This window comes from Lepidochelys kempii, chromosome 3 (genome assembly GCF_965140285.1).
Source record: "Lepidochelys kempii isolate rLepKem1 chromosome 3, rLepKem1.hap1, whole genome shotgun sequence".
In the NCBI taxonomy this organism is placed as follows: Eukaryota; Metazoa; Chordata; order Testudines; family Cheloniidae; genus Lepidochelys; species Lepidochelys kempii.
In genome coordinates this window covers 91,417,979-91,890,987 of record NC_136382.1, presented here as the reverse complement: position 1 = coordinate 91,890,987, position 473,009 = coordinate 91,417,979, and the positions used below count along the sequence as shown (strand labels likewise).

The 473,009-nt window shown below is 42.4% G+C and overlaps 1 protein-coding gene across 1 annotated transcript; it reads right to left on the bottom strand.

The window, feature by feature from the left end:
• Window positions 1-28,330: 28,330 nt before the first annotated feature.
• On the bottom strand, window positions 28,331-425,798 carry SLC35F1 (solute carrier family 35 member F1). The gene is made up of 8 exons (XM_073337159.2): window positions 425,416-425,798; window positions 193,756-193,931; window positions 90,374-90,501; window positions 79,078-79,237; window positions 75,224-75,380; window positions 66,910-66,962; window positions 62,274-62,428; window positions 28,331-32,652 (listed from the first exon to the last, which is right to left on the bottom strand). Exons 1-8 carry the CDS (start codon window positions 425,586-425,588, stop codon window positions 32,428-32,430), a joined length of 1,227 nt encoding a protein of 408 aa, XP_073193260.1. The 5' UTR covers window positions 425,589-425,798; the 3' UTR covers window positions 28,331-32,427.
• Between the last annotated feature and the right edge of the window lie 47,211 nt (window positions 425,799-473,009).

The following is a 473,009-nucleotide window of genomic DNA, read 5'->3' as shown; positions in this document are numbered from 1 at the left end:
AGGCTGGGGCCACCAGAGAGAAGAGGATCAGGAGGAATTCCAAACTGCTAGAAGTTTCCAATCAATACCAAGTCCTCAACATAGAAACTATGGAAGGTCTCTCTGAAGATCCAGCTGATCCAAGGGCCCAGAGAGATGTACAAGGCACATCTGTGGCTGGCTCCTCAGCCTAACCTGTAAGAAAATCAAGCTTACCCACAAAGAGACCTCCAACGAGCCATGGATGACAGATGATCCTTGCTGGGGATTCTACACTAAGCAGAATGAAACAAACATTTTGCAAGAGACAGAAAGACAACATGATGGTGTTCTGTGTTCCTGGAGCTGAGACATGACATCACTCTAAGATTGGATAGGCTTTTGAAGTTGACAGGCCAGTATGTACTGGGGATTATTCATATAGGTAATAATGACACTGTGTCATGGGATCTCTCACGGATAATAGACAACTTCTGGGTACTCAGAAGGGTGCTGAAAAAGAACATCCAAGGGAACTTCTTGGAGCTCCTTCATGTCCCACAAGCAAAGGAAGACAGAAGGCAGAAGATTCTGGAAGTGAACCACCGGCTAGGTAAGTGGTACAGGTTGGAGGATTTGGGTTTTGTGGAATGTTGGTCCACCAGCTATGGCGAGAGAGGCAGTATAGTTTGGATGGCCTCCATCTCAGTAGAAGGGGAACAAAACTTCTAGGCGACAGACCAACTAGCGTAGTGAGAAGGGTGTTAAACTAATAAAAGGAGAGGGTAAAAAGAGGGAAGAAATGAGTACTCAGCACAAAAATCTAGATGTTGAGAATAAAATTAATCAAGGAACCAAATGACATGCAGAGAATAAATTCTTTAGGTGCCCATACACTATTGGTAGAAGCCTGGGTAACAAACAAGTGGAATTGGATTTACTCACTTATGAGCATAAATTCAATCTACTTGATATTACTGAAACCTGGAGGGATGATTCATATGACTGGAATGTTTAAAATGAATGGTTACAACTTATTTAGCAAGGATCAAGTGGGCAAAGGGGAAAGGGGGGCACTTTATGTAAAAAATGGCCGGTTCCCAAGTCACTACTAACTTTGAAAAAAATTATCTTGAAAGCTTTATGGATCGTTGTCCTAACTGATAAAGTACCAAGCATTAGCTGGTGTCTGCTACAGGCCACCAAAGCAGACAAAGGAACAGGTCTCATGCTGACAGCACTAAAACAACCTTGGATTTTCTAAATATTACAGATAATATAGTCTCAAAAAGCATTGCATCTAACATGGAGGAATTCTATATCTGACTTGTCTTGACAGATAAAGAGGAGGTGATCACAGAACGAAAAATTAGTGCTAATTTAGGTGCAAGTGATCATGACTTGATCACATCTGTTATATATACACCCCCACACCCCCACACACATACTTGGGACTTTAAAAAGGCCAATTTCACAAAGCTGAAAACAATTATAAGCTAAATCAATTGGGAGGAAGAATTTAGATCAGAAAAGTGTGTATTATAATTGAAAATTGTTTAAGAACACTTTTGTTGCCCAAAAAGCCACAAACTGAGGAAGAAGACCATACTATTTACAAAAACTGACCTGCTTAGAGGGAAAAGTAATTGGTATTGGCCGATTACTACATAGAAATAGTAGAAATATCAATAAATATAGAATAATAGAATTATCAATAATGATGCAGAAAAGGCAGAAGTGTTCAATAAATATTTCAGTTCTGTATTTGGGAGAACAGCCAGATGATGTAGTCATATCATATGATGATTACAATCTTTCCATTCCACTTGTATCTCAGGAAGATGATAAACAACAGCTACTGAAGTTAGACATTTTTAAATCAGCAAGTGCAGATGACTTACATCCAAGAGTTTTAAAAGAGCTGTCTGATATCGCTGGACTGTTAGTGTTGATTTTCAGTAAGTCTTGGAACACTGGAGAAGTCCCAGAATACTGGAAGAAAGTTAACGGTATGCCAATATTTTAAAAGGGTAAATGGGATGATGCAGCTAATTACAGGCTCAACTGTCTGGCATTGAGCCTGAGCAAGATAATGAAGCGACTGATACAGGACTCAATAAAGAATTAAAGGAAAGTAATATAATTAATGCTAATAAACACGGGTTTATGGAAAATAGATCATATCATACTAACTTGATATCTTTTCACCCCCATAGATTCCAAAACCAGAAGGGACCACTGTGATCATCTAATGTATCTTGTATAATACAGGCCATAGAACTTCTCCAAAATAATTCCTTTTGAACTAGACCATATCTTTTAGATAATCTTGATTTAAAAATTGCCACTGTTGGAGAAGCCACTACCACCCTTGGTAAATTGTTCCAAAGGTTAATTACTCTCACTGTTAAAAATTTACACATTATTTCCAGTCTGAATTTGTCTAGCTTCAACTTCCAGCTATTGGATCATGTTATACCTTTCTCTGCTAGATTGAAGAGCCCATTATTAAATATTTACTTATATTTAATACTTATAGACTCTAATCAAGTTATCCTTTAACCTTCTCTTTGTTAAGCTAAACAGATAGAGCTCCTTGAGTCTATTACTATAAGGAATGTTTTCTAATCTTTAATCAATCTCATGGCTTATCTCAGAAACCTCTCCAATTTATCAACAGCCTTCTTGAATTTTTGTGGACACTAGAACTAGGCACAATTTTCCAGATGCAGTTACACCACTGCCAGATACAGAGGTAAAATAACTTCTCTGCTTCTACTCCAGATTCCAGTTTATGCAGCCAAGGATTTCATTAGCCCTTTTGAGCACCACACTGGGAGCTCATATTCAGATGATTATCTACCATGATTCCAAATCTTTTTTGGAATCACTGCTTCCCAGGATAGTGTCCCCCATGTAAGTATGGCCTACATTCTTTGTTTCTAGATGTATAGCTTACATTTAGCCATATTAAAATGCATGTTGGTAAGCTGGATGCAAGCAATGTGATCCAGATTGCTCTGCATCAATGACCTGTCTTTGTCATTATTTACCACTCCCCAAATTTTTGAATCATCTGCAAACTTTATGAGTGATGATGTTATGTCTTCTTCCAGGTCATTGATAAAATGTTAAATAGCATAAGACCAAGAGCAGATCACTGCAAGACCCATTAGATACACACCTGTTCGATAATGGTTTCCCGTTTTACAATTACATTGAGAGCTGTCAGTTAGCAAGCTTCTAGTCCATTTAATCAGGATTGGATGTTGTTCTGAAAGATATACTGTAATACAAAAGGAATTATTTTGGGGAAGTTCTATGGCCAGTGTTATGCAGGAGGTCAGACTAGATTATCTCAACAGTCTTTACTGGACTTGGAAACTACGACTCTTGAAAAACTTTGCATATTTCTGCTCCTGCTTACAGCTCTGCTTTTTTCTTGTCTTTCTTGCTCCCTTTGCTTTCCCCAAGACCGCTGTCTAACCATTCCCTGTGTATTGTTCTCCCACTGTAATCATCCTTCCACACCATCCACTTTCTCTTCAATCCAGCCCCTATTTACAACGTTTCTTCCATGAACTCCTTGGAGAGCACCCTTTCAAGGCTTATGATAGATCATAATATTAAAATGAAAGTTGTTCCATCTTATCTGTGTTCTATAATACTCTACAAACAAAATGGACAAAGTTATCAGTCTAATTTAGTCTGTAAATTCCTTGGGGCATATTAATAAACAAAATAATAAGCAACAGACTATGAGAACACTCATATTACTGGGTGCCATAATTGTTATGGCTTATTTATACCAACAGAGTTAAATTTAAGTAAATTGCTAAACATGGAGAAAATGGTTATCAGTTTTCCAGATATCTATTCAGAAGCACTACTTTTAAAAGAGACTATCCTAGACTTTAGAGAGACTAGGTGGGTGAGGTAATATCTTTTATTGGACCAATTTCTGGTGGTGAATGAGGCATGTTTCCAAACTACACAGAGCTCTTCTTTGGGTCTGGAAAAATCCTAGTCTTTGTCCATTTCACAATGGGTAGGTGTCAACATCACCAAACCACTTCCGTACTACAAATGGCAGATTTGTTGGCAGTGTCAGCAGAAAGGTCAAAGGCTGAATGGTTACAGAAGTTAAACTACCATCTCACCCCTAGCAATGGTACTTTCAGGTCAACATTGCCCCATGTTGGTGTAATGGGGCTAGGGACATCGTAAAACGGGACACTATCCCACCCTGTTATCTCGATGGGACAAGAAGCAACCCATCTCTCACTGCCCCCGGTTTTATCCAGAGGAAAGGACTGGGTATAGTTCTCTGCCTGTGGAAAGGGGTGGTACACTAGTAACTCCAGAGAATTTCCCTACCCCAATCTCCCTAGGGAGGCTACACCAGCAGGGCTTGCCTACTGGGTACCCAAAACACACTGGGATTTGGTGTAAGGCTACAACTCAATTACTCTTCCTCTTGAGGGACCTCACAGATGCTCATGAGACCCCGGGACTGAGCCTGAACACTGGAGACAATGGCGAAGGAGCTTCCAAATCACCTCACCCTCCTCTCCAGTTGCTCCTCTTATTCGCATCAGATCCATCTGTGAGGTGGAGTATTCCCACTCTGTTACTAGATAGGGAAGGGGTGGGCAAACTTTTTGGCCTGAGGGGCACATCTGGGTGGGGAAATTGCATGCAGGACCATGAATGTAGGGCTGGGGCAAGGGGTTGGGGTGCAGAAGGGAGTGCGGGGAGTGGGAGGGGGTCTGGTGTGCAGGAAGGGGCTCAGGGCAAGGGGTTGGGGCGCAGGGTGTACGAGGGGGCTCAGGACAGGGAGCTGAGGTGCAGGAGGGATGCGACGGGGTTCAGGTACAGGAGGAGGCTCAGGGCAGGGGGCTAGGGTGCGGCAGGTGGCTCAGGGTAGGGGGTTGGAGTGCAGGAGAGGTGTGGCATGGGGCTCAGGGCAGGGGGTTGGGGTGCAGAATAGATTCGGGGTGCAGGCTGCAGCCTGGCATCACTTACCTTCCGCAGCTCCAGGGTGGCAGCGGCGTGCAACGAGGCTAAGGCATGCTCCTTGGCTGCCCTGGTCCGGCGCCACTCCCAGAAGTGCCCGGCATCACGCCCCTGTGGCCCCTGGGTGGGGGGGCAGAGGGCTCCGTGTGCTGCCTTCACCTGCAGGTACCTCCCCCGAAGCGCCCACTGGCAGCAGTGCCCCATTCCTGGCCAGTGGGAGCTGTGGGGGGCAGTGCTTGCAGGTGAGGGCAGCACGCAGAGCCTTCTGCTCCCCCTCTACTCCTCCTTCCTCTCCCAGGGTCCGGCACTGGTTCCTGCGGCCGCTTCCAGAAGCGGCAGGGGTCCAGGGCAGGCAGGGAGCCTGCCTTAGCCCCGCAGCTACACAGGGGTGGCAATCCCGCAGGCTGGATCCAAAGCCCTGATGGGCCGGATCTGGCCCATGGGCCATAGTTTGCCCACCCCTGAGATAGGGTTATGTTATTTATTGAAAATCTAACTGGGATAGTAACTTTATCTAAAACAAAACTGTTAAAATGGACATGCACACAAAACACCAGATCAAATCAGACATGTATCTTTATCAGGAAGAGCCTGAAAATGGGAGAAAAATTGTTAGCAGTTTTCAAAATATACTAAGCCGTTCAAAGGTTTTAAAATATACTAAAGCAATCTTTACACTACTTCCTATACCCAGATGAAAAGACACACCAGATTATGTACTCTAGATGTATACATACAAAAACCCCCACTTTAAACAGTAACAGTCTCTTTTGTGGGGTGGGGACACTTGGCTCCTCACTTTGATAGCCCCAGAAGAGGTGTGTGATGAGGACAATTCCCCACCCACCGAGTTATGGTGGTCACTCAGAGTTCCACACAAATTACCCCAGCAGTGTCCAGACCTCACCTTTTTCCTCTTTTTGTGCAAGCCCCAAATGCTCCCCTACAACAGAAACAACTGGTTTGAAAGGTCTCTAGATGCTGTTCCCCAGGTTTTAATGAATGAAGACGACCCAACTCTCAAGCAGGTGAATGCTATGGCTGAGTACACTGCACCATCCCACCCCATTCCCTGTAGTCAAAGGTTGACTGAAAATGATTAAAAGAAAAAAAAATCCTCTTCTGAGCCCCCAACTCCCTTGACTGCTGCGAGGTGGAGGCCACTGTTGTCTGGGCTCACAGCTCACACAGGTCTTTGCCCCAGGACTGGACCAGAAACATCCCCCCCCACCACATCCCGTAGAACTGGCTGAAGTTACCACACAGGACTCGCTGCTTTCTCTTTTATTTAACTTTTTTTAAATGCTCTTTTCTTTTACTCTTTAATAACATGCCAAACTAGGTCTTTAAAATCATCTCTCCTTTCTAAACCTAAGCAAAAATCTCTTTTCTTTAATAACTTACCTCTATTCTTTCAAACTAACCCTTTAAAAACAAAAATCCATATTTTTCTTTACGTTCTCTCCTTCTATTCTTTAACAACATTCCAAACTAGTCCTTTAAAATCACCTCTCCGTACTAAACCTTTTCCTTTTTTCCTCTAAACCTAACCAAATCTTTTTTTTTAATTCCTTTCCTTTGAGCTCTCTCACTTATTCTTTCAACTTTTCTCCCTAATCAACCAACCAAACATATCAAACACAAACACGCAACATTCCCCTGACCAAACAATTTTTTTTTAATTTCAAAATGGCTGACAGCGCCAAACCTTGACACCACCGGAAACGGAAATGAAGGGCGGGATATAAACCTAAAATGGGGCGTGGAAACCTGTCAAAAATACATGGTGATGAATGCTATCAAGGTATATACTACAAATGTTCAGTAGATACAAAGCTGGGACAAGTGAATTTCTGGAGATGGACAAGCATACCCATGCCCTTGGCCTGACTATTCATAACATCAAGGCTTCCTAAAAAGGGATTTTTGATATAGAGTCAGATATGCATTTCACATGCAGTAATGTAGATGTTCATGAGACAGAACAAAATAATGATCAGGATTTATTTGTACTACCTGTTGCTAACAACAGGACACAAAGCCTATCACCTCTACATTCCTGCCCAGACTGGTAATGGCAGGAAGTCTTTACCTGTTGGCTTTCTTATCCCTAGAGGTGGGCTAAGGTATGAGTCCAGACTGACACTTATCCAGCCTTGTCTCTTATCACATAACTCTCCTATCAACCCCTTTGTTAATGATGGCTGTCGCTTGGAAACAACTCTTTCTTCGCTTCTCCCACAACAGCATTTTTTTCATCGTTATGCATCTTGCAAATGGAGTGTGTTCCCTGAGCTAGTCCACAAAGCCCCTAGTCTCTTCAAGATCCACTGACTACAAGAAACTACCACAACTAAGGGAATTAAGGATCATCTACTTTATTTTTTTAAAAAAAAAAAGATGAGAGAGTGTGAGGAAATCTTGTATTGTGCTGTATCTGTGCTGTACCTGTGGCCTCTTGGGAGCACCAACACTATGATGAAAATGCTTGTTCCAGATTTCCAACAGCATTTTTAAGGTTTGTTTAATTTTCAAATTCTTTGCAAGTTTTAAATAAAGCCATAGCCCTTCTCAGCACTCTCAATATGCTAAGCCTCTTTAAAAAGAGCAGAAAAACATTTCACAGAAAATCCTACTAGGTATTTAACACTTAGAAACTGTAAAACTACTAAGCTAATTTCCTTGAAACTTCGGCTGTTCTTTACATCTCTGTGATGTCTATACAACACAGGCTTGAACAAATTCCATTCAAGCCATTGTTGAGTTATACAGGAACAAATTCTCTCTTTTGAACACATCGACCAGATGTTTGGTTTTGCCTTTGTTTTTACAACCTGGCTTAACTGATTTTGCTGAAACCTTCCAAAACTATCTGCCTCAGACAGGGGACTAAGCATGTGACTGAAAAAGGGGGATGATGGGAGCTGTATTTCAATCATAATGATAGCAATCATCACCACTATAGTTTACCCCTCTGTGGGTACTATCTGCCTAACTGGGGACTAGAGATTTTTTTATGTTATAGTCTTTTTTAGAAATATCCCACTCCTCACACAAACCTTGAAAAATCTGTTAACAATAGCCAGGGTTAAATTTTACCACATGGTGCTCCACAATGTGCTGCTTATTGAGGAGGGTCATAAAACTCGCCCCCAAATTACAGCCCTGTTTAACAAATACATTCAAAATTGAATTTCTGAAGACAATACATTATATGCTGCAATATGAGCACAAAGGCTGTACTCCAATGAGATACTCATACTAATGAGAAAACTAACAAAATAAACTATTATACAGGGTCAGATTCTGCCCCCCCCCTTACTCACATGAGGAAGGCCTTACTCCACAAGTAGTTGCATCAATCTAGCCCTAAAATATTTAGATTTCTAGTCTCAGTGCACAGAATATGTTGAACCAGTCAGTGGGCGCACTGAAGGCAGCTTTTCTGAAGAAGTTTCTACATTTGAAGGTCCTAGAGCATACTCACATTAGTTGAATTCATGGTTGGAGACAAATTTTCCCTTTTGTGCTGTACTAGATGTAGGTTATATACCAATCAGGTAGTTAGGGATTATGCCATTAACTGTAACAGGAGCAAAACTGGGCCCTAGTAATAATTTTATCCTCCAGGAGTGGCTGTATATATTAAAATGTCATTTGCTAGACATGGACTTGGACTCTTCCTGCACTTTTTGTTATAGTTCGTTATTGGCAAAGTAATGTGGGACTGCTGACATGGAAGCATAAATATTTTATTAACACATGAAATATGTTGTACATCATGCACACAAGCTAAGACTTACAGCTCACTGCTGACTCCTAATGAGTTTTTGCACATATGCCAGGTGAGGTTTCACAAACAAGGGGGTTCTAATCAGATCTGTTAATCATTCATTAATATATAAAATGACTATAGGAGAGAGCTTCTTAAAGCTCTAATTTTGTAATATGTTTTTACAGATGCAGTCTTGAGATGAAGTATAAAAAGTGAATATTAACATAACTCAGTTAAATTAACAGCTATAATTTCCATTTTGTATTAATACAAAACTATTCCAAACCTAAAACTGCAAACAAGCATCTATGAACCTTTTTGCAAGACAATCCTGAAGTAGGACTTAGTAGTAACTACCTCACCATTTTTGGATATATTCTGTCTTGTGACCTGATCCAACTCCTAGTGAAGTCCATGGAGAGACTCATCAATTTCATTGTAAATAGGATTGGGCCATCATTATTGGTGGAGGAAAAAAAAGTCGTCTAATCCTTTCACATTTTAAGCAAGATCATCAGTATGTATGCTGTAGGCCCAATCTACTCCCATTAACATCAATGGGAGAAGGATTGGGACTTATGAAAGATATATTAATATAGCTATTTTTATTACATGAATACTGCTAAACAGAAATTAAAGAAATTAGAGATCATAAATAACTGATAGATCATCAAAACCATCCATCTAATCAAAGAACTCATACATACTGTTCTTTATGTATATTCTTAAGTACTTTTCCTAGTGTAGGTTTAAACATCTCAAGCAACATGTTTTCTCACACTGCCTTGGAAAACTATTTTACAGTTTGATAGATCTCACTCTGAGCAACTTTATATGTAATCTAACATTTCTTTTGCTCAATTTCACTACTTCTAATTATATCCCCAACCACTCCCTGGAACTTAAAACTTTCAGATTCTCAGGGAGCATTATAACATCCCTCCATAGTTGTAATTTAGCCTATCTATAATTTTAAAATCCTCTCTCATCACAAATCATTCTTTCCAGTCCCTTACTAACGTTTGCCCTTCCTCTCTGCATTTCCTCAAATTTGTCAACATCTTTCTGGTAGTTAGGGTTGGAATCTACTCTTCATGCAGTTGCACAAAAGCAGAATTTGGCCCATATGGTTTAACTTTATAAAGCATTAAATTCAGGCTCAGATGATTGAAAGACTTAAGGCTTGTAGCTGAACCAACCCACTTTGTCAGAGTAATGCCTCCCACAGAGAAAAGGGATTTTCATTATTTCTAACATAATGAAATTGAACTCCAAACATATACACTCCACAACCATGTGTGAAGTTGTCTGTAATAGAAGTTGAGTCTGAAGACTGTGTGTGCATGTGTGTAGAACAGCCAACCATCAGCAGCGTACAGTGAGTTTTCAAACATCATGACCAATATACCTGGTTACATACATAATCAGATATCCTAGATAACAGCACAGGCCTTGGGTTAGAACAGTCTGTAAGGGTAGCGGTAAAGAATGATTTGTCAAGTGTTTCAAATGAGAAGAAAGAAACCACAACAGTAATACTAATAGCTACTGATAAATTTTTGGCTTAGGGGATTGATAGAAAATGATAATATATTGTAGACACTCTAAATCAAAATCAAAACCTTTGGTAGCCTTTAAGAGACAATGTAATCTATGCATATGGGATAAATTAAGCTTTATTTAATAAACCTGTATTATGGGCATAGGGATATATTAAATAACGTTTATTTGACTAGTATGGGGCAACTATTGAGGTATTGGGCAAGCCACTAGCATTTTGCAAAATAATTCAGAAAGCAAAGAACTCAGAATGGTCTGTGCAGCAAAAAGTTTGCACAATTCACAGTATCAAGCACAGCGTACTGGCTTCTGCAGCGGTTCCCAAACTTAGTGATGGAGTCCTCTGTGTGACAAAGTGGCAGATAAGCAGGCCCCTACTGCTTGCCTTCTATCATCCCATTACACCACAGTTCTGCTTTTTTTCTGTCCAGTCTTCCTCTTCTCCATTTCTACCTCCATCTTTTTTCTTTCTTTCTTTGTATTTGCATTCATTTTTATCCTCATCCCTAAGTACTCCCCGACAGAGGCAGATTAGGTTTCCTGGGGCCCTGGGCCAGAGCAAGTCAGGCGCCCCTCCCCACTCCTTCTGCCTGCAGCCCTACTCCCATTTCGCGCCCTCCGCCTGTGATCTGCCCACAGACCCACCCCTTTCCGCCCCTTCCTGGGTCCCCCCCAATTCCTCCCCCCCACTGCAGCCCCACAACCCCTTTTGCTCCTTTCTGCCTTCCCCTTCCCCCCGCACTGCAGCCCCAAGACCGGAGAAGCTTTGTCCAAGCCACAGGCACAGTGTGGAATGAGAGCTCCTCTAGTCCAAGGGCTACAGTGGGGCCTTCCCCTGCCACCCTCTGTGCTTGTTCCGGGGACATGGTTGGGGACTGCTGGGGGGGGCTTCCCCTACCTGCTGGCTGCTGCCGCCTCAGAGCAGGGTCAGGGGGCCACTGGAGAGAGGCTTCCCCAGCCCAGCGCTGCTGCCATGGAGCGGTGTCTTCCCCGCCCTGCCCCGCCCCCAGCAGCCAGGGCTCTGGGCTTCCACTGATGGTGGATTTTTTCCTGGACCCCCCAGTTGGCATGGGCCCCGTTGGCCCAGTGGCTAATCTGCCACTGCTCCCCAACTCCATTCCCTCACTCAGCAGGCTACATGCTGTTTGAGGTATGTAGCCATGTTCACATGAGCTGTTCCTGTTGTCAGCTGTATAAAGAACTGCTACAGGGCAGAGGTGCGGGGAGGAGAGGAACGATGCTCTCTGTGAAGAATTGGGCTGAATATAGGGCTGTGTAACTTTCCCCAACCTCAATGCTCTTCTTCCTTGTTTTGCATTTCACTTCTAGTCCACATCACCTCTGGATTAGTCCAATCATGTGCCCCGTCAGACTGGGAAATGTTAGGCTGTGACCATGTACCACCCACCCCCTACTGGAAGGGATTCTAAGTCTGCCAGAGGGTTATCATTTTGCCTCTAGTAGCCAGCCTGAAGAGAATGCAAGTTCCACTACTAATTTTAGTTTGATGAATTGCTGAGTTTTGTTTTGTTTTTAAATTTTATCATAGATGCATAAAGTATACAAAATGGGCATCTGTGGTATAACTCACATTTTTCTTTGGTATGAACTTTTCCATTTAACTGTAAAAGAGTAATAAAATAGACTCAATATTTGGGTTGTGTTACTAAAATAAAATTGAAAGGATTTTGTTAACCTTTTAACAGATGCCTGAACAGAGAGAGAGTAAATCCAGTGCAGGTTCTTATTTAACTAGTAGATTTATTTACATCTGTGGCATAAACACTAGAAACCCTGTGTTTCTAACTCTATAATAAGAAACATTTAACCACGTTTTCAAGAACTGTTTTAATAGTCTGAAGTGTTCTTACACATTTGAACTCAGCCAGGAAAATTAAAAGGGAAGATTTGTGTTAAATCATTTCTGTTGACCCTCCATAATATCTGCACAGTGATTTGTCAGAGTAGCTCTAGCCATTCACTCCATTAAGAAAAGATTTGACACTTACATATTTAAGCCTTCCAGTATATTTGCATTAAAAGCAGTTGTATCTACTGGACACCCAGGCATTCTATTCATAAGCTACTTTTGAAACAAATCCTGTGTTTGAATAATCACAAATGAAAAGTTAAATCCTGAAATTTAATCGCATTCTAAATTTTCACTACTGTCACTTTGGTTTAATGGACTGAACATGCTGGGTAGGGTTCCCCTCTCCCCCAATAAAATCCCCAGGGAAAGAGAGAAATTCAGATACAGCAAACAGTTTCTCTCAAACAATTAAATATATTTTTGTAGGAGTCCTTTAATCTTAAATTATAATCCTGCACAGATGTTAGATACTTTGGCAAAATGAACTGTATTTTCAAAGTGTATTAATCCCCAGACAAAGAATCACCCTGTGAAAACTCAAATTACAAAAATAATAAATAATAATAAAATAATAATAATGTAAAACTATTTTTGATCCCATCATAAGAAAAGCCTAATTGTAACTAATGTGTGGCCATTAATAAGAAGTAAGCTTACAGTATGTATCATATTTTATTCTTTGTTATGATCTCTTAATCCATTTCCAACCTTGGATCTTTGCAGATTTTGAATTGTTTATATCTAGTAGTTTACACAGAGCGCCTGTTAATCTTCAAGCATATCTTCAACATAGAAATATGGTACTTTCAAATGGGAAGGAGGAGATAGGGGAGGATAACTGCCACTAGATTCTAGCTCACATAATTCCATATTCCATCTCTTTATGTGGGGGAATGGGAGGAAAAAAGGGTAAGTGTATTTTGGACCAAGTAATTGTATGAGAAGAAATTCTCAAAATCCAACTACAGATAGATGTGAAATCTCCATCACTGGAAGTTCTTAAGAACAGATTAGACCAGTGGTTCCCAAACTTTAACAACCCGTGAACCCCTTTCACTAAAATGTCAAGTCTCGTGAATCCCCTCCTAAAAACAAATATTTCCAGGGATTTTCTCCCTTACCTCAGCATAAGTTATAAAAGCAGTGATCTTGGAAATATAAAATTTGTTTTTATGACATGCTTATTACACACTATTTAATTATTAATCATTACAATATTTTTATTACATTATGAAAACAGCAACACTCTTCCACAATCTAACTTTTATAGCTTGTATCACTTTTGATTAAGCCTGTTATAAGACAAGGCTCCTATCAGAGGTGCCAGGAGAAAAAAAAAAGAGGTGGAGGGGCAAAGCCCGCGGGCACCCCGAGGCCTGGGGGGCACCACCAAAAAAGGGGGGGGCGCCACAGGGGCCGCCAGAAAAAAAGGGGAGGGACCCGCGGGGGGGGCCACTGACGCAGGGGCAGCACGTGACGCTCGTTGCTCCCCCATCCTGGTGCCTCTGGCTCCTATGTTTCATCAAGGAGTATCAGATGTGAAACAGCATGAAGGTATTTAAGAAGCCAACTCAAAGAATTCCTCCTACACAAGCATTCAGGTCTTCAGCAGTCCAGGCAAACAATGCATGTTACAACAAAGCTTAAACTTGTTCTTCATAATAATTTAAAAACAGTAGCAGCCTATTTAATTTTAAAAACAGCAAAAAATATCCACCTCCCTTCCTATTTCGTTTAGGGCGTCTTGAAGTTTAAATCTCCTCAGTGTGATAGATATTGCTTGCTTTGATCTGCTTAGCTCTTGGAAGTCCCCAAGGATCCGGGCTGCAGGCCCCATACTGCCCAAGGTCCCTATGGACAGCTCTGTCCGCCATTAGGGAATTTTCCCCCAAGGACCCCCTGTAACATTTCATGAACCCAGGGCTGACCTTACCATGAGGTAAACTGAGGCGGCCGCCTCAGGTGCCAGACTGGGGGGGGGGGTGCCACTAGGACCCAGAGTGTAGAAAATTGTGTCTGCTGCTGGTGCATATGTATCCTCTCTGCTCTAGATGCACAGAGATGGTGGAGTGCTGTGCTGGAGGAAAGAGGGCACAAGAGACATAACAGGCTTGTTTTTAAAATAAAAAACAAATATCTGGTAAAGGATAGTTAAGTGTTACTTAAAGTTTTGAACAAGGCATTTTAAGTTGTTAGTTCTCCTTTATTGGGGTAGGTAGCAGAGCAGCAGAACAGGAAGAAGGCAGAATGAGGGTATGGGGGCGTCATTTGAGCTCCCCACCTCAAGTGCCAAAATGTGGTGGGCCGGCCCACCAACGGTTCATGAACCCCACTTTGGGAACCACTGGATTAGATGAACACCTGTCAGGAATGGGATAGTTCTGTCCTACATTTGTAGGATTCTATGAATATAATATACAAACACCATTTAAGGAACAGTACCGACAGATCTTGTCTAAGCATTGGTCTACATGCAAATAGCGTAGCTGAAGTTGGCGTATCTTAGGTCAACTTACCTGGCCCTGAGGACGGCGGCGAGTCTACCGCTGCCATTCCCTCGTCAACTCCGCTTCTGCCTCTCACAAGCTGGAGTCGATGGGGAGCGCGTTCAGGGATCGATTTATCGCATCTAGATAAATCAATCCCTGATAGATCGATCACTACCCACCAATCCAGCGGGTAGTGAAGACCTGCCCTTAGTGTGTTTTTTAAAATAAAATGTACAAGGGAATGAGTTATGTCCAATGAAGGATTAGTGTGGACTTGCCAGACAGAAAAAATGTGCAGAGAGGCAAGACCTTGTGTATACCTCACTAAACCCCCTCTTGAAGTGTGGGATGTTTGAAATCTCAGGGTTTTATGGCTGCTGGGGGATTAATAGTTCAGTCTGACTGGGATACCAGCGAGAGCTGCATGAGCAGCACAGAGCTATGGTAAGTTCTTACAAACCAATAAGAAAAAGTAAGTTGAGGGGAGAGGGCTCGGGAGGCTGATGCGATGTGAGAAAGGTGAAAAAGGGCAAGTTTAATCAGACTTGTGATAAAAGGGACAAAATCCCCCAGGTTTTACTACTTCATTGGATTTTGGTTTGTGTTTTTAACTTGAATTTCAGCTGGGGTTTCAGTGTGAGACAAGCTCTAGATAAAAATTTGGGTCATCAAACCAAACCTGACTTCCCAGAGCCCTATTTGGGATAAGGGCAGGAAACAGCACATCTAAAGCTTGCTCACACAACAAAGGGGGCCTTAAAACAGCCTCTCAATCTAGCCCTTTAAAAGCTGCAAAGCTACAGTGCTTGTTTTTAAAATAAAATAAAAACCAAGTATCTGGTAAAGGAGAAGACTGAGTTCTGTGAATTAGCAAAAGTGCAAAGCAGGACTGTCACAGAGAAAGAAGAGGTCTAGAATGTGTGTTTTATATCAGGAGAGTGGTTTCTATTGTTTGGTTATTAATGGGAAGGATAAGTTCAGAACCCAGGTAGTGTTTCCCCACCAATTATTAATACTATACACAAAGGTGTATTAGATGACATTATGAGAACAAAAGAGGTTCTAAAAATACATCTGTGATCTGTGTTTTTTGTTTCTGATAGTGAACAGTTCACCTCCTTGAAATAACATGCCAAACTGGGTATACCTCATAGCTTGCCACAGGAAAAAAAAAATCAGCCATAGTAATTTAGTTTACAAAAGCACTTTTTATATTCACCTAGCACATGGAATCAGCTCCATTCCACCGTGAGCATGTAACTATGTAGTGGGATGGCCGGAGAATTCTGTAAGGTGAGCAAATTTTGGGGGGAGGGACATGAAAGGAGGTAAACAAGACAAATGACTCATCTAATACAAACTGTGTGTAGTGAGGACTTCATTTCTACTGTAGCATGGAGGGTTGGGGTAGGAATGGAGTTCAGCTGCTCGTGCTGGGGTCCATGTATTGCGTTCCCACCTTTCAAAATGTTTTGCGAGGGATGAGGGCCAATAGGCCCCATCATTAATGGGGAGCCGAGTGTGCACTGTAGTGAATGTTAGCACTTACATAGTACTCTACAGACATTAATTGTCACAACACTTGTTTGAGATGCCTTGTATTATTTCCCCTTTCTTACAGATACAAAGGCAGAGAGATTAAGTGCCTTCATATGCAGGAGCACCTTGTGCTTATTATGCTGCGTCGCACCCTATTCAGCTGTCTTCCTTCCTGCCAGAGTTCAAAATGGCTATCACTGGTGGGAAAATGGCAGCCGTCATGCCATCAGTGGCAGTTTGAGTAGCCCTGTCCTCAATAGCTGCAAACTTGAGATGGGGTCCTCTCTCTCCTTCTAACACATATACCCGCAAAAAAAGGAATCTATGGTCTTAGTGTCAACAGAGCCCAAAGCACAGCCCATTGTGATTGTAAAGAGAGCAAAATAACGCATTAACAAAAAAAAACACCTTTGAGCCCCAACTCGGTATACATTAATTTTCAAGGCTCTCTCTACAAAAAATGGCTGGAAATTAGAAAAATATATTCTGAGATTAGCCATGATAATTAGTGTTCCTCAAATGAGAAGCCAGAGATGGGATGAAGGAAAGAATGAGTTTCATATGTCAGCTCTGACTACAAAGCCGTGATCCTCTGGAGATCCCCCTTCCTGATTTTAGATGAGAACTGTGGGATAGCCAGAGAACGTGGGAACGGCATATTTCCTAGGTTTACCACCCAAGTTCACTGCATGCTGGGGCAGAATTTAGGAAGTTTAGTCAGTGTTGTGTGAATACTTAATTCATATACATCTAAGCTATCCCTCATGTCAAGAGGCATCCCACATTTTATTCCCAAAGGTAACTACGTGCTATACAATATAAGCGTCCCTTCACTTTTATGTTTGAAAAGAATCATGAAACTGAGGTTACAGAAAAAATTATTTACACTAAAAGAAATTACTCTCACAGCATTTTAATTTTCCTGTATGAATAGTTTTTTTGGTGTTCCTCATTTTGGGTCTTTGTCACACATTGCATCCCTCGTTCAGGCTGTAGCAAATTGGGAAGCATGCTCAGAGAGGGCAGACCAAAAAAAAAAAAAAATCAGTTAAAGTCTACACAGGTATTTTATGTACCTCAATATCAAGTCTGAGTGCCTTGATTTAAGGTTTAGTCAAGTAACTTGCTGCCTAAAAAAAGCAAGATGACAAAATTAATCAATCAAAATTAAGAAATTTGATATAATTTTATAACTGAGGTACAGATGAATATTCCATTTGCAATGGAAGGCAAAGCTGGCCAGTGCTAAGGAAAGCCTTAAAAACATCCTCCCAGGACTACTTTAATACCACTCAAATACAGAACACTTTAGTGGCTAGCAGCAGGAAATTTTAGCTGTTGGGGTCAGGTGGGCTAATTACATCTTTTTCCAACCAGCTATGAGAGACAAGACTGGAATTGGTCTCTGAAGTGCTATATACCATCATGTCCAAGAACAAGCCTTTTAAGGAGGAACTATTATGGACTAGGATGAGCAGCAGCATTTGTTCAGGCCAGGAACTCTTCAGTGCATGTGCAGAATACGCTCCATGTCAGAGGGCATTTGAGTATAATGTCCACAGTGAAATTACAAAATTCTACAGCTGCAAAGTTTTGGATTCAAAACTTTAGGAAGCAAGTTACACAGTTTTCAGACACTGGTTTTCCTAACATTCTCTTTGTTTCTGAAGTGAAATAGTCTTTTGTCAAGAAAATGAGTTATTTGAGCAAGTAGCTCATTTTGAACATATTGGAGAAACAAAAAGAACACAAACAAAGGCCACCAAGGAGAACTTCCTAGAAACTGAGGAGAAAACAGCAGAATCCCACTGTGACATCTTCTATAGACAATTGCCAAGCAGGTCTAATTTACCTCGGTCTTCTCTTAAACACTATAGAGAGAGGAGCTATAGAAATACCCAAAATGATTGATTAGATACTTTCTGATTCATGTATTTTATACACCTTATAAAGAACAGATAGTAGTTACCAACCTTGATGTGTTTCATCAACATATTCTTTATTCATTCCTTAAATCTTATTTATCATCTTGAAACTGGATAAGAGGAAAAAGGGATCATCAACCAAATCAGTGTTTGCATATTAGAGTTCCAGAAAAGGTCAAAAACTGCAGCTGTCTACTGTAAGATAACATTTTATACAGATTGCTCCATATGTACAGGTGCCCAAAGGCATCCTTAAGGGTGAGGGCAGCACAGGAATTATTAAAATCCAAACTGAGACAGAGCAGTTAAAGGGAAACATCTAGTTGACGCTCAAAAGTGCAATGCATCATTTCAAGAATCCTCTTTGTTTATGTATTCTCAGTGGTTACCCTTTCTCTCTAAATGCAAAATCCATTAGGCTGCTCCTATTTTTAAAAATAGAAGCAACAGATATAAATGTGCAAAAGATTCAAGTATCCCTGGCAAAAGCAATTCAATGCTTGCATTTGTTTTATGTAAAAGAATATAAGAATGCCCATAGTGGATCAAACCAGTGGTCCATCTAGCCCAATGTCCTTTTTTCTGACAGTGGCCAGCACCAGATGCTTCAAAAGGAATGAACGGAACAGGGCAATTATCAAGTGATCCATCCCGTCATCCAGTCCCAGATTCTGGCAGTTTGAGGTTTAGGGACACTCAGACCATGGGGCTGCATCCCTGACCACCTTGGCTAATAGCAATAGATAGCCCTATCCTCTATGAACTTATCTAACTCCTTTTTGAACCCAATTATACTTTTGGCATTCACAACATTCCCCAGCACTGAGCTCCATAGTTTGATTGTGTGTTATGTGAAGAAGTAATTCCTTAAGTTGTTTTAAACCTGCTGCTTTTTAATTTCATTGGGTGACCACCACCACAACCACCCCCAGTTCTTGTATTATGTGAAGGGGTAAATAAGACTTCCTTATTCACTTTCTCCACACCAGCCATGATTTTATAGACCTCTGTCATATCCCTACCCCCAGTCATCTCTTTTCTAAACTTAGCATTCCTAGTCTTTTTAATCTCTCCTCATACAGAAGCTGGTCCATGCTTATCATTTTTGTTGTACCTTCTCTGATTCCCATACATCTTTTTTGAGATGGGGTGACCAGAACTGCACACAGTATTATGCAGTGTGTTTAAATATTAATAGCTAGACTATACAAAATGTGGCAAAGGAACCACGCATCTCAAATACTTTCTCACCATTATTTTAAATTGCATTTATTTAATGGCTTTTAGATGTTGAGTAGTATCAAATATATCCAACTAAAAAAAACCAAACAAATAATTTGGAAGATTTTTATATAAACTCAGGTTGATAGCAACTGAAGACTGTTACCACAGTGGGATGGCTATCCCGCGATCGCCTCTCTTTCCCCAGAAGTAGCACTGTTGACACTAATTAGCTGTCTCAGAAGACAGAGCAAAGACTGAGTTGATCTGGTGTAGATGTCATCCACAAAATGAAGTGAGCTAACAGCAGGCCTGGTGTAGTTATAAGAAATATATGTTTTTAATATCACGGGGACTAAGCCTATAAGTTTAAAGGTGCTGTATAGAAACCAAATTATTTGGTGTGGAGCCCTTCTCTGTTTAAATGTTTGTGATATCAAGTCAATTTTTCAAAACTGACTTAGGCATTTTGTATCCTAAATCCTATTGAGTTTCAGTTAGACCATCAACTATATGTTTTGGCAGATTGAAACTCCTTTCTGTCCATATTTAATATACTATTATTTGTAAGTATCTTGAAAATCAACTTTACACACACAAAGCCCAAATAGCTATCTTTGAGCAGGGAACTAAGCTGGGGGGAGGGAGAAGGGCTAGGAATTAAACTCTCTACCACAACCCCTGAACAGGCCAAAAGTTGCATGTGACTGTAATTTCATTGTGAATTTTGAACAGATGATGCTAAGAAGTGAAAGTATCACTATTGCTTCCTTTTAAGCAAGAGGAACTACAAAAATGTGCATTTTGTGAGGTGGATACTATGGTCTTAAAAGTAGAAACTGCCAAGGAAGACAGCCTTAGTGCTCACAATGGATGGAAATGGTGAATGATGATACTTCAGCATAGAAATCATTCTCCATTATACTATTATACTTTTTATGCGGTGTATGTGGTTATGTAAGTGTCTGCGTCTTTTTCCTGTGCACTGCACCTTTACATTTATAAAAATCAGAATACTCAAGCTTTTATTTCTGTTGTTCACAGATAAATACTGTGCAGAGTATGGATGTGAATAGAAACTTTCAACATCAGTAGTCACAATCCTTCCTTTAGTGTACATTCATATATATCGCAACCAGGGCTTTTGGAGTAGAGTCCGGAACTGGAGTGCGGAGCAGCTCCAGAGCAGTGAAGCTGCAGGTTTTTGCCTGGAGCTGAAGCAGAGCCGGAGCACAGCTCCAAAGCCCCAATTGCAACATGTGCTTTACTTCCACTTAACCCGATATAGCAAAGTATATCCCATATGTAGAGCCATCAGAAGCAAAGATGGAAAGGGGAAACAACTGAATCAATGTACTGTGAATATGGATACAGAGATGGATACAGAGATGGAGCTTTCCTAGCGCAGGGTTGAAAAGCCCCACAACTCCGCCATCCCTTCAAAAAACAAAAAAACAGAAACAAAAACAAAAACACAAAACACCTGCTACTTTGAGACTTTACCTTCCTGTCCCTTTTTCCCTTGGCCTATTGCCAGCCAAATAAAACTCAGGTCAGAAAGAGAACATTAAACATGGAGACTGGGAATTACCTATTCCGCAAAATGTTAACATGACCAGGTGCAGTTTCATACATTTTTGAAGATTTTAAAACATTTTCAAACAAAAAAAAATGTAGGTAACAAAAGTAAGCCTGCCTATACTATCTGGAACTCTAAACTAGAATAAAATGCCACTTTCAAATCCCGACACAACCCAACCATAGGATCCCAAACACTCTCACTAATTTCCCATCAAATTATTTTAAAAAGAGAAGTCAATAAGCCAACATCAATATCATAAAACAAACACTAACCCAAACAGATTATCCCTTCCCCTGTAAGCAGGAACACCTCTCTCATTCACAGTCAACATCATCTCTTCAAGGCTGCCCTACAGAATATATTCCCTGCGTCTCCTATCTAAAAATCAAAGGTTTATATTTAGTGGGCAAGGAATTCAGCACTGGAGTCAGTTTGGGGGGATTCATTTTAAAAAATTATTTATTTATTTATTACTCCCTTTTTTGGGCTGAAAACTCTTGCTTTTAATATACATTTATGTAAGCACCCAAAGAGACAAGCATTATATACAGTCAAAGAGTACTGTGTGAAGGACTGGAATTACAGTGAGAGGGGTCCAGTTCAGGAGAAGTCTGAAGCAATTATAGGACAATGTGTCAAAGACTAGGTACATTAGCTCAGTAAGAGCGAGAGGGAATAACATTATGATGTGAAAGGGCAGGTAACGTTACAATGTCATTAGAAGCTGATGGGAATTATGTTACAATATGAATAAAAGTCTCCACTTTATGAGGTTAATAGAAGTAAATGGAAATTACATTATGACGTGAAGGAGACCTGTTACCTTACAATGTCAGAAGCAGAATCAAAGAAAATTGCAACGAAGAAGAACATGCCCCTTACTACATCTGCAGAAGTTAAGGCAAAATGTGTTTTCTTTCATTTCAAGCTTAATCCTGTTGAGGGCAATCAGCACCTCATGTCCATGAACCTCAGCACCTTGCAGGCTGTAATTTTGCCTGAAAAGTTTGGGGACGGGTGCTGGGGACAACTCCCTTCCCCACATATTATAAGGTCCCAATTCCATGGGGCTGCTAGGTTCCCACTAGCCTCTCTCTCTCCTATCTCTGAAACAACCCACATCCTCTCTTCCCTACACCATGAACTCCCCTCATAACTTCTCTTCCTCTCCTCCCTGACACCCTTCTGCCATTTCCCCTTTGTCCTCCCAGAATCCCCTAATTCTCTCATCTTCCTCTCCCAAGCCCATACTCTTCTCCCTCATTCCCTGAAAGAGCCCACCTCACCCATTTCTCCCCCAGTGCCCTGTTTCTTCCAATATCCCTCTACCAGCAAGATGTCACAGAAACCTAGACCCACTCTGTCCCCAAGATACCACTTATCACTCCAATTGCTGCTCTCTTCTTCCCAAGGTCCCCAATTATCCCTCTCCCCGATTTCCCAGCTCTCCCAGTCAAGTCTCTGGCTCCCTCTCCCTACCCCCCCAGCTCTCCCCTCTTCTGTCCCCAAGGTCCCACTCTTGTTGCTCCCTTCGCAAGGTAGCTACATGCCCCCAGCTCTCCTTTGCACATATCCACAAGGTTCCCCTTATCCTCTCACAGGCTCCCCCTCCCCAAGAATTCCCCTAGAATGGCCCCAGTTTCCAAGAGGCCATGCAGATCTCTCCTTCCCCCACCTCAGGTTCCCCTTCCCCCCATGCCTGCTCCTCCACCCACAGGTTTCCTATCCCCAGCCTAAGCACCTCCTCCAGGCGTCCCCTCCCAAGGAGCAAACACCCAAGGCACCCTAGGCTGTCTGCTAAAAGGGAGGAGAAGCTGCTGCTGGGCGGGCTGCCAGTGGCTTTAACTTCTGCCTCCCCTGCTCTCAAGCCCTGTGAGCCAGGAGGGGAGAGGCCCTGGCAAGACAGAGAGAGGCACAGGCCAGCTGTGGAGAGAATCTCTCTGCAGGTTCCTGCAGGCCCAGGGAGGCTCCTACTCAGCTGACCTGGGACTGGGGCATTGCTTCCTGAGCACCCACTTCCCAAAGCAACAGCCCCAGCTTAATATCTGTTCTTTCTGGTCCATCCCTACCCTCCTAATTTGGCCAAAACCAGTGGGAAGAGGGAAAGGCATTGTTGTCCCCCCTGAAGCTGAAAGCTGGGGGTGGGGGAGGGAGAAATGCCCTCTTTCTATCTCCCTTATAATTGGGCCTATGAAGCTCCCCCCAACCCCCATCTACTGGCCCAGTATGAGGTTGTTCAAGCTACGGTAAGGCTGCCTTGTGGGCAGAGAGGACTTTGTATCAAACAACCCCCTTACAACCACATCCTAACTCCCACAATAACTAACCCCCAAACAAAGAAGCCAGTGTTCTCCTGTGGTGTCATTTAAACCCCCCTCAGGGTGCTCTTGAAACCCTTTTTGTCCTACCTGTAAAGAAACACAGAACAGGATTACAGTCCAGCAGCCTCCACTCTGCTTGCCTGCCTCCTACTCCCAGCTTCAGCCAGTGCTGAAACTTCCTGCTGGAGGGGCAGAGGGGACTTCCTTTCTGGCAGGAACCAGGGAGTTCTCCCAGCATGCCGCCATTTGTAGTCCACAACTTGTAGTTCCCCTGGCAGCTGTAGAAGCACACTGGACCTTGGGCTAGACACCTGTATTAGTGTCTCAAACTCCCTTTTACATCCTGGCCTGCAGCAGCCCACAGTGCTCCGCATAGCTTCTGATTGCCCCACTTCTGAAGCTGGAATCAGTTGCAAATCCCCTCATTTGCAGCCTATATACTGGCCTGTCCCTGGTACATAAGTACAGTACTGTGATTACTGATACTGCCATGTCAGGACTGGGGGCCCATTTTTCTGGGTGCTATACAAACATACACAAGACTAAAAACCATTTGCATGAGAAGTTTCAAGTAAGTGAATCAGGCGGGCCACATTAGTAAAATGGAGGCAGCAGAGAATAAAGTGCTATCAGTGGAAAAGTAAGGAAAGGCAGCATTGTCAAGGGCCTTGAAGTGAAAGCAAGTAGTTTGAACTTGAGGAAGTCAAGCAAAGGGAGCCAGTTTAGCGATTCAAAAGAGGCTGTGAGTGGTGTGATGTGGTCAGTGACACGGACAAAGAAGACGGTCTTAGCCAGTGTCATTGGCTGAGTAGAGGAAGGTAATGTGGGTGTTAGGAAAGAAAACCAGGCAACTCTAAAAAAGCAGCTACCTGATAGTCAAAGAAGTGAGGTGCCAGAAACCTAATTGTTAGAGGGCTGGATCACAGCCTTCTGGTTTATATAAATCCATATTTCCTTTTGTTACATGCTGTATGCAACGTAAACCTCAGGAATAAAACTAGAGAGAGAAAAGTTGTTCATTGAAAGATTTTTTGTGTGTGCCTTTGTTGGCTGGGGTGCCCGGGCCACTCGCATACCTGTTGTCCCATCACCAGTGTGAGCCCCCAATTGGAACATATGTCTGCCAACATGTCTAGGTCACTATGTGAAAGCAAGTAACTTTGCTCTTTCAAGGCACCTCATCAGCTTGACCAGTAATTGAATCCTAAATGCAGAGTAAAGTGTGGTAAATCTGAATTTTAACATAGACTTAACTGACTAAAGTTGTCATCTTGTTTTGTGAGGCTTCTGTTAATTTTAATGAAAAAGAAAAGAGAAGTAGTCTTGGGGACATGCAAGAGTGATGAAATCCATCCAACCAGTTACATGTATGTGTGACAGATCTATTTAGCTTCTAAAAATCTATTTAATGCCAAAAACTACATTAGAGAATTCAAACAAAAGCTCATGGGGAGCCATGTAATGAGACTACTTTGATTATTCTTGTGATTAGTCCATTCCCCCTTCCCCCTCAGGACTTTCATTTAGAAAAGTAGTCATTTTAAGAGTATGCACATTTGGATTGCTAGTTTGCTGTGCAACTGGCAAGAGGCCAGCCTTCTGCGAAACTTGATGGTATCCGAGGAAACAACTAGCTGAGTTAAATATGTGCAGTCCAGCATGATTTTGATCCAGTGCCATAGATTTCCAGAAATTCTACATGTATAATATCCAATCCCATCTACTATCAGGTTAATTATTCTGGATGTGATATGTCTCTAATATAATGTCATGATCCCACAGATCGGTGGTTCTCAAACTGTGGGTTGGGAACCCAAAGTGGGTAGCGACCCCATTTTAACTGGGACACTAGAGCTGGTGTTAGACTTCCTGGGGCCGAAGTGAAGCCAGAGCCCCACCACCCAGGGCTGAAGCTGAAGCCCGAGGACTTCAGCTTTGTCACCCCCCGTGCTGGGCAACTGAGATCAGGCTTTGGCTTTGGGCCCCCCTGTTCTGGGCAGTGGGGCTCGGGCTTTGCCCCCCCCCACCTGGTGCATCAGGGCTCAGGAGAGCTTAAGCTTTTGTCCCCCTCTTGGGGTCATGTAGTAATTTTTGTTGTCAGAAGGGGGTCACTGTGCAATGAAGTTTGAGAACCCCTGCCATAGATCTTGAAGCTGAATACACAGGGTTCCCACTCAGCTGTTAGCTTCCATGTTCACACCCAGCAGCTTGCTACTAATCAACCAAGCAGGAGAGACCATGTAACCTGAAGAAAGATCAGGAAGGGCTTCCCTGGGCCTGATTGGAGGAACACCATGAAGTCTGATTGGTCAGGACTTCCTATTTAAACCCCATGAGACTCTGCCCTACTGGGTTGCTACATTGGATTCTGCTTTCCTCTCTGATGCCTGAACCCTGCCATGCTACTCATCCTTGCCCCTGGTCTCTGAATCTGGCTCTGACCCTTGCCCTGAATCCTGACTATGATTCTGGCTTCAACCACTAGACCTGTTCACCTATGTCCTGACCCTGACACACTGTAATTAAATTACTTACGACTTTAGTGCTCAGTGATCTTGTAGACTCAAGTAGATGTCCATTACCCCCCACCCCCTCTATTTTGGCAAGGGCTTGAGTAGAAGTCAATGTGTTATCCATGGAAAATCCAGTACTTTGTCCCTGACAGGTGTATACATCCTTCAAATGAAGGATAGAAAACGGCCTTGTATTGACATTGACAGCAGCATGACATTTATATTAAAATTGCATGAGCCTTCTCTGACTAAGAATGTGGGGAATAAAAAGCAATATTTTTAATAAATATATTTGACAGTAAAGTATTAATTGATGTTGGTAGCAATAGACAATTGCCTGTGGGACACTGCACATAATCAGTAGCCACTAAAATGTTGACTGTAACTCAAGGTTGTGAAGTGAAATCATAAAATACACTATTCTGAGAAAATGACATGAACATTTTTTGAATCTAAAAAATGTTAGCCTATACACAGAGGGCCAGATTCTGAGCTCATTTATGCTAGGGGAACTCCAGAGTAATGCCATACTATTTTTTTTTCATTTAGAAACTAACTTTAAGGGAATACTGTTAAGATGAAAAAAAAAGTAAATAAAGTGTTTAAAAGAAAATGATAGCACTACCTTAGCCTATTAAAACGGGATGCATTTTAAAAATGCGATTAAAAATGACAATGCATTTCAAAAATGGACCTGATTCTTTACTTCTTTCAATTTCGCCCAGATTTTGGCTCCTGTTCTGACTACTTGACACCACTGGGGATTCCCAATTATGTGAGGAGAATCTCCAGGGGGCATAGAGCAGCCATAGCATCTATGCTTCTCCTTTCCTAGCCTCTGGCCTACAGGATGGTTCCAGGGGAGGAGGGCATGGCTAGAATGCCTCTACACGCTAGTTATCCCACACTGCTGGAATGAACCTCTTGGGGCTATGGGCTGTTTTATCTTATGCAGAGACTGTACTCATCCCCAAAAAGCTCCAGGAGCCACAAAGGCATCATAAAGTTTTCTCTACCTGCCCTCAGCTCCCCAATCTGATCTTGTGTCAAGCACAGGTTGGCTGGACCAAAGAATTTGGACCTTGCACGGTCACTTTATAATTGTATAAACTGCATTGAAAGTGGGTGTAAAACATGACCATTCGGCTTTGTTAGCATTTTATACCCATTTTGCACTCACTATCCACAGTTATAAATAGCTACGCGATGCAGAGGAGAATCAACCCTCTTAGTTACTTTTTTGCATGTCTTTAAGCTTAATCAGTGAAACTAGGGTGGTCTACTTAGTTGCCCTTTCTATTTGCAGATAATATCACTTCCTGATTCTCATGCATTGGCACCTTTCTATTAAGCAGTTGGCTTTGGATTTCTGCCATTGTAGGGTACTGTTGAAATAAAAACAAAACAAACAAACAATAATTACCTGTTTTCCCTGAGAAAAGTGATACTAATGAAAATGTTTCCTGTCATTAGGTTTTGACTAAATTTTTAAATAAAACATTAGATATGTATACTTAATAGTGTTCCTTTCATACTGAAGCATGTGTGATATCATTCATGTGAAAATACTTCCAAGTAAACAATTATTTATAGAGTAATTCCAAGCAATTGCTATTATTAGGATTCATACAGGCAGAGGTCAAGTTCCAGCCAGAAGGAGAAGAGAGATTTTTAATGCGGTGGATACGGGGATATGCAGGAGTGGAGGAAAATATACAGCAATTATTAGCACAATCAAACCACACACTTACCCATTACTTAAAGACACAATAAAATGCACAAAATTACACTTGCTAATCTGGCACTGAATAAAAGCATGCATCAGCCCAGAATCTCTGTCTTTATGATCTGTGGAACTCCATCCATCTGCAGTTGGGCTGATGTGAGAAGAGGGTCTGAAATGGCATCAGGTCACCAGTTTCTAGCCATTTGCATTCCCAGCACAGCGGCAGGAGATGGCGGGAATCTGGTGGTGGATTTTCTTACAGGAATGCCATGCAAAGAAAACTGGGCAGACACACATCCTGACAAGTATCCTTGAATGCTTTGAGTGCACACTCTAGGGTTTCTTCTCTTCCTTCTTCCCAGGAAGAATCTGAAGAATCTCCAGTCTTATCTTCCCCCCTCTGCCTGAGGCTCCCTCCCCCAACCCAGTCTCTTTTCCCCTCTGATGTCTAATTTCCTTCACCTTTTTTCCTCCCCCCCATCTCAGGAGCCTTCCTGGAACATGGCTGCAGTATAGAAACTGGAAGCAGAGCACCAAAGAAGGAAGCCAGGAGAGATGGCTGCAGCTGCCTAGCAACAGAAGCACCAGGGGCCCCTGACACAGGAATAATACTGCTCCTAATGAATTCCGGATAGTTATAAGTGATTTCATGAAGATGGCTAAAGTCAGGCTTGTGTAGACATGGCTGTGTAGCAAAGATATGCCGCCTACACTTGAAAATCATCCAGGGATTTTAATTTTAGAGTGCCTCCTGCTAAATATTCATATTTCAAGAAAGTCATGTCAGGTTATTTCACAGGCAAGGAACCAGGCAAAGAAACTAATAACCCAGTTTCATAAAGCATTTATTTTTTATTTGAAAACATTATACAGGCATTACATTGCCACAGCCAGTCCATATAGGAGCATGCAAATATCAAAACAGAGAAAGGTTTGTTCAGCTTAGTGCAGGAGTTTGGGGTCGGAGTGTTTTTGTTTGATTGGTTTTGGTTCACATTTCCATTTGCAGTGCCAAAATTAGTGTGCTTAATTATGACATTTAACAATAAAATTCTACCCATGGGGTAAAATTTATATTTGTAGCTAGCTTGGGAATACTAATTTTTTTTTAAAAGGGAAAGAAAACAATACTACACGCTTGTCAAAATGTTAATAGCACAAGTTAGCAATATCTAAACTATACATTGAAACTTTTCCATATGACACAGTGGTGCAAAATTTTCAATTGCTTTGTCTATTGTTGTGTATTTTAAAAGTTTATAGCTGGAAAAAAGGACAAGTTCTGACTCCCAGTGCAGGTCTCCATCCAGTAGCAGAAAATTACATCAGCCTTGCTAAGGACCCCTCACCGCCAATGGGTAGCAGAGCTTCAGTTTGTTCAAGAAAAAGATATACACAGAGCTGGTGAAGTCCTAATTCAACCAGTAGAGTTGCTGCCAGTCGGATAGCTGAACCTTGCTGGTGTCCACTGAGGTCTGGAATTGCAGGAAATTAAACATCTAGAAATAATAGTTTTCCCTGCTGGACCTCAGCTTTCATTCAACAGCGTATTTGTAAAGCTATACTACTGTTTTCCTTTGAGGTCCATCCATTATTGGCAAATTGGAACAATTCAACACATCCTCTTTAGCTGGAGACAAAAAAACAAAATAAAAATAAAAATAAAAAAAATCAACCCCATCCTAAATTATCCCAATACCATGAATCTCTTCATGTGCAAGAACACACAGGATGGTTGTTGAGTGCACAGTGCATATGTGAAGAGTTGCAATTTATTTCCATACAATTAAGTCATTTAAGTTATCCCATAACAATTGTTTCAGATGGCACCTCTTAGCCATCAGTTGATTTCAAACCCTTATATGCATAAACTCCTGGGTCAGTGAGCTGACCTGGATATGCCTTCGATCCAGTTGTTCCTAGTAAGACTTTAATAAACATCTACAAATTATTGTAATAAAAATGAGAGAAGAGAGAGAAAAAGACTAAAAACATTTGGCTTAGAAAATAAATACTAAGAATGAAGTAAACCAAAATAATTATGCAAAATGAAGGAATGTAAACATGAAACAAACATGCACACATACACTCCCAGTCTTCAGAGGTCTCAAGACTAACTTGGGAATAATGCGCAGAGAAAGGTATTTAATTGGTATAAAAGGTAGCAAAAAGACTGGGAGATGACAGGTGCCCTCCAATGCTCTTTAGGGTACCTGAGAGAACAATGACAGTTGTAACGAGAACATATTGCAGGGGCTTGATCTGTACAGTGACTACACAAAGCCCATGCACCAGTTAAGCCCTGATTTGAGGACTTCAGTGGTTCCTTGGTCTTGTGCTGGCCCTCTGCACAAGGATGAATTGACGGGTCACCTATGTCCCACTTAAAACCTATTTTGAGGTCTTAACTGGGAATGGAGAGGTCAAACAAACAGAAATGAATGTGAAAAATCTCAGTGTCGCCAACTCTTGTAATTTTAGAGTGTGAATCTCACTATATTTGCAGTTTCTCTTAAAGCCCCAGATCCTGGAGTCATATTATATGGAAACCTCAGCTTTTTTTTCTTCTTCTTTTTAAGGTTTCCAGCCCTTATGGTTGCAGGGAAAAGCCTGAAAACATGACCACTAAAAGCTCCCAACCAGAAGCAAAATAAAAAGAACCCAACTTTTTTTTTTTTTTAAATCTCATGATTTCTGAACGTGTGTGTGTGGGGGGGGGGGGTTGACAATATTACAATCCCCTCTTTTTCAACTGCAGTGGGATCATAGAAGGCAGCATAATCATGATGAGACGGACTGTGTCTCTCTTCCTCATCAACAGGAAGAACGAGATTAAACAGATAGTCAGTAATTTATTAGCATATTGGCACGTCGCCATTTTTATACTTGTATGCAAACTTCCCTCAGGCTGCTTCAGAGAAGTCCTTTTTATAGCTTTGCAGAACAAGACTATAAGACAATTATTATTTCAGCAGAAATCCATCCTGCTTGGTTGATTTGCCTGGCCTTTTCCAATCTCAAGAGTGTACAGTTTCTTTTTCTCATAGAAATAGGTGAGTTGTATTTTTTTTTACAGAAAGCCCTACATTTTCATTTAAAACTGACTTCTTCAGAGTAATGTCATTCAACTAAAATACATTTCATATGCCCACCAGCAGAAAATGCAGCAATTTACCACAACCTTGCTGCAAACCCTGTTTTCCAATACAATGAATATATAAAAGCTATTATAATAATATGTCCTATTTCCTTGGCTCCTTCTTTCTGAAGATCTTAAAGACTTTTAAAAAGATTTAGTCCTGTGAGAGAGGTAAAAATACTCCTGTGAGGGAGGTAAAGAATTACTATCCTTGTATATACAGATTAGGAAACTAAGCCACACAGAGGTTAAATGACATGTCTAAGATCACACAAGAGGTCTGTGGCAGATCTGTGAATAAAACTGAGCTCTCTTGAATCTCTATCCTGTCCTTTAAATACAAGACTATCCTTTCTTTCCTTAATTTTAAGAGGAAAATGGACTGATGATGTATGAAGCAATGACTTTTGTCTTTCACTGTGCTCTTAAAAGGGCAATAAAAAACCAAGACAGGTTACAGATTTGCAGTGTTCTGCTTCAGATTCCATAGAAGTGTTTTAAATGCTCCACATTTCTGATGAGTTTCCTGCAGCAGAAGTACAGTGGTAGAGCACACCCTTATTTTAGAGGGACTGTCACATTCCCTGGTGAATATCAGAACACTGCTAAATTCTTCTACTTTTGTAGATAAATGAAAAATAATTGGCTACACCTCTCTGGCATGAATACCATCATGCTGCTGCAGTACCACCAGCAGATGGGTCGGTCTTATTCTTAATATTCATGAGTTCACTACATTATCATACTAATATTTATGATTGTGGCACAAGAAGGTTCTGATGAAAAATTTACATATTTCCAGATTAGCATGGTTAGGAAAAGGAAGTCAAAGCCTCCTGTACCACAGGACTGAGAGAACTGGAATAGTAGAAGGCTCCTGAATATGCACTGAGCATTGAAAATAAATGCCCTGGTCTGACTGATATATCATCACCAATGAGAGCTACAATATCTAGGAAAATAGAAAATGAAAATTTGTTACAGATTTAATTTTAAAAGTAAGAAATGTGTTCGGTTTTGTTTCTGCAGGTTAGACAGAGCTACAGAAATGTAATTTCCGTGTCACCTGGTACAGAACCTCAGCCACCAGGAAATCCTCCATGAAACATAAAAAGGTCAATGCTTCAGTGATTCACTTCTGTAAATATAGAAAGGCTAAAATGCTCATTTTACACCTATTCCTAGAATAGAGACTGATATTGTAAATTGTCCCTCCCCTGCACTCATAGCAGAGATTACATATAAGGTGGGCTACCAGATAGATAGTACAGCTGAACTCATTAATCCTTTCTCCCAAAAGATCCAGGTGCTACCAAAAATGCATCAGGGTGTAGCTACCAGAAGTATCCCACTTATTTGTGCAAAACAAATACATTTTAAAAAGAGAGAAAATAACAGTGACTGTACAAGTGGACTTGCTGTAAAAATGTGGCTTTTCCACAACTCTGTGTGGCCTTGGCAAAGTATCACACAATAGGTGCAAAAATACCCTTTTGATTTCTGTGTAATTTCAGCTTGCATTTTGAATATCTTCACAGGTAGTTTGATAGTGAGCGATTCACATAGAACATTCTGTTGAGGCCAGCATACTACTAAATAAGGGACTGGCATCTCTTCGCAATGTACACCTAGTGACAATTAGTTTCTAACTTTTACAGGCTTTCCCTATTTGCTACCTTGAAGCTCACCTGTGTAACCGTACCCAGTAAATACCTTTCTCTATGTACAATACAGGGATCATGGATATACAAACTCTACTGAAATCATCAGTGGGAGACAAGTGCCTGGGATTAGGCAACTCTGACATGAGGCTCCTCTTCTGTCTCCTGGCTTAGACTGGTATACGTTACTGAAGGTTCCAGCTGTCCGGTTGCTGGCAAGTCTACAACAGGTCCTGAAGGGTTTCGAAACTGCTTGTACACCCGTGGATCCTGGGCTACGTACGTGGAGGTGGAGGAGTACAGCACCAGCCCAACAAGGATAGTAAAGAATGACAGCAGATAAAGTCCTGAAAACTAAACATAAATAAGGGTTAAGTCATTAGAAAGTTGCACTGATTATTTGTGCTCACGAGGGCTAGTGGAAAATTGCAGGCACAGATCCTTTTTTTTATATGCACAGCATAGAGCACTGTTAGTCATTCCTTGTTTCACTGTAGATTTTGAGGAGATACTCTTGCTGGAAGTTTGTTTCCATTACTCGTGCCTCCTATTTTATCAAAAATATGAGTGCAATTCTCCTATGGCCCTAGCAATAGGTAAATATGAGACTGTTAACTGGGACTCAGAAGATCTGGGTTTTGTTCTCAGCTCTGACACTTATTGCCTTAATGCTTTGCCCAAGTCACTTCCCCTCTCTGGAGTTCAGTTTCTCCCTCCACAAAATAGGGATAATGCTATTTACCAATATTTGTAAAATGTTTTGAGATTTATGGATGAAAGGTGCAGTTCAAGTCTGAGGTTTTATTGTTTTCAAACCCTGTGTCTTTAAAGTATAACACACACAGTCGGTGCTATATAAATAGCAATGATATCATAAATTTTAAAAAGCATTTAAAAAGTACCCTTAGAAAATATATTTTTAGTTTCTTTTGATATTTACTTAACCATATATTGGTGCCTGGTGGTACATCAGTTTTTATTCACCTGGATGAAAGCCCAAGGTAGTTCACTTGCAGCAATAAATATTTTGTGTGTAAGCTGAATTCAGAAAGCAGATAATAGGGCTGCACATGCTTTAATGTGATTTCAGAAAAGTCAGGGATTATAGCTTTAAGAAGCCCTGGGCTGGCTTCAAAAGGTTGGAATGTACACACAGAAGATCAGATGTTTATCCAAAGCTTGAGTCTGCATAATCTGATAGGCAATTTCACAAGACCAGACCTTCTTTTGAGTTTTCTGATATATCCTGCTTCAGGTTGGGCTGCAAATATCACACAAATAGACTTTCTGGCAATATTTCAGCACTTGTAAGTGAGGTAGAGGCAGGAACCCAGAAGTCCATAGGAATCAGAAATAAAGTATTTGATCCTTAGTCCCCTGTAAGGTCACTGTATGCTGCTGGAACAGCACAAAGTGACCTTAAAGCGGCCCTAAAGGGGCAGCTGAGAATTTCCTTAGCAACGGAAGAATGTTTTGATGGTGGAAAGGTGGCATAAACAGCTTTATGTTGTTTGCTTCTCCCACATTAGCAGAAGGAGTGTGAATTATACCAGAGCACAATGTACTCCGCTAATTTCCAGCCAGTGGAATGGTCCCTAGTGGGCCATTCTAATTGGCATAGGTCAGAGCAACCATGTGGCCACTCCAGCTTATCTAGGATCAAAAGAGAAGTAAATGAGGCTTAAAGTCACCTTTACGCTCATCCTAAGCTGTACCAACCATGAACCCAATAAAGGAAGAAAAATTAACTTTCAGAATCTTTAAACAGTACACTTGTAGAAATGGGCAAAGATGTGATGTGAGGGTACATGCACACCCCTAATCAACTTCCCTACTGCAAAGCCCCCTCTCACAAAGAAATCAAAAGTGATCTGAATTCAAGACTCACCAGAGGACAAACCGCATGGCGCAACTTGGTAGGTCAAAGGACATAGAACTGATTTTGTATTTAGCAAGAGTTCTAAAAGTGCAAGTGTTCAGCTGTGGTCAGGAATACAAGAATGAATGAAAATGCCAACAGCTAACTACAATCGTGTAACCAATTATGGGCTACCTTCTGAACACAAGGGAGACACAAATCTGTTCTCTAATCCTAGCTGATTATGGAACTTTGACAGGTGCCAAATGTGTTTCTCTTGGTTCATTTAGATGCAGTGCTAGAAGGCCAGACTGAGTTAAATTATTCACGCAAGAGCTTCAGCAGTTCTGCCCCACTTCTTTATGCTTGTAAGGAAATAATTTTGTCAAACACAAGTTTTCTATAAAGGTGCTAACTTTTTCCTGTTATTAATTTGCTATCACCGCACTGAGCTACACAGCTTGTGTCCAACATTTCTGCTTGTGGTTAATCCTACTGCATTTGGCATTTTTCAGAAATAGCCCCTTTGAGGGCTTTTGAAAATGCTAGAAGCATAACCCCAATGATAAGTCTGTATCTGCTTTCATTTTCCACAGTGAGAGTGTAACAAATACACTTCAGAAGGGAATGCACCATAATGGGGAAAGTTTAAAGCATGTCAGAAGGACTGTAGATGGAAAGAAGGCAGGGCTCTGCTTTTCGTCAGTCATTAATTGCTTTTTTCCAAGCATGTCACCAGGTCTTCACGTGTCATCTGGCAGTGTGATCTGATGTAATCACCCAGCCAAAAACACAATGCAGAATGCGAGAGCAAATCTGCTGAAAGATTCCTTCCATGAGTCACAAGCCTGCAAGGAGTGGTTGGGCAGAGATCTCCCCCCTGCGGTAATTAAACCCCAAGTCAATCGATCCAATGTCTTTTTCCTCTCTGTTTCATTTTAATTTTCACTCCCTGTGGACACCTCAATTCTCTCCTTTTCTCCTCATACATGAATTCTGGCACCTCTTGGCTGTAGTAGAGGGTCTGCTTTTCAGTGGACCCTTCTGTCTACAAATAAGCCCAAACTAAAACCCCAGGCACAAACTTTCCAATAACCATCCAGATTTCAGGAGTTTTACTTTGGGTTGGCAGTTGAATTTCATTTCTGTTGCTGCAAGCTAAGTCAAGACATCCCTGAGCACCAGAAACTGAACAAGGGAAGCAGTGGGGAGGCAGACCTGCATACCCCGAACCCCATATTCTGCAAGGGCCTGTAAGTCCCCTACCCACTGCCAAATGCCTGGCTCCTTCACTAAGTTGCCAGGACAATTGCCAGTCACAGGGATAGTGGGGAAAAGCAGCTCACGGAGCAACAGCATCATACAGCCTGCAGCAGCCTTAAAAAAATGGAGCTGAGCACAAAACTGTTTTGGGGTGAGAACCCACACCGAGAACTCATCCCTACACTATGGAAGCTGTGGGGTACAGATATCCAGGAGTAAGCAGGGAGAGACAAAGAGGACGAGGGGAGAGGTGACAGAGAGAGAGAAGACAGCCAGGGGTGGAGGCAGGAAAGGTAACAAGGGAAAGGGGAGAGAACAGGGAATTTTGAAAATTACATAATATTTACAAAAATAAAGCCTATTTTGACTGCATCACTCTCCCCACTTTCACATTGTTGTCTGGGGACAGGATGAGGGGAAAAAACTAACAAGATGTGCCTCTCCTTCTCTGGATACTTTGCTTATATGCGGTTATCCTCTCCCCCTGCCCTTTGTCTGCTTTTGTCATTTGAAAATGGTAAGCTCTTTGGGGCCAGGGTTATCTCTGAGGCTATGTTTACATTGCACCACAGCACAGACTACAGGGGTATGAATTGCAGAGCATACCAAGTGTTGCGCACTAACTTCCTCATGAGGAGACTGCTGGTGCAAACTAAAAGGTACCTCGTTGAGGTTAACACAGTCTTGTTGAAAGAGGACTATGTTAACATGAACTAGGTACCTTTTAGGTCACACCAGCAGTGCCGACACGGGACAGTTAGCCCTCAACACTTTGGTGTGCGCTGCAATTCAGAGCCCTGTAGCCCACACTGGCAGAGCGTACAAAGCTCTGAATGTCTAGATTACTTAGTGCAATTAGGAGTTAACAACAACAAAATATAATGATAATCTTTAACACATTCCTAGTTGGAAACAAGAAGTTACAGGCTGGAGCTGCATTTGTTTATTTTCTCTCTTTTCTATCATAATCACTTTCTTAGAAGTTAAGTCTCTGGCTCTCTGCCGTGCTAAGGTGGTAAAAGTTGTTAATAGCATTGCTGGAGTTTCAGCCTATTTCATTCAATGGAGATAAAGCATATATATATCGCAGGCCAGTGAGGGAGAGCAGTCATTGATTATCAGATAGTTTTTCCAGCAGCTTTTGGGTCTCATCCAAAGCCCATTGAAATCAATGGGAATCTTTCCATTGATTTCATGGGCTTTGAAAGCAGCACTTCTGAAGAGATTAAGACATACTATGTTAACCAAATGAAAATTGACTACAAATGCTATTCACTGTACAGAGTTTGTTAGATTCCCCAAATGAAATTTTTTTGTTTTACTGAAAATTGTATTCATTGAAGTGCTCTACTGCTGTATCTGTGTAAGGATTTTTTTATCTTGACCCACAAAACCTCATTCCCTTTAGATTCAGTATTAATAGACAGTAAAAGAAACAACTTCAAAAATAGCTGTTCCATAAACTACTCTAAGAAATGGAGTTTGAGTGCATCACTTTGTACTGCTACCCTGCATATAACTGAACTACTGGACTGTAAGTTCCCATAGGTTATGTAATTCCTCTTTTTGGGTGAACCATTGCTTGAAAAAGATATCGCTCTTCATTTTTCTAACTTATCGCTCTTTTTCTACAGTCAGATATGACTCAGAAGCCCAGCAAAAAATATAAAAATTAGGACTGTTGATTAATCACAGTTAACACGCACAATTAACTCAAAAAAAATTAATCACACAGTTAAACAACAGAATACCCATTGAAATTTATTAAATATTTGTGGATGTTTGCTGCATTTTCAAATATACTGATTTCTATTACAACACAGAATACAAACTGTACAGTGCTCACTTTAGATTATTATTTTTGATTACAAATATTCGCACGGTAAAAATGATAAACAAAAGAAATAGTATTTTTCAAGTCACCTCCAACAAGTACTGTAGTGCAATCTTTTTTATCGTGAAAGTGTAACTTACACATGTAGATTTTTTTTGTTACATTAACTGCACTCAAAAACAATGTAAAACTTTAAAGCCTACAAGTCCACGCAGTCTTACTTCTTGTTCAACCAATCGCTAAGACAAACAAGTTTGTTTAAATTTACAGGACATACTGTTTCTTATTTACAATGTCATGTGAAAGTGAGAACAGGCGTTTGGATGACACTTTTGTAGCCGCTGTTGCAAAGTATTTATGCGCCAGCTATGCTAAACATTCTTATGCCCCTTCATGCTTTGGCCACCATTCCAGATGACATGCTTCCATGCTGATGATCCTCATTCAAAAAAATAATGTGTTAATTACATTTGTGACTGAACTCCTTGCGGGGAGAATTGTATGTCTCCTGTTCTGTTTTACCCGCATTTCATGTTATAGGTTTCAGAGTAACAGCCGTGTTAGTCTGTATTCGCAAAAAGAAAAGGAGTACTTGTGGCACCTTAGAGACTAACCAATTTATTAGAGCATAAGCTTTCGTGAGCTACAGCTCACTTCATCAGATGCATTGTTTCCACAATATGCATCTGATGAAGTGAGCTGTAGCTCACGAAAGCTTATGCTCTAATAAATTGGTTAGTCTCTAAGGTGCCACAAGTACTCCTTTTCTTTTTGCATTTCATGTTATAGCAGTCTTGGATGATGACCCAGCACATGTTCGTTTTAAGAACACTTTCACAGCAGATTTGACAAAACACAAAGAAGGTACCAATGTGAGATTTCTAAAAATAGGTACAGCACTTGACACAAGGTTTAAGAATCTGAAGTGCCATCCAAAAGTTGAGAGGGATGAGGTATGGAGCATGCTTTCAGAAATCTTAAAAGAGCAACATTCCCATGCAGAAACTACAGAACATGAACCACCAAAAAAAAAATCAACCTTCTGCTGGTGGCATCTAACTAGGATGATGAAAATGAACATGCATCAGTCCACTCTGCTTTGGATCATTATCAAGCAGAACCTGTCATCAGCATGGACGCATGTCCTCTGGAATGGTGGTTGAAGAATGTCCATATGAATCTTTAGCGTATCTGGCACGTAAATATCTTGCAACGCCAGCTACAACAGTGCCATGTGAATGCCTGTTCTCACTTTCAGGTGACATTGCAATCCAGAAGAGGGCAGCATTATCTCCTGCAAATTGTAACCAAACTTGTTTCTCTGGGTCATTGGCTGAACAAGAAGTAGGACTGAGTGGACTTGTAGGCTCTAAAGTTTTATGTTGTTTTATTTTTGAATGCAGTTATTTTTTTGTACATAATTCTACATTTGTAAGTTCAACTTTTATGATAAAGAGATTGCACTACAGTACTTGTATTAGGTGAATTGAAAAATACTATTTCTTTTGTTTTTTACAGTGCAAATATTTGTAATAAAAATAAATATAAAGTGAGCACTTTATACTTTGTATTCTGTGTTGTAATTGAAATCAATTTATTTGAAAATGTAGAATAGATCCAAAAATATTTAAATACATGGTATTCTATTATTGTTTAACAGCATGAGTAATTGTGCGATTAATCACAATTATTTTTAATCGTGTGATTAATCACAATTAGTTTTTTAAATGATGTGATTAATCACGATTAATTTTTGTAATTGCTTGACAGACCTAATAAAAATACTCTAGACTTGTAGATCTCACTGAGACTCATTTCCATCCATACTAAACAGGATAAAAATGGAACATTAAAAATGGAATATGGCAAAAATTCTGTAGTTCTAGTTAGTTAAATATTTATACGTGAAACCCCTCCAGAACCTTGGCAACTGGACACCTGACAGCAATGAACACATAATTCACCCAAATTAATATAACCAGTGGCAACATCATCTCATGGAGAGGAAGGATGATCTCCCATAGATCTTGGATGATCTAAGTCACTTAATCTCTCTGTGCCTCAGTTCCTCATTAGTAAAACAGGAACAATAATACTTACCTTCTCCCACCATCTGTCTGCCTTCTCTGTTTGGATTGCAAGGTCTATGAAGCAGGGACTGCCTCTTAATGTGTGTTTGTATAGGATCTAGCACAGTGTGGCCCTGTTCTAAGTTGGGCCCTTTTAGGAGCTATTGTTTATTTAGGAGGTAAATAAACATGAACAACAATTAAGTCAGGGAAGCAACTAAGCCTTGCCCTGCCTTCTGGAACTTCCTAAATCTGGGTTTTAATGGGCAAGAGGGAGCGAGTTAGAAAGGAGGAATCTCTCTACTGAGAACACCCTGCCACTGATTCTGCAATGTTCAAGCAGAAGAACAGCAAGTGATCCAGTCATTTGTAACTGCAGTGATGGGCCAGCAAGAGAGAGACAATCCCCCAGATAGTTAGCTCTTTAATCAAATTATTTGTTTTAAGCAGGTGCCTCACAATTGGCATTCTGCCCTTCCACAGGGAAGCATTAGCAATCTCTGTCTATAATGAGCTCAAAACTTCTCTGCTGTCCTTGACCAATGCAAAGATCTATCTCAGTGGTGGTGGACCACAATTTCCCTTGAACAGTGGTTCTCAGCCTTTTTCATACTGCCCCCCGCCTCCAAATGTGAGAAGAACCGGGGGGGGGGGGCAGGACCCCTAGGCTGAGAACACTGCCTTAGTTGACCTAAGACCACACTTAACAAAAAACAGAATGAAACTCAGCAAGAGAAGGTTGTATATTTATAATCTCCAGCTCTGATACTGAATCCACAGCACTGGCCAAATCAGTCAGGAGAAGCTAGCTGTTTTTCAGTGCAGTAGATGGAAATTTCCTTACAGTCAGAAAAGGAATTCTGAAACAGAGCTAAAGCCAGCTAGAATTACCACGCTGCCTATTTTTTCTAGGGGGACCTTTGCTGATACTATGGCAGATAAATGATGGAGGATTAAAATGAACTTCTCTGTGTATTCTCATAGATAGGTCAGAACCCTCCGTGGGGTTAATGGTAATTACATGGATGAGGGTAGCACCTAGAGATCTCAACCAAGCCAGGCTCCATCCATTATGCTGGGAGCTACATATACACACACGAAAAAGAGACAGTTCCTGTCCTGAACAATTGATTTCCAGCCTGAATTGGAGCTGTAAATGTCGTAATATAGTCAGGCTGACTGAATGCTTCATGTTGCTCAGTATTGACTACTTCTACCAATTAATGAGCAGTGCTGGTGGGTTTCTAAGGACTCTCATCCAGACTTCTTTAATCTGAAAAAGGATGACAGGCACAGCATGGGCCTTGATGACATAAAGACATGGAAACATAGAGATATCCTGCTGGATCTGATAAGGATGCAGAGATCTCTTCTATAGAGAAAGAAACTAAATACCACTGTTATAGTTACCTTCCTACTCTCATCATCATAATGAACATTTATGACATTCCCCAAAACATGTGAACTAGTCAGCACTAAATCAGTCTATACATCACAGCTTGACAGCTGCGCTTGACAGCAGTTACTAGAGGATTTATCTAAATCTCAGCCTAATCCAAGCCCTCAGTGTAGATTACTTGATGTTCCTGAAATTTGCAAAATATTAGAAAGCCATAAAGATTACTTCTCCTCACCTTATTCAGTACCTACAGTGAAAATAAAAACTATACAAGTAACACTTTTAAATTTTTGATTTATAAAAAGTGTATTTTACGTGCTTGTCACACTGAAGATAATCATACAAAACAAGGCCTAGATAACATGTATGACATGACATGCTCGGAATATGCAGCAAACCTACTGATTTTGAGTGGCTGGATGTTTCTGCTATATATCCTAGGGATGTTCCATAGGGAATTGATGCCAGAATACATTCACCCAGTCAGGGTTAGTGGAAAAGATAACATCATATGATTTAGCTGCATGACCAGGGGTTCTAGGCAATAGTTCTGATGTGTGGTTACTATAGGCTCCTGCCAGGACACTGGTGAAGCACTATGATCTCTAGTTATGGGTGGAAATGAAAGTTCCTAAAAACTCTGTGAAAGTCTGTTCTTGCAATATATCTTTCCCATCTGGATCCATGAAACTAGACATTTTGTGGAAAAGCCTGATAGTGCAAGTTTTCCAAATTAACTGGGGTTTGGAGAAAAGCATCTGAAGTTCTGGGTGCTTATCCAGAATGAACCTCTAAACCTTTCAAAGTTTGTTCTTATCCCCACTTGATATCCTTGTGCCTCAAAACAGTGTTTCTCAACCCTTTTGATACCAGGGGTCAGCTTGCAAACTTCCTAAACTGTGTCAGGGAGATCTCAGGGACTGGTGCTGGTCCATACAGATCAGTCACTGAGGAACACTGCCTCAAAATAATCCAGTTGAGAAACTGGGTGCAAAGGCAGGTTCTTGCCAAGGAGCAAATAGTGCTTTGGATTTCATCTTTCCTGAATAACTACAAAGAAAGTAGATGAAAATAAAAGGAAAAACTATTAAAAGGAGGAAAATACAATTTCTGGGTCTGACGAGAACAAGTCATTCTGCATATATCATGAAGTTAGAAGGGAAATCAGAACAAAAGGAAATAAAAATGTGTTTGCAGTGCAGCTAAGGGGAATTTCTGCTCCAAGAGGGAATTAGAATCATAGAATCATAGAATATCAGGGTTGGAAGGGACCTCAGGAGGTCATCTAGTCCAACCCCCTGCTCAAAGCAGGACCAATCCCCAATTAAATCATCCCAGCTAGGGCTTTGTCAAGCCTGACCTTAAAAACTTCTAAGGAAGGAGATTCTACCACCTCCCTAGGTAACACATTCCAGTGTTTCACCACCCTCCTAGTGAAAAAGTTTTTCCTAATATCCAACCTAAACCTTCCCCACTGCAACTTGAGACCATTACTCCTTGTCCTGTCCTCTTCTACCACTGAGAATAGTCTAGAACCATCCTCTCTGGAGCCACCTCTCAGGTAGTTGAAAGCAGCTATCAAATCCCCCCTCATTCTTCTCTTCTGCAGACTAAACAATCCCAGTTCCCTCAGCCTCTCCTCATAAGTCATGTGTTCCAGACCCCTAATCATTTTTGTTGCCCTTCGCTGGACCCTCTCCAATTTATCCACATCCTTCTTGTAGTGTGGGGCCCAAAACTGGACACAGTACTCCAGATGAGGCCTCACCAATGTCGAATAGAGGGGGACGATCACGTCCCTCGATCTGCTCGCTATGCCTCTACTTATACCTCCCAAAATGCCATTGGCCTTCTTGGCAACAAGGGCACACTGCTGACTCATATCCAGCTTCTCGTCCACTGTCACCCCTAGGTCCTTTTCTGCAGAACTGCTGCCTAGCCATTCGGTCCCTAGTCTGTAGCTGTGCATTGGGTTCTTCCGTCCTAAGTGCAGGACCCTGCACTTATCCTTATTGAACCTCATCAGATTTCTTTTGGCCAATCCTCCAATTTGTCTAGGTCCCTCTGTATCCTATCCCTGCCCTCCAGCGTATCTACCACTCCTCCCAGTTTAGTATCATTCGCAAATTTGCTGAGAGTGCAATCCACACCATCCTCCAGATCATTTATGAAGATATTGAACAAAACCGGCCCCAGGACCGACCCTTGGGGCACTCCACTTGACACCGGCTGCCAACTAGACATGGTGCCATTGATCACTACCGTTGAGCCCGACAATCTAGCCAACTTTCTACTCACCTTATAGTGCATTCATCCAGCCCATACTACTTTAACTTGCTGACAAGAATACTGTGGGAGACCGTGTCAAAAGCTTTGCTAAAGTCAAGAAACAATACATCCACTGCTTTCCCTTCATCCACAGAACCAGTAATCTCATCATAGAAGGCGATTAGATTAGTCAGGCATGACCTTCCCTTGGTGAATCCATGCTGACTGTTCCTGATCACTTTCCTCTCATGTAAGTGCTTCAGGATTGATTCTTTGAGGACCTGCTCCATGATTTTTCCAGGGACTGAGGTGAGGCTGACTGGCCTGTAGTTCCCAGGATCCTCCTTCTTACCTTTTTTAAAGATTGGCACTACATTAGCCTTTTTCCAGTCATCCAGGACTTCCCCCGTTCGCCATGAGTTTTCAAAGATAATGGCCAATGGCTCTGCAATCACAGCTGCCAATTCCTTCAGCACTCTCGGATGCAACTCGTCCGGCCCCATGGACTTGTGCACGTCCAGCTTTTCTAAATAGTCCCTAACCACCTCTTTCTCCACAGAGGGCTGGCCATCTATTCCCCATATTGTGATGCCCAGCGCAGCAGTCTGGGAGCTGACCTTGTTAGTGAAGACAGAGGCAAAATAAGCATTGAGTACATTAGCTTTTTCCACATCCTCTGTCACTAGGTTGCCTCCCTCATTCAGTAAGGGGCCCACACTTTCCTTGGCTTTCTTCTTGTTGCCAACATACCTGAAGAAACCCTTCTTGTTACTCTTGACATCTCTCGCTAGCTGCAGCTCCAGGTGCGATTTGGCCCTCCTGATTTCATTCCTACATGCCCGAGCAATATTTTTATACTCTTCCCTGGTCATATGGGAATTTGCAGACAAGTGCTTCTGCCTGTTACTGCTGAACAGAGCCACATTGTTGCTGGCACTGGGGCAAAACAATAGCGTAAATGACAAAGACAGACAGATGTGCTTCTGCAGAAAAGCCCATACAAACAAAGAAACTCAGTGATTTGCTAATTTTGGTTTTGCACTAAACTATCATGATAATGATCATCACCATTATTTTTTATGGTTATGAAAATGCAAATTCTCTTTTATCCAGCCCATTGAACTGGAAACAACCTGCAAGAGCAGTGCAGATTTTTCCGATGGGGTTCTCCAATTACAATTTCATTTCATAAGAATAGCGGCAGTCTAAGCCTCTTAGGGACTGATATGAAACATCAGACTACCAGCTGATGGCAACCTAACTGTGTTTCTTAAGTCTTGAGATGAGGAAATGTCTATTAGATGACGAGCTGAAGTCAGAAAACTTGGAGATATTATCTGCCTCATATTAAATGATAAGCATCTGAAATGTAAGAACTGCTACCTTTTTTCCTCTCCAGTTGGGAAACGGTGGAGAAGCAAATCATTTCAACAAGAATTAACAATCAAACCAGGCCAATTAATCCATGAAATGTTAACCCTTTTAAAGGAGTAACCTCCTGAGAACATGCTGATGAAGAGCAACAAAATCTACACAAAGCCTTTCACTGGAGCACAGTTCACGTCATTCCATATTCCTCTTTACATGCTTGATGCTGTCAGGACAGTCAGTCCCCAGTGGTGCTTTATTCTAATCAGCAATCCTGTGTAGTTTGGTGAGGCCCTCTGTTTTCAAAACTAACTCATTTTGCAGCATATTCTGCACAGCCGATCAAATCAGAGGCCAATGAGTTCCCCCTTGGGTAATTTCACACATGAGTACATTAACTGACTGAGCTAACAGAACTAAAAACAAATTTCTCTCATTATCTTTATATGGCAGACAGACATTTCCACTTGGGTTGATGAAATGATCGAGAGTCTGAGCTTGTTTGTGCGTTGCTTTCTATTTTCATCTCAAATACAGCAAATGAACTGCACTATGACAAAATCCAGAAGTTGCATGGATTGAGTTTTCTCTGTGGGATGCAAGTCTAGTCAGTAAGAATACCTGTTACAGCTGAAGGTTCAGATACCTGGAGGTTTTACATAAATGGCCTAATGACCTAATTTGCATATCTGAGAATTATGCATTATCTTATTTACATGAATGACAGCAAATGTCCTAATTAACAGCATTTAAGCCTGACAAGGCTGCAGCTTGGAATGAGCTCTAGGAACATAGCAGTTCCTGTCTTTCTCTAGCATCTCCCTGGGTTCGTGTTCAGCTCCTTGAGGCTCTGCCCCTGGCTGTCCCTTGCCCTGGACTGGATGGAGGGCTGTGGTTGCGTGGCTATCCCCCAGTGCTGGCTGCTGCCGTCCTGGCCTTGGAGGAGGATCTGGCTGCTTCCTGTCATTGGCTAAGGTTGCTCTGGCTGGGCTTCTGGTCCCTAGTTGCCCCTTGGCAGGGGAAAATTTTTTCTGTCCCTGCCTGCTCTTCCCTGATTTGGGAGGTGGGAAGCTATGGCCATGGCCCTGAGCTGTGGTGGGCTCTGGCTCCTAATTTCTGGTAACTGGTCACAGACCAGAGAGTTTTTATAACCAGAGCATTCCCCAGTGCCACTCTAGCCATATCTCCAAGTCTATGACTCTGGGTTGGGTGGGGAACATAAGAACGGCCATACTGGGTCAGACCAAAGGTCTTCCGACAGTGGCCAATGCCAGGTGCCCCAGAGGGAATGAACAGAACAAGTAATCATCAAGTGATCCATCCCCTGTTGCCCATTCCCAGCTTCTGGCAAACACAGGCTAGGAACACCATCTCTGTCCATCCCGGCTAATAGCTATTGATGGACCTATCCTCCACGAACTTATCTAGTTTTTTTTTAACGCTGTTATAGTCTCTGGCAAGGAGTTCCACAGGTTGACTGTGCGCTGTGTGAAGAAATACTTTGTTTGTTTTAAATCTGCTGCCTATTAATTTCATTTCGTGACCTCTAGTTCTTATATTATGAGAAGGAGCAAATAACACTTCCTTATTTACTTTCTCCACACCAGTCGTGATTTTATAGACCTCTATCATATCCCCACTTAGTCGTCTCTTTTCCAAGCTGAAAAGTCCCAGTCTTAGTAATCTCTCCTCGTATGGCAGCTGTTCCATACCCCTAATCATTAGTGTTGCCCTTTTCTGAAGCTTTTACAATATATCTTTTTTGAGATGGGGCGACCACATCTGCACGCAGTATTCAAGCTGTGGGCATCCCATGAATTTAATAAGGCAATATGTGGGCATACCATGGACTTATATAAAGGCAGTATGATGTTTTCTGTCTTATCTATCCCTTTCTTAATGATTCCCAGCATTCTGTTCACCTTTTTGACTGCCACTGCACATTGAGTGGATGTTTTCAGAGAACTATCCACAATGACTCCAAGATCTTTTCCTTGAGTGGTAACAGCTAATTTAGACCCCACCATTTTATATGTATTTAAAATGAACTAAGTTCTAGGCTGTGTCATGATAAAGAATCATCCCAGTTGAGGCTTTATAGGTCTTCCTATGTCCTCTGTGACTTTAATCATTGATATCCTGCCCAAACCATAGAGATGCAGCTGGGATCGTGCCCTCAACTCTGCAAGTCAGATTTCAGATTTCACAGACGATGTCATTACAAAGATCCTACTGTGCAGGTTCCTTCCCAAATACTTACCTCCTAGGACTGTGTGTTTATGTGAGAGAGCTCCACTCTCATCCTATCTTCTTTTCTTTCCTTCTTCCTTTCCTGGGACTTGAGTAGGCGATAAGGTTAAGAAGACAACTTTCTCTCCTCTGCCCCCTTCTTCCAGCACATCACAGGAATTGTGAGAAATGAGTCTGTGTTTAGTACATCTGAGGTGGCTACCACACTGTCTAATTCAAATACATCAGGCAGAAGGCACCTGAAAACAATGTATTTACTCACACTCTCTATAGGGTTGTTTGCACAGGAGAGGGTTTTTTTCTGTAAAACCTAAGATATGATTTTAAACTGGTATAGCTAAGCCAGTATGATTCCGTGAGAGGACACTCTTACTTCAGTATATGAGGGCCCCTTTCTGGTATAGCTTGTGTTGCTTGGGAAGGGTTTTAAGATTAACTGGAAAAAGTCACAGAGGGAAGATGTGTATATATACACACATCTGTATAACAAGAATTGGTAAAACTTTTCCCATGTAGACAAGGCCTAAGACCAGGCAGAGTGCTCTGAATGGTTCACAACCATTAGATACAACAGGGAAAGCTCTTGTAAAGTTTTCTTCATTTCTTAGAGGCAGAGCAAGTGGAGTGCTGATCCATGGGACTATATGGTGGGGAAGCAGAACTCTCAGAATCAGAATAAAATCAAGAGGATCACCCGAATGAACTCCAAAGATCTTAGTTTGAAAACAACTTACTGTGTAGCTAGAAGATGATTTTACTGTAATACATCAAGATACCTATAGGTGTGCAAACCCTTTTACATTGATAAGAAAGGGAAAGAAACTTGCATATGTAACCCATGCTTCTGTCACTGTCCCTTTTAAACAGCAGTAGTCAGATGATATTTATTTTTGCCAGAAGAGTGGAGCAACTGTCCATGGACTCCAGCTAATCTGGGACTAGCAGGTAATCAAAGGAAAATGTTCAGGAGCCCTTGCAGCATGCTCAGTAGGGTATCTCGAAGGGTGGAGGCCATTTCCACTCCCAAGTGTAAAGTAAAAAAGGCACCCAACTATTCAGTTGTTTCAACCAGACCCAGAGCGAGATAGCCATATCAGAGGGGAGGTGAAGATCTCTGTCCTGAGGGCTGATGCTTACAGGGATGTTTCACTAACTGCAGCAAGAAGATAACCATAAGGAGAAGGATACCAGCCAAGTCAAAGAAATGGATGCTTGCTGCCTGTTCAGCTCAGGATGGTGCAGGGACAGTAATTCCAAATCAGGGGTGCATGTTTTAAATGCGTAGGATTTGTGGCCGGTGTACATTTTGGTACTGAAGAAATATATATGTTTGATACTTTTTTTTATTTCCATAGTATTTGCTGTATTAATGTAATAATAAGATTGCATTTAGATTCATGAGGAGTCCTAGTTAACCCTCAAAACTGACCTCTTATAAATTTGAAGGTTTTTTTTAAGTTTGAGTAACGCTACTACATGCATTGTGGTGTTTTTGTTCCAAACCGGAGCAACTCAGGGTATGGGCATCCATGACTGTTCAAATTTGCAATTTTTTCTTATGTGTTATTATCCACAGGTAGAAGTTCTGCTGTCAGAACAGACTGAGCCGGCTCATTATTCCTACAGTAAAATGGAATTATAGTAACCACGTGTTTATTCAAAGGTTAGTTGGTTACACATAAGCTCCAGGTACCTATAGTACTGACCTTCTGAGACAAAGCCCACTAAATCAAATTAGCACACAAAGAAAATCAAACAAAACAGATATTTAAATGCTCATAATACTATGGGAATAAGCACCATAGAAATGCTTCTGAATAACATATACTCCCATCCCCTACCAATTAATTTTTAAATATTTTCTAGTGATTCATTTTATCAGCTGTCAGTTATCATGAGTGCTTTTTGTTTGTGTGCCTAAGAATTTAATAATGCACCAGCTGCCTGCAGTAATCAATTCTATATTGCTGTATTTGAGGCTAATGGTGTTCAAAAGCAAGGTTACTACAATTGATTCTTCTTGGGGCCTTTGTTTATACGTTTTCTGCTGAGTGTTACAATACGTGCATCCAGCATGGCTTCATTAGAATGGCATTCTTTATCTCAGTTGTACAACTGGAGAATATTCCCACACTGACACAAAGAACCTGCAGCTGCAATTCATTACCTTCAATGTAAGTTACTGTAAATCACCTGGGGTAGGGAGATGGGGGGAGGGAGGGAATACGATGCCATGTTTTCTCATTAGGATTCTAAGAGTTTGGTGTGTTTGCTCCTGAGGACATGACTGAAAATGTCAGACCCTCCCAAAGCCTTGAACTGAGTCAACTCAAACATATTCTGCCACTCTTGCTTGTTCCCTCTTCTTTTCTTGCCCTGCATCTGAATCCTTTCCGCACCATCAAATCTCTCTTAGGGCACAAATGAGGTTCTGCCACCCCTATCATAGGCGACTCTTTGCATGTCATTATGTTGTTGAGTCCCATAAATTCCCCCTCTCTGAATACTGTTTGACAGAGGAATTCTTTCAGTTAGCCCTGTTTGTGTGTTCCTCAAGCTGCCCGATGAAATGCCTGCCGGGGCAAATGCTCTGGCTTCATTCTTAATGCACGTCCCAGATAGTTCCATCTTCTATTCTGGATAACTTTAGTGATCCAGGGTGTTGAATTCTCTGATGAATCTCAGCATTTTTGACAAATTCCATAAAATACTGAATATTTTCCTAAGGCATTTGCTTTCAAAGGCATTTAGACATCCGTCTATACCCTTTGTGGATTTCCAACTTTCATGTCCATATAATAAGGCTGAAAAAACATTTGAGTTGAAGATTCATAGTTTGGTCTTTAAGTGACAGATTTTTTGATGACCAAATCTTGTTGGTCAGCTGCCTCTTGGCTAATTTGTGACATTATTTCCTTCTGGATAGTCCCACTGGCTTGCATGTGAATACCAAGGGGTGAGAATTGACCTACCTTTCTATCCCTTTGCCTTCTAATGTACTGTTAAATCATGCAATGTTTTTGTTGTATCTGTCTACACTTTTTCTCATGAAGTCAATGGCAATGCCAAACAGAAGAAGTGAGAGACGTCATCTTTGTTTGTCACCAGTGTCTATGTAAAACCATTCTCATGAATTGCTGTGTGAAATTTAGTTGACCTGCTTTCCAGAAATTCATGCAAATCTTTTTCTTTGATTCTATTTGCATGTATTTGCATTAGCCCAACCTCTAAAATTTCACAAATAAATCTGAAAACAAACTGAAATTGAGCAAAAAAGTCTACTAAGCTTTGCCTGGTTTTGGGTGGAAACTGCTGAATTTCAAATGGCTTCCATCCAAAAACTGGCCCATGTATACTGGAAATTCAGCTCATGTTCACTGACACTTTTACACACCCCAGCCAATTCCATCTGGAAGAATTAATTACTCTGAATAGGTCAAGATCCATAGAAGTGGGATGGATCAAGAAAATGCAGATGGATAGAAGAGCAGCATGACCATGAAAAAGTCAGTATGGGCAGGCTGAGCCCAGGGGACTGAGCCCAGGACCTGGCCAGACCAGGCGACGGTACCAAGATGGTCTGGTTAAAGACTGAATGTAGGGAGAGCTGTTGAAAGGAGACCAGCCGAGGGTACCAAGGTGGGCCCCAGTTGGGGTGCTGAAGAAGGTATTGCTTCCGGGAAGAGGCCTTAGGGCTACGGCCCCATACCAAGGCCAGGAAAAGATTGTATACCCCAGAAGGCGGGGAACAGCATATGTGGCTTGGCTGGAGGGCTGAGTCACTGAAGACCCACCAAGAGAACCATCAACTGGTGGGTGCCCGCAAGAGACAGGTGCCACCCCACTGAAAGAACTAAAATCAAAAACAGGCTCACACCCAACCAATCAAAAGGGGGCTGTCCAGGAAAGGTGGGTGCCACCCTGAAAAAAGACTGTGATTGCAGGCATATCAGTCAGAGAAAGGGGGTGTCCATGAGAGGTGAGTGCCGACCCCATTACAAGGACAAACTATGAAGTAGGCAATGTCAGTCCTTTTTCCATTTTCCAGGAAATACTGCAACAAATGAGCTGCATTTTGAAAACTGAAGTGACGGGTCAAGTAGAAAGTGGAGGAGAGCAGCTCATAGTTTCTACTGAATGTGAAAGTGCAGCTATTAGCTGGCATCATAGAATCACAGGACTGGAAGAGACCTCGAGAGGTCATCTACTCCAGTCTCGTGGCAGGACTAAGTATTATCTAGACCATGCCTGACAGGTGTTTGTCGAACCTGCTCTTAAAAAGGAGGATTTGCTGCAGGGATTGGTTATCCCTGAAGAACGTCTGGATTTCCCCATGGAAATCTGTCTGGGTGTTAATACAGCTTGGATTCTTGGGTTTCTGAGTCTTCTGTGAAGCTGAAAGGGACATAGCCACATGGTGCTAGGGGAGAAATGGGCAGTGGATCTGTGTGGAGGTTCAGTCAGCTTTGCTGATAGCTTCTATTTCAGTGGAGTTGAGGAGTCCTTTCTTGGCGGATCTTAAGGTCTGCAGGGTGAGGGGCTTTACACTTTCCCACCTCCACACCTCACCAAATCCCTTCTGCTTTAGGTGATAGTTTACAGCTAAATCTGTAAGATCTTGGAGTTTTGCTTCAGTTCTGTCCCATTTCTCCAGGCTTCTTTCTAGGATTAGGTAATCAAATGCACAGTCAAATAGAAGTAAGGTAAGTAAGCAAGGTAAGAAGTAAGGTAACCTAACTGTGAGAACCTGTTTTATGTAGAGAAAAAATATTGGCTAAGATCCTGGGGTTCATCTTTGTATCTTTTAAATAAATTCCATAAGACAATAGGTTCTATTAGGACACTTGCAACCTTGGTTCAAAATTTCATCTGGAAATCAGTACCTCTTGGACTAAAAGGACACGATTTTGGCAATGTACCTTCCTTCCCAGAAGATAATTGTTTTGAGAATGTAAATCTTTCAGCTCAAGTAAATCTGAGCAAACAATTGGACAATGGACAACACAGCTAATTTAGATTTTTTTCCTCTTCCCAAATTGTCCATGAACAGACTGATTTTTTACATTTGTTTGCTACTTGTACCTCTTCAATTCATTTTCATTGCAAATATTCTTTTGAAGTAGTCAGTATCTGCAATGTGATATTTGAGATGTCTGACTGGTCAGATAAGTCACATGCTATTGCTTCTTTACCCTGACTGGATAGATTCACCTTCAAACTATTTCTGCTTCAACCTAAAATTAATGTTGTTTCACCACAAATTTCATTTTTGATTAAATGAATTTCAGTTAATTCAAAATTGCTGTGAATATCTATATGAACAAAACTGCACTTGAACAAATGATCATGAAAAGTGTTTATTTTAAAAGGAGTGCAAATGTATTTAAGTTGAACTATTTACTATTCTCCCATCTTTCAGATCATCCACAGTCTTGCTTAAAAATTAGGATGACTAAATTACACAAGTTGGACTCACCAAATAGCACTTCAGCATCTCTGATGCTATTATATTCTCTACAGTACCCTTTTGGGATAAACATAGTTAAAGCATTCCTTCTAGTGATAGGGATATGCAGTTCAACACGCACACACACACACACACACACACACTACTTCAACAAGGCAGTAATACCTCTGCAGGGTGTAGGACCGGGATATAATAAGGTTTTGTGTCCATTTTTAACATACCGGAGAAGCAGCATCTTTCTCTCTTTCAGAGGACAGCAGGTTAAAAAAAGCTACTCTGGCCAATGATCTACTGATGCTCAAAAGTAAGGCCCATAGTAGAGACATCACTACAATTTGATATACAACTTTGGAGTATTAAAGTACAGAACACTGCTGTCATCCTTAGTCTTTATCAATCGTATACTCAACCTAGAATAATAAGAGGTCTAAATCATGGAGTCAATATACCATTAATCTTGTAACAGAAAAAAGGCATATGTAGCACCCTGACCAGGAAGTAGATGCAATCAAAGGCTTGCTGTTGAGTTACACTAATTGTGAACAGTCTTTTTAAAACTAAAATCCAAAAATCCAAATTGAAACAATTCATTAAAACATTATTTTAGCCTATGGCAATTGATGTTTATGAAGTAACAGCATCTGAAAAAGTGATTTATTGGAACTGAAACCTCCATATTACCTTCTGCGTTAACAGTTGCAGCCTATTATGCAGTACATTTTGATGGCCAGAATATGGCAGTTATAAATTATTTCACAATTCATTGGTTTATGATTTATGAATAATACATTTAAATACACGATAGCATGCAAAAGAAGGAGCAGTCCCTTGATAATACAAGTTTCTCAGAGAACTAGCATCTCAGTGCAAAGTTGCGAACAATCTACGGTCAGACTATGAAACGTCTTGTTAGGGAGCATGTTATTTTCCATTTTGCGCCCTCCCCTGAAGTTCACTTTAGAATTTTATACTATGAGTTAGTGCTCTATAGAGTTATACTAGAGGATAATCTGGTATGGTACTACCAAAGCTAGCTCCTGTGTCCTTCCAATGAAGAGAGACCAAAGAATGACCAGGGACTCTCATTCAACTAAAAACACCTCTATCTCTTTTGAATTGCAGCCCAGTTTTTCAAGCTTGGAAGTCTGATTTTTCTCTAGAATTGGTCTCTAATTGATTAAAAAAATTTTCAGGCATTGATCTGGAACTCTGTCTGCTCAGATGGAAGGCACATAAACAGCACAATTTCACCGTGTTGCTTAATAGTAACTGCATTATTGAGGGTGAGTTACAGTAAGTGGGATTTCATAGTTTGGAAGAGAAAGTAAAAGTAATATAAACTATCAGGTTGCTATATATCGTCAATAGCTTGAATCACTAATAATGATATTTGTCATTAGCATAATTATTATGAAACATTTGTAGTGGTAGTGCCCAGAGGCCCTTATCAGGATAGGGGCCCCATTGTTTTAGATTCTGTTCAAGCTCATAGATAGACATAGTCCCTAGCTCAAAGAGCTTGTAGTATAAACTTATCCATAGAGAAAATATCCTGAAATACAGGTTCTTGACATTTGAAAAATTGGTGGATAACTGTAAACAAATGTTTGGAGTTATAATAATTTGGCTGCGATAGAAAAGGAATTGTGAAAGCTTGCCTGTTGTCAGTAGTAACATCTGACCCACACACCTGTATTCATTTATAATCCCATTTCTTGTCACTGCTGCCCCTTATCCCTTGCACTATCTGCTTAGCCTTCCCTGACTCCCACTCAGCCTAGAATAATGGACCAGAGGCAGAGCACCTGTCAGATCTTGAAATTTAGTGCTCAATCCATTGGCAATTGAAGGGAAAGGAAAGTCTCCCACTGACTTAAATCAGCCTTCGTCCAGGCCCTTAGTGCGGCAGAGGAGAAAGCAACTTGTCGATTGGTTCAAACCTTTTCTCCTACTCTGGTTTACAAAAAACAAAAACAAAAAAACCCACCCCAAAAAGCAACACCTTTTTCTGAAGCTGTTTGGTCACTCTCCGATGTTTAGGACATTCTTTCAAATGATCAATTTGACTGACTATTGCTAGGGGAAAAATAGACAATATAACCATCTTTTGTGAACAGAAGAAAAAGGGCTGTTTGAACTCTTTGTTGTAAAGTACTTCGAGGTTTCTTATTGAAAAAGTGAAGGCTGAAGAATTTCAGTGTTTTTAACCATGCTAGCGCCTAACTGCTTCATTTATATTCTTCATATGTAAAAATGGAGCATATGTGGGGGGTCATAAGGCAGCCTTCTCTATAGTCCTTAAGTTATCAAGTACTTTTAGATTTCCTTCTCAAGTATCAGATTTTACCAATTTAGTATGTGACCCCAAAGTCCATTGAAGTTGACTGAAAGACTCTTATTGACTTCATGGGCCTTGGCTCAGACATTTAGAGACTTTTTTTTTTAACTGAAGCGCCTAATTCTTTTGCTGCAATTCTAGAGGGTTTGGGGGGTTTTTTTTTAATAGCTTCTTACTCGGGGCCAGATTGCTCAGTTAAGCCAATGTCTATCCAGAGCTCATTGGGGTTACTTTGGATTGACACTGGCATAAATGAGATCAGAATCTAGCACTCTGTTTGTACTTTTTTATCATGTTAGAAAAATAGCTTTTTATTGTGTTAGGTTCCTTGAACTCTCTATGAAATACCCATCCACAGTGTTCAACAGAGAAACTCTGATATTAGAGCTAATATAAATTATGTCCTCTTCTGAACCTATAACACTTACAACGCTCTAGTACTAAAAGGGTTTTGAATGTCAAATGTTTATTTGTGCATTCTTGATTCCTTTGTAATCCCTATTTGATTAGCTTTTACAGCAGGATTTGTGACTTTTTTGGTTATCCATGTAATAGCCAAATTGTCCCGATTCATAAATTGTTGCTATGTCCAGAATATCTGAATTTTCAAGGCTAAATCTTGGATAAAACAGAATTTGCCAATTCAGAATATAATTTATTGTGGTTGGCTTGCTAGGTAAAGATATAATATAGTGTGACTGGGCCTGCTGATGCAGAACATAATCAGCATGCATGGTCTAGCTAGTGGAAAATGTAAAATAAACTGCTTAGATTATTTAGTGAGAATACAATTTACTTAAAATAACTAAAGTACAACATATGGCTTGAAAATGAAGAGCATGAAATTTTAAAAGCTGACATTAACATTAAATTAAGGCTGAGACAAAAAAAAACCAAACTATAAAAAAGCCAAACAAAAAACCAGGAGAAATAATAAACCCAGGGATATCATGTATTAATTTCCTGGCATTGATGGCATTGGTGCATCAGTGACAGCTAGAGAATACTGTATTCTACAGCTGGGAAATTAATGGTTTGATGGAAATAGCCTTTGTCTAATAAAACTGATTTAATCCTTTGAGGAGATTACTAATTTTGTTGATAAAGGTAACTGTTGATCAAGGGTAAGCAAACAATGGCCCGCAGGCTGCATCCAGCCTGCAAGCTTTGAAGAGGTTTTAAGCCGCCTGTGAGCTCCCGCTGGGGAGTGGAATCTGGGGCTTGCCCTGCTCCGGGAACTTCAACTGGGGCTCAGGGTTGGGGAGCCACACCAAGCGGCTCCTGGAAGCTGCCGCATGGCCCCACTCTGGCACTCCAGCCTGTGCGCAGGGTCGGGGGCTGCATCACATGGCTCCCGGAAGCAGTTGGATGTCCCCGCTCTGGCGCTCCAGCTGGGGCGCAGGGCCGGGGGGCGCACCATGCGGCTCCCGGAAGCTGCGGCATGACCCCCCTCTGGCTCATACTCACTCCAATGCCCCCTGCAGCGCTCCCATGGGAGCTGCAGGGGTGGTGCCTGTGGACGGGGCAATGTGCAGAGCCAGCTGGCCACACCGCCGTGTAGGAGCCAGAGAAGGGACATGCCACTGTTCAACATTTTCTTCAGTGATCTGGAAGTAAATATAAAATCACTGATGATAAAATTTGCAGATGACGCAAAGACTAGTGGTGTGGTAAATAATTATAAGAACAGGGCAGTCACATACAGCGATCCAGATTGCTTGGTAATCTAAGCCTATTCAAACAAAACACATTTTAATACAGCCAAACGCAGTTATACATCTATGAACATGAAATGCAGGCCATACCTACCAAATTGGGGACTGTATCCTGGAAAGCAATGATTCTGAAAAGGATTTAGGGGTTATAGTGTACAAACAACTCTCAACTTGAGCTCCCAACGTGATGCTGTAGAAAAAGGGCTAATGCGATTCTTGGATGTATATACAAAGGAATGGTGAGGAGGAGTATGGAGGTGCTTTTACCTCTATGTGGCACTGGTGGGATGGATACTGGATTACTCTGTACAGTTCTGGTGTCCACCTTTCAGAAAGGATGTTGAAACATTGGACAAAGCACAGAAAAGAGTCACAAAAATGATTCAAGGGCTAAAGAAAATGCCTTACAGTGAGTGACTCAAAGAGCTCAATCCGTTTATTTTATCAAAAAGAAGATTGAGAGGTAACTTGATTACAGCATGTAAGTAAGTACTGTCATGGGGAGGAAATACTGGGTGCTATAGGGTTCTTTAATCTAGCAGAGAAAGGCATAATGAGACCCAATTGCTGGAAGCTGAAGCCAGACAAATTCAAATTGGAAGAAAGGCACAATTTTTTTAACAGTGAGGTTGATAAACCACAGGAACAAACTACTGAGGGAAGTGATATAATCGCCATCTCTTGATCTTCTTAAATCAAGACTGGATGCCTTTCTATATATATAGGAGGTCCATTATAGCCTTTAACTCTTTGAATCTCTTAAATTATACTTTCCAGGGTCATGTGACTAAGGCTACCTTGATGTCCTTATTTCAGTCCATAGTATGCCTAGGCATTGCAATACCGATATGGTATAAAAATATCTTGCATTTATTTAGCATCTTCCATTCTGGCTGATCTCAAAGCACTTTCCAAATCTTGGATATGGGAAACATCTCCAAAACAGAGCTAGCTTAGTGTGGAGGGTGAAAGCTTTTTAAGAGACTACAGCAATATGACACAACAGCTTAGGGCAGGAGATGAAGAACTGAAACTGCAAGATGAAGGCAAAATGTAATGCAAAGTAAATAACATCCCCTCTACTGGTGCTTCACACTAACGGGCTACCTGTGCTGCAGGACTTTGATAAAATGCATGTGACTCTGAGGGGCATAGCTCACTCTATTGTTGCCTTCACTGTTTGATGTCCGTACATTTTCTTTTATATAGTTTAAAAAAAATTAAAATTCCTTATATATAAATTGTAGTTAGTCTGAAATATAGCAGCAACCTTGACACTATAATGAAACTAAGGGACAGAATGTGGCTGGCCCTGCACAAGTGTGAATGGCAGGAGAGAGGGCAAGAACTTACTCTCCCGTTACACACTTGCATAGGGGACAGACATAATCCCAGTGTGAATTGCAAGAACAGGGGAAGTATTAGCTTCCCAGACATTTCCACACAGGAAGAGACAAGTAACTTGGAATGAAAATGAAGGCTCTACTATAAGACCAGAGACCTGATTCTCTCTCTTCTCTGTTCCCATCTTTGATCCAAGTAACTTCCATTAAAGTACTGTATATGGAAATTACTCATATCTAAGGCCATGTTTTAGTCATGGGTATTTTTAGTAAAAGTCATGGACAGGTCACAGGCAATAAACAAAAACTCATGGCCCATGACCTGTTCATGACTTGTACTATATACTCCTGACTAAATCTTGGGGAGTGGGGCGGCCTGGAGGTGCCATGGATGCTGGGAGGGAGACCCAGGGGGGTGTTGCAGGTACTCAAAGGGCAGCCTGGGGGGGGCACTGTGGATGCTCAGGGGGGCCTCGGACCCCTGCTGGTGCTGTGGGGAGTGGGTGGTGGTGCACGGCCTGGGACCCATGCTGGTGCTGGGGTGGGGCGGGGTTTGGCAGGGCTGGCAGGCTCCCTACCAGGCTCCACGCCTCCCCAGAAGCAGCGACATCCCTCAGGGGAACCACGGTCAATGGGAGCTGTGGGGGCAGTGCTTGCAGGCAGAGGCAGCGCACAGAACCCCGTGGCCGCACCTCCCCCTAGGAGCTGAGGGATACCTCTGCTTCTGGGGAGCCCTACCCACAAGGTAAGCACCACCCAGAGCCCTCATCCCCTCCCATGCCCCAACCCCCATCCCCCCATCCAAACTCCTGTTGCTGCTGGGGAGGGGGAGCAGTGGCCCGAGACTGCCCAGCAGCAGCTGGTGCAGCTGGCCACTGAAGAAGTCATGGAGGTCACTGAAAGTCACGGAATCCATAACTTCCATGACCTCCGTGACAAACTTGCAGCCTTGCTCATATCCAGTGGGAATGGGACAAGGTGACAAGGTCCTGTTTTGATATGGTGTGGTTGAAGGGGAGGTGCAGCCTAGCCTGCCCTCTACTGGAAGTTTCAGCTTGGGACCTGAAAAGGAAGCAGGCACCCACTCCAAGCATCAAGCCTTCTCTGCTTCCTGACTCAGGCCACTTAGTTCCACTGCTTCCCTCTCTTCCTTGGGGTGTATGTATGTTACCCAGTCTTTGTGGCTCTTTATATCTGGTCCTCCAGTCAAATGAAGCCACCCATACTTGGGGTACCATCCCACAATACAACTGTCCACTTAGGCCAGACTGATCTGTTCACTCACTGCAAGAGGTAAAGTAATCCAGGGTCATGTAACAAAAAAATCAAAAGAAATGAAGTCCAAACAAACTGCCTCCTCAATCTCCCACCATGGGGACTCCTCAGACTGGAAGGAGAGAGGCAGGCTGTTTCCCTGCGCACCCCCAAGTTGCTACCTCTTCCTGCTTAAGTATGTACTCTGATGTGCAGGCTGAGTAAAATCCACAGGTTATAATAGGACCTCTGCCTGTCTCTGTTTGGTGGGAATTAAGCCTTTCCCTGGCTGTGTTAGCGTGGAATTTACCCACCACATCTCAGCCCATATAGCACTCATTTTCCCTGCCACCACCAATGTATTTCACAGAAGCTAAAAAACAAGAGAGAGAGACCTAGAGAGAGATTGGGAGAATGTATGGCCTGATTCAATATGATAGAAATAGGAAAAGCAAACAACTCTTTAATTCCTTGTCTTAATTCTGTTTTAGGATCCTGATGGACCTTATATTTCAAGCAGGGAGATGGCTAGATCACTCTTGACAGACAGGTCAAAGGGTTGCACCTGGGCCAGAAGAGTCAGAAGACAGGGGGATAAATGCAATGAAAATTTATGCTGTGCTTAAGATGTTAATTCAGTAAGGAGAATTATGCAGCTACTTGACAGGGCATTGATAAACATCTTTCTCTCACAAGCAGAACATTTGGACTCAGTTACTGATTTAAAAAAAAAAAAGACTTCCAGAGCATTTAGTTGGCAGAATTCGAATAGTTTGATTTGTTTTTTAAAAAAGAACTGCAATTTGCATACTCAGAAATCTATCTCAAGTTGCAAGCCACAAGTAATTATATTTTATTAATATATAAAAGTCACTTCTTACATCATTAATCCTCCATTAGAGTTGAGTTTGAGATACATGCTATATTTTTTGTTTACTACAGACTAACATTTGGGGGCTGGCCAATATAATACACTAGCATATGGAGTGCATATAATACCTATAGATGTTGGTTTATTTATAAGCATACTGTCCTGTATATCAAGATAGCATGAGTCCTTGTTGTAAGAAGATAAAATATTAACAAATCAAAACACTTCAAATATAATCTCTTCTTCACTTTGGTTTCTGAGGCTGTAAGCCCAGTAAAACTCATTTCCTGTATTTTCCATGGATTTTCATAGATTTACTGCTGTAGGTGCAATAAAGCTGTCAGGTGATAAAAGTAGTGGCACAGGGAAAAATCATAACTGTTTCTTGAAAGCCTCATAAAATTATATTCTGTAAGGGGCACTAAACCACTCAGATGATTCTAATTTAGCATAAAGCCATTTGCTGTGAAGTGGGGCTTCACCCATTGGTCAGCACAGCAATAAAAAGAAAGTACCGTGCATCAGAAGAAGAGGTACAGATGGACTGGGAACAGAACAGCTTTTCCGAAACTAGAAAACATGCACTCCTAGAAGGGGAATTAATTTAGGTCATTTAATGCATATGTATTAGACTTCATTATTTCATGCAGGGAGCCCGCTTTACAGCTCTCCTTCATATAAAAATCATACCTGATAGTAAACCAGAGAAAAAGACCAGAATAAGGATCAGAACAAGAGAAATTAATTTGACATGTAAAAAATGTTCAGACAGCTAGAGCTGGAATTTTAATTCAGCTCTTTTACCAGTCCCTTTTCCTCTTTTTAAATTTTCCTCCCCAGTGATCATGAAGATTGTGAAAGGAGACAGATTGGCAGCACTGAGATTGGTACTGCATTGGTGTAGAGGCAGGGCAAACTTCTCCACACTTTCCAATAGGGCTTCCAACTGGAGGGATTATTTTACTATTGTTATTAATTATATCTCTCCTGCTAGCAATCACCATCTCTGAGTGGAGACCAAGGCCCCATTGTGCTAGGCACTGCACACATGCATATAACAGAAAATGCATGCCCCCAAGAGCTTATGAATGTGGGTCATTCTTCATGATAATTCAGTCCTCAAAATCTGGGCTGGGACTGCTGGCAACGATATCAATTGATTATTTTTTTTAAACTTTATTTTATAGAAATGAAACAAAAATGGAACCATTTATCCATCCCCTGCACTTTAGGGTTCAGGTAAAACTGGATCAAGATCCAGCACCAGGGTTTGTTTTGCAAAACCAAAATCACACATCTTTTTGTCCATCTCTATCTGGAACAAACATGGGCCAAAACTAAAATCACATATCCAATTCTTGCTACCCTGCGGAATTATAAGCATTTGGACAAAATGGGACCTGGATCTGATTCTCCTGTTGTGGAATATGGATGGCTTTGCTAAGGCAAAATGACCAATGACATTGTGAAAGCAAATCCAACCTGGGTTTGTCCATCTCTGTTTTTTGTGATGTGGCTACTTGTCCTCAAGAAACTGGACTGACACAACTAAGCACATTTCACTATATGACTCCAAGCAGCCATCAGATAGGAGCACTTTTCAGTCACTAGTGATTTGAACTGGTGATCTAGAAGTAAGGGACTCCATATCCCTTATCAGTCCTGTGGTCCAGCAAGCGCCCTCTACAGTGTGTTTTTAATTTAGTTTTGGATTCCATATGCATCTTTATTTGGTATCTGCAATGCCCTTGAAGAGTCATTAGCATGAAATAATAGGCAAATAAGAAATTTTGTTCTTGGGTTGGGCCCTGAAGTTTTGCATGTGGACATTTCCTCGCCATTCATATACATTAAACCCTTACTCTGGATTGTTTGCCAGGCCAGCATCATCAGGCTTTCATTTTCCTCCACTAGTTTCCAGGTCACCATTTTCCCCATTAAGTCACCTCCCTTTTCGGAATAAATCATGGCTACATAGCAATCGCCTCCAAGAGCATAATGCCATTTTTAAGATGGCCACCCAGGGAGGCTTGTGAATAGTGTGACATAATCCCTTGCAACTGGAGGCCTAGAGTGTGGCCTTTGCCATGTTCTAAATATCAGATGGCTTGAGAGCTAGAGGTTTGACTTTATCATAAGTCTCCTTCACATTCTGATACACTAACAGCCAAGCCATTGGGACAGCTGACAAAAAGGACATTTTTGCAGCTATGTTTTGGACAGCTAAGAGACATCATGCAAAAATAATTCACCAGTTAAAACTATTTCAGATACAGTATGAAACACAAAACAAGATCATCACCTTGCAAAAATATGTTAAGGGATCTGTTAATGGTTTATAAAGTGACTTTCCCCTCACACACCACTTTGGCTCTGGTCAAGGATGGGGGTGAGGGATTAAGTAGGCATGGAGACTGAATTAGCTTCTCCCTCAGAGAGGTAATTTCAGAACAAAGGAGAAGCACACAAAAAGTGGTTTACATTGGGGGAAAGGAGAGTACTGGGAAGACTGCACTTTTAGTAAGTAATAACAGATACATCAAATGTTCTCCACTTCACTGCATAGACCCATCAAAAAAACAGCAGTTCTCGCTGTGGTCCTTAGACTGATTCATTTCTCTGCACCGACACTATTTCAGAGAGAGTCATCATTCAAATACATAATCTATTCAATTTACCTTGTAGTTAAAGAGGAATAATCCACAGAATAGGCTGTACAGGTCGGCTGTGAGCAGGGAGAGGTTGACTGCAGTAGCACTGGTTTTCTTAATGACCACTGGCATGAAGCTGTAGAGGCCAAACATACAGGCACTAAAGCCGACATACAGCAACCCTGGGGGAAGAGGAACAAGATAAAATGATCTACCACAGTCTATCCAAAGGTTCAATATTGCCTAAATTTGTGTGGTGAGAAAGAAGAAAGCCACACTGTTTAAAAAAGAATTAAGAATATTTTTTCAAAGAACATTTATTTAAATTATTAACCTGTGTATATATTTATAGACATACTTGGAGCATTAATATAAATATGTACTATACCAGTGGAAATGTAAAATCCTCTAATAAATCATGCAATCACTACGAATGTCTAAATCACACAGGACCAGATCCCCAGCTGATGTAAGCTGTTACAGCTCCATTGAAGTCAGTGAGCTACATCAATTTAAGTCAACTGAGAATATGACTGATTAAATATGAGAAATGTGTACCAAAACCTGTGTACTAACAACTGTTTTGCAGATATCTTGCCTGGTGTGGTATAAATAGCGTAAGTCATCATGGCAGACTACAGGTTTTTCATTCATTAGGACAATCACACAATCAATAGAACTTGGTGTCTAATTCATAATGAATTATTTATTGAACAAATTACACCTGTTCTTCTGTTTTTGAATTGTCTGTGAGCTCATCACAATTTATTCAAATGTGCTGGATATTCAAAATTATTCAAATAATACATTCTGTGAATAATTTTTGGCCTATAGCTTGTTTGACAGGGGTTTGCTGTGAATATTCTAAATTAGAAATTCATGCTGTTTTGATTGGGCACATAGTTCGTATGTTGCCCGCTGGATGCCCATGTTTTTGTGCCCTGACTGGATGAATGCAATTCTTCAGTGCTGCTACACCTTGACATCAGATGCTATGGTTGGATAGCCCATCTGGGTTGTTGTCAGGCAGTCTGCATTGAGACACTGAAGTTTCTCCATGACATTTAGAGCACCAGTCACTCAAGCAGGTTTTCATCAAAACTCTCTTCACTCATTCAGAAGATCACCAGGTGTCTGTGTGTGGCTGGCTTCATTTTTACATAAGAGAATATTTCCATCCCCTCTTAGACATGTTAAGCAGCTATGCTGTGTGTCTTGCAGATGCCACTGCCATTGAGCAAGAAGCAAGCAAACTACCCATCCCAGTGCAGATATTGCCTTTTCAACATTTTGGACCAGTCCAATAACACAAAGTGTTTTGTAGTTCCCATGAGAATAGCTTTACTATTAAAATAGTATCTTCTATTAATTGTGAATTCCTCTTAATGGGAAATGAAACTGTGTTTTGGGGCATCCCCCAAACTGGACCTAATCCTCTAAGGTGCTGAACATGCTCAGTTCCCACTGAATTCAACAGGAGTTGAGAGCATTCAGGATTAGACCCATAAAATGGATTATACTGCACTTGCAGATAAAGAACTGTCCAATGGACAGGGCACTGGGCTGCGAATAAAGAGACCTGCAGTCTGCTCCTGGCTCTGCCACTGATCTTTCATGTGACCTTGGGCAAATCCCTGTACAACTCTGTGCCTCTATTTACTCTCCCATCCTTCATCTGTCTTTTTAAATTGCATGCTTTTCAGGACAAGGACAGTCTCCTACTATGTGTCTGTACAGTTTGTAACACAGTGGGACATTTAGGCACTGATGTAATATAAATAATACATTCTATTAAAAAAGTAATTTCACTTAAAAAAACATCTGAAGCCCTACCAGGGAAGAATTCACAACAGCAATTATTTGGTGGTTAATCCCAAAGCAAGGTTTTTTTTAAAAAAACTCAACTTCTCCACTCATCTGCACTCAAGCAAATGATAATTCCACTGCTACTGGATGTTGCAATGTGTGCATGAACTAAATTTAGACTCATGCTAGCCCTTCAGAGGCACTGACTTAAAACTGCAGAAAATCTGATACCCAGAGCCTTGAAAGTACAAAATAAGGAATTAACTGATAATAACAATGGATAAAGTCCTGCTGATTTTGTATCTTTTTTTAAAAAAAGCTACCCAGCAAACAAATGCTACCATAATACTCATGGTTTGGATCTCATAGAAGCAGTTCAACAGAAGTATACCTTTGTATAAAACATATATAGTGGTCATCCTAAAATATCAGCAAATGCCCATAGTTACTACACATTGGTATCTGAGATATCACAGTTTCAATCTATACTTATAATATGAAATCACTGTTGTGAATGTTGTATGGTAGGTGGCAAGAGGCCATCTTTCATTATTTATTAGGTTGCCTGCTATGACTTTATCACTACCATTCAAAGGGCTGAAGATTTAACTGTGCTAGGCCACAGGTTTAAATCTGCTGCACAGGATAACTATTTAGGACAAGCAAGGTTGTGTCCTCCTTGATGTTGTCTTGTCAATCACTACTTGACAAACTTACAATGCTGCCAACGCACTGGAAAATTCACCAAGTACAGTAGAAGCCAGGGAAGAATTCAAAACTATACAAAGTTATCATCATTTTATCCATGTTCTTTGGCAACTCAACCACATTTCGAATTATTGCACTCACAAAACAAGTACAGCTGTACACCATTCTTGGCAGGTTGTTTTCCTCCTTCTACTCTTACAAATTGTGACTAACTTGGGAAGACATTTTAATGGCAGTGGAGACCACCGAGTGTGACTTTATTTTAAGGGCACACTTAACTAATCCTGAATTACAACAGAACTCTTGTGTAGCTACATATGACATCCACATAACTCGGAGATGAATTCACTGTGATGATTGCTAGTACCATCAGTAACAAATTAATTCATGATCATAGGCTTCTTAACATGAAAAGTTACCAATCTCTGCTAGAGTTTTGTTAAAGATCTCAGACGAATGAAAGCAAATGAATCTACAATCTGCAGCATGGTTTGTTCCTCAGCTGATACTTTAACTGATTTGTCATTTAGTTTTCAATCTCGTGTAAAATTTCCAAGACTTGTAGTGACAATGCTTCATGACAGATGCATTGCTCTGTTAAGGTTTAGGATAATTAGAGGAAATAGTGACTAAAGCAGTAAAGAAAGGAACACACTACCATGTTACTTATCACTCCACTTCTCGGAGATTCCCTATATAACCAGCTGATTTCCATATTTCTGAGGTGATACCTTGATGCTCATTTTGAAACTAGGTTAACAAGATGCTGTTGCTGTATAATCAAAGCCTGATCTTCTGCTCAGTATTTCAACCTCTTGCACAGAATGTGGTATTGTGTGTTATCAGCATTCAACTAAATGCTTCTATTGTCACAGATGCCAACCATGATGTTTTAGGAACTAACTGTCCCTAAATGTTGATTTTTCAAAAAGGGGAAATAATTTGCTTGAGTTATCAGAACAGAATCTTAGACTCAAACTCATTTTCCAACTTGAAAAGGGAATAAGCCAGCCAGTGTGCAAAGTGAATCACTACAAGTTTCATAGTCCAGCTATGCTGGAAGGACAGGTGGCACTGGATGTGGTTTAATTAGGCCACAACTTTATTCTTAACTGTCTGGGAGTAGTTGGCAGATAAATATATAAAGTGCAGGTTGTCATATATACTTGGGGGGGTTTCCAACAGCCCTCCCCCTTACCCATCCTGGACCCCAGCAGACCTGCTGTTGGAACCTCGCCATCTCCACTCCTCGAAGGAGGGGGAGTTGGCTCCCTGCTGTGCAGTAATAAGAGCCCCGAATCCCCCATGTTTCTGCTTCTTTAACAAATACCTCCTTTAAATCCTTTACCAATCCATTTTATCTGGTCCAAATAAAAGAGGGCTTTTCCTGACTGGCATGGACCTCTATAGTACCCCTTCTCTTCTAGTCACCTGGGAGGAGGGATGGGTTAATGTTCCCACACGGACATGCTCTGCAGCATCTGTAAAAGTTGCTCCATTCCTCTCTAGCCCCTTAATGAGGTACACACCTTCCTCCAACAAGCCAAACAATGGTGCCCCCACCCCCCTCTTAATATGCAGTATGGTCATTGTGCATGATGCTACCAAAAACTTACTTGAAATATATGTCTGTTACAACTCACCAAGTTCACTTGGAGAGCAATTAACTATCTGCATGCAGAAATGCTCCCCTCAGAAAAGGTTTTATGGACCTGAGAAATCCAGTGCAGGCAATTTTCTTTTACAGTTTTTTGTTAAGTTCTGTTTTCTTTCCTTTGCACTGAGTGTAAAATGTTGGCTTTTAACAACCACTATGGTTATTTGTCTCAGTGCTGCACTGAATTTTGGAATGAGAAGCCTGTTATTGGTGAGGTCACCCTGCTACCAGAGTGATTTACTTATGACATTCACATGCTTCTTCTCTGCCTAAAGCCTAATGGTGCAGGGAATATATAATATGGCAGTGGGAGAAGTGGGGGCATAGATCAGTTTAAAAGGTTATGAGGTATGGAGTTCCAACCTTTGACAGTAGCTTGCTTGAATATAGCAAACCTTGCCTCCTTTAGCCCTCCCACACTCCTCCCTAAGAATTATTCCTCCTGTTGCTTTCTTCAGCAACAGTCTTCAATGAAGTGAATTATCTTCTTACCTATTTGCCAATCCCAGGGAACTTTTAACAACTCCTTGTGTTCCATTATTGCACTGGAAAAGAAAAGAAGGCAAAGTTTGATGGGAAGGAACAGAACTTAAATTACTTCCACTCATGCAATTCATATGGTGGACAACACAAAATGAATAGCCTTATAACAACAGACTCTGGAAACAGCTATACAGACCAAATGCAGTCGGACCTTGATAACCCACTTTGGTTTTATCCCTATATCTGTGTGTTGGAAAGATCTTTGGTGCAGTAATCAGATTTTATAGCATGTGATTTGCCCTGGTTTATCTCCAAATCTCTGGCTGTTAATCCAGAGCTGCCCCTCCCCCGCCCGCCCCCCCCCCCACTTTCATACCAGCTTCATACCTAAAGCTCTTGAACTTTAAGGATTGATAATGTATCTGCATGAGTTATACACTCTTCAAAGCTCCTCTGCAGTGTAGAATAAATACAATGATGAGTAAATCACAGACTTGAGGTGGCAGATTTCATAGAATGGTCTTGGGGAAAACATCCAGTGCTACAATTTGTCAAACATTAAGAGAGAAACCACGTAATCATAGCAATAAAACTCAAGAAACAAAACTAAGGGTGGGCCAAACTGAAGGAGTCCATTCAGGATTTAGTTTCAAGGTTAACTGAATTTTAAAAGCCCATTAACACGAAGACTCTTATTATTTGTGTTATTGTAGTGCATAAGAGTCCCTGCTTTGGACCAAGACCCCCTTGTGCTAGGCACAGACACAGAACAAAAAAGCGGTCCCTGCCCCAAAGAATTTATAAAGACAAAAGACAAGAGATGGATACGAATAGATGGGGGAGTATAAGGAAATAGTGAGGTGCCAATAAGGCCCCCCGTGCTCTAATGATGGGATCCTACAGGTCAGGACTCCTCCTAGCTAGTTCACCACTCAACCAGCCTTCTCTGGCCTGTGATTTGGGGATGAAACCCTGCTGTGCAGGGCTCTTATGAGTTTTTGATTCTTAAAGTGAAGATCCCCCTTTCCTCTCATGTACAGAGAGGCTTAAAATAATTCTGAAACAATTTTCAAAAAGCATAATATGCAGCTACCACTTTTCTTTATTATTATTATGAGTTTCCAGCTGCACCCACCAGGCACAAGACAAAAGGAGGCACGGTTCCTGTCCCAAAGAGCTTGCACTCCAAAAAATACAAAACAAAGAGAGAGATGCATAGGAAAGGAAAGGGGACCCACAAACAAGTGATAGAATACACTATGTATGCTTCAGAGTTTTCATGACAATACTTTTGCTTAGCTTTCTAATATATAAATATTTAAAAATATAAGAATGTCCATACTGGGTCAGACCAATTGTGCATCTAGCCCAGTGTCCTATCTTCTGACAGTGGCCAATGCCAGATTCTTCAAGAGGGAATGAACAGAATAGGGCAATATCGAGTGATCCATTCCCTGTCATCCAGTTGCAGTTTCTGGAAGTTGGAGGTTTAGGGAGAACCGCAGCATGGGTTTGTGTTTCTGACCATCTTGGCTAATTGGCATTGTTGGACTTATCTTCCATGAACTTATTTAATTATTTTGTTAACCCAATTATACTTTTGGCCTTCACAACATCCCCTGGCAACAAGTTCTACAGGATGACTGTGTGTTTGTGAAGAAGTATTTCCTTTTGTTTGTTTTAAACCTGCTGCCTATTAATTTAATTGGAAATTTAATTTTCCCTACTTCTTGTGTTACAGGAACGGGTAAATAACATTCTTTCTATACTATTCATGATTTTATACACCTCTATCATACCTATCTTAGTTGTCTCTTAAGCTGAACAGTTCCACGCTTTTAAACTTCGCCTTGTATGGAAGGTGCGGGGGTACCATGGATTTATATAGTGACATTATGTTATTTTCTGGCTTATTATCTAGCCCTTTCCTAATGGTTTCTAACATTCTGTTTTTTTGGTTTTTTTACTCCTGCTGCATACTGAACAGATGTTTTCAGAGAACTATCCACATTGACTCCAAAATCTTTCTTGAATGGTAACAGCTAATTTAGACTCCACCATTTTGTAGGTATAGTTGGGATTATGTTTTCCAATGTGCATAACTTTACACTTATCAACAGTGAATTTCAGCTGCTACTTTGTTGCCAAGTTTAGTGAGATGCCTTTGAAACTCTTCACAGTCACTTTTGAACTTAACTATCTCGAGTAATTTTGTATTGCCTTCAAATTTTGCCACCTCAGTGTTAACCCCCTTTCCCAGATTACTTATGAATATGGTGAACAGTTCAGATCTTTGGGACCTATTTATTTACCTCCATCTGAAAACTAACCATTTATTTCTATCCTTTGTTTCCTATCTTTTAACCAGTTACTAATCCATGAGAGGACCTTACCTCTTATTCCATGACTACTTAGTTTTCTTAAGAGCCTTTGGTGAGGTACCTAGTCAAAGGCTTTCTGAAAGTCCAAGTCCATTATATCTACTGGATCACCCTGGTCCACATATTTGTTGACACCCACAAAGAATTCTAATAGATTGGTGAAGCATGATTTCCCTTTATAAAAGCCATGTTGGCTCCACCCCAACATACCATGTTTATCTATGTGTTTGATAATTTTGTTCTTTACTATAATATCAGCCACTTGCCCTAGTACTGAAGTTAGGCTTACTCACCTGTAATTGCCAGAATCACTTCTGGAGGCTTTTTAAAAAATGGGTGTTACATTAGCTACCCTCCAATCATCTACAGAGGCTGATTTAAGTTAGTAGTTCTGCAATTTCATATTTGAGTTTCTTCAGAACTCTTGGGTGAATACCATCAGGTCCTGGTGACTCACTACTGTTTAATGTATCAGTTTGTGCCAAAGCCTCCTCTACTGACACCTCAATGTGGGACAGTCCTTCAGATCTGTCACCAAAAAAACCCAAAAAACCAAAAAACCACAGCTCAAGTGCAGGAATTTCTCTCATCCTCTGCAGTGAAGACTGATGCAAAGAATTCACTTAGTTTCTCCTCAACGGCCTTGTCTTCCTTGAGTGCTCCTTTAGCAGCACCCCGATTGTCCAATGGCCCCACAGACTGTTATAGCAGCTTCCTGCTTCTTATGTACTTAAAAAAAAATTCTGTTAGTTTTTGTGTCTTTTGGTGTTTGCTCTTTCAAATTCTTTCTTGGCCTGGTTTATTACACTTTTACACCTGACATGCCAGAGTTTATGCTCCTTTCTGTTTTCCTCACTAGGATTTTACTTCCGATTTTTAATGAAAGTCTTTTCGCCTCTAACCACCTGTTTTATTCTGCTGTTTAGCCATAGTGGCATTTTTGGTCCTCCATTTTTTTTATTTGGGGTATACATTTACTGTAAGCCTCTATTATGGTGTTTTTACAGAGTTTCCATGCCGTTTGCAGGCATTTTGTGACTGTTGCTTTTACTTTCTGTTTAGCTAGCTTCCTCATTTTTGCACAACTTTCCTTTTTGATGTTAAATGCTGCAGTGGTAGGTGTCTTTGGCACTTCCCCCCCACCCACAAGGATATTAAATTTAATTACACCATGGTCGCTATTATTGAACCATTCAGTTATATTCACCTCTTGGACCAAATCGTGTGCTCCACTCAGGACTAAATCAAAAATGGCCTCTCCCCTTGTGGGTTCCAGGACAAGTTGCTCCAAGAAGCAGTCACTAATGTTGTCCAGAAGTTTTATCTCTACATCCCTTCCTGAGGTGACATATACCCAGCCAATATGAGGATAGTTGAAATCCGTCATTATTATTGTGTTTTCTGTCTGTAATCTCCTTGAGCATTTCACAATTACTGTCACCATCCTGGTTAGGGGGTCAGTAGTATATTCCTACTGCAATACTCTTATTGTTGAAGTATGGAATTTCTATCCATAGAGATTCTATAGTACAGTTTTATTCATTTAAGATTTTTACTTTATTTGACTCTATGCTTTCTTTCACATATAGTGCCACTCCCCCACCACTGCAATCTACTCTATCATTTCTATATATTTTAAACCCTGATATTACCAAGTCCTGTTGATTATCATCATTCTAATAAGTTTCTGCTGTGCCTTATTATATCACTATCCTCATTTAATGTCAGGCACTACTGTTCATCCGTCTTCGTATTTAGACTTCAAGCATTTGTATATAAACACTTGTACATTTTGCCAGTAATCAGTTGCTTGCCTTTGTGTGTTATATTTAAATGGGACTCTTATGTTTGACTGTTCCTCACTAGTTCCTACCTGTATTTTATCAACTTCTTTCCTATCCTCTTTACTAAGATATAGAGTTTCCCCTTTAATAAACTCTTCCCTAAGGGATGTCTCCACCCGAATTGTGTGCTCCATCACACCTGTGAACTTTACTCCAGCCCTTAATTTTAAAAAATCTTCTATAACCTTTTCATTTTACATGCCAGCAGCCTAGTTCTGTTTTGGTTTAGGTGGAGCCCATCTTTCCTGTATAGGCTCCCACTTTCCCAAAAGGTTCTCCAGTTCCTAATAAACCTAAAACCCTCCTCTCAACACAATTATCTCATCCACACTTTGAGACCCCACAGTTCCACCTGTCTTTCTGGCCCTGTGCATGGAACTGGAGTATTTTAGAGAACACTACCATGGAGGTCCTAGACTTTAATCTCTAACCTAGCAGCCTAAATTTGGCCTCCAGGAGCTCTCTTTTACTTTTCTGTATGTCACTGGTACTTACATGTACTATGACCATCAGCTCCTCCCCAGGACTGCACATAAGTCTGCCTAGATGTCTCATGAGATCTGCAAACTTTGCATCTAGAGGGCAATTCACCATGCGGTTCTCCTGTCATCATAAACCCAACTATTTATATTTCTAATAAGCAAATCTCCCATCACTATTACCTGGCTCTTCCTAATAATGGGGGTTTCCTCCCCAGAAGGAAACCATGATGTCATCTAGAAGGAAGTTCCAAATATAGAATCATTTCCCTATGCTCCGGCTTGATGTTCTCCCTTCCCTGAGATTTTTATCCTTTTCAACAGCACAGACGCTGTCAAACTGGTGGTGGGACCACTCTATTGTGTTTCCTGAAAGTCCCTTCTATGTACCTCTCTGTCTCCCTTAGCTCCTTCAGTTCTGCCACTCTAGCCTCAAGAGCTCATATTGTGTCTCTTTGGCCATGAGCTTCTTGCATCAAATGCACATATATACCATGTGCCCATGCTGCATTCACTGCAATAAACTGGAGAGCATCCACTCTGTGATGGACTTCTGCCTGCATTCTTTTTACTTTTGCAGGAGTGGTTTTGGGGTTTTATTTATTTATTTTTTTGGGGGGTGGCGTTATTGGCCTAAGTTTAGAGTATGTTTGCTAGGTGTCTTCCTCCTCTCCCCCTTTCTCTCATACTCATTTCCCTTTTTCCCTTACCTCCTGTGTCTTTTTTTTTCAAGAGGTCTTTCTGACCCTCTTCTAGTAGTTATGTTATAGTCCCTCAGCCACCTCTCCCTCCTACTGAACTCTCCCTACCTAATCTTGGTATCTCACTCTGTTTTATGCTCTCACATTCTGTCATGGAACTCTCTCTGCTTGAGAGCTGGACCTGAAAGGAATGTCTTTCAAACTCCCTCACAAAACTTCCCTGTTCACTAGCTTCTCTGGTTGCTGTGGAGCTGGCTCTTTAAACCCTTGTTCTACCTGAGTTAGCCCCGCCCCCTTGTCAAAGCATCCTAAGGAGGTTAGGAATCAAGAGATCGCAGTTAGTAAGCTCATTAGTAAGCTCTCAGCCTAGCCTAGCAGGCCACTTGGCTCAGCACAGAGCCCCCCAAAACAGACCATATTATAATCTTCAAGCAAGCAAGCAAGCAAGCAATATTTAAAGGAAGAGAGACAAATTACTCTACGTTTAGTCATTGCAGTAGAGGTGTGTCTCCAGGAGGGGTTTCAACAAGGAGAAGGCTGTGATTTTGTGGACTAGCTCAGGAAGGGCATCCCATGTATAGAGGGGCAGCATACATAGAATAAGGCAAGGCAATGATTGTTGAAGAAGCAAATGGTGCCTCAAAGCTGCAGAGCAAACAAGGAGATGAGGGTAGGGAGACAAGAGGCTAAGTGGCCCAGTACTCTGGAAGTTCAAGTGTAGAGGATGAGGGTGGGAGACAATGATGAGAGGAAGACAGAGAGCTAGGTGTCAAAATCAGAAGGGGAAGTTAGTTGGTGAGAAGAGGACTGTTCATGATCTATAACAACTACATGGTAAATGAGGGGGACATACAACCTAATGGAGTGTTGTTCCACAGAACATAATTTACTGCCATATACTTCTTCTGTATTGCCGTTTCCTGACCTGGAACCTTGCAGCAAAGTTCTTAGATTTAACTTCATTTAAATTGTTGCTCAGCAGGGTAACCTCATGAGTCGCAGCATTTTGTTTTCAAGACAATCCTGGGGGACAGCCCGTAAACAGAGACATACGTCTCATGCATACAAAGGCACGTATAATTCCATTCTTTTACAGACAAACTGATCTCATTATTTTATGCTCAGCATTAGATTTACAAATATATCAATAGCAAACAAATACAATTTCTTCCTCCTTTCCCTGCCCCCTCCCCCCTGTCCTCAGGATGCAACTCTCCAGACAAGAGTAAGCTAGAATGAAATATTGCAGCTTTACTATCAAACTCACTCTTCCTCACACTAGATTTTGTAGTAGATGCTTCATTTTTCAGACTGTTTTATGTTTCCTCACTACAGTGCCCAGATTAGCATCCATTAATTTCTATCCCAGCACCCACGGATGCCACCAAAATAGGTGCTGTTGCTGACGTGCTGGGCAACTGTCTAATTTCCAAGTCAGATTCCTTCTCCAGACTGTTCCCAGCTATTTTAGATCCTCATTGCACTGAAGTAGCTAATAATCACCCACAGCTTTTCAAGCTATGCTTATATAAATGTAATGCAGAAAACTCTAATGGTGTATTGCATTATTATTTTAATATAATATATCGTGCTTTTCATCCATAGGTTTTAAAGCAATTTATAAAGGAGGTCACAGTATCAGTACCCCCATTTTACAAATGGTACAGGTGTAAAGTGAGCTCCCAAAGGCAAGCAGCAGAGCTGGGACCAGAACCCCACTCTCCTGAGTCAGAGCCCAGTGCAGTCTCCATCAGGCAACACTGCCTCCTAGATGTGTCTAAGTTGACATACACTTAGTAAGACTCCACACTGACTGTCTTCAGTATCATTACCTATTGCTGACCATGTATAGCTAGGCAACAAAAATGATTTTCCCCAAGCAAATCAGACATTTTTACCAGTTCTTATTTCCTTAATGAACTTTACTTGTGCAGCGAGCAGTTGATTTCAAACACTTAAGTCGTGCCCAAATGCCACAACAATGGGTATACAAAAATAATAAATGAGCCTACTAAACAAATGTAGTTGGTTCAGTGGGACTCAATAGGGATTTATTGCTGATCATTCTCTATACTTGGAGTCTGGGCAGATCAGCTGTGCAGATAAACCACCAGTTTTGATTAATAATTACAAGTTATTTTGGGCACAACAATAATCAGATCTGCATAAAATTTAGCAATATTACTTAGTAATGGTTTGGGGTGGTATTTTCCTTTACCAGACACATTTTCAAAGGCTGGCACCTACTCTCCCGCTACAAAGCCTGCATCTGGAGTGCAAAATGGACACTTGTGCACATCACTACCCATTTGTGTAAATATATGTGGCTTTATGGGGGCAGTGGGTATGCCTGCAATTCATGAGACAATCTTTTGAACATTTGGCCCTTTCTGTGTTATCACTGCAAAGGAACTGTTTCTGTGTTTTCTTTCATAGTTTTCTAAATATCATAAATAATTTACATGGAGTAAAATTATTAATGAAATACCTTCTGGAAGAGCCAGTGTTTCCATCTGCTTATAATTCTAGGTGACTTTTTATAAACATGAATCACAATTACAGATAGGTGTAGCCTGCATCATTCCTAATATAGCTCAAGATGCTAAACTGCCATTTGTCTTGAAATAGCAAATTGATAGATGTAAAATAGTATCCACCTGTTTACATGTGGTTCTTCTAGAACACAATTCACTGTAGTGCCTCAGTGCAAATTTAGATAAATATTTAGATCATTGCTGAAATTTACTGACCTGACAGGAAATATTAAAACTGACCAAGTAAAGACTTAAAACACAAGAGTTTAAACAGTCTACTCTCCACAGTAAATGTCTGGCTAAGAAGAAAGGGGAATGAAACGAAGGAAAAGCTAACTGATGAATTAAGTTCAATAGGCTCAAATTGCAAACCCTCTCACTTACAGCTGAATTCCACTGAAGAAGGAGCCAAACAGCCCAATCATGCCCAAGAACTCCACCCGACTCATGTTTCGGACAATGTACTCCTCACAAACATTGGAGATGCCGTAGAGTGTTGCTCCACCTAGTACTAAGAGATCCCCTATCAGCTTATTTTCACCTAGGAATAAATGGAGAAAAAACACAGGAGGCTTCAAAATAATGATCATTTGCCTAGAACTATTGCAAGCTCTTCCCCGCAGACTTGAGACCTAGCAAAATAGCCCACATCTTTGTAAACAACCTGCATGCAAATATACTGTTGTGTACCCATTTGCATTCAAAATGTAAAGGAAACCTAGCAGAGACAGAGGGAGAGATTTAATTGTTTTGTGAAGGAGAAAAACTGGAGGAGAAGATGAATTTGTAAAGCCCAGAAACAAAATAGCACATTTCAGAGACTAACCTTTTTTTGTTTTTTGTTGTGGAGTATAGAGCAGTGATAATGCAGATTTTTACACTGTATTTAACAACTGTAGTGCTGTCTAATGTACCGGACACAGGGAAAAACACACCTGCCTGATGTGTATTGCCACCGAAGTACTGGCGTTCTCAAAGAGCATTTGAAACCTCCTTAACTCTTGGAGGCTTTTATTGTTATTTTAGCAGAGAGCTTTCAGGTAGGTTTATTCAAGTTCCAGCTATTCCAGAAAATGTAGGCACTGATCCTGCAAAGACTTATGAGTGTGATTAACTTAAACCATGTGACTAATCCAGATTATTTCATTAGGACTATTGGCTGGACCATGTTGAAGAGATTTCAAAAGAACCGTGTTCCATCAAAATATGCAGTTCTGTCAACAATGAAATGCTTTGCAAAATAGAGTAGATTTTGTCAGAATTTCATTTTGGAAGAAAATGGAGAGGAAAACAGTTCCAACAATGTCAAAACATCCCATTTTAACACTTTTGCAACACCACATTTTGATTTTTCATTTTGAAATGACTTTTCATTTTGAAATATTTTTATTTGCATTATAGTGTGAAACAGCATTATGTTAAAGTGCACTAAAGAACTGCTAGTTCATGCCAGCAGAGTCTATACAGACCAACTGACATGCAACACTTTAGAACCCTTTAGAAATCACACATCTGTAGCGTGCATTACCCCGCCATGTAGATAAGCCCTTAGGCACCTAGGTAACTTTACTCATGTGAGTTCAATGACCCAGAAGTCCTAAGTCTTTGTAGGATCAAGCCCTATGTTGTTATAAACCACCATTTCTCATTCAGCAGATGCCAGGCACATTTTGGGAGACTGTTAACATAGTAAATAATATCTTTATGAGAAACTATGCTACAGTGATATCAGGTATGTCCTGTAAGTGTATAAGTTCACTGCCCTTGAACCTAAACAGTTTGTGCACAGGAGGAGAAGGGATTTATTGATAAACAATAGAAGTGTACTTGTTTCTGGTTCATCCCCTTCTTTTGTTTGCCTAGCCATGAAAAATATCCTATAAACAATGCAGCACTCTTTACTGAAGAGCCTCCTGAAGCCTTTTATTTCACCGCCAGCATTTATTTATTTATTTAGAGTCTGTCTTGACCGCTTTACATAAATAGAACCAGCTCATTCATTTTACTTCATTAAAGAGGACACGTAACATAGAAGTCATTCCCTGAATTTTAATAAAGTCATTTTACAATTTTAAAAGGGCTGTGATACTTGACATGAAAGGCAGATGCTTGTGGTTGAATTTCTTCTCCTTGCATACCAATAAACACAGATACTGACAGTCCTTCAGGTCCAGGTCTGCATTAGAAGCAGGCAATAATGCATGAGTACAGAATGTTCTGGGATCAAAATACCTAGAAGCCTTATCTGTACAGTACCAATGAATATGACAAATAATACCTGCTTCTTGCCAGTAACCTGCCAAGTGACTACTTCAATCTAATGGCTTACTCTAGTTAGTATGGGATTATCTCTAACTTTTTCTTTCCCTAAATAGAACAAGTGAAATCAAATGAACTAATTAAAGTTGCTAGGGAGGAAGGGCACATAATGGATTCCACAAAAATTCAGTTTCAATTTCAAAGTTTCCTCACATTCCTCCAGGCTCCTGTTTCCAAGTTTCCTGAACAGCAATCTCTATAGCTGCACACCTGCTAAGGAGCAAAGGATAGAACCCCTGTTCCCTGGCTCCTTTACCTCAAAGGCAGATCTTTCAGTACCTTCCTAAGGAGCTTGGAACCCCACTGGACTTTTGTGTACGGTTCTCCCTCCTCCCCGCCATTTCTCACAGCTGCTTCACTGGTCCCTGAATCTCTGCATGCCCTCTCTACCCTGGTCCACAGCCCTGCAAGTTCCCAGTGAGCCACAGCCCATCCACCCAGTGAGGAGCAGGTAAATTGGTAGCCAGCATGTTTCCTTTGGTGCCTGAGGGTGAAATCCTGACCTTGCTGATGTCAACAGGTGTTTTGCCCTAGACTTCAATGGGGCATTGTGTACAGCAGTTGAGGAATATCTCTTGAGAAATGTTTAAGGATCACAGAGGGGAGCCCTGCTCTGGTGCACCTGAGCTCAAATATTTAAGTCATTAAAGATATACTGGACCATTATGACAATGAAAACTGCTTAAGTAAAAGGAATGAAAAAAATTGCAAGACACTATAGGTGTTTCTGTAAGAATGTAGAAGCATTGTATAATATTGTATTGTATTAACTAAGAAACAGACTATAATCTTGTAACCAAGATTACAATCCATTACACACATGCCCATGCAACCTTAATTTTGGCCTTTCCTGACTTTTGAGTGTAGGCAATACTGCTGTTTTCTGAATGTAACTTTATATTTTGTGTAGAGTTTTTCTTAATGCAGCTCTGATTTGCTGATTCATGAGACAGAACAGATCTTCTTCTTTGTAACTGGGACAGAGTTGCTTCTTGGGTAGGGAGATGAAGTGAAAGTCTTCAGGACAGGAAAAGAGAAAGTGACAGGACAACACAGGCTGGTCTGCTCTCTATAAACCTGCTCAGTTTTTGTTCAGTAGCATCTTGGCAAGCGCAGTTTTCCCTGCACTTACATTTGTATTCAGAACACTGACTTTAAAATCCCAGTGCATTATGCTCAGCTCAAAATTCAGTACTTATAATTTAGAATGAAAACGGCATCCAACTGACAATTTTTGAAAAGAACTTGTTCTCTTCCCACATCAGTTGGGCTGGCACTAGAAAAATCAATGTGACAGAAGATATTGATTGATGAAATGTAGTCCCTTCCATACTGCCCATCAGTGTGCTATTATTGTGGCTAAACACACATTATTCATATAATCCACAAAAAAAGCATGTTTTGCATATAAACAAGTCATTTCAGGTATGATGCAGGCATCTCCACAATTAACCATTATTTCAGGTTTGGTGCAGCACACGATGGAGATTGTTAATTTGTGGGTTGGATGTGTATGTGACCAGTGAAGTAGGCTGTGTGCAGAAAGTGAGCAAAAGGGAACAGAAGTGAGAAAACAAACTGGAGGGGCTGAGAGAGAATAGGGGGCTGTAGCTCAAAGATGCAGCCAAAGAGCTGAGCAAGACTGCTGCTGAGGCTTGAAGTAAAAGTGTTTCAAGTCATCTCCCTAAGTGGCACTGACCCTCATTAGTTGGGGTCATTTTATTCTATTGCTCCTGCCCTCAATGAATGGATGTTGAGCCATGGAGATGGTTGAAAACTCAGAAACACATTTAAACCCACACATGATCTCTTGGGGCCTTTCCCCTCTTTGCCCCCTTCCTACCCTCTCGGATCACCTCAGTGTTACATAGCTTTCCTTGAATGAAAAGCCAATCACACAAATGTATCCAAAGACTCACCTGCTCCTTGTTGTCTCCCGACAAGGACGTCTGCTCCTGCCATACAGCCCATGCCCAGAATGCAGACCACAATTCCAATGAAATGAACTGCCTTGTATCGGACCAGCAGGAAGAACCAGGACAGTAATATCACCACTGGGATAACAAAACAATCTAGGAGCTGTCAAGGAGGAGGAGAACAACAACAAAAGAGCATTGCTGCACAAGTTACTCTAAAAACACTAACCTATTAACGATTAAAGGAGCAGAACAGAGGACTATTTACTGATAGTTTTGCTTTCCAGAAACAGTGTGATCTAGTGGTTAAAACACAAGACAGGGAGCAAGGAATACTGCATTTGATTCCTGGCTGTGCCACTGACTCACCATGTGACCTTGGTTAGCTCATCCAAGGCCAGATTGTCGGTAGTGTTCATCATCCACGATTTGGGCCACATTTTGAAAATCTGGGCACAAGTGTCACAGTGAGAGCTGAGCACTTTTCAAAATCTGGCCCTTATTATTATTATTATCAAGCTCTGAGCTCTTCTAAAGAAAAAAGATCAGACCATTAATGCATTTCAGTTTTCTCATCCATAAAATCTGGATAGTACCTCTTTCAAAGGAGTCTTGTAAGAATTAATCATTAATTGGCCTGATTTCCAGAGAGATCTACCAGCTAAGAAAATCAGATCAAATGTTTGTAAAAGAGCTACCAGCAAGTCATTGAGAGCCAAAGACTTTGAACAAAATATTTGTAACTTAGAAGCCTAAGTCACATTTTCAAGAGTGATTTAGGCCCAGATCCTCAAAGGAACTCAGGTGTTTAACTCCCATTGAAAACAATGAGAGTTATGTATCCAAATCGCTTTGAGAATCTGGGCCTTAGTCATATAGAAGCTTAAATCCCATTAATTTACTCCTTAATACTCAAGTAACTTTTGAAAATGGGACTTAAGCTCCTAAATCATTTAGCTGCTTTTGAAAATTTTTAGGAGAAAGTATAATGGACTTTACATGAAACTGTTTGTCCAACTTAAGTGATGGGTTTTCTGCTTCCATAAAAAGGTATGTATCCAATGAAGTGAGCTGTAGCTCACGAAAGCTTATGCTCTAATAAATTTGTTAGTCTCTAAGGTCCCACAAGTACTCCTTTCCTTTTTTCATAAAAACAGTGGTTCACAGTACAGTTAATCAGTAAAATGAAAAGGTAAAAGGTATGTCTACACTATGGAGACCATACTGGAATAGCTATGCCAACACAGTTCCATAGTACAGACTTAGTCTACACTAATAGACGTACCCTGCCCCCCATCAGAGGAACACCATCCCTGAACAATGTTAGCTATGTTGATGGAAGCATTCTTTCAGTGACCTGGCTGTGTCTACACTGGGGGTCGGGGTGGGATCTGTTGGCATTGCAATGTTGATGAGGGGTATGGTTTTAACCCACCCCTCACCAATATAGCAATGCTGATTTTGAAAGACATGAAGTGGAGTTTGGTACCCAGTGCCGTTAAATTTCAGTGAGAGCTGGTGCTGAATCCCACTTTGTGACTTTCAGAATCTCTCCCTGAGTGTTTAATTGCAAGTTATATGGTTGTAAGGCAAGGTATTTCACTATCTCGCTTATCCTTAAAGAAATTTATTACTTAGGGCTCCAGTATATGTAGATTGTCTGTGAAACACTGGGAAGTTTTATTCTATGTATTTCTCTAGACGTTATTCCCTTAATTTTTTAAATTTGGGGGGATGCAGGGTGGCTTTTTTCCATTGGAGTAATGGGCCTAGCATCTGTATGTGTCTGCATTCTATTCGCTCAGTGTCAGTGAACATTAAACTTAGAAAATATTACTGAATAATTACTATATCCCATTAAACTTTTGCTGCCATGTCATGGAATTAGCAAAATATAATTTCTGACTGGGAATGGAATCCTGGATAGTTTTCAAAGAATTTCAGTGGCTAAAAATGTTTCCTTATAATATAGGTACCTATGCATTCAGCACATCCATTGGTGCTTCACTTTGGGATGAAGGAATAAAAGAGTCAATTTTTTAATTTAGATCAAAAAATATTCTCTCTAGCCTAGTCAAAGAAACAAGAGCATGCAATACAATAACATTAATTTCAAAGGCTTCCTATTCAGGAGTACCAGCACCATTTGAAAGAGAAAAACGTCAGAAGTCGTACATACAGCGACAAGGATATGTGGCTCAAACTGCTCCCCAAAATACTGGGGAGCAGAATTAGAAATTCTATTACGAACATATATTAGGTGTAATACACAGCTACAACTGGACCAATTAAGGACAGAATTTCAGCCTAAAAACGTTGACTAAAAAGCAAAATAAAATGCCAAGATGTGTTTCCATTGCTCGGCTGCACTTGCAATTTTTATTATGCTTCTGAATTCATGTACTAGGATGAACAATAGCACAAGCATGAGCTTAACAATTCAAAATGGTATGTGAATATGACACTGGAGGATTTTATTGATCTCCTTACTTATGGTTTCAAAGTGGAAAGTAAGCTTAAAAGAAGGTGAGGCTGTTTCTCTAAGTACCATGTGCCATGAGGATTCAGATTTACACAAGAGAACAGGCATTTCCTGATCTGTCACATTAGAAATGACCAAAGGGGAACTGCCAATTAGAAGAGTGGAGGTGGGGGCAGAGAAATCCCTCTCCACATTCTACAGTACCTCAGGGCCAGTCACTGACAGGTGGCAGCTGTGAGGGGAAGCTCTCACCACATGATTTGCTTGAGGGCATTGCTAATGAGGAGCCCTAACACAAGGAAGGGAGTGTGTAATTGGCAGAAAATTCAATGAATGTTTGGAAAGGAAGAATCAGCTCAGCTGTTTCTTGCTGTTCTCCACTGGGAGTTTGCTGACCAGCGGTTTTTCCTTTTGATATTGATACAGATCAGCAATTACTCCTGCACATTAGTGACCTTATTTCTAAGGCTTTCTCTCTCCCCTTTTCCAGAGACTTACAATACATTCCAGCTACATCCATGCACGCACACTGGGTTTGCACACATAGGAGAACAGATGTCACTGTCAGCAAGAAGGTATATGTTTGCAATTCACAAATCTGATAACATACAGTAATTGTTAAAAATATTATCATCAGTGGGGGAAAAATATTCTCTCAAATGTCTGTTATCAACCCTGGCTCAGAGGCAGTGCAATGTCTTTCAATCATCAACCACCTAGGAAATTTTATTAACATAAGAATATTAACATACTGACATAATATTAACATAAGAATATAAGATTTACCATTACCACACCAGAACTAACTGATTCGTTAGTCTGGTAACCTGTCTCTCAAAATGGTTTAAATCAGAATTGTCACTAGAGGAACCCGCAGAAGGGGATAGCAGGGTCTAGGTAAATTGAACCCATCCTCTATCTCAGTATCATGTGCAAGGAATGTTTAAATTGTGTGCACCATATTTGATGACAAGTTTACCATCTTCCCATGACAAAAGGAGAAATTTTATTTGATGATGTCTGACCTGATTGTACCCTGGGTTTGGGCTACTTTATAACATTTTAAATTAATTTTCCCATTGTATGCACATTTAAAAATTAAACAAAAAATCAATTGCATCCTGGAAATGGAAAAATTAGGATGACAAGGTACGTGCTTGTCAAATATCAACCCAGGACCAACTTCACACATTTCATGATAATCATTTGTTTTAAAAAAAGCATACAATGATTAGAACTTCCTGAAGATAATGACAATAATGTGTCCCTTTGGATTAAGTTTGATAATGTAGAGACATTTCACTGGCAACAAAAAGACAAAATGTAGAAAATTATACCAAATGGGCTATACTGTAGTCAGTCAAACTGCTGTCTGATGACTGACCCTTATTTACTAATAATAAGTTAAATACCATAACTGAAATATGAGTGAAGCATAAGTCATCTTGTCACAATAAGTACTTCATATTCAGGAAAACAACAATTGTGCTTTTAGAGGTACCCGATTTTCTTAATGATTGGAGTAAACAACTATTCTGGTCTGTAAATCAATCATAATGATTTATTTTACAGTGACAAATCTTGATATTGAAAGACAGGGAGATTTTAGGGAGGTATAATGACTGGGTGAAAACTGCTCATTATACTCAACATAATTTGCTCGTTCTCTTTTGCATGACAGTTAACTGACCAACAAAAAGAGCCAGGCAGCAAGCAATACACAGCTTCACAGTGTATTTTATCTGCAGGAATCAGGAATTATGTTCATTTTTCTCTTTTACCAAATAGGTTTATGTTTAAAAAAAAGGACATCCTTTTCCCCATGCAAAAATAAACTTGAACAACTGCTTGGCGACATGCACTAATCGCATGCTAAATTAATTAATCGTAACCTGTTCTGTCCTCTAATTACAGATGTAAAATCAGCATAATTCCTGGGGAAAATATGCAATGTAAGGAATATTACATGCATTGACTATGTGCTGACTGTTGCTGCTCTAGTGTAATTAAGACTGCTGGATTTGCACTGTTCTAGTTAATAATTTATGGGTCAGATCCTGAACTACTGATGTAAGAGTTTTGCTATTGACTTCAGTGGCATCAGTATCAGACTTTATGGGTGAGATCCATCAACAGACTTAGGCACTGCGACACGGAGTGTCACAGAGCCTAACTTTCTGGTGCCTGGAAGAATCGCAGGAACAAGACTGCGATCCACAAAGCCAAGTTAAGCATTTAGATTCCTTATACTATGAATGGGGAGAGAGAGGTGCCTAAGAATGCGATCTACAAAAGCCAGCATGCTAGGCAGGGAGCCACCTAACCTAGCCTATGGGAGATGCTGAGGAGAGGAGTGTCCTAAACCCTGCCCCTCTTTTGGAGATGGGTGCCTAAGTCAGGGCTGCAAGGAGGCACCTATCTTTGCTTAGCGAGTCACAAATGGGAACTACAGAGTAATTCCTTCTCTCTCTCTCTCTCTCTCTCTCTCGCCCTATGACTGTTCCATTGTGGATAAATACTTACATAGTCATTGGGCCAGAGAAAGAGAAGAAGAATGATTCTGTAGTCCAGCGGTTAGGACACCCACATGGGAGGTGGGAGACCCCAGGTATCGTCCCCCTGCTCCAATGACTCATTATTTATACACAGTGGAACAGCTTCACCAGGAGAGACTGAGGGAGCCCACAGCAGAATATCTCAAAGCTCAGTAGTTGGAGCACTCTCATGAGACCCCCTATTCAAGTCCTTTCTCCCCCTCTGCTAGAGATAGGGGGATTGAATCTGGGTAACCCACATCCCTGGTGAGTGCTCTCACCACTGGGCTAAAAGTTACAAGGTGCGTACCACCTGTTCCTCTAGCCACATTTTGAATGGGAACCAATCTAGTAGGTGTGCTCAGAGGCTCCGGGATTGGACTCTGCACACGAGATAAGAGGACAAATGCTCATCATCTCCTGGTTCATGATTCATTCTGGGGCTTGGGCAGCAGTTAGGCATCCACAAGCATGATCAGGGGCAGAAACATAGACACAGAGGGGACTTAGGTACCAAGTAAGTTTAGGCCCCTACAGGGTGAGGCAGCAATTTTGTGGGTTACAGAGGAGCCAAAACAGGGACAGAGGTGTGTATACCCAAGACATAGACCCCTAAGGTTGAGGCATCTAAATACCTTTGTGGATCCTACCCTATGTGCCTATTGTAATGTAACAAGGGTCTAACCTGTTTCTACTGTTTTAATGCTGAAAGGAGGCATATGTTTGTACACAATAGCATAGACATGTTTAAATATATACAGAATTTCAGCCTAAAAAGTGGCTTGTTATGCTTTTCATTACCATCTCCATTCAGTTTGCACATTTCTCCTCATAAAAGCACATATATGCAATTTCAACTATATATCACACACACAAATGGATAATGAAAGCATCTCTTAATGAGTTATGACTGTGTCCCATCCTCCTCTCCCCCTCTCCCCCCGCCTTGAGCAGAACCATCAGCACTTCACATTGGATGGAATTGGGAAGAGATCTGCATCCATGTGGTCCAAGGTAAGACAAATCTTTCAAAGTACCTCATTGTTCAGCTCCTACTTGTGGTCCTGGTGGAAGTGTCTTCTCAGAGAATCTGCTACTATGTTCTGCAGTTCTGGCAGGTAATCCACTGAGATCTCTATGTGTGAGATATGCACCAATTCCATAGTTTTATGGATTCTGCACATAAGGTCATAGAATCATAGGGTTAGAAGGGACAGCAAGGGTCATCTAGTGTAACCCCCTACCAAGATGCAGGATTTGTTGTGTCTAAACCATCCAAGACAGATGGCTATCCAGCCTCCTTTTGAAAACCTCCAGTGAAGGAGCTTCCACCACCTCCTGAGGCAGTCCGTTGTATTGTCCTACTGTTCTTACAGTTAAGACGTTTTTTCTGAGATTTAATCTAAATCTGCTGTGATGTAGTTTGAACCTATTGCTTGTTGTCCTGCCTCTGTGGCAAGAGAGAACAACTTTTCTCCATCTTGTTCCTCCTTGATGATTTATATATAATACATTGCTGCTCTGTTGTCCAGCATTACTCTGATCAAGTGGCCCCAACGTGGGGTAAGAAATGATGGTAGGCATAATGGACTGCCCTGATATGGAGGGTGGTCTTCTGGTGGATCCATTTGCCTTGAGCTGTGAAGTCTTGAAAATGTGCACCCCAGCACAGCAGGAAGTCATCTGTTGTGATGATTTTTGCAGGAGGGTGGGGATGCAGGAATGGAAGTCCCACATAGATCTTTTGGGGATTCTTCTACTAATTGAAACAGTTGAGGACCCTTTGAGGTATTGACACCTGCTTGGATAGACTTTGTTTGTTGGATGTCTAGACTGTTCTCAGCCAAGTTTGAAGATAGCAGGAGTGTAGTCTTGCCAAAAAGATATTACAAATGTACAGGCTGCCATGTGGCCCAGGAGTTGAAGGCAAGCCCTCACTGTGGCTTGTGGGCTCTACTGTATTGTGGAAATAAGGCTGGGAATTGTAGCAAACCTGTGTATGTAAGTGTGGGTAAGTATGCTCTGGTGGTAGTGAAGGCCACAATGGGCCCAATTAAGGCAATTCATTGTGTAAGTGTGAGAGCTGACATTTCCAAGCTGAAGCTGAGGCCCAAGTAGAAGAATAGGGGTAGGATCTTGTTGCTTGCTGAGAAATGAGTGACCCTTTACAAGCCAGTCATCCAGGCAGGGAAAGATAATTATTTCCATCTGGCAGAGATGGGTTGCTGTGGCTGAAAGGATCTTGGTAAAGACCCTGGGGTAGTGGAGAGGCCTAAAAGTAGGACACCGTATTGGTAGTGGTCTCTGCCAATGACAAAGCACAGAAAATGTCTGTGGGACAGGTGTATGGCTATAAAAAACAAACCAGGCATCCTGAAGATCAAGGGAGACAAACCAATCTCCGATTTCCAAAGAGGAAATTATATCTGGCAGGGTTACCATTCTGAACTGTTGAGAGAGGATGAAGGTGTTCAAACTCCTGTGGTCCAGAACTAGCCTCCAACTCCAGGACACAGCCCCAAGATCAGAGCTGCCAGACCTCCACACCCTGCCAATCACACTATGCAGAAGCTGGAGTTCCCCAGATGACCTGATCCTGACTATCCATCAAGAAATGTTCATCTGCCTTATTGGGAGTGGTGAGCATTGTATGCTTAGCAGGTACATTCCTTTTTGATAATTGTTAATAAATAGAGGTTAAGTAGGATATTACTGTGTAAGGCTCTTTCACTGGTAAAAAACCCGTAAACCTGTAAAAGATTAAGCCTTCAGCCCACAAGGAATGGGTGCTTGCTCTGAGCCCGTGGAAGAGCAGAGCCCAGAGAGGAGTAAAGTTAGGTGCCTTTTGCCTGGAACCTTAGAAACTGGGAAAGGGTGGGGGTGCCTAAGTTGACCGGGTTACGCCTTGAGCCCTAGGAACTAGGTAGCGGTGGAAGCCTTGAGCCCTAGGAACTAGGTAGAGGTGGGATGTCCTAGAGTGTGCGGGCAACAAATTTAGGTTAAAATTGGGTGCCTTACAGTGTATGTAATAGAGAATTTTGTGCAGGTAACACTCCAGAGGCACTGGGTCTGTACTGACAGTAAAACTACTTGAGGTTGCTTACTAGAACGCTTCTCAGTATGCGGTGTGGTCTTTTTAGTCAGTGCCAGATCTCAGTACTAGAGGAGATAGAAGCATCAGTGGCACACATGCCAGGTCATTTAGTCTCCTTGGTTCCAGTTTGAGAGGTGACTTAGCCCTTCTCTTGGTTTCTTCCTCTGGAGAATGGGGTCTCTTTTTTTAAATGTCCAGACAACTCTGAAGGATCCCCAGGGTCTTTGCTTACCAAAGCAAAAATATTCACAGAGGTGCACTGGGCAGTAAAGCCAAAATATGGGGGTGGAGAGATCTGGACCCTGTGGCTCTCAGAAAATGCTCTATAAGATGGAGTTATAGTTGGTCCTTCCTTCATTTTCTGCATCTGCTTTTGAATCCAGAGCGGACCTTACATTTGGAAGGGATGTGAGTCTCTCCAAGGCAGTGGAGGCAGATAGAATGCCTGTTGCTGCAGGGCAAAGATCTGGTCAGGGTTTGAAGTCCAGACTTTTGGGCATAACAGTTTAGGAAAGCTAGAGGAGGATGAGTCAGAATGCTGTCCCAACCAGGCAAAAAAAGGAGGAAAGGGGGAACCCCTCCGCCCAAGCACACATTTTTGCTAAATAACCAAAAATAAAGAAAAGCTAAGGAAAAAAGAAAGAGAACAATTAAGAGAAGAAAACAGCAAGCTGCATGGACAGCTAAAATGGACATTGTGACATTCCACATCAAGCCACAGGCAACTGAGATGGAATGGGAGCCACAGTGGGCCTGCCCTTCATATATATTTATCCTCGCTCTGGAGCACAAGAATGTGCAGGGCACAATGGCAAACTAATGGACACTGCTGACAAAATCTATGACCAACAGTGCACGGAGGCACGCACATCCTGAAGTGGAAGCACCCACAGGGAAAATAACTCAAAGAACATACTTTTATTGTTGGTCTCCAGATGTCTATAAATCTGAGGTTTTACTATCTTCGTTTTTATCATGCCAGTCAAAGGCTTGAGTGCCCAAAGAATAAATTACCATATAAATCACCATTTAGAAAAATGGCTCTCCCTTCTGCAATGGTCTTTTTTTGATGGCTCCGTATGCATACACTATAGTACTGTGGCACAGAGCTTTGAAGAAGCAGCCTAAAGAGTTGTTTGATGTGAAATAAGGAAAACAATTAATACCAAATACTACAACAGAACAGCATGTACTGCACTGCATGTAGATAAGACTCAGAGACTAATCAGGGCTAGCCTAAGTGGTGAGATGATGTTTGGCTGCTGTGCTGAAGACCTGGATTTTGGAAATGAATGTGAGTTTCTCAGTCTTTAGACATTTGGGTCCAGATTTTCAAAAGAGCTCAAAGCCAGACTTTCAAATGTTCAGCACCCATGTATTCAAAGTTTGTTTCCTGCCAGCATCATGAAGCACATAAACATTTACAGAGATCGATGCTCTACCATCTCGGAGAAAGATAAGAGTGTTATTCTGAGGCCAACCAGATTGGAAAGGGGTATTCATCTAATGAAACAGAGCCAGATCCCTTACTCATGGTGAACTACACCAAACTCTGCAAGCAATCTCACTGAAATGAATGGGGCCGCTTGCTGGGAAAAAAAGCACTATTGAGTATGAGTAAATGGAGAGAGGGAACAGAATCTGTCTCATAATGCTGTTTGATAAAACGGGGAAGAACTGAGCTGGAAGGCAAAGTTATGTATGTTTGTATGTATGTTTGTATCACACACAATACGTTTAATAGGAAACTTTATAACACTGGTAAGATGAGCATGATGTAATATCTTGTAAATGCAGTACCAGGAAACTGAAGTTCAAAAAAATATACTTTATGTGAATATTGAGTCTAGACCTAAACAACAAAGTAATTAATTTGACAACAGTCATGATATTTGAATTAATTATTTTAGTTACTTACCCAGTTTTTAGAACTGGACAAATAATTCACAAACCAGGCTGCTGAAGCACATTTATGTGGGTGGATGAGAAAGGCAGAAACAGACAGATACAAAGACCTATAAAGACCAAGTACAGGGGGCTGTCTGCCTCTATAAGTAGTGTAGAAGTTGGCTCAGGGAGATCTATACAAAAATAGTAATAATGATTTTGGTTTTATTATGATAGATTTTTCCATTCCACTAGGTATAAAATAACAGAGTTATTTGTGTGTGTGGGGGGGGGGCGTTTGTTATTAGGTTCTCCTTTGAAAAGGTGCTACAGGTAATTTTAAATATGTATTTGTGTTTCAAAGAAGTCTGAAAGCCAAATTCTGGCAACAGGAGCACTTATAGTTACTCACATTGATTTCAAGTGTTTCATATAATCCTTAAAACTGCAGTTTTCCCCCATTCTTGCTTCTTATTCAGGCAAAATTCAGTCTTTTCCCCCAACACTGCTCACTCAACCAAGAAAGACATATGTTCTTAATTATCTCTGCTTTTTCAGGACACTAACTGCTGCTTATTTGTTTTACTGGCTTTATAGCAAGTTTCAGGCAAGTAAGGTATAAATACGATCAGAATATCTAAGGGTGCCATGCTATTTAGACATTATATAGAGTGCAAATGTGTTTTATTTCTGAATGATCAACATCTATTTGTGTAGCCATGTCCAGAGACATACATTTTCCATTATGAATTTCTATTACTTTTTCTCTACTACAATGGAAAAAACCTAAATCTTTAAAATTTACAGGCTGTACCTTTAAAGAAGACTGTTCCTATTGTGTGTGTGTGTTGGGGGGAGAATTATGGGGTTTTGTCTTGGGATTTTTTGATGATTTTTGGACAGGGCAAACTGTGCCTGAAAGAAATGCATTTGATTGCTTGATTGAGGGCATTGACAAAAATGGGGTTGTAATTTTCCAATTGCAAACTGAGTCTACACAAATGGGTATTTACTCTTTAAAATATATTATTAAAGGACCAAGCCAAGTAGCTTAGCCCCAAAATGTGAGAATGAGTAAGTTACACAACATTTTATTTTTCTACAGCTTGCAGAATGGTCAGCATTAAAATTAGCAAAAGATTAAAACAAAAAAGACATCATTTTATGAGTGTGAGACATCATAAAGAGGAGGACAAAGAAGGAATTGGGTTCCTGATCCTGCCCTGTTGAAGTGAATGGGGACTTTACCATTGACTTGGTGCAGAATCAAACCCTGAGAGAGGAAATAATTTGAGTACTTACCTGTACACTAGTAAGAGTGGTGTATTGGTAAGCTTTGACTACTAGGTAATTGGCTTCTATATCTATTATCCCCAGGATCATGTACTTCCACCATCTCCGTTTCAAAATTGCCAGCAAGTTTTCTTCTCCTGTGTCGGTAGATAAAAACAAAGAAACAATTACATATAAAGAGTTAGAAACACACGCACAACAAGCTATATCTCATGAGAGATTATATCTTATGCAATCAAATTAGTGGATAGATTCAATAGAACATAAATCCAGATTGTGACTTAAATATAGTTAAAACTGAAATATTTACAAGGTATTTTAGGTAGGTAAAAACTAACACATTATTTGTCTTGCAATTCAAATCAGTCAACACCACAAAGCAAGGTGGTTGTCTGGGTTTTCAGTTCACTTGGGTTTTAAAAACTTGCCAAGAAAAATGATTTGAGCTTCAACAATTTTTGGTAATATTTCCTAAGAATATTTTGTTGTTCAGTGCATGTATGCAAGCAGGGCCAGCCCACAACATTTTGGCACCTGAGGCGGCGAGCTCAAATGATGCCCCCATGTCTCCTTGCTTGGGCCAAAACTTTGAAAGGTCTCAGTTCTGCCTTCTTCCTGTTCTACTCCTCTCATGGTACTGCTTTGCTACCTACCCCAATAAAGGAGAACTAACAACTTAAAATGCCTTGTTCAAAAATTTTAAGTAACACTTAACTTTCAAACGCCTGAACAGTAAACGTAACTTTTCTTGTCTGCTTAGTAAACACTGGCATTTTTATCTGTTCGAATAATCAAAGTGGTGCTTTCCGTGCCTTCTTTTTTGAAAAGATTTGAACTGCTTCCTGCTGAAGGTCCACAGTCTGGGCCAGCTCATGATCTGTTGAGATGGTTGCAAGGCCGACCAGCCTCTCCTGTGTTATTGTGGAGTGTAGATGTGTTTTTATTAACTTCAGCTTGGAGAAGCTGCGTTCTCCACTGGCAAATGTTACAGGAAGTGTTAGAAGTATGGGCAGAGCAACAAAAGCATTTGGAAAGAGGGTGGTCATCTTATTTGTGCACATATATTCTAGAACAGCCTTTGGAGTTGATCCTGCTGAAACGTATCTTGAAAGGGCTTTTAGTTCATCACCTAAATCACTCGCATCAATATCGTGCATGTCATCATGTGTCAACACTGTCTCAAGTGCCCAGCATTGCTGATGTAGGTCTTCTTCAGGTATAGTGAGGAGTTTTGGAATATCATACAACATCCCAGATATACTGCTGTGTTCCTTGAGCTGCATGAAACATTCTTCAACTGACTCTATTGCACAATCTAGCACCTGGTTAAAGCATTCAACTTTGAATTGTTGTTTGGGGTCTCTTACGGGATTACCCCATGCCTCGTAATCAAAAATGTCTTCTTCTTCGGTGACTCTTATATTCTTGAATGGGTGGGAAATAGCTTCAGTGTGAAATTCCTCTGCCAACTTCTGTGCACTCTTCAGAACGTTTTGAAATCCCTCATCTCACCGGTAAGACTGTAGGTATGACTTTGCTTTGTCTAGTTGTTCCATTGCTCCAGATATAGCAAAGTCAACACCTTGAAGTCTCTTGCTTACAACATTTATTTCAAATAGTATGTCATGGCACAACACTAAGCCACATAGAAATTTGAAGTTATGTTTCTGGTGATTCCATTTCCTTCTGCCACTATTCTCCCACGAACAGGTCCCGTCATAGCATTATCCTCCATAATGGCAACTATGGCATTATCTATCTTCCCAATTTTGTGTTTGATAGGCTTTAATCACCTCCACTTGACTTTCCCATCATGTGGCACTCAGTGGTTTTAGTGTCAGAGAGGATGTTCCCAGATATTGCTTCAAAATTTGCCATTGATGAGTTGATGCAGATAAAAATACATAGATGCTTTGAATTACATTAAAAAATTCAGCAACCTCACTAGAAGCTTATGTTGCATCACTGACCACCAAGTTCAATGAATGAGAACTGCATGCGACAAAAAAAGCTCAGGGGTTTAACTCTCGGATCCAAGCCTGCATTCCTCTGATCTTTCCTCTCATGTTGGCACCATTATCATAGCCCTGACCTCTCATGTCAGCTATCGCAATTCCCGTGTCTTCCAGCTTTTTAAGAAGCACATTTGTCATACCAGCTCCTGTAGTATCATCAATGTCAATAAATTCTAGAAAATGCCCTGACAGTCATTGCAGGCACATTTTCACTAGGTTCTGTTGTGGTTATAAAACACACCATTAAAGTCATTTGTTCCATATGGCTGATGTCAGGTGTGCAGTCCAGAATAACAGAGTAATATCTTGCTGACTTCAGATCTGCCACAATCCTCTGTTTGACTTTTGTTGCCAGTACCTGTATGATCTCATTTTGAATTGTTTTTCCAAGGTAGTGGTGTGTGTACATTTCTTGGATGGTGACTCTTCTTAGATGCTTCTGGAGTACAGCATCAAACTCAGCCATCAGCTCCACAATTTTAAGGAAGTTTCCATTGTTTGGCACATACAGCTGATCTGAAGTGCCACACAGTGCTAGGTTTTGGGTAGCAAGCATTCTCACAATGGCAATGAGCCTTTTCAGAACATTTTCCCAGTAAAGAGACTCTGATGCAATCTTCTCTTGATGCTGATCATCTATGGTGGCCTTTAACCTTAGTTTCATCTCAAGCTCTTTCCACTTATGGAATGCTCTCTGGTGATTTGCTGCTTTCTCATGGAATGCCAGATTTCTAGCCAGATTTTTCCAGCCCTTTGTTCCTGTAGAACCCAATGTGGCTGGAACATTAGACTGGAAGAGTTTGCAACAAAAACAGTACGCAGCATTCTGGGTTTTTGAGTACATAAGACGTGGCCTCTCCACTTTGCCACCATAGGCGATTTCACACCAGTAATGTGTTGGGTGGAAACGTCTATTTTCATTGTCTTTGGGGAACATGAAGTTTTTCGCTTGCTGTGGCCCATGCAGTACAAGGAAGTCCTTCAGGCTACTGCTCAAGTGGGTCCACAGTCCTGGATCATCTAGACTTAAGGAACTAAACTCAGCAGCAGCTGTTTCTTGCACCTCCATCACACTCTTCTCTTATCCACACTTTTCTTCAGGAATGTGCATGGTTACATCCATTTGAGATGGAGATATGGATGCTGCAGTAGCTGCCAGGTCACCTGCACTCTGACTGACTGGAAGATCAGGCACCTCCTCACCACTCACATCCTCACTGGGTCCGGAAGGCTCACCGTGAACATTTGTGTCTATGTATCTCAGGAGAGCAACTTCCTGCTTAGATAGAAAAGCTTCCTTTGTTTTCTATTTTTTTCTGAATGCTGCCCCTGAGGGGCGTTTTTTTCTTTCACTCATGACTGCTGTTCTGTGCCAGCTATAGTGGCTCTCAAGACTCAATTGAAGGGGACAAATAAGCAGGCTGGTAGCAGGGCCTGAGTGAGGGAAGATATCAGCGTCTTAAGGGCCTAACTGGCTCCTACCACTTCAGCTGACTGCCTGTTCTCCTCAAGTGGGTTCAGGGAAGCAGCAGGGAACAGGAAGCTCCCTGAGAAGCTGGTGTTAATCAGTCTAGGCTCCTGGGGGTGCTAGAGAGGTACATAAGAGGCTCCTCCTCCTCTCTCTCTCCCTGCAGCTCCTGCTGCTTTCTGTTATTCCCTCTCACCTTTTCTCCTGCCTGCCTGTTATGTCTCTTGTGCCCTCCTTCCTCCAGCACAGCACTCCACCATCTCTGTGCATCTAGAGCAGAGTGAATACATATGCACCAGCAGCAGACACAATTTTGTACACTCTGGGTCCTAGTGGCGCCTCAGTTCGCCTCATTATAAGGCCAGACCTGTATGCAAATCCTGACTACAGAATAATAAATATGATGTAAAACTTGATGCAAGAGGGTCTCACTTAAAATAGGAGAGCAACAGCATTTAAGGGTATCAGAGTAACCAAGCAGAACAGTAACAGAATAATCAGACTTATTATAAATTTAAAAGAAAGTTATTGTGATCTTAGGTGCAGATTCAAAAACTTTGGACTAGTTTAGAGAAAGGTTGCACTGAGACAAAAACAGAGTTTGCATGACTGGTAGCTCTGCTTCCAGAATCAATTTTTGTGCAACCAGATTTGTTCTGCAATGCCCTGGCAATGGAATCCTGTCAGTCACACAATACTTAATTTCTACTCTGTGAAGACTGTCAGCACAACATGGCTTGCAGATCAAATCCATGACTTCAGAAAGGTCAGACAGTTCTAATGCTGGGCCAAGGATTATTACTGTTCTCAGTTCAAAAGAAACCAAACACACATTCACTGGGGACAGTTAACCCTCTTATTTATGTGCAATGTGGAAGCACCTGCAGGGCCTCAATCATGACTGGGACCCCCTTGTGTGAGGAGTTGTACAAACCCATCATAAGTGACAGCCACTGCCCTAAAGAGCTTACAGTCTAAATATGGATATTAGAGCTGACCTGAACCGCTGTCAAAAAGCTTGACCTGAACAGGAACCATTTAGGAAGTTAGAAAAAGTTCCATCAATTTAAAATATTTTTGTGTGTCTCCACATATCCTTTTAGTGTCAGCTGTAACCACAATTACCAATGGGCAAAATAGGATAAAAGATAAACTGAACATTATTCCAAATGGACACCAAAACTTTTAAAAGGTTTGAAAAAGCTTCGTCGGCTTTCCCAACTGCACCCCCATTATTCTTCATCGTCATGCGTGCCCATGCATTTCTAGGGTCCAGCTGAAACTGGTAACAAATGTGCTACCATCTCCTAGGAAAAGCTGGCCTTTTGGCATTTCTGGAACAACCTGGAGGAGGACTCTCTGAAATCTCATGAGAATTCTAACCTATCGTTGTGGATGAAAGAGGCAAATACTTCAGATACTCATCCAAAAGCTTGGACGTGAAATCCTGGCTTAACTGGAATCTATAGGAGTGGTGCTATTGACTTCAATGGGGCCAGGATTTCATCCTGAGCATTTTCCCCAATCAAACCTGTGATTCATAGGACTTTTGCTCATTAAGAAATACACTCACACGTACTCTTTGCAATGGGGGTATCATGAGGCAGCATCCTAATTATTTGCTGTACTGGCAGTGACATTGAGAATATAACTTTTGGTAGGTTAAGACCAGACTTTGTTTACTTGCAGAAAGAAACACAGAAACAGCAGGAGTCAGGAATGTGATTACTTTGGCCAGATGACATCCAATAAGTAATTTAAGAATCTGGATTCAAATGAGTTGGTCCCTTCTACTACATCAGACATTTCCATTAACCTTTATGCTTTAAGTGATTTGGGCCGCAAAAACATTCTGGTTTTGCATAGCACAATATATTTGAAACATGCTATAACTTTAGGCCTCTGTGTTGATTTGAGGATGCAAAAAAGTAACTTTTTCCTTTGAGTCTGCTTATTTTTTGAACATGAAAGTGATGAATTTTCAAAGCAGCACTTGGGGATTTAGCCACGTGATTAACATCAGTGCAAGTCACACAAGTAAATCGTTTCCCAGGATTTTGAAAATATATCCCCAAAAGTTACAGTGCCAAAATTATTTGACATACCCTTAAAACACCGCATTGAAAAGTGCCAGTGTAACGAAAAAGCATATTAAAGCTTTGAAGTGATATTTTTCCTTACTTTTAAAGAGAGTTTAAAAATAAAGAAATCAAGTTCTGGAATGTTGTCGGGTTCACTGAGTCATGTAGTGTGCTGCAGTATTAGTGGGGGAATTAATGCTGATCCTTGTCAATATTAACGTTCTGTTTCAGCAAAGCACTTAAGCACCTGCAAGGCCAGCCCTTGATGTGGTACCCCCAGAAGTTGGCTCTCAGGACAACCATACTCCTGTGCCTGCTCTTAAGGGTGGCCCTGAACACCTGCTTAAACCCACGCCTATCCAGGGGAGCACATAAGCATGAAGTTAACTTTGAGAAGGTGTCGAAATCTCATTGCACGTGCTTCAACTGTTTTCTGAATTGGGGCTTAATTCCTGTGCTCCAAATTGATATGGGGTGCTCGAAATAGAACAAAAGAAAAGACCAACGCAGAAAAAGGTGGTTTAGATTGAAAGATCAAGACTCTCTTAAAATATGAAGTGCTTCAGTAACTTTAGATTGCTAAATTCAGGGCAAAGTTATTTACAATTACATTAGGGCCCTCTTTCTGTTTTATAAATAGTACTATTGGGAAGCGAGTTGCGCATCAGGGGAGTTGACACCACACTGAACTAATTTAAACGTGAAGGGTCTATTGTCTTATACATGCAGTGGGGAGGAAAGTTTACACAGCTGACTACTATCAATGCTACTGGGAGTTCAGTCATAGATCGCCCCGCACCAATTGGAGAACTTGTGAAATTAATGGAAAATTACACTAAACACTGAAATAAAGAATCTTAAGAAGTAAAAAAAGTATTAGCTTGCACTGGTAAGTCATGAACAGCAAATCATTTGCTCTGAAGCAAGCCAAAGTGAGGCAGGTATCGTGAAATAGATTACCATGGCTTTAAATAATTACATTTACATATCAGATAAGACAGATACGCATAATCTGACCAGGATGGCTTAAATTACAGTACAACACAATATAGCCTACCTTTACCAAACTGACCCCCAATGAACCAATGGGAACATGTTTTCTCCTTTCTTCCTCTTTTTTTTTTGTGATTTAATGTGTATTGTCTTGATTTAAAGAGTACTTGTGGCACCTTAGATACTAACAGCTCACGAAAGCTTATGCTCAAATAAATTTGTTAGTCTCTAAGGTGCCACAAGTCCTCCTTTTCTTTTTGAGAATACAGAGTAACACGGCTGCTACTCTGAAACCTGTCTTGATTTAGTATCACAAACTGAGAAGAGGAAGTTAAACAGAGGATAATCTACAAAACAAGACTTTGTGTTTATAATCCTGCATGTAACATATACAATCGTTTGAAAAAAAGGAAACACATTAAGAAAACATTGAAAGAACAGCAAAGGTCACCACAGAACCCAAGTTCAGGAAAAGCAGAAATAAGACAGAGAAGATTAAATGAGTAAATAGACTAGAAATATCTACACCATTGCTGGGTAACAAAAGGTGTAGATCAACAATACTGTACACTATATTTCATATTACTTGCAACTCTACTATCAATCGCTAACATAATAAACAGTGACCACAAGAGTCCCAAGGTTCACTTCTCTTTCAAATGCCAGAGGTTCATGAGGTGCCAGTTCTGACAGACTATATTACCAGTTCTCACTTTGCTCCTGGCTAGACCTTCACCTTTGGAGAGACAATCATCTGGGCATGAGATCAGTCCACAGAAACAGGTTCTGGTGTTTACACAGCTATTTGTTAAAACTAAGACGAGCCGGGAAGAATTTTCTGGTTTTCACACCAAGTCTTATATCTAAAATAAAGCTTCTCCTTGTGCACACATTATTCCAAAAGACTCTCTTTTTAGGGAATTCTACACGAAGGTAATAGAGATGTTGGGGTGCCTCCCCATTGCCAACAGTTCTCATTATTACTTTAAAAAAAAGCTAAGAGGGCCCCAATGCATGTAAAGGCTAAGTTGTACTACATAGTCAATAAATGTAAATTGAAAAGGTGATTTTTTCCCCATATTGTGCCTTCCACTCTGCACTTAAGCACACCAACAGAAATTTCCAACTCTACATCCCAGTCAGCCCCCAGACTGTCCAAACTCACTTCTGAAACTGTAGGGCTTTTATTATTACTTTAGCTTGCCCTTGTCTCAAACATTGTGAGTCCATATGTGAACCCCCCATGTAGAAATAAAACCTCTGGCAGCTCCAAGCCTGGATGTTAACCTCTGCAAAGTGTTCCCTACATGAGACGGACTGGTTGTAATCTAAGGGTATGTCTACACTACGAAATTAGGTCAATTTTATAGAAGTTGAGTTTTAGAAATCGATTGTATACAGTCGATTGTGTATGTCCCCACTAAGCACATTAAGTCAGCGGAGTGCGTCCTCAATACCGTGGCTAGCATCGACTTACGGAGCAGTGCACTGTGGGTAGCTATCCCACAGTTCCCGCAGTCTCCGCTGCCCACTGGAATTCTGGGTTAAGCTCCCAATGACTGATGGGGCAAAAACATTGTCGCGGGTGGTTTTAGGTACATGTCGTCAGTCACCCCTCCCTCCCTCTCTCCATGAAAGCATCGGCGGACAATCGTTTCGCGCCTTTTTTCCTGGGTTACCCGTGCAGACACCATACCACGGCAAGCATGGAGCCTGCTCAACTCACCGCTGCTGTTGTGAGCATTGTAAACACCTCACACATTATCCTGGAGTATGTGCAGAACCGGGCTAAGAGATGCCAGCATGAGGACGATTGTGATGAGGACATGGACACAGACGTTCCTGAAAGCATGGGCTGTGGCAATTGAGACATCATGGTGGCAGTGGGGCTGGTTGATACAGTGGAACGCCGGTTCTGGCAAACAAGCACAGACTGGTGGGACCACATACTGTTGCAGGTATGGGATGATTCACAGTGGCTCCGAAACTTTAGCATGCGTAAGGCCACTTTCCTTGAACTTTGTGAGTTGCTTTCCCCTGAAAGCGCAGGAATGCCAAGGGGACAGCTGCCCTGACAGTTGAGAAGCAAGTGGCAATAGCCCTGTGGAAGCTTGCAATGCCTGACTGCTACCGGTCAGTCGGGAATCAATTTGGAGTGGGCATGTCTACTGTGGGGACTGCGGTGATCCAAGTAGCTAATGCAATCACTGACGTTCTGTTATCAAGGGTAGTGACTCTGGTAAATGTGCAGACCACACTGGATGGCTTTGCTGCAATGGGGTTCTCTAACCGTGGTGGGGCGATAGACGGAACACATATCTCTATCTTGGCACCGGACCACCTTGCCAACCAGTACATAAACCACAAGGGGGTTCTCAATGGTGCTGCAAGCACTGGTGGATCACGAGGGACGTTTCACCGACATCAACATGGGATGGCTGGGAAAGGTACATGATGCTCGCATCTTCAGGAACTCTGGTCTGTTTCAAAAACTGCAAGAAGGGACTTACTTCCCAGACCAGAAAATAACTGTTGGGGATGTTGAAATGCCTATAGTTATCCTTGGGGACCCAGCCTACCCCCTTGTTCCCATGGCTCATGGAGCCGTACACAGGCAGCCTGGACAGTAGTAAGGAGCAGTTCAACTATAGGCTGAGCAAGTGCAAAATGGTGGTAGAATGTGCCTTTGGACATTTAAAAGCTGGCTGGCGCTGTTTGCTGACTAGGTTATAACTCAGTGCAACCAACATTTGCATTGTTATTGCTGCTTGCTGTGTGCTCCATAATATCTGTGAGAGTAAAGGGGAAACGTTTATGGTGGGGCGGGAGGTTGAGGCAAATTGCCTGGCAGCCGATTTTGAGCAGCCAAACACCAGGACGATTAGAAGAGCACAGCTAGACACGCTGTGCATCAGAGAGGCTTTGAAAACCAGTTTCATGACTGCCCAGGCTACGGTGTGACAGTTGTGTGTATTTCTCCTTGCTACAAACCCTCCCCCTTTGTTGATTTTAATTCCCTGTAAGCCAACAACCCTCCCCCCTTCAATCACAGCTGGCAAAGGAAATAAAGTAACTATTGTTTTGAAACCATGCATTCTTTCTTTCTTAATTAAAAAAAGAGTGAGATAAATGACAAGGTAGCTCGGGTGGGGTGGGATGTGGGAGGAGGGAAGGACAAGGCCACATTGCTTATTGCAGCCACACTACAAATCAGAACTGCTTGAATGACAGCCTTCTGTTGCTTGGGCCATCCTCTGGAGACTCCCCGGAGCCTCCCCCACTGCGTTCTTGGGCGTCTGGGTGAGGAGGATATGGAACTTGGGGAGGAGGGCAGGAGTTATACAGTGTATGTAGCGGGGTCTGTGCTCTTGTTGGCTTTCCTTCAGCTCCAAGAGACGCTTCATCATGTCCGTTTGCTCCCCCATTAGCTTCAGCACTGCCTCCTGCCTCTGCTCTTTGCGCTCACTTAATGCTTTCCTGGCCTCTGCCACTGAATGCCTCCATGCATTAAGCTGTGCCCTATCAATGTGGGAGGACTGCATGAGCTCGGAAAACATGTCATCATGAGTGCTTTTTTTTCACCGTCTAATCTGCGATAACCTCAGGGATGGAGATGATAGGGGGAGCATAGAAACATTTGCATTTGGGTGGAGATAAAAAGGGAGAGCAAAATTTAAGATGATACATTTCTGAGAACAAAAGGGAGACTCTTTCACAGTGAATCAAGCAATTCACAGCAGACAGCACATGTGCTTTAGGTACAAGGTCGCATTTTGCCTTTTATATTTGAGCACCTGCCAGTATGGTGACACATCACAAACAGCTGAGCAACAGAATTCGATTTCCAGGCAGCCACGGTAAGCCTATGGTATGCGGGGTTGGCTTCTTATGCTTTCATAACATGTGGGAATGGTTTCAAACTGCAGCGCCATCCTTTCCCATAGCAAGCAATGCCGGTTGGGTTTCACATTTAAATGGAGGGGCTGCGGTTTTCGGGTGGATGTGCAGCACACGCCTCCCCCCACCCCACCGTGTGGCTATTCTCTGGGATGATCCCTTCACCCCTCCCCGCGCTGCGTGGCTATTCTCCAGGATGATCCCTTTTAGCCAAGCGCAAACAACCCAGCATGAACGGGGTCCTTTTTACTGTTCTCTGACAAAAATTCCTCTATTTCAACAAGGTGACCATGAATGACAATTCGCTGCCATTCTTTGTGCTGCAATGATTCCAGACTACTTGCTACTGGCTTGGCGTGGTAAAGTGTCCTACTGTGGAGAACAAAATAAGGCAGCTCTCCCCAGAAACCTTCTGCAAAGGCTTTTAGAGTACCTCCAGGAGAGCTTCATGGAGATGTCCCTGGAGGATTCCCACTCCATCCCCAGACATGTTAACAGACTTTTCCAGTAGCTGTACTGGTCGCGAATGCATCCCAATTCTTCAGGGAAAATCAAACATTAAACACTATTGCTTTTAAACCCTGTTCTGTAGTTACAAATGTACACTCACCAGAGCTGCCTTCTCCGGCTTCAAGGTCGGGGATCCCGCCTTGGGCGGGTATTGGCTCCAGGGTGATGAAAAGGTCCTGGCTGCTGGGGAGAACGGATTCACCACTTGCCTACTGCACATTCTCCTCCACCTCCTCCTCATCCACAAAATCCTCCTCTCTGTTGTGTGAGACTCCCCCTTGCAGGTGTCCACGGTCAGTGGTGGGGTAGTGGTAGGGTTCACCCCCAGAATGCCGTGCAGCTGATCATAGAAGCGGCATGTATGGAGCTCTGACCCAGAGAGACTGTTTGCCTCCTTTGTCTTTTAGTAGGCTTGCCTGAGCTCCTTAACTTTCACGCAACACTGCTGTGTGTCCCTGTTGTAGCCTCTCTCCACCAAGCCCTTTGCGATAATGGCATATATATTAGCATTTCTTCTTTTTGATCGGAGTTCAGTCTGCACAGATTCTTCTCCCCATACAGCAATCAGATCCAGCGTCTCCCTTTTGGTCCATGCTGGAGCTCATTTGTGATTCTGGGGGGAACTGCATGGTCACCTGTGCTGCTGAGCTCGCCACGCTGACCAAACAGGACATGAAATTCAAAATTTCCCGGGGCTTTTCCTATGTACCTGGCTAGTGCATCGGAGTTCAAAGTGCTGTCCTGACCAGTCACATTGGAGCACTCTGGGATAGCTCCGGAGGCCAATACCGTCAAATTGTGTCTGCACTACCCCAAATTTGACCCAGCAAGGTCGATTTTAGCACTACTCCCCTCACCGGGGAGTACAGAATTCGATTTCAAGACCCCTTTAGGAATGGGGTTGGTTGTGTAGATGCATTTATTTTTAAATCGACTTAATGCAGCTAAATTCAACCTAACCCCGTAGTGTAGACCAGGGCTTAATCTCAGTAACATCCTCTGACATGCATTTATTCAAGGCCAGGACTCATGGACATCTGCTTGTCATTCATATTCTACACTTGCTGAGGGTTATCTAAGAGTTTTCGGTTTTTGGTCAATCTTTTGGGGAAGAAATTTACCTACCCTTCTGACACCTCTCTGAAGTGGAAGAGAGGAAGTTGACTAAGATCTCCCAAAAGAACCATTCTGTAATCCACAAGAATAGCAATCCATAGCAGGACCTCCTCTTAGAGCACCATTGTTCTTCATTGCCTCCCCTGGAAGTCTGTATTTTCCTCCTCATTGTATTCACCCTAACCTGGGAAAAATAATTGCCTTAGCCCTGGTCTACACTAGGACTTTAGGTCGAATTTAGCAGCATTAAATCGATTTAAACCTGCACCCGTCCACACAATGAAGCCCTTTATTTCGACTTAAAGGGCTCTTAAAATCAATTTCCTTACTCCACCCCTGACAAGTGGATTAGCGCTTAAATCGACGTTGCCGGCTCGAATTTGGGGTACTGTGGACACAATTCGATGGTATTGGCCTCCGGGAGCTATCCCAGAGTGCTCCATTCTGACCGCTCTGGACAGCACTCTCAACTCAGATGCACTGGCCAGGTAGACAGGAAAAGAACCGCGAACTTTTGAATCTCATTTCCTGTTTGGCCAGCGTGGCAAGCTGCAGGTGACCATGCAGAGCTCATCAGCACAGGTGACCATGATGGAGTCCCAGAATCGCAAAAGAGCTCCAGCATGGACCGAACGGGAGGTACGGGATCTGATCGCTGTATGGGGAGAGGAATCCGTGCTATCAGAACTCCGTTCCAGTTTTCGAAATGCCAAAACCTTTGTGAAAATCTCCCAGGGCATGAAGGACAGAGGCCATAACAGGGACCTGAAGCAGTGCCGCGTGAAACTGAAGGAGCTGAGGCAAGCCTACCAGAAAAACAGAGAGGCGAACAGCCGCTCTGGGTCAGAGCCCCAAACATGCCGCTTCTATGATGAGCTGCATGCCATTTTAGGGGGTTCAGCCACCACTACCCCAGCCGTGTTGTTTGACTCCTTCAATGGAGATGGAGGCAATACGGAAGTAGGTTTTGGGGACGAAGAAGATGATGATGAGGAGGAGGTTGTAGATAGCTCACAGCAAGCAAGCGGAGAAACCGGTTTTCCTGACAGCCAGGAACTGTTTCTCACCCTAGACCTGGAGCCAGTACCCCCCGAACCCACCCAAGGCTGCCTCCTGGCGGAGAAGGGACCTCTGGTGAGTGTACCTTTTAAAATGCTATACATGGTTTAAAAGCAAGCATGTGAAAGGATTACTTTGCCCTGGCATTTGCGGTTCTCCTAGATGTAGTCCTAAAGCCTTTGCAAAAGGTTTCTGGGGAGGGCAGCCTTATTACGTCCTTCATGGTAGGACACTTTACCACTCCAGGCCAGTAACACGTACTCGGGAATCACTGTAGAACAAAGCATTGCAGTGTATGTTTGCTGGCATTCAACCAAAATCCGTTCTTTATCTCTCTGTGTTATCCTCAGGAGAGTGAGATATAATTCATGGTCACCTGGTTGAAATAGAGTGCTTTTCTTCAGGGGACACTCAGAGGAGCCCATTCCTGCTGGGCTGTTTGCCTGTGGCTAAACAGAAATGTTCCCCGCTGTTAGCCACAGGGAGGGGGGAAGGTTGAGGGGGTAGTCACGCGGTGGGAGGAGGCAAAATGCGACCTTGTAACGAAAGCACATGTGCTATGTATGTAATGTTAACAGCAAGGTTTACCCTGAAAGAGTGTAGCGACTGTTTTATAAAATGTGTCTTTTTAAATACCGCTGTCCCTTTTTTTTTCTCCACCAGCTGCATGTGTTTCAATGATCACAGGATCTTCTCCTTCCCAGAGGCTAGTGAAGCTTAGAAAGAAAAAAAAACGCACTCGCGATGAAATGTTTTCCGAGCTCATGCTATCCTCCCACACTGACAGAGCACAGACGAATGCGTGGAGGCAAATAATGTCAGAGTGCAGGAAAGCACAAAATGACCGGGAGGAGAGGTGGAGGGCTGAAGAGAGTAAGTGGCGGGCTGAAGACAGGGCTGAAGCTCAAATGTGGCGGCAGCATGATGAGAGGAGGCAGGATTCAATGCTGAGGCTGCTGCAGGACCAAACCAGTATGCTCCAGTGTATGGTTGAGCTGCAGCAAAGGCAGCTAGAGCACAGACTGCCACTGCTGCCCCTCTGTAACCAACCGCCCTCCTCCCCAAGTTCCATAGCCTCCACACCCAGACGCCCAAGAACGCGGTGGGGGGGCCTCCGGCCAACCAGCCACTCCACCACAGAGGATTGCCCAAAAAAAAGAAGGCTGTCATTCAATAAATTTTAAAGTTGTAAACTTTTAAAGTGCTGTGCTTAAAGTGCGGTGTGGCATTTTCCTTCCCTCCTCCACCACCCCTCCTGGGCTACCTTGGTAGTCATCTCCCTATTTGTGTGATGAATGAATAACGAATGCATGACTGTGAAGCAGCAATGACTTTATTGCCTCTGCAAGCAATGATTAAAGGGAGGAGGGGAGCGTGGTTAGCTTACAGGGAAGTAGAGTGAACCAAGGGGCGGGGGGTTTCATCAAGGAGAAACAAACAGAACTTTCACACCGTAGCCTGGCCAGTCATGAAACTGGTTTTCAAAGCTTCTCTGATGCGTACCGCGCCCTCCTGTGCTCTTCTAACCGCCCTGGTGTCTGGCTGCACGTAACCAGCAGCTAGGCGATTTGCCTCAGCCTCCCACCCCGCCATAAACGTCTCCCCCTTACTCTCACAGATATTGTGGAGCACACAGCAAGCAGTAATAACAGTGGGAATATTGGTTTCGCTGAGGTCTAAGCGAGTCAGTAAACTGCGCCAGCGCGCCTTTAAACGTCCAAATGCACATTCTACCACCATTCTGCACTTGCTCAGCCTGTAGCTGAACAGCTCCTGACTACTGTCCAGGCTGCCTGTGTACGGCTTCATGAGCCATGGCATTAAGGGGTAGGCTGGGTCCCCAAGGATACATATAGGCATTTCAACATCCCCAACAGTTATTTTCTGGTCTCGGAATAAAGTCCCTTCCTGCAGCTTTTGAAACAGACCAGAGTTCCTGAAGATGCGAGCATCATGCACCTTTCCCGGCCATCCCACGTTGATGTTGGTGAAACGTCCCTTGTGATCCACCAGAGCTTGCAGCACTATCGAAAAGTACCCCTTGCGGTTTATGTACTCGGCGACTTGGTGCTCCGGTGCCAAGATAGGGATATGGGTTCCGTCTATAGCCCCACCACAGTTAGGGAATCCCATTGCAGCAAAGCCATCCACTATGACCTGCACATTTCCCAGGGTCACTACCCTTGATATCAGCAGATCTTTGATTACGTGAGCTACTTGCATCACAGCAGCCCCCACAGTAGATTTGCCCACTCCAAATTGATTCCCAACTGACCGGTAGCTGTCTGGCGTTGCAAGCTTCCACAGGGCTATCGCCACTCGCTTCTCAACTGTGAGGGCTGCTCTCATCTTGGTATTCATGCGCTTCAGGGCAGGGGAAAGCAAGTCAGAAAGTTCCATGAAAGTGCCCCTACGCATGCGAAAGTTTCGCAGCCACTGGGAATCGTCCCAGACCTGCAACACTATGCGGTCCCACCAGTCTGTGCTTGTTTCCCGAGCCCAGAATCGGCGTTCCACAGCATGAACTTGCCCCATTAGCACCATGATGCATGCATTGTCAGGGCCCATGCTTTCAGAGAAATCTGTGTCCATGTCCTGATCACTCACGGGACCGCGCTGACGTCGCCTCCTCGCCCGGTATCGCGTTGCCATGTTCTGGTGCTGCATATACTGCTGGATAATGCGTGTGGTGGTTAATGTGCTCCTAATTGCCAAAGTGAGCTGAGCGGCCTCCATGCTTGCCTTGGTATGGCGTCCGCACAGAAAAAAGGCGCGGAACGATTGTCTGCCGTTGCTCTGACGGAGGGAGGGGCGACTGACGACACGGCTTACAGGGTTGGCTTCAGGAAGCTAAAATCAACAAAGGGTGTGCCTGTACATCAAGGAGTATTTCAGGCAGGACTGCACGGAGGGTTCCAATAAGAAATGGTGCACCTAAGTTATCGTTGTTATTGGAACAAGGAGGTTAGCCTGGCCTCTGATTGATACATGGCTAGATTTACCTCGCTGCACCTTCTCTGTGAGTGACTGCAGTGTGATCTAGACAGGGGAGGAGGCAAATGAGTACAAAACAAATCTGGTCTATTTCTTGTTCTGACCCACTCCATCTATCTTTTACATCTTTGGCTGGCAGCAGACGGTGCAGAAGGACTGCATGCCATCCACATCTCATGGCTGCTTGGCAGAAGATGGTACAGTACGACTGCTAGCCATCTTCATCTCTTGCCTGCCTGGCATAAGATGGTACAATACGACTGCTAGCAATCCTCATCTCTTGCCTGTCTGGCAGAAGATGGTACAGTACGACTGCTAGCAGTCCGTATCGCCTGCCCGCTCACCATAAGACGGTTCAATAGGACTGCAGGACTAAAGAGAATGACCTGCTCAAGTCACTCCAAATTTAGTCCCTGCGCCCATGTCTGCCCAGGCGCTCCCAGCCGACGTGGCCAGGAGCACCTCGGACATGACGAGGACGACTACCAATCGTATTGCACCGTCTGCTGCCAGAAGGCAATGGGTTGCTGCTACTGTGCAGCAAAGCCGTACCGCGTCTGCCAGCACCCAGGAGACATAGGGTGACGGTTACCTGAGCTCGCTCCATGCTTGCCGTGGTATGGCGTCTGCACAGGTAACTCATGAAAAAAGGCACGAAATGATTGTCTGCCCTTGCTTTCACGGAGGGAGGGAGGGAACGGGGGCCTGACGACACGTACCCAGAACCACCCGCGACAATGTTTTAGCCCCATCAGAGTGCTCCATTGTGACTGCTCTGGACAGCACTCTCAGATGCCCGATTGTTTGCCATTGCTCTGACGCTGGGAGGGGCGCTTACAGGGTTGGCTTCAGGGAGCTAAAATCAACAAAGGGGGTGGCTTTACATCAAGGAGTATTTCAGGCAGGACTTCACGGAGGGTTCCAATAAGAAATGGTGCACCTAAGTTATTGTCCTTATTGGAACAAGAAGGTTAGCCTGGCCTCTGATTGATACATGGCTAGATTTACCTCGCTGCACCTTCTCTGTAAGTGACTGCAGTGTGATCTAGAAGAATGAGTCCCCTAGACAGGGGAGTGGGGGAAGCAAATGAGTACAAAACAAATCTGGTCTATTTCTTGTTTTGATCCACTCCATCTATCTTTTACATCTTTGGCTGGCAGCAGACGGTGCAGAAGGACTGCATGCCATCCACATCTCATGGCTGCTCGGCAGAAGATGGTACAGTACGACTGCTAGCAGTCTGTATCGCCTGCCCGCTCACCATAAGACGGTTCAATAGGACTGACTGCAGGACTAAAGAGAATGACCTGCTCAAGTCACTCCAAATTTAGTCCCTGCGCCCATGTCTGCCCAGGCGCTCCTGATCGACCTCACAGAGGCGACCAGGAGCACCTCAGACATGACGATGACAGCTACCAGTCGTACTGTACCGTCTGCTGCCACAAGGCAAGGGGTTGCTGCTACTGTGTAGCAATGCCTTACCGCGTCTGCCAGCACCCAGGAGACATAGGGTGACGGTTACCTGAGCGGGCTCCATGCTTGCCGTGGTATGGCGTCTGCACAGGTAACTCAGGAAAAAAGGTGCGAAATGATTGTCTGCCCTTGCTTTCACGGGGGGAGGGAAGGAACGGGGGCCTGACGATATGTACCCAGAACCACCCGCGACAATGTTTTAGCCCCATCAGGCATTGGGATCTCAACCCAGAATTCCAATGGGCAGCGGAGACTGCGGGAACTGTGGGATAGCTACCCACAGTGCAACGCTCCGGAAGTCGACGCTTGCCTCGGTACTGTGGAAGCGCTCCGCCAAGTTAATGCACTTAATGCACTTAGAGCATTTTCTGTGGGGACACACACACTCGAATATATAAAACCGATTTCTAAAAAACCGACTTCTATAAATTCGACCTAATTTCGTAGTGTAGACATACCCTTACTTTGAGACTTCCTAAGACTATATTCTTCTCTGTGTTCAGAGAAGCAGAGTCCATTCCTTGACTGGGTATTCTCAGACAGAAATTGTGGATACCCCAGTTGGTGATAGGCCGTACATTAGGTTGTTTTAGTTAGTCTGGGAATTCCAGAATTTTGGAGACTGATCTCAGTCAATGCTCAATGGGCTAAGTCTTGATCTCTCTGGTGTTCCAATTAGGCCTGAGACTGAAAACATCTTCCTTCTCCAGTCAGTGCATTACAAGCAGACATGACCAGAGCAGAAAAATGGGAATACAGCTTGTGTTTCAGCATGTGGAGTACAGACTTCATTGGAGGGTTGATCTGTTTTAATTAGCTCTGTACTCCAAGGTTTCTGAATATGTTAGTGAGCATGAGAACTCGCAGGTCCCTAACAATAGGATACGCTATAACAATATGCAACTTGTTTACCTTTTGGGGTGGAAGAGGTTCAAAAGTTATTGGAGACATCTATATTTTCTCTTTCTCATTTTTTCTTTAAAAAACTTTAAGCAGTTTAAAATCCAGAAGACTGAAACACTTTGCAAAGGACTTCAGTAACACAGATAGACTGCATAACCAATGATGAGATGAGCAGATTGACTAAATAATGGAGTGGTAGATCCATAGCCCAATATGAATAGATATATCTATCCTCTGTTTGTAACCAAACACATAGATTTTTTATCAAGTTGGCATTGACTGAAGAAATGCCTGTCATGCCCAGAATCAGCTGCATCAATTGCTAAAGACATGTGTTTGCAATTATAAGAATGTCCAAGTCCAATTACTGTAGGTTTTCTTCATGGAATATCGATCATGCATTGAGAATCAGCAGCACAGAATCCTTTCATCATGTGTAAAGACTTTATAAATGGACTAGAGACATCACTAAAGGAATGCCCTTGCCAGCGAGGCTTTGGCGATGTGTTTGTTACTAGCTTCAGCTTCCAATCATAAATTACTCTTTCTGTGGTGCTCAATCAAACCTAGCCAGAGTACATTCCCTTTAAAAACAAATCTACGGACATGACATCTGACTGAATAGCATATAGACAAAGCGATGTTTGGATGGAAATAAACCCAGGTACACTTTTAGCTGATATTCTCAGCTGTTGTTATGCTTTCTCTGTTTCTTTTGCTTTCACCATCCTTTCTGGACTAATGACAGAACTTAACACAAAAGAAAACAAAACAAAAATGCTTATTTTGAGAGTGGTGTTTAACCTCAGATACAAGCTCTATCTTTTCCGGAGATATTCCAAACTGCAAAACACCAGGTTCAAGTGGGAAAGCTCTGCGCAGTGAATAGCAGTGATGAAAGGAATTTATGAAGCAATTGTACAGCAGGGCTGGAGCTTGGTTTGGATTCACTGTCGGTGTCAGTCTCACCCCTGGCAACTTGGGCAGTGTATAGAGATTCAGCAGGACTGAAATACTGAATTTATTCCTGACAAAAATCTCCTGATTAAACCGCATTTTCCTTCATGCAACACTTTTTTGCTTTCATTCACATGCTGTATTTCCTGCTATTTGGTTTGCCAGACTGGACTGCCTTCAGATCATGGAAACCACTTGGCATTCAATAATTATTTACTATATATAATATACACACCAAGGCAGTCACATTTAGCACTTGTCTTAATTTCATGATTTTTGTTTGATTTTCCCCCCCAGTATGATCATCTATTTTACTAACATTTCCTTGATGCGCTAGTTCTTTACACATGTTGTTTATTAATCCTGACTAAATTGATCACCAAGAAAGAAATCTTCTCTAAGTATATGTGAGATAGCTATTTTCTACAAGTATTTTCATGAGATAGCACCTGAGCTGGCCAAGCACTTGGGGCAGTGAGCTACTTCCCCTGCTTCCCTCTCTGCTGTCCTTTCCAGGCATGCCAAGGAGTGCTAGGAGGAATGCGGGGTGAATTTGATTCTACATGCACCCTCGTGAGGGCCTGTGTATCATGGTACTGTGACAAGCACTAATAGTAGTACCCTGGTCTCTGATGTGGCTGCAGCCTGAGGAAGGCTGCAGGCTCAGCTATGACCAATTGAACACTTTCTGTTGGGGGATTATGAGAACCTGGGTGGTAATCACTGGGCTAATGATGTAATTGGGAGGATATAAGTGGAAAGAACTGGAAGCAAGGGGGAGCTTAGAAGGTGAAACTGGGCTGAGGAGTGACGGCTGTGGGGAAAGCACCTCTTGCTGTAATCTGGCAGTACATTATTATACTTTGTAAGGAAGAAATAAATACACACACGATGAGCAGGGTAACAACTGGGTGTGTGTTTGTGACAATGAGACCACGTGAACTGGCCAGACAGTGAAGTAGCAACCAAGGGGCCCTGTGACACATGGGGGCTTATCTGTGAGCATTAACCCTCTCAGCTGAGAGAAGGAGACTTGAGGGGTGACCTGTGCGAAGGCAGGAGATCCGGACACAATGGATGAGATGCTGCACTGGCTAGTAGAATGACAAAAGGAGATGCAGAAGACACAGCTGGCGGAGAGGCAAATACTTCTAGACTGGCAGGCAAAGCAGCAACAAACGTTACAAGGAGCAGACCCAGGTACACCAACAGCTCCTGCAGAGGCTGGTGAGTTCCATTCAGGGGACTGGAAATCTAACAGTGAGCCTGAGGCGATGTAAGATGGTTTCAGGGGATGGCCCCATTGCCTTTTTACTAACCTTTGAGTGGGTGGTCACTAGCACTGGATGGGACAAGGGTGCATGGGCACTTCGACTAGCCTCCTATCTGGCCGGTGAGGCTCAGGTGGTCTATATGCCCTGAGTGACCACCAGGCCAAGGATTATGATACACTGAGGGCCACTATTTTACACAGGGTGGACCTGTCCACAGAGAAATACCACCAAAAATTCAGAGCAGCCAGATGGAACAGCGGGATACATCACAGAGCCTTTACACAGAAGCTGTCAGACTGGGCCACGTGATGGTTACAGCCAGATAGATAGGACACTGAGTCCCTAATGGACTCTGTTATTCTGTAACTTTTTACACAGAGTCTCCCTAAGATTACAAGGGTCTACATAGATATTAAGGTCAGAAGGGACCATTATGATCATCTAGTCTGACCTCCTGCACAATGCAGGCCACAGAATCTCACCCAGCCACTCCTGCAATAAACCTCTCACCTATGTCTGAGCTTATTGAAGTCCTCAAATCCTAGTTTAAAGACTTCAAGGAGCAGAGAATCCTCCAGCAAGTGAACCGTGCCCTATGCTACAGAGGAAGGAGAAAAACCGCCAGGACCTCTTCCAATCTGCCCTGGGGGAAAATTCCTTCCCGACCCCAAATAAGGAGATCAGCTGAACCCTGAGCATATGGGCAAGATTCACCAGCCAGATACCCAGGAAAGAATTCTCTGTAGTAATTCAGATTCCACCCCATCTAACATCTCATCACAGGCCACTGGGCCTATTTACCATGAATATTTAAAGATCAATTAATTACCAAAATCATGTTATCCCATCGTACCATCTCCTCCATAAACTTATCAAGTTTAATCTAGGTTCGGAGGCATCAGCCAGAATCATTAGAGGCAGAGGTAACATTAACAGGAGTATGCAGAGGCAGACTTTCCATGGCAAGAGCTCCATACCCCTATGACCAAGGACAGGGGAAAGAAGGTTGAAGAACCTCATGCAGTGAAGCTCAGGAAGCGGATACCCAAACAAGGGTGCCCCAGCTGCCCACACACCAGCTTGCCATCAGTGCAGGGGCAAAGGGCATGTGAAGAGAGAGACTGCCCCTTCATGGACTGCAGGTTTTCAGAGTTCTGTGGGTGGACAGGTGTAAAAGGGGGATGAGAGGGGCTGGGATAAGGACAATCCCCGTCAAAGATGACCAAAAAATGACAATGGCATTGTAGATCCAGCAGCAGCATGTTCCCTCATACAGAGCAACTTGGTTAGGCTGCAGAGGTGACAAGAGGGGGCAAAAAAACCTATGCACACATGGGGGAAAAGAGCACTTATCCAGTGGTGGCTATCCCCTTGGCAGTAGAAGGAAAGTTTAGATGGCCGTGCGTAGGGATAGTAAAGTCATTGCCTGACTTGGTAATGTTAGGAACAGACCGGCCCTCATTCCCTTTATGTAAAAAGGGTAGACAATGGGGGAAACGCCTACATATGTAAGTACCTACTGTATTTTCCACTTCATGCATCTGATGAAGTGGGTTTTAGCCCACAAAAGCTTATGCTCAAATAAATTTTAGTCTCTAAGGTGCCACAAGTACTCCTCGTTCTTTTAACCACATATGTGTTTGTGACTGAGAGACCACGTGAACTGGCCAGGCAGTGAAGAACGCTGGATAGCAACCGAGGTGCTCTTTGACAGGCACCACTAAGTCCTAATTAAGAAATGAAGTGATTTTTGACAAAGTGTGCTTAAAATGTTGTGTTGGGTTTTGTTAGCAGCTATTTAATTCAAACATTCTGTAAGCAGGTGTAAGAAAATGTATTCTTATTAATGACTCAACTCCACTTCTAAGGATGCAGTCAGCTCCCAATCCACCTTTCAGGACCTACAACAGAAACAGGGAAGGTAAGACATTGTGACATTTCCAGATAAGACAAAGCAGAAAAAAATTGGTTGCTTGTTTGCAGGGGGGATGTTTCATGCTCTCTGTTCACTATAAACAAACAAAAAGAGGCACAAATCTACTTTGTTCCTATGCATGTTGCCTTTAGAATGAAAATCTAGAATTTCATTGTACAAATATATTTAGATTGTATGATCTTGGATGGGGGCCCATCTGTTTTTGGTCTGTTTGTACAGCACCTACCACTATTGACCCCTGGGGGTCCTAGGCACAAATAATAATAATTTGAAAACCAGAAGATGCAAAGTCTAATTTAATAAGAGCAACATTTTCAAAGAATCCATAGGACATGCAGTGGTGCTTGTGGGGATGTACTTGTGTGAGAGCACAGAATAATGCCTACTTTTGCACGCTCTTGGGTGGAGGTGTGGGACCATCTATTTTTGTTCTGTGTTTGTCTAGAGTACTATTACTACAGAACTGAGTCCCTTTAAGAAGGATGAGTTTAGGGCCTATATTCCCCCCCCACATTTTCATAAGTGATTTACCTACAGTTTTGCAGTGTTTCCCTTACACATACTCTGAAGCCTATATGCAGAAGATCTCCTAGTGTATGAAAGCTGCACTCTTGCCACTGTTGTCTCCAATTCAACAAGTAGGCTGCTTTGTAAGAGAAATGATTTTTACATCACAAAGAAGGATTTACCCCCAGGAGGTTACAAAATTAAGAGGCCTTATCTGTGCAATGCCTATCAAAACCACACATGCACATGTAGAATCCTTCTCACATTCATTTCCACAGCTGCAGAGGAGCCTTTGACAAAAAACAGATTTAATTCTTTGTGCATGGATTTGGTATCTGGGTAGAATAATGGATCTGATAGGCTTCAGAGTTTAAACATATTGTCCCTCCTCTTCTCATCTGCCATACCCATCCAATTTATTTCACTGCAATCTGGATAACAGCTTGCTATTTAAGTGAACGTCACCAGAAGCCCTATGCTCCCCTTCCGCTATACATCATGGAATACAGCAGAAGGGACCTCAATGCACAGAATAGTATTGCTTGGAGGAGTACGGCTACATAATGCTGTTTCTCCCCTGCCCCACCTGCTGCGTGGGAGCGGAGCATTATGTAGATGAGAGAGTGGCCACAGGAGATGGGGGTTGGAACCAGGATCATCCAGTCAAAATGATTGCCATCTAAAGAAACCTATCTCAGTCATAGTCACTACCCTGAGCGATAGTACCCTTTCTCTCAATGGTTTTCACGTATTTCAGAGGGTTTGGACACATACCTGTCTGGGGATTTAGCCAATAATAGAATAACATCTGTGTTAGCTAAGCTGCCATTCCAGCTGGTGGGGAGATGAGGGAGGGACTGTGTAGCAGCTATGTGGAATTTCACCTCCATATTATAACCTGAACTCTAAAAGATCTGAGTCATTCCTCTGGCTAACATACATGGGAAAAAAATTCTGGCCTGGTTCCTGCCAGCCCATTGGATCCAATGGGATGATGCAGCAGGCTTGTGGCTCTTCAAAAACTGCACAGCTATGGAGGTCTGTGGTCTTATTCTGAGAGGGTTTTTTATATATATGGCCCCATGATGCTTGTTTACTCCTTCATAGTTATTTGTATTATTGATGGGTCAACAACAACTGCTTTGTTTTATTGGACTAAAGATAACACACTGTCACCAAATTATTCATGGTCATAGAGGAAAAAGTCATCTCCTTACAGGGCTGTTCTGTTCTTGCTTTTCAAAACACTCAAGTGTATTCTGTTTAATGTATTCATGACCATTTTATTCTATTCTGCTTTCATTATGTACCACACTTTCTTTAAGCCTTTTAGGAGAGCACAGAACTTCTCAACTTGTTTTCTCCAACACCAGTACTTATTCAACTCTCTCACATTTCACTTGCTTGCTGCCTCCACTAAAGAACCAAGGTAGACTAGGTTGAACTTTTGTATGTGGCCTTTCTCAGTTACAGGGAGACACCTCTCTAAACACACACTTGTTATGTATTCCTGCAATCATTACTGTATGCCACTTCTGTGGAAGAATCTGGCCACCTATGTGGCACGAGAAGGTATTGAAGAAATGAGTTATCCAAAGTGGACTATAAGAAAGGTTGTAGGCCAAATCCTTTTTAGACTGTAAGGACAGAAAAGTGCTTGTAGTGCACTTAAAAAAACAGAACCCATATCTTGATTGGGACTTCTGGCAGTTACAGTAACATATTGGTATTAAATAACCAGATAGCAGCAGCCTCCCCCCTGCATATGTTCATCATGAGGAAGCACAGCTCAGGAAACAAGGGCTGGCCTTCCACTACCTTCTATCCTAGGTAGTCATGTATACCTGTGTAGCATGATTGTAAAATGCTCCCTTTCTGACTGGTATGTGTATCCACTTTGCCCAGGTATGACTATGAAAGGAGCAAGGAAATGGATAATCGTGGCCTGAGAGATGAAGGCACGTGTGGATGGACATGGCAACAAGCAATGGCATAAATATATGCTAGAGTGCAACATATTGTAATTCACGCTACCCCCTGGAGACCTCCAAGTGCAGTCGCACAAACACCACTCAGATGTGGATGTGCAACAATGGACTAACTGTATGTATGAAGTGCCAGACATATTTCCAGTCAATCAACGATAGCGTGGCTTTACTCAACAACTAGCCCATTTGACAGTAACTTCAGATGAGTGTGTGTGTATATACACACACTAGTCACACTGGTTTGTAACAATTTTGTTGAGTGGAATATAAATAGTTCATTATTGGAACCTCATAACAAGCCAACTCATAAGTTAGGACACATCTCGACTGGCATAGTACTTGTACATTCATACAATGCTACACTTTCTCTTCCTCCCACAGCCAGCTTTCGGTAGCACTGCTGGTTGAACTAGCACATGGGTGCCGTCCATCACGCCAAGAAGGTTGGGGAATTATGCATACTGATACAGTCTAGCTTTGACAAAGTTATGCTCCTTGTACAACATGGGAAATCTAATTAAATGCTCAGTGTGGATTAGCTTAATTTTATTACAGTGGTAAAGGCAGCTTGGTACTAGGGACTGGTGTACACCTAGCCTACCTCTACCCACCTACAGCAAGAATTCCTGTAATTGGTACAGTGATACATGGCTTCCTTTGCCTGTAGAAGGTCTTGCTATCTGCCTAGATCTTGTCTGCAGGATGGGTGCAAGCAGATAACAAAGAGCTATTCAGATTCATCTTCCAATCCCGAAGTAGTCAATACACTAAGTATCTGTCATCTCCAAAAACCTACAATGTGTTCTGTAAATTCTCACAATTAATGTGATACTGCAGCTGTACCATGTCACCTTGTACAGGGGGCACAAGGATATAAAATATTTCCCATACCCACTACAAGAATCAAGAAAGCATGAGTCTTAACATACTGGGACACCTAGAAGTAGAATCCTTACAATGGTAAAGCACATTTATACCTTCCTTTTTCCACCTCATCTTCGTGAGACCTAAAAATAGGGGGCCACAAATAAGTAGTGATACTAGCAGTGAGCAACCTTATTACCAAAAAAAAAAATTTTTAGTTAAAAGAAATTTGCAGAATGCCTCCTTGTTTATCATATCATGCTTTCTCTTTCTCAACAGGAATTAACCACAGTATTCTTTCCATAATACTGATTATTTCTCACTTACTTAGAAATACACACTCTTGTATCAACAGAAAATACAGCACTATTACAAAATCTATTTGACTGACAACTGCAGGAGAAAGCCCTATGATATGGTACTGTAGATGTAATAGGGGGAATGGTCCCACTATTGTGGGGAACTTTCCTGGCTTCTGCACTACCCCCGTGAGGTGGGATAGCGAAAGGATCTGAATCCTCGCTCCCACTTCCTTTACCCAGAGGCCTCCCTGCCTGTGAGGCCTCCCCTTCCATGTCTGGCAGAGTCCTCGTAACCCCAACAAGGCTGGGCCCAGGATTCCTGGGGGGCTTGACCCCCAACCCTGCTGCGGTCACCTAGGTCAGGGGCTAGGGTGTCCCCACTCCAGGGTACTCTCTCTGCACTGGGCACTTCTCTGACCCTGTGATTATTACATACCATTTAAAGCAAATACAAGTTATTTAATTAACAATTAATTTAAAAAAAATAAGGAAAAATGGGAAAGGTGAAAGGAAAACACATCACCCTGCTTTGTGGCAGGAAACATCGCAAACAATGTTTCTGGAACATCAGGGCAGTTCACAGTCTGTTCCTTGTAGGTCCCAGGCCTCCTTCTCAGGCCCTGGCTGTGCTGCAGGGATGCTGCGGGTTGGACACTTGCTCGGGTGGTGGCCACACACCTCCAGGATTTGGGTGGTGAGACCCTTCTTCCCAGCTTCAGCCCCCCATCGGGTTAAGATCCCCCTCCCAGTCTGGCCTGCAAGGACCTTTGGCTGGGGGTGTCTTTCTGCGCTGGGCCCTGTGCCCAGGGTCCCTCCTTGGCTGGCCCCAGTTGCTCACCACACCTGGCTCTGTGGCTGCCGCTCTGCTCCTAGCACAGGATCTGCTCACCCTGGGCTGCTTCTGTGACTCTGCTCCCAACTCTGACCTGCTTCCTGGGCTGCTTTTCTGGCCTTTCTGTATCCAGCACAGCTCCGCTCCCCAGCTCAGCTTGGGCCCCTGCTTTCTCCTTAGCTCCGCCCTGCTCTGTCTGACCCAGGCAATTCCAGCTCACACGGAGGAGGGGACCCCCTGGCCTCCTGACTCCCTGATTAGCCTGCCCACCCTGTCAATCAGGCTGACCTGAAGCATTGGCCTCTCCCCATTGTTCCTGGGGACTGTCAGTCTCAGGATCCTGATTTCCCATAGACCCTTCCCCTTTTAGTACTGGGAGCTAGCCAACCAAAACACCCCCATGGAATGTTAATAAGGGGGAAACAGTCCCCTCACATAGAGTTAGAGTAGTAGGGAGCAACACATCATGCAACGAAGATGAAGGAAAGCACAGGTCCACTACTTAGCAGGGAAGAAGAGCTAATAACAGATGACACCAAGAAGGCTGAGGTGTTTAATGTATATTTTGCTTCAGTCTTCACTAAAAAGGTTAATTGTGACCACATGCTTAACACAATATTAACAAGGGAGAAATAATGTTAACGAATATTTAAATATGTTAGATGTATTCAAGTTGTCAGGACCTGATTAAATTCACCATAGGCTACTTAAGGAACTAGCTTTGTAAACACCTAGAGGATAGCAGTGATAAGCAATAACCAACATGGATTTCTCAAGAATAAATCATGTCAAACCAACCTAATTTCCTTCTTTGCCTCATGGATAATAGTTATCAATGTTTCACTGTCAAATTAGGAGAAGGTAACTTGTGTAGTTCTGCAGGAGTCTGTCCTGCATCAGGTACTATTCAATATTTTCATTAATGACTTGGATAATGGAGAGTATGCTTATAAAATTTGCAGATGACACCAAGTTGGGAGGGGATGAAAGTATTTTGAAGGCCCGAATTAAAATTCAAAATGACCTTGACAAATTGGATGAACAAGGTAGAATTCAATAAAGACAAGTGCAAAGTATTACACTTTAAAACAAAAAAAATTAAACGCACAGCTACAAAATAGGGACTAACTGGCTACATGGTAATACTGCTGAAAAGGATCTGGGGATCTTAGTGGATCATAAATTGAATATGAGTCAACAATGTGATGCAGTTGCTAAAAAAGGCTAATATTCTGGGGTGTATTAACAAGAGTGTCATATGTAAGACATGGGAGGTAATTGTCCTGCTCTACTTGACCCTGGTGAGACATCACCTGGAATACTGTGTCCAGATCTGGACATCACACTTCAGGAATGATGTGGACAAATTGGAGAGAGTCCAGAAGAGAACATTAATTATCAAAGGTTTAGAAAACCTGACCTATGAGGAAAGGTTAAAAAAACTGGGCACATTTAGTCTTGAGAAAAGATGACCTGTAAACAGTCTTCAAATATGTTAACGGTTGTTATAAAGAGTACAGTGAGTGATCAATTGTTCTCTATGTCCACTGAAGGTAGCATAGCTAGGACAGAGGGTCGCTCAGGCATAGTCTGTATAACTATTACACTCCTCTGCTTCCTGCACATCAGCTTAACTCTTTGCTAAAGCACAGGTCAGAATTCTGTCCTTTCAGAAAACAATACGCAAAGTTAAATCTTGGCTATTGTATGTAAATACCTGATAAACAGATGTTAATAGTTCCCAGTCAATTTCAGAGACAGAAAACCATACACTTTCTTAGTAAAAACAAACAATTAATGCACACAGAACACATTGTAAAAAGTATAAAACATTGTAAGTAGTACTGGGAATACTATGAATAAACACAGTAAATCTTCTGGTGTTCCTTATACAGACTTTCCCTCCTTTTGTTTCTGTTATAAGTATTCAAATATGAGGTTTCAATATAACATTTTCTGTACTTTAGCACATGCATCAAAACACATTCCCATCTCATCCTCTCTGAGATGACTTTGTCTTTACAGTCTGACCATAGAAGGCAGTGGGTGTCACCTGGACTCTTCAGAGCTTGTAGAATGGCAGCATCTCAAGTTATGTCTACATTGTAGCTGGGAGTGAGCCTCACAGCTAGGTAGACAGACTCCTGCGAGCTTGGCTCAAGCTAGTACTAAAAATAGCACTGTGGATATTATGGCTTTGGTGGAGACTTGGGCCATCCACCTAAGCTCAGACCTAGGGGTTGGGTGCCCAAGCTGCAGCAACATCTATACTCCTTTTTTTAGTGTATTAGCTCAAGCCAAACTAGCAGGAGTCTGTCTACCTGGGCTGGGAGGCTCACTCCCAGCTGCAGTATAGATAGACCCTTCAGAACCCTGTCAGCAAACAAACAGTCTGGGACCCTCCACAACTAGCAGCTTTCCAGTCCCTGGGTTAATAGTTGACTGGTCCTCTCTGTAGCTGGTGAAATAGAAACCTGTAGCCTGTATCCAGAGTGGTACAGGGAATGGGACCCAGCAGAAACTAATCTTGGTTCTGAATCAATCAGTTGCTGACTGGGTCCACAAGGCTCTTCTGAACTCTACTTATAACCTTCGCTACCCCTTGCTCTCTGAATTGCTCAGTGCTCAAAGGGTGACGAGCATATGATCTACCAGGTGGGTTGCCCAGAATGGAAACTTCCTATATAGTTTTAGAACAGCTACTTAAAATATCTAGTAACTACCACACTCTGTTCTGTAAGTTTCTGTGTCTTTTTGAGTTGCCCTGTTCTGCTCTTTGCACATGTGTGAAGACAGTATCCAGCCAAGATCTACGTCTCCTCCCTTGAAGAAATAAAATCAAATGCTGCAGTATAAAGCATGTGGGTTTATATTAGGACAAGAAGTAATTAGCCTAATCTGCAGCAAGGGAGGTTTAGGTTATAGTTAGAAAGTTTTTTCTAACATCTAAGGATGGTTAAGCTCTGGAATAGGCTTCCAAGGGAGGTTGTGGAATCCCCAATAATGGAGATTTTTAAGAACAGTTTAGACGAAAGCCTGTCATCAGGGATGGTCTAGGTTTATTTGGTCCTGCCGAAGCAAGGGGGATGAACTAGATATGTCGACATCCCTTTCAGTCCTACTTTTCTATCATTCTGTGTGCACTTTAATATTAAAAGAGTAGAGATCAATCATCTGATGAGGTAGTCAGGCATTATTTAGTGAATTATAAGCATAGAAAACCATTACAGGCTCCCCTTTTAAGCATTTAGCATCACCAACAAAGACTTTACTGTTTAACTATCCATCAGGTTTCAGAGTAGCAGCCGTGTTAGTCTGTAACCGCAAAAAAACCAGGAGTACTTGTGGCACCTTAGAGACTAACGAATTTACTAGAGCATAAGCTTTTGTGGGCTATAGCCCACTTCATCGGATGCATAGAATGGAACGTATAGTTTATATATATATATATATATATACACACACACACACACACACACACACACACACATACAGATAAGTTGGAAGTTACCATACAAACTGTGAGAGGCTAATTAGTTAAGATGCGCTATTATCAGCAGGAGAAAAAACTTTTGTAGTGATAATCAAGATGGCCCATTTAGACAGTTGACAAGAGGGTGTGAGGATACTTAACTTAAGGAAATAGATTTTACTGTTTAACCATCCATCAGTTTGCTCAGTAGAACATTTTCTTATGGTCACTAATGTGTCCAATTCAGTCACTGCAGAGATTTCATAATTCTTTCATTATTTCACTCAATAGTCACACCTGTGAATTTATCCTCATCTGCTTACCCATCTATATCATGGTCAAAGCCTGGAATTAGACCAGTCATGCACCAATTACTCAGCACATGAAAAACAGAGTCAGTGCACCTTCCCTCAACATGCAGCTGCTAAAAGTGACTGATATTAAGTAGACTAAACAAAAGAGACAGAGCATTTTCATTATTTTATAAGGCAGATAGTTATGTTGGTATGTCTAGCTCTGAGCACCACTTCAATACAATGCCTAAGGCAACTGAAAGCCAATCTAGATGATCCAATAGATTCCATCCTACCCATTCCAGTAAAGCAGGGTGCACTGTGTTTACACAAGCCAACTCATCAACAGAGCAGATTTTCAGGCAGAGTGAAGCTACATAATGCAGGATCAGGCAGTCAAAAACTAAGGATGCTGTTGACCTCTCACAGAGGAGGCATAATCTCAATTTCAGTGCTGAGGAATCAAACATCATGGTAGACACAGTGCTGGAGAATTCTGAAATCCTGTTTGCCAAGGACAATAAAGCAGCCCCACAGGCTGTGAGATGAGCTGAAAAGTGAACTATTAGTAATGCAGTAGAGACCATTCCCATAGATCACTGTGTGACATTCAACATCACTGCAGGAAAAAAAGCTTCCTGATATGAAGAAAAACTAGGTGGCAATTATATGGCTGCAAAAGCCCAGATGATGAACCTCCATGTGAATTGATGCTCCCTTGATGGAAGGAGATGGCAACAGATGTTGATCACAGTACTATCCAGGGGAAAGCCCAAGGAACTGAAATCCCATCTAAGAAGTATTAAGGTACAGTTGTATGTTCAGTGTGTGTTCATGTCCTTGTATCTGCTATAGAAAACCTCACCAATACTTTTAAAACAACTCATTGTGTTTCTCTGTTGCCTTGCACCCTGTGAATGCAAACTGGGTGTAAAACTATTGGGTCTGAATGGCAGAGATTGACACCTGCTTTGCACATGTGTGAACAATTACACAAGGTGCAAGTCAGAGGAGACTCAAGCCTTCTGTGGTCATTTAGTGACATGGCCAATACTAGACCAGGCTACCCCACATCACTTTGCATCCTTAAGAGTAGATTTTTAATGTGAAATGTCCACTTACTGTAAAGGCTCAGCACCTTCAACCAACTTTTATTACCACTGACAAGTACTTCAATGTGCATACAAACCACATTTATGGAGGGAAGCTCAGTTGGATCAATGTCTGCTTGGAAGTCCATTCAAACAATACCAGCAGCACAATCCTGACCTGTATCAGTGGCTGAATAAATGATTGTGGTTAGCACTTTTATAATTTTCACTCTCACCCCTCAAACTACTTAAAGTACCTGGGTATTTATCTCAGTAGCAGTATGAGTAGTGGGTGGGTTTTCAATTCTAAGCATCTGCTTAGGCTTTTGTGTCTCTCAACTTGGATTCAGTGTGAAAGTCACTGTGCTACAATGGAATCTGATCATTGCACTGCTCATCTGTGCTGTGGTCAGAAGCCATCTGGATAAGTAAATATTACTGGAGTCATACTCCATCCACACCATCACTATTCTGCTCACGCCTTCTCATCTCCCTGGCATCTAGGAACACCATACATTCACCAGTTTAAGCCCCAATGCAATGACATGTATATTATCTCAATGATGGGACTGTGTTTCTCTCCACCTGTTAAGTGTGGTACTTAGTTTAGGCAAAAGCTAAAAGCCAGAGTATGTTCTTCTGTGAACTAATGAGATTAACAGAACTCCCAACATGATATAAACTACCTAGAGAGCAACAGGGGAGGTGATTGTAAACCAATTACAGCCACAGACAGACTTATGGGAGAGTCAATACATTCTTTCCCTGCATGCAATTACATTATTCTGGTTTTTTTTTCTTTCTCTGTCCCACAGCCTTTTTGTGGAATGCCCTAGTGGTCCTTCCATGGCTTTGACACATCCCCCCCCCCAAAAAAAAAATTGCATAACCACAGCCCCCTTTCTACATGAAGCAGAAGCTGTCCTGTTCCACATACACTTCTTCGGCAACTTTACCTTGGGAACATACAGCATTAGCACTTCCTGATACTTTGCTTCTGAGTAAATTCTGAGTCCCCTCACTTTCTACACTACATTTTACTTGGAATGATCTGGTCCTTAGTTATGAGTTTAATAATTACTTTATTCCATTTTGAGGTACATAAGGGTTTCTTTGAAGGCAGGAATAAGTAACAAATTGTTCTTGGTTCAAGAAAAGGGACCCACCAGTTCTGAACCTCATGTTGTGACAGCACATGATTGCAGTGCTATCATAACCTCCTCTTCTATTTTTCTGTCCCTTGTTACACCTTGGTCTGTTTTATGTAACTGATGTGGAATTTGTAATACAAAACCTCCCACAGGATATGAAATATTACCTCAGATGGAATGTCTTAGTGTGGTTAATTACCTCAAAGGCCTTGATCTCAAACAAAGATACATGTCTGATATTTACCTTGCTCCCATCCTCCCTCATGGAGTCTATGCCAGTGAAACAGAGAAAAAAACTGTATTGGACTAGAGAGGGAGTCCATGATGAATAAGTAAGCTGTCAACAAATCAATGTTAGAAATGGAGTAGTCCCTGCCACCCTGAGCAGCCCACTTATGCACTGGAAGTGATATACAAATGGCCTGCTAACATGTTATTTTATTTATTATTACTAGTACAGTTTCAGTTTATATGCATGGTGATACACGTATTCCAAGTGGAGGTAACTTGCATGGAGGGACTTCAGAACACCAGTAGGTAAAGTCCAGCATAGTCAGACAGTTTACTTCACCCATGAGGTGACCAGTCATTCTCCTTATGCAGTTACAAACTCAGGGCATGTAACATTCCTGACTTCAAACTGAAGGAGATAAAAATCAGACCATTAGCTATAAACTTCACTACCTCAGTTGCCAACCCCAGTGCAATACAAGATGCAAACAAGTACTGAGTCAGAAAACAACTGGGTAGGTCCATAGTTGCCATTGTGGCCATAAGATCTTCGGAAAACACTGAGAAATATCATCCACAAGGATGCTGAACTGACATAAAATAAGAAACCCAGGTAAGGTTCAGATTGGGGAAAAATGTGGTGGTACTATTTCAAGCTCCACCCACAAATATGAGCTTGTCTGCATGGGGAGTTATTCTGGAATAGCTGTTCCTGATAATCTACACATGAAAATTAATCTGGACTAAGGTAGGGGATGCATTTTAAGCAGATTAAATATTCTTAATTCTACGTGTAGACACTTTTCTGTATTTGTTTAATCCACTTCCAAAATGGACTACAATAATTCAGAATAAGACACTCTTACATACATACAAATGTATGGAATAAGAGCAGAGACTGAATCAGGAATAGTTAATCTGCTTTAAAATTCACACCCTACCTTATTTCAGATTAAATTTTCATGTGTAGACAAACCCTAACCTTCATGTAAATCATCAACGCTGCTCACAGTAGATTATGCAAGTATCCAAAATATGATCGCACAAAGAAAGAAGTAGCGGGACTGCTAAACACTGAGGATGGGATGGAGATTAACGATAATCTAGACATGGCCCAACACCTAAAGAAATAATTTGCCTCAGTTTTTAATGGGGATAATGAGGATCGTAGGGGTAGTGGCAGGGTGGGTAATGGAAATGAGGATATAGAAATAGAAATGACCACATCAGAGGAAATCAAACACAAACAGTTTAATGGGACTAAAACAGGGGGCCTGGATAATCTCCATCCAAGAATATTAAAGGAACTAACACATGAAATTGCAAACCCAGCACAGCAAGGATTTTTAATGAATCTGTAAACTCAGGGATCATACCATGTAACTGGAGAATTGCTAAAATAGCTCCCATTTTAAAGAAAGGGGGAAAAGTGACCCGGGAAACTACAGGCCTGTTAGTTTGACCTCAATTGTATGCAAGGTCTTGGAACAAATTTTGAAAGAGAAAGTTAAAGGCTTAAAGGTAAATGGTAGTTGGGATAAAATACAACATGGTTTTACAAAAGGTAGATTGTGCCAGACTAACTTGATCTCCTTCTTCGAGAAGATCATAGAATCATAGACTTTAAGGTCAGAAGGGACCATTATGATTGTCTAGAATGACCTCCTGCACACTGCAGGCCACAGAATCTCACCCACCCACTCCTGTAACAAACGCCTAACCTATGTCTGAGCTATTCAAGTCCTCAAATCGTGGTTTAAAGACTTCAAGGTGCAGAGATTCCTTCAGCAAGTGATCCGTGCCCCACACTGCAGAGGAAGGCGAAAAACCCCCAGGGCCTCTGCCAATCTGCCCTGGAGGAAAATTCCTTCCTGACCCCAAATATGGTGATCAGCTAAACCCTGAGCATGTGGGCAAGACTCACCAGCCAGACACCCAGGAAAGAATTCTCTGTAGTAACTCAGATCGCACCCCATCTAACATCCCACCACAAGCCATTGGGCATATTTACCATTAATAGTCAAAGATCAATTAATTGCCAAAATTAGGCTTTCCCATCATACCATCCCCTCTATAAACGTATTAAGCTTAGTCTTGAAGCCAGATATGTTTTTTGGCCCCACTGGTCCCCTTGGACGGCTGTTCCAGAACTTCACTTCTCTGATGGTTACAAACCTTCATCTAATTTCAAGTCTAAACTTCCTGATGGCCAGTTTATATCCATTTGTTCTTGTGTCCATATTGGTACTGAGCTTAAATAATTCCTCTCCCTCCCTGGTATTTATCCCTCTGATATATTTATAGAGAGCAATCATATCTCCCCTCAGCCTTCCTTTGGTTAGGCTAAACAAGCCAAGCTCTTTGAGTCTCCTTTCATAAGACAGGTTTTCCATTCCTCGGATCATCCTAGTAGCCCTTCTCTGTACCTGTTCCAGTTTGAATTCATCCTTCTTAAACATGGGAGACCAGAACTGCACACAGTATTCCAGGTGAGGTCTCACCAGTGCCCTGTATAACAGTACTAACACCTCCTTATCTCTACTGGAAATATCTCGCCTGATGCATCCCAAGACCGCACTAGCTTTTTTTCACAGCCATATCACATTGGTGGCTCATAGTCATCCTGTGATCAACCAATACTCTGAGGTCCTTCTCCTCCTCTGTTACTTCCAAGTGATGCGTCCCCATCTTATAACAAAAATTCTTGTTATTAATCCCTAAATGCATGACCTTGTACTTTTCACTATTAAATTTCATCCTATCAAGATAACTGATTTTGTAGAAAGGAAATGCATAGATCTAATCTATCTGGATTTCAGTAAGGCATTTGATACAGTTCCACATGGGAAATTATTAGTTATATTGAAGAAGATGGGGCTTAATATGAGAATTGAAAAATAGATAAGGAACTGGCTAAAGGGGAGACTACAACAGATCATAATGAAAGGTGAACTGTCAGGCTGGAGGGAGGTTACTGATGAAGTTCCTCAGGGATTGGTCTTGGGACCAATCTTATTTAACATTTTTATTAAACACCTTGGCATAAAAAGTGGAAGTGTGCTAATAAAATTTGTGGATGACATGAAGTTGGGAGGTATATCAATATGGAGGAGGACTGGAAATCATACAAGATGATCTGGATGACCTTGTAAACTGGAGTAATAGAAATGGGATGAAATTTAATAGTGCAAAGTGCAAGATCATGCACTTAAAGACTAACAACAAAAATTTTTGCTATAAGTTGGGGATGTATCAGTTGGAGGTGACAGAGGAGGAGAAAGACCTGGATGTATTGGCTGATCACAGGATGACTATGAGCTGCCAATGTGATGTGGCTGTAAAAAAGGCTAACACAATCCTAGGATGCATCAGGCAAGGTGTTTCCAGTGGAGATAGGGAAGTGTTAGTACTATTATACAAGGAACGGGTGAAACCTCATCTGGAATACTGTGTGCAATTCTGGTCTCCCATGTTTAAGAAAAATGAATTCAAACTGAAAGAGGTGCAGCGAAGGGCTGCTAGGGTAATCAGAGGAATGGAAAACATACCTTATGAGAGAAAGCTCCAAGAGCTTGGCTTGTTTAGCCTAACCAAAAGAAGGCTGAGGGGAGATAGGATTGCTCTCTATAAATACATCTGAGGGTAAATATCAGGGAGGGAGAGGAGTTATTTAAGCTAAGTACCAATGTGGACACAAGAACAATGGATATAAACTGGCCATCAACAAGTTTAGGCTTGAAATTAGACGAAGGTTTCTAACCATCAGAGGAGTGAAGTTCTGGAACAGACTTCCAAGGGGAGCAGTGGGGGCATGTCAAGGTTCCTCCCCCACTCTGAACTCTAGGGTACAGATGTGGGGACCTGCATGAAAAACCTCCTAAGCTTATCTTTACCAGCTTAGGTCAAAACTTCCCCAAGGTACAAAATATTACCCCCGTTATCCTTGGAATGGCCGCTACCACCACCAAACTAATACTGGTTACTGGGGAAGAGCTGTTTGGACGCGTCCTTCCCCCCAAAATACTTCCCAAAACCTTGCACCCTACTTCCTGGACAAGGTTTGGTAAAAAGCCTCACCAATTCGCCTAGGTGACTACAGACCCAGACCCTTGGATCTTAAGAACAATGAACAATCCTCCCAACACTTGCACTCCCCCTTTCCTGGGAAATGTTGGATAAAAAGCCTCACCAATTTGCATAGGTGACCACAGACCCAAACCCTTGGATCTGAGAACAATGAAAAAGCATTCAGTGTTTTACAAGAAGACTTTTAATAAAAAATAGAAGTAAATAGAAATAAAGAAATCCCCCCTGTAAAATCAGGATGGTATATATCTTACAGGGTAATTAGATTAAAAAAACATAGAGAACCCCTCTAGGCAAAACCTTAAGTTACAAAAAAGATACACAGACAGAAATAGTTATTCTATTCAGCACAATTCTTTTCTCAGCCATTTAAAGAAATCATAATCTAACACATACCTAGCTAGATTACTTACTAAAAGTTCTAAGGCTCCATTCCTGTTCTGTCCCTGGCCAAGACGACTACAGACAGACACACAAACCCTTTGTTTCTCTCCCTCCTCCCAGCTTTTGAAAGTATCTTGTCTCCTCATTGGTCATTTTGGTCAGGTGCCAGCGAGGTTACCTTTAGCTTCTTAACCCTTTACAGGTGAGAGGAGCTTTCCCCTGGCCAGGAGGGATTTCAAAGGGGTTTACCCTTCCCTTTATATTTATGACACGCCCCCCAAATCTCAGCTAGGGTGAAACACTGGCTGGGATTTCTTCCTGGAGCTCTAGGAAAACAGAGTTAATAAGACACATGCATCTCTAAATATACTACCAAGTACATAAAGACTAACAATATTTTCCACATCTCAAGGACGATTTTAACCAGTTGATTCTGGGAAACTTTCACGGGAGAGTGCATCAGCCACTTTGTTAGAAGCTCCTGAGATGTGTTGGATGTCGAAATCAAAATCTTGGAGAGCTAAACTCCACCGAAGAAGTTTTCTGTTAGTTTCTTTGACGCTGTGAAGCCACTTTAGTGCAGCATGGTCGGTTTGCAGGTGGAAACGCCGTCCCCAAACATATGGGCGTAGCTTTTCCAGAGCGTAGACAATGGCATAACATTCTTTTTCAGTGACTGACCAGTTGCTTTCCCTCTCAGACAGTTTTTTGCTGAGAAACACTACAGGGTGGAATTCTTGATCAGGTCCTTTCTGCATTAAAACTGCTCCCATACCACGCTCGGATGCATCTGTGGTTACTAGGAACGGTTTGTCAAAGTCTGGGGCCCTTAGTACAGGGTCAGACATGAGTGTCGCTTTAAGCTTGTTAAAGGCCTTCTGACACCTTCCGGTCCACTGAACAGCATTTGGCTGTTTCTTTTTGGTTAGGTCTGTCAGTGGGGCAGCGATTTGGCTGTAGTGCGGTACAAATCGTCTGTAATAACCGGCCAAGCCTAAGAAGGATTGAACCTGTCTCTTTGACTTTGGGACAGGCCACTTTTGGATAGCATCCACTTTGGCCTGTAGGGGGCTGATAGTTCCTTGACCCACCTGGTGTCCAAGGTAAGTCACTCTGTTTAGGCCTATTTGACACTTCTTAGCCTTAACAGTTAGTCCTGCCTCCCTTATGCGCTCAAGGACTTTTTGTAGATGTTCCAGGTGGTCTGCCCAGGAATCCGAAAATATGGCCACATCGTCAAGGTAGGCGACTGCATATTCTCCTAATCCCGCTAGGAGACCATCTACAAGTCTTTGGAAAGTGGCGGGTGCATTTCGCAGCCCGAAAGGGAGTACATTAAATTCATACAGCCCGAGATGTGTGATGAAGGCTGACCTTTCCTTGGCAGATTCATCTAGCGGTACCTGCCAGTACCCCTTGGTTAAGTCCAAGGTAGAGATGAACTGGGCCCTTCCCAGTTTCTCTAATAGTTCATCTGTGCGTGGCATGGGATAGTTGTCTGGGCGAGTTACAGCATTTAGCTTACGGTAGTCCACGCAAAAACGTATTTCCCCATCTGGTTTGGGAACTAGAACCACTGGAGATGCCCATGCACTTTCAGAGGGGCGGATTACACCCATCTGTAACATATCCTGGATCTCCCGTTCTATAGCAGTTTTAGCTTGAGGAGACACCCGGTAAGGGTGGACCCTAATTGGGTGAGCATTACCTGTGTCAATGGAGTGGTATGCCCGTTCAGTCAGTCCTGGGGTGGCTGAGAACGTTGGCGCGTAGCTAGTGCACAGCTCCTGGATCTGCTGTCGCTGCATACGCCCAAGGGTCATGGAGAGGTTCACCTCTTCCACACCACCAGCACATTTCCCTTCGTAGTAAACACCTTCAGGCCACTCAGCGTCCTCTCCTCCCTGGGCTGTAAACTGACAAACCTTTAATTCTCTGGAATAAAAGGGCTTTAGAGAATTAATATGGTACACCTTAGGCTTTCGGTTGGAGGTGGGGAATGCTATGAGATAATTAACAGCTCCCAGGCGCTCCTGGACCACGAATGGCCCTTCCCACGATGCTTCCATTTTATGGGCCTGGAGCGCCTTTAAGACCATGACCTGGTCTCCTACTTTGAAGGAACGCTCTCTGGCATGTTTATCATACCAGGCTTTTTGTTCTTTTTGAGCATCCTGTAAGTTTTCTCTAGCAAGGGCTAAAGAGGTTCGGAGGGTGTTTTGTAGGTTGGTTACAAAGTCCAGAATGTTAGTTCCTGGAGAAGGTGTAAATCCCTCCCATTGCTGCTTCACCAACTGCAATGGCCCCTTAACCTCACGGCCATATACAAGTTCAAATGGGGAAAACCCTAAACTGGGATGTGGTACAGCTCTGTAGGCAAAGAGCAACTGCTGCAATACTAGGTCCCAATCATTGGAGTGCTCATTTACGAATTTACGTATCATGGCCCCCAAAGTTCCATTAAACTTCTCCACCATGCCATTTGTTTGATGATGGTAAGGAGTGGCAACCAAGTGATTTACCCCATGAGCTTCCCAAAGGTTTTTCATAGTTCCTGCCAGGAAATTAGTCCCTGCATCTGTGAGGATGTCGGAGGGCCAACCTACCCTGGCAAAAATGTCTGCTAGTGCCTGGCACACACTTTTAGCCCTGGTGTTGCTTAGAGCTACTGCTTCCGGCCATCGGGTGGCAAAATCCATGGAAGTCAGTATGTACTGCTTTCCTCTGGGTGTCTTTTTCGGAAAAGGACCCAGAATATCCACAGCTACTCGCTGAAATGGAACTTCAATGATGGGGAGTGGCTGGAGAGGAGCTTTGACCTGGTCTTGGGGTTTTCCCACTCTTTGGCACACCTCACAAGACTGGACATAGGTAGAAACATCCTTGCCCATTCCCTCCCAGTGGAATGACCCCCCCAAACGGTCTTTGGTCCTGTTCACCCCAGCATGGCCACTAGGGTGATCATGGGCTAAGCTCAAGAGCTTGGCCCGGTATTTAGTTGGAACTACCAACTGTCTCTGAGGATGCCAGTCTTCCTGGTGTCCCCCAGAAAGAGTTTCCTTGTATAAAAGTCCTCTTTCTACAACAAACCTGGATCGATTAGAAGAGCTGAGAGGCGGTGGGTTGCTCCGTGCCGCCGTCCAAGCTCTCTGGAGGCTTTCATCTGCTTCCTGTTCGGTCTGGAACTGTTCCCTTGATCCTGGAGACATCAGTTCCTCATGGGATTGTGGACCTAGGCTTGGTCCCTCTGGAAGCGATATAGGGGATGGAGCTGTTTCTGTTGACTGTGAACCGCTCTCCGCTGGTGCACTATGTTGGGATTCAGGCTCCGGCTGAGCCTCTTGTGTAGGGTTATCGGCTGCTGCCAGTTCAGGTTCGGTGGGGCCCTCTGGTGTTGAGGTTGCAAGTACTGGATTCAGTGCTGACACGGGGTCTGGTGTTGGTTGTTCGGCTGGTTCCGGTTCTGGGACTGGTTCCGTCTGGGTCTCTGGGACTGGATCCACTACTGCTGTTGCAGACATTGGCCTGGGGTCCAGGTCCATCACCTCTGACTGGGTCCTGATAGAAGTTTCCGGAACAGAGCTAGGCCTCACGGCTTGTTTAGCCTGGTTGCGGGTGACCATTCCCACCCTCTTGGCCTGCTTCACATGATTGGCCAAGTCTTCCCCCAACAGCATGGGGATGGGATAATCATCATAGACTGCAAAAGTCCACATTCCTGACCAGCCCTTGTACTGGACAGGCAACTTGGCTGTAGGCAAATTGAAAGAGTTGGACTTGAAGGGTTGAATCGTCACTTGGATCTCTGGGTTGATTAAATTGGGGTCCACTAAGGAAGCATGGATAGCTGACACTTGTGCTCCGGTGTCCCTCCACGCGGTGACCTTCTTCCCGCCCACACTCACAGTTTCCCTCCGCTCCAAGGGTATCTGGGAGGTATCTGGGCCTGTGGACCTCTGGTGTGATTCCGGTGCAATGAACTGTAATCTGTTGGGGTTCTTGGGGCAGTTGGCCTTTACATGCCCCAGCTCGTTACACTTAAAACATCGTCCAGCTGACGGGTCACTGGGACGAGGAGGGTTGCTGGAGAACGGGGTGGTGGGACGATAAGGGGTCTGGAGGGTTCTTTGGGAGGTAGGTGGGGCTTTGGGCGGCCCCCGGTAATAGGGTGTGGTCTGGGGTGGTCCCTTCTGGTCTCCGCTCCAACTGCGACCAGTTTTCTTCTTCTCTGCCACCTCCACCCATCTGGCTCCAATCTCTCCTGCCTCGATTACAGTTTTGGGTTTCCCATCTAGGATGTATCTTTCTATTTCCTCAGGAACACCCTCTAAGAATTGTTCCATTTGCATTAGGAAGGGCAAATTTACTGGAGAGTCAACACTTGCTCCTGATATCCAGGCATCCCAATGTTTCACAATGTGGTAGGCATGTCGGGTAAATGACATGTCTGGTTTCCACCTTAGGGCTCGGAACCTCCGACGAGACTGCTCGGGTGTTATCCCCATTCTGACTCTCGCCTTGGATTTAAACAGTTCATACTTGTTCATGTGTTCTCTAGGCATTTCAGCTGCCACCTCAGCTAAGGGTCCACTGAGCTGCGGCCTCAGCTCTACCATGTATTGGTCAGTAGAGATGTTGTACCCAAGGCAGGCCCTTTCGAAGTTTTCTAAGAAGGCCTCGGTATCATCACCTGCCTTGTAGGTGGGGAACTTTCTGGGATGGGAAGTGGTACCTGGAGAAGGATTGTTAGGGTTTGTTGGTATGTTCTGCTGGGCCTTTATTCTCTCCATCTCCTCCACATGCTTCCTCGCCTCCATTTCCCTCTTGTGGGCAGCCTCCTGTACCTCCTTCTCCAGCCGCATGAGTTCTATCTGTCTTTCATGTTCCCTTTGTTTTTCCTCAGCCTGAAATTTGGCTAATTCCAGCTGTAGTCGAGCCGAGGATTTGGCCATTCTAACCTCTCTGTTTTTAACTAACTTTACACCCGAGGTTTAGAAATAAACAAACAAAACTTGGCTGTAATTTTTTGCTGTGCTGGAATAGAATACCTATTCTCTGATAGTGATTGTCAGCCTACAGAAAAAGACAATTCCCTTGTCTCTGCTCTGGGCCCAAATTAAAGCAAAAAACCTCGAACTACTTGGGAACCTGCTTACCCAGCCCAAAGAAAAAAAAAATTTCTTTTCAAACCTGTGCTCCTTGTAAAACAAAAAAAAAATCAAAATCCTAAAAAAAACCCTGCCACTTTTGTCTCCAGGCAAATGGGTAGAGCACACACCCCCTATTTACTTTTAGGAAGAAAAGAAAAAAAAAAAAAAAACCTCTGGGTTGGAAGACTGTGAATTTCCCTGCAGGAGTTAAGTACCCTGCCTCCAGGCAAATGAAACCTGCAATTCACAAGATAATCCCCTTTTGTCTCTGCTTGGCCACAAAGCAGAGAGAAACCAAGCTGCTTTCAGTTTCAAAGCTGCCTTCTGGACTTCCTAAAAATTCCTTTTTAAAATCTGTATTTCTAGTTCAAAAAATCTCAACTGGATCTCAAAATGATTTCAGGTTAATCCCACCACTGTGCCACCATGTCAAGGTTCCTCCCCCACTCTGAACTCTAGGGTACAGATGTGGGGACCTGCATGAAAAACCTCCTAAGCTTATCTTTACCAGCTTAGGTCAAAACTTCCCCAAGGTACAAAATATTACCCCCGTTATCCTTGGAATGGCCGCTACCACCACCAAACTAATACTGGTTACTGGGGAAGAGCTGTTTGGACGCGTCCTTCCCCCCAAAATACTTCCCAAAACCTTGCACCCTACTTCCTGGACAAGGTTTGGTAAAAAGCCTCACCAATTCGCCTAGGTGACTACAGACCCAGACCCTTGGATCTTAAGAACAATGAACAATCCTCCCAACACTTGCACTCCCCCTTTCCTGGGAAATGTTGGATAAAAAGCCTCACCAATTTGCATAGGTGACCACAGACCCAAACCCTTGGATCTGAGAACAATGAAAAAGCATTCAGTGTTTTACAAGAAGACTTTTAATAAAAAATAGAAGTAAATAGAAATAAAGAAATCCCCCCTGTAAAATCAGGATGGTATATATCTTACAGGGTAATTAGATTAAAAAAACATAGAGAACCCCTCTAGGCAAAACCTTAAGTTACAAAAAAGATACACAGACAGAAATAGTTATTCTATTCAGCACAATTCTTTTCTCAGCCATTTAAAGAAATCATAATCTAACACATACCTAGCTAGATTACTTACTAAAAGTTCTAAGGCTCCATTCCTGTTCTGTCCCTGGCCAAGACGACTACAGACAGACACACAAACCCTTTGTTTCTCTCCCTCCTCCCAGCTTTTGAAAGTATCTTGTCTCCTCATTGGTCATTTTGGTCAGGTGCCAGCGAGGTTACCTTTAGCTTCTTAACCCTTTACAGGTGAGAGGAGCTTTCCCCTGGCCAGGAGGGATTTCAAAGGGGTTTACCCTTCCCTTTATATTTATGACAGGGCAAAAAACCTAACTGGCTTCAAGACTGATTCTGATAAGTTTATGGAGGGGATGCTATGATGAGACTGCCTACAATGGCATGTCTCTGATTAGTGAGTGCTAGCAGCAAATAACTCCAAAGGCTGGTGATGGGACATTAGATGGTGGGGGCTCTGAGTTACTACAGAGAATTCTTTCCCAGGTGTCTCACTGGTGTGTCTTGCCCACATGCTCAGGGTCTAACTGATCGCCATATTTGGGGTCAGGAAAGAATTTCTCCCTAGGTCAGATTGGCAGCCTGGGGCTTGGGTCACTTGCAAGTTTAAACTAGTGTAAATGGTGGATTCTCTGTAACTTTAAGTCTTTAAATAATGATTTGAGGACTTCAGTAACTCAGCCAGAGGTTAAAGGTCTACTACAGGAGTGGAAGGGTGAGGTTCTGTGGCCTGCAATGTGCAGGAGGTCAGACTAAATCAGGGGTTCCCAAACTTGGTTCATGGCTTGTTCAGGGTAAGCCCCTGGTGGGCCGCGAGACACTTTGTTTACCTGAGCATCCACAGGTACGGCCACTTGCAGCTCCCATTGGCCGGGAACAGAGAATCGTGGCCACTGGGAGCTGCGAGTGGCTGTACCTGCAGATGCTCAGGTAAACAAAGTGTCTCGTGGCCCACCAGGGGCTTAACAACCAGTGAACCAAGTTTGGGAACCCTGGACTAGATGACCATTATGGTCCCTTCTGGCCATACAGTCTATGAGTGACAGACTGATCTAGTGGCAATTCTCATGGCACTGGGTTTTAAAATGCATGAGATCCTTAATGCCCATGCAGGCTAGGCATAATGTGAGATTTGAAAGTCTTCTCTGAAAGATATGTACACACAGTAAACTGCACGGAACCAGTTTATCTACCTTGAAAATATGAAGGATTGAGACAATCCTAGTAGAACTCAAGCCTCTGGTTATAGGGAGTCTTTAGTAGGGGGATTAAATGAAACCTGATGCCTACACCACCATAGTGTTCCTTATTATGTGCGACAGTTTTTTTTTACAGTGTTATTTTCTGATACTTATTTTGTGCTGTTGCACAAGCTGTAGTGATAGGTAAAATTTGAGTCAAGATATCAGAAAAGATTCTGTTGTCCTTCATCCCAGATTTGGTACAGACAAGGGACTGATCCCAATAGATGCTTAACCACTCTTTGGATTAGGACATGGATAGATTAGCCCCTTGGAACTTGAAAATATACATGCACATCTTCCCAAGTGTCAATTTGGCTGGCAATCTGGAAAATGCCAGTATTTAAATGGTTAAACACAGATGCTGTAGTACACAGAAGGGGGGGGGGGAATCAACAGCTATCAACACCACATTCTGTTCTATTTGCATTTCCTTTCTATGATACAGTGTAGCTCAACCTTGTCTGACTAACCTGTTGTGCTGGGTATGACATACGTGTAGGTACTAAGATGGATGTCCCTGTGTCATGCCTTCGGGTCAGCCTGCAGCAATTCAGGATAGGACCTTTTGTCATACTTTCGCCTGTGCTCACCAAGTGGCAAGAGTCCTTAGGCAGCCCTTACATTCTGTGTCATTAGTTATCACCCAGCTCTGTGCTGAAGCTCACAAAATTGACAGATTCATCTGCAGCAATCAGGAAACATCGGGACCAATTACTGGGAACTTCCAAGCAACAAGCACGGTCACTCCTCACTTATATGGAAGGGAAAAGAGGCCATTGCTCTGTGTCATTAAAAAGAACAAAAACCATTTTCTCCAGGCTACTTTACCCTTTACAGAGAGAAAGTTTAATACAAATATATTTTTCTTTCTACTCCCCTTTAAACCATATTGAATCAGATTACTTTGCCCTTATCTTAGCACACAATAGCAATTATGTTGTAAATAGATTGATATTAATGATATCACAAAATCTGATTCGTTATTTTGTCCATTACATCCTACACAGACACATTCAAAGTAATCCACCCACACATACATACAAACAAAATAATCATATCCTGCTGCTTTTCACCATGCTGCTGTGATCCTAGTTGGATATTTAAGGTGGTACAATCCATGCCTTCTCTTACTCCATGTACTCTATCAAGGTATATATAATACAGCAGTCTCCTCCCATGGCTGGTATTCCTCCTCTTAGGGCTTGTCTAAATGAACACTTTGTGGCAAGCTGGAGTATGAATCTGCACTAGCTTGCCGCACACGAGCTAAGTGTGCATGTGGACCCTGCTGCACAGTGCATGTAGCGGGGCCAGCTCCGGAGAGAAAGGGGTTATACCAGCTCTGGGAAAGGGCTGCCCCAAGGAGCCAATCAGGCAAAGGCAGATAGCAGCTAGTCCAGGCCTGGGAGGGCTAGTATAAAAAGGGCTGCGAGTTAGGAGGCAGGCAGTCTCACTCCAGCCTTGGGGTGGGAAGGACCGGGCTGCCTGGCAGCACAGGATACCTTCAACAGAGCAGTGCTAGGGAAGGGGCAGGCTGAGCTGGGGAGCTCAGGCCTGGCGACCTCCCAGGTTGAAGCCTCACAGGAAGGCCTCAGGAGGTACTGGGGCTGCAGGGAAAGGCAGCGAGTCCAACCCCCTAGCCAATGATGAGTGGCCACTGCAGACGGCAGTTTGCCCCTGAGTAAAGAGGCTAGATGAGGACTGGCAGTGGGTCACTGAGGCAAGGTGGGCTCAGGGGAGTGGGGCTCCCTGCGTGAGGGGCCGTACCCCAAGGTAAGGGGCACCATGGTCCGGGAGGGACATGGGACCTATATGTGGTGGAAATAAAGGGACTGCAGAGGGATAGGTAACGGGGGGACCGGGGTACATCGGCCCATAGAGGGCGCTCCAGGGCTGAGAGAGCTAATTCCCAGGCAACCAGCAGGAGGCGCTATGCCAGTGAGTCAGCCCAATTTGCTACACAGAGCTTTTGAACTACCCTGCTTTGAAATGGGAGTGGATTAAAAGGCACAAGCCTCCAACAGATTTACTCTGGATGTATACCTTTGTAACTCAAAACAGGACTGGGCCATTATTCTTTCCCCCTGAGTGTGTGTTTCCCTTTCCCTTCAGGAAGAAAATCTAAAAAGACAAAAAAATCATAGGATTTTCAGTTCACAGCTGGGACTGGTGTGTCCAACAGTCAAGAGAGTAAAGGATTCCTGCACTAAACCAAAAGAGAATTCAAACTCTAATCCACTGAGCTGCCGTTAACATTTTTCTTCTGTACATTTTTACTTTAGGGAAAGAAAAGGATCTTTCTTTTTCACTTGACTGCTTTGTTTCAAAGACTGAAAATAGTTTGGTTTCTGGTCTGAATTTTATTGAGATGGCAGTGATTTGGGTGTGAAGGATAACACCAGAGATCTGAAAGGTGCTTGGAGTGAGGCCTACTCAGTATGCTGACAGTAGAGACAGGTATCTCCCACTACACAGAGAGACTACATTTGCATATTAATTGCATTGCATATTAACAACACTTTGCTTTGAGAGCCTCAGTTGAAAGGCCCTATGCACGTGACAAACTTTATCTGTGAAAGGACGAATTCATTAATTATCCCCATTTCAGAAATGCGGAAACTAAGGCAACAGGATCTTGCCCAAGGTCCCCCATCAGACACCTGGAAAGCCAGAAGTCCTGACTTCCAGGTTTGTGTCCTAACCCATAAGACCCTTCTCTTTTGGTAAACGTATGGATATCAACATGTGACTGGCCAGTCCCCAATAAGAGGAAATGCACACTGTCAAATCTCCCTTAACAGCAAGTTACACTGTGGTCACCTGAGAGTGTTATTTCTGAATAAACTCATTCTAGTTGTTTCCGAGTCCTGGATTGGCTGTGTGTTCATTTCCATTCTGACACAACAGCTGCCCTTGTGGAAATCTATCCCTACCACGCATAGAAGAAAAGTGGTTGGTGCAAAAACATCAACCTAGAGTCTCGGTCATGTAAGGTTTGCTAGTTAATGCGATAGGCAGAACTCTGACACAAGATTGCCAACCAGGTTCTTATCATGAGAAGAATTTATTCAGAAAGTCTCTACTATTCCTCTTTCATGGCCCACTACTGCCTGTATGTCTTTGATGCCGAGCAACATGCCTCATCTTTGCTGTGCAAGCAAATAACCTTTCATGTGTATTCTCTCTGGTGTTTTTATTATTACAAACTCAAAAAATGCCCTTTTCTCATATGCACATTTAATTTCTCCCTCTTTGAGATTCCAGGCAGCCCAGCAAAATTTAGACTGCTGTATTCTGAGCTTTCATACCTCATCTACCTCAATGTCTGGCACTCTAGCAAAATATAGAGAACCTAGAAAGGGAACAAGTGCTTTGCCAAATAATGCATTGCCTCCTTTAATTTTATTTTAACTTTAATTGACCACTTCTGACCATCAACCTGTGCCGCAAAGCACAATTTTGATACACTGCTGGCACTTACATACTACTTCCCAGTATCACTTAGCTACTTGTGAAAGAAAGAAAGATCAAACGAAACAGCCAGCTGTAACCATAGGATCAAAGTCATACTTACAAGAGGAAGAGGGGAAAGATTATGATGAATGTTAGCTGGCAAAGGCGTCTTTCCTAAATAACTGTAAACATTGTAAATATTGATCTTACAGAAACAGTGTTTTGAACTTTTAAATTCTCACCAAGGATATTACTGAACAGTGTTTGCAAAGTTTGAGTAGTTCATAGTATGTCTAATTATCTTTCAAGGTGGAAGGAAGAAAGTATTTAATGAGGGATCATCCACTACTACTTTGCTTTTGACCCAGTACTTTTCTGAGGGGCCTACATCTTCATAACAGTGTAGAATTTTTTTCTTAATTGCCTTTTTTCCTTCAGTGCACAGCAACAATGATATGTGCAAGTATTGTAGCTGTAGAAACATTGATTTTCTTTAAGATATTAGACTGTTTGCTCCAGCTGTCTTGACCAATCATCCACCCATCCACAGACAGCGTGAAAGCTGCTGCAAATGTGCATAACATATATAACATACTGGATCAGTCATCAGCAGCATTTTAATATTTGGCCCATTATATCCTAATGTGAAAGCATGTGCTTCTGCACACATCTGGCAGCTGGGCTGAAATAGAATTCTTGGTGATGTTTTCCCACTGGGATTCACACCCATGTTAGGTTTATTAGCACAGACCTCAGAGTGATACATGTGTCTCTTCTGAAGAATGCTCAGCTGAAATCTTGGAAACATTCATGATCTGCTTGCTGCCTACCAGCAGCCAGGACAATGCAGGGGGCTTGAGCTGCCCGCAGTAGTGTTCATTGGTACTGTGGATGGTTGTTTAAGCAGTGCAAGTTAAATGTGTAGGAGAGGACCACATTGTAGACAGATGCTTGATATTTGCCTCCCCGCCCAAGAGAAATAATCGATTACTACACTGAAGACAATTAACAGCCTCACTTTGAGTTTTATGGAAAACAACTTAATCTTGCAAAATTATTACAAAAGCACACACTGTAATATTTGTAATGAAGATTGAGTGAAGAACATAGGACATTTATCTAGTTAATTCGATAGAATTAACTGCCAGATTGTAATGAATAAATATGTACACAAACACTGAGCTCAAGTTTCCCTGGGCAGAGTGAATTTATTATTACTACTACTATTCTACAATGGCATGCGTCTGATTGGCAAGGATTTCCAGCCTTTTTGGGCCACTGTTCTAGTTTATCTGATGAGCTTGGCAATGGCAGCTAGTGCCCACCCACATTTCTTTCAGTAGTGTGAAGTGCAATATGATTCAACAGAGGCTTATCATGAAGAAAAATGTGGGGGCAATCAAGTGTACAGCTGAGACAACCAGTCACATAGTCTCAAATATCAGTCTAGCTACACATACAAATGGCTGGAAGCCACGAAGTAGAGAATATACTAAACCAACTATAATAGTGTCATCTTAGTACCATACAAGCTGAAGCGTGGTGCCTGTCTTCCACATTACAGCACCTTTTACAGACTAGCTTTCCTAATACTCTTAGCAATCAGCACAAAGCATAGAATTAGTGGTACTTATGCCATTATAAAAAAGGATTTAGGCAGAAATGGTCCCTTTCTCAAAGAGCTATTTACACTGATGTCATACGAGAGAATCTGGCCCATGACAAAGTAGGCATGAACCCTTTAAAGCATGGTAGGGTGCTTGAATGTGCAGAACGGTGGCAATGTATATTACACAACAGTGTGTGATAACCTTGGATTAACTTCTAATTACTACCATGAATTTATTGTAGGATTTGTAAAAATCCTGCCTTTATTTGACTGTACTGCTTTGGGGCTGGGAGTGGTGCCATTGGATGGTGTGCCCCAGAACAATCTGCTAGTGTATCACAAGATAACTCAGGGCTTCCTGGGGAACAAAGGTGGAACATGCAGTAGGATGCACTTTACCACTGCTCTGGTAAGGATAATCAAGTACCTTGGACTAATACACAGCAACGTACATGTTGGGGGTCTGATCATATCCCCTGACCAATGAACGTCACTTTATGGATGTTGTGTGGTACTAAGGAAGCCCCCACCCCTTAGTATGTTCAACTGCTAGATTAAAATCCTGCCTTGTGCTGCATAGACACTCCATGCACGCCCTTCGTTCCACCCCTTCCGAGCACTCACATGCACGAATAAGGAACTGTCCCTATGCTGGACCCATACTAGGAATTAAGTAAACTGAAACATGAAAAATTTTCTGATAATTTGTATGTGAATTTCATTTCTACTGTCAGGAGTTTTTAAATCTTTCTATTTTTTCAAATTTAAAAAGGGAGGCAAATGTGTCAACATATTTACATCTATGAGGCCAAACTCTCCCTTCCACAAAACCAACCACCTGGGTGCCAGGTATTGTGCTGGTTCTCACAGAAGGCAAAATTTATGTTAAACTCCCACCCACCAGCCACTCAGTTCTGCAGCATCTGAATGGCTAAATCCTCAGAACTGCTTTTTTGCCAGATTTTGGTACTGTCCTGCTGCTGCTCTCCTTTAGGAAAATACAGAGGTTGTCTAGCTGACAGCACAACTAAGGCCCCTCTTTAGACCTTATCTGGCAGAATCTTAACGTGAAAACTTTTACAGCTGAGTTATTTCCAAAGGAATGTGTAACCCCATTCAGGACAAGTAAGAAAAAGAGCAAACAAACAAACAAACAAAAAGACAGGGTAAAGAATTTGGGTTATTTCAAGGAAACAAAAACCCAACTGGCTCCTTCTTTATTTTTGATTTGCTTCTTCACAGTTTGCACTTCCAGGTCTTCAGGCTGCTCAGCAAACTGCACAGCGCTTAAGCATCATGAACTTCTTCCATGTATAATTAATGACTCCTGCTAATAAAAGCCGAAGTTCTGAGGAACGCCCAACAGATTGGTAATGGATACAGTGTTTTTCATCTATGCCATAAGTTCATCGCTAGCCCAGGTGAGTAGTGATAAAAAATAATTACCATCTGGCTGGCTTTTTGTAGCTTGTATGGAATGAGTTTCAGTCCAGTTCTTAGCAGGACTGGTGTCCACCTCAGAAAAAAACATCACCACCACCACAGGCAGCGAGTAAAGCTGGTCTCATATTTTAGACACTGAGGAGGGACCCAAGAAATGAGAGTTCATTTCCTGGCTCTACCACAAACTCCATGTGGGACTTTGGACAGGTCTTAATCTCTCCATACCTCAGTTCCCCATCTATAAAAACAGGAAAAATTCTTCCTTGCTTTCATCCTTTGCATGTCTTGTCTCTTCAGACTGAGACAGAGACTGTCCCTTATTCTGCGTATGTATAGCCTCTAGGTGGTTGGGGTCTCTAAATGCCACTATAATACAAATAGTTATTAATAATAAATAGTTTCAGAATGCCAAAGAATGAATGGAATGGGAATTAAACCATCCACCAACCCCTCCATATGGTCTCTCCAAATCAAAATTGAAGCATATTTGCTAGGTGAGGTCACAGGAGCGGCCAACCTGAGCCTGAGAAGGAACCAAAATTTACCAGTGTACATTGCCAAAGAGCCACAGTACTATGTCAGCAGACCCAATCAGCTCCCTCCACTCCAACCTGTAGGTCCTCTTGCCTGCCAGCAGCCCCGGCAATCAGCGCCTCCCCCACCCTCCTCACACTTTCCGCCTGCTGTGATCAGCTGTTTCACAGTGCACAGGAAGCTCTGATGGGGAGGGGGGAAGAGCGAGGGCATGGCAGGCTCGGGGGAAAGGGTGGAGTGGGGGGAGGACCTGGGGCAGCGCAGGGGGTTGAGCACTGAGCAGCCCCCGGGACACTGGAAAGTTAGCATCTGTAGCTCCAGCCCCAGAGTCAGCACCTGAGCAAGGAGCCACATATTAACCTATGAAGAGCTGGATGCGGCTCCGGAGTCGCAGGCTGGCCACGCCTAGATGAGGAGATGTCAACGTAAAGAATCTTACACTGCTGCTGCCAATGGCAAAGTTCAAAAGAAATAAAGGACTTCCATGTATAAAGAATTGCAGTCTCCAGTACTGTCAACCTGGCACCTTTCGCTTGCACTGAAGTCACTTAAGAAAGAAACTGTAGTTATCCTCACAGCACTTCTGAGAGGTAGGGAAATGTTATACCTGATTTTCAGATAGGGAACTGTGTCACAAAGAGACTAAAAGACTTTCCCAAAGTCACACAGAAAATAGGTGGTGGATCAGGGACTTAAACCCGGGTCTCCCAAGTCCTAACCATTGAATCATCCTTCCTCAATGATTACGAGCTAAGCAGTGGTTACTGGAGTGTAATGCAATGTTTTACATAGTGTGCACTCAAACACCTAGTGCATATGAGCTTCTGGATCCAGTCCTGGTCCCATCCAAATCACTGCATCTCATTGACTCTAATAGTGCAGGATGAGGACCCTTATGAGATATGTTCTAAATAAACTAAAAATAAAATAATCGTATGCTTGTGCAAGTCCTGGCTTTGACTGGGGTAGACATCTCATGAAGCAGAGTGCTTTAGTGATTTTGGTGGTGACCTGATTGAATACAGACAATCCTAGAAGTCTTGAAAGAAAATCTGTGATCTCAGAGAGCAACTGCCATCCCCAAGAGAGTTATTTCAGATCTGAACTCCACCACCATAGATGTGCAACTCTTGGTCATGCTGCTTTTTATACTACTGCATTTGTCAGGCTTATAGCTGGACATTCCAGTACTTATCAGAAATATTCTGATATTGACTAGGGACTTAAGGATTGGCTCCTCAGAGCTGGTGAGGTCTCTCTCTTTCTTTCATAGAGTATCATACACAAAATCCATTTCAAGTAGGCATGAGTGAGCTGATGGTAACATTTTCAAATGATAAAGTTTGCTTGGTCAGGGAGACGGTCTTTTCAGTCTAATTATCTGCAAATAAAAAGGAGGAAAACCTGAACCAGATCTCACTGTAAATTGACTATGGATTCTTGCTGTATCCCTGTTACTGTGATCTTGTATCAACTACAAGCCTGGATTCTGTAACACCAGGCAGTGCTGAGAGCGACCCCTTTCCACAATGTTTCACGCATCTTGGTTTAACTTACTTTCCAGTCTAGTTGTCTTGTCATTACCACATACTGCAGCCTGTCAATATAAGTGCTGGAAGGCCTTACAATCCAAGATTTATGCCAACAGTGTTATTGGTATAATGATTCAAATTGCTTCAGGAGCGGTCTTGTTAGTGATCAGTATGAAAAGATGTATCATCTTTTGTGAGTGAATTCATCTGGGAAAGGCAGATCGCTCATCAGAAAAAAGCCAGTTGTGTGTTGCTATAAAGCCCTATAGCTATTTATTCTCACGCAATCTTACCGTCCCATATCTTTGTGCATTGGTTCGGTGCACATTTTGGGTGTTGAACAAAGTGTTGGCAGCTACAACATGTTACTTCTTGCAGATAAGGCAGTGATGAGCTGCCAAAATCTTAACAACGGGTTCCCTCCTCACCCCACGAGGGGGTCATTGCCCACCCCCGCCCCCCAGGACTCCTGCCCCATCCAACCCCCCCACGTTTCTTGATGCCCCCCTAAGCCCCTGCCCCATCCACCCCCCTCCCCTGTCCCTTGACTGCCCCCAGAACCGGGCAGGAGGGTCTCATGGGCCACCGTAGTGGGTGCCCACCCCACCCCCAAGAGCCAGAGGGACCTGCCGGGGGGCGAGGTGGGGAGTCCCAGAGGTGCTTACCTGGGGCAGCTTCTAGGAAGCATCTGGGAGGTCCTTCTGGCTCCTAGGGGTCGGGGAGCATAGTTGGGGGGGGGAACAACCGCTCCCCCACTGCTCACATCAAAAGTAGCACCTTAGGCGCCGACTCCCTGGGTGCTCCAGGGCTGAAGCACCCACGGGGAAAATTCGATGGGTGCAGAGCCCCCTCCGGCAGCTCCCCACCCCACGCACGGACCCAGATCACCTCACCTCCGCTCCGCCTCCTCCGCTGAACGCGCTGCCCCGCTCTGCCCCGCTCTGCTTCTCCGCTCCCCCCTTCCTGCGAATCAGCTGTTCGGCGGGAAGCAGGGGAGGGCAGAGAAGCAGGCCGCGGCGTCACACTCAGGCCGAGGGAGGCGGAGGTGAGCTGGGGAGGGGAGTGGTTCCCCTGCGCCCCCCTGCCCCCAGGTTACCTGCTGCAGTGCAGGCAGCCCTCCTCGCACCCCCCTGCCCCAGCTCACCTCTGCCTCCCTGGGCCTGAGCAGCAAGCTGTGGCCTGCTTCTCAGCCTGCTCCAGCTTCCTGCGCAAACAGCTGATTCGCGGGAAACCTGTGGGGGCGGAGAAGCAGAGCGGGGTGGCGCATTCAGGGGAGGAGGCAGAGGCGGAGCGGAGGTGAGCTGGGGCTGGGAGTGGGGCGGGGAGCTGCCGGTGGGTGCTCTGCACCCACCAAATTTTCCCCTTGGGTGCTCCAGCACCCATGGAGTTGGCGCCTAAAGCACCACTTTTGGACGGTTAAATTTAGAAGCCCTTTTAGAACCGGTTGTCCCTCATGGAACAACCGGTTCTAAAAGGGCTTCTAAATTTAACAACCGATTCTAGCGAACCATTGTGAACCGGCTCCAGCTCACCACTGAGATAAGGTAATACATGCAAATTATGCATAGGAAGAACAGCTTAAACATTGTGAGGTGCTCAGATACTATGGTAATGGGAAACATAAAAACCTTGGATAGACTTATGATGAAAGAAGTGCCTTAGAATTTGAACTTGCTGAACAGCTAAGCCAATGACTCTCAAGCCTGTTTTGTATACCCCAACTACTCAACTCTGAGCCTGTTTCTGGACCAAGTCCTGTAGTTCTTACTCAGGTAAAGCTCCCAATGAAACCGGCAGTGTAGAATTTGGTCCTGTAGTAGTTTTATGTTGTGTCCCCATTTTGCAAATGAGTGGACACAGGCACAGAGAGGTTACACAACTTGCACAAGGTCAAACAAAACAGGCATTTAGATATTGTGTTAGTGATGGAGGGGGCCATGTAAACACCTCGATACAGAAAATGGCAAATCTCCAAGATTTCACCCAGAAAGTTTGTGTCTCTCTTTTTTTGGGTCCTGGGCTTTAACCATAAGTCTGTCCTTTCTTGCACTGGTGTTGAAGTATTAAGTTAGAGAAGAAACAAATAATCCAGAACTGAAAAATGATAAAACTCTACAATTGTTTATCTTACAGAAATCTCAGGAAGAATGATCTCAGATCATATAAAATTTGCTGAGTAAGGGTCTTGTCCTTCAAATAGTTTCTCCAAGCCTATTATTCAATGGAAATACACACAGTATTAGGTGTGTGCATCAGAGTAACTCTCACCAAGACTGGCCCATTAGCTAATGAAACTGAACAGTTATTAAATGAATCCCTGTACAATCCCTATAATTATAATTATGACTGCATTACCTGGCCTTGTCTGTTCTAGGCCCTGAACATTAAGACAGGGATTCTAATTAAGAGTTAAGTGAACAAAATGGCTCAGAACTGATAAGTAATGCAATTCCTGGAAAAGGACTGGTACACCCCGTATGAATATCTGAACAAAAAGAATTCTTCACTCTGTTTAACTTAATCAAATTGTTTGTCTCTCTTTTTTAAGATCCTTGTCAGAGGAGCCAATTTGAAATAATTAATTCTGGACTGACTTCAAGACAATAGATAATGTAAGTATATAGTCATCTGCACATGAACAGAAAGAAGAGGGGGTCAAAATAGTGAAGAAGAGGAAAGTGGGCTATTGGGTAAAAGTTAATAAGGACAACAGGAAAGGGTTACACAAACTGATGACAATAGAAAAGAAGTAAACAAAGGAAAACCAGGAAATGCTTAATAAAAAAGGCTATATGGTCAAATTCAGGATCAGTATCTTAGGCTTCAAACTTATATTGTGTAGTGTGTAGGTAGACTGCTTCACATGCCACACAACATAGGATCGGAGACCTTGGTTGTAGTTTGTTTGGGGCACAGACTTTGTTTTCTTGTGTGTACATAGCCTATTAAATCGTGTGTGCGCACGTGCTCTAAAGCCAGCCAGCCACACCTTGGTTCTTCCCAGCCTTGCTTATACTGCACTGTGACCCTCAAAACACTCCCAGTCTTAGATTTTACTCCAGAAATGTATATCCTGTCCTGCCCAGCTCTCTCTTCGTCAAGAGCAGTTCATATAAAGCCTGTATTTCTTTAAGCTGGGAATAGGTGACAAGGGATGGATCACTTGATGATGTTCTTTTCATTCCCTCTCAAGCACCTGGCATTGGCCACTGTTGGAAGACAGGATACTGGGCAGATGGACCATTGGTCTGACCCAATATGGCTGTTCTTATGTAATAAAAATAATATGAACACATCTTGTTACCCCAAGTGGAGTTTCACAGACTTTTCAATTTACAGACTGGATTAGATAAAACAAGTAACAACTACAAAAGGGATAGATTCTAAGTGAGTACAAGTAATAAGGTATCGAAATCAGAAATGGTTACAAGACAAATAAAGATTAAATGCAACTGGTGCTTACTTTAACAAGCTACGTTAAATTCAAAGCAAAGTTTTTCTCATCACATGCTCTCAGAAGTGATACTGACCAAATTTCTTAGGCCAGGATCCCTTCTCCAGTTCAATGGCTGTTTCCTTTGTCCCTTTTAGTGCACTGAATCGATGGACAGAGAGAGAGGGAGGAGGGGTGCCTTGGAGTGTTTGTCCCTCTTTTTTATACTGTCAGTCCCCTTCTTGGAAAACATTTCCAGCTGAGATTCTGGAGACAAAAAGTCTATGGAGAAGGATGTTCCTTTCTGCTTTTCATCACCTGTTTGATGTTTCTTTGTCTACCCTTCCTGCTTGATGAATCTGTTTACTGCTTAAATGCAAATAAAGCAGAGCACACATTCCTTTGTTTAAGACAGACCTATTAATATAACCATACAGTGGAGTCATAGAACTTTACATATAACATTGCCACACATATTTTATCAGGACAATATTGACCAGCAAATTATGAGTTTTTGAATGATATCTTACAAAGCATACTTTGTACAAAGATTATTATAACAGTTTTTAGGCTGTGGACACAGGGGTACATTCCATCACCAGTATGTTCTGTCATTTGTACAAATAGCCCTGTTTCAGAGCTCCAATAAGCATCCATGCTGATTCTACTACATCTATGTGGCTCTTCAGGTTCACTTACTATTTGTGAGGTCCTGGAAGATAGTGCTGGGGAAGAGTAAACAGGGAGCAACTCCTCTAAAGTTAATGGAGTTAGATCAGTGAGATCAGAATTGGTCCAATATTTCTACAACTGACAATGCTCCTACCCTCAGCTCAGGTTGCTTATTAGATGCATTTACACATACTGATCTAGTCTTTCAGCTACTAGTGTAGGTCCCACAAGGTTACGCCAATTAAATAAAATTCCCTTTATGGTAAATGACAGGCTTCTCTCTGCTCACATGATGATAATGAAAACATCAGGCAATATAATCAAACTCAGGAGGATTTCTCCACACAAAGTGACCTGATCTACCCAATCTGTCATTCCAGACAAACAAACAGACCCAGAGACTGTTTTCATGACTAATGTAATTGCTCTGTAGGATCTGTTGTTTGTGTAGTGTAATGGTTCTTTCACCTGTATTAAAAATAAATTACTCTAGGTCCGCATTCTGCCAAGTCAATAATGACAACATATCATCAATTCTCTTATCATGCAATGAAACAAAACTGTTTGGAATTAGAGACCACATTAGAAACATAGTGCATTAAAAAAACAAGCATGAGAAGTTTCTGTTTCAGTATTTTCATAGAATCATAGAATCATAGAATATCAGGGTTGGAAGGGACCTCAGGAGGTCATCTAGTCCAACCCCCTGCTCAAAGCAGGACCAATCCCCAATTAAATCATCCCAGCCAGGGCTTTGTCAAGCCTGACCTTAAAAACTTTTAAGGAAGGAGATTCTACCACCTCCCTAGGTAATGCATTCCAGTGTTTCACCACCCTCCTAGTGAAGAAGTTTTTCCTAATATCCAACCTAAACCTCCCCCACTGCAACTTGAGACCATTTCTCCTTCATCTTCTTCATAATGTCCTTACCATCCCAATCTCCTTCTGTTTCTGGACAAAATGCAAACTGGAACACTATGAATGGCAATAATAGTGTTGAAGTCTTGTGTGTGGCCATCAAAATTTAATTTGGAATGCTACTGATGTCTTTGATTTCTTTGTTTCGTAAGGGTACAAAGTCCCAGTTGAACACATGCCTCCTCTGAGTGAACCAGAAAGTTAGTTTAGCCAGGCCACGTATAACAGCCAGATGCATGCTATTTAAAGGGATATTTTTCTTGCACAGCCAGGTGCGGATCTTATTGGCATTCAGACTTTGCAGCACTTCACGGTGGGAAAGACGTCTTCTGCAGACATTACTCTGCTATGGTGTCTGTTACTGACATCACTTTCTACTGGCTCTGATGGAGAATCAAAATATCTCTCCCTGTAGCATCATTCACTTCCCCCTTTGTTGCTTATGGTTTCTGTTCTTCATCCAATCCACATGTGCAGCCAACACAAAGCAATCACGCAGAGGATTGCTAAGAGTTAGTGGCCTCTTCTGAATATGCAATAGATATTCAGAGTGTTGGTTTTGCTTTGTTGCTGTGGAATAGGGGAGGGAAGTGGCTCAGTGAAACACTGGCTTGATCAGCATTTTGCTCATGAAAGGCTTGTGATCTGTTAGCCCACAGATGGTCAACTTCTGACTGGCATATAGAACTGGTATTTAGTCACATGAATGATTTTGATAGCGGAGAGTTAAAACTAATGAGACACTGCTTCTCAAATAATGTGCACCTGCACTTAGCTTGAGAAATGACTGAGTATCTTCCAATCCAATGTGCACTACAGTATTTAGCTCATGTATAAGGGAGCTTAATGTTACCCACAACATGTTTAGAGTTTAACCCTTTCAGGTATGGCAGTTGTGATTTCTCATGGCTGAGGTGCCCCAAACATCAGCTGAGGGCATCCTGGAGATCCAGATTTCCAGCATTAGGAGGTAAATATTTTGGATGTTTTGTTTTTGAGTACAGTTATGTAAGAAAATAATAATTCTACATTTGTAAGTTGCACTTCCATGATAAAGAGATTGCAGTACTTGTATGAGGGGAATTTAAAAATACTATTTCTTTTGTTTCTTTTTTACAGTGCAAATATTTGTAATAAAAAATAATTTAAAGTGAGCACTGTACACTTTATATTCTGTGCTGTAATTTAAATCTATTTGAAACTGTAGAAAATATCCAAAATTTATAATAAATGTAAATTGGTATTCTATTATTGTTTAACAGTGCAATTAAAACTGTGGTTAATCATGACTTTTTAAAAATCTAGTTAATTTATTTTTCATTAATCGCATGCATTAACTGCAATTCATTGACAGCTCTAGACAATACCAAATATCACAAGACTCGTCATAACATTCAGAGAGTTGGCAACACTGCAGGATATGTGGATCTGATGAAGAGCACAGATTGGTTATGGCCCCTTGTGTGCTCTTGTGCATGGTGGTGCATGGAATGAAGAATGGGGTGATGCCAATGGATCTGCTTTTACGTGCATCTCCCAACCATTATCCTCTGCATAGGTGCCACTGGAGCTACTGTAGGGAGGATTCTTTTCTCCACTAGCCCTACAAAGTCCTGAATAAACAATGCAATAACCTGGGCTATGTGTTTGGGGAAGGATTTGCTTCTAGGGCGTAAGATCACAGATAAGAACTCAAAGAGTAACAAACCATATTTTATAAGGAAGCCAACACGCCAGTTAAATATTTGAGAAGATGATATTTTCATATTCAAGAATCATGCTCTGTCTTCCTTCTTGTGGGGTTCTTGTGGCTTCTGACCTCATCTTTATACTTTCATTTATCCCTACATATTTTTAGGGGCATTCACATGTTTTATTAGGTAGATCTCATTTATATACACATTTTGCTTAACAAATTCATATTCTTTGTTGACCACCAGTCTTTTAGCTGTTCTGTCTGCAGGAATATTTTCAGAACACTACAGTCATCATCATCATCATCATCATCATCATGTGCCTCGGATAAGCAGAGCTATGAAGACTTCACTCAACCTTTTGGAATTGTGCTACTGATTACATGAAACATGAAGTTTAAACACTAAGGTTCAGGTTCTCAATTGGTGTAAATCAATCAATGCAGCTCTAATGAAGTCCCCAGGGCTATGCTGATTTATGCTACCTGAATATCTGGTCTCCTAAATATGAATTATTTTATAATCTTCCAGAATAACATAAAACTGCCACATTGTGCAAGCCTTCAGAAGCCTTGAAAAATTATCCATGTTTCCATTGCATCTTGCAGGTAGTTACTGTTGAATCAGGACCTTGGAGCTTTTGTAAAGACCATGCATTAAAAATGAATAAGATTGGCAAAGCAAATCATAGCGCAGAGGGGTAAAGCATCAGAGACCATCACTGGAGACTATGATGCTGGGGCAGCACTTAGCAGAGGCTTGCGGGGGCTCAGTGGGAGAGGCTCTGTTGAGGAAAGGAAAGAGAAAAAGGAAAGGATAGTGGTGCCTGGGACAGATATAGCAACTGCACACAATATTTTTGGGGACCTTACTCTATTAAGTGTATGAATGGTTTATGTATCACTGCAGGCCAGGGATTGTATGTAACTTCAGAGGGCAGGGAGGGGTGCCATACCTCTGGCAGGGTCTAAGAACAGTGGGAGGTGATACAGGTGAATCACTCAGGTTGTAAAAGAAAAGGAGTACTTGTGGCACCTTAGAGACTAATTGGTTAAGGTGCCACAAGTACTCCTTTTCTTTTTGTGAATACAGACTAACACAGCTGTTACTCTGAAACCTGTCAGGTTGTAAATACTTCCAACAGCTACCTCTCCGAGGGAGGCTTGTACACAGAGGTTCAAACTGGATTTTTGCAGAGACCAACAGACAAAGAGGATATTTAGCATAATAAGGCTGTGTTTAAACTGACTCAAGGTCACCCTTTCGATTCAGTAAATGGACAGGAACTCTGGAGCATGGGGCATGGGTCACTTTCAGGTTTAAACTAGTGTAAATGGTGGATTCTCTGTAACTTGAAGTATTTAAATCAGGATTTGAGGACTCCATAACTCATCCAGAGGTTAGGGGTCTACTACAGGCATCAGTGGTGAGGTTCTGTGGCCTGCAATGTGCAGGAGGTCAGACTAGATTATCATGATGTTCCCATCTGATCTTAAGGTCTATAAATCTATGACCTCTGTCCAAGGCGCCCCAACCCTTGCAGAAAGGTTGGAAAATCTTTGGCCTTCTAGGGCCCCATAAGATTGGTGGATGACATCTGATAAGCTTTCAACATGTATATAGGAACTTTTATTGGTTTTTTTACATGTTTTCTCTATAATGTGTTATCTTTAAGAATAAAGGTGCTTGCTTAGAAAGCTGTGTGATGACTTGTAACTTCTGGCCAGACACTGGTCGTAACCTTCTGAGAGAAAGCAAAATACTGGTGCTGGTTGTTAAGCAAACTGGCTTTCTATGATATCACAGCATAAGACAGAGTGCAGTACAGTCTTAATATAGTCAGGAGAGAGATGTGAGTCTCAGCCCAAGCAGGGCCGTCCTTAGGATTTATGGGGCCTTATGCAGTATTATTAAACTGGTGCCCCTATGCCCGATGGCACCCAGGCTCATGTGTGTATTTTAGATAAGGGTAGTCTTTTGAAGGATTTATTTAAAAAACTATATGTCTGAAGATCCAAGCATTTAAGGCTAAAGATGAATACTCAGATTGCACATCTAAATATTTATGCAAGGATTTTTTAGAGATGTGACTTTATACTCTTCAGCAACATACTAATGAAATATTTTAAAGCAAATTTTAAACTAAAGTCCTGTAGACTAACATGTTCTGAGTAAATATTACAGTAATGCAAAATGACAGGTTTCAGAGTAGCAGCCGTGTTAGTCTGTATCCGCAAAAAGAAAAGGAGTACTTGTGGCACCTTAGAGACTAACAAATTTATTTGAGCATAAGCTACAGCTCACTTCATCGGATGCATTCAGTGGAAACTGTTTTTTCAGTAAATTCAGAAACTGACAGTATATACCTGGGGGAGGTGGCAAATGCCTGTTAAATGGCTTCATTATCACTTGAATAATGACAGGTTTCAGAGTAGCAGCCGTGTTAGTCTGTATTCGCAAAAAGAAAAGGAGTACTTGTGGCACCTTAGAGACTAACCAATTTATTTGAGCATAAGCTTTCGTGAGCTACAGCTCACTTCATCGGATGCTGTAGCTCACGAAAGCTTATGCTCAAATAAATTGGTTTGTCTCTAAGGTGCCACAAGTACTCTTTTTCTTATCACTTGAATGGCTCTTTAACAGTTTCAATGTTGTGCTAATAGATCTGGCAGGCTGGAAGGCTTTTTCAAGTTTTAAGTACTAGATCGGCTCTGGGGAAGACTCACCAGGCTGCAGCAGTCAGCTGTGGTGGGAGCCTGCAGGAAGGGTCAGAACAGGGATAGGAAGAGGTGGGAGGGTGGACACTAAGACCCACGGGTGCCCCAAATTTTCAGGTGTCCTACGCAGCTGCATATGCTGCGTATGCCTAAGGATGGCCCTGTGCTCAAGAGAGGTGATGTTGGCTAGGAGCCAGAAACTTTAAGTGTGTGGTCCCTTGGGGGCACTTAGAGGTAATACAGATACAGTTACCCTGACAGTGCCCACATTCTCTCTCCCTTGCTTTTGTGCAAGTCTCCTGTTGCAAGGCCACCTGGGCAGTGACATCTGAGTGTGTCAGGGAATGAGAGCAGAGGTAGTGAGAAGCAGTGAGATTTAGATGGTCAGACAGCTATCAGCCATCTGGCCGTCAACCCACCATCTCAAAAAAGATATACTGGCATTAGAAAAGGTTCAGAAAAGGGCAACTAAAATGATTAGGGGTTTGGAACGGGTCCCATATGAGGAGAGATTAAAGAGGCTAGGACCTTTTCATCTTGGAAAAGAGGAGACTAAGGGGGGATATGATAGAGGTATATAAAATCCTGAGTGGTGCAGAGAAAGTGAATAAGGAAAAGTTATTTACTTGTTCCCATAATATAAGAACTAGGGGCCACCAAATGAAATTAGTGGGCAGCAGGTTTAAAACAAATAAAAGGAAGTTCTTCTTCACTCAGCGCACAGTCAACCTGTGGAATCATAGAATCATAGAATCATAGAATATCAGGGTTGGAAGGGACCCCAGAAGGTCATCTAGTCCAACCCCCTGCTCAAAGCAGGACCAATTCCCAGTTAAATCATCCCAGCCAGGGCTTTGTCAAGCCTGACCTTAAAAACCTCTAAGGAAGGAGATTCTACCACCTCCCTAGGTAACGCATTCCAGTGTTTCACCACCCTCTTAGTGAAAAAGTTTTTCCTAATATCCAATCTAAACCTCCCCCACTGCAACTTGAGACCATTACTCCTCGTTCTGTCATCTGCTACCATTGAGAACAGTCTAGAGCCATCCTCTTTGGAACCCCCTTTCAGGTAGTTGAAAGCAGCTATCAAATCCCCCCTCATTCTTCTCTTCTGCAGGCTAAACAATCCCAGCTCCCTCAGCCTCTCCTCATAACTCATGTGTTCCAGTCCCCTAATCATTTTTGTTGCCCTTCGCTGGACTCTCTCCAATTTATCCACATCCTTCTTGAAGTGTGGGGCCCAAAACTGGACACAGTACTCCAGATGAGGCCTCACCAATGTCGAATAGAGGGGAACGATCACGTCCCTCGATCTGCTCGCTATGCCCCTACTTATACATCCCAAAATGCCATTGGCCTTCTTGGCAACAAGGGCACACTGCTGACTCATATCCAGCTTCTCGTCCACTGTCACCCCTAGGTCCTTTTCCGCAGAACTGCTGCCTAGCCATTCGGTCCCTAGTCTGTAGCTGTGCATTGGGTTCTTCCGTCCTAAGTGCAGGACCCTGCACTTATCCTTATTGAACCTCATCAGATTCCTTTTGGCCCAATCTTCCAATTGGTCTAGGTCCTTCTGTATCCTATCCCTCCCCTCCAGCGTATCTACCACTCCTCCCAGTTTAGTATCATCCGCAAATTTGCTGAGAGTGCAATCCACACCATCCTCCAGATCATTTATGAAGATATTGAATAAAACCGGCCCCAGGACCGACCCCTGGGGCACTCCACTTGATACCGGCTGCCAACTAGACATGGAGCCATTGATCACTACCCGTTGAGCCCGACAATTTAGCCAGCTTTCTACCCACCTTATGGTGCATTCATCCAGCCCATACTTCCTTAACTTGCTGACAAGAATACTATGGGAGACCGTGTCAAAAGCTTTGCTAAAGTCAAGAAACAATACATCCACTGCTTTCCCTTCATCCACAGAACCAGTAATCTCATCATAAAAGGCGATTAGATTAGTCAGGCATGACCTTCCCTTGGTGAATCCATGCTGGCTGTTCCTGATCACTTTCCTCTCATGCAAGTGCTTCAGGATTGATTCTTTGAGGACCTGCTCCATGATTTTTCCAGGGACTGAGGTGAGGCTGACTGGCCTGTAGTTCCCAGGATCTTCCTTCTTCCCTTTTTTAAAGATTGGCACTACATTAGCCTTTTTCCAGTCATCCGGGACTTCCCCGGTTCGCCACGAGTTTTCAAAGATAATGGCCAGTGGCTCTGCAATCACAGCCGCCAATTCCTTCAGCACTCTCGGATGCAACTCGTCCGGCCCCATGGACTTGTGCACGTCCAGCTTTTCTAAATAGTCCCTAACCGCCTCTATCTCCACAGAGGGCTGGCCATCTCTTCCGCATTTTGTGATGCCCAGCGCAGCAGTCTGGGAGCTGACCTTGTTAGTGAAAACAGAGGCAAAAAAAGCATTGAGTACATTAGCTTTTTCCACATCCTCTGTCACTAGGTTGCCTCCCTCATTCAGTAAGGGGCCCACACATTCCTTGGCTTTCTTCTTGTTGCCAACATACCTGAAGAAACCCTTCTTGTTACTCTTGACATCTCTGGCTAGCTGCAGCTCCAGGTGCGATTTGGCCCTCCTGATAACATTCCTACATGCCCGAGCAATATTTTTATACTCTTCCCTGGTCATATGTCCAACCTTCCACTTCTTGTAAGCTTCTTTTTTATGTTTAAGATCCGCTAGGATTTCACCATTAAGCCAAGTTGGTCGCCTGCCATATTTACTATTCTTTCGACTCATCGGGATGGTTTGTCCCTGTAACCTCAACAGGGATTCCTTGAAATACAGCCAGCTCTCCTGGACTCCTTTCCCCTTCAAGTTAGTCCCCCAGGGGATCCTGGCCATCCGTTCCCTGAGGGAGTCGAAGTCTGCTTTCCTGAAGTCCAGGGTCCGTATCCTGCTGCTTACCTTTGTTCCCTGCGTCAGGATCCTGAACTCAACCAACTCATGGTCACTGCCTCCCAGATTCCCATCCACTTTTGCTTCCCCCACTAATTCTACCCGGTTTGTGAGCAGCAGGTCAAGAAAAGCACCCCCCCTAGTTGGCTCCTCTAGCACTTGCGCCAGGAAATTGTCCCCTACGCTTTCCAAAAACTTCCTGGATTGTCTATGCACCGCTGTATTGCTCTCCCAGCAGATATCAGGAAAATTAAAGTCACCCATGAGAATCAGGGCATGCGATCTAGTAGCTTCCGTGAGCTGCCGGAAGAAAGCCTCATCCACCTCATCCCCCTGGTCCGGTGGTCTATAGCAGACTCCCACCACTACATCACTCTTGTTGCACACACTTCTAAACTTCATCCAGAGACACTCAGGTTTTTCTGCAGTTTCGTACCGGAGCTCTGAGCAGTCATACTGCTCCCTTACATACAGTGCTACTCCCCCACCTTTTCTGCCCTGCCTGTCCTTCCTGAACAGTTTATAACCATCCATGACAGTACTCCAGTCATATGAGTTATCCCACCAAGTCTCTGTTATTCCGATCACGTCATAGTTCCTTGACATCACCAGGACCTCCAGTTCTCCCTGCTTGTTTCCAAGGCTTTGTGCATTTGTATATAAGCACTTGAGATAACCTGTTGATCGCCCCTCATTGCCAGTATGAGGCAGGAGCCCTCCCCTCACAGACATTCCTGCCTGTGCTTCCTCCCGGTATCCCGCTTTCCCACTTACCTCAGGGCTTTGGTCTCCTTCCCCCGGTGGAACTCCTTGCCTGTGGAGGTTGTGAAGGCTAGGACTATAACAGGGTTTAAAAGAGAACTGGATAAATTCATGGAGGCTAAGTCCATTAATGGTTATTAGCCAGGATGGGTAAGGAATGGTGTCCCTAGTCTCTGTTTGTCAGAGGGTGGAGATAAATGGCAGGAGAGAGATAACTTGATCATTACCTGTTAGGTTCACTCACTCTGGGGCACCTGGCATTGGCCACTGTCGGTAGTCAGGATATTGGGCTCGATGGATCTTTGGTCTGACCCAGTATGGCCATTCTTATGTTCAGTTTCTTCCCGCTCATCCTGATTATTTGTACCCAACCCTATGAAGAGGGCAGTAGGAGGTGAAGAGGAAGGATGCTCAGCCACAGATCCCATGCTGTTGGCACCCTTGGAAGAAAAAAGGACTTGCCCCTCTAATCCTGTACCTCCATACCTAGATAAGAGAAAGTGTTTTACTACTGATGACCTCTGATCCAGGCCTTGGGAGAGAGCAGAAAGTGATTTGCTTCTGTACCACCCCCTGCTTTGGTCCTCGGGAGAAGAAAAATTCCCTGCTGCAAACCCTTCCTTCCTCACATTGCTGCATGAAGGAGAGAGAATCATTGTTTAGAATACTTGGGACAGTCTAGTTTGTGAGAGGACAAGGTTTAGGAGGTGGGGCCATAGAGAAGCGTGCAAGGGAGAAATTGGGAGCTGCTGAGTAGGACAGTGTTTTGAAGTGCAAGTCCCTCCATCGCAAAATGTCAGGTCAGCGACAGCCTACTAATACAGTCAACCACCAACAAACCTATAGGTCAAATTTTGAAACATGGCCTCTAATACTCCCCCACAAAATGGAATGGCTACTTGTTTGCATTCATAAAGCTGTATTTGTCAGGCATAGCAGATGCAGATAAGTTCAGTATTAGACGCTATTGTTGAAAGACACTGGAGTTTGGGGGTGGGAACCAAAACAAATAAAAACTACAGACTTTGTAGATTGTTCATAGAACTCCTATAAATTTATCCAAATATGAATATTGAGAAAAATCTTTAACTTTGAACAGAGTTCTGAGTACATTTTAAGCATTACAAATTATACTGGCTTAACAACTGTTGTGACATTATAATCATGTACCATTTTTATTTTGCTTTGTACTGGCACTCGTTTGTTAGTTCTGAGTTCTGTAAGCAATCACTGAGACATGAGAAGGAATGAAATAATGCATGCCTCAGGAATGAATAACGTATTATTAGGCATGAGATTGAAAAGTAAATGATGTCACAATATGCATGATTACAGAGCTCACAGTATGATGGTGTAGGCTTGCAATTTATGATTGGTTAAAATAAACTTATTCCAATGAAATAACAGCTTTTAAAACAATTATTTCCTTCTGACACACTTTACTGCACTTAGGGTTGCCACCTCTGGAGGTGTAAAAAAAGCAGGCTATCCAGAATGATCCTGAGCCTATAAATTTGTACTGAGCATCCTCACTGACTTTCCAGGATAGCTATGTAAAAAAAAAAAAAAAAAAAAGGATCCTGGAAAAACCTTGCCAGGTGGAAACCTAATTGCAGTGCTGCCAACTCCTGCAATTTTGTCATAAATTTTGTGATACAAATATTCCTCTTAAGGCCCCAGTTCCTGGAGTCAAGTGATTACATGAAAATCTCAGCTTTCATTTAAAAAACAAGTCCTCAAGTTTTCAGAGAAAAGCTTGAACATGTGACCCAAATATATCCTAAAGGTTCAAAAACAGGGTGTCAAAAAAAAAAAAAGAACAAAAAATGTATAATCTCTAAAAATCTAGGTTTTAAGCCAATTTCACAGGACCTGACTCACGATTTCTGAATGCTTGCTGTTGGCAGTATGGTTACTGGGAACACAAAAGGAAAATAAATTCCCTGCATAGCCACAATATACAGTAAGTGCTACAATATACACAAAGGTTTGTATTAGATTGTATTAGGTTTATACAATATACTATAAGGTTTGTATTAGAAGGAGGCCTGAACCAAAACCGTATTTCCTAGAATTTGGAAACTCTGCGAATGCTTGAGCCTAGCTCCAACCTTTGTGCTAGTCAGCATCTCTGTAGTTAGCTAAACAAAAACCCGATATCCAAACATCCTTGGACTTCGAAGAAGTTCGCAGTTTTGTTCTGCATCTATATTTAAATATTAGAACTTAGTTAAGTAAATACCAAATATACACAAAAACCTAAAACCCAATCTAAAAACCAAACGAAAAAAACCCAAACAGATCTACAAAATACTTTCTATGATACAGTTAAGCCCTTTGTTTCTGTTGTGCAGTCAGTAGTCCCTTACATGATTACTTTTGTTCAGGTCAGAAGTTAGGTGGACTGTGTGTACTGAGCCAGAGAAAACTACTGAGTACATCTGTGATCAGTAAGCTCAATTTCATCGAATATAATGGGATTCTTTATTAAATCCCAGTCTCTTCTCTGCCATGAGAGAAACCTTCCATGAACAAACGAATATTGGAACCCAAAATATACTTTGCAAAAGCTATCTAGCCACCATTTATACGTGATTGAGGGGTTTGGAACATGTCAAACCAGGCTAGATATTAGCCCTGGTACTGTGGAAATGGGGAGTCAGATGTAGGACCCTCACACACACAGATCCAGCAAAAGCTGAGGAGCCTTCCATAGGAAGGGAAATCTCAGTTCACCCCAGTCCCAGTGCATGAAGAAACAGGTTGGCAACAGGAGAGGTAGAAAAATGATTACTCTGATGAGGGAAGGTCTATGCCACAATCCAGGCACTTTCATCCCGCCTTCCTATCTTGGGCAGTGGCTGATACACCTGCATATCCTAATTTATGAACACTATTAAGAAAACTAGGAAGTTTGAGGTGGGTTCATCCTGAGAGCTAGCAGTCTTGGCACCAAAATTCCAGCTGACAAATCAGTCCACCTATGCGCATCAAGTGAAGTGCAGATCATTAGCCCCAGACAGAGAGCCTGAAGCAGATATCTGTAATTTCAGGAGTATTATCAACACTAGCCTGGCTGTTGTTAGGATTACCCAAGAGTAAATGAACACTAGGATAATTTAAATACAATTAGCACAACTTGAGGTGAACATGAGTGGTCATGACAATTTAGGGCAGGCAATAGCCATGTTCCCAAGCCAAGTTTCTGTACAGGTTAACTGATGGAACAAACCATATAAAAAGTTGGTTCTGTAGGCAAATGCATATTTTATTGACAAACATTAGAGACAATGAGCAGATGGAGAGCGTACTCTTCATGGCAAAATGCCAGGTAACTTTTTTTTTTTTAATGTGACATTTTTGGACTCAAATCTCTACTGTCCTCAGCTGCTCTCCACTGGTCACAGTTTTAGCTGCACAATATGGAAGTGCTTTCTGAATCAGTATTAGAGAGGCTATGAAGTGCAACCTTTGTTCATTATTTACTTACACTGCATAAATCTGCACTTCACGGACAAAGTTCAAAGTATTTTGGTGCATTGTTGCAGTTTTTTTCTAGTAATTTTTTCAGTTATACTTGCACTCTGATCAATTAGACTGCCTCATATTAATGATTTGTTTTTTAATAAGATCATTCCAATTCACTTGGTCAAATAAGCATTTTGGATACTTGTATTGAAAATTTAACTCTTCATTCTCCCTTGTCTTACTATGTTAAATTGACAACATTTTTTAGACACTAAGGGTCTAAATTTTAAGATGTCACTAGTAGTTTTGGTTGCCTCTGCTTTTGGAGGCCCAACTTGAGACACAGAGGTCTGATTTTCAGAGGGTGGGTGCTCAACACTTCCTGACAATCAGGCCTTCTAGAGCGATGTCAAACTGGGTACACAAAAACAGAGGCAACCAAAATAACTAGTTACTTTGGAAAATGGAGGCCTGTTGTTTCTAAACTACTGACAGAGGTTTGGAACAGATGCTAAATTAGGCTTGTTGGTCTATGAACAACATGGCCAAAACTCAGTTTAAGTAAGTTCACTTTTTATATCTCATAAATATTATCTATAGCTGGGTATGGTATGGCAGTTCTGACCTCCTTGTTGTTCTTGTACACTTCAAGAAGGACTGCTGAAAATAGTAAATAACCAAAAACAGGCTAGCAAAGGAACCACTTGACCATATAAAACTTGATAGCTACTGAAGCAGCTGGCTAACACAAAAGGACAGTCATTTAAATAATCAGTTTACACAGGCCTTGTTAAAGCTAATGTGGTTCCCTTCCTCAGTTTATAGCTCCAATATATTATTTGGGGCCAGATCAATCCTAATTCCATCTGGATTATTTTAAATAAAAGGTGCTGGTTGACTGATCTGGAAATGGATAAATTGCTGCTTTGGGGGCAGAGGGGAAGACTCTTGTGTATGATCTGTTTGCTCCAATTGATGAAATTAACAAGGCCTCAGTTTGCCACTTTCTATTGTGTTATCTAGGAGATAAGTAAAATACTCATAATAACCTCTTAAATGATATTTTTCCACCTGTAAGCCTCAGAGCACTTTACACAGCTAGATAAATATTATAAATATTATTAACCCTATTTTACTGTTGCAGAAATGGAACCAAAAGGAAGGTATGTGAATTGTCTAAGGTCAAACAGCAGCCTAATGGCAGACTTGGGGATAGAACCTAGATCTGATTCTCAGTCAGTGCACTGTCCACTGAACTGTGCTGGCTTCCACGAGGAAAGACACACAGTCTCTTTTATTCATGGCGCTAATAGCCCTGTTTTTTGGTAACAAGCAAGTGGAGAAAATTCTTCCTCAAGGTTAGGCGTAGGAGTGGGAGGTTTGAAATAATCTGTATTTCATTCCCAATTGGTGTTTGTGTTGTCATCGTTGGCTCTCTTTAGTTTTAAACATCCAACAATATTGATGTATTTGCCAGTGTTTATTGTTTAGTTAACAGACCATCACTTTCTTTCATCTGGTGTGTTCCTTGCCATTGGGAGTTCACATACATTGCTCTCTTAGCCTACGTTTTATGAGAGCATGTTTCATAGCAACCGCCTTTTTGGATGCCTCCTCCATAAATTCCTTCTTTTCAAAGAAGTATTTATGGTGATCATCACAAATTTGAGACAGAACTAGAAAAGATGAAGTGCTTTAGGCCAGAATCACAATCTACAGTCCCTTCTTCATCAGCAAAGGAAAGTCCTGTCAATACTGGACAATAGCAGTATTTCTTTACATTTCTGTAATTCATCACAAAGCTTCCAGTCTCAAGAATCTAAGGCAGTCAAGAATGCAGTCTATCTAATTAACTGACCAATTCAAAGGCCTGGTCTACACTACGAGTTTATGTCAGATTTAGCAGCGTTAAATGCTGCACCCGTCCACACAACGAAGCCATTTTTTTTTTTTACATAAAGGGCTCTTAAAATTGATTTCTGTACTTCTCCCGAAAAAGGGGATTAGCGCTGAAATCGACATTGCCATTTCAAATTAGGGTTAGTGTGGACGCAATTTGAAGGTATTGGCCTCTGGGAGCTATCCCACAGTGTACCATTGTGACTGCTCTGGACAGCACTCTGAACTCGGATGCACTGGCCAGGTGTACAGGAAAAGCCCTGGGAACTTTTGAATCTCATTTCCTGTTTGGCCAGGCATGCTCATCAGCACAGGTGACGATGCGGAGCTCATCAGCACAGGTCACCATGCAGTCCCAGAATCAAAAAAGAGCTCCAGCATGGACCAAAGAGGAGGTACTGGATCTGATCGCTGTATAGGGAGAGGAATCTGTGCTTTCAGAACTACGTTCCAAAAGACGAAATGCCAAAACATTTCAAAGAATCTCCGAGGCCATGAGGGACAAAGGCTACAGCAGGGACGCAACACAGTGCCGCGTGAAACTTAAGGAGCTCAGACAAGCGTACCAGAAAACCAAAGAATCAAACAGACGCTCCAGGACAGAACCCCAGACATGCCGCTTATACGCTGAACTAACATGCAATTTTAGGGGGGGCCGCCACAACTACCCCACCCCTGTCCGTGGACTCCGATGATGGGGTACTGTCCGCCATGCCTGAGGATTTTGCGGATGGGGAAGATGAGGAGGAGGAGGATGAGCTTGAGGAGAGCACACAGCACACCGTTCTCCCCGACAGCCAGGATCTTTTTATCACCCTGACTGAAATACCCTCCCAACCCAACGAAGCCGGAGAAGGGACCTCTGGTGAGTACACCTTTTTGAATATAATACATGTTATAAAAACAAGCATTTTTTTAATGATTAAGTAGCCCTAAGGACTTGGGATGCATTCATGGCCAGTACAGCTACTGGAAAAGTCTGTTAACGTGTCTGGGGATGGAATGGAAATCCTCCAGGGACATCTCCATGAAGCTCTCCTGGAGGTACTCTAAAAGCCTTTGCAGAAGGTTTCTGGGGAGAGCAGCCTTATTCCATCCTCCATGGTAGGACACTTCACCACGCCATGCTAGTAGCAAGTAATCTGGTATCATTGCATGACAAAGCCTGGCAGCGTATGGTCCCGGTGTTTGCTGGCATTCAAGCAACATCCGTTCTTTATCTCTCTGTGTTATCCTCAGGAGAGTGATATCGTTCATGGTAACCTGGTTGAAAAGGGGAGTTTAATTAAGGGAACATTCAGAGGTGGCCGTTCCTAATGGGCCGTTTACCTGTGGCTGAAAAGAAATCCTCCCTGCAGTTAGCCACGTGGTCGGGGGGAGGGGTAAAGTGATCATCCCAGAGAATTGGATGGGGGGAGAGAGTTAGTTTGGTTTCTGCTGCTGCACATTAACAGGAAAACCACAGCACTAACTGGCCAACTCAACATGCTTTGCTTGGTATGGGAGAGGAGGGTGCTGCCGTTATGAAGATTGCAGAAGCCAAAAGACTATGGCTTACCATGGCTGCCTGCAAGTTGAATTCTGTTGCCCAGAACAGTGTGTGTGACCTCTAACACCAAAGCCACAGGCACTCAATATAAGATGCAAAATGCAACCTTGTACCAAAATCACATGTGCTATGTAATGTGAATAGTGTTGTTCACTGTGAAAGAGTATAGCCATTGTTCTGTAAAATGTATCTTTTTAAATACGTCACTCCCCCTCCAGCAGCTGCAAATGTTTCAAGCCTCCCTCCTCCGTCCCAAAGGCTATCTCAGATAAGGCAGCGAAAAAAAAGCATGCGATGAAATGTTCTCTGAGATCATGCAGTCGTCCGGCACTGACAGATCTCAGCAGAATGTGAGGAGGGACACAATAACAGAGTACCGGAAAGTGGCCGATGAAGGTGAGGAGAGATGGTGGCAGGAAGATCAGAGGAGGCATGAGGCACGCTGGGGCTACTGCGGGATCAAACGGACAAGCTCTGGCATCTGGTGGAGGTTCATGAATGGCAGCAGGATCACAGACTGCCACTGCAGCCCCTGTTTAACCACCCTCCCTCCTCCCCAAGTTCCATAGCCTCCTCACCCAGATGCTCAAGAATGCGGGGGAGGGTGGGGGGGGTAGGCTCCGGGCACCCAACCACTCCACCCCAGTGGACAGCCCAAGCAACAGAAGGCTGTCATTCAAGAAGTTTTAAAGTGGCCTTTTCCTTCCCTCCTACCCTCCTCCCACACCCCACCCGGGCTACCTTGTGAGTTATCTGCCCTTTTTTATAATCAATTAATAAAGAATACATGTTTTTTAAACAATAGTGACTTTATTTCCTTTGCAAGCAAGCTGTGATCGAAGGGGGGAGGGCAGGTGGCTTACAGGGAATTTAGAGGCAACCAAGGGGGCAGGTTTTCATCAAGGAGAAACAAACAGAACTGTCACACAGTACCCTGGCCAGTCATGAAACTGGTTTTCAAAGCTTCTCTGATGCGCAGCACTTCCTGCTGTGCTCTTCTAACTGCCCTGGTGTCTGGCTGCGCATATTCAGTGGCCAGGCGATTTGCCTCAACCTCTCACCTTGCCATAAATATCTCCCCCTTACTCTCACAGAGATTGTGGAGCACACAGCAAGCAGCAATAACAATGGGAATATTGGTTTCGCTAAGGTCTGAGCGAGCCAGTAAACTGCACCAGCGACCCTTTAAACGTCCAAATGCACACTCTACCACCATTCTGCACTTGCTCAGCCTATAGTTGAACAGCTCCTTACTACTGTCCAGGTGCCTGCGTATGGCTTCATGAGCCAGGGCATCAAGGGGTAGGCTGGGTCCCCAAGGATAACTATTGGCATTTCAACATCCCTAACAGTTATTTTCTGGTCTGGGAAGTAAATCCCTTCCTGCAGCCATTTAAACAGACCAGAGTTCCTGAAGACATGAGTGTCATGAACCTTTCCCGGCCATCCCACGTTGATGTTGGTGAAACGTTTCTTGTGATCCACCAGTGCTTGCTGCACCATTGAAAAGTACCCCTTGCGGTTTATGTACTGGCTGCCTGGGTAGTCCAGTCCCAAGATAGGGATATGCGTTCCATCTATAGCCCCACCACAGTTAGGGAATCCCATTGCAGCAAAGCCATCTAGTATGACCTGGCCATTTCTCAGAGTCACTACTTTTGATAGCAGCAGCTCAATGATTGCATTGGCTACTTGTATCACAGCAACCCCCACAGTAGATTTGCCCACTCCAAATTGATTACCGACAGACCAGTAGCTGTCTGGAGTTGCAAGCTTCCAGAGGGCTATTCCCACTCACTTGTGAACTGTGAGGGCTGCTCTCATCTTGGTATTCTTGCACTTCAGGGCAGGGAAAAGCAAGTCACAAAGTTCCATGAAAGTGCCTTTACGCATGCAAAAGTTTTGGAGCCACTGGGAATCATCCCAAACCTGCAACACTATGTGGTCCCACCACTCTGTGCTTGTTTCCCATGCCCAGAATCAGAGTTCCACGGCATGAGCCTGCCCCAGTAACACCATGATCTCCAAATTGCTGGGGACTGCAATTTTAGAGAAATCTGTGTTCATGTCCTCATTACCACGCTGCCGTCACCTCCTTGCCTGGTTTTTCAGGTGCTGGTTCTGCATAAACTGCACGATAATGCACGAGGTGTTTACAATGGTCATAACTGCTGCGGTGAGCTGAACGGTCTCCATGCTTGCTGTGCTATGGCATCTGCTCAGGCAATCCAGGGAACAGAGCATGAAATGATTGTCTGCTGTTGCTTTCATGGAGGGAGGGTTGACTGACAACGTTTACCCATAACCACCCGCAACAAATTTTTGGCCCCATCAGGCATTGGGAGCTCAGCCCAGAATTCCAATGGGCAGCGGGGACTGCAGGAACGGTGGGATAGCTACCCACAGTGCACCGCTCGGAATGTCGTCGCTTGCCACGATAACGTGGACACACACAGCCGAATTAATGTGCTTAGTGTGGATGCATGCACTCAACTTTATACAATCTGTTCCCAAAAATCGACTTCTGTAAAACTGAAGTACTTTCGTAGTGTAGACATGGCCAAAGACTGGTTAGCTTCGAAGAAAAAAAACAACTCATCCTAGGAAGCTTATTATACCTAGCTGGGATAAAGAAGCCAAATGAGCCACTGGACTGAGGAACAGAAAACACTGTTTCATGGTGCCAGTCTAATAAGACCTGCCCCTATCTAGACCTACCAAGCATGAGTAGTTGCATTAACTAGTTATTTTGGAGTTGGACTCCAAAAAGAATGGGCAGAGTGTAAACTCAAGAGTTTGACAGCAGAGGTTCTCAGATTTTTTCCACAGCATGGGCCACATCTTTATAGACATTGTCTTATGGAACACTGCCCTTCAAATTTGCAATTGGGAGCACCTCCATTCCCAGTCATGATTGCATCACATCCCTGTGTCAACTAAAGCAATTGGTTCCACAGGAAAGTAATTGTGTATTGTTAGTTGCCTGGAATGAGATGGGCATTTTGTAATTTTTGACAAAAAAAAGTTAATCATATTATCCAGTTTTGCTCTTCATTTCACCTCCTCTGCTTAATCTGCTCAATTCCTCTCAGTAGCACAGAGGAGTGCTTATACCAGGCGACCAGCCAACTCTCCACAGACTGCAGTTTGTTGACCTATGTACTAGAGGACATGAAGAGTCTCTGCCAGAACTGGCTGAAAACCCTGAACAATTAGGATGTCAGCTAAATGAAGAGGTCCCTGAGGAACTACAAGATAGCTTAGTGTAAGACCAATTTATAAATTCTTAACTTTGTAATGAACCATAAATTGAAGACAAAACAAATCTACTATATTTCCTAAAGAACAAAGTAGTCTATGATTAAAAAAACTTGTTTCACCAAGAATTCTATAAATTGTTATAGAATTAAATGTTGCCATTGTGAACAAGAAAGCCAAAAATCAAGAAGAGAACAAAGCACTGCATCTCCATTCAAGAACAACCAGCATTTCACTAAGGCAGAAGACTCTAATTAACTATGTTTGAGGAGCATAGTTTGGTACTCTAAAGCATACAGTGGTCCTAACTGCATAACAAAAACTTGTAAAATCTACAACATTGAAGGAAGCTCAACCAGAGATTGTAAAACAGAAGCTATACAATGCACTTCTACAGTGGAGACAGGAACAAACATCAAACAAATATGTTTAAACCAAAAGATTTCTGTTTCACTCATACAATCTATTAAAAATATTAAATACTGAAGAAACTACTCTACTGCTATAATAGAAATTGATTGTGATGTTTGGGTGGCCAATATCATATGGATCAATGTATTTTGGAATTTTATTTTCTACTTGTGTGATGCAAATAGCAACTCATGATGTGAAGAGATGTACTTCCAACAAATACTAGTATTAGTTCTGCATATCCAAGCGATGGATGGTTGTTGGCTGTTCTCCACATCTACTGGAGTTAAAAAGAGAAGCAATACTACCAATAGAGTTTGCTACACAAACTACATTACAGGAGAATCAGGGAGTCCTGGAACCTTTTCAAGAATCAAATATTAGTAGTTGGAATCTGTTTGTAAAAAGCATTAGTAGAATTAAAATAGTAACTGTTACCCAGTGAATCATGAATCTAACAGAAAGAGGAACACCTATTGAGTTCCCTGATCTTAAAATTTATCACCATCATATGCAAAGCACTATAACAAATGGTGGTTAAAATGTAATAGAAGTTGAGCTTCAGCATAGGCTAGATCTATCTATGCACTAGATCTAATATTCTTATAGGAGATTTAAAAGTAACCCAAAAGGCCTATGGCAGAGACTGTTAAATGAGTGGCTCTATATAAAAGACTGCTTGCTTGTTTGTTCACAGATCTACATTTGTCTAAACTTTCTTTAAATAAGACTTTCTTAATAGTTTTTGCCTTTTCAGTTTCCAGTAGAGCTAACAGGAAAAGCTGAGAAGTTCAGTGACAATATTCAAATGCACTTTTAGCTTTAAATAGATTAAATAGAGAAAATCATTAGAGACCATTCATATTTTCAAGACATAGTATCCTCAAACAGAGATAAAATTAGGTCTTCAAGGTAACCTCATTTGTTGTATAAATTTGAGTTCTGTATGAAATATTGTCTTACCCCAAGTTTTTAGTTAAACACAGTAAAATAACCTGGTTGTTTAGAGAGTTCTGAGTGAGGTTCTTATCAGGGCCGGCTCTAGGTTTTTTACCACCCAAAGCAAAAAATGTGCTGCCCCAAGCTCCGAGAGTGCAACTGCCCAAGCAAAGAAAAAAAGGGGGGGGCGGAATACCGCCCCTGGAATTGTGCCGCCCCAAGCACATCCTTGCTTTGCTGGTGCCTAGAGCCGGTCCTGGTTCTGATCTCTCTCTGGGGTACTTTTTACATTTTCAGCCAGAGGAAAGCTCAGAATGGACTACACTATGCTTTGTAAACATAGCTCTGAGTTGGGGGCAATGCAAAGGCAGTGAGCTTCCTTATGCACAGTGAAGAATGCAAACTGATACCACCTTTTAAAGCATGCAACAAATACCACGATGGCCACAAGCTGCACTGTTCAGTGCTTAGGGTGGCAGTGGCGCTTTCATTCCACCTACTCTTTGCCCTTTCATGTCCCCTTTAGGGTGCTTGGTTTCCTTGGAGAATTAATGAGAGCAGCTTCTAAGCTCCCTTGAGCACAGGGACTGCTATTCTGCCCAGTCCTTAACTAGACTATGCAAGGGAAAGCTCCTTACTTCCTGACCCTCACTGCTCCCCATCAGTGTGTATCGGCAGAACGGCATGGCAGAATCCAGCCTCCATATAGCAAATGTAGACCTTTATATAAAATGGGCCTTTTAATTTTCCTCTTAAATGGAAACTGTCAGCTTAAAAAACACATTTAAAAAAAATTTCCTTACAAATTTCCTTTGTTCTACAAGTAGTACTTTAAATTATTAACACAGAAAGAATGTTTAAAATTGATTTACAGTTCCACTCTGTGCTATTTGTTTCATTATCACATTTTACATTCTGGTTGGTCAATGAAAATAGATTAGTCAGTATCACCATTTATAGTTAGCTTCTAGTCTATTACACTGCTCTCAAGTTTTCATGCACTAGTACAATGCTGCAGCTTTGGGTTACTCCAAGAACATATATTTTAAAAACAAACCCAAGCCACCAATTGGTAAACCTGTGTTCCAAGGTTAATTGGACTGTACTTTCTCAAACCCAAGGGCATGGCACTTCTCTACAGTCACATGATACTATAAATGAAAAACAAAACAAGGCATACCCCAAAACACAAAGAATCACCCTGAGCCCCATAAGAAAAACAAAACAAAAAACGCAACTGAATTTCAACTTCTCTCCCTCAGTACCTAGAAACTAATAATAATTCCATCAACAGCATGAAAATACAAGGCAAGATTATAATCTGAATAGTCTCCCATATAGAATACCATAAAACGTGTAGGGACACACATACACACCTTTGAATTTCAGAAACGGATGACAGAATAACATTTCTAAAAAACACTGGGCTCAGTTCTCCTCTTGCAAATTCTGGTATAAACCAGAAATAACAGCACTGGAATAGATGGATTTACACAGATTTAAGACTGATGTAAGCAAAAGAAGATCAGACCTGATCTTTTTTTCTGTTAGGAAAAAATCAGTAAGGAAAACAACTAAGTAAGTGTCACCCACCGGACTGTGTACGTGTGTGGTGGTGGGTGGGGGGACTCCAGGTACCCCTGCTTTTCTCCACAGAGATGCTGCTTAAGTTCTAGTTCAACTGACTGAAATGCCTTGGCTTACAGGTGCCCTTAAGCATTATTGCTGATGTCATTTGTATGATTACAAGCTGTGTTCACAGCAATAAAATAAAACTAAGCTTAGGTAGTATTAATGGCCCTACTAATTACACTGCTATAGAAAGATTATGGGTGATATAAATTTCAATATTATTACTATCATGCTATGGTACTGGCTTTAACTATAGGAAAACTGCTTCAAAGCTGATCTCCATTTGCACTAATCCACAAGACTGGATGAAGACTAAGTGGATGGAGTGGATGGCAGTTGTAACTCTGCAGCAGTAGATCATGTACCAAAGTGATGTCTCAATAGTATGGCATAATCTTGGCTAGCGGGGAGGGCAAGACAGCCCATCTCACTTCTCAGTGCACCATTAGGCAAACTATGGTGACTGTGTTAGTCACCTCTGAGATGGGCTTAGTCAGCAGCATTAGTCAACCTGCTATTTCCCCGGGTCTGCCACCTCTCTCTCCTGTCCCACTACGGCCAGGTAAAGCACATTTCTCCTTCTTTGGAGCAGCAACAAGGCAAACTGCTGGGCACATTGATCCCCTATGCCATCCTATTCTCAGTATAGCTGCTGAGCAGACTGATCGTCTATGTCCTCCTCGTCAGTATTGCCAGCCATAAAAATTCAAAAATCAGGAGTCAGACCTCAAAATTAACGAGATTAATTTAAAAATCATGAGAGCTGAAAATACTAACATTTCAGATTCTTTCTATTTGCTTTTGGTATTTGAGCCTTTAGGTTTCATGTTTACAAGCTTTTCTCTACAATCATGCTAGAAATATACTTCTTTTTAAAATAAATGAAAGCTGAGATCTTCACATGACTTCAAGATCTGGGGCTTTAAGAAAAACACCAAATCTAATAAGATGAATGATAAAACTGTAGAGGTGGCAATGCTGTGCTCTACACCAGTAGATAATTCCTTGGCCCTTGTCTTCAACATGCTCTGTTTCCCCAGCTGCCCATGATAGAAGACAAAGATGAAAAATTTGCGCTACATGACTTGACCAATGTTACAAGTGAGTTGGCAACTGAGAATAGTAGCCTTGGGACCTGAAATGTGCTACTTTATAAATTAGAACATACAGAGTCTAATAAACAGGATCCTAAGGATTCCCTTGCCTTCAGATTAAAAGGCCTGGAAACTACCATGAGAGGGATGCATACTTCTGATGTGACTTGTTGTCAGTATGGAACTCTCATTCTACAACACTGAAACCAAAAACTGTGCGAAACTCTTTACCAGAACTTCCTATCCACAAGGGATTATTCTTTCAAAGAAAAATGTATTGGCTTTGTTTCCATGGCAGCAGTCAGGAAAATGTTATCCCACCTGGAGAAATTATACCAGTGTTCAAGGTGAAATACTTAATACATCAAAGCTATATACATTATTATTTCCTTACTTATATTTTAATTCCAAAGGTTGAGCGATAACTTCCATTTGCTTTGGTAGAGCACAAGGACTCTAAAGCGAATCATAATATTCAACATTAATGAATTTCCTGACTGAAAAAGGGTATTTTTCCCCTCCAACTTTACCTATATGAAATTCTTTTCACAGCTTATGCATAAATCAAAGCTCGTGCTGCTGGGGTAATTTCATTTGTGATACAGAGATCACCTCTTGCTGATGTAGTGAGAAGGCAATTTCAGAACAGAAATAATGCACTCGTCTAAAATACAGCACAGCTTTCTTTCTCTCTCTCACTCCCCACACACCCTCCTGCCCAAGACAAATATTTGACCCAGTCCTGATGTTCTTAGTAAGGCAAAACTCCCACTGATTCATTCAGTCAAAGGGACACCATCAGGATTGGGCACTATGGTACTATGGCTGTTAGTTTACAAAAGTGCTCTAGTGTGGTGCCATCCTTCACCAGGTCATTCCTTCCAGAGGATTTCAACTGTTCCCCCTAGAAATAATAAGCAAACTGTGTGTGTGTGTGTGCGGGGGGGAGGGAGCGGGGAGAGATTACAATGCACATTTTTACTGATATGGCAGAGGCGGAATGAGTAGGGAAGGAGCTATGGTCTAACTCAAAAGCAGAAGCAGTGCTTGAGGAAGGATTCAAAAGGAGCATCCCTCAGGTCAGTTAGGGAGGGCTTCCATAGGGGACTGCATGGAAGAAAGCACAAAGATAGCTATGGATAAAGCAGGCAAACAGGAGGTTGAGGCTGACATTACTGGAGGGAAAGGGGTCTGAGTAAGAAACAAAACCAGAGAAGTAGGAAGGGGCAGAGTTATGAAAGGTCTTGGCAGTGAGGACAAGAAGCATAAACTTGATGTGATGGAACGAGTGGAGTCAGTGGAGGAAGCCATTGATCCTCGATTTAAATTAACACCTTCAAATTAAGCAGGCAGGAAAAGGAGAGCTGTGCATATGATCATGCTGCTAGCCTGTTCAGTACTTTACCTATTTTATGGTCCAGTTTCCACATCATGCTGAGAACCCTAGCTTTGCTCCAGCTGACGTTGAGGTCTTAGTCTCACTTGCTATTGCTCCTAGTCTCAATTTGTTATTGTTTACTTTATTTGTTCTGTTTGTCTGTGTGTCCATGCAAATCAACTCAATGGGTTTAGGGAGGAAAAACCTTAATTAGTGTGCCTGCAAAGTTATGCAGAGGGGACAGTGCAAATCATTCTAATATGTACCACTGCTTGACACGGGTACAAAAAATTAAATCATTTTCTGCTCCACTTCACTTTTTGGAAGGTATATTCAAATTAAAGCACAATTCTAAATTCCTTCAACATACCAGTCCACTTCTGTGTGCCCCTTAATTAGAATGGAAAGACACTTGTGCCTACATTTCCACCATGATAAGAGTAGATACTGCCAGTGCAGGAGGAAGCCCAGTTTCTCTGCTGAGTAGAAGGATGTCCTAATGGTGAGGGAGGTAATACTACAGCAGTTCTCTGAAGGAGAAGTCATGAGGGAGGAGTCATGAGCCTAGTCTTTAAGATGTGTTACAGAGGTAGTACTTCACATATCTGTGATTTTGCTTGGGAGAGTCTGCCTTTATAATAATGGTGAAACCACACTACATACCCAGAAACCATGCAAGTATCTAGAGTCTATGTCTTCCACAAGCTCAGATCTCTTGAGAACGAGGGATCTCCCTAGCTGGTTTGCCAATGTGTCTGTGATTAGGTGATTTTGCATCATGGACAACCTGCAGACTGATGGAATGGAACCCCTTCTTGTTCCTGTAGGCCACGGTGATGGTATACATCCCTGTATTCACACCCTGTACACTACTGTAATAATTTTTGTACAAAGTAAGGTAAGGTATCATTTGAAAACTTGTAAGGTATCATTTGAAAACTCATAATTTGCTGGTCAGTATTGTCCTGATAAAATACGTGTGGTTACACTGTATGTGAAGTTGTAAGATTCCCCTGTGTGAGGTTATTAACACATGTTTCAAACCCCACAGCCCTGCCCAGGCAGAAGTCAGGTCTGTACTAAACAAAGGTAGGAATGTGTGCTTGCCTTAATTTGTATTTAAGCAGTAAGCAGCGTCATCAAGCAGGAAGATAAAAAAAGGAAGGTCAAACAGGTGAGGGAAAAAACAGCAGGGAATATCCTTCCACATAGACTGTCTCCTGGGTCTCAGGTGCAAATGTTTTTCAAGAGGGGGGCTAAAACTACAAAAAGAAGGGACAAACACCCCAAGACACCCTCCTCTCTCTTCCTGTCTGTCTCTGACACCTAAAAAGACAAGGAAAACTGCTGTTTCACTCTTGGGGTGGGGAGTTTCCTTACCTGAGAGTTTGGTCAGTAATCTGCTGAAAGAAAAACTTGTGGTAAGAAAAACTTGGCTCAATTCTTATATAGTTTGTTAAAATTAGGCATTGGTAAGCATTTTATCTTTATTTTTTTTGTAACCACTTCTGACTTTTATGCCTCATTAGTTGTACTCATTTAAAACCTCTCTTTGTAGTTTATAAACTTGTTTTACTGTTTTATCTAATTCAGCTTGTTTAAATTGGAGTACTCTATTTAATATAAACTGGCATGTTATTCCCTTAAAGGAATAGCAGACTTCATTTATTTGTACTGTCCAGGAATAAGCTGCGTAGTACAGGACATACATTTTTGGGGGGAAGATCTGGGACTGCGGGTGTGTTGGGGTCACCCTGAAGCATAACCAAAGCTGACAAGAGCCACGGTGTTGCTGGCAGGCTACAGTTACACACAGACACTCAGAGTGTGATTTGCATGCTGGAAGACTGTTTATAAGTAGCCCAGGAGCTACTACAGCAAGGCATTGTAAAGCACCCAATGTTGCAGGGCTTGGGTAACAGCCCCCCCACTAGTCTGGACTGTGCCCCAGTATGTCACAGCCACCTCATTGCCTGGAAAGCCTGGACTGAAGGGAACAAGTGCAGTTCTTAGCACTCAGGACCGGACATGAGAACTATTTGGAGTCATGAAACTCTCTCATGACCTTGATGCTGTCCAGACTCAGAGGAATTTATTAAAATAAACCCTCCTGAGAATGAAAAGGAGTACTTGTGGCACCTTAGAGACAAGTACTCCTTTTCTTTTTGCGAATACAGACTAACACGGCTGTTACTCTGAAACCTCCTGAGAATGGCACTCAGGAAGTACTCCGGGCAGACAGAAGTAGCCGACTGGCTTTTTGAATTTTCCACAACGATTCCCTAAAAGGAACCTGTTTCTATGGACTGTTGAAAAAGAGGCGCCGACTTCCCGAGCTGCCAGGGGGTTCTCGTCCCCCGTTCCATCCCAGACCCTGCCCCCACTCCACTCCTTTCTCCAGTCCTCCCTGCCCCACCTCTTCCCACCCCCACTCTGCCTCACCCCACCTCTTCCCACCCCACCACTGCCCTGTTCCACCCCCTCTGCACCTCTTCCTGCCCCTGCTCCTCCGCCTCCTGAACAGCTGATTGCAGCGGGCAGGAGGCACAGGGAGGGAGTGGGAGGAGCTGATCCGCGGGGCCCGCTGGTGGGAGGGTTGTGGGGGGAAGAGGGGGAGCTGATCTGTGGGGCTGAGCACCCCGTACTTTTTTCCCCTGGGTGCTCCAGTCCCAAAGCACCCACGGGGTTGGCGCTTATGCTGTTGAACTTTTGTCACCAACCACCCAAGGTTTAGAGAACATGGTTACCAGGAGTGACTCACTCTCCAGATCCTCTTCCCAGAGATTCACGACAGATTGTATATTACATCTGTACCTGGGAACACTTGTTCTACTGGCAAATAGGAGAGAGCTATCTCCTGGCCTATATTGCCTATAGTGGGGATAATGCGGGGCTCTGTGAGGTCCCTAGTGCACACAGGCCTTCTTTTTTTCTCCTCACTGAGCCACATGTTGGTAACAATGTGGGCAAAGGAGTGCCAGAGAATACTGTCAAGTGAATATCTGTCAGTCTTTTGGGACTCTGGATAAATTGAGCGCCTAATAAGGCAACATGGGGGAGCTGGTATAGTCTGCTCCCCTGGTGCAGGTGCATTTTCTGGTGCAAAATATGTGAACTTCATGGGCCCTTCCACTTATGTGAACTACTTTGAAAATTTATTTGCAGGAGCATTTTCTGGCCAGGCCCCCCAGAAGCTTCCCTTCCCAGGCTTAACTTTTTGGGCCCACATTCTAATTATACTTAGGGCTTTCTTGGACATGACCTCTTTTTGGTCCTCTGATATCTGTCTGGGTGGATTTTTAAAATATGAACAAATGTCCATTAATTTTCCTCACTCATCCTTTCCCCCCGACTCCAACATTGATTCTTGTAGAACTTCAATTCCCAGTGTTCCCTAATAGCAGCGTGCGTGTTTATTGGATTTGCCACCTTACTTCTGAGCTGCTGGTGCTGGTGGCGCTGCCTTCAGAGCTGGGTGGCTGGAGAGAGGCAGCTGCTGGCTGGGTGCCCAGCTCTGAAGGCAGCACCACCGCTGCCAGCAGCAGCACAGAAGTAAGGGTGGAATGGCATGGTATTGCCATGGAAACTGTAATTCCCTCCCCCTCCCTCTGGCAGTGTCCTCTATTTGGGAACTTGAAATATGGTAGCCCTAAATATACCCAACTGGCACCCTTCTTTGAAAAAGTGGTATGGGCACAAATACCACTTGTTCCTGGTTACTGCTATTGTAATGGTTCAATTTGGTGGCACAATGTTTGAAAGTTGAGCTCAAGAGGTCTTCTTAATTTCTATGATAGTATAATTGTCCCAATCATAAGCAATTCAGGAAGAGAAAAAAAACCCTCTCAGTTCTCAATCATTTGAGGCTTTGAAGTGTACACTATTAAGAAATGTATAATCTCTACTTTTAAAAGGACAATATTAATACATAATAGAAATAATTCTTACTTAAGGAATTAATTTAGCATGTTCCTTACATGGAAATAGTGTATTCAAAAATACAAATTTTCTGTTTTCCTTCTCATACTGAATGAATTTTCAATTCAAAATTTACCATCAATATCTAGCTTAAAAGTCTGCAATAAAGACGCTCAGTTTAGTTTCCACAGCTAGACAATTCTACCCTAACAAATGTGAAGGCCACTAAGCAAAATTGCAAAAAGCAGTGCAGATATCTAGAACCTGCTAATTTAGATATGTTTTCTTCACAAGTAGTCGATACAGTTTGACGCTGGTTTGTTCTTCCTATGGAGTGATGACTGCAGAGAAGTAGTATTGTAACTTAGTGCACTACATAACAACATTGATTTTTCATCTTATTGATCTGGAAGAGACAACATGCAGGTAATTATTTCTGTTGTTTTGCAATTCCACACCTTTCTAGTGGTACCAGTCATTCCTCTCCTTGTTCCCAATTTTTGATTGAAAACAACTGTTTTGGGGCTTCTCAAACTGCTGTTTTCTTGTGTATCCATGATTCTAACAATCCCACTAAACAATGCTCAGTCCACCACAGGCTAATCCCTGAAAAACTAGTGTGCACCGTTCAGAGATGCTCAGAACAAAACCAACAGTAATATATCCTGCAGAGCCTGTCAGAGAAGCTTCACTGACTACCTTTCAATGGTGAAATTCACAGGACACAAGCAGTCCCTCGAACACACAACTTGTGATCACAAAGTGGAAACAGAAACAGAGAGACACAGGGAAACACAAGGCACACTGAAAATCCAGAGAGAAATGACTCTAATGAATGTGACAGAAGAGACTGAAAATGAATAATTATTTCTATTTCACTGTTCAAAATATTAAGAAATATGGAAAAGACACTTTCTCAGACTCCTGACAAAATGAAATCTATTAAAAAGTATGGAAGAAAAACTGAGCATTTTGAGAGAACTGAGAGACAGCAGATAGAGTCTTACTGAGCCAGAGCCATTAATGTAAGCCTTTCTGTGTTCGCTATAATTTTAAAAACAGCACCGTTTACTTCTTAGAGTTCTATGCCTATTTCCACCTTGAGGATTACCCCTGACTTCCCTTGCAGAATATGACACAGTTATCCTGATAAATTGGTGGTGATCCATTGTTTTTTAATCTAGAGAATATTGACTCTCAAATAATTCCATCACCCAAAAAGACAACACCTCTCTCTATAGACTTGCACACAGACACAATCCCCATAAAACAAGAACTGAAAGATACATAGATATTAAAAATACAACATATGTTATCTAGGTCAGTCTACCTGGCATGTATTTCTGTGGTCAAAACAAAATGATTCTTCTGTAGGGTCTACAGGAGCCATTTTCTCCTCTACAATTATGCACTATTTCTATTGATGTTAATGGTAACAGTGGTGTACCCAATGGAAAAGTTATGGATAAGCACTCTAACTTTTGGAGGTTCAACTATGCCTAACTGTTAGCATCATGATGCTGTAATATGGAAAGCACTTCATAAGTGAGATCCCTATTTTGAAAGAAAAAGAATCTTTCATTGGCAAAAACACTATAGTACATTTCATGGTTATCTGCGTATCTTTGAGAATGCTGAAGGCAATATTGTTCTGAGAGCCTGACTTGAATTCTTATCTTGAAACAATCATACATTATTTTTCTTTGGTGTGTCATTTTCCTTTAAAGAATCATGTATGTGCTATTTTCTTTTTCTGTGTCAGTTTTGTCTTACTTCACTGTCATACTGTAGAGAAATCTCCTCCTGATAAGTACAGATCACTGTTTTCTAGAAATAAAAATAAAAACCCAAACCCATAGCTATACAAAATCCACACTAAATCAACCATGACTAGATTCCATTTTTTTTTATTTGTATTCAAAAATTTCAAATACAAGGGGAAAAAAGTAGGCATTTCTCAGAGTGCTGATGATCTCAGCCCATCACATGCTACCTGTTAATATCCATGCACAAGTATTGCCAGTCACATAAAGGAAGCACACAGTAACCACTGACATTTTAGCAAGTCTGATGCTGCAGCTGTAATGTAGGGCAGGAAGTTTTCTAATGCCACTTTTGTTTCGTTACTTTCAGTCAGACACATAGCTGGCCCCACTGAAGATAATGGCAAAACTCCCATAGGTTTCAGTGAGGTGAGGATTTCACCCAGACTGAACAATTATGACTTTAGGCTAGGTAAAGTGTACCACTCTCAAAAACTGCAAGTAAGTCCTTGGTATTCTATAACTGTCAACAGCAATGTAGTTACATTAGTAATGGTAAAAACCATTACTCCTCATAGTATAGTTTTTTTCCCCTTCCCACTAAATATTTATTAAAATACAACAAATTGATGCAAGGAGAAAAGGTGTAACTCACATCCCAGTAGGAAAGGGAGGCTATTGTGATTGCAAGCCACCTTTGTGCCCTTCAGCTCACCGACTGCTCCAGGGATCGGAGAGGCCCTTGGCATAACTTAAACTGGCTCCCAGGACTCTTAGGGCAGCCTGGGGAGGCAGCTCTAACTTAAAGCTGCAGCACTGTCTGGAATTTCAGTAGGGCTGCATGCTACAGCCATCCTTGATGTGCTCCTCCCACCCCGCACTCCACCCCCAACATACCCTTTACCAGGACTTGTGAAGGGCTCCTCAGAGTACAGCTTTATGGCTGTCTCCTACTGAGCCTCCTTGCTTGGTGAATCCTCCCCTAGCCAAAACTGTGGGCCCTTTATGTCACTCCTGTCTTTTTACCTGGTGTAAAGGGGTGGGGAGGATCTCACCCAAAAGGTCTTTGGTGCAAGAACCTGTTTCGTAGTATGTGCTTACACAGTGCTTAGCACAATAGACTATTATGTTTAATGGGTTTCTAGGTGCTACAGTAACAGAAATTAATAATAAATACTACCAACACTTATTTACTGAAGTTACCTATGCATCAAGGGAAGGCATCCTAGAGCCAGATCCTCAGCTGTGGTAAACCACTGTAGATCCATTGAAATAAACAGAGTTACACAAATTTACACCAGCTAAGGGTCTGGCCTCTATATTAAAGGAGGAAATATTTAGAACATCCCATTCATTATATTTGCTCAGATTTTCTCTCTAGCTAGCCTTAAAGAATGACAGCACCGCACATTCTGCCATCTCAAACCATGGAGAATGAGCAGTCTAACCCATACTGTGACACTCAAGCAAAAAAGAACCAAACACCAATGAAAAACAAATAAAGAAAAGAAACACACATGTTACAACATTATCCTACACACACTAAATAGACACCAGCAGAGGCTAAGTAAGTCAGTAGAGCTATGCCAATTTACATCTAAAGAGGGTCTGGCTCTGATTTTAAAATCTTCTTTAAAAACAGATAATCAGTTTATTAGATGAAGAATCACCAACACATGCACCAGTTTTATTTTGTAAAAATTCTATTACCTCACCAAGATCATTAGGTTGAATAATATTTCCTATTTAACTTTAAAATGGTACTGCTGTAGCTTGATTTCAACCTCTATTTGCTGTATTTCTGGAATAGTGCCAAAAATGCATCTCTGACAAGTGACGGTCACCTGCATTAGGTGTGGAAAAGCTAAGGACCCAGTTGTTTCCCCTAGATTTCCACACATTCTCCCTCTCCTGAATTGCCATTGGGTGCTGAGGCCCCCACCTGGGTTCTTCCCTTCCCCAGGGAGGACTCTCCACTGGTCTGTGGATCTCTGCAGTGGGAGAGATAGGCTGGGGAGAGAGGTGGATTTGCATTGTACTTCTGCTGGCCCTGTCATGCTAAGGCTGGAAAGATAATACACAGCTAGAGGTTGTATTACTTTTCTTTGGTCTCTTCTCTGCTGCTGGGAACCTACCTCCCCCACAGTAGAGATCTTGGGGGTAGTTGCTAGAAGCAGAAGCCTTGAAAATTATGGCGCCACACTACCAGAGACCCAGGGCTGGCACAGAGCATCCACACTGAAGGTCCTAGCCTCCCCTTCTCACCCATTCCCCCCATCAATATATACTAGGATCTGCATGGATCCCAAGGGATCTGTGAAGTTTGTGAAAACAGCCCATGTGCTGTTTGACAGGGCAATGCCATGCACCCAACAGAACAATTTGGGAGAAATCTCCGAGAGAAAACCCTTTTTCCTCCTCAGCTCCCTACCACAGGTCTTCCTACAGACTATCACTTCAGAATTATGAGGTAAAATCAGTTGTCTTGAATGACCCTATTGGATAAAACCACAGTGCCTTTTTGTTTATGAGTCTGATCCAACTCCCATTGAAGTCAATGGAAGGTCTCCACTTGACAGCAGCGATCAGGCCCTACAAGAAAGGCTAGATGTGAGCAAAGAGCTAGGCCCAAGGAATTCCCTAGTTCTAATTGTGGCTCAGACATTGACTCCCTCTGCGCTTTTGGGGAAGCCTCAGCTTCTCTGTTTCAGTCGTCTAATTGGCAAAATTGGGATAATAGTTATTGTATTTCACTCACAGGTATTTTGTAAGTATGAGCACTTAAATGTTTATAAACATTTTAAAGATGAAAAGCTTAATTATTGTATAGCACTGGCACCCAGAAATGTGACAGGACCATAAAGGGATCACGCTTTAATGGCTCACAGAAGAGCCAAAATAGAACAGAAGAAAAATGAATGTCTCTATAAAAAGACTGAAAAACTCTTAACACACTGATTTACAGAATATTGGTAAGTTTCTGTCCTGAAGATGTATTTATTGTACAACTGTTGTCACAAGATTACGTTGATAATAATGCAGTTAAAGGAGGAGGAAATTGCCATTTGTGTCATTGCTCGGCAGAAAATGTGTCATTACAATGAATGGGAAATTGTGAAATAAACCTAAGCCCTTATCAGCTGCCAGAGCTTTCTCTTCCATTGGTTCATACGATCTTTTATGATGCTTTTTCTAGGAGAAAGAGGGTAAAGTACTTTGGTTTGCATCAAGCAAAGTTACTACCAGTAGCACCACAAGTACTCTTTATACCACTAGCATCTTGTCAGCAGAAGACAATGAAATTAGAAGAAGAAAAGAGGCAAGGAGGCTGTTTCCCATGTAAGATAAACACATTTCACTTCCAAGCCTGCACAAAAAAATATGATCTGCATAGGGGCTCTACTGCGGGTCTTGTGTACTGCCTGCAATTGGGTTCTACAAAACTGGATGCTGCTGAGTCTTTGATTTAATGAAAACATAGGGAGGCAATTCAATTCACTGCAGGGACCACTTTGTTCTTTCATTATGATTCTTTTTTAATGAGAAAGACGATTGCAAAGATAAACTCTATTCCTCTGAATTTTTACACTAATTATATACAAAGCACCATTCTGGCAGAGCGGGACTTATCTCCTTCAGGCAATATAGTTATCATCTTGTAACCACACTTCAAATCTCCTGTATGAACACTAAAGCTACGTGCAGGGAATGTGCATTGCCCTATGCTTGCTAGCAGCTTGAATTGATGAATATTTAAAGATTTCCATAAATTGCAGGCAAAGACTGATGCTGGATAAAATGGGAGGCAACAGTGGCCTGGCATTTAGATTACAGCAATAGAATCAGAGGTGCATTATTTTAGCGAAACCATTAACTATTCTCAATAGGGTGGGAAAAGATGGTCCTTGCTGTAAAAACAACAGCACTTGAAATGTTTATGTAGCCGAAGAAAAAGAGATGGAGCCATGCACTAACGCTATAAAGGACAGTTATCCCTTAATTGCAAAGGAGACATACTGTTTGGAGTTGTACTATATTTGTGATTAAGCCTCCACCTCTAAAAAACGAACAGTTTATTGTAGGATAGAGTAGGGCAGTCTTGCAAAGCTAGTGAACCACTTTATCCTCAAATGAAATCTCAGAGAGTCACAAAATCATCTCAGCACAATTTTCTATTCTGTTCATGTCCTTATACTATACCTGTCAGTGGGGTACCCAAGTGTTTTCCACACATGCCTTAAGAAACATGAGTAGCATCTGGCTTGTAGCATTTTCAAAAGTGTAGCCTCTTTGACCTGCAAAATCTACCTCCCTGAGACCATGCCATAAATATAAAGGGAAGGGTAAACACCTTTAAAACCCCTCCTGGCCAGAGGAAAAACCCTTTCATCTGTAAAGGGTTAAGAAGCTAGGATAACCTCGCTGGCACCTGACCAAAAGGACCAATGAGGAGACCAGATACTTTCAAAGCTGGAGTGGGGGGAGAAACAAAGGTTCTCTCTGAGAAAGCTTATGCTTATGCTCAAATAAATTGGTTAGTCTCTAAGGTGCCACAAGTACTCCTTTTCTTTTTGCAAATACAGACTAACACGGCTGTTACTCTGAAACCTGTCAAATAATATGATGCAACAGGATGGAAATGCTATGGTGTGCCACCATCTCTAGGATCAAAGGGAAAAAAACACTTTTTTTTTAAAAGATGGGATGCAGGACATGGATTTAGACAGCAAGTGTGTGTAAGCTAAGACTCAGGGGGACAACATCTTCAAATCAAAGTGATAAAAAGAAGGTAGGTAAAGCAGCTCAAAATCATCAACACCTATGCCTAATGTCTAGGGCCAGTATTCCTCTCTGTAAATGCATATTTATAATCTACTAAATCTGCTAGCAGAGCAAAAGGCACCTGATGAAAACTGACTAGAGCCCTGAGATGTTTGGTCCCTCATGTGGATGAAAAGGATGCAGAGGCCTATGTAGTCCTAGTTTGTGTATCTTGGTGGAATAAAGGCAGTCGACAAATGACAAGCCCTCAGGGTAAAAGAAAACTCCCAACTGAGAGGAGGCAAAAATAAAAGATACTCAAAAAACCAATCAGTCAAAATAAAACAGGAGAAAGGTCAGGGTTAATGTGTTTACCCGCTCCTCTCACATATGGTGTGGAATAAATCTTGTTCCATTGAAATCACATCATTTTCTGTTCTGTGGGCGAAGAAAATTAATAAAAGATATCTTTCCATTTATGGGAAGGGAAATTTTCTACGGTAATTAGAAAAGTATCTCAAAGGAATAGAATCTGCAAGTCCTTTACAAATTATACATACAGGAATCATTTCATCCACCACTGAACTGCAGCCACTGCTTGAGTGGAACAGAAATTTTTTTATACAACACACAGCAACATTATTCAACAACTTAAGGCGGGAAATGAAAAAAAGGTACCTTATTCAATTGAAAATACAGGGAAAATTTAAGCAGCCACAATGTAATTATCCAAATTGGATTGGATAGGAAACTGGATCTATTATTACTTTTGTTTAGATTGCAAAAGTGCTTACAGCATTCCAAACAGACAAAGACAGTTCTTGTACCCAAAAGAGTATAAACTAAATGACAACTCTTACTCCTGGCAAAAAGATCCATGGAACTTTAAACTATAAATTGTCAGGAATCAGAATTGCAGTTTTATTTCTCATCCACTAACTGAATTTTATCTGAATAAGATCAGGGATCTTCAACTTATAGCCAAAGAGACTCATAGAATCACAGAATATTAGAGTTGGAAGAGACCTCAGGAGGTCATCTAGTCCAATCCCCTGCTCAAAGCAGGACCAACACCAACTAAATCATCCCAGCCAAGGCTTTGTCAAGCCGGGCCTTAAATACCTCTAAGGGCGGAGATTCCACCACATCCCGAGGTAAACCATTCCAGTGCTTCACCACCCTCCTAGTGAAATCGTGTTTCCTAATATCCAACCTAGACCTCCCCCACTGCAACTTGAGACCATTGCTTCTTGTTCTGTCATCTGCCACCACTGAGAACAGCTTAGCTCCATCCTCTTTGGAACCTCCCTTCAGGTAGTTGAAGGCTGCTATCAAATCTCCTCACTCTTTTCGTCTGCAGACCAAATAACCCCAGTTCCCTCCGCCTCTCCTTGTAAGTCATGTGCCCCAGCCCCCTAATAATTTTCATTGCCTTCCACTGGACTCTCTCCAATTTGTCCACATCCTTTCTCTAGTGGGGGGATCAAAACTGGACGCAATACTCCAGGTGTGGCCTCACCAGTGCCTAACAGAGGGGAATAATCACTTCCCTCGATCTGCTGGCAATGCGCCTGCTAATACAGCTCAATATGCCAGAGGCCTTCTTGGCAACGAGAGCACACTGCTGACTCATATCCAGCTTCTCCTCCACTATAATCCCCAGGTCCTTTTCCACAGAACTGCTGCTTAGCCAGTCAGTCCCCAATCTGTAGCGGTGCATGGGATTCTTCCTTCCTAAGTGCAGGACTCTGCACTTGTCCTTGTTGAACCTCATCAGATTTCTTTTGGCCCAATCCTCCCATTTGTCTGGGTCACTCTGGACTCTATCCCTACCCTCCAGCATATCTATCTCTCCCCACATCTTAGTGTCATCTGTGAACTTGCTGAGGGTGCAATTCATCCCATCATCCAGATCATTGATAAAGATGTTGAACAAAACCGGCCGCAGACTGCCAACTGGCATACTGAATAAATGTATCCCATACAATTTGGCATTCATGGTTGAAAGACTAGTGAAGTTACTGGAAGTGCACTATCCACTGATAGCTACAAAGTAACACACAGTAGGGGCAACATGAAATATTGTTATGAGAATTCCAAATGCTAAAATGCCATTTTGGTGCTGATCCCAAGTGGTAATGCATGCATTGGCTGTTTATTTTTCAAAATACAGGGTTAGGCTGTGATTTTAAGCACCTAGTCTTGCGTTGGGGTAGTTGGAAGGGACTCTCTGCAGTGGGAGCTCCAGAAAGAATCCCGGGCCTCGAGGGCAGTGCTTGCTTCTGTGGGAGCTCTGCTAACCTTTAGGATGTCTGTTGGCCTGTGTGAGGTCTGGGTCATGGCCCCAAGCTCACCCTGCCCCCACAGGGAGGTCAATACTGCTGCTCTCACAAGTAGAGTTGTTTGGAGGACCAAAACTCCATTTTGTAATAACTGTTGAGGTTTTTGCAAAAAGAAAAGGAGTACTTGTGGCACCTTAGAGACTAACCAATTTATTTGAGCATAAGCTTTCGTGAGCTATAGCTCACTTCATCGGATGTGGAAAATACAGAAGATGTTTTTATACACACAAACCATGAAGAAATGGGTGTTTATCACTACAAAAGGTTTTCTCTCCCCCCACCCTACTCTCCTGCTGGTAATAGCTTATCTAAAGTGATCACTCTCCTTACAATGTGTATGATAATCAAGGTGGGCCATTTCCAGCACAAATCCAGGTTCCCCCCGCCCCCCAACAAACCCACTCTCCTGTTTTGTAATTTGTTTGCATTCTGCACTGGAATCAAATCAAAACCTTTTGAATATTTTGTGCAAAACCAACGTGCATTGAAACATTTGTTTCCAAACTGAAAACCAGACTTCTTCAACTTGGATCTCTCACTCTTTCCCATCAGAAGTGACTAGAAAGTCCTGGATATGCCTCCACAAAATGTTTTGGCTTTGACAAAAACAGCCTATTTAGACAAAACCACATTCTATTGATAATGTTCCTGCATGTCCCAGCCACATTATTATGTGTGACCCAAACACAGAGGTGCCAACTGTGGGGAAAGCTCCTTGGATGTCTAGTAGGGTAGCCTATGCAATCCAAGCTATAGGATCTGGCCCTTAAGAAATTAAAAGATAAATGCAGTTTTACTACTAGAATAAAATTGACCAATAGAAGACATAGTTGTTTTGACTGCTCACCAAAGGGCAGATGTACAGTACAGTGAAATAGAGCAACTCCTGTAAAGGTTGTCTTTTCATTCAAACACACTGTAGAAGAACCCATATGAGTAGCAGGTAAATTAGGAATACACATATTAAGACACTGAGGTTATAGGTCAAATCCAAGAAGGAAATCGATATAAAATAAACCTTCCAATAACATGTGGCATGACTTCAGCTGCTAACAGTCTCACAGGAGGCTAAAACTCATCTTCCATGGCACAGGTCAAATCTGGTTATATGCAAAATCTAAGACATTACAGTGCCTCTAGGAAGAATTATATTTCCATTGATGTTTGGCATGACCTCATCACTTAGCGCTGTTAAGAAGGAGGATTCATCCAGCTTTATGTACATTCAGACAACCCCTCTGAATCAGCAAGTTATTGCCCTGATTTTTCCTATGCATGCTAGGCAGGACATACTGAGCAAGTTGTCTTATTTAAATCATCACAGAGTAAGGCGCTACTCAGTATGAGTAAAGGCAGAATCTGGGCCCCTGAGATTGATTTTTTTCCCTTCTGTTCAAAATAGATACCTACTATTCTCTCATCCCTTAATTATTTTACAGTGTTAGTATATGTGTTATATTCACTTTTAACATACTTGGTGGCTTTTAGAAAGGATTCATTTTTGCCTACAAGCTGCTGATGCCTCCACCACAATGTTGACTGCTGACAATTAACACCTCTTGGGCCACTATGCACAGTTTCCCATTTATTGCTTTTTCAGGTGCTAAAGCTGATCTCCCCAGGTTTCTTTTTCATCGCTCCACTTCACTAACAGAAGGATGATTACGTCTCTCTCTTGTCCTCATTGTGTAGTCACCTCGAACACAAATGAGTATCCACAAGTGTCATGACAGGATCCCTCTAAGCAGATTCCTTTGCAGATTAGGGGGCAGAGCTGTGATAAGATGAGGTACAATCCTTTTCCTTGACACAGAGGACAAAAAATAGGTTTTGGCACAACAGTGAACAAAATAAAAATGGGCATGACAGCAAGTTATCCAGGAAGGAAGTGCTACATGCTGTAGATTTCATTAATATTTATCACAGTTTTGGAAAAATCAGTTAGATTATACATAATGATATTCAGTCATTTTATGATATTGCATTAACAACATTTATTGTTATAACATTGATTTAGCTACATGCACACAAAGAAATTGAAAGGAAAAATTTAGAACTTAATACTTCAATACTGGTGCTTCAGTAAGGGTATGCTAATGTTAGCTGTAGTGTGTGTGCATTCTAAATAACTAATAAGCTTAAAGTTGGTCTCTTGTGGAAAATGGAAACTGACTTGTATGATTTTGTGAAAAAAAGATTCCTAAGCTAACAAAAAATCCCCCAAACAAAATAATTGAGATAGTCAAGAATTTTCCCATCAGAATGTCATTCTGATGGAAAATACAGCCTCTTCAGAATTGAAATTTTGCATAGGAAACTCTTGATTTTACTGAAAATATTTGATTTTCCTGATAGAAAAATCAAAATGAAATATTTCATTTTGGGACACTGATCCAAATCAGAATATTTCATTTTGTCAAACTGATCCAAATTATTTTGTTTCAAAGCATTGCAACAAAAAAATAAACTGCCTTTCCATATCACGGTGTTGCCTTATAGGAGTTGTAGCCACGCGTCTATTCACATAGTCAAAATTAAACAGATGCTTAAAGTGCTTTGCTGGACTGGGGCCTGAGTATTCAGCATTTTGTAGGATTAGGCCCTATCAAGGTTCCTTCCCCAATCTGAACTCTAGGGTACAGATGTGGGGACCTGCATGAAAGACCCCCTAAGCTTATTTCTACCAGTTTAGGTTAAAAACTTCCCCAAGGTACAAATTTTGCCCTGTCCTTGAACCCTATGCTGCCACCACCAAGCATTTTAAACAAAGAACAGGGAAAGAGCCCACTTGGAGATGTCTTCCCCCAAAATATCCCCCCAAGCCCTACACCCCCTTTCCTGGGGAAGGCTTGATAAGAATCCTCAAGAATTTGTACAGGTGAACACAGACCCAAACCCTTGGATCTTAAGAACAATGAAAAATCAATCAGGTTCTTAAAAGAAGAATTTTAATTAAAGAAAAGGTAAAAGACTGTAAAATCAGGATGGTAAATACCTTACAGGGTAATCAGATTCCCTGTAAATACCTTACAGGTAATCTGGAGTACTGTGTCCAGTTTTGGGCCCCACACTATAAGAAGGATGTGGAAAAATTGGAAAGAGTCCAGCGGAGGGCAACAAAAATGATTAGGGGACTGGAACACATGACTTATGAGGAGAGGCTGAGGGAACTGGGATTGTTTTGTCTGCGGAAGAAAAGAATGAGGGAGGATTTGATAGCTGCTTTCAACTACCTGAAAGGGGGTTCCAAAGAGGATGGCTCTAGACTGTTCTCAGTGATAGCTGATGACAGAACAAGGAGTAATGGTCTCAAGTTGCAGTGGGGGAGGTTTAGGTTGGATATTAGGAAAATCTTTTTCACTAGGAGGGTGGTGAAACACTGGAATGCGTTACTTAGGGAGGTGGTGGAATCTCCTTCCTTAGATATTTTTAAGGTCAGGCTTGACAAGGCCCTGGCTGGGATGATTTAGCTGGGGATTGGTCCTGCTTTGAGCAGAGGGTTGGACTAGATGACCTCCTGAGGTCCCTTCCAACCCTGATATTCTATGACTCAAAACATAGAGAATCCCTCTAGGCAAAACCTTAAGTTATAAAAAGACACAAAAACAGGAATACACATTCCCTCCAGCACAGCTTATTTTACAAGCCATTAAACAAAAGAAAATCTAATGCATTTTTTAGCTAGATTACTTACTAACTTTACAGGAGTTGGAAGGCTTGCATTCCTGATCTGTTCCCAGCAAAAGCATTGCACAGACAGCCCAAACCCTTTGTTGTCCCCCGCTCCAGATTTGAAAGAATCTTGTCGCCTCATTGGCCATTTTGGGTCAGGTGCCAGCAGGGTTACCTTAGCTTCTTAACCTTTTACAGGTGAAAGGATTTTGCCTCTGGCCAGGATGGATTTTATAGCACTGTATACGGAAAGGCGGTTACCCTTTCCTTTATATTTATGACAGGCCCATAAGAAGTTTTAAGAATAGATAGGGAATTCCTTGGTTGGGAGGATCTCCAAGCCTCAGCAGCCATACGCAGTTGTGGAAAGAACAGTCTCAGACAGATTATACTTTAAGCAAATTTGAAATACTGCATTTGGTACCCAGATATTAAGGTGTTGGACATCCTATAAAAACCTAAGACTGACAGATAGCTAGATCCTTAAACATGTCCAGAAGGAGAGTGGAGGAGCTCATGCCTTTTCCTTCTACAGGAAATCAGTATTTTTCCTCTTTCTAGATCGATGCAGATATCTAGCATGCTAGAAAGCACAATTCTAACTGTTCATGCTAACTGCTGTTGTGAAAATGTAGGGCCATAGAGCATGAGGCCACATTTATGGTGTTGTTTTACTATGTAGTAGCAGGGACAGATTTTCAGCTGGAATAAGTTGGTGTAGCTCCATTGTCTTCAATATAGCTATGCTGATTTACACAAGGTGAGGATCTAGCCCTGAGTATTTTACACAAAGTTAAAATAAGCAATACAGTGGAGCTATTTATTGTGGCTAAAATAGCCGTGCCACTCTAAGAGGTAAGAGGGAACAGGAAGGCTGATCTGGAAAGATGGGGGTGGGTGGAGGGAAGGAAGTGAACACAGGTGCTAGCAAGACTGGAGATAGAAGTGGGCTATTCAATATGGCAGGGGGGAATTTTCCCCTTTACTGGAAAGATGGTGGACAGTCAGAGAAGGCCAGTCCACAGGGGATTCAGGACAAATCTAGATTTGGAAGAGTTCAGTAAAGAAAGGGGAGTCCCACGCAGGGAAGTTAAGGATGCCCCCAAAGAAGTTACTGGAAGCAAGTGTTGCAGTTCCTCAGTGAAATTCTGTTTAGTTTCTCAAGTGAATGCCTCTATATATGCCTATATATTCCTCCCAATCCATTCAGAAAGCAAAAAAAAAAAAAAAAAAAAAAAATAGGGATGACGTTATTTTTGACTTTTACAAATGTTTTCATGGTTTGTTTTCTGAAAGAGAAAGATGGGGTCATTTAAGAAATCTTAAATTTTGCATATGAAATAGAAGAAGCTAAGCTAGAAAGAAGTTTTCTGATATGCCCGGCACTTGGAGTTGAATCAGTCTGTACAAAATTAATACAATTACTATGTGGTTTTCATCTGTTAATGATGCCAAACAATTAGAGCTGCTAGAAAAACTGTTCTAGTCTAACACACAAATAAAGAATTGAAATAAATACACAAGCAAAAAACCCAATGTGGGGATTGTTAGGAGCAAAGCCATATTTAGGCCTGACAGAAGCCTGCTGTGGATTTTAAGAGTCTGTTCTGATAATGTTTAACAGCATAAGTATAAGTAGAACTATGTATGTGTAAGAAATTCCAGAGTATGTGAGAAGAAAAGAAACTAACTGAAAAAAGACTGGATTGAACTAACACTATATCTGTACTGGTCAGGAAGGAGAATTAACATGGGAATGAGAAACTAATTCATATGTCTAAAAAAAGATAACAAAAACTTATTTCAGCTTGTGTAACAAAGGGAGGTTGAAGCTGTACTGTCCAGTGCGGAAGGTGACTGTGATGAGTTTGTCCTAATGAGCTTCCCACTTGTAAGTAATTGATCACTACTTGCTGAGTGTTTTGCCTTAATAGATATTTATTAGACCCATCTGCTGAGTAAGTGAATCCCAATCCAACAGGGTTTTGTCACATGGCAGTATTAAATGGGCAATAAATGAAATGGCCATGTGCTGCTGTAGTGCTCTGTAGGAATTTTATGGAATGTGCTTGGATTACTGCTCTCCCTTCTTCTCTGTCCATTCCTTGTCCAGGATTTTTCTGGGCATCCTGCCAATTCCAGACATTCCTTCCTGGTAGCCTCTGCTCCAGGCTATTCAGTGGGTGCCCTCCAACTCTTGCCGTCATTTTTCTCTGGACCAACTTTAAATAGCAGCCTAATTTAAACACCTTCCATGACCACTGTCCCTCTGGGTCATGCTACCTCAACACCTATGCCCTCTCGTCTAGAATAATTGTTCATATGGCACCAAGTCCTACCCACTCCCAACTTACTTCATGAAGGCTCTTCCCACTGCCACCAAACACTGCTAAGTGAAGGAAATGAGGATGTATTCAAATCCCACTACATCAGGACTTGCAAGGTTTGGCTTAACTCCCCAGCTCTGCTACAGATTTCCAGTATTACCTTGGGCAAGTAACTTAATCTTTCTGTGCCTCAGTTGCTCATCAGGCAATATTAGCATCCCCATTTTACATTCTCCCAGCCTTTGTCTATCTTGTTTACTCAGCCTGTTAGCCCTGCAGGGCAGGGACAGTCTCCTACTGGATGATCGTTCCGGTCATGGTGCATTAAGTGTTGGTTTGTGTACCAACAGTCTAATCCACAAAGTTAATCCTTCTTTCTTTCATTTTATACTAGATAACTGTCCATCTGTGGATGGGCCAATTACCAAACTTTCATACCTCAGGCAAAACCATACATTTTTGGCACATTATTTTCAAATTGTGTTAGGATCTTCTGGGGAATTATGTTTTACGTATTGCTCTTCATAGAAAGTTTTAAACAGTTTCAAAACTCAGTGTGTGATAGACACGATAATAGTGTTCTAAATCTAAATGTGGAATGGCATCACAGGATATGTCCCAACATAGGGCAACATTTAAAATAAAAAAGATATTACCTCGCCCACCTTATCTCTGCAGTATTTGGTAACATTTTCAAAAACACTTAAGTGCCTTGAGAGACCAAATCTCATTGAAAGTCCTTACTCACTTAGGAGCTTAAGTCCCGAGTTACTTTTGAAAATGAGACTTTTAGGCTATAACAATTCTGTAAACTGTTTGGTAACAGTTGTGCAAGATCTACACTTGCACTTTCCAGAACAACAGTTTAACCACGGTTTTCCAGAGAGCCTTTGACAATGTTTCCCCAAACCAAACTGAACTGGGAAGGCAAAGAAAGGCTGAGCAGCAACTTCCTGGAGAGAATTCCTAAGGATTGACATTCTCAGAGATGAGCATTCACCCGTTCTGAACATTTTTAATAGATACCAAGTTTTAGAACACTCCAAAACTTTCCAACTTGCAATCTAGACCTAAATGAAGTGTAGGAAACAGGAAGAAAGGAGCAGGAAGAATGTTCACATGGAAATAATCAGGCAGAAAGGATACAGATTTTTCTTTCACACAACACTACTGTATTTGTTATTTATTAAATAGTCCTTTCTAATGAAAGTTTTTTCCCTTTCATCCAGAAAGTATATAATTTTTAATGTGTTGTGGAAAAAAGGATTAGTTGATATACATAGAATAAGAATGTCATTAGATGCTTTTGGAAATTTTACACTTTAGCCATTCAAGAGCCTATGTTCCATTTTTAGGAGCCCAAAGCTCATTTTAAAAAAGGATTTATGAAAATAGATTTGGGCTCCTAAATCATTTAGGTGTTGCAACGCTAAGCACGGCAGTGCCTAAATACCTTTTAAAAGATCTAGGCTTTAGTTGAATTGAATGAAAGGCAATGGAACTTAGGCTCCTGAGTAAGTTAGATGCTTTTAAAAAACAGGATTTGAGTACTTTGGAAAATGTTGTCCACAGTGACTAGATCAGAGGTCCCCAACCTGTGGGGTGCGCCCCCCTAGAAGTGTGTGAAGGAATGTTCAGTGGGGCATGGCTGGGGCCTGGGCCAGCCCCCATGGGGGGGCAGGGTGGGAGCACCACGCAGCTCCGCTCCTGGCCCTGGCCGCCGGGGCACCAGAGGCTGGCACCAACCCCCCGGGGGGAGGCTCCGCTCCCACCCCCACCTCTGGCCCTACCCTTGGCCCCATTACCCCTGTCTGTGTCCCTCCCTCCCAGAGCTGTGGCCCTGCTCCTGGGCCCGGCTCCAGGGAGCGGGACGGGGGGGTGGGATAAGTAAAAAGTTTGGGGATCCCTGGACTAGATTCTACAAAATCGCTTACAGAAGCTACCTCCCTTCCAAAGAATGGTACTTACCTTGTCTGACAGCTAGTGTAGTGGTGTAGACCAAAAACAGGAGGATGTAATTGAGGAAGCTCTGAAAAACAGGAGTGTTGGCATGGAAATCCTCTGACAAATACTTGCTGGTCAGGCCAATGCCACAGATAAGAAGGGACAAAACCTGGCCAAGAGCCACAGACAGCAAGAGCTCCCTAAAAGAAACAAGAAAAAACACAGACATAAAACACTCAGCCTCTCAGCCATCCAAGAAATTCTTATCCTCCTCCAAGGAGCGTAAATCCAAATGAAAGTGTTAAAACATGGGAAGAAACATGATGGCCTTGATCTGTAATGTACCTGGAGGAGTTGTCTAATAAATATTACCATCTCTTTCCTCAGCATTTACTGAAATACTTACCAAACACACTGGCTTTTGTTCATGTATTATAAAAACCTCTTGATTATGGAAGAATAACTGTGAAATTTCATGCACACAACACAAGGGAAAGATTTGGTGGATATGGGCCCATATAGTCTTAAAACTTCCTCGCCCCTTTCCCCAGGTTTGCTTGTGTGTGTCTCAAAGGAAAGGCCCAGGAGTATAATTTCACATTTGCAATACAATGGAAGTGTATAGCTGTCCCAGTATTTAGTATGTGTCTCTCTGTATACACAACCAAATAGAGAAAAAAACCCATTTTATCATGTTTCTAGATCTACATTTTTATAAAATAAAATGTATGAATGTACTGGCTTCCTTCGTTTGTTCTTTCATCTCATTTCCATTTTGCTTTCATTTCTTTCCTTCTATTGTGTATCTTTTCTTCAATCTTTTTCACCTTCTTGTTTCTCTCCTCCACTCTTTACTTTCCTGTGGATTTTTCCTCTTTGAAAAAATTCTTTTCATCACTTCTTTTTCTCCAAAAAACTTCCTTATCTGAACTGGCCTCTTGTTTCAGTTTATCCTTCCATTCCTCATCCCCACCATTTGACTTTTTCTTCCTCCATATTCCTTCTTTCTTCTGCCTCCCCCGCTCCTGTCCTATACTCCGCCCTCTTCCCTCCCCCCTGCCCTGCCATGTTCTCCCTCAGCATCCTCATCAATTTCTCCTTCCTGCCCGTCCAGTCCCGTTTCTTTGTTATCTCTTTGCACCACAGTTCACTTCAACCCAGATAAAGAACATTCAAGTGTTACTTGCTTGTGCTTCCAGCTTTGTTACATGATATTCTACACATGCAACATGGGCATCATTTTTTGAAAAATGTACCCGTGAGACGAGTTTACTGAGACCATACCCAGACACTATTTTGTCCCTACAGCTGTGCTGATGCCAAGTCTATTCCATGTCTGTGTCCTGCTAGGGGTGGGGGTGGGGTAGAAGCAGGGGGGACAGGCAAGGCAGCACGTCAGTGTGGAACACTGTTCATCTGTGATGAAAATCTTTTTGGTACACCACCATTTCCAAATATTAAAAATCTTTCAATGTTGTTTCCCTCTCCCTGCCATATCTCCCTCAGAGTGACTGAATATTTGGCAGCTGTGAAGAGGTGGGCTACAAAGACCCCTTTCTTAGTAACCTCAGGTGTCAGATTTGTTTCCCCCTTTCTCAAGCAATCCTCCTTCTACTGTGTCTTGGCGCCAGTCATGGTATGAAACAACCAAACAGGCCCAGGGAAGCACAAGCTGTTGTGTAGCACCTTCTCCCCCTTTCCCCTGCCCATCTCCCTCTCCCACACCAAAAAAAAACAAGCAATCTGACAGAGAGAGAACAACCTTCACTGTGCTAGATCCTGCACTCTTCAGGAAGTTTTTGGATTGGTGGAATCTAAGATCATGTGACATTGCACTCCATATGCTTTATGAAAATATGCTTATGAATGTGAGTATGATGTAACTGGAATATGCTTTATGCAAAAGGTGTCTTGTAAGGTATCATTACAAAGCTTACAATCTACTGAGTGTGTTCATCTTATTTGTTTGTATTTATTATTTCTATGTCTGGAGTTAGGAAAATAAGATATAAATTTGTATCACTGATGTAAACATATTAAGTGGAGGCCATGAAGGGTGTTTCAGAAACAATCAGTTATAAATGGCCTTAGTTACTTGAAAGCCTTCCTGTGTATGTGTGGGCCAGCCCATCGGGAATAGAGACTTGGATCTTACAGTGATATGTGACCATGTCACCTGATAATGAAATCCATCTTAAATCTGGTACTTTTCCATTTAGAAGGAGGGATGGGGACCCAAAGAGACAAAGGATTCCCACCTTGTGCCAAAGCTATAAAAGGGGGTGGAGCAGGACAAAGGAGGCTGTCAGTCATGAGAAAACCCCTTCTTTCCACCTAAGATGTGAGTATGATGCTGGAACTAACAAGGACTATACCAGGGGAAAGAATAGGACCCAGATTAGGAAGAATTCTAGTCTGTAAAAGAAGCTTATTGGAACATCTCTGAGAGTGAGCTATTACCTGTAATCAGTTTCTTAATGTATATGGGGAAAGCAGTGGATGTGATCTATCATGACTTTAGCAAAGCTTTTGATATGGTCTCCCACTGTATTCTTGCCAGCAAGTTAAAGAAGCATGAACTGGATGAATGGACTATAAGGTGCACAGAAAGTTGGCTAGATTGTCGGGCTCAACGGGTAGTGATCAACGGCTCGATGTCTAGATGGCAGACGGTATCAAGCGGAGTACCCCAGGGGTCGGTCCTGGGGCTGGTTTTGTTCAACATCATTATCAATGATCTGGATGATGGGATGAATTGCACTCTCAGCAAGTTCGCAGATGACACTAAGATGGGGGGAGAGGTAGATAAACGGGAGGGTAGGGATAGGGTCCAGAGTGACCAAGACAAATTGGAGGATTGGGCCAAAAGAAATCTGATGAGGTTCAACAAGGACAAGTGCAGAGTCCTGCACTTAGGAAGGAAGAATCCCATGCACCGCTACAGATTGGGGACTGACTGGCTAAGCAGCAGTTCTGCAGAAAAGGATGTGGGGATTACAGTGAACGAGAAGCTGGATATGAGTCAGCTAGCGTGTGCCCTCATTGCCAAGAAGGCCACCAGCATATTGGGCTATATTAATAGGAGCATGCCAGCAGATCGAGAGAAGTGATTATTCCCTTCTATTTGGTACTGGTAAGGCCACACCTGGAGTATTGTGTCCAGTTTTGGTCCCACCACTACAGAAGGGATGTCGACAAATTGGAGAAAGTCCAGCAGAGGGCAGTGAAAATGATTAGAGGGCTGGGGCACAAGACTTACAAGGAGAGGCGGAGGGAACTGTGGTTATTTATTCTGCAGAAGAGAAGAGTGAGGGGGGATTTGATAGCAGCCTTCAACTACCTGAAGGGGGGTTCCAAAAAGGATGGGGCTAAGCTGTTCTCAGTGGTGGTAGCTGACAGAACAAGAAGCAATGGTCTCAAGCTGCAGTGAGAGAGGTCTAGGTTGGATATTAGGAAACACTATTTCACTAGGAGGGTGGTGAAGCACTGGAATGGTTTACCTAGAGAGGTGGTAGAATCTCCATCCTTACAGGTTTTTAAGGCCTGGCTTGACAAAGCCCTGGTTGGGATGATTTAGTTTAGGGGTGGCCAACCTGAGCCTGAGAAGGAGCCAGAATTTACCAATCTACATTGCCAAAGAGCCACAGTAATACGTCAGCAGCCCCCCATCTGCTATGCCCCCCCACTCCCAGCACCTCCCGCCCACCGGCAGCCACCGATCTGCGACTCCGCCTCCTTCCCCGCACCTCCTGATCAGCTGTTTTGTGGCGTGCAGGAGGCTCTGGGGGGGAAGGGGAGAGGAATGAGGGCATGGCAGGCTGAGGGGATGGGGCAGAGAGGGGTGGAGTGGAGAGGGGCAGCAGGGCCTGTGGTAGAGCCAGAGGTTGAGCAGTGAGCAGCCCCTGGCACATTGGAAAGTTGGCACCTGTAGCTCCAGCCCCGGAGTCGGTGCCTATACAAGGAGCCGCATATTAACTTCTGAAGAGCCGCATATGGCTCCAGAGCCACAGGTTGGCCACCCCTAATTTAGCTGATGTTGGTCAGGGGATTGGTCTAGATGACCTCCTGAGGTCTCTTCCAACCTTAAAATTCTATGATTCTAGGCTTAGACTTGCGTGTTTTGTTTTATTTTGCTTTGTGACTTACTTTGTTCTGTTATTATTTGAAACCATTTAAATCCTACTTTTATACTTAATAAAATCACTTCTGTTTATTAATAAACCCAGAATAAGTGATTAATGCCTGGGGGGAGCAAACAGCTGTGCATACCTCTCTATCACTGTTATAGAGGGTGGGCAATTTATGAGTTTACCCTGTATAAGCCTTATACATAGTAAAACGGATGTATTTGGGGTTTGGATCCCATTGGGAACTGGGTGTCTGGATGCTGGAGAGGTAACCTGCTGAGCTGTTTTTGGTTAAAGTCTGTAGCTTTGGGGGCGTGGCCCAGACCCTGAGTCTGTGTTGCAGCAGGCTAACATGTCTCGCTCAACAAGGCAGGGTTCTGGAGTCCCAAGCTGGCAGGGAAAACGGGCTCAGAGGTAATTTCAGCACATCAGGTGGCAGTCCCAAGGGGGTCTCTGTGACTGGACCCATCACACATATAACCACTCCTTCCACCCTTACACCTTTCACTCAGATACAAAACACGCCTCTGTGAAATAAAGACATCAACTGGGATGGTGTCACAGGATGGCTGGGCCTTGTAATTAAAAACAGATCCAGCTCTCCTGTTATAGAGCAGGTGCTCACAGTCGAGCCAGTTAAGGGGACAGGGCTGCACCTGGGCTATAGCAGTCAGAGGGAGCGCACTGAACACAGATCTACAAGGAACTGTGCAGTAAAGATGCAGGAAGAGAGGGTCTCTGAATAAGGGACTGGGGCTGGTTAAGAAGACCCAGATGGAAGGTGTGTTTATCCTTTGGAGAAGGCAGGCCGGGCTTTGGACATTCTCCAGCTGCTTAGACAACAGAAAGAGACAGTGCTTTGGGGGCTTTGCCCAGTTTAAGACTGGGTTGAAGATTTTTTTTAAATTATTATTAATACAAAACTCCACACCCAAGAAGGGCTGTGAGTGGATGAGCAAAACTGCAGGCAGTTCTATTTAAGGAGCCCTGAAGAAGGGAAAACTAAGGCAGACACTGTAGCGGCACTCCTGGCCACGAGAGGGTGCTTGGGCAGTGGCCACCATGTTAAAGATGCCAACAGAAGAGACTAGTATTAGTGCTAAAGAAACCACATATCCATAATCCTTGCCACTGCTGCCCATTGATGAGATACTGTAAATGTGAAGATTCACTGAAATTTAGGCAGATCCATCTCCTAGACACTTGTCGTCCTTTTTTATCCATTTAGATGCTGCTTCAATTACTGTCTTTTCTCTAAAATGGAGGTTCATGCAGCAGCATCCTCTTGTTACTCTATGCTAGGGACCTTTATAGGTGGTGCTTGAATTGCGGAGTTAAATGCATGACATATTTCATATATGGCCATCGGCAAGCATTACATAGATACATAACACATCTACAATAGAACTACTGTGGAGGCAAGTGCCTCAGTTTTTATTCTCTTACTCAGAAAAGTGGACACACTCATTTTATCACTCATGGAAGGAGGTTAGCAATAGTGTTTTTTGCTCCACATGGTGGTCCACTGCTGGACACCACTAATCTTGACAGATCCTTCTTTTATTGAGAGGCATGATGATGTGGCCCTCATGAGTAGTGTGTGCATAAAGTCAGACCTTGGTTCTCTTCCCCTCCAATATATGTCACCTTGGATTGATAGGCTATCCCAAATCTCACATAGAAAGTAACTAGTTAATTTGGCAGGGCTTTATGTCAGAATCATTGCTATCCACAGGATAAGCTTCAGGTCTGCCAACAGTCATTTCTGTCTAAGTAGAAGTGAAATATTTTCCAACAACTGGTTCATTAACATTTCATCCTGCATGATACCAAATTCACAAGTGAGAATTCTTCTCTTAAGACACCTATACAACTGCCTACAGTCCTATTTATAGGATGTCCTCTACTTCTAAATGTAACATTTGGTAACAATATTAATGGCTACTTAGTAGTTCTGCTGATTTTTTCAGTGCAATTGCATATTCTGTGTTGGTCTTTGTAGCTACAGATGGGTCAGTGTTCAGTTAATTCTTTGTCCTCAGCCCTTCGGTGATGCAGTAGAATAGCTTTTCATCTCTAAGTATTCAACTCTTGCATTTGCTATTAATGGGGTTGCCTACCCTACAGGATTCCTGGAGTCTTCAGGAATTACAGATTAATCTTTAATTAAAGATTGTCATGTGATGAAATCTCCAGGAATACATCCAGCCAAAATTGGCAACTCTAGCTATTAAACATCCTTAAATCAACTCTTACTATTGCCTCCACAGTATAGCTGGAATTCCCAATGGAGACAGAAAAGCAGTTAAAAGTGCAATAGAATTAGAGAGGGGCAAGAATCAAGACTCCTCCTCTGAAAGTACACAAACTTTCAGAACAGTTTGGATGTGGATCAGAATATTATCTCTAAACAGAATTCACCTTTTGAATATAACCAATGTAAACAAAACCCATGTCCCTAGAGTCACTGAATCCCTTAAAGCACTTTAACAAAAAAGTATCTTATAATTAGTGCTACAGAACAACAGAAAGTTCTTCTCTAACCTAGGAAGTGAATACTAAAATCATATAGCCACACCCTGTTGCAATATATCATGCACTCAGAAACAACATGGTCAAGCCCTACTGTTTTTGCTTCCCTCCCCCTGGCATATTCCATCTCCAAAGTAAGAGTTCTACTGAGTAGGGTGGCTCAAGGGAGAAAGGCTGAAGTCTCTTAGCCTCCTAATTGCCATTGACCCTCTTTATCCTCCAGCTTCCTTTTTTACTTCCCACCTTTCTTGTGTTTGAGTCTTGCTTCTGAGCTTGATCACACAGCTTTCTGACTATACAGTACTGCATGGGTGTGAAGGTGTGGGAAAGTGTCCTATAAGGTCTTTTCCATCTTTCATTTCTATTATTTTCTATTTAGAGCATCAGCTTTTCTGTGCAGGGACTCTCTTCTACAGCAATGAACACAGTGTTAACATTTAACAAAGGATTATGAATGATTAAATGGTCATGCATTTATTGGAAATAGAAAAAATTCATGTAGTCCTTAAATTGCATCAGCATTCAAAATACTGGACTGTACAAACACGACTGAAGGGTTATGGATAGCTAATCTGTCCATGACTTCTATATCCACTTTGTCTTCTTAATTGATAGTGCTGCAAACTCAAGATGGGATTAGAAAATTATATTGTGTGCTTCCTCCATTCAGAACTTGGTTTATGATTTTGTGGATGGCATGTGAGGCAGAACAGAACTCAGTCTGCTCTTTGATAGCTGCTCTGTCTCTGCAGCATAAACATTAATCAATACTTATATTCAATAATATGCAGAAATGGCTCAAACGAACACGGAATGCAGATCTCCTGAGTAGGGAGGTCCATTCTATACAGGGCTGGCTCTAGGCACCAACAAAACAAGCAGGTGCTTGGGGCAGCACATTTCTAGGGGCGGCATTCCAGCACCGGCCATGCCACCCCTTGAAATGTGCCCCCGCCGCCCCAGCTCGCCTCCGCCTGCTCCCCTGAGCGCACCACCACCGCTCGGCTTCTCCCCCCTCCCTCCCAGGCTTGCAGCGCGCCAAACAGCTTTGGACAGACTCAGTAACATCTCTTTCAGTTTTAGGGTAATACTTAAACTGTGGAAAACTGGGAAATATTTTTATAAATATCATATGCCCCTCAGTGTGTGTGTGATATTACCCTGCCTTAAAGCATAATTAGATCAATAATTAGATTTGTCAGAAGCTGGGAATGGGTGACAGGAGATGGATCACTTGATGATTACCTGTTCTGTTCACTGGCTCTGAAGGACCTGGCATTGGCCACAGTCGGAAGACAGGATACTGAGCTAGATGGACCCAATATGGCCATTTTTATGTTCTAAAAAGGTTAAAGAAACCAGGCAGAAAAGGTAAAAGCACAGTGACCTAGATAAGGAGTGTCCCCTCAAACACAATAGCCAGCTTTACAGCCATGAGGAGTCCTGGCAACAGGGCTGTTTGCCAAGGCTGAGAATCTGAAGAGATCAAAAGACACTGGTCACTGAAAAGACCTACCCTACAGAAAAGGATGAAGTTGTCTTTGGCTACAGAGTGACACAGAAACACTGACTGTGAATTAGAGGTTTGCAGTGGGGAAGCTGTAACTTGGTCACCAAGAGAAAGGAGTATACAAAGGCTAAGTCATCTCTACCCAGGGGCCTGAAGGAATCACCAAGTGTAAGAAAGCATTATTTATTTATTTTAAATCCATTTCTTGAGGGCTGTGTACTTTTTCGCATATAAATCATACTTTGTTTTGAAGAAGCTGCTTCTGTTCTCCTTCATACTGTTACTGTCCTGAAGGGAACGCATGCAGGTGCCAAGTCCATTGGACCTGCTGTGAAACATGGTTGGCAACTAGGGTGGTGTGACCAAATGTCCAGTTGGATCACAGGGTCCCACCCCAAAGAGAAGTAGAGGCATGGGCCTGCCACTTGAAAGAGGACTGAAAAGTGTCTCTGAAGGGGCAGCCTACCCAGAGACTGTGGCACAACCATTGAAAAGAAATTAGTTCTTTGGATGTGGAAAACCTATCGCTTTCTTCAGAAAAAGCACCACCAAACAAATCCAAGGATTACTTAAATCCGTTCTCTGAGTACTGTGAGTCCTTTTTTAAAGTCTGTGTTTCCTGTGTTTTAACTGCAATATTTTTCTAAGTCCATTTTGATGCTTCCAGCCATACGTACAGAGTATGTCACAAAGAGAATGACTTCTTCTGTTAGCCATCAGTAGTACACGTCCATTAAGCAAGTGCGACTCATTCTAAGATGAAGAAAAGTAGTAGGTTTTGATTGGGGGGCCTCAGTATACAGCGTCAAAGAGAGACTCACTACAAAAATGTTAAAGATGGAAAAGGGGCTTTCGGTGTGTTTCCCCAGTTTCGGAGCCTACTCTTACTATTTGTGTTTTCTGTTTCTCTACCCCTTATCCCATTTACAAGTCATAATAGAGCAAGCCACCATAAGCTCTTTCCCTTTTCCCACTCAGGCAAAGGGGGGCACCTCATTCTCCACTGGTCCACATTAAGACTTTAGAATTCAAAACAATTTGAACATTTTCTACTCTCCTGTTGAATAGCTCACACTGATGATTCTCCTCCAATGATGTTTGGAAGAGGAAAGTTAGGACCTACTTCTTTGATATCTTGTTGCCAGTTGAATTCAGTGCTGTATTATAATCATAACTCCCTCTAGATGCAGCATAAATCCATTTCAATCTAACCAATACTGGCAATTTATTGGTACCAGTTTTACTCAAGGTGTGTCAGCAGTAGCTTGAGTAGTGTGACAGAAAGCCAGAATCACACCCAAGCCATTTAGTGGAGGCAGCTAGCCATAAATACATTGAGTCTGATTTATGGTGTTTTGAAAGAGATACAAGCAAATAATTCTTTATAAACTCTATCCTCATCCCAGGATAATCTCAATATCCTGCCATTCTGAAATTTTAGTACAATTGCAGCTCAGCATCATCTCATCCTCTAAACTCTAAGCACTGCACTACCGTTTGGAAAGCTAAAAAAGCCACACATTGTGTTAGAACTCCCAGAAGAAGATGAAAGCTGTGAGATAATATCAGAATGGCTTATAAAGTAGAATAATTCACAAGGGGCCTGGTTCTGATCTCTCTTACACCAGTGTAAAGGAGTTAATGCTACTAAAGTCAATGGAGTTATGGCAGTGTAAAACCAGTGTGAGAGGAGAAGGCAGTCCAAGCCTGGAACAGGAAGCCATTTTATTCTGCTTAAAACTTCTGTGCTTGCAGTTGGTATGTGCTGGTTTTTTTCTTTGCTACTTTGACATACTGGTGTTTCTATAATTGTTTCCCCCTCTCCCCCCAGTTATCAGTCATGTGGACACTGGAAACCCTAAAGGCAGAAATTCCAGTAACAAACCACTCTAAGGTTAGCTTCTCAGCACCTGGCACGTACACCCTACATGACATATAGCTGTTAGATTTCCTCAGGTTCTTATGCAATTCAAAGTTTCATATCATTACAGTTTCCCAGTTTATTCTGCTTTGTGTGGCTTGTTTGGCAGAAGAATTTTGCAGCAGTACATTCACGGTGCCAGCCATTGTGTCCTGTAGCTGCGGTACTCCGCAGGCAAGACAATAGATGGACAACCCACATCAGTAACTGGATCCCCAGAGACCACAAGCGACTGCTGGGCAGAACGAAAATGCGCTGGACTGATCTCATGACAAAACTTTGGCCAGAAATGGAAAGAACGTGCTTTCAAAACAAACAAAACAGAATGGTATGGCGTTGGCTTGCATTGGTGAAGGGACGGACAAGGACAAGCCAGACAAAGGTGATACCGTTACAGCATTCAGTTTGAACACCAACTCTTCTCCATAATAGTAAAATGCCTTTTCTGACCCAACATCAAAGTGGGATTACATTCTGAACTGCTTATATGGGCAGCATACAATGCTAGTGATATCAGACCTTTTTTTGCTGAACCAATGACCTACAAAGGTGGCTGAAGGGCAATGTTCTCTCTAATTTTTGACAGGTCGTGTGCGCAAAAAATTTCTTCTGTGCAATTTGTTGTGCTTCGGTGCAAATTTTTGTGTGCGCGGTGTTTCGCTGTGTGTGCGGGGTTGGGGATCTGTGTGCTCGCGCACATGCGCATAGCTTAGAGCGAACAGTGTGAAGGGTTTGAACACTCAACCCTGATTATTTGGTTTGGGAAATGCTTACTTCCATTGGGTTATTGACAATTCTATTTTGAGCACCATCCAGGTCAATTTCCTTGTTAACAGATTCCCCTCTTCTCGTTTTTACTTGGCCCCATTTCATTGCTAGGTCCTCATTGCATCACTTACAACATACCTTAAAGGGTGAAATCTCCTGGTACTTTTAATCTCCAGAGATTGGAAAAGTACCAGTCCCTCAACGTAACTCAATCTGTGTCAGACAGGGTCTGAGCCTGGCAGATTGTCTCCTGACCTGAGTCTTTACCAGGTGAGCAGCAGTCTATATAATAGTTTCATAGTATGGTGTAAGAACAGGCATGGAGGTAGAAATATACTTCAGAGACTGAGTTATTTATCAAAATATTATACGGATGTATTTTGAAAGGAAAGAAGGATCTCATTTGGAGACTGGTTACCGTTAACCCAGATTAAAATTGATGAGGGCTTGTATTTCATTTGAGTGCATGGTTTTATCAAACTACCTTTGAGGGCATTTTAATGTATTAATATAAACAGCAAAAGAAAAGAGATCACTATCTCAAAAATTTTAGTCTGAGTTCATTAGGAATTTCATGTTCCTCTGTGACTATCAGACCAGCTCTATTTGAAATTTTTGAATATGGATGTGGCACCCTAACTTTAGGTACCCATCGTTAATTTTGACTTTTCTGTCACTTTCTATCTCAGGAAGAAAGGGAAAGAAGTATGAACATAAGAATGGCCCTACTGGGTCAGACTAAAGGTCCATCTAGCCCAGTATGCGGTCTTCCAACAGTGGCCAGTGCCAGGTGCCCCAGAGGGAATGAACAGAACAGGTAATCATCAAGTGATCCATCCCCTGTTGCTCATTCCCAGATTCTGGCAAACAGAGGCTAGGGATACTATTCCTGCCCATCCTGGCTAATAGCCATTGATAAAACTATCCTCCATGATTTTATCTAGTTCTTTTTTGAACCCTGTTATGGCCTTCACAACATCCTCTGGCAAGGAGCTCCACGGGTTGACTGTGTGTTGTGTGAAGAAATACTTCCTTTTATTTGTTTTAAACCTGCTGCCTATTAATTTCATTTGCTGACCCCTAGTTCTTGTGTTATGCGAAGTAGTAAACAACACTTCCTTATCTACTTTCTCTACATCAGTCACAATTTTATAGACCTCAATCATATCTCCCCTTAGCCGTCTCTTTTCCAAGCTGAAAAGTCCCAGTCTTATTAATCTCTCCTCATATGGAAGCCGTTCCATACCCCTAACCATTTTTGTTGCCCTTTTCTGTACCTTTTCCTATTCCAAGTATGGTTTGAACCCAAATGTCAACACAAAAATAGGACGCTGCTGCTGCAGTATGGAAAAGCTCTTAGGGACACACCAGGAAAATGGACATCACTACAGTATGTTGCCACATTCACATTACACGTATATACGCGGCACTGAGAAGTTTAATTGATAGGCTGCTTCTAAAACCTTCTTCATGCCAACTAAAGCATCTGGCCGGTTATCTTTGAAAGCTGGGGCTACAGATTTCTAATAATTTTCAGTCTGGCACACAGGAAAGCCTCTCAGCTGTTCTGTTTGATTTGATACTGGCTATACCTAGAGGGAGAGAGACAGAGATTTTGTATGTATTTAGTAAGTGCTTTTCCCTGTGCATTCTCACTTTTACTCTATTCTTATGTGTGCACTACACAGGGAAGAAATCCTGCAAGATGGCACATACAAGCCTCTCAGCCGGCACACCTCTCCCAGCAAGACAAGTTTTAATAGCAGAAATCTTCAGTTAATACATTAAAGCATCTGTATCAGCTTATGATAGTTTACATAAGTGATCACGACTTCCAAAAATAAAACGTTGAAAGCAATGAAGAGCAAGCAGATTTCTGTGCACAAGTGCTGTTAACAGTTAATGGAGTTGGCACCTATACTACATGTATGATATTAATCAACTATTCTCATCATGTTAATTCTCAATGATTACATTAGGCAATGCCCTGTGTAATTGTAACTGTTATAAGATTAACATTTAAAGGCCTCTTTTACTTTTGACAGTGGCACAAATAAACCTTTCAGAGCTGCAGAATCATAGGTAATAGCCATCACTGGACAGTGAAATAGCAAAGCTTGGATCCCACCTAATACCATAAGAATTTTACTCAAATATTTACATAAAACTCAATGAGTAAAGTTCACCCCTGTGGAGAAGGTCAATACAAGGCCTCTCCATCACTTAAATCTTACTGAGTCCTTATTTTGAGGTCTTAAGTGGAATTTAAGTGGTACCTAGGCTTTATGCCGGTCCCCTGCACAGGGGTGAAATTCACTCACTAAGTATTACTGACCACTTGCAACTCCCTCTGACTTCAGTGATGCAAGTGGTCAGCAGCATTCTTTAGGGTTTTGAAAAATTAAACATCAACTTATTAATACTCATAACTGGGCAACATAATGAACTTCTGGCACTTTGATCAACAAGATGACCTGAAAAACTTTAGGCCTCGAATCACAGACTAAAGTTTAAGGAAAAGCAACAAAGTTACAGTGGGAAATTGCTATTAGAATAAAGCGTTGGCCATGAGGTTTTTAGTCTTCTGTTTTCTACTATATATTATCTAAATGAGGAAGGATTTTCCAAATGGTTTGAGCTCTTCTGTGAAGGTCAGAGGTGGGTCAGCAATTTCCTTTTCACAGCACTGGTTGTTCTGTCCCCTCCTGCCACCACTTTCTCCAGGTCATCCTCTTCTTCTTCCTGTCACCTTAGCTTTGGACAAGGAGAACTGAATCTTAGAAACACTTCATTCCTTCATCCGTGCATTGAAACCTATCTTACATGACCACCCACTGACAAAAAAAAATTAACTGCTTAACAGAGGTGACCTTGTTATAGAGATGGAACAGAAATGTGTACTTCAATATGCTTGGGGAATCTTTAGGACAATCTCTTAAGACCGGAGATTTCCTAAATGTTTCCTTTCTCTTGTATGTTTCACTATGCTGTAATTCTTATAAATGGACTTCCACTAGTGAGCTTGTATCTAAATAAGTTTGTGTTTTTTCTCTCTTTCACACACACAAGTAAATGGTGTAAGGCTGTTCACTGAAAACATAGATCTTGCTCCTCCCCTTACATACAGTTGCAGTGCATTCCCATGGCACTGGGGGAATCTGCTGCTGTGATTGCAAACACAAACAGCACTTTTCATCATTATGTTTTTTAAACAAGAAGCATGTTGAAAAACAGTAAAAGAAAACACAAGGAGAAGCCCTCAGGGCTCTTATTTAGACTGCCCCTGAATTCAGTTTATTCTAGGCAGAATCAGACATTTTTTAAAGTAACTTGTCAACAGACATCCTACCAATGAGCTCTTCACGGGAAAAAGGTAGGTTATTCCTAAAATCCATAATACTTTCAGTTTTAAAACTGACGGTTGTCTGTCAACTAGAGACGTACTGTAGATTAGGCTATCTAGAGACCAGAGCAGGACTACTTCCAAAGCATGTGAGAACCAATTTAGTGGAGGTGTATTTACATATGGTTCTTGGTAGTTTATCTGGTGGTGAATGATGCAAAGTTGTAGACCTTTTGTCCAGCACAATGATGTTTTTCTTTTCTGGAGGTCAGTTAGTCTCCTAGATCTAAATGTAACTCAAAGATCTATGGTGCAGCCTTCAATTGTCCTCCTAGTATTGACGTAGAAGTCTGCCCACTGCAACCACAGATTCCACATCAAAATCTCCATCTTAATGGGAATAACTAACATTATCATTTGCTTTTCCAGTCATGGATCTTGAAATGCTTTATAATCAGTAAAGAATACTTCTTTTAAATAGGTAACATTCATTTTACAGATGGGTCAGCAGAGGGATGGAAAGGTTACATGACTTCCCTAATTTGTAGTTTCTCCATACCAAAGATAAGAGTGGCTGAAATTTTATCGAAAATAGGTACACCCTTGGGCTTCAGACAATATACTACCAGCCCCCTTAGATGGGCAGAGTTTGAGCACCCCTGTATTACAACTAAAAAAGAAAACAGCACACATACTTATGTTGGGTTGTTAACATTAGCTTTTACTCTTTTGTAATTGAACTAGTTTGAGCTGTTAGCTCTTAAAGGAAAATAGCATGTAAAGTGACTGATGGCTATCTGCCTCTTGGAGGAAATAAAGCTCTGTCACTTTCCATTGGTTCATCTCACTACCAGCAACTTTTATGCCTGAAGCTCAGGACATTATAAATACAGCAAAGTGGTAAAACTGGATTCCACCAAGTGATGAATGTCTTTGGATAAAATGAGAAATAGTTTTAAAAGTTTCCAATCAGCTAAGATCGACAGCTGCCATTTTTCTAGGAGGTACACAGCATCAGTAACAGGTGTGGGTAATTCCCAGAAGTGAGGGGGAGGAGAGGGGGGAAAGCTCACCAGTGCCCTTACAAGCATATCTCTTACTATTTCCCCTTTGCCACAACTGCATAATGGGCTAGTGCAGTTTAAAATTGTGGAGGAGCAGGTCCACAGACTTATTCCTACAAATATTAAGGAACAGCAGGTAGTGAAGGAGGCAAGCAGCATCACAGAGAGACACTCATCACTTATAAAAACAATTCCAATTTAGGACTCAGATGGGAAGAAAGCTGGAGTGTGACTGATTCATCAGGCAGAGAAGGTACATATGACCTAATTTATTGTGGTCCTAACTACCAGCTGTGGTCCTGGAAAATTACACAGTAACCCTAGAAAAAGAATACTCCTGCTGGAATTCTGCGACACTGTGCAATGCAGAATTTGTGCAGAATTAATGTATCCCGCAAAATTTTATTTTTTCATACAGAATTTGTGATTTCCACCAAAATGCTCCCTTTTCCAGTTTTGCGTGTTTCAGATGTATTAGTTATGTATACACGCAATGTCTTTGACCACACATGAGCTTGAACGTACCCCCTTCCCTTCACTTCCACCTAACACTGCACCCCCCCATGCCCCGAGCACACCTACCTGCACCTGGCAAGGGGCATGCCTACCACCTCTGGAGATGGAGGGGCGTTGACTTGCGAACCATGTACACAACCCAACCCAACCCAACCACACACCCACACTACGCTGGGTCTCCCTTCCTCATGCTAACCACCCTCTATCCTACAACTAAACTACCACTAACCTTCACCAACCCTCCTCCCACTACAGTGGTATGACCTAAAAGTTTTACAATACACATAAAAGCTTGAACAAGACATGACAGATAGACAGAAAAGTGTCCTTAAGGACGCTACCACCCTTTTAGGCTAGGTTGTTACAATACTTTTGTATAACGACTTTGCTTAAATGAAATATTGAATTTCACTGAAACAGAAGATAAGTGTCAACAAAGATACATCAAATTCTGTATTAATATGCCTAGAAAGGAATCTAGTGTCAAAAAACATTTCCTGAATCTTCTTTATTGTCTGTATTGTTACAGACATATTTGCTGACAGGTATTTTGAAATAGATTACCAAAATAATTGAAACCGGTATGATTATATTGTGTTATTTTGACAAATAAAATATACAGAATTTTAAAATATTGTGCACAACATTTTAATTATTTTGGCACAGAATTCCCTCCAGGAGTAAAAGAAACATCACAGTGATTATGTGTAATTTCAGATCTCAATAAAAAAGTTTTGTAGTGACTCTTCCCAGCTCTAAGAACTGTCTCACACATCTCCTATACTTCCCCAAATATGAGTGAGTCAGAATATTTTGACCTTACACTTACCATTCTCTCATAAATTAAAAAGAATAGGAGATGTCACCCTTTCAGAAAGAGAAAAGATCAAAAGCACTGCAAGGAGGTGTGTGTATATGCCAAGGAGAAAAAAATTACATGAAGTAGTTAGTCATAGAACCGAGAGAAAATTTCACTTTATTACATAAGCTGCATAGCAACATAGTGAAGGAACTTTTCAGATGTGCTGAGTCCTGGTCACAATCTTTGCTGGTGCAACTTGTAGTTGCAAATGTTGTGCCTGAATTTTCTTAAAATGTAAAATGAAGTCTAAGCACAAGCACTTCTAATGACCTGATACCTACCCACAACCAAGTAGTTGAAGGGGTATGTAAAGGACTGGGGTCTATCTTATAACACCCTCTTCCTGCTGGACCCAGGTTTACTCTTGCTAAGCCAGCTCCCTCGCTGGGGAAATTCTGTCTGGAGCCCTCTCACAGAATCCAGGGATCCATTAATTCCTCCCCCCTTTTATTTCAAGTCTTCTTAAGAAAACAAGATCAAAGCTTCACAGACTCTTCCCTCAGAGTCTGTACAGAGTAAGTAATCCCTTCCCCAAATCTGTCTTTCACCCCCTAAGTGCATCAACCCAAAATTTCCTGGCTCTTGCCTCAGAGCCTTAGTAATTACAGGACTTCCCACAGTCTCCCTTCTGCCCATTTGTTTCTTGGAGCATTTCCTCACTGTGATTGCTCTAGCCACAGCCCCTGATCCCTCAGCTTTCTATCAGGTATTCCAACTCCCCCCTCCGTTTCCTGCTGCCTTCTTTTATGAGGATCAGCCAATTAAGTTGCGGATCTTTTCCCCAGGTACAAATTGCATAGGTGCAAGTTTTCACTTAATAAAGAAGTGGCTGACTTTTAGAAAATTAGAGCTAATAAGTAAATTAACAAAGAGGAATTTTTATATTAACAAATACACTGTGTTTGGTGTTTTTGTTATTAATTATTAATTATTATTATTATTATTATTAGTTTGCAGTAAAATAGCACCAAAGGACTACTGATCTGGAAGGTATAATTTCCAGCTCAAGGAAACATGCCTGTGGTAGCTCTGATGAGCTGTAGCACCAAAAAATAGAAGTATAGCTGTAGGGGAGGGACCAGCTGCCTCGAAAAGATATGTACTTGGAGGGGCCAGCTGCAATCCAAGACAATAGGTATGCACATGGAGGAGCTGTCATCCAAGACAATAGGTATGTACTTGGGGTGGCTAGCCTCTCCTGCTCATCCTTCCACCCTGCAGCGACACTATTTTTAGCACGGTAGCTAAATCAGAGCTAGCATGAGGATGCCTATTCAAGCTGGAATTTATACCTTCCAGCGCCAGTACAGACATACCCTAAGAGATTATTCTTGCCTCAAAGAGTTCACAATCTCAATAGACAAAAAAAACATAAGGAATAGGGGGAAGGATATAATGTGTAAGTGGAGCAAACAGTATGATTGCTTGCAAATATCCATCTAATGTAATGATCTGATTGTTGTTACATCTAAGTCTTTTGCCTGACTAGTGGAAAGTATTTTTAATGTTTATGATAATTATTACACTCTTTTGGGAAGCTACTGATAGTGTTTTTATTTATATTTATTTCAAATCTATACCCAATGGAGTCAAAATCTGCTCCAAGATAGGCATATGCAACTTACACTGGCTTCAAACTTCTTTCCAGCAAATTTCTGCCACCAGCCATATGCTAAAAATAGGTAAAAAGTTGCGGGAGGAGGTAGGGGGAATCCTTAAATTGCACCCTGAAAGTTTGTCCCTTAACTGTACCACTGCACACTGAAAGAACTAAGAGATAGTCACATTACAATTTCACTGAAGTCTGGTCTACAAAGGGTCCCAGTTTGGTAATAAGCAGCATTTGCTGCTACATCTTTCCCCAGTCACTAACCACTTCAAAGGAGATATTTGTACACCTGTGGCTAATTCTGACCTAGCCTCTTCAGGGCCCTGCTTCCATGTCTCCCTTCACTATTTCCTACTTTTGGCTGCTATTTCAGAAGGTTCATTTCTCTGCAGCCTCTCAGAAGGGAATAATGCTCAAAGTTGTTGCCTCATGAAGCTTGTGGGGAACACAAGATATCAAGTGTAGATTGGTTACAACTTTCAGACGTTTGGATGCCTAAAGTGTATCCAAATGATCTGAATCTTTAAGGCCTGTCACTGCTCAGGTTTGTTTTCTGGGGCAAAATTTTGATTCTCAGGGTCTTCTTGGATCACCTGCTGTTCTGAACACTCAGATGACAGAAGTGGCCAAGAGTCTATCTGCACTGAGCAAAAAGGTCATATCTTTCCTTTTCAGATGGGAACCTCACCAGTTATTCCTATCTTTTTCACATCAAGGCTGGATTACTACAATGCAACACCTGAAGACAAATTAAAATGATTTAATTGGGGTTTGGTCCTGCTTTTGAGCAGGGGGTTGGACTAGATGACCTCCTGAGGTCCCTTCCAACCCTGATATTCTATGATTCTATGATTCTAAAAACCTCAGCTAGTGAGGAACATGGCTTCTTGCTTTGCCTAGTGGTGTTGCTCTCAGGGAGCACATTACGCTTAGGCTTTTTGTACTGTACTGGCTTTGAGTTTGTTTTCATGTGCAATTCAATGATTTTCATGATTTTGATCATGGAATCCCTAAATGGTTCAGGTTTCTGTTACGTTAGAGACCTCAGCCAACATTTAAAAATAATGACTAGTGATTTTGGGTGTCCAACTTGAGGCACCTTAAAGGAGCCTTATTTTCACAGAGTGGGTGCTCAGCCCCTTCAAAGTGGTCTCAAGATGGGCACCCAAAATCACAAGCTGCTGTGGAAAATTGTGGCCCTCCTTTCTGCTTCTGTGACACTGTGTGTAGTGAGCCTTCAAGAAGTGCAGCATATAAACTGATCCTACATTTCTAAAGAAAGGGACTAATGCAAAATATTGCTTCCCAAATAAAAATGAAGTGTGGATGATGGTAGACTACATGTTTTTGCTGTTTGCACCACAAGATCGGCATGTCCTTTCCTCACAACATATACTAAAGACAGTCATTATATTGCAGAAACCATTAACGAGAGTATAATAACAGGAAGTCCACAGTCAGGATTTTGTGTTTAAATTCCTATTTTATGGAAAAATTGAAAAAAGTATTGTGAGCAGGAACCAGAATTGTAGATAATTTGTCTATTACTAAAAATAAGTCCTGCTCTCTTAATAAGGAGAGCCCTTCAATTTTAGGTACAAGTTAAGAATGAAACAGGTCTAGTTTATTGCTTTCCCCTTCAGCTCCAAGATAAATCTCTCCCTTTCTCCCTGCCTTTCAATAAAGTGAGACAGCATGACTCTTTCTGACAGCTTTGAAAATGTATTACAGACTTGACACACGTTGATGGAACACACATTAAAAAAAAATAGGGCACTGATCTCATTTTGCTGCTTTTAATAGAGTTTAAAATTGCAATGTGTCTTAAAGGGTTTATTCTTAGTATACATATAAAGTTCGAAGGTGACAGAGGAAGGTGTCAGCTGCAGATTTCTGGAGGGTAACTCAGAGTAACTCCTGGCCTGTGGGACAGTGCTGTGGTGATAAACACACCAAAGCCTCAGATGACCCAAGAGATGATCATGATGACTCACTTAAAATAAAATGAAATCTCTGAAGAAATAAGATGTATACGGTCTTCATGTAGGAGATAAACCAAGTCTGTGCTTTTGATAGAGTATTTATTTATCTACATTCACTACTTTCCAGCTGGTTTTACTGCAATTCCTCCACAAGTCCTCCCACTTGGGACATAGGAGTGACAAAAAATGTGCTTTAAAGTGGCAGCCGAGGATTCCCCCAGATGGATGAATCTTTGAGTGGTGTAAAAATGCTTTACATTTCTCACTCCCTCTGCGGTGTAGATGGCATGATGTGGATGGGTGGTGGGCCAGAGGCCAATGTCCTCTTAGGATCCTGGAACAGTAGAATGGATCATAAAGAAGATGTTTCTATTGCTGTAAATTAGAACAGCCTTAGGCTGCACTAATTTATCATGGGAGCTGAATCAGGCTCATGGTGATCCTGGGATTATGGTGGACAGAGAGGTGTCATTATACCACCTTTGCTTCCTTACACTTCAGGTATGCCAACCTCCACTCCAGAACACCTGAGGATTTAGTATATATATTGTCTGGGCCCCACTGCAGCAGTATATAGGCACTTCAGAAACACAGAAATAGACATGGTCCTGCCCAAAGAGTTTACAAAGCCTTTCTCTATGGTGTCTGAGCATGGGCCAGTGGTATAAATCAGAATATGACGAATTATCTTAAATTCCACTACAAGACACCTGCTTTAAATTGCTCAAAATTGTTTGTCGTACATCTCCAAAACCTAATAAAAGCTCACTGAAAAACAGAGATGCATCCTGATCACTAAACACATTTCTCTCAACCAAAGCTTCTTTTGCCTTTTAGTCACACACACAGACAAATACAAATGCTTTCACTAGCATCGGCATCATCTGACTAGTTTGCTTTTTTCCTCCTAGCTTCTCATACTGAGCCCGAATCTATTTTCTGTGGTAGAGAGAGCAGAAGGAAGGCATGTTAGTTCAGCAACAGCAGAGTAGGTTGTCAGCTGGACAGAGGAGAAAATGGGAGGAAAGAAACGGAGGTGAAATTGGGGAGTGCAAGCAAGGGGAAAAGTGGTTGTATGCCTTGCCTATTTAGACTGTAAGCTCTTCCGGGTAGGGACTGTGTCATCAATTGTGTTTGTACAGTGCCTAGCACACTTTAGTCACCAGCGTAACAAATTAATAATAAAATAATAATAATAATTATTATTATTAATTATTATTATTATTATAGCATCAATGCTCAGTAACACCTATGGGTAGTATCTTTTTAAAAAGAAACAGGAACACAATATTATTTAATAGAGTTTACCCTGCAATCAAGGATGTTGGCAAGAGGGACTTGAAAACTTTTAACATTGAGACTGTAGCAAGCAAAAGGATACACTGGAGGGCTGCTTTGCATAAGTCAAAGAGGCTGAAGGGAGGTGGTTCAGAGAGAGGAAATGATGAAAGCGAAGAGGAAAGAGCAGGCCTCAAGTGCTAGTAGTGTGCTGGCTTCATCCTCTGCCCCTTCACCTTACGCCTGCATTATCTGTGGCAAAGATACAGGAATCTGAGAGAGAACACGGGTGAGGTAATATCTTTTATTGAACCAACCTCTGTTGCTGAAAGAGACAAGCTTTCGAGCCACACGGAGTTCTTCTTCAGGTCTGCAAGATGAACTGGGCTTTTTAGCCACTCATGAATGACACACAGTAACTGAACTTCTTTGGCACTTACACTGTCATCTTTCAAGACAAAAGTCTGCCATTATTATCTTGCAGGACAGGAGATCCCCTTTGGGAAAGGAGGAATTTAAAGGCTCTACTTATAACCAAAGGATGGAACATCAGCCTCAACTCTGAAGTTCCTTGCCTTTCTGAGCTTGTCAGACCATTAAATGTGATTTGAATATAATATTATACGTTTAGTTTCCTATTGATTTAGTCTTTCATAGTTTAAGAGAGACAAGAAAATAAAGAAGGGAAGAAACACTCCTCTGAGAGGTGAGAGAATTAAAATTATACCACTTATCACGTGCAGCACACACATTACTTAAGAGATTATGTTCAATAGGTTATATTTGCTATGTGTTGGTATGCAACCTACATTTTGTTCTTTATTCCAGAAGATTGGTTAGTTAATGCATGAAATAGATTATCTTGGAATGAGCATATAGGACTGTAGAACAACTTAATTGCTTTTTTTTAAAATCGGTGAAGCACATTAGCTTTGCATATTGTGCCATGGTTTACTTGTCAATTATGCTGATATTTAATTGAACTGTAATTAAATTACTCTACCACAAATAGTTTTGTTGAAGTTTGAGAAAAACTTTTGTTCAATCAGTTTTGTTTGGCTCAGTCTTCTTGTACAGCAGATTTTTTTGGGTGGAGGGGGAAAGCAGAGGGTGAAGGAGGGTTAAGCAAAAGGTTTTGCAGATGCAATTCAGATATGAAAACCATCTGACATGGCTAAAGTTAGATACAAATAAATCAAATATTTAGTTTTTTCAAGACACAGTATGCAACATAGTCTTTTTCCAGTTTTGTCAGTAGTGACAGGGTTTTCCCCTATACACCTCTCTCCTTTGGGTCAAATTCTGTTCTCCTTTTCACCTGTGCAACCACCTTAATGCCAGTAAAATTGCACAGGGGTAAGGATCTGATCCAAAGCTGACTGAAGTCAGTGGGCATCTTTTACTATCTCTGAACATCAGATCAGACCCTAACTGAGAAGTGAATTTCCACTGTGTCTACTTTTTGGAACACAAATGATTATTTATAAAGTGTGTATATATTTCTATATATACATACCATGCACAGAACTGAGCATGCAAATATAGAAGTCAAGTTGAAGCCTGGATAAAAATTGGGCCCTAAATATTATAACACAGGTTTGTTGATTTCTAGTACATATTAAAGGGAAATATCAGACTTCACCAAGTGTGCAATAGAATCATCTGATGTGCAGAATATGTTCAGTGCTGTGTTATGGTACTTAAAAATGTTTACTTCTTTTGCTAATACTTGTTATGTACATTCAAGGATGTTTGAGAGCTATCAACAGAGGAGATGAGAGACATTAATCTTATAACTAACTGTGTGCTTGTGTTTAATTTATATGGTTTTATTATTTAGTACCTATGTCAATCACTTAATTTGCCTGCAAATCATTTTCTCATACAATTTTAATGAAAGATGCTATGCAGAAATCCATCAAATTATTGAAATTAGAGCTGGGAAAGGCCCATTTTATCATCTATTCCATCCTCTAGTAGTTTAAAATAGATCAAGAGATGGAGCTTCCACCATTTCCCTAAAGAGACTGTTCCAGCCTGAGAGGTAGCATGCTCATCTAGAGAGAATAGGGCACTACACTGTGAAGCAGGAAATCTATGGACAGATCCTCAGCTGGTGTACATTGTCATAACCAAGGATCTGCCCCTGCATTCTGTTTCCACCTCTGCCACTAACCTACTGTGTGACCTAAGCTCTCTGTGCCCCTGTTTATTCTCCAGTCTCTGGCTGTTTGTCTATTTAGGCTGTAAACTACTTGAGGCAGGGACCATCTTATTATGTGTCTGTGTAGTACTTTGTATGTTTGGGCTTCTAGGATGAATCTGATACATATAATACTAAAACTCACTGTCCAGAAACCTCTCCTGATATTTAGTCTACATTTTCTTTTTGTAATTTAACTTTATGTACCCTCTCAGTTATCACTTAGCTTTGTTTTGTGTTTAGGATTATTTTTCTCAACATATAATTACTGATGTTTTCGCCAAGAGAATTCTAACTTTCTTATTTCCTGCCTGTATTCCTAATCTTTCATGGTCGTTTTGCAATATTTCGGTGTCCTGTCACCACAAATATCATTAATTTATATGTAAATTACACAACTAGAGGTAGGTAAAGCCCTTACTTAAGACATGTGATTTGGGATTCTCATGCTAAAAGGACATACAGGCTATACTCTATTTTAACCCTCCTATGTTCCTAATAAATGATCATCTTGTTCCCTCTACCTCTGCAGATGTAGTGAGAAGAAAAGCAATTTGATCCAGGGCCTGGGGGCACAGACAGGGAAAGCACTTTTATTACAAAAAGACAAAAATCTCAAAACAACCAAAGTGTTAATTGAAAGTGGAAGGAGTAGAAGGGAAAGTTAAAAGAAAAGGCTTTAACAAATTAAGGAAAATCATCACAAAACAAACTATATGTCCTTACACCGAAGGAGGGGGAGAGGAGAGGGAGAGAAACTATAACCATTCTTTCTTAAGGGTAAGAGGGGTTTTCCCCTTTCACCCATAGTGGTAGCGGGGACTCAGGCACCAAAAGCAGTGAATGCCAGAGCTATTCATGCAGAGGCCTTCTACCTCCACAATGCCTCCTAGTTACCGACTGCTCCCTATGGCAGTATGACTGCCTCCGGAGCTGTGTAGTCCGGGGTTCACGGTTGCCGTCAGTGCCCATGGAATTCTCTCTCAGGAGGCATTTCACAGTAATTGCTGGGTAGCCAATTCCAATGAGACGCCTCATATCCCACTAGGGTTGCCAATTCTGACTGAAGCTATTCCTGGAGATTTTTTTTCCCCCCAAAATGACATAGTGTCATTTTCTTAAAATATCCTATTAAAATCTCCTGGATAGTTTTCAACAGTAACCAGGAGATTGATACTGATTCTGGGAGACTCCAGGCCAATCCTGGAGGGTTGGCAACCCTATGTCCCACTGCTGTGCCTTCAGCCCGACCCTCTCTCTACCCCCGAAGTCCGAGCCCCCTGGAGGGTTCTGCCAAGGCAGGGAAAGGAGCACTTCCATTGCCCTGATTTTCTGTTTTATGCATCTTTGTGCTTTCTCTCTTTTAAGGCTTCACTGGCACAGCTTATGCCAAGCCTCACACTCCATTCTCTCTGCTGCTGACTGAGAAAACAACGGTAATGGGATATAACCTCATCAGGCATTTGAAAATGATGTCCATTTATCACAGATCTCTTCCTTTTTGTCCATTCTTTTCAGCTCTCCAACCCTCCTTCTGGCCTTTCAGGCAAATTCCTGAATATACTTCAGAAAATGTGTGTTAAAAGAAAACATTCACTTTAGTACAAAGAAAAGGAGGACTTGTGGCACCTTAGAGACTAACCAATTTATTTTTGAGCATAAGCTTTCATGAGCTACAGCTCACTTCATCAGATGCACGAAAGCTCATGCTCAAATAAATTGGTTAGTCTCTAAGGTGCCACAAGTCCTCCTTTTCTTTTTGCGAAGACAGACTAACACGGCTGTTACTCTGAAACCACTCACTTTAGTGAATTTGTCCTGCAGATACAACTATGTGGCTATATTTGTGATCTATCTGCATGGGGCTTTCCCGTTATTATTAATAAACACATGAATCCCCAGGTCCTGAGATGAAAATATACCACACAGAACAAATTTACATGATAAGAAATCAATGGAGTTGTGGCTAATTATGGCACCAGTGAAACTGACTCTATCTCTCCATTTCCAAACACTCACCAGCCAACTGACAGGGCTCTGACTGAATAATAAAACAGGACAAAAAGGAACCAGGATTTTTAAAAAATGAATTCTATTATAAGGTCTTCATGTGATGGAGAATCCACACATTCCTAGGTAAATTATTCCAATGGTTAATTAATTTTGTTGTAAAAAATTTGCACCTTATTTCTAGTCTGAACGTGTGTAATGTCAGCTTCTAGTCATTGGACCTTTTTATTCCTTTGTCAACTAGATTAAAAAGCCCTATTATGCAGAAGAAAGAAAGAAAAAGAAAGAAAAATCCCTCTATTAACTTGCAGAATAACTGGAAAAATGAAAAAAAAAAAAAAAAGTTCAGTTACCATGCAAGAAAATCGGCTTTTCACTAAAACTCATAATTCACGGAGGATATATAGCCTGATGACACCATAGCCAATTGTGCTCAGTGATATCTGGAGACAGCTTAACAAGAATGCCAATCAGGAAAGCACTCAGAAAAGCTCTTTGCTCAAAGAGGTTTTTCCTGTGAAGCTGTATGTTAACACTATAGCTAAAATGTATTAAAAGAAAATGGAAGTGAAAAGAATCACTCTAAGGACTTATTCTAACTTTTTTTTTCTTTTAACTAGTTTGTGCTCCTTGGCATTTCCATTAAAAAACACAGATCCATAAATTATATAAAACCAGAATGGACCACTGTAATCATTTTGTCTGATGTCCTGTACAACACATCATAGAATGTTCCTGAATTAATTCCTCTTTGAAATAGAGTATATCTTTTAGGAAAGCATCTAATCTCGCTTTACAAATTTCCAGGTATGGAGAATTTACCACAATCCTTGGTAAATTGTTGCAATGGTTAATTACCCTCATTATACATTTTTACCTTATTTCTATTTTGAATTTGTTTAGCTTCAACCTCAAGTCATTGGATCTTGTTATACCTTTGTCTGCTCATTGAAGAGCCCTCCATTATCAGATTTCTATTCCCCATGTAGGTACTTATAGATTGTGATCAAGTCAGCACTTAACGCTTTCTTTGCTAAACTAAACAGATATAAGCTCCTTCAGTGTTTCACTGTAAGGCATATTTTCCAATCCTTAATCATTCTTGTGGCTCTTCTCTGTGCCCTCTCCAATTTATCAACATCCTTATTCAATTGTGGACACCAGAACTGGACACAGTATTCCAGTGGCCAGAAACAGTGTCTATCATAACCTTTCTACTCGGACTCAATAGTCCCCTGTTTATACATCCAAGGATTGCATCAGCCCTCCTGGCCACAATGTTGCACTGGGAGCTCATGTTCAGCTGATTGTTCACCACGATCGCCAGGTTCTTTTTAGAGGCCTGCATTCTTTGTTCCTAGATGTATAACTTAACATTTGGCCATATTAAAAGGCATATTATTTGTTTGCACCCAGCTCACCAAATGATTGAGGTTGCTCAGTATCAGTGACCTGTCCTCTTCATTATTAACCACTCCCCCAATCTTTGTGTCCTCTATCAGTAATGTTTTCTACCAGGTCATTGATAAAAATGTTAAATAGTATAGGGCCCAGGACTAATCCCTGTGGGACCACACTAGAAACCCACTAGCTCAGTGATGATGTCGTTTACATTTACATTTTGAGACCTATCAGAGTTAGCCAGTTTTTAATCCATTAAATGTGAACCATGTTGATTTTTATTAAGAAACTAGGATGATACAAAATATCATGTGGCACCAAGTAAAATGTCTTACAAAAATCTAAGTATATTCCATCAACTCTATAAACTTTGTCAACCAAACTTGCAATTTCATTAAAAAAAGATATCAAATTAGTTTGACAGGATCTATTTAAAAAAAACCACACATTTTGAATGGCGTCATTTATATTCTTCTTCTTTAATTCTTTATTAATTAAGTCTCTAATCAGTTGGTTCCATTATTTTGACTGGGATCGATGTCAAGCTGACAGGCCTATAATTATCCAGGTTTACACTTCTATATTACACTTTTTTATAATATTGAAACATTAGCTTTCTTCCAGTCGTCTGGAATTTCCAAAGTGTTCCACGATTTATAGAAAATCATCATTAATGGTTGAAAGAGCTCCTCAACCAGCTCTTTTAAAACTCTTGGATGCAAGTTATCTGGACCTGCAGATTTTAAAATGTTTATCTACAGTAGTTGCTATTTATCATCATCCTTAGTTACCATTAGCATGGAAAGTATTCCATCATCATAATATAACTATATCTGGCTTTTTTCCAACAAAATGGAAATTTGTACTGAACTCTTCTGCCTTTTCTGCATTATTATTGACAGTTTTACTATATCCATCTAGTAATATGCCAATACCATTGTTAGTGTTACTTTTGTTCCTAATATACTTGAAAAAAATCCTTCTTATTGCCCATAACTCTGCTGGTCACGGATTTCTTCTTGTGTCCTTTTGTTTCCCTTATCAATTTTCTACAATTCTTAGTCTCTGCTTTATATTCAGCTCTATCAACTTTCTCTTTTTTTCCATTTGTTGCATATGGTCAAACTTGGAGGCTCTATTCAAATACACAAGTCTTGAAAACATGGCTGACTGGAAGGTAGAAGATTTTAGGTGTTCTTTTGGAAATGTTAAGAAACCTCTTTTTAAGAAACCATATTGTTAAACACCAAAAAGAGAAACTCACCAGAGTGCCGGAGAAATGTCCAAATAAAATTTAAACTTAATGCAGTGAACTCCACTGAAGATGAAAAAATGTTGGGACCTACTTTATTTCTTCAAATGTCAATAAACTTCCTTTCCTAAGGAGATATGGCTTTATGATAATTTAATGGACCTTTGGTTTTACTGTTATCTACCTGTAGTGATCTTTCAGGTTGTGGAACAAATATTGCTTTCCAAAAGCCAATTCTCATGTGTGGTGATGCTTTGCTTATATTGATCGGTAGGGATTTTGCTTCGGAGATTGGAAATTTATATTTTCATTGTTTTCCAAGATAGGAAAGAATATCACATCACATTTTTTAATGCTTCTTGTTTGCGGGTTAAGAATGTTACCAGTGTGTGAAAGTTTATTAGAGATACAGATAATCTGATAGTCCTGCCTTGGAAATTAAACACCTGAATGCTCAAGATGCTCATTCTCTTATTAATCTGTTACATATGATGAAATTCACCACTAGAGGCCACTAGGGCCAGCATAATACACCATTTAAAATCCTGTTTAAGACACCAGAATAGGGTTTTAAGTGGAAATTAATTACTGCATAGGCCTTGTGCAGGCCCTTCGCATCACAGGTTAAATAAAGGCTGGCTCCACTGAAATGACCTGGAGTTTTGTCACTAACTTCAATGGGGCCAGGATTAAACTCATTACTATGATTCTTTGACTACAACATTCCATCTCTTTACTATGGCCCTCATACCAATTCGAAGTTCCCTTGTGGCAACCATAGAATCTTCAGCCTTTATTTCTTGTTATAAGAACTGACCTGAAGTTACAATTAAATTGTTCTTTAGTGACTTTATGGAATAAACCCCTTCCCCGTTACTTAAAAGGACATCATTAATCAATTAGAATCAAAACATGGTGTTTTTTTTCACATATCATGGCTATTAGCCTTGGTCCTTGAGAAAGAAAACGCCAAAGAAAAGCATCCATTATACATCCTTACAGGGAAAGTCCTACCACGACCTTTCATGCTGACTGCCTCTCATTTCAGCTCAGCCCACGGTTAGACCTAGAGATGTAAAGAGAACTATAGCAGTACTCTCACTTGTATGCTAACAAAATGATCCCATGAGGCACTGCTTGGCATCTCCTCTAATACACTAAGTTCCCTCAACTTCCATTGAAGTCAATGGGAGTTAAAAGGACTCAACAACTGGCAGGAGATGCTCAGCACCTTTCAGGATTGGTTCCTACATGCCTTCTCCTGAATCAGCAGTATGTGTTAAGCATGAATAAGGTCACTGAAGAAGTTACTCACCTTGTGCAGTAACAATGTTTCTTCGAGTGGTGTCCCTGTGGGTGCTCCACTCTAGGTGTTGGTGCGTCCCTGTGCCGGAGATTTTTTGCAGCAGTACTCGATCAGGGGAAGGGTGCATGCAGGAGCTGTCTCGTGCAGGTGTTGGTGACTCTTGTAGCGCGCACACCCCCAACCGTCCCCTCTGTTCCTTCTGTACTGCAGAGCTTGGCTGTGTGAACGCCGAAGTAGAGGGGAGAAAGGTGGGTAGTGGAGCACCCACAGGGACACACATCTCGAAGAAACATCGTTACTGCACAAGATGAGTAACTTCTTCTTCTTCGAGTGGTGTCCCTGTGCGTGCTCCACTCTAGGTGCTTGTAGTGCAGTGCCCCACCAGGGATGGCCAGGGTTTGGAATATGTATAAGCGTTTGATGAGAGCACTGTTAGGCCAATGATAGAATCTGAGACAAAGCCTTGGGTGATAGCTTAATGCTTCACGAAAGTGTGCTTTGATGTCCAGGCTGCAGCTGTACAAATGTCTATTAAGGGGACATTGTTCAAGAATGCGATCGATGTTGCCATGGCTCATGTTGAGTGGGATCTGATGCCCTCAAGGGGTTCTTTGTTATATAGGTGGTAGCAAATTTGAATACAGGAAGACACCCATTTGGAGAGTTTCTAGGTCGATATTGTAGAACCTTTGAAGTGCTCTGTTCTAGAGACAAATAGTCTTGGTGACTTGCAAAATGGCTTAGTTCTGTCCAAGTAGAAGGCTACAGCCTGTCTGACATCTAGCATTTGTAACATTGCTTCTTGAGAATCCTTATGTGGATTGGGATAGAAGGCAGGTAAGTGTATGGTTTGGTTAATATGAAAATGCATAGCCACTTTGGGCAAGAATTTTGGGTGAGGATGTAACATGATTTTGTCTTTGGTAAATACCATGTACAGTGGTTCAGCCATTAATGCCCCTATTTCGCTGACACGTCGTGCAGACATGATTGCCACCAGGAATGCGACCTTCTTTGACATATGTTAGAGAAAGCAGGTTGCTAGAAGTTCAAAGGGTGGTCTTGTGAGACATTGGAGCACATGATTGAGATCCCATGGTGACGTAGGTTGACGTACTTCTGGGTACATGATCTGTATACCTGTGAGAAAGCGCCGTGTAATCGGATGAGTGAATATTGAAGCCCCTTCTATTTGCTCGTGGAGGGCCAGAGGTACTTTTATAGAACTTATGGCTAACCCTGTTTCTTTCAGTTCTAGTAGGTAGTCTCGGATCATAGGTAGAGGTGCCTTGGTCGCATCCAGATGTTTTTGCTGGCACCAAAGGGAGAATCTTCTCCACTTGTGGCGATAAGTATTCCTAGTGGTGAGGCGATGGCTATACGGCAGTACCTGTTTTACTTTCTCCAAACAGTTCAGTTCTCCATATTGGAACCATACAGGAGCCATGCTTGGAGATGGAGCTTCGCTGGGTTTGGATGGAGTGTCAGGCCCTTGTTCTGGGACAGGAGGTCCGTCTGTAAGGGCAGCAGTTGTGGGGCACAGACTGCTAGGTGTGACAGGAATGGGAACCAAGTCTGTCTGGGCCATGTGGGGACAATGAGAATAATGTATGCTCTGTTAAGTCGTATCTTGCGGATAACCTGTGGGATCAGTGGGATCAGCGGGAAGGAGTACATGAGCAACGCATTCCACAGGATGAAGAGGGCATTCCCTAATGATCCCGGTGCCAGGCCTGCCCTGGAGCAAAAGAGCGGACATTTGTGATTTGTCTCTGAGGCAATCGGGTCAATTACTGGGTGACCCCATTTTCGAAATATTGTGCTGAGAACACTGTTGTGGACTTCCCACTCATGTTCCTCTGAGAAGTGTCCGCTGAGTTTGTTGGCTGTAGTGTTTTGGCATCTTTGTAGGTATGACACTGTGATGTTTATATTGTTGTGGATGCAGAAGTTCCATAAATTCATGGCTTCTACACATAGCGAGTGAGACCTGGGTCCCCCTTGGAGATTGATGTAAAACATGCATGCCACGTTGTCGGTGAGAATAGAGATTGAGGTCTTCCGTATGAGAGCCAGGAAGTGGCAGCATGCATTGTATACCGCGGGGAGTTCCAGGAGGTTGATATGTAGTTGGGTTTCTGTCGCCGACCACTTGCCTTGTACATTGTGCTGACCCAAATGAGCGCCCCAGCCTATCAGTGAGGTGTCTGTTGTGATAGTCACTGACAGGGGGGTCTTGTTGAAAGGGAATCCCTGAGCATACATTCTCTGATTGTGCCACCACTGTAGGGAGAGGATGACCCTTGGGGTGGTAGTGTCACTCTTCTGTTGAGAGAATGTTTGCTGGGTGCATAGACTGTGCTCAACCAGTACTGCAGACAGTGCATATGGAGTCTGGCATACTTTACTATGAAAGTCATAGCTGCCATAGTCCCAGAATCTGAAGGCATGTCCTCATTGAAGTTTGGGGGCTCACGGTCACTGTGGAAATAAGATTGGTCAATGCAGTGAATCTGTGGTTTGGTGATACTGCCTTGGCTTGTATGGAGTCTAGGTCAGCTCCAATAAACTCCAAGCACTGAGTTGGTTCTAGGGTAGATTTCTTTCTGTTTATCTAGTTGGTGAAACACGTCTATTGTGGTCTTCAGCATGTATGCTGTTTCTTGTTGAGTGGCACCCTTGAGTAGGCAGTCGTCTAAATAAGGGAAGATTATGACTCCTTTGCGTCGTAAATCTGCTGGTACGACCACGAGTGTTTTGAGAATATTCAGGGAGCAGTGGATAGGCTGAAAGGAAGAACTTGGTATTGGTAATGGTTGGGTCCTACTGTGAACCGCAGGAACCTTCTGTGGGGAGGACGTATTGTAAAAGTATGCACCTTGAAGGTCAAGGGCTGCAAACCAGTCCCCCCTGTCTAGCGCTGGGATTATTATGGCCAGAGTGACTATTTTGAACCTGTGGTTGAGTATGAACCTGTTGAGTTTTCAGAGATCTAAGATTGGTCTCCATCCCCCTCCTTTCTTCCCTGTCAGGAAATATTTGGAGTAAAAACCCTTCTCTCGGTATTGGTGTGGTACTGGTTCTACAGAACCCAGCAGTAGGAGGTGTTCTACTTTCTGTTGTAGAAGGTGCTCATGAGAGGGGTCCCTGAGGAGGTATGGGAAATGGGGGAGCTTGGGGAGGTGGTTGTGAAGAGGGATGGTGTAGCCAGATTGTATGATCTCCAATACCCATTGGTCTGTTGTTATCGCATCCCAGGCATGGTAAAATGGGCGTAGGCAGTGACCAAAAGTATGGGATGGGGTATCCGTTGGCACTAGAGGTGTAGGAAGGTCGTGCATACCAATACTTCAAAATTGTGGCTTAGATGTAGATGGGCGGTTGGAAGAAGCCTGGTTCTGTGGAGCACGTCATCTCTGAGGCCGTTGTTTGATTCTGTTCTGAATGAAGTACCATGGTTGTTGACGGTTAAATGAGGTGTCTCATGACCTCTGGTATGGTGTAAACCATAGACATTTATTAGGGGGTGGGTGTATTCCTAGCACACACAGCGTTACTCGGGAGTCCTTCATGGTATGGAGCACATCATCTGTTTGAGATGAAAATAGTTTATCCCTATCGAAGAGAAGGTCCTTTACTTTTAGCTGCAGTTCTTTCAGAATCCCTGAAGCTTGCAGCCGTGATGCTCTTCTCATAACCACAGCTGTGGCGGTTGTTCAGGAAGTTGTGTCCACTACATCCATTGAGGCTTGCAGTGCTGTGCAGGCTATTATCTGAGCCTCATTAATAAGGGTGTTGAGTTGAGGATGTTTGTGCTTGGGTAGGTCCTCCACATGCTCTTGTATTTTACTATAATTAGAGTAGTCATAATTTGCAAGTAGAGTGGAATAGTAAGCAACTCTGAACAGAAGGGTGGCTGATGAATAAACTTTATGCCCAAAGAGGTCCAGTCTCTTGTGGTCTTTATCTTATGGTGTGGAGCGGAAATGGGGTTGCTTGCTGCGCTGATTGGCAGCTTCTACTACCAGAGAGCTGGCTTGAGGGTGTGAGAACAAAAAGTCCATGCCTTTGGCTGGAACAAAGATTTCTTGTCAGCTCTTTTGTTGGTGGGTGGTGCTGATGCTGGTGTTTGCCATATGGCCTCTGCGGGCTCCATTATAGCCTCATCTATGGGGAGGGCGATCTTGACCGATGATGAAGGCTGTAAGATTTGTAATAACTTATGTTGTTTCTCCTGCACCTCATGTAAGGCAATCTCTTGGTTGTTTGCTACTCTTTTGAAGAGTTCTTGGAACTGTTTCAGGTCATCTGGTGCCGTCAGGGTAGATGGTGTCACCACTTCCTCTGGTGCGGAAGATGAGTGTGGGACAGATGGCACATCATTCAAGTCTGCCTGTGATAGTATCTCTTCCTCTTCTATCTCTGCATCAGGGAGGTCAGAGGGTTCTCTGTGTGGTAAAGGTGGAGGTACTCTAAATCCCATTCTGGCTGGGGAAGGGAGCTCAGAATATGGGTTCTGGTATGTGGCCCAAGGACCCCATTATGGCCATTGCATGGGGTAAGGTGGTAATGGGTAAGGCCAGTGTTGTGCATACCAGGGCTGTGAGTGCTTGGAGGGATGAGGCTTAGGCTTTGTAGCCTTCCATGTAGGTCTCATCTGTGATGGCAATGAATGTTGGGAGGAGAAGCTGTTGTCCTGCATGTCTCCTTCCTCGCCACTGTGCATGGAGATCAGTGCAGGAGATGAAGGATAGGACCATGTTATGTAGCTCAGGGAGTGTTGGGTGCTGAGCAGTGGTGACTGCAGTGTGGAGGAAACCGCTATGTCACTATGAACTAGGAGTTGCGCTGGTCCTGCCTTGGTGATGCGGTCGACCCTTGGAGTGCTGACTGGTGCCGAGTTCGGCTTGTTAGCCGGCATCGAGTCTTGAGTTGGTGCCGGTGGCGGCAGCATTGATTACGTTGCCAATGCCTGTGCCACACTCCGCACTGGGGTTGTCGGTGCCATGGAGGAGGCTGGGACTCTGGTGCCACACGTTGGGGCTTGGCAGAGGTCCGCAGAGTGACAGTGCTGGAGGAGCCTCATAAGTGCTCTCTCTGGATGAATGGAGCACTGAGGGTAGAGACCCCACTGGGGAAGCTCTCTTTTTGTGAGAGTCCCTTGTTGGAGAGGTTGAGGCTCGCTTCATGACAGTTTTGGAAGTCGAAGCCTTATCGCAGCTTAAGGGTCTTGTTTTATGAGACTCCATGGAGGATGGCTCTTGCGGAGGTTGGAGGGATTTCTCCATCAGAAACATTTTTAAATGGAGATCCCTATCACGTCGTGCTCTCGACTTTGAGTTGCTGCAGTGTATACATTTCTGGGAGACATGAGTTTCTCCCAGACAGCAGATGCATGATGCATGGTCGTCAGAGACCAGCACTGGATCACGGCATGACTCACACTTTTTAAACCCTTTTGAGCCTGGCATGACTTAGGTTAAGTCTCTACCTGCACTTGATAGATGAGGCTGGGAGTTAATTGAACTGGTAAACCATAGAGCTATTCCTAAATGGAAAACTAAGTAAAGAATTATTATTATTATTATTATTATTTGGAAAAAGAAAAAAACCTTTAAGAGGAACTAACTGAACTATGCAACTATGTATAGACTAATGTTAAAGTACTATGTAACTCTTTTTTTTCTTCAGAAAGTATCAAGGAGAGCACTGCCGCGGAGCTCCATCTGCAGACGAGGATGGTTGAGAAGGAACTGAGGGGACGGTCAGGGCTGCACACGCTACAGGAGACGCCAACGTGTGCACGAGACAGCTCCTGTGTGCGCCCTTCCCCCGACCGAGTACTGCTGCAAAAAAATCTCTGGCACAGGGATGCACCAACACCCAGAGTGGAGCACCCACAGGGACACCACTTGAAGAAGAATCCATGTTTCTTTCTTACTACAGAATATATCGACTAGCCCCATTGCCCCAGGATGATCTGTCCGAGTTTGGCCCAAGTCAAGATTATTTTGAGGATAAGATGCAAAACTGGGATCCAAATCTTTGTTTCAAATGGTCTCAAAGAGTTGTTGAAGCACCAGTATATTATACTATTTCATAAGACACCAGGGTGGAAGGTTATAGCTATTTCACCTTTTGCAATGTAGGTATGAATAGTTCAGAGTGTGTAAGCATGTGGGTCAGTCACATTTTACTTGCTTTACTCATGCAAGTAATCTTCTTGATTTAGGTGAGTAAAATGAGGAGTATTTAGACCTTTTTGTTTAAGGTTAACTTGGTGCCCAGTGCTAAGCAAAATGGTATGCACAGTCTAAAGAAAATGCACAGTCTAAAAAAAGAAGACATCACTAGAATTCTGTGGAAGCCTATCTGACTATCCCAATGAAAAGAAGGAGAACAAGTCTTCTCAAATCCCACTTCTGCTTCCTTTATGAACTAAATTTGCTGCAAGGCTGTAACAGACCAGCAGTCAGGAGGGAGAATAACAATCTAGTTATTGACCCAGAGGGCCCCTGTGCACATCCTGTTGTGTTATACTTTAAGATGTAATTAGAATTCTTTCAATTCCTGATTTCACAGCCCCAGGAGAAGCATTTCCCTTCTTGATGCTATCAGCACTTTGAGAGGACAGACATGTATACAGCAAATCCAGTCTTCTCAGTCCAGGTCTGTGTCATGTCTACCTTGTTGCCAAGACTAACCACCTGCTGCTACATTTTCAAATAAACATGTTTCTTCTGATACTCCACAAAATCTAGCACCAAAGCCAGAGATAGCAAAGCAACCAAATGAAGTGTGAAAATCTTAATATACTTTACAAATGGGTGTTGAAAGGCAATGTAACAAGTGTTATAAAAGAACACAAAAAAGAATGTGAAAAGAGAGTTAGATTATATAACCTCTACTACATAACTCACTAGAGCTATATAACTAGGAAGGGGTGAACTGGGTTGGAGGAATACAATAAACTCTAATTCCAGTTTTCTCCTATCCCTATGGACTGAACTGTTCCAAAACATTTTTCATTTGGATACATCCCTTTCACTTAACCCATCCAACTATGAAAGTGAACATAGTCCCTTTTTCTAAACAATCATCCAAACTGCTCCCTGTTTTCTCTTACTATCCTGAGATTATACATATCTGTAAAAGCAGATACTGAGTTTAAATAGACTGGTTTAAATCCTGACGTATAAGTATCATATCCCTTCCAAATTCTTTGTATGCCTTAACAGTTACAACTCTGGATATTCTTATTATTTACATAAATGTCCAATCCTTTTGTGAATTTCACTAAATTCTTGGCCTTGGTGACATCATATAGGTTATAAAACCAGAAGGGACTATTACGGTCATCTAGTCTGACCTCCTCTAACACAGGCCATAGGATTTCCTGAATTAATTACTATTTGAACTAAAATGTATGTTAGAAAAACATTGAATCTTAACTTTAAAATTGCCAGTGATGGGTAAATCCACCACAGCCCATGATAAATTGTGCCAATGGTTAATTACCCTCACTGTTAACAATTTGTGTCTTTTTTCTAATCTGAATTCGTTAACTTCAACTTCCAACAATTGGACCTTATTATACTTTGTCTGCTAGCTTGAAGAGCCCTCTATTGTCAAACTTCTGTTTACCATCCCTATGTAAATACTTACAGACTGTGTCAATTCAAAACAGATTGAGCTCCTTGAGTTCATCATTATAAGGCATGTTTTCTAATTCTTTGATTGTTCTTGTGGCTCTTCTCTGAACCCTCTGCAATTAATCAGCATCCTTCTTGAATTCTGGAACTAGAATCAGACAAACTATTCCAGCAGCAATCTGTGGAAATGTGGCAAAGAGTACCCCAGTCTAATTATGCACTGAGTTGAAAAATATTCCTTTTATCAGTTTTGAATTTGCTACTTTTCAATTTCTTGTTATGTTGTGAAATGGAGAACAGAAGCTCCTGATCTTCCCTCTCAATTGCATTCATTATTTTATATATTATCATGCCCAGTCTTATCCATTTCCTTTCTAAACTGTCATAGTCCTATAATTTTTATAGTAATGTCACTGCAACTTTAAAACTCTGCATTTTTGGCTTCCAAGAATAGCACTTTTATCCCAAAGGATCACAAAATGCTTTACAAACAATATTTGATGGACAAATAAATAGATATTAATCACTTCATCAATTAAAATGCAGCCCCCCTCTAGGGCGAACTATGGCAGCTATTTAACAGAACATAGGAGCACTACAAAACAATTTAGGACTGGAAATGATAAAACCACAGTCCACTAAAACTACTTGAGATTTTAGCAAGGTAGAATGAAGTTAATAACTCTATTTTTTTAGTTTAATCTCTGTGCATTATTTAGGGATAGTGGAGCTTGTGCAATGCTTCAAACTGGGACACATAAAATGTCTGCCTATATGTTGCAGATGTTCTTTAATGACCATCTTTACCTTATACTGAATCTTTTTATAGCACTATGCATAGCACAATCAGCTACTGGGAATGAAGCTGTCATGTTGTTTTAATAGTCACCACAGCTGAGTTATACCAGTACCAGCTAACAATAGCAGTTTACATTCTAATAGTGTCATACTTCCATTTTCTGTGCATGAAAGAAAAAATAAATGAAGAAACTGGTGGAAAATTGCACTTACCAAATAAATTTAACATACTACATTATTTTTATAATACACAGTTACAGAATAATTTCTTCTCAAATGTGACACCAAATAAAATATCACTGTGTGGCATTCTATAAGGAAAAGTAGGAGTTCATTTTATTGGCTTCATATTTCCTTAGCGTATTTCCACTGTGAAAAGCCTACTTTGAAATGGGATCTTTCTCTTCCCCACAAGTTCTGATGGAAACAGTAAATCAGTTTTACAGACGTGTAAGTTGAATTCCCAAAGGCCTTGGAGTCAGCTCAGGATATGCTACAGGGTACAATAGCATATTTTTAAAAAGTTCTTAAAATACTGATTCTGGCAGGCATCCAACAATAAATACCACACACTCTCTCTCCAAAAATGCCATCACAATATGAGCCCATTAAATAACAGGATGGAAAATAACAAAATGCAAAGGTGGAATGAGCATTGACAACAGAGCAAAGATTTAGACCCAATGTCCATACTGAATGGAGACTTTTTATATTTCACATATTTGTGGAACTATTATTTCAAAATATTTACGCTTAAATCAGTCAGGGCCAGATTCTGATCGCTTACTTATTGTGATGGCACCATTAGTCCCACTGATGTCAGTTTTGATACCTTTATTCTTTCTTGACTATTTTTGGAGTAGGATACTACTTGACTTGAATAATGCTATCCAAATATGACCATCAATTAATTTGAAGGAATAAGGTTTCTTCTCAGTGGTTTGTGGGTTTTATTTGATAGGCGGGTTTTCCTAAACATATTTTCATCACAACTATGGAAAATTATTAATAAATAAGGTCATTTGCTAAGTACCATTAGTCTATGGACTAAGTATATGTCTTCTGCCAGGATCTTTACTGATGATTTTAAATGGCCTGTCTTTGGTTTCTTACTATGGAAACATAGGCATACTTTGACTTCTATATTCGGGGGCAGCTCCAGTCAGGCCAAAGGGGCCACGTGTGTGTGTATGGGGGGAACATGCCTCCCTCCTACAGGGGCACCATTTCAGATGTGGTGGGGGGGGCCACAATTTTACCATGATTCCAGGGGCTACTTAGGCAACTGAAAACTCTAGTGTTTTTGTAGATAATAACTTAGAAATATCTGACAGGAGCATTGTGTCTAATTCCTATATCAAGAAAGAAAACTAAATAAATATTAGACCCACTCAGCTCTAATACTAACATTTTCTGACATCTAGTGGCAATAGGGTAACCAGACAGAAAGTGTGAAAAATCAGGACAAGGGGTGAGGGATAATAGGCACCTATATAAGAAAAAGCCCCAAATATCGGGACTGTCCCTAGAAAATCGGGACATCTGGTCACCGTCTGTGGCAAGTCACTTATGGGACACTGGTTAGGTTTAAAATTGTAATGTATATTCTTACTCAGATACTCTTACTGAAGTCAGAAGGGACCATCGTGTTCATCGAGTCTGACTTCCTGCACATTGCAGGCCACAGAACCACACCTATCCACTCCTGTAATAGACTGCTAACCCCTGGCTGAGTTACTGAAGTCCTCAATTCAAGGTTTAAAGACTTCAAGTCACAGAGAATTCACCATTTTCTCTAGTTTAAACCTACAAGTGACCCTATGACACATGCTTCAGAAGAAGGTGAAAAATTCCCACAGCCTCTGCCAATCTGACCTGTGGGAAAATTCCTTCCTGACCCCAAATATGATGATCAGTTAGACCCTGAGCATGTGGGTAAGACCCACCAGATGGACACCTGGGAAAGAATTCTCTGTAGTAACTTAAAGCCCTCCCCATTTAGTGTCCCATCTTCAGTCTTTGGGGATTTTTGTTACAGGCAGTCGCCAATAGGCCACACACCATTTAGGCAGTCCTGTCATACCATGTCCTCCATAAACTTATCAAGCTCAGTCTTGAAGCCAGTTAGGTTTTTTGCACCCACTGCTCCCCTAGGAAGGCTACTCAGAACTTCACTCCTCTGATGGATAGAAACCTTTACTTAATTTCAAGCCTAAACTTATTGATGGCCAATTTATATGCATTTGTTCTGGGGTCCACATTGATGCTTAACTTAAATAACTGTTCTCCCGCCCTGGTATTTATCGCTCTGATGTATTTATACAGAGTAATCGTATCTCCTCTCATTCTTCTATTGGTTAGACTAAACAAGCCAAGCTCTTTGAGTCTCTTTTCATGAGATAGGTTTTCCATTCCTCAGATCATCCTAGTAGCCCTTCTCTGCACCTGTTCCAGTTTGAATTCGTCTTTCTTAAACATGGGAGACTAGAATTGCACACAGCATTCCAGATGAAGTCTCACCAGTGCCTTCTATAATTTTACTAACACTTCCCTGTCTCTACTGGAAATACCTTTCCTGATGCACCCCAGGACCGCATTAGCCTTTTCACGGCTGCATCACATTGATGGCTTATAGTCATCCTGTGATTAACCAATACCCCCAGCTCTTTCTGCTCCACTGTTACTTCCAACTGATAAATCCCAGGCTTATAGCAAAAATTCTTCTTAGTTCCTAAATGCATGATCTTGCACTTTGCACTATTAAATATCATCCCATTTCTATTACTCTATTTTACAAGGTCATGCAGATCTTCTTGTATGGTATTCCGGTCCTCCTCTGTACTGGCAATATCTCCAGGTTTTCTCACCCTCCACCCCCCCACACACAAACTCACTCTCCTGCTGGTAATAGCCCATCCAAAGTGACCACTCTCTCTACAATGTGCATGGTAATCAAGGTGGGCCATGTCCAGCACAAATCCAGGCTCTCTCACCCTCCCCCCTTTTTTCCCAGGGACACACACACACACACAAACTCACTCTCCTGCTGGCAATAGCTCATCCAAACTGACCACTCACCAAGTTTAAATCCAAGTTTAACCAGAACGTCTGGGGGGGGAGGGGCGTAGGAAAAAACAAGGGGAAATAGGCTACCTTACATAATGACTTAGCCACTCCCAGTCTCTATTTAAGCCTAAATTAATAGTATCCAATTTGCAAATGAATTCCAATTCAGCAGTTTCTCGCTGGAGTCTGGATTTGAAGTTTTTTTTGTTTTAAGATAGCGACCTTCATGTCTGTGATTGCGTGACCAGAGAGATTGAAGTGTTCTCCGACTGGTTTATGAATGTTATAATTCTTGACATCTGATTTGTGTCCATTTATTCTTTTACGTAGAGACTGTCCAGTTTGACCAATGTAAATGGCAGAGGGGCATTGCTGGCACATGATGGCATATATCACATTGGTGGATGTGCAGGTGAACGAGCCTCTGATAGTGTGGCTGATGTTATTAGGCCGTGTGATGGTGTCCCCTGAATAGATATGTGGACACAGTTGGCAACAGGCTTTGTTGCAAGGATAAGTTCCTGGGTTAGTGGTTCTGTTGTGTGGTATGTGGTTGTTGGTGAGTATTTGCTTCAGGTTGCGGGACTGTCTGTAGGCAAGGACTGGCCTGTCTCCCAAGATTTGTGAGAGTGTTGGGTCATCCTTTAGGATAGGTTGTAGATCCTTAATAATGCGTTGGAGGGGTTTTAGTTGGGGGCTGAAGGTGACGGCTAGTGGCGTTCTGTTATTTTCTTTGTTAGGCCTGTCCTGTAGTAGGTGACTTCTGGGAACTCTTCTGGCTCTATCAATCTGTTTCTTCAGATATACCTTCAGATCAGAGGCACTGCTATGGGTACCCGCATGGCCCCACAGTATGCCAACATTTTTATGGCTGATTTAGAACAACGCTTCCTCAGCTCTCGTCCCCTAAAGCCCCTACTCTACTTGCACTATATTGATGACATCTTCATCATCTGGACCCATGGAAAAGAAGCCCTTGAGGAATTCCACCATGATTGCAACAACTTCCATCCCACCATCAACCTCAGCCTGGTCCAGTCCACACAAGAGATCCACTTCCTGGACACTACAGTGCTAATAAACAATGGTCACATAAACACCACCCTATACCGGAAACCTACTGACCGCTATTCCTACCTACATGCCTCCAGCTTTCACCCTGACCACACCACACGATCCATCGTCTACAGCCAAGCTCTGCGATACAACTGCATTTGCTCCAACCCCTCAGACAGAGACAAACACCTACAAGATCTCTGTCAAACTTTCTTACAACTACAATACCCACCTGCGGAAGTGAAGAAACAGATTGATAGAGCCAGAAGAGTTCCCAGAAGTCACCTACTACAGGACAGGTCTAACAAAGAAAATAACAGAACGCCACTAGCCGTCACCTTCAGCCCCCAACTAAAACCCCTCCAAAGCATTATTAAGGATCTACAACCTATCCTAAAGGATGACCCAACACTCTCATAAATCTTGGGAGACAAGCCAGTCCTTGCCTACAGACAGTCCCGCAACCTGAAGCAAATACTCACCAACAACCACATACCACACAACAGAACCACTAACCCAGGAACTTATCCTTGCAACAAAGCCCGTTGCTAACTGTGCCCACATATCTATTCAGGGGACACCATCACAGGGCCTAATAACATCAGCCACACTATCAGAGGCTCGTTCACCTGCACATCCACCAATGTGATATATGCCATCATGTGCCAGCAATGCCCCTCTGCCATTTACATTGGTCAAACTGGACAGTCTCTACGTAAAAGAATAAATGGACACAAATCAGATGTCAAGAATTATAACATTCATAAACCAGTCGGAGAACACTTCAATCTCTCTGGTCACGCAATCACAGACATGAAGGTCGCTATCTTAAAACAAAAAAACTTCAAATCCAGACTCCAGCGAGAAACTGCTGAATTGGAATTCATTTGCAAATTGGATACTATTAATTTAGGCTTAAATAGAGACTGGGAGTGGCTAAGTCATTATGCAAGGTGGCCTATTTCCCCTTGTTTTTTCCTACGCCCCCCCCCAGACGTTCTGGTTAAACTTGGATTTAAACTTGGTGAGTGGTCAGTTTGGATGAGCTATTGCCAGCAGGAGAGTGAGTTTGTGTGTGTATGGGGGTGGGGGGGGGGGTGAGAAAACCTGGATTTGTGCTGGAAATGGCCCACCTTGATTATCATGCACATTGTAGGGAGAGTGGTCACTTTGGATGAGCTATTACCAGCAGGATAGTGAGTTTGTGTATGTGGTTTTTGGAGGGGGGTGAGGGGGTGAGAGAACCTGGATTTGCGCAGGAAATGGCCCACCTTGATTATCATGCACACTGTGAAGAGAGTTGTCACTTTGGATGGGCTATTACCAGCAGGAGAGTGAGTTTGTGTGTGGGGGGGTGGAGGGTGAGAAAACCTGGATTTGTGCTGGAAATGGCCCAACTTGATGATCACTTTAGATAAGCTATTACCAGCAGGACTGTGGGGTGGGAGGAGGCATTGTTTCATGATATCTGTGTGTGTATAATGTCTGCTGCAGTTTCCACGGTATGCATCCGATGAAGTGAGCTGTAGCTCACGAACGCTCATGCTCAAATAAATTGATTAGTCTCTAAGGTGCCACAAGTACTCCTTTTCTTTTTGCGAATACAGACTAACACGGCTGTTACTTTGAAATCTGTTGATAAACAAATTTCTGAATACCCTGCCTCAGGTAAGCAAACTACTGTCTTCTCTGCAGAACTCATTGCACTGCACACTGAGGCTGCCTTCCCCTGAGGCTTGCAGTTTTTGGGGGGGCAACTCCCACCCTTGCCCCCCTCAAACTCTGTCTATGTATAGAAACTAGGATACTGGGTATGTGTTATATTCGCCTTACTGTTTAATAAAATGTTACCTTCTCTATGGTCCACTCAGGACATTTTGGAAATGGATTTCACTGGACAGTTGCATTCCTATCAGTGGTTAGCAGACTTTTTAAATACCAGGTTTTTCTTTCACAATTTACGAGGTAAAACACAGGAGGCCAGATTGTTAGGTTTCAGATTATTCAGTGTGTGTAAGTAAACCACTCCATTAGCTGCATTATCTCAACTTCAACCAACTTGAAAATTACACTTTCCTACTTTAGTTGACAGAATAATTGGCCTTGAGAGATATCATTTGTACTATGGGTTCAGAAAAGATAAATATAATCATATATTTGCCTGTTTTCACATAAAACAGAATGCATGTGTGTGTGTTCTGAAGAACTGGTAAATTGTACTAGACTTCTAGCCTCTTTGTCACCAGGGTATATTTCATTTGCTCACTGTTGGCATCTTACTTAAAGGTCATAGACCCCAAATCAAATTTCCACTTGATAAAAATGATAAGCACTCACCTTTATGTGCCTATGGTGTAAAGAGTTCATGATTTAAAATTGAAAGACTCTAAGAAATTCATGCCCTTAATGATACTCCTCTTTTTCTCTTATAATAGCATGGCAAGGTTTTCCTGATGACCCACGCCATTAGCAGGTGGTCAGAACCTTGCATTAAGCTACAGAAGTTCTGCAGACTCATTGTGGCAGAACTCTACCCTTGACATAAGGAAGGTAGCATGAGTGGTGGGTATAATAGGCCAGGGGATGCTCTGCCTCTCCTGGTGCTGCTGTGGCTGTAAGATCCCTGGTTGTGAGGTTTTGGGGGCGAGTTTTTGATTTATTTTGCTGCATGCAGGTTCCGGGGTGGCTGAGGAGGCAGTTTGTGCTATTCAGCTTCCTGGGTTCATCAGTAATCTTCCTGGACTCCAGGGAGATTATTGATGAACCCAGGAAGCTGAGTAGCAAATACTGCCTCCTCAGCCTCCCTGGAACCTACATGGGGTATAACAAAAGCTTCTTCCGGACCAGAGACGTTTTTCCCTAGCCTGCTTGGGGTCTTGGGAGAGGAGGTGCGGTGCGGCTGCAGCTGGCCTGAGGCTCCGCCAGCCGAGGGGTGTGTGTGCTTGTGGCTCCTCCATTTCGGGGGTGTCTTGGGGCTCTGGACATGGGGGGAGGGCAGAATGTGGAGAGCCAGGGCTAGCCTCCCTAAAGTGGGGCTCCATCCACTGCCCATGGAAGATAGGGGTGACACCCTTAGGAGAGGCAGCTAGGAGGTCTTGGATGAAACTCCTATGGACTGCCAAGTTCTAGGAGGAGATGACACCACACAACAAGAGCTTAGGATTTTCATGGTCTGATAAGAATAATGTTTGTTCACAATCCCTTTGCCTGGTGCCACTTACATTTATCTGTGTCTGGGTTCTGAGGGTGAGATAAGAGAAGCATCAGATGCTTCTGGAAGTTTCTTCTACTTATATACCTTTCAGCATATGGCAAAGGGCACAGATCCAATCTTTTTTACTAAGAAGTTGTACTGGGCTTCTTATGAAACGCTCTACTTCCTTGGAAACATGCCCTGACCCATCCTACCTTCCACTTGTCATAACAATGGCATGCATATAGTGTCCCTATCACCAGGTTACTGACATCCAACCTCTCCACAGATGTGCAGCACAACCTCAAGACATATGTAGCAGCCCGTCAGGTCACTCTGCTTCTGGGACTACAATAAGACTCTGTTTTCCCTCCCTCTTCCTGAATATATGTCTCAATCTGGCCCACCTTCAAGCAACTGGAGCACACTCTGTCCTCTAACTCTCCAGTTTGCCTCCCCCTCCCAATGGCAACAACTGTGTCTCCTTTTCACGTCTCAGCTTTCCATCCCACTCCAATGAAGCTCAGAGACAAAGTGCTGATATTTTGGAAGAACTTGCTTAAATACCCTGAGCAGCAGGGGAACTTGAATTTTGGCCAGCATAGCTGGTACATTATGCAGCACTGAAGGAGTTAATCAGATTTGGAGACCCAGGGTAAAATAATTAGCTCTGTGAATGACATGTACAGCCAGTCTGGAATATAAATATAGGAGAAGAGGATTTCATTTAATTAGTCCAGCACTTTGACACTTCTATACAATAGACTTATTTAGTTAACTTTTTAACTGACGATTTTGTCTAATCTGTGCTCCTTTGTTTGTTTGTTTTCTGAAAATGTCTAGTTTCACTAAGTTGAAGCTGAGCACCAAAAGTTCATTTTATATCTAACCTTATATTGATCTAAATCAAAGACTAATTTTGCTTCCACTGTGTTACTTCTTCTGGAAGATCTTCCACAGATATATAATAATTAAGCATTACGACATGGCAGGGAGTGTATATATCACACCACAGGTTGTATTATAAAATATTAAATTTTAACCACCCAAAGAATGCAGTAATTGCCCAGAGATGCTGTCTATGATGTCTTTTGCTATTACTGTGAAATGGAAATTACAATATACTGAAAAAAATTAGGAAGACTATTTGACATGTGTATTTATTGGTAATTGTAGACTGGGCCTGTATTTTCCAAAGTAACTACTAGTGATTTTGGGTGGCCCCATTTTGGGGTACCCAAATTAAGACACCCACTCTCTGAAAATCAGGTTCCTGAAAGTTATGTCAAGTTGGGTACCAAAAAATTGAAGCATTTAAAATCACCAGTCATAATGTTTGAAAATTTAGGCCATGAACTGTGGATATAGTATTAATGACCGCCAATAAGAAAACTTCAGTTTTGTCTAGAATTCTGCTTTGCTTTGGCCATACAGTACTTGGTTTATGCCACTTGTGTATTCTGTTACGTTAGCATTCCCGTTTCAGATTTGGAGAATGCTGCTGATTTAGCAGCAAAGCAGAATTAATAGTGCTCTGAATTATGGTACGATAGCTGACTAGTGAGAGCAGAGACTTCACAAGAAGCTGAAAATTAGGTCCAATTAAGGGAACCAGAGAAGAGCTCCTGACTGAGATGAAATCTCTTAACAATAGAAACAATTTAGCAAAAACTAAACAAGGAAGAAAAACTGCACTTTGACCAGTGCACAGAGGCCACAGCTGACTGCTGACAGTCAGCCCAAGGTTTTGTTTTTTTTTAAAGACAGTCCTTTTACAAAGTCCTTTATATGGTGGCAATAATGATATTATAATGGACAGTGTGTGCCACATTCTGTTTTATTTGTACAAGAGAGTTTCCATTTCCACTTTTGAAATTGTTCATATTTTCACACACACAGTGCGGCAACACAACTAATGAGCAATCCTAAAACATGCTGTCTCACAAGAGGCCTGTGAGAGCAGACAAGCAGTGTAGGCACTCAATTGTCACAGGTGCTAGATTAACAGATTTTTTTTACAAGGTAAAGAAAAGATTTTAGTTTAATAACTTCATCTAACGTGGGAATGGAGTCACTAAGTCATCCCACCCCAAATTCTAGCATGTTTCTTCTCTCACAAGACCCCTGAGCAAGATAGCTCACCGTTGGCCCAGACACATTCTTTTTCTGGTAGACTGGTTCTTGTTTCCTGATGGAGATTCGTCTCCAGTTACAGTTTTGGATTTCATCTGCCCTTTACTGCCGTTTTAATGTTTAATATCCTGAATCCAAAATTTTCCAGATCTTGAATCCCAAGTTCTCCCAAACCATATGTGTTGAGGCCCATACACATTCCTGCTATCCCGAACAGGCTTTAAAAAGGGTCTATTGTATATATACTTTAACAATTGTGACAGGTTTCAGAGGAACAGCCGTGTTAGTCTGTATTCGCAAAAAGAAAAGGAGTACTTGTGGCACCTTAGAGACTAACCAATTTATTTGAGCATGAGCTTTCGTGAGCTACAGCTCACTTCATCAGATGAAGAACATCTGATGAAGTGAGCTGTAGCTCACGAAAGCTCATGCTCAAATAAATTGGTTAGTCTCTAAGGTGCCACAAGTACTCCTTTTCTTTTAACAATTGTGTAGCTGAGCAACTGCAGACTGCTTCATTCCCTTCTACCACCTGGTGGGGTATGGTTGCAACTGCAGCAGCATTCAAACTTGTACCTCAATATGACAACCTAATCTATTTATTGTGACATGCTGAATGTCCTCTCAGCATCCCCAAAAGAAGATCTTGCAATAGCACAGAAGATCACGCTTGTCAATAATTCCACTTGCCCTGGCTCATAACAAAGGACAGAGATGGCTGTGATGGAAGGAACTTTGATAGTTTTCCTCAGTCCCAATAAAGTTTTCCTTTATGGAGTCTTAAATCCAGCAAGATTCATAGATTCTAAGGCCAGATGATTGTGAACATCTACTCTGACCCCTGTAGAGCATAGCATAGGCCACAGAAATCCCACAAAATAATTCCTACACTGTATCTTTTAGAAAAACATCCAATCTTAATTTAAAAATTGTCAGTGATGGAGAATCCACCACTATCCTTCGTACATTGTTCCAAAGGTTAGTTACTCTTACTGTTAAAATTTTACACCTATTTCCAGTCTGAGTTTGTCTAGATTCAACTTCTAGCCATTGGATCGTGTTATGCCTTTCTCTGCTAGATTGTAGAGCCCATTATTAAATATAAATAAAGTATCCTGATGATCAGCCGGTATGGAGCTCGGGCATTTAGAAATTTGCTGTAGAGAAACCAAGAGCTATTCCTTTCCAGCTTCTCCCAGCAGGAGCTGCAGCAGTCAACATTGCAGAAATGCCTACTTAAGAGAGCTGGGACATATGGAAACCCTGATTCTAAACAAAATGAAGTAAATAAACAATGAATACAATTTAACGCTATCAGAAACTTAATTTTCACAGTGTGAGACAATAACAAGATTCTGTTATAACGTAAAACACAAAAATCCTTCTTCCAACTACAGTAGGGGTTTGCTAAGAATACACAGAATAATACTAGAACATAAAACTAAACTGACAACTTTCAGCCTGTGGATTAAAAAAGCATAGTGTAAGCAAGCAGCTAAAGATAAAAAGCAACACTGATAATTGCAGTCAATTATCAAAATATCAAAAGCCACTTTCTGGCCTTCCATAATATACCTGAGGTGTCATAACACATAAGCCAAAACATGTGGAATGAATGAATAATTTCTCACCTGTAATTTTGCCTTCTCCTAGTTGCTCTATGCCAGCATACATAATGGGTATAAGTGCTCCCACCAGCAAATGGATACGGGTAAAAAAGCAAAGTTGTGATACCCCTGCCCTAATAAAAGGGATGGCTAGCTTGGTCAGATTTACAAAGCAACAACTTTTCATTATTTCTAAATTATATATACTACCACATGGTATACCACCAGCCCACATGGCTCCCGCAGCCCAGCGCCCCCGGTGGCGGGAGGAAGAATTACATCACTTCTCGGCTGGAGCCCATCAAAGCCTCAGCAGGGAAGCGGGTTAACAACCGGTTCTAAAACTGCTTTAAAATTTAACAACCGGTTCGTGCTTACCGGCTCCAGCTCACCACTGCTGACAGGTATTTGTCTAACCTGCTCTTAAAAATCTCCAGTGGTGGAGATTCCACAACCTCCCTAGACAATTTATTCCAGTGCTTAACCATCATGACAGTTAGGAAGTTTTTCCTCATGTTCAACCTAAACCGCCCTTGCTGCAATTTAAACCCATTGCTTCTTGTCCTAGCCTCAGAGACTAAGAACAATTTTCTCCCTCCTCCTTGTAATAACCTTTTATGTACTTGAAAACTATTATCATGTCCCCCCTCAGTCTTCTCTTTTCCAGACTAAATAAACCCAATTTCTTCAATCTTCCCTTATATGTCATGTTTTCTAGACCTTTAATCATTTTTGTTGCTCTTCTCTGGACTTTCTCTAATTTGTCCACACCTTTCCTGAAATGTGGCACCCAGAACTGGACACAACACTCCAGTTGAGGCCTAATCAGTGCGGAGTAGAGTGGAAGAATTACTTCTCGTGTCTTGCTTACAATACTCCTGCTAATACATCCCAGAATAATGTTAGCTTTTTTTGACTCATATTTAGCTTACGGTTCACTATGACCCGAGATCCCTTTCTGCAGTATTCCTTCCTAAGCAGTCATTTCCCATTTTGTATGTGTACAACTGATTGCTCCTTCCTAACTGGAATACTTTGCATATGTCCTTATTGAATTTCATGCTATTTACTTAAGACCATTTCATCAGTTTGTCCAGATCATTTTGAATTATAATCCTAGCCTCCAAAGCACTTGCAACCCCCTCCAGCTTGGTATCATCCGCAAACTTTATAAGTGTACTTTATAATAGTATCAGGGCAGCCCTAACTAGTTGCAAGGTCCCATCATTCCTCTGAGGTTAAAAAAAAGGCATGCAGGGGAAATGTTAGATACAGAAAAAGCCCTGCAAAGAAGGTGCACTACCTACCTCCAGCCATCATCCTGATAGGTATCCGAAGAGATATGTATGTGGCAAGGGTTGGGAAAGGCCCTCAGTGTACAGCATCCCTATGTGTGGGAATATAGATGTTGACAGTCCAACAACCAGCCTTGGTACCAGTAAGCAACCGAGTTACCATTCCAGTGAATCAAATACTGCACAACACCCACCGTGACAGAGGATAGTGAAAATGAAAAAAATTCTATTCAAATTATTAAGCCCAACAGCAGGTGACTAACCAGAAACAGCAGGGATAAGAGGAAAAGAAAAAATGATGTTCAGATAGATGATAGGCAACTAGATATGAGCTACAATGTAAACACCCCAAGCTTTTCACACAATATATACTAGCCTTTATCAGCATTAATACATGTGACAGAGGGCCACTTGCATAGTGGAAGCCATTTGGGTAGGATCACAGCAGGGTGTCAGTGGACAAACTAAAAGCCATGAGGTCAGTAGGTGTGTTGTCTCAGACAGTGGTATCCATTCAGTAAAGAGCAACAGAAACAAAGGAACCATAAAAACCATTCAGCTCCAGGGTAGTCATGACAGTAATTTACACTGAATACTAACAGTTTGTGTCATCACGAAGGAGAACACTGTAGTTTAGCAATGATCTCTCTACTGAACCTAGCCTTCAGGAGTGTTGGACTTATGACATAGTACTGCTGACATAACAAATATGAGAGGTACTCCAACAGCCGTGTCTTTGCTCTGTCCTACTATACTATCAAAACTGCATAAAGTAAAGCTGCCCTGGGCTTCTGCACTCTTTGCTCTCCTAGCACCTTTTCACAATTTTCTTTTCCTGGAGGAGCCTGTGGGGCATCTGAATTTCTTCTGGCCATACTTCCTGCTTAATTAAATCATGTTCATATAGATGATTCCACACGTATTACAAGATTCTCTACTCACTTTACGGCAATTTTACATTGCTCAGGTGGTGTAAAGGATCTAATCTGGCTGTAAATTCCCCTCACAAATTCCCTCGGCATAAGGGAACTCTCTATTCAGTATGTGTGTGCCAGTTCTGGGTCTGTGCCTTTGCCTCTATTTCCCTTCACTGTAAACACAGCCCTTTAAGAGCCATTTGTCCCGATTCTCCACTTCCTTACATTGTTTCACACTGATATAATTCTATTGACTTCAATAGAATTACTTCAGATCTGCAAAAAGGTAAGTCAGAGGCGAATCAGTTCCCCACTTTTAATAAAAACCCATTACTTATTCCTGGGGGAATTCTGCACCAAAAAAATTAAAAATTCTGCACACAATATTTTAAAATTCAGCAAAATTCTGAATATTTTATTTGTCAAAATAATACAATATAATCATGTAAATTTCACTTATTTTGGTAATTTATTTCAAAATACATGTCAGCAACTATGTCTGTAAGAATACAGACACACACAGAAATTTCCCCAGGAGTAGAGAGTTAAAGAAACACCTACGACAACCCAGTTCCTGTTTCTCTGCCCCTTCCCCCCCAGAGGCCAGCTGCGGGCCCCCACCCTGGTCCAGACACCTGCACCTCCTCCCCTCAGCCCCCCCGAGACCAGCTGCAGGGCCTCCCCATCCCAGACACTTGCACTCACTACCCAGCAGAACCCAGCCGCAGGGCACCCTCACAGCCCAGACACCCGCACCCCATCCCCCCAGAGCCCAGCTGCGGGGCACCCCCCCCCCAGCCCAGAAACCCATACCCCCTTCCCCCAGAGTCAGAGAGCCAGAGTGAGAAACAGCCTGATGCTGGGTCCAGGGCTGGTATGGAGTTTCCTGCATGCTGCCTTCTTCCTTCAGGGTGTACCAGGAACTGCAGCTGCTGGGAACCCTCCAGCTCCATCCCCCTTCCCCCCCCCCCCACAGCAGTGTTTTCTATTTATGAGCTGGGGTCTGCTGGGTCCAGCAGCCCCTAATGGCAGCCAGCAGCTCTCCAGTCCATTTCTGCAGAGTTAAAAGGAAATTCTGCACAGAACATTAATTCTGTGCAAATTCTGCATCGCACAGTGGTGCAGAATTCCCCCAGGAGTAATTACTGACCAAATTATCTGCTGATGTAAACTCCACCAATGTTAACGGAGCTACATCCAATTACACTAGCAGTGAATCTGGCCCTATATATCTGTAAGATTTTAGTCAAACATTTAGTCTGACTTTAATAGGCTTTGGATCAGGTTCTTTCAGCACTGAACAACACTGATCCAGTCTGCAATCTTCTTACCACTTCAAATACAGTGAACTTCTAATTTTCTAGCTGCCAGAAAAGCCAGCAGACACTGGAGATTAATTTCTCAGGAATCAGAGAAATGTTCCTCCTGAATGATCCTGTCTCACACTGTTTCTTATATTCAGACAGCCACTTCATTTGCCTTAATATCCCCCTTGCTTTTGTGCTTTAAAAATTTGGGGTGTGGGGCAAAGAAGGTGGTTAAAATAGCAGAGTAAGTGTTATAAAACACTTGTATTATAAAACAAACGTGGAAGTCATTAAGCAGTGTACATTCAACAGCATGATAAAATTCCTGCAGTCTTACTGAGAAAGAAAACCAAAAAACATAAATAAAAACAATACCTTGCCTTCCCCCTCAGAATTCCCTGTCAATAATGGCTGACAACTTGCCTTACTTGTTAGGAGTGGTTGGTATTTTCACAGATCAGTGGACACATTCTAGAGTTTAGTTCTGCCTGGCATTTTTTTCTTCTCATGATGCTTGTACTACAAGGAAATCTAACATCTGCCATTCTTGGATTCTCTTGTGGCTTAAGATGGATAGAATCAGAATGACCACAATCAGACCCAGTGCTGTACCTCTGACTTATTGAAATGATGAGAAGATAGCAGCTCCCTCATGCGTGATTGTGTGTGTTTTTAGCAAGTAACAGATTCCATCTTTAATGAAGAAAACAGGGCTAAACCTCACTTTGCAAGAAATAAATATTTCTACATTAGTCACAAGAACCAGAAAAGTGGCAGAATGCTTGAATGGTGCAGCATATGTAGTGTGTGCAGTTGCTTGCAAAAACAGGAAGAAAAACCTGCTTGCACATATTGAGAAAGGGACTCAGAACTTAAGCGGGTTTTTTTCTCATCCTAATTAACTGCAGTCAACAATACCGAGCAAACCAGGTAGAATCACCCTTCCGCCTACTTCTCTCTGCCTCTGTGTTAGCACTTCAGGTGCAGGAATTTGTAGGTGCAATGGTAAGAGAGATAACCATGAGGTGAAGTTGTGCAGAGAGTGAAAAGAATTCAGCAAGAAAGTGACGATGATGAGATCTTGCAGTACAGCTGTGGCCATTATTCTATATGTGAGGCTGGATTTGATTCAGGACTTTAAAAAAAATCATGGTTCAGTGCACAAATATATATCTTTTGAAATCTGTGTATTTCTACCAGAGCGTGTTACACTCCCAACCAGGAACAAGTTTATAACTGGAGTTGAATTAAACTTAGCGTAAAATCAAACAAACAGAGCTTGCACAAGAAGCCTCCTCGCTGCTCAGTCCAATCAGAGCACACAGAACTCTGCAGCTGCATCTAGAACATCCCCTTTAACTCCCTTAGAAGACCTACAATCCTTAAAGGGACAGGGCACAGGTAAATGCAACCCTGACATCCCCTTATGAGTAAAATACTCCCTCCTCGTAAATGTAACGTCATCCTGACATTTCTAAGAACAAATTATAACATACAGTCCATTCATTTGACTTATTAGCAATTACCCATGAGTTTCACAAACTCATAACTATCATTCTCAACTGAGTCTTTAGGTCTCTCTTGTTTCTCAAGTTCTGGTACTGGTGGTGGAAAATTCTGTGTCTCTCTTCAGTTTATTTCACATTAAGCAGGAAGTTTCTGTGGCAATTTTAGTTCTCCTATCCAACAGAATAGCCATTTCTGAGCAGCTTAAATTTCCAAAGATATTCCTTTCTTGTGAAATAACAATTCCTATATGATCAATGGTATAACCATTGTAACTCCAAATCACTGAGCATATGGCAAGCTATTTAGGAAAGCATCTATTAAATTAACATAATAATAAACTATTCTGAACTATAAAACACTTTGTTCAGCACAATATCCATATCATAAGTCAATATCACATCATTTACAAATATTACTTCAGCTTGGATAGAATGCAGGATAAAGTATAGGAATAGGTACTTGGTATTGCATATTACAAACATGGGGGCAACCCCATGTTTCATTCATCTGTCCAACAGTTGAATTTAGACATGGATAAGCATGCCTAACTATTCACAGATCACATCTGTGGGGCTCTTTTCTCTCTAGTTGGGCAACCTCGTGTGTCAGTGGACTGTTCTGGTGATCTGTCCTCTTGCACGCTACTGATTTCAAATTCCATTGTCACATTTGGCTTTCATGTCTTTCAACAGCTGGTGTGAATGTCACATCAATCTCATCAGCAGTTTCCAAGTTTTACAGGATCATGCTCATTTCCCAGATACTGATAGAATGTTTCTGCCTTTGGATTCAGAGTCCTTGTGCCATAGACAGCATACAGTAACATCCGATCATGTAATTCATCTTTACTCTCACCATCAGATCATTGGGGTCCAAATTCTTGTTTTCGTTCTGATTTCTTATTGTGCTAGTTAGCCTTGTTTTCTATGTCTTCCGCTGTGTCGGTTTAGAGGGTGGTTTTATATCTAATGGTAACAAGTCACAGTGAAGTAAAAGATTGTCTGCCAAATGATTAAGTAAGATATAGCTAGATAATCCTGGCTAGTGGTCCACATCCACACACCGCAGAGGATGGTGAAAAACCCCAAGGTCACTGCCAATCTGACCTGAGGGAAAATTCCTTCCCACCTCACATAGAGTGATCAGTTAGATGCTGATCTAAGCAGCCAGACAAGTACCTGAGATAGAATTATTGGTACCATCTCACAGCCCTTGCCCACCCTACCCAATGTCCCATCTCCAGCCATGGCCATTCCTGGTGCTTCAGAGAAAGGAGATTAAAAACAACCCTCCCAGAATACATTGGGGAGAATATCTTCCTGACTTCTGGATGTGGGTGGCTGAAATGCTGAAGCATGAGCATTTAGGAATGTAAGAACAAACTGGAAGTGAGTCCCAGGGCTGTTGAGCCCTGCCCCCTACCATCACAAGTAATCCCATCATACAAGCACACTCATAAATTTGTCCAGCTCTCTTCAAACTAATTAAGTTGTTTGCCCCACAATTTCTCTCCTATCAGGCCAAAATCCCATAGAAACTCTACAGCTATCTGTTAGCTGTTCACTCTGCTCCTAAATATCCCATCTCTTCATGTAGTTCTTGATATGCCTGCCTTTTGTAATTTTCAGGTAATAACAGTTAATTTCGTAAGTTGGTTTTCAATAAAGTATTCCATCGTACCCAAATGCAACTGATACCATTCATACATAAGAGTGGTGATCTTACACATCCTTCTATGTTCTCTTGGTTATTTGGTTTGTGCCCCAAGAACTTATAACAAAAAATTATATAAAATCGCTGGATCTTCCTTCTTAGCTGCCAAAATGTCTCCCCATGTGTTACGAATTACACCTGGTAGGACACGCATACAACTGCCGCGAATTATACCTTGTAGGACACGCACACAAATGCTACGAATTACACCTGGTAGGACACGCACACAAATAATGTGAATTATACCTGATAGGACACGCACACCAATGCTACGAATTACACCTGGTAGGACACGCACACCAATGCTACGAATTACACCTGATAGGACACGCACACCAATGCTGCGAATTATACCTGATAGGTCACACACAGTTCGAATCTAGGTTGAGGCACAGAAACAAAGTCCACAACTGCAGAGTTCCCAAAAGACACTAAGTTTATTACGCTTGAGCGTGGTGCCCCCCTGCTAGCCAGGAGGGGACCCTGAATACAGATTATACAAAGGTTATATACTTTTTAGCAAAGCATGTTGCCCTCGTGCATCGGAAACCTTAGCCAATAAACAAACCCTTGTCTTATCTACCACCTATCCCTGCTTGGTGCATTCCTCATGCTATACCAGTATGTTAATTACACAGTATGGTCCTAAAGCCATGCATCAGTAACTTTTATTATCAGAATGGGAGGCCTCACATCAAGGCCAAGAGACAGGGAGTTAGAGACTAACAAAAACCAGATACTGGGAGTCAAGGCAGGCTGGAGACAAGGAGGAGGATTTTCACAGGGATTCAGTATCTAAGGATCACTCCTCCTAGTGTATGATGTGCTGGCATTTAAACAAAGGTGGGCCCCAAACCAAAATGGAGTCACATGTGCTAACTTTTCCTTAACACCATGTAATAGGCTTTATGGTGTATTTAATGCCCACAGAGAAGTCTTCTATAGCCAAATAATTTGCATTTATAGTTGCTAACCAAGATACCTTGACATTTCTTCATACACCCAGTGACTGTAAGACAACATTAACAACAGTTTTGGTGGTCTCTTCTGTGCACTCTGTCATATATTTTTTAATATGAAAGGGCATTCCAGATAGAACATCTACCTCCATATTATATTTCCCTGGATGATCTCAACTTTGCAGTAAGAGACACAGCTAATTCTGATGTAAACCAGTGGGCAATGCTGTTCAACCTGGCAGGGGTGAATACAGGTCAGCGGATTATCACTGTAAACCATAAAGGATTGTGCATAGCAGAGGGAGTCACAAATTTTGTCAATTACAGCCCATATCACAGCTAGAAACTTCAGCTTTCTTAAGTTAAGATAATTCTTCTGAGATCTAGTTAGTGTCCTTGACCCATAAGCAATGACTCTTTGTTTACCTTCCTAACATTGCTACAAGACCCAGCCCCTTATTGGAAGCATTTACTTGAAGGATAAAGGGTACTTTTGATGGTGTTGTGGGTCAGATTCTATTGTCAACAAATCATAGAAGAGCTTTGCTATCTGCAAAATGTTTTGAATGTACCTTTGATAGTAGGTGAGGAACCCAGCAGGTTGTGAGTGCTTACTGGTGGTGCTTACTGGTTTCTCTGCAAAAGCACAAACTGCCAAGATGACATCAGGATCCACCTTGTAACCTTCGGCAAGGTAACGTACCTCTTAATGAGGTCATGTTTAAAAGCGTTCAGCTTGATTCCATGCTTCTGTAACTGTTTCATTAGTCTCCTTACATTCTCCATGAGTTCTTCATAAATGCCACTGTAAACAAGGACATCATCCAGGTTTGGAGTATACTCTTCATCCCTAAGTTCCGCAAAGCAATCTTCCAAACCCTGCTGGAAGGCAGCAGGTGCATTTGTTAAACCAAATGGAATTGTAAATCATTTTATACAGGCTCAAGGAGTAATGTGAGGTGACAGCTTTGTCTAGCCATGGAACCCTGAGGATAGGCCTCCCTTGGTCTAAGATAGAAAACCAACATTGAATTCATTCAGAACATCTTTGAGTCCAGGGATGGACTGTCTCTCTCGTATTGTTTTACTATTCAATTCCTGATAATCTACACAGATAATCTTACACTACAATGCCTTTTCTGAACATGTAACACAGGTGAGGAATAGGATGACTTTGATTTTGTGATCCATACCCTGATTAGAAAATCTTGCAGATATTCATTTACTTTTTTATACAGTGGATAAAGTACTTAGATGCAAGTCTTCTGTACATGTTGCTGGTTGTTGATATGCATCTGCAGACTAGGGATCTGTCCCATATCACCATCATATCAGGAGAAAGCTTTAAAATCCTCCTTCAGTATTTGCTGGACCATTTTCCTTTGCATCTCTTTATGGCTCAGGTTCACTGCCACTTCAAACAGATCTCAATCATCCCCTCTACCTAGAGGCAGTTCTCATTTTGCTGGTTAGTCCTTGACCCTTGGTATTACCACTTCTCTCTTTTGATACACTTGCCACCTGTAAGGTTTTTATTTTTTGAGCATCGATTGGAATTTCAGATTTAATCTGCTGTAAATTTCCAAGCAAAATTCATCCTTTCACAATGATGTCACATTTTGATGAGTTACTCACAGAGATATTTATCTGGCAAAATAATCCTTTTAGGTGTTTTGACTAGTGTTTCTTTTCTGTCCAAATCCTCAGTCCACTGAGCAGCAAGATCTGGCTCAAACATTGCTGTTAAATTTTCAATATCCAGGCCTGTGTGAGCCCAGCATATTACAGTAGAGGTTTATCCTTTGGGGATAATTATATCCCTCCTCCCCACTTTTAAGCATGCACAGATTTTCTGAATTTTGCTTCTGATGGGGTTCTCAAGAGCTTCCACTTTTTCCAGGCCACCATGAGGAAATACTGGTGCCTCATCAGGTGTATTGTAGCAGTGGTGTTTGACTATCTCCTCAATAATATTGTAGGCAATTATCAAAGCCTCTAATTTATGTGGACTCACCAGCACAGCAACAGTCAAGTTGTCATTATCTTTGCTTAATTAGAACTGGATTGCAATCTATCCTTTATAAGGGATGTTGTTCCATTGGAAGCTTTAAAATCAAGCCTATCCTCTAGCTCCAGTAATTCTTCAAGATCCTTATGGTGTGTCCCTGAGAGATTATCTTGCACCCACTGAATTGAGACCATGCATATTTGTGCCCCAGTGTCCCATACCATTTGAATTTGTACTTTATTGAGAAAACACCACACCACACGTCTCTTTCCAACTCAGTTAGCTACTCTGGTTTGCTGCTTGGATGTTAGATGGCGAAAGTAGACTGCTCCTGGTGAACCAGATGCAGTGTAAGCTTTGTCCCAGCTCTCTTGTGATTTGCTGGCACAGGATCCTGACTGGTAGTGTTCTTTACTGGCCTCTCCTAGATTGCTTGCAGCTACCATGTCCTCTTCCCTTGGGTTGCCTGTCTGCATGTCTGCTCCTACCATTATAGGCACTTTTGACACACTCCTAGACAGCTTCTTTAATATGTTAATTTCAGCATTCACATCTTTGAATTCATCAATAGTGCCCAGTAGTTCCCTTGTCTCATTCATCAATGAGTCACCTTTGGAGACTTCTTTTCCCTCCGGAGGAGGTCCTGCTTTACTCTTTTGACCTGTGCTCTTTGTAAGGTGACTGCACAGAATTACATTCTACTGCCTTAGCATGTACTTCCTCCCCAGCTTCTGATGTGTCTCTACCTCATTGCTTACAGCAGCGTGCAGCTTCTCAAACAAGGTCTCATCTGCAACCCCCGTAATCTTTTTCATAAGGTCGTATCACAGACCGAATATTTTCACTCTGCAATCCTGTCAGGACTGAATGGAAGAATGTGTTTTGTACAAGGACAAGGTCATATCTCAGGTCAGAATCAACTTCTTGTGAGGCAAATAATACTTTTGTGTCAAATCAAGTGCTCAGACTAGAAAATCCTCAGATGTCTCTTCTGGCTCTTGTGCTGCTCTTGAGAGCTGCAGGTAAAGTTCAGTTGCAACTTTTTCCTTAAGATGACCTCAGTTTTAGCAGGCTGAGATTAGTACCACCACCCCCCAAGAAGCTCCTGAGGCAAACTTCCCTAATCAAAACTTCCATTATCTCTTCCTCAGTATACCTCTTTCAAATCCCACTTTCAATGTGATAATCCAAACTGTTCAGGCTTAATTTAAAGAGACTAGGTGGGTTAGGTAATATTTTTTATTGGACCAACTTTTGTTGGTGAAAGAGACAAGCTTTTGAGCTACACAAAACTATTCTTCCGGTTGAGGAAAGATACTCAGCAATGTCACAACTAAATACAAGGTGGAACAAATTGTTTAGCATAATTTGTTACATATTTTAAGGGACCATTGAAGGTGAAGCGGCCCATTAACGCTCCTGCAGTCATAGGACAAAAGAAGGTGGGGTGACTGGGTTACAAATTATTGTAATATGCCATAAATGCCGTCTTTATTAAGACCATGATTTTTAGTGTATAGCAAATTTATGAATTAAGATCCTGGGTTCGTCTTTTGAAGGTGTTGCACAGGTTTCCTTTGGAGGATGAGGCTTAACTTGTCCTTTTGGTGGGACTCCCAATTTGTTCTGTTATTTTAAAGCCTTTCTTTAAATTTGGTTCTGCTTTCTGGGGCAGGGGTGACAGATTTTCTACCGTGGGTTAGCTTTTAATTTCTTTCATGCTTTTCTGAAATTGTATTCCACGTCATTTTAATTTTTCAGCATACTGTTTCTGAATGGGCTCTACTTCAGTTGTTTCAGTTTGCTCCTCTCTGATGTAGCAGTGAGGTGTAAAATCTTATCTTTTAATGCCAGCAGTGTAGACAGTCCCTGATCTTCCAAATCTTCCTTCTCATTTATGTGGGTGGCTTCCTATTTATTGGAATAAAACAAAACAGATTTTTGTTGCTCTTTCACTGCAACTTGTCCCAGAAATTCTCAGAGAGACACAAACTGCTCTTAAATGCTCATCCTTTAGCTGAGAAGAATTTTTATAGATCTCCTTGTGAAGGTCCCTCTAATTCTCTCCCAGCCATAGTGCTTGCAAACAATTACATCTTCCCAGGCAGCTTTTTCTGGAACAATCTACAGCAGCTTCCAGGTAGGTTCATCTCTCAAAGAGGTAAGATCATGACAATTCAGTCTCTCCTGCCCCAGCTTGCCAGGCATTACACTCCCAGACCAGAGAGAGTTTTAAAACTGGAGTTTTATAAAGACTAGTATTAAACAAACAAACAAACAAACACAGCTTGCATAAACCCTCATTGCTATTCAGTCCTTTCAAATCACACATACAATTCTGCTGCCGCCAGAGCTGTCCTCTTTGACCTCTTCTGTAGATTTTCAGCCCTTAAAGGGACACTGGCATCCAGATGCTTATTCATTTGTGCATCAAGTATCATCAAAAATATTTTCCTATGTTTCACATGTAAAGACTTTTAGGAGCTGTTACTGTAAGCAGCAATCTGATAATAGCTGAAGGGCTTGTAAAGACCTCAAAGGGATCAATCAGTTACCATAAAAATCCCATCAACCATATTCCATATAAAAACAAAAGAAACAACATACCAGTGTCAACCATCCCTTTTGCTTCAGCAGCAAGAGATGCTATTCAAGTAGATCTCACACAGGCTGTGTGGAAGGGGGAAGTACCATACTTCCTGCACAGCATTGTGTCCTCTTTTACAACGCAGCAGATGCCCCGCTATGAGGGCTCCAGAGGGATCTGATTTGTAGAGAGAGGACATGGTCGTCTTGCACCCGGAGATGGCAGATACCTACTCCGGTATCTGTGCCTAAGCTAATATTTATTTGAAGGAACATTCAACCTAGGGTCCTCTCCTGGACTCATTTCAGAGGAAGAGGGTTTCTGCAGGCTTGAGGTCACTGACTGAGGGAAGAGAGGCTGGAGGAAGAGTGCGCAGAAGCCAGCCTTTTGCAGACTAGGGCTCGCAGACCTCCAATGCCAAAATCCACAGGATTTGGAGCTTCACCCGCTACTTCGTTTGAAGCTAACTGTGTTCCCTCCCCACTGTGTATATGTCTGCTAGCCGGGAGGAAATGGAGAGGAGCATGGATGAGAGTATCATGTATACTGTCTATTTAGGAGGAACATTGCTTCCTTTCAGGGCCAGCTCTAGGATTTTTGACGCCCCAAGCAAAAAAATGTTTGGCCGCCCCCACTTTTTTTCATGCCCCTCCGCCCCCGGCTCTGCCCCAACTCCACCCCTTCCCAACCCGTTCCCCAAATCCCCGGCCCCGCCTCCTCCCCCGGGCGTGCCGCATTTCCCCCCCCACGTTCCTTCCTGCGGCAACCCCCCCCTCCCTGCAACCCTCCGCCCTAGCTCACCTTTACTCCGCTTGCTCCCCTGAACATGCCGACACTCCACTTCTCCCGCCTCCCTCTCAGGCGAGGGAGAGGCAGCACGTTCAGGGGAGTAGGTGGAGTGGAGGTGAGCGGGGGTGGGAGCGCAGGAAGTAACAGGAGGGGGGTAGAGGAGCTGCTCCCCACCCCAGCTCGCCTCTGCTCCACCACCACCGTCTTCTCCGAGCGCACTGCTGCTCGGCTTCTCCCTCCCTCCCTCCCAGGCTTGCTGCAGTGAGGGGGGAGAAGCCGAGCGGCGGCAGCGCGCTCAGGGGAGCAGGCGGAAGCGGAGCGGAGGTGAGCTGGGGTGGCAGGGGCATATTTCTAGGGGTGGCATGGTCGGCGCCGGAATGCCGCCCCAAGCACCTGCTCGTTTTGCTGGTGCCTACAGCCGGCTCTGCTTCCTTTAGCTTAAGAACAAGATCTGTAAAACAACTCCACAGGGTCAACTGCCTGGAATTTACTGGCCCATTTATGCCTTTTCTGTCAGTATTTCCAGAGGACAGGTTTGGCCCATAGATAATGAAGAGAAATCATTCAGACTGAAACATTCTGGGTCAAATCCTGCTCAGACTGAAGTTAATGGCAGAACTGCCACTGACTTCAGTAAGAGCAATGTCAGGTCCTCTGTGAATTTAAACACATGTTGCCAAGGTAAGTTGTTTCCCTACAATTTCTGTGCTCATCTTGGACATGCTGAGTAAATATTTTAATATTTGAGCAAACCTTCAAACAACAGAAACAATCAGAATTTGATAATAATATGATGCAACATGCTCTTAGTGTAATATGCAAATATCGGTTCATAGCATTCCTATTTGCTCAGCAGCTTCCCTATTAAAAATGATTATGTGAACTCCATACATGGGTAAGCACACCATGATACCCATCAGGATTATTTCATCATGTGAGCCTTACCTCTTTCAATGCATGGCAATTCACAATGTATTTGAATTTGACTAAGCACTGAAATAACAAATGGAGCAAGAGACATTCATTTGCACTTTAGGTGGATTCCTCAAATTTCCTGTTATCATTCCCACCATTTTTAGCTGACCCCATGTCTGAGAATGCCAATCTAAGGCCCTGTAGTTAGGCAGCTCTCTCTCCTTCACCACTTCAAATACTATTTGCACTGCTTACATGTAGGAAAGAAGGATGGAGAATAGCAATGCAGAGGATTGGAGTCAGGAAGTGGGGATCAGATTCTGAGCTGCATCAGAGTAGTACTCAGTGCAGTTCAGCATGAGGAAGGGCAAGCTCTTTCACACCTCAGAGGCCTTAGGATTCTGGGGGTAGCATGGACTGGCCCACCATAAATTAAAGCAGTCCTGTCTTACACTTTGCTACTCACATGCCAAGGGGCTGTTCTGGCAGGCAGGAATACTTAGAATACAGAGTCACTCAAGCTACCCTTCTTCTTCCCCAGCTGTGCTAGACGATAGGAAGGGGGTGACTGAGAGCTCCTGTGCTGGCTCTGTGCCACACAGGGATTCCCATTACTCAAGGGGAATTCCCAGGTGGCAGTTCTGTGCACAATTGGAGACAGTGGGTCACACAGTAGTCCATATGACTTCTTATCCTGACTGTCAGCAAGGTTGAAACTCTTTGTCCATCTGAAATGGAGCTGCAAGCTACACATTGTTCAAAATGGTTGAGTTACACCAAATGTTTGAGGTATGCCTTGCAATTTTAACCCAATGCAACAACATTGCCCAGAAACATAATTTTTCTGCTCTTCCAATAGAATTCATGCCTCTCCCGAATGTCCTCTCTGCCAACAGCGATGAATGTGCCTCAGAACCAGGGACTATGGCCATAACCAGTGAAAAACGTCTTCCCTGTACCCACTGTGAACTTGACCATTTCAAACTTGCACTGTTTTGTATTCACTCCACTGTGTGAACTCATTTCCACATTCTGTCACTGCAGCAGATTTTACTTACTCCCAGCAGTTGAACAAATAAAATAAAATACTTAAACAGCAACAGATTTTATCCCTAGCTAGACCTCTTCTCACAGGCACCAGCTTCCAATTTTCCTCAGGGGTGCTCAACCCCGCTCAACCCCAAGCTCCACCCCCACTCCACCTCTTCCCCCACACTACCATACCAACCCCACCTCTTCCCGCCCTACCCCTGCCCCACCTCTTTCCACCCAGTTCCACCCCCTCCCCCGAGAGTGCTCTGTCCCTGCTCCTCCCCTTAGCACCTCCTGCATGCCATGGAACAGCTGATCGTGGAGGGCAGGAGGCGCTGGGAGGGAGTGAGAGGAGTTGATCAGCAGGGCTGCCCGTGGGCAGGAGGGCTGGGGGGTGCTAAGCACCCACTAATTTTTTTCTGTGGGTGCAGCCCTGGAGCACCCATGGAGTCGAAGCATATGCCTCTTCTGAAGGGAAAACAACTGCAGAGTCAGGTCTTCTTTGAGGTCTAAATCAATTAATCAGAAAGTCTACCAGAACTGCACCTAAGGCCATACCTACACTATAGATTTCTGCCAGCATACCAATGTCAGTCAGAAGTGTGATTTCTGTGCTGGCAGAAGCCACTCATGTGGATACACATATACCTGCAAAACTGCACTTTACCAGTATAGCTTGTTTCCCTCCAAGGGATGGGGAAGAAGGAGGAGGAGGAGGAGGAGGAGGAATAAGCTATGCCAGTAAAAGCACAGTTTTGTTAGTGTAAGCTGAGTCCACACTGGGAGTACTTTGCCAGTACAGAGTACTAGTTCCTAAACTGGTAAAGTACTCCTAGTGTAGACATGGCCTCAGTTATGAAGGCTTCAGCAGTGATAGATGTCTGCATCTGAGCTCCTTTTCACACAGTGAGATCGGAGTTCAAGAGAATTCTAACAAATTGGTAATTTCAAATCCTGTTTTTCATTGCCACTTGACAATTTAAAAGCCTAGATGTTTCTTGAGCAAATTTTAAAACAAAGTTTACTCTGGCTACTGGGAGTCTCTATTTATTTTTGGCCTGTCATTGCTGTACACCTAGCAAAATGCCTCCTCTGCCACTGGATAACATTGATCTCCTTCCCTAGTGCACTTTTCTTGGTGTCAGATTTTTCCCCTAGAAGCTTGTACACAGTTTCCATTAATTGTAATGAGAGTTTCCATGTATGGAACAAAGGTAGAATGTGACATAGAGAATGAGGTTTTATATGACAGCAAAGTTTTTAGAACTAATTTTGAAGAAGTTATTGCAACCGGAAAAGGAGAAGTTTAATTTTGGCTGACTTGGGTCTGGCCTGAGATAAGAATTAGGAATACCTAGACATCAGGAACCAGCTTGGATTAGCTGGGTTTCAATATGCACTCTGGAATAATTACTGTGTAATTGGTAATTGTTTTGGATTGTTATTAAAGCTTTCAGCTGAATGTTACTTGTTTGTTTTATGGATTAGTGTGTTTTGTTTAATTGGTGTAAAGAATTACTGTTGTGGTGTTATCAGCTACTGCTGCTGCTTGCTGAAAAATTCTCTAAACGATATTTGTGATTTGAACAAAGTCTCCCATACAAGTAAATCTACATACAAAAATGTCACTATTAAAGCCAGCCCAAGATAGTCTACACATGCATGTTATGTTTGATATTCAGGCCATCAGTGGCTCTTGCCTCCAAACACAACTTTGCAAGAGAACTCGCAGTGGAGAATGTGTGTGTGCCATTTCTTTAAATCAGTAGTAGAACACTGGGTAAAAGGAGGGCTAGGGAAGTTTCGAGGCAGACACTCTACTGTAAAGCAGAAGGAGAGAACCAGAAACTTTAGGAACTATACTGTTTTCCTTATTGTGACCTTTTCTGAGTTCTTTCCCATTATCACATGAGAAAGCTGTCATGCACCAGTTACCTTCTAAAAGGGTGGAAGGGAGTGAAACAAAATATTTTGAAAGTAAGTTTTGCTACCTTGATACCCTCACTTAAAGGGACATGATCAATTAGAAATCTAATCAAGTACAAACAATGAGTTCAATGTGATTTCAGGCCCCTCTGCCACCTGCTAATGTTTGGTTACAATCACATTTCCATTTAAAAAATAAAAACCTCTTCCCTGCTGATGTGTGAAATACCAACACAAACAAAATGGGTTACTGACTATACAGTATAGTGAAAGCAACTACAACGCAACTGAGTGAAATTCACTCTGTGATGTTAACCCCATGTTTTTCATAGAAGTATTGTTGTGATATGAATATAGCAAAACTAAGATATGTTTCATGCAAGATGGGTCATGTGAGATATCACTGGAAAGGTTATAATTTGCTGAATGTGATTATCCAATTTGTATACATGTATCATTTCTGTATCTGAGGTTAGGAATATTGTCTATGTAACAATTACAACTGTGCTTGCGTGTACTTGGGAAATGCTCACCAGACAGTAAGCAATCAGCCTTAATGGGCCATTAGGAAAAGACAATGAATCTTCAAAGATGTGGATCTCCCTTCTTCCCTGGAGTACCTTCCTGTGGACATTGCAAATAAACCTTGCTTCATGGTTGCTTTGACACTGCAAAGTCAGGTGATAAAGTCACCTGGTACAAAATACCACCTTGGACACTGCTGGTACTTTTCTACTGGAAACAAAGGCTTCCCACCTTATGTAAATTCTATTTAAGGCTGGGAAGGAAGGTATTCAGGGGTCTCCATTTGCTTCCCCACCCGAGAAGGAAGACTGCTGAAAGCTCCTGAAGAAACCAAGGAACTAAGCTAGGGGAAGGCAAGGGATGAGTCCGGGCTGAGAACAGGGATCTAACCTATAAAGAGACATAACTGGAACTCTGAGCTGCAGAAACTCTACGACCTGCCTAAACAACATTTAGGGTGAGAAATTACTATGTGTAATCTTTTTTTTAGTGTATTAAGCTTAGTTTGCGTGTTTTGTTTTATTAGCTCAGTAATCCGCTTTGTTCTGTTTGCTATCCCTTATAATCACTTAATATTTACCTTTTGTAGTTAATAAACTTATTTCCTGTTTATAACGTAACCCACTTTGTGCAATTCATATCGAGAGGGGTGGGGGGCAAGAAGCTGTGCGTATCTCTCTCCACATTGAGGGAGAGGGCAAATTTTTATGAGCTTGCATTGTGCAGATCTTTCTATACAGCGCAAGACATTATTATTTTGCGTTTACTTCCCAAAGGGAGTACTGTGTGAATCCCTGAGCTGATTCCTCCCAGACAGAGATGATCTCAGTGTCTCTGTGCCCATTTGCAGCTGAGTGTGTCCCTGTGTGTGTGCTGGAGAAGGCTTGAGGGCCTGGCACAGCTAGGACATCGTGAGAAAACCCAGGGCAGAACCAGTATGACCCAAGCACAACAGGTGGAATCCCAGACAGGGGGTTCAATCCATCATACTCCAGTCAAAACAAGAGGCTACAATAAGTACTCCTACCAGACCATGCAGAACTGCATATTGCCCAACATGTCCCACTTATATACACAGGTGCTGAGTGATGGCTTTTCCATTTGTAGTTTCTGAATGTTTATTTTTATATTTCTAGTCAAATTGAAAAGCTGTCTGCTAGAATAATTCTGCTAAAATAAGGAACTAAACTGACATGAACAGAGCAGAGGAGGAAAGCTGTAGTGTGCTTTAGGAGGCTCCAAAAATGTGCAACTAACAAAGCTGTTGTTGATTCCAAAAAATCCTGGTAGACTTTGGCGAGAAATGTAAAAGACACGGTGCTGTTTGTCTCTGGCAGATCTATCACTAAAACATGACAGTCTATTTTCAGTAGACATAACTTTTTCATAAAATGCCTTCTTTATAGAATCAGGGCTAACCCCACATTTGCTGTACAATCTGTTCCAGATGATATCCAGCTAGCTCCTGTCAGAAGTGTCCCTTTGCCCCTTCCATGCACATTGGTTTTGATTTAAAAAAAAAATGACAGAGTGCTACCAAGAAATAGCAATACCAACACAGAATTCTTGAATTTATAACTGCTGTAGGCACCAATTCAAAGCATTTAAGCACTCGCTGAATTAATCTTTTTTCAGGAACGCACTTTACCGCATGTTTAACTTTAAGCATATACTCAAGTCCCACTCAATTTAAGAACATGCCTAAAGTTAAGCACATGCTTAAGTGCTCTGCTGAATGAGTGCCTTTTAATATTCGCAAATCACAACCCAAAAGTTGCACATAAAAATGATTTGTACAGTTACTGCTGAGCAATACGATAAACAAATGGTGAGTGGATCCTGAGCTGCTCCTGCAGAGTGGTGAACTCTACTGACATCTCATCACTTACAGACCTAACAGACTCTCTGTGTGTGTGTGTGTGTGTGTGTGTGTGTGTGTGTGTGTGTGTGTGTGTGTGTGTGTGAAAAAGAACTCCTTATTGGCCACACTGCCCAGTCTTTTGGACATCCAAGCATCATTCCCATTTCAACAGCAAACTAGTACCATCCTCTGTGGGGCTAAAGGACAGAGCTATGTGGTTTACAGCGTAGGGGTAGCACAGTGCCAGTATATGCAAATCTAACATTTTAGGGCCAACCTATGGCTGTATCTGGACAGATGAACAAAGGAGAAGAAGGTATGAGAAGTCCTATTTTGTAGCACCCCATTTCAGAGAACAATCTCAGCCCTCATGCTTCCTATGTGCAAGGATTAAAAGAGCTCAGAGTTTGTGGTGGCAGCATATGGATAGGAATCATACCATATGCCCTCTTAAAGTGACTAACTTTTACATTAGGCTACTGTCATGTTTTCCTGCATTGTGCCATTTTCTGTCAACGTATCTTCCCCCTAAGTGCCCTTGGTATGCAAGGGTGGAGTGGCTCAGCTGCTGCATATAAGTCTTTCATTTATTCCAGGCTACAGTGCATTTCAGACATGCAGCCACCAGGAGTCCAAGCAAATCAGAGCGGACTCCTACCATCTTCTCAATCACCATTTCAATCAACTCTGGCAAGCACCAGCGTATGTTGCAAGCATTTTCATCCCATTTCAAACCTGGCTCACCCTCTAATAGCTCAATTAAGGACCAGAAAAGCCATTAAAAGTCAATAATCACATAAAATACCAGCATGGACTTCAACAGCACCCTCCAGCAGGCAGCCAATTTACTATACTTTGGATTGCTCACAGTTTGTAACACAGTGAGAGCATGGAGGCTAGAGGGAGAAAGACATACATAATACAAGCTTGCAATGCAAATAGAAAAATCATATTGCCTTCAGAATCATGTCCACATCTCTGCATTTGCTTACAGAGCATAAGCACCAGAATGGCTATGACAGAAATGCAAAAAAAGTAAGTGTGGTTCTCTTACGTGACACATCTGTGGTAACCATGTGACAGGACTACCATAATTCACTGCAGCCATCAGTGTACAATTCTTTCTTTCTTTCTTTTGAGCTACTTTGTTGTTGCTTCTATATAGATGCTCATTTTCAAATTTGCAGTCAATAACAAAGGTTCAAATATGGTTTTCAAAATGCAACCAACAACTCTGATAATTCCTTGCTCTTTGTTGTAATTTCATTCATTGATCAATCCATTTACATAGTCTTGCCTTATCTTTCTGAAGGCTGATTGTAGCACGGTTTCTGAGGGCAGACTGTAGCATGATTTCTGATCTTCTCCTATTGAATATAATGTAGTTCTCTCTTTTTGTGGTTGTTTAAATGAACATACCTAAAGAATAAGACGTTCGGTTGCTGGCCTTAGAGGGGTTTTGATACATAACCATTTTATTTATACAAAGACAGACTTAACTTTTAAGATATCAGTGAAAACTAACTAAGCATTTTTGAATATTTGTTTTTGCCTTAGTCTTCTGCAGAGCTTCATTTAAACAAGGAAACCTGTTTTTCACTGCCCACCACTTTGCATTGGCCGAGTTGAAACTGACTACCAACCATAACTTTAAGTATGCTGCCAAGAGAAATTAATAAGCTAGAAAATTAAAATGTAGTCAAACTTCATGATAAATGGTTTGAAGTAATAAATTTATTGACTGAGAACAAAGTTATTATGAGTTTCACTTCTGTCAACTGTAATGTGAATATGTGTTTTCCATAAGTAACTCTTGCAAAGATTTGCATATAAGTATTCAGGCCCCAATTCAGCAAAGTAGTTAAACATGTGCCTACCTTAAAATATGTGAGTAGCCCCATTGAAATGAAAGGTATCACACCATACTTAACTGGGGCTTCAATGTATGCATGAGGCCTTTCAGTTTTTTTCTGAGCTATTATAACAATCAGTGCAGACAACACCTCCACCAGCAGATGGTGCTGTATCTTTATCTGAGTGTGAAGTTGCGATCTTGTATGTTATGATATTTCTGAGTTGACCTGGAGGGTTAGCGGGAAGTTCAGTTCGCCTGTGTGTGCTAGAATTGGTACTTGAAGTGTTCCAATAAATCCTTGTGATTCTATCAGCAAATATTACAACTGGTGGCAGTGGCTGCCAGATGGTAAAAGCACTTTTGCCTGAGACAAAATTTACTGGTTATGTAGATGACACTAGAATCTGTGAGTACTTGCCAGACTTCAAGCTGTTGCTCTCTGTGAGGAGTGGACTGATGAGAAAGCAGCACAGTTCTTAGCAGTGTTCTTGGATGACAAAGCATTTTACCAGTAACATCCCAGTGCAGATCATGGTTCCTACAGACTGTTACATAAACACTTATATTTACTTACATAAACAACTGCTATGAGGTGGGGGCTGCTCTTTTTGTAACACCAAAAGAAATGGAAGCCATGAGGCAGAAGGGACCTTAGTTATTTGTGTGCATTACAGTGACTGACTGATGGGGATTTCCCTGCACCTCCCTGGCTGGGAGATGTCTTTATGAAGCAGAACCTACTCTGCTGAATCTGGAACTGATAATTAGGTGCTACCAATATTCATGGTCCATTTTGGTCAATTTCAGGTCATAAGATTTTAAAAATTGTAAATTTCATGATTTCAGATATTTAAATCTGAAATTTCACTATGTTGTAATTGTAGGGGTCCTGATCCAAAAAGGAGTTGTGGGATGAGATCTCAAGGTTATTGTAGGGGGGGGGTTGCGTGCTGCTACCCTTACTTCTGCGCTGCTGCTGGCAGTGGCCCTGCCCTCAGAGCTGGGTGGCCAGAGAGTGGCAGCTGCTGGCCAGGAGCCCAACTCCTCAGGCAGAGCCTCCGCCAGCAGCAGCGCAGAAGTAAGGGTGGTATGGTATTGTATTGCCACTCTAACTTCTGCACGGCCGCTGTCAGGGCGCTACCTTCAGAGTTGGGCGCCTGGCCAACAACTGCTGCCCTCCAGCCACCCAGCTCTGAAGGCAGTGCAGAAGTAAGGGTAGCAATACCGTGACCCCCCCACACACACACAATAACCTTGCGACACCCCCTGCAACTCCCTTTTGGGTCAGGACCCCCAATTTGAGAAACACTGGTCTCCCCCATGAAATCTGTATAGTATAGAATAAAAGCACACAGAAGACCATATTTCACAGGGGGAGACTAGATTTCATGGTCCATGACACAATTTTAATGGCCATGAATTTGGTAGGGCCCTACTGATAATAGAGAGGGGGCCTTTGCCCAGTGGTAAGCTATGAGTCTTAAAGTTAAATGACAGTTTCTAACCATCAGAGAAGTGAAGTTCTGGAACAGCCTTCCACGGGGAGTGTTGGGAGCAAAGAAAAACTAACTTATTTCAAGACTGAGCTTGATAACTAGGGCTGTCAAGTGATTAAAAAACATTAGTCGCGATTAATCACAGTGTTGATTGCACTGGATAAAAAGACAGTTATATGTATCTATTGCAAGGCTAAGTTCCAATACCATCAAAGTACTTCAAGTCTGCAGTACAACTACACACTAAACATGCTTTTGCCTCCAGTTCTTGAGCTACAGATAACCCACCAACAGCAAATGAATCCCACAAGTCCTGACATAGTACAATTACAGAGTTTCAGGATCACTATAAGTCCATGGATCAAAGTACACCAGCTTAACTAATGCTATTGCATAGTGGATAGCTATGGACTGCAGACCACTCAACATTATAAATGACAGAGGGCTAAGAGATGCTATTCAAATTTCATCTTCCAATCAGTTATACACCTTCCTCTCCTGGGGAACCATTGCATCACAAATACATGACCTATATCACAACGACAAGACTACAAAGTGGAGCTTCTCAAAAATGCACTAGCTGTTGCTTTGACTGGTAATCACTGGACATCCTTGAGCAACCACAGGACTTAAGAACTGCATTCCAGAAGGTGGAGGAACAGATGAGCTGGAAATGAGCATGCTAAGTACAAGATACGAGGAAAATGAAAAATGATGGCCCATACAGAAAGGAGAGAAGGCTTGGTATACAACTGGAAAATTCAGCCTAGAAAAAATCCCGAACTTACTCATTTTTTGATGGGACCTTACACTGTAATTAAAAAAATAATTAACAACTTATCCTTGCTGATACACAAAGCAAGTGCTTGATTTTTTGTAGTGCACTGAGAACTGCATGGATTCACTGAAAGAAAGCGGATGGCAAACACTGAGGATGCTCAACAACCATCCCAGAGAAATGCAGAGGAGGATTTAGAGGTACCCTGGCAGGTGACTTGTAATGGGAGACTGACTGTGGAGGAGGAATCACCAGTCTGTCCTTGGGACCTCAACACACTTCAGTCTTCAGGAGATAGTCTGTCCATAATGAACATGTCTAACCTAGAGGACATGAATCCTGCACTCAATGACGATCTAGATTCAACGACAAGTGATGTCTTATGACTCAGGCAGGCAGAACCACAGAGAAACCAGCATGCATGAAACACTATCTGGATCCCTAGGAGTTATTGTTATAAGCTCTTATTCAATCAGAGGGAGAAGCTGTAATGATCAGTGCAGACAACACCTCCTCCAATAGATGGTGCTGTATCTTTATGTTAGTGTTAATTTGGGTCTTGTATGTTATGATGTTGTTGTGTCTGATCTGGAGGGTTTAGCAGAAAGTTAGGTCTTCCCTGTGTGTGCTGGAGTTAGTATTTGTGGTATTACAATAAAACTCTATAATTTTATAAGTGACTATTACACTCTCCATTGCTGAATCACTTGACTGGGCCTATTCCAGAACAAAACATGACTTATGACCATACGAGGTAAAGGAATTTTAAAGCAAGGTGGGATTCTTTGTGTGGTCAATTGCATATTAAATACCCAGAGTGCTCTGTGGTGTTCAAGGTAACTGTGTAGCAATTTAAATCAAACTGTTATGACTTAATAGTGAGGTACATAACCTATGGGTTTTTACTGATCACATCTGTAATGTATGAGTATTCACACAGGTTCCTGGGTGCAAAATAATGTTATATTCAGCAATATCCTGGGGGAACAGCATCACACCATTAGGTTAAAAAATTAAAACCTGAATAAGATGTTGGGAGCTTCTTAGAATCATAGAATATTAGGGTTGGAAGAGACTTCAGGAGGTCATCTAGTCCAATCCCCTGCTCAAAGCAGGACCAACACCCACTAAATCATCCCAGCCAGGGCTTTATCAAGCCAGGCCTTAAAAACCTTCTTCTTACAGCCAAACCATAAACAAACATACAAATGCTTTATACATACATATGTACACTATATTATTTTGTGTTTTGTGGTTCGTCTTGTTTGCAACCCTAATTATGGTAATAGTCATCTTAATATCTTCATTACTCTTCCTAATGCACATTGGATTGCAATCATGTAACTTGCATAGCTCCTGCAGGACAAATGCGGTTTATGTGACTACAATCTCAGTGTAACTGTTTAATAAAGTTGAAAAGATACCAATATAAAATTAATGAAAGAATTTTTCGTGCCGGGAACATTATATTTTCACTTGTAGTGGGGATTTAGCACTTATTTCACCATTATTACAGTATTGTAAAAACTAATATGCAGCTGCTCTTTCTCAGATTGGCAGGAGACTCCAGATTACTACCCTTACTAAAGATAGTTATATGTAGAAAGTAAATATCTATTTGATAATGTGCCAGTTCTATTTCCTGACAGTTCGTGTTTCAGTCAGTGCAATGAAACCTCTCCTCACATTCTGAAAGGAAAGGATTCAGGAAGACTTTAGATCATTTCTGTTCAAAGAGAATCCTTCTGAACTCTATGATTCCAACTAACTGCAAACCATCAACTTTTTAAACAGAGCCAGGCTGCATCATCTACATACCTGGCATCCAGTGGCGGATTATCCACTGGGCTGACAGGGCCTGTGCCCATTGGCCCTGGCCAACTGGGGGGCTCCAGAAGAAATCTGCTGCTGGGCAGTGGAAGCCAGGAGCCCTGACCCCAGTAGCAGCACTGGGTGGGGAAGCCCCCACGCCCTGACCCCGCTCCCCAGAAGAAGCGCCAGGCAGGTGGGGCAGGGGAAGCCCCAGCATCCCAACCGCATCCCTGGCAGAAGCCACGAGGCGCATGGGAAGTCCCCGCATCTGACCCTGCACTCCGGCAGAAGTGCCGGCTGGGCAGGGCAGGAGATGTCCCAGCACCCTGACCCTGGTCCCCTACAGAAGTGTGCGGGTGGCGGGGGAAGCCCCAGCACCTGGAACCTGCTGTGGCCCTAAGACTGGAGGAGCCCTTACTACCTGCTGCGGCCTCAGTGCTGAGGGAGCTCTCACTCCCCACTGTGGCCTGGGACCATGGCAGGAGGACAGCGCTTCTCTGGTCTCAGGACCGCAGTGTGGGGACGAGACAGAAAGGAGCAAATGGGTTGTGGGGCTGCAGTGGGGAGTGGAATGGGTGGGGAAATCTGGGCAGAATGGGGCAAGCCCCGGGGAAGGGGAAGAAAGAGGTGGGGCCATAGGCAGAACAAGCAGAACGGGGCAGGACCTCAGGTGGAAGGGGTTGGGGGGGCCCCCCGTTTACTCTGGCCCAGGGCCCTAGGAAACCTTAATCTGCCTCTGCCAGCATCGTAAGAGTAATACATATCTACCCTGGTGCTTTCAATCACGCAAAAAGTCAAAACTACAGAGTGCTGCAGTGAATTCCAAGACTGGCTTTGCTATGGTGATTGTTCCTTCTAAAGGGCACGGTAATCTATTCTCACAGCAATAACAAAAAAGCCAGAAGAATCTTAGTAGGAAAATAATACTTTCAATTCTTCAGAAATACATCAGGCAAACATGTTTTGCATTTCTTCCATAGTTCCTATTATGATCTGCTGGATCTAAGAAACATTTTATGACCGTGCAACATTGTCTCTGCTATCCAAAATTTCATTTCTTGCATAATCCAGGAAAGGCCATGACAGTTTTGTAAACTGAGGATCCTTTTTATTGTTTTTTCCCTTAGGAGATGTCTACAGAGTGCAGCTGGGAGCATGTTTCTCAGTGTGAGTAGACGGACATGTACTAGCTCTGCTCAACCTAGCATGCTAAACATAGCAGTGCAGCTAGGTGCAGCATGGTCTGCAGCTGGGGCTAGCCACTCAAAGCCCCTGGGTACATACTAGCTGGCCAGCCCAAGATACTACCCATGCTACCCCCAACGACACTGCTATTTTTGCTCCAGAAGAGGTAATGCACGTCTGTCTTCCCATGCTGGGAAGCAGACCTATCTTGGAGGAATTCCTCTCCTCCCCCTTGGCATGAAAATGTAATTCAGTCTCCATTCTGCTTGGCCTCTACAACCCCTGACTCTTCCATCTCAATCACTCTACGCATTCCAGCCTGTGCCCAATTTGTGCCACTTCTTTCTTCTTTCTAAAATCTGTCCTTTTCTCTCTGTCCATACAGCTACAGCTCCCATCCTGGCTGCCTTCTTCTCCCACCTTGATTACTGTAACCGCCACCTCCCTGGCCACCTCAATACCCACACCTACCACTTTACATTTATAAAAATGTATTTACTCTGATCATCTTCCTTGCCCATTGCTCTGATCACACTTTGAATTCTTCCACTAGTTCCCTTCTCCACCACATCACGCTCAACCTTTCTGTCCTTGTGTTAAAAGTAGGCTTGGCAGAATTCAATTTTTTAAAATAATTTCAACATATGATGTTCATGTTTATTTTTAAGCATTCTTTCAATATTTTAGATTTAAAACATTCACAATTTGAGGGAAATTATGGGGTGAGGTCAGACAATTACTTAATGGCAGCAGATGTTGAAATTCAAAAAGTTAAAAGCTTTATAACCATTAAAACATAATTTGTCAACATCACATGTCAAAATATACAAAGTAAAGAGCCTTAACACAAACTCTAATAGGTTCTCAAGCAGCATGTTTTTCTAACTTTGCCTATCTGTAAACTGCAATTATTATTGACGGAAATATTTTTAGTTGTGTATGTGTTTGGTGAAATTGATGTTTACCGACATGTACTGATAAAAATCTAACCCTTCCAAGCCTACTTAAAAGGCCTTGCAATACATAAATAGAATATACCACTTTAAATGTCCTTTTTTGCTAGATCCTTTAGCTTTCTGTTAGAGAGCAATGACTGCTTTAGCAGTCTTTGTTCTCTCCTCATCCTGCACTTCAGCCAATTTTTGTGTTCTGCACAAGTAGCTTTAAGACAATATCTGTTTTCTCTTAGGAATGCACAACCTCCATCTCCTCCAATGACTGCAAAATCTACAAGATAGGCAAGTCAATCATACTGCTTTAGCTTCTCTCACACACACCCTCCAAAAATAAAAAGTTTCCTTTCATTAAGTACAATAATTGGCTTTGTCACAGACACTGCTATCTGTGCTTCTGTCTCCATTCCCTCACCCCCCACTCCAGGGTTTAGCTCATTAAGATATCCTCAGACACTAAATATTGTGCCTAAAAGCCCCACTTCATGGCCAGGTAATATTGCTTTGTAACTACAACTGCTATTGTGTAGCATTTGATTCAGATAATTGTAGAACCAAGCATTCACCACAAATTCAAATTGAAACAGTTTTAGGGATTAAAAAAGTTTAGTTAACCTCTCTCTCCACACTAAGCACAATTTTTTTTTCATTTTTAGACTCCTCTGCTATTACTGGAAGCAGGAAATACAAGAAACCTCACAGGGAAGTCTATTCTCAAGTTGTTTCCAGCTCTGTTCCCTACTTCCACCACAAACTGCAGAAACTAGAATAATTCCTCTAAGCACCTTTGCAACTGAACCAAAACTATGTACCTTTGAAGTTCACCCATCACTAAATTCAGTTCTTTCTCTTGTTCCAGCTATTAGGATAAGTAACATTTATGTTGGTATCACCCTCTCTCAGGTGTATATCTGACTTTCTTATTTTATTTACTGTGTTAAGGTCAGTTGATGCGGCTGGAGAAGAATTCCAAAGAGATGTTAGAAGATTTAAACGACTATAGAAAAAAATATTCCTACAAGCAACTTTGCAGAGGTTTTACTTATTTCAGCACCATTTCTAAGGATCCATCCAAGCAATAGCACATGATTTCTCACCCATTCCATACTTATATTGACCTAATAGCTTTTCATACAGTTATTATGTGATTTCTTCCAACCTTGCACACTGTATTTGATGACTTGCAGGTGTATTGATGGATTAGAGTGATTTTTTAAACTTTGCTTTTATACATATAATTCTCGTTGGTACTGTATTTACAATCTGTGCACCTTTGAGTTACTAATCACATCAATTTATTACACGTATTGGGGCCCAATTGCGTAAAAATATAAAAATGACTTTACTGAAATGATTAATGCAATTAAATTATAAATAAAATAAAATAAAATAAAATTACCCACTCATATGAGTGTTTACATGATAGGGCCCTTAGGAGATGTCACAATACAACAACACTAATACTCTGTAATTTATGATAAAATATAAAGATTTCTCTGAACAAAAGAAGGATCTGAAATTTACAGAAAAAAAAAAAGAACCTGAAAATAAAGATTGATAAGAATAATTTCTATACACCCTCCCCCTCCCCACTCTCCGCCTTGACATTGTGGGTATTTTTCTTGATTTAACATATTTCCTTAAAGCTAACCTAAGAAACAAGAGACCAAGTTACCGTCAAATTCTAATTGGAATTTCTCCTCTGATTTTTATCCAGTGGGTTTTGGATTACTCCCTTAATTGACCAGTGCGCAAGATCATTAGGGGTGGGGAGAGGGGGAAGTCCTTTATCATGGCTGACAAGTACAATCAAATATCTGCACAAGAAAAGAGACAGTGAGGTTAAACTAAATGTGTAGCCAACCCGATTCAACAGATATGTTGTCTTGCTTCAGATTTTCTTCTTTGAGAAATTAACATTTTTATATCTGAATGGAAGAGAATCCCTCAGGCACTAGAGAAATTAACTATTGTTCATTTTTATTAAGTTATAAAAAGAAAATTAAAGGTTCTTTGCAGCTAATTCAAGATACTACAGACATGCTGTAAAGCAGAAGGTCCCTTGAGCTATTTCTTTGTCCAAGAGATCATTGGCTCGGTGTACTATTTTTCTTCACAGCGTGGCACATGTGTGACAAATGTGGAAATGTTGGTTATGATTCCTATGCTCACTTTAGTTTCCTTCTGTGATTTGTATTGCTATACACTGAGCATGAAGGGAAGGGAAAAGGTGTTTGATGCACAAAGCAGCTTGATTGGAAACCAAAGTCATTAACAAACTGAATAGAGCATGTACATGTGACTGGAGGGTTTGGAAGAGAAAATGGAATTCCCAATGGCCAGCACATTCACACCTACTGACCAACAGCCAAGAGGAGATTCCCCCCCCCCCCCAACCCATCTGTAGGGAAGCAGAGTACAGGCCCCGAGCCAGGGAAATAAAGGGAAAGATGTCAGGTGGCTCTGGTAAGAGCCAAGCTCACAGAGACACAGGACTCTCAACTAGGTGTAAGGGTTTGTCTACACTTACAGTGCTGCTGTGGAGCAGTTGCACCATAGCATTTATTGAAGACACTACCTAGGCCGACAGGCGATTTTCTCCCATCAGCATAGGTACTTCACCTCCCCAAGAAATGGTAGCTATGTCAGTGGGAGAAGCCCTCCTATCGACATAACACTGTCTACACGGGGAGTTAGGTCTGTATAACGACACTGCTCAAGGATGTGGAAAATCCTGAGTGATGTAGTTATACTGTAATATATCGATAGTGTAGACCAAGCTTAAGACAAAGGACTAGAGCCAGTGGAAAGAAGCAGAGATGGTTCCTACAGCAGCATGACTCAAGGGAGCCCTGGCTTTAGCCAGAATAGACTACCTCTTAGTCATTGCTTCTCTATGATAACCTAACAGCTTTCCGGTGCTGTATGCCTGGCGACTAATAAACTGTTACCTTTTTTAAAAGGCTGCCTCCTGTTACTGCAGATATTTACTCAGAACATTGTGCTCTGAAGCCTCCCATGGGAGTCTGGCTTGGATGGACTTGGTGCAAGGAGCCAGCACAGTTGTCACCAGTCCAGGTTTTCCCAGAATTGTCCCTTTTTTGAGGTAGCTGTCCTAGGAAATCTATAGGAGTGCTCAGTACACACTGCCAGTCATCCAGTTTTGTGGACTCAGGATCATCCCAGATGTCCTGTTTTTTGTACCTAAGAGGTGGAAACCCTAGTAGCCACAGAGAGACTAAGATTCTGCTAAAAGAAAAGGAGTACTTGTGGCACTTTAGAGACTAACCAATTTATTTGAGCATGAGCTTTCATGAGCTACAGCTCACTTCATCGGATGCATACCGTGGAAACTGCAGAAGACATTATATACACACAGAGACCATGAAACAATACCTCCTCCCACCCCACTGTAGGACAGCAGGACAGTTAACACTCCTATTAATACACTCCAGAATTATATTATCCTCCTTTACACTACATCACATTGTTGATTCATATTCAATTTGTGACCCACTATAACCCCCAGATCCTTTTCAGCAGTATGGCGGATTAGCCAGTTATTCCCCATTTTGTAGTGCATTTGATTATTTCTTCCTAAGCATAGTACTTTGTACTTGTCTTTATTGAATTTCATTATGCTGATTTCAGCCCACTTCTCCAATTTGTCACGGTCATTTTGAATTTGAATCCTGTCCTCCAACAACTCCTCCTATTTGGTGTCATCTGCAAATTTTATAAGCAAATTCCCTACTCCATTATCCAAGTAATTAATGAAAATATAAAATATCACCAATCCGAGGACTGAGCTCTACAGGATCCCACTAGATACTTCCTCCCAGTTTAAGAGTGAACCATTGATAACTGCTCTTTGAGTATGGTCTTTTGACCAGTTGTACACCCATTTTACAGTAATTTAATCTAGACCACAATTTCCTAGTTTGCAAATGAGAATGTCGCAGGGACTGTGTCAAAAGCTTTCCTAAAAATCAAGATCCCTATCCACTAAGTGGTAATCTAGTCAGTGAAGGAAATGACATTGATTTGGCATTATTTGTTCTTGACAAATCCATGTTGGGTATTACTTGTTACCATATTATCCTTTAGGTTCTTATAAATGTATTGTTTAATAATTTGTTCCAGTATCTTTCCAAGTATTGATGTTAGGCTGAGTGGTTTATAATCCCTCAGGTCTTCTTGTGCCTCTTGTTAAATATAAACACTCCAGTCCTCTGGAACCACACCAGTGGTGAGCTGGAGCCGGTTCGCACCAGTTCGCTATAACTGGTTGTTAAATTTAGAAGCCCTTTTAGAGCCGGTTGTTCCGCGACTGACAACCGGTTCTAAAAGAGCTTCTAAATTTAACCGGCCAAAAGTGGCACCATAGGTGCCGACTCCACGGGTGGTCCAGGGCTGGAGCACCCAAGGGGAAAATTTGGTGGGTGCAGAGCACCCACCAGCAGCTCCCTGCCCCAGCTCACCTCTGCTCTGCCTCCGCCTCCTCCCCTGAACGCCCCTCCCCCAGCTTCCCGCGAATCAGCTGTTTGGGTGGGAAGTGGGGGCAAGCTGAGAAGCAGGCTGTGGCTTCCCGCTCAGGCCCAGAGAGGCGGAGGTGAGCTGGGGCAGGGGGGCACGAGGAGGGCCGCCCGTGCCACAGCAGGTAACCCGGGGGTGGGGAGGCAAGCAGGGGAACCGCTTCCCGCCCCAGCTCACCTCCGCCACCCTCGGCCTGAATGTGAAGCCGCCGCCTGCTTCTCAGCCCTCCCTGGCTTCCCGCTGAAAGCTGATTCGCGGGAAGCTGGGGGAGGGGGCGGAGAAGCAGAGTGGAGCAGTGTGTTCAGGGGGGGAGGCAGAGGTGGAGTGGAAGTGAGCTGGGGCCGGGCGTGGGGCAGGGAGCTGCCGGTGGGTGCTCTGCACCCACCAAATTTTCCCCAGGGGTGCTCCAGCCCCAGATGTGATCAATGGGGGGAGTGACCATTCCCCCTGCTCCCCCGCCCCTAGGAGCCAGAGGGACCTGCCGGATGCTTCCTGGGAGCTGCCCCAGGTAAGCACCTCTGGGACTCCCCACCTCACCCCCTGACAGGTGCCTCTGGCTCTTAGGGGTGGGGTGGACACCCACTACGGTGGCCCACGAGACCGTCCTGCCCGGTTCTGGGGGCATTCAGGGGACAGGGGAGGAGGGTGGATGGGGCAGGGGTCCTGGGGGGGGGCATCAAGGAACGTGGGGGGAGTTGGATGGGGCAGGAGTCCCAGGGGGCGGGGGTGGGCAACGACCCCCCCCGTGGGGTGAGGAGGGAACCCGTTGCTAAGATTTTGGCAGCTCATCAGTGAACCACACCCCTCTTCCATGAGTTCACAAAGATAATCGTGAATGATTCCAAGATTGCTAGTTCTTAAGCATCTTTGGTGAATTTCATCAGGCCTTGCAGATCTAAATACATCTAACATTTAAATGTTCTTTAATCTGGTCCTTCCCTATTCTGGCTTGTGTTCCTTTTCCCTCGTTGTTAATATTGTGTTAAGTATCTGGGCACAATTAACTTTTACGGTGAAGACAGAAGTAAAGGGCATTAAACACCTCAGCCTTCTTGATGTCATTCATTGTTAGCATACATATACCCACCCAAAAGATAAGAATGAGAACTTCCAGTATAAACCCCCCCATATATATGTATAAGTATGCTTAAACTCAGAATTTTTTATATATATATATATATATACACACACACACACACTCACACACACACAACACAGAACACGTGATTCTCCCTCTGGGAAGAGGATGAGAAAATGAACAAGCCATGTATGACAGATGATAGTCATGTTGTTTAGTGCACAACTGGAATGTGCTCAGATACTATGATGATCACAGCAGTATAAGAGTATAAGAGTTGTGTGGACATCAGCAGTTCTGAAAATTAAGCTGATGGGCTTGTCCACATGGAATGCAGCAAGTGGGAGTGTAAATCTACAATGCACTAGCCTGCTGTACACTAACTGGTGGTGTGGTACCACACTCTAAAACTACTCTTTCAGCAGTAGGTCGAAGCACACTACAGAACTCTTTGCGTCCGATAGCAGGATCCACACAGCGAGTTAATGTGTGGCAGGCTAGTGCACTAAGCCTCCATGTGGACAAGCCCTAAGGTGTTTCAAGTTGGACACCCTGTATCAGTAGCCATTTTTGAAAATTTGTCTTATGAGACTTGACCACAGTGGTAGAGTGAGTCACTGACAGTTAAGAATGCAACCCTGGCCTCATGAAGTCCCATTCCCTGCTCAACCCACTAGATTATGTCTGTCTCAGCACACAGTGGAGTGGATGTCGCTTCAGTACAGCTTTTATCAGTATAATTTTATCTTATTTGAAATTCCAAAGGAAGATGCCACTTGTAGCTAAAAGAAAAACTGGCTCCTGGCTAAAATGTTTTATTTCTGCTATTTGTGCTGTTGTAAATGTTCATGCATGTGCAAATTCCCTACACGATTCTCGGTTTTATAATCTAGTAATTGTACTTAAAAACTAAAGGCTTGAACAGAAGTCCCTTTACCAGCTTTGAACTAAAAAATGAATTCAGACAAACCTGTTGAGAGTTCTCATGAGTGTGTGATAGACTGGAGACTATCCAAAAGGTTTTCTTTTACCACAGTAGACATTTCTCATTCATCTTGACAATTGTGCAAAAAACCACTATCATACCTAAATAACATAACAGGCGACAATCATGAAATACATTATACCAAATCAGCCATCAACAACCTCATAAGACTGTTTTTTGCCCGTGTTACATGATCCAATATTTGAGAATAATAATACAGGCGGCAGCAGCAAACATTACTTACCACACATCTTACCCTGTCTAGGTCTACAATGATTATCTGATCAAAAAGGGTTCATTTATTAGTCAAAATAAAAATAGATCTGGGTAGCTGGGGCGGGAGAGGAAGATGAGGAGAAAATAATGTCCTAACTGTGAAACACTGCGCCAACTTTTACACAAGACTTCATTTGTGAAACAAAGATGTCTTTTGTCACCAGACATTCAAGCTTAAAAAGCAAAGCCTTTGTAACTAATGTCATTTCTAGTGGAGGGCAATATACTTCTCAGTTTTGGGAGCAACTAGGGACTGGTCTACATATAGTTTTTTAACTGTATAACTATTTCAATTGGGGGGTGATTTTTCTTTTCTACCCCCAAATGATACAACTGCTTGTATACACACAGGTATATTGGTATAAAGGTGCCTTACACAAGTGTAGCTTATTCCCATTCATCTGGTAATAGCTATACCAGTATAAAATACCTTTATACCAGTGGCACCTTAGAGACTAACAAATTTGTTAGAGCATAAGCTTCCGTGGGCTACAGCCTGCTTCATCAGATGCATAGAATGGAACATATAGTAAGATATATATATATACAAACAGATAAGTTGGAAGTTACCATACAAACTGTGAGAGGCTAATTAGTTAAGAAGAGCTATTAGCAGCAGGAGAAAAAAACTTTTGTAGTGATAATCAAGATGGCCCATTTAGATAGTTGACAAGACTCTCATTACAGTGTCTATGGTAACCCCATTGTTTCATGTTCTCTGTGTATATAAATCTCCCCACTGTATTTTCCACTGAATGCATGTGATGAAGTGAGCTGTAGCTCACAAAAGTTTATGCTCAAATAAATTTGTTAGTCTCCAAGGTGCCACAAGTACTCCTTTTCTTTTTGCGGATACAGACTAACATGGCTGCTACTCTGAAACCTGTCTTTATACCAGTGGTTCTCAAACTGGGACCGCCGCTTGTTCAGGGAAAGCCCCTGGTGGGCTGGGCCAATTTGTTTACCTGCCGCGTCCGCAGGTTCAGCCGATTGCGGCTCCCACTGGCCGCGGTTTGCTGCTCCAGCCCAAAGGGAGCTGCGGGAATCAGTGCGGGCCAAGGGATGTGCTGGCCACCCTTTCTGCAGCCCCCATTGGCCAGGAGCAGCCAGTAGGAGCTGCGATCAGCTGAACCTGTGGATGCAGCAGGTAAACAAACAGGCCGGCCCACCAGGGGCTTTCCCTGAACAAGCAGCGGCCCTAGTTTGAGAACCACTGCTTTATATCAATAAGGATACAAGGAGGATTGTACTATTTTAGCTGTACCAATAGAGTATAGATTTACTGTTACGATTTTAGGGTCATAGCTGCAATAATCAGGAACGAAACTATATCAATACAGTTAAAGCAATACAACTGTTTACTCCTGTGGGAATTCTGTGCCAAAAAATTAAAAATTCTACTCACAATATTTTAAAATTCTGCATATTTTATTTGTCAAAATAACAATATATAATCATGCCAGTTTCAATTATTCTGGTAATTTATTTCAAAATACCTGTCAGCAAGTATGTCTGTAACAATACAGACAAAAAAAAAAAGATTTGGAAAATGTTTTTTGACAAATAGTTTCTTTACTAGGCATATTAATAGAGAATGTTGAGTAATAATTCATTTAAATAACAGTAGAGAAACATATTTCCCGCACCCCTCAGAAGCAGTCAAAGGCTTGGTGGAGCCAGGGGTAATGGAGGAGCAAAGGGGCAAGCCTTGGGGGAGTCAGGAGTAAGAGAGGAGCTGAGGGACAGGGAAGTAATTGTTGGAAAGGAGCCTGGAGGGTTGTTGGGTGTAGGTGGGAGATGTATGGAACAGATTGTGGGGGGTGGGGAGGGAAGGATTTTTAGGGATTTGGAAACCCTGGCTGACCCCAGCCTCTTTCAGTCAGGCACATCTACCCCTCTCCCTAGGTGCCCCAGTACCCCTACTCAGCCACTCCTCCTCCTCCATCCCCATGTGTCTCTGCACCCTCCTTCCCCGCATCCCCATGTGTCCCTGCACCCCCCTCCCTCCTGTCCTGAAGTGGCCCTGCATGTCCTCCAATTCAGCCCCTGACTTAATGCTGTCACCCCACTAGCTCCTGTGCCCCTCCCCAGCCTGTCCCCCCACTAGTGCTTTTGAATCCCAGTCTATGTGACCCCCCCCAGCAGCCCCATGTGCCCCTCTCTGTCTGTCCCCTCCCGTATCCTTTGTTTCTTCTCCTGGCCTCTGCCCCCTCGCTCTCCACGGATGGCTGCTCCAGCCTGTGAGCCACTGCCCTCTCTTCTGACACCACAGCAGCCTCAGGTGGGCAAAAGATGGAATTGCAGCATCTCTCTGGCAAAAAAATCTTCAGGGGACATGATTTTCGTGCATGCACAGTGGGACAGAATTCCCCAGGAGTAACAACTCAGTGCGTAGACAAGACCTGGGTGTCTGCAGAGAAGATCTGACAAATACAATCAGAGCACTATCCTGAAGGAGCCACTTTCCGACAAAAGTATTATCTGTAATAACTTGTCTCCCTATGTACATGTTTTTAGAAGGATGGGAGTGGGAGGAGATGTACTAACATGGCTTCCAAAATTGGTTAACCTTATATATTTCAGAGCCAAGTGAAAACCAATTAGCTGGACAGAACAATTCCAAAGTAAATGAAACAACAGACATCCCTGCTTATTTCCCTGTGTAATTCAGAGGAGATTTAACCCCATTGACCCACACAGCTGTTTTGGGATGGTAAAAAGAGTAGATATCCATATAAGGAACTGGATTCAATGTCCATATGGGACAGGACTTTAAACAGAAAGTCCTACTCTTTTCTCTCAAAAGTTTTCTGTGATAACAAAATACCTGGAACTATGAACACACTCTGTAATATGGTAACGCCTGTTAGAGAGATCTGATGGTTTTATTATGTACAATGTTTCTCTAAACAAAAAAATATATAAGCTCACTGCTCTAACGATTATCATTTTATTTCTGATATTTACATGGCAGTGCTTTGTAAACCCACTAAAACTTCCTAAATAAATAGTTATTTAAAAAAAAAAAGAAAAAAAGAAAAATAACTCAGTCAAGACAGGAAACTTCTAAAATCGGTACGTTACCTTAAATTCCAGCTTTCAGCAAAATTTTAGATTTATTATGATTTTAGCTTCCCAACTACAATAATCAGGAATGAAATAAGCCCATACTCAAGGGAAAAGCTATTGACTCCAGTTTGCTCTGCTTGTCTCCATTTACTGAGCCAACAAGCAAGCATTTTCTTCCGAAAAGCTAAAACCAATAAGAAAAACCAGTTTATTAAAAAAACCCAAAAAAACGGGTTGTGAAATCTATTCCCTTAAAAATAATAAACAGAAGGTCTGTCAAAATGTCTGAGCTAGCAGCGTCCCTTCATTAGATCTAATTGCTATGCAATGGCACTTTCAATTGATGCATGCAAAGAAAAGTAATTTTATGTTGATGATGTGAGCCTCCAGCCAGTCTAGAGTAGAAGGCCGATTCCCCTTCATCTATTTACACTCTGCTTTGGAATGTAAAAACTGTTAGTCGATAACATCAGCTTCCTAGTTCAACTTAGACTGAATTCCATATCAGTGGCAAATGAATATAACTTCCCTATGTGCTTTGCATTATAAAAGGTAAGCATTCTTTGATGGTACTTGGCCAAGTCCAGCACTTTGAGATCATCTACCAGCTGCTGGTTGACGCTTCACGCGCTGATCAGGTAGATTAGACAGAAATTTTTTATTTGAATAGAGATCTTTGCAAGCATCAGGGTGCTTTACAGAATACACGTACTGCATATTCCCAGAGAAAACTTAACTGTTAGCATAGAAATATGCTGTTCTTTAAAACAATGCTAATATAATTACATATTGCATATACATATTATATATTACACATATATAAGGGAGACTTAAAGTTGCACAAGTGAGCACTAAAAAGTCAGGAAATAATGAAGTTGTAATTTTAATTCAGCATACTTGAGCATACAAATTATGACATAGCCCCCATTTCAGGAAAGTACCTCAGCATGTGCTTACATCCCATTGAAGATAATGGGAAGTAAGCACATGCTTAAGGTTAAGCACGTGCCTAAGCCCCCTTCCTACATAGAGATGCTGAATTGGGGGAATAATCTTAACTGTATGATTATATATTACGCCTCAGTTATCATCATAAATGGTTATTACAGGCTGATACACATCTTTTAGTAGTGTGCATTGTTCTGTGTAAGCAAGATAAACATAATTCACAAAAGGAACCTCTATGAAAAGTACACAGTAAATTGAACTTCCACAACATACTGCAGATGAATGAAAACAAGAAGTATTATTGAAATTTGGCTGCTATATACAGCCTGCTAAAGTTAATTTCATCTCGTGAATTTCACTTAAGGAGGCTGTGGTGATTCTATCTAAATCTATACACGGCCATCACTGTTGTATTTGAGCGACTCAGAATCTTTAATGAATTCTATCCTAAGAACACCCCCGTGAGGTTGAGAATTATACCAATTTTACAGATGGGGATCAGGAGTGCTGGTAGATTAAGAGTTTGTCAACACTAGAAAGTTTTACCACCCAATCTGCCAGCATCCACTGTGAGACCTGGGCAGCAGAGTTCAAAAATTTGACCAGAGCGGTTGCTGCCACGGGGACAGGCATTATGGGCTTGGTGTTGGAGGACCGCTTACGTCAGTATGGGTACTTCAGCATCCACACAGGTCTTGTGCCAGTAGAACAGCCCCAGTTAAGGGCTTATGTTGCTTGGGGAACTGATTTAACTTCACTGGCAAAAGTTCAACGTTTTGTCGGCAAGCCTCAAAATTAAGAGTTGATACATGGAAGATTGGCCAACAGCAAGCAAGTTTTGCTGGTAAAACTTTGCATTGTAGATCAGGCTTAAATGCCTTGCACAAAAGCACAAAGACAGATGCTGTATTAGCCAAGAATTGAACCTAGCTCTCGAGTCTCGGTCCGGGGAGAGAAGGGCAGTGTCATCCTTCCTACCCTTGATGAAAAGAAACTAGACAGCACATAGATTACATAATAATTATTGTTAAAGTTATAAAAGGAAAAAAGAAGTTATCACCCTAGAAGTCTAAATATTCAAGATGATGAGGACAATTCATGCAAGGATAAAAGATAAATATTAGGGCAGTATGCATTAGCATTTCCATAAGGTTGTAAAAAATATTGTTAGATTGTCTGAGAAATAATATCTTGTCACACCACTAAAGAATGTATCATTATGCACAAAGGGGGGAGTTCACATTTTTTGTATATTTCTTGACTTCTGAGTGCTTAACTGTGCAACCTTAAGCCCTGACCCAGCAATTTGTTACAGGTGGAAAGAACCTTGCATGAGCCTGGAATCAGCTGCAAGATCAGAGCCTTAATGTTCTCTGCCGGTTGTTTTTACAATGTAATTTCCTGTGGGGTTATTTGGTGTGAGGATTGAGTGATAGGGTGGTTAAGAAAAGAGAACACCCCCACCTTCCCCCACATCACATGCATTTTATAGGTAAGACTGACAGAAATATTGAAGGTGAGATGGGAGAGGGGGATTGCAAAATTTTGGAAAACTTTGAAAGCATTTTTAGTTCAATCATTCTTCCATAGTGGTTCCAAAGGAATTTTCTGTGGAAATGTTTGTTTTAAATTATATATTTTCCGAAACAATTGTCCATGTGACTAAGTTGAACGATCAAAATTAGCAGTACAAACCTATGAAATAATAAAACAAAAGCAAATATAGATTTCGCTTAAACTTATTTAAAATTTCATGAAAATTTTGGAAAAAGGGGAACATTTTGAAAATTAAAAAAACTGTGAAAAATTCTCTTTTCAAATAATAAAAAATTGGACTAGCTCTACTGATCTTTATCTTTGAAATGGAGACCCTTAAGTTTTGGTTCCCAATTATATAAATGACAGTAATATAGTTTTTCATAGTATAATGAGATGACCTACACTTATCCTACTAACAGGTGGGTTTCTATCATGTATGAGCAGGTGCCTGGCAAATCTTTCATTGTTGTGAACTGGTTCCACGCTGGAAAGAGTCCTCAAATTTGTCTGCAAGTTAATGCACAACTGATTAGTGCTGGACCACTGTTACTGTCATTACAACAAATCGGACTCAGGCTATATCTACACTGCCTCTCAGCTCAGACTACAGGAGTGCGAATAGCAGTGCACGCCAAAGTGCTGCGCTGTAACTCCCCCACGTGGATGCTGTGGGCATGAACTAAAAGGTTCCTAGCTCACATTAATGCAGCTCTGTTGGAAGAGAACTAAGTTAACGCAAACTAGGAACTTTTTAGTTCATGCCTGCAGTGTCCACATAGGTGAGGTACAGTGCAGCACTTTAGTGCACACTGGTAGTCACACTCCTGTAGTCTGAGCTGGGGGGCAGTGTAGACAACCCTGCAGACAGAGTGGGCAGAGGACCCACCTAAAATTTTATCGTGTATCAAAGTGCCACTGACTTGGGAAGAGATGTCACCACCTGTTCCTCATCAGAAGGAGTAGAGCAGCATATGGATAATTTGTCATTGGCTGCTCTGTGCACAGAAGAACGGTGAAGATTCCAACTGCATTTTCCATGGGGGGGCTAAAGATTCTACCCATCTCATGCCCTCCTATGTATATGTGCATTGATTCCATGAGGAGAAACATAGTTGCATTCACTCTTTGCTGTTTTTCCAGGGGAAATGTCAATACAAGGCTGCTTCTGAGCAGAATGGAAAGACGTTATTTCACTAGGCGGGTGGTGAAGCACTGGAATGGATTACATAGGGAGGTGGTGGAATCTCCATCCTTAGAGGTTTTTAAGGCCTTGCTTGACAAAGCCCTGGCATGTTGGTCCTGCTTTGAGCAGGGGATTGGACTAGATGACCTCCTGAGGTCTCTTCCAACCCTAATATTCTATGATTCTATGGAGATTGGATTTCTCACACCCAGGGGCTTGGAGGTGAGGGGAGGTACTTTCCCATCCTCTTGTGGAGGGAGAATGGCACATCTCCCTCGTGCCCCCTTTGTCTTGGTGAACACAGTGCCTCCAGGACACATGCTATAAACAGGTGAGCATCAATTGTTTTCTTTCTTTTATTCCTACCACAGGAAGCCAGTAACTCAGCTGTACATCTCTTCTGAAGGACAGCACCTCCGGCAGCACAATGTATCAAAACTTCATGTTGGAGAGGCGGTTTGACACTGATGGGAAGAGTGCTACTTAATCATCATCCCTACTTCCTGCAGCAACCTAGCCATTCCATGGAGATCTCCATCTAGGTACTTAGCGTGACCTTGCTTAGAATGTTAGAGTCACAGTTTAATGTGGTAGGACAGCAGGATCATGTTTCGGTCAAGTAATGTTTTGGGTTTTCCTTTACTGATCTGCCTTTAAACTAAATTAAAAGCCACATGAGTATTTTCAGTCAGCTGTACCCAGGCTATCATTCCCAGTTTTAGTTTTGTATTGTCTGTCTTCTGCATTATGAACTGTAGCTTCCACTAGTCTGTCTCATTTTAGGGGCATGGCTGCCCTTTTGGAAAATCCTAGAATGGTGCTAGCGCACAAACCAAATTAGTCCCTCCAAAGTAGGGGTAAGAACATGAGGGACAGAAGCGTCTATTGTTTAAAAAAATAAATCAAATGAAAGACCATATGCCACCAAAAATGCCAGGACACCATAGCACTGTGAAAACTGTCCAGTGACATTCCACTTCTGTTTGTTAGTATGTGACCGTTTACTGCAAAGGAGAATCGTGCCATAAACAAATCTTACCAAGCATTTGCTTATACCAATACAAATGGCAGGAGTAGGACTGAGCTGGTATGTGACAGACTTTTTCTAGGTCCCCAGCAGTTTCCGCACAATGTAAGCTTTTGTTTTAAGTAATGTTAAATAATGCTAAATTTGTAGCCCCTCTTTTATGGTTGTGAAGATGATTCTCCAAATGTAAAACCAAAATGTTATCTGACTGTCTCTGCAAAGTGAACAGTAGCTTTGAGAGGTGTGAACTGCCTCCATTCATCAAAGAGACAAGGTGGCCAACTTAACATCTTTTATTGGACTAACTTCTGTTGGTGAGAGAGACAAGCTTTGGAGCCACATAGAGCTCTTCTTCAGGACTGGAAAAGATACTCCAAGCATCATAGCTAAATGCAAGGTGGAACAGATTGTTTAGCATCAGTAGTTAGCACATATTGTAAGGTTTCAAAGTAGCAGCTGTGTTAGTCTGTATTCGCAAAAAGAAAAGGAGTACTTGTGGCACCTTAGAGACTAACCAATTTATTTGAGCATAAGCTTTGGTGAGCTACAGCTCACTTCATCTTTAAGGTGCCACAAGTACTCCTTTTCTTTTCACATATTGTAAGAGACTATTCAAGGTAGAGTGGCCCGTTAATTATCCCTTAGAACATGTGCTAACTACTTATGCTTAACAATCTGTTCCACCTTGCATTTAGCAATGTTGCTCACAATTCCTTTCCCAGATCTTAAGAAGAGCTCTGTGTAGCTCTAAAGCTTGTCTCTCTCACCAACAGAAGTTGGGCCAATAAAAGACATTACCTCACCCACTTTACCTCTCTAATATCCTGGAACAGAGGGTGGCTACAGCTACACTCCATTCATCTCAGTCAAGTGTTAACTATTAAGCCTAATGATGGTAATGTAAATGTCAAAATTAACTACACTACTGAACCTTTTAGAAGACTTAAGCATTGATTAATGCTGGATTCTCTGTAATTTGAAATCTTTAAATCATGATTTGAGGACTTCAGTAACTCAGCCAGAGGTTAGGGGATTTATTACAGGAGTGGGTGGGTGAGGTTCTGTGGCCTGCAATGTGCAGGAGGTCAGACTAGATGATCATGATGGTCCCTTCGGACCATAAAGTCTATGAGCTAGTCTTCGAGTGTGGGAAGAGCTTGGAATTCTGTGTGGACAGCTTCGCTCCTCCCTCCCAATCAGACTATGGAACTGTGCCAAGAACAGTTCTAATCTGGGGCTGTTCTTTCTTATTCTGCAGTCATGTGTGAATGAGAACTGAACACAAAGAATGCTTTTATTGGTTTTTTTTTCAGGATACTGTAGTCTCTCTTTTGCCCCCTTCTAAATTATTCTCCCCAAACAACCACCTCACTGCAGTTAACACAGTAATGCAACATATTACAAAATGAATATTTAAAAAGCTCAAAAAATAAATTCTGTGGGAACTAAAATGGTCTGTTTGAGTCCAAAGCTCAATAATAGACAAGCTAAAACTGTATAGAGAACAAAATAAATCAATCAGTGACACTAATAATGACAACCCCCAAAACCGCAATATCATGGCAATGGAAATCAACAGAGGCTCTAGGTAAGATTCCAGTTTTTGGCAAATACCCTGAAATAGGAAAGTGGATTTTTTTCTCCTGAACTGAGCTCAGAAAAAGGGAACTGGACTTGATGATTAGATATCTCTAAGCAGCACTTATGGTCTGTTGCAAAGCCCTCTGAAATCAATGGGAGTCTTTAAGAGATTTTAATTAAGATCTCAAAGCACACTGGTAGACTGGTTATAAGAAATGAAGGGTATTGATATCACTTGAAGTCAATGGGAGCTGTAAGTGCATGGTACATCTGAAAATCAGATATTATGTCTAAAGTTGGACATGCAAAAATGGAAGCACTCAAAAATCAGAGTGGTCACATTTAAAAAATTGGGCCACTACATATCATTCCCAAGAACTGTACTATGTTATCTGGCATAAATAAATACATCACTTAACTTTTACACTTGCAGACCACTCAGTAAAAGCCGTTTGGTCTATATTGTTATTTCAAAAGGCTGAATATGACTTCTATATGTTGGCAGTGACTTTCCATGAATTGCACAGTCTGCAGTTCAGACTTTCATTACCTTTTCATTGCACTGAAATTATATTAAAACTGATCAAATGATAGCTAAGGATTACATTCTATTTTAAGAGGCTCCTCTTTCACTTAGAGCTACAATGACACATTGCCAGAGGCTGGCAGAAAAATAGCTAAGCAAGAACACGATTAAAAGGAAAGCATGATTACAAAGACAAATGGCACATTTTGTAAGTCGGTCATTAAAGGTACGTATAGTCTTTACAAAGTAAAACACTGATGTATTGAAAATATGTTTTTCAGCCAGCCTGGTGGGTTGACAAAATATACTAATCTTGTTAAAGTGGCAGTACGTCTCTTCTGTAGGTATGGAATGTTATAGAGGGGCTTTGTACTGTACATGGCTGTCAATCAATCAAGACAGATATACAATCATAAAATGGTAGCCCTAGTTGAGATTTCAGATGCCACTTATCTTCCCACTTAACTCCTCATCTTAATTCCACTTGGATTGGCCTAAATCTTGAGTCCGCACTTCTGTGATGTGATCTACTGTGCATGTACTGTCACCACTCTGATAAGTATTTCCATATTTTAAGGGCCATAAATGTTTTAGGTAACTAAATGATTTCTGGTTTCAGAGTAACAGCCGTGTTAGTCTGTATTCACAAAAAGAAAAGGAGTACATCATCCAATTAAGTGAGCTGTAGTTCACGAAAGCTTATGCTCAAATAAATTGGTTAGTCTCTAAGGTGCCACAAGTACTCCTTTTCTTTTTGTAAATGATTTCTGTATCAATATTTCTTATAGTAAATACAGGGAAATACAAAAGAATATTGCAGATAATTAGGTGATTTTATCTCAGTATCTTAAGTAGAACTGGCAAGTTTTTAAGGTCCCCACCAAATTTGTTTTATTTCTATAACTGTTGTGACAAAGCTCTGTCCTTGCCTCCATGGGTCCCGCGTTTCCTGGCGGATTTCGTTAGCCTCAGAGGTTCACTGTGACCCTCCACGTAAGCCTTCTTTTTCTAGAGACAAGGGTCACAGTCTACTGAGCCATTTTCATCATAAGCCAGCAAGGGAGGTGAGGAGAAGTTATCCTTCCTTGCACAGTCTCTGTTGTCTCCCAGTCTCAGTGATTAACCAGGGGGCAAAGGGGGGGGAGCCCGGGCCCACCCTCTACTCTGGGCTCCAGCCCAGGAACCCCTATAGTATCAGCTATGGTAGCTGACCTTTCAGAAACATGACATGTACAATTCCCTGGGCTACTTCCCCCACAGCAGCCCTCACTTCCTCAAGCTCCACTTCACCCTTACCTCAGGGCCTCCTTTCTTGTGCCTGATATGGTGTGTACTACTCAGTCTCTCCAACAGCGCAACTTCCTCCCACACCTCCTGACATACACACCCACCTGACTGGCTGGGAGGCTTTTAACTAGTTTCAGCCAGCCCCTGATTGGCTTCAGGTGTCCCAATCAACCTAGCCTTCTCCCTGCCTTCTGGAAAGTTCTTAATTGGCCCCAGGTGTCTTAATTGACCTGGAGCAGCTTCCATTTCACTTAACCTGGTACCAGGGATTTGTTTAGCCTGGAGCTAATATATCTATCTCCCACTACTTTTCTATAGCCATCCAGCCTTGCCCCGTCACACTGTGCAAAACATTTTTTGTAACACACAAAACCCTTGGAAGCTCAGCTAGTTCTAGATTTCATGTCCAATGCAAAACTCAGCCCAGGTTCATCAGAAGATTAGCTAAGGCTCATTGACTTTTTGAACAAACCTGGGCTGATTTATAGTTTTGTGGCAAAACATAAGAACTCAGCAATTTATGTGGCTAGAAAGCAAAGTCCAGTCAAAATTGTGGTTTTGACTCAGTTTTACTTTGAACTATGGTTCCATTTAAACCTGAAGCTCAAAATGGCTGTCAAGTTCCTTTCTCCCACCCTTTTCTTTGTCTGTGTGGGCCCCAATTCCAAAGTTACTTGAACATATCCTTAAACTTAAGCATGAGTAATCCATTTGAAATGAATGGGTGAAATCCTGGCCCTAGTGAAGGCAGTAGGAATTTTGCCATTGACTTCAATGAGGCTAGGATTTCTCCAAGTGAGACCACTACAATGGAACTACACACATGCTCACCATTAGGGACATGCGTAAGTACCTAGCTGAACCGGAGCCTCAGCTAGTAAGTTCTTCCCAGTAGGGATTGTCTCTTACTATGTGCTAGGGGCAATACATACCTAAACAGGGCCTGATCACATTTGGAGCTTGTAGGTATTACTATAATACTACCACTTCTGTGAAGGTGTGAACCTATATTTGCTGAAACCACCATGAAAATAGATTTTCACACAACCCCACGCATCACATTTATTTTTTAGTTCAGTGGACTTTACTTCCTAGTATCTTTCCTAAATCCTATGAACATATCTTTGATGATAAAGCATATAGTCCTTCTTCCATGCCCTCCTGGCATCTGTTTCTTAAACTTCCTTTCCATTTTTTAAAATAATCAAAATATAGATACAGTTCTATTATTTGTTTGCTCAAGGGCTGTTTGACCAACAGGAATGTATTTCATACAATAAAATAATAAGAGAATTTTACAGTGCCTTCCCTGGGTGATCTTAATAGGTTTTACATACAGTAATAAGACAAACCTCAAAACAACACTTAGAGGTGGCACCGTAAATATTTTTATCTCCTCTTTCAAAAAATGAGGAAACTGAGGCACACAGTATTGCCAAGTTCACACTCAGAGTCAGGCGCAGAACCAGGAATAGAACCCAGTTCATCTGGCCCTCACTGCTGCAATTTAGCCACAATTATATCAGTTATTACAATAAAGAAAAGCTATTTATCTGACTTTAGCTTTGTGTGCCATTACATAGAATCATAGAAATGTAGGGCTGAAAGAAACTTTGAGAAGTCATCAAGTCCAGCTGCCTGAGCTATGGCAGGACCAAGTAAACCTAGACCATCCCTGACAGGTGTTTCTCCAACCTGTTTCTAAAAACCTCCAATGATGGGGATTGCACAACCTCCCTTGGAAGCCTATTTCAGAGCTTAACTGCCTTTCTTATAGTTAGAAAGTTTTCCTAATATCTAATGTGGACTTTTTTATAATTTAAATTGAATTTAGTTATTTTGTATCAGCTTACTAAGGGTTCAGCTCCTGTTGCTACAGTTTCAAGCTCAACAGAGTGAAAATCACCTCTGGTGCTTTTTCCAAAATTAGAGACTCTAGGAACACATGAAGACCAAAGATAATGACCACAGACACAATCACGAGTACGAAGTCTTATCTGTAGTTTTAGTAAAGCAATAAGTGAAATTACAATTATCCATGCGTATATAAATCCTACAACAACCCATGCAGTGACTAAGACTGTAGTCATATTCACATCCTCAATGATATTCTAGGGTTTGATGGATCTCTCAGCAGATGATAATTGATAGAGAGATGCTTCCTGCTGGGATTTCTCATGGGGTTTTCCCACTTTTACCCAAACAGGGAACTGCTTTCATATTGTTGTTCTGACCATGCCTAACATATGCATGAGGGTTTCAACCCTCTTTTCTTTATCTGTACTTCCATACCCCAGGAATTTTGGGGTGTCCAGTTTTTTATAGGTTGTTTCTTAGTTCTCCTTATTCTCATTAACATATATGCACATGTGTCCATGCTAACCTGCAGTTAAATCAGAACATTCCATGATGTTACAATCAGGTGTCTCATGGTCTTGGACAATACATTGCAGTCTACTGCAGTCAATTCTTCCATAATATCACCTATTGGCACTTCTTTTACAGTAATCATATAAACTTACTGGCATAGGGTTATTCCTAGGTCACGCACTCATGTCAAGCATTCTTAAACCTAGGTCCTAATATAACTAAGCTCATCTTACAGGGCTAAGATTGTAGGCCTTGTATTCCCACATCCTTTCTCAGCCTTTTTGATTATAATGTTTGAGTTGTTTCTGAGGCTGTGGATGGCATTGTACTCTGCATGGCCGAGGTTAAGGGGCAAGTGATGCTGCTTTTCCACAATTTCAGCTCGTGCACATTAGCAGAAGCACTGTATGTAGAAGTCCAGTCTGTGGTTTCGACCAGCAGGAGGAGTCCATGCAGAATCCTTCTTCTTGTAGCATTGGTAGGAAGGTTTCTGGATCAGTGTGCTGTTCAGTGGTGTGGTGGAAATATTCCTTGAGTCGGAGATGGCAAAAGTAGGATTCCAGGTCATCGCAGAACTGTATCATGTTCGTGGACAGGCCCAACAAAGAAAGTAACAGAATGCCACTAGCCATCACCTACAGCCCCCAAATAAGACTTCTCCTGTGCATCATCAAGGATCTACAACCTATCCTGGAAAACGATCCCTCTCTCTCACAGACTTTGGGAGACAGGCCAGTCCTCGCTTACAGACAGCCCCCCTCCCCCCAACCTGAAGCAAACACTCACCAGCAACTACACACCACACAACAGAAACACTAACCCAGGAACCAATCCCTGCAACAAACCCCATTGCCAACTCTCTCCGCATATCTATTCAAGGGACACCATCATAGGACCTAACCACATCAGCCACACCATCAGGGGCTCATTCACCTGCACATCTACCAATGTGATATATGCCATCATGTACCAGCAATGCCCCTCTGCCATGTACATTGGCCAAACCAGACAGTCTCTATGCAAAAGAATAAACTGACACAAATCAGACGTCAAGAACTGTAACTTTCAAAAACCAGTAGGAGAGTACTTCAATCTCCCTGGACACTCAATAACAGACTTAAAAGTGGTCATTCTTAATCAAAAAAACTTCAAAACCAGACTTCAATGAGAAACTGCAGAACTGGAATTAATTTGCAAACTTGACACCATCAAATTAGGCCTGAATAAAGACTTGGAGTGGCTGGATCACTCCAAAAAATCATTTTCCCTCTGTTGATACTCACACCTTCTTGCCAACTGTTGGGAATGGGCCACATCCACCATCATTGAATTGGCTTTGTTAGCACTACAAAAAGTAATTTTCCCTCTGTTGATATTCACCCCTTTTTGTCAACGGTTGGGAATGGGTCACATCCACCCTAATTGAACTGGCCTCAGTAGCACTGACCCCCAACTTGGTAAGGCAACTCCCATCTTTTCATGTGCTGTATATTTATTCCTGCTTACTGTATTTTTCACTCCATGCATCTGATGAAGTGGGTTATAGCCCACGAAAGCTTATGCCCAAATAAATGTGATAGTCTCTAAGGTGCCACAAGGTCTCCTCATTAGATATTTTTGTTATTCGTTCTAGAAATGCCTCATCCACCACCTCATCCTGATTTGGTGGCCTATAGTATATCCCCTACCATGACATCATCTCTATTTTGTACCCCTTTTTTCTTTACCCAGAGACTCTCAGCTGGTTTGCCTGCCACCTCCTTTCTGGACCTCAGAACAAGTGTATATATATTTTTATGTATTACGCCATACTCTGCCTTTGCCTACACTCACACAACTCATTTCTATGTATATATGAAAAACCACCCACATACACTCTATGCCATGCAACCTCCCCAGTGGTTTTTTACAAGATCAGGCCCAGGTGTAGGAAAATGTTTAAATCAACTGCTTATTTATCCCAATTGTAAAGTTCCTCTATTGCATGCCCAACTGGCACTCTTCACCTAATGTCACTGGGGCTGTTTGCTTGCTTGTTTGTTTGTTTTCTTAAGTGAATTAAGTGCTTTTGAAAGATGCCAGATTTACAGTCCTGGAAAACAAAGTCTGTTTATCCAGAAAACAGGCACCAAGACCAGCAGCAATGCAAGCTTTTCCACATCACATCACCAGTGTCCCTCACCCTTGTCCTGAAGGGACACAAGGAGGAATGAAAGAAGGCCAGGAAGCTCTTGACCTCTCTAAACAATCCCCCAACAAGAGTGCTAATGAGTACCAATTGTGATGGTGGATTTTGTCATTTGGACAACTGTTCACCAGGAATTGGACTGAAACCCACTCACTTAACACAGACTACCAAACAGCAGCCCAATAATAATAACTTGTGCTTAGTACTAGAGTAGGCTGGATTTGAACTAGTAATCTAAAGATTAAAAGATCTGTATTAAATTACTAGTCCGCTGAGACAGACTGCTTCCAGGTAATATTGTTAAAAACTTATGAGGAATAATAGAGAGCAGACTTGTGAGCCTCTCAATAGGTTTCTGTTTAGGTAGCTTTGAATGCTTAACTAATTTAATTACTTCACTTCATTTGTCTCTGCCAATGGGCCATGTGATAGGATCACTTTGGAAGACAGTGCTGTTGTATATTGTGGATCTTATACATTACAAGAGGGCAATGTTAATCACTAGAAAATGCAATTACAACACTTTGCTAAATCCACACATATGAAAGGAATTGAACTCCAGCACTGGAAAGATGTGAAATATTTGACTCCCTGAATAATGTTAGGAACTTACATTTAATATCCTCAAAATCATTCCTAATTCTTTTTTTTTTAAGTATGTCCTGTGAGCTTTACAAGAGGATTATTTTTCTGGTGCACAACAATTTTTAATGTTGTGCTGAAAATCATTTACCATTAATTTTGCTTCTGACACCCTGCCTCTAGTGAGGTCAATGACAGTTCTGTCATTAATGTCAATTAAGTCAATACTTCCCTCCTTGGTTTTTAAAGGAATGTGTAAATCTGCTATATGTGAAAACTCTTCCTGTGACTGGTCAACAGAGTGTGCTATAAGGACTGAATGTGACCCCAACACACCCCCAATCCCAGATTTCCCCCCAGAAATGTGCATCTTTTACTGCCCAGCCCTCTCTTGGACAATACAAGCTTATATAAAGTCTGTCATTTATTTAACAGAAATGATATGCACACATCCTGTTACCCCAAATGGAGTTTCCTGGACACTTTTTCAAATACACTGGATTAGATAAAATAATGCAACAAGTTTATTAACTACAAAGATAGATTTTAAGTGAGTACAAGTAATGAGGCATAAAAGTCAGAAATGGTTACAAGAAAATAAAAGATAAAATGCAACTAATGCCTAACTTAACAAACTACGTTAAATTCAAAATAAAGTTTTTCTCACCTCATGCTCTCAACAATCTTACTGGCCAGACTTCTTAGGCCAGGATACATTCTTCTGTTTAATGGCTGCTCCCTTTGTTCTTTCTGGTGCAGTGAATTGAAGGCCAGAGAGAGAGGAAGGAGGAGGTGGTGCCCTTGGAGATTTCCCCTTTCTTTTTATAGTCCTCTCCCTCCTTTGACAAGCATCTCCAGCTGGGAGCATGGACAGGCAAATTGTGTGGAGGGGAATTCCATGCTGTTTCTTTGCTCAGATGTACATTTATTGCCCATGCCCCTTTTCCCTGCCAATGAATAGCCACTTAGCAGGTAATGGCCTACTGACCTTGTTTACAACACCTGACTGAGGCATCAGCTTTCCCATTGTCTTTGAGGAACTGGTTTGGCCATTCCCTAGACTTGGCACAGAATTTAGAAACATCATACAGTGGAATATTATAACTTTACATACATTGTTGCCACACACATTTTACCAGGACAATAATGACCAGCAAATTATGAGATTTGAAATGATGCCTCACAAGGCATACTTTGTACAACGATTACTACAATGGTGTGCAAGGGTTCAATACAGGGGTACACTCTGTCACAATAATATATTTAGTTTGAGTGGAAACATGATTCCAAGGCTAATGCACATAATTAAGGAGTTAGAACACAGACCCTGATCCAAATCCCTTTGAATTCCATGAGATTCTTCTCATTAGCCCCAATGGGCTGTGGTTCAGGCCCATTGGATTGGATTTGTAGAGGTGTGAAGCATTCAAAAATTCAAATAAAATGAATCTTAGCTGCAGGTGCTCAGCACCTCTGAAAATCAAGCCCATACAGACTTGAAAAGTACTACTGGTTGCATGTGGCTCTTCATTTACTTCTGAAAATAAAGAAGTTTTTGCATGTTTTGGTATGTAAAGGTGTATGTTACTATTACAATTCTGATTTCATTGTACTGAAACTTTACTGTTCCAAGGAACCTCCTTGCCTCTCAGTTCTGAGTTCCTCCATTTTGCTGTCAGTTTCAATTAATGAAGTCTGCTGTTATAGAGATCATCATGAACAGTGTCCTCTCTCATGGAAGCTTAACATTTATTCTTGCTTGTTTTATTATGTTCCTCAATCTAAGATTATGTTAATTCAGAATGAAAGTATATGATTTATTCTCATGTGTATGGAAAACATAACTTCCTAGCATGCCTAACTTCCTATGTCTGCACTCTTTGGAACTCATCTTCATATTCATTTTCATGTAAGAGATGTTAACAATAACGTTTCACCCCCATAGTGCAATATTTGTCCACCATGCTCTACAAACATTAACTAATTACCAAAACAACCCTGTGAGGAAGTGAAGTAAATCTTCATACCTTCATTTTTCAGATGGAGAAATTGAGCCAGAGAAGTGAAGTGACTTACCCAATACCATAGAGGGAACTGATATCAGAACCAGGATTATAGCTCAGCAAGTCTTGAGCCCCAGCCCTGCACTTATTCTTCTGCATGCTGCTGCCCTCTTTTTACTTGTCAAAGCATCACATTCAAAGTATCAATCTCCCCAGGGTCTAAGCCCTAAATCCATGGCTAATTGCATGCTTCTGTTGCTTAGGGCTCATCTACACTGGGCGTGCTGCTTTAATTATACCAGGATAGCTACAGTGGCAAATTTCTCCTACTGTAGACAGTTATATCTATACAAAAGTGACTATATTGGTAAATTCTAATTCAGGAAGTGGAATCCACTGCATCCACAGCAGGGCTTACATTGCTCTAGCTATATTGTTAAATATATATATCTTACACCGACATTGTTATACTGATAACTTTTCCAGTTCATATCAGTCCTTAGTTGGAATCACTTATTTTTCAAGAGCCAAAAAACAAGACATGCATTCAGACTAGTCCATGAGACAAAAAGAGAAGCAACCTAGCCGCTTCATTAAATAAAGATTGTGGCTCAAAACAAAATTTACTGTTCTCCATCGTGCAGCCAATTACCATTAGTCTAGCACCCAAAAGGCTAACTTAGCAGGTATCAGGAACTCGAGCAGTCTTCATCTTTTACTAACAGTGGTATTGCTTCAGAGGCTCAGTGGGAGTCAGAGGTAATCTAAACATAATAGACTGCTGGAGATGTAGGACAATATTCAAATTTAGTGCTCATAAATGTGACGTAAATAAATCTATAGCTTTCTCTTTTATAAGTTTCATAAGGGCACATAGTCTGGAGAACACATCCACTGCGCAAAGAGACAAGCAGATAAAATACTGCAAGAATGTTGCTTTGTGATATCTGGCTAGCTAAGAAGATTCTGGGAAAAAGAGTTTTCTGCCAATATGTCACCACCAACCACTTTAATCAAGAGCAGACCAACTGCAACATTTGGCCTGGATTAAAAACTGCTCGTCTTCCTTAAATATGCAATCAATCAAGATGACACGTTAACCTGGCCGTATAAAAACACTCAGTGATTTGCAGTTCAAACATAGACAATTCAGGAAACACAATTATCTTTTTAATATTCAGAAACAAAACAAAATGCTTCTGCATGCTTAATAAATCTTCAGGCCCTGAAAAGTTAACATCAATTAACAACCACTGTCTTACTGGTTTTGCTTCCAGTTTTCAGATGTACCAATTTGTCTCTTCAAAGAGAAAAAACTGACAGAATCCAACGGAGTAGGCTGCTTTGCCAAAACTCCATAGCACTTATTACTGCATATAGTGGATGCTGCAATTGGTTTGGGTGGAAATACTTGGGTCAAATAGTGTCATAATGTGCAGAGCTTACTGTACAAACTACAGGATAAATCCTAAAACCCTACTCTTATCTTACATGGGCAAAACTCCCATATGACTTCGGTGTAGGCTTTGCTCAGGTAAGGACTGGGCAAAGACTTCAGGATTTGTCCCTGCTCAATTCACACCCAGCAATATGGCATATTAACTGGCTTATTTTCCAGGGATATTGTCGGGTGGTGTCAGAAAAGAGATAAACTTTATGAGTCAAAATATTAAGATGAAACAACAGTCATCACAAATGTGTCTCATACACTTGGAAGATTATTCAATAGTTATATTATTGAAATATACGATTCCTAAAAGACAGTTCTCCTTAATGGAGCAGAGTCACGGAAATCTACAACAGAACTTGGTAAGATCAACTCATTCCAAGCAAATACCTGCAGAAGATCTTCACAGTCCATTTGAATGAGTTTCTTGCAACGTTAGAAATTCTAAATAGAGTACACCAACCTAAAGCATCAAATATGGTTAGAAGACATGATGGACATATTCAGAATATACTTTAAGAATGCCACCAACACAACTTCCATGTCAAGTGATAATATGAACATCACCTGGAAAGAGAAAAAGAAGGCAACCTAAAGAAACATTATGCAGAGTAGAGAAAAGCCAAATCCTTCAACATGACACTCAGAAGCCTAAATTGACCAGCAAAAGACCAAAACAAATGGCAGAAACTGGTGCCTAGCCTTGTGCACCTGAGGGTTCAGGAGAATAAGGAAACAGAAAAGACAGTCATTAAGGGCTTGGCTACACTTGCGAGTTACAGCGCATTAAAGGAGCCCCAGGCGCACAAGCTCACTAACCGTCCACACTGGCAAGGCACACAGAGCGCTCTGACTCCATGGCTGGTCCGCTCCTGGTACTCCACCTCGGCGAGTGGAACATTTTGTGCGCCCCCACTGGAGCGCCGTGGCGCCAGTGTGGACGCCCTGGTCTGTTAGTGCACTCTGATTGGCCTCCAGAAGTGTCCCACAATGCCTGTTCTAGCCACTCTGGTCATCACTTTGAACTCTACTGCCCTGCCCTCAGGTGACCAACCATCAGACCCACCCTTTAAATTCTGTGGGAATTTTGAAAATCCGCTTTGCTCAGCCAGGCGTGGAGTGCTCTCAGCGAATCTTTCCAGGTGACCATGCCTCCACGCACCAGGCAATCCCCAGTATGGAGCAATGGTGAGGTGCTGGACCTCATCAGTGTTTGGGGGGAGGAAGCTGTCCAGTCCCAGCTGCGCTCCAGCCATAGGAATTACGGTACCTTCAGGCAGATATCAAGGGACATGCTAGAAAGGGGCTATGACCAGGACGCACTGCAGTGCAGGGTTAAAGTGAAGGAGCTGCGGAATGCCTACTACAAAGCCCACATGGCAAACTGCCATTCCGGTGCTGCCCCTGTAACCTGCCGTTATTACAAAGAGCTGGACCCGATACTTGGGGATGACCCCACCTCCACTCCGAGTACCACCCATGGACACTTCAGAGCCCAGCTCAACAAGGCGGGAGGAGGAGGAGCAGCAAAGCGGGAGTGAGGGTGCTGAGGAGGAGGAAGACACCCTGGCATCCCTACACGCATGCAGCCAGGAGCTGTTCTCAAACCAGAAGGAAGGTAGCCAGTTGCGGCGGCCAGTGCTTGGGGAAGGACAGACACCAGAGGCAGTTCCCGGTAAGCGGCTTTTATTTTGGGGAGGAAGTTATTCGGTGCAAACTCTTGGGGTGAGAAGGGGTAGGGCTGCATGCATGCCTAGATGTGGAATAGGGCGTTGATGTGCTCTCTCACATTGTGGTAATTGGCCTCAGTGATCTCTTCAAAGGTCTCATCCAGAACTTGGGCAATGCGCTTGCGCAGGTTTCTCAGGAGAGCCACTGTGTCCCTTGTCCCAGTAAGGCTAACTTGTCCACACCACTGTGCCATGAGAAGTGGGGGGACCACTGCTGCACACAGGCAAGCTGCATATGGACCAGGGCGGAATTTCCATTGCAGTAGAAGACCCTCCCTTGCTTCCCAGGTCATCCTCAGCAGCAAGATATCTTCCAGGACGAACTCCTGTGGAAAATGAGTGGACAGTGTTCAGTATAGGGGCCCCTTGCCGCTGTTGGCTCTCCCCAAGGCACAGAAACCCAGAGGACAGTACAGCCGTGAAACAGTCAGTCATGCTTGACTCTGTGCTTACTCATCATTTTGGGGCTCCCGTGGGTTATGTGCACACGCTTTGGGACGGGCAAATTATGCTATTGTGTAGACTGTGCTTGCCCTTAAGTATGGGGGAATCATTGCTCTGCCAGGTGTGAACAATGCTGCCTCTGTTAAGTGTTGCATTTTGCCTTTACAGATGCAATCTTGAGATCTCAGCCATCCTTGTTATCACCAGCCGAAAGACTCCAAAGAATCAGGAAGAGGCCACGTAGAAGCAAGGAAGACATGTTGCATAAAGTAATGCAGCATTCAAGTCATGAAAATCAAAAAGTACAGGAGTGGGAGGACAGTGAAAGGAGGATCCGCCAGCAGAATGAGGTGCTCTGGCAGCAAAGCACGGATCGGCTGATAAGCATAATGGAGCCCCAAGCGGACTCGATCCAGGTGCTTGTAGCCATGCAGGTGGAGCACTACCATGCCCAACCCCCCCTTGCAGCCATTGTCCCAAAACTCTTTCCCTTGTGCCCCCATATCACCTCCAACCCACTTTCCTCAACATCCAGGTTCTTACCACCACCAGCTGCCTCCAACACCTGCAGCTTCGCCACCCAGCCCTAAAACTACGACTCTTACTCACTGCACTCAACCCGCACCACTATGCAGTATAGCCATCCTGAAGTGCAGCACTCATTGCACAGCACTCCAGACAGGAAGGCTGAGTATGATAACAGGACATATGTAAATCTGTGATTGTACCATTCCCCACCCCATCCCCTTGCCCTTTCTGTTTCCCAAGCAGTTGTGTTTCTTTTCAATAAATGGATTTCTTGACTTTGAAAACATTCTTTATTATTGCGTAAAGTAAAAGATACCTTAGCCCAGAAAGAAACAGGCACGGCAAGTCAGAGTAGCAACACAGATTCCTACTAACATTAGAACCACTGCACTTCACTCCCATGCATGGCACCAGACATTACTGGTGGCTTTCAGCCTCAAATTGCTCCCTCAAGGCATCCCTAATCCTTGCAGCCCCACACTGGGCCCCTCTAATAGCCTTGCTCTCTGGCTGTTCAAAGTCAGCCTCCAGGTGTTGAACCTCCGAGTTCCATGCCTGAGTGAATCGTTCACGTTTCCCTTCACAAATATTATGGAGGGTACAGCACACAGATATAACCGCCGGGATGCTGTCATTGGCCAGGTCCAGCTTCCCATACAGAGAGCGCCAGCGGCCCTTTAAATGGCCAAAAGCATACTCCACAGTCATTCTGCACCGGCTCAGCCTGTTGTTGAACTGCTCCTTGCTGCTGTCAAGGCTCCCTGTGTAGAGTTTCATGAACCATGGCATTAAAGGGTAAGAGAGGTCTCCAAGGATCACAATGGGCATTTCGACTTCCCCTACGGTGATCTTCTGGTCCGGGAAAAAAGTCCCGGATTGCAGCTTCCTGAACAGGGCAGTGTTCCGAAAGATGCGTGCGTCACGCACCTTTCCGGGCCAGCCTGCGTTAATGTCAATGAAACGCCCATGGTGATCACCAAGCACCTGGAGAACCATAGAGAAATACCCCTTCCAATTAACGTACTCGGAGGCTGGAGGGGCTGGTGCCAGAATTGGAATGTGTGTGCCATCTATCGCCCCTCCGCAGTTAGGGAAACCCATTTGTGCAAAGCCAGCCACAATGTCATGCACATTACCCGGAGTCACGGTTCTTCTGAGAAGGATGCAATTAATGGCCCTGCAAAATTGCATCAACACGAGTCCAACGGTCAACTTCCCCACTCCAAACTGGTTAGCGACTGAGTTGTCAGCTTTCAGATTGCAATAGCCACCCGATTCTCCACCATCAGGGAAGCTCTCAATCTTGTGTCTTTGTGCCGCAAGGTGGGGGCGAGCTCCTCACACAGTCCCATGAAAGTGGCTTTTCTCATCTGAAAGTTCTGCAGCCACTGCTCGTCATCCCAGACTTACATGACGATGTGATCCCACCACTCAGTGCTTGTTTCCCAAGCCCAAAAGCTGCGTTCCACGATGGCGAGCATGTCCGTGAATGTCACAAGCAAACTCGTGTCATATGGGTTACTCGAGTCGATATCATTGTCAGAGCCCTCATTGTCACTTTGGATCATAAGGAATAACTCGACTGCCAAATGTGACATGCTGGCGAGACTTGTCAGCAGACTCCTCAACAGTTCGGGCTCCATTCCTGCAGACCGAAAGGGAAGACAGAGCGCACAGTACAAAAAACGTTGAAAGATGGCGCCAAATGTGGACGGAAGCACAGGGATTGCTGGGATGCGAACCGATGCATCACAGGGCATTGGGACAGGACCCAGAATGCCCCATGCCCTCCGCCCCCTTCCCACAAGCCACAGTGCCAGAATGGGAAGAGGTGCTCTGTGGGATAGCTGCCCATAATGCACCACTCCCAATGCTACTGCAAGTGCCGCAAATGTGGCCACGCCAGTGGGCTTGTTCCTGTCAGTGTGGACAGATTGCAGCGCTTTCCCTACTGCGCTCTCCGAAGGCGGGTTTAACTCAAAGCGCTCTACATCTGCAAGTGTAGCCATGCCCTAAGTTTGCTACATTATCTGATTGTTCAAAATGCACTATACATTTATACTGATCACTTCTACCCACAAATATTTTATGAACTGAAATCAAGAGCAAACAAAAACTCCAACATAGACATTCTGAAATTCTCAACATTGGTCATAATTGTAAATAGCTGTGAGTGGGGGAAAAGTGGTATCTGCTCCTCCTTTTCACAGTAATTAATAAAATGTTCTCTATCAACCAGAACTGAAAACACAATCATGCAGACTTCTAATAAGCACCATTGATGAGTGTGACAGATATGGCAATTTTCTGCAATATCCTTAAGAGACCTTATTGTATTATTTTCTATATTATTTTAGGCTGGGATTGTATGTAACCTCTGGAGGAGGAAGATATGACACATGTGAGACCTGGGAGTCCAAAAACCTGAAATTGCACCAGACAAGTATGGACTTTTGGGACAATAAATGTTAAGTGAATTTTCTGGGGAATCTCTGTGGAGAGGTTAATGCATATTCCTCAACTCCAGCTATGCAAAACACCAGACTTTTGAGGCTATGCCCTGAAAGGAAGGTCATTGTCTGCTGATAACCTGTTATAAAGAAGGCCAAGATCAAATGCCTGAGCTATATAAAGAAATGGCTGAGCTACCCAGTCTGGGTTCTGGATCTAAGATGGATGAACTTGTCACCACAGGAAAAACCCTGTTGTGTGTTTTGAAGGGCTAAAACCTATCACAGTTCTAAGTTGGAGTTGGGGGTGATCTCTAGTAAGCTTCTTAATAAGTGTGTTATTTCTTTTATTGTTTTAATGTTTTCTCTTGTGATGGGGTGGACTAGGCCCAAAGGCCCCCTCCTGGAGGCCTCAGGATTCTGCCATACCTATCTCAGGAAAGGAACAGTGGAGAGGTCCTCCAAGCGGCCTAGAGTGGTTGTGAGGAAGGAACCAATCAGGGGGGCTGCAGGAACGGCTAATATAAAAGGAACTTCAGAATAGAGCAGTAGTTAGTTGCTGCTTGGAGCTGCAGAGGAAAGGACTGTGTGCCTGGCTGGAAGAGCAGCAGGACCACGACAGCTCAGTGTCGGCAGGCACCGGGGGAGCAAGAGAGCTCCTGGCTGGCTGCTGGGACTGAGTAAGGACTAAGCCCAGGGAGAGCCGCAGGAAGATAGCGTCTCCAGGAAGGAAGTCCTGGGGATATGTCCCCACACCAGGACCAAAATTACTTGAAAACTGAGCCCAGGCAAGGCTAGAGAGACACCACCAGAGGGGTACTGAGATAGCCCCTCAGTCGGCTCTGGTTCACAGGCAGACAGTGTGTGAGACTTGGCCAGAGGGCTGAGTCACTGAAAAAACTGCCTGAGAACCACTGAGAGGGGTCACGAGATCTGAAATAACACAGACACACCCAACCAGAGGGGGCGCTCGTGAGAGGTGGGTGCCGACCTGGGTACATCTCTGTAGTGCTTTTCCCTTAAGAATAAATGGGCTTGCTTAGAAGGAGCTGCATTGTAACTTATCTATATGCAATATGCTGGTCATAGCCCCTGGAGAGAAAGCAAACTGCAGGTGCTGGCCTGTTTAGGCAGTCTGGCTTGCTGGGGACATCAGAATGCAAGCAGGAAGCTGTGCAGCCTTAAAATCCATGGTCAGGAGGGAGTGATACACAGGCCTCTGCCCAAGAAAGGTGATGTCTGGGAGCTGGAAGCCAAAAATGGGTGAATTTGGTGGACCACAAAGGGGGAATACAGGTACAGTTGCCCTGAAAGTTGCCCAACTTTGCCCAGTTGCCCAACTGTAGTGAGATCCAACTGTAGTGAGATCACTAAACACAATATAAATGGTAACTTCATTTTAGCTTCACAAACCATATATCACTGTCACAGAAAGACAACCAGTTTACAAGCTGCAGTGTAGAGAATAATGAAGCAAAAGTTATTAGTATCTGATATGGATCACAGCTGGGAAATAGAGGTCCTACATCAGAAGGTTTTAACTGACAGCCTTTTGATAAAACACATTTTCAATTTTGTAGAAATGTCCACTTTACTGAAACAAAGTAATAGAAAAGTTAGGATGAGCTGAATATATGTCTGTGTCTGTAATGGACGACTGTGTTTCTACAGTAACAACAGTCCTAGTGGATGAGGTATCACAGAGTGTCAGTGGCATTTCCTGAGGACACAGTTTACAGTACATTCTTACCTGGAGGAGAGACTATTTCTCATATGAATTTTGTCCATTATGAAGTCTCCCTTCATTATAATGTTATCTTTAAAGTGCCAGATGTCAGGGTAAGCACCGGGTCTGCAAGCAATACCAACCAATCAACTCAACAGGAAGACGGGTGAAATACATGGGTGTTTTGGTTATCTGCACTGCACAATTCTTTAGTAAAAAATACAAAACTAATAATAATACAGAATTCATCTTCAGCTGGTGCCAGCTTTAGCAGGTGTGAAAGGAGGAAGGGAATCTTGGCTGTAGATGAAAGTGAATCAATTATATCCTGCCATCCTGCTGAGCTACGATGATATCTGTTTTACCTCAAAAGGTTCCACTTAGTCACTAGGCTGCTTGTACACAGCAGCAATGCTGTGACACTGCTTCTATCATGGTGCTACAGCTGAAGCAGCAGGATGAGAAAGGCTCAGTGTTGGGATGTAGATAAATCACCTCATAATTTGTTGGTTTAATCAAACACAAAACATCACCAAATGTCTGAATGAGGGGGTGGGGGTGGAATCTAAAACACTCAGGGGTCTATTTATCTATTCTCTTCTCTGTGTGCACATACGTTAATTTTCATTAACAAGGGGAGTTTCATCTTTTTACATGAAAAGTAAATCCAGTAGGTTGCACTGTCAAAGCCATAGTTTATTACTTCCCCACTCCTTTATGAGCATCCTTCTAAACTTTCATTCTAAAACATATTTTTTATTTTATTGAATAACATTTATTGTATCGAACAACATGTTGAACTACTTCATACTGAATTTAATGCAAGGCAGCAAACAATACAAGCTTTCATATATTCATAAAAGCACTGGAAATAACTCTAATTAGGAAAGGAAAACAGAAGAAATTGCCTAAAAACAAAACTTTCGGTTTGATTATACCTCTAAAACATGGAACTGTCTCAACGGTAGCTCTGCTGGCTGATGTGAAAAAAGAAATAGGGACATAAGTCATCTTTCTGTCCCCTTTATGGTAGTCCTCCACTCTCATTTAAAGCCAAACATGTGGCTGTGTGGTCTTGCAACGAGGGCACTACCCAGGGAGTCAGGAGTTTTGGGTTCTAGTCCAGCTTCTGCCATGGACATGCTGTGGACGTTAGGCAAGTCACTTCTCTATGCCTCTGTTTTCTTTTCAACCTTTTGTTTTGACTATTTAAATTGTAAACTCCCTAGAGTGGGGACTATGTCTCACTATGCATTTGCACAATGTCAAGCATGTTGGGGCTTCTAGCCACAACTGTAATACAAATAGATAATAATGAAAGTGAAGCCACTTAAATTATACAAAAGATACAACATATCCAGTATTAATTAAATTCAACTTGTGCAGAGAGACTGTACAAAACACCATGCACTACTTAAATCTTGTGGCGCCTAAGTGGCCGCAGAGGGGGTATACAGGTTTTCGGCCTATATATTTTTCTATATGAAAAGACAGGCTCATCCAACAAAAAGGATTCGTTATCTACTAAGCCCTTACATAGACACACTCTATATCAAGATTACTTTATACCCGCTGTTCCAACCACACACATACTATAAACCACAATAATCCTATCCTTTCCCAATCTCATCAAAGGCTGTAACCATTTAATTGCAACATTTTAATTAATGGTTTGAGATATACTTTTTTGGTTAACAAAGATAGAGACAGTAAGAGTATATACCCCAAATTATAAAGCATCCAATGAGCAGAGGTTACAGTATCATTATGAGAGTGTTAGCCAGATACAAGAGATTTAGCAACCTAGATTTCCAGTGAGAAGATGAAAGAGAGATTTTCTTGTGTCCAGCAGCCCCCCCACAAAGCTGGCCATTCATTGCTGTCCTGCTCTTCTTCCTTCTTAGAATAAATAGATTGACAGGGCACTCAGATTCTACAATGATGGGTGCCAGTACAAACCCCTAAAATAGATACTGGAGCTGGTCAAAACTGGGAAGTCATTTTTATGAAAATGTCATCCTTTTATTATCAAATTTGAAATTTCAGTGTGGAATTTTAGTAAAAATTTCTAATTCAAAAATTTTTCAGCTAGCTCTATAGCTGGTTGAAAAACAGGATGGAATTTTCATGGATGTTTTTCTTAAAATATTTGCCTCATTTTTTATTGAGATTCAAAGTGTTCATGAAAAGCTTGACAGTAAATGGAATTTTAGAAAATTTCAACCAGCTGTAATTGACACATAATAAATAAAATTTCTGTCCACAAAGAGACCCAAATTCATGCCCTGTCTTACTGCAGGTGAACAATTCCATTAACTGAATCACTCAGCAACACTAAGAATGGGAAATTATTGCACAGTTATTTTAGAGTTGTTTAATTGCTTTAGTCACATTCTAAAATAACTTAGGCCCAAAACCTGTTGACAGCTCCACCAGCAGTACAATCCGTGAGCAATCCCCCTCTTTGTATTTTCAATTTAGTGGGCTAGATCCAGCAAGCAACCTACTACAGAGACCTGGAGTGATATATACCCTATGAGCTATTTTATATATGAGTCTCCCAAATGTTTGTTTGGATTTGGGCTATGAAACATTTTTCTTCCTGTTAGACACAAGATTACATCAGAGGGAATGGGACAAAACCCAAACATAAAACACAACCCAAGACAGAAAGATATGAATGCTCTCACACTCTCTGCACCTTGTTCTACAGTCCTGATGCTCCTCTGTGTGGCTCTCGGTAGTGGGGGGACCAGAGCAGGAAAGATGTTGTCTCCTGCTATGGTGAGGATTTATATTGATCAGCTATGCTTTGACTATAAACCAAAAAGTCTTTATTGCATAACTTCTGAGATGTTTATCAGAGTTTATGTCTCTCAGACTTAATGATCATCAGTTAGAAAGAATGAAGAGAAAGGGAGAAGGAAACAATAGAAAAAAAATTGATTTTCCATCCTTTCACACAGTCTTCCTTCAATGTAACAATTTGTTTTGTCCAGACTAAGCCATATTCTTTACTCTGTAGGATAGTCTCCTCTGACCTTTCCTCCTGATGAGTGATAGTTAAAATACCTAATTGCTCTCTTCTCGCTATTAAGTGTCTTTTCTATCAAGTAAAAACCACAAGGAGTCCGGTGGCACCTTAAAGACTAACAGGTTTATTTGGGCATAAGCTTTCGTGGGCTAGAACCCACTTCATCGGATGTATGGAGTGAAAATGACAGATGCAGGCATTATTATACTGACACATGAAGAGAAGGGAGTTACCTCACAAGTGGAGAACCAGTGTTGACAGGGCCAATTCAATCAGGGTGGATGTAGTCCACTCCCAATAATAGATGAGGAGGTGTCAATTCCAGGAGAGGCAAAGCTGCTTTTGTAATGAGCCAGCCACTCCCAGTCCCTATTCAGGCCCAAATTAATGGTGTTAAATTTGCAAATGAATTTTAGTTCTGCTGTTTCTCTTTGAAGTCTGTTTCTGAAGTTTTTTGTCCAAGTATAGCTACTTTTAAATCTGTTATAGTATGTCCAGGAAGATTAAAGTGTTCTCTTACTGGCTTTTGTGTGTTACCTTTCCTGATGTCCAACCTGTGTCCATTTATTCTTTTACGTAGGGACTGTCCGGTTTGGCCAATGTACATGGCAGAGGGGCATTGCTGGCATATGATGGCATATATAACATTAGTAGACGAGCAGGTGAATGAGCCTCTGATGGTGTGGCTGATGTGATTGGGTCCTCTGATGGTGTCGCTAGAGTAGATAAGGGGACAGAGTAGGCAATGAGGTTTGCTACAGGGGTTGGTTCCTGGGTTAGAGTTTCTGTGGTGTGGTGTGTAGTTGCTGGTGAGTATTTGCTTCAGACTGGGGGGCTGTCTGTAAGCGAGGACTGGCCTGACTTCCAAGGTCTGTGAGAGTGAAGGATCGTTTTCCAGGATAGGTTGTAGATCCCTGATAATGTGCTGGAGAGGTTTTAGCTGGGGGCTGTAAGTGATGGCCAGTGGTGTTCTGTTATTTTCCTTGTTGGGCCTGTCCTGTAGTAGGCGACTTCTGGGAACCTGTCTCGCTCTGTCAATCTGTTTCCTCACTTCCCCAGGTGGGTATTGTAGTTTTAAGAATGCTTGATAAAGATCTTGTAGGTGTTTGTCTCTGTCCGAGGGATTGGAGCAAATTCGGTTGTATCTTAGGGCTTGGCTGCAGACAATGGATCGAGTGATGTGTCCTGGATGGAAGCTGGAGGCATGCAGGCAAGTATAGCGGTCAGTAGGTTTCCGGTATAGGGTGGTGTTTATCTGACTATCACTTATTTGCACTGTAGTTTCCAGGAATTGGAGCTCTTGTGTGGACTGGTCCAGGCTGAGGTTGATGGTGGGGTGGAAGTTGTTGAAATCCAGGTGGAATTTTTCAAGGGCCTCCTTCCTGTGGGTCCATATGATGAAGATGTCATCAATGTAGCACAAGTAGAGGAGGGGCGCTAGGGGACAAGAGCTGAGAAAGCATTCTTCTAAGTTAGCCATAAAAATGTTGGCATACTGTGGGGCCATGCGGGTACCCATAGCAGTGCCACTGACTTGAAGGTATAAGTTGCCCCCAAATCTGAATGGTTGTGGGTGAGGACAAAGTCACAAAGCTCAGCCACCAGGTGTGCCGTGGCCTCATCAGGGATACTGTTCTTGACAGCTTGTAGTCCACCCTCGTGTGGAATATTGGTGTAAAGAGCATCTACATCCATGGTGGCCAGGATGGTGTTTTCAGGAAGATCACCAATGCATTGTAGTTTCCTCAGGAAGTCGGTGGTGTCTCGAAGATAGCTAGGAGTGCTGGTAGCGTAGGGTCTGAGGAGAGAGTCCAAGTAGCCGGATAATCCTGCTGTATGAGTGCCAATTCCTGAGATGATGGTGCATCCAGGGTTTCCAGGTTTATGGATCTTGGGTAGCAGATAGAATACCCCTGGTCGGGGCTCTAGGGGTGTGTCCGCGTCGATTTGTTCCTGTGCTGTAGCAGGGAGTTTCTTGAGCATCTGGTGTAGTTTCTTTTGGTACTCCTCAGTGGGATCAGAGGATAGTGGCTTGTAGAATGTGGTGTTGGAGAGTTGCCTAGCAGCCTCCTGTTCATAATCTGACCTGTTCATTATGACTACAGCACCTCCTTTGTCAACCCCTTTGATTATAATGTCAGAGTTGTTTCTGAGATTGTGGATGACATTGTGTTCTGTACGGCTCAGGTTATGGGGCAAGCGTAACCCTCTTCTCTTCGTGTTTCAGTATAATAATGCCTGCATCTGTAATTTTCACTCCAAGCATCAGATGAAGTGGGTTCTAGCCCACAAAAGCTTATGCCCAAATGAATCAGTTTTTGGCCGTAGGCCATGTTTACTTCACACTATTCAGACCCTGCTCTGAAGACAGAATTATTAATTCCTTCATGAGTTTTCCTATGGGGCTCATCATTGCAGCATTTGAGTGCTTCACAAAAGTTAACAAATTTATTTTCAAAGCACCCATGAGGGAGGTGATGGGATGGTATTATCGCCATTTTACAGATGGAAAACTGCACAGAGACAATGTCAAAAGTGTCCGCTAATTTTGAGTGTCCAATCTGTGATGCCTATGGCCTTATTTTTCAAAGAACATTTTATTTGTTCAGAGAACAGCTCCCACTGACTTCAGCTGCCATTGTGAGTGCTCAACTCTTCTGCAAATCCAACCACAGATGTCCCAAGTTGGGCCTCTTGAGAATGAGGAACACACAAGTAGTGACCATTTGTCAAAAGTTTAAATAACTTGCCCAGCATCACACAGGAACTCTGTGGCAAAGGCAGGAATAAAATGCAGTTCTTCAGATTCGTATTCTACTGCTTTAAACATGAGACCCTCCTTTCTCTTCCTACAATCTCCTGCCTCATTCACTATGCACCTTCCAACTTCTGCAACAAATGGAGTGGAGTGTGCTCTAATGCAATGGTTCTCAACATTTCCAGACTACTGTACCCCTTTCAAGAGTCTGATTTGTCTTGTGTACCCCCAATTTCACCTCACTTAAAAACTTACAGACATAAAAATACAAGTGTCACAGCACACTATTACTGAAAAATTGCTTCATTTCGCATTTTTACCATATAGTTATAAAATAAATCAATTGGAATATAAATATCGCACTTACATTTCAGTGTATAGTATATAGAGAAGTATAAACAAATCATTGTCTGTATGAAATTTTAGTTTTTACTGACTTCGCTAGTGCTTTTTACGTAGCCTGTTGTAAAACTAGACAAATATCTAGATGAGTTGATGTACCCCCTGGAAGACCTCTGTGTGAGGGGTACGTGTACCCCCGGTTGAGAACCACTGGGCTAGTGAGCACAGACTCTTCTGCCCCTTTCCCCACATGTCTGAACCCTTTTGCCCTGGCCCCTATAGCCTGTCCTTGTCTTAGTCCTGGTCCCCCAACACCCATACTCCCTCATCTCCTTGTTCCAGTCCCCCTGTGCTCTGTTGGCAACATCTCCCAGTCCCACCTGTCCCCCTGGGCTCCTGAATCCAATCCCAGTCCCCCCTGGATTTTCATCCCAGCCTCCCCACACACACCCCACTTCTGGAGGCCCAGCTCTTCTCTGCATTCAACTCAAGCGCATCCTTGCTTACTGGCTGGGCATAAGGAGGGGGAACACTAACAGTACTGGAAAGGCAGTCTCTGCTCTCAATTCCTGTGACCAGCACCACAGACGCCTCTGGTAGCCAGGGGAAGTAATTGTAGAGAAAACCTTGCTCACCCCCTGCAGCCCTAGGCTCAAGCATGCTCAGTGCAGACAGAACCTTTGGAGAATTTAGCTGTCATACTCTACAGAGAACAAGCAAACTAAGATTTTCAGACGTTCATAACTTGTCTGATTTTTTGCAGATTTTCCCAGGGATGGCTAAAGGTAAACCCCTACCAAATTTCAAGATTCTAGTGCAAAGCATGCAGGCACTAGAGTTTCTCAACAAAAAAGTTGTAAGAATTTTTTTTAACAAAACAAGGTAAAACAATTTATTTTCCCCTAACCTCAAATGGCTGCCCTGTTTTTGTTGAAATGTGGCAAAAATCTCAGCCTGAGTCAGATACCCAGTATGGGAAATTTCAGCCCAAATGGTAACAGTTGAGAAAGTTATAAGCAACTGAAAACAGGGTCTCATAATGAAAAGTGTTGAGCAACCTTAACTGTAGGTATTGCTACCTGTGCTGCCTATAATACATAGGACATCAGATTGTCAGCTGGGGTAAGTTAGCATAAATGACAGTAACTTCAATGGAGCTACTTTGATTTACATAAGCCGATGATCTGACTGTATTTAGCAAAAATGTAAAGTATTATTTATCCAATATTCCACACATTTTTGTAGCCATTATAGACTGTCATATTAGGCAATTATCACAAGGTGTATTGGAGTGCATAATAAAAATCCCTATGAAAAAGCAATAATTGCACATGAGCTCCCACTTTGCAAAGTTAAGCAACTTGTCCATTTGCATTTCCCTCATTCCCCCATAATAACAAAATGTCTAAATTATTATAGGTTATTCTTCCCTCAGTGCAAGCACATAAACAGAAGTTACACATGAGTGTCAAAGAGAGACTAAATCAATTAATGTGTTGAATTTCTAATTCATTTTATATTTATAGCATTTAAAAATGGACAAACGTATTGGAAGGACAGAAATCAACTTTCCCATTGGACTCACTTAATTCAAAGAGTCAACATCTAAGACAACAAGAAATTAGGTAAAAAAACCCAAAGTCTGAGGCCTCAAATTACTTGGGTTTTGTCCACGACTCTTACCCACACCTCAAAAAGGGATAAAAACATAAGAACATAAGAGTGGCCATACTGGGTTACACCAAAGGTCCATCGAGCCCAGTATCCTGTCTACTGACAGTGACCAATATCAGGTGCCCCAGAGGGCGTGAACCTAACAGGCAATGATTGAGTGATCTCTCTCCTGCCATCCATCTCCACCCTCTGACAAACAGAGGCTAGGGAAACCATTCCTTACCCATCCTAATAGTCATTAAGGACTTAACCTCCATGAATTTATCCAGTTCTCTTTTAAACCCTGTTATAGTCCTAGCCTTCACAACCTCCTCAGGCAAGGAGTTCCACAGGTTGACTGTGTGCTTAGTGAAGAAAAACTTCCTTTTATTTGTTCTAAATCTGCTGCCCACTAATTTCATTTGGTGGCCCCTAGTTCTTATATTATGGGAACAAGTAAATAACTTTTCCTTGTTCACTTTCTCCACACCACTCATGATTTTATATATCTCTATCATATCCCCCTTAGTCTCCTCTTTTCCAAGCTAAAAGGTCCTAGCCTCTTTAATCTCTCCTCATATGGGACCCATTCCAAACCCCTAATCATTTTAGTTGCCCTTTTCTGAACCTTTTCTAATGCCAGTATATCTTTTTTGAGATGAGGGGATCACATCTGTATGCAGTATTCAAGATGTGGGCGTACCATGGATTTATATAAGGGCAATAAGATATTCTCCATCTTATTCTCTATCCTCTTTTTAATGATTCCTAACATCCTGTTTGCTTCTTTGACTGCCGCTGCACACTGCGTGGATGTCTTCAGAGAACTATCCACGATGACTGCAAGATCTTTCTCCTGATTAGTTGTAGCTAAATTAGCCCCCATTATATTGTATGTATAGTTGGGGTTATTTTTTCCAATGTGCATTACTTTACATTTATCCACATTAAATTTCATTTGCCATTTTGTTGGCAGTATTTTAGTCACTGTTTCTTCATGTTTCTGTTTATCCTCCAGATTACTATCTGTGCAGCAAATTCAAGAGGCAGATGGGAATTGTTTATTTCCATAATTTGGGGGTTTTATCAGTGTTTTCTGCTTAACACTAACACAAGGAGGGGTTGAAGGGTTTTTTTTTTTGTTTGTTTTATTTTGTTTTGTTTTGTTAGTTTTTTTCTGGAGCTGAAGGTAATTTTTTCTGTATGCTAGGAATCCTCTGCAGGGCAGTAACATTTTCAGGTGACATGGACCGTATTGGAAAAATTATCAAAGTCTTAAAACACCAGACTGTGTTTAAGTATTTTGTTTTAAAGCACGGGTGTGCTCCATGCTCTCCCTTTTGCATGCTAGGAAGTATTAGTGCTCATTAAAAACACAATAGGCATCAGTTCTAGAGAAGAGAACCTGACATTTAATCCGTCCAATAAAATCCTGCTATTTCGCAGCGTTTACGTGAACCAATAAAGAGTCCTTTTTTTGTCCTTCACTGTCTGTAATTACTGCATACTTGTCAAGACCAAGAAGCACAAATCTTGCTCTGCACACACAATGGAGCAAATGGAGAAGGACTCAGTAAAGAAGACCTGGTTTAAAAGCAATCATCGAGATGGTGGCTGAAGGGAAAACAATTTATTGTAGGAGATCAGCAAAAGAGTGCTGCATTTGTTATTACACTGAACTAATTGGGTGCAGATCTTCATGTCCGGTGATTCAAAGCTTTACTAAAAGTAGTTGCTTCGTAGCACCTTCTACGAGAGAGAGAGAGACCCTGCAGTAGCACATTATTATATTTTTACATGTGTGATACCTCATGTACTAAATGGTTGCCAGTGCTGCTTTTTTTAAGCACAGAACTTTTTAGAGAGGTACAGTACAGTTTCTGCAGAATTTTTCACTGTACACTGGCAGGATTTAAAATAAGAATGCTGACAGTGACTGAGGACAGAAACTAAACTAAAAACACCGAGTGGCATCGTTTAAAAACCCTAGCAATATCCTCAATCCCCTACCGTACAGGGAAACAAAATGTGCAATACCACAAACTGGGGGGATGTCACCTTTAAATATAGGCAAGGGCTATTACGTGTTTTGAGAACACACATTTAAAAGATGGTGTCAACTTCTGACACTGTCATCAGTTTTGTTAAAGTGCAGCTTATTCTATTTGTGCCTCAACACAAAAATGCTAACACAATCTATTTCAACCTAGAGAAAGAAAGTGGGTTAGTGTCATCTCTTTGTAAATCCCAGTGATTAATAGAAATTAAATTTGTAACAGTGTGTACAAGGGTTTTCAAGGTCCTAATGAGGGAATAACAAACACTCATCCTGTTTAGTATCATTGTACTTTGCTCACATAGACACAACAGGTATCCAGAAATCTGAATTTGACATATACAGGTCTATGATTCACCCTTGCAACTCAAAAGGCACTCAAGGTCTAGACCAATCACAAGGTATTCTGAAGTGGATTCATTAACAGGCAGCATATTGACTCAGATACAAATTGTTACAACAATGTTTACAACTGTTTTCATTATCTGAAAGTATTTTAAACCTTTACTCCCTGATTCTAAGAAGTTAGAAGCCAGTGATAGGCTTTGCAGTTAGACGAGCCACCTGGTCATTTGCTAATAACTCAGAGATTTTAATGTGAAAGCTACTTGAAACTAAACAATCTTTCTGAAAAACTCCCATTAAATAAAAATAAATGTACAGTACATAGGTGCCAGGAAAAGACACCACATAAGTAAGTGTTTGAATAAGCCCCAAGTTACTTGTAGCCAAAATTTCAGTAAAAAATCTACACAGGCGGAATCAGCAAATATTCAAATACCAGCTGACAGTCCTTCAATGACCATCATATCGCTAGCAATGTAACAAAAGACCAGTCCATATTGCTGTGGCAGGAGTCATCAGGTGGCGCCATTACACATAATCTTCCAAGTTTTTTTTCTTAGTGTTAAAGCAAGTTTTGATTCTAGGAAAGATGTATGATGTTGTTAGTAGGGCTGGCCAGAAAACAAGCATTCCATTTTAGGAAATATTTTAAGGTTAAACAATAAGTCCTGGCGCCAGAGCCATGTGACTCAAGGTCTGCTGGCAGACAAGCCTTCCGAAGGCTATGAGCAGCAAGGATTTTCACTTGAGGTACTGCTTGTCTTTCTCCTCTTTGGTCTTTTCATCAGTAATGGATTAGACAACAACATACACTGAAATTCAGAGCAGGAGCATTTATATCATGACTGTCTTCCTGCAGGAGCACAGTAAGCACTTGGGGCTGACAGCAGGAACTTAGGACTCCTGAAGATGTCAAGGAATCTGGATGTTAAATGCCTGCTTTTTACTCTTTGTCTTAATATACATAATACAACCCATCAATGGCTCTTAAGGTTATGGAAAACTAACCTAAAAGTCGCCTGAATCTTCTCTTACAAGTGAAGGGGTTCCATCTATTGCGATTTTGGGGGGCCAAATTAGCCTCTTGAGTCTTCAAACAATTTTAGATTCTGATTGCATGCAGAAATAAAGATGTGAATGTGTCATTCAGAATTCCACGGAAGTGAGAACTAATAGTTTCAGGAACTTTTCCATCCACAATTTTAAATGCAAGAAGGATTGCAAGGTGGGGAGGGAAGGGAGAGAGGAGAACAAAGAACCTGAGACCTTTCAAAGGATGTCTCTTTGAGTTTTCTCAGATCAAATCAAAATTCTTGTTTTATAGTCATGCATTATGCATGGGAAAATTTGTTCAGGCTTTTAACTACCTCCTGGGTAACAACTCAGACCAAACTCCCTGTGCAGGTTTTCCACCAGGTTTCTGAGCATTTCTCTTTGATTTTTTTCCCTTCTAGTTAGCAACATGGGTGACAAGAACTGCAAAAAGGCTCTTAATGTATCTATAATTTAATTTCTGCATAGTCATCAATCAACTACCTGTTTTGCAAAAACCCCTAACAAACCAGCTGCATTAATCCATTTTTGTGGCTTCTCATGCTGAACAGCTCAGTGTGGGCCCCGAGACAGCTCCCACTTCTCTTTGCTGAATTCTATCAAACATAGCATTTTAAGGACGCCTCCCTGAAATGTACCAGTCAGAAAATGATAAATCGAGAGGTAGTCCCAACACAGTAGGGAGGATAAAATAATTTCAGGTAAGTTTTACTCAGGGCCTTCAGGAAGATGCTGATTTTGAAAAAATATTTTTAAATATCTGTAAGATGGGCAGTGGATTTATAATATGTTAGGAGTTAATAAGGGCATATAGTAACTGTGATCAGCAAAGTACACACTTTTACTCCAAGAAGAAGGTAAATTTCTTTAAAATACAGCATATGAAGAGATAAGTAACATATGGGTAGGCCCTAGGAGACAGAAAGAGAAAAGGATGGAGACAGAGAGCTAGCATGAGTGTTGCAGTAGAATATACCACATGGAGTATACCACGAACTGGAATTAATTGCAGTTTTCCTGTTTAACTAAAGAAGGGTGAAAATCTGACAGTTCAAGATAAGTAGCAACACATTCACATATATCATTGTACCTTTATTATTCAGTAAAATAACTGCACTGGTTACAATTACAAACAGAGAACACTGTAAAGCTTGTAACCTAACACTTATATATTATCAGAGGGGGATTAGGGGTTTGTTGGGCTCTGGCCCAGAACAAGTGCGGGCCCCTCCCCACCCCCTACACTGCAGTCCCCCCTGGCACTCCTGCCGGGGAAACGGGGTTGGAACATGAGGGCCGTGCAGTTGGCCGGGATCCCGGGCACAGGCCCTGTTGGCCCAGTGGCTAATCTGCCACTGTATCTGATCACTTTTTATCTGATTCTACAAAGAAAGCAATATTAAAAGAGTATTAAGGTTCCAAAGAGAAGCAATCAAAAATCAGAAAATGTCAAAAGTTTGTTTCAAATTTAGAAGCTCTATATATGTGCAATTTTAACATTTGGCATTTCCTGGCTTTTGATTGCTTCACTGGAGAAGCATAGCGTTCTCTTAATGTAGGGTTTTTTTATTGGAATTTCTTAGGGCTTTTCTTTCTTTAAAGATGGCCATGAATATTCAGAGTGTATAAAGTCTTTTCAGGATCAGGTCCTTAATTTCTACTCAACTCTGAAATCATTGTTCTATTCACTCTCCTTAGCTGAAAAAATAAATATGGAAGTGGTCAGGCACACGGTCACTTCTTCTAGCTATATATGGACGCTTCTTGAATTAAGATCCAACAGTTTGGACAGATAAGTTCTATTTCCATCATTACTCTATCCTGTGTTCCAGTAGCTAGGATTGTTTTATCTGATAGATCAGAGAAATTACATTTATATTCCTTTTTATATAAAGGAATGACTGGCAAGGTTCCTGAATATTTGTTGATTTCTTTTAAAGAAGGGAAACCTGAGAAACAACAATCTCTGTCAACACTGAAAAACCTTGTGAGTTTCAAATTGTTATTTCATGTATGGTGCCATCTGAGTGGAACAGTCTTCCATTAAACATGCTATGCTTTATTTTTATTCTTTGACTTATTGAATTTCAGGCCAGATCACCACAATAGTGAATGTTATTATTTTATGAGGCATGAAGTTTACAAAATAATTACCATTATAACCCCCCGTTTTCATATATTAACTATAAAAAAAGAATCAAGTTTCAGGTTGAAATTTCCTGTGCTTGTTCTCTGAAAAGGTTTTGTCCAAACTTTCAAAAATCTATTTTGGGCAAAATCTCTTCAATCACTTTTGAGTTCTGAGGATGAGGAAAAAACAAACATAAGGCCCCCATCGCCACCACCTCCACGTTTCACTTATTTTTAAAAAATTGCCACATTTTCACAAGCAACTCAAAATGGTCTGAATTTTGAAACTTGGCATTTGAAACTTACTCATTGAGGGCCAAATCAGGATCCTTGTGGCATGCTTACAGCTGAGCCATCATGGAGGGAGAGGTAAGCCACATCAAGAAAAAGATTAACGTTCATGTATCATGGAAAATTTTAAGTCAGGGTACTTGTACTTAGAGCTGCAAAGCTCACACTTAGTGCTAGTCTGAATTCAGAGTGGCTGCAACAGCCTTCAAGTGTCGTTTGGCAGCCTCTTCTTCCTAACCACACTAATACTCCCTATACCAGGATTATGCTGCCTCTACACCACCTGGTGATTTCTCTGTGACAAAGGAATCTCAGCCTCCTGGTTAAGATACTTAACACTGATGAGGAAGTGCAAAGCATGTGCAACAGGAACTGGTTTCAAGTCTAAGGTTACACAAACAGAATAAAGTGCCTCAATTCTAAATTCACGCAACAGTTCAAGTGTTTATGCCACTTGGCTTATGCCACCCTATATTTTTAAAATTATTTTAAGACTGCATCATCTGAAGACCACAAGGTGACTTGCATTTTAAGGATTTACTGTGCCTCTATATGCAACGTCACAGTAAGGATTTCAGGAAATTTTAGCTCTTGTGCCTCCATATGATAGTTTGAGCACTTATTCCAGGTCAAAATATTCAGATTGGTAAAAAGATTCCCCCCCCGCCCCGCCCGCCACACACACACTTAATATTTTAGTCATTTTAAGTGTTTATATTAACAAAGACTTCTTAAAATTTGGAAATTAAATAGAAAAAGTTACATTAATGCAACATCAATTTTGCAAAATTAAAGTCAGCAAATGTCAGTGAATTCAAGTTAATTTTCCACAAGCACTGTTAACTCAGCCTCATTACACATATATTTAATATTTTCTAATCCTGGTTTTCTGGTTGATTATGTAGCTTAATGTGTTAATATTTTATGTCATCAAACATATACTGTAAAATATGCATGATGTGCATTAAGATTCTTGCTGGAAACTTTATGTTTTGATGACTTTGCCTATACAGCTTCTTTGTTGCATTAACACTGTTTTTTATATTGTTGCTGTTTTGGGACTTCTCCACTCCAGCAGTCTTTGGTAGGCTTAAGAAAGAACCCTGTTTTTGCTGGTTCAGAGAAGCAAAAATCTGTGTTAAATTTAGCAGCTTGAAAAAAAGTGGAAAATGAACATTCAAGAAAGAACCCCCATTGTCAGCTGCAAAATTACAAGTTCTTTCTTCAGATGCACATGTGCAGCTCCCGTTTTGACCATTAGGAGCCAATCTCATGAAGTACTGAGTGCTTCATAAGAGATGACCTCCATAGGAGTTAAGAGTGCTTGGCATCTAGTATGATAAAGCCTTTCAAAAGTCAGACCTTGATGCTGCAAATTTAACTTTTAGCCCTGCCTACAATGGGATTACTCAAAAAATTAAGCACATATTTGCAAGACCAAACCCAAAAGGTAGTCTCAACTTTTAAAAATATGAGAATTGGTTGGAAAGATAGTCAAAAGTGTCCATTCTTTTTCATGTGAATTTTTAAATGAATTTTTAAGTGCAGTTTGTGTTTTCATTGAACAAAAAAAACAGTAAATGTTGACCAAAATCAAACCATCATTCAAGAAATTCCAAGAGATTCTTCAAAGATTTTTTTGTTTCCAATGTGCCCATAAAAGTGAGGTTTTTTTTAAAAAGTGTTTAAGTTCAAAAGTAACCACTATAAAACAACACCAGGGATGATTTTGGAAGTCTAATAAAGCAACAAAAATAAAATCAGGGCTATCTGAACATTGGAGACGGGGTTAAATTTAAAAAGATCATTAGCATAGACAAAGTAAATGTGAATGTGGTATTATTGGAATACCATGAAATGTAAAATGTCCACATATCTGAAATATGGAGTACTAGACTATTTCCAAGGAAAACAAAAGAAACATAGACATAAATCAAATGCATAGGTTGCTGATACATAATCATATGGGGAAAATGGAAAAAAACAATCCATTAAGAAAAAATGGCCTGTAAAAAGTAGTATTTCCTGTATCTGTCATCTTCAAAAACGAAAATGAAACATTACAGTCTATTAATAAACATTCCAGTTTATCATTCAATGTGTGTATCCAGCCTTCTGGATTAATTAAGATTATTATAACAAATTTGCTTAACAGTTTTCAGAGTAGCAGCGGTGTTAGTCTGTATCCACAAAATGAAAAGGACTACCTGTGGCACCTTAGAGACTAACAACTTTATTTGAGCATAAGCTTTCATGAGCTACAGCTCACTTCATCGGATGCATGCAGCAGAAAATACAGGGGGGAGATTTTATATAAAACAGAGAACATGAAACAATGGGTGTTACCATACACACTGTAATGAGAGTGATCAGGTAAGGTGAGCTATTACCAGCAGGAGAAAAAAAAAAACCGTTTGTAGTAATAATCAGGGTTGGCCATTTCCAGCAGTTGACAAGAATGTGTGAGGAACAGTAGGGAGAAAAAATAAACATGTGGAAATAGTTTTACTTTGTGTAATGACACATCCACTCCCAGTCTTTATTCAAGCCTAATTTAATGGTGTCCAGTTTGCAAATTAATTCCAATTCAGCAGTCTCTCATTGGAGTCTGTTTTTGAAGCTTTTTTGTTGTAATATTACGACTTTTAGGTCTGTAATCGAATGACCAGAGAGATTGAAGTGTTCTCCGACTGGTTCCTGGGTTAGTGTTGGCAACCACACACCACACAACAAAAACACTAACCCAGGAACCTATCCTTGCAACAAAGCCCATTGCCAACTCTGTCCACATATCTATTCAGGGGACATCATAGGGCCTAATCACATCAGTCACACTATCAGAGGCTCATTCACCTCCACATCTACCAATGTGATATATGCCATCATGTGCCAGCAATGCCCCTCTGCCATGTACATTGGCCAAACCGGACAGTCTCTACGTAAAAGAATAAATGGATACAAATCAGACGTCAAGAATCATAACATTCAAAAACCAGTCGGAGAACACTTCAGTCTCTCTGGTCACTCGATTACAGACCTAAAAGTCACATTATTACAACAAAAAAACTTCAAAAACAGACTCCAACGAGAGACTGCTGAATTGGAGTTAATTTGCAAACTGGACACCATTAACTTAGGCTTCAATAAAGACTGGGGGTGGATGTCTCATTATACAAAGTAAAACTATTTCCCCATGTTTATTTTTCCCCCCTACTGTTCCTCACACGTTCTTGTCAACTGCTGGAAATGGCCCACCTTGATTATCACTACAAAAGGTTTTTTTTTTCCTCCTGCTGCTAATAGCTCACCTTACCTGATCACTCTTGTTATGGTGTGTATGGTAACACCCATTGTTTCATGTTCTCTATGTATATAAAATCTCCCTACTGTATTTTCCACTGCATGCATCTGATGAAGTGAGCTGTAGCCCACGAAAGCTTATGCTCAAATAAATTTGTTAGTCTCTAAGGTGCCACAAGTACTCCTTTTCTTTTTGCTTAACAGTGTATTTCAGAGATTGGGTTCAATTCTAACTCTCCTATAGTGTTATCCAGTCTGATAAACACATACCTGTCTTTTATTTTAAAAGCCTCTGCTAAGACATGGAAGAGGAAACCTACACAGTCTATTCGTAACCCACTAAACTTTATCATGGCTGTGCTGCAAAGTCACTTCTTAAAGTTTTAGAAGTTTTAAACTCTTCTCCAATATTTAATCCACTAGCAGCAGCAAGATGGCTGATCCTGGATCTGATCCAAAGTCCACTGAAGTCAATGGGAGTCTTACTGTTGACTTCAATGGGCTTTGATTCAGGCCTGTTGTTGATATTGTGGCAGTGTCAAAAAGTAAAGATAGAACAACAAAAAAACCTTTCTACAGCCAGGTAGATATGCAGTCTCTCAGTACAGGAGTGCAGTTCTCTGAGCAATAAAGGGAGCACAAGATATTTCAGGTGTAACCCTTCTGCCCGTCAGAGTTGGCAGCAACAAGGGCCGGGTTCAATATCTAGGGGATCCATTCCAATAACACAATGCAAACCGGCTCGAGCCCCCACCCAGTGACCTGGGACAAATATATACCACCTCCGCTGGGTGCCTCCAAGAGGCAATACTTCCCCTCTCGTAAGCACATAGTCTGAGTGTAGCAAAAAGCCTTTTAATAACAGAGAGAAACAATATGGCATTATGTTGGGGAAACACCACCGACAGGATTCATAACACAACCCATGAGCAAAAAAACCCACCCCAAGCAAATTGGGGCATGCCTCTTTCCCTTTGGTTCTTGAGTCTAGCAACCCCAAATCACCCAAAGTCCAATGACCCAAAAGTCTCTGTCCCTGATCAGGGCAGCTCCAGAGTTCGAAAGTTTATCTGCAGAGCTTTACCTCCCAGCCTGGGTGGAGATGGGGCGGGGGTAAGAGGCACCTTACATGATCTGAAGCTGACCGCCCCACAGCTCCATAGGCCTTCGCTCAGCTCCGCTCCGCGGCCCACAAGCAGCTCCCACTGTCCCATGAACTGCTCCACATCCCACCAGCAGCTCCCGCCGTCCTACAAACTGCTCCACCAGCCTGTCCACAAGGCACTCCAGCCATCCCGCAAACTGCTCCACAATAGATCTTCAGGCTCCCGCACTACTTAACACAACGCTCAGTGATTTCAGCTCTTAGTCAGTTCAGCTCTTAGGTGAATTCAGCTTGTAGTAGGGGAGCCTCAGTGCTGGTGCACTATTAGCCCAAAGTGAGCTCAGCAGCCTGTAACTAGACTTCTAATGAAATCAAAATTAGCTCTGATATTCCACAGTGGAGAGAGGAGGAAGTGCAATTAGCATGTAAGACCCTCACCAAGGGGCCCAGGCCACCAAGTATTAATACTTGTCCCCAGCCTCTCTCCATTCACAGAGTTTTGGAACCCATGACCCTTGCCTAGCGAGTGCTACTTAGTTGATGGTGAGTCCCTCCATCATAACAAAAGGCCAAGTACAGTTTCAAGCACAGTTCCCATAATCAGGGTAATAACAATTTATTCTTCCTGCCCCAATAACAGAGACACTAGGGATCCCACAGCAGCCAAAGTGACCATTTGGGCAGCTATGGCCTCATTCCAGGCGTGGTGGGTGTGCCTATGCAAATGAGATCGGCCCCTGAAGTTCTTTTCCACAACTTGCCACACCTCACCACCAGATGTCAGAGTGGAGCTCATCCTGACACTGCTTACACAGGTCCTGACAGAGAGCGATCATCTTGAGAGTACTACATTATCTTTATTTTAAAAAAACTAATAAAAGGAAAAGACATCAAAAAAGTCAACAACTTTGGAGAAAAACTTAAAACAAATAATGGTGTCCACTAATTAACTGTGAAACTAAACCCTCTGTAGTCCCAAACGGTGGCCCAAACAGCATTGTACTGAAAATGGCTAACAGGGAAAAGGGATTGCAAAAGCAAGAAACACATTTATAGCTATACAAATATTAGAGTCCTCGGCATTCCTAAAATCACTGATTGATTTCTTACATTAAAAACTTTATATCACCAGCCCTGAAAATTAATTTTAAAGAAAACTTTTTAAATCTACAGGTTTTCAGTGTGAAATACAGATAAGAACTCTACAGGCAAGAAAGCAACTGCGGTGGTTAATGTTTCAAATCTGAGGGGCATGGATTAAATCCTGTAGGCAGCATGAGCTAAATAAAAAAATCAAGCGCAAATGTAAGCAAAAATAACCTTGTTTTCCCCACGAGTACTCGGATTACTCTGGCTGGTTTGTACCCAAGACAGGTGGCAGAGTCTGTTTGGGAAAAGGGGGCCCTCCCGATCCGGTTATCTCCACATTCCAGCTTTCCTTTTGAAGGCAGGCAACATCTGCCTGGAAGGTGAGAGGCTAGGACCCAGAGCAATTCCCTCAATAGTTCAAGGACAGGAGGCAGGACAGCTGCACCTTATTTTCAAATAAGTTAGAAGAGTTACACAGCACAGTTAGAAAAGCTCCTGAAAAGGGTGCTGCTGCTGCCGCTAAGAAAATAAGTTACTCTCCGTTCTGTTAGGGGTTGCTACAAACACATGGACTTCTATTTGCCCATTTTGCTTTGTGAATCCTGTTTGAATATGCATTTGGAGGAACTAAGCAACTTTATGAAGGGACTTCACTTTGCGTTTGTGCTAAAATATATAGCACATTATTTCTGTTACAAGAAGGGCTTCCTTTGGGGGAAACTTTGGAAATGGGCTCAGACACAAATCTTCCTAGGTGAATGTACTTAATTAATCACTCTTATCCCCACTCATGCTTCAGGCAACTTGCCAGGGGAAAATCTGTTTTCTAAGACTACGCTTAAGAAGGTCAGTTATTAGAAGCCAACAGAGCTGCCCAGTACCACGAGGACTTTGATGAACAGGAAGACTGTAATTTTTTGATCGAAATACAGCTATTTAACTTGTTGACTGCTGAGAAATACGAAAGAGCTATCATCGATGGCTGGATTTGTAAATCCCTTTTGTCCACCAGTATTCCCATTGGCCTCAGACCAACAAACTCATCCCGAGGAACTGAGGATGGACTAAAGTTACACTGTAAAAAGAACTCTTGCCTTCCATTTTATTAAAAGCACGCCAGTCCCTCAGTGCTCCAACCAGCAGCACTACAGGGCTTCTTGCTAATCCACCACCTTGCCACTAGTCCTATAGTAGAACTGCTCTCATGGGCATTCTGTGCTAGCTGCAAGGGGCATGTAATGGAACTCTTGTGATTAGAGTCACTACCTCTTTTTAAAATTACAATTTGCAGATCCATATATTGGGACCCATTGAAAATGTTAAGATATTATTGATGTTAATGAAACTAGAAAAGCTGCACAGTAATAATTATAAATGTTACATTTGAGACCTAATTATCCTCTCAACATTAGGGCAGATGAACACTTGTCTAAAAATGGAAAGCCAATAAAAACAACTTTTAATAAAGCCTCTATAGCTTATTGGAAGTCTCGTCACTGGTATCAACCTTATTTGAAAGAATAGCTAAATTTGCAGTGTCTGCGTAACCCACACACCTTTGGGGGTGTGGTGTTCTGTCCCATCTAGTGGCACCAAGAACACTTGGAGAAAGAGATAAAATGAGCCTGCACTACAGCCTTAGCTAATAGCCAGTTGGCTTTTAGCTCATGCGGTAGAAGCTCATACACTAAGCTCCCGAGGTCCCTGGTTCGATCCTGCCTGCCAACGACTGGGATCTGTTGGCGTTACATCTGCACTGTAACTGAGGAGTAACAGCTTGCTCTCTCTGGCCTCTATCTGGTTTTTCTGAGGTGCCTGTCATGGTAAGATCCAAGTGTATCAGAGAGTACATGGTCACATCAATAGAAATGCATATTGTTGAGTATAGTTTATACATAAGTGACACTAATTTGAACAGTTTGACCAATAGGTGGTACAGTAGAGTCCTTAAAGATCACCTTTTAAAAACAGTCTTGTTAGAGAAGAAAAGAAAAGAAAAGAAAAGAAAAGAAAAGAAAAGAAAAGAAAAGAAGCTATGATATGTTTCAGAGTAACAGCCATGTTAGTCTGTATTCGCAAAAAGAAAAGGAGGACTTGTGGCACCTTAGAGACTAACCAATTTATTTGAGCATAAGCTTTCGTGAGCTACAGCTCACTTCATCGGTTGCATACTATGGAAAGTGTAGAAGATCTTTTTATACACACAAAGCATGAAAAAATACCTCCCCCCACCCCACTCTCCTGCTGGTAATAGCTTATCTAAAGTGATCACTCTCCTTACAATGTGCATGATAATCAAGTTGGGCCATTTCTAGCACAAATCCAGGTTTTCTCCCCCACACACACACACACAAACCCACTCTCCTGTTGGTAATAGCTTATCTAAAGTGACCACTCTCCTTACAATGTGTATGATAATCAAGGCAGGCCATTTCCAGCACAAATCCAGGGTTTAACAAGAACGTCGGGGGGGGGGGGGGGGGGAGGAGGAGGAAAAAACAAGGGGAAATAGGTTACCTTGCATAATGACTTAGCCACTCCCAGTCTCTATTCAAGCCTAAGTTAATTGTATCCAATTTGCAAATGAATTCCAATTCAACAGTCTCTCACTGGAGTCTGGATTTGAAGTTTTTTTGTTGTAATATCGCAACTTTCATATATACAGACTATCCGAAAAGAAACTTTTGCTTTAAAGGGGTTTATTTATTCTTGTTTTTTATTTCTCCTTAGGCTCATTCACTCTGGTCGTCTCTGATTTTACATGGTAGACATGTTAGGGGGAATTTTGGAGAATGTATATTGTTTACACTCACCCACTATTTTCACGAGAGGGGTTAGTTGCTCATCTTTTACAATTTGGAGAAAAAACATTTTAAAAAAAAAATTGAAAGCCCTCTTCTCCCCACTCCCTCACACTTAGATGTGAGAGCTCAATGAGCTCTCTAGAAAACCTATGGAAGAATAGAGTTGACATTCCTTAGATTTTAAAAAAAATGGGAGAAGGGTTTGGGAAATGTTCACAACTTCTTTATACACTATAAAACCATATAAAAAAAAGATACAATCCTATTCTTTTCCCCTTGCAAGTCATCTTTAAGGCCAATTCCTCATACCATTAGAGACAATGGGAGCATTACCATGGACTTCAAAGACATCAGCATTTGGACATTAGTGAAGTTCTCCGATATAGTTGGAAAATTAAAGCAGTTTCTCAATATAAGCTGAGGAAAAGAAGTTTAGTGAATCCTGGAGCCAAATGTTTTACTTGGCAGAAGTATGCTTTTCCCTTTTAGCCAACACAAATTATACTGCATGTGGGAATCTAAATAAACTGTGCACATCTTTCTAATGAATAGGTGGGGAAAACCTTAATGGTTTGAAAAAGAGCATAAACTAGCTTTAAAGCAGTAAAATTAAAAAGCTGGATCCTTAACATCGTGCCTCCTAAAAGCAATATTCAGCTCATGACATCATCTTAATTTACTTGCTCCATGCCTGTTTTAAAAGTCTCTCAGTCTTCAAATTTTCCATTACCACTGCTTTAGAAGTGCCCTGTATAAATATGTAACGAAACAAAAAGTTTTAATGGCTATAGTTACTAAACTCATCAGATAACAACCACATCAGCAGAAATACTGGGCCAAATTATGGCTTTAAGCCACTGGCCATGGGAGTGGGAAGAGGATTGAGAAAGGGCTGCACAGCAGCTAGAGTCTTCAAAGGCATTCTGGCTGATTTAGCCAGAGCTTCTCTGGGGCAGTACACAGAATGGGAGCTCTATGACCTTGTACACAGTGCAGGGTCACTTACATGGCCCTAAACACCAGCTGTTGTGGGAGATGGAACAAAAGCTCTTCTCTAACCCTCCCTGTCTCTTTCTCCCTCATCACCATGATTGTGGTTGACCCCCATTGAGGGGAAGAAACTGGGAACAGTGTCTGTGTGATGAGTGTGTGTTTGTCCATTTGTGCACCTGTGTAGGACTGATCACAATCTGAATTAAAATATGTTTATTAGAGTTGGCCACAAGTCAGGATTTTTCCTTTCTGAGAAAATTTTAAGATCTCAAGAATTTTGTTTCATTATGAATTGGACCAAAGCCAAATTTTGAAAAAATTTCTCTTGAGCCAGAAATCCCCTCAAAAACATTTGATTCGGAACCAGACATATCACATTTCCAAAATGAAATATGCTCCCCAGGACCGGCAGCGACTGACTAAAATTGACATTCTTCTCAGTGTCACCACTGTACTGCATGGCAAGCTGCTCTGGGGCCATGGACCTTGAAATCCCTGTAGTTCCTGGCCCCAGGGCAGTCTGCATGGTGAGGCTGGCCTGGAGTCACGGAACCTGGAAGCCCAGGCTCCGCAGTGGCCCACCAGGCGATCTGGCAGGGAACTAGGCAAGTTTCCAGGGTTCCATTAAACCCCTGCCTTTGATCCGATGCACGTTTGAACCCAACTCAATTTCACACGACATTTTGGGTTCACCGAATCAGCATTTTCCAACCTAACTCTTTTGTTGGAAAATTTATGACCAGCTCTAATATTTATATAATGGACCAATGTGCAGAAAAGCAAATCTGCTGAACTCTCACATTTCTTGGTACAGTAAATGTTCAAAGAATCTGATGCTGGGCAGCAGGTTCAAGTATTTCCATGCACCTGTGAGACTGTCCCTCTGCCCCGACATGTGTCAGAGTATTTGTGCTGACTGCTATAGTTGTACTTCATTCAGAGCAAGAAATACAGCAGCCAGGGGGAACCAGAGTTCCCAAGTGAGCAGCATTCAGAGGATCACACCGGTATTTTGAACTGTGATCCTCCAGGATTGTCCTTGAGTCTCCAGGAATTAAAGATTAATCTTTAATTAAAGACTGTGTCATATGATGAAATCTCCAGGAATTTGTCCAACCAAAGTTCGCAACCCTACACCACATACACACACAGAAAACCCCCAGAAAAAATAACAAAAGGGAAAGAATGTTTCATTCTATCTCCTCTGATTCAGCAGCATCATGAACCAAATGAATTTAGTATAAGAATCTACATTCTACTAGATTTTAGACTACAATAGCCTGATCCTGTGAGATGCTGGGTGACCGAAACACCCAGAAGAACTCTCACTTCTTGTTGAAGCCAATGAGCATGGAAGACACTCACTACCTCACAGATCAGGGCCCCCCCTTCTTTTAGTGTGACCTCACAAACATTTATAAGGGCATATATAAAAAAAACCTATGTGCCTCAAAGCAGTAAAAAATTGTCTATATTAACATGTTTCTTTTCCACTGTTGTCTTTATTTGGTATTTGAAGGGAAAAAAAAAACATTTACAAAGAACCAGCTTTCCATTCGCACCCTTCCCTCCCACTCTACCAAGTCCTTCTGTCCTGGCCAATGGGACAATCTGAATCTTGCAACTAATAAAATGAAATGGTCCTTAATAGACACATTGAGGGGAAACTGGGTTGCCTGTAGAAAATGGAAATCCAGAACCCTGCCCACTTATTCTGATTGGTTAAGCAAGCTGGCCAATACACAACTAATAGAAAAACTGACTTTGCCTGCGTGAATTAACTAGAAGAAACAGAAATCTGTCCACATCAAAGAACAGCAAGATATCTCACTTTAGGCCTTGAATTAGTCATTATCTGTCTACGTTTAATTCCAGTTTTTGTTAAACATATGAAAGAAATACTGTAATTATTATTATAAACATTTATATTGCCATAGTGCTTACAGAACACAATGAGGTCAGGCTAATTGTGCTTAGAACTGTATATCTAAAAAACAACAGTCCCAACTGCAATTTCATCCGCATTCACCGTCATGAACATTTCAAATGGCTCCAATTGGGACATACAAGGAAAACGTACACCAAAAAAATTAAGGACCCCCTAAAAAAGTAATATGGAGGGATTCATAAAAAATAAAGGCCTCTTTTTTGTATCCTCTCCTAAGCCCATCTTCCGTCCCACAATGCACAACATAGTATGCTTCCTACACCTAGGTTTGCTGATATTGTAATGAGCTCCTTAGTTTATGCTACTGCTGAGATTATAGTAGTTGCCTGGCCTAATATACAAAGCAGCTCTGAGAAATGGATGCTGGGATGTATGCTATATGTAGATATAAACTTCGTTAACAAAGAGATTTTTTTTTATTAAACATTATCACTAACAGCTATTTAATAGGGAAATTCAGGAAGCTTTAGTGTTACCTTAGGGGGACAACGGTGAAAAGAAATCAGGTACCACAAGTGCCACCAGATACACTATTCGTTCAGTAGTGGGACGGAATAAAGGAAGATATCAGCTGTTCAACACATGGATAAGCTTAGGCCTTGGTAACAGCTGTGTATTCAGGACGCACATGCCTTTATAATGGCTGCAATGAAATAAGCCTTATTACCATGACTGTCTGGGTTTGCCAAAGTTATTCTTCTCCAGATGGTATAATACAATTTTTAGCTACTGAAGGACAATTAGAAGTTGAACTGGATTATTATGTCATGCAGCACCTATTTGGAGACACTGTCACATTTAATTTAAGGAAAATTATCCTACAAAAATCATACATGCTCAAGCTACTTCAGAGTTAATTAAAATTCTACAAGTGCTCCTTTTGCCTAACTCTAGTGTGTATTACTCCATTATTCATGGGCATCTACATTCACTTTAAATGTTCTATTAATTGAATGTCTAAGTATTCGTTAAGGAAACTGTAATTTTGATTTATGTGTTGTGGGAAGTCACCAAATTTAATTCCAACAATGGTTCCAGCAGCAGAATAGACATGTTCCTTCATAAAGGTTTCTTGCTGTAAAAAAACCTGGAGTTTTGTTATTGCAAAAAGAATAAACTGATTTTAAAGAGAGAAGAATTTGCAAAGGCAAAACCACAAAAACAGCCTCTCTATATAAGAAAAGCAGCATTTGAGAAACGTGCTTCTAGATCTGCGGTATGTGGTAAAACTTTGCTTGACAGTCCCTCAGATGGTATTAAATGGGGGGGAAAGAGTGTCAGATTTAGTAGGTAGTTCTTAAGCTTTGTTAAAGTCTGATCCTGTTAAGACAAACTCAGCAAAGGAGGGAGTAAAGGGGAAAAAAGAGCAAAACATGAAAATGCAGTTTCTGCTTCTGATGCTTGCTGTTCAGCTGCTAGAAAATCACAGCCACTGCACAAGATCCAAGTTCCCAGTCTAGGATGCCAGCTTTGCTTCCCTAGCTTGGGAAAACATTTGGCTAGATTGTTCTTATTTTCCTTTGGCCATTTTTTTTAAATAAACAAAGATTGGACTGTTCATATCCAATTTTAGCTTGCCAGACTGGTACTGCAAAGCATTCATCGCAAGGTTAAATTTGCCCTGCTTGGCCGAGTTGCACTCTTCTAAGACAGAAGGCAAAATGAGAAAGGTAGGAGGAATAAGGTGAGAGTGTAAATTGTCACACAGAGTCATTAGCAGGGATATTAGGTTCACATGGCAGGATTAGCTCAGAACAGAGCCACAGAGATAGAAATTTATCCAGTTGCCTCTCGTCTGATCTATTCAGAACATCTTTTAAGATGAGAAAGAAGGGCCAAGGACTGTTGACACTTCTACAGGCAATTGTGCAAGTGATGGTGCTCCAATCTCCTTTCTACCCTGAGCGGTGTAATTTTCTAAGTGTTCCCCAGAAAAGAAATGTCGAAGAAAAGTGGCAAATTTGCCTCATCAAATGTGACCAAAAAGACAAGTTTCCAATGGGCCTCTGATTTTAAGGATATTTTGGCCTGTCATACAAAAAAACAACGTTGTAATCTCACCAGAAGCATGAAAAACTTCTAACCAACAGATCTTTTAGTTCAAACAAACCCAGTTTACACCATTTTTTTGACAGCTCAGTGGTTCCTTTCAGCAATGGTACAAACCAGGATTGCAGGTTAAAATCATTTTCCTGCTACTTTTCACACACTTTGGGCAATTTATACCACAGTATTGTTCAGCATGATGAACACACACTTAAAGGCAATGGGGAGACTATGGTAGATTGGAAACATATTGGGGGGAAGGGGAAGAAGGGTGCTGTAGACTGACTAGGTAGAAGAGGCAATTAATTAGGAGTGATATGGATAGGCAGGAGGGAGACAATGAAGACACACACATACGGTAGAAGTCTGAAGGTGCCCCTACCTTTATGCAAACAGGCTCCCAAGGGAGAAACCCTACACCAGGGTTTCTCAACCTGTGGTTCGGGACCCAAAATTGCATCGCCAGAATGTTTCAAAGGGTTGTTTGGCAGTTCCTGTGGCTTCTGTCCCCCAGGGCTGGCTGGGCTCGCCTCCCTGCTCCGGGCGCTGCCACCTCTGGGGTCCCAGCACCACTCAGGTTTAGCCCAGCTGTCATGACGATGGGAGTCTGGGTAAGCCAAATTTAAGTGAGTGGCACTACAACCCCATGAGCCAGGTCACAACTCCACTCAAACAAATTCGTTCCAGTCGTGGGGGCGGGGCCAAACTGAGTGGTGCTGCAACCCCAGAGGTTGCAATGCCTGGAGCAGAGAGCCAAGCCCAACCAGTCTCAAAGCACAGGAGCTGCAGGAGCCCCACCACTGTGGACTGAGTGCCAGGCAAGACCCAACCCCCTGTGGGACATGATCCAACCAAAAATGCCCCAGGGCCTCTACCCCCAGACTATTTACAGGATCGAGACAGACCATAAATGTTTACAAATGGGTGCTGAGCCACAAAAGGTTGAGAACCACTTCTCTACACCATCACTGATGCCTGGGAAAGGAAAAGCAGAACTGCCACCTGTAGATATCTGCTTGGGGATAAACCTGCCATCTCCCCCTGAACACACCTGAGGAGTCCTTCCCTGAATGCCCCAGGGAGGACAATCACAGCTAACGATCAGCCTGCTGCGGAGAAGGACATTTTAGAACAGGGGAGGGCAAACTATGGCCTGCAGGCTGGATCTGGCCCATCAGGGCTTTCAATCTGGCCTGCAGGATTGCCAGCCCCATGGCGCGGCAGGGCTAAGGTAGGCTCCCTGCCTGCCCTGGCCCTGCGCTGCTCCCGAAAGCGGCCGGCACCATGTCCCTGCGAACCCTGGGGGATGGGGTCAGAGGGCTTCATGCACTGCCCTCGCTTGCAGGCACCATCCCCCGCAGCCCCTATTGGCTGGGAACAGGGAACCGTGGCCAACGGGAGCTTTGGGGGTGGTACCTGTAGGCGAGGGCAGGGCGCTGCAGAGCCGCCTGCCCCACCCCACCCCCAGGAACCATTGCTGGACATGCTGGCCACTTCCGGGAGAGGTGCAGGGCCAGGGCAGGCAGGCAGCCTGCATCCCGAACCCCTCCTGCACCGAGTCTCCTAACTCCCTGCCCTGCGCCCCCTGCTGCACCCCTCCTGCATCTCAACCCCCTGCCCTGAGCCCCGTCCTGCACCCCTCCTGCACCCCAACCCTTTGCCCTGAGCCCCTTCCTGCACACTGCATCCACTCCCAGACTCCGCACTCCCTCCCGCACCCCAACCCCCCGCCCCAGCCCTACATTCATAGCCCTGCAGACAGTTTTCCCATGCAGGTGTGGCCCTTGGGCCAAAAAGTTTACCCACCCCTTTTTTAGAAACAGAAGATCATAGAGCATCTTGGGACACATGAAGCTCCATAGATTCAGAGGAGTGTACAAACTCCTGATGTTTATCCAAACCCCAAAGCTTCTGCATCCCGGGATATGGATATTAAAACAACCTAGAATTCGCCTCACCTTGCCCTTCTGTGGCAGGGGACTCTTGGGTCCCAGATTATCTTGAGAACTGTCCCTGGAAAAAATATTAAACTGTTAACAATCATGATCTTCTACACACTCAGGTCTTTCTCTGCTCCTCTGCAATTTGATTCCTTTCCCTCCCTCCCTTCTGAAACACATGATCAGAGAAGGGAGCCAAGCATGCATCCTTGCTTTCCATCACACAGCAATGCTTCCTAGAGCAGTGTTCAGATCCCTGCTCTGACCATGTTTCACATGTCAGACGTGTGTGTGTGTGGTGCAAATGAACAGACTAAGTGCAGGAGAAGAGCAGATCAGCAGCTTGGAGGTATGCAGCATTCCCATGCTGCCAGGCAACATGTAGGGAGGTGAGGAGTAAGGGAGCTAGGGAGAGATAACAAAGAAAAAAAAGGGTGGTGGGGCAGGGAGAAAGTACAGCAGGAGAAACAAAGTTCAGGTTTCCCCTATTCTTGAAGAAGCACTGGCTAGCACTGCATAAATTTCCCTTTTCTTCTGGCAGCTGGGCAATTACTTCAGAATTGTACACATCTCATCAAAATCTATATTTCTGAATAACCATACAAGTGCATCACTAACTCCAGCAGATATGGCAGGAACCCTCTTTTAAAAAAATATTCTCTCCACCCTCCAATAAAAATAATCTCTGCCCCCGCCTATCCCAAACCTCAGCATAGAATAGAATCATAGAATATCAGGGTTGGAAGGGACCTCAGGAGGTCATCTAGTCCAACCCCCTGCTCAAACCAGCACCAATCCCCAATTAAATCATCTACTTCTCTACCTCAGTAACCATGAAATATATGCAATACTGTGGAAGTAAATGGTCATACCAAACACTGTTATATTCTGCACTCTGAAATCGCTCAGACTGTTAAAGAAACATTTATATCTTTCGGATCATGTTGAATCCTCTCAGGATTATACACAAAAAAGCAGATCAGAAATGCCAAAGGCATTTACAAAGTATTTTCTCAAAAAGAAAAGGAGTACTTGTGGCACCTTAGAGACTAACCAATTTATTTGAGCATGAGCTTTCGTGAGCTACAGCTCACTTCATCAGATGTTTACCGTGGAAACTGCAGCAGACTTTATATACACACAGAAATCATGAAACAATACCTCCTCCCACCCCACTGTCCTGCTGGTAATAGCTTATCTAAAGTGATCAACAGGTGGGACATTTCCAGCACAAATCCAGGTTTTCTCACCCTCCACCCCCCCACACAAATTCACTCTCCTGCTGGTGCTAGCCCATCCAAAGTGACAACTCTTTACATAATCAAGTCGGGCTATTTCCTGCATAGATCAAGGTTTTCTCACATCCCCCCCACCCCCATACACACACAAACTCACTCTCCTGCTGGTAATAGCTCATCTAAACTGACCATTCTCCAGGTTTAAATCCAAGTTAAACCAGAACATCTGGGGGGGGGGGGTAGGAAAAAACAAGAGGAAACAGGCTACCTTGCATAATGACTTAGCCACTCCAAGTCTCTATTTAAGCCTAAATTAATAGTATCCAATTTGCAAATGAATTCCAATTCAGCAGTTTCTCGCTGGAGTCTGGATTTGAAGTTTTTTTGTTTTAAGATAGCGACCTTCATGTCTGTGATTGCGTGACCAGAGAGATTGAAGTGTTCTCCGACTGGTTTATGAATGTTATAATTCTTGACATCTGATTTGTGTCCATTTATTCTTTTACGTAGAGACTGTCCAGTTTGACCAATGTACATGGCAGAGGGGCATTGCTGGCACATGATGGCATAGATCACATTGGTGGATGTGCAGGTGAACGAGCCTCTGATAGTGTGGCTGATGTTATTAGGCCCTGTGATGGTGTCCCCTGAATAGATATGTGGGCACAATTGGCAACGGGCTTTGTTGCAAGGATAAGTTCCTGGGTTAGTGGTTCTGTTGTGTGGTATGTGGTTGTTGGTGAGTATTTGCTTCAGGTTGCGGGGCTGTCTGTAGGCAAGGACTGGCCTGTCTCCCAAGACTTGTGAGAGTGTTGGGTCATCCTTTAGGATAGGTTGTAGATCCTTAATAATGCGTTGGAGGGGTTTTAGTTGGGGGCTGAAGGTGACGGCTAGTGGCGTTCTGTTATTTTCTTTGTTAGGCCTGTCCTGTAGTAGGTAACTTCTGGGAACTCTTCTGGCTCTATCAATCTGTTTCTTTACTTCTGCAGGTGGGTATTGTAGTTGTAAGAAAGCTTGACAGAGATCTTGTAGGTGTTTGTCTCTGTCTGAGGGGTTGGAGCAAATGCGGTTGTATCGCAGAGCTTGGCTGTAGACGATGGATCGTGTGGTGTGGTCAGGGTGAAAGCTGGAGGCATGCAGGTAGGAATAGCGGTCAGTAGGTTTACGGTATAGGGTGGTGTTTATGTGGCCATTGTTTATTAGCACTGTAGTGTCCAGGAAGTGGATCTCTTGTGTGGACTGGACCAGGCTGAGGTTGGTGGTGGGATGGAAATTGTTGAAATCATGGTGGAATTCCTCAAGGGCTTCTTTTCCATGGGTCCAGATGATGAAGATGTCATCAATATAGCGCAAGTAGAGTAGGGGCTTTAGGGGACGAGAGCTGAGGAAGCGTTGTTCTAAATCAGCCATAAAAATGTTGGCATACTGTGAAAATACCACACCTTGTATACATGCCCATGTAGCCTACTACTGTGAAGGTACTTTATCTGAGCAGCCGCACCATTTTGTTTCTATTTTCACTACTCATGGGCCAAATATTGAGGTCCTTACTGTGGTGGGGTAGCTGCCCCACGCAGGGAAGAAGGGTTAAAGCAGGCCAGAGGGAGCCTGCACAGAACCCTCCAATTAGAGGAGGGCTCACTAGGTGAGTCAATTGGGTGGTGGCTTGTTGCAGTGGCCAATCAGGGCCAGCAGGGGCCATATATAAAGGGCTGCTCAAGTGAGCAGAAGGAGTCTTTCCCTGGCTTGCTAGAAAGGACTAGCTACTTAGGAGCATCATGGCTAGAGCAGTGCTGGGCAGAGTAGAAAGAGCTTCTGGCTGGCTGTTGCCAGACTGAGATCCTGGAGGAAGGACAGATAAGGTGCTAGGGCTCTGTGTTGTGTTTTCTCTGCTACCTGCCGGCCCCCTACCACACACTTGCCCTGAGAGAAGTAGCTAGCAAAGACTGCAGTTTGCCCCCCCAGAGCAAGGGACTAGACTGGTGACTGCAGCTGGTTATTGAGGTGAGTGGCTGGACTATAGACTGCCGGTTCCCCCAAAAGAGGGGGAGACAGTAGAGCGGGGCACAGCCAGAGGTCTGGGGAGCGACGCGGGTCCCAGAGTGGTGGAGATAGCAAAGCAGGAGTAAGGGTGAGTGAGACACCACTGGAGTAGAGCACCCTGTGAAAATAATTGAGATAATTCCAGAATGGCCAGCAGGATGCACCATGGTGGTGAGTCTCGCATTGCTACACTGCCTCATTCTGAATTTAGGCAAACTTCCCATTGACTTAAGACTAAATAGTTTGGCCCTGTGTCAGCATTTTGATTTGCCATAGTTATTGCTGACTTTGCAGTCAGAAATGAAGTTCATTATAAACAACCCCTCCACTCTGAAAAATCAACCAAACAAATCTTGTCAACCAAACTGAGCGAGCGGATCAATGATCCAAGTATGAATATTTCTGCTGGATGGAATTACCTCTTCAGTGCTACTTGCTCCAATTCAAACAAGTCTAATTTTACTTAAGTACTGGTGCTAGGGGGCACCAGAACTTAGTCAAGCAACAAAGTGTAGAAAATTAGCTGTGTTAACATGTACTGTATCCAAAAGTTTAAAGTGATCCTTTACCATCTAAGAATAAAAGGGCACTCGAACTGTAATGGCGTGGTGTAACCTGACACATTCAATTAAAAAATTAGAAGCATTTTTAACTATTAAAATATTCCATAGCTGAGTATTGCACTAAAACAGCAAAAGGGAGTGATGCAAATAGCTGAGTTTGCTGTGAGGTAAGAACAAAAGATATTTTCATATGCCCTCAATTTGTGCAAGACCTGGAAAACTTGTATTAAGGTCAAAAAATCAATATGAGTATTGACTGCACTGTCTTGTAAATGCAATGATAGCACCATACAAACAGTAAAACAGTGACACACAACCATCTAACTTAACTTTTCAATCTTGGCAATTCACTACTGCTGGTGGAAAATAATGTTAAAAAAAACCTACCATATTCTATAGTACTGGCCCAAATTACAACAATGTACAGAAGAATGCTACTGTAGCATTCTCCATCATTACTGTGGGATACTATAATTTTGCTAAAAGGGGCCACATAGAGTAATAGCAGGTAGAATAGATCAAGTTCAGAGATGATGTAACTCACATGTTGTTCAGTGGCTGTTAAAGTTTCTAATGGTTTAGGGCCCCATGTACTATGCTATTGTGAATTCATGGAATTGTCCAAGGAATCTGGCATTCTGCCACACTGCCAGGGAATTCCATTTTGGGGGTTCCGGAATCTACCATTTTGCCGCAGCCAGGGGCCCAACATTTATTTCCCTCTGCCCTGCCAGGACCTGGCTGCAGCTTCCACTCTTTGCTGCCTTCACCACAAGGAGGAATGCAGGACAGAAGCACCACTTTTCCCCTGCCCATAAAAGGAGCTAGAAAACAGGACAACTGTTCTGGCTCATCAGAGGGGCTGAACTGAGGCGCCATGGACAAGACACAGAGCTCTGTGGGGCTGCTCTTAAATTACATAACACATTTTTGTCTGTGGGGGGGTTCAAGACCCTCCCACCCTCTTATAACACTGAAACTAACTGACATTTAAGGAACATTCCCCCACCCCTACCCAAATGTTATGTAATTTATAGACAGCCCTTATGCCTCCTGGGATGCAATGTGTGTAGGGCTAGGTTAAGGCAATCCAGGGCCTGAAGCGCACCAGGACATGACTCTTCAACTTTAAGGAAGTCTAAACTGGCACAATATAAATGTGGAGGCACTGGGAGAGAGGGCTGCAGCAACTGAAATAACTAACACAAATGTATAAGTTAAAGTAGCTCTCTCCCTGCAATTTTAAATGACACCTCTACATACTCTTGCAGCCTCGTGGTGTGTATATCACACCAGGTCAGATGCGTAGGGTTCAATTCTGGCATCAATTACAGTTGTGTACTTAGGGGCAGCCCTAAACCCTTTATAGCATAACTTTCATCCTCCCTCAGATAGGTATGCTCCCAGAAATTTTTTCCATGGTGCACACTGTCATTCCCTGCGGAGCTATCCCCTCTGCAGCTGCTGGTGCCAGCTGAATCTGCATCATGCTCAGCCCATGTTTCAGCTCAGACCTGCCCCAGTGTAGTGTCACTCCCCATCCCTGAGCCCTGGTCTACACTACAGAATTACTTCAGTATAACTATGTCACTCAGGTGTGAATAACCCACACCCCTAGGTGAGGTAGTTATACTGACCTAAGCACTGCTGTAGACAGCGCTATATCAGTGGGACCGTTTCTTTCGCCGACATAGCTAGTGCCTCTCATGAAGGTAGATTAATTTAGCTAATGGGAGAGCTCTCTCCTAGCCAGCTTACAGCATCTTCATTGAAGTGCTACAGCAGCGCAGCTGCACCAATGCAGCATTTTAAGTGTAGACCTGCCCTGAGAGGGAACACAGGCTGCTGAAAGCCGAGCAAGGTGGGGGACGGGGGCAGCTGTGGTGCAGGAACCTGCCCCATGGCTGTGGCAAGGAGGAGCAGTACTGGCCAGTCCAGTGCCTGGTGTGCCCACTCAGGTTTGGCCCTGTAGCCTCTCAGCCTCAGTTAGACTACTTATACAGTGGAGTCGCATCATACGCACATTTAACTTACGCGAATTCAACTATACGCGCTCGGTAAAAAAAAAAAAGAAAAATAACAATAACTCGGGTGGTGGTGTACTGTTCAGGAGTCGACAGGAGAGCGCTTGGGGGTCAATTTATTGCTTCTAGATACAATAAATTGACCCCCGCTGGATTGACTGCTTCCCGCCGATCCGGCAACCATCTCGCCACGCTGAGTGTGATTCTAGTGTTATCTTCATACAACATGGCCCCTAAACGCAAGCCAACTACTTCATCTGGTGCTCAACTGAAGAAACTGGGATCTATTCCAATGCTGGAGGAAAAACTAGCTGTGTTGGACTTACTGAGAGATGGTATGTCGGTCTCCAACGTGTAGCGTAAATATGGCTGCAATGAATCTAGCATCTGTGCCATCAAGATTCAAGAGAGAGAAATTCGTCAAGCCGTGGCATCAAGTGCTCCAATAACTGCTAAGGTGATGAGCCAGGTGCGTGATAAGACTTTAGTGAAGACTGAAAAGGCATTAAACTTATGGCTGGACGACATAAACCATGAACGTGTGCCTATCGATGGCAACATGTTGCAAGAAAAGGCTCTTAGCCTCTACGTGCTGTTCAAACCTCCCGCCGAAGAGGGACAACCTTCTGATGAGAAGGAATTCAAAGCCAGCCTAGGTTGGTTTAACAGTTTTAGGAACCGCTTCAACCTCAAAAACGTGCAGACTCCTGGTGAAGCTGCATCTGCCAATGAAGAGGCAGCAAAATCCTACCCCGAACAATTAAAGAAAATCACAGAAGAAAAGGGCTATCTTCCGGAACAAGTTTTTAATGCTGATGAGACTGGGCTCTTTTGGGAAAAAATGCCCAACCGCACTTACACTTCGAAATCAGAAAGACAAGCCCCTGGCTTCAAAGCAGCTAAAGACCCGTGTGACTGTGTTGTTTTGTGGCAATGCGGCTGGGCATTTAATAAAGCCGGGCTGCAAATCCCCGTGCCCTAAACGGCAGGAACAAAAATCTCCTGCCTGTGTTCTGGCAATCAAATAAAAAGGCTTGGGTGACGGCAGCATTATTTCTGGATTGGTTCCATAAGTCTTTCATTCCGGAGGTCAAGCGGTACCTCAAAGAGAAAGGACTTGACTTTAAAGTGTTGCTGATCATAGACAAAGCTCCTGGCCATCCTGAGGCACTCCGGTTTGCACATAATGACGTTGAAGTAGTCTTTCTCCCTTTTTATTCTTTCAAGCTTCCGTCTTCTCTCTTTTTGACTATAGGCGATTTTCGCCTTATGCGCTGACTTTAGAACCTAACTCACATGTAAGATGCGACTCCACTGTACTCACTTACTGACCTGTAATTTACATCACTTTAACTATAAACCTCTGAATCTGTCCCACTGCCCTATCTATTTCTGTATTTAACTGAGCTTGGCCTTGAATCTCACAGTGCAACTAGCCACTTATTTCTTGCCATGGTTCGTATCCCTTTCATTTCTTCCCAGACTACAATGGCTTTAGCAAAACAACATAAAAAGGGCTTGATTTCAAGCACTTTAGTCAATGAGTACATTTACAGAAGTGCACTGAAATAATACCCCTAGGCTATTTCACAACAAGAGTAATACAAAAGCCTATTGTGGCTGAATGATAGAAACATAATTAGCAAGAGTTCCCATTGTTCCCAAGTTGCTATTATTTAGAAGAGCCCCCTCTACCTGGAGTTAGGCTTTTGACCTACTCTGAATTTCAGAATCAGTAGTAACTGAGGAATGAGTGTATTAGAAAAGCAAACAGGCATAGGATGAAATCATAACGATTTCATTAGTTGATAACACAGCAAGGCCCTACTGCTGCTAAGAGATTTGGCAGCCAGCAAGCTATGTTTATGACCTGAAGCACTGTAATGAAGGGGAGAGAATCTCACAGAAAGAGCACTCTAATTTTTGCTCACGTTTAACAATGTCGCTAAAGAGATGGTTCTGTACCTGGTAAACACAGGCTATTACTACTCCAGGGGATTCCGTATCAAATGTCCACCATCACCAACTGAGAATAAGCATAGGAGCACATCTCCAGAATCAGTATTGAGATTACCAATAATACACAATTTCATGGTTTACTGGTCACCGTGGCAAATAACACCTTCAATAATATACACTGAGGATGACAATGATGAAAATCTTCCCAAGAAGTAGTGGGGTTCAGAAGCAGGGTTAGACTAGAACTTCAGAGATACTTTTCATATGGGTTGTGATAGCATGGGACCTTGGAAAACACTGGCTTGCAGGTTTACTCCAATTGATTTCCAACACTGGCAAAAAAGTTCATTACAAATATTGCAAGCAGCTCATGATGCTGTTTCACTAACCACATATCTTTGCTAATTAAACACAAAACATAACTCAAACACAGCATTACTAATGATTAGCTCCCCCACTTAAAAATGAAGGGAAACAAACAATACATTTCTTTCATTCCTTAGTCATGATTTCTCTGCTTCAGTAGCCTACATAGCTATACTGAATGTTCCCGACCTTTCCAATGTCAGCTCTCCAGCCCAAATCCTGCAGTGAGTGCCATGTGAGCTCTGGGCTTCATCGATACGTATATCAGTGCAGGATCCAGACCTAATATCACTTCTCACCACTAAACAAGTTTACCAAGGAATCTTCTTTACAATCTGGGGGATGGAGTCAGAGACCTCTTCAAATGGGACTGGACCCAGAGTCAATTGAAATCAATGCAAAAAACTCCAAGTTGACTTCAGTGGGTTTTGGATCAGACCCAAGCTGAAGTATATTTTGGTTTAGCACAATTCAATTTTTATTTTTTTTTTTATAATTTTGATGGATAATGTCAGTTTATTTGAAGCATTTTTTTCTCTTTAAATGTTCACCATTGTGGGACATTATAGGGGGGTGTCGTACATTATTTAATGACAGTAGATAGTGTGGTTCAAAAAGTTAAAGCTTTATAATCATTAACACAAATTGTCAACATCATCCTTAAATGAAACCAAGTTCCCAAGCAGCATTTTTTCTTTGCCTATCTGCAAATTTCAGTTATTAATAAATGGAAATATTTTTGTCAGTTTGTGTGGACAGTGAAATTGATGTTTACTGACATTTACCAATAAAAATCTAATCCAAACCTAAGGATATATTGTAACGCATGCATTCCCAGGAGACTCTATAAATCTCTTCCACAATAAATTTCGTTTCCACCAGCTTGGGGAGACATCCACACACCCACACATTTGTTTTTCAGACCAGGGCCTTCATTTTCAAACTGGTATGGTAAGCTGGATGCCTAAATCATGCATTTAACCTCACAGAGAAACATTTAGGTGCTTAAATACCACTTTTAGGAACATATATGCCAATATGAGCACCAAAATATGTGATTTCCAAGTTAGGTGTCCCAAGTTTTGTGTCTGACTGTAGAAAGTGTTGCCAATAAGCTTAGGAATTAGAAAAAGAGACTAGGTACTATGAGAAAACACTCATTCTTCCACTGGGTTAGAAAATTAGCCCTATCTTGAGAATGATTTTCTTCCTATCCCATGGTACGCCACATGACATCTGTGGCATCATTCCAGGTGCGAACAAAGACATCTTTATGTCCTGGTTGGTTTACCTGGGGTGATGGCAGAGACTGGGTTGGGAATTTGTTCTTATGGTAGTTCTACGATCTGTCTGATTCTTGGAACATGTTGCAATTTTGAAATTCTGGGTTTTATCTACACTTTTGTTAAAATGTCCAGGGGTCTTCAGGTATGAATGCCTTATCAATTACATTGTTATCAGAAGTTTTCTTTGATGGTTTCCCTCCTGCTCACCTTCTCTGAAAAATTGCTCTAGGGTACTGGGTCACTGTCTCATGCATTGGGCCTACATCCTTTCTCCTAAAAAAAAGAGTTGTATTTTAAATCTGAAGCTGCTCCATGTAGGCTGGAATTTTACAGTGTTTTGCACTATGAATAAAGTTAAGGTAACATATTTTATTTGTCATATCTGAATAAAGGCTAATTCTTTCACTTACACTTAGGGAAATCAGAAGTAGTGTTATTACAGTAAATGTATTTATACTGAGGTTAACCCCTGCAAGTGAGATCAGAATTAAGCCCAATATGTTTTAATTTGTTTAACAAGCATTATACAGAATAAAAAAGTTTGAATGCTTTAAAAGCCTGTCCCTAGCAACTCCTGCTCTGTTCTGTTTTTCTCCCTTTCCTAAGGCTCAGAAAGTATTCTGAACATTTTCTGTGTTCTTCAGGAGTTCATTTTCTATTCTCTGCAGTGTCTTTTATTTCATAACATAAAAGATCTTATGAATGACCTCCTGAGGGGATAAACAAAAACCAGGTGTCCCATACTGTTTCTTTTAGATCTGTCAGCAGCCTTTGATACTGTTGCCTATGAAATTTCCACATGCGTGTGGACGCTGGTAGGGATAGACAGGCCTGCACTTGAGTGATTCTGTTATTTTTCTCTCCACAGGGACCCTGAATATCGGGCAATTGCTCAACTGAGACGACTCTCTTATGAAGGATATAAGAAGGATCTATCTTGTCAACCCTTCTATTTGATGTGTACACAAGGCCTCTAGAGAGATGGTTTGCGTGAAGTATGATTAGTACACCGGCGATAATGAAAACTGGGAGGGAACAGAGCCCTTTCCACATTTTTGACAAAAAAGCAGAGTAAACAATACCTTAGGGGTCTGGGCACTCACATGGAAGGTGGAAGACCCAAGTCCCTGCTCTGAATCCGACAGAGCGAGGAGTTGGGTCTCCCACCTTGCATGTAGGTGCCCTAACTACCTTCCTATTGGCTATTCTCAGAGCTCTCTCTCAACTGTCCTGGACCTGAGAAAGTTTCGTTGAAATTGGTACAATCCCATGAAAAGTTTCCATTTTGACAAATCCATGTCTTCTAACAAAAAATAGTTTCAAAAAATTTCCAACCAGCTCTCAGGATAACACTCATTAGCATTATGTTTATTTCATCAGACCTTGCTGACTGACTTTCCTAGTATCTGGTTAAGGAACAGACTCAGGTAAAAGTAGCTGTCTGAAGTTCATTCCGGATAAGACAGATAATGCTGGTGGACTGGAAAAAGCAACTTGAAGTAGTAGCAGTAATGTCAAACTGCACAATTGAACAGGCATGCCTGTCTTGCATTATCAAGTTTTGAACTCTAGGAGTCCTGTTGAATCCCAGGATACTTCTAGATCTCTTCACGACGGAGGTAGCCATTAATTACTTTTTTCCATCTTCATTTGGCTAGGACTTTGTCTTCAAATAGATTGCTGCAACACATTTTACTTGATACCTGAAGACCACTCACAGCTAAACTACTGCAGAATTTACCTACTTATGCTGTTTTGCAAAGAGAATGCATTATCCCAGCTCTTCAAAGATGGTATTAGGTTCCAATTTCTAACTGGGTGCAATTCAAGATATTTTGGTTCTCTAGTTAAATTTTGTGGTTTGGGTTATGGGTGTCTGTGAGACCCTGCCTCTCAGTGCTTTTCTCTGACAGTGAAATAACCTGGAGGCATGAACTAACCGCTTCCAGATTTGAGCATTACGGAGCCCTCAATACTGGAATTTGCTCCCCCTACTGGCTGGTAGAGAGCAAACCCACTGACTTTTGGGGAATATTGCAGGGCTCAACTATAGTTCAAAAGGTGTATGTAGAAAGTGTTCTTACCTATGAACCACTAGGTAAGCTAACCTGCTGTAGCCAGTGCTTTACCTGTACTTATAATGATTGATATTGCAAGAACTAGTAATATCTTAACTTTTTCCACAGGCTGCCATATGAGGAGAGATTAATAAGACTGGACCTTTTCAGCTTGGAAAACAGACTAAGGGCGGATATCATAGAGGTCTATAAAATCATCACTGGTGTGGAGAAAGTAAATAAGGAAGTGTTATTTATTCCTCCTCAAAACACAAGAACTAGGGGCCACCAAACAAAATTAATAGGCAGCAGGTTTAAAACAAAGTATTTTTTCACACAATGCACAGTCAACCTGCGGAACTCCTTGCCAGAGGATGTTGTGAAGGCCAAGACTATAACAGGTCTAGATAAGTTCATGGAGGATAGGTTCATCAATGGCTATTAGCCAGGATGGACAGGGATGGTGCCCCTAACCCAGGGGTGGGCAAACATTTGGCCCGTGGGCAACATTGGGGTTGTGATAACTGTATGGAGGGCCAGGTAGGGAAGTCTGTGCCTCCCCAAACAGCCTGGCCTCTGCCCCCGACTGCTCCCCTAAGAACCCCCAACCCATCCATGCCCCCTGTTCCTTGGCCCCTGACTGCCCCCTCCTGGGACCCCACCCCCTATCCAACCCTCACTGCTCCCTGTCCCCTGACTACCCAGACCCCTATCCACACCCTTGCCCCCTGACAGGTCCCCCAGGACTCCCACATCTATCCAACCCCCCCGTTCCCTGTCTCCTGACCACCATCCCCAGAACCACGGCCCCATCCAACCGCTCCCTGACTGCCCCCTGGGACCCCCTGCCCTTTATCCAAACCCTGCTCCCTGCCCCCTTACCAGGCTGCTCAGAGCAGCAGGAGCTCACAGCCCTGCCGCCTGGCCAGAGCCAGCCACGCCACCGCGCTGCTTGGCAGGAACGGAGGGCCAGAGCGCTAACGGCACAGCGAGCTGAGGCTGTGGGGCAAGGGGGGACAGCAGGGGAGGGGCCGGGGGCTAGCCTCCCTGGCCGGGAGCTCAAGGGCCAGGCAGGATGGTCCCGCAGGCCAGATGTGGCCCGCAGGCCGTAGTTTGCCCACCTCTGCCCTAGCCTCTGTTAGCCAGAAGCTGGAAATGGACAACAGGGGATGGATGACTTGATTACCTGTTCTGTTCATTCCCTCTGGGGCACCTGGCAGTGGCCACTATCAGAGGACAGGATACTGGGCTAGATGGACCTTTGTCTGACCCAGTATGGCTGTTTTTATGTTATGTTCTTTTAACACAACAGCTATATCTCATGCTTTTGTTTGCAGGACACTAGTGAAGTGTGTTGTATCTAATCTTTTAATTTGTAGCTGTGTTAAAGGCATTCATTGTCCTGTTTTTGATAAATTATATATTTATTTAAAATATTGCTGAGTCCACAGCAACAAGCAGCCCAGGACAGCCAGTGAGTGCCGCTCCTTCACACTGCTGCTCTGTTACATGAATGGTCATATGTGTAGTGGAATGACACATCTTCACAGCATTTCATGCCAGGACCTTCCTGAGAAAACAACAAAATCCCGGAGTAGGAACAAGGAGGATGTGTGGTGTGGAAAAGTTGGCAGCAACCTTTAATCTGAAATACACTGACTCTTGATAGATGTTTATGCCAGTAAAAACTGAACTTTTTTTGTTTTTACTATATTGTGATAGGCTTCTTTTTTCTAAATTAGAATGTGATTGTCTTAGCTCTGTTAAAGATTACCTTATTGGGAGGGGGTGGGGATTGCAGAAGGAAATAGTATGCAAAATGTCATAATTACCATCTCACCCCATATGACCTTGTGATTTAAATGCCATGAATCAATATTTAATGCCCTGTTTAACGTTTTATAAAGTTTTCCCTGGTATGTCACACATGCAAAAGCTGGCACCTGGACCAGCATCAAATTCTCCCAAATTGGGGCTTGGGTGAGCTCATCACATCATGGTAAAAACTAGTCTTTGTTCTCACTGTGACATCTTGCATTAATAGGAGATCATTTTCTCACAATCACCACCATTCATCCTGAGTGCAATGGGGTCTGCATCGAACAACTCCTCATTGAGCTGCAGAAAACAGGGAAATAACTGCCGAGTTTTCCCAGTTACGCTATTGATATTTAAGTGCTGTTCTCTGTGGGGACATAACAGCTTAACTCCAAAAGGGCTGTGACCTATTTTCATGATTACTGCTGCATTAATGAACAAATTGTTTCAGAAAAAGGCGTGCTACCAAAGTTTCAAGAAAGATGAGGCTACTGCAAGAGCAGGCTGGAATAGATAAAATATCTAGCTCATATACAGCTAGCTGTTGCAATCATGGGCTGAGCAACAAAGTAGACATGTGTACAAATCTGCAAGCATATACAGGTTTACACACTGTTTCTGTATTCTAATTCTGAATTTATCTTTGAAGCTGTTTCAAAGACTCTTAGATTTGGGGCGGGGGGGGTATTTAAAAATACATCCTGTCCTCATGCGCAACTGTACTGTGGCAGCAGAGAATGATATAACAAGTCAGCAGCACTAAAATACACATTTTATTTTCATGAGTTTGTGTTTTTTTCCCTAGGCAAGCACATATCAAAACAATATGTGGTTGTCATTACGGTTCTCCATTTTTCACCTGTTATTTGGTAACAAGTTTGGCTGAGACACCAAGGTAGTACAGGAACAATTCCAGCTCAATAGCCACTTAGATACTTCCAGTTTGCGTGATGCTCTCCCACCAACACAGTCCTAACCACACTGGTGCTTAAGTCAATATAAGTTATATTGCTATGGTGGGGCGGGGGGGTGTCTAATTCACACCTCCGCATGACATAACTTATGTCAACTTAAGCTGTAGTGTAGCCATAGCCTAAACAAAGCAGTTACTTGTTGGGCCTAATGCTAATTTACACTAAGATCCCTTTATACTGGCGGAGGGGTGCCCATTAATTTTTCCTTTTTCACCTGTAGAACTTCTTAGTGAATACACAATAAAATTGCTAACCTTGAGCTTAATTGTTTTCAGAGTGTAACATCCTGTACACAAGGACAGTGAGCTAACACACACCTATGTCAATAATGGCCTTGTAACAAGGCCGGCAGCCTTCTCAGCACCTACTCATCGCCACAGGTCACTTTACAGCAAGCTGCCTGTTTTCCCCCCCTCTTCAGAACCCGTTAAAACTCGCTCAGTCCAAAAATCACTCCCCTTCTGGGGGTCCAATTTATTTAGTACTCGGGTATGCACTGGCTCTCCAGGCCCCACCCCACTGTATCTTCCTCCTTAGATGGGGGTTCTCACAATGGAGTCCTAATTCAGAGATGCTCCTGGTTGGAGTTCAGCCTCCTGGCTCTGACTACTCAACTCCCCTCATAATCAAGGTCTTCCCTGCAGGGGCTTCTCACTCCCTGACATTTTCTGAACTTCCCACCTTTCTGAATCTTCCAGGGGAAACAGGTGCCCTCCATCAGTCCCCATACGGCTGTTAACATGGCACAGGTGGGCTGGAGCAGTTCCTTCAGTAATCAGGGTTGGCTGGCCCCCAGGCCTTGAGCCCTTAAGGGGCAAACCTGTTAGAGACTTTACATCACTTTCTACAAAAGGAAATTCAGCCAGGGTGTGGATTTACTGGGAATGCCACAGGCAGAGTTATACTAGCTATAGTTCTATACTGTTCTCATTTTACACTCTCTGGGCACTAGAGAATAACTCCAAGTTCTGTTTGGCCTAGCCATGCCCTGCTCTTCCCTGTATTTGACTCCTAAAAGTGGAAGATATGGGCAAGCATTATAAGTGCCCTTGTATTCATTACACATGACTGATTAATTAGGGGACCATACGTTATGGCCATCTGAGGAGTATTTCAGAATTACTCTCTAAACAAACAGTATACACAGAAGAAACTGGTCAAAAATTCCAAATCAATATTTTTTTAATGACTTGTAACTCAAAAATAATTTAAAAATAGGGTTTTATATCTGAAGCTGGTTATAATCTCAATGATCCATCAATGTCAGGAAATTGCAAATAAGGAGAGTGGCACCAAGTACCCAAATGCACAATATAGGAGGAAATTCCCTCTAATGGATCCTAAGTGCACATAATCATTCTATATGTAATAGATGAGCATGTGGTATATCTGCATACATTATTTGCTGTTACTGCTGGGGAAAAATATATTGTCTCCTTAGTCTGGCATAAAACTATATAATAGTAGACATCTGGGCTGAAAAAAAGCATGTCTTTAAAAATTCCCAGATTCACTATTTTATCAGAAAAACAGATAAATTCCTAAATATTCAAACAGAAAACCATTGAGAGGGCCAACACTGATGTGAAAGCAGTATCTGTCCCCAACTGCAGCTTAAGGACTCCTCAGACTTATGTTGCTTAGTTAAAAGAAACAAGTGCTTTAAAAATAAGCTGGTGGTATTTGCTAGCAGGCTTTTATTTTTAGAATGTTGGCTGTGAACAGAATATATATCTATATTTCTTTTACTCTTTGCATAAATCTGTATCAGAGGCAGCATGGTTTAATAAGACACTGGACTGAGAATCAGGACTGTGGTGTTCCTGGTTCCACCACTGACTGGCTGTGAGACCTTGGGCAAATCACTTCACTTCTCTGTACTCTGGTTTCCCTGCCTACCCTATCTTGGCCATTCAGACTGTAAGTTCTTCATGGCAGGGAGTGTCTTTCTCTATGTGCTTGTACAGCATCTAGCACAATGGGTCCCCGATTTTGGTGCGGGCTGTAGATGCTAATGTCATTGTAACATTCTATACTATGGGGAGCACCCTGTAACCCCCATATTCCTCATTTATATAAATTGTGATCTTGTATATAAAACATGCCATGTGAGGTATCACTGGAAAGGTTATGATCTGCTGAAACCCATTGTTTCATCTAAATATGTACATCATAATGCATATGAAGTTATGGGAATGTGCTGCATGGTTATCAATAAAATATGCTGTAGGAGCGCCCAGATACTTTCCTTAGCATTGTCTCTGGAGAGATAGTAACCAACGCCCGGGCGGGTGCCAAACAACCCATCAACAACCACTGTCTAGCAAGGGAGTTACAAATCAATGACTCACCTGGACTTATGTTCTCCAAGCACATGGACTAAGGGTATAAAACAGAACACAGTGGCCACATGCTGGGCCTTTCTCCTGCCCACAACTATGCTGCAAGCAACAAAGACCGAAGACTCCGACAGCGGACTGGCCCAGGTTTAAGGGATAAACCTGTACATTAGGACTTCAGTATAGAGTGGGATGAGAAAAATTGCTTAATCAAGATGTTGCCCAGTCTAATAGGGTTGAGAGTTTAGACTGCGTACTTATATTTTATTTTGATAACTACTGACTTTTTGCCTATTACTTATAATCACTTAAAATATATCTTTTTAGTCAATAAATTTGTTTAACTGTATATCAGTGAGTTTGCCTGAAAAGTGTGGTAAATCTACTCAGGTTTGCAAAGGCAGGTGTATGTCCACTTTCCATTGATGAAGTGATGAACCAATTAATAAATTTGCACTGCTTGTCTTGAGCAGTGCAAGGCGGTATATTCCTGAGGTAGTGCGGGGAGCTGGGGGGGATTTGGCTGGTGCCTTTCTCTGGGTGATTCATGGGTGGCTCTGGGAGCATTCATGCAATCTAGCTGGGTGGGGGCCTCCACATGTGATTGTGCTGAGTGATGACAGTGCCTGGAGGGGTTGCTGCTTGCCACTAGCAAGGCATTGTGAGATACAGCCCAGGCTTGAGAGTTTAAGTGGGCACAGTGGTCCCACAGTCCCAGGCTGCACCCTGGGGAGCTCATCACAGTCATCCAATACAAAATAATAATTGCTTTACAAACTGCAGATGCTAAACTGGTCATGCTGAAGCTCATGGCTTTCAGTAAAGGCTCCTGAAGGCCACAGAATGCTCGATATTTCAATATTCTTTTTATTAATAATAAATCAGTTTCTTACTATTTGATTCCTTTTCCTTGGGGGGCTCTGTGTGTAGAGAAAGCCAGTATATATGGCTAAGAAGTCCCTTGTTTGGAGAGGCTGGATCCATCCATAGTCACTTGATTGTTTCCTCAAGCCCACACATTTTATAATGCTTTACTATAGGCTATTGGTAAGGCTGTGTGTCTGTCACAGAAGTCACAGATTCCGTGACTTCCCATGACTTCTGCAGCAGCCGGTTCTTGGGCAGCCCCTTCGCCAGCAGCAGCAGTTTGGGTGTGTGGGAGGGGGCTCAGAGCTGGGGTGCATGGTGGTGCTTACCTGTTGGGGGGGCTCCCTGGTGCTTACCTGTGGGGGGGCTCCCTGGCTCCCATTGGCATATCCCTGTAGCTCCTAGGCAGAGCAGCTGGGGGGCTCTGCGTGCTGCCTGTGCCCACAGGTGCCACCCCTGCAGCTCCCATTGGCTGGGGTTCCCAGCCAATGGGAGCTGCGGAGCTGACGCTTGTGATGGGAGTAGCGCACAGAGCCCCCCTGGCTGCCCCTCCCCCTAGGAGCTCCAGGGACATGCTGGTCGGAGCTGGGTAGGAAGCCTGCCTGCCCTGCCAACCATTGGCCCCTGCCCAGGACCAGCAGGGACCCCGGGCTGCGTGCTGCCGCCTGGCCCCCCACACCTCCCAGCAACAGCAGGGGTCCAGGGCCGCACACTGCTGCCCACTCCCGCTGCCCAGCACCCATTGTCCCCCAGCCCAAGCTTTACTTAGGGGCATATAGTGAAAGTCATGGACAGCTCACAGGCCATGAAATTTGTTTACTGCCTGTGACCTGTCCATGACTTACTAAAAATACCTGTGACTAAAACATAGCCTTAGTTATTGGCCATCTTGTCTGATAATTAAACAATTTGCCATGTACCCTACCTCTTCATGACAATTTTCTGACCTCGTGAATAGTATTTTTCAATTCAAAAGGGTGACTGATCAAAAAGCTCTTAAAGCCAGAAGAAATGCAGAGGGGTTTATGTTGTTTTCACATCTAACCTTGTTTAAAACAATGCTTCCCATTGTTACTGAGGCTTACCAATGCAGCCTGGATTTGCAACACACACTCTTTTGACATAATAAAATTGCTGGACAATAGTGATGCCTCACAATGGATCATAATCTCATGTAACTGTAATCTCTTTAATCTGTATCTGACCCCATTTTCCTGTTTGCTGTGAATTACCATGCTGGAAGGGACATTTGGGCTCAGAGCTAATGGAGACAATGGCCTCAGTTTTCAAGAATGACTAGTGATTTTGGGAGCCCAACTTGAGACACTGTAAAAGGGCCTGATTTTTAGAGGAGTGAGGACCTGACCTCTGAAAATCCATTTAAAGGTGTCTTAAAACTGAGATGCACAAAATCATTAGTCACTTTTGAAAACTGAGACCATTAATTACCTTAGCCTCTGAAAGCTGGCATATGACAAAGAAATCTGTTCCTTGTTCTTTTCAGGCCCAATCCCAGCAGGTGCTGACATTGGTGAGACGTAAGGATGCTCAGCACCTCACAGGAACAGGATGTCATTGCCCATTTGTTAAGAAATGTAGAAACACAATTTTAAGTCTATTAATTTTGCTGCCAACATAATGAAAGAATCATGTTGATTCAGTACAACCAGGGAAGTTGTACCCAAAATATAAGCATGTTGTGGTCTCCCTCATCCTCATAAAACCCACCTTTGATCCCACCTGTCTCTCCAACTTCCTTCTTCTGTTCACCTCTTAACTGAATTTGCAATTAGCCAATATTGCCCTGAGTTGCCAATTTCATCCGCTATTCCCTGCAATCTGGCACCACTCTCACCAAGCTCTAACAATTTCTTCATAGCCAACTCTCAGATCTCTACTCAATATACACCCTCCTTGGACCTCTATTTCTATTGACAGTTGATCATATCCTCATTTTCAAAATATTGTACTATATGGACTTACAAAACTCTGTCCTCTGCTTTTTCTCCTACCTCACTTTCAGCATCTCTTCCCCTCTCTATAGAGGTTCAGAGTCCCTGTGGTCCCCTCCACTCCATTTCTTCCTTTACACCCAATCTCTGAGTGATCTCATCGGCTCACATAGCTTCACCCATCATCTTTACTCCTGCGAATCACAAGTCTGCCTTTCCGCACCCAATATTCCGCCCTTGATCCAATCCCATGTTGGAGCCTGTCTCTGCCAATATTTCCTGGATGTCTCATTAATTTATCTTTTGCATGGCCAAAACTTAAATTCTCTTCTCTTTCCCACCAAGCCCACCATTCTCTGGCACTGCTGACCTCCACTTTAAAATCCCTCCACAAGACCCACTTCTTCCATTATGCTTCAAATAATCTAGCTGACTAATAATGGCTAGGTAGAAGGGTAGATAGGGATGGCTGATTATATATAATATTACAGATATAATATGGTTTATCCATCTCCCACCACACTTTGTATATTACTGTCCATACATACAGAAAGACACAACTTCTGCCCCAAAGAGTATCTAGCACATTGTAGGCACTACTGAAATAGAAAAGAATAACCACAATTAATAATAGTTGTCGTGGAGAATTTACTGTTTTTTCAGGGTACTGTGGCTCACTTTTTCTTACCCCCAAATTGGGCTAGGCATTCACAAGGGCAGTGAGGGTGAACTTTTTGACTTTGGCTCATCAGATTAATGCATTGGTGCTGAAGTAGGAGTGATGGGGGTGTGGTAGCACTTCTGGCTTGAAGTGGTTTCCATCACATACGGGGTTTACAGTTTGGTTCAAAGGCTCTTGGCACCCCTGCATTAATGGTGTGGACTGTTGCCTCCTGTAGCAGCACAACTTCTGAAGCTGTCTGAGGAAAGACTAATTCTTGCAGATCCAGTGTGACAAACAGGGCACTTAGCTTTCTTTGCATGAGTGGATTCATTATGTGCAGATGTTTGGTGCACTTCTGCAAATTTTTACAGATGAACAAGTCACATCATTGTGTTATTTGACCAGAAATGAAGCATGGCCTAATGCCATCTGCAAAAATTCATGTTTTTTTTATTTAGAACCTCAGGCAAAGCATAGAGACAAAATGAACTGGAATATACCTGGAGATGCCAGATGACTCCTGCGATGAGTAACAATCTGAAAATAAACTGAATTCTTCATTACATTGAATCTTTTGAATCCTTTAATCTGTTTTGGCAGTTTTTCATCAACAGCTTCCCTTGAACTGTACCCCAATGGATGCTTTCAAAGAAGAACAAAAATAAGACAAGCACAAAATATTTCACTGTACCATGAAAACAAGTACAACCACCATGGTATCTTGTGAATTCTATTTATGCCTCGGATTCAAAAATGACAACACATATTTACATGGGAAACTAGATAAAAGGGCTACAGTGCAATTAACTGACACCCATTTTTTCCCAATTATGTGACAAAGTTCCTTAATTTTCAAATCTTATGTAGTTGGAATACAAAATCCTCTTTCAATGCTACTAGAACCTGGATAAGTTAGACAAAATATTGACTCTGAATTATCCCCATGCACTATAGGGAGTGCAAACCAACACTGGGGAACAAGCCCCAGGCTGGCTAATTTCAACAAGATACAGTCTCAACTGAAAAAATCTTATCCAAGCCCAGAGAAATCTCCAGTGCGGAAGAAGCAATTCTAGAGTGAAGTAGTTGAGGAAACACAGTCAGGCCTAAATAGCTGGTTAGTCAATATATTTTTGTTAGCAAAGAGATACATCATCATCAGGAAAAGAAAGCAGCACTTCCTCCTTCCCTTGCCCTTACTGAGACTGACTGATAGACCCAAATATCATGGTTCACCAAAACAGAAAATTTCACATACATGTAAGATGGATTGGGCCAAATGCATCCTTGGTGTAACTCAGCTGACTTCATCTAGAGTTAAAACAGGGACAAATTTTGTTCCCAGTATCTTCTATAATATATGGGTATTAATCAAAATATTTGCTAGAGCCAGTGGAATATTTTAACACTATTTATGCTCTAGCAGCATTGGCTTCTAACAAAGAATCTCTATAATAAACCATATCATGCTTCAAAAATCTCAGACCTATACCTTCCCAGTTTTGAGGTCTCTGCCTTTATTCTGAATACACACTTTGTTCAGCAAAGATGGACTGCTTACCGGAGGACAGCTAAGATTTTACTGTTAATGAGACAGCCATCCTTGAACACTTTGTTGAACCATGTTCTGGATAAAGAATCCATGGATATTATTCTCAAGGTCATTTCCATCCTTCATAATATTAAATTCCTTTCACTTACATTTGTGAGTCAATTTTTCTTCTGTAAACTGGCCAACTGGCCAACCCGATTTTGCAAAGGGAGAGTTTTGCACAAGGCAACTGCAAGTTATGTGATAACAAGTTACAGGGTCTCTTTGTTTAAGCTGAATAATTCACTTATGCCCCAATCTGGGAAAGTGCTTAAGCATGTACATAATTTTATGCACTTGAGTGACTCCATTGAAGGCAACTCGTCTGATCAGACCACTTTTTTGCTTAAAGTTAAGAACATGTTTTAATGCTTTCCAGAACTGGGATCTTAGATATTAAAGTGATAAGAAAGAAAAGAGAGAGCACGCGCACGCATGCGTAATAGAAACCCCCTATATTCCAGCACAGAATATTTTTCTAACACACCAGTGCTCTCTAAACAAGGCAACAGTAATAGCAATGACACCATCTCTATGAAGCAATATTTCCATCACGTAATGAAACTAAAGTGTTTATTCAAACACCAACATTTCAGTACTTGATACACATCTCTTCCACAAGTGGAGATGTTTTATTTATATTTCATGTATTACTACTCCGTGAACTTTTAAGATTGTGTTAGTCTAATACCAGCTATTAAATACATTATTCTACAGTTGCTGAAAAAATTACATTAAGCTCCTGTTGATGATAGGATATAAACACACAAATTTTCTAACATATCTGGATGTGAGGAGGTTGGGAGCAGGTTTAAACTCATTACTCAGTTTTTATTCAGTCCTCATTCATGTAAAAAATTTCCACTGAAATCAAAGAGTTTGCCTGAAATAAGGACTGAGTACAAAACCTCCAAAAATCAGAACCTCAGGATTTAGTTTTCTGTGCAGTGAGCTATGATCAGCTCTGATCCAATACAGGTAAATAGGGGGTTATCGGAGACTCATTTCTCAGTTTATGTTACTGCCATCAAAGCCATTTGGCTCAAGGATCCATCTGGGTTTTTTTGGTCAATAATATTTGGGGAATTAAAGGCTTACCAACCTGCACATGAATTATATGGGTGGGGGCAGGTGAGTAACAGGAGAAATGTACTAAGGAGGAAAGGGGGAGAGAGAAAAAAATGGAGGAACAGGGGCAGGATGAACATGGCTTATTTACCTCCAGTATCATCATCCCACTGAGGAGCGAAAAGAGGGTTGAATGATGAGGAAGAAAGGAGGGATGATAATAGGCTGAGCTTCTTATGACATCACAATCCGATCAGGAAGAATACCAAATCCCATCATCCAACACTGAATTATTTATTAAGGAGAAGGGATGGAAATGGGAAAAAAAAGACGAGAGAAGAGAAGATGGAAGAATATGTAGCAAAGCAGCAGAGAAGTACTGATCATGCTTATCTTGAGTTGGGCTGCTAGTATGGTGTGTTTTCCCCAGGACTCTAACCCCAAGTTACTAAGAAGCCAGGACTTTCCTATTGCAACTTACAGTCTTCATTATGGACTTGATGTAGGAACCACCTCACGAAATTCAATGGTCTGTGTTATGTAGCTCAGACTAGATGATTATAATGGTCTCTTCTGACCTTTAATGTCCATGAACTTCTATAAAATCAATAATGCTATAATATACTGACAGTCTTTTCCTTTATAACTGGTGTTGCATGTAGGTGCATATTCTTACATGTATAATTAACTAGAATACGATGGCCACTGAAGCAGCAAGATGGAAATATGAGAAATTAATTTTAATGGTGTGTAGGCATAACACAATCTAACCAGATTTTTACAGGTAGCGATGACTAATTAAATAAATGTCACTGTCTACAAGAACATTTTGTTAACAGAAAACTGTGTGTGTGTAGGTTCCTTCCCCACTCTGAACTCTAGGGTATGGATGTGGGGACCTGCATGAAAAATCCCCTAAGCTTATTTTTACCAGCTTAGGATAAAACTTCCCCAAGGTACAAACTATTTTACCTTTTGTCCCTGGACCTTATTGCTGCTACCACCAAGTGTCTAACAAAAATAACAGGGAAAGAGCCCACTAGGAAACGTCTTTTCCCCCAAAATCCCCCCAGGCCCTACACCCCCTTTCCTGGGGAAGGCTTGATAAAAATCCTCACCAATTTGCATTGGTGAACACAGACCCAAACCCTTGGATCTTAAGAACAATGAAAAAGCAATCAGGTTCTTAAAAGAAGAATTTTAATTAAAGGAAAAGTAAAAGAATCACCTCTGTAAAATCAGGATGGCTAATATCTTACAGGATAATCAGATTCAAAACAGAGAATCCCCCTAGGCAAAACCTTAAGTTACAAAAAGACACAAAAACAGGAATATACATTCCATTCAGCACAACTTATTTTATCAGCCATTTAAACAAAACAGAATCTAACGCACATCTAACTAGATTGCTTATTAACCCTTTACAGGAGTTCTGACCTGCATTCCTTCTCAGATCCTGGCAAAAGCATCACACAGACAAAGAGAACCCTTTGTTCCCTCCCGCCCCCTCGGTTTGAAAGTAACTTGTCTCCTCATTGGTCATTTTGGTCAGGTGCCAGCGAGGTTATCTTAGCTTCTTAACCCTTTACAGGTGAAACAGTTTTTCCTCTGGCCAGGAGGGATTTAAAGGTGTTTACCCTTCCCTTTATATTTATGAGAGAGAGAGAGACACAAACTCAATTAACAGGCCTCAGTTAAACATATTTACCCCGTGCTGCAAGCTCTGTAAAAATACAGTTCCAAGTCTTGTTAGGAATGTGGTGGTGGAAGGGGCTGAAGCTGGGGAGGAATGGACTGATTTACAGGAAAATGATTTAATCTCTTTAGATAAATGAGTTCTGAAGGACAGAAAGACTCACTAATAAATAGTTACTGATGTAACTGCAGATAAACTGTGTTTAACAATAGTATCCTATGAAGCTGGATGATTAACTTCTAATGAGGCACACATATTGACCTGAGAGGAAACATTGACTGAGGTGAAGTAGAGGTCAATATTAACCTTGAGACACACTAAGCTACCTTTGGCCTGTTCCTCCAAGCCCCACATGCATAGAAACACCCTGTGGGAGTTCCAGACATAGAGAGCTTAAAAGATCAGACCCTTGCTGTTCACCAAAACATTTTCAAAGGAGCATAAGGAAGTTAGGAGCCCACTGAATTTAAAAGGGAGTTGGGCACCTAACTCCCTTATGTGCTTTTGCAAATCCCAGCCAAAGTTTTTATATATATAGTTACACACACATTCTGAATGTCTTCATTGGAAATATGTGGACATCTGACCAGCATGGGTATGAATGTCTTAAATGTTCAAATACTGAAAGCATTTAAGTCTGTAACCTCTTTAAAAAAAGAAAACAAAAAAACCCTAATATAAATATCAAACAAACTAAACAGGAGAGCTCTTATGTCTCCAGGGTTTCTGACCTGACTTCTGGTCAGCAAAGTGCTCTCGTTCAGTAGATAATGATGAGTTTAGGATAAACTCATGTGATAGCCAGTGAGATTATGCACATCAACTTCTTTGTTGTCTTGAGTGCAGTCAACAGCAGGTATCCAGCCCTCACATATCATACAATCTCTAGAATGTGAGGGCTGGATACCTGCTGTTGACTGCACTCAAGACAACAAAGAAGTTGATGTGCATAATCTCACTGGCTATCACATGAGTTTAGGATAAACTATCATTATCTACTGAATAGTCTTCAGGATGTAACATTTATGTATGCTGTCTGTTTAACACTTGGTGATCTCAAAATCATCGACCCTCTGAGGAGGAAAACAATACAAACTTCCTGACATATAAAAAAGCAAATGAGTTAGTTGTATGTAACAATAATATATGTTAGAGCGTCACACCTGTAACAGTTAGTGATATAGGAGCGGGAGATGGGGTCATTGTGACACAGGGCCACTGATGGTTTACTACTCAGTCAGCAATTTTTGTCAGACCTGACATACTTATTACACCTAACACTGTTGCCATTATATGTACCCATAAAGTAGCATATAATATATTGTTGGAAAACTAATAATTCACTGATCATTAATATTCTTGTGTGATGTATGTATGTGTTGAGTACAAAGAGTTGTGACTGTGTGCTAGAATTATGTTCTTAATATGTGTTTGGTAAGCAATGCAAAAGCACAGTCTGCCTTAGACAAAGGAAAGTGTATTTGCTATCTTGACAAGCCTGGCTGTCCAGTAGAGACAATGAGGGTATATCTACATAAAGGATAAACAAAGCCATCAAACTAGTGAGTGGGAGAGATAGCTTCCTTCCCACCTGTCTGGGAGAGAACCCGTTTCTCCCTGTGTTTGATCAAAGACCATAAAGGATAATATCCATGAGTATCCATAATTCCTCATCAGTGTTTAATGCACATGTTCTCACAATGATATTACTCACCAGTGTGACAGGCTTTCATTAAATAGCTTACTCAATATATTACTTTGTATACAATATTACAGTATTAATCAGTCAATTCAATTGCTTATCATTTGAGGTTCAGACCTCTGGTCTTTATAGTAAAAAAAGCTATCTACTTGCCTCCAGTGTAAATTAAACAGTGTGGAACCAAAACCTTGGAAGCCCTATTTACATATGAATCAGGAGGGGAATGGAGACTGCACCTCAGAAAGCTTTCTGGCCTTTTGAAGCACAGTTAGTGAACTTTGGGAAGACAGCATGGCATTTACATCCTGGCAGGAGAGAGAAACTTGGTCTGGGCTTACTTTTCAAAGAATACATTTCAAAGGTTCACTAGGCTGTAAAAAGAAAGGAGAGAGAACCACAGTTGTCCATCACTTGAGGGATTCAAGGGGCTCGAGCTCTTGAAAAATCACAGAGCACTGGATCCGCTTTGACCATGGGATATTGAAGTCTCTGGAAACTGAGTATAGGTGAGAAAACTGCTTAGGCAAAGACTGTAACTTGCTGAAATTAAATTTTAGTCTTGGAATTCTGTTTTTACTTTTGTTGGCTTGTAACGCCGTCTATCTTCATTCCTTATACCTGGTATCACTTAATCCTATGTCCTTTTTGTTAAATTTGTTTTACTTTTATAAAAAAACAATTCAGTGCTGTGATTGAAATAAGATTGTCAAACCCCAGTTAAATTAATGAGCAGCTCTCACTGTCTCTTTAAAGGAGCAGCAAACTTATTAACATCTATGAGTGTTCCAGGAGAGAGGGATACCACACGGAGAAGTCTCAGGAGAATGGGGGAGTTGAGGTTTATTGTTTGTTACCTACAAGGCAAGGTTTGCTCTGGCAGAATCCTGAAGAGTTTGCTGGCAAGGCAGATAAACTGATGTGTTAGGGTGTTGTCACACAGCTTAGTAGTAGCAAAACTCACTTGGGAAGGATGAGAGGATAACTCACAATCCTGGGAACCCCAGCAGACTGTCACATTGGGAGAAGATTCTGGGGAAATTTGGTGCTGCAAGGGCACTGGCAAGGTCACTTTGCAAAAACGAAAGTGCGTGGTGAAAGTCAGGGTGTGATCTGCTGGCTGTTGAGCTCCAGCAGCATAGCATTGAAAGCACCCAGAGTTGTGGGGCAGCCAGTGAAACAACCCCTTACTGGTCTGGGTTAAACCCCAAAACATCACAGTCATAAGAGCAAAATATCAATGCAGCACAGAGAATTAGAAGAGGCTAGTCAGGTAGGGATCTCATTGAACTCTTCTCCCTTGTAAGCCAATAAGGGGGGCCAAATTCAGTTTTGGCATAAAGTGGGTGGTCGACTCCACTGTGTTTTTTCAAACAATGTTGTATACCACAGTCAACCACCCAAGAAGCTTCCAGCTCACTGCAACTAGCCCATGGACACTAAAAATGTCAGCGGCCGTTTTGACTTAAATTTAGGCACAAAGAATGTCCTAACCTAAGTGCTTCCACTGTCACACCTTGAAATATGAATCAGAGCTGAATTCTGAAGGGAAGAATCAGCTTAGGACAGCAGGGCCTATACAAAATGGGATGATTGTTCCTTTTCAGTCACAATATCGCTTAGAAACCCAAGGCTCCATGAGTTAAAAGGATATAATGTGTTCATTCTGCACGGCTGGCCAGGTGAATTATTTCATAACAAAGCAAAATAAAATAATGCATTAAATATTATTACCACCAATTATTCATCAATTCAACATCCTGGACTGATTTCAGTCTGGGTTTGGTCTGGTTGTAGCAATAAAGCTGTTAAGAGCCACCTCCTCTGTCAGTCCACCTCTGTGTTAAAAGTATAAATTATTAATGATCATTACTGCTAAGTCAGATTGGGATCTAGCACAGAACCCTTGGGGTTTTCATAAGCAGTGCAAAAGAATCTTAACAATCACAAGCAGGCCTAACCTCAGTTTTACGTCTCATCTGAAAGATAGATAATATAAGAGGGCATCTTATAACAAGTACGCTATCACTCTGTTAAGGAAAGCACACAACAGAATCATGCATAGGACCAGCGAAGGTGTGTTTCTCTGTGTCACAAAGAAACAAACCCTTATAAAGCAAGTGAAAACTAGAAACTTACAATTGTTAAAATCTGAACTTTTCAAAAAGATTGTTATTAATAAATATTGAGGACCTAATTCTAACCTCCTTACATTGAGTGGTACCTGACTTTGTGAAGACATTATAAAAGAGTCACGCCAGGTATTTTGCAATATGAATAAGGGTGCCTGAATTGGGCCCCTTTTACAGTAGCACTGTAAATGTGCTTTATGTCTTACCAAATATAGTAAAGTATGCTCCTTGGACTGCAGAGGTTAAAATTCAAAGGCCAGTTTGTGAACCCCTTATTCAGATTGGTGGACAGCTACTCACAGGATAGTCCTACTGACATCAGTGGAACTACTCATGAGAGTAACTGCTCACTAGTGTGAGAAAGGGGTTCAAAAGATGGCAATAAAAGGACCAGAAAAATAAACACAAAAGAAAGCGCAAAGACTACTGTGTTCAGGAAAGAGACAGTGGGAGGATCACTGATGAGGAGGGATTGTTTGAAGAGGAGGCATTTGAAAGAGAGAGATGGTGGTTGGCAGGTAGGAGTCCACTCAGTGTTATGAAATTAGTACTTTAATTCTTTTTTTTAAAAATCTGTTTCTAACCAACTGAAGTTCTGCAATAGTATAACACTAATCACCAGGTTGCTGTCAACCACATATCCCTGGCGGGCAGGTATCTAGCTTTTGCCTATTTGTGTCACCAATGTTTTCTTTACCAACAGCATACAAATAGAGAAGATGAAAAAGAACTGTGTATTTGCAAATACCCTCTCAGCCACTAACAAAGATGTGGAAAATTCTGCACTCTGCTTTTATCAACCATCTGTCATTCTCTGAACCACCCAATAGTTACTGCATGCAATTCTAGGTCACAACAATGGAAGTCTGTATGACTCTGAATATTGCTGTCAGCAGTGAGACTCAGAAAATTTTTATCTCCAGCAGTTTAGAGAATAGAAAGATAAAGACAGTCAGCAAAGAAAAGGTAACAAACAGTCTCTTATCACGGTCAATGCATAGAGTTTCCTTACCTATAAAGATATTACATTAAAAAAGGCAGAGAACTAACAAGAGATGGTTTTTAAAATGTCCCCCCAATTTAAACAAAAAAGGGACCATGAGCAAAACCCAGCAACACCCTCCCTTTATATTCAGTATCAAGAAGGCCAGCAGTTCATTAAGGAAAAACATCCAGGGGACTGGAGACTAGGCACTCATACAATGGAGATAAATAGGAGATAGAGGCTAATAATTAGAAAGGATAAGGAATAATTTTACCTTTCTCTGTGCACATCATATGCAAATTTTCTAATGTTTGTTTGTGGCAGTGTATTGGTTACCGCTAAAAGGAAAGAGGAAGTTAAATGGTTTTAATTATTGCTTATTTAAAAGGCCCAAGTCATACACATAACATTCAAAGCACTTATTTTCACTCTGCTTATTATCCTGCTGCGACTAAAACTCTTAGTCTGAATTAACACCGGGATGTTTGCACAGTGCTTAATATAGAAAGATCAACTCAGTACATACTGCACTGCATTTTAAGTGATATTTAGAGATCACTTTATTTGTCACAGTGGTAGATGGCGTAGGGTTCATCTACATGTGAAAAAGTACCAAAACAGCTATACTAGAATATTTTTCTGGACTACCTCCCCATGAGGTCATGCTTATTCTGGAATAAAAGTGCCTTATTCTAATTTAACTTAATTACTAACATGGGAAATTATTCCAGAATTATCTGGAATAACTATGTAGGTAAATTTCTATGTATAGACAATTGCATTTAGGCCCCAAAATAAGTGGCTAAATATTCAAAATAACTCAGTCTATAATGTATTGAACAGTTTTGCAAATCTGTCTGTAAAGGTCACAGTGGGAAGGGTGGGATTTGAGAACTTGAAATGCTGCTTATTTTGACGCCTAAATAAAAGCTGAGCTCTTTTGAAAATCTGGCCCCAACCGTGGATGCTAAGCGCTTGAAATCCGGCCGTAGATAAATGCACGTTAACAAAAGCCCTACCATATACAGACAGGGTATATCTACATGGCAATAAAAGACCAGCAGCAGAGCCATGGTTGGCCAAGATCAGCTGGCTCGCGCTCATAGGGTTTGGGCTGCAGGACTATAAAATAGCAATGTAGACATTTGGGCTCAGGCTTGAGCCTAGCTTCCAGCCCAAGGTCAAAAACCCACACTGCTATTTTGTAGCCCTGCAGCCTGAGCCCCTTAACCCCACGTGTTTATTGGGGTGTAGAAGTACTCATACAGTCATCACTGGTGAGGAAATCAGCATAAAATAAATTAGTTTTGAAGAGATTTGAATGAAGAGGAAAAAAGTATTTGGCTCAGAGGAAATTGGAGGCTGCTTAGAGAAGGTATCTCAAACCCCCCCCCCCAAAAAAAGAAGTTTTTCTAGATGGCAAAATACCACTGAAAACTTTAGGATGAGATTGGTTTCCTTGAAATATGTTCTTAAACATGGTGTGGATATTACTGAAATTAGCTCAAATAAAACATTAAAATAATGAGAAACCCATGGAGAACACAAAATCTACATAAGATGCAGAGGCACATGATGTGAAATTTTGTGTTCCATTACTTGTTCAAAGCTGCATTTTCCTAAACTATACAATAATAGTTTAGATGTTTACTCAGGCAGAAAAGTGACTTTCATTTCAAGTGAAAAATCAGCCTACATATAGATATTTTGCTTAGAAGGGCATAGAGGCAAAGACAAAGGGGGAAAAAATAAATCCAAGTGTTGGCTTCAGTTCTTTTAAGTGGCTACTCTGGAATTGTGACACCTTAGAGACTAACAAATTTATCTAAAGTGCCACAAGTCCTCCTTTTCTTTTTGCAGATACAGACTAACACGGCTGCTACTCTGCACTTGTACCTCTTCTTCTGCACTCAAAGGCAGACATGCAATGCAGCAAAGTATGAAAGATACTGTAATTGGAAAAGACTATATCATATGACCTTTAATACAGGCCACTCCTTGCTCCAGAAAGGTGTAGGGCGATATTCATGTTCTTTGTATATAGTGTAAATAAAAGCCTCTTAGAATATCAGGGTTGGAAGGGACCTCAGGAGGTCATCTAGTCCAACCCCCTGCTCAAAAGCAGGACCAATCCCCAACTAAATCATCCCAGCCAGGGCTTTGTCAAGCCTGACCTTAAAAATATCTAAGGAAGATATTCCCTAGGTAACGCATTCCAGTGTTTCACCACCCTCCTACTGAAAAAGTTTTTCCTAATATCCAACCTAAACCTCCCCCACTGCAACTTGAGAGACCATTACTCAATGTTCTGTCATCTGCTACCACCGAGAACAGTCTAGATCCATCCTCTTTGGAACCCCCTTTCAGGTAGTCTAAAGCAGCTATCAAATCCCCCCTCATTCTTCTCTTCCGCAGACTAAACAATCCCAGTTCCCTCAGCCTCTCCTCATAAGTCACGTGTTCCAGTCCCCTAGTCATTTTTGTTGCCCTCCACTGGGCTCTCCAATTTTTCCACATCCTTCTTGTAGTGTGGGGCCCAAAACTGGACACAGTACTCCAGATGAGACCTCACCAATGTCGAATAGAGGGGAACGATCACATCCCTCGATCTGCTGGCAATGCCCCTACATATACATCCCAAAATGCCATTGGCCTTCTTGGCAACAAGGGCACACTGTTGACTCATATCCAGCTTCTCACCCACTGTAAGCACTAGGTCCTTTTCTGCAGAACTGCTGCCGAGCCATTCGGTCCCTAGTCTGTACTGGTGCATGGGATTCTTCTGTCCTAAGTGCTCTTCTATTGGTGTATTATGGGAAAGCATGCAGTAATGTTGCAACAAGATTGTCTGTCATGGATTATAGTGTATGAACAATCAGCATGAAGCCACATGAAACCAAAGAGCATTAAAATAAAGGATTTATTTCATGTCATTTTATATCATTTAAATGCCTAAGCAAGTTACAAGAAATTGTGTGAACACACTGTTTATATAAAACTTTCCTCACTGTGCTGTGACTGATTAGGCCAAAAACCAGATTGAGGTAGCTGAAGATCAACTATCAAAACAAAAAACCATGTTGGGTATGACCTCTTCCAATGTCTTTGGCTTACCATCCTTTGCAGATAGCCACAGAGAGGCAATAGCTATTATAGAGGAGACAAAAAGTTCCTTGAAATTTGGTGGGTCACACAATTTTCAACCTTATTGCAAGCATGACATTCCTTTTATTCTGAAGTTCAACACAAATTTGGTGTCCCTCACTTTTATTGCAGAAAATTATATACACATGAGAAATAAAGAATCATGAAACTGAGGTTATAGTGCTCTTTACACAAGCAGAGCCGTCCCTTGGGTAGGGCGAATCAGGGCGACCACTCCAGGCCTTGCGCTTTGGGGTGCTCCATGCTTCAACATCAGTGTCAGATGGGGTGAGGACAGCAGCTGTCTGCCTTGAGCAGTGAGCAGAGCAGGCAGAGGCAGCCAGCTTGCAGAAGGCAGGGTGGTATGTCTGGCCCTGCCTGCCTCCAGTGGCTCATACCATTTGGCATGGTTCGGGGGGGGGGGGGGGGCGGACGACTTGACAGGCCCAGGTCAGGGGTTTCTGGCTGCTGTGCAGACAGCTGGGCTGCCCCGTGGCACCTGTGCCCAGATCGCGCAGCCCCTACCTCCTCCAGGGCAGCGCTGGCAGGAGGGTGCTGTGCATGCAGCTCCCTGGCCCTGTGCACCCACCCCGGCCCTACCATTATTCAAATGGAGGCTCAGCTCCATGCTGAGCAGGAGGCAGCACCAGAACCCAGTGGACGGGCACCCCTGACCACCAGTGGGTGCGCCTTGCTCCAATTAAGTTGCCTCGGCCACACCCCATGGAGCAGCTGGAGCCCCATTGCCCCCACCAGCGTGCCCCCTGCCCCATCCCCCCACCAGTGCCCCCAGGGGGACCTATACAGGCTGATTTGTCCTGGGCCTGCACCCCACCCCCCCATAGTCAGCCCTGTGGAAGAGAACTGAGAGAAACAAACCCCACAGAGAAACAAACCCCACAGCATTAAGTTTTCTGCATGAATTATTTTGTGTGCCCTACATTTTGGGTCTTTGTCACAAGACATGTTCCTGTTACTCCTCTGGTGTTTAGGGCACTGATGAAGCTCCTCCACTCCTGTCTGTTTCTTGCAAGTCTTTCAATGGTTCCCCAGCTGTGCCCCAGGTTTTTCAGGTCAGCTTTCACAGCTCTTTGCCATGTTTTTGGGTGGCCTCGTTTTCACTTGCCTTCAGGTGTCCATCTTATTGCTACTCTGGTGATGGAATCAGTTTCCATCTGAAGCACATGGCCAATCCATCTCCAATGCATCCTGGCAATGATGGTGCTCAGATCCTCTTGGCTGTACTGTGTCAATAGATTTTGGTTTGATTGTTCTGGGCCAAAAGATAGAGGATTTTTCTGAGGCAGGTTGTATGGAATGAAGACAGTTTGGACATGTCATACTTTTTCATTCCCCAGTATTCTGCACTATAAAGTAGTGTTGAAAGTACACAGCTCTGATAAATCTTGAGTGTTTTTGGTGTTGTATTTTGATGATTTCCAGACTGTATTTAAGCTCCTGAAGGTGTTCCTGGCTTTACTAATTTTGTTACAGATGTCCAATAGCAAAGAGCAAATGTAAGATGCAGTGGAATAGCTTCAGATAAAATACAAGCTGGATCCAAAACCACTCCTGCTGCAAAGTGAAAAAGCAGCCCAGAAGGATTTACAAAAATCAAACCTGCCTCCACTTTTGCCCATCTAGACAGGGCCCAAAACTTTGGTGGTTCAGATCAAATGGACCTGGGATATGAACAACCCTGGTTTTGGACTTGCAAAGTAAAACTCAGCTGTGAAAGTTTTTCCAAATATAAGCAATTACCAATTTTGGTTTTACTAATAACTAATAGATACTGATCTTTTATTATTCTCTTTTCTGAAAAATTGAAGAAAGAATTCAAAAGAATGATTTCTTTACTAGTATCTGTTCTTTAGATACATGAAAGATTTTCAAAGGCATGATGCCTCACTCCCAGTGAAAGTATCTAAATTGTTATTATGCTAAATTCTAATGAGGACGGAGGGCCTGATCATGTCATGCTGGAGCATCCTCATATTCCTAACTGACTTCAGTGGGAGCTAGCGACTGCAGCACCTTGCAGGATCAGACCTTTAAACTATCAGTGCAAAAAGAACAAAACCAAGAAATTGTCATACCATGAAAAGGAAAACATTCTGTCATATAATAGTCAATTCCTTGCATGGAAATTTAGTTATTGTGACTCAAAGTAGTAACACTCCTGCTCTGGTCAGAAGAATTCTCCTGCTCTCCCAGAATCAAGCTCACTAACTGCAAGATACTATTTACTGACTGTAAAGTATAAGTCACCTGCCACTCTATAGAAATTGTATTATACATGGGTGTTCCTAGCAGCTAACAATGAGGCTTATAGTGATTCATCCTGTGATTGTTCCAAAACTATATTAAAAGGAAAAAAGGAATGTATTACTGAACTCTGTTTTCAACCCACTCTCTCTCATTGCATGCAAACAAAAATAGCCAGCATTAGACCTTTGTCACTTTCTTTTTTTGACATCCTATGAGACAATCTCAGTGATTATGCTCTTGCACTAACATGCAGCCAACAGTGCCAGCTCTGAACCACATTCAGTAGGCAGGCAGGCAACTCTAAAGTCCATGCACCAATCAATTTGGGATGCATGAACTCCTGGCAGTAAAATAATTATTTCCTCAGAGGTTGTGGTCTTCACCATGCCATGAATTCTGTTCAAGTTAAATGTCAATTTATTGTTCTCCAGTACTTGCAGCAGCTGACAGCCTAGGTGCAATTGTTAAATATGATGTAAATTTCTGCCCTTGTACTTTCAGATTTTTTTCTTCCTAAATAAGAATAGTGGAGGAGAGGTGGGAGAGAGCTTTGAACTTTCTGAAATCACAAAGAGCATCTTGGGTAAAAAAAGTGATATACCTCGCCTCTTCAATAAACCTCTCAACTTGTCACGGCCATGATGTAGGGCAAAGACGCAAAATGAAGGACACAGAAAAATGAAGGAAATTTAGTAGACTTAAAATACTGTTCAATTCACTCCTTTATGGTAAAAAACTGAGGGCTCAATCCTGCAAAGCGCTGAGCTTTCTAGTCATGATCCTGCAAAACACAACAGGATATCACGTGTTTAAAGTTAAACACATACTTAAGTGTTTTGCTGGATAAGGACCAGAGTTCTCAGCATCTGGCAAGATTGAGCCCACTAATCTCAGTTTCATGATTCTTTTTTTATTTCTGATGTACATAATTTTCAATAGTGGATGCAACTTTGGGCCTAAGAGACTTTCCTCCAAATGAGGGACAGTTTAAACAGAATGTTCCCTAGTGTCACTACAGCTTATTTCAATATCTTTCACGACCACATCTGTTTAAATTTTTATCTCAAAAAGTTAACAGATGTGGTCATGAAAGATATTGAAATAAGCTGTAGTGACACTAGGGAACATACTGTATAAACTGTCCCTCATTTTAAAAAGGTTAGAATTGTTAAAAATTCAACTAAACAAAAAAATTTTCCAGCAATTAAAAGACATAAGTAAGGACCTTCAAGCAAATGTGCTTTTCTAGAGAATCCAAAAGTTCTGCACCTGGTGCTGAAAATCTTGCAATCCAATTCAGTGAGTGGAAATCTATTGAAACTGGTGCTAGGACACAGGCACATTCTCACAGCAACGAAGGGATTAAAGTAAAGAGTAGAGCTGTGCAGAGAAAGGCAATTCTATTTCGCAAAGATTTCTAAATTTGGGTTTGTTCTGATTTAGGAACAAAAACCAAAAAATTCTCCATGAAAAGAAATGGATTGCAGGATCCAGGGCAGTCTGCTTGGTGGGGCTGCCCAAGAGCCACAGATCCTGGAAGACCTGGGGACCCCTGCTCCTAGGCAGTCTACCTGGTGGGTTGTCCCAGAGCTGCAGATGCTGGAAACCTGGACAGATGAGGAGCCAGGTGGGTGAGGTGTCAGGAAACCTGGGTTCTGTCAGAACTTCAGTGAAATGTTAATATTTCACCTACTCTAAAAATATTTCATCAGAATTTTTTCAACCCCCTATGGTAAGGGGACTAAAAACAATCACTGAACTTAAATTACCATTTGCATTGACTCCCACCATCTGCCAATATAATTTATACATGCCCTTGCCCAAATCCTTATAGGAAAGTACAGTGCCCAATGCAACAGGGCCTCAATCCTGGCTGAAGGCTTCCAAGGGGTACGTTAGTGCAAATCAGTTTTACTGATTATATTTGTATCTTTTTTTTTTTAAACAGGGACTAACAACCTCTGTCAGTGGTGTTAAACCAACCTATAGAATTCTGTCGCAGAGATGTAATTCACTATTATATTGGCTGATATAAAACTTTAAGTCTGTTAAAGTCTATATATTTAGAAAGCAATTGCTATAGAAACTTAGTTTCTATAGAGTGCTAATGATTTCAAACCTCTTAACATTGGCTAGCACTTTGCCATAAAGCAGTGATTCCTAAACTAGGGGTCAGGTCCTAACTTCAGAAGGTTGGGTTGTGATCCCAATTGAAAGGTCCAACTCATGGCCTTCAGTCTAATCCAGCCTATGAGATGATTCCATCTGGTCCCCAACCTCATCCAGACCTTCTCTACAAAATGGTGTCCTACAAACTGTGGGACCTTGCATGCACTATGAGCACCATCCAATGGCTGTGCAAGCATCCAGTTGAGACCTGAACCCACATCCTTATCATCTGTGTGCAGCAATCTTATCAAGAGAACATCCTCTCTGCTAGAGATGGTAGAAGCCTGGGCTAGGCTTTTCTGAGATGAAAATCTGCAAAGGCTTGTAAGCTCCTTAAGTCAGGGTCTAGGTTTTTGTGTTTCATGTGTATAGCACCATGAGCACCTTGTTGGGCTGACACTAAAAGAATTATTGCAAGTCACTGACTCTTTGCATTGGGAAGCATATGGCTGTTCAGAAAGGTTTTGATGAACTCAGTCTTTAAGACTGCAGAATTTGATGGTGAGTTCTCTTCTGGCCTCTGGTCCTCAAGTGACCAAGAGTGATTTTCTTGGTATCCAGTTAGCAATGGGCAAGAACCTATATGGAAAGAATAAAAGCCCTCATGTCATGTGTCTCATGATCGAGACTGGGATGCAGTGAATATGAATGGGATTCTTTACTGAGGCTGCAGGATAGACAGACAGACAGACCCTGTTCTCTCTGGCTCCCAGACTGATTAACATATCCTGTGTAGCCTAGTGTCACCACACAGGGCCTTCCTAAGTTCTGGCCTCATTTGCTTAAGAGCGAGTGTGCTAATTTTTACTGAGTTATCATAAATTCCTCATTCTGATTTGTAATATAAGAGGCACAGTTTACTTATTTTTACACAGAGCATCTGGTACAACTGCCAGTACTGAATCTAGTGATATAGTATAAATGAAAAAGAGTGCAAGAAACATGCTTGCAAATATAATGAGGTTTTCCTTGGTGAAGCCATGGTCAGTGTTTTTCATTACTGACAAAAAGGTCAAAATGCCTTCTGTATCATACAGAAATATCTAGTAAAAGCATGAAGCCTAACAATCAGTATTTGAAAACCCTTCACAAGGAACACAGAGGGAAACCAAGATCATTTTTCCAGTTCTGGAAAGAAGAACTTTCATGTCAATAGGTGCAATGCAAGAGTGCCATATCCATCTCTGACCAAGCTCAGAAGGCATCATTTGATGTGAGTTATTACATTGCACAGGCCAAGAAGCCTCACACAATTGAAAAGACCTTGATTATGCCCACTGCAATCAATATGGTGAAGATAATGTGTGGGGAAACTGATGCAAACAAATTAAAAGCCATACCAATCTTCAACAATACAGTGAAGCAAATGGGTTGAGGCAATAGCAGCATATCAGGAAAACATGCTGCTGGAGTGTCTGAAAAACGTGGATGATTTTGCTTTTTAAATTGACATGAGCACATTTCTCCCCTTTTGCACAACACATATGGGATGGTGCAATTCCCAAAGACATTCTGTTCTGTCTCTCTTCCCAGACAGAAGACAGCCCAAAGAATATTTGACTTGCTACATGGCTCCATGCATGACAAAAATATCCTGTGGGATTCCAGATGGAACTCAGTCTGTGGCAGGCCACAAAGCAGGTCTGCATGACTCTTTGTCAAGAAAGGTGCTCTGTCTACTGTGTAGAAGATTCATAGAGACCAACTGGCACCTAAAGATCTGAGTCCAGAGCTACATGAAGTCTTGCAGCAGGTATCATCTACTGCAAACTACATTAAGCCTCAGTCTGTTCACACAATTGTTTGCAAAACTGTGTGAAGAAACGGGGTCTGCTCATGACATGTTGTTGTTCTACATTGAAGCTTTTTGCCTCTCAAGAGGAAAAGTACTGGGATGATTCTTTGAATTGAGAGACAAGCTGTGTGCCTAGCAATGGACAGTAAAAACAGTGAATTCGTTGATTTTCAATGTGACCAAAAGAAGCTGTGCCTTCTTGTCTTTGTCACAGACATCTTTGGGAAACTGAATAAATTGAATGCAAGTCTGCCAGGAAAGAACACCCACATTCTTCAGCTAAGTGACTGAATCACAGGATTCATGAAGAAAATTGTTTTCTGGCAGAATAATCTGTTCCAGACAAACTATGAATCCTTCCTGCAGCTTTTCAGGTTCATGGTTGACAATGAAATTATTCAGCCTTCCACACAGATGAGGGCTGAGCATCTCAGTTGGCTGGAGGAACACTTAGCATCCTTTTCCTCTGACTTGGATGTGATAATGTAAGATTGGGTGCAATACTCCTTGCAGTGCAAGCCTGATGCCATGGATTTGCCAGCAGCTGAAATCGAACAGTTTATTGAAATTTCCTGGAATTCTGGTTCAATGTCAAGAACAAATTTCCTGCCCTCTCAACACCAATCTTGAACTGACGGTGCCATTCATGAGCATGTCCATCAAGTCTCAGTATTGATCTAACATTGATGTCACAGAGATTAGATGTCCAATTTCTATCACAAAGCTGGACTTCAAGAAGCTGTGTTGCAACATGCAAGCCCATGTGTCACATTAGAGATGGTGAGCTCACTAAACAATGTACTTAATGCACAATTCCTTGAATTCATTGGTCACTATGTTGCTGCCTGGGGTCATGGGAATCAATAAGTCTCAAAAAGAGGTCATGTAGGCAAAAAAAGTGTGTGAACCTCTGTCCCAAAAGATGTCATAATAGAGTGACCATACCAAAGAAGTATATCTGAGCAGTTTTTGATCTGAGCGGCTAGTCAACGTTCAGGGCTTTGGGGATGTTCCAGTTTGGAGTAGAAACGGACAACGGAGTCAGGTATTTTTGTTGATGCAGTCTTATTTACTAAGAATGTAAAAATCCAGTTTCTCTGAACATGCAAGGAACCAAACGGGACTGTGTCCTTTGCTCACAGTACCCAAAACACACTTTTCAGCCAACCCCCCCAAAAGCTCTCTTGACTTTTTCCAGGGTAGTTCCCAGCTACTTGTTCAGTGTCTCTTTCTTGTCTTTGACTAAAGGTGTGTGTATATAAGAGAGACAAGGTGAAGCAAACAATACCAATTAGAACCCTCCACACACATGGTGCAAATTTCTAGGCAGGCTCACATACCCCTTTGTCTGAGGTTGAAGCCTGTGATTAACTTATTTTAAATACAGGGTGGCGGGTGTGTTTGTAACAATATGAAAAGTATAGATAAAAAACATTTTAAAAAAGTAATACTGCTACACTGTGGCAAACTTGAATCTTGTTTTTAATCATGAAATCCCCATTTTTATTATTTTCTTCCTTAGCATGGTTCACAGCTGCCTCATGGTTTCTGTTAACAAAAACATCTCCTTTTCATTTTGTGACTTTTATCAGATACTTTCAGTAATAATGATTATATGTTTGTGATATCACAGTCTCATTCACTGAGATGACTGGACACTGGAATGATGATCACCAGGGAATGAATCAGGCTGAGGGAGCAGACATCTTTTAAGGGAAGAAAGTGGCTATATACTCTGGTGCTATTTGTCCAGGTAGTCTGGAGAGACCACATGAAGAATCATAGATTATCAGGGTTGGAAGGGACCTCAGGAGGTCATCTAGTCCAACCCCCTGCTCAAAGCAGGACCTATCCCCAACTAAATCATCCCAGCCAGGGCTTTGTCAAGCCTGACCTTAAAAAATATCTAAGGAAGGAGATTCCACCACCTCCCTAGGTAATGCATTCCAGTGTTTCACCACCCTCCTACTGAAAAAGTTTTTCCTAATATCCAACCTAAACCTCCCCCACTGCAACTTGAGAGACCATTACTCAATGTTCTGTCATCTGCTACCACTGAGAACAGTCTAGATCCATCCTCTTTGGAACCCCCTTTCAGGTAGTCTAAAGCAGCTATCAAATCCCCCCTCATTCTTCTCTTCCGCAGACTAAACAATCCCAGTTCCCTCAGCCTCTCCTCATAAGTCGTGTGTTCCAGTCCCCTAATCATTTTTGTTGCCCTCCGCTGGACTCTCTCCAATTTTTCCACATCCTTCTTGTAGTGTGGAGACCAAAACTGGACACAGTACTCCAGATGAGGCCTCACCAATGTTGAATAGAGGGGAACGATCACGTCCCTTGATCTGCTGGCAATGCCCCTACATATACATCCCAAAATGCCACTGGCCTTCTTCGCAACAAGGGCACACTGTTGACTCATATCCAGCTTCTCGTCCACTGTAACCCCTAGGTCCTTTTCTGCAGAACTGCTGCCAAAACAGATTCAGTTTTGAACACCCACGTACAAGAAAGATGTAGATAATGGTGGGTGTTCAGAGAACAGAGTACGGAAGAATCAGGGGCTTGTGACCCAAAGCACCCCTGTATTCATACCCTACACACTATTATAATAATCTTTGTACAAAATATGCCTTGAGTGGTATCATTTGAAAACTAATAATTTGCTGGTCAATATCATAGTGAAATGTATGTAGCAACATTATATGTGAAGTTATGAATTCCCCCATATGATGTTAGCACATGATCACACCCCACTCAGCATTGACTAGGCAAAAGTTGTTAAACAGATTGAATTTAAACAAAGGAATGTATGTTTACCTCAATTTAGATGCAAGTAGGAAAGAGGGTCCTTGAGACAACAGGAGGGGGAAATTGCAGGAGATAAGGCAAATGGACATTTCAGCATACACAGGGGAGAAGAAAGAGCAAGGAGCCACCTTCACCATTAGACTCCATGTCACTTTTAGTGTTTGAATAAACTTTGATTTAAGGGGTAATCCTTGGAAGAATACACTTCAAAGGGAGACTGGACTATAAAAGTGAGGGCCAAAAACACCACAATGGATCTCTCCCTATTTCTGTCTCTTTCACCTAAAAACCCCAAAGTTTTACTCCTGGGGGAATTCTGCAGCACTGCTCAAAGCAGAATGTGCAGAATTCTGTGTTTCCCCTACAGAATTAGGGCTGCAGAGTTGCTGGCCTCCACTAGAGGCTGCTGGACTCTGCAGAGGCCAGCTCACAGTGAGTGGAGTAGCCATTCCAGCGAGGATAGAGGCTGCATGCTATTGGCTTGACCCTCATTCTCCCAGGGATCAGAGAGGACCCAGGAGACCCAGCTCTGGCAAAGGGTGAGGAAGGGCAGGGCTGCACCACACTGCATTCCCTAGCAGGTCAGTAAAAAGAGCTGTGGGTATGCAGGTGTCTTGGCAGAGGGTGCCCCATGGCTGGCCTCTGAGAGAAGCGGGGTGCTGGTGTATAGGCCAGTGGGTGCCCTGTGGCTGGGCTCTGGGAGAAGAGGATATGGGTGTCTGGGCTCTGAGGGTGCCCCACAGCTGGGCTCTGATGGGAGGGGAGTATGGGTATCTGGGCTCTGGGGCCCCCACTCAGCCCCCTCTAGTGCCCCCCAACTGGAACTGGGTTGTTATAGGGGTTTCTTTAACTCTATTCCTGGGGGAATCTTTTTTGTTGTGGGTATTGTGGACATACTTGTTCACAAGTATTTTGAAATAAATTACCAAAATAATTGAAACTGAAGTGATTATATTGTGTTATTTTGACAAACAGAATATTGCAGAATTTTAAAATATCATGTGTTGAATTTTTAGGCACAGAATTCCCTCAAGAGTAAACAAAGGAACCAACCTTTTGACTTCGGGAGGGATCCTGACCTGAGAATGTGGTCAGCAATGTTGCTGGGAACCTGTTGTAAGAATTTTACCTGAAATCAAGACTAGCTTGTTATCTTTATTTCTCTTATAACCGTTTCTGACTTTTATATATTATACTGGTACTCACTTTAAATCTCTCTTTGTAGTTAAATAAACTTGTTTTATTTTTAAATTAAAACTAATCCAGTGTTATGTTTAAATGGAATCGTTTGTGTAACTCCAGTGGAGGTAGCAAACTGTTGACCCTTACAGGGGCAACAGACCTTTAATATCTGAACTGCCCAGGAGAGAGCTGGACAGTGCAGAACACATGTTCTGGGGAAAATTCGGCACTGGGAGTGTGTTGGGGTCATCCTGCAAGTAATAACCAAAGCTGGTAGAAGCTAGCATGGGTTGGAGTGTTGCTGACAGAGTGCCAGGTTCAAAGCTGCTGGACCAGGGCTGTAGCTATACACACACACTCTGAGTGTGACCTGCATACTGGGTCATAAACATAAACTAGGTTGTTTATGAGAGGCCCATGTTGAGAGCTACAACAGTAAAGCACTGTGAGGCACCCAGGGTTAGGGGGAAGGTGTAACAATCTCTCACTGGTTTGCATTGCACCCTGGAATGTGACAGGACTGGAAAGATCAACTGTAAGGAAAGGTTAAAATTGTTCGATAGGCACTCATGCATCTGATGAAGTGAGCTGTAGCTCACGAAAGCTTATGCTCAAATAAATTGGTTAGTCTCTAAGGTGCCACAAGTACTCCTTTTCTTTTTTTTATTAGATAAGATGTGACTCTGGGCCCAGTTCTCTCACCCTTCCTTCTCAATGACTTGAGTAGCACCTTACTATTTAAGAAGTCCCCTTGGTAATTTTTTTTTCATTTATATTAGGGTTAATTGAGTAGTAATTAGCATGTTTAATTTAAGAAGAGCTACTTGGAATGTTTTTTCCTATATATGTACTACTAAAAGGCTATGCTTCTGTACTACTGTATATTACATGCACAAAAACTACATTAGAACAACATTGTTAAGGGTGCAATGTCAACCCCTCAATTGTTATGAAATGCCAGAATTAATGTTGCATTCTGAGTGCTGGATGAGGTAAGGGTCATGTAGAAAAACTAGTATGTTATCATGTAATTAAAGACTATCATAGAGAAACTTAATTCTGGTATTTCCTAACTTTTGATGCTTCACTGTACAACCTCTAATATTGAGATTTTTTTTGAGTATCATTTCCTAGGTTTTTAAAAAAGCAAACTGAAAAATTCAGTACATGGTGTCATATTGACACCACATGCATGATCAGCAGAGTTGGAACCTTTAGATCCACTGCACAGACCTCTGCCATTTGAGCTAATAGAATACTGATAACAGCAGTTAAGTTGCCACCCTATGGACCAGCACTTGAGGAGGACAGGACACTCTGCCAGAGATATTGGCTGACAGCAGAAGAATGGTGAGACTCAGGAATCTTGGGTTCCATTCCAAATTCTGGAGAGGAGTATGCTGTAATGGGCAGAGACACTTGTGCCCATTCCCTCTGTGGGACCCCTTCTGCCCCATTCCTTCAACCTGTCTGTCCCAGTCTGTCTTGTCTCTTCCTGGCTGCTCATTCCAGTCCCTTCACATAGCTAGTCCCAGGCTCTATGAGAACCCTCAAGGCTTCTCATCCCACTCTCAGTCTCCTTGCCAGCTAGTCCTAGTTTCCCCCTTCTGATCTGTCTCTCTCCTCTACCTATTTCCTTATTATGGTCAGGGCTCCATGAATTCCACAATTCCTGGGCTGCAGTATTTGCCTTGCCACAGAATTGTGCTCAAGAATTAATAAATGGCACAGGTATGCATTAAAACTATGACCTACTGAAAATGAGGGGACAAAATAAAAATGTATTGATAAAATTCAAAACAAACATTGTACTAATTGTATTATTCATTTTCATGTTCAACTAAAATCCTTTCATTTCATTTTTCAGTTTAAATTAAAGTTCTGCAGATTTTCCTTTCTGCCACACAATTCAGGGACCTTGCCTCAGCATTTAGGTCCAGCTTGCCACAAAGTATGGTCAGGATCTGGATCTGTAGGAAATGGACCATGACAAACTAAATTTACTTTTAGAGGGGTTGACTTGGAGATGCAAAATCCTTTCAAAATATGTATTCCAAATGAAACTTAAATTAAAAATAGATCAGCACATTTTTGGGCTTGATCTAATCTAGGACTTTTTAAAAAAGTAAAAATAAAGGCACTGTAATGTAAAGAGAGGGAAGAGACAAAATCTGCACAAATCGGATCTTCACTGAATATTGATTTTTATATCTTTTCCCATATACACACTACACTTCAAGCCTTTTTCTTCCACACAAGGCTATAAAATACATGAAGAAAAATAAAATACAAGGCATGCAATAAATCATAAAATATAGAAAATATATATTCTTGCAAAATGTATTGCTTCTCTTCTACAACAGCTGTTGTCAGAAAGTTTGAAATGCTTCTGGTGCCTTTTTGAAGAATTTTATAAGTAACTTGCTCAGTTTGAAAAATTGCACACTAAATGGAAAAGCACTGAGAACATTTATCTAATATTTTTTATTTTAACCTAAAAGGGGTGTGTGTGTGTCCAGAACTAACTGTAACAATGCAAATCGGCTCCTCTTGATGGATCTGTGTATGCCTTAGTCCATTACTTAAATGAATAAAGAAAGCTCTGGTCAGTAATTATGTTTACTGGGAAACCCCTATAGCACAACTTAGAAGAGTTCTCAGATTAAAGAAGTTGGATCTTTTTGATGTTCTGTTATTTTAAAAAAAAATAATCATAAAATGGGGGGAAATAGCAGCACAGAACATACTGAGTACAAAGAAAATTTCAGCCTGCATGGGTGTCTTAATGGCTAAAAGTACAAGCATTGTTCTAGGCAGGATTGAGAGACAGCTGGCTACACCAATTTCCATTATCTGTGTTGCAGATAAAATGAAAAACCAAAATCCTGGTTACTTACAATTAGGGTTGCCAGGTGTTTGGGTTTTTTTTAAACCCGAAAATCCTGTCAAAAAGGGACCTTGGCTGCTCCGGTCAGCACGGCTGACTAGGATGTTAAAAATCTGGTTGACATGGGGCTGGCAGGCTCCCTACCTGGCTCTGCATGGCTCCCAGGAAGCAGCCACATGACCCTCTGGCTCCTAGGGTGGCCACAGGGGCTCCGCAAACTGCACCATCCCAAGTGCTGCCTCTTCAGCTCCTATTGGCCAGGAACCGTGACCAATTGGAGCTGAGGGACCAGCACCTGACAGTGGAAGCAGCATGCAGAGCCCCTGTGGCTGCTCCTATGCCTAGGCGCCAGAGGGAGATGTTGCTGTTTCCCTGGAGCTGACTGAGGTCAGCGCCACACGGAGCCTGCACCCCTCACCCCCTCCTGCACCCCACCCCCCCACCCCAGCTCAGAACCCCATCCTGCACCCAAAATCTCTCCTGGACTCTGCATCCCAATCTCCTGCCCCAGCTCTGAGCCCCCTCCTGCACTCTGCACCGCCACCCACACCCTAACCCCCAACACCCTCCTGCAGCCTGAACCCCTCATCCCCAGCACCACCCCAGAGCCAGCACCCACAGCCCTCACCTCCCCCCACATACCTTCTAGCCCCCTGCCCCAGCCTGGTGAAAATGAGTGAGTGAGGGTGGGGGGAGAGTGAGTGATGGAGGGAGAGGGGATGGAACGAGTGGGGGGCAGGCAGGGGTGAAAGAGGATTTACCGGTACGCTGGAGTCCTGAGCAGGGGGCGTGGCCTCAACCGGAAGAGGCGTGGCCTCAAATCCCCAGGGCCCTTTAAATCTTGATTTAAAGGGCCAGGGCTCCAGCTGTGGTAGTGGCAGCTGGGAGCCCAGGGCCCTTTAAATCACACCCAAGCTACCAGCTGCAGAGGTAGCTGGGAGCCCCAGGGCTCGGGGGCGATTTAAAGGGCCCAGGGCTCCAGCTGCCGCTACTGCAGTGGAGCCCTGGGCCCTTTAAATCACTGAGGAGCCCAGGGGGCTCCTGCCTGCCACCGCTACCCTGGGGCTCTGGCAGAGCTTTAAAGGGCCTGGGGCTCCTCTGTGGTAGCAGCTGCTGGAGCCCCAAGCCTTTAAATCCCCACCTGAGCCCTGCTGCCCAAGCCCTGGGGTAGCGGCGCCAGAGCTCTGGTGGGGATTTAAAGGGCCCCGGGGCAGTAGCAGCAGCTGGAGCTCTGGGACCCTTTAAATCCCTCCCAGAGCCCAGCTGCCGCTACCCCAGGGCTCAGGCAGCAGGGCTCAGGCTGGGATTTAAAGGGCCCCGGGGGAGAGGAGGGTATCATAGAATCTCAGGGTTGGAAGGGACCCCTGAAGGTCATCTAGTCCAACCCCCTGCTCGAAGCAGGACCAATTCCCAGTTAAATCATCCCAGCCAGGGCTTTGTCAAGCCTGACCTTAAAAACCTCTAAGGAAGGAGATTCTACCACCTCCCTAGGTAACGCATTCCAGTGTTTCACCACCCTCCTACTGAAAAAGTTTTTCCTAATATCCAATCTAAACCTCCCCCACTGCAACTTGAGACCATTACTCCTCGTTCTGTCATCTGCTACCATTGAGAACAGTCTAGAGCCATCCTCTTTGGAACCCCCTTTCAGGTAGTTGAAAGCAGCTATCAAATCCCCCCTCATTCTTCTCTTCTGCAGGCTAAACAATCCCAGCTCCCTCAGCCTCTCCTCATAAGTCATGTGTTCTAGACCCCTAATCATTTTTGTTGCCCTTCGCTGGACTCTCTCCAATTTATCCACATCCTTCTTGTAGTGTGGGGCCCAAAACTGGACACAGTACTCCAGATGAGGCCTCACCAATGTCGAATAGAGGGGAACGATCACATCCCTCGATCTGCTTGCTATACCCCTACTTATACATCCCAAAATGCCATTGGCCTTCTTGGCAACAAGGGCACACTGCTGACTCATATCCAGCTTCTCGTCCACTGTCACCCCTAGGTCCTTTTCCGCAGAACTGCTGCCTAGCCATTCGGTCCCTAGTCTTAGCTGTGCATTGGATTCTTCCATCCTAAGTGCAGGACCCTGCACTTATCCTTATTGAACCTCAGATTTCTTTTGGCCCAATCCTCCAATTTGTCTAGGTCCTTCTGTATCCTATCCCTCCCCTCCAGCGTATCTACCACTCCTCCCAGTTTAGTATCATCCGCAAATTTGCTGAGAGTGCAATCCACACCATCCTCCAGATCATTTATGAAGATATTGAACAAAACTGGCCCCAGGACCGACCCTTGGGGCACTCCACTTGATACCGGCTGCCAACTAGACATGGAGCCATTGATCACTACCCGTTGAGCCCGACAATCTAGCCAACTTTCTACCCACCTTATAGTGCGTTCATCCAGCCCATACTTCCTTAACTTGCTGACAAGAATACTGTGGGAGACCATGTCAAAAGCTTTGCTAAAGTCAAGAAACAATACATCCACTGCTTTCCCTTCATCCACAGAACCAGTAATCTCATCATAGAAGGCGATTAGATTAGTCATGCATGACCTTCCCTTGGTGAATCCATGCTGGCTGTTCCTGATCACTTTCCTCTCATGCAAGTGCATCAGGATTGATTCTTTGAGGACCTGCTCCATGATTTTTCCAGGGACTGAGGTGAGGCTGACTGGCCTGTAGTTCCCAGGATCCTCCTTCTTCCCTTTTTTAAAGATTGGCACTACATTAGCCTTTTTCCAGTCATCCAGGACTTCCCCGGTTTGCCACGAGTTTTCAAAGATAATGGCCAATGGCTCTGCAATCACAGCCGCCAATTCCTTCAGCACTCTCGGATACAACTCATCTGGCCCCATGGACTTGTGCATGTCCAGCTTTTCTAAATAGTCCCTAACCACCTCTATCTCCACAGAGGGCTGGCCATCTCTTCCCCATTTTGTGATGCCCAGCGCAGCAGTCTGGGAGCTGACCTTAGCAGTGGCTGAAGCTCCAGGGCCCTTTAAATCCCTGCTGCAGCCCCCCCAGGGCTTTAAATTGCCTTCTCGGAAAGCTGGTCCTGGTAAGGCGCACCGGCTCTTACCGGTACGCCATACCGGGGTGTACCAGCTTACTTTCACCTCTGGGGGCAGGGCCTCAGAGCCAGGGCGGGGCCTAGGGAAGGGGTATGGCAGGGGACAAGGGTGTTCGGTTTTCTGCAGTTAAAAAAATTGGCAACCCTACTTATGATTGTTAAAGACACCATGTAATTTTTTGTTTGAACAGGGGGATGGCCTGGTCTTCTGGCCAAATTCCAACTTCAGTAATTACTTTCAGGCACATCCTGTTGCCCTTAAGTGGCTTTGGGCAATTCTAATTTGCTTCCTCTTTGCTCCCTGCGATCTCAGATACTGTGGTGTAATTGTTTTATTGTGGTAGAGCTCTCAAAGGCTCCAAATCAGAATTGAAGCCCATCCTATTAGAATGATCACATGGAAAGACAGTCCCTGCTGCATAAAGTGTACAATCTAATCTATAAAACAATAAAATCTGGAGTAATCCCACCAAATAACTACATTTAAAAAGATAATCCGTCTTTCTTAATATGACAGACAATCATGTAGGCGTGACCAATCTCTCCACAGACTATGGAGGTGGAGCCAAATCCATTTGATAGTCCTGGAATAATCTCAAATGAAAAATAAGTAGTTCTCTCACACTCAACAACAGAAGCTCCATCAGAACAAACACATATTGGTGATATCTGAAATGCATTGCATGTCTGGGTTCACAATTAGCCAGGATACTTTACATCTATTGTCTATTACTTGTTTTACAGATCCCCAAAATGAGACAGACACTTTACAGAGCATACAGAAGACACAGTCCCTTTCCAAAAGAGGTTAACAAGCTAGACAAAGACATGACATAACAAATGGATGCAGGATGAACAAAGATATCAGCGAGTGAGGGGGATGAAAGCCAATGGTTACACATTGACACAGGGATGTAAACAACGCTGGGTGAGGGAGGCAGCCACCCAGGGTGCGAAGCCATGGGGCAGAAAATGGGGCACCATGGGGGGCATGCAGGGTCAAGTGCCCCCCTCCAGTTTTCTGCCTTCCATTTATCACAGAGGTTTTCAATCTGTGGGGAGCATCCCCACCCCATGTAGCTCTGTTGCTGCCCTGCAGTTGCAAGTGAGTGTCTTGGGGAGCATCTCATGGCACCTGCAGGAAGGGTCCGGCTCCAGAAGGTGTTGCTGAAAGGTGCTGTGCTCCTTCAGGGGAGAGGCAAGAGTGCATCAGTGGCACAGCATGGAGCTGTGATGCCCGCCCTACCTGGAGAGCACCTGGCTGTGCAGAGGCGGCTCGACTTGGTGATCAGGGAAGGGAGGGCTGCTGGACAGCCAGCCAGCGCCCTGACTCCCACAGCATGAAGAGCCAGGGGCCTGAGCAGGTGGGCTGGCTCCCACCAGCTTCCAAAACACCAGTTCCCGGCAGGAGGTGATGGTTTTCAAACTATGGGGTGTGCCCCCAAACAACTGTGCTAAATGGAAGACAGAAATCTGGGGGGGGACCCATGAACGTGTGTTCCCCCCACACACACCCCGTTTCTAGTGTGTGCATATATGTTTGCTTGCCCCAAGCACTAAAATGCCTAGTTAGGGCTCTGCATTGACAGGCTATTTTTTATATCTATTGAATTACTTAGATTTTCTTTGTTGATGGTCATACTCAGTGAGGTCAAGTGGGGCTAAGGGATGATGGAAAGTACAGTGGCGTGTAAGAGTATGAGGGAGAATTGAGTTAAAGGGAGAGGGAAACAGAAGGGGAGGAAGGGAAGAGGGCAAGAAGCATAGTGTGCAGGGAGAGAGAGAATGGGCAGCGGTAGGAAATCAAGTTACACTGGTAGAAGAACAGGATGAAGATGGCTAACAATCAAGTCCAGGACTTCACAAAGTGAGGGACACAAGGCTACTGTGACTTGAAAATAAAACACAGGCTGAACATGATGGTCCATATTGAGGTAGGGGAAGAGAGGGGAACCTACCTCACGCACTGCATTTTCCACAAATTGCCCCATCAGAAGGTTGGGTTCCCCTCACTCTGCAGTATGCAGATTTTAAGACCAAAAGGGATCATCATGATTATCTAGTCTTACCTCCTGCATAACATAGGCCAGAGAAATCCACAAAGTGATTGCTACATCAAACTCATAACTACTGGTTGAGCTAAAACATCAGTCATAGGAAGTTCTTTTCTCAAACTGTGAGAATCTTTTGAGAGATTTGCCAGGGGCACAAAACCATCAGTACAGAGACGCTGTGCCTCTGTACTGGCTTCTATGTGCCTCAGAATCCCTCTAAGCTATTCTCACTATAGCTTTACAGGAGCTGCACTGCCAGGGTAACCCCTCCCCTCCCAAGTTTCCTCTAAATGGACTCCCCAGCAATGTCAAGACTCCATGGAGAAGCTCTTTCAGAGCTCAGCAGCAAAACATTTGCTAGTTTTTCCATTACAAATAATAAACAGAATTGTGATATTGATTCTGGGGTTTCTAAAATTCTGTTTTTCATAAAGCTTAAATCCTGCACTGCCAGAGGGATAGAAAAGCTGGTCTTTTCCATCTCTAATACCTAGGAGTCTACTCTTCCTATTCTAGAGTATAGAACACTTGAGTATTAATTCATCCAGCGTTTGACCCAAAGCCCAATGAAGTTAATGGAAAAAACTACCACCGACTTCAGTGGGCTGTGGCTCAGGTCCACAGTATGTACTCTCCAGCTACTCTTTAAAAAACCAAACAAATCCTGCTTCTCACAGAATACATAGTTGGTTAATGAGAACTGTGTTCCTTTTTTTGGTTACTTCATGCATGGAAACTAGTCATACTGCTTTTTTTAAATTTCTTTGGGTGTTTAAGTTGAAAGATGTTTAGGTATTTTTACCTCGAACAAAAAGGAGATACAAGATCCCTTTTAAATTCACTCTGCTTTGAAACAGAACCACAGGGCATTGTATAATTAGCTGCTCACCCAGGGAGCAAATGCTGCTGTATACCTAGGCAAACAGATTTTTATGAAAAGGGCAACAATTCCGGGAAGATATTAACTATAATAAACCACCACTTCCTCTTTGCTCAGGCCAGTATTCAGGATGCCTCAAAGTTCTGAAGTAATGCTAGGGCCTGATCCAGCAAGGAGCTGAGCAACCTCAATTCTCAGTGTCTCTAATGACAGTTGATGAGGGCACTCAGCTCTGCACAGTGTGTGTAACCCCTTTAAAAAGAGTGTTCCTGAAATACTACACTGAGCCGCCAAGGGATTCACCCCTAGACTACAGCAGCAATGGCTCAGAGGCTCAGGAATCTGTTTCCCAGATTGCATCTGGTCCAGGGAAGACAGAACTGGTTAGCAGCACTACCAGAATCAATCATAAACCAAAACAGAGACAAAGGGGTTGGTTTTACTTTCACTTTGGACTCTGTTTTGGAATGTGTGTGGCAGGAAAAAAAAGCATCACAGCCACGACGGCCCCTTCTGCCCTCCACATTCCTAGCCAAGGAAAGAATCCTTTGGGGATTTCTGGGACATTGCTGAGATGATACTGTTCAGATACCAGAAACCCAGGAGGCTAAGGAGAGTCATGGTTAGGCTACCCAGAGCCAGCCTAACTGCACACTTGGAATCCAGACCAGAGAGCACAAGGACAATCTGTCCATCCTTGACATGGATACTTTGTCAGAACAGCCGTGTCTATTTATTTTGCTATTTTGTTTTAAGCCAGACACCAACTTCACTGCTGCACCACTCATCCAAGAGTGAGGCTAAACTCACTATTTGCCTAGGAAGGTTCTGGGAGGGAGCACAGTGTGGGTTGGTAGTGGTGCAGCAGTAAATGTTCAGAGGAGTAGAGTGTGTCATGTTTTTGTCTTTTATTATCCTAATCGCCTTTTCCATTGTCCCTCATCCTGAGCTCCCCATACATTAATAAAACTGTAACTGGGGCTTTATTACTCTAGGAGTTGTGATAGCTATTTTATTGTGTGTGTTCTGGTTGACAATCCTCTGTAACAGATTGTGCATTAAGTATTTTTTTGAGGGACAAACTACAGCCTGCAGGCCACATCCGGCCCGTGGGACCATCCTGTCTGGCCCCCGAGCTCTCGGCCGGCAAGACTGTCCCTCTCCCCTGCAGCCTCAGCGTGCCACACCGCCAGAGCTCTGGCCCACCGCTCTTGCCAGGCAGTGCAGTGGCTTGGCTGGCTCCAGCATGGTAAGGGGGCGGGGAGTGGGCAGTCCTGGGGGGCAGTCAGAGGACAGGGAGTATGGGGCAGTTGTATGGGTCAGGGGTTCTGGTGGGGGCAGTCAGGGGACAGGGAGGAGGGTTTGGATAGGGGGTGGGGTCCAGGGGGGGCAGTTAGGGGAGGGAGTCCCAGGAGGGGGCAGTCAGGGGACAAGGAGCAGGGGGGAGGGAGGGGTTGGATGGGTCAGGGATCCTGAGGAGGGCAGATGGGGGTGGAGGCCAGGCTGTTTGGGGAGGCACAGCCTTCCCGACCCAGCCCTCCATATAGTTCTGCAACCCCGACGTGGCCCTTGGGCCAAAAAGTTTGCCCACCCCTGCTCCAGTCACACCTCAGGGCTACATTAAAACTAGATAAGGCATATAGTTTGGTACAGTGTCGTTTCAGGGAGCATTCAGTATTCTGGGGGTCACAGGCACTGACTCTGGGTGCTCCGGGGCTCAAGCACCCACCAGCCACAGCTGTTCACAGTGCCACTGATCAGCTGTTTGGTGGCTGGGGGAGAGACTTGAGGGAGGGTGGAGAGCAGCGAGTGGCAGGTGGGCGGAGGCCTCAGGGAGGGGGCAGAGCAGGGGCAGGAAGAAGCAGAGTGAGGGCAGGGCCTTGGGGAAGGGGAGGAGCAGGGGAAGGTCCTCAGCGTGGAACACCCCTGGGGAAAAATTTAAAAAAAAAAGTCAGCACCTATGCTGGGGACTCCTGATTCATAATGCTTTCTTCTGAACTATTATTATTTCTAGTAGTACCTAAAATGTGCTACGCTCTTTCTAAAGACAGAAGCCATGGTCCCCTCCACTGAGAAGCTCAAATGTCTTCTCCTAATAAGTATATAAAAAGTCCAAAAATGCACATAATGTGAACTATGCTGGGGGAGAAAAATGAGTAATGCAAATTGCATTGCAAATTACTACATTCCACTGGCAGTGCTGGGGGGGGTGGGGTGGAGCGTCTTATGTACTACGCAAGTATTAACAGAGCCAGAGACATGGTGACTCGCTGATGTCAAAGACTCCACAAATACAGAATGTACAGTACCTATATATGTAGAGGTACTGTACATAGACTGTATGTACACAATACAGAATTTACAGTACATATATGCTCACTCTGCATACTATATGCACATACAATTATATCTACAGTAGTTCTTTTGGAAGTACTGTATTTACCTCTAACATCAATGCATATATTTCATTCTGTTTTCCTCCCCCTCACATGGGAAGAGAACAGTATTTCCTGTCTCCCACTGGAAAATATTAATTCTTTAAAACAGAAAAGCTCATTTTCCCACTTCATCTGATACTACTGCTGTTCAAGCTCTTCTTGAGGAGCACTTCCTGTCTTTGAGCTCTGTATGCTGTCTCACTCTTCCGTGCCAAGAAACCTGCTACAATGCCAGGGGACAGAATTACTTGCTCTTTCTGTCCAATTCACATAAAATTCAGCTGGAAACTACTTCTCTGCTACTTGTGGGTAACCACTTGGAAAGTGATAAAAAGGGGTGAAAGCTTCAATAGAAGGATTCTCTCCATTCCTGCCCAGCACTTTGAGGCAAAACAGCTGAAACGTTATTTTTATTTCTAAGACTATATCCATTTCAGAGCTTGAACAACAATGTCACAGCTCTCTTTTACTAAATGCAGAGGATCGGGATGGACAGTTCTTTGTATGCGCTCAGCTGGGTATGCTGCTCTTAACATCTTTACATGATACTCACACATTGTCTCTTTGATGCCGCCACTCATGCCAATTTATCTGGATGGCATGATTCCAACTCATACAAGTTGGCCAAACTCCTGCCCTCCACCATAGGTGCCAGGCAGTGAGGCATCCTGAACAGCCCTGTGGATACCATTTAATTTGCAGGAATTCAATCCTATATGCCAGCACTAAAGCCTGGTAACACATGCCTCTTTATGCATGGCCCACCTGTTTCACAAATGCCAAAAAAAGAATACATCAACAGAGAGAAAAAAAATCAGAGTTCAAAGGCACATCTACTTGCCGCTTGTCTGGTCTATAGTACAGAAGGTGTCCTGGAACATGGAAATAGATTTATAACTTTCAGAAATTGCCAATGTGATTTCATGTTGTTTTAGAGAATAAACCCTCTAGGGGATGTCTACCTCCAAAGTGATATTCTGGATTACTTAGGTTTGCTTGTGACATTTAGAATACAACAACATGTGTTTATGTGTATAGAGATGTGTCCACACATTTCCCTAGGGTCTCTACAGGCCAGGCAACTGCAATGCATCAGTATTTCATGCAGAGGGAGTATCTTTTCATTTCAATAAACTATGAGGCAGCATAATCCATATTTTGTGGGTGAGGGGCCGAGGAGGCTGAGCTAAAAAAACCTCACTTTTCCCCCCCCATATCACAGCTCTTCATCTGGAAATCCATTGAGCCCAATCAATGCAAATGTAGCATGCAGGCTGTGAAAATTCCTGTTAGGATTTATGAAAGCATATGGAGAGTTTCTGTACAGCAACTGAGATGCCATTTTTGATGCTTACCTCTGATCAGCCCTGCAGATCAAATATCTGAATGGATTATTTCTAGAGTGGAATACTCTTCTCTCTGAACATGCCCACATGTCCCTTATGTTAAGACAGCCAAGTCGAGAAACACCTCCAAAACTATCTTTCTGATAGGCAAAGAAGAGGATATTGCTCAATTGTCCACCATTGCAACAACCCAGAAAAGTCAATGGAAAACCATCAGAGAAATGATAATCAAAATCATTTGGCAATTAACAGGAACAATAGGACAGCAAGGGGATTCAGTATTTCACACAGTGAAGAAAGACACTCTGGATGCATTCACTGAGGAGGTACCTTGATGAGCATGGGTGCTTCATAAAAGACTGGGTCTTGGCTCCTTGGAGCTAGCAAGCATTGCAAAAGACTGAACTGTGGGGTGAGAATCTACTTTGTTATGTGTAGGCTCTAGTTTGTTTTATATGTTACATTTGATTCCATCACTCACACTTGTGAGTATTTGAATCTCTATTCTCTCTCAAAAGAGTTTCCTTTTGCTTTACTATAATTGAACTCAAGTGCTGCACGTGACACAAGAGCAGTGGGCTCAGGTAAAACTGGGGTACCCTGTTCCTCTGTGATTTCTGTGGGTATCTAGTGATCAGGGTCTGGAAACCACAGGAGGACACTTGGAAGAGACTTGGGGGTGTATCTATCAACCTGGCATAGCCCAGAGGGGAGTGCTTGAGTGGCTGACAGGCTGGCTGTGTCAGGGAGCTGACAACCAGCTGGCTCAGGCAAGGCTCCCTCATGCTGGAGTCAGGTGGCAACAAGGTGGCTCACAGCCCTCTGGGCACCCAAAAGTATCACAAGCACTTCATTTTATTTCTTGTAAGAACATTAAACTATTAGAAAAATCTTTTGCTGAATTTATTTGATGAGATCATAAAACCTGATTAAAATTAGCTAAATTATAGCTGACAAAAGACAAGGCAGATGTTCTTTTCCCAAAATTTATAGTTTGATAATTGGGTATGTCAATTAAGATTTAGCCAAGATTTGGCAGGCAGTATGCCAGGGTAATTATTTCAACGTCACTGAAGTAAATATATGTGCCCTGGTTTCTCCAGAAGCGGTTATTCATTTTAACCTTTCTAAATGGTCATTCTGTACATCAGCTATCTGTCTTCTTTGTAGGACTTTGTTGTTTAGTTGCAAGGGAACGTACTTTAAATCAGCTGGAACTATGGCAGTGCTCTCACAGCTGCATCATGTTCTGGGAAATCTGAATTTCCTTCCTGATAAAAGCCATTGTACTGATATGCAGTTTCCTTGTTTGGTCTTGACGATGCACATGGATGAGGACATTGATGGCAATTCTGTACAACTCCCTGGAAATTCACTTCCACATAATATAATGCCCAGCCTGCAATTTAACTAAAATTTAAGGCAGCTTCTGAAGTTCTTGGTAGAATATAAACTTCTGAGTTTTACAGGGATTGTTCCTATAGCATGTTTATCCAGTACCTTGGCCCATCTAGTTTTAAAATGTCACAAATTATGGCAAAGGAATAGACAATATGGCCCAACTGGTTTCATTCGCACTTTTAGTGCTGCACCAGTCCAAGATCTTTCAAATGGCAAACCAAAGTTCCAGTTGAGGTCAAACAGATTTTTTTTTTAATCTTAATCAGAAAATATTTTCTTAAAATTAACTTTAACACACAAATAAGGGCCCAATCCTGGAAAATGTTGAATGCCCCTTAGCTCCCAGTGACTTCAGTGGGAGCTGAATGTGCACAACACTTCTCAGGAAGCACTCAGAGTCTCACTTGATTAGATGCTAAGTGTCTGTTAAATATCAATGATGACAAGGTGGATTACAAATATGAGATTTGTGGGTTGTGAAGGGCACAGAATTAGCCACCACAGTTAGAAAGTGAGTCTAGGACTCATGATCTCCCAGGCCCCATCACAGTGCATCCCCTGGGCCAAAGATTATTTGATGGGGGAAATGCAGAAGCAGGAGAGGAAGACCAATTCTGTCTGTGCTCTGACTAGACGTTCTATGTTGTATATAAAGTACTGAAGTAAGAGGATGGGGTAGAGCATGTGCAATGATGATGGATTTTGGTGTGGGTGCCAAACACAAGCTGTGTTGTATGAAACCCACAGGCAGGAGTGATTTTCAACAGCTTATAATGCAGCCAAATACAAACAGGTTTTTATGAAGGAAACAAAAAACACCTCCCTGACCCCAAAACTATACTCCTGCCAAATTTCAAAGTCCTACTGCAAACCACAAAGCTGTAAAGTGCTAAAAAAAAGTTGCAAATATTTTTAGAATGGAAAGTGTTAGCTAACGCCCTTTAATACACACACACAATGAAAAATTATAGCTACTGTATGGTGGAGATATTACCAATGATGATCAGATTCCCATATTTTCCATAATTCTTCACTCACTGATTTTGCTACAGAATTACCCCTAACCCTACTGCCCCAAATGTGGAACTTTCCTGTGCTGACCCCAAATAAGAGCCAACCACTGGATTCTTTTTGCAACTCTCAGCAAGTTTATATCAGCTGCACCACAATCTACCAGTCCGATAACACCACATTAGCATACAGGGTCGAGATATGAAGTATAACTAAATTAGAGTGGAGGGGAAGTTGATGGCTATTTAAAACAGCTTAATTGATATAGCTATAATAAGCAGCATTGTCATTTAAAAACCTTTCAAAGAGCTGTTCTCCTTTCCTTATAAATTGTCAGTGTTGAGCAGATTTATTAAAAGGCTTTTAAATGCTGCTGTTAAGAAAAGCAACATATTAATAAAATCAATTAAAAGTCTTTTATAAAAGCACCAATCCACCGAAAAGTAATACATTTAGGACCAACTTATGCTACCACAGAAGAAAATGGGAATTTTGCCATTGACTTCAGTGGGACAAAGGCAAGGGACTACATTCTCATTCTTAGAGCATAACTCCAGGACTCCTCTCCTGGGTTCTATTTTTGGCACTGTAACAGAGGTGTTGTGTGCTTCTTTTTATCTCACTGAACCCAGGTGTAAAATGGGTATGTTTACCTATCTTACAGGGGGGGTTCTGAGTATTGTTCAATTAAAGTTTGAAAAACGTTTTTAGATCCTCAGAAAAAAACTGCGATGCATTTTAATTACCCATTTTAATAAAAAATACATTTTGTTATCAAATTTAATCAAATAAATGTCCATTAGACCTGACATATGCAGGCAACACTTTAAGACAACTCAAGATGAGGAATAACTGCTGTCCCTGTTGGTCCCTCGGCCCAACCCACAGATCCCCCAGAATGGAAGTAGAAGACTCCCTATGACCTTCCAAGGAGGGGGTTGTAGGGAGAGGGCAGCTGAACTGAAAACAAAGCATCAGAGAAGCAGGGAGGCATATAGACTTTTTCAATAACTCTGTAATGCATGAACCATCTAATGGCTGCTCCTTCCCTTTGCCCCTCACTCTCAGCCCCAAGCTTGAATCTATTTCTGAGGAGTAGGCAGGGTGGAAGAAGAGCATATTGAGTTAGCAATCATGCAGTACAGTGGCTGAGACACCTGGACAGACCATTGGACAGGGGCAGAAATGGTTGTGATTATTATTTTTTAGGGTAAAAAACAAGATTTGTTGACTCATGCCTTTTTGGCTTGCAATGCAAAAGCTCAGAGACTTGGAGCTCTCCCCCAAAGATTAATGGCGAGCAAGGTGGAAGGACGCTAACGCCCTGTACAAACACCTCATTGAGGATCCAAGACAAACAACCCCATAGCTTTTCACTCAGAAAATACAGTCTGTTTTGAACCACATTGGCACATCACATGGCATATGCGCCTACCTCCTTCATAACTGAGACGCAATCCAATCTATGACTACAGAAACAGACTTCAGACTATGGATCACCTCATTAACAAATGTCCCAAACAATCATATCCTGGTGGTAACTCTGCCATCCACTCCACGTCACCTGAAACAACCAATTAGACTGCCAACCTAGACTTGGATATCTAACATTGCTATTTTTAACCTATATGAAAGAAGAAGAAAAGTATTTTGTTTACATGTTATCTGTTAATTACGGTTCATCTCTTTTCAATTTAGACTGTAAGCTCTCCAGGGCACGGACCATGTCTTCTTGTCTATTTGTTCAGCACCTAGCTTAAGAGTGCCCTGATTCTGACTGGGGCCTTTGAGCGTTACCACAACATAAAAATTAAAACCCCAGAGTAAAATTACAGTAAACTGCCTATCTATCAATAAATTAAAGATAAAAAGATTATGTTGTAATTATCCCCAAAACAAATATTTACATTAGGAAAGACAGTGGTCCCCTTCATTAACAGAGGCCACCAAGCTCCTGGAGATCAGCTTAGTTTCATCCCAATTGAATACAACAGGATGCAATGGCAGTTTAGAAAGAGGCCATCTTTGCAAAGGGCTGTACTATAGCCTCATTCCCACTGAGAACAATATATGGCAGTGTCATGGGGTCACTCACCACACTGGCACCTCCTGATGGCCGTTTCAGGAATTAGCTCTGGTCAGCAGGTGTGCCCTCTGGTGGTGGCTCTCCCATCCTCATCTCCAAATGCAGACCCACCGCAGTTTCAGTCTCACCCTCTGTTTTGTGCCACAGCCCTCCGGCCATGTCACAATCTGGGTTCCCCCCCTTCTGTGGGACTCCTTCCGCAACAGTCTAGCCACTCCTCGCAGCAGCTTGGCAATCCATAGCCTGGCCACTTCTTCAGCAGCTAAGGTGTGTGCAGGGGAGACAACCCAGGCCCGCCCACTGCTCTGGGTCCCAGCCCAAGGACCCTGCAAACAACAGCTTCCCACTGCCCCTCCTTTCTTTTTCCACCAGTCTGTCTGAGTTCCCTGGGCTACTTCCCCAAAGCCCCAGTCCCTTCAGCTCCCGCCTCTGACTCCTTCATCTCTTCCCAGGGCCTCGAACCTGCAAGTATTAGCAGCCCTGTTCATGGTGTTAGGCTCTGTAGCCCTCTAGGAAGCTAGTTTACGCCCTTGGGCTTCCTGAAGCATGCTCCCTTGCTCTGGGCTGCAGCTACCTTTTATAGGGGCCGGCTGGGCCCTGACTGGCTTGTCCAGCCACTGCCCTAATTGGCTGCAGCCACTGCCCTAACTGACTGTTTCCTTGCAGCCCTCCAGGTGTGGTTTTTACCCTATCAGAGCCAGTGTGGGGCAGACACTCCGTCACAGGCAGCCATTTTGAAAGAGGGTAGTTCTTTGTGGAATTCCCAGGACAAATTATCAATCAGCACCTGCTGAAGTAGAAACTTTCATTTATAAATAATAACAGCAAAATATTATCATGTCTTCAAAATTTCTTCAGATGTAGCCAATGCACAAGATTTCAGTGAGTTTTATATATAAGGAAAGTTTTAAGAGTCTACATTATTCTGCTACTAAGATCTTTCATGAGAAAAAAGGAGGTCAGACACTTAAATTTCCTAAATGACTCATTTTTAAATTAATTTTAAATAATAAACTATTTTACTTTTATTTACTTGTAAATAAACAGATTTACTTGTAAATTCTCAAATAATGCAGTCTGTACTGAAAGTGCTGTAAATTTTGGGAAGATATGATGTAACTCTCCATACATAACAAAGTGGTTAAATCCCTGCCTTAAGAAAAATACTCCACTCAGCCTTAATGAAAAAAACTTTGACTGGCTCTTCTATTATAAATAATAAATATAGAGCAAACACAGAGCTGGTGGAAGCCAGTGCAACTACACTAAATCTATGGAGGTTCACTCATTTACTCTAGGTCTGAATTTGGACCTAAATTAGCAGACAGAGAACAGAGGTATATACTTTATAGTCAGTTTTTTGTTTTGCTAAGAGTAGGGAGCTGTTGGATCAGAGTCCTATGGAAATTTAAGTTATTTATGCTTTAAGAATAGCATATATAATACTGCTTCCCCCTCCTCTAAGTAGCACCCCTCCAATGGCATTGATCTCAGCAATGGTTTCAAATGGTAAAGTTCTATGAAAAAATGTACACACACTCTATATTAGTAACACAACATGAGCCAAGCTCATGTGGCTTAAATAATATTTTGTGATCATGAAAATGTTAAATAAAACCTTAGAAACCTCAGTGTAGGCTCTAAAAACTGACTTTCCAATGGCTCAGATTAGGCAATGGCTGAATCAGATGGCAGAGTTTGGCAGTAGCCCATTAAAAAGGCCTGGATGCACTTACACAAAGGAATAATCATGCTTTCAGGCTCGAGTTTTATCAATGAACTGACCAGATTCCAGGCACTGTTCCCCCGTTGCCTAGTAAAGGGGCACTCATTGAGGATTTAATCACAGTTTACGTGCCACAAAGGAAGAAACCGGAATACTTCACCACACAATGCAGCTGAACAGCACATCAAAGAAAATAGAGCCATAGTTCTGCCCGAACTCATATATGTCCTCTTTTCTGTCTAAAGCAGGAAAAAAGAACAGTGCTGCTCTTCTCATGGGAAATACATGGGCACACATCGCGAGCAGCCATTCTGGAAAGATGCAGCACTCATTCCAGTCACTAGTTCGAAAGGAAGAGCTTGGGGTGCTCTACACTGTTAAAATTGGAACCCTGCTGTTCAGAATCTAATACCTGCTTGTGAACAGGGATGAAGTGTATTATAAATTATACCCCTATCTTGAATAAAACAATTAGAAAGTGGCATGTCATAATGATGTAACAAGCCAGGAATCTGATTTTAAATCCTTCATCCCTATCTTTAATAACCCTGAAATTATAGCTTTGGTGAAGAGCTCAGAACCTTAGAAATTAGAGATGGTAAAAACTTTTTCGAGCATCTTTTCTCTCCCACTGCCACTGCAGAGTTGCTCCCTCCATATATGTTCTGAAGGTTCTTTTTGCAGTCTAGTTTTAGATGATTCCACTTCTTTCTAAAGGAGACTAGTCCAAACTATCAAATCTCACCATCAGGCTCTTTTCCTATATCCAGCTTTCATTTTGTTTATTTATCCCATTGTTCCTAATTATATCCTTTTGAACTACCCCAAACATTTCCGGAAATAAGTAGGGAGCCCAATATGTGCAGGAACTAAGCCAATACTTTTAGATTAAAAATTAACAGTAGATAGATTCTTTCTCAAATATTTAGAAAGGTAGGCTTCTAGAGTATCAGATTTCATAGGCCATGCTGTTTCAGTTATTCAGTCTTATTACAACCCTTTAAGGACAATCTACCCTAAATGAAAATAATCCCTCTTTTAAGAAAAGAAGATGGTGCTAGGAGTTAAGAGAGAAGGATTTTAAGAATGATATTGCAGAAACTCCCAGGCAGGATAGCTAGAAGACAACTTAGTGCAAATTTAGTGAGTTACTATGGAATAAATTCATCTTCGATGTACCGTAAACAGATGCAATTCCCACTGAAAGCACAGTAGTGCTGAATCCGACCCTATATCACCTTTGCAAATTCTATTCACTGAACCGTTTACCAGTTCAGGCAAAATTAAGCGAGGTTTCCCGACATGGATATTAAAGCATTTAAAGATAAAATTCTCACTTGATTTTGTCACGCCCCTTAGCAATTTCACAGGATGGGCCTTTGATCTCTCCTATTTCTGTAGGTCCAAACTCTAGTCCTTACTTGGTCAAATTTCCTTTTATGATACACACTGCATTGACTTATTTTCTTTTTACTGAAGATAATCTGTTTCAAATAATTAGTCCCAAATTGGTAAATTAATATGCTTTAATTAATGATAGGCTGTCAACAGTTTACATTTCCTAGAAGCAAGTGTGTCAGCCCCCAGAATTCCGTACATCTATATCTGAATTCTCCGCTATTCTGAATTACTTAGGGTCATGTCCCTTGGTCATTACTATTTGTCTGATTTATTATGCATGAATCATATACAAATATATCAAGACATACCCATGCTATTGCATTTATAGAACATTAACATACCAGTGAAATTAGGGGAACTTGTGCTCTGCTTTTAAACAAACTTTAAAAATTATTGATGACCCCAAGCCACAATCCTCAGATATGGATCAGAACTTTCCCAAAGTTTGCAGATAATTGTATAACCCATATGCACTATAGTTTACACTGCAGTATTTGATTTTGTTTGGCCCAAAGAATGTGAGAGAAGCAGTGGGGAGGAAACCTGGGTTTTAGTTTAGTATGCTGTGCCTCTGCAGAATGCAGGGCAGGGTGACTCAGCTAGAAGGGTCCAGAAACATCTGGAAATAGGGTGTGGCAGTTAGTGGACATGCTCAGTAGTTGTTTCTGAAGCTATATAGGAAGTTTTCATGGTAGGAAATCCATAAGTAGGAATTAAAAGCCCTGTGGGCTCAGTGGCTGATCCATGCAGGACCAAGAGATGTGTCTGCTGTGAGAGCTGGGTCCCAATCCCCGTACCACTTTGGATACAGGCTCCAGATTTCAGTTTAACCAGGAACACAGAGAACAAATCAGCTATTAACCCAAAGGTTGGAAGCTGTGGAGATCCCCAGACTCTTTGATTGATGACAGGGTTCTGAGATGTATGAAAGGACTGAAATGCTGCCATTCTCCTCAATCTCTGAGGAGTCCAGGTTACACATACACACTACATACCATAGTCACACTATAAAGACTGAGAATCAGCTCTGAGAGAAGGTTAGAGGGGAGTGTGTTTATGTGTGTGCTAAAGTATAGAGGTATAAACTGTGACAGACATGGCAGCATCCTGCCATATCCCTTATTGAATTAAGCTTAAATATCTTTGGGGGTCCATTGTATTAAATGATATGTATTATGTATTACTGTGAGCTGGGAGTGTATGTAATGTCTCTGTCTCTCTCTAAGAGAATGGGGGGAGATATGATGTGAAGCCTGAGAGTTCAAAGGACTATACTGAAAATGTGCCAGACAAGAACGGAGGACAATAAGCATGAAGTGGATTTCCTGGGGAATCTCTAGGGAGAGGTTAATGCAAATGCCCCAACTCCATTTATGCAAAACACCTCCTTTTGAAGCTATGCTCTGAGGTGAGAGTCATTGTCTGCTGGTTTCCTGTTCCAGGAGGCTGGAGATCAATGGCCTAATTGGTACAAAGAAACAGCTGAACTGCCCAGCCTGGGTTCTGGTTCTGAATCTGAGACAGTAATGAAATTGTAACCATGAGGAAAACCCAGTTGTGGGTTTTGCAGGACTGACACCTACCCGAGCCCAAGGTTGAAGGTGCAGGGGGGGGAACCTCTGATGAGCTCTTTAGCATGTGTGTAGGTTCATTTATTATTTTTAATACTTTTTTTTCTGTAATGCTTTTACCTGGAAGATAAATGTGCTTGCTCAGAAAGAGATGTGTGGTCACTTTTAACTGTGGGCAGTACACTGCTCATAGCCTTGAGAAAGACAGCAAAGTGCCTGTTGAGGCAGTCTGGCTTACTGGGGATATCACAATGTAATTCAGGGAGCTGTGCAGCCTTAAAACTCTGGTCAGGAGGGAGAGAGACAAGGGTCTACACCCAAGTGAGGTGAAACTGGCAGAGACAATATGTTGAAATGTTATATGGGAATACGTGTAACAACAACAAGGGAGGCTGATGGGGGAGAGTCTATACAAGGAACACCAGTATATTTACTGTCTAATAGCTTTTGTGTAAAAGTTATTCATAGTATTCCGGATGTTGCGTTACAATGTCATATGTGTGCATTAAATGTTTATTTAGTAAGAAACTGTCTAGTAATCTCTCTTTGTAGTTGACTATTAACACATTCTTATCAGGATTTTACATACAATAGCTCTGAAGTTTAACTCTGTAATGCTTTCTGAAAAGTCCTGAAAAGACAGAACACTGGCTTCTGCAAAAAGTTATGTTGAGGTGCAGGAATAAGGAGAGTGTTAGAGGCATGCGTAATATATCCTTAGCATTTCCTGCATAGATATACTTGGATCTGGAGTTCTGGTTCAGCATGGCAGAGATACATACTAGCTATGAAGATTGCATCCAGATTTAGAATCAAGCTTCCCCCAGACATCATGGGTATTGGATGCAGACCAAGTTCTTTAAAAAATAAAGAGATCCAAAGAAATATCAGACTAATAATGTACTCTGCTGCCGCTAAACTCTGCCTTTCAGTATAGACAGAAAATCTATGTAGGAGGCCATTCCTGTCATAACAGGCTACAATTGATTTACTGTAGGAAAATTGAAGAGGAACAGAAAATGGTGTAATTAATAGGATTGTTTTTCCCAGTTTATTGTTAGTAAGTGTGTAGTGGGTTAATGCAAGCAACACTTTAATCCCAGGTGTGCCTGGAACACCTACTGCGCCTTTCTTTCTCTCTGCTGCAACAGTCCTGACAGCTAAAGATGACAGAACAGAAATATATTTATACCCTATCAAAATTATTCCTTAATAACTGTTGGGACACAGGAGAACCTCCTTCTTCATGAGTGCTGAGAGATCCACCTCCACAGCCCCACGAGCACGAGATGGAACCTCACATCAAACCTCCCTGCATGGCAGCAGAGACTACTGTCAGAAAGGCAACATTTCTGAGCAAGGCCTAGTTTCAAACAGCATTATCCTAATCACAAAACCAAGCCTGTTCTAGTTATTTATATTTTTAATTAGACACTTTCCTGAAGAGAGATGTGCTAACAAATTGGATCACCACCACAGGGAAAGAGAACTTGCTTGTGGCTGTTTCTCAAAGTTTCACCAACTCAAGTGTGCAACTTTATATACAGCCAAATGTCTTCTAAAGCGCAAAGTCTGTGGAAAGGGTAGGGGCCAGTGATTCCTCAGAGCAGACACCAAGAAGCAGTTGGGTTGTTTCAGACACAAAGAACTGAACTACTCTGCCCAACAGGTTTGCCTTTTCTGCCCCGACCTAAGTATACCTTCCTCTTGAGAGAGAGAGACTGCAGTCTGTCTGGGAAGAGAGAAAAGAAAGTCATAGGGTAGAGAAGGCAAAAGGAATGGCACTACTTGCATTCATGGGGAACAGAGGAACAAGGATAACTGATCATTACTTAACAAAATGGAACACACACACACAAAAAGTTGTTCATAAACACTGGCCCAACCCCCACCCTACACAAGCAACAGAGGGAGTGTGTGTCCATTGGAATGCAGATCACATCTCACAAGCTATTGTTCTGTCCAAAAAAGAGAGCGAGAGATTCATTCATTAAAGCTGCAGCAGATGGCTGTGCGGCAGACAGGGAGCAGCATGAAGTAGGGCCACCAGCTGGCAGCAACCACATGGGCAACATTCAGTCGCAGCTGCACTTTTACTATTCCTTTCAATCGTTCCGCATTCCTGAGAGAGATACTTAGCGGGGGATCCCTTGCTTTTAATAGGCACATTTAGGGACGGTCCAGTCGGCAAGTGAGACTGAGTTCCTCCCACTCCCGCTATCATCATCCCCATCAACACAGTTCAGCAAGGAGACATTAGTGTGGGGTTCCCAGTTCATTAACACAAAATCCCAATGGATTTACCCTCTCCCCCACATCTTCTCTAAAAGTTGGAAGGGGTGTGGCATTTTTATTCCCAAATTATACAATAACCCCCTTGCAGAGCTGACTGGTTTAAAGAAATTATGTCTCCATCTACAACCATGATTTCAAGTAACCAATGCATTTAAAACTAGCACATCTCTCTTCAGGCCCAAGACCTCCAGGACAGGCTAGGACTGCTCATTTAGGTTTTGTTGTTTTTGCTTTTCTTCCATTCCACCTACTGTCTCCTGGAACTTCCCATCATTGTGAGATGACATTGACATTTCTGGTAGTTGCACAAGGAAAACAGCTGGGAATTACCAGGCCAATTGACAGGAATGGAAGTATTGTTATCTGTAGCTCTCAAAGGGCTTTGCAAGAGCAAGTTTCTTTTTGCCTCCGCTGGCAATACAACAAGCCTTACCTACGTTCTGCCGTTGCAACAGATGTACGGCTACGAGGAGAACAAAAAATTCTCAGGACTTCTCCAGGAATACGTGATGACTGATGACTAAGATATGCCAAACAATACAGAACACATACAGTCTTACTGGCAAGCTCAAGACAAGCAAAACTATTGTACCTAGAGTGGTCACATCATCTTTGATAAAATGAAATTTTGGTGAAATCTGCTGTTTCATCATCAAAGCCAAAAACTTTTTGCAAAGATGTATCCATTTTAGTGATGTTTTCACTGGGAATGTGGGTCGGGGTTTTGGTGGGGAGTGGCTTTGAGAGAGAATTTCTCTCCATAGTCTATAGCCTAGTGATTAGGACACTGACCTGAGATGTGGGAGAGCCAGATTCAAATCTCTGCTCTGCCTAATTCAGAGTGATCTGGGATAAAAAACTCTGCTCTGAATCAAGCAGGGCCTTGAATGTACTTCCCTTCTACCCCCCACAGGAACACTCCCTGACCTTGGATCCCTCTCCAATGTCCTCTAAGGGGGATCCCCACTGTGGAGGGGACATCCTGAGAAAGGTAGTACAGCTACAGACTTTCCCAGATAATAGCCATGGGGCAGTTGGGAGGAAGAGGTGTGCTCCCCAACACCCTTCTCCACCTAACGTGGGGCCACCCACTTGCCCTCACCTCCACCTGACTGATCCTAATCTTGTGCAGAGCTTGCTGCAGGGTCTGGCAGACAGAGAAGTGAAAGGGGTAGGGAAAGTAGAAATGATGGTGTCCCAGAGTTGACTGTCCCTCCTTCTGCACAGGAAATCTACTCCTGCAAGGTTCCCTCCTGCACTTGATCGTGGAGGCACATTCTAACTGAACAAGATCTGTCCATCTTGTTCTAAAACAGATGTCTTAGACACATATTCAGTTTGAGGCTCTATTCCTCTGCAGTGATTTTGAAATTAGCGCTCACTTGTAGGAATAGTGGCAGAATGTCATCTTATTACCGTCTTACAACAGAACCTCTGATCTGAAAAATGCTGAGCTTTGTAAAAACAAAACAACAAAACAAAACAAAAATCACATGGCTTCAGGTCCAATCACAGTGGCTTGGGTCCACCTTCCATCTAGGAAGGATTTGCAATACACAGGTTGGAATAAGGACTCTAGGTTCATCTTCTTTGGTCATCAAACTTTTGCAGTAAGAAATAATACCTGACATTTCTGAGGAAAGTAAAAACCAACTTAGTAATATAGCTAGCCAATTGTGCACCCTATTATATATAGGCTGGAGAAAATATTGCCACTACTAGTGATCAGCTTATGATGTGAAATATGACATTTAGCATACATTCTTAACGTGCATAGCTACCATATCAATGTTATTGGTAGTCATGGAGTTACCCAGTCCTTTATTAAAATCCAGTCATGTATTTGACTCAGTGACGCACCATGCCAATGAATTCCACTTTATGATACATCTCATCTAATGTCTATAATAATTTGGAGAGAGATTTGGAAGAAACTAGTGATATAACAAAACTACAACTGTACCACCAATTTTGAGTTCTAATTTTCAAAAGCAGCTTCTAAATATAATGAGCACAGTTTTGTATGCGCAAGTTTTTCCTTATACAAATGCCTGGGTATAAATCTAGGCCCTGTGGGCATGTAAAATTGTGCCTACTCATTTAAAGAGTCAGACTGAGGTCTCTGATCATTTGACCCTCAAAGTCTAACATGTAGGGTTTATTTTTTCTTTTTCCAAAGACTATTATTAAAACTAAAAAGACAGTGACAGTGTTTTACACTTCTGAATGCGCCAAGAAATGCAGAGTGGACCTTAATGCCCTAAAGAAGCTGTCAAACTTAGGGTTAGATTTGCAAGCAATTTTAACCAGGCACGGATGAAAACAGAACTGCCTTTAAAATGGATACATAACAATAGGCCTTAACCTCGAGTGAATGTGTTAAGATGACTTCTATTCTTATCACAGAATGACTATTGGTCCTCACTCTTTCAATTCACGAGTTCATAACTGCAGAGTCAGTCTCCCCTATTTCTCTCCCATTGCCCCTACCTGCAGGTAACCATACAAACACTGAATGCAATTTTGCTGTAATTGTTGTAATTAGTTTCCATTCTGTTGTAAAACCTAGGAAAAAAAATTCAGCAAATCATTTTGTGAACCAAGCTTGTTTCATTTCTAAGGTATGCACTGTTTCATATTTGCAAGAACTGGAGAATAAACACATGTATGGAACCCACCAAGTCCCAGTATATTTTGCAATTTGTAACTCACAAAAGTCCCCTTTGTCTGTATACAATGCCTAGCTAGTCTCTGCCACACCCACAACAGGAGAAAGGACAACAAGGGGATAAAGCTAGTCAAACACAGTACAAACCAAATATATTTCATCCCTTTCCATAAGAAGAAAAAAAGCATCGATCCTCCTATCTTTTTGGATAAAATCAAAAACAAAGGTGCCTAGAGGGCAGTTCTAACCAGTGTTCTGAGTAATTTACATGGATTTGTATTCTATACTATTCCTTAAAGGGGACGATTAATCACTATGGTAACCACTGTATCACACGAAACACACTTGCTCTGAAATACAGTGAATATAGTATACCCTCTTACAGAAACACGCATGTCAAAAGGGTAACACAAACTCCTCAAGGGTTCACATTGCTGGTTGCGGGGGGGAGGAGGGGAGAGTGGGGAGAGATTAATCCTTTATAATAGACCCTCTTCAATTGGGGTAGGGGATTCATTCCATAGCCCACTTCCTAAAAAAAATTCTTGCCACTAAATTTCCTCTATATTTTGGGGGTGCAGAGGAAGGAAAGAGATGTTGGATATTCAGGAAAGAAAACAGGGTGTAAATACTTGGGGATCAGATGATTGCTGGTTGAAAGGCATTGTATGGTTCGGTCCTAGTCTGTGCAATGACTGTATTTAGTTTTACTGGCATTTTATGGCTCTTTCATATTAATGGGTCTGTCGTGCTCTACACAATAGGCAGGTGTGCATCACCATCATTTTGATTACAAAATCAGCTAAAATGCTTGCCATGTAACCACACATGCACAGTGGCTAATTTAACAAGATACACAGAAATGGCTGCCAACCTATTACAAACCAGAACTGAACCATAATAATTACACACACATTACACAAAAGGCACGAGAACAGGTTTTCCCTTCCTGACAATCTATTCACATGCCACATAAGCTTATTTTGGTTTCATTCCACCTATGAGCGCATATTTGGACGCAGAGACAAAAATAGATGAAGACTTCATTGTATCGCACCTCTCCGTTCCCAATATTTGTAATTCAAACATGTAAGAAAGATCTGCTGTGGAAGCTTCTTCCCTTCCCTGCTTTTGACAGTTAATCCAGGATAGATACAGCAGCAACTGTACACTTTTGTATAGAATCTGCACTTAGAAGAGACAGTTGCTTCGACCTTCCCAGTTTGAAAATGATACCTCAACATGCCTGTGTGATGTGATACACAGAAAATCTTCTTGCCAATCATATTCCAGTCTGCGTGGTACCCATTCACAAACTGTTAAAGCTTTAGCCTGGGGCAGATGTGCCCAGGAATCATTGGTTCTACATCAGGAGAGCCCAAACTTTTCCCAACCACGTCAACATTATCGAACTGCTAGGAGCCCATGAAATCGACAACTGCTAATGTGCAATGCTTCCTCCTGACCGAAGTGTGTAGATCACATCAAGATCATGTATCATCACACCCAGAGGCTACAGGCCAAACCTTTTTTGAAAAAAGGAGCCCAAACTTTGTCATTATTTAGGTTCCTAACTTAGTGGCATAATTTTGAAAAGTGCTGGAGTATCCAACAGCTCCAGTTGAAGTCAGTGGGGGATGCTGGGTGCACAGCACTGTATCTGACAGTACTCAGAACATTAGATGACCATCTGTTTTGCAGGAAGTAACTAGGCACCAGGCTCAAGAATAACCTGACCAGTCAGTTTCAACACATGTATAATTTCACCGGGGTGAAAAAGGAAATTTGTCCGTGTTCCTTCTGCCTGTATGTGGAAAGCATATCTGATGGTAAAATCAGAGATAACCATTATTCATCTCCCAGACACAGCAGTCACACATGATTAGTAGTAGATCAGCACAAAAATTCCAACCATATTGAGCTGGAGTCTGGCAACAACTGTGTTTCATTTTTTAGGTACTGCAGGGATGTTGTCAGAACTTCCCCCTACTCTGTACAGTATGTGATTGTCATAGATCTCATTGATAATATCCAGGATGATACAATTTATGGTGGCTATGTTCCATATACAAGCCAAGAAGGAAGACTGAGTTTGTGCCATACAATAATCCTGTGTTTGGAAGGAAAATGAACCAAATGGAGCAAACTGCAACTGCCTAATATTTAATACAAAGATGCAACCCAAAGGATCTATAAGTCCAGGGCCGGCTCCAAGCACCAGTGAAGGAAGCAGGTGCCTGGGGCGGCCAATAGAAAGGGGAGGCATTCCATCCATCATCGGGGCAGCACGTCAGGGTCTTTGGCGGCAATTCGGCAGCGAGCCCTACAGTCCCTCTCTTCCTCTTCGCAGCACTTCGGCGGCAGCTCAACCAGGCTTGGTTTTGTTTTTTTTTCCTTCACCACTTGGGGCGGCAAAAAAACTTGAGCTGGCCCTGTATAAGTCCCATTATGTAATGTTCCACTTGGAATAATATGGATACAAATAAAGCACTACATATTGAGGCCAGTAGTCTTGATGCACAGTTAGTCCATATTCAGAGTCCATATTTCTGATCAAGGTAGCTGTAGGCCACCTTGACAGACTCAGTAGGTCACACTTTCAGCACTTCATGCTGTAAGTGGCATGTATCTTCAGTTCAATATGTTTGTTGTGTGCAATAACCTCCACTTGCCTCCCTATTCAACCTGTCTATGCTTTCATCAGAAACACCACTGATTTTACTTACTGTTGGGTTTGTGAAGAGTGGTTTTGTGAATAGATATATAGCAACGAGTGATCAGCCCTTGCTAACAAGTATTGGCAACCGAGATTAAAACAGAATGCTTTGGGCACATAGGATTGATTCAGAAAGCCAGAAGTAAAACTTTTACAAACTCTGTATAATAATAATATATATATATGAATGCAATCTATGAATCTAGGCACCTAGAAGGAGCTCCTATGTGACCAATTCAACGGATGATCAATACTCTTTCCGCAATTCAAGTTATGGCCCTGCTGATCAGAGCACTCCTTCAAAGTGCTGGCTTTGCAGAATGAAAGTACATGGACATTTGCTCTTGGAAAAAATGGAAAAGGGGAAAAAAGGCCAAGAAATGACCATGGGACTCAAAAAAAGCTAAACCGTCTGCCCACTAAAAATAACTATTCACACAGGAAAGGAACAGTCTGAAAATAGTGTCTGACATCATAAATAACTTGATGAATCAATTCAGCAGCCATTGATCAATTTATTTCCTAATCAGTATCACAGAAATTACTACAGAACTCTTTAGAGACACAGGAATGATTCATAATGCACAGAGTGCCACTTGCACAAACTACATACAAATAATTCAGACATCCTGAAAGAACTCTCATATATCTGTCATGGTAAAAATAAAATCTGTATAGGATAAGGCCCCTGCTCTGTTTCTGAGCAAAGACCAGATACACAGATTGTTTATACATGATTTTGCATAATGTCAGTGCCTACTGAAATGAGGGAATTAAATAGTACTAGCTAAAAATAGGTATAATAGGGAGAAGTTCTGTCCAGGCTTCCCCAAGTAGCTCAGTAATGCACTTTAGATAACATCTACAACATCCTTGCTACGTGTCAGGGTTACAGGGCTAGCTGTACCCGTCCCCTCTTTGAATGTACCCCCTCAGATGTCAGGCCTCATACCTTTCTCTCTCCTGCGGTATAATCACATGATTTTTCCTCTTTAGACCAGACCCTGGACTACAGTATTGTGTGTTTCAACCAGGCCTTCCCAGCAGGTCTGACACCTGCCATTCTTTCCTTTGGGAGTCTGTGAGCAGTGTCATACTGTAATCACACAGCCTTCTTAAAACCAAAGTACTGATTAATTTTAACAGTAGGAACAAAGCATTAAGAGAAAAAAGATTTTAAAATAACAGAGCCTCTGCATGTCTGTCTTATGGGGTTACCATCCCCTGATGGTAAACTAGGCAGGCCAAACATCTTCAGACACCCCACTGGGTTCAGGCTCAGTTTGGTTCGGTTTCCTACACCAGCTCCTCAATTACCTGCCCTTTTGAGAGTCTTTGAGAGAGAGAATCCAGTCAGAGTTCCTTTGTTTTTGTCAGCTCTGAAGATTTATCCTGGCTTGTATGAATAGGGTGACCAGCCAGCAAATGTGAAAAATCAGGACAGAGGGTGGGGGGTAATAGAAGCCTATATAAGAAAAAGACCCAAAAATCGGGACTGTCCTTATAAAATCGGGACATCTGGTCACCCTACGTATGAACCAATTCTTGTATGCAGCGTAGTTGTAGCCGTGTTGGTCCCAGGATATTAGCGAGACAAGGTGGGGGAGGCAATATCTTATATTGCAGTGGTTCTCAACATTTCCACACTACTGTACCCCTTTCAGGAGTCTGATTTGTCTTGTGTACCCCAAGTTTTACTTCACTTAAAAATTACTTGCTTACAAAATCAGACACAAAAATATAAAAGTGTCACAGCACACTTTTGCTGAAAAATTGCTTACTATCTCATTTTACCATATAAATTATAAAATAAGTCAATTGGAATATAAATATTGCACTTACATTTCAGTATATAGTATACAGAGCAGTATAAACAAGTCATTCTCTGTATGAAATTTTAGTTTGTACTGACTTTGCTAGTGATTTTTATGTAGCCTATTGTAAAAATAGGTAAATATCTAGATGAGTTGATGTACCCCCTGGAAGACCTTTGCGTACCCCCAGGAGAACAGTACCCTTCGTTGAGAACCACTGTTTTATTGGACCAACTTCTGCTGGTGAGAGAGATAAGCTTTTGAGGGTCAGGAAGCAGCATCTTCACAGTTAATAGTTCAGATATTGTCTCTTAAAAACCCTTAGGTATTTACCCAGGATTGGCTTATCTTGAGTCATTGTTTCCTTCCTACCTGCTTTTTCTTTCTACCTCCTATTAAACTAAACCAATATATTCATACAGGAAACATCCCAATAACCAGGTCACCATACAGTATTCATAAATTACAGAGGAACTCCAAATCTATCATACTGTGTTGTTCCTTTGCCCCTGTGACACGGTGTTCACCCCACACTCACCCCAGAGGGATTAATAGAGGCCAGATGGACCAATTAACCTGTTAGGCTCAGCTGGGAGAACTAAGGTTAAGAGGAAAGCCCTAAATTAGGGGAAGCTCACCTGAGCAGGAACAGGCAGGGCTTCTATAAAGCCCAGAAGCTGAGAGCAGCTAGGGGCTTCAGGGAGTAGTCTACAGTCACTCCCTGAGATATGTGTTTGGCGTTACAGAGACAAGTGACTTATAGTTACTCCCTAGGAGGATGGAGTTGTGAGGCCTGCAAACCTAGAGAGATGGGGAGAGCCAGAAGGTAGGGAAAGGCAGTAAGCTCTGGGAGGGAACAGATGTTGGCTACTGAATAGAGGGTCCCTAAGATGAACTGGGGGTAGAGGGCTGGCGCAAGTTCCCCTACCAGCCACTAGGGAAGTGTCACCATAGAGGCAATGAATGGGAAGACTGACAAAGACTGTTGGTAAAAAGAGAATTGGATACCCTAGAAGTTGGGAAGTATGCATAGTGACCTGGCTGGTCAAGTTGTGAAAAAAGAGCACCTGGAATTGCAGAGGTGGGTGGAAAGACTGCTAGAGGAGGGCACAACACCTGGAGGGAGCTAATCCCCAGAGCAGCCAAGAGGAGGTGCACCTAGTAGTGAGTGGTCCCCATAATTCCCTTTATGAATGGACACTGGCATACAACCACAAAGTGTGTTGTAGTTTTTTGATGGGAATGGCTGTCTGCAAAGTTGTGGTTTTAATCTACCACACTCTTCCCTGGTAAGCTAAGCATAATTTGTCTTTAGTGAGACAGAAGAAAGTTAGTGCACTAACTCCTGTCATGCTCTCACCCCCAAAAGTGGGATTTTCAAAAGTGCCCAACACTGGCCTAGCTCAGCTTCCACTGATTTTAATGCTAGACCAATACTGAGATGTGTATGGCAGCACAGACTAGCCACCCAAGTACAAGCCTGCCTGACCCACTGGGGCCATACTTGAGTGGCTAAACCATGCTGCAGTGTCCACACTGCTATTTCTATCATGCTAGCTGGAGCAGAGCTAGCATGCATCTGTCTCCCCAGGCTGGGAGGTGTAGATATACCCAAAGAAGTTAAAGGACTGGCCTAAAGCCACAAAGCATGACCGTGGCTGATCCAGGATTCTAAATATAGAGCTATAATCCCTTGCTATGTCCACTAGACCACAAACCCCTTAGCTATAAGACCTCCTTCCCAGAAACAACCATGCTGTAATCATTTGCTGAGCTGTGATTTGTCCATAAAAGGGGTGATCCCAAAAACTTATAAAACCACCCCCCATAAACTCTTTTAGCCAAGCACAATCAAAATGACACACATACTATATTTTTCATACCAGTCTAGAACCCCAAAACTTCACCATTAAGGTACTCCCCACTTTCCCCGGTCCCCTTTGATGCTTGTTTCTAAAACATGTCTATGCAGTTGGATTTCTTTTCCCTTAAATTCGCTTGTCATCTGGTTGTTCTTTCTAGCTTGCAGACGTTTATTCCAAGAGAGTCATTAGTATTCTGGCACTTGTAGCCTTAGCAGCAGGTACAGTAACTGTATGCAGTAATATATACAATAAGCACAAAGTATCCTGATTAGCTTAGCAGTACAGTACAGTGTGCTGGATGGATATGACAACTTTCACTATGAAAGAACAAAGAAGCCCGTGGGGATGGGAAAGGTTCAAAGCAGCCTCATCTTCCCTTAAAACCCACAGGTTGAAATAGTATCTCCTAGTACTTTTTTCCCCTTGAGATCTCACTTCAGAAAACTTTATTGTGCTCTTTCCTTGGATTGGATTTAAAAGCTAGGCAGAGGTCAGTTTGTTTCCATAATTCCCTTCCCTGAGGTTACAGAACATTTCTAGTGCATCCAAATGAAGGGGGGATAATGTATCTAACTGCACTGTTATTGCGATTATACAAATAAGGTCAGAACAGTATAAGGATTAACTTGTAATTACAACCTGACCTATGCACCAGATATTTTGATGAACTGGCAATGGATGGACTAGATGACCTAAGAGTCTTTTTCACCTCTAACTGTTATGTGTCTCTGCCTCTCACCTCACTAGATCCCAATGCACAACATCTGAGGGTTGTAAGTAGAAAAAGCAATCCTACCCATATCTTTCAGTTATCCATTTTGGCAAGTTTTTTTTCCACATACATACCTGCTTCTCAAATATTCTCTTCACACACGTACTTAGGACGTTTGGCAAGTAACGTAGTTCTAAGTTAAATCTGTATCTTTGTTCCCCCTCTTGCCCTTGGACCCTGCCACACAAAGCCAGCTAGAATGTAGCTTTGACTAGATATGATTCCATAGCTCCGACCCTGCAAAACGCTTAGCAGACTGGTAATCCCAGTGTGATCAGTGGAATGATACTGACCTGCCTGAAGTTAAGAATATGCCTAAGTGTTTTGCTAGATTGACATCCACATGTCTGAAAAGAATAATCTAATGCCAAAGAAAGACAATGTAAGAAGAACTAGACAGTTTATATACTCTAAAATAAATCACTGTGGAATAATATCAAACATAAGTATGCTTTGTTGGATACATTAAGACCATTCATAAAGATAATCTTCCACCAACTTTTATTCTTTAATTGGATTGACCTTTCGGGCTCCCCTTTTAAAATTTCTTTATTTTTTTCCAGGCGCTACAAAGTAAGAACAAGTCTAACATTAACTATTTATAACTAAATGACAGCTTCCATTCTCATGATGAGACTGACCAAAGCAACCAAGATTTTATAAGTTAGAGATGCATGGACATTTACACATGCGTAATTTTAAATTCAAATACTCAAGGTGGGTGATAATATCAGTTACACGTTCATGTAGTCAGCTAGCCAGGTGCCTAATACCTGATTTGAACTAGGTATTGTAGCAAAGCTATACACAAACACATACACAATGGCACACACTAAACTTTGAAAATCCAAGCCTTTTCAGAGAACTAGTCTGCCAGCTCTGCATCTGTGCGGCAGAGAGTGTGTTGTGATGGGCTCCTTGCTACATTTCCAGTTAAAAAGATCCAGGAAGAAGTATAGGAAACACCACAGGGAACCTTAAAAAAAGAAAAGGCAGAATTGCCTGATACTCTAGCATCTATGTCCTAGAATCCATCCAGAAGTTTTGTTAATGAACTGTTGATGACTGGCTTATCAAGATTATGCAGAACCATACGAAAGTGGTGCACTGCCAGCTGGTTTTGCCAAGGCTCAATCAGTGATGGAGTCAGAGTAATAATTATCCTGGGAGAGATTCTTCCCTGCATGTTAGGGAGTGAGGGAGTGGAAGGGAAGGCACATTACTCACAGTCAGTCAGAATTCCTGCTAGAGATTCCTGGGATGTCCACACTAGAGGAAGTGAGATGTAGCTCACAAAAGCTTATGCTCAAGTAAATTGGTTAGTCTCTAAGGTGCCACAAGTCCTCCTGTTCTTTTTGCGGATACAGACTAACACGGCTGCGACTCTGAAACCACACTGGAGCAGTAGCTCTACCACTCTCAGAGAAGGTGCAGTATGCTCCCTCATCTGCACATCTGCAAGGGTTATACCAAGGAGTATGGACTGCACACCCTAAGAACACGGGTCTCTCCTTGTACAGAACACAAAGAGGTGGGGAAGTTTAACCCACACACCTTCTGGGTGTGGTGTTCTGTCCCATCAAGCTGGCACTGAGACCACTTAGAGAGAGAGTTAAATGAGTCTGCTCTACAGCCTTAGCTAACAGCCAGCTGACTTTTAGCTCATGCAGTAGAGGCTCATACACTAAGCTCCAGAGGTCTCCAGTTCAATCCCGTCCCCAACAAACAGGGCCTGTCAGCATTATAGAAGTTCTCTGCAACCTCCCTACAACTTAGACAGTTACATAAGGACCAATCAGAATCTGGATTTCTGTTGAGAGGATTCAGTAACCTCACTAGCTTTTAATGCAATGAGGAAGATCCTCAGTTGATATAATCAGCATAGTTCCATTGACTCTGAGCTATACCAGTTTACACCAGACGACAATCTGGCCCAATATTTTAAAACTACTCTTAATCTCACCTATTCTGTTTCTCTGTTGCATCTCACCACACAAGTCTGTGCCTGGCTTTCCCCTCAAAACCCTAAAAGGTGGTGATACTACTGTGGTTTCATTTTCTACTCTACACTTTCCCTGTAACCTTCATTACACCTTTAACTCAATCAAAAGGAATACTGTAATACCCATCAGGTCCAACTGCTATGATAGTGCCCAGCATAGGCGTCAACTCCCCAGTTTGCCTCCGCCTTCTGCCCTGAGCGCGCCGCCACATCCTGCTTCTCCTCCCTCCCTCCCAGCGCTTGCCGCACGAAACAGCTGTTTCGCGGCATAAGTGCTGGAAGGGAGGGGGGAGGAGGAGGAACACAGCACACTCAGGGAAGAGGCAGGGCCGGGGCAGGGATTTGGGGACGGGTTCAATGGGGCAGGGAAGGGCGGAGTCAGGGCAGGGCCGGGGGGGGGGGGGGCAAGCACCCACCTGTGCCAAGGAAAGTTGGCACCTGTGGTGCCCAGCAAAAGGAGGGCAAAGGTGGCTTAAGGCAGTCAGTGCAGGCCCTGGCATCAATTAGAGCAGCATATTAGGGTGTTGCTTTAGCAGCTAACAGCCTCCAGAAGGCTGCCTATGTGCTGTATGGCAGCCCAAAATCTAGATTCTGCTATGTGCTATGGAGATACCCCCTCCCATCCACAGCATGTCTCCTATTCTGAAGCTCATGAGAGGAGCAGTGTAGTGTGCTGGCAAGAGGGCAATTTCCCCCCGAGGTGTTGTGGCACCTCTATGGTCCCTATATGTTGTCAGAATGGTGTATATGGGCCAGGTGAGGGGAGAGGACTATCTCCCATCATATTTTATTAAAATGTCCATACTTTTCTTACTCTGCAGTCTCCACTCAGAGCATCTAGCAACTTCTTCCTCCTTAACCCTTTAATAAAACCCTGTGAGGAAACTATGTGTATGTCTCCCCTTTTGTCTTTATATAAACTAATCACTAACTCTAGTGGTTCTACAATCTAGTGGTTAGAGCAAAGAACTGGAGACCAGGAGGATACTGGATTCTAGTCCAAGCTGAACTACTGATCTGCAATTAAAGCTAACAATATAATTTTAAAATGCAGTGTGCCTTTTCTCTGCATGGCTCATTGTTACATAAAAGCCATTATAAAATGTGAACAAAACAATAATTTTCAGATCCCCTATAAAATTCCTCTATCATTTCCAAATTCTTTATCTGTCTTTCATAAAAGCTACCAAGGGAGGGTGTGAGATTCTGATAACTTTCTTTCCAAAAAGCAAGGTGGAAAAGAGCTGCCACCAAATAGCTCCTTAATCTATTTTCCAGTAAATGAAGAAAAATGTCAAGTCACAGTGAAATATTTTCCAGCTAGGACAAAGTAATGAAAAAGAATCCAACTCATAAAGCAGCATCATTTTTAAAATCAATGTAGCTTAATAATATATGGTCAAGCAGGCTTCTGGACATACACATGCCATTTTCTTTGACAAATGAACACCAGAGCTCAGCAATCAAATGGCCATAGCTATAAATGTTTTAAATGATGCTTTTTTCCATCACCAGCTAATATTGGCTTACAGGTCACAATTAACTTTGGAGCTGGGGAGGCAATAATTATGGTCTTGTTACTGGACACAAATTAGCACATTTATCAGCATTAGAGCTGCAGCGATCTATTTGCCTCAGAATAGTATGCTCTGGCAAATAAGCTCCATAAAGCCTGCAATGCTTATTATCTTGTGAGCATAATGCCATTTACTCATCAGCTCAACATTTTATTTTGGGGCTGAATGTGGCCACTAAAGGCTGCTGATGGAAGAGGGAGCCTAAGAAAACAACGGACCATCAAGCATGGGAGTGAATGGATCTGCTACAACAAGAAGCTGAGTTAAGAAGTAATTACTGCAGGTTACAATGTCATTTTGAAAGGAGTGGATACACCCTTGTGTTTGGATGCAGGAATATCCTTTCCCAGGAAATGATTTGGATAATACTTACCGTAGGGTGCAATGTGATATGTCCCAAAAGTCAAAAACTTTCTTTAGAAGTAGAACTGGGAAGCAATAATACAAGTCATTGCAGCAGGGATGGTTCAGCAGCATCCAGACTGAGTGTGCGAAATAAACTCCCCAGGTGGGGAACACCCCTAATCCTCACTACTCATCGCTCACGTTCAAACAGTTGGAGGATTTGATGTATGCATGTCAAACTCATGGCAGAATTGGCTGGCATCCAAGATAGAGGAAGATGACTATGATGATAAGGGGGAAACATATATTGAGCATTGTGAAGGTGATGAAAGGGTTAATGTGGACAGGAGAGGCTAATTAACCTGGTTGAACCTGGAGGATGGGCCAGGCCCAATTAAAGATGAATCCTAGCTGGGGAGAATCTGGGTGGTTTCAATAAAAGGATGGCCAAATCCCAGGAAGGACAACTGGAGGCCAGAGCCGCTATCAGAAGAGACAGGGCTAGATAACAGAAGAGCTGCCATACCTAGCTACAAGGGGGCTCCCTAGGAGTGGTTGTTCTCTTCCCCAAGCTTCAAAATGCTGCATGTACTTTCTTCAGTCATGAGAGATAACAAGAGGAAAAGCAGAAAGCCTGAGCCTCAAAAGTAGCACTTTTTTCAAAGAAAAAGGAAACAGCGTGACAGAACTGAGCACATTAGGGTGACTAGATAGCAAGTGTGAAAAATCGGGACAGGGTGTGGGGGGTAATAGGTACCTATATATGAAAAAGCCCCGAATAGCGGGACTGTCCCTATAAAATTGGGACATCTGGTCACCCTAGAGTACATCGAAATTAAATTGTTCACATAACTAATTCTACAGTCACAAATACTTGTATCTTTCATATTTTAGTCGTCACGTCTTATGAGCCCCCATACAGCTAACTTTATCTTTTTTTATTTATTTATTTGCCTACAATGATTTTAGCTGAGCATGAACTCAACTCACAAGCCTGAGAAACCTGAAGAATAGTTTTAAGCTTCTTCACCAGGCACTTTTCCCCAAACTCTCTTGGTGATTGGCCCTAATCAGCATTCAGGTGTTGATTTGTAAGGCTAGATTTAAAGGAAGGGAACACCTCACTAATAGCCCCAGTGTTTATCCCTGCCTGCAGCAGCAGCAATGAGAAGGACAGAGATTCCAGCCATCTCAGAAGACACAGCATCACAAAGAACTCCTCTCATTACGGCTGGCATCTGGTCTTCCCCTCATTAGCACATTAAAGCGGCTCTGTCCATTTGATCAGAGCCACTCTGTGCAATCCACCAGAGTTCTCTATGGAGCCATTTACACTGCTACTCTTTTGAAACCGTGCCTCTCCTCCCCCAGTTCAAGAGGCACTAACCTCTTCCCAAAGCCTAAGTTACAACCCGTGTCAAAATTTCTTTCTTACAACAGGTACCCAGTAAGCACAGACTTTCTGAATGTCACAGTTCAACTGCAGAAACACACATAAGTTGTCTTTCAAATTACTCCATCTAAGAATAGCCTTTTTCCAATCAAGTATGTGAGATTTTTTGTATGTTAGAATGCAGGGCACTAGGCAGGCTTCTGCCCCAGTACATCACCACCCTTTGAACAATTCCTATTTCAGAATATGACTCTCAAGGCATATTCAATGTATGGTGCAAATTCTCAGGAAAAGAGAAAGACAAGGGCAACAGAGCACTAGGACATTAAATCTAAAAGGGCCAAGAACCTAGTGAGGGATGTGTTTTGTTGGCTCCCATGATGGGGAGAGGGAAAAAGGACAGGACGGACTGCATCCCATGAGATTTCCAGCTCACACAGGACTTCCGGAATAGGCTTGAGGTCTTGCAGGATTTGACTGATGACTTGGAGCCATCAGGCCTTGCAGGATTTGACATGAGATTTGGAGCCATGATAAGATATGTGCTTAGAGCCACTTCCTGTTTGCTGGTTTCCAGCAGTCGGCCCACCCTCAGTCCCTTATGTAGGGTGCTGCAGGCTGTGCTAGTTGCCATTTTGAGGCTGGGAAAGAATTTTTCCCCATACCACCGGATTGGTCGAGGCTGGTTGGGTTTTTTCACCTTCCTTCAGTGAAACCTCGGGGTTGGGTTTGGGGCAATCAGAGGGCTGGAAATTCTCCCCCTCCCAGAGGGCACAGTTTGGATCTACTTGACAGTCACTTAGTTGCTGCAACTTTTGTCAGGCACCCAGTGCAGGAACTCCCTGATTTAGGCTCCAGATCCCAAAAGGTAACATAGTGGGCATCCCTAGTGCATCATCTTATGAGATGGGGCATCATGACTAGCCCCCAGGGGGCAAGTTCTAACCAGGAGCTGGGATGCTATTCGGTGGGACCGCCCTGCCAACGTGCTTACTGGCGGTACTGGCTGGAGGTCGAGATCCCCTCCCACTTGAACCTCCAAAAGAGGGAGGGATACTAGTGGGTGAGTGGAGGAACCCAGAGTCCCTCCTAATGTGATCACACACACACACACACACACACACACAGAGTTAGTTCTGCATATTTAGAGATATCAGGCTGCATTCCAATAAACAAACATACTGAAGTACCCTTTTGAGGGGGGAAACATACTAATATTATAATACTAACAGCCACATATTTCTCTTATTGCAACACAAATCACTGGGAACTATATCTTACCCAAGGGTGTGATTTGCTTTCAGAATGATGGCTACATGTGAAATAATGGGAACAGGGAACAGTAGAGAATTTCTGATCAGATATGTTTTGCATTGGTCCATTTTTCCAGATCTAACTATTTTTTTTCAGTCATAACATCTGGGTAGTGGAAGACAGTAGCACAAGCCCAAGATATAAAACTAACATAGCCAAAGACTGTTTTTAAAAACGGTCAGTCTCAAACACTAAATCAGGAACTGCAGTTTCAATAGCAAGCATTCCCCAAACAACACACCCACGCAGATATACAACACACACTCTGTTATGGTCAGATGCAAGTTTCTTCCCTGAAGAACAAAATAATTTTTAAAAGGCTGCGAAAGAGCATGTGTTTGCTTTATCTATGATCCAAAATGTGCATTTTCTTTGACTGCATGGAAATTTTGAATATTTTTTCTAAAGGTGAAGCAAAAGCTATGTGAAAAGGCCCCAGATCCATTCTTTTTCACCTGCCCTTATTCTAGGGGATCTTTAATAGCTGTTTGAATGTTTTAAAAATAAAAATGCCAAAGAAAGCTCATTCTTTTGTTTTGAACAAAGAAGCTTAGTTCTTTAGGGGACTCCAAAGGGGATTATATTTGATCTCCAAGTTGCTTTCATTAAAGTAGAAATGCCATAAATTATTTGGATTGTTGTTTGTGTCTCTAATCAGTCAACTGAATGATGTTATTGCTTTGTGGCAGTGAAATTGCCTTGGTTTTATTATTTCTAAATACATAAATATATACATACATATCTAATTTATCATAAGAGTATGCATTTTAGAAGATTATTTTTCTGGGATTATAGTTTTTGTGGGTTGCAATGTAGTTGTAGGGGCACATAACATTTTCATGCTCTTATCTCGAGAGCCCATAGCCTTGGCATACAGTCCAGGTTCAAAGTTATTGAGCAGTATTGAGCCAAATTCTTCCTCAACTCTAAAACTAGGAATGAATTCAGTCCATTATATATTGAAGGAAGCAGGGTTTTTCTCAGACTGTACCCAGACAGCTGTATTCCTTAACAAGAAGTATCAAAACAGACCTTATGTACAGACTTATGTATTTATTTTGGCAATAAAATTAGTTCTTTTCTAGCCTATCAGAATTATCCTTTTTAATACAATTTCATTTTCTCTTTTTGTAATAAAGATCATGGTTTCTTCCGTAAGCATGAAATGCACCCATGTGCAGACAGACAGCACAAGTCCTACCACACCACTGTAAAGATACACCAAATGACATAGGATTCAGGGGCTGGTGGAAGGCCTAAACTACTCTCAACCCAATTTTTTATTTCAATTTGATAGTTTCTCTTTAACCTTAAAAAATGATTTTTAGGAACTTTCAAAACCACAGAAGTACCATTCACAAAGAAAGAGAGAGCCTTGAAACGGAAATATAAACCATTGCTAGATTCTGCAACAAGTATTCATTTGTGAAAGTACCAGGAGATGGAGGAGAGTAAAACAAGAAACATTATGTACCATATTGATCTAGTTTGATGAGAAAGTTTTATATAACATTGAAAATTTACTTGGAGTATCTTGCAATGTTGTTATATCTCAGGACAACTTTTTTGTTTACAGAACTTAACCAGGAGATTGTAAAAATAATAAATAACAAGATACTCTAGAGAGAGACAAGGTGGGTGAGGTAATATCTTTTATTGGATCAAAGTCTGTTGGTGGAAGGGACAAGCTTTTGAACTTCACACAGTTCTTCCTCAGGGACCTCAGAGCTCTGTGAAGCTTGAAAGCATATCCCTTCCACGACTAGAAGTCAGTCCAATAAAAGATATTATCTCACCCATCTTGTCTCACTCTGGAGTATTTTGTTATTTATTATTTTTACTATCTCCTGGTTAAGCTCTATAAAAACATTACTATATGCCTCAATTAAAAATGGAGATAAATAATAATAAGCTTCACAGGTCAGAACAGACCCAGAAGCAAGAGGAGGAAATATATTAAGTCTTAAAAGTAAATACGTTTTTAGTAATTTCCTTCTCAGATGAAACTGTAACATCATCGTCCAGTACCTACCAGAGTGGTTCTTGGGTGTCAGTCTGGAGTGCAGAGTGTTTTGGTCTTACTATTGTACTTTATGTTGCCCTGAATGACTTTGTTTACTTGAATAAAATACCATTGGTTAAACATAAGAACATAATGTCAGAACATAAGAGCTGCTATACTGGGTCAGGCCACGGTTCATCTTGCTCCCAATAATTGCCCTCCATCTTTCAGCAACATTTATCTTTTTTTCACCTCCTTTAAGGCTGTGGTGTTCCCCCTTTTCAGCCTGAGGCTGAAACATGTTTGAAAAAGATCAAAGATTTCCAATCAATACTTTCAAGGTGATTCTTTGCCCTGCTAGGCTCCTTTTACACCACTCAGATGGTACAAAGGGAGTGGTGACCCACAAGTCCCACGCAGCGATGAGCTGCCAAAAGCTGAAGAACCGCTTCCTTCAGTCGCTCTGGGTCTTCAGCGGCACTTCGGCGGCAGGTTCTTCAGTCGCTCCGGGTCTTCGGCGGCACCAAAGGACCTGCCACCGAAGTGCCACCGAAGACCCGGAGCGCCGCCGGGTGAGTAAAAATTAAAAAGGAATTCTCAGGGGAGCCTCCCCAGCCGAGAGCTCAGGCGGGCAGGACAGGATGGTGCCATGGGCCGAATGTGGCCTGCGGGCCGGAGTTTGCCCACCCCTTTAACAACCGGTTCTAAACCGGCTTCAAAATGTAACAACTGGTTTGCACGAACCAGTGCAAACCAGCTCCAGCTCACCACTGGTCCCATGCTGGAGGACTATATATACCTGGTGAAAGTTACAGCACCCAAGGCTAGGATTACCACATGTCCAGGTTCTTCCAGGAGCATCCATTTGTTGAGGTAGCTGTGCTGGGAAATCTATACAGGTGTCAGTACACACTGCCCAGCTGTTTAGTTCTATGGTCTCAGGATCCTCAGAACTGGCAACCCTACCCCAGACAGCTCTAAACTGCACCAGGGCCAGGCAGAGGATCAGGACATCACTACTGGTTGTTGATTCTCATAGTAGATACATAGATTCCAAGGCCAGAAAGTATCATTGTGATCATCTAGTGTGTCCTCCTGTACTACATAGGCAATAGAATTTCCCCAAAATAATTCCTAGAGTGTTTCTATCAGAAAAACATCCAATCTTCATTTAAAATTGTCAGTGATGGAGAAGCCACCACCACCCTTGGTAAATTGTTCCCATGTTTAATTACCCACACTGTAAAAAATGTGTGTCTTATTTCTAGCCTGAATTTGTCTAGCTTCAACTTCCAGACATTCAATCATGTTATACCTTTCTCTGCTAGATTGTAGAGCCCATTATCAAACATTTGTTCCCCATGCAGGTGTAAGCAGAGTCAGGATGAGCTCTACCCTGACATCTGGTGGTGTGTTGTGGAGGGTTGTGGAAAAGAACTTCAGGGGCTGATCTCATTTGCATAGGCACACCCATCCCACCTAGATGGTCACTTTGGCTGCTGTGGGATCCCCAGTTTCTCTGTTATTGGAGCAGGAAGAATAAAGTGTCATTATCCTGATTATGTGAATGAAGGACGGTGGAACTGTACTTGTTTTTTTGTTATGATGGAGGGACTCACCATCAACTAAGTAGCACTTGCTAGGCAAGGGACATGGGTTCTAAAACTCAGTGAACATCACTGGGGATAGGCATTTGTAGCTTGTGGTATGGGTCCCTTCTGAGGGCCCTAAATACCAACTGCACCTTTTTCTCTCTCCACTGTATAATAATAGAGCTAATTTTGATTCCATTAGGAGCCTGGTTACAGATTGCAGAGCTGACTTTACTTTGGGCCAATGGTGCACCAGCACTGGGGCTCCCCTACTATGAGCTGAAATCACTGAGTACTGTGTTAAGTAGTAGGGAGCCTGAAGATATATTGATGAGTGGCTCACAGGATGGCTACCAGGGAGGAGTAGCTCCTAGGATGGCTGGTGGAGAGGAGTGGCTGGCAGTGAAGGCTGCAGCAGAAGCCCACGGAGAGGTGGGGCAGTCGGCCATTGGAACATGTAAGGTGCCCCTTTATTCTCCACCCCATTTCCACGGGGGGTGTTAAAACTCTGCAGATGAACTTTTGAACTCTGGACTCACCAAGGACAGAGACAGAGACTTTTGGGTTGCTGGACTTTGCGGTTGTTGGACTTTTGGGGACTTTTGGGTTGCTGGACTCAAGAACCAAAGGGAAAGGACATGGCCCAATTTGCTTGGGGTGGGTTTTTGCTCATGGTTTGTGTTATGAATCCTGTTGGTGGTGTTTCCCCAACATAATGCCACATTGTTTCTCTCTGTTATTAAAAGGCATTTGCTACACTCAGACTCTGTGTTTGTGAGAGGGGAAGTATCACCTCTTAGAGGGGCCCGGGGGGGAGGCTGGTATATACTTGTCCCAGGTAACTAGGTGAGGGCTCGAGCCAGTTTTGCATTGTGTTATTGGATCGGAACCCCTAGATACTGAACCCGGCCCTTGTTGCTGCCAACTCTGATAGGCAGAAGGGTTACACTGGTATTTATAGACTGTAATAAAGTCACCTCTTAACCGTCTCTTTTCCTTCTCTTAACCTTAAATAGATTAAGCTCCTTGAGTCTGTCGCTATAAGCCATGTTTTCCAATCTTTTAATCATTCCCGTGGCTCTCCTATGAACCCTCTCCTATTTTTCAACATCCTTCTTGAATGGTGGGCATCAGAAAGTTCCTCCTCCTCTCCTGTGCTTCCCTGGATGGCTGTAGGAGAGGGGAGCCATTGTTTACTAGGTGGTCCTCTAGGATCAGGCAGAGCCAGCTGAGTTCCAATCCTGGATCCCACAGCCCAGGAGAAAAGGAAGCACTGGAACAGCTAGAGCTACTCTCCTCCCTCCACTGCAATGCACCACATGGTCAGCAGGGGAGCTGCTAAGCAGTTGTAGCAGGAAAGGAACAGCAGCTGCTCAGATCTCTCTCAGCTCACATGAAAACCACTCTTCAGGCTGCAGGGCAAGCATGGAAGATAGTGGAGGATGGAATACCCCCCTTACAACCTCCTCATAACAATGGGCCCAGTTCAAACACTTCAGTTTAAAATTTGCAGGACATGAGTCAGGAACACATTTTCAGTTCAGGATCAAACACAATTTTCACCCTTAACACTATTGTCTTAAGAGCCACTCTCTCTGATACCACTGCTTTAACCATAACAGGGAGCTTGTTCAAAATATGGTAGATCATTTTCACCATTAATGGCAGCTCAGAATTTATGTTCAAAATAATTCCAGTAAACCTCTTTAATGGCGAGCATCCTCCAATTTTTAATTGTATACTTTGGTTTTCTGTTATTGCCCACCTTACACTAAGAAAGGCATTCTTAGTGATCGCTGAAATAGATTTTTAAAGCCATCCACTCCTGTTTTCAATACATCTCTTTCCTCTATAACCATTTGGAGATTTTCTTCCACGGTGTCCACATTGCCTTCTAATCTGGGAATTTACTGGGGGAATGTTTCAACTTCGCCTTTCAACCTTTCCTCCATATGCTTTCACAACTTGTAAAGCAATTTTAAGAGAAACCTGGGAAGACAATTCCAGATTCAGCAGGGGTCTGAATTACTCTCCCTCTCTCTCTCTCTTTCTCTCTGGGAGAGAGAGACTTCACAGCTGCTAAGGGTGCCCTTCCCCTGCTGGCAGTTTCCTCCCCAACCAGGCCAATTCCAGACTGAAAATAAGTTTTTGGCAAACTCAGCTGGTGCCAGCCTGTTATTTCGTTTGTTTTAAGAGACATCTCTAAGCAGGAAAGAGAAGTCCAGCCCAAGTAAGTTCAAATAAATAACATTTCACAAATCTCCCAAACAAATGGTAGATAAAAGTCACAGATAAAATACAATGGGCATCACTTTTCCAACAAAGGAAAATTATTGATGCAGAGCAATTAGTACTGGCTTCTGGTTTTGATATTTGTTTTCCCTTCTATATTTGCATTTAACCTTTCAAAGCACATGAAAGCACAAATGCTTTGTTAGGTTTCATGCAGAGATATTTGCATGAGTGCCACGACATTATACAGGCCTGAGCCCTTAGATTTTTCCTGTTTCAACAGTGACTAAAACTCAGGTAAAATTTCCATTGATACTTATTGCAGGAAGGAGCTCCAAGTTATTCTAACCCAGGGGTTCTCAAACTGGGGGTCGGGATCCCTTGGGGGTCACAAGGTTATTACATGGGGGTCGCAAGCTGTCAGCCTCCACACCAAACCCCGCTTTGCATCCAGCATTTATAATGGGGTTATATAAAATATATAAAAAGTGTTTTTAATTAATAAGGGGGGTTGCACTCAGAGGCTTGCTATGTGAAAGGGGTCACCAGTACAAAAGTTTGAGAACTGCTGTTCTAACCTAAGAAAAGGCTATTTTTGACCTCCACAGAGATAACAACCCTTAATTTTTTTTTGTATGGACTGTGTTTTAAAATAATCTCTCAGAAGTGCTAGAGCTTGGGATATTATCATTTTATTTAGGTATAAATTAAAATAAATAAAATATCAATTTGGTCCTCGATAAATGCACTAATGGGCAAGATTCACATACAAAACCCACATGTGAGCAGAAGAACTACATGGGCTGGAAGAACCAATCTAGTACCTCATGGTCATGGGCAGGGCAGAGTCCACTTGGAAGATCCTTTTGTGGTCACTATTCCTGTCCCTAGGCTGGAATAGGGGCGCATGTGGCTTATGTATCTGACCCACTGGTCACTTGGGCTGGTCAGAAGACAACAATACAACTTTTTGAAAAACATCAAGATTTCAAAATCTGTTCACGTTACAGATTACAATGAAAAAGAGACCTTCTGAAATTTTCCATGGAAAAAAAAAAAAGAGATGCCTCTCACACCAAAATAGCAAATAGCATAGTGGTTACGTCACTCAGCAGGGATGTGGGAAACTTAGGTTCAAAACTTGCTCAGAGTTTATGTTCAAAGTAATTCCAGTAAACCCCACCTTCCAGGTGAGTGCCCTGACCACCAAGCTATTGGCTGGCCTGAAGGCTTGCCCTCAATCTCTCCTGCTGGAGCTGCCCCATTTTATATAAATAATTAAATATTCATTGGGTTAGAAAGAGAGACTGAATCTATATCGTGGTGGTACAGCACCTAGCCTGGAATATGGAAGACCCAGGTTCAAATCCCTGTTCCAAATTAGGTGAGTACCCTAGCTATTAGATTATTGGCTATTCTGGGGTGGGTGTGTTTCTCTCTCCTTCACACATATGCTAGCCTGGAGAAACTTTTATTTTTGGGGGGGCGAAAAAAGTTTTCCCTTGGTCTCACACACACCCCTCCACTGGTTTCCTCCCCTCACAAATTCCCATCTGCAGTGGCTTATGCAGAGTTACCAAAGAGCCCATCTCTATCAAGAAGGGGTGCAGAGTTCTGTGTGCCCACTGCCCATACAGCAGAATCATCATGGTTGAGCTGGATTGAAGCATCTGGAGAATGTTGCATTGAGTCTCCCAGTCTGTGCAGATAAGATTCTATTTGTTTCAACTATTCTTCAATCTTCTACATGCTTGAATAACTAAGTACAACTATTTTCTCCTTAAGAAATACTTTTAAGATCCTCCTAGAATTATCAGAGTTCATTAATGAAAAGTAACGGCAGGGTTCCCTGAGGAATCAGACAAATACCTTCAGAATTGATAACAATCATTGCTTCCAAATTTTTAAAAGCTTGGAAGAGTAAAGGCATTCTGTCTCCAAAAGCGGTATATTCAGAAGTGGGGACTGGGCTTTTTCTTAGCTGTTTACCCATGCTGCATTTGTGTGAAACTAATGTGGGTGTAATGTGAGATGTGAACATCCATACACACCTTCCCTCAGGTGTCAGCAGTGCTGCAGTTGCCCAGTAGGGCAAGTAAAACTGTGCATATGCAAAAGTGATAGCTTCACATGGCCTGCTAGAAAGGAGATGGTATGCTACGGAATTATTTATCTCCCATTCTTATGGGGAAATTTAACCACAGCCATTGTTTTTGATTAATTAAATATCACATGTGTTAGTATCCAAAGTGGAAGAAACAAATAATTTGCAAAGAAAGAACATAAAAAATTAAACAAATTGATTTAATGTTTCATTGGATTCATTCTTCTTTTGGTGCATCATCTAATGCATTCTTCTTATGGTCATAATATCTTAGCATGCACAATTCTGAGCCACATGCATAGGCAGATCTGCCCATTAGAATCTCACCAACAGTTCACTTCTGATGCCAGGGCACAAATCTTGACAATGCAAACTGGCTTAAGTAACCAGAAATCAGGCAACACTGGAACCAGACTCATTTAAAATCACCTGAGGCATTAGACTTTGTTTGTTTGGGATATTATATGTACACATGCACACACAGTAAACCCACACACAAATAATGACTAGCCAGATCACCTCAGCTATGACAATTTTACAGCTCTGTTTCTATATCCTCCCACTTCAAGCTCATAGCTCCACTCAGCTAAACTGCCGGTAACTCCTTAGGGATTTCTCCATTAAAAATCAAAACTGCAGACCGTATAACATGGAGTCTACTGTTATTTCTTGTTGATTGCACACTGTGAATATAAGATTAACTAGCAAAATGTAAGCATTTGGAGGCTTATTCTATGGAGTTCTCCCCCTGATGGAGTCAGTAGGTATGTAAAAATTAGCTTCTTCCAGCTCCGAAAAGAGGGAGGGGGTGGAAAAAGGGAGTCCACAGTTACACAGTACACGGTGCAAAGTCCCCTTCCACCAGTCAGCAGAGGGGTCCTGTGTTGAGAGCGAACAGGGAGGAGGAGCAGTGGGGTTCTGAACCCTGTCCTTTCAGCCCTAAGCCCTGGCAGATAAGGTCACTTCCACCAGCTCCTCTCTCTTCTTAACACTTTCGTGCCTCTTTGGGGCACCCTTTGCCTCGATCGCTCCCTCCCTGGTGTTGCTGCAGGGCGGCTTCGGCTGGCGGTGAGCCCCAGACGTAGCATCTGCCCTCCTAAGCCCGGGTCAGCAGCAGCGGCACCATCCCCCGCCCGCACCAGGAGGGGGCTTCCAGGACAGGACGGGCCGTCCTGCTGTTTAAAAAGCCCTAGGGCGCACACACACCCGGCTTCCTCCCTCTGCAAGGGGCAACGCTTGCTGGGGAGCAAATGGTACCCGCTGCTCTGAGGGCTGGTGGGGGCCAGTGAGCTGGGCACCCCTGCCCCTCTCCTCGTCCCCACAAGCGGCTCCTCGCCGGGGATCCCAGCCCGCCGCTGCCCGGCCCCGAGCGGCGCTGCCTGCAGCGCGGAGCTCCCCGCGCGCCGCCCGGGGCCGGCCCCTCTCCTCACCTGTTCAGCACTTTGCGGAGCCGCTGGCGCACGCCCGGGGAGGCGGAGGCGGAGATGCTGCTCCTGCCGCTGCCGCCGGCGCCGCCCTCCGCCGGCAGGTTCTCGATGGTCGCGACAACATGGTTGGGCTGCGGCGGCTGCTCGGGGGAGATCATCGCGGCGGGGCTGGGCATCAGACGGCAGCAGCCGGGCGCATGCTGCGCCGCGCGGCCGGCCGGGCGACCCTGGCGCGCGGGCGGCGGCTCGCTCGCTTCTTCCCCGCGCAGCGCCAGCTCCAGAGCCGCGACCACTGTGCCCCGCTCCCGCTCACTGCGCGGCCATGGAGCGAGGGGGCGGGCTGCTGCTGCCGCCCCCACCGCGCCTCGCCTCCTTCCCGGCAGCAAGGGCTGGTCACAGCCCCCGAAGTGGCCGCAGTTTGGAGCCGCCCCCCACCCCCCCCCGCCGCCCTTTCCCTTCCCAGTGAGTGTCTGGTTCTCTCTGGATCAGAGGAAGCCGCTGCCGAGCTGGACTGAGCCGCTTTGTGTCCCCCTCGCGCTGCTCCTCTGGCTCCCTCACACCCACACACAGACCCCCAGAGAGCGTGCGGCGCCCAGGTGCAGCGCGCGGCTCCGCGCCGGGCTCAGCCCCTCGGCCGTGTGTGCGGTGCCTGCCTCCCTGCGCGCGGGGGGCTGGCTGGAAGCGAGTCAGAGGCAGGGAATGAACACAAGAGTGCAGCAGTGGGAGCCGAGACGGAGCCAGTGGGCAACAGCCCTCCCCTCCCCGCCCCAGCTCTTCACACCCACCAGGGGGAGCACATGCAGCACCGAGAGCCCCCCAGCCGCCTGCCCCCCTCCCGGAGTGGGTCTGCCTGCCGGGAGTTGTAGTTTCCACCCTCAGGGGTCTCCCCCACCCCCACGCCGCCTTCAGTACCAGCCACCCGCGGACAGCGGCAGGCGGCTGCCAAAAGTCCTAGGAAGTTTAAAGCCGCTGAGGTGGGACGCGGGCAGTCAGCACAACTAAGGCAGGCCGGAGACCCGCAATCCCAGCTGTCAACAAACGTTAGGCTGTCCTTCCGCCTCAGAACAAAAACAAGACGAACAGTTTTTTTACCAAAAAAGCAGCCACCCCCAAAGCAGCCAAGCACCCAAAGGCCAGGGCGCCCCCCAAAACAACCAACTGCCTGATGGACAGGGCACCCCCCAAAAAGCAGCCAACCACTCAGTAACCAGGGCACCCTGTGACATACTGGGATACAATCCAGACCAGTGGGGGTCTGTGTCACCCTTGCCTTGCAACCCCGGGGTGCCTTGCATTGTCTTACTGTTGTAGCTCCCAACCTGGACCTCTCACATACAGCCCATGCAGGTCACTCCCAGATACGTTTGTGTAACTGCAGCCCCTGAATCACACCCTGGCTCTCACCAGCCTTGTTATATTGTAGGGTGCTGGTAACACACTCCCAGTCCCAGATTTCCCCCCATAAATGTATTTCTTGTACTGCCCAGCCCGCTGCTGGACAGTCCAAATATATTAAGTCTGTGTGCTTTTAAGGGAATAATATACACACAATTGCCACCCTAAATGGAGTTACCCAGAGACTTCAAATTGAACACACTGGATTAGATGAAAAAACAAAGCAAGCTGATTAACTACAAAGAGATAGGTTTTAAGTGAGTATAGGTAATGAGGCATAAAAGTAAGGAATGGTTACAAGAAAATAAAGATAAAAATGCTTTCTAGTGCCTAGCTTAACAAATTATATTAGATTCAAATAAAGTTTCTGACCAATGCTTTCATTTCACTTAGGCTCCCCTGTATCTCTTTCTTATAATTCTTATAATCAAACTCTTCAGGTCAGGACCCACCCCCCTCGCTCCCAGAGTCCAATGACTCTTTTTCGTTGTTTTCTCCAGCTGCAGAGAATGAGATGGGTAGGGAAAGAGAGGGGAGGTCTTGTGGTGTTTGCCTCCCTTTTTATAATTTCAGTCCCTCTTTGAAAAGCATTTCCAATTGAGAGCCAAGAGGCAGAGGGGTTGGTGGAGGAAGGACTCCTTATGCTATTTCTTTGCTAAGATGCAGATCTATCTATGTCCCGTCCCCGATTCTTGCCAAAGAATGGCCACTAGATAGGTGATGGCCCATCAGCTTTGTTGACACCTAGTTGGGGTGTCAGCTTGCCTTTTGAGAAACTGGTTTAGCCACTCCCCAGACTTATCTGGGAAACACACTATAGTCATGATTTCATCTTATGTTCATAACTTTACATATAATTTTGCTACATGCCTTTTACCAAGATATTACTGATCAGCAAGTTATGTGTTTTCAAATGATGCCTCACAAGGCATGCCCTGTACAAAAATTATTACAATAGTGTGCAATGTGTGAATACAGGCCCCAAATCTGCCCACTGCCCCGTGGCAAAGGTGCCCGCCCCAAAAAACCGTGCACTACTGGTGGCCAGGGCACCCCCTCCAAAACAGCCAACTGCCTGGTGGCCAGGATGCTCCCCAAAACAGGCAATTGCCCAGTGTCCATGATACCCACCAGAAAAACAGCCAACCACTGGTGGCTAGAGCACATCCCCCAAAACAGCCAAATGCCCGATGACTAGGGCATTCATTTGGGATATGGGAGAGTGCGTTGGTCTCTCTCTTCATTCCACCCTTGACCTGAGAAACCTTCCAGATGGAAATTTTGTCAGAACAGATATGTTTCTGCTAAAAGTTTTGGTTTAAAAAAATAAATCAGAATGTTCTGATAGTAACGCCAATCAGTTTTGTCAAAAATTTCCCAGTCGCTCTAACAAAAAATACCAACACCAGAGCTGACACAAAGGGCAACTCTAGACAAGGACTGATGAAAGGGGGCTCTTGGGAAGGGTAGGAAATTTCAGACACTGGATCAAATGTGAGATGGAGTGAACAAAAAAAAGGCTTCACCCACAAAATAATTAATTTTTGGTAATTTTGCTTGCCATCAGCATCTGCATAATAAATGCTAATAACAATGATACTTTACCTCAATAGAGAACTTTTTCAGAGGAAGAGCTCAATGTGCTTTAGAAAGAGCACTACACTAATATGCACAATATCCCAGAGAGTGTCATCCCTATTTTATGGGTAGGCAGATTGAGTCATAAAGAGGGCAAGACCCTCATTTTCAAAAGGGCTGTCTCATTTTAGGTGTCCACAATTAGACACCCTGATTTTCCAAGGTGCTGAGCAAAGTTTGAGAAACTCAGAACTAAAGAGAACTTTTAAAAATGTGTCACTAAATAGCTTTCCCAAAGAGAGAGTGTGACAGTCAGGAACAGCACACAGGAGTCCTGACTACCAGACCCCTTCCCTAAATTTGAGGGGTAAAATCTTGGCCCCACTGAAGTTAATAGGAACTTTGTCATTGCAGTGGGGCCAGGATTTTACCCTAGATGACATTATGTTAACACCTGGGGATTTAATCTATGTTAACTCATTTCATTTACGCTCCCCTGTATCTCTTTCTTATAATTTGACATGTAGTGGATGTGGGCCAAAATAAGCTGTGAACATTTCAAGATACACATTAAGTAAAACACTCACTGGGTAGTGTACATAAGAAGTTCCATATAGTTGTATAAATAGAAGAATTTACATAACAAAGGAAGGAAAACATACAAGAAAACTGTCAAAAGAAACAGACATTAGCCACAAAACGTTACCTTACGTACGATTCTTCCTGCACCAAGCTGTGGAACTCTCCCAAGTAGTTCAGAGGCAGTCACTGTCAGGAGGCTGGAGCCTTGGCAACAAAGAGGAGCTGTCAAGGGCTTGCAGGAAGCCAGAGAAATGGGCAATAGCACAGAGTCCAGGGGGCAGTTTGCACAAAAGCTATTTGCCTCTTGACATTTTCTAACAGCTGCACCTTTAAGAAGTGAATCTCCTAACCCCATGGAAGAATTCAAAGGAAACTGCACACTGAGGCCAAAAAACTCCATTCCCCTATATGGAAATGGTCCCCATAAAGGAGAACGGAGATATTCAGCAGAATGAAACATCCTTGATATTATTGCCCCTTCTTCCAATATCAGTATCCCATTCTGACATTAGCATTGCCCTTCTGCCAAGCAGTTACTGATGTCTGGGGCCTTAGAGATAGATTTTTCCAGTGGAGGAGAAATCAGTGATGCCGAGGCTGACAATATTCTAAGTGTAAATTGATTTTTTTACATAATATACACAAGTCCTAGAATAGAGGGGGGCAAAAAGCATGCAGGCCAATCCCTTCTATCAGGAATCTCATCCCAACACCAATGTTCAAATCCCAGATAGCAACTCTGCCTCAAGAATTAACTGTAATCAGAGACGAATGCAGAGAGCAAACTCTCCTCCAGCTCTCACATAGCTCCCTCTAAGTACTACTAACAGTACCACCACTACAGCATGTCTTCCCAAGACTGAACATTTGCTTGCAGAGTAAGAGAAAGAACACGGAAGACTCTGTGTAACAGTGCCACCCAGTGACATGTGCCATAGCAATATTTTATAATTGTGTTTGTTAGCTGTTGCTTTAAATGTGGGGAATACACTAAACTAATTATAACAAGTTTCTCATTCTTCCCTATGAGGGAAATATTTATACAACAATCACATACCATTGTGTCACAGAGACCGAGTGGCTGAGTCATCTTATGAAGAAATGGGTTATCCAGTCTAGACAGGGTAAAAGAAAATATAATTGATTAGATTCTTTCTCACCTTAGGGAAAAACAAACACATAATAAAGATTACTATAAATAACAGCATAAGGAATTTAGCTCACAATAATATGATGCTTATTAGCCAGCTCAGAATCTGAACTTCCTAGCCTAGCTCAATGTTTCCTGAAGAGTCTCCCTCTCTTGTTTTAAAATCTCATGTCCTGTGCTTCTCTCTTTTGTCTTCTGCTGGGTTTGACTAATCTGTCTATCACAGTCATTCGTAGCTCTGCAACTGCCATTAGCTTTTCCATGGTTGTATACATTTACCTATTTGTCCTCTTCCTAGATCTGAGAAGAATGAATGAAAGAATGATGCAGAGATTAATAAAACAAGAAAAAAGCCACCACAAGAATGTACTACCTTCCACACTTCATAGTACAGTTGCTCACACACTCATCCCACTCAAAACACAAAAATCTGGGACAGGAAAGAGAACTGAATCTCAAAAGGCGGGGTGAGAGACAAGAAAGCTTGCGGTCAGTTGCAGAGGGAGACAGGCCATAGTCTCACACATTGAATTCAGTGCAAAAAGGCCAACGGAAAGGACTACTCTAACCTGCTGAAATAGAAAATACTGAACCCTGAATAGTTGTATGGTAGTGTTTTTGCTCAGCCCAGTAACAATTTCAATCTTCATGCTCTTTTCAATAATCCACATTACAATTACTCTTACTTTGTTTTATTGCACATGTCCTCTCCTTCTTCATTACACAATTAAATGTCAGCCTGAAGTACTTCTTAATTTAAAGGTGTCTCTACTTGTCCAGAATTAATAAGTTTAAAAAAAATGTTTTCCATGGAGCAATTATAACCCTTGCCAACCTGCTACTGTTCAATAATCAGTGTGTATACAGATAACAAATAAAATACAGTCATCTTGGAATTAAGGAACAAGGATTGAGAAGTCCTGTAAATTTTTCAGGAAGAATTTTAATTTCAGTCATTTTACTATTGTTCAGAATTTACCTGTACTGTACACAGTCTTGCAAACCATTTTCATTCACATTGTCCTTATTTATACAATTAGTCTCACTGACATTAGTAGAACTACTTGTATAAGCCACTGTTCAGTGTGCGGTATGAGCTTAGAAGAGCAGGATAAAGAGGAGCAGCCTTTTAACGAGAAGTTTTTTCTACCATTCCAATTGCATCACACAATTCTGCCCTTTAAAAGGCCTATTTCTTCGCTTATTGTCCAGAGCCTCTCTAGATAACAAAGTATATAAATCAAACACTGGAGCGTGTACAAAGCTAGGGAGGAAGTGAAGAATAGATCTTAAAGTTTAGTTTAAATACCTATCTGTAAAATACCATTAAATACTGGAACGTGGGTGGGTAACAAATAGCACGAAAAAACAGCAATTTGTTACCATCTTCAGAACCCATCCCAACTGCCAAAACCTTTTTCCGATGCTTTGGTGAGTGTGATGGAAGTGGAGGAGAGAGGTAATAATATTATGAATCCTGTTGGAGCTGCTAAATAATCTAAGGAAGAGTTGTAACAATGTTATGAACACTCTGATCTGGTAAGTGAGGGGCAGTTATTGTACATAAGACTATAAGACTTTCTTGTATGAAGGGGTGTATAGGCTGGTTTATTGTTTTTAAGATGTATCCTCTTAAATGCTTTTGTTCCAATAAATAATAGTTTGCTTGAAGAAGGCTGTATTGTCTCTGATTACCATTGTCATTTCTCTCACAGGGAACAGAACTGCAGGGTCTGAGCCTAAATCAGACCTGCTGAGATAATCATGGCGAAGGCTTGAGGCCTGAGAGTAGGGTGCACACAGGGAGACCAAGAGGGGTCAGAGTCACCATGGTAGTGACCCCCTGACTAGACTATCAGTTGCCTCCTCTTTGGCTTACCTTCACATCTTCAGCTACCTAAAATCCTGCTACCAAACTCATCTTTCTCTCCTGCCACTGTGACCACACCAACCCCTCACTAGCTTTGTCTATCATTCCACATTGAATTCAAACTCCTCATGTCCTCGCTTTCCAGGTTTTACACACCCCTTCCCTTGCCTGCATCTTGTTTCCTCTCATACTACTCCCAGCACCTTTGCATCCTTCTTCCAGAAGTCCTGCTGCACATTCCTTCCATGTCTGAAATATTGCCCCTCATCCTGTACATCCCACAGCCTCCCTCCTTCAGACACATTGCTTTGGCCTGTCTCTTCAGTCCAGATCCACACTTCCATGAAAATGTAGGAACTTTAAAGTAGTTTTAAAAGTGGGGGAGGGGAAACTAATATGATTTGTACCCACTGAAACAAAAACCCTCCTAAACTTATTTTATGTAAAAAGAAAAGGAGTACTTGTGGCACCTTAGAGACTAACCAATTTATTTGAGCATGAGCTTTCGTGAGCTACAGCTCACTTCATCAGATGTATGCCGTGGAAACTGCAGCAGACTATATATATACACAGAGAATATGAAAAAATACCTCCTCTCACCCCATTGTCCAGCTGGTAATAGCTTATCTAAAGTGATCATCAGGTGGGCCATGAGTGAATTTGTGTGTGGGGGGCGGAGGGTGAGAAAACCTGGATTTGTGCTGGAAATGGCCCACCTGATGATCACTTTAGATAAGCTATTACCAGCTGGACAATGGGGTGGGAGGAGGTATTTTTTCATATTCTCTGTGTATATATAAAGTCTGCTTCAGTTTCCACGGCATACATCTGATGAAGTGAGCTGTAGCTCACGAAAGCTCATGCTCAAATAAATTGGTTAGTCTCTAAGGTGCCACAAGTACTCCTTTTCTTTTTGCGAATACAGACTAACACGGCTGTTACTCTGAAACCTGTCATTATTTTATGTAAGTCTCCCTCCTTCGTGCTTGATGGAATCTTTCACTTCATCTTTTTATGTCATGTCTGACCTACATTGTAAACTGTTGGGTCAGGAATCTGCTCTGGCTGAGCTGCACTCTGTGTAAGACCAGAGGGAAGGACAGCAAAGGTGGCTTTATACTGCCTTTATGACTCCCTAATCCTGGGGTCAACTGGGAGCCCCTCTGTTCTGATCAAGTTTACAATTATTCTGACAGTTGGGATACAGGCTCTAGCCACACCCCATTTTCCCCAACTAGACCCCATCTGCTAGAAGGCTAGGAGAGAATGTGGCATAGAGCTCATATGCCAGCTCTACCACCCAGGGAAATCCTCAGGAGGCTGTGTAAAATGGCTTTACAGAGCAACACGAAGGGGCTGTATCCAGGCGGAGAGTCTGTAGTGACCTGCACACAAACACCATTATATTGAAGTGCCCAATAAAATAGAAGCAAAGAAAGTAACAAAATACTTGTCCAAGATACATTCTGAATTACTCTATTCCTGAAAATGGCAGAGATATTGCCCTTTTTAGAATCTTGCTAACTGCATGTTCAGTAGCTGCTAGGCTCATTTGCTCAATCAAGACTCAAGTACATCAGACTTCTTTGCCATCAGACAAACGATCAGTTCAAATCGAATATATGTAACAGTAAAAAAAAAAAGGCAAAAAACTCAGGATGCTTAAATTGGCTGCAGTACACCAGCTGTATTATTGAGATCCTTAAGTAAATGTCCAGCCAATCGCTTCACATTCAATACACTTGAAATGTTTTCATATTTTTTCAATGAGGATTGGTCACCAAAAATTAGCAAGCTCTCTTTGTCAGAGCGAGAAAACCTTTTTCACGTCATTTTTAATCGTCATGCTGTTCCGCAGACACCATAGGCAGGGAAAGCAATATAATGGTATACCTGAGTGACGACAGGGAGGAATGCCTGATTCAGGCAGAGTCATGCTGGAAGATTGACGTTTCCAAAAAAAACAAGATGAACTAAATTTGTGTGGTAATGAAAACACATCTGGGGATTCTAGGCATCCGCTCTGGAAATAATTTGACATTTTTGGGGGGAGGAAAAAGTCAGGTTCAGGTTCAAGGCTTTTATTTCTTAATCGTTCTTAATTAGTAAAATATTAGCATCAGACAAGATTAATAAGGACAATCAGGTTTTGGAAGAGATCATCTAGCTAAGTCATTATGTCACCATCATTAGTGGCCTTCAAGAAAATGCTAGATAAATAGAGCGTAATTAGTTTAATATTTTATCCTGCTTGATGCCAGGGGTTACACTTGATGATCTGAGAAGTTATTTCCCAGCATATCCTCTACATTACATTTTACACTCTAAGAATATTCTAATGGTAAAGGGTTCACTGAACGAACACATATATAGGAAATGAGCTGTGCTAAACAGGGTTCTTCAATTTATTCAATGCACCAAATTGACTTCTAGTGTAAACTCCATAGATTTCAGTGGAAACAGAGGAGGGTGGAGTGCTGCTTCATCGTACACCCTAATCAGTACAAGTTAAACTACTTCCCCTTTTAAGTAATTGATGGAAGTATCCCAGAGATTTATATGGGTGTTGCATTGACTTTTACATCAGGGGTGAATTTGAACCTAGCGCCTTAACTTGCTCTTTTAAAAATGAATTTCCTACTCTTTGCATGCCCAACTGCACCTTACTGCATAGTCTGAGCTCAATACTGCCCTGAGCAAGGATTGGCGGAGGGATGAGGATAGGAACCATTTTCCCATGCGTAAACAGCAGTGCAAGATGCCTCCTTAACACACGAGAGTTGGTGAGCATACCAACGTATCACATCCCCAAATGGATAACATGTTACATGTGCTGTGAATACTTTAGTGTGCAGACACCGTCTCAGTAGCTTAGCTCACAAATGCTGGAGGCAGAATAACAAAAGCAGGCTGGACATGCTACACATTTCACAGTACAGAGTATTCACAGACTCTAGGACTTATTCTTGCCAGCTGTGAGGTATTGACTCATGATTCATTATGCATACTACTGCCAACTACAGGCAAATGATAAACCTGCTCAGATATTACAGTGCTTTCTACCTGCTGAGCTAGTCAATCCTTTCCTTTGGCTCACCAAACACAGGCCACATTTGCAGATTCAGATTCAGTAATTTCCTTCATTGGCTACCCATAAGGCTGAAGTACTTTGAGCAGAAGGTGCCTGTAAAATCAGTGCTATCATATGGCTATACGCCCAGATCCTCAAAGGTATTTGGGCACCTACAGTCCAATGAGAGTCCTTTCTGAAGTTTACGAAGACGTATGCTGATTTTCATATCAGGGAAGCTGCACAAAGACTGCAGTAGGCTAAAAGGTCTTCTGCCATTCTGCTAATATCAGCAAATTAGGTTACTCACAAGAATTACTTTGATTTTTCTATTTCCAAAGACAATCTTCCTTCCAAAAATATTGGGCTCAGTCCTCAGCTGGTGTAAATCAGCATTTACTTCAATGAAGTTATGTTGATTTATACCAGCTGAGGATTTGGCCATATCTCCTGGTTTACAAAAAACCCTGGAATTATAAGATTTGTGCCTCATAGCCAGCCATCAGCAGGGGTACTCATGGCAAATCATGTGCAAAGCTTTGAATGATTTAATATAATTGCAGGTACATGAAATAATATCACAACAGTCATGCCACCTCCACATGTTGATAATATGGACCAATCTTTGTAGCATAATAGAGTCTTGAATTGTTACAATCTGCCAGTGTAGCTATTGGGATGCCGTGGCCTACATCTCTACTCACATTAATCTTTGGGTGAAATACACTACCCTACAGAGAACTAGCAAAAGGGCTCTGTACCAAAGTTCTACATAAGCCTTCAAAATATTGCTTAAGCGGAATGTAAACATCACATAGGCTTTGTGCTAGCTGTCTTTATCGGGTTAGATTTCACTCACAGTTAGTAAGATATCACTTACCTGCTTTGTAGGCCTCTTTAAAACTCCGAGGACGAGGTAGTCAATAGGTGGACCATGGACCAAAGCCAGATGACCAGATGCTTTTGAACTAACTGCGAAATCTTTTGATTTACTTATTATTATCATCATTATTGTTATTGCGGTATGAAAAATGTTTCTCTGGAGTCTGGACTTTGACTACCCCTGGACCAAGAAATTTGGACCCTGACAAAAAATAATTGACTACCTCTGCTCTAGGCCTTCTCTCCTACATGCTAATGTTCAGCACTTACAGAAGGTGTTAACTCTGAGTTGTTGGAAATGAGCCCTAAGGAGCTGGTAATACAAAAGTCAGCTGTGCACAGACAGAACAAGGAAGAAATGTTTAGAGGCCCATTATTAGCTGACTCTTCATAGATGTAAGGTTATCTGACACTCCAATGTAAGCAGCTGCTGCAACTCTTTTAAAGGTCTTAAACCATCAAGAGACACATTATTGTGACAAAGCATACCCAGAAAATTGCAAGTGTGACCATTCTGTGCCCATTTTGCTGTTTTCAGGATGAAGTTTGGAGACAGAAAATGCAGTCTGGAAGCCCGGTTGTATTCGTTACAATTTTTACCATGCGCAAGAGTATCATCATTGCTGATATTTTTGACCCTGAGGACTCCTTGAAGCACTTATATGGTGTTTTGAAACAAAAAGTTCAGTCTCCCCTAGCGCTGGAATTGTGTGTGGTGGAACTAATGATGAGATATGGCAGTTAAATGAACAGAGCTGATGAAATGGGACAAAATAGTCCTGTACCTTGTATCATAGATGGCAAGCTTCCTGCTTCAAGTAGAAACACCTTGTTATAAACTTTTCTCCCTACTCATTATGTGCCTGTACTGGTTTGTTAGCTGCTGTTGCCTTTTTGGCTGGTTCTGTCCTTTGTTCCACAGTCTACTGTGCTCTTTTCACAGTGGAATTTCAAAATGAAACTTAATCTTAGCAAACTGCATTTTGCCACAGCACAGGGAAAAAGCTAGGCTCAGTTTTCTTCCCCTGTGCTGAGAGCTTAGCCAGCTCCAAGGCAAAGTGAAACTTACTAACAATGTGGCTTTGACTAAATTAGAAAAATGAACTGGTTTAAAAAAATAAATCAATTTTAATGACAGAAGCTAACCTGATGCAAGCTTAACTGAGAGGAGTATTGAGCAAAGAATATGGGGAATAAAACAGAAAGAACTGAAAGTCTTAAAACATAAGCACAATTATGACTTAATTGGCATCACAGTGGGATAAATCTCATGGTTGGAATACTGGTACAGAGGAGTTTAGTTTGTTCAGGAATTCTGGCAAATTCAAAAGGAGAAGGTATTACATCAAGAATATATACACTTGTTCTGAGCTCCAGAAGGAGGTGAGAGGCAGGCTAGTTGAAAGCCTCTGGGTGAGAATAAAAGGGGAAGAACAGTGGTGATGTCATGTTAGGGGGCTACTAAAGACCACCAAATCAGAGGGAGGAAGTGCAGGAGGCATGTTTAGAACAAATAACAGAAATATTCAAAACACAAGACCTGGTAGTAGTGGGGGACTTTAATTACTCTGACATCTATTGGAAAAGTAATACAGAAAACCACAAAATGTCCAATAAGTTCTTGGAATGTGTTGGTGTTGAGGACAGCTTGTTTCAGAATCTGGAGGAATAAACTGGGGGGCAGCCATTTTAGACTTGATTATGACTGGCAGGGAGGAATTGGTTGTGAATCTGAAGGTAAAAGGCAATTTGGGTGAGAGTGATCATGAAATGACAGATTTCATGATTCTAAGGAAAGGAAGGAGTGAGAGCAGCGGAATAAGGACAATTGACTTCAAAAAATCAGATTTTAACAGACTCAGAGAACTGGCAGGTTAAGTTCCATGGGACGAAAATCTGTGGGGAAAAGGGAATTCACAAGAGCTGGCAGTTTCTGAAAGATAAAATATTAAGATACAACAGCAAACTATCCCAACAAGAAGGAAATAGAGCAAGAATAGTAAGGAGCCCATCAGGAGCTCTTTAATGACCTGAAAATAAAAAAGGAATCCTACAAGAAGTAGAAACATGGACAAATTGCTAAGGAGGTGTACAGAAGACTAGCAGAAGCACATAGGGACAAAATCAGAAAGGTTAAGGCACAAAAGGAGTTACACCTAGCAAGGCACTGAAGAAGAGGTTCTATAAATACATTACAAAAACCAATGAGGAGTCCTTGTGGCATCTTAGAGACTAACAAATTTATTTGGGCATAAGCTTTCGTGGGCTAAAACCCACTTCATCAGATGCATGGAGTGAAAAATACAGTAGCAGATATATATACACAGCACAAGAAAAGATAGGAGTTGCCTTACCAAGTGTGGGGGGGTGGTCAGTGCTAACGAGACAATTCAGTTAACAGTAGAATATCGAAGGAGGAAAAATCATTTTTGTAGTGGTAATGAGGGTGGCCCATTTCAAAGAGTGCTGGGGGCTGGACTTGATGACCTCTTGCAGTCCCTTTCAGCTCTGTATTTTTGTGATTCTACGAAATTTATATAAGCAAGGGTTAAACTAGCTTCAATGTGTCTACAATAATGATTTACATGGTTTCGAGTCAATTTAATTAAACCAGTTCACTTTTCTAGTGTAGAAAAGGTCTTATATATTGTGCCAAATTTATCCCTGGAGTAACTCCATTGACAGAAGAAAAATAATAAAGAAAAGATTTGTTGCTGACTTTCAGCTGGTATTTTCTTTTATTTAGTTGAGAGTGTATGTTCAAGATGATTCACCACTAACACTCGGGAAAGAACCCCAGGAAGAGAGTGAAGTTTGTCTGTAAAGAAGGAAAATTAACTGTGGTGAAAAGATTTTGTTCTCTAGTGGTAAGAGTAACTGGTGTTATTAATCTAAATCGCTGAACTCTGTATATTACCAAAGCCTCCAAGACCCTTGCATGTGGGAGAGAATGAAGTTCCAAACTGCGTGCCCAGAGTTACACTGGTCATTTTAACTTTTCTGTTACATTACAAATTCATGTACTGTGCTGTCTGCTAAGACTTAGTTTTTTTCTAAACTCTTTTTGAGATGTAATTGTCAGATCATGTTCTCCCACCTTCCCAATGGTACTGGGCAGGGTTGAGGTGCAGCACCATAAAAATTAATACAAGACTAGGGAATCCACAAAATTAATGCCAGTGTTTCCTGCAGAATCCGGTGGAAATCCAAGCTCCTCTACACCACCAACAAAATGCAGTTGTCACACTGACATTGGCTGGCTGGTACCTGTGCTCTGTGTTCACTCCTGTGTAACACATAGTAATTGAGACAGTTAATATTACCCTGAGCAGCAGAGCAAATCCCTGATTTTTACATGTAGGAAGGATGGGATAACCCTGGTTTTTATGTGTAGGCCATATAAGAAGGGGAATATATTTTCCAGATTCTCCCCAACCTCCTTGGCAACTTCCCATTTTCCCTCACTACACAATCCATTGGCCGCATGTAACTGATATGGAGAAGATGGAATAGATTATGCACATGGGACTATTTCTGCTGTTTTTCTTCCTCTGCACCACACAATGGGACTAGGAGCATAGGAGCATTAATCATTGGCATTCCCATGGATTGCAGACATGTTGTTTCTTGTTCTGGAAGTGACTAATAATAAACTTTCACTAGAAGTAGCAGGGAAGCATTTGATCTGTAAGTAGAGGTTTCATTATTGGTAGTAGTAGCTTCAGAGTTCAGGGAAGCTACACTAAATGTATATAATGGTAATTGATTATCATGTTTAATTCACTAGAATCCAGAAAGTGTAGGGAAATTCACCAGTGCAAAATAATTTTGAAGTCTGTGCATCATCATACATTTGCACCTTAGTTAACATCTTTAAAGTGTTAGGTTTCAGAGTAGCAGCCGTGTTAGTCTGTATTTGCAAAAAGAAAAGGAGTACTTGTGGCACCTTAGAGACTAACCAATTTATTTGAGCATCAGCTTTCGATGCATCCGATGAAGTGAGCTGTAGCTCACGAAAGCTTATGCTCAAATAAATTGGTTAGTCTTTAAGGTGCCACAAGTACTCCTGTTTGTGAGCCCTGCTACTAAGAGCTATTGTATGCCCTGGGTTTATTTTTCCCCATACACCGCACATTTTGCCATTGACTGGAGAAAGAGCTCATGCATCCTGATGTGGGTAATTGTCCCATTGGGGATTGTATCTACTGCCTCTCTTCCTACTACAGTATATGCTTTTCCCTCAGTATCTACTCTCTTAGTTTGCACTACATGAATGTGTAAACTGCATAAGGGTGTTGAGACCACTGTATTCCTATGTCTTACAGCTGAGATACTTCTCTGGATTATCTTATAGCCAACATTTTTGGTGTGTCCTGTTAATTCCCTCACTGTTCATAGTGATGTACAGTTTAGGATAATCTGACTTTGTCTATCACTGGCAAAGTCACATGTAATTGCTGGCTGCCTGACTCGTATGTGAGATGCATTTAAAGTTGTTGCCAAGCTTTAGTCTGGAATGATAGAACACAGAGGTCTCATACTGAGTGTTTTCTGTTATTGAGAAATAATCTTTGAACTTGTGCAAGGCTCTCTTATAAAATTTGCTTCCCATTTGCATGTATTCTATCAAAAATGTTAGGTGGTTTAGGGCTGACAGAAATCTAGCTACACCGTGCAGATACGAGCATGACCTTTGGTAGCTCATGCAGCAATGCAATTCTTGAGTTTTGAATCAATTCCTTCACACTAAGCACAGGCGTAGAAAGTAATAAATGTTCAGAAGAGTTTACATATAGGAGAACAAAATATCATGCATTGATTTCACTATGTGAGAAATAGGTCCAAATAGGAGGGCCTATTGACAATAGTTAAGATTGGGGGTGAAATTTAGCCCAGTGCAGAAGATCTTCACAGGGTTTAAATGGTGTGGGCTGCCTGCACTGGGCTGAATTTCACACTCGCGCCAAGATTTTCAAAGGGGAGTCCCTCAAGCTAGGGTCCTAGGGAGATTTTTAAATGTCACTGAGGCAGTTGGCTCACTTTGAAAGTCAGTCAGAGTTAAGCGCCACTATGCTACTTGTGCCTTTGAAAGTCTCCCCCTTAAGATAATACATAGGCTCCTAAATAAGTGACCTGATACTCAAAAGTACAGCTCCGCCTGGCTTCACTCCTGGAACTAGGAACCTAATTTTTGGCATCCATTTCTGAAAGTCTTGGCCTTAGGCTTATGGAGCTTAGAGCAGCTGAAGCGGGATCTGTATAAAAATATCTAAGTGAGGAGAATTCAGGAGGCCAGGGTGCTCCCTGCCTATAGCATTCCTACTCTAATTTTCTTCTCTTTTGTTAAGCTCACAGGTGGAGGCAGCAATGAATTAATATGTACTTCTGTCGCTTAGAATCTAATATTAATTCATTGTATTTTATCCTTCCCTAGTAAGAAGGAAGGCTAGCAACATGCTGAGATTTCAGTGACTGCTTCAGTTGGCGCAGGGGTTCTAGCCGACTGTGCCAGCAAGCTACTTTGTGATGATGTGACATTTAAACTGTCTCAGCTTCCCCACGTATAAGATGACAGTCACACTTATCCACCTTTCAAAAGTGACTTTAAATCTTCAGATGAAAGCTACTACATACAGTAAGTAATGAATTAATATTATTTTATTAAACTAACACTGACTAGGAGACTTTGGCTGCTTTTTTCCCGCTGCACCAAATACAGATTCCATAAAGGCCTTTGTGTTCTCAAAATATCTGCTAAGACCACAGCACTGATAGCATGCTATAAATTCACAGCTCTAGCTGATCTTTTCCCCAGTGTCTTAAAATATATTAATTTAATTATTGACTAACCAGTATGTGAAACAGCTATTGAAGCATAGCTAGCTTACCACAGCACTTTGTCTAACCAGAAGCTGCCCTCGAGATGCTAAGAATTAAATTTTTTAAAAAAGTGATTTCCATGACTCAGTGATACAGGTTTACTGAGAATTACAGATTTATTTATTTTTTTTAGAATGACCACTGGATCAACAAACTAGGATTATAAAAGAGGGGCTGTACAGTCTAGCAAAAAGCTAGACAAGACACACACAAATACATCACTTAGTTAAGCCTAAATACAAAAGCCTTAACATGAATTTTCTTATGTGGCATTTAAGGCATGGATTCTTATTGAGAGAATTCACTGTAACAAACTGTCACTGTTCATTTTTATTATTCAATCAATCACTGTGGGCTAGATTTTACTTAGCCCTTAATTGGGTGTGCTGTAGAGCTGAGGGACGGAGGGGAAGATGTTCATGCCCTACCACCTATATGAGTCCAGTATTAGGATCAGGGAGAGTTACAGTCCCAGTGTTCAGGACAACTCTGGGATTGCTCCCCAAATTCTTCCCTCAGGGGCAGAGAACACACAAAAGGGGGTGGTGGGCAAGTGGAGCCACGGTCCTGTTTATCCCCAACCCTGCTCCATTCGTTCGTCATGCGGGAGGAGGGCGGGGGAAGATGCTGAACTCCTTATAGGAGTAAAGGAGGGTAGCTGTCTGTGTGCTCCCCTGCTCAGCAAAGACTGCCAGAAGACATTTTATAAGGGAGAACGCCTCCCGCAGCTTCTCTGCACATGCTGAGACCGCCATGCCCTGTGTAGGACTGGGTCTAACTGGCACCACAGCCTCATATAGAATCATTGCCAGCTATCAACAAATGCCTGCTGAAGCCTTCTATTATCAGCCTCACAGACTAGCAAACTCTAGAGTCAGAACCAACAGACCTTCCTCAAGGTACATGGGAATGGTATAATAAAAGGAAACATTATTTTCCTCTTTTAGGGCTAGATCTGTCTCCTTTGCAATAAAGCTACCTCAAGTTGACAGCTGGGGATTCCCCCATTATGGGGCTATACCTACATAGTGTAGATCCCCAGCGGCAGAATGGCCCCTTGTAGTCTTCTGCAGAGAGGCGTAATTTGGAGCAGTGAACCTGTTCTTTGTTATGTCAGTCTAGTCTCTGGCAGTCACCTTTGTCCCCCTCAGCTGCACCAAGCGAAGTTCTGGTCCAGTTAAAGATCTGTGTCTTGGACTTTTGGAAACACTTTATCATTCTACCCCTACAAAAATAAATTCCAGCTGTTGGGAATGGCCCAAGGAATCCATTTAATATTCCCATTCATAAGGTAAAATGGTGAAAAAATACTGGAAGCTTTTAGTTTTGGGTTTGTCTGGTGTTTTTTAACATTTAAATTATTAATGATTAGCAAGTGGAAAATTTACTCATTGGGATGAAGGCTAAAGAAAACTAAATCTTGACATAATTCCTGCAATGAACAAAACAGAATATACAAATCCTCCACTTTCATTCTAAGGCTCACTCTGACAGTAGATTCTTACGTATTTCATCCACCAACAAACTTTGACAGAGAACTCTATGGAACAATCTCCTCAGAAATGACTTGCTGAGATCAGCAGCTATTTTCCAGGGAAGAACTAGTTTTTGGGTTTTTTTGTTTTTGGGGTTTTGTTGTTTTTTTTTTGCCAATTGCGCCTGAAGCCATGTGGCCACTCTGAACAATTACTAAACAGCTTTCATACTTACTTCAGCATTTCAAAACAACAGCAACTACATGGAGTTGAAAAGATTTATGGTAACAAACCAACTCATTGTTTTTATCGGTGCAAGCAGCAAGTCTGCATGCATGGATGTAGAAGCCCTCTACACCAACATTCCACACAAAGATGGACTACAAGCCGTCAAGAACACTATCCCCGATAATGTCACGGCTAACCTGGTGGCTGAACTTTGTGACTTTGTCCTTACCCATAACTACTTCACATTTGGGGACAATGTATACCTTCAGATCAGCGGCACTGCTATGGGTACCCGCATGGCCCCACAGTATGCCAACATTTTTATGGCTGATTTAGAACAACGCTTCCTCAGCTCTCGTCCCCTAAAGCCCCTACTCTACTTGCGCTATATTGATGACATCTTCATCATCTGGACCCATGGAAAAGAAGCCCTTGAGGAATTCCACCATGATTTCAACAATTTCCATCCCACCACCAACCTCAGCCTGGTCCAGTCCACACAAGAGATCCACTTCCTGGACACTACAGTGCTAATAAACAATGGTCACATAAACACCACCCTATACCGGAAACCTACTGACCGCTATTCCTACCTGCATGCCTCCAGCTTTCACCCTGACCACACCACACGATCCATCGTCTACAGCCAAGCTCTGCGATACAACCGCATTTGCTCCAACCCCTCAGACAGAGACAAACACCTACAAGATCTCTGTCAAGCTTTCTTACAACTACAATACCCACCTGCAGAAGTAAAGAAACAGATTGATAGAGCCAGAAGAGTTCCCAGAAGTTACCTACTACAGGACAGGCCTAACAAAGAAAATAACAGAACGCCACTAGCCGTCACCTTCAGCCCCCAACTAAAACCCCTCCAACGCATTATTAAGGATCTACAACCTATCCTAAAGGATGACCCAACACTCTCACAAATCTTGGGAGACAGGCCAGTCCTTGCCTACAGACAGCCCCGCAACCTGAAGCAAATACTCACCAACAACCAAATACCACACAACAGAACCACTAACCCAGGAACTTATCCTTGCAACAAAGCCTGTTGCCAACTGTGCCCACATATCTATTCAGGGGACACCATCACAGGGCCTAATAACATCAGCCACACTATCAGAGGCTCGTTCACCTGCACATCCACCAATGTGATATATGCCATCATGTGCCAGCAATGCCCCTCTGCCATGTACATTGGTCAAACTGGACAGTCTCTACGTAAAAGAATAAATGGACACAAATCAGATGTCAAGAATTATAACATTCATAAACCAGTCGGAGAACACTTCAATCTCTCTGGTCACGCGATCACAGACATGAAGGTCGCTATCTTAAAACAAAAAAACTTCAAATCCAGACTCCAGCGAGAAACTGCTGAATTGGAATTCATTTGCAAATTGGATACTATTAATTTAGGCTTAAATAGAGACTTGGAGTGGCTAAGTCATTATGCAAGGTAGCCTGTTTCCTCTTGTTTTTTCCTACCCCCCCCCCCAGATGTTCTGGTTTAACTTGGATTTTAACTTGAAGAGTGGTCAGTTTGGATGAGCTATTACCAGCAGGAGAGTGAGTTTGTGTGTGTATGGGGGTGGGGGGGATGTGAGAACCTGGATTTATGCAGGAAATAGCCCAGCTTAATTGTCATGCACATTGTGTAAAGAGTTATCACTTTGGATGGGCTATCACCAGCAGGAGAGTGAATTTGTGTGGGGGGGTGGAGGGTGAGAAAACCTGGATTTGTGCTGGAAATCACTTTAGATAAGCTATTACCAGCAGGACAGTGGGGTGGGAATAGGTATTGTTTCATATTCTCTGTGTATATATAAAGCCTGCTGCAGTTTCCACGATATGCATCTGAAGAAGTGAGCTGTAGCTCACGAAAGCTTATGCTCTAATAAATTGGTTAGTCTCTAAGGTGCCACAAGTCCTCCTTTTCTTTTTGCGAATACAGACTAACACGGCTGTTACTCTGAAACCAATCTCTATTCTGTGGCTTTTACGTGACTACATCTGGTGGGGGGAAAATAAGATGAATGAAGCTAAGTTTCATCTTCCTACAAGGTCATTTAAGAGAGTCCTTTAAAAGGCCAATTATACCAGAAGTAATTCTAGTTTGCCACTTACTGGTTACATTTCATATGATAATGTTCAGTTTTTATTTCTTACCAAATAAAGACACTTAATAAAATGAACAAATAGTATTGATGAAACAAAAAGCTTGGATTCATTACTGCTCACACCACAGTGTTCATGCTCATATATACTGCATCTCTTGTGCCAGAAGGGGCCACTGCACCCAGGAATAGATTGACATACTCCAGTGGAAAGATGGCTGGTATTTGCATCACTGCCCTCCCTGGAGATGCTGCCTAGAAAGGACTGCTTTATACTTCAGCTATGGCTTCATAGGTGGCCTGATAGCAGAGACTAAGCGGGAATGTGCTGAATCAGCGACTACTGGCTACTCTAGCTTTGTGCTCTCCTCAGCCAACACTGCAAATGTTTGGGGTTGCACTGACCTCCGTGCAAGAGAAGGTGTGCAAGCACCTGGCACCGCAACAACCCTGCTCCAGACAGACATTCTGCCACCACAGACTGTGTCTACACTGGTGTGCATATTCAGTTACTAGACTGTGTACCTGCTCGCATGTTCCGTATATCCACACTGAGTGTCCACATATGCTGTGCTGGACACAGGTATAACTTGATGTACATGCATATATCTGCATCCACACTGCCGCTGTTACGTGACATTAGCACTACCATTTCCAGGGCGGTATCCCAGGGTTCTATGCACCACAGAGAGAGACACTTCAAACCACTTTGCTGTGTATTGTTGGTACTGTCCCATGCCTTCACACATCTGCCAATAGCAGTTCCTGCTCACCTCTCCCTCCTGCTAAACTGGGTAGAAGACAGGGAGCAACTGAAGGATGATCTGGTTCTGCTTCTACTCCATCACATAAATAGTGAGACCAGTGAGATGTTGGATGGAGTTTGGGCAGAACTTTCTGACACGCCAAAGAGGACTGCACTTGAGGGGGAATGACAATCCAATCTGTTCCCAGGTAGGGTTACTATATTTCAGGATCCCAAAAAGAGGACACTGCCAGAGGGAGGGCAGAGCAGGAAGAGTGGGAGAGGGAGCTGGGCAGGGGATATCTGTGGCAGGGGTGCTCACTGGAGGTCAGTGGCTGTGTTGCACCCTGTCACAGTGTCAGGGTGGCTGGCGCAAGCCCAGGATGCAGCAATAGCCATCTGTCAGCACCTCCCTGCGGGACTCCCTCCCCAGGGCTGAAAGCTGGCGCCTGGGTGGGCAGGATCCAGCAGCTATGTCTGCAGGGGAATAGAACAGTCAGCTGTGGATGCAGGGGAGGGACCAACTGGGAAGTGGACCAACTGGGGCTCTTTCTGAGTTGCAATGTCTGTTCTTCAAAAATCCTGGACATTTCCTGTTATTTGAAAAATCCTCCCGGACAAAGGATGGAACCTCAAAAAACCTGGATGTATGGTAAGCCAACTCCCGTGGAATAACTATGGTGAATACCAGTGTTGCCATGGTATGCTTCCCGGGTGGACTATTGCTTCTGATTCAGGACAACCAGCATGGGATGGCGGGATCACATCGTTTTGGAAACCTGGGATGACCAGCAGTGGCTTTAGAACATCGGAATGAGGAAAGAGACCTTCATGGGAGTTGTGCAAGGAGCTTGCGTAATGCTGACAGATCCTGGTCATTGTCGGCCAGAATCAAACCTAGGACCCCTGGAGCTTAATGCACAAGCTGCTACTGCACGAGCTAAAAGACATGTCTATTAGCCAAGGCTGCAGCAGACTCATCAATTTCTAGCTGATCTAGCCGCCACTAGAGGGGGATAGAGTGCCACACCAAACAAGCACGAGTTACACTTGCACCAAACCTCTAGCACCAGAACACTGGATTCAGTGAAGCCATACCAGTACAGAACAGGTGGATATTGCCCTGTAAGGGTTGGCAACACCAGATAGCTATCTGTGAGCTGCAAACCACCTTGGGTTTGGTAAGTCCACTGTTGGGGTCAAGACTGTGCATATTTGTGAGGCAATTAACACTGATCTACCCACGGGTGAGTGTCAGAAGCAAAGTTCCAGAAATAACAGTTGGATTTCAGGGATGAGGTTTCCAAACTGTCCAAGGGACATTGATGGCACCCACATCCAAATACTTTTTCTACCAAAAGAAATGAATATGTGAACCAAAAGGGGTTACTATTCACTTGTTCTGCAAGGCTCAGTGGACGACAGAGGCAGATTCATGAATACAAACATAAGAAACACTGGAACGATGCATGACATCAGGGTGATGAGGAGATCGGGATTGTACTTGAAGGGGAAGGGGGAGAATGAACTTTATTCCCCAGAAACAACATGGTTCTGTACAATGTGTCTGTGACTAATGTTATTTTGGGGAGACTTTGCATACCTGCTCCTAAGTTGGCTCATGAAACCAGACCCCAACATCAGTGGGGGGAAAAGGAAATTAAATTACAAACTCAGTGGCTGCAGAATGGTCATGGAGTACATGTTTGATAGGCTGAAATCTTGTTGGCATTGCCTACGCACCCATCTGGATGCCAATGTGGTCAACGCTGTTCACATAATCACCACCTGCTGTGCACTGCAAAACATTTATGAGGCTAGAGGGGAAAGCTTCCATGCCAAGTGGGCACAGGCCAAGTCTGATTTACAAACGCTACATGCAGTTGGATCCCACCCAAATACACACTTGTTCTGGTTCCCAGCAGGCAAGAGCAATCAGGGACTCCATACGTTTATATATCTTGGAACAGCAAGGAGACAAAGGATGACAATTCCTGTGCCATGAGTCACCTTCATATCCTGTACAGCTGCTAGAAAAGCCCGTGACAGAACATTGGCACATAACAATTGGGCTACATAGTCTTGTGAGGGTTTTGTTCTCTGGTTGTCGATGGTCATTTGCTGTTTGTTCCTATGACAATTCACCCCTTATACAGTTCTAACAGGGCAGCTCCACTGGGTTTAGCCCTTCAGGTTGGGTTAGCGATATGAACGGTGCTGACAAAGTTGTAGCGTGGTCATTGTGCAATATTTTTGGCATAACTGTTCAGACTTACTTACAAACCTCTTCCTCCTCTTCCTGGGAGTGCTGAATTTCTCACTACCCTTTCAACATTTGGTTTGGCAGGTGCAGGTGCCCCAACTGTTCTGTGTCTGCATTGTTAAATGCCCATAAATGGTTGTTATGGAGCACTAGCCACAGCGTTGAAACTGGTCCATTTATTTTTGCGGGGGAGAGGGGAAACGGGGGGGACAGAGGGGCTGTTTAATCTCTGGGTAGCAGCAGATGCCTGTATTGTTACTTGAAGTGTGTTTTGTTTTTCTGCATACAAACCAAGCCCTAAAGAGGCTTATCTACCCATTTTATCTGTTGAGAATTCTGCTGCTTTTAGAACGAGCAGTGCTTTCTGTAAGCACAAAACCTGAGATACATGTTTCCCATCCTTCTGGTGTGTCCTTGGGATTTTGGTTCTCTCTTAGCTGGGGGAGGGTGGAAGAAAATGCATGATGGCACCAGACAGTTACATTCTCCCAATTCATGAGCTATGAATCATGGGGCCCAATCCTGAACCTGAAAACATCTTACATTTATCATACTTAGGAAGGAGGGGCCACATACAAGTCAAGGAAACTGTAACATTATTAAAGGAGAATATGGAATGCATACTTGAAATATTTTTAAAAAGAAATGTAAACCAACAAAACAAAATGGCACTGAATCCATAAACAAAGGTTCAGAGACACTAACATTTGGCCAGTCTCCTTGCTGTGCCATTCCCTCGGACAAGGGGGAGGAGGGAAGAAACTGAAAAAAAATTCCTGGGGACAACCAGGAACCTGTCCTGCACAGAGCTTATGGGTAGACATTTGGTGGGCTTCAGGGATTCCTGCAGGCTCATCATTCCCCTCCTGCATGCTCCGTTGCAGGTGTGGGGGGGGACCTCCTGTGAGGGGTTTCAATGACAGTGGTGGGTGTGGTCCTGGGAGTCTGCAGGCTCCCCTATGTCATGGAGTCAGGGGTGGTTGGGTCCTCTGCAGCACCCAGAGGAGGAGGTGGTCATTCACAGAAAGGTGCAGTAGCTATGGCAGCAGGCAGACCTCAAACTCATTCAACCCCCAGTTCTATCACCCTCTCTATTAGGGAATGCTTCCGTTCCCTAATGTGTACCTCCTGCTCCATGACCCGGTTCATCAGTCTCTCTTCCTGCTGAGGCACCTGATCCTCCCGTGCCCTGCAAAAAACTCAAACTGCTCTTGGTTCCTCTTGTCCATGCCAATGAACAAGTGTTCCAGGGTCCTCCTCCATCTGCCTCTGCTGCCTGTGGGATGCTGCTCCTGCTCTCCAGGTGGAACGGTTTCCTTCTTGGGAACCAAAGGTCCTGCCAGTTTGGAGACACGGGTAGCATTATATAGATAATTTTTTCCTTTGGAAGAACCCAAGAACTCCGCCCACACCTACATGCAACATAACTTTATTGAAGAAGGCCAAAATGTTGATACTTTTCAGCATTATAAGAATGACTATTAGAGAATCCTTGGTTCTCAGACAACTTTTGCAGCTCCTAAGGAAGGAGCAGAGTTTCCTAGTTGTAAGAAAAATGTACTAATGTGAAATTTTCATAGTGTCATAGGCTGAAGAGGGGAGTACTTGTGTTGCCCGTGGCTGGGAGAATCAGGGAGCTGATATGCCTCCCTCCACCCTATTCTGCACAGCTCCTGTTTGTAAGGGGTGGTAACATTGGCGGGGAGGGACGTGTGGGAGAAGCATTGAAACTCTGTAGTCTAAGGGACCAAAAAAAAAAAAAAAGACAGCTGTTACTAACAAATAAACAACTATAGTTTTCTACAACTGTCCCATCACCAACTGGAACTTTTTAAACTCAGCCCCAGGACCCTTGCTGCCTGCATGCTGGCATAGAAATGCAGACACGGGCAAAATGATTGAGTGTTAATCTCTTTTATATCATCTGCCACATGTAAAATAGTGGTTCATCAGAAAATCATTGATTTATAGCTGTCTCTTGCTTGGGAACCATGTAAGGGCTGAAGTGGAGTGGGGGCTGCATTTAAAAATCAGGAATGTAGCACCAGCACAAGATGGGATTTTGGTGGGGAGGGTGAGGATCCGTTGTAACTCATCAGGCTGGTGTTTTGGATTCTGAAGGGTTCTCCTCAGGTTTGTCATGGGGGCGCTTCTTCAACCGGCTCCTCCACATACAGATCCAAAATTCACATGTTCCTTGTCCTCTAGGTCTTCCGGGGCATCCTTCATGGTGCCTGTTGCCTCCTCACACTGGCCCTCATCATCAACATCCCAAAGGACAGTGATACCAGCAGGATTGAGGAGGGGGTTGCAGGTCACTCCAAAGCTCTGTACTGAGAGGCCTTGAAACATCTGGTCCAGCTCATTGTAGAAGGGGCATGAACCACAAGGTATCCTGGAGTGACTGTTTGAGTTCTTGGCCTTTCTACACAGGAGTCTCTAGTGCTTTATGCATTTGTGGAGCTGGGTTGGAGTCCACTCAACACCCGCTTGCTCCGGCCTCCATGAAATTTCCCAATACAGATGTATGTTCCTGCTGCTCCAGGAGAAGTCATGGAGAATGGTGCATTCTGACCTCACATTGATCAGCACCTGGGTGTGGTAGGGGGGCAAAGCAGCTGTTCTCAGAGCTGAATCCATTCTCACCTGTACTGATCTGTGAAGAGTGCAGCGGAAAGCTATGCTGATGTGGTCAGTGCAGCTTGCTAATGCTGGTAAAAATGGGGGAACAGAGGACCTTTATAGAGTGAGGATCAGGTAGAAAAGGGTTCATTGAATTGTGGGAATGAGGGTGGAGGACTACTGAAACTCAAGACTGGTACATGCCCCTTACCCCCATTCACCCTGCAGACTCGCACAGGTATGGGGCCATGCCACAGCCTAAAGTGTGTACTTATCCTTAACCCTCAGGCATGCTAGTTTATTCACCCTCTACTCACCTTCAGACAGGTGTTTCTGGGGTTTAGTAGTGAACAGGGGAGTGTGGTACAGACATGCATAGATGTGTGTAAATTCACTAGTGTGGGTGTAGCCATAGATCACTCCCACAAGAGCCGATGGAATCCAGCGCTGAATCAACCTTACAACTTGTCTCATATCAAAAAGAGCTTTTGCAGGGAAGAATTCCAGTGTCTGTTCTGATGTTGTATAAATTTCCATAACACTTCAGTGCAAAACTCCAAATGGCAAAGGACATGAGTGCCAACAGGTTTGCAATTTTACATCTTGGCCTGCCTTCTTTTTGGGAAAATTAATAATATTACAGTAGCACTGAGAGACCCAAATGGAGATCAGTACCCTATCGTGCTAGGCACCAAACACACACATTGTAAGAAAACAGCCCTTGTCCTGAAGAGCTTACAATGCAAATATACAAGAGGCTAGGAGGTCCAAAAAAGAGAGATGAAGTGACTTGCCCAAGGTTTCAAAACAGGTCAGTGGCAGATCCAAGAATAAAACCCACATCTACTGAGTCCCAGGGTAGGTGCCCTCTCCACTATCCCTACTTAAAAAAGATGAGTTGCACATTTTTCTATGCAGTAGCACGAACACAGTCTATATGCTTGGTTTCCAGAAAATCCCCAAATCCTAGAAAGGCAGAGGCACAGAACAGTGAGTTGCCCTCTTAGTTATCTGTAATGGGGATGAGCAAGGATGCTGTTGTCAGTTATAACCAAACACTTGTTTTTCTGTGAAGAGTTTATTGTACTACCACATCTTTATCAGTTAGTCACATGCCCTGGTGTATATTGTGTGTGCTTCAGAAGGCTTGGGATTTGACAGTTCACTCATTTATAATAGTTATCACAACCTGATCCCACCTGGAACAAATGGAATCATAATGCTATTCAGCAATCACAGGTATCTCCTTAAACATCATTTCATGGAATATTAAGGGGATGATCGATCTTATTACATGAAAGAAAATATTGGCACGTCTCAAGAAACCTAGAGAAGATGTAGAGAGGGGTTTTTTGGTTTGTTTTTGTTAAACAAAAACAAAAAGAACCAGGAAACTCACCTGTCTGACTTTGAGAATCCAGGACTTCAAAGAGGAATGCTATGAATGACAAATTAGAACTGTCCTTTCTTACAAAAGGAAGGGACCTAGCTCTAATATTTCATACAAAATTAATATCAAATTGTGGATGCCTTCAAAAATTAATTAGTAGCACTCAACTCTCTTAAAATTAAGCTTAATGACACTGAAGTCCCACAAGTAAATATTTTTGTCACATGTAGGTATGACCCAGATTTCTTTAACAAACCAGCTGCCTGGGTGTTAGCTTTTGGTATAACCCCTGTTGTCCTTAGAAGGACCTTTAACCTTGTTAATAAATCTTCTAACTGATAGATACTAGCAAAACCCATTCTGCATGCTTCCTAGATAGTCCTGCCCTGAAAGAACTTTTATCTAGTTTATGCCCACACATAAATCATGAAGCTGGCAACTAGAGAATTAGTGAACCGTAGAGGAGGAGTATTCTAGTGTCATATGTTCTCCCTCTTTCCCCCCCATCCCACCCCTTCTTGCTTCCCCAATCTCACCTATTTGTATAGAGAGGACAACAGCATCTAATACTGGAACAATAGAAATCTGACCAGGAACCAGCCACCCTCCATATATTAAATAAAGAAATGGTGACCAGCTATACAATTTAAGGACAAATTGAATCTCCCAAATCAGAACCCATATTTTCAATCTCTCTTATTATTACAAGAAGTCAAAAAACTTTATAGGCTTGGAAGGATTAAATTTTTATTGGTAAGTGTCAGTAAACATCAGTTTCACTGTACACATACACACAAACCAATGAAAATATATTTCCATCAATAATAGAAATGTACAGCTATGCCAAGAAAGAAAAATGCTGCTTAGAGAACTATGGTTTGATTTAAGCATATTTACTTAGCATATTTTAACATATGATGGACAGTTTGTTTTTTTACAGTTATAAAGCTTTAACTTTTTGAATTGCAATGTCAGTCATTAAATAATTGTCAAAACCCCCACATAAATTGTTCACAGTTGCAGGACATTAAGTTGATAAAAATAGAGAAAAGTGTTAACATAATATTATCAATCAAAAATTCTGCCAAGCCTACTTATTTAGAAACAAATGCCCACACAACTTCATTCACAGCTATATTTATGAAGAGACATCAAGGCTTACCTCTGAGGAGGTATATCATATTCATTCAGGAGAGGGGAAGAATATTAGGACAAGTTAAGTAGAATTGTCAAAGACTAAAACAATGGAATTAGAACTATGCTCCATCTCAGGAAGATATGTTGGAGCTTTTTAACACTAGACAAGATGCAAATAAAAAGTACAGACCTCTTTTGCCCTGTTCATTCTTGGCAAGGTCCTTTCCCTTCTTTATTCATACTTATTACTTTAAAAAAATTAAATCTCATATTTTAAAAAAAATTCTTGAGGCAAGAAGTGGAAGGAGCTTGAACATCCATGGCAAAGTTGTATCTCAAGGGGGAAGATTCCATGTTCCCATAATTAGAATATATTACAATTATTTCTTTTGAGACAAGCTTCCTAGTCGTACCCCCACATATTACACATAATATTGTGGTGTGGAACCATATAAAGTCATAACTACTTTTGCTGTCTAGGCTACATATGAGGGGGTTTGTGTGTTTGTGTGGTGTAATCTAACAGTAAAAGTAAATTTCACATGCAAAATAAAACTAGAGTTTTCAGCAACACTAACGTTGTACAAGGCAATTCACATTTTGAAAACCACATTTTCTAGGCAATCAAATATATTTGAAGTCCAATGATGCCAAGGCTTTGATAAAAACACTTCTTAGTTGATGCATGGAGTGACACCTACATTTCTGTGTTTTATATAAACCTTCATGGAGCAAACAGATCTAGATCATGTCCCTCTTCAGAACATTGATTATTTGTAGGAAGACTCACCCACAAGCTAATAAATCGGTAAACAAAAGCTATTCTTGTTTATCCCAACAAAGAGCCAAAGGTTTCCATTAACAGTGACATGGATTCGAGGTCAAAGAGTTGATCAGGTAGCTGTGAAAGAATAGTGGACAATTTCCTAATTTAATATCTCTGCCATGTTTGTAACCAAATCCACAACATGAATGGAAACAAATAGTATCTTTTTGGAGTTACAGCCTTTTGTTACATGATTCTGTACCTAAATTATTTGGACTCAGATTATCCCTTCTCCCTCAATGGGTAGAGAGAGCAGAACAACCACCCAAGAACCAAACCCCATAGATCATCATCAGTGGGGCTAGAATGGGAAGTACTGCCCCTACTGTATTGCTCTTTCCTTCTCCTGATCCTGTGCATGTCTTCTCTTGGGCTGGGAATCTGCACACTGAGAAAGGATATGCTTGGGGGTGTGGAAATGATCTTGTCCATCCAGTTACCCTTCCCAATTTAACTCCATCCAGGGTTAACTTTGGGAGGCACCCCTGCCATGATGTGTAGCCCTCAATCCCTCCTTGAAGTTGATTAAGGCCAAGAAATTGACTGTGTGGGTGGGGGGCGGGCCTCAGTATACAGTGTTGAGACATAAGCCTCTTGACAACTGGCCTTTCAAGTTTACACACACACACACCCCTACCTCTCTCCCCCAAAATCACTGGTTTCACTTACAAAAACCACCAATACACAAGAACAGGCATACTGGGTCAGACCAATGGTACATCTAGCCCAGTATCTTGTCTTCCAACAGTGGCCAACACGAAGTGCTTCAGAGGGAATGAACAGAACAGGTAATCATCAAGTGATCATCACCTGTTGCCCATTCCCAGCTTCTGGCCAATAGAGGCTAGGGACACCATCCCTGCCCATCCTGGCTAATAGTCATTGATGGACCTATCCTCCATGAACTTATCTAGTTCTTTTTTTAACCCTGTCATAGTCTTGGCCTTTACAACATCCTCTGGCAAAGAGTTCCACAGGGTGACTGTGCGTTGTGTGAAAAAATACTTCCTTCATTTGTTTTAAACCTGCTGCCTATTAATTTCTTTTGGTGACCCCTAGTTCTTGTGTTATGAGAAGGAGTAAATAACACTTTCTTATTTACTTTCTCCAAACCAGTCATGATTTTATAGACTTCTATCATATCTCCCCTTAATCATCTCTCTTCCAAGCTGAAAAGTCCCAGTCTTATTAATCTCTCCTCATATGGAAGCTGTTCCATACCCCTAATCATTTTTGTTGCCCTTTTCTGTACCTCTCCCTATTCCAATATATCTTTTTTGAGATGGGGACGATGACACACACCACATCTGCATGCAGTATTCAAGATGTAGGTGTAGCATGGATTTATATAGAGGCAGTATGATATTTTCTGCCTTATTATCAATCCCTTTCTTAATGATTCCCAACATTCTATTAGCTGTCACCCTGTTTTGTGAGATCGCTTTGTATCTCTTCACAGTCTGCTTTGAACTTAACTATCTTGAGTAGTTTTGTATCATCTGCAAATTTTGCCACTTCAATATATTCATAAATGATCTGGAAAAGGTGGAAAACAGTGAATAGGACTGGTACAGCGCCCTGGGGGACACCACTATTTACCTCTCTCCATTCTGAAAAGTGACCATTTATTCCTACCCTTTGTTTCCTATCTTTTAACCAGTTACTGATCCATAAGAGGACCCTCCCTCTTATCTCATGACAGTTTACTTGAGAGCCTTTGGTGAGGAACCTTCTGGAGGGTAGGGGGAAATTCCAACAACAATTTAAAGGAAACTCTACAGGAGTAGAAATATACAGAGAGAAACAACTAGCAATTTGAAAATGAGTTGAGATAGTTGAAAGGTAAGAACATTTAAAGGACAGGATTGACAGCATGATGGAAAAGCTGATAAGTGCACAGACAGTGATTGCTGACAGAAGGTCATTCGTGATGTTATTCCCCATACTAGAGCCTCTAACCTAGGGTTCTCGAACTGAGTTGGGACCCTAAAACAGGGTCGCCAGGGCTGGCTTTAGACTTGCTCGGGCCCACAGCCGAAGCTAAAGACTGAGCCCCATCACCTGCGGCCGAAGCCCAAGGGCTTCAGCCCTGGATGGGCTGGGCTCAGGCTTCAGCCCTAGGTGGTGGGGCTCAGGCTACAGGGCCCCTGACCTGGGGCTGAAGTCCTTAGGCTTTAGCTTCGCATCCCTCCCCCCCACCCTGGGGGGCAGCAGGGCTCAGGTTTCAGTCCCCCATTCTGGGGTCATGAAGTAATTTTTGTTGTCAGAAGGGGGTCGTGGTGCAATGAAGTTTGAGAACCCCTGCTCTAAACAACAAGTTTCGAGTACAGACCAACTGGGTCATAGAAAAACATGGCTGCTGCGTATAGCTGGCTAAAATCTTATTGAAAAAAAAGGATATAAAAAAAATTTAACTTGAATGTTCAGGTTTTGCTAAGAAGCTTGAACACTGTCACACAAGTTTCAGTTCCTAAAACCTGAACAATTATGAAAAACCTAAAATTTTCCACAGAGAATGCTGAAGGAAAAAAAAGTGAGGATTTCATCCAAAAATTAATGAGAAAAAGTAGCCTTTAAAGCAAATGTCCTGCTGAATCTGAATCTCAGACTCAATTCAGCTCCAATGCGTGCTGTACTGAATGTTACAGTACAGCTGAGAGAGAGAGAGAGAGAGAGAGAGAGAGATCTTTCTTTGATACTGGGCAAATACTACATTCAAATAATGAAACCAGTGTTCAAATAAATTTGACATTGTTTAAAAAGAATAAACTGGCCATGAGGAAGTTTAGGCTGAATATTAGAAGGTTTCTAACCACCAGAGAAGTCAGGTTCTGGAATAGCCTTCAACAAGAGTAGTGAGGGCAAACACTTAACTAGTGTTAAGATGCAGCTTGATAAATTTATGAACAGGGATTATATGACAGGATTGCTTGTGATAGCAGAGGACTGGACTCAGTGACACAGGTACTCCCTTCTAGTCATATGTTCCAGTTTAAGTACTTCTATTTTTAGTCAAATGCTATTTGTAGAATGACAATAATGTATCATTTGAAATATTAAATGAATAATTTTACCCAGGATTCAAGTAGCTCCATTGCAAACATACATCTGTGTACAGCTGAGGTTACACTTTACATTAGTGGGGTTGGCGTGGCAAAGAAATTGAATCAACTTGAATCTGTCATTGAGAGGAAAAGCTTGTATGAGTCACAGTCCAAAAACATCATTATGTGGTGTTAAGGTTCACTTGCAGTATCTCGTACCTATCCAGAATCAGAGTTAAATTACACAGTACAATCAAACATTTATATTGTGGTAGCAACAAGAAGCTTGAAACAAAGGTAGGGTCCCATTGCAGTAGGCCCTGTACAAACAAATAGCAAGTGACAGATCCTGACTTAAATTGCTTTCAAATGTATTGTGCTATGCTACCCTTGAGCAGTACCCAGAAACTACAATACTAAAGCATGGGGCCAGCTGTGTGGAGCTATCCTCAAAAGGCTCCACTACTTTTTATTCATTTCTGGGTTGAATTCAAGGTTGATATTCATCTATCGATCCCTCAGGCAAGATTTTGCAGAAGTGACTAGTGATTTTAGGTGCCCAACTTAGCAAACCATAAAGGGGACAATTTTCAGAAAGTGTAGAGCTACCACTCTTGGAAAAATCTGACCCTTTTAAAGATGTCTCAGGTTGGGCATCCAAAGTCATTAGTTACTTCTGAAAATCTTGGCCCTACTCTGTATGGTTTATGTTTTAGCTACAGAAGAGATTCCTCTCTCATCAAGACAGTCAAGATTACCTGGGGTTCTATTTCCCAAAAACCCCTAAATATGAATTACTGGAGATTAGAGGCAGTGCATTCACAGTGAAAGACTCACAGGAGTTGACTTCCCTCTGCTGGTTCAGAGCTCCCATTTGTTGACATCCAGCTATAGTGAAAGAGTAGTTTGTCTACTCAAGCTTTTCACTGAGGGAGGCAACAGCAGGGAATGGAGCACATTTTATCCTGGGACAGGAGACTTTTGGCTGACATTTATTTTAAAAAGTGTATGAATATTGCTTTAATGTACACATGGTTCAATGGATTAAAAAACCTTTTCCCATTAAAATAGTGGCTTTGCCCAAAGCATCATGGCAGTTCGGGACAAAAGGTGATAATGCCCTTTGACCCACCTTCTTGCTTCAGCCTGTTGAGAATGAAGCCTAGGATAATGAGACAGATTTCACAATCTAGTCTTGTAGCTTGGATATCTTGTGAGAAATATGAAACCGTGACTCTAAAGCCTTCAACCTCATGAGAGGTGAGCACATCCAAAATAACTGCACTTACAGTGTGGTAATGCTTTGATTACAATTGGCTAATGAACCCTGCTTATATCAGATACTAATGAGATTCCTCCTACCATAACTTGTTAATCAACATAGCATAACTGTCAGTCATAAAATGTATTTAAAAATAGCCCTACAAGTGTGTGCTTATTTATTATTTCTGTTACAAAAGCACTTTCAGGCCCCATTGTTCTATGCAGTGTTCCCCCTACCCCCCCAGCATTTTTCTAAGTTGCTCGGTTAATAGAGCTCGACATTAAAACTTTTCCATCTCCAGGGTAGCTATTTTTTGCATAATATGATTTCATTGTCACTTTTTTCCCCCTCAAAAATATAAGAAGTTTAAATAAGATTTTCAAATGACTAATTGATGTTTTTGTACTTATTTGCATAATCCACAATACTTTCAGGATTTGCTTTGCATAAATCAAATTCATTAACTTCTTCTTCACCTCATCACTTCTAAGCGAGTTTTTCTGCCTTTACTGGAGTTGAATTAATCCTCTGGCGGTACCAATATCAATGCCATGGCTAGCGTTGGGAAACAGCATAATGCTTTCAGTTTTTCCCATTTAAATGCGAACTCTAGAAGATCACTACTCATTAGCAGATTTTAGATCTTTCACTTCACTTAAAAGAGAGACAATCTTTTTATTATGTAAATTCTCTGAACAAAGATATCGGATTTAGGCAGCAGGATTGGCACCATTAGGAGAATAGGAATTAATTGCCATACTGAATGCCAGTGGCCCATGTAGTCTGGTCTCTATTGTCAGAGGCTAGTTTCAGAAGAAAGTAAAGTAATGAACCATTACAGAATCACCTGTGCTGAAGGGGAAGTTTCTTCCTTGCCCCGGGCATTCAATGGCTGGTTTATGCCCTGAAGTCTGAAAACATTTCTCTTATTTATCCTATCTAACATTCTCCTTATCCATAGAAAAGGCCTTTTAAAAAATTTGCTATGCTTTTGGGCTCAGTGTTTTCTTGGGATGGTAAGTTCCACAGGGTAAAATTACATTATAAAAAGAATGATGTTGGTGTCCAGTGCTTTACAGGAGGTCAAACTAGATGATCTGGTGGTAACTTCTGCCCTTAAAACTCAATCTATTCCTAGTATCATTTTAAATTGTTCCCTTACACTTTCACTGATGTCACTATCTTCTTGTATGGTACAACAGTGCTCTGATTTACCTCCCGTATACCATTTGTTATTTCATACACCGCTAATGCTCCCTCTTATTCAACTCCTTCTATAAACTAAACAATCCTATTATTTTTCCATCGTTCCCAGCATAGAAGTCTCTCCACACTGCTGACCATCTCTGAACCCTTTCTATGACCATTATGTTTTTTGAATTGGTGTCCAGAACTGAACCCAATATTCCAGAATACTGGAATTGATATGAGAGCATTCAGTGTTTTCTAGCCTGTTCTTTATATAGCCTAACATTTTGTTTTGATTGCTGCACAATGGGCAGATGCTTCCATTTAGCTATCCACAATGATGCACAATTCCCCTTTCTTGAGTGCTTCTAGTTCCCTTAGAACCAAACATACACAAGTAACTCAAATGATTCCTTCTGACAGGCATAACCTAGCTTTGGTCAACAATAAGTTTCATCTTCTACCATCATGATACTCAGTTGCGTAACTTGGTTAGGTCCCCCTTGAATTCCTCACCGTCTTCTTTAGCTTTGACTACCATCAGTGAGCCATGTGTAATTTTTGCAGCCTTAGCTTAATATTGAGCATTTCTATTATAGTAGCACCAATAGGCCCCAGTCAGGTTGGGCCCCCAATTTACAAATATAGTTAACAGTACCTCTAAATGAGAGCAGACATAAGTACTCAAAAAAAAAAAAGAATTGTTCATCCACTTCCCTACCTCTGTTAATAAAGACAGAAAATATCACCCGTTCTAGTACAGAAGCAGAGGGAACACATCTTTGAATATTTGCTATATTGAAAGTTGACCATATTCCTAGTCTGTTTTCTGACTTTCAGACAGTTTCTGATTTGTGGCAGTATTTCACTGAAGTGTTGCAGGTGAGAAGTATTCCTAATAACCGCTTAGGGAGGACTTTATCCTAGGATTTTTGGAAATCCCAGTAGATAGTGTCACCCCCAGCCCCGTTTATCCACTCCTTTTGTGGACGTGCTTGAAGAACTGCAGTGGACTAGAGAAACATGATATTTTGTTACAGAAGCTGTGCTGATTTAGCCTTATCAGAATATGTTCACTGAAGAGTTTTTTATAATACTATTTTAAAATGATTGTTTCAACCAATTGACCTGGACTGAAATGAGGCTCACTATCCACCATTCTCAGGATCAGCCCCAGTGAGGCTTTGGGTTATTTTCCCTCTCCCTCCTCCAAGATTGGGACATTTACTACCCTCCAGTCCTACTGTACAGTAACTGAATTTAATAACAGGTTTCAGAGGAATCACTGTGTTAATCTGTATCAGCAAAAACAACGACGAGTCCTTGTGGCACCTTAGAGACTAACAAATTTATTTGGGCATAAGCTTTCGTGGGCTAAAACACACTTCATCAGTTTAATGAGTTATTGCAGATCAGATGAATCATTGCATGCTGGGACCTGCAGTCACCACAGGTCACATCTCTATTGAAAACAGTAAACATGATCTTTTTAGTTTAATACAAATGAGGTGTGGCTTGTATGCTCTTGGCTAGTTTCCAATGTGGCTTTTCTTCGGGCAGAGCTTAAACACTTAAAGACCTAGAGGCTCTTATGTACCTTTTGTACATGAATCAGCTACGTTTTTTCAGCCAAATCTATTGATGTGATAATTCTTCCAGATAATTGGTGTCACTTAACTTGACAGGAAAGAACGGAAAGGACAGTGTTTTCCCATATGATACAGTTCAATAACCATGCTTTCATTCTGATTGCCAAAGATATTCTATTTTACTTTCTTCATAAAGTCAAACTTCCTCTTGACTTTGTCATTTGGAACTCCCGGTGATTTCATTCTAAAATTCTAAAAAACTGGGAACTAACGATACTTAGCCACCCTTTGTAAAATGTTTTGTGATCTATGGATGAAAAGTGCTATTTATGGGCTAAGTATTATTATAAGTTTAAAGAGCTCTTAAAAGCTTGCAAGAAAATGTTAGTGCATCCACATCTCCTGCATGCATGTGACTTTTTCAACCATTTTTCTGGCTTTGACACTACACTGTTGCAGGAGGAACAAAACAGAATAAATTGAACACATGAAGCCTCTGGTAACAAAGGATATATTTCAGAAACAGCATTGAAAGTTGTATTTAATGTGATAACATTTGTAGAAGACGTTTTTTAAAAATTACTTACCTAGTTAGTATGTATTATTCCAAAACACAAGCTTTTGATTTTAGAAATTGTCAGAGGAAGTGAATATATTTCATTGTGATTGTTAAATGTCTGGCTTGGCAGTGCAGATATATAAAGCAAAAAACAAGAAAACAAATAATTTCTGCATAAAACAAGATTAAGTCTTAACAAGGTTTTCATGCCAACAGAGTGGAAGACAGTGATTTCTATACTGCAAGCGTGAATATTAAAACAATGTTCATTCTTGACACATTGTAGAGTTCAAAGAATTTTTTTTTATTTCATTCCTCCCCCAACCACTCCAAAAAGTTTTGGTCTGTTAGAGACAGAAACCACATACACTAAGTATTATGAGCTTTTGACCCAGATCTCCATTATTTTTCTAGTTTATTTACCAGATAGTTCTCAGATGAAACACCTTGCTTAGTCACAAGTACACAGCTAGGATTAACTAATTTAATTCCTTTAACTGCCAAAGCAACTTTTCTGAGGCATGCCCATGTGTTCCAACTGGTAGGCTTGAGAAATACATATTCATTGTCCTTTAACCTGAACACTCTCACAGATAAATCCCAAGATCTTACATATTTTTTGTGACTGTGTGGGTCTTTGTTTTTTTTTTTTTTAATTATTTATTACAGATAAAAGCAGGGAACAATTAGCAATGGATTTCTGGGATCAATACTCGTCACCTGGCCTCCTTTCCACCATAATACCTGGATAGACAACAGGCAATAGCAAGTCAGGACATAGCTAGAGAGCAGCAATGGGGAATTAAAAAGGCCATACACCCCAATTTCAGCACAACGGTCCCAGATTTTCATATGACATCCTGATATCCCAAGAACTTTTGACCCACAGATCAACATTTTACAAAAGCAAATTTTATAAACAAGGTAAAGGAGGCAAAGCGATTTGCCTAAGACCACATAATGAGTCAGTGTGCTCTGACTGCAAGTCTGTGCATGCTTTCTCTAGATATTTATATCACATCCCAGTGCTCTCTAGGCACAAAATTCATTATAGCACAACAGTCCTCTTAAAGACAGGTTTCAGAGTAATAACCGTGTTAGTCTGTATCCGCAAAAAGAACAGGAGTACTTGTGGCATCTCAGAGACTAACCAATTTATTTGCGCATAAGCTTTCGTGAGCTGCTCAAATAAATTGGTTAGTCTCTAAGGTGCCACAAGTATTCCAGTCCTCTTAAAGGATCTCTGCAAGGCTTATGAGCTCGATAAGAATCCATGCCGGAACTGGAGGCACATAGGGAATGTCTTACTGCAGAGTTAACTCTGGGTTTTAACTGGGGTTGCCCCTAACCCAGCTCCTGTCCACACACACAAACTTTGGAGATGCTTTCAGCCCAGGCTAGCTGGCACAGATGGGGCTATAGATCAAAGCCAGAGTGATGGTTTCACTTGGGCTGGAACCTGCCCACTCTGCAATGACACAGGCTAAACTGCTCCAGGGCTAACAGTCCCCAGTGCCTTCTACCATTCTCCCTGTGTATCCCGGAGAACAGATAACTTCTCCCACAATTCACTAGGAAAGAATCAGAGCAGCTCAGCTGACTGCAGTGCAAAGAAGCACAAGATATGCCTAGTACTGCCAACTCTCACAATTGTATTGTGACTCCAGGGATTTCGGGAAGGGAGGGGTTTAATCTGTCTCATGAAAACATGAGAGACGACAACTCACACATTTCCTGTATTCAGACTGGCCACCATCTCCTCTTACTGTCAGTGGAGCTGAAGCCAGTAAGATATCCACCATTTCTCTACAGTCTATCTGTATGTGGAAGGGAGGTTGCCTGCCACCTCCCACTGTTTTCACTGAGAGTGAGATTGAAGCCAAGCCCACAGGCAAAATGACTGCTCTTCTATGGTTCAGGGAGCTAGACAGGACACAGGGATTGAGAGAAACAGCACAGTCCCTTTGAAAGGTGGAGGGGGAGAGTGAAGAGGAGTAGGACGAAGATTTGGAGATTGCAGGGGACTTGGGAGCAATGGGGAGGCTGAGAGCTGGTGCAGAGGACAGTGATTGAGGTGGAGGGACAGAATGGCAACTCTCCCAGCCTGGGGGCATGCACGGCAAAGGGCATCCCCTCTAAGCAACCAGGGAACAACAATGTTGCCACCTCTTGCAAACTGAGTTGCAGAATTTTGGCACCTATAGGAGGAGCTGTTGCAATGATGTGAGAAGCCCCTCTCTGATTCTGCAGTTTCTAGGCCTGGGCTCAATGCTGTGCAAGAGCCTTGGGACTGAGGGCAAACACCTGCCCTGTCTCTGAGTCCTGGCTTTAATATGAAATTGTCCTGGGACAATAGACAGGAGAGTCTGAGAAAAGTACTGCTGGGATCAGAGCCCCAGACCCAGCAGCAGCACTTCCCTCCTCCCACTTCCTGGGGATTTCTCTTCTACTTGGAATCCGGGCTGAAGAAGCCCTGGGGAGCCGAGGCACAGCTGCAAGGAGTCAGGGAGGTAGTGGAGAGAGGCTTTTTCAGTTGGGGATAGCAGAACCTTGGACCCCAACGATGTGGGGGAAAAGGCTACAAAGGCTGTTGCTGTGTTGAGGCCAGAAGAGTGGCTGTGGAGCACACATTTTTCCTTAGTTTAAGTTCTTCCTTGCTCCTAGACAATTCTTCCCTGCCAGCTCCTGGCCAGAGTGATGTGGCTATAATGGAGGATGACAGGAAAACGAACCAGGAGAGAGAACTGTTTCTGAATAGAAGGGAGTCAATTTCCGAAGGGAACCTGCTGTTCCTCCCTACATTCGTTGCATGGCCCTGCCTCCTATGCAATGTTCCTACTCACTCCCTCATGAAGGAATTAGTAGGAATTAGCCAGGTTCCTAAGAGTTAATGGGTTTGTGAAGCTCTTAAGAGAGATGAAAAGCACTATGCCTTCTTAAGGGTGTTTAATTTTTAACCAATACACTGGAAAGATAATCCTTAATTACATTATCAGCTATTTTGTTTGAAAGCATTGTGGTATCATGTTTTTACAGATTGCAGGCCTTTTTTCCCTGTGTGTTTATAATATTTTGCATAGTTGATTGGAAATGGAGGATTTTAATTAAGTACCTAGTTCGTACACAGTTTTTGACTATTGGGTCATGTAATGGGATAATCTTTTAAACTTAGCCAACTGAATACATAACATAAACACAAACCGGAAATAAAACCTTCTCTCAGGAAGCTTCACACCACACGTGCCATTGAACAAGTGATTTGTACAGACCAACAACATTTGATTTTATCAGTGCCATTTGACAGAGCAGGAACAAAGAAAAATCATTACAAGGATCAAAGACACTGAGCTCCTGACTGGCATTGAAGTCACGAGCCTTAAGTACGAGATGTGACATCCAGCCAGAAGGTGACTCTCCTGTGCTGCTCTGTGGCCACATCCTAAACAGCAACAGGAAGCAGCTTCGAATTCTAGGTTTAGTGATTACCAACAGGAGCAGGAATAGTCTTTGCTTCTGAAGCAAGGAGATAGGCTGCTAATTCCATAGTTTAAAGTTGCGTTTTGCATTAAGAGATTGCTACCAGTACCTACCTGTTGATTCTAAATTTCAGAGCCTGGGAGAGCCAATGCAGCAACTTCACACCAGCCCTGAATTCAGCCTCTCTTCCTTTTTCAGGAGACAGAAGAAACTGAACTCCCCCACCATCCCATCTCCTGGCTCTTCCCCTTCCCTCATTCTCCAAGAAATAATGGATTAGAACTAAGAGTAGAAACAGAGGAAGATATTTTATTAGGTGACACTGGAGACCAGAGAATATGAGCTAGCAAAGTGGAATGGAAATCTCTTTCCCAGAAAGAGGCCCTTCAGCAGTTGGGAGTGCAGTGCACTGAATGTTACATGAGCATTTGACTGCATATATTTTAAGGCTTGCTTGCACATGGATAAGTGAATTCATCTGATGTCTAGATTAAGTTCGTGTGTATACACTGTAAGTACAGATTTAGTGGCTTTGTGCTAAGAAAACAAAGTGAGCTGAGCTAACTAGAAGCTTTAAAATGTTCTTTTTTCAGGGACCAAATCCCAAAATCTTCAATCATTACCCAGGCAAAACTCCCTTTGTATGAGTAAGGACAGCAGGATTTAGTCCATCAGCTCATAGCAACAGTGAGCATATTTCTTGGTCTGGCTTTCAGACCGCATGGCCCACCTCTGAAATAGTGATGCTCTGCCTGTAACAATGACTTTCTTCTCAGAAGGCGAGATCTGTCAAACAAACAAGCTCCTCAGGGTAAGGGCCTTGTCACCCTTGTCTGTCACATCCTTTTCTCAATTTAAGATTTTGTTTGCAAGAGCAGGGTAAGAACAGAGTTTACAAACAGGAACCATATCTATCTGTAGGTCTAGCCAGGCAATGGGCACAACAGGGCACATATCCTGATTGGAGGCTTTGGAAACTGATATAATAGAAATATTATACATAATAAATTACACACAAAAAAATTAAGGTTGCAAAATCAAGCAACAATTAAGATACAGCCACTGTAGGCCTGTGATTACAGCTCCAGCTCCTGGAATCACTGTGACGTTGCACTCTATATCTTTATGGAAATATGCTTATAAGTGTAAATATAACATAACTGGAACATGTTATATTTAATATGTCGAGCTTTATGCTAGATATGCCATGTGACATATCTTTGCAAAGTTTATGATCTACTGAATATATTCATCCTATTTGTATGCATGTATCATTTTAGTATCTGAAGTCATGAGCATTGGCTCTATGCTTGTACTTGAAGTGTTTGCTGTAGGAAACACATAAGGGAGGTTTGGCCAACATATTGTGAAGGGGCTATTCAAGTAATTGGGAGTACTTAACTAACAATGGACTGTGGGAGACGCCAATCCACATTTGAGCTTTCCTGAGAACATTCAAACTAACGTGTAAACAAGGGTGTCGGCCTGCAAAAAGCTGAATCATTCACGGACATATGACTTGCCCAAGTGGCTAAAAACTCCATCTTGTTGCGGTGATTTTGCACAGAAGAACAAAAGGGTTTCCGCCCACAAGAAAGAGAATATAAAAGGCCCTGTAAGCCTCTCCATTTTGTCTTCAGCTGGCTCAAGAGATGGCCTCTCCACCCTAAAGAGATGCCTGAAAGAAATTGGAACAAAGGACTGTAACTACAGGGGGTGGAGAGGGAAGAGTGATTGTTGGACCCAGGCCATAAACTATAACGTTGGTCTGAAAAGGATTGTACCTGAGATAACATCTAGGGTGAGGAGTTAGTATTTGTAACTAAATCCTTAGTGTATTAAGTTAGCCTTGCGTATTTTGATTTATTTTACTTAGTAACTTCCTTTGTTTTGTCAGTTATTATTTGAAACTGCTTAAATCCTACTTTTTATACTTAACAAAATCACTTCTGTTTCTTAATTAACCCTAAGTAATTAATACCTTGGGGGAGCAAACAGCTGTGCATATCTCTCTATCATTGTTATAGAGGGTTGACAATTTATGAGTTTACCCTGTATAAGCTTTATACAGAGTAAAATGGATTCTTTTGGGGTTTGGATCCCATTGGGAGCTGGCTGTCTGGGTGCTGGAGACATGAGCACTTCTTAAGCTGTTTTCAGTTAAGTCTGTAGCTTTGGGGGCGTGGTTCAGACCTGGGTCTGTGTTGCAGCAGGCTTGCTTGTCTGGCTCAACAAGGCAGAGTGCTGGAGGCCCAAACTGGCAGAGAAAATGGGCTCAGAGGTAGTCTCAGCATATCAGGTGACAGTCCCAAGGGGGTCTCTGTGACCCAACCCGTCATAATCACATCATAGTATCAGACAATTTTTTAAAAAAGGTCTTCACACCTCATGCTTGTGGAGAAAGCCTTTTGCAACTATCTCTGTGCTGAGAGCCCTCAGATCTACTTCTGTACTCCAGACCTGTTTCCTTCTGTTCCAACTAAATTCTCAGCTTCTCTCTGACATCTCATCAGGGATATCTAGCCATCAGTACAAGCTCAACATGGCTAGAACAAAGCTCCTAATACCCACCCCCTCCCCAAGTCCTCCCCACTATCAGTCATCCAGTTTACAGACTTGAGTATTATCTTGGACTCTGACCTTTCTCTGGGTCATCACATCCAGGTGATGTCTAAATCTTGTCAATGCTTTCTGCATAACATCTATAAGCTATGGCCTTTCTGATCCAACCACGCAGCTAAAACTCATCTCGCATCTCCATTACTGAAACATCCTTCTCTCTGGTCTTAATAAATGCAGTCATGCCCCACTCATATCTATTCAGAATGCTGCTGAAAAGACCATTTTCCTAGCCCATCATTCTGACCATGTCTCCCCTCTCTTTCAATCCCTCCACTGACTCCCACTTCTCTGTTGCATCAAATATAAGCTACTAGTCTTAACTTTTGAGGCTCTTCGTGGTCAATCCCTACCCTACCTATCATCTCTCACTCATTATTGAGTGGTTGATGCTCATCTCCTATGGGCCCATGACACCAGCCTCTATTGCCCACTTCATTTTTCAAACAAGCACTTTCATGCTTTCTCCTATGTTACCCCTTACTCTTGGGAAGCACTCCCTGTAAACATCTACAAAGCTACCATCATTATCCACCTTCAGAACCCTCCTCCTAACTCTCCTTTGCCGAGATAGCTACAAAAAAAATTGACAACTGTTAGGCTGCTGGTGACCACAGCCTATAAACAATACACATTGTTTCCTTGTACTGGCCTGGCTGTATCCATCAGTTGTCTTTTGACTTATACTTAAATTGTAAGATCCTTGGGGCAGGGGCCAATGTTTTGTTGTGTGTTTGTACAGCACCTAGCACAGAGGGGTCCTGACCCATAACTAGGGCTTCTAAGTGCTATGGCAATACAAATAACGTTACTCAAGTGTAACGAATGTAACAACATCAACCTGAGTCTACAGACAGACAGAAACAATAGCTCCAACAGGTGCAGGCTGCCCTGTTTGTCTCTACTCGTTGCTTTTCTGGAGGAAGGTGGGCTTTCCTCACCACCCCATTGGGAGTTTGTAGGTGGGTGGAAACCTTGCTGCTGCCAGCCCACTGAACGACTGCTGGGGTTATGTCAGCAGCAGCCCTCACACACAGTAGGTAGAGGCAGAGACCTCCTTCCTCCAGGACAGAACCCAGCCTGTGTGAAGACAGAGGATGATGGTGTGGAGAGCTCCAGCCTGCCCAAATAGAAGTGATGGCGAGTCCCCACCAGACAGCCCATGTGTAGATGGCCCCTGCCACTGCAACCCCAAGAATGGGTAGCCTCACTTTCCAAGGGGTGTGATCATGTGAAATGTGCCTTGGACCCTAAATCACCTTTATTCTGCCCTAGCATAAGGGGTTGTGAGGAGTACCCACCTCTTCATAGGAAGGGAAGGCTCTAGAAGCTAGGCAAGTTCATTGCCTCTATCCCCCAAAACATACAAGCTTTCCTCCTAGGACTATATGATCGTGAATTACTGTACAAAAAATAATGATCTGCAGAAGGGGGAGAGCATGCCAAAAACGTATTTATCATCCAAGCATTATAACATGGTTGATGATCAAAAAAACCTGTGCAGCTGAGATAATTTTCTTCATCTTCAAGTAGCCACTGGAAAGCCTCATTACATGCCTGAAGTTGCATTGCTTAGCAACATCATTTCAGAAATTCAAGTTATCAGCATGATCACTAATAAGACAGTACGCCGCAAAAGAATTCTGCATAAACTTGATGCATTTGCATTTCAAAATAAAGTAGAGTAAATGTCAAGTTGATTTTTGGAGCGTATCAGCTCTTCTTAACATAGATATCTTGAATTCTCTCTAATATTTTTACATTAGAATCAAATCTGAAATGTTTCTAAAAAGTGTACAATATTTCTCTCTCACAGATATATAATATACCCACATGATTCCTCTAGGTTAACTTCAGCAGACTTCTTTAGCAGTCTGAAATACATGCTTTGAAAATATGGAAAATACAAGCAGATTTATAATAAAGTGATATTTTCCACAGAACTATCCTGTAACCAGATGTTTGCTATAACAGTTAGCAGGCTGCAAGTCACTGAAACAATTTGAGGGACTCTCATTTTACTTAAATATACCTTTAAATGTTTTTCAAAACCTAACAAAATATGCAGGCAAAAAAGAGTATTAAAGTACAGTTAAGGGTAGTAGTAAATAATCAAAGACCTGCCCATATAAAGCATATAAAAGAGCCAAAACAAACAAGCAAAGCTTAGAAAGTCTAGAATCTGAGAATTTTGGTTAAACTGGAAGGAAATGTAAACATGGAAATGCACACTTAAAATAAACCAAACAACCTTAACTCTGCTGCAGTAGTGACACACTGAGATTCTCCTCTTTCCATAATATATTCATTTCATAAATGACAGAGAAATAGAATACCTTACTTTCAATCAGTTCATGGTTAATCTGAGTGCACCCTTTGTGACTATAGGGAGTCTACACAAAGGAAAGACAGACTCACTTTACCCCTTTCTTATAAAGCATAGCATACTGAAGGCAATCATCCTCTAGTCTTCATGAAGTTTCCGTGGGCTACAAATATTATGCATATAAACCCCATTTGGCCAAGACATGAAGTAATAATTCATATGCACAAGGGGGACAATTAAGGTTGCACAGACAACCTAAATTCTGCCATTTCCTTACTTCAGAGTCCTTGATTTTGCAACCTTAATGTTTCTTTAACTTACTGTGTGTGTGTGTGTGTGTATAATTTCCCTAGGTTTTTAAAATACACAAATTTAGAACAGAAATTCCATCATGTGGCATCACTGACACCCACATGATTCATTAGCAGGAGTGGAACCTTGAGATCCACTGCACAGACCTCTGCCATTTGAGCTAACAGAGTAATTGATAGCAGTAATAGGCTGTCATCCTCTGTGAACCAGCACTACATGGGATGAGCCACACACTTTGCCAGTCAATTTCACAGATATATGATGACAGCAGAGGAACAGAGAGCCTTGGGAAGCTTGGGTCCATTCCAGGCTTTGGAAGGGAATGTGCTATAGTGGGCAGAGACCCTTTTACCCATTTTCCCAATCCTGACCACTTCTACCCCATCCCATTTAATCTGTCATTGTTATAGTACTGTCTCTTCCCCACCTCTGACTTTTCATCCCAACCCCAGTCTCCTTGCCTAGCCAGTGCTGGTCTCCCTCTCTAAGCCCCAGTCTTCCCTTACTCCCAGTTCCAGTCAGTCCCCTTCCCCTCCCAGTTCCTTACCTAATCCTTCTCTCATTCATTCATTCCTCCACTGCCTCCTAGTCCCAGTCTCCCTCCCAGAGCCCCATATCCAATCTCCATTCCTTGTCTTAGTCTCTTTGTCCAGCTAATCCTAGTTCTACCCACACAACCCAGCTCCTCAGCATATGTCTTCCCCTCTCATTCCTTCCTCCCAGCTAGGTCCTAATCTCAGTCTCAACTCCCCCACCCGCTTCCAGCTGTACATCCAGTTTCAATCTTCTCCCCACCACTGGCTCCCAGTCTCCCTCTGTTTCTCTCCACAGTTCCTACTTCCAGTCTCCCCATCCCCACCCGCTCTAGCTCTTGTTCCTTCTGACTGGAGTCGGGTGGCTTTCTTCTCCATGCTGCCAGGGCCCAGCAGGGCAGCATTGAGAGCATGTATCCCTACTCTCCATTTCAATGCCTGGCCCCACTTGGCCCTCAACCGCCAGGAGCAGTAATTACGGGCAAAGTCCTGCTTAGTCCCTGCAGCCCTGTGTTGGAGCATGATCAGTGTGGATAGAACCTTCATGGAATTTAGCTGCTCCTACTGAGCACGTACAAACAGATTTTTCAAAAGTTTATAATTCCATCAAATTTGAGAAAATTTTCAATGTAAAGGTAAAAGGCACATGCCTGGTAGAGGCCACCCCCTACCAAGTTTAGGAACAAATGGGAGCACTAGAGATTCTCAAAGAAAAGGTTGGCAGATTTTTTATTTTTTTTTAAAACATGCAAATTGCATTTTTCTCTACTCTCAATTTTGGCAAGAGCTGAGCTGTTAAATTAGATGCAACTGAAAACAGGTTCTTGTAATGGGAAGCATCAGGCAACCTTAACAGCTGGTACCACCAGACCTACCTGTAATACAAAGTTCATTTGGGCCATGTAGGAAGTCACCACAGTTTCAGAGAGAGCAAAAATTAATTGAGTGACAAAGCACCATATATGGTATAAGAGCCATGTCCAAAATCAGTTTTTACAGTTCACCCAAAAATGTGTGAGTAGATGGCTTTACTACCCTCCTCCCAAAAAAATCCATACATACTGCACAGAGTCAAAACTTACCCCTAACCCCTTCCTGGGTTTAAGCTTTATTTGCAAACAGCTAACAATAAAACAAATTCAAGGCCAAACTTTCTTCCCAAGTTTGGTAACTACTAGCCCAGGGATTTGGACCCCTCAGGGGGTTATGAGGTTATTACATGGGGAGTCACAAGCTGTCAACCTCCAGCCCAACCCCGCTTTGCCTCCAGCATTTATAATGGTGTTAAATATATAAAAAAGTGTTTTTAATTTATAAGGGGGGGGGGTCTGCACTCAGAGGCTTGCTATGTGAAAGGGGTCACCAGTATAAAAGTTTTAGAACCACGGTACTAGCCAGGCCCAGAACTCCTCCCTGAAGGCCGTTCAGCCTAGAGAACCACTCCCCTATAGTCAGGATGAAGTTAACAAG

Excerpts from the sequence above, each read along its gene's own strand:
- SLC35F1 (XM_073337159.2), bottom strand. The coding sequence starts at position 425,588 with ATGCCCAGCCCCGCCGCGATGATCTCCCCCGAGCAGCCGCCGCAGCCC. Across the intron at positions 79,238-90,373 it reads CCACTCTTACTAGTGTACAG|CTCCTAGATTGTTTTGTTAT; the intron begins GTAAGTACTCAA and ends CCTCCTTGACAG. Across the intron at positions 66,963-75,223 it reads TTCTTCAGTGGAATTCAGCT|TGCAATAATGGAACACAAGG; the intron begins GTAAGTGAGAGG and ends TTTCTTTTCCAG.